We start from the raw sequence: 548006 nt of genomic DNA, 5'->3' as shown, positions 1-548006 counted from the left end.
CACTGTGAGTTGCAACAGTCTTCATTCTTTGTTTTGTTTTCATGTGTGCATTTTTGCATCTGCTGTCTTAAACGTATTCTTTCCAAAACAGTGATGGAAAGAAGTTTTGATGTGTCCACTAAAAGATATGCATTTGTATGAAATATCTTTACTTTGAGAGGGGGAAAAACAAGCACCTATTTATCGCAACAATCGTAATAAAATTATACTAATCAAAACACTGTTACAGTCTTAAGACCGTGTATGCTGTCATACACTGTTAACTGTTAATAGTTTTTTTGCACAATTTTTTGCAACTTGCACCCTGGGTAAAAAGGTTGTTACTGAGGGAGTGGTGGCAGCAGAAATGTTAGGGAGCTTGTGAGAAGGGTGTAGAGTTGAGGCAAGTTCACTGTTTTCTCACTGTACATATGATTCAAGTGGTAATCCTACCTAACAATGTGTAGTGTACTTGAGTCAATATCTTAACACAGTGTTTTAAAGGAATGACAGCAACTGCTAACAGTGTTGGTATTGTATAAAAACCATGCCCACATGATGGTTGTTCATGATCGACTCCCTGTGTACTGCCAAAAAACAATTGCATGTCTTAGTGATGTCATAAATTTATTTTGGGTTTTGTGATCCCTCAATAAGCTGCTGCTGAAAGTTACCTTGTATGCCTTGCAGAACTTCTTCTTCAGCTTTTTTATTAAGGTATGTACTAAGTAGAGATGCCGGTTGTAGTTAAGGTGTGGCACTATGAATCTAATAACCTCATTTGATCTGCACGCATGACCCAGATTGGGGTGAATATACAGCATGAATTTTTTTTCCAGCAAGGCAGAAAAAAACACAAAAACATGAAATGTTAACACACTTAAAGCACAATGAGACAATTAAAGGCTTTGAAAACACTGGTACTTCAGGCTTCAGCAGCAAATAGGAAATATATAACAACAAAACATATACAGACTGATGAGCAGCAATGGACACAAGGGAGCATCCAAGAAATTTAAAGTAACTCACTGTTTAAGAAATCATACCACAGATGGACTGACAACAAAGTACAGACTTAACTGAGCATTTATGTAGGACAAAAATCCAGTGGGAATTGGAAATGGCAACCTGCAATAATTAGGTGTACAAAAAAAAATCAGCAAAACAATTTACCTGTCTCCTCTCTGTGTCAGATACTTATGCATTGAGGCGCCCATTAACAACACACCAGGCGGCATCATTTTTTGATGGTCCGGATAATTGCTGTGGTATGAAGAGCAACAAAGGCTGCAGGGAGGGTCCCCAAACAAACTCCTGACTTTCACCCAGGAGACTGATGTTTGTGTCCTGTGTGAAACCAAAAGTCAGTTGAGTTATTATGATAATTTTTAAACATATTTTCATGTCAGTCAGATTATTTTAATAACAATGTAGAGTGCTAGCATGTGTAGCATACCACACCAGCAATGTGTGATATAAAATTACATTTGGTAGTAACAATACCTACAAAGCCAAACCATGGAGTTTCTTCTAAACCTAACCATATGTTGTTGCCTAAAACTAAGAACGAAAACTTTTTTAACTGCGTTCTAAGTTTATTTTGAAAAGAGACAGTATGCATTTAGAAAGTGGAAACTGTACCTTTCCTGTATAAACAGACATTTATTTTAAAAAAAGACACAATATATGTTACTAGCGTTCTTAGAGTGTCACTGTAGCACACAGATAAATAAATATAGCCTTAATACTTAAATCATATGTATTATAATATGTGATTAAATATTTAAAATATAATGGTTAAAAAAGTGAGTGGTTTGACAGTGTTTTAAAAAAAACTGAATCTAAAATGTTTGTGCATTGTTGATTTTGATGCTCAACCAATTGTTATCGGGTATCGTTCTCGTTGCCCAATGAGACTGTTTATCCCGCCCAACATGTATCAGGTTAGATTACGTTGGCGAGGTCAAAGGGCAGAAAATCAGTTTTGGTTGAAGCTTGGTCATTGAACTGGTAACAAGCGCAGCTTAAAACAGTAGAAATCTCCGTTACAGTTAATGTTGTGTCTCCATGCGTCAGCCTTTATGTTAACGATATAAACCACAGTGCCGACTAAAAAAAGAGAGCGTGCCGCCTGTTACAGCTGGTTCACGACACCTGACGCCTTTTCCATCGATAATCTGCCCACAGGTGAGTTGAAACAGCCGCTAGCCGTGATGCTAATTTACGCCATTTCCATGTGCTAAAAACATTAGCATCAAATGTCCGCTAGCTTCGATGCTAAATTGGGGCCATGTAAAATCCCAGTCGATTATGTTTAAACTGTTAGCGATGGGAAAGCATGACATTTAATAGTTTTAAAACATTACTGTCAATAAGACACTATGTTGTGTTATGTTGTTGTGGTACAGGGTTCCTGTAGATGCTTAAAAAGTTAAAAGGCTTACATTCATTAATCTAAAATTAAATCATTATTTGGTATTAAAATGTCTTATGTCAGTCTTTTGGAAGTCTTAAAAATGCTTAGCGAATGAGAGTAGGATGTTATGATCCATTTTTTTCTTATACTAGATTGTAAAATCTCAAAATAACTGGTAATATCTAATATCTTTTAAATGACTTACCTAATTTATCGTCAAGCACAGCAGGACCGAAAAACCTACAACACTCATACATTTACAGCATCCAGTCATGAAAGATGACAATGGATATTTTTATAACATAATATCAATGTTTTCCACCTATTAAATTTTACAAAGTTTTAAAACTCGCAATAACTTTTTTACTTGAACAAAACAAAACAAACAAAACAACATAATCATGTTATTTTTGGGCCAAATCGTCCCTAACTCTTTTTCAGTTTTTGGTTATTGTAAAATTGCTCTTAAATTTAATTCTGTGTGGCATTAATACATTTTCAAAAAGTCTTAAAACTAATTTGCCTTAAGCTCTACAAACCCTAGCTGCTGGTTAGGATGTGCTTTGTTTGCTGCCTATAGAGAGTTTATGAATCTTGTAAAAGGTGTATTGAATTTTCAAAATGTATGTTGTTGTGTTTTATATTATACACTTAAATTGCACTTGAGTATTTACTAAAAGTGTAGCTCTCTAAGCTAGTTATTTTGTTTGGATATGAGTGAAATTGTGATTTTTGAAACTGAGTTGAACTACAAATTAGAGATGCACAATATTGTATGTTTTGCTGATATTCATTGTGTTGATATATAACCACTTATTTACCCGATAACTGATAAAAAATATCGATGTATCCACTTTTTTCCTTTCCCAGTTTTAATGATCATCAGTTCTCTTCTGTAGTGGAATTCACATCATATTATATGTGATGGTCCACCAGCAGATGGAGATATAAAATACAATTCTTTTTAGTGCATGTAAAATATTTTCTTTTTGCAAAATAAGAAAAATACTTAAACTCAGAGTTGATATTTTGTACATGTTCACTTTGTTAAATAAAACAAAAAAGTCTGTGATACTGGCAGAAATCAGAATGATTCCAATATCCATTGTAAAACTAATATCTGCTGATACCTATTATGTGCTGATATTATCGTGCATCCCAAATGTTGTACAGCAGAAGAATTGGAGCACTGAGTTAATATCATTCACTGTATTTTCTAGCTCGTAGAATTAGCATGTATGTAACAATCTGACATCATTTATAGGTCAGGATTTGTTGTTTAGCCCCTCTGAGATGAGCCAGGAAATGTTCGAGCCATTGGACGAGATTCCAGAGAATTGGAGAAGATTTCTGAGATAACCATTTTCCAGTACTGGATGGCGACCCCAGCCCACGAGACTCCAGAACCTGCTACCTCAGTGAGGAGACTGAACTAAACTGAATCGTGGTAGGATTGAACTGTACATACACATACAGCTCAGAGGAAAGGGAACATACAATACACACATACTTTTAATTTTACCTGTTAATCACTTTTTGAAGCGTTTAATATATGCAAACAATATCTTTATTTGAGTCTTGTGTTTCTGATTTATATTGTGACTTGACTCCCATCATTTCTAGAGTTTTCTGAGTCTGGTTTAAAATGAGACAATTCTGTCCCCCCATTCTGCAACCGTACCTTGTATGACAACAGCGAGATGGAATAATGTTGCAAAATTCGCACCTTTAATAGGGAATATAAAATGGGCTTCAGTTTGACATGGAGGGTTTTAGTATTTGGCGACTTGGGATTGAGAAAATGATGAAAAAATTAGTGCACTGGTCGAAAGCCAGCTTGATAAGAAATACAGGTTTTGAATCTCCCACACAGGGTGTTCCTGACTTACAGATTTTATCTTTTTTTCTTGAGAAGTGATTTCAGCAAGGCGGCGGATCAGTAGTTTCGGACCTGCCTCTGCTTGATTGGAAAATGTCAAACAGTGTTTAGTATGATGCCAGCTGGAACATATAAATGATGCAAAATCCTGCTTAGAGCTCTTTCTAAATGAAGTAATTTAAGTGCCACACTATGCTGTCTTTGTTTTCCTGCGGTACATAAAAGATGCAATCAAGATATGCTTCATTCTCACACTCCAGAGTACATGTTTGCTGACCCAGTTGCCAGATGTAGTCTCAGAAGATTTATGTCCACATGTTAAAGAAATTATCTCACATTAGACTGTGCCAAATCCACTGTCCTCAGGCAGTCCAACGCACTTATCTAACTGGCAAATGTGTTACTTTAATTTGTAAATTCACCTCTTAAGATACAACACCAACATTTAAAAAAACAGTTTCATCAATATTATCTGCTGTGAAATGCTTCAGAGGTATGTCGTAATGGAACATAGTGAGGTGAAGCGCCTGCTATGCGCCTGCACACCAGGAAATGTCAGATACTTCATTGTGTAGTCAGTCACTTTGTTGTCAGTTAGCATATTTCCAGTGCTACCACCATGAGCACACACAACACATAATTCCTTTTAAAAGGAAGGAGATACACAATGAATTAGATTATGCTGATGTACTGGAAATAAGAAATGGATGTAAGCACCAAAACACATTATTAGCACCAATGAACACCAAAAGACTCAAGGGAGCATCAAATACCTCAAAGCCGACAGTGAAATAGGTTCAGGGAATCTTTATATAAATGCAACTAAGGGAGAATAAGGGCCTTATTAATATATTTCCTTACACAAAAACACATTAGTAACTCAGAGGGTCTCATCTACTACTACAGGCAGTAAGTAGACTGCAGTAAAAGGACAGCTAGTATAGTTTCCTAAATTTAACAAACAATGGATACAAAAAAAAATAAGAAAACATGGTATGCTCTCTAAAACTAATTGTCAGTTGTATTAAAATAACTGCCCCAAATAAGTTTATGTTTGACTGACCTATGTTCTTTGTTGTCTCTCGAGCTAGTTTTCCTTATTCCAGTGAACTGATGAATAAGAGGAGAGTCTAGTTATATTCCTCAGTAAATCTGATTAGTCAATAGTTCCTGGAGCAAAACAAGCACACAGGTAACAATTAAGATAATCCATCTCTCTCCTTCTCTTTCTCTTTCTCTCTCTCGCTCTCACACACACACACACACACACACACACACACACACAAACTATGGTCTACTGGATTTTTATGGAGACCTGAAGTGCTGAGCATCACATAAATTCACACATAATGAAACTATCCTGCAATGATGGAATAATCCAAAAATATCTTTACATTCAATTCCAAGTCACTATAAAATCTTACAAAATTGTCCCACTTCTTTTTTTATATTTTATAATATAAATATTCATAGAAACATTTATAATGTTTAACTAATATCAGAAAGACTTTGTGATGGAGCATCCACACATACCGCTGCTGCGTCTCTGGCTGTGGGCAGAGTGAGCACACACACCACACATCCCGTGTTTGCCAAGCATTTAAAAACACCTAACAATGATCTCTTTCCCCCTTACCTGTTTCGGTGGCACGGCTCGAGGGTTGCTTCATCTGTTTACGTAGTTTAGTTGAATTTTTTGCTGTATGCTTTTGTGCATTTTTATTGCATTTCAAAGCATTTTGACCCTGCTGTTTTACTCATGATTGCTTTTACATGTATCATTAGTTGATTTTTTGGGGGATGTAAATAAAGTTAATGATCTTTATTTCCTTCTGCAATATTCAGTAAAATGAAAAACTGTATTTCTGTCTGTGTTACAGACCAAATATATATACAGTAAATGCGTATTCATACACGCGCACACACACACACACACACGCACACACACACACACACACTCACACACTCACAGTGTTTTTATACCCACCCACCTGCTCTTAAATTTCTTCACTTTATCTTAATGTGAAATCATTTATCATTTTACAGGCCCTCCCACTTGCAGGTACACTGTAGCCAGAACCTGCATCGGCATGCAGTTGAACTGCCATTCAGGTGTTTACAAGGCATACTGTATCAACTAAGGGACCAACTTCTAACAACACACAATCCGGATTTGCCATGGAGGCAGCACACCTCAGTCTTGTCCTGTTGCTGGTAAGAATTTATTTTTTGAAGCAGTATTTTAGTGTTTTCTTGACTTTTCTTGATACTAACTTTTACCTTAGATTCCAACGTGATTTTTTTTTGCTTCAGGTACTATATATTCAACCAACTCATGTAAACTTTTTTAATAGTCAAAAATAAAGATACTCCTTTTCTACTGTTACAGAGATGCTATTTTGAGGTGATGTATTGTTGGACAGAGCACCCAAAGTCAGTCTCTGCTTCTTGAACAGGCAGCTGAGCTGAGGGAGATAGCTGCTGCAAATGTGTGGCTAATGCTACAGTACTAGTAAAAAGAAAGGGAAAAAAAAGTAAAATGTCTCTGTTCGTTTTTGGGAGTATTGCCATAATGAACTTGATCTCGACTGACTTCTTCCAAATAAAAAGAAAAATGTATTAGTCACAGAATTATATTCAGCACATCATCCCCAACTCATTAACCCCATTTAAATCTATTATTGAAAGTCACTTTTATTGTTTTACTTTTTCTTAACTGATAGTATTTGCTGTTACTTGTCATACTATTTTAGTCAGTTTCATTACCTTGTGCATGTTTTTTAATTGTTTTTGTCTGAGCAGGCTAATTACGTATTAAAGACATCGCATTATAAGCTAGACAATGACTTACATGCTACAATTATTTCTGTCACCAGCAGCTCAGTTCGTATGTTTTGTTTTGTTTTACACATCATATACCGTATACCCCGGCAAAATGTCAGGAAGGTATGAAGAAGTAGACCTGCACAGTAGTGCTCTAGAGGAGTTGTTATGCACACAAACAACGTGTTCAGAGTTTAATTATAAAATTTTAAAAAAAGGTCTTTGTACATAAGTCATAGTCAACAAATACAAAAACAGTCCAGATGTGCAGAAGCATAATACATACGCTTCAGAAAAGAAATATTTGCCCTGTTACTCTGAATTAACAAGAGTTTTGTTTCAAAATTCTGAGAAAAGTTTTCAGGAAAAAAAATGTTTTGGGGAATTAAAAAGATTATTTCAGAACTTTGAGGAAGAAGTTTTCAGGAAAACAAGCAGATTTTTTTTGACCCCAAATGAATATATTATGCTTCCATAGAAATGTACTGATGTAATTAATGTAATGTTTCTGCAGTGTTTGGGAGTCCACAGCTCATCTTCAGAAATTTTGAAGCGGCAAAAAAGAAACTGGATCATTGAGTCCTTCACAATTGATGAAGGCTATGAAGGAACTTTTCCATATTTACTGGGAAAAGTGAGTATCTACAAAAAGTCACAACGCATGAGAATGAATGCACATATGACAAGATGCAAGATCATCACAAAGTCCTGTGCTGTTGTGTTTCAACTCCCTACAGGTCAACATTGAGAACAATTTGACCTTTTTCAGAATCAGTGGTCAGGGTGTTGAGAAGGACCCCAAAAACGTTTTTTCAATCGATGAAAACACAGGGGAGATCTTTGTTCACAGAGCTGTCGACTATGAGAAATACACAGTTATAAAGGTTTGAAGGAATTTACTAAAGCAGTTTTATTACAGCGATTCCTAGATGTGGAAAGTTTGTGTGTGTGTGTGTGTGTGTGTGTGTGTGTGTGTGTGTGTGTGTGTTGTTTTTTGTGTGTTTGTTTGTTTGTTTGTGTGTGTGTCAATGAGTGTGCTTGGGTGGGAGGCACATTAGAGTGTTTCATTATTTCACAATTCTTGCCTCTGCATTACAGCTTGATTTCGAGGCACTTGACAAAGAAAAACATGTAATAAGCACGCGGCTGGGAGTTGAGATATTGATTTTGGATGTAAATGACAACCCTCCAATTTTTGACCAAAACATCTACAAGGTCAAAATATTAGAGTCAACATTGCAAGGTAACTCACTCATAATTAATCTCATGTCCTTTTTACAGCTACTATTATGAAATGATGTTATAAATAAAACACACACCTCCTCTCTTCTGATTCTGACAGGCACTGTAGTGACTACAGTTCGGGCGCATGATGAAGACAGCATGGAGGACAATAGATTATTTGATTTAAAAATAGTCTCAGTCATTCCTAAATCATCTGAGCTGGAGTTCTACTTAAAGCAGAACAGTGAAAGAGGAACCATTCATTTTAGAGGGTGTCTGGACCATGAGGTGAGAGAACTCTTTTCTTGATTGCATAATTCTCAAATCAGTGATCCCAGAAACTTTGAAAATAGAAACATGTTTAGTCATCATTTTTTGGAAAGTGACTGTTCTTTTTAACCAATCAGAAAATAGAGAAATACACCATTGTAGTGGAGGCCAAAGACCATGGGAAAGAAAAACAGCTCTCGAGCTCCGCCATTGTTGTAATCGACATAGAAGATGGAAATAACCACCTTCCTAATTTCATCGGACATACTGTGAGCAATTCTTTCAGTTACCATGAGGAATGCAATGACTGTAATAAAAGTGTCTTTTCATAATAAAAGTTTTTGTTTGTTTGTTTTTTTATACCAGGGTTCAGGGAGAGTGAAAGAAGGACTGGAAAATGTTCTTGTTTCACGGCTGCAAGTTTTAGATGATGACAGCAAATTTACAGCGGCCTGGAGAGCAAAATATCAAATCCAAGGCGACTCAAACAACAACTTCAGAATTGATACTGATCCTAAGACAAACGAGGGACTACTGTATGTGAAAAAGGTATTTTATCTGTGATAAAAATATAGATCCTTTCAAGGTACAGTGCAATGATTTGGTAAAAATCCATGAAACACTAACACCACATTTTTGGAAAAAAACTAAAATTACCTTTTCACGGGTGTATGCCTCCGTGAACCACTCAAGTTGCAAAGAAGTAAACCTAAAAAAGGAAGTTCTTTACCTACATTCAAAGTTTATTTTGAAAAGGGCCCATATTCGTTTGATGAGCAGAAACTGCATTTCCCATGAAAACAGGTTTATTTTGAAAATACACAATTCATGTAATGAGTATAAATTGACACAGTGTTTCTGGGCGTCCAGAACTGACACAGGAGGGGTACCTAGCAAGTTGTATTTCTTTTACAGGCTCTGGACTTTGAAGACACTCCTATGAAGAACTTGACTATAAGTGTGAAGAATGAGCTCCCCCTTTACTTGTGCAAAGTGGTGAGTCGCAGCACCACTGGTCTTTGGCAAGTAACCACCGTTAGTGAGAAGACTATGACAGAAAGTCTGTCCACCCGTGAAGTGAAAGTGATTGTGGAAGATGTCAATGAGCCTCCAATCTTCGACATAATTCACAAACAAGTTATGGTGATTGAGAATTCCGAGGTGGGCCGGTATCTGTGGACATTTAAAGCTAAAGACCCTGACGTCGCCAGTGGCAACACAGTTCTGTAAGTCATAAACACGCTACCTACATGTCCAACTGAAAGAAAAACATTATTCTTTATTAGTATGTCAATAGAGAACTCAGAAACACCAAACATTATGTGTATTTCAGATACAAAAAAGGACACGATCCAGCTGGCTGGGTTAAAGTGGTCTACAAGACTGGAGAAGTAAGCACAACGAAGATCATAGACCGAGAGTCGTCTTTTGTGAAAGACAGCATCTATAAAGTCACAATATATGCAATTGACAATGGTATGACCAACAGGAGTTTTTACATAGCCATTAATCAGAATTTTTTTAATCACATACCTGAATATGAACATAATTTGTTTTTGGTTGCCAGGTCACCCTCCAATGACAGGCACTGCAACCCTGACCATCTGTATTACTGATGAGAATGACAACCCTCCACAGCTGACTGAAAACACAATTGACATGTGTCAGTCTGATAGACCATCTCTGGCCAACATCACAGCTGTGGACCCAGACGGAGACCTCAACAGTGGACCTTTCACCTTCATGCTCCAGGGAAATCAGAAGGGCAAGTGGAGGCTTGAGTCTACGCATGGTGAGCTTTAGTTCTTTCATCTCCTTCAAACAGAACCAAGATCGCGTGCAAATATTCTCACCGCTGTTAAAACAAACTTATGAGTCTAGATTTTACAGTATGTCACAATAAATTTTACAGGGTACTCGGTCAACCTGGTAAAAGAGAGCACAGTTCATTCTGGAATTCATGAACTGGTGCTGGAAGTGTCTGACCGTCAGGGCAAGAGTGCTGTACGCAACCTGTCAGTCACTGTGTGTAACTGCACAGACCCAGCGAAGCCAGACTGTAGCATTCGCATACCTTCTGACTCCACATTTGGAGGTGCGGCAATTGGGATCATTTTTTTGGGCATACTACTGCTTGCAGGTAGGATGCATGTCCAAAATACATTGATTTGTGAATTAATTTGCCCCTCTCCTGTGGTAAAAGACAGCCTTATTTAGGATGTTAAACTGTATGATTTGATTTGTGTCTTTGTGTCCAAGGTGTGCTACTTTTGGCTTTTCTCATGTCCTGTAAGAATGAGACTATACAGATCCCAGATGACCTTGCTTCAGAACATCTTATGATCAGTAACATTGAGAAACCTGGAACTGACTGCAAAGTAAATACTTTTGCTGCAAAATACTTGATTATTACTGTTGACTGATACAAATACACACACACACACACACACACACACACACACACACTGGCTTCTGAAAATAATTACTAAATAGACAATGTTAACTATAAAGTAAAGTCATGTTTCATTCATCTTTCAACAGGTGACTTTTGACCCACCAAACAAAGGATACACTCAGAAAGAGAAAAACACCCAAACAATATCTGAACTTGGCTGGATGAAGGAAGCAAGTGTTGAAAAAATATTTGTCTTTTTGATTTTTTATACTAAAATGATCATGATTTACTTACGTAATTGCTTTTTTTTGCAGACATCTCCGGCAGTGTCCATCTTCCAAACACATCGTGGCATATCCCAATCTGAAATAAATCAGCGAATGGAATATTTGAATTTGGTACAAAAATATTCTTATTATTACTGTTGTTATTATTATTATTATTAGTTGTTGTTATTATTTAAACAAAAATGGCAACATATTCTATATTAAAACATAACTCTTGTGATATCCTAGTTTGTTTTTAGTCAACAAATCTCACAAAAAGACCACTACCAGCAATGAATTGTTCCCACCAACAAGCACTCTCCATATAGCCAAAGCCTGACATGGCTTTTTTGTCTGTGCCAAAGAACTTAATTTTTATGATAAAAAAATTAAAATGCCACAGGGTGACATGACATTGTAGTTTACTCTGAGTCAGTCCCTCATAAAAATAAATACTAAAAAATAGCACACTGGAAACTGAAAATAGTTGTCAGTATATAATATTTACTTTTCAGTAATGCCGGTTTGCTAGAAACATTTCAACAATTTTCAACGTTGTTTTTATTTACGTTTTCAGCGGAAACATATGAGCTTGGGTCTGAAAGTAACAGCTTAACACACTCTTTGTTGTGGTCTTTTCATAAGATTTGTTGACAGCTACAACAATATTTCTAGTTAAGTGTTTTTATGACTTGAGATGCTTTTTTTTCTCTAGGTGACAAATGACTCAACAAGGCGACAAAACTTTTTGCGTGGGAACTCTATGTATCGGGTACTAAAATTATTATTGTTATTATTATTATTATTATTATTATAAGTAGTAGTAGCAGCAGCAGTAGTATTGAATATGAGTAATGTGACCAAGTTTTAAGTTGAGGATGTCAATAATAATAGTCAGCCATTTTCCAGATAATGAAAATCTGCCATATTTCAAAAGTTCTCCGACTGTGCAGTTTTAACCACTGAAAGCTTCATTTTCCAGTCTCTGGGTGCAACATCAGCCATGAGAGAAAGACATCAGCTGAGAAACTCTATGCGTGGGGTATTGCATTCTACATTTCTATGAAACATCTTCTTGTGAAAATTTTTTAACATGTATTGAATTTAACTAAGAAACTGATTAACTGTCCTCTGATTTTCCAGAGTTGGGCTGATCGCAGAAGATACACCACAAATCAAGAGGATGCTTTGCAACGTTCAGTTCTGCTTAGTACACTAAATAAGGTAATGACAACAATTTAATAAATCCTCCGCAGCTAGGTTAATTCACTGCCAGCAAATGTTCAAAGAGTTTTCTGTGATCAAGATGGGGGTTTTAATTTAAGGGGAAAATTTTATTTTGAAATTTACAGGGTGCGGACAACTGAAAAGTTTTTGTATTTAAATCTGTGTTGTAAAATTATGGATTAGTTTAAAGATTAAGCTGAAGCGATGTTCAAACGTGAACCATTTGAAAAAGACGTACAAGGATATATTTTTCATTAAAAAAATACATGGGCAAAAAAAGGGGTTTGACAGGCACCAGGTGTTTACAGGGATTATTGTATAATTATTTTATATTATTTCCTTTTTCTATGTCTTCCTCTTTTTCTGCAAACAATGTAAATATGTTGACAAATCATTACATGTAGTTATTTATAGTTTATATAGTTTGACAAAATTTTATTTATTTTAAAATGGAAGCAGGTCGATTATTCTTTAAAAACTGATGGAGAAGGGGTTGGATTTAATAAGTGTGCATTTCTTCCCACTCTTTTCTGGACATGTCTGTATGTTTGTGTATGTTTGCATGTTCATTCTTTACTTTTTTTTTTACATGTTTGAAATAAATTTCAATCCAATTCCGTTTTGCTCTTTTTCCTCCCCTGTATGTTGTAGACACTGTACAGCCTCCAGGCACCAGGAGAGGAGCTGGCTGATTATGATCCTCGTGTGTATGTTGAGGAGGGAGACATAAAGACCAACTATAAGCTTGATGCCATCTCCATCCCTGAAACTCCCTTTGACCCAGACCTGGACCTGAACCTGGGTTACAGATTTCATACTCTGGCCTCGATCTGCATGCCAAGTGAGAGACGTGAGACAACGACTCTGATTCAAAATTGAACACTCTTTCGTTATTAATCCTAAATCCTAAATGTAACCTGGATACAGTACAGGATGATTCACAGCACAGTCTTTTTGGCGGCTCACATCAAGTAATGCTACATTCAGCCACAATCGAAGGACGTGTCTCTTTTCTAGATTTTCTATTAATGCTGGCAGGGAGAAAAAAAGAATGACAGTGTCTGAGAAAATATGACACTGAAGAAGAAAAAGTATTGCATTAATTTTGGGATTGGTCAGTGTTACTCTCATTTTGGTCAAATATGTCTTATTTGTGTTTCTATTGTATACAGCAGGACTACCTTTCTTGACTATTTTTGGATGTTCAGAGGACGTTTTTAAATTTTCTTCTCTCATGCAATCAATGTTGATGGTGGACAGGGGATTTTAAAGGAGTTGTATGTGATATTCAGAGCATGAATATAGCAGAAAAACCCTATTTGCTAGGTAAATATAGATTGTAGTAATGCTGTCCCGAGCAGAGAGGGAAGTCTTGCTTCCTTTTTGAGAGTTGTGATCCAAGCTTCTTTGTGGTTGTTGTGCATAGGCACGCCAGCCGTACAGGTATTAGGACAGCGTTGTCATGAATGCGTAGCACCTATTCTCCAGTTTGCTTTTTTTTTTCAGACCAAGTAGGGATTTCCATCCCAAAAATGTGCACAGAAATTTATAGAAACTGTTTTTTGGGTTCATGTGAGTGCATGCATACCCCTACGGACCTCGATTTTGGCACATTTCTGCTAGCAGTAAAAATTGTGTCCTCAGACCACCAGATATTAGTCTGACAGACCTTAATCAAACAATCCTTCTTCCCTGGTTGGCGTTTTGTAATGTTCCATGCATCCGTGATATTATTATGGTTGTGAAGGCATAATCCCTTAAGAAGAACAAGTTTCTCACATCCGTTCGTGGACAAGTGATTATCAGATCAGAAATCTGATGTTTGAAACAGTCGAACTGTGTAGCTGCTGTATATAATAGAATATAGAAATCAATCAACAGGGTGGGTGTCAAACATGAGGAGGCAGAGTCAACTGATTGGAGGTCAGAAATATTTGTCACTGCAGGGATTATGTATTTTTCTGAAACAGGACTTTGGAGAAATAGGTGTTTATTTTTAGGGTAGCATTCTCTGTCTGGATTGGTTTTTGTTGTGTGGTATGGACAAGGGTGGCGGAAACTTGTTTGTTTTGTTTTGTTTTGTTTTTTTTAACAAAAATGGCCCTGGTGTGTGTAGTGGTTAAATATAAATATAATTATTAACAACCAGAAATTAGGATCGGTATTAGAAAAACCTTGAGCATCTCTGTTGCAATACCTGAAGACAAACTGAATGCATAGATTTTCATTCATGGCTTTTTGATGATCGTTGTGCAGGGTTTCCCACACATTAATTTATTTGTGGTGACCTGCCCAAATCAAAACATCTACCGCCACGTATAGATTTGATATTTTTAAAGTTGGACTGTTTATTACAGAGAGCAGCAGCACATCAGACGCAGAAAAAGTGAAATTAATCCGTTTACTGTGCTGGGTCTAAAAAGCTTGAATGAGTGTTATGTTCATTTACTATTACAGGCCAAAGAGCGATATTCTCTACAGGTCATAAAAAGTTAAGAAAGTTCACAGATAGCTGAATATGAATGTTGAACTGTAACTGCACTGATATTATCTGTAATTAAAAACAAGCACATAGAGTAAGAGAGAAAATTTTCTGCCTATGACATTTGTTTTCAGATGAATTTAGTTTGTTTAGTGTTTGAGTTCATGCCTTCTTCAGTTCATTGCTTCGATTCTTTGTAACTGCGTTGCTGCTATGATTAACATCATCACTATGTTGACACTGTAATGCATGACATAAAAACACTGAAACAAGATGAGGCAAGCATAGTTCAGCTGTACTAATACACAGACCTTTGTTAGCAGCTGAAACATTTCACTCTGCATGACCTTTCTACTAATGCCACTTGACAGGTTTTAGGCACAGTGCCGTTTCTACAGAAAGGTGATTCAAATCAAGTAAACTGTCCTGGTGCTGGGTACTCCTTGATTCCATTTACAGGAGAAGTCAAGTGGGATATGGAGAATAGATTTAACTGCTTTAGATTTATACAAAAGATAAACTTTTCTGTTCCATAACATCAGAACTTTTGTTATGCAGCATATGACAAACATTAGCACAATAAAAAAATATATGGCACAGAGCCACGGTTATGAAGCTGGGTGTGTGGGGGGCTTGGTCAGGGTACATGGAGATAAGATCGTGAGACAGCATTTACAGTAAGAACTGGGTAATGTGCGGTCAAGTCTATCAAAAATGTTTGTTTCTGTCACTACATGTTAAGTTGAATAATAAAAAACTGGTTGGCTTCACTAATGGCAGGGAAATAGGTGTTCCACATTTCATGGGGATATGTTCAGGTGTATTTTAGAAAAAGTTTTTAAATGCACTGTTTTAACCTTTGTTATCGTTACATATTACAGTAAAAGTTTGTCACATGTTTACTTTGAGTCCTTTAGTCAGGCCTTTCTCACCATTTTTATATGGGTGTGTGTATAAATAAAGAGCTTCCAAGAAAGTGTGGCAATTGTTGATGTTACCTGTTGAGCTGAAATTTCAAGAGAATTTCAGTCAACCATAATAGCGTGCTTGCCAAGCCGGTTTTTGTTTGTGAGCTGTGGGTATGATTATTTGTGTGTCCTGTGGGTGTGTAGCCTGTATCCATGATGCACCCACCATTTAACCAAGTTTAAGTTATAATAGGGTAAGTTTTAAGGTTTTAGTGAGGCATATACAGATATAATTTGAAGATTGTATGATGTATGGATAGTGGATACGTTTTTCACTTTACCTGCCCATAAAATTTTTGTATGATTTCTTGAACCTAAACATAATTGCACTTGTTCTCTGGGGAAATAGTCAAAACACTGATTTAAAAACTATCTGCATTCTTTGCACAAGTTAAAATTGTGTTTTTTACTTTCTGTTGCTGTTCCACCTCGAAGCGTTCCTGAGCATAGTCCCAACATCTCTTTACCACATCTCAACAACATGGCCATGTAGAAAAAAAAGAGAACACATGCATGAAATAGCATATGAAAGGAAACGGCAGTCAATTTTTATCACGCCCACATGCACATTGATAGTATTAGTACCATGCATGTAACAGATTAGATTGCAGGTTGTGCTAACAGTGGGGTAAGGGTATTCAAAGTTACGCAGTATAAAAATAATCCCTTTGCTCCATGAGGAGCTGCTGCACCAGAATCACCCTGGAGGCTGAGGTTGAATTGGAAAAAAAAACAACATATATTAAACAGACTAAAGTGAGAACGCATCTATTTGTGAGGTTGAAGCCATTATTATAACCATCACATTGTGCTCCTCTCTCTGTTCTGCAGTCCTAATTTACAGACACAGCTAGAGGTGTCCTACCTGGAATATATCTCACCTTTGGGACTCTGTGGGAGGGAGCATATTTTCGAGCCTCGGTCTCAAGCACCGTGTCCCTCCTGGGAACTCCCATCCGCAGAGACGCATGCAGAAAAACATCAGCCTCTCTTCTGGTCAACACATTTATGTGAAACATGCACTGCTTATCACTGACAGAGAGACATGAGTGTTTGTGAGTGATAAAAGAAAAATCAAACATAAGAGCTCAGATCAAGTTGAAATAGTTTAAAGAGGTGTCAGCCAATGTATTTATAATCAGGAGCTTTTCAGTAATCCTTTATGACTTGTTTTGTGTATTGATTTTCGTACATCATGTTGTTTTGAGGTATTTTCCTGTTGAGTTGTGTGTATTTTTACGGCTGTTGCAAACTAGCTTAGGCTTTAAAATGTTGTTGCATATGGCACTGATCCGTGCTACAGACACACAGCCAGAAGGAGGGAAGTAATGAAAGGAAAAAAGCAAAGTAAGAACTAATGAACCAACTATGAGAACAGTAATGAGTATGGTCACACTGACCTGCAGTCTGTTTGTTTATGCAGGTTTCCAGTGAAGAGCAGTCAGGGAACCCGTCCGTCCAAGTGAGCAGCAATCCCAGGTCAGTTATCACATTTCTTTGAGATTTAAAAGCATGCCACTGTCAGCAACACATACATCATCATAAGGAGGCAATTAAATGTGCATTGATTAAGACTTCATTAGTATGAGCCACACTACCAAAGACAAGCTACACAAAATTATAATGATGTCAGAACAGCTTTCCCAAGTACAAATGATATCCTGTGGGTATAACTGCAAGTTTTATGAGTAAAGATAGCAGTCATGTGTGGACCACTGACAGAAAACATGTGACACAGCTGCTTCCAAATCCCAGAGGAGGAACCTGACATAGGCCATCCTTTAAAAGAATAAGAAATTACAACAGTTGTCAAGGCTAATTGTTCTCCGATGGCTCTATTCACTAACCTACCCATACTATTGTCTTAAAAGGTGACCACTTCCTTTGTTTCAGCTCCGCCATCCACTCAAATATCTAAATATATGATGTACAATCTCTTCTTCCAGTTCATAAAAAATATTTTAAACAGAAATCTCTTAATTCTCTTTCTTACTCAGTCATTTATCTCAGTGTATGATTACTGCTTAGTGCAGCATCAAAATATACATTATCTTCTGCCCTGTGTGGTTGTTTTTTGAACAAATTCAGGTTTTATTAAAGAACTGTATAAATACAGTACACGAGTAGCATTTTCACAATTTAACAAATGTCAATTTAAGGCCTGCTGACAAATCAAATACACACCTGAGTCATTGTGTGTGTGTGTGTCAGCTGGGAATCAAGTTAAGGGTAGCAAGCGCCCACCAATGTCATTATTTTAACTATGAAGCTTTATTTACAAAAAAGGTTCAATTAAAAATGTAATTCAGGGTATTTAAAATTATGTGACATATGCCCTCTGCTGGTTCACTTAGGGACCATGCTTATTCTAATTACCAAGCAGCTGTAGTCCTAACACAAATCACATTTATCAAAATATTTTAGAACATCAAGCAAATCTTAGTTACTGTACTAATGTATAGAAACATATTGAAAAAATGTAGTTTTACTATTGTTGTTTTACTCATCTGCTTCGTCAGTGTCCTACAGCAATGTTTTGTAGTGAGAAAACTATCTAAATTTAAGAATTGTGTAAATGACGGGGCGTTTTCCCAGTCAAACCCCACACAATTTTTATGTCTTTTTCTCAAAATCATCCTCACGCATACAAATGTCCTTCTGCAGGCCGAATTTTTATTTTTTATTATCAGGTTGACCCCAGGCCGGCATTTGTTAATCCCAACATTTAAAAGTGTACTGTCTTTTATTTACGTTATACGTCAACTTTGTTGTGTTGCAAAAGCTGTTACAACCTATATTCAATCTATGGTTTTTTTAATAAATCCCCCAAATATTTCAGTATATTAACCAATATGCTGCAAGAAAAACACAGATATTGAATTTTGTTTTGTTTTATTCATGAAGCAATCTAAATACATTAATAATCTTCCAGTATAAATATATAAAATGTCAGTAGAGCAAGAAGAAATGATTTTTACTACCACCTAACGTGTTTATGTTCCCCACCAGCTTCTCCTTGGAGGTAGCCGTCATACAGCTCTCGGAGGTGGAGGATGAGCTCCTCTGTGTTCTGTCCTGTGAGAGCTGACACGGGAATGACCCGCTGGGTGACGTGGCTCTTTAGCGTCCATAGCTTCTCCCGGGCCTCAGGTAGGTCCATTTTATTGGCTATGATGGCCTGAGGTCGCTGGGACAGACCAGGTTCATACTGGTCCAGTTCATAACGCAGGTGCTGGAGCTGCGTCCAGGGCTCCGGAGCAGACAGGTCCAGAACATAGAGGAGGAAACGACAACGCTCTATGTGACGCAGAAAAGAGATGCCGAGGCCTCTGTTGAGATGAGCTCCTCGAATGATGCCCGGGATGTCAGCAACTACACAGCAGAGGTAAAATTTGAAAGCGTATTTATTGCATTGAAAAAAAGCTGCAATTATGTAGATCAAGAACCAATTTAAACTGAATTATAATGTGGTAAAATGAATAATACTGTCACAACACACGTTTTATTTATTTATTTTTTTGCATGGCTGTCAGGCTACGTAGGTTGCCCAGAGATAGAGCCTGTGTGAGTCTGAAAGGGGGCGGAAGTAATTAAGAGAGACGATTCAGACCTGGTGTGAAACCCTAAAGAAGAGGAGATGTTTCTGTGTGCCACTAAGGAGGAACACTGGAGTTTCCTCTTATCCCCATGAAGTATTGTTTTCTGTTACTGTCCGCATGTTTGTCTACAAATGAACTGTCAACAGAGTGCTGAAGCGAAGCAACATCGGATCGAGGAAAGCGAGGTGACGGAGTGACAGCTGATGGCTGACGGCCGGGAAAGCGATGCAACAGGTAGGCCCACATCCCTCACCTCTAGCCTGGCAGCTGAACGCTCATTCATCAGTAATATATGTACAGGCAGCCAAGCCCAGGAAGCCCAAGGCCAGTGTCTATAAAGAGTTAAGCTGTGTTCCCCTCAAAAGCTTTCAGTTTAGTACCTTTAGAAGCAGAAGTAACACCTTCAAACAGGTTCCTGGACTGGGTTTTCTATCCAGGAAAGAGCAGGGGTTTCGCGTTTTAGCAGACAGGAACAATGCTCTCCAATTGAGGATTAAAACATGTGCAGTTCACATAATCCTGTTGCAACTAATGTACACTTTTTAAATGTTCTAATATCCACTTATCTGTTAAAAGTGTATGTAATCAAAGAGAGACAATAAAAACAGATGGAGTGGTCAAAGTGATTGAAATTCAAGGTGCGTTGATGGATTCATGTTCTCAGCTCATGCACTGAGTAACATTACAAGTAAACGTTCCACTTTAAAAGTTGCTGGCAGTCATCCCAGAACCATAATTAAATACCAATGAATTAAATACCAACCCTCAGGTAGACACTCCCGTTATAGTGTCACGTGACAGGGGTTGTGTGTGCCGCGACAATACTAACTCTATGATATAATAATCGTTTGCTTAAAATAACTTACCTGCAACTTGCTCATGATCCCTGTAATTTACAATTCCTACATGTGGGTTGAGTGTTGTAAAAGGGTAAGCAGCCACAGCAGGCTTCGCATTGGAGATGGCTCTCAACAATGATGATTTCCCGGCATTAGGAAACCCCACCTGATGGGAAAAAAAAAAAGTCATTACATTTGTGGTGCTGAAAAGCAATATGCCAATTTTATTTTCAAACACATGGAGGTTTTTCTCACCAGTCCAGCATGGGCCATAGTGCGGAGCTCTAGCTGAAGGACCCTCTCCTGACCCATAATCCCAGGGGTTGTTGTCATCGGGGCACGGTTCTCATTGGACAGAAAAAATCGATTTCCCTTCCCACCAGCCCCTCCAAATACAGCTAGATATTCCTGGCCATGCTCAGAAAGGTCCACTACTGTCTCCCCTTGCTCCTTCACCACAGTGCCTAAGGGTACCTTTAGAAATGGAAAAACATAAAATGCAAGGTTAGGCAGTAGGTTAATGTTCTAAACATCCATAGACTACGAGCAGCCATTAGGATCAAATGCACTGACTCACAGTGATATAGGTTGTGATGCCATTCCTGCCGTAACAGTTCTTGCTGCTCCCTGATTGCCCGTCTTCTCCCTTGTAAACCGGAAGTACTTGTGCTAACGATTTGACAAACTTGTCAGCTGAAAGCACATAAATAAGGAATTAATGATGGAGGCAAATTTTAACATGGCGTTAAAAGACAGGGTGGAAAAAATGTATTACATATACGGCAAATTGGACACCCAACTTACCCTTAATAACGATGCTTCCTCCATCACCTCCGTTCCCTCCATCTGGTCCACCCCACTCTTTTCGCGGCTCGCTGTGAAAGCTGCAGGCCCCTTTGCCACCTGATCCGGCCGACAGCTTCACACGGCGATGGTCTACAAAGTGACGGGTCTATGAGCCAAATCGAGAAATACTTAGACAACTGGCTGAGCCACACTGCAAGTCATCAACACAACACTATGATGGATCACATGAACATATTTTACTGTTGCCTCTAGTTTTTAAAAAAACATTTGATTTATTAATACATATTGATTCTGAGTATGTTGACTTCATTTTCTGAAGTATCAATACATCAGAACCAGTCATTTTGCTGCTCTCTGCTACAAACCAAGATGTTATATTCATCATTCGTTAAAAATATTGGCAATTTTTCCCTTTGGTATGGTAAAATGATATTGAAAATAGTTCTTGTATCAAAGTTAGAAATACCAGTTTCATGACTGCACTACTTTTTAATGCTTTATGAAGGGATGCACTGCCAAAAATTGACCACAGGTAAATCAGCTCTAGATTTATTTGACACTAGTATTTTGTTATTAGAAATTAATATAATGATATAACAATATATTAGAAATATCGTACACCCCGGGAGACGTTTTTGGACATCCTTTCATGGAGATGTGATATAACTTTTGCTTTAGTTAAATGGTGGTAAATATGTCAGCCAATGAAACATGTTGGAGATATTAAGATATTACATGTTAGATATGTTCCAATGATTTGGATATTGTTGATTTAAAAAATTGTAAAAATAGTTGTAAAAAGTACAAGAAATATATATATATATATATATATATATATATAATATATATAAACAAATAAAAAAGTCAAAAGAAAAACATTATTTTTAAATATATGATGAAGATAAATAATGGAATGGTTTTGTTCATTTTCCTAAACTTCTTTAAAATTTATATTCAAAATCTAATCTAAGTTGAAATCAGTCGAAAATTTCTTACAAAGTTGCTCATTGTCGTCATTTTTTTTTTTTTATAAAACAGAAATAGAACCAGTTTACTCAGGGTTCAAAATACAAGAAATATCCATACAACACGAAAAATAGAGAAAACAACAGAGGGAAAAAAAGTAAAAAAACAAACAAAGGAATTACCTTTCCACTACATTTAAAAAAAATAAATTATTTTCTACTAATTCCTTGAAATTGGCTGAACATTTCTTAAAAAGTTGCTTAAAAAATCAAACCAATTTGCTCAGGGTCCAAATGTTAAATACTTGTGAAAGGAAGCAGCTCAGGAAAAGTGATGTAGATCCAGGTTTTAAAGGATTAAAAACACTATATCAGAACGGGGCACACAGCTCAAACACATACTAGTTTCTTCTCAGACAGCTCTCTCTTCTTCAGGTTTCCTCCCCGGACTTTGGCGCACAGAGAGCCGGAGGTGCTGACGGCTCTGCCGGCTCTGAGGCCGCCGGTGACTCTCCGTCTCCACGCTGCTGACACTGAAGAACCGCTGTGAGTAAACAAGCTCATGTCGTACCTTTTAACCTCCCGTGCCAACATGTATCCTAAAAGTATGTCCGGAGAAAGCCACCGAGGGCTTTTAACTCTCGACAACGTCGCCAACATCGCGAAGTTGTTATTATTGTAAAGTAGCTAACGACGGTTTCGCAATGTCACCCCGACCGTTTCCCTCTGTACACATCACTGACAGCGAGCTAAAGTCTTTATTTTCCTGGAAAATTACTGACAAGCTCATAAAGTTACATAATGAATTAATAAAGGACACTTTTTTTAAATAATCGTTTAGGCATGTCCTATAACCCATTAACTACTATAGCATGCCTACAGAGCAAAAGCATGCCTGGCAGCTACGGAACCTGCAAAGGGACAGTTTGTTATGCGATTGTTAAATACGGTATATCTGCGTTGTGTTTTGATCCTCTACTGCCACCTTCTGTACTGGAGTCTATATTAATTTAACTCTTAAACCCTTTGAAACCTGACAATTTGCAAACAACAAACAAATAAATGACCTGAACCCTAAAGAAGCACTAAAAAGTTTTTTTGTTTTTTGAATCTATAACATAATTTTAAATACATAATTATAAAAAGTCTAAATACTAGTTTCAGAATTTTTCCCTTATTAAAAAATGTTTTACATTTTGTAATATTTTTCTCTTTTTGGTCTTACTTCTTTTTCAGGTCCTTTTTCTTGTCACCTTTTATTCATTTCTTGCATTTCTTGCCAAGTTGCACATTGCTTTTTTTGCCCATGTTTTTAAAAATAAATCAAACCAATGTGCTCTGTTTCCAAAGGTATAATTGCTTGTGAAATGTATCAGAGCACAACACAAAAAAAGTGATGATGATCCAGGTTTCAAAAGGTTAATGACCATCTGAACCATTTGCAAAAGCAATATATTATTGTTTATATCCGTTTATTTTTTTTATATAACAAACAGTAACAAAAGACAGCAGAAAAGATCAGGCAATGCAGTCTTACAATAGATAAGTAGATGAGATAACATTCATATTTGGATTATGCACAGCAAACTTGACTTTCACTCTCCCTCTTTTTCACACATAGGCCTACACACACACACACTTACACACACACACACACACACACACACACATAAAAGACGTACCACTCACATCTGTGATGACACACTACATATAGAACTAGAAAGACTTGTCACACATGTTCAGTTCACAGTAAAATGAGACACTGATACAAAGTCAATGTAGTATAGAGAAGCTTGTGATTGTCACTGTTGAGTGGTACATCGTTATTTAGCTGTTTGACAGCCAGGTATCTCCCAACCCTGCAACTACTGTGTTATTTTACCCCTCTGAGATAAACTGAGCTACTGTAGAATTTACTGCAAAGCTGGGCCCCCACAGTCATACTAGTAATCTTCATTACTGCTACAACTGTAAGAAACAGCAATTAAGGAAATGACCAGAGGTGTTGTCTCACTTATTTTAGATAAATCAATAAATGAATAAACAATATAATATATGCCCATTTTATAATCAAACAAAGACTGACAGATAAAACAATATTTTTCATCTAATACAAAAAATATTCAAAGTTTTCACTGAAAAAGAATACTGAGCTTTATGTTTGTGGTGAAAGACTTCACATTATCTGTCCATAAATCACATAAGTAAGCTAGAGAAAATACATTTCCTAAACATGACATGTCAGTTGAAACCAGCAACATAACATTTAATAACATTAGACAAACGAGCCCTAGTCTTCCATCACTGAATGTCAACAAACTACAAATAAAGAGTGTAAGCTCATCCTAAGAACCAATCTCAACATGACTGACAGAGTGTATTGCACTTATTGAATTGGAGGTGCAGGACACGTTACTGTTCTGTTCCTGTGTAACTTTGGCTTTTTTGCGGATCGTTCATTAAAAACAGTCTGAATTAGACTACAGTACAAAAAATCAGACAATACATACACTGTCACTGCAAAATAAAGTGCGGATGAGGTGGCAATTTCTTTTTATGTAAAAATCACTACTGATTGGCATCAAAGTAGTATGACTCCTCTTACCTTTGCACAGTAATAAAATGCAGGTGCAGAGCAACGCTACTTAAAGGATAACCTCTGCGTTTTTCAACCTGGGCCCGATGTATTTATGACTAAATGACAGATGTGAATAACAGTTTTTGAAACTGATTTAGAATTAATTGAACGCTGTCACTATTTCTTCATTAAAAGTGATTATTTTTGCCACAGATAGGCTCAGAATGCTATTATAAGTGGCTGAAGTGTTTCTTTACCTTTCACCTGATTCAGTTTGTAATTGTCTTGTCGTGACTTGAGTTGTGACTTGTTGCAGGAAGACAATGTGAGTGAGAGTTGGAAAGACTAGTAATCGCAGTAGTTGCCTGTTGTCCTTCTCTCCTTCTCTCTCGGGCGACCATTGAATTCAAAGGCCTCTTCCACATTGTCAAAATAAGCAAAATAATCATCCATGCCACTGAAAAGTTTTTAGATAAAACTATACTGTGTTTGTCTGTGAACTACTCTCCAACTCACACTCACATTTCCACGTTTATCCTCCTGCAATAAGTAACATCTCGTGATTTCGTGAAGAGACCCTTCAGCCACATATAATAACAATCTGAACCTGTCTGTGCCAAAAAAAACACTTTCAGTTGAGGTACAGCGATGGTGTTCAATTGCCCCATATGTTTACATTGCAGCCCATTGTGCAGCGCCTTCCCTCTCACTCACTACTGGATGAATTTCAAAAACTGTTACTGTTACTCTCACATAGACACAAACACACGGGAAAATACGGCCCAGGGTGAAAAATGCCATGATTATCCTTTAAAATATGGTGTGAAAAATACTACCCCGATGTATGATTATCATGGACAATGATACACACGTTTAAGTCTGGATCAGTCAGCTATCTATTGTGTCTATAACCTCAGTAAGACATACAGTATGCAGAGTGAAAACACATCATGTTTGAACAAACAGCAACACGTCACAGTTTGACTAACACAGACAAACTCCCACGATCGAGTCACGTTAAAGGACCAATGCTTTCAACTTCATAAACTTAATTCCCCTCATCGTGAGATAGATATAACAGCGGCTCAGCTAGGAATTACAGCAAGAGCTGGACCTAGTCTATAAGATAAATATCAAGGAACATTTCCTCCAAGACTAATTTGCTTTTTATAACCTCAGTCTCATAAACACTGGCATTTCTCTGTGCACAAAAGCATTAAAAAAGAAGCTTGTAAAATAAAATAAACATTAAAAGCAGGGGATGGGGTAAAGATAAGTGAAAGGCAATGACAGGAAATAAAAGAGAAGGATACAGGCAATTTGCTGAGGCTCGTTTAATGACTTTACTGCTCCCCCGTTTAATCCGTATGAAAGGTTTACATTAACTTCCTTGATTCTACAAGCGACCTGACTTTTCATACGGTGGCCCACACCTTCAGCTACCAGCTACAACCCTGCAAGCGAGCAAAAACGATGACTATATTTGACTATATTATGTATTCTTAGCTAAAATGGTTAATGAGAGGATAAAAATTCTGATGCAGCCAGATCTCCTAAACCACAGTTGAGCCAGCACGTTGCTGTTGATCGGTTCCTTTTTCATTTTCTTCCAGCAGGAAAATAATGTGGCATCTTATTGCTGATAATTTCCATACTGACCCTGAAATGCAACATAATGTTATTTACACCAAAAGACTGACTTTCATTTCATACCCTGAGTTTCCTTTTTCTTTTCCTCTCTTTAACTAATGAGACAAATACACAGTAAAAAACATATTTTTTAAAGTAACCCACTATTTCACGCACCAGCTTTCCTTATGTTTTATACTTATTTGTGTAAGAGTTGGATTTGAATGATCAGGAACCGAAAATAACATTTGAGATTATGTTTTATCACAGTTAAAGAGCTTGGGTGCTAGGGAAGTCTAAATATGACACTGTGTATTTATGTGGGCGTCAAGCTACTGGCGTAAATTTGGCAATAGTTTTGTGTCTTAAAAGAGCAGTATGTACAATGTAGTGGCATCAATCAGTGAGGATTGCAGACTGCAACCAGCTGAACCTTCAATCATGTGTCAAGTCTGAATTCCCAATTTTTATTTTTCATTGGGAACTGTATTATTACCAGACGTCTCTACCTCCTTGTTACAAACAGACCAGGTGATTAAAACTGGTAAAAACACTGAGCAAAGTAGTTTCAAATTACATAACACTATTATTACTCTGCTAACTTAATGTGATAGCATAATAAAGCAATTTTTAAAAATAGCGCATGTTTTTCCAATGCTTTTCTGCTAACTACGGTGGCCCAGGTGAAAATGCAAATGGCCCTATTGATAGCCAGAGTTTGGTTTATGTGCTCTGGGCTGCTGATGGTTATAAGTCGGTTAAGAAAAGTCACTTTCAAACAATCCTAGAAATCAGAGAGAGAATGATGTACCTGTTCGTAGGCGTAGGGCCTCTGCGTCTGCCCTCCAGGGCCGCCTTGGGAGGAGCGGTAGGAGCCGTACTGTTGGCTTTGACCCTGCTGATACTGAGAATACTGAGAGGATCCACCCTGGCCTGGACCTATAGCAGAGGGGTTGCATTCAAGTCATTTGTTCATTGTGTTTGTGTGAATGCACTCAATAGGTTGTATGTTTTGTTCTAACCGTATCCTTGTGGCTGTCCGCTGTAGCCTTGTTGAGAGGAGTACTGCTGCTGGCTGAAGGGCTGCTGCTGCCCAGAGCCCTGCTGATACTGGGCCTGCTGCTGGCTGTACTGAGAGTTACCTGGAGGCATATAAAGAGGTACGCATGAGCTATTATAAGATGTGGTATTATACTTTTTGTTGGACTGAGGTTGTGAAGGTGCAGGAGAATATGTCAATAGCACATTTTTATTACAAGAAGAAAAACTGTTACCTCCTTCATAGTAATGCTGTGATGATTCATCGAAGGACCTGTCGTAGCCTTGCTCACCATATGAAGACTGTTGATATGAGTACTCCCCGTGGCCTGCAGAAAACACAGTTCAACACATGCAAAAACTCCTCTGCAAAGGCAAAAACCCATTTACATACAGAAGAGAAATTATTATTCGCCGTTTGAAGCCAAAACATTCATAATACATGTGCGACGACAAAATTACAAGTGCAGACAACATTTCCAAGGCTTCTTGTTTTAATATTATGCACAAAGCACAAAGAAACACCCTGGAGGAAGTTTGCGCTCTCTCCTCAACACACTGCTGTGGCACTCTCTGAAATCTGAAATTTCGGCACACCAAAGGGGACAGTATGGACACAGACACACTGGGAGGAAACAGAATTGAGACCAATGTCAGTCTTTTGCTTTTTTTTCTCCAATCCTTGTCTTCTCCCACAGTAAGGGAAAGAGACGATGACTGGGGGGACGAGCTGAAGCACTGCAGTAAATCTGGCACAGGCCTGTAGGGTAGTGCTAAAAGGAAATGGCATGACCTATAAAGTGGCTTTGTGTGTTTGAGAGCTGTGTTTATGAAGTTTATGGATGTGCACGATTACCATCAGGGTAATATTGCCGGTTTATGGGCTCGCTGGAGCTCTGAGTGTGTCCATACTGCTCTCCGTAGAACTCGTCTTGTCCCATGTACTGCTGTGCAGATCCTGCAAGACAGGCGACACCACGATGTGTTAAACAGTTGGTTGGACCAATTGGAGTTGGAGTCTAAAGGGGCTGTGCCAGGGCACTTGGGTAATTTAAGGAGCCTCAAGGTATGCATGTGTGGGCATATGTGTATTAAAGGGACAGTTCACCTCAAAATCAAAAATAAATATTTGACCTCTTCCTGTAGTGCTGTTTATCAAGTGTTGGAAATATGTAGAGATGTGTCTTGTCTTCAGTGTAATGAACCTGGATGGCACTCAAAGCACCAAAATAACACATTTGGAAAAACTCAACAGAAATGTCTCTTTCCACAAATGATAGCCTGGTTACTTAAGATAATCCACAGGCTGTGTTTAGGCAGTTTCATATAGAAACTATTTTCTTTCTACCAAACTAAACATGCTAATTGTATCACTGCACAAAAACAAATGCGTCGACTCACCGACTGTGCCGACAACAGTACAAGATGTCAACATTAATGGCGTACTCCACAGCTGAGCTGTAACATTTAGCTCAGTGCTGCTGGGTAAGCTAGTGATAGATGTAAGCTTCCTTCTGTGCAGTGATAGGGTTAGTAATTCGGTAGAAGGAAAATAGTTCCTTCATGAAATTGCTCACAACAAGGTCTGTGGATTATCTTGAGTAACTAGGTCGTGATTTCTGGAAAGAGACACTACTGTTGAGTTTTTTTATATTCACTTTATTGGGCGCTTTAAGCACCACAAGCTGAGTGCCATCTAGTTCAATTATTTTGTAGAAAAGGCAGACATCTCTACAGCTGGTATCTCCAACCCTCTCCAACACAAAAATTAAAGATTATAACAGACATTATGGGCAGCTTTATTGGAAGTTGTCATTTTGGTATGAAGCTATTATGAATTATTATGAATAGTTAATTAATATGACCATTATAATTTTCTTTATAACTTACTGTGGAATTTCACTGATGATTTTCTGTGGGTTGAAATAATACTGCAAAGGAAGCTATTCCAGGCGAACCCAAATTTTGGAAACACTAACTAAAGTGGAGCAATTACAATGAATAATTCCAAGACAAATGACATGAGATCTAATTTTAGAGGAGAAAATGAGGCTTACAGAAAGCCAATTATCAGGGAGAATCTGATCGCTGCTTGGCGATGGTGTGCAGAAACTCCAGATTCCACTCCTTCCCTTTCCCTTTCAATTTTATCTCTCAAACTTAAAAAAAAAACAGAACAGAACAAAAATTCTCAAGAAGATGAGTCAAAGAGCCATGTATGGTCTAATCTCCTTTACAAACCACAACTGGCCCAAAAGTTTCCAAGAGATGAGCTGTAGCATGAAAAATGTCATCTTAACTTCTGCAAAAATAGCAAAACAATTTCACAGTGACATATCTGATTATCCAAAATGACCAAGGAGCACCAGTTGATGGAGGAGCCTTAGCAACAGCCCCACAACCAATCAGGGAGTGGCTGGTGAGCGAGCAGCTTAACTATGGACATGACAATTTCATAACATAGTTATATCTCAAAATACTTCTCCCAGTCATGCAAGGATAATAGTGCACCAGGGTGAATGAGGACATACAACCATGGCCTGTTGCCCTGGAAACAGTATCCCATCCGTTTTATATGTCTGAGTTAGTACGTGCCTAGTCCACCACCTTCAAAAGACATAACAGGACAGCGTGGAGCTATTATTAGGCAGATGCTGACACAGCATAAGTAAAGTGATTTACAGAGACAGGAACCTAATGTGACACGAGTGATACATCTCCAGTCTGCTTCTTAAAGTAGCAGGAAGGCAACTGAAATAGATTCATTTACAGTCTTTCAATATCACATCGTCAAAGGCAAAAACTAATACCCTGTACGCACTAATACATCAGCAACAAACTTAGTATTTACATCAGTCTGGATACTGTGAGACTGGTGTCCAGAGCCACATTTAATAGAAACCTAGTGACCATTTTAGTCCAGTTCCAAACTGTAGTCACACGTCCATCCATGTACATTAGCACACAAACACAACACAAGCAAACCAGTTGAACCCATTGCTACATAAGACTAGCATGCATCCCAATTGCAAGAATTTATGTTGGCATTGTATGTTTATGCAAACCGTGGATATGTAATGTTTGTATGTTTTTGTAATACCTTGAAACTTTATGTTTCTACACTGCTGTGGTTGACAAGGTTATGTTTACGCACGAAAACCTCTTGGTTATCATAAGAAAAGGTCATGTTTTGACTTAAAATACCCAGTCGCCACTGGAAATGCAGCAAATGTATTGTTTAAAAACCAAGTTTGGTGGCACAATTCTCTCTGCAAACACTCTCTGTATTACTCCAAAAACACCCAGGTTTGATAGCACAATGGCCAGTGGAATTGCTGCAATTTATTGCTAAAAAAACACCCAAGTTTGGTGGCACAATCACCTCGAGAAACAACATGACATAGTGCAAAAAAAACATGTTAAATGCTACAATGCATCGCTCAAAAAGAATCCTGGTTTAGTGGCATTATAGTCACTTGAAACAGCAGTCATGTATCGCTAAAAACATCCAAATTTGGTGGTGCAATACCCCTGGAAACAGCACACTGTATTGCCAAAAAAAAAACCACCTAGGTGAAATGCTACGATGCGTTGCCAAAAAAATACCCAGGTCTGGTCACAAATGCCTATGGAAACACTAAAATGTATCGTAAAAAACGTTTGATAGCAATTTTTCCCCTGCAAACAGTGCAATGTATTGCTAAAAACACACTGGTTAGATGCTAGTGTGTCCCTAAAAAACCTCCAGGTTTGGTGACACAAATGCCACTGGAAATGCCTCAATGCTTCACCAACGAAAAACTGGTTTTGTTGTTTGTTGATTTCAAATAGTAGTCTGCTGCTTGGCAGGCTTCTGGCCTAGGTGTCTTGTGATCCCTTCCATGTACAGATGGCAAACTCAGCTCATGTACTACATCACTTCAGAAACATTGATATGATATGGATGAAACGTACAAATGGAACGTATCCATGTTTTGCAGAGCTATTCAATGCCAACATGTTTTTCTGGCGACTGGGCTGAGAATGAAGACTTAGTAGTAGTCTTACCACCTACCTTGTTGTGAGGAGCGGTAGGATCCCATGGGCCTCTGAGACATCATACTGTTTCCTTGACTGCCCTGACCCATCATGCCCATGGCCTGCTGTCCCTGATAGTGTTGGCCCCCAGCCTGGGCTGAAGAGTAGTGTGGAGTAGCAGACTGTTGGTGCATCATGGAGACTGGGAAGGAAGTGTGATTATCGGGGGAGAGAACTCATACATTAATATACACAGACACTCATACCAGAATGAGCATCCAACAGCATACACAGCATTCTCAGAGCTAAGATTGGCGGAAATGTGCATAATTAAACTGATGAATAAACAAATATAGACAAGGTCCATGGCAATCAGGGCACGGGGAAAAGCCAAAAAGGGGTTGGTAGCAGTCAGGGGGTCTCTTTAAGAAAAACTCCTTGAAGAGATGCTTTCAAGATGCTGCTCTACAGTGTAAATGCAAGCCAGTGAAGTCAGTGCATAAACAGAGATATCCACACAGACATCCAGGGAGAGGAGGGCTGCATCTCAGGGTCAGGAGCCAGAGGTTAGGAGAGGTAAAGCCTGGAGCTAAGGGAAGAAGGGAGGAGGCAGGAAACCTCTTTGATGAACTGAATGTGTTTGGTTATTTTGATGGTTATACTGCAGCTATGCATGTAAGCAAATGCTTTAAGCAAGATCAAGATGGCGTTTGTCATGAATACATTCAGAGGTATTTTAGAAATCATCCAGTGGTTTTACCATAGGGTTTCTACATCATTCTGAACTCTTAACAGGCATTTCTATTATTATTCCCTTCTTTTAATTTCCAAATCATGCATCATACCTTAACAAAATAAATGTAAATCTTGCATCTTAAAGGGACAGTTTACCCCCAAATCAATATGGTTTTTTTTTTCTCTTACCTGTAGTGCTATTTATTTGGTGTGAGTAGCAGAGTGTTGGAGATTACTCAAGATAATCCACAGACCTTGTGAGCAGTGTCATGTGGGAACTATTTTCTTTCTACTGAACCACAACCACCAACCGAAATATGTATCTACTCATGGACGTGAGGCTCATGCTCATGCTCAGTTAAAAAAAAAACATTTTTTTTATTTTGGCGTGAACAGTCCCTTTAAGAGTATAGTTTAGGATAATTGAAGTTCAAAATTTCAGTGTGTTCAAATGATAAGACTGAAATTATCCCTTCCTACATAAAAAATATACCATATTCTGAATAGGCCCATCTATACCTGGCTCACCTTGGTTGGACTGCATGTTGAGGTTGCTGCGGGAGGAGGAGGAGGAAGAGGAGGATGAGGATGTGGAGGAAGTAGAAGAGGAAGAGCCATAGCCTGGCCCAGGGCCCTGGATCATGCTGCCCTGGGAGGAGGGAGCAGCGTGGCTGTAGCCGGAGGCCGAGCTGCTGTAGCTGCTGGCCGGCAGGCTGAGGGATGCGGAGGGAATAGCCGACTGCACCTGACCAGACTGCTGCTGCATGGGGGCATGGCTGGGGCCTGACGACATACACGCACAGTCAGAGCAGCCAGCACATGATCCTATGTGGTGCCATATCATGTTAATCATGGGCCCACATTCAGTTCATCTTTACAGGACGCTTGCATGGTTGTTCAAGGATTTAGTGAGGAGTGTTAATGATGTGCATGAAACGAAAAGAAGGAAAAATTTGCAAGAGCTGCAAACAAATCTGACATCATCTGAACGTAAGACAAGAGACATCGTGACAGACAAGACGTGGTTTCGTTTCTGCAGACAAACATGCAGCAAAGTCAGGATCAGACGAGCACTCAGGACAAGGGTACAGACAACAGGATGGAGCTGGATGTGTGCACACAAAATCTGGGTTTGTGTGGAAAATAAATTGTATGTGGGGTCAGAGTTTATCCATAAAAAGCACGTTTGTGCTGAAACATCACCGTTGCTCATTTGGCTCTGCATCATTGATGTGGGTGGCAGTCCTGGTGCCATGTTGTCATTGAGGTTGCTTGGCGTGTGTCCCCCAGTCTGGCCCATCCCTCCAGGACCCATTGACATGTTGCTAGTCGGAGGCTAGAAAGTAAAAACACTGACTAATTAATACAGTCATTGACGGACTATTTGTCCTATTTGCTGTCCTCTATGTCCTCATGCCTCTATTTTATATTGTCTCCTCGATGGTGATAGCTTTGTTTCTTTTATAGATGTATCTGTGGACAAATTACATGATGAGTAAATGTCTAGTCAACCCAAATACTTTGTTGTGAAAATGGAGAGATGGTGAGGGATGATGAGACCTAAATGAATCTGATGGAGATGGGAAATCCAGTGATGGAAGAAGTATTCATATTCATACATAAGTAAAAAATGCCAATACCAAACTGTGAAAATACTTAGAAAATACTAGCTGAGTAAAAGTCCCGCATTGAAAATGGCACTTAAGTTACAGTAAGATAGATCTTTTAAAATAACCATCCTCAAACTCAAAATTATTAGAAAAAAATAGAAGGAACACCCAAAACGCCCTCAAATTATTTTACAAAATAGAACTCCATCCAGAAAACTCACAATTTTAAACTCAAGATTATAAATAAAACACTCAAAGTTATTTAAAAAAATAGAGACAGACTTAAAATGTTTACCAAATAGTTGGCAATCAATTTCGATGAACTGACTGAGTGATTAATCAACTAATTGTTGCAGATGTACTTGGATAAACTGCTTGGTCATTTAATTGATGATGAGACATCATACTTAAATCTTCTTTTAATTTTTATGCAAAAATCTTAATTTGTGAAGTAACTAGTAACTAAAGCTGTCAGATAAATGTAGTGGATTAAAAAGGTACAACATTTACCTCTGAAAGGTAGTGAGTAAAAAACAAGTAGCATTAAAAGAAAAATACTCAAATGTATACTTAAGTAGAGTACTTGAGTAAATGTACTTTGTTACATTCCACCACTGGGGAAATCTACTGTTACTTGTTCTTGAAACCTCATCAAGGACTCACAGCAGGTAGTAGTGACTGCATGTTCTGATTTGAATCTGCTATTGTGGCCAAGTAAACAAGATTTCTGTGCAGGATCTGCTGATACCTGTCAACAGAGGAAAAAAACATTTTTACTTAAATAAGACATTTACGAGGAATAGTAATTTATTAAGAATATATACAAACAACACTTACTGTGTGCATTCAGCTGTCTTGCCTTTGCTTTGGTAATCCATTATACATTGTATTAAATGATGATTTTCATCCAGCATCTTTGGGAGACAAAAGCTTCAGATCACAATACCTCAAGTCACAGTGCATGGCAAATTAAACTCTAAAATATGTCCTATTATGACATTGCAGTGATGTTGTCCTGGATTCGCAGAACTTCAAGCAGCCTATGAACATTTTTTTCTGGGTCAGTTTTTTCTTTTTTCTGTTTCTCATAATAGAGTCAAAGAAGCAGCAGCTTCTCGCAGTCTTTATTTAGGACATCGTTTTAAAGATGGGTTATGCATTTTATCAGAAACAGCCGTATAGAGGGTTCATTCAAGGATAAAAGCAGCAGCAGACTGAGGAGCATAGGGCTCAGGACTGTCCTGTGTTCCTCAGTTTCCCTCCATGCCTTTCTTAGTAGATGCTTGAGTGTGTTTTTGCAACAAAGCATTTGTCAAAATTAACCATTTAAACCTAATGGAGCTGTTTGACAATTACCTATAAAGACGCTTCGGGTGTTGCTTTAAAAATATTGTAAACAAATCACAAAATCTAAAGCTCTTATCTATTCCACTACAATAAAAATATTCATCATTCATCCGGAAAAAGCAGCCAGACTATCAGCATCACACGGAGACAGCTCTAGCCAGTGTTGAGCCCATAAAGCGCTCGCCTTCATCACCGTCGTGGCTTTGTTTGGTTCGCACCTTCTAACATTACAATAGCCTACCAGTTGCCATTTCTTCTGATATTCACCACCAGCTACTTTCTCCGCACTGGCGGCGGACCGCACACTCCCATCCAGACTAGAATATTTCACCCAAAACGCCGCGATGCATCAAGATCTTTACCTTTTGAATGGTTTGCTGTGTCACCTCCCCTTTACTCCTGGGGCGCGCCGATGAAAATGCCACCGACATTTTGTCATATGTGAAATAAAAGCGCTTCTTTTATTCTAATATTTATTATCACGAGCGTAGCCCTCTATTTGGTTACATAGTTTGTCCATTGCCAGGTAATGGGGGGATTGGCGGTAACATCTTTCTGTCAGGAGGGAATGATCATAAGAAAACACTGGAATTATCTAACTGTAATGAAACATAATATTAATCTGAAAGTTATTTATGACGCGCATAGAAATAATGCCACAGATAATAGGCTGTTAGGCGATAGGAAAAAATGTCTCTCCCTCAGTTTTTGGTATAACCCGGACAGTGAGTAGCCTACCACTTTCCCTCACTGAAGACGGGGGATCCTTTGATTCATGAAAGCCAATCAGTCCACATTGTGCGCGCCGCTCGGTGCGCAAAAGTCCAGCAGAGCAATTGAGAAGAGTATTCGCCATAGTTGCTTTTAGCACCCTCAGAAAAATGTGAATATCACATACAAGTTACAATATCCCCTTACATCTGACGAATCTTTTCCTCTCCACGTTACTGTAAATCAAAGACACATCTATGATTTGCAGTGCTGGACCCAGCAAAAAACAAACTATCGTTTCTGACACACTGCCATATACAAAACAGAGTTGAAAATTCAAACACTCTGCATAACAACAATCCTAAATGTGTCCCAAAAATTGCTTTCAGTGAATGGTTATTTCATTCTCAAAGATGCAGGTTGCATTTACAAATGAGCCATTAGGGATACCTTTACATTGTAGTCCTTTTGCAGCTTTTGATATTTATTACTAACAGGAACAACGACTGATGAGAAATTGACAGAAATAGTTAACTTGCTCTAAAATTGCACATTTTTTACTGTCCCCTGGATGTCTTTTTCCTTTTTATTTTCTCCCACTCTTGAATTTGATACAGGTAGTGTGGACAGCATATTCAGTTTGAATTTTCTAAATGTGGTCTTTTTTAAAATGTTGCATTTTCTGATTATGACATATGGGATATGCCAATATTATTTGGGCTTTAATAGCATTATTTGGTAATGTATAATACCCATTTGGAAAATGCATATCAATTAGGGTTTTTACCACAGTTTGCAACACATGACATCTCATCTGTTTAAAGTGCTATGCTGTATGTTGTCATGGGGATGTTGTACACAAACTGAACAGGGGCTGGTGTAGAAATGCATTCCCAAAAAAGGCCAACATTGCTGGTTGGAAAAACAAACACACCTACTTTTAAATTGTATGAAAGACTTTGATATCAAAAAGTTTTTGAAAATGCACAAAATATTGCAAAGCGACCATTTCAAGAAGTTGGCTGAAGGAACGAAAGATGGAGGCTGTGTTCGCAGAATTGAATAAGTCTGACACCAGTGAAAACCTTGAGAAAATTTTGATGCAGAGAAGCAAAAAGACATGCGGCTCCACCGTTCTGTGGTTTGACACGATAAATGGCATGTTAAGGCACTTTAATTGGACTATGCACGACTGCATGTAAAAACAGGAATATTAGTGTATTGTCTATTTTCATTAGTAATGTAAACCACTTACTAGCTATGTTGTTTTTGGAATAAGGGCACAAAAGTAATACTTTGTGCATGTAAACATAGTTACAGATACTGTCTCAGAATGAAGATAATCTTAACGGTATATTAGGATGGTCAGACCCATGGTTTTAATGATTAAAGCTCACATGTCAATATGACAATATAATGTGATGTAACCTCAGATAGTATGACACAAGTGCACCAGCAATTTCCAGTTTATTTACATTTGTCTCACTTGTTGCTTTAACATGACAAAACGCAATGCACAAAATTTAGCCTTTAAATACATTTAACTTTAGTTCATGATAATATTCATAGTTCACAACATTTGTGAATTAAATAAATGTACTCCCAAAGGCAAAGCCAGATACTTTTTTTAAACATGAAATCAGTACACGTTGGGAGTGAAATTCTTCCAAGTAACAGAAAACAAAACAGAAACTTAAACACTCACTTCCCATTTAATTGAAAGAAAAAAATCTCTTCAGTCAAACATTCTGAGGGGGGAAAAAAAACTATTGTCACACACAGTGGACCATTTAGTGTGCCCCGCATCCATATTCAAAATGGGGCAGAATGACAAAAAAAGGGCAAAAATAAAACTACAATCCTAATAATATGAGGGGCAGATTAACTGCCTCCAGGTGAGGAAGGAAATGAGGAAAGAAAAAGATCCTTACAGTGACCTTTTGTTGATCATTGTAACACCTCAGGCGAACAATCAAAGGATGGGGTTGCTTTGCTGCCTTGGTATCAAACTCTGACCTTTACAGCTGTCCATCTCTGGCTCTGTAAACAGATACAGTCTGAGCAGCGCCCCGCCCTCTTCGTCCACCTCTAAAGCCCTGGCTCCTCCGGAACCGTCCAGGGACCCCAAAAGTCTCCAAATTGCGCTTGCGCTCCTCAGCCCATGTCAGTCTGAAACTGTTGGTTGACACAAAAAGAAACAAGCCTGCAGCCTCACACACAGGAGAAACTAGAGTTTGAATTTTGAAGATGAAAAGTTGACTAGTTTACCTGAACTTATTATCAGACGAGATGTTGTCAAAGAAAGACTTTGCCTTGTCGTAGAAGCATTTTGGGCCAAAATGATCGTCCTCTGAAGTCGAGTCTTCTTTTTCTTTCTCTTCTATCTCATGATTTCCATCTGCAGACAGATTTGTGAAGTGCAAATAAACTGGAAGACTATGGAGGATTGGGCTAGGTGAAGGTTTTTCTGAATTCAAGTTTCTGCTTAAAATGTCAACAAATCTTAGCACATGTGCATGGAAAATAATACAGAAGATATATATATATATATATGATCATGTCACTGGCCAAATAATTCATGGTACCAGAATCAGTCTTTCATGCTACTGCAGAGACAAAAGGTGACAACACAGCATATTAATAACTGTATGTCACAGTATGAAGTGTCAAACTGAGTGGCTCTTTAAAAACACATTAGTCAAAAAGGCAGATGAAAATGAAGTGGTGCATTTGTGATCACTTAAGCTTATGAACTAACCTTTTATATTCATCCTGTCCTGCACCTCCTTCTCCAGCTCTTCCTTATTGAACTGTGCATTCGAAGAATCAAAATCAAAGTCTGTGTCAAACTTAAGAATGGCAGACGGCACATTTGCCACCATCAGCTGACCTCTGCTGCGGTTCCTGCGCCTCCGAGCTCCTGGGATTCATTTGAGAAAAAGCATTGAATGTTCAAAGGACTTTTTGTAATTTGTATGCAGAACGTTCAGATTTTTAAAAACTGGAACCTTTCACGATTACCTTGTCTTCTTCTGGGTGGCGGCATGTTTTCATAATTCTGCTGCCGAGTTTCCTGCTGAGTATTGGGCACACCTGGGCCTGACTTCACTGAAATTTTACACACATTACATACATTTACACTTTCTTGCAATTAGATGGACATTCCCTGAACACACCCAGAGTTTTAAAATGCTTAAAAAACTGTTAAACAATCCAAGTAGGTCAATTGATGAGGATTATATTTTATTTCACCTTGCGTGACTGCAATTCTGTATGCTTACTCGTAGCTCCAGTGCCCCTTCTGGTTTGGGAACTCTCTCCTCTGGGCCTCTGGGGCCTCCTTCTCTCCCACAGCTGCTCCCGCTCCTGGGGTGCAGTCAAGCCTCCCGTCTGCCTCGATCTGTCCACATGGAGGGTTTGAACAGCCTTTTCCACCATGGGGCCCCTTCTAATGTGCAAGCCTGGGAGTATAGGCCCTGCATGAAGAACACAACCAAATGCTCTGGTATGCAAATAACCTACTTAAAAGTATTCAGCTCCACTAAGGGTGTTGTATTATGGTCAGTTTACTGGCAATAAATTTGCATTCATTGACTTACCAAGGCCAAGAGCTGCAGCATACTGGTGATTAAGTAGAGAACTGGCAGCAAGCTGGTTGTAGGCGGGCATCCTTAGGGGGCTAAACGGTCCAAGAGCCGAGTAGACGCCTGGAGAGCCCACACTGGATGACTGAGTAAAAAATGTTAAGACAATTTAACACCAATTATCTGGTTCTTTTTGTTTGTCAGGTGTGAGCCATGCATTTCTTGTATACCTGTACTATCGCAGGATCCGGGGGAAGGCCGTGGTGAGATCTTGGTGGTTCACACAGTGTGATATCCTTGATATCACTTCCACGGAAAGTGATGTACTCATAGATATCATCTTTGGGTGGTGTCGGTCTGTCAGTGGGCCGTCCCTCCGTTCCAAAACACTTGACTAGTTAAGAGAAAATGTTTGATAAGGCTAACAGAGTCACAGTCATGTTTAAATTGTGCTACTATATGTCAATATCTGCATAAAAAACTCATGCAGACAGGCTCATGCTGACCGGCTGTCAAGCACAGGCCCACACCACTCACCTTTAGCCAGCACAACAGTGGAGTTCACTTTATCAATTGTATACAAAATCCCCTCATAACGATTTTGAGCCTTTGAAATTAACCCAATTTTACAGCCAATGTACGGCTTTGCTGAACTCATGGCTGGAGAATATTCAGGTAAATATCTTAACCTATAAATCTCATCAGGAACTCAGGTGCCAGCATTAAAACCATGTTGCGACCAGAAACAATTTATAGGCGACCGCAGGTGACTTGAAACCACGCCCACTGATTGAGCCTCATGCTGCATTCACGTGCTCCACGGATAGTCCCAGTTCCCCAGGTGGAAAGTTGTCTTCAGTGTGTTCATAAGCTTTAAGATGACATCTGGAAACAACATAGAGACTGGAGAGGATGATTTATTTTCATTGCTCAGTGCATTGATAAACACTTTGATAACAGGTTAAAGCTGTATAATGAAAGGTAACTTTGTCACAGACTTGTTGCTGCTAAAGTGCATCCCCTAAAACTGATTAGGCCTTCTAAAATATTGCTTTAAGTAACAACAAATACATTTTTAAATAATCTAATTGTCACTTTATGTGGACAACAGCTAATGGCTACAACCTAATACAGTATTACAAATTACATAAGGGCAAAAAATTGACATGCAAAATGTAAATTAATAAAAAGTTTCTATTGCCATCAAGCTTTGGTTGGCAATGTTTTTGCATTGGTCTAAATGACGTCAACTCTGCAACTTGTGCAGCCCAACAAAAATGTATCTGATTCATTAAAAACAGAGACAGCATATGTATATATACATATACATACATACATACACACATATATATAGTTTATTTTGAACCTTTTAATTTTATATGGAAAATTCTACATTCAATGGTCTAAAACGGTGCCACACATATAACAACAGAAAATAGAAATCACACACTTTGAAACATTATGTGGATTGAATTATTGTAAAGCAATGAAAACGATACAAGTTTGCAAAGTCTAAAGTATTTTTCTGTAATGTCTTTATTGCTTGTTGAATGATTCCCCTGTGTGGCTTATAGCCTAAAGTTATTGTCTTTTTTTGTCTTCTTCTCAAATAAAATAATAACAAAATAATAATAATAAATCATCTTTGTTTAAATATTATACGAACTGAAATGATATGATAAAACAATTCTCTGACATTCCAAGTTATTGTTCTGACTTGAGGGAGCGTTTAATTGAATTTTACCGATTATTCCGACATTACATGAACGCAGGGTTAAATTTACGTGGCTATGAGACATTTAGTCAGTCCCGGTGCTGAACGTTTAATTTATGACACATCATGCGTGGTATTTAGCATCACTGACGATTATGATTATTTGTAAAATTTAATTAGAAAGTGTGTGATGTGGTTTGTTATTCTGACAATTATTTTTGATAACTTTTGAAGTTTTTAAATAAGTTTTTCTTTACTATTATTTATTATTTTGCCACTATGCACTGCTGTGCCGACAAGAAACCAAACTGCTGCAACACAACTAGTTAAAAATCGTCGATCTGCACTCTTAAGAGTTTGACAACCACATAGCCTCACACGCTCTCTGTCTGTGAGCGCCGAGCCAGCTGCTGCGGGTCTCCTGGAAAAAAATAGCAACAACGCAGCCATTTTGGGTCGTCTACGGTAAACTCGAATGGATACAAAATGCTTCTACACTGTGCATAAATCTGCAAAAACATGTTGTACAACAGAGAAACTCTCTCAGAGAGTCTCCTCGGTGGGATAGAGATCCTGCAAGGGTAGCTCTGCAAGTGGTATTGTTGTTTTCCCGAGGAGCTGTCAGACGGAGCAGACTCTCCACACTGCAGTTTGCGACCATTTGTTCCAACCTTTATTTTCTCCGCACAGCCAATCACAGCGCCCGGCGAGGCCGCGTCACTCAGGGTGCATCCAATCGGCGCATGCGTCTCACGAGCGAGCGTAGCTGGGCAAAGATGGCGGCGGGCTCCGATTTGCTGGATGATGTTTTCTTCAACACAGAGGTGGACGAAAAAGTAGTTAGTGATATAGTCGGATCTCTGGAGTCTGAACTAACAGGAGCAGGGCAAGTCAACATATCCACCGGAGTCCCGTCTGCAGCAAATCACACCGGCAACTCAGCTGTAGGTAGTAACTCCAATGTTCAGAGCAGCAAAATGGGACTTTCACAACAAGAGCTTGCTAAAGCAGGTAAGATAGCTGCCCACTCCGGTTAGCTAACATTAGCTAATTTTGGTCACGTTGTTCAACTGATTTGAGCTTACTTGGCTTCACTTGTGTGTTTTGCGAAACTAATGCGAAACGGAGAGTTGTTCGACACCCCCCTTGTTTTCATGTGTTTCCGCTGCTGTAGGGACAGGAGGTGTCATTAACAGTACGGGGTCCCACGGTTCAGGCATGGATGGAGCAGCCGGGACCACATCGAGCATGACAGCCGCTCAGAGTCAGCCCAAGTCGGGGACAGCTAGCGGAGTCGTTACGGTAGTATCAGATGCGGCATCTGGTGTTAAAAAACCCGGGACTACTGTTGTTCAAACTTTGAATGGAAGTACCGTGGTGATGAACTGTCATATCACCGGAGGCGGCAGCAACTCACAGCCCGCTGTCACGCTTGTCAACAACGGACCTGTCTCTGTGAGCAAAGGAAGCGCAACAGTTTTATCTGCAGCACCGAGTACTATTATACGAACTTCTTCAACGACAGCGAGTGCTGTAATCTCGTCTCAGCCCTCTGTGAAAAGTGTACCCACAGTCACGCTTGTGAGGCCACCTATGCAAACTCCCACCAACACCTCGCAGAGCAACCCCACAACAGTTTTAACATCACCAGCCGTCAGTGTCACCAGCACGGCTGGCTCGCTTGTCAACAAGTTGGACTCCACCAAAACTGTCTTGCAGACTGGTGTCGTGGCTTCAACTGTTGTGACCGGGACAACAACGGCGACCATCAGGAGCCCCACTGTTTTGCAAAACTTGAGGACTTCAGTGCCGTCAACAATCGCTGCCACTCCTCCTGCAGGAATACGAGCTATTGCTCCACAGGTGTTGGCCCCTCGACTCACTCAGCCTCAACCAAACGCCCCAAATATCCAAAACATCCAACTCCCTCCAGGTAACTTTTTGTAAATTTAACAAATTTAAAGCATCCGGTAGTTGTATCTGATAAGTTAGATGTGAAACAATGTGTCAAGCTGCTTGTAAGAAACTGGCTTCTATCAAACACAACCGCACCTTTGTTAGTACTTGTAGACATGTCTTTGCTGCTTTATCTGAGACATACTGTTGTACGCAGAGAGGACACAATGGATTGTCACATACAACAGATTAGAGGTGGACAAGGTCCTAACTGCAGACCAGATTAAAAGGCTTGAGGGCAGTCGGCCAAGTTATTCCTGCAATAGTATATCAAACTAAAATTCTGTTGCAATCTTATAATATACTTTATCTTGTCAGAAACCATAGCAAGCTGTTCTCAAATCAACAGCTATTTACTGTGTGTGTGTGTGTGTGTATTATAAACAGTCTGCAAAGATTATTAGTCTCTGACATCAGATATTACTTCAAAGTTTTGCAGCATGAGATTCTGATTTTACCCTCAGCAGCTATTAATGAGATAGTTTCAGATTTTCTTTTGCAAAAGAAAGTATGCATTGTTTTAAAATGTCAGTCTAAATGCATGGAAATATGGGTGCTCTGGATGGGAGTTCCTGTGTTTGAGTTATTCCAGTGGGAGAGTGAGTGGTCAGACCTAAATAAGCTACCATAAAACAGGATACTTAAAGGGACAGTTTACCTCCAAATAAAAATGCATATTTTTCCTCTTATTTGCAGTGTTATTTATCAGTCTAGATTGTTTAGGTGTGAGTTGCAGAGTGTTGGAGATATTAACTGTAGAGATGTCTGCCTTTTCTTGATTATAATGGAGCTAGACAGCTCTCAACTTGTGATGCTTAAAGCACCCAAAAAAACACATTTGGAAAAACTCTTCAGCAATGTCTCTTTCCAGAAACTGAGACCTGGTTACTCAAGATAATCCATAGACCTGATTGTGTGCAACTCCATGCAGTAGCTCTTTTCTTTATACTGAAGTGCACCAACCAACTGTATCACTGTGTCGAAGGAAGTGTGCATCTACTGCTAGCTTACCCAGCACCACTGACCTAGCTAATGTTATAGCTTGTCAGTCGAGGCGGACGCCATTAATGTTTACATCTTGTGCTGTAACATACATGAGGCCTTCGTCCATGAGTAGGTGCACGTGTCCTTTTGCACAGTGACTCGGTTGGCTGGTGTAGTTTGGTAGAAAGAAAATATTTCCTACATGAAACTGCTCCTTACAAGGTCTGTGGGTTATCTTGAGTAACTGGGCTTGAGTTTAAAAAAAATATATATATTATATACAGTATATATCATCTGTAACTATATGACACATGTCCAGTGCCATATAGTTCCATTATATTCAAGAGAAGGCAGACGTCTCCACAGAGGATATTTCCAACAGTTGGCAACTCATACCAAAACAATCTAGACTGATAAATAGCACTACAGGTACAAGGAGAATTATGTATTTTTTTTTATTTTGGGGGTGAACTGTCCCTTTAAACAACAAAACTTCATTCACACCATTCTATAACATGTATCTACCTATAGCTCAGCACAAGGAGTTTTTACTTTGCGTAATTCTCCTGCACTGATTCTCTGTAACTTGTATTAAAGTGCTAGCAGCCAGTGTATTACTATGTGATGAAGCCCAGTGACTTATCACCCAGCCAGTTACCTGTTCAATGGGGAAGCTATATCAAGAGACTCAAGTGTGTAGTAACACACTGGCCTACAATATAGGAAAAATATTTTACTTGCTTGCAACACCTCATGTATTACATTTTTGATTTTTTAAAATATATGGCACCATGTTTGTGGCTCATTTTGGTCTGACTGGTTGCTTACTGCTTATAAATCTTTGAACATAGACCTCCCAGCTCAGGTAATATCCATGCGTCAATAGCTTACGGATAAATAATTCATACCCCCTCATGTCAGAAACTAAATGATAACATATAGTAATTGATGAGACCAGGATCAGACTGGGACAGAAAAGCCTTGACATTTGACATCATTTGCCTGCTGCAGGCATGGTCTTGGTTCGCAGTGAGAGTGGGCAGCTGCTGGTGATTCACCAGCAGACCTTGGCTCAGATGCAGGCTCAGTCGCAGTCTCAAAGCGCCATGACTCCACGACCTGCAGCCCCCACCAGCACTCCACCTGTCCAGATCACCTCTCTACAGGTACTCTGACTGCTGTGCACATAGGCACAGTCACACACAGAAAATATGACTCATTGATGTTAGACAGTGATCTGATATATTGGATCAGTATATATTTGGATATTTAACAGATCAGGTGTCAGCCAGATGGGACTGATGCACTTTAAATACTCTGTCTTTGTCAGTGTTGTTATATTTATACTGTAACAGCGCAGTTCTGCATACCCTTTTTGAACCGTGTAATTAACACAAGCTTTACAAGGATGCTTGGTGTGAACATCTTTACTTATAATTATGAAGTGAGGTGTAGTTACAGTCTTTAATTACATTGCACACAGAAAGATGATCCCAATCATTTTCACATGGTGGGATATACAGATTTGAAACTGCAAAGAGAACTTGCATTGGATCAACTATTATCCTCTGAGACTGCTCAATATAGGTATCAGAAGATTGTCGTTTGGTGAGAAAAACTGGGCTCGGTGCATCCATAATACTATACTGAGCATCGTTTGATCATCCCGTCAGAGTGACGGTGTACACATTTTTAAAAGTTACTCTGCAAAGGTTCCAGTGTCAAGATGGCCAAAATACACGGGGCACAGACATGGCAAGTCCCACACTGCATGACACACTTAGGATAAAATGTAGAACATGCAAACCAGGCAGTCCTTGAAATTGATCTAAAAGGTCCACATTACCATAAAAACACCCACAGACTACAAATGAAGATTCATTCATCTCTGTTGTTGACATACTGTATATATGTGTGTCTGTATAAGTGTACTATCAGAAGCGTTTGGATGAAATTATCAAAAAGCAGTGCAGAGGTGAATTTAATGTGTGGGAATCTTTCTTTCTATGAGCAAAAAATACAAGCATTAACCAGTGAAATTAAACATAAGCTTTTTTATTCAACACTCCTTTTTTACACATGCAATTTAGTGATATCTCCATAGATGTGGTCTTGACCATTCTTGAAAAAAATAGACAGTTTAGTTGGAGACAGAGACAAGACTGACTCAATTACATCTGAGTACAGATGTAATTGAGTCAGAGATGAGACCTTGAAAAGCTAGTTTGGATGCTAGTCTTGAGACTAAGACTGACCTCAAGTACTACAATACTGATATGCACACAGGGAAGCTGGCACACAACCACACGTGACAAAGACAGAGTCTGTGTAGCAGGTAAAAAATGGTGCTCTGCCCCCACTATGTGGTGAACCATGTCTGTGCCCCATGTATTTCAGCTGTTAGGCCCATTTTGGTATATGGGAAATGTAAACTAATATTTTTTTTCGAGTTATAGAGAGAAAACTCTAGCCCAGGGTTTTTCTTTTTACAGCAAAAGCACAGTCTATCTTGATACATTTTATAATGCATTTAATTACAGTCGCATTAGCGGTTCACTCTTCCTGCTTGGTAAATGACCCATTAAAATAATTTTCAGAGTGGACTGATTTAATTTAGCTTTGTATCCAACTTTAAAATGATTAAAGAAAATGAAAGAAAGTGGAAAATTGTTAGTGAGTATAAAGATTTTTCCTCTTTCTTTTTCCTTCCAAAGGGATTATAACGACATATATATATATATGTGTACATATATGTATATGTATATATATATAGTAAAATGATGTGGCTAAAAGAAATTTATTAGGCATGTTAATTGGAGAAAGGAAATTTAATAGTACATCATTATTTGTTCCATTATTGTCACCTCTACATAGTATCAGATGCTCAACACCTCCTTTCATATCCCCTGCTGCTCTACAGGCTCCAGGCGCGTCACTGCTGGCTCGCCCCGTTACCCCCACCACTATCATTAAACAAGGTTCTACAGTCCAGACCACTGTGACGGCCACCACCACTCTGCAGAGGCCTCCTGTGCTGCAGGTAACTCCACCACACATCCCATCTGGGTATTTAATTCTCTGTGTACGGTATAAAGTTATCAAATCATCAAATGGCATTAAAAGTTACACACTTCCAATAAACCAAATCTAGTTTGTGCTGCCACTGAACCGTCTGTTAGAATGGGACAATCAATTTAAAGCAAAGCATTTGCTCTGTTTGAGAGCAATCCATTTGGTTTAAATTTAGCCACCGACATTGAAGATGATTCACAGAGTAAAACTTCCTTACCACCTGCTTTGAATGCAGGTAGATAAAGTTCTACCTGCTGCTCAGAATTTTGAACTGCAATTGCTATAACCAGTGCACAGCTAACTGCACCGCCTGTGACTCAGAGAGACCGATGACATCAACGTTGTAATTGCACCTCTACTCTCCCCTGCCCACATTACTCCAGATATTAAGTGCGGTCTTCATGACCTCATTAAAATCCAACCAGAAGCGATTCCTCATTTCCTTAAGTCAATTCTTTGCTAGAGTAGCTTTTCTTTTCGTTTTTAATGTTCCCTGTGCCCACTAACCTCACAAAATAAGCCCACAAATTTTGCTTCAGTCATTGTGGTCTGGCTCTGCTAAAAAGGCCTTTGCTTTGGATTGCCAACAATATGCACAGAAAGAAATGTGATTATCCAGGACACAAACTAAATCAGTCAGAAGTTTGAATCCAGTCAATGTGTTTGAAGAAGGTTATTTTTAATTTTTATATTCCACTTCTCATGGACTGTGTTTGTTCTATCATTGTCTACCTTCTGGGAACAGCTCTGCAGCTCTCATCCTGGAGAAGATAGAAATAATTTCCCAGAATGTTAAAGTTGATAAAAGGCTTTAACTCTTTTTTTCACTCTACGGACAAAGTAATATTGATTTCCTGCTCTGAAATGCTTGATAAAAAACAGGACCAGAAACAGTATGTGCAATGAAAGCGTCAGTTGTATTTACATTTATTCTAATTTCTGCATCTTCTCTGTGCGGCCGGTTTATAACTTTCTTTACTCACTTACTTCAAAAACTATTCTGGAATTCTGTTAAAGGTATACTATGCAGGAATTTGCGGTTACTGTTTGTAAACACAACATTCAAACTTTTTTCCTCCCTTCAGAGCTTGTATGTAAGCTGCAAGCTACTTTACTGCTGTAGTGCCTTTTTATAGGCTGATACTTTTGCAAGTTAACAAAGCTAATCCCAAGCACCTACCTGTCCAATAGAAAACAGACGAATTCAGCACCGCTCTTCATCTTCTCCTTCAGTGCTTGCCAGTGAAAGAGGAAGTCAGCCCCAGATTCACTCTCGTTTTGGAACGCGCTATGTTCACTTGGCATTTCACCTGGCTATATTTGTGTTTTATGCTGCATTGTGTCCATGTTTTTTTTTCTTCTTTTGGATGTTTGCTACCTGATTTCTACCTTTATGTAAAACTCCAACTTCTCCTGCGTGCTGTTATTTATTGTGGTCTACACACCACTGCACAAATGTTGCAGCCCCTAAATGTCCTAACCACAAAAAAATAAGAAGAAAATTCAGACAGGGCAGAGTCTCTGCAGATAAATACGCCTCATCTTTTGTCTTTAAATTGTTTTTTCGGAAAATCTTGCACAGTGTATCTTTTAAGATTAATACATTTTACTGAAGCTCATTGAAAAGTTTTCATTGTCTATTTTGTACATCATGTTTTAAAAAAATGTATTTGAATTTAGGTTTGGAAAAAGAGAATTGTTAAACCTCACTAGAGTTCATGTTGTATGTGTAGTATATGAGTATCAGTGAGTGTGCTGGGTTAGCAAACATACAATATCTAGCAAAATTCTTTCCAGGAAAAACAAAGCTTGGGGAAAAAAGATGTCTTAGTAAAGTTGAACATACTGTGCCCCGGGACCAGACATGTCCGAACTGTTGTTCTGACCTTGTCATTTTCCTGAGTCTTATCTCATGACTGCATATCCACTGACTTATATAGAACACCATCATGCTGGGAGGAACTGCCACCAGCCCGGGACAGCCGCTGGGAACGCCGACCACCGTGCAGCCTGGATCTGCAGCCACAGCAGTTACACAGAGGGTAACTGGGACCCCTGTCACTCCAACAGCTATCACAGCTGTAAGAGAGAAGTACTAACCTTGAATGCTTTTGTTTTTGTAATCCTTCAAAGCTAAATGTACAGATACGTATTAATTTTTAGGGTATTTTTGTGTCCTTCTTCACATTTCTGCTGTATTTTGGATATGAATATTGAAAAAAAACATTTTTGTGTATGTGCTTGCAGGAGACACTGGAGAATGTAAAAAAGTGTAGAAACTTTTTGTCCACATTAATAAAGCTGGCATCCAGTGGAAAACAGTCATCTGAGACAACGGCCAACGTCAAGGAGCTGGTCAAGAACTTGCTGGTACATTTCTTTCCTCTTCCTCTTTTTCTCTCTTTTGCCATCGTCTCCATCTCTCTCACACACAACAGGTCTGTGTGAAAACCTGATCTCTTGGTCTTCATCTTCATACCTTTCCTGTCATTCTTTTGATCTGTTTTCTTAATGTATGTGTTTCTGTTCTGATCTATCCTCTGTGTTTACTCTACAACAGGAAGCGAAGATAGAGCCTGAAGATTTCACCAGTCGGTTATACCGGGAGCTCAACTCCTCACCGCAGCCGTACCTTGTGCCTTTCTTGAAGGTGAGATCAGTGTCACACTGGCAGCTGTGCAGATGTAACATTTAAAGGAATACTTCACCTCCCAAACGACCATTTGTATGTCAGTTACTCACCCCATGTTACACTAAATTCCTGAAGAAAACTTTTTTTTCTCGCATGCCTCCGGAGAACGAAGAATCCAAAAGCTGAGAAAATTAGTGATGAATTGAAGTAAAAGAGTAATATGTTTACAAATGCAAAACTATATCAAACATCTGCTTACAAACTCTCACAAAACTCTTGTAGTCCAAGTCTCATTTATGCAGTCGTATGATCGGTACTCAAACAGACACCGCCTTTGTGTTAGTAAAGTGAACGAAAAGTGAAAAAATGTTGCTCTCTTCAAAGCCAGACTCCATTGAGAAAAACAGTAATTTTACCTCTCGGAACACAGGAGCTGCTGGATCATGAGGCTTGAATTATACTACAAAAGTTGTGTGTGAGTTTGTGAATTGATGTAGTGATATGGTTTTGCTGTTGTTAAACATGGCCCCCTTTACAGCTATTCATCAAGAATTTTCTCCATTTTTGGATTCTTCCTTCACTGGAGGCATGCTAGAAAAACGTTTTCCTCACAAATTCAACATAACTCAGGGTGAGTAATTAATATGCAAATGTCATACAGGAGGCAAAGTATTCCTTTAATGCTGCATGTTGGACGCTGTGTAAACTCAAACCTTGTTTGATATGTACCTGCTAAATGATGTGGAGAATTCAGTTTGTTGTGCTTCAGTGCCTCATGCAAACTTGAAATGCTTTTAGACCAACTTAGTTATGTGGTTTCACCACTCTGCTCCTAACCAGGGTTTACACTGCTCAGCATTAATACATGTCTTTTCAGTACAGCTTACCACAAGGTTACTATAAATCAATATAGATTTGCAATAATCCTGTTGCAGGACATACGTACACATAATCTACTCCCTTTAGTGTCAAAGATAAAGTACTTGAACATTGTTACAGTTGCAGGTTGTTGCCTTTACTTTTCATAAAATGACCAAATAATTAAATCCTGTAACATGATGCTAATTCTCCTCTTGTGCAAACACTGTTGCAATAACTTTTAATGAAGTCAACGACTTCTAATCAACGACTCTGTTCTGTAAACACATTTACACACAAACTGGTACAATTGTGTGGTTTGGTTGTGCTGTTTATTGAACTGAGGTTTCAGAAACAGGTTTTGTTCAAACAGTTACGACCTTGAAATTAACCTGTCACAGCAGTGTGGTACGAATGGGATGAACAATGGGTTTATTATCCTGCATCAAACACAAGGTTTGTGTGTTAAAATTGTATAACCGCAGCATGCTCTGAAATCCTTCTGAAGTGGTAGTAGGCATGCAAAGTTCTCAAGGGGAGACAAAAAGGAGTCTTTTCTCTAACTGCACTGCATAGTTTGTCTGAGCATTGTGTACAGCATAATGACACGGCTTCCTGCTACTCCTCTTTACAAATTGCAAAATAAATGTACAAACATGAATTCTGTAGTGTACACCAAAATGAGTGTATGTGCACACAGTTGGTCAAATGCTGAGGAATTCTTTCTCTCACCATCACATAAGTCTCTTAGGACCCTATTTATCCAAAGTGGAAATTAGTCAGTTAATCAAACCGCACAAATTTTGCTGTCCTCTGTCTACCTGCAGAGAAGTCTCCCAGCACTGCGTCAGATGACCCCAGACTCAGAGGCCTTCATCCAGCAGAGCCTGCTGCCTCAGCCCAGCACTCAGACTGCTGCAGCAGCCTCCACAGCCCTCACAGCTGTGGTGCTGAGACCTCCTCTCTCCACGGCTACCACGACACCCACCAGCACTGCCGCGTCCAAAACCACAGTTATCAGCCTCACTCAGACCCCGCACAGTAAACCTGGACTGGTAATTTATCATAATGTGTCTGAATTCAGTCTCTGGCATGCACACAAAATTGGAGACCTTGTTTTTACTTCTATTCTGTCTGTGCTTTTATGTCTCATTCTTTGTCCATGAATGTGCGCAGATAGTGCCACAGCAACAGGGGACGATGGTGAGGCCACAGGTGACGCTGGCTCAGTCTCCCATGGTAACACTCAGAGGACAATCTCATAGCCGCATCATTGTGGGTCAACCACAGGTGGTCAGACAGCTACAGACAGGTGAGTGATCAGCAGCCACGTGCATGTTTTTTATCTTGTCTTTATTTTTAGTTATTTTGTCTGTATTTAATCTCCCATCCATTTACTTTGCACAGTGTGAAAGTGCTGCTACCTTGTGGATACTATCTGTAACTGCAAGATACTAAGATGCCAAATGTTATACTTAAAAAAAAACAAAAACAAACTTAAATTAGCTTCACATCATATTGCATGTTTCAGTTGTTAAACTGACATTTTTAACTGTAACTGCATTTCTATCCTGCTCAGTCAGTCATTTGCCTCTGTCTCTGTGTGCGTTTATTAACTCCAGCAGTGAGGCCAACGTTGGCTCCAGGGGTCAAAGGAGTACAAGTTGTCAGTCAGGCCTCTCTCACTTCTGCTCAGAAGAACAAGCTGAAGGAAGCGGCCGGGGGGACCTTCAGGTCTGTGACACATTCAGATACATATCTTTAGCATTTCTTAAAAACTGGCCTCTAAATAGTTTTAGAGGTCACAAATGAATTGAATGTTTTGTATTCTGACTGGCCTTGGAGAATATACAATTTTCTGTATTTTTGTTACATTTGATGTGAGAACTATATTTGCAGTTACTGTTAAAGATATGCAAATGTACTTTTAAACACATGAAAAAACATATATTTGAAAGTTCTTTGAATTTATTTCCTTATGTGATGGTAAACTAAATATCTTGGGTTTAAAGCCATAGGTTGGACAAAGTAATTTTCTAAATTCTTGAAGACCAAACTATTAATTGATCAATTAAGAAAATATCAGTTACATTAATCTATGATAAAATTGCCTTTATTTATTTTCACTGATATCAGAGTGGTTGAGATGATACCTGGGTAGACACACATATGCACGCCTCTTTTCCAGTGCGATGCAATGATGCACCACCTGCTAATTTTAGCAGAAAAAGGGAATTATTACTCTCACTGGCACAACACACTGTATACAGGATATTATGTTATCCTGCATAGAAAACACAGACTGTTTTTGGTGATTTGGTCACAGTGTTATTTAATGATAAATTGATTAATACAGACACATTTGCTAATTTATGCAGTAATTATCTTAATTAATGACTTCATAAGCATAACTGGTTGTTATTGGTAATATATCATGGTAATTACACCTTTTCTGTCATTGTTGACAAAACCTGAACATTAATCTGTATTTATAAAAAGAGTAGATCTTAAATGTGACCTATAGGGGCAGTTTGGCTGACAGACGGCATTTAGTGATAATAAATGCAGGTATAAATAGGATTTATTATACAGGCCTATCCTATCGGAGAGCATTAGATTGTATGGTGTAAATTATAAACTGGTTTAAATCTGTGAACATAAAATGATTGATAATTAAAATAAGGATAATAGTTATTTGATGATATACAAGCATGTATGACTGTTGATGCAGTTGTCTCAGGTTGTCTCGCAATGAAAGAGAACCAAGATTTTTTTTTCAATGAGAACACCTGTATTGTGTGTTTGGATATATTTTTGGGGAAATAAGTAGGGCACTTCAGCAGCACGGGGATTTTAACTCCCAAAACTGGCAGAGTAACCACACTATCTGTCTAAAAGATAGTTCCTGTAATGGCATATGTTTGTGTTTGCAGAAAATGAGACAGTCTGAAATGGTGCTATGGTGCAATCTTTATTAATATCTAAATATCCCTGGGAAAGAATTTTGGGAGGTCACAACAGTGTCTGCCACAGTGTCATTTTGAAACTGACCACTAGTGGGCTCCAATGATAGAAATATTGAGATGCAACACACAGTTGGCCCTGGAGATAGTATATATCTGTGTTATGCTTTGATATATGAACTGCACTAATGGTTTGATAAGTGCTGTTGTTTTGTCAGACTCAGTATTTAGGTTGGAGGATGAATTGTTTTAGTATTCTCATTTTTCTAGCTGGTTTTTTTTCAAGGATAGGAGACTGCCGCAGCTAAATGAAACTCTTGAGTTTGTTTCAGGAATGCACTGATTGTGAAGTTCTGGGCCAATAATGATACCTTAAATTAACAATTTGGCCGATACTGATTTCAATGTCTTTTTTTGTTTTGTTACCAGGGAAAGTTTTAGTACCAGGGAAACAAAAAAATGTCATTGTGAAACAACTGTTTTAAAATAATTCAGCCATTCATAACCCCGTCTTTAAATGAGCATAAATTCAATCATGCAAATCTAAAAAGCAACCTTCTTTCACATGAAAAACATTTTTTTAAACTGCTTCAAAAGCCTTTTTACTTTAAATAATATATCACATTTCCCTCTCTTACCTCTATTTTAAATTGCTGTGAAAACATCAACACATTTCTCCTTCAGACAGCTGTGTTAATTCTGGTTTCTCAGCAAAAGCTGCATTTTACATTTTACATTTTACATAACGCTGAGCACATCATGAGAATGTTATGATTTACCTTCGCCATATGCTTACTTTTACTGAATAGAGCTGCAATGCACCATAATGTAACTGCAACTTTCATCAGCTGTTAGTTTCGGCTGTCAGTTGCTAACAGCTAACATTAACTAGCTCCTTTCCTGACGATTTTGATACAGATTTGTTGGTCACAATGTAGCATGGGTAGGATTATATAAGTTTATACTTCTTCCAACTCCCTTTCGCACATGTAAATTGATGCAATTTGTGGATGGAATTCATTATGTTTTTTTTCTTTCTCTTTTGTTATTGATGTATTTTTAACCCTGGTTTAGTTGTGTTTTACCTTTGAAATTAAGACATCAATCAATTAAGTATCAGGGAATCAATAGGGTGCGCCCAGTTAAGCGTTAATAGTGAGTTTACTGCATCCATTCATTCGAAGGTGTCCCAGGAAGACCTCAGTTCATCCCCAACACATTTTCTATTGTTTCAGTCTTTCTATTGTATTTCTTTTGTTCCCCTCTGCTTTTTAGCTTGTGCAAAATTGCTGTGACACAATAGACAAACAGCAGCCACTGCCACGGGTGAATGTTATCTTATTTGCTGTTGGCTGATGGCAGTAAACAAGGCAAATATTGGGCAAATAAATCGGTGCATCCCTTGCTCATTTTGTGTAAATATACACAGACAAAAAAGAAATCTCAGTTTTTCACATAAAAAGGTGTAAATTGTGTCGGTGCGTATGTCTGAATCATCACTTTTTGTTTCATCCAGGGATGATGATGATATCAATGATGTGGCGTCCATGGCGGGAGTCAACTTGTCTGAGGAGAGTGCTCGTATCTTAGCAACCAACTCAGAGCTCGTTGGCACGGTGACTCGCTCCTGTAAAGACGAAACCTTCCTCTCCACCTCCTTACTCACCCGCAGAGCTCTGGAGATCGGTGAGACACATGACAGAAAATGTACATCGCGTTGCCTCAGTTGACACGCTCGCTCTAAATCTTAATCAACACTCCTCCTGTTCTGACAGGTAAGAAGTTTGGTGTCAGCGAGCTTGGCACAGATGTGATCAACTACATATCCCACGCTACACAGCAGCGTCTACAAAACTTGCTGGAGAAAGTGTCACAAGTGGCACAGCAGAAAAACATAACCTTTAAGGTGAGTATTAATTAAAGTAATTTGAGAGCTGGTAAAACCCTTTGCCTTTTACTGTTGTACAATTTTTAACCTTCCTTGAGACGTCTTTCTTCATACATACTTCAGGAGGATGAGCGATGTGAGCAGGCCAGCGATGTGCGAACCCAGCTTAAATTCTTTGAGCAGCTGGATCAGATGGAGAAGCAGAGAAAGGAGGAGCAGGAGAGAGAGATTCTCTTAAAGGCTGCCAAGGTAACAATAAATAAACAAGGTCACACAGTGTCATTGACAGGACAAATCTTACACACACTCATAATTGCATAGACAATTGGAGTGAGTGATCTCAGGTCAGTGTCATTAGTATACTTTTCCTCTCCTGCTAACTCACTGGAGGACAGATCTGCTAACAATGAGCGAGTGAATGAATAAAACAATTGATTGAATAAATTGAACATATCCATGTTGAAATATTAAAATGTCCTCTACCTCAATGCAGTCTCGGTCACGGCAAGAGGACCCTGAGCAGCTCCGACTGAAACAGAAGGCCAAAGAGGTAAGTAGATGCCCGATAAGGTGGCCTGCCACGCTAATTACCTCATTGACTTGTAGAGGTCAGCAAAATGATGGAGGTCATGTCCATATATATTATGTGTTATTGCTCTTGTGTTTACATGCATATTTGCTTACATAAAAATGTCACCAACATGACAAGCCTAGAAGATGCCAGAATAAACAACAGGGTTTTCACGATCGTTATAGGACTTGGATGCACCTGCTAAGTGTTTTTTCACAGCGCCTAACAGCTGAAATTAGTGGGGCACAGACGTGGTGCATTACGTAGGCAGGACGGAGCAGGGTTGTTGTTTTTTTATCTGCCACATAGACTGTCTTGGTAGAGTGTGGTTGCTGCCAGCTTCACTGCGTGTGTATTGAGTTTTGCCAAGTGATAATGCAGTTGGTTATGCAGGATTTGGAAGCATATGTTGTATTAACTAATACTTAATTAATAACCTGGAATGTGTTAACTCCAGGATGCATCGATTTGATTGATTTATTTTCATATAAAATGTAAAACAACCACAAGGTTGCTCTGCTGTGTCACATTGCCTCTGGTATGATGAGGTATTCATTTTAATCAGATTATACTTGTTTTTTCATAGAGTTCTGTAGTTTTTATCTGTTGGAGGGCTGCAGAGATGCACTTAGAAAATATAGTGAAAAAAATATAGTGTGTGTCTCCTTTTTTTAACATTGTGTCCGCTTTCCAAATTTTAATGTTTATGCGGGTCCATGAATGCAGTGCTGGCAGACCTCTTCAGGTTTTCTTTTTCTCCTTTGTGGAGTCACATGGCGGATTACTGATCTGTCGATCAGCTTAGAGTAGATGTAGTCAGATCAGTGGATGAGAGGAGGAGCTGCTGAAGAGACAGTGAATGCAATCTTTTAGACACAGTGCAATTAATGATTATGTTAATGTGCCCAGAGTACGCGCTGCGCTCCGAGAATGTGGGGCAGTGCATAACAAAATTGTCCGATAGCGCTTGTAATGAATGGTCCAGCTCCAAAAATACAAAATCCATTGTGTTGGCAGATGTTTTGATCATGGTGGACTGCCACAAATAAAAATAATGTGTGGGAAGCCCCGTGTTCTAGTTATTTTTTAGGACAATATATTGTCCACCAAAAGTACTAATCATGACAGGCCTAATGATAAGTAACTGTATGATTTGTCTTTGAGAAGCCTTTCTGATGAGTTTGTCTTTGACACTCATTTGGTCATTGTTTGTAATCCAGATGCAGCAGCAGGAGCTGGCTCAGATCAGACAGAGAGAGGCCAACCTAACGGCGCTGGCAGCAATCGGCCCAAGAAAAAAACGGAAAATGGACTCTCCTGTTCGGGGCGCCAGCGCAGAGGTGAGAAATATGGAGCCACATGGCATAAATGGGTTGTGCTTATTTTTCAATTATTTCAACTCTACAAAGAAAAGGTCAATAGTGTCATTCGTGTGTTTGCTCCGTTTTACGCCCCAGGGCTCAGGGTCGGGCCCCTCTCAGCCCGGAGGCCCCAGTGGAGCAGGCTCCAGACAGTTTATGCGACAGCGCATCACCCGAGTCAACCTTAGGGACCTGCTCTTCTGCCTGGAGAATGAAAGAGGGACCAGTCACTCACACCTGCTCTATAAAGGCTTCCTCAAATAGCACCCGCATTAAAATGACTAGTCTCGCTCAGTGGCATTAAGGAAACAGAGTTGACTGTCAGCTCAGACCCTCTCTGCCGGTACTTCCTTTGATCACCCACTGCTGAATGATGAGACGTCTGTCTGTGGGAAGAGAATTATCTGGAACACTGGAGAGACGCCTTCTTTTAAAAGCCTCCTCAAGCACAAGTCTTTTGTATTTTCAGAGGAGCAAAATATTTGAACTCGGCCCTGATTTCAGTGCTCCTCTCCGCTCGGTTTGCTCTTCAGAGACCAGTTGCACCCAACCACACTTCACTCATGCACTGCCTCATGCTGCACACAAGGAAAAAAACGTCTTAAACTGAACCTAGCACTTCAAATCCGAAGACCTTGTCAGTGTCATTTGCACTGACATCTGTGTTGTAGCAGCAAATCTCTGTGAAGTGGTTCCATTTTAGATGAATGTGCAGCATGCGGGTGTAAAAGCCTGCTTTTACAAAACTGCAGTAATTTTCTCGACCATGCTAACATAAACACTCTGTTTATTTAATTTCCCAACAGAGATTTTAATTTATCAAACATTTATACTATATTTTAGCTCAGTTTTAATGCCTGTGGATTGTTTTAAAGAGACTAATCTTGAACTAGCCTTGTCATCTGCTGAGTTGCCTTCTTAACAGATTAAGCCATATGGATTAGAATATGTTGATGAGCTTCAGTAACTTCATCAGTTCTCTCCGGATTTGTGGGATGATTGCTTTGTTGTTTTGTTGTGCGCTTTCTTTGTCTTTGCTTGGTTGGAAAAACAAAAATGATTGTTTATATGTCATGTGTCGTGCATGACGTTATCACAGGTGATGATATTTTGAACTCTCACCACCAAAAGCATTTTTACCTTGAGACTTTTGTACAGTGGTTGAAAGCAAAATTCCACCTTTTATTCAGATCGTAGCACATTTACTACAAAGACAACATACTTAACATAACTATCGATCATTTCTTAAGCAAACAATACTCGAGGTAAGATTTTTTCTTACCTCAAAAGCAATCAGTAGTTTTCAATAATTTCTTTAAACTCAACTGAACTTTCTATCACAGTGAACATCCTCTTCAAGGTAGCAGTTTGTTGCACATATTTCAAAAGTCTATAGGTTTTCTTGTGTGTTTAAGAGGACCTATTATGCTTTTCCTTTTTTTCATCGTATAGATAATGTCACAGTGTCGCAGGTTTTCATATTAAATGTGGCCAAAGTTTGAAATAATAAGGTAAACATATGTAAAAGTTACGTATGTGAGCAAAAATCTCAGGTCTCTGACCGTTTGAATACTCTGTTTCCATTGTTTTTTCTGCTTTCGAGACAAGCTGACGTCAGGTGTTGATGAATTTCTTTATATGATAATCTGCTTCAGGCACACTACTGCAAGTGTTTACATTACGTAGCCTACACTGCTACATGTAGCTACATGCTAACGTCAGGGAAACATGTAGTCTTGGTTGCTGATGTTGCTTATTTGTTTGAAAGGAGGAGCTGCTGCAGAGGCGAGTGAAAGCAAACTTTTATACCCAGGGCAATGTGCGATTAACCTTCATTTTCATCGTGGCCTTGCGTTCTTCAGCTCTGTCTGTGCCCAGAGTATGCTCTAAGCTCTGAGAGTATGGTACAATGCATAACTGAGCGGTATATACATTACAACAGCACTTCTAATGAACGGTCCAAAAAAATCTATTTGTGGCAATAGATATTGTTGTAATAGCCGGTCACCACAAATACTTGAACGTGAAACCCTGTGATTTCTGATCATATTCAAAAGTTTTTGGTTTAAAAGCTTTTGCGATTTTACAGGGTAGAAAATGCCACAATACTCTGTTAAGCCCGGTATACACTGTGCGATTTTGTACTGTCCCAGACAAAAGATGACCAACGTGAAAGAAATGTGGCGATATCTTTGTTAGTGGCTCTAAAACATTGGTCCTACATCACACAGTAACAGAGGTTCAAGGATGGCTGTCACAGTCTTATGATCAAAGACAGCATGAGATAAAATTCTGACAGTATCAGAAATTTGGGATGAGAATCTCACTATGTGACAGCCCCACATCTACTAACCAACCAATAGGAATGCAGCTTGATTTGACGCACTGATCAGCGCAACAGAGATAAATGTTAGTAATTAGAGCTCTTGTTTTTTTCCTCTCTTCTTTTCTTTGTAAAATGTCGTATCTGTTCAGCTGTAATTTTTATTTATTTATTTTTTTTTGCCAGCAATGCTGGAAGCTATCTTCATGAAATGAAACATGCACTATTGTGCATCTTGTCGCAAAGGTGTCATATAATCCCATGAGGGATGGGCCACTAGGTGGCATGACACTAAAATAAAAGCATTAATTCATTCATTCAGTCCTTGCAAAATTGGCATACCAAGTTGGCTTCTTTTCCCCAGCCATGACGGCATACACATTCTCCTCCTCCTCTTCTTCAAAATATTTTGGGACACACAAATGCCACTATACCGAGGGCTCGATTTGTTTGTTTTCCTTTTTCTCTTACCACCGCAGCAGCATAGATGGATGACGCATGCTGATTGTTCTTTTGTATTGATGTCGATGGACATAGATCATAGCTTGTGATTCAGTAGGAGATGTCATTGCACAGTCTGCATACATCAAACTTGATGTCGTACACAAGTTTGTTAAGATCCATGTCCCTGAGTGTAGCTTGCACTGAACTTCTGAGACTGCAGAAATCTCAGAGTCTGCAGGAGGCTTTACAGTCATTCCCTGGGTGCAGTGAAGTTGCAGAGCATTGATGTATAAAGAGAATGGTGCAGAGATGCTGAAAGTGCAGATAGGGATGACCAGTTAATGTTTACCAATTAGAGCAGACTGAACTAAAGTTGGATTTCTGACTCGAAAAGTCGGAAGAACTTCACCAACCCTAACCTCAAAATCCACAATGACTGCTCCGTGCATCAACTGTCGTGAACTCTATAGTAATATACTGTCCTTAGCACTCCAGTCTCATTTGTGTCTCATTAAAACAGTCGTACAGGCAGTACTGTCCGACTTATATCTCTGGACATGTTGCTACGGTGATTGTATGTGCAAAATGCAGCGTGATGTGTTGTTATCCTCTTGCATTGCTAATGTTGGCTAACCATGCCAGCACTGGTTTTGCCAATTATGTTGTGGTTGTCTGAATTGTGGTACAGGATCACGGTCAACTCAGGTGTCATTCCCAGCTCAGACTTCTGAGGCAAATAGAAGGCAGCATCAAAGAGACAGGCGCTAAAACAGAGCACCTCAGGTGAATACAGGTGCTTCAGACAGTATGAGGAAAATAAGGTGTATTTTTAACATTAAAGCATGTCAGGATGTTTCACTAGAAACTCAAACAAGCATGAACCTGAAAATGAGCATAATAGGTCCAATTAGATGTACGGGTTGGAAGCTCAATATCCCTGTTTTTAAAGATCCAAAAATAGTGAAACATTTACATAATGAAAATAATAATGTGGTTTTGGCTCTGTGTTTCCTAATGTTACCAACAAGCTTTCAAGTAATTTTCCTTCCTTGTGCCAAAGAGCTACAGACTTTACCTTCGACTAAAATATCTTGGGACGGGATGTTCACTGTGATGTATCTCAAGCACATTTTAATCTTTGCTTTTTGTACTATAAAAAAGATAATGGACATGCACGCCTAATGGATCAAAAGTAGTATGCTATAATTTGGAAATGAAGTGGTTGTTAGTTATGTAAAGTATCCAGGCTCAGTAGTTCATGGGCTATAATGTGTATTTCAAAACATTTAGTTTGAAAGGAATCCCGCTAATGTTTTTAATGACAGTCATTTAAGCGAATCATACATTTTCCTGTAAGTCATATGTCCACATTTTTATATTTATGAAGGATGGAGGTCATGTTGGTAAACATGGGCATGTAATGCAGACTGAGGACTGCACTTTGACAGATCACTTTTCTAAAACTAGTCGATCAGATGAACATACCCACTTTGTAACTTTTTATATTTTTAGTGCACATACTAATTTTGATCTTTATACCTTTGTCATTTTATGAAAGAATGTTTATCGGCAAATTTTATTACTGTATATATTTAAGTTTGCTATTTGTAGATTAATCAGTTGACGACTTCAAATCGGGCAGATCTGTCTTACTTTTCATACACAGTAGATGTGACAAATAAGACATATATGATACTTTCTTGCCAATATATTGTAAATTTTGCACAGCCACTTGTTTATATGTAAATAACTGAATTTAAAAAAAAGTTTTTAATTGCTATTTTATAATGGATTGAAAGAGTATGATCTCTATTAAAACAAAAAAACAACAACAAATATTTTGATTGTCTATATTATTGTGGGAATTCTGGTCTGTCAGCTGTTTACAGAGTAATTCACATTGAAACTTAAAATACTGAGTGCAATGAAGTGATTGTTGCCCTGCATTTACTGTGAGCTGTCAGCAGTAACAGTGAACACAAACTGTTCAAAAAGCAGTAGAAATAAGTTAGAAAGAGAAGTTCATGGTTCCCACAGTCATGAAATTTCTGAAAAGGTAATGAAATTAGAAAAACTTTTCCAGACTTGGAAAGGGTTTGGAATTCACAGAATATTTGGGAAAAATTGTTTTGGCTTTTGTTTGTAATATCTTCATAAAGATGCCAAAATACTGTGTAAAAATATTCTATATTTTAAAATATATATTTTAAAATCTGGAAAACTGCCAAAAGGGATAGGTCATACATACATTTTATGTATGTGTGTGTATATATATATATACATACATACATAAAATGTAATGTAATGTAATGTAAATATATATATATGTATATATATATACACACACACAAATAACATGTACGTATGCATAACCTGTCCCTTTTTGGCAGTTTTCCAGATAGGAGAATAATATTTTGTAGTTTGTGCTGTATAATTATAACTTTTTCAAACAATTAAATTTGACAAAATACATCTGAGAGGATGATTCTGTTTGTCCCTGCCTAGTTGAAACACAGATATTTGTAACTGTGTGTTAAATAGGCTTAAAATCCAAATTGTTGTGGTTGAATGTTTTTTTTTCTTCCTTGAATATTCCCCCCTGAATTGTTCTGTTAGAACTGGAGGAATTAGAGCACAAAAGTATTTGCAAATACTGAAAGATTATGAATATGTGCATGGATAATTTATATTTAGATCTTAGAAAGAAACATCACATGAATATTGATAATAGCTGATAATTCCAAATGTTCCATTCTTCACTTTCTCAAGCACTCTGATTAAAATGATATTTTCCATCCATCCATCCATGTTTTACTGCTCATCGAGGGTCGGGTTGCGGGGGCAGCAACCTAAGCAGCGAAGCCCAGACTTCCCTCTCCCCGGCCACTTCGTCCAGCTCTTCCCGAGGGATCCGGAGGCGTTTCTAGGCCAGCTGGGAGACATAGTCTCTCCAGCGTGTCCTGGTCCCATGCACCGTCAAGGATTCTGCCAAGGGTCCAGAGCTAGTCCACAGCTCCATGACCAGGACGAAAACCGCATTGCTCCTCCTGGATCCAAGGTTCAACTATCCGTCAAACCCTCCGCTCCAGTACCCCTGAATAGACCTTACCAGGGAGGCTGAAGTGTGATCCCCTATAGTTGGAACACACCCTTTGGTCCCCCTTCTTAAAAAGAGGGACCACTACCCTGGTCTGCCAGTCCAGAGGCGCTGCCCCCAATGTCCACGCAATGTTGCAGAGCTGTGTCAGCCATGACAGCCCCACAACATCTAAGGCCTTAAGGTACTCTGGACGGATCTCATCCAGCCCCGGGGCCCTGCCACCGAGGAGCTTTTTGACCACCTCGGCAACCTCAGCCCTAGAGATGGGAGAGCCCACTCCCGAGTCCCCAGGCCCTGCTTCCTCACCTGGAAGGTGTGTCGGTGGGATTGAGGAGGTCTTCGAGTATGTTTTCCACCAATCGACAACATCCGTCGAGGTCAGCAGCTCACCGTCCCCACCTACACAGTGTTGACACGCTGAGACGCCCGATGGTGGCCCAGAACCTCTTCGAAGACGTCCAGAAGTTATTCTCCATGGCCTCATTGAACTCCTCCCACGTCCGGGTTTTCACCTCCGTTACTGCTGTAGCTGCACTCCGCTTGGCCTGCCGGTACCTGTCTGCTGCCTCCGGAATCCCACAGGCCAAGAAGGCCCGATAGGACTCCTTTTTCAGCTTGACGGCATCCCTCACCGCCGGTGTCTACCAACGGGTTTGGGTGTTGCCGCCAAGACAGGCACCGACCACCTTACAGCCACAGCACCAATCGGCCGCCTCAACAACAGAGGCACGGTACCATCAGAGGGAAATCACCACAAGTCCGACAACAAGACTACAAAGTCAATCATCTAACTGCGGTCTAGGGTGTCCTAATGCCAAGTGCACATATGGACACCCCTATGCCTGAACATTGTTTTCGTTATGGAAAATCTGTGGCGAGCACCGAAGTCCGATAACAAAACACCACTGGGGTTCAGACCGGGGGGGGGGCATTCCTCCCGATCACACACCTCCAGGTCTCACTATCGCTGCCAACGTGAGCGTTGAAGTCCCCCAGCAGAACAAGGGCATCCCCAGAGGGAGCACTCTCCAGCACCTCCTCTAAGGATTCAAAAAAGGGTGGATACTCTGAGCTCCTGTTTGGACCATAGGCACAAACAACAGTCAGGATCCGTCCCCCTACCCGAAGGCGGAGGAAGGCTACCCTCTCGGCTACCGGGGTAAACTCCAACGTACAGGCATTGAGCAGGGGGGCAATCAATAAGTATTGCCACCCCTGCCCGGCACCTCTCACCAATGGCAACTCTAGAGTGGAAGAGAGTCCTAACCCCTCTCGAGAAGACTGGTTCCGGAGCCCATGCTATGTGTCGAGGATCAGACCGCCAAAGGCCAGCTCACATCGCACCCGACCCCTTTGGCCCCTCCTATGGGTAATTATATTTTCCATTTCTATAATTATCATCTCTAACAGTACTTAATTGCATGCTGTAAAAAAAGAAATCTTTATCACATGAAATCCATAAGAATTATATGTATTATAATTATATATAAAGATTTAAATGTCCTCCCACAAAAAAAAGTGATGAAATGCCATCTTTAGTAGCTGTACAAATTGCCAAAATGCAAGCATCAGCTTTATATATATATATATATATATATATATATATATATATATATATATATATATATATATTCTTGAAATTTATATAAATACATTTAATGGGGAGAATGATGAGGGCAAGTTTTAAAAATCAAATAATTAGAAGCTCATTACTGCTGGATAAGGCAACTACAGATTCATTTCCTTCTAACCTTGAAACATGATCAAAGGATATTTTGTCCAAAATAAATAAGATTTTAATCAGTGACTAAGACTATCTTCCTTTTACGCCCAGTAGTAGCAAGATGATAATGGCAATCTTTGCCTGATTAGGGTCAAGATTTGTGACATCAGAGTACAAAATTGGTCGATTAGTATGATTTAATTGAAATTTAATGGATCATTCGGATACAAAATCTGTATTTTGGATGCAGGTACAGTGCTTGTGGTCTCATTGTGATGATGTAACTTTAAGAGCTTCAGGGAAAGTCTGAAATTCACACTGACCTTGGTTACGGACTCACTGTGGGTGAAACTAGCTATTTTTCTTCCTTTCATATTTTCCTCTATTTTGATTTTACATAAAGTGCCGTAAGGTTAACAGCAAATAAGAGCAAAATCTTGTCGACTCTATATTACATTTATATGTCACATTATGAGCTAAAAAAACATTTCATCATCCCTCATACAGTAAGTGCACTTTCATCACTGTTAATTCATTCTGTGCCTCTTGACTTTACACCAAGATGAAAAACGGGGCCTATATCATTGGCTGCTTTGTCTTATCATGTTCACAAAAATGTCTTAGCCTATTCCAGGCAATAAAAATGTATTTATGAGTTCTGGGATTGAGTGGATGAAGCTGTTCATGGTACAATAGTTACAGAATTTCACCGTCATTATTCACTTGCTGGTGTGACATTTTATGGATATGGGATATTTTAAAGTGATCTACTGCGCAGTGTGAAGGGAAGGTCTTTTTCGTTGCTTGGCTGTGGGGTTACTTCAATGCAAAGATACAGTGCAGTATACAGGGGCTCAGAATAAAGCTCCTTATGAAACAATGTGGACATGCTTTTATATTACTTTTATTATTGTAACAAAGACGTGTATTTAAGGGATACACTATAGTTGATAACACACTTTTCTTCTGCAATGTCTCCTGACAGACTGGTGGAGAGAAAACGGTGTTGATTTAAAGATTTCTGTTCTGGAAATTTATGCATCAAAAGTATATTTACTTAGATAATAATAAAGTAGATTTACTAGATAATGCTTTATTTGTATTTGTAAACATACAATTTCACAAAACTTGTTATACAAAAAATTATTTTGTTAAAGGCCATTTTCTCAAAATAACGTTTTTCTTACACTCTGTGCCAGACGTTTTCAGTTGCCATTACATACACCAAATTTTACAATTGGTTCCTTTAGATATTGTGGAAATTATTTTGCAAAGGGGCTTGTTCATATATAATTCATAACTGAATTTCTACAGCATTGTATTTCTAAAGTTTTTTTCATTTTATCTTACTTTTTATGTTAGTTGACAGTATTTTCTGATTTATGGAGTGATGAAACGATATATTTAAAATTCCCTCTGTCAAAACCTTAACCTAATGTGTCAGCAAAATGAAGCAAGAATTTTGAACGTGGCTTTAACCAATGTTCAGATTTCTGTTATTGAAATGTCTACATATTAGTGCATATTTAATCAGATAATGACACGTTTGAATATTTAAACACAACATTTTAAAAAAGGATACAAAAATAAGTGTCTTTTTATAAGTAAATTAGGGGAAGTTTCATGGAGATATGTTGTCGGTTCAAAGTTTTACCATATTCGCCCTAAAAATCGGTCAGTTTAGTTTTACTCAAGTGCCCTCTCTTACAAAGTAAAAATAAAAGTCACATGACAAAAATTACGGATTATCCGATGATACTTAGACCAAATTCTTGATGGCAAAAAAAGTTAATTTATCACTCCACCCAGGAATCACGTGACCAACACGTGCGCACTGACTGACACGCTGACAAATGTTTACCTTCCGTGAGGCTCGTGAGGGCTCTCTGCTGTTTATAAGAATAAACATTACTTTTTTTAAAAAAAAAAATATCATTAGTGCATTGATAATAATATTCCTTGAGGAAGACAGAGCTGAAAAGCTGAAACTGAAGCAGACTAAGGAGATCTTTTGTTGCACCAGACCCCCAGCTCGCGCATCAGACCGGTGAGTAATAACACACTCTGTCATGGTTGTGCAAAAACTGTGCAGCTTTGTTTTTTGTTTTCTTTGATATGCGTTTGTTTATGGCTGCACCCATCGTGGTGCTTCTATATATCTCTGTGTGTCCTCTGCTTTGGTGATGCTTTATTGTGCTGTTGAGTCAGTGTGTCATGTGACATAATTTATGTCGCTTAAAAATGCTTGTTGCAGGCTCAGTGCTCCTATTGTTGGTCATTGTTGTTTGAGTTTTTGAGTTTCCTCTGTGGTTAGTTGTTGTGAGGCTACATTGAGGGTGGTGATTGTATCATTGCAAGTCCATTGTGTGCACTGGTTGCAAAATGCAGTCTATAAAACAGCACATTGATTTGGACATTATGGCTCTGGTATGTTTGTGTAAGTCTGCACCTCGAGATGTTTGTGCAGTTTGTTTTCTAGCATGAATGTGTCTTCTGATTAAACATTAGTATAATTTTTTCTTTACTCTGTATTCTTTTGAAGAATATAAGGCTGTGACATTTACATATGGTACATTTAACATATGTATTTTGTGCCTGTATCTAAGTGCATTTGTTCATTTTACTTGTCCTTGTGTAAAATGTCTTTGAAATAATAATACTTGTACTTAAGTCAAATATGCTACTACCCTTTTCCTCCAGCAGTGGTGGAAAGTAAATAAGTAAATTAATTCAGGTAATATACATAAGTAGGCTATAGAGTTTAGGAACTTACACCTTACTTGAATATTTACATTTTATGCTACTTTATACTTCTACTCCAGTACCTTTTCACTCCACTACATTTATTTGATGTCTTTAGTTATTTTGCAGATTCACAAATCAAATCAAAAAATATATTGGGATGTCATATTATTTTAAGACTTTATTGATCCCTTGGGGCAATTTTCAAGCTAAAAATTAGCCCAACCTTTACCAGCAGCAGCATTAATGTACTTATTAATGCATCAACAATTCTACACCATTCCATGTAGAGAGTACTTTTACTCATTGTACTTTAAATTTTTAAATGCAGCACAAAAGAATATAATGAAACTGAAATCTTTATTGTCCACTCACATGAAAATTTTGCTTTGGCTTCACACAATAATGGAAAGTAACTAAGTACACAACATTTTGATGGTAAATATTACATTTTTTTACTTCACAAAGTTTGTTTGACTGCTTCAGTTAATACTTAAATTTGTAAATTTATGTTGTTAATGCAAATCATAAATCCACTTATAACTTATGAGTGGTTAAGGCATACCCAGCAGTATGTAAATTAATTAAAATTAGCTTCACCTTATCAGTTGCAATTAATTCATCAATATATGAATCCAATTATATATATATATATATATATATATATATATATATATATATATATATATATATATATACTTAAGGGCATGAGTACTTCTTCCACCACTGGCTTCACAGACAAACACTTTAACTTTTTCTGCCATAGGTTAAGGTTTAAGTGCCAAAATATTAACTATTAATACATGCCTTAAGTAGATGCTAGATGCTAAAATGAATTTTAAAACACTAATGGTTAATACATAACTTAGACGTACAAAACAGCGGCAATCACTAAAACCTGATAAAAGCTTTCTTTAGTAAGATGACAGCAGATGGAATAAAATATCTCTTCGAGATGTTTCACACTGCTGTGGTTCCCCTATATTATCTTCCTTACTTGTAACAGAGTATTTCTATGCTTTGGTATTGGTAGTTTAACTTAAGTAATATTTCAGAGTGCTTCTTCCACCCCTGAACAGCTGTCCAAGTTGTTTTTGTAAATGGCCTTTCAAGGAGATGTCAGAATCTCATTGTTTTGTTCTGTTCACAGTCTGAAAGAATTGCCTGTGATTCATCACTACAACAGGCAGGTCTCTGGTCAGTAAAGAAAGCAGGTTTTAGTGTTTGTATCAGAGCAGCAGTGCAGAGCGGCTCCACAGGAGTGCACTGTCGCACCACCTTAAAACCAAACATAGTCATGTCTGAATGAACATGTGTTGTCTGTCATGTGGCTTGTATGACCTGGGTCTATATATTGCATATATTCTTATCACCATGTTAGAAAATAACAGAGTTATATTAATTAAAACGGTACTTTATTTTGAAATACATAATGATGTTACTTTGTTGCCAAGGAAACAAGCTGCTATATGGTTTTATGTTTTGCATTTGCTTTAGGATATTTTTTCGGAGGATCTTACACACAAAACACACACACACAAACACCCACACATACACAGATGGACATATCCGTTAAGGATCACACACCAAAGCACTTCCTCGTATTCCTCCAGATTTGCTGGATTTGAGGCTTAGAAAGTTGTTTGTTCTGTTCCCTCTGCAGACAAGGTATCTCATTCCTGTAGTTGCCCAAACCGTTGTCTTCGTTGTCTTGATATCCAGGCATAGGCAGACTTCTAAGTCTTCTCCAGTATGAGTTGTCAGGCTATATTTGCTTATGTTACTCTGGGACACCAAACTCAATTCCACTGTCTTGTTTGATTTTGCATAATAAGAGGCTGCTGGCTGCTCACAGGATAATGTCTTTGAGTGACAGCTATGAAGATGAGTGAATAAATTTCCCACATTTTGATGTATTCTAGAAGTGCAGTATACACCCGCCAAAATGTGGTAAAAGGAAACTTCATTGAGCCCTGATACCACTTGCATAGTCTTGCGTGTGGTTTAAATAAAGCACTCTGGTGATTAGGAATTAGTTTTATATGTTTTTTGAGAAGCATGCACTTTGAAACATAGATTATTGTTTGTGACAATGAATAAAGTGAAAATTGTTAGTCAAGTAAAAAAATAGTTTGTCAAGTAAAAAATGTTTGCTATTAGTTCAACACTGACAGCCCAAGTTAAAATATACATATTTATGTCAGGGCTTACAGGAATAAATGATGATGCAAAGGGCAGCACAGCCGAAAGTGAAACTCTTGGGCCATTGATTATTATTAATGTCAATGAAATTAAACTTGGTTTCAATAATTCTTCTTAACATCAAGTATTTGAAATTAAATATAAAGCAATAAATGATAAAAATAACAAAATCTGTTCTGATTGACTTCATCAGTAATATACATCAGATTTGATTGACAGTGGTATCCAGGCAACATCCAGGCTAAACAGTAATTTGTGTTTAGTACCTGACATAACCTTTTCCCATCCCATCACGACCACTTCAAGCCATAAGAACAGACAAAAGGGACATTTCACCCCATAATAAAAAACCCCATAATTTTTCTAGTACCAGTTGGGCTACTTATCAATCTAGATTGTTCTGTGTTTTTTTATGGTGGGAGTTGTAGTGTTAAAGATATCAGCCGTAAAAATGTCTGCCCTCTCTTAAATATGATGGAACAAGATGGCACTTGACTTGTGGTGCACCAAAACAATCTAGATTGATAAATAACAATACAGCTAAGAGGAAAATATGTATTTTTGATTCTAAGGTGAAACGTCCCTATAAGAGTCTACAGCCATGCTGGTGGCTCTGTGAGGCTGCACTGGCCCCCCAGGAATGCAACTCAGCATTGCTTTTCATTGAATATACTTCGAACATTGCCTGAATAGGAGTAGGAAGAAGCAAAATGCTTGTCTACTCCTACCCCTGTTCTATTCTAACCTATTTTATCAGAAACAAACTCTCTGCCCAAGAGTCCATCTCCAAACCCAAACCACTTACTTTCAGTTGCCACTTGCGATAATGCAGCAATATTGCAGCAGTATTGCAGCGTAAGAAACCTCTGCAGCCTAAAAACCATTTGCCATTTTTAAATCACAACGTCCCAAAAGCATACACTGCTTTATTGTCTGTGTTACTCTAAATGGGACCATAAATATCAAAATTGACATCATGCTTTATTGAATGCTTGAAACTATCACATAAGGAGTGTTGTGCAAGCAAATGAAAATTACTTCTTGCAAAAGTAATTTAATTACTTACCAATCACTGCACTGCATATAGAATAAATAGTGGTGAATTTAACTTTTGCGATTTCAATATCTACTTCAGTTCTCTAATTAATACACACAATGCTGTATTATTTTAGTTTTGCTGTGGCACAGTGTGGGAGAAGACAACTGTCAAATTTTATCTTTGATTGTACCTATTGTCACTTATGTACTAGAACAATAAACACAATAGATATATTTTGATATGCCTTTTTGCTGTCACCTTGACAGGCCTTCAAATCAAACATCACAGGTTAGTTTTTAATACTTTTTTGAAAAGAAAAATGACAGACACTTGACAGTAATTTCTTAGCATGATGGGCCTAATGAAATAAAAGTTATAAAAGTTATTTAAAAAAAACATATACACACTGAGGTTTATCCTTTGTAAGCCATCAGAAATTCAAATTCTGCACATAGACTACAACTCACCACTACAGTCCTATATTTGGTCCTTGATCCAGAAAAAGGAAAAATAATGTCCATATTTCCAGGATAGTAAGCTCAATTTACTGAACTGTTGACCACTGTGTGCACTGACAGTCTGATGCTGATTAAGTGATTCACGTCATTTAATGTGGCCTTGTAAGTTCGAGTGATGTGTGGGTCGACCAGGTTTGTGCTTGTGCTAGATTAGCTTACTTGAAAAATATCACAGGTTCAAAGGGGTCAAAAAGTGACAAAGCATCATTCCAAGTAAGCTCTTAATAACTTACAGAAACATTGTGTGCAATAGTCCACCCTCCACCTTCTCTTTGTTTCTCTCTGTCTCTCTCTCAAAAACACACAAGACAGAGTTAGAGCTGCTGACCTATGGCTTTGATCATAACCGGGAAAAAAAATCTGGGGAAAAAAGGCTGTCTTCTTTGACCATGACAAAAGCAGATGTAGCAAGTCAATTGTAGTAATTGTAATGCATTTATTAATTTGAAAAAGTAATTTGTTACATTCGTAGTTATTGCCAGGAGTAGTGGAATTACAGTAATGCGTCACAACCATTATAATGGACCCAATCACACTGAAATCACCCATTAGTTAGTGGATTGCCATGTTGAAGCCTTGTATTCATCATTTTTGGTGTTGCCATCTTGGCTTTTTGGAGCCAGAAGTGACCAGATTTTGACTGAAGTGACAACTAGCAGACAGCCAGTTGCTCAGGTGGCTCGTCCCTACATGGTATATGTAACTTTAAGCCATAAAAATTGTTTGAGGTACTGACTTGCGTTTGGAGTCAGCCTCAAGTGGCCATTCAAAAAACTACAGTTTTTGGCACAATAGCATTGATTTCATTTTTCAAGAAAAGTCTGGGCATCCACAAAGTCACTAACATCCTCTGGGGACCATGACTACCATTGCAGAAATTAATGCCACATAATTGATGAGATATTTCAGATTGGACCAAAGTGGTGCACAGACTGACAAACCCAATATTAGACCAACATCCTTACAGCCAGCTGATTACCATTATGTATTCATTTGAAAGAACCAGTGTTTTTCATGTTCCCACCCAGCACTTATTTCAGTGAATAAATACCAACAACACAGACCAGTTATTGGTATGTATCAGCAAGGCTTTTGTCATCAGGCTGTATCATCATCATCAACAGTTTAATGGCGATAATGTTTTCATTACTTTCCTTGCTGTGCTATGCGGAGCAGTGTTTTTACTAAACATTATCCAAAATAATACAACAAAGACAAGTCCTCCATTAAATGTGGTTTACCACTGTTAAAAGTGCTAGTTGTCAACTTAGCTGTAATGACCAGGACAGATGAGTAAATGTCCACAGCAGCAACAATCCAGAGTTAAAAAAAATGCATACCTGTTTAGCAGAAACTAAACGTGAGTTTAATTGTTTTTTTTATGTCCAGTACCAGTGCTTGTTTTCCTTTTCTGTGTCAGAGGATTTCAGGAGGCATACCTGAGGTTTTGGCCTTACATCTGTCAGCCGATTTGTATTTTGACCTCTTCTCCCATCTTTCAGTAAGATGGTGCTAGTTGAGCCCTGACTGCAGGTGTTGATAGTGCTCCAGCTGTAAGAGAGAAATGTTTTTTTGTCAACTAAAACATTAGGTTTTAAACAAAAAAAATTCCAGAAGTAATCTCAATGTAAATGTGTCGATCAGAAATGTAGCTATATACACTATTTTGTTTACATGTTTAGAATATACAAATATGACTGACTAGGTTGCAAACAGAATACAGATATATAGCACACAGTAAACTTGGTTTACTTAAGTTTTCTGATTTTACAGTGTAGTTAAACTTTTGACCAGGTGAGGATACAGTAGCAGGCTTCCTAAGCTATAATACTGTAACGTTTCTTTCTGTTTCTGGTTTGATACAGCAGCATCCAACTGGGCCCCAAATTGCGAAATGTCCTCTCAGATGCACCTTTGACATTTTGAAACCGAGCGCCGTGAGCTGGAAAGACTTTTGAAGATTAGGAGCGTGACTGATACTGTAATCAAAATCAGAAAGTTTACAGTAGAAACATTTAAGTTGCATGACAGTTTAACTGAAGCCAGCTCATCAGAGTTAAAAACTATTCTTAATTAAATGCAAAACTTTTAATGATAAATGACGGTCTTTTCCCTAATACTTCATGTTTTCTGGTCTAATCTTAGTGTTTGTGGTGGGAAACACTGTTCCTCTCAGTATTGCTAACATTATAAATCAATAAAAGGACGGAGACAGGATGTTTTCTATCAGGAGTTGTCACAATGGGGCTTAACTTGCAAAGGATCTTAAGAAGATGCATGGATATAAAATGTAATCAAAATCAATGAGTTCTAGTTCATTTGTAGCCTTGCAGCTAATAAGTTTTGTACATTGATGTACTAAATTTGACTGAATGCATAGTAAAGACAGAGCAGCAATAGCTCAGTACAACAGGAAAATGTACTGCTTATGCATACTAAAAAACTGTCTGACAAAAAGAACAAAGTCTGAGAATATCTAAAATTGAATTTGGACGTTGAAGCATAGAAAATGAACAGATAGATGTCAAGATTATATATTATCTCACTGAATCAGAAATGCCAGTTTGATTTCCAAGTTAATAAATCAGTCGGAAAAAAAAAGTCTGTCTTGACATTTCGTAGCTGTGAGATCTGAAAGGTTTGGTTTAGGATTATAATGAGAGACATTCAAGCTTTTAAATACTTGCACAGTTTGCTACTTTCCACCCGGCAGCTGTGTGTGCGTGTGTGTGTGTGTGGAGGAGAACACAATGTGCTTGTAGGAAGCAAATTTATTTTTAAGTTTTCCTGCAATCTCACAGTGATCTTGGAAAACAGAGAAGATAAAGGTGTAATAAAAGACCATAATTATCAGCTCCAATTAGGCTGCAGCTAACAATTATTTTCATTATGTCCTCGCAAAAGTCTGGATGGTGGCATTGTGTTTTTGGATTGTCCATCCTTCTGTCCGTCCGTCTTCCCATCTTTCAGTCTTTCAGTCAATCACATTAAGGTAAATTTAATATCACAAGAAGGCCTGGAAGAATTTCCTCAAATTGGGCACATCCGTCCACTTGGACACAAGAGTGACCTAATAAGAGTTTGGTGGTTGAAGATTAAAGGTCAAAGTCAAGCGACCTCACAAAACATGTTTTTGGCCATAATTAAAACATTTCATGGGCTAAAATTTTACACAAATGTGAAAATGATGAGGTGATGACATTTTACAACCAAATGGTCAGTGATGGTCAACTTAACAGTGACATCATAATGTTCTACAAAAATGCTTTTCTGGCCATTACTCAACGCCATAACAGAAGGTATACATGTCGTCAGATACTGAATTGGTGACATCTTGGGTGTCCACCTTGAAACTGCTGATTGTAGAGATCTTCTGTGGTCCTGGGTTGAAGATGTATGTGGGGCATCTATCTATGTTTCACCAAAAAAACACACTTCTTGGCTGCTATCAGCTTTTTCCTGCTCTAAACTATAGATACTGTATATCAACCTTTAAAAATCCACTTTTGGTTGACCTCTACTTCAGCCTTGACTAGCCTGGACAGATAGCTTTGAAAAACCCAAGCACAATGTAACAGACTTCTGTTGTGCTTGTTTTTTTTTTACTCTTTTTATGAGTGTTGCTTGTTTTATAGTGTTCGTTTGTGTATTGACTGCGAAAGCAAAGTTCCTCTATTGAAGACAGTAAAGAATGAATCTGACATACGTTTAAAGTGCAACTTGACTGGTTGGCTGAGGCATACAGCTGCGAGGTGGTTGTTGTAGTTATTGACTAATCTGCCCATTATTTGCTTGATTAATTGTTTTGTCAATACAATATTGAAAAATGCCCTGTGTAACATCCTGGAACCCAAGTGGGATGTCATGGTATATTTTATCCAACTGACAGTTCAAAAATCATAAGTTATTCAGTTTGATATTATGTATGTCAAAGAGAAAAAGCATGAAATCATCAAATGTTTGGCTTTTTTGCCTTAACAATTACAAATAGTTGCCAGTTAATTTTCTGTTGATCAACTAATGGTTGATGCTTTAGCTCTAGTTAATGGTATATTTACAATGTTTAAAGCGCTAAATTATCTGCGACACATTTCAACAAATCAAAAGCACTGTCCTATAATTTTCTTTTCACAAAAATAACGGTTTGGGACTTTTTTGGGGGGGGGTGCATGCTAGGATGGAAACAGCTGGTTATTTCCACAGATGATTGACTGGTTGGAGAGGTTTTACTGGCTTGTAATTGCTGGAGTGGCAATTGCACAGTGACTTGGCAGCCATGTAGGAGGCTGGTTCCCAAATCACATTTTTCTCTAAAAGGTCAGGGTAAGCCTATGCTGTAGAGGAAACTTCATGGCATTAAATCAATCCAGAGCGAGACAACCTCTCATCGCTAACAATAACATTACAATTCTGAGTGATCACCATCATCCCATAATGCATTTTTCTTGTGTATTGGATGACATTACTCCACTCAGTGAGGCAGGCACGGTTATCCAGTGGTTTCTTGAACATGTCACATGATGCTGCACAGGCCTGGTCACAGTGCATCATCTGTAAGGAATACCACTGTCATTAAAGAGTCCATTGATGACTCAAAGTATTCTGCTGGCAGTAATTAGCATTGACTTTGTCCTCTGTGAAACAATTGTGCCACAAGAAACACCCAGTATCATCACAGAATGTTCCTGTTGGTGTTTTTCTGTATTTCCACCATGCTTTATACGTTGGATATGGATTTTCATTACTCAGCTCATTCTGAAAGCGAAGGGACAGGAGAGACGAGGTCCCTCTGGGGCGAGAAACAACCTCCGCCTGCATCCTCTGCGCATAATTGAACAAATTAGCTATGAACAGCTGTTACCTGTTAAAATGACCCGCTTTCATTTTATCGCCATGGACAAGAGGTCTGATAGCATCTGCATGCTACAGCTGTCAGCCATTCTGATTAGCTCGCCGATTCCGGCTTTCAATATATCATGACAAACATAATTACCTCAACATCTCTTTTTATGGATTCTACAAATCGCCGGGCGCACAGAGCATGCCAAGTGTCCATCAATTACAGCCGCAGTCTGCTGGTAGCCGCTTGGCCGCTTGGACTTTGTCAGACCACTTTCTTTTAAGAGAAAGAAGGTCTTTAATGTTACTCTAAGTGAAAGCCTAATGCTGTTTCACTTTTAATAATTAGGATGTGATCACTGTAGAAGTACATGGACCTCAAGCCTTGACCTCGCAGTCTTTCTGCAAGGTTTCATTGTTGGTCCAGCCTCTTGCAACCGTGTGAAGTGGAGAGAGAACACTTGCTGCCACATTTCCCTTAGACTAATCAAGCAGAGTGAGTTCAAGAATGAGGACTTAGGCAATAATGGCCATTTATAAAGTTTTGGCATTCATACGGTAAAAGTTAAGTGGCTGTAAAAGAATTATTGTACAGGTTAATTGCCTTAAAGTGACTATACAGAACTGACCTGGAGAGGGATTTTTAAAGACAAGTGCACTGCGAGGTTGGAAATTTCGGTGTTATCTGAAAGAATAAGAAAAAAAGGAAAGAAAAGAAAGCTTTAAATACTCTCATTAAGGTTGTAGGTCAACTTTAAGTTTTTTTGAAATAAAGTGTTACTTTTTAAAGCATAACACAATAGCCGTCTGAAGAAAATTACACTTTATGCTGCAGTAATTACTATTTTTATGTTTTCAGTGGATCAAATTAATTCTCGCCTTCATTTGCATCATTTCCAGCAACAGCAGGCAGCTTTCAGTGAAAAAGCGTTAGAGTTCCAGTGTGTAGGACAGGGATAGGCAAGTTAAGTTTTTTTCTAAACGATTAGATGGCGGGCCAGAACATAATCAAAGGCTAATTTAAGAAATTGATTGATTAAAAAAAGAAAAAAAAATGAAAAAGCATGTGAAATTTTCAACAGACCGCCTTATAGGACACGAAAATAACCCAAGAAATAACAGAGGACATGGATAGACCCATTATGAAATTAAATCAGAAATTTCATATACAGAATTGAGTCATGAAATGCTCTTAATGAGCTTGGTTTTATTTCCCCTTTTGATAATGTGATTAATAAGCATGGCCTATCATTTTAATTTTGAAAATGGCTGTTTTTTTTCTTTTTTTTTTTTACACACAAACCAAAACGACTGATCATGTAGCAGAGCCTAACTTTTTCTAATAATTATTTAATATAGTTTAACTCCAGAATTATTTCTTGGTATTGATGACTCCACTCCTCACGTACAGTGTAGCAAATTTTTAAAATTGTTTGTGTGCAGAAGGTACAATATTAGTTTGTGTGCAGAGTGAAATTAGCTAAACATTAAACCTGTAAATGTCACTCTCCAAAAGTCTAAAAAGGAAAGTTGACAGCCAAAATGGGACATTAATTGAAGAATGGAGAGACAAGTATGCGTCATCCTACCTGGATTCATGAATGGAAAGCCGGTGTGTCTTATCTGAACTGACGCTGTCGCTACATGTAAAGAATATAATATGATAACATCTGACATGTTGCACGCCCATGTTTCTACAGTAGCCCAGAACGAACAAACCAAGCACTGGCTCTAAATAGGGATTCTCACATTTTCGCTTTGGACACTGTAGCTAGGAAATAGCTGAACAGTGTTGAATTTTTTTTTTACGATTTTAAAAACCTATTATATTATTATTTAATCTGAAACTGATTCAGCGTTTTCTGTCATCTGGTCCTTTTGTTTGTGAGAGGAAAAGACCTCTGTGGATAATTCAGCTCCCGATAAAACCTCCTGAATAATAAATACTGACTCTGTCCTAATCGGGAGTTCACGCTTGGCACAGGAAAAGTTTCAGCTGGTTGCAGTCTGCATTAAAGTAGTGATATAATTTTCAGAACTTACCAGACTGTTCTAGCTGTTTGATTATTTGCCTTTACCCACTTAGTCACTATATCTACATTAGCTGTGAAAACTTCAATAGTCAACCCTACAATATTGTTGCAATATTGATATTGCAGTATTTGGCAAAAAATAACGTAATATCTGATTTTCTCCATATCGACCAGCCCTACTGCCAATATTAATAGTTTTGATGGGCAATATTCTCAGGCAAGTATTTTGTCTTTTTTTTTAACCTTACTTATTTGTCATCCTTCCACTTTGTAAAAGCTCTTGTTCTCCTGGTGATTGTTTTATAGTTGTAAAGCAATACAGACATGAAATATATAGTCAGTTTCTCCCTGGAGTGGAGTCTCAAGAGGCAATAACTGATTTGTACTTTGAAACTTAATTACTGCTGCATTGTGTAGCTTGTAACTGTATCTAATGCTTATATCATTATGTTTCCTCTGGAGCTGGGAAAACTTTGCAATAAATTAGAAACATATTTTTTAAAACAAGAACAAACACTGCAGTCAGGTCAACTTCACCCGTTGCAAAAATGCACATAATTCAGTGAGCCAAATGATGTCTCATTTTACAGGCATCATCCTCCTCCTTGATTATGCGGTTACACAGTGCACCAATAGACAGCTGACCTTTTACAGTCATAAACACAGTGGGTAGAACATGGGTTTGATCTGTACATCTTTAGCACTCAGAGCGAAAGAGAGCGAGAGAGAGGGGGGTGAAGTAAAGAGGATCAGTTAACTACAGATTGTCTCGTTTGTGCAGAATAGAGATTTGGAAAAGATATCTTTTGGACAAAACAGCGTTAAAACTCCAAACTTGGAAACTTCCAGTCCTGGAGGCTGCAGTGATTACACAAACCATCATGAAATTTAGTTAAAAGAGCTCAGTAGTAACATAAAACAAGCCAAAGGAAGATAGAGACTCAATTAGTTAAGTCCCCCATACGGGAGAGTGTAAACTCTTGAGACTTTATCTTGTGTGAAAATTAAGAAAATGGAAGATTTGGAACCGAGTGAGAGTACAAAGGGGATTTGAATGTAAGACATTTCACACCCAGCAAACAATAAGATTTTTTTCTTGTCGGGGGTTTTCTCAGCCTGCCTGTACTTTTCCAATTCCCAATACTGTATTTTAAGATTAATATTTTAGATTTTAGTCATGAAGGCAAAGCATTTATTGTTGCACTAAAATCTCATAAATCAAACATGTCAGTCCACCTTTTGGCAAGCATTTAATGAGAAATAAATTGTCCAGATGCAGATTGCTGATTTCTGATGAAAATATTTCATAGCTAAGATTGATTTAACAAAAGAAAAAAAAGAGCTGTTCATGCTTGTAAATATAGTTGAACGCACTGATGCAACAATCTGCAGGACAAGAGTCCGGTATCTGTTTTCTACACAAAAACACGCACACAGCAGAGAGGATGTCAAAGTAACAGCTAATGCAGTCGCTCCATCAGGGCCGAATCTTGAAGCTCTGTGTAGGTAAGTACTGACAGATGGTCGGATCGTGTTGACAGTGCGTGTGTATGTGAGTGATAGATAGCTACTCTGTGAATAGCTGTGGAGCATAATATGATTTGGATGTAAGAATGGAATCTAAATCTGATTTCAGGCAGTACTATGGGCCCAGAGCTTCACTCCTTTATCTCTGTCCCTCGCCAGCCATAATGTGGTCAGCTGCAGCTGTTCTCTCCGGGGTGTGGTCTCGCTGACCCGCGGGGGAAACATTATCGCTTCCAATCTCAGCTTTTAGACGTCTTTATGCCTCTTTGAAATGACTCTCATCATATCATAACACTCATCCTACCTGCCGCTGCGTTTTCTCTCGAAAGCTCTGTATGAATCGAATATCCTCTGTTGATGTGACCGGTGGAAAGGCCAGTGTTAACTTTCAGGATTGTTTCCCTGCATGGTTTTGTGGTTCTCTTGACTGTTTGAACCCATTCTCGTTTCTCTTGAGAGCCCACCACCCCCCTACAGTGCAGTTACTCTCCGAAAGGATTAGATGAGGAGTTCACTGAAGGGGCATCAGGCAATCTGCATACAATAGCCCACCGCGGCTGTGAATAAATCAACGTTGATGTAAGACAATAAAGCCAATGCGGTATGGCTATTTGTTTATTCTTATTACACAGAGCGGCACACTTTGGATCATTCAGAGAATAAATGCATTACTCGGAGAGGACTCGAAACACAGACTGCCACTGCCAGCTCTATTTCACTCTATGTGTGTGCTATGTCTGGGTCCAGAGGCGGTCCGGCAGTCCACTAAAGCAGCCATTAGATAGATATCCAATCAGACTTGGGCCATTCCCTCCTTCCCGCATCCCCTCCTCTGTCCCTCACATCCTGCGGCCATCATAGAGGAAATGAAACTCGCTGATGGAGAATATGAGGAAATGGTATGGATAGACAGATGACCTGTCTGACTGTGTCAACAGAGCTTCCTCAGGGAAGATAGAAATATACACTGTGACCATACTAGGCATTGGATGAAAATTTCATATCATGATTGTCTTGGCCAGAATTATTGGGATTCACAATTATATCTCGATAAAAATTGAAATGTGCTTTAAATGTGAAATGGCACCAATGACGGCACCAATGACTCTACCTTACACTTTTTTAAGAAACAAAGATATCTATTGCATTACAGAAAGGACACACATCTATTTTTAGTGAACATGAAAAGCAATCTAACAATCTAAAAAAGTCGGGCGTTTCAACAATATAAAATGGCATGATATATTTTGATATGAAATAAGCCAGTACTTGCTTAAGATCGTCTGCATTTTTTTAAGATCAGTATGTATGCAGCCTGTTTTTGCAGAGTGTTTTTTAATTGTTGGTGTGATCACGTCACGTCACATCTTTATAGGAACGAGTACGCTTTTTCCAGATCTGTGGTTAGTTTTGCTAAACTGTCATAGTTGCTGTAAACTGGGTGCACAAACTGATGAAGAGACATGCCAGGATTGTGTGTTAACAGAATTGCTCTGAGAATGAAAAGTCATAGAGGAGAATATTGTGCTTTTGTGCTATTACGTATCCTCATCCCTGGGGAGAGTAAAGAATGGCAACTATCAGAAGAAACATGTCTTTGCAAAGAGCATTTTGTCAAACGCAAGCTGAAGTTAACACTGACTATTTTAGTTTTGTATTCCTTTCCCACCAATTTTTTTTATTTAACAGGGGTAAACCTGCTAGATATGAGCGATTAGCTCAGCTGTATTTGCACTGCCACTAAACACCGCTGGAGAGCGAGTTGGCTTTGTGTGTGTGTGGCAGGTGGTAATTAGTGACGGCGCGTCATTGCATCTCGCCGGTTAAAGAGCTGAAATTACCACGTTCTCCCCGGTGTTGTGTTCCCATCAATGCCGATTGGAGCCGGAGGCAATAAAAACTGGTGTCTACTGCAGATCATTTGACCCGGGTTGATCCTACGCATTCTCATTGCATTAGAAAGCCAAATGTGAGCGGGTTCTAGTGCAGTGTAAGAGTTAACATTATGCTAGTGAACGTGAACTAATTAGCACTCGCTGTTTCTTTGTCAAGAGTTTCTGGATGGCCGCCAGTCCTCGCCATCTGATGTTCAAACATGTTTAATTTTAGAACCACACAGTGTATAAAAACACTTAAGATGTAATTTCCAACTATATTGGGGATGCCCATTAATTTGGTGAGACTTTTGAGATCACCAGAATTCAAGAAAAAACATTTAGGTCAAGATCAAAAAATATATATATATATATATATATATATATATATATATATATATATATATATATATATATATAAAACATGTTTTGGACATTCTTTTGCTAATACATTAATTTTAGTTTGGACACTGGATTGGACAAATGTAGTATCATGAAAGTTTACTTCCATTATCATGCTTTTCTCAAAAAGTGCACAATTTTCACAAATTTAGGAGCTTATCCACTGTACTATATGTAAAAAAGTAATGAATAGTCAAATATACCAATAGCCACATTCTGTTTGACTGACAATCTTGAGCTGACACAGCCTTTATTTTTTGCTTGAAACTTGGCACTCTCATAGTAAGTGTTGTCTTGGTGAGCCAACCCACAGAATAGTAAAAGAAAGTGGGAACTTGATACTTGGAAGATACCAAAAACACTTTCTATGTGCATGTGAGCATACGAGTACTGTTTTAAAAAAATACATCAGTATTTCAATTCAGTGTATATTTCTGCTACATGTATTTGGCAGCTATAGTCACAAGTTCCTTCTCAGGGTAAGATTTTCTTAGATTTCTTGAACTTATGTAACATTTTGAATGCAGTAAAATTACTTTTGACTAATTTGTACGCTTTGGTGCTGCTACTTTCACTCAGCAAAAGTATTTACTGTTTCCACCATTGCAGATATTATTACAAAATTTTTCCCTGTATAGAAAAGTGTATTAGACTTTAGAGCATCTTGCTGTATAAATATTTGTCTAGTATTGAGATGAAAAAATGATTTTCTTGCAATCTTACAGTGAGATGAGATATTTTTGACAGAGTGAAAGTTGTTTTCTTGGATAGGGAAGCAGCACAAATTCATTCACTATGCATTTTGTTTTTAGATTTATTTTTTTGCCTTTTTTTCTTCAAGCAGGCAGGGTAGCTTTAACCAGACATCATGTCATCATGAGGTTTAGAGCCACTACTTTAATATATGTGGTTAATGTAAGTATCACCCATGTGTTTTACAAGGATAAATTAAGGCATTAATTTGCTCAGTTAATGATGTCATTAGCATAATGTGTTGTGTTTAATATATCATTGTGACTATGGTGGAACATTGTATTGTTCAAACTCAACTTATAACTCATCTTAAAATTTTGTTTTGATTTCTGGATGCAGAGTTTTTACTCAAAGCATTTCTGATTTCTTACAAATCTCTGAAGCATAATCTCAGATGTAGTGTAATAAGGGTCATCCACAAGGACAGGGACACTTGTTAGACAGAGAAGAGAGAAAAGGTAAAGGCAGTGTTGGTAAAATAGACGAGTCAGAGCAGTTTGAGGGGATTTACTTTGGCAGTGCACACTCTCTTAGATTCATTGTCAGATGTTGCAATGTTGCAGGGCAAATTGGATTTCTTTCTACACTTTGTTGCATTTATCAAGTCAAAACATTTCTGAGAATACAAAGTACTACTCATTCACTTCTTAGTACGGAATTAGTTTTTCCAATATTTTTGTGCCTATTTGTTAAACAAGAACACATGAATGAATTCAGATTACTTTCGGCTGCATAGTTTTTCAAAAATGCGGTCTTTCTACTAAAATGGAAAGAATAATTGGTGTTTTTAGAGTTCGGTTAATGCTGACCCATTCATTCTGCAGACACATAATGAGCTTTTACAAAATGCAGTTACTGGTGATGTCAGGGATATTAGCGTCATGGGATGTTCTGGTCAAGTGCACAGAGGGAGAAAATACAGCACTTAATCTCCCCCACACTCGCATTAAGTGACGACATTACCTTTTCTGGCAAAAGTCATGGTGCTATTTGTGCCTGTTTATGTGTTAGTTTTGTATGGGTCTGGCTTGAGCACTTAAGCCAAAATAAAACCCAACCAGACGGCGATTTCATCTGCAATGATGCTTTGTGTCCTTAATGATAGAGATCCAGATTTCTTGTCTGTGTTGCATAAAGTGCAAAAACAAAAAAGCTGTTCATCTGTCATTTAAGTTTTTGTCAGTTAAAGAAATATTGTTTTGACTTATTGGGAAGTGCTAGATACAAAACAAACATTTTTTCTTTTTCAGACATTTGACTGAAGTTCGTGAACAGAAATAATACATATGAGTGCTGGGTTTTGACTTTCACATGTTTAATGATTTCTGTTCTGTGGCACCATGGGTGCTGGAACATATTTTTGCTAAAGGATACTGCACAGTATAAATATGGGCATAAGCTGAAAATTACAGCTGAAATGACAAAAAAAATCCTCAGACATATTTATATAGGTGATTTCATTAGTTGTTTGTCAAAAGAAAGTAGTCTGCCTTGCCTCACAAAGTCAATTCAAGTCAAGTCAATTTTATTTATAAAGCCCATTATCACAAAACACGGTTTGCCTCAGAGGGCTTTAAAGCATACGACATCCCTCCCTTAGACTCCTTAAACTCCTGAAAAGAACCCACATAACAGTGGACAAAAAAAGAAAGAACCCTCAGGAAGAGTGGCAGAGGATGATGAGGAATCCCTCTTCCAGGACGGACAGACGTGCAATAGATGTTGTAAATAACAGTTGAATTACAATTATGACAAACTGGATAGAGAGAGAGAGAAAGAGAGAGGTAGAGATGCACAGCAATAATGGAAAGAGACACGTCATATTACAATAACGATAGGTGTAAAATTACTAAATGCACTCTATGATAATATTGTGGGTATTGATAAGAGTCCCATGCATATATTGATAGTGGAGGCGTGGCTTATAATAATGGCAGTAGAAGGTTGCATCAGGACCCACAGCACCGGCGTAGCTTCAGACAGGACCACAGCAATGGCAAAACCAAGACCACGATCAGGGCAAGCCGGGGGTACAGTATCAGTGCACCCAGACCATGAGCGCGACCAAAGACACAGCTATCACCACGATCAGGCACAGCCAAGACTGCAGCCAGGATCCGGGAAAACTAGGAAACAAGGGGGCAGGAATGCACCGGAGAGGCAACAGAGTTAGCGTAATGCAGTAAGCAGACATGAGCATTTTCAGATGGAGGGAGCAAGAGAATGAAAAAGGAGCTCAGTCTATCATAGAAGGTCCCCCGGCAGATTGACCTATGTCAGCCTAAGTAGGGGCTGGTCCAGGCAACCTGAGCCAGCCCTAATTATAAGCTTTATCAAAGAGGAAGGTCTTAAGTCTACCCTTAAAAGTGGGAACGGTGTCTGCCTCCCTGACCATAACTGTAAGATGGTTCTATAAAAGAGGAGCATGGTGGCTGAAGGCTCTGGCTTCCATCCTACTTTTGGAGACTTCAGGGAACCACAAGTAAGCCTGCGTTTGTAGAGCGCAGTGATCTTGAGGATATATAAGAAAGTGTGAGCTGCGACAGATAGGTTGGAGCCTGATCATTTAGAGCTTTGTAAGTAAGGAGGAGGATTTTAAATTCAAGGGTGAGAAAGACTAAGAAAAAGGCTTTCAAATGAACTATAATTTAGCTTAGCTTTAGGATGAATTGCAAGTGAGAAATCAAAAATAGCCGCTCCCCCTCCTCGGCCAGTGTCTCAAGCAACGTGACTATTTATATGACCAGGAGGAGAAACAATTCGCTCTGGACTTCATGTGTCAAAATGTCTAATATTTCATTCTGAATGGTGTTGGACAGTTATCTTTTTGCTGAAGCCACTCACGTCCCCTGGGAAAATTATATGTCTGCTCAACCAACAGCAAGAAAGCAAGTATTTAAGTATATCTCCCAATAAGTCTAATTATTTAATCTAATGTCACAATTGACTGAAAGAAATCTTGACAGTTAACCTCTTTTCCAGATAGCATGCAGGGAAAGTGTTGACCTGCAAAACTTTGCTAATAAAGCTGGTAAAATAAGCACAGATCGATTTCGGTTGTAAACCACCCACATGTATAAATACACAGGGTCAAAATACAGAACGGGACAATTCTGATAATCATGTGACGGTTACCTGATTTAATTCATCTTGACTTATCCTGTCAACCCCTGAGTCTGGCTGCTGTGAGGGCAGGAGCAGGTTTCCCTTTACCCTCAGTTTTCTTGTAGTTTGAGGAGAGAGATTGTGAGTTCATGTGTGAGCAGTGTGTAACAGCAGGGCTTATTCTGGCGGCGTGTGCATTGACGTGTTCTGACAGGTCAATCAATGAGGAGGAGATGCAGTCCGCTGTTGGTTCATTGACCTGCTGTGTTAAAAGAGAACAAGTGAGGGTCATCTCATCCTGCTCCTCATGCTGCCTTGACTGCCTTCACTGATTGCTAACTGAGTTTCTCTTCTATAGTACTTTTAGGTTTCTTTCTTTATTTTATTTTTCTTAGTGGCTATTGCTACATTGACTTTTCAAAGAGGATTGAAATGTCAGTAAATAAGTTGTGGTGTTGACAAGCAGTATGTGATAATTCACTTCAAGGTGTAGTACCTGCAGCATACAGTATTATTAATGGATCATAGTGGTGGTTTTAGCCCATAAACTACAAAGCATGACTGTCAAATTGAGCAATTTGTGCCACCTAAAAATGGCTGAAAATGACTTATAATAGCTTGTAGAGGTGCGTTATAGTGTACAAAGTGGAAATCAAGACTGAAAAAGGCTAAAAACCTCATATTTTAGCATGTCAAAAAAATGTCCAAAAAGGCAATAGTGTAGTGAAAAAAAGTCGAAAAAAGTCAAATTTTGACCCCTCCTAAAAATGGCTGAAAACAACATATAATAGCTTAAAGAGACGCATTATAGTATACAAAGTGGGAATAAAGACCAACAATGGCCAAAAACCTCATAATTTAGCATGTGAAAAAAATGGCTGACAAGGCAATAGTACGTCTAAAAAAGTCAAATTTTCATCCCTCCTAAAAATGGTTCAAAACAACATATAATAGCTTGTAGAGACGTGTTGTAGTATACAAAGTGGTAATAAAGGCACCAAAAGGCCCAAAACCTCATAATTTAGCATGTCAAAAAAATGGCCAAAAAAGGCAGTAGTATAGTATGTCGAAAAAGTCAAATTTTGACCGCTGTTAAAAAAGGCTACAAATGACATGTAATAGCTTGTAGAGATGCGTTGTAGTATACAAAGTGGGAATAAAAGTCAAAAAAGGCCAAAAACCTCACAATTTAGCATGTCAAAAAAATGGGCGAGAAAGGCAATAGTATAGTATATCGAAAAAATGTCAAATTTTGACCACTCCTAAAAATGGCTTAAAACACTATACAATAGCTTGTAGAGACGCGTTATAGTATTCAACGTGGGAATAACAGCAAAAAAAGGCCAAAAAACTCATAATTTTGCATGTTAAAAAAACGCCCAAAAAGGCACAACTATAGTACGTTCAAAAAAGTCAAATTTTGACCCCTCCGTAAAAATGCAATCCCATGTGTGTTAGAAGCAAAAATCAATTAGGGTCTCTTGTCTACACTTTTTGGACCTGCTCTCAACTTAGCAATTTCTGGGAAGATGTATTCAAAACTCTTTCAGAGGTGTTTCTGACTCCTCTCCAACAGTCTCCACTGATAGCAATATAAAATGCTTTTGAATCCTGATGGTAATTCTTCTTAAGTGGAAGGATCAGACACCACCCACACTCACTGGATCACAGATGTAATGCAGCTTTTGCAACTTGAGAAAGTTAGATCCACTCTGAGAGGATCTACTGACTGATTCAATATGACCTAGCGGCCAATCACCTCGCATTTTGAGAACTGTAAACTCGATGTGACACAATAACCAGGTATGGACTGGAGTGTTGTTGGATTGTGCAACAAATTTAATGTTTATATTTCACATTACTTCTCTAGCTCCTTTTATTTCATTTCATTAATGTAATTTAATTCATTTTATTTAATTTTTTTGGTTTTGCTTGTTTGCTTTATTTTGTTTTATTTATGTCCTTATTTAGTTTTATTTTAAAAGGGGAAGTGAGTGGAATGGGGGTATTTCATCTGTTGTGTTGTTTAGCAAGTTTAGAAGATATGTTCACTGTTACATCATTTGTGCACATTGGACTACTGAACGAAATATGTGTTTCTTTTGTCTTTAGATAAAAAAAAACCTTTAGAAATATGTCGTCAAAAAAATGGCAGAAATGCCATAAATAATAATAATAATAATACATTTTATTTATAAAGCTCTTTCAAGGAACTCAAAGACACTGTACTTAAGTCAAAAAGCAACATGAACATAATTACACATAAATACACAGCAAATAGACTGAACAATCACACATTAAAAGCCTGTTTGACAAGGTGAGTTTTTAGGATTTTAAATTTGGATGTGTTCTTGCAGTCTTAAATACGTGTTGGGAGTGAGTTCCTAGGTGAGGGGCAGCAATGAAGGAGGCTCTGTCCCCCAAGGTTCGGTGCTGGGTTCTGCGCAGTGGAGAGGAGAGGTTTGTATTGGACGAGTGGAGGCCTCAGGAAGGAGGGTGATGGCGAAAGAGATCAGTCACGACATATATGACATGTATTACAACTTGTAGAGAAGAATCATAAGTATAGTATGCCGAAAAAAGTCAAATTTTGACCCCTCCTAAAAATGGCTGAAAATGACTTTTAATAGCTTGTAGAGAAGCGTTATAGTATACAAAGTGTAAATGAAGACTGAAAAAGGCCAAAAACCTCATATTTTAGCATGTCAAAAAAATGGCCGAAAAGGCAATAGTATAGTATGTCGACAAACGTCAAATTTTGACCCCTCCTAAAAATGGCTGAAAATGACTTATAATAGCTTGTAGAGATGCGTTATAGTACACAAAGTGGAAATGAAGACTGAAAAAGGCCAAAAACCTCATATTTTAGCATGTCAAAAAAATGGCAGAAAAGGCAATAGTATAGTATGTCGAAAAAAGTCAAATTTTGACCCCTCCTAAAAATGGCTGAAAATGACTTATAATAGCTTGTAGAGAAGCGTTATAGTATACAAAGTGGAAATGAAGACTTACAAACACTTAAAACCTCATATTTTAGCATGTCAAAAAAAATGGCCGAAAAGGCAATAGTATAGTATGTCGAAAAAAGTCAAATTTTGACCCCTCCTAAAAATGGCTGAAAATGACTTATAATAGCTTGTAGAGATGCGTTATAGTACACAAAGTGGAAATGAAGACTGAAAAAGGCCAAAAACCTCATATTTTAGCATGTCAAAAAAAATGGCCGAAAAGGCAATAGTATAGTATGTCGAAAAAAGTCAAATTTTGACCCCTCCTAAAAATGGCTGAAAATGACTTATAATAGCTTGTAGAGATGCGTTATAGTAAACAAAGTGGAAATGAAGACTTAAAAACACTTAAAACCTCATATTTTAGCATGTCAAAAAAAATGGCCGAAAAGGCAATAGTATAGTATGTCGAAAAAGTCAAATTTTGACCCCTCCTAAAAATGGCTAAAAACAACATAGAATAGCTATTATAGACGTGTTGTAGTATACAAAGTGGAAATCAAGACTGAAAAACACTAAAAACCTCATATTTTAGCATGTCAAAAAAATGGCCGAAAAGGCAATAGTATAGTATGTCGAAAAAAGTCAAATTTTGACCCCTCCTAAAAATGGCTGAAAATGACTTATAATAGCTTGTAGAGATGCGTTATAGTAAACAAAGTGGAAATGAAGACTTAAAAACACTAAAAACCTCATATTTTATCATGTAAAAAAAATGGCGGAAAAGGCAATAGTATAGTATGTCGAAAAAAGTCAAATTTTGACCCCTCCTAAAAATGGCTGAAAATGACTTATAATAGCTTGTAGAGATGCGTTATAGTAAACAAAGTGGAAATGAAGACTTAAAAACACTAAAACCTCATATTTTAGCATGTCAAAAAAATGGCGAAAAAGGCAATAGTATAGTATGTCGAAAAAAGTCAAATTTTGACCCCTCCTAAAAATGGCTGAAAATGACTTATAATAGCTTGTAGAGATGCGTTATAGTACACAAAGTGGAAATGAAGACTTAAAAACACTTAAAACCTCATATTTTAGCATGTCAAAAAAAATGGCCGAAAAGGCAATAGTATAGTATGTCGAAAAAGTCAAATTTTGACCCCTCCTAAAAATGGCTGAAAATGACTTATAATAGCTTGTAGAGATGCGTTATAGTACACAAAGTGGAAATGAAGACTGAAAAAGGCCAAAAACCTCATATTTTAGCATGTCAAAAAAATGGCCGAAAAGGCAATAGTATAGTATGTCGAAAAAGTCAAATTTTGACCCCTCCTAAAAATGGCTGAAAATGACTTATAATAGCTTGTAGAGATGCGTTATAGTACACAAAGTGGAAATGAAGACTGAAAAAGGCCAAAAACCTCATATTTTAGCATGTCAAAAAAAATGGCCGAAAAGGCAATAGTATAGTATGTCGAAAAAGTCAAATTTTGACCCCTCCTAAAAATGGCTGAAAATGACTTATAATAGCTTGTAGAGATGCGTTATAGTAAACAAAGTGGAAATGAAGACTTAAAAACACTAAAAACCTCATATTTTAGCATGTCAAAAAAAAATGGCCGAAAAGGCAATAGTATAGTATGTCGAAAAAAGTCAAATTTTGACCCCTCCTAAAAATGGCTGAAAATGACTTATAATAGCTTGTAGAGATGCGTTATAGTACACAAAGTGGAAATGAAGACTGAAAAAGGCCAAAAACCTCATATTTTAGCATGTCAAAAAAAATGGCCGAAAAGGCAATAGTATAGTATGTCGAAAAAAGTCAAATTTTGACCCCTCCTAAAAATGGCTGAAAATGACTTATAATAGCTTGTAGAGATGCGTTATAGTAAACAAAGTGGAAATGAAGACTTAAAAACACTAAAAACCTCATATTTTAGCATGTCAAAAAAAATGGCCGAAAAGGCAATAGTATAGTATGTCGAAAAAGTCAAATTTTGACCCCTCCTAAAAATGGCTGAAAATGACTTATAATAGCTTGTAGAGATGCGTTATAGTACACAAAGTGGAAATGAAGACTGAAAAAGGCCAAAAACCTCATATTTTAGCATGTCAAAAAAAATGGCCGAAAAGGCAATAGTATAGTATGTCGAAAAAGTCAAATTTTGACCCCTCCTAAAAATGGCTGAAAATGACTTATAATAGCTTGTAGAGATGCGTTATAGTAAACAAAGTGGAAATGAAGACTTAAAAACACTAAAAACCTCATATTTTAGCATGTCAAAAAAAATGGCCGAAAAGGCAATAGTATAGTATGTCGAAAAAGTCAAATTTTGACCCCTCCTAAAAATGGCTGAAAATGACTTATAATAGCTTGTAGAGATGCGTTATAGTACACAAAGTGGAAATGAAGACTGAAAAAGGCCAAAAACCTCATATTTTAGCATGTCAAAAAAATGGCGGAAAAGGCAATAGTATAGTATGTCGAAAAAAGTCAAATTTTGACCCCTCCTAAAAATGGCTAAAAACAACATAGAATAGCTATTATAGACGTGTTGTAGTATACAAAGTGGAAATCAAGACTTAAAAACACTAAAAACCTCATATTTTAGCATGTCAAAAAAAATGGCCGAAAAGGCAATAGTATAGTATGTCGAAAAAGTCAAATTTTGACCCCTCCTAAAAATGGCTGAAAATGACTTATAATAGCTTGTAGAGATGCGTTATAGTACACAAAGTGGAAATGAAGACTGAAAAAGGCCAAAAACCTCATATTTTAGCATGTCAAAAAAAATGGCGAAAAGGCAATAGTATAGTATGTCGAAAAAGTCAAATTTTGACCCCTCCTAAAAATGGCTGAAAATGACTTATAATAGCTTGTAGAGATGCGTTATAGTAAACAAAGTGGAAATGAAGACTTAAAAACACTAAAACCTCATATTTTAGCATGTCAAAAAAATGGCAGAAAAGGCAATAGTATAGTATGTCGAAAAAGTCAAATTTTGACCCCTCCTAAAAATGGCTGAAAATGACTTATAATAGCTTGTAGAGATGCGTTATAGTACACAAAGTGGAAATGAAGACTGAAAAAGGCCAAAAACCTCATATTTTAGCATGTCAAAAAAATGGCCGAAAAGGCAATAGTATAGTATGTCGAAAAAGTCAAATTTTGACCCCTCCTAAAAATGGCTGAAAATGACTTATAATAGCTTGTAGAGATGCGTTATAGTAAACAAAGTGGAAATGAAGACTTAAAAACACTTAAAACCTCATATTTTAGCATGTCAAAAAAAATGGCCGAAAAGGCAATAGTATAGTATGTCGAAAAAGTCAAATTTTGACCCCTCCTAAAAATGGCTGAAAATGACTTATAATAGCTTGTAGAGATGCGTTATAGTAAACAAAGTGGAAATGAAGACTTAAAAACACTAAAAACCTCATATTTTAGCATGTCAAAAAAATGGCCGAAAAGGCAATAGTATAGTATGTCGAAAAAGTCAAATTTTGATCCCTCCTAAAAATGGCTGAAAATGACTTATAATAGCTTGTAGAGATGCGTTATAGTACACAAAGTGGAAATGAAGACTGAAAAAGGCCAAAAACCTCATATTTTAGCATGTCAAAAAAATGGCGGAAAAGGCAATAGTATAGTATGTCGAAAAAAGTCAAATTTTGACCCCTCCTAAAAATGGCTAAAAACAACATAGAATAGCTATTATAGACGTGTTGTAGTATACAAAGTGGAAATCAAGACTTAAAAACACTAAAAACCTCATATTTTAGCATGTCAAAAAAATGGCCGAAAAGGCAATAGTATAGTATGTCGAAAAAGTCAAATTTTGACCCCTCCTAAAAATGGCTGAAAATGACTTATAATAGCTTGTAGAGATGCGTTATAGTAAACAAAGTGGAAATGAAGACTTAAAAACACTTAAAACCTCATATTTTAGCATGTCAAAAAAAATGGCCGAAAAGGCAATAGTATAGTATGTCGAAAAAGTCAAATTTTGACCCCTCCTAAAAATGGCTGAAAATGACTTATAATAGCTTGTAGAGATGCGTTATAGTAAACAAAGTGGAAATGAAGACTTAAAAACACTAAAAACCTCATATTTTAGCATGTCAAAAAAATGGCCGAAAAGGCAATAGTATAGTATGTCGAAAAAGTCAAATTTTGATCCCTCCTAAAAATGGCTGAAAATGACTTATAATAGCTTGTAGAGATGCGTTATAGTACACAAAGTGGAAATGAAGACTGAAAAAGGCCAAAAACCTCATATTTTAGCATGTCAAAAAAAATGGCCGAAAAGGCAATAGTATAGTATGTCGAAAAAGTCAAATTTTGACCCCTCCTAAAAATGGCTGAAAATGACTTATAATAGCTTGTAGAGATGCGTTATAGTAAACAAAGTGGAAATGAAGACTTAAAACACTAAAACCTCATATTTTAGCATGTCAAAAAAATGGCCGAAAAGGCAATAGTATAGTATGTCGAAAAAAGTCAAATTTTGACCCCTCCTAAAAATGGCTGAAAATGACTTATAATAGCTTGTAGAGATGCGTTATAGTACACAAAGTGGAAATGAAGACTGAAAAAGGCCAAAAACCTCATATTTTAGCATGTCAAAAAAATGGCCGAAAAGGCAATAGTATAGTATGTCGAAAAAGTCAAATTTTGACCCCTCCTAAAAATGGCTGAAAATGACTTATAATAGCTTGTAGAGATGCGTTATAGTAAACAAAGTGGAAATGAAGACTTAAAAACACTTAAAACCTCATATTTTAGCATGTCAAAAAAATTGCCCAAAAAGCAAATATTATAGTATGTCAAAAAAGTCAAATTTTGACCCCTCCTAAAAATGGCTGAAAATGACTTATAATAGCTTGTAGAGATGCGTTATAGTACACAAAGTGGAAATGAAGACTGAAAAGGCCAAAAACCTCATATTTTAGCATGTCAAAAAATGGCGAAAAGGCAATAGTATAGTATGTCGAAAAAAGTCAAATTTTGACCCCTCCTAAAAATGGCTGAAAATGACTTATAATAGCTTGTAGAGATGCGTTATAGTAAACAAAGTGGAAATGAAGACTTAAAAACACTTAAAACCTCATATTTTAGCATGTCAAAAAAATGGCCGAAAAGGCAATAGTATAGTATGTCGAAAAAAGTCAAATTTTGACCCCTCCTAAAAATGGCTGAAAATGACTTATAATAGCTTGTAGAGATGTTATAGTATACAAAGTGGAAATCAAGACTGAAAAACACTAAAAACCTCATATTTTAGCATGTCAAAAAAATGGCCGAAAAGGCAATAGTATAGTATGTCGAAAAAGTCAAATTTTGACCCCTCCTAAAAATGGCTGAAAATGACTTATAATAGCTTGTAGAGATGCGTTATAGTAAACAAAGTGGAAATGAAGACTTAAAACACTTAAAACCTCATATTTTAGCATGTCAAAAAAATGGCCGAAAAAGGCAATAGTATAGTATGTCGAAAAAGTCAAATTTTGACCCCTCCTAAAAATGGCTGAAAATGACTTATAATAGCTTGTAGAGATGCGTTATAGTACACAAAGTGGAAATGAAGACTGAAAAAGGCCAAAAACCTCATATTTTAGCATGTCAAAAAAAATGGCCGAAAAGGCAATAGTATAGTATGTCGAAAAAAGTCAAATTTTGACCCCTCCTAAAAATGGCTGAAAATGACTTATAATAGCTTGTAGAGATGTGTTATAGTAAACAAAGTGGAAATGAAGACTTAAAAACACTTAAAACCTCATATTTTAGCATGTCAAAAAAATGGCCGAAAAGGCAATAGTATAGTATGTCGAAAAAGTCAAATTTTGACCCCTCTTAAAAATGGCTGAAAATGACTTATAATAGCTTGTAGAGATGCGTTATAGTAAACAAAGTGGAAATGAAGACTTAAAAACACTTAAAACCTCATATTTTAGCATGTCAAAAAAAATGGCCGAAAAGGCAATAGTATAGTATGTCGAAAAAGTCAAATTTTGATCCCTCCTAAAAATGGCTGAAAATGACTTATAATAGCTTGTAGAGATGCGTTATAGTACACAAAGTGGAAATGAAGACTTAAAAACACTTAAAACCTCATATTTTAGCATGTCAAAAAAAATGGCCGAAAAGGCAATAGTATAGTATGTCGAAAAAGTCAAATTTTGACCCCTCCTAAAAATGGCTGAAAATGACTTATAATAGCTTGTAGAGATGCGTTATAGTAAACAAAGTGGAAATGAAGACTTAAAAGGCCAAAACCTCATATTTTAGCATGTCAAAAAAATGGCGAAAAGGCAATAGTATAGTATGTCGAAAAAGTCAAATTTTGACCCCTCCTAAAAATGGCTGAAAATGACTTATAATAGCTTGTAGAGATGCGTTATAGTAAACAAAGTGGAAATGAAAACTTAAAAACACTAAAACCTCATATTTTAGCATGTCAAAAAAATGGCCGAAAAGGCAATAGTATAGTATGTCGAAAAAGTCAAATTTTGACCCCTCCTAAAAATGGCTGAAAATGACTTATAATAGCTTGTAGAGATGCGTTATAGTAAACAAAGTGGAAATGAAGACTTAAAAACACTTAAAACCTCATATTTTAGCATGTCAAAAAAATGGCGAAAAGGCAATAGTATAGTATGTCGAAAAAGTCAAATTTTGACCCTCCTAAAAATGGCTGAAAATGACTTATAATAGCTTGTAGAGATGCGTTATAGTAAACAAAGTGGAAATGAAGACTTAAAACACTAAAAACCTCATATTTTAGCATGTCAAAAAAATGGCCGAAAAAGGCAATAGTATAGTATTGCGAAAAAGTCAAATTTTGACCCCTCCTAAAAATGGCTGAAAATGACTTATAATAGCTTGTAGAGATGCGTTATAGTAAACAAAGTGGAAATGAAGACTTAAAAACACTTAAAACCTCATATTTTAGCATGTCAAAAAAAATGGCCGAAAAGGCAATAGTATAGTATGTCGAAAAAGTCAAATTTTGACCCCTCCTAAAAATGGCTGAAAATGACTTATAATAGCTTGTAGAGATGCGTTATAGTAAACAAAGTGGAAATGAAGACTTAAAAAGGCCAAAAACCTCATATTTTAGCATGTCAAAAAAAATGGCCGAAAAGGCAATAGTATAGTATGTCGAAAAAGTCAAATTTTGACCCCTCCTAAAAATGGCTGAAAATGACTTATAATAGCTTGTAGAGATGCGTTATAGTAAACAAAGTGGAAATGAAGACTTAAAAACACTTAAAACCTCATATTTTAGCATGTCAAAAAAATGGCGAAAAGGCAATAGTATAGTATGTCGAAAAAGTCAAATTTTGACCCTCCTAAAAATGGCTGAAAATGACTTATAATAGCTTGTAGAGATGCGTTATAGTAAACAAAGTGGAAATGAAGACTTAAAAACACTAAAAACCTCATATTTTAGCATGTCAAAAAAATGGCCGAAAAGGCAATAGTATAGTATGTCGAAAAAGTCAAATTTTGACCCTCCTAAAATGGCTGAAAATGACTTATAATAGCTTGTAGAGATGCGTTATAGTAAACAAAGTGGAAATGAAGACTTAAAAACACTTAAAACCTCATATTTTAGCATGTCAAAAAAAATGGCCGAAAAGGCAATAGTATAGTATGTCGAAAAAAGTCAAATTTTGACCCCTCCTAAAAATGGCTGAAAATGACTTATAATAGCTTGTAGAGATGCGTTATAGTAAACAAAGTGGAAATGAAGACTTAAAAACACTTAAAACCTCATATTTTAGCATGTCAAAAAAATGGCCGAAAAGGCAATAGTATAGTATGTCGAAAAAGTCAAATTTTGACCCCTCCTAAAAATGGCTGAAAATGACTTATAATAGCTTGTAGAGATGCGTTATAGTAAACAAAGTGGAAATGAAGACTTAAAACACTTAAAACCTCATATTTTAGCATGTCAAAAAAAATGGCCGAAAAGGCAATAGTATAGTATGTCGAAAAAGTCAAATTTTGACCCCTCCTAAAAATGGCTGAAAATGACTTATAATAGCTTGTAGAGATGCGTTATAGTAAACAAAGTGGAAATGAAGACTTAAAAACACTAAAAACCTCATATTTTAGCATGTCAAAAAAAATGGCCGAAAAGGCAACAGTATAGTATGTCGAAAAAGTCAAATTTTGACCCCTCCTAAAAATGGCTGAAAATGACTTATAATAGCTTGTAGAGATGCGTTATAGTAAACAAAGTGGAAATGAAGACTTAAAAACACTTAAAACCTCATATTTTAGCATGTCAAAAAAAATGGCGGAAAGGCAATAGTATAGTATGTCGAAAAAGTCAAATTTTGACCCTCCTAAAAATGGCTGAAAATGACTTATAATAGCTTGTAGAGATGCGTTATAGTAAACAAAGTGGAAATGAAGACTGAAAACACCAAAAACCTCATATTTTAGAATGTAAAAAAAATGGCGGAAAAGGCAATAGTATAGTATGTCGAAAAAGTCAAATTTTGACCCCTCCTAAAAATGGCTGAAAATGACTTATAATAGCTTGTAGAGATGCGTTATAGTAAACAAAGTGGAAATGAAGACTTAAAAACACTTAAAACCTCATATTTTAGCATGTCAAAAAATGGCCGAAAAGGCAATAGTATAGTATGTCGAAAAAGTCAAATTTTGACCCTCCTAAAAATGGCTGAAAATGACTTATAATAGCTTGTAGAGATGCGTTATAGTAAACAAAGTGGAAATGAAGACTTAAAAAGGCCAAAAACCTCATATTTGAACATGTCAAAAAAATGGCCGAAAAGGCAATAGTATAGTATGTCGAAAAAGTCAAATTTTGACCCCTCCTAAAAATGGCTGAAAATGACTTATAATAGCTTGTAGAGATGCGTTATAGTAAACAAAGTGGAAATGAAGACTTAAAAACACTTAAAACCTCATATTTTAGCATGTCAAAAAATGGCCGAAAAAGGCAATAGTATAGTATGTCGAAAAAGTCAAATTTTGACCCCTCCTAAAAATGGCTGAAAATGACTTATAATAGCTTGTAGAGATGCGTTATAGTACACAAAGTGGAAATGAAGACTGAAAAAGGCCAAAAACCTCATATTTTAGCATGTCAAAAAAATGGCCGAAAAGGCAATAGTATAGTATGTCGAAAAAGTCAAATTTTGACCCCTCCTAAAAATGGCTGAAAATGACTTATAATAACTTGTAGAGATGCGTTATAGTAAACAAAGTGGAAATGAAGACTTAAAAACACTTAAAACCTCATATTTTAGCATGTCAAAAAAAATGGCCGAAAAGGCAATAGTATAGTATGTCGAAAAAAGTCAAATTTTGACCCCTCCTAAAAATGGCTGAAAATGACTTATAATAGCTTGTAGAGATGCGTTATAGTAAACAAAGTGGAAATGAAGACTTAAAAACACTTAAAACCTCATATTTTAGCATGTCAAAAAAAATGGCCGAAAAGGCAATAGTATAGTATGTCGAAAAAGTCAAATTTTGACCCCTCCTAAAAATGGCTGAAAATGACTTATAATAGCTTGTAGAGATGCGTTATAGTAAACAAAGTGGAAATGAAGACTTAAAAACACTTAAAACCTCATATTTTAGCATGTCAAAAAAATGGCCGAAAAGGCAATAGTATAGTATGTCGAAAAAAGTCAAATTTTGACCCCTCCTAAAAATGGCTGAAAATGACTTATAATAGCTTGTAGAGATGCGTTATAGTAAACAAAGTGGAAATGAAGACTTAAAAACACTTAAAACCTCATATTTTAGCATGTCAAAAAATGGCCGAAAAAGGCAATAGTATAGTATGTCGAAAAAGTCAAATTTTGACCCCTCCTAAAAATGGCTGAAAATGACTTATAATAGCTTGTAGAGATGCGTTATAGTAAACAAAGTGGAAATGAAGACTTAAAAACACTAAAAACCTCATATTTTAGCATGTCAAAAAAATGGCCGAAAAGGCAATAGTATAGTATGTCGAAAAAGTCAAATTTTGACCCCTCCTAAAAATGGCTGAAAATGACTTATAATAGCTTGTAGAGATGCGTTATAGTAAACAAAGTGGAAATGAAGACTTAAAAACACTAAAAACCTCATATTTTAGCATGTCAAAAAAATGGCCGAAAAGGCAATAGTATAGTATGTCGAAAAAAGTCAAATTTTGACCCCTCCTAAAAATGGCTGAAAATGACTTATAATAGCTAGTATAGACGCGTTGTAGTAAACAAAGTGGAAATGAAGACTTAAAAACACTAAAAACCTCATATTTTAGCATGTCAAAAAAAATGGCCGAAAAGGCAATAGTATAGTATGTCGAAAAAGTCAAATTTTGACCCCTCCTAAAAATGGCTGAAAATGACTTATAATAGCTTGTAGAGATGCGTTATAGTAAACAAAGTGGAAATGAAGACTTAAAAACACTTAAAACCTCATATTTTAGCATGTCAAAAAAATGGCCGAAAAGGCAATAGTATAGTATGTCGAAAATGTCAAATTTTGACCCCTCCTAAAAATGGCTGAAAATGACTTATAATAGCTTGTAGAGATGCGTTATAGTAAACAAAGTGGAAATGAAGACTTAAAAACACTTAAAACCTCATATTTTAGCATGTCAAAAAAATGGCGAAAAGGCAATAGTATAGTATGTCGAAAAAAGTCAAATTTTGACCCCTCCTAAAAATGGCTGAAAATGACTTATAATAGCTTGTAGAGATGCGTTATAGTACACAAAGTGGAAATGAAGACTGAAAAAGGCCAAAAACCTCATATTTTAGCATGTCAAAAAAATGGCCGAAAAGGCAATAGTATAGTATGTCGAAAAAGTCAAATTTTGACCCCTCCTAAAAATGGCTGAAAATGACTTATAATAGCTTGTAGAGATGCGTTATAGTAAACAAAGTGGAAATGAAGACTTAAAAACACTTAAAACCTCATATTTTAGCATGTCAAAAAAAATGGCCGAAAAGGCAATAGTATAGTATGTCGAAAAAGTCAAATTTTGACCCCTCCTAAAAATGGCTGAAAATGACTTATAATAGCTTGTAGAGATGCGTTATAGTAAACAAAGTGGAAATGAAGACTTAAAAACACTTAAAACCTCATATTTTAGCATGTCAAAAAAAATGGCCGAAAAGGCAATAGTATAGTATGTCGAAAAAGTCAAATTTTGACCCCTCCTAAAATGGCTGAAAATGACTTATAATAGCTTGTAGAGATGCGTTATAGTAAACAAAGTGGAAATGAAGACTTAAAACACTTAAAACCTCATATTTTAGCATGTCAAAAAAATGGCCGAAAAGGCAATAGTATAGTATGTCGAAAAAGTCAAATTTTGACCCCTCCTAAAAATGGCTGAAAATGACTTATAATAGCTTGTAGAGATGCGTTATAGTAAACAAAGTGGAAATGAAGACTTAAAAACACTTAAAACCTCATATTTTAGCATGTCAAAAAAAATGGCCGAAAAGGCAATAGTATAGTATGTCGAAAAAGTCAAATTTTGACCCCTCCTAAAAATGGCTGAAAATGACTTATAATAGCTTGTAGAGATGCGTTATAGTAAACAAAGTGGAAATGAAGACTTAAAAACACTTAAAACCTCATATTTTAGCATGTCAAAAAAATGGCCGAAAAGGCAATAGTATAGTATGTCGAAAAAGTCAAATTTTGACCCCTCCTAAAAATGGCTGAAAATGACTTATAATAGCTTGTAGAGATGCGTTATAGTACACAAAGTGGAAATGAAGACTAAAAAACACTGAAAACCTCTTATTTTAGCATGTCAAAAAAATGGCCGAAAAGGCAATAGTATAGTATGTCGAAAAAGTCAAATTTGACCCTCCTAAAAATGGCTGAAAATGACTTATAATAGCTTGTAGAGATGCGTTATAGTAAACAAAGTGGAAATGAAGACTTAAAAACACTAAAAACCTCATATTTTAGCATGTCAAAAAAAATGGCCGAAAAGGCAATAGTATAGTATGTCAACAAAGTCAAATCTCGACACCTCCTAAAAATGGCTGAAAATGACTTATAATAGCTTGTAGAGATGCGTTATAGTAAACAAAGTGGAAATGAAGACTTAAAAACACTTAAAACCTCATATTTTAGCATGTCAAAAAAAATGGCCGAAAAGGCAATAGTATAGTATGTCGAAAAAGTCAAATTTTGACCCCTCCTAAAAATGGCTGAAAATGACTTATAATAGCTTGTAGAGATGCGTTATAGTAAACAAAGTGGAAATGAAGACTTAAAAAGGCCAAAAACCTCATATTTTAGCATGTCAAAAAAAATGGCCGAAAAGGCAATAGTATAGTATGTCGAAAAAGTCAAATTTTGACCCCTCCTAAAAATGGCTGAAAATGACTTATAATAGCTTGTAGAGATGCGTTATAGTAAACAAAGTGGAAATGAAGACTTAAAAACACTTAAAACCTCATATTTTAGCATGTCAAAAAAAATGGCCGAAAAGGCAATAGTATAGTATGTCGAAAAAGTCAAATTTTGACCCCTCCTAAAAATGGCTGAAAATGACTTATAATAGCTTGTAGAGATGCGTTATAGTAAACAAAGTGGAAATGAAGACTTAAAAAGGCCAAAAACCTCATATTTGAACATGTCAAAAAAATGGCCGAAAAGGCAATAGTATAGTATGTCGAAAAAGTCAAATTTTGACCCCTCCTAAAAATGGCTGAAAATGACTTATAATAGCTTGTAGAGATGCGTTATAGTAAACAAAGTGGAAATGAAGACTTAAAAACACTAAAAACCTCATATTTGAACATGTCAAAAAATGGCCAAAAAGGCAATAGTATAGTATGTCGAAAAAGTCAAATTTTGACCCCTCCTAAAAATGGCTGAAAATGACTTATAATAGCTTGTAGAGATGCGTTATAGTAAACAAAGTGGAAATGAAGACTTAAAAACACTTAAAACCTCATATTTTAGCATGTCAAAAAATGGCCGAAAAGGCAATAGTATAGTATGTCGAAAAAGTCAAATTTTGACCCCTCCTAAAAATGGCTGAAAATGACTTATAATAGCTTGTAGAGATGCGTTATAGTACACAAAGTGGAAATGAAGACTGAAAAAGGCCAAAAACCTCATATTTTAGCATGTCAAAAAAAATGGCCGAAAAGGCAATAGTATAGTATGTCGAAAAAGTCAAATTTTGACCCCTCCTAAAAATGGCTGAAAATGACTTATAATAGCTTGTAGAGATGCGTTATAGTAAACAAAGTGGAAATGAAGACTTAAAAAGGCCACTAACCTCATATTTTAGCATGTCAAAAAAATGGCCGAAAAGGCAATAGTATAGTATGTCGAAAAAAGTCAAATTTTGACCCCTCCTAAAAATGGCTGAAAATGACTTATAATAGCTTGTAGAGATGCGTTATAGTAAACAAAGTGGAAATGAAGACTTAAAAAGGCCAAAACCTCATATTTTAGCATGTCAAAAAAATGGCCGAAAAGGCAATAGTATAGTATGTCGAAAAAGTCAAATTTTGACCCTCCTAAAAATGGCTGAAAATGACTTATAATAGCTTGTAGAGATGCGTTATAGTAAACAAAGTGGAAATGAAGACTTAAAAACACTAAAACCTCATATTTTAGCATGTCAAAAAAATGGCCGAAAAGGCAATAGTATAGTATGTCGAAAAAGTCAAATTTTGACCCCTCCTAAAATGGCTGAAAATGACTTATAATAGCTTGTAGAGATGCGTTATAGTAAACAAAGTGGAAATGAAGACTTAAAACACTTAAAACCTCATATTTTAGCATGTCAAAAAAATGGCGAAAAGGCAATAGTATAGTATGTCGAAAAAGTCAAATTTTGACCCTCCTAAAAATGGCTGAAAATGACTTATAATAGCTTGTAGAGATGCGTTATAGTAAACAAAGTGGAAATGAAGACTTAAAAACACTAAAAACCTCATATTTTAGCATGTCAAAAAAATGGCCGAAAAGGCAATAGTATAGTATGTCGAAAAAGTCAAATTTTGACCCTCCTAAAAATGGCTGAAAATGACTTATAATAGCTTGTAGAGATGCGTTATAGTAAACAAAGTGGAAATGAAGACTTAAAAACACTTAAAACCTCATATTTTAGCATGTCAAAAAAAATGGCCGAAAAGGCAATAGTATAGTATGTCGAAAAAGTCAAATTTTGATCCTCCTAAAAATGGCTGAAAATGACTTATAATAGCACGTAGAGATGCGTTATAGTAAACAAAGTGGAAATGAAGACTTAAAAACACTTAAAACCTCATATTTTAGCATGTCAAAAAAAATGGCCGAAAAGGCAATAGTATAGTATGTCGAAAAAGTCAAATTTTGACCCCTCCTAAAAATGGCTGAAAATGACTTATAATAGCTTGTAGAGATGCGTTATAGTAAACAAAGTGGAAATGAAGACTTAAAAAGGCCAAAAACCTCATATATTAGCATGTCAAAAAAATGGCCGAAAAGGCAATAGTATAGTATGTCGAAAAAGTCAAATTTTGACCCTCCTAAAAATGGCTGAAAATGACTTATAATAGCTTGTAGAGATGCGTTATAGTATACAAAGTGGAAATCAAGACTTAAAAACACTAAAAACCTCATATTTTAGCATGTCAAAAAAATGGCGGAAAAGGCAATAGTATAGTATGTCGAAAAAAGTCAAATTTTGACCCCTCCTAAAAATGGCTGAAAATGACTTATAATAGCTTGTAGAGATGCGTTATAGTAAACAAAGTGGAAATGAAGACTTAAAAACACTAAAAACCTCATATTTTAGCATGTCAAAAAAATGGCCGAAAAAGGCAATAGTATAGTATGTCGAAAATGTCAAATTTTGACCCCTCCTAAAAATGGCTGAAAATGACTTATAATAGCTTGTAGAGATGCGTTATAGTACACAAAGTGGAAATGAAGACTTAAAAACACTAAAAACCTCATATTTTAGCATGTCAAAAAAATGGCCGAAAAGGCAATAGTATAGTATGTCGAAAAAAGTCAAATTTTGACCCCTCCTAAAAATGGCTGAAAATGACTTATAATAGCTTGTAGAGATGCGTTATAGTAAACAAAGTGGAAATGAAGACTTAAAAAGGCCAAAACCTCATATTTTAGCATGTCAAAAAAATGGCCGAAAAGGCAATAGTATAGTATGTCGAAAAAGTCAAATTTTGACCCCTCCTAAAAATGGCTGAAAATGACTTATAATAGCTTGTAGAGATGCGTTATAGTAAACAAAGTGGAAATGAAGACTTAAAAACACTAAAAACCTCATATTTTAGCATGTCAAAAAAATGGCGGAAAAGGCAATAGTATAGTATGTCGAAAAAGTCAAATTTTGACCCCTCCTAAAAATGGCTGAAAATGACTTATAATAGCTTGTAGAGATGCGTTATAGTAAACAAAGTGGAAATGAAGACTTAAAACACTAAAAACCTCATATTTTAGCATGTCAAAAAAATGGCCGAAAAAGGCAATAGTATAGTATGTCGAAAAAGTCAAATTTTGACCCCTCCTAAAAATGGCTGAAAATGACTTATAATAGCTTGTAGAGATGCGTTATAGTAAACAAAGTGGAAATGAAGACTTAAAAACACTGAAAACCTCATATTTTAGCATGTCAAAAAAATGGCCGAAAAAGGCAATAGTATAGTATGTCGAAAAAGTCAAATTTTGACCCCTCCTAAAAATGGCTGAAAATGACTTATAATAGCTTGTAGAGATGCGTTATAGTAAACAAAGTGGAAATGAAGACTTAAAAAGGCCAAAAACCTCATATTTTAGCATGTCAAAAAAAATGGCCGAAAAGGCAATAGTATAGTATGTCGAAAAAAGTCAAATTTTGACCCCTCCTAAAAATGGCTGAAAATGACTTATAATAGCTTGTAGAGATGCGTTATAGTAAACAAAGTGGAAATGAAGACTTAAAAACACTAAAAACCTCATATTTTAGCATGTCAAAAAAAATGGCCGAAAAGGCAATAGTATAGTATGTCGAAAAAGTCAAATTTTGACCCCTCCTAAAAATGGCTGAAAATGACTTATAATAGCTTGTAGAGATGCGTTATAGTAAACAAAGTGGAAATGAAGACTTAAAAACACTAAAAACCTCATATTTTAGCATGTCAAAAAAAATGGCCGAAAAGGCAATAGTATAGTATGTCGAAAAAAGTCAAATTTTGACCCCTCCTAAAAATGGCTGAAAATGACTTATAATAGCTTGTAGAGATGCGTTATAGTAAACAAAGTGGAAATGAAGACTTAAAAACACTTAAAACCTCATATTTTAGCATGTCAAAAAATGGCCGAAAAGGCAATAGTATAGTATGTCGAAAAAGTCAAATTTTGACCCCTCCTAAAAATGGCTGAAAATGACTTATAATAGCTTGTAGAGATGCGTTATAGTACACAAAGTGGAAATGAAGACTTAAAAACACTAAAAACCTCATATTTTAGCATGTCAAAAAAATGGCCGAAAAGGCAATAGTATAGTATGTCGAAAAAAGTCAAATTTTGACCCCTCCTAAAAATGGCTGAAAATGACTTATAATAGCTTGTAGAGATGCGTTATAGTAAACAAAGTGGAAATGAAGACTTAAAAAGGCCAAAAACCTCATATTTTAGCATGTCAAAAAAAATGGCCGAAAAGGCAATAGTATAGTATGTCGAAAAAGTCAAATTTTGACCCCTCCTAAAAATGGCTGAAAATGACTTATAATAGCTTGTAGAGATGCGTTATAGTACACAAAGTGGAAATGAAGACTGAAAAAGGCCAAAAACCTCATATTTTAGCATGTCAAAAAAAATGGCCGAAAAGGCAATAGTATAGTATGTCGAAAAAAGTCAAATTTTGACCCCTCCTAAAAATGGCTGAAAATGACTTATAATAGCTTGTAGAGATGCGTTATAGTAAACAAAGTGGAAATGAAGACTTAAAAACACTAAAACCTCATATTTTAGCATGTCAAAAAATGGCCAAAAAGGCAATAGTATAGTATGTCGAAAAAGTCAAATTTTGACCCCTCCTAAAAATGGCTGAAAATGACTTATAATAGCTTGTAGAGATGCGTTATAGTAAACAAAGTGGAAATGAAGACTGAAAAAGGCCAAAAACCTCATATTTTAGCATGTCAAAAAAATGGCCGAAAAGGCAATAGTATAGTATGTCGAAAAAAGTCAAATTTTGACCCCTCCTAAAAATGGCTGAAAATGACTTATAATAGCTTGTAGAGATGCGTTATAGTAAACAAAGTGGAAATGAAGACTTAAAAAGGCCAAAAACCTCATATTTTAGCATGTCAAAAAAATGGCCGAAAAGGCAATAGTATAGTATGTCGAAAAAGTCAAATTTTGACCCCTCCTAAAAATGGCTGAAAATGACTTATAATAGCTTGTAGAGATGCGTTATAGTAAACAAAGTGGAAATGAAGACTTAAAAACACTTAAAACCTCATATTTTAGCATGTCAAAAAAAATGGCCGAAAAGGCAATAGTATAGTATGTCGAAAAAAGTCAAATTTTGACCCCTCCTAAAAATGGCTGAAAATGACTTATAATAGCTTGTAGAGATGCGTTATAGTAAACAAAGTGGAAATGAAGACTTAAAAAGGACAAAAACCTCATATTTTAGCATGTCAAAAAAAATGGCCCGAAAAAGGCAATAGTATAGTATGTCGAAAAAGTCAAATTTTGACCCCTCCTAAAATGGCTGAAAATGACTTATAATAGCTTGTAGAGATGCGTTATAGTACACAAAGTGGAAATGAAGACTGAAAAAGGCCAAAAACCTCATATTTTAGCATGTCAAAAAAATGGCCGAAAAGGCAATAGTATAGTATGTCGAAAAAAGTCAAATTTTGACCCCTCCTAAAAATGGCTGAAAATGACTTATAATAGCTTGTAGAGATACGTTATAGTACACAAAGTGGAAATGAAGACTTAAAAACACTAAAAACCTCATATTTTAGCATGTCAAAAAAAATGGCCGAAAAGGCAATAGTATAGTATGTCGAAAAAGTCAAATTTTGACCCCTCCTAAAAATGGCTGAAAATGACTTATAATAGCTTGTAGAGATGCGTTATAGTAAACAAAGTGGAAATGAAGACTTAAAAACACTAAAAACCTCATATTTTAGCATGTCAAAAAAAATGGCCGAAAAGGCAATAGTATAGTATGTCGAAAAAGTCAAATTTTGACCCCTCCTAAAAATGGCTGAAAATGACTTATAATAGCTTGTAGAGATGCGTTATAGTAAACAAAGTGGAAATGAAGACTTAAAAACACTAAAAACCTCATATTTTAGCATGTCAAAAAAAATGGCCGAAAAGGCAATAGTATAGTATGTCGAAAAAAGTCAAATTTTGACCCCTCCTAAAAATGGCTGAAAATGACTTATAATAGCTTGTAGAGATGCGTTATAGTAAACAAAGTGGAAATGAAGACTTAAAAACACTAAAAACCTCATATTTTAGCATGTCAAAAAAAATGGCCGAAAAGGCAATAGTATAGTATGTCGAAAAAGTCAAATTTTGACCCCTCCTAAAAATGGCTAAAAACAACATAGAATAGCTATTATAGACGTGTTGTAGTATACAAAGTGGAAATCAAGACTGAAAAACACTAAAAACCTCATATTTTAGCATGTCAAAAAAAATGGCCGAAAAGGCAATAGTATAGTATGTCGAAAAAAGTCAAATTTTGACCCCTCCTAAAAATGGCTGAAAATGACTTATAATAGCTTGTAGAGATGCGTTATAGTAAACAAAGTGGAAATGAAGACTGAAAAAGGCCAAAAACCTCATATTTTAGCATGTCAAAAAAATGGCCGAAAAGGCAATAGTATAGTATGTCGAAAAAAGTCAAATTTTGACCCCTCCTAAAAATGGCTAAAAACAACATAGAATAGCTATTATAGACGTGTTGTAGTATACAAAGTGGAAATCAAGACTGAAAAACACTAAAAACATGATATTTTAGCATGTCAAAAAAATGGCCGAAAAGGCAATAGTATAGTATGTCGAAAAAAGTCAAATTTTGACCTCTCCTAAAAATGGTTAAAAACAACTTATAATAGCTATTATAGATGTGTTGTAGTAAACAAAGTGGAAATCAAGACTGAAAAATACTAAAAATCTCATATTTTAGCATGTCAGAAAAATGGCCAAAAAGGCAATAGTATAGTATGTCGAAAAAAGTCAAATTTTGACCCCTCCTAAAAATGGCTAAAAACAACATATAATAGCTATTATAGACGTGTTGTAGTAAACAAAGTGGAAATCAAGACTGAAAAACACTAAAAACCTCATATTTTAGCATGTCAAAAAAATGGCCGAAAAGGCAATAGTATAGTATGTCGAAAAAAGTCAAATTTTGACCCCTCCTAAAAATGGCTAAAAACAACATATAATAGCTATTATAGACGTGTTGTAGTAAACAAAGTGGAAATCAAGACTGAAAAAGACTAAAAACATCATATTTTAGCATGTCAAAAAAATGGCCGAAAAGGCAATAGTATAGTATGTCGAAAAAAGTCAAATTTTGACCCCTCCTAAAAATGGCTGAAAACGACTTATAATAGCTTGTAGAGACATGTCGTGGTAAAGAAAGTGGAAATAAAGGCCGAAAAAGGCCAAAAACCTCATATTTTAGCATGTCAGAAAAATGGCCGAAAAGGCAATAGTATATAGTATGTCGAAAAAAGTCAAATTTTGACCCCTCCTGAAAACGACAAATAGCTTGTAGAAATGCATTATAGCACACATTGCTGGAAAAAAATGCTAGAAACGACATTTTCTAGCATGTCTGAAAAATTGCTTACCATCGTAGTATAGGATTTCAAAAAATGGTACATTTTGACATGCCATAAAAACAATAACATAATTACATAACACAGAAATACATTGAAAAATTTCACATTAAATGCCTGTTTTTAAAGATGACTTTTTAGGAATTATTTAAATGGAGATGTGTCGGTGCAGTCTTGAATATGTGTTTGGAGTGAGTTACAGAGTGACGGGGCAGCGATGGAGATGGCTTTGTCCCCCAAGGTTCGGTGCTTGGTACTGTGCAGTGGAGAGAAGAGGTTTGCGTTGAAGGAGCAGAGGCTGTAGGAAGGAGTTTGACGGTGAAGGAGGTCAGTTTTGAACAGTTTGTTGAAAAACGTCAAATTTTTACATGTCATAAAAATGGCTGAAAATGACATATCATAGCTTGTAGATAGACATCATAGCATACAATGTTGAAATAAAGACCAAAAACATCATAATTTAGTATGTCGAAAAAAAATACTACATAGTATAGTATGCCAAAAAATGTCAAATTTTGACATGTCAAATAAATGCCTGAAAACTGGTTATTACAGCTCGTAGAGACGTGTCATAGTATACAAAGTAGGAAAAAAGGCCCAAAACCTCATAATTTAACATATCTACAAAATTGCAGAAAATGCCATAGTATAGTCTGTCAAAAAAGTTAAATTTTGACATGTGCAAAAAATGCCTGAAAAGAACATATTATAGCTTGTAGAGACACGTCATAGTATACAATGTCGAGATAAAGGTCAAAAACGTCATAATTAAGCATGTCGAATTGATGGCTGAAAACGCCATAGTATAGTATGTTGAAAAAACATCAAATTTTGACATGTCAAAAAAAAATGGCTGAAAATGGCATATTATAGCTTGTAGAGACACGTCATAGTACACAATGTCAAAATAAACATGAACATAATTACATAACACACAAATACACAGCAAATACACTGAATAATCACACATTGAAAGCCTGTAAAAAAAAAAGGTGAGTTTCTATGAATGATTTAACGATGGATGTGTCGATGCAGTCTTCAGTATGTGATGGGAGCGAGTTCCAGAGTGAGGGGGCAGCGATGGAGAAGGCGCTGTCCCTCAAGGTTCGGTGCTCGGTTCTGCGTAGTGAAGAGAAGAGGTTTGTATTGGAGGAGCAGAGGCTGCAGGAAGAGTGTGATGGTGAAGAAGGTCAGTTTTGAACAGTTTGTCAAAAAAATTGCTGAAAACTTCATATTAATATTATTATTATGTTTATATCCCACCTCAGGCATGTGCAACGGAGGCGTTACAGCACCTGGCTGACCAGATAACAGACGAGGAGAAAAAAATCCAGACTCCCTGCTTACTATTCTTGGGGATTTTAACAGAGCACATCTCACACATGAACTGCCAAAATACTGACAGCATATTAAGTGTCCCACCAGGAACACAAACACACTGGACCATTGCTATACAGTTTTAAAGGACAGTTATCGCTCTGTGTCCCGTGGAGCTTTGAGTCTCTCTGATCACTGTCTGCTCCATCGCATCCCAACCTACAGGCAGAAACTAAAACAATCTAAACTTGTAGCGAGGACAGTGAGGAAATGGACAGACGAGTCAAAGTTGGAGTTACAGGCCTGCTTTGATTGTGCTGACTGTGTTTTTGAAGCTGCAGCCTCAGATCTCAACAAACTTAGTGACACTGTGACATCTTACATCACTTTTTGTGAGGACGTGTGTGCAGACTAAACATGTAACAATACAATTTTCATATCACTACAATCATGACTAAAATTATCGCAATAATCGGTATGTAGTGATAATGTTGAAATGCGCAGGAAAATGTCCTGCTGTGACACAGTATATCCGTCTAGGGCTTTTATTGTGAATGGTAAGAATGCAAGACGTGCAGCTACTGCACTGACGCTATCAACGTGAGAGAGCTAAAAAGAGTTTGCCGTGTTGGTTCAAAGTACGGGGCCTCCATCTTAATATCTCATAACATTCGTCAGTATGCACGCAGCGTTAGCGCCCAGCACACCAGTAGCTGGTGATAGTTTAGTGATCAGCTGATCAGCTGTACAGTAAACAGTAGAACAAGTAGTGCTCGAGACGCCATCGCCTCACCACACAGATGTTTGTGAGCGACGCAGAGAGAGTGAAAGAGCAGCAGCACAGAGCTGTGTGCCCCTAAAAATGCACTGGAGACGCAGAGTTTAATACGTGACTATTTTGGCCTTCCCCCCTACCTGTGGGACACCGCCGACTGGCAGACGACCTGCTTCCATCACTGTATGCACCTCCATCCCTGTCTGGTTTGGATCTGCCACCAAACAGGACCAGGACAGACTGTAAAGGACAACAAGGGCAAAGGACAATCAGGTCTGCAGAGACCCGGATTATTGGGATTGACCTTACCTCCATCCAGGACTGATACCGGTCCAGCATCAGGAAACGGGCAGGTAACATCGGTGCAGACCCCACACACCCCGGACGCAAACTGTTCAAACTCCTCCCGTCTGGTAGGCATTTCAGGTCACTGCACACAAAAACAACTCGACAGAAACAGTTTCTTCCTCCAGGCTGTCACTCTGATAACCTCTTAACGGTCAAAGAGTGTCAGAATAATCACTGTTGCATATTTTTAACTTGCTTTTACCATATGACCCTTTGCGCTGTTACCTCACTCTACTTGTAACTGCACTTTTACGCACACGGACTTATATGTATTAGCTAAAATTGCGTAATTAGGGCTTGTACATACGTAAATTTAAAACTATACTAAAACTATATTTTTCTGTTTATATCTGTTTTTATTTTTTTTCTTTTCTATTTTCCTTTTATATTCAATGTTTAATTTCCTGTACATTGAAAGCAAAGCTAACTGAAGTCAAATTCCTTCTTGTTTTTGTTAACCCTAACCCCTAACCCTCATATGACATATCAAAAAAACAGCTGAAAAACAAACATTATAGCATGTCGAGACGCGTCATGGTATAGTATGTAGAAGAAACATCCAAAAGCATCATAATATAGCAAGTTGAAAAAAAGTTGTCTTAAATTACCCAAAAATATCATGGTGTAGTATGTCGTCAAAAATGCTTCAAAAGTGCATAGTGTAGTATGTTGTCAAAAATGACACTAAATAGCCCAAAAACATTGTAGTATAGCATGTGGTCAAAAATAATGCAAAATAGCCCAAAAATGTTGTAGTATAATTTGTGGTCAAAAATGAGTCATAGTCAAGTAAAGTATGTTGTCAAATATAACCCCAAAAAGTCAAATTATATTATATTATTAATTATTATATTATATTATGTCGTAAAAAAATGACACAAAATAGTACAAAAAAAGTATAGTATTTCGTCTAAAATGACTTGAAAATGTCATAGTATAGTTTGTCGCCAAAAACATCTTAGTATAGTATGTCATCAAAAATGACCTTTAAAACATCATAGTATAGTATGTCAAAAAACTGCCAAAAACATCATGATATAGCATGTTGAAAAATCGACCAAAAACATCCTAGTATACTGTAGTATGTTAAAAAATGTCAAGATATAACAAAAAACAAAAGCTGAAAACCACATTATACAGCGTATTGAGACACATCATACTATAGCATGCTGAAAAAGAGGTTTAAAAAACTCATAATATAGCATGTCAAAAAACCAACAAAAAACGTCGTAGTTTAGCATGTTGAAAAATGTCAAAACAGGACATGTCAAAGAAAATAGCTGAAAACCATATATTATAGTAAGTTGAGACACGTCATAGTATAGTATGTCGAAAAAACATCCAAAAACATAACAGAATTTTTAAAAAATGACGTCATAGTATAATATGTTGTCAAAAATGTATCAGAAATGCAGTAATATAGTATGTAATATAGTATGTCGTCAAAAATGGCCCAAAACATCATAATATAGTGTGCCATCAAAATGACACAAAATGGCCCAAAACGTCATAGTTTAGTATATCATCAGCAATGACCCGAAAACATCAAAGTATAACATGTTGTCAAAAATGCCTCAAAAATGCATAGTATAGTACTGTATATCATCAAAAATTACACAAAACCGTCATAGTAAAGTATGCCATCAAAAATGGCCTAAAATCATCATAGCATAGTATGTTCTGTGTGCTGATAGTGGTTTTACCTGTTTTGGGACCACTTCACCTGACTTATTGTCCAAAACGATATATCATTTAACTTTTGGTGCCTTAATTTGTTCTGATATATCACAATCAGTGTTTAAACTATATGAATCTACAGCCAAATAATATTTTATGGCATAAATAAAATAAAATAAGGGTCATATGGAGCTGAAATGCAAAATTTAGTATCTGCAATGATGTCTGTCAATACTGTTGATTTACCAACTGAGCCAAACATTCAGATGCATTTCTGCCTGTAAGCAACATCCTATATAACTCAATAACAGCAGTGACATCTGTTGAAAACTTGACTGATAGATGAGTCAGGCTGATAATCAACTTAAGTTTTTTCAGGTTAAAATTCAGAATTGGCAGTGTCTGTCGAAACTCAACTGATACATGAGTAAGGCCAATATTCCTTGATTTCAACAGACGCATCTGCTCATACTTGTTTTACCTGTTTCTGGACCACTTCACCTGATTTATCAGCCAAAACAATATATCACTCAACTTTTCCTGCCTTAATTTATATAGCACCTTTCACAGACACCAGTCATTAAGTGCTTCACAATCACACAGAAAAAGAAATGTCCTAGCCCATTAAGAGCTTGGTGTGTGAGAAAAGGACGTTAAAATCGACTCTAATTTATACAGGAAGCCAGTGCAGAGCGACTCAAGCAAGCTGGAGTGATGTGCTCTCTCCTCTTGGTTCTGGTTAACAGCTGAGCTGCAGAGGTTTGGATCAGCTGAAGTCTCTCAGTGGATTTTTTCAGTAACCCAGTAAAATGTGTGTTACAGTAATTCAGTCATCTTAAAACAAAGGCATGAATTCCACAAAAATGTGAAGTGTGTGGAGGTTTAGTTCAGTGGGTAAATCGGGTGGTTAATGTATCTGAAGTTGTTGGTTCAGGTCTTACCTGAGTCAGGTGATTTTTGACTTTTGTGGCATAAATAAAATAAAATATTGGCTGATGTGTCTGTCTGCTCTGCTGATACAAGTCATGGATGACGTAGTATACGTCGGAAGCAGTAAGCAATGGAGATCAGCTGGATAAGAGATGAGCGATGTGTTTTCGTATCTATAAACAATTCCGTCTAATATCTGATTTTTGAGCCGCTAATCCAATCAACGTGCTTTAAAAAGTCACGTAAAGTGGAGTCTCAGCTGATTGGCCACGTTTAGACGTCGAGAGGCTCAGCAGTGAACGTGGTTACATCACCAATTTCTGCGCATTGATTCGCCAGGAAACCAAAGTTGTTCAGCCCTCTGAGCCAAACAGCAAGGGTTGAGAAGGCTTTGTCCCGCCTCCTGTGTTCCGATTGGATGAAAATTTCAATGTCCGTGTGTGGTTGGTCATTTGCTCCAGCAATCAACATTGGTTTCCGGTTTGTTTGTTTTGTCGCGGAAATTTGAACACGCACGGAGGGATAACGAGACGAAGCGCGTGTATTTGTTTACATGGAGACGTACCAAAAATAAGAGAGCAGCAAGACAGAGCTCAGCAAAAAGCAAGACCAAGATCGCCTTTTTGAACGAGCGGCCTCGCGACGCTGCAGCTGATCCTCGTCACACACAGCTGGTGCAGCAGGAGGAGGACAGGCAGGACAGAGACCCGTTTGGAGACATTAGGTCAGTGACTCTGAGTCCGAGAGACCCGATGCAAGGGTAAGATTTAAAGAAAATAGCTGAATGCACTGAGGTGAATGGGATCAGCATGTGTATCAGCCATATTATCTGTGTTGTCTTAACTCCACAGAGCGGTACTGATTGTACTTCTTGTGTTTAAAGCTGCCGGAAGCGAGGAGAGCTGTCTTGACCTAAGAAGAAATGGACATTTGGAGAGGGATAACAATCGACGTGATATCAGATGAGGACGACGGCACAGCTGACGGGGAAGCTGCGGATTGTGAGGCCACCATCCTTTAGAAGCCAGGAGCTCTCTGAACTATGTGCTGTTGTTCAGGAGAGACGGGAAGCAACACACCACTAAAGGCTGCGTATTGGGACAGACCGGCAGCGACTGCATACGAGCGCGGAGCACCAAAGATATGTTGCTTTTTTTCGTTCTTTTGTTTTTTGAAATAAAGCTTTACTATTATTAATATGTTTCTGGCAAATGACTTTCTCTGACTGACTCTGACTTTCTTCTCATCTGATATTGTGACAGATGTAGTCTTCAGTAACCTGATCATTATGATAATAATAGTAACAGTAGGAGTAATAATAATAAATATTATTATTATCGTTTTGTAATTTGTCATTGCTAATTTGTTCGGCAATATCACACTCAGTGTGTAAACTGTGACTCTCCAGCCAAATGATATTTTGTGGCATAAATGAAATTCAAAACCTGAAGTGAGTGTCGATCTCGCGACCTTTGGATTGATAGTTGGGTGACTTATCACTGAGCTAAATGAGGGAATGCACCAGTGGGTACAAGCACACATATTTATATTTGGGTCAGGCCGACGGCTGATGAAAATTTTTACAGTGCAAAAATATCGGCAGCGACGTCTGTCGGAAAACGACCGATAGATGAGTCCGGCCGATATTTCCGGACAGTTTCACCTGGTTTAACTGCCAAAATTATACCTTATTAATCTTTATTTGTCTGCAATATCACAATCAGCGTTTAAACTGTATGTATCTAAATAAAATAAAATGAAATATTTTCAAGGGGACACAGACACTGACAGTGATATTGCAGACAAATTAAGGCACATAAAAGAAGAAACGAAAAATATTTAAAATCAGAGTCAAAGAGACTGAGACAGTTTTATTTTAGTTGTTTTTTAGAAACTAAAATGAAATTGTCTGTCATTTTGACTCTGACTGTAAATATTTTAAAGAAGAAACGAAAATATTTAAAATCAGAGTCAAAGAGACTGAGACAGTTTTATTTTAGTTGTTTTTTAGAAACTAAAATGAAATTGTCTGTCATTTTGACTCTGACTGTAAATATTTTAAAGAAGAAACGAAAATATTTAAAATCAGAGTCAAAGAGACTGAGACAGTTTTATTTTAGTTGTTTTTTAGAAACTAAAATGAAATTGTCTGTCATTTTGACTCTGACTGTAAATATTTTAAAGAAGAAACGAAAATATTTAAAATCAGAGTCAAAGAGACTGAGACAGTTTTATTTTAGTTGTTTTTTAGAAACTAAAATGAAATTGTCTGTCATTTTGACTCTGATTGTAAATATTTTAAAGAAGAAACGAAAATATTTAAAATCAGAGTCAAAGAGACTGAGACAGTTTTATTTTAGTTGTTTTTTAGAAACTAAAATGAAATTGTCTGTCATTTTGACTCTGATTGTAAATATTTTAAAGAAGAAACGAAAATATTTAAAATCAGAGTCAAAGAGACTGAGACAGTTTTATTTTAGTTGTTTTTTAGAAACTAAAATGAAATTGTCTGTCATTTTGACTCTGACTGTAAATATTTTAAAGAAGAAACAAAAATATTTAAAATCAGAGTCAAAGAGACTGAGTTTTATTTTAGTTGTTTTTTAGAAACTAAAATGAAATTGTCTGTCATTTTGACTCTGACTGTAAATATTTTAAAGAAGAAACGAAAATATTTAAAATCAGAGTCAAAGAGACTGAGACAGTTTTATTTTAGTTGTTTTTAGAAACTAAAATGAAATTGTCTGTCATTTTGACTCTGATTGTAAATATTTTAAAGAAGAAACGAAAATATTTAAAATCAGAGTCAAAGAGACTGAGACAGTTTTATTTTAGTTGTTTTTAGAAACTAAAATGAAATTGTCTGTCATTTTGACTCTGATTGTAAATATTTTAAAGAAGAAACGAAAATATTTAAAATCAGAGTCAAAGAGACTGAGACAGTTTTATTTTAGTTGTTTTTAGAAACTAAAATGAAATTGTCTGTCATTTTGACTCTGACTGTAAATATTTTAAAGAAGAAACGAAAATATTTAAAATCAGAGTCAAAGAGACTGAGACAGTTTTATTTTAGTTGTTTTTTAGAAACTAAAATGAAATTGTCTGTCATTTTGACTCTGACTGTAAATATTTTAAAGAAGAAACGAAAAATATTTAAAATCAGAGTCAAAGAGACTGAGACAGTTTTATTTTAGTTGTTTTTTAGAAACTAAAATGAAATTGTCTGTCATTTTGACTCTGACTGTAAATATTTTAAAGAAGAAACGAAAAATATTTAAAATCAGAGTCAAAGAGACTGAGACAGTTTTATTTTAGTTGTTTTTAGAAACTAAAATGAAATTGTCTGTCATTTTGACTCTGACTGTAAATATTTTAAAGAAGAAACGAAAATATTTAAAATCAGAGTCAAAGAGACTGAGACAGTTTTATTTTAGTTGTTTTTAGAAACTAAAATAAAATTGTCTGTCATTTTGACTCTGACTGTAAATATTTTAAAGAAGAAACGAAAAATATTTAAAATCAGAGTCAAAGAGACTGAGACATTTTTATTTTAGTTGTTTTTTAGAAACTAAAATGAAATTGTCTGTCATTTTGACTCTGACTGTAAATATTTTAAAGAAGAAACGAAAAATATTTAAAATCAGAGTCAAAGAGACTGAGACAGTTTTATTTTAGTTGTTTTTTAGAAACTAAAATGAAATTGTCTGTCATTTTGACTCTGGTTGTAAATATTTTAAAGAAGAAACGAAAATATTTAAAAACAGAGTTAAAGAGACTGAGACAGTTTTATTTTAGTTGTTTTTAGAAACTAAAATGAAATTGTCTGTCATTTTGACTCTGACTGTAAATATTTTAAAGAAGAAACGAAAATATTTAAAATCAGAGTCAAAGAGACTGAGACATTTTTATTTTAGTTGTTTTTTAGAAACTAAAATGAAATTGTCTGTCATTTTGACTCTGACTGTAAATATTTTAAAGAAGAAACGAAAATATTTAAAATCAGAGTCAAAGAGACTGAGACAGTTTTATTTTAGTTGTTTTTTAGAAACTAAAATGAAATTGTCTGTCATTTTGACTCTGACTGTAAATATTTTAAAGAAGAAACGAAAATATTTAAAATCAGAGTCAAAGAGACTGAGACAGTTTTATTTTAGTTGTTTTTTAGAAACTAAAATGAAATTGTCTGTCATTTTGACTCTGGTTGTAAATATTTTAAAGAAGAAACGAAAATATTTAAAATCAGAGTCAAAGAGACTGAGACAGTTTTATTTTAGTTGTTTTTTAGAAACTAAAATGAAATTGTCTGTCATTTTGACTCTGACTGTAAATATTTTAAAGAAGAAACGAAAATATTTAAAATCAGAGTCAAAGAGACTGAGACAGTTTTATTTTAGTTGTTTTTTAGAAACTAAAATGAAATTGTCTGTCATTTTGACTCTGATTGTAAATATTTTAAAGAAGAAACGAAAATATTTAAAATCAGAGTCAAAGAGACTGAGACAGTTTTATTTTAGTTGTTTTTTAGAAACTAAAATGAAATTGTCTGTCATTTTGACTCTGATTGTAAATATTTTAATTTCTTCTTTTATGTGCCTTAATTTGTCTGCAATATCACTGTCAGTGTCTGTGTCCCCTTGAAAATATTTCATTTTATTTTATTTATGAAGATAGATTCATACAGTTTAAACGCTGATTGTGATATTGCAGACAAATAAAGATTAATAAGGTATAATTTTGGCAGTTAAACCAGGTGAAATTGTCCGGAAATATCGGCTGGACTCATTTATCGGTCGTTTTCCGACAGACGTCGCTGCCAATATTTTTGCATTGTAGAAATTTTCGCTGGCCATCAGCCTAACTCAAATATAAATATGTGTGCTTGCACCCATTTGTGCATGCCCTCATTTAGCTCAGTGATAAGTCACCCAACTATCAATCCAAAAGGTCGCGAGATCGACACCCATTTAGGGTATTGAATTTCATTTATGCCACAAAATATCATTTGGCTGGCGAGTCACAGTTTACACATTGAGTGCAATATTGCCGAACAAATTAGCAATAACAAATTACAAAACGATAATAATAATATTTATTATTATTACTCCTACTGTTACTGTTATTATCATAATGAAAGGGTTACTGAAGACTACATCTGTCACAATATCAGATGAGAGGAAAGTCACATTTGCCAGAAACATATTAATAAACTTTATTTTAAAACAACAAAAGAACGAAAAAAGCAACATATCTTTGGTGCTCCGCGCTCGTATGCAGTCGCTGCCGGTCTGTCCCAATACGCAGCCTTTAGTGGTGTGTTGCTTCCCGTCTCTCCTGAACAACAGCACATAGTTCAGAGAGCTCCTGGCTTCTAAAGGATGGTGGCCTCACAATCCGCAGCTTCCCCGTCAGCTGTGCCGTCGGCCTCATCTGATATCACGTCGATTGTGATCCCTCTCCAAATGTCCATTTCTTCTTCGGTCAAGACAGCTCTCCTCGCTTCCGGCAGCTTTAAACACAAGAAGTACAATCAGTACCGCTCTGTGGAGTTAAGACAACACAGATAATATGGCTGATACACATGCTGATCCCATTCACCTCAGTGCATTCAGCTATTTTCTTTAAATCTTACCCTTGCATCGGGTCATAGCGCCTGTCGTTTCCCTCAGTTTTGGAGAAGTCGCACAGTTTACTATAAAATACAAAAATCAACATCAAAGTCACTTTGGTGAACAAATAGAGCCAGACCTGAGCAGCAGGCATAGTCAGTGTGGCACATTACACATTTATATTCTTGAATCTGAACATTTAATTCACTCAAGAGAGTCACTGACCTAATGTCTCCAAACGGGTCTCTGTCCTGCCTGTCCTCCTCCTGCTGCACCAGCTGTGTGTGACGAGGATCAGCTGCAGCGTCGCGAGGCCGCTCGTTCAAAAAGGCGATCTTGGTCTTGCTTTTTGCTGAGCTCTGTCTTGCTGCTCTCTTATTTTTGGTACGTCTCCATGTAAACAAATACACGCGCTTCGTCTCGTTATCCCTCTGTGTGTGTTCAAATTTCCGCGACAACACAAACAGACCGGAAACCAACGTTGATTGCTGGAGCAAATGACCAACCACAGATGGACATTTGAATTTTCATCCAATCGGAACACAGGAGGCGGGACAAAGCCTTCTCAACCCTTGCTGTTTGGCTCAGAGGGCCGAACAAATTTGGTTTCCTGGCGAATCAATGCGCAGAAATTGGTGACGTAACCACGTTCACTGCGGAGCCTCTCGACGTCTAAACGTGGCCAATCAGCTGAGACTCTCCACTTTACGTGACTTTTTAAAGCACGTTGATTGGATTAGCGGCTCAAAAATCAGATATTAGACGGAATTCTTTATAGATACGAAAATACATCGCTCATCTCTTATCCAGCTGATCTCCATTGCTTATTGCTCCCGTTTATTATTATTATTATTTATAAATGCCATGAAAGTCAAAAGTCACCTGATCCAGATAAGTCTTGAACCAGCATCTTATGATACACCTACCACCTGCTTTACCCACTGAGCTACACCTCAGCACACCTAATGAGAATTTGAGATTCCCTTTAGCTCAGTATCAGCAGTGACATCTGTCAAAAACTTGACTTGATTTCTTGGCAGGGAAAATTCAGTATTTAGTATACTAAAATTCAGGAGACAATTGTGTTTTTTAAACTGTTTGAAGTGTTTGTTGTCAGGTACGTTATCCATGACTTATATCAGCAGAGCAGACAGACATATCAGCCAACATTTTATTGTATTTATGCCATAAAAGTTAAAAGTCACTTAACACAGATAAAACTTGAACCACCAACTTTGGATTCATTAGTGCGCTGCCTTATCCACTGAGCTAAACCTCCATACACTGCCATGTGATGTGGAACTAAATTATGTCTTCGTTTCAAGATGATTTGATTACTGCAACATACTTTTTACTGGGTTACTGAAAAAAAACAAACAAACAAACAAACAAAAAAAAACACTGAGAGACTTCAGCTGATCCAAACCTCTGCAGCTCAGCTGTTAACCAGAACCAAGAGGAGAGAGCACATCACTCCAGCTTACTTAAGTTGCTCTGCACTGGCTTCCTGTATAAATTAGAGTTGATTTTAAGGTCCTTCCTGTTACGCATTCTGTGCACTAAATTTTTATTCTTATTTTATCTTACTTTTACTAGCATTATCAAGTGGATTTTATCCATCTGAAGATGCATTCTATGTATTCTATTCTGATTTTATTTTATTTTTACATGTATGTTTTATTATGTCTTATATGTGTTTTGATGTGAAAAACTATTTTTTTTTCTTGTAAAGCATGAAATATGCTATACAAATACAGTTTATTATTATTGTTATTATTATATCTGTGGCCGAAGGGTGAGATTAAGATGGGGAGAAAATGTTTCTGGAGTTTTGTGGGCTGAGAGTAATAATTTTAAGTTTTTTTTGTGTTCTTGCTATAATGTGTCACAAATTATTCTTGGTTGTGCTGCTCCAAAAGAAAAAAACAAATGTAATACTTTTAAATTCAATTAAAGTTTTGCGCAGTACAAAGTCACCTGAATGACAGGGACGCTTTTTCAGTTAATTTAACAATCTCTGGTGAAAAAAAAAAAAGCCGCATTAAATATAACACGAGCAAGAGGAACTGCATCACTTGTAAAAATCCATGTGTGACACAGAAAAGACAGGAGGCAGTGTTCTTATAAGGAGGGGAAATTTTATTTATAACACATGGTGCTGACAGGGAGTCTCCAGCTCAGCGTCTATATTACAAGGTTGATCTGCAAGGCTGCGCATTTACTTTACTGTATTTGGAAACCAAGATTGCAGTGGCACTATAAACACACGCTTGAAACAACAGATTCTTTCCCTTTTTTTGGACTTTTTTCTTAATTTTCTTACAAAATGGTACAAACAACAATACAAAATATTTGTGCTGTTGACAATTTACAAAAATGTCTTTTGACTCGATTACTGTGCAATAATTTTTTCAGCTTTTTTTTTTCTCTCCTCCGTTTGAAACTATGTGAGTATGGTACACCAGAATCCCCTCTGGGTTGCAACCTCGGTCATGCGGGCTGCGACACATTTTAAAATGTTGTATGGTTACTGTAATAGAACTCATCTGTCCATTATAAAAAGACACATGCAAAAAGCTCCAATTGTACAGGTACAGTTTGCCTAACTTGGGTCTGTTTAGCTTCAAGCAAATACTACATTATGTACACTTGGACTTGCGCAGTACTGGGAGAACTTGTATGAAACACTGCTGCCTGTCTGTCTTTGTGGTTCTGGCCATTGCAGAGCTAAAGTCTGGCTTCTGCTGGAGCCTCCCGTCATGTGTGTGTCCATGGTTAGGCAGTGTCCCCAGTGAGACCAAGTGTCCTTTAACTAACACCAGTCAAAGAGGCAGAGGAGCTGTTGTTAACAGCCAGAAGACAGTGGTGGACTACAGCAGTGCAATAGTTCTTCCTTCATTCTATCGTTTCCTAATTTTCCCCTCGCTTTAGCAGGAGGACGTCAATAAGACAAGTGGACCAAGTATGTAACAAGTAATGATCAATCTTCCTTCATTTTCCCTCACAAATTGCATTAAAATGGGGGGGTCAAGTGTGACCGACTCCATGATGATTAGCTGTCATTGTGGGTCTTTGATAACATTCAGTATCATAATGGCATGTGTCAAGTATGTATGCATGACACAGTTATAAAGGTGTTGTCTTGTGTAAAGTGTGTGTGTGTGGGCCTCCTGCTGTGTGCGGCCCTGGACTCGGTCTGAACACGTGATCAGAGAGCGCGAGTATTTCATTAAGCAACGTCTTTTATTCTGTGAACAACACTGGGTGGCCTTCAGTCACGTTGGAGCTCCACAGCTGAATTAGAACAATGCTGAAAGGGCTTGTATATAATATCGAACACTCACATATATACAGTAAGGCCTAGAGGAGTGAGTGTGTGCTAGTATAGACTGTACACGTTGGTTTGAAGTGGAACCTTTTCACCATGATGGAGCTAAACTTGAACAGCGACGCGAGTATGGCTGTAAGCTCATATAGAATCGTACAGACTCTTAAATGCACATGGCTTTTTGTGGTGAAATATACCTTGCAATTGAAAACAAAACTGGAGTGAAAGAAAATGCACAGAGAAACGGACAAACCATGTTACCAAATGTATAAAAATGTTCTGTATATACAACATTTATATGTCAGAAATCATCACAGATAGCAGAAAGTAACAGCTGTGTTTATTTTGTGAAGATATTCTGTAGGCTGATAGATAAGAGCTTATCCAGCAGCAAGCTGTGGAAACTACTCTGTCTCTCGTGTCTACTCTGTCTTAACTGTAAGCTGACAGCTTTCCTAAAAATGGCCACTGTCAGTTTTTACACCGAAAGGTGCAATTTGCACCCATTTATGTGTTCATCTAAATCAAAAGATTCCTACCCTGTTAACCTTATTAATTACACTATGACCTTCCAGCCGCGGTTTATAGTCAAATCAAACTCTCATCCCTATTTCATTGTTATGGTATAATGAGTATTTCAATTAACATTTAATATTTTCCATTTATATCTTTTCACTGGTTTAAAGTGTGCAAGATTTAGGGGGATATATTGGCAGAAATGGAATATCATATCTAAAGTATATTTTCTTAAGTGTATAATCACCTTAAAATAAGAATGATTTTGTTTTCATTATCTTGACTGATTTTCATTAATGAGCCGTTTATATCTACATAGGGAGCGGGCTCTCATCTGCAGAGATCACCATGTTTCTACTACGGTGGCTCTGAGGGTCAAAACACTTCAACATTTCCCAAAAGACTATAATGTTATCTAAAACAACACATTTCAGAAAACAAAACAACATTCTTATTTTGTTTTCTGAAATGTTGTAGTGTTTTGACCCTCAGGGCCACCGTATGGCAAACAATGGCAATTTGTGTTTTCGTGTTAACCACCATAGTTAGCAGCCTCAGAGAACCGCATCGGAAAAAGCTTTATTTTGGATTTTTTTTTAAAACGGGAAACGCTTTATTCTGTACCTTATAATCAGCATTTCTGCCATGCTTCTACAGTAGCCCAGAATGGACAAACCAAAACCTGGCATTTTTTTTTCTGTGTTGGCCCCTGGAGTTTGCAGCCCCTCCAAAACAGATTTTTACTTTGAAATGCTATTCTTAGTATTTTTACCACCTACAGTAACAGAGTCTGTTTGTTTTATAGAGGAGGAAACCTCTATGGATAATTTAGCTCCCGGTAAAAACATTCTTTACGCCTGAATCTTAAATTATCAGAGAATAAAGATAAACACGATAGCAGCCCGTCTCCAACATGCCACTCAACATCGTAGAAACTATGGTTTTTAACATGAACCTGCTTTATTTACTGTCTTTACTGGTTTAAACCACCACCATGAGGAGGAGACCTCTGCGATTATTCAGCTCCCAGTAAAATCTCCCTGAACAATCATCACTACAGGAATTCTAACCAGGAGAAGTTTCAACTGGTTGCAATTTTCATCACTAGATGGCACTATTTCTCCTTAAATCTTACACAGGACCTTAAACTGCTTTCCATCCACTCCGAAATGTAATATTTTTATTTTTAAAGAAAAGATTGTTTTTATCTACAGCTGCTCAGATGCACCATGAATAGATGAGGAATGGTTTAAAAGCAGTTGAGAGAGAAAAACAAGAAGTGGAGGATCCCTCTCATCACATCATCTTAAGAACCTTGTCGTTAACTGAGATTTCCTCCAAGCATTCACCATATTCATAATTAATAGAACATCTGGTCAATCCACATCAAGCTGAAACCAGCTACAAGCCAGGAGTGTTTTATTGGGCACTCAGAAGATAAGGAATGATTAAACCTTTCTATCATTTACCAGCATCTCCCTGGTCTCTCTTTGAAATGTTTTGCATATTTGAATAATTTAATACAAAGACTGAAGCTCTTTTTTTTTCTCTATATGCAGTTCTGGGGGTCTGAAATGTGATTACAAAAGCCCATGGGTAGTGCTGTCTTTTCATTAAGTCACAACAAAAACTGTCTTTCAAAAAATGTCTGTCTTTTAAAGCGCTATTATTGAAGCTTTAGTTTTGCAAGTCGTCTTTGATAAAAATGCAGAACTTCATAACAGACTTTCCCTTCCTCTAACTTCTTTTCAAAACCTCTTGAACTTGCAGCCAAAAATTTCAGGAGAAAATTTCAGATGAATGAAATGCTGCCTGAAGAGAGACAGATTGCAAAGGCGCTAAATCCCTGGCTGAGGCTCAATTTCCCCAGTTTCTGTGACAGGGACCAGCACCAAAGTTTGTATATTAAAAGTTTGCTAAAAAAACAACAATGGATCAACAAAAGAGGGAAAAAAAAATGTAAAAGCGAGAAAGGGATCTCAGAATGGGGCTTGTACAACCCCCCAATCTGTGTGTAATGCTAGAGTTATTTGAAGTCATCTGGTATTTTCTTCTCCCTCATGTTTGTACAGTTTCTTTGAACATTCACCACACAATAACTGATGCCATGGTAATTACCCTTAGGTGAAGGGATAAACATGCAATCTTTAAATGATCTTAAAGGCAGAGTCTCCTTAAATAACCCTCATACGTACTTCATATACAGTAACATTAGAGAGGTAACGCACATGACTTGTCAGTCTTCAAAATTTAGTAACAAGCCTTATCAAGTTTTGTGCAAATACTGAGAGCTCAAAACAAACACAGCTGCTATCGAAGCCACAATAAACAAAGACACGCGATGCATTTCTTCTCTAAGACAGTCCCATAATGTATTTTTGTGATTTTCGTTATCACATTCAAGTTGGCTGTGATCTAGGAGCACAGATATGCCTGACTTGAAACATTAATGATTTGTCCATACCTTACAGACACACTGTAGGCCTATGTACAGTATGTCTACATAAAGCGCCCCTCGTAAGCCAGCCAATGCTGCTCTAAAACCGGCACTGACATCTCCTGCAGCTAACACAGCCCTGCAGGACGATATAAATGACAAGGGAAGGTCTGAGTTAAAGGGTCAGGGGTCATATGGGGGCATGTGAGCCCAGAGAATGGCAACCAATCCTGAGTTAGCGGGAGTCTGCTAAAATACGCACCACTGAAGGCACTTTTTAAACAACAGTGCTTCTGTTCTAAGTAATTCAAGTTCAAGAAAGAATAAACCAGGGCCCTCCGTGCTGGAAGGACTTTCATATCTGTGTTCTTCTTCATTTTTTTTCCTTTTGTTCCCCTCAGACAAAGCAAGCAGCTCAACGTAAAGCTTCTGCAGAGAGGCAGGCGGGGGCTGACAGCGAGGGAAGAGTGAAAACCCTCAGGAATAAGGAACGGCTTGAATCAAAGGGGAGTGGGGACCAAAAACAGCTACATAAACTAAAAGGAAAAACAAAATCTGACTATTAAAAACTACATCTAGCATTAAACCTAAAATGAAAAAAAATGCATTTGAAAATACAAACTATGAGAAGCCTGCAATTCAGAGCTTCCGTTTCAGTCTTAGACAGGCTTAGAGCAGGAGACGGTTGAGAAGAGCACCCGAAACTGACTCACGACACCGGTCCTCTGTGGTGGTGGGTAATTTGATTGGTTGGTTGGTCAGTCCATTGGTCAGTGTGAACATGTCATTGTTAACGTGTGTTCAATAAGGGTGTAATAGCCCCATGTGTTAGAGGGACAGAGCATGGCAGGCCAGCTGACGGGACGAGAGTGTGTGTGTGTGTGTATTTGTGACTGGGCCGATTTAATCATCGTCCCCTCCACCGTACATGTCGGCAAGCTTCTTGAAGCGGGGACCCCAGTCATTGAGGTAGTCATAGTCCTGATCCCCCGTGCTGGAGGAGTTGAGGGAGCTGACGGAGCCGGCGGTAGAGCCGCTGCCCTCATAGTCAAACACCAGCAGGGAGTCATACGGAGGAGCTGTGGGATCGTTGTCTGCCGCTCGCAGACCCTAAACAGGACAAGGAGGAGAGGTGGCGGTCAGCAGGTGAGGCCTCATTTTGGGTCAAGCTCAGAAATGCTGGCTCCTTCATCACCCATGATGCAACTGAAAGCACTTTCCTTACCGGCTGCGCACCATTTCCACACCGGTGTACGCCTGTGGTGCGCCAAATAGGGGCAGTCTACACACCATTTAATAGGTATCGTAGGCAGTCAGGCAGGATCTGCCGCTAAATTTGAGTGGCGAGAGTGGCGTATTTGTCACTACGGCCACATGTCCAATACAAACACAAGCAAATAAAGGAAGACTGACAAACAGCAAACTGTTGAATGCTGTTCCGGCTTAAATAACATCATATTGTGAACATGACTGTCCATGTAAGCAATTATTTGTCAACCAGGAAAGCTTCCACAGCTTTTGTCCTGTAGACTGACACTGTTGTTTGTTTTGTCAGCTGACATTTACTTGGTTGCTGCCGTTGACTGACAGATTATACTCCATTTAAACAGCTCTCCTGGCCCGCGCCGTTACACGTTAAGTGGCGCACCGGCGCACTGAAATGGAGCGCAGCCACCCTATCTTCTTGGTAAATGCCTATGTCTTTCAATTTCAATTTCCATAGTTTGTAAACCAACAGGTTTTTTTTTTTTAATATATTTTAACTACATTACACAGGTTGTAGTTCATCTGACAGATGATTGTACCTGGCAGAATGACCTACTCTACATTCAACTACATTTATACAAGTAGTAGTACAATCTGAAAGATTGTGCCTGACAAAATGACCTACTCTGAATTTACAAAGGTTTAAGTCTATTCTAATAGATATTTGTACCTGACAGTGACGTACTACACATTTATACAGTTATTAGTTGCCTTTATTTATGACTGATGACTGTAAATTGCGTTTATATGGACAAAGTAGTAGACTGATTAAAAGGGTGACATACTGCCCCCTGCTCGGTTGGACTGGGTGGCTGAAACTTACATAATGCACCTTTAAAAACATATACTGTATGCAGATCGAGAATACATTGCACCATCTATTAAAAACTATTGGAAATCCATAACATCATTGCATTACACACATACTCTGTGACAATGCATAACTGTATTTCGTTGTATCTGCATAATAAACTTGAATATAACAGTAAATCATTTTTGTTTCAAGCTACTTCTGGTGAATTTTGAATAAATAGTTCAAACACTACAAGTGTCATTGGGGCAAGTTTCTGTAGCAAAGCTCAGCAGGACTAAATTATTACAACCTTTATTTTATCAAGTAGTCTTACTGAGGTCAGGATTTCTTTTGCAAGAGTGGCCTGAGCACATCGGAGAAAACAGAACAGAGATGAGACACACAGCCTGTCACACACAAGCACCAGAAGCATTGGCCAGTTCTGAATTTCATTTATCAATTTGTGATCAAACCATATTCATCAATATTTAGTTAAAGTTTCATGAATAAGATGTGAAGAGATTTGCATGTTTTCTGTTGGCGGGCAAACCTACACCTGTTTTACAGAATAACAGATGAGGGCTGTTGACCTAAAGGTGAGGCAGGTGAAGAGAACGGACTTCATCCACTTCACTGAAAAACAGAGAGATGCTGCGGATAGAAACCTTAAAAGCCTCAACCCTCAGGGGTACAGTGCGTGGCAGGAACACCATGTGTTTGCTGTGTTTGTGTTTTACCAGACTGCTGGAGCGAGATCAGGTGAGTACATGTGTGAGCGGGAGAGAGAGAAATATAGAAAGAGAGATGGATAGAGAGAGAGAGTCAAGGCTGGATGGATCAAAGCTGAACAGCTGCCAACACCTCTCGAGTGTGAACGTGTTGTCACGAGTCTGTCAATCAGCATTTTCTCGCATCAGTGTGCCAGCGCCGAACTTGTGTGTGTGCGTGTGTGTGAGTGAATAAAGCTGGCGCCGTGAGAGCAGCTGTAAAGTAAAACAAAACTCTGTGCTGTTCCCATCACTGTACTGGAGTTTACATATTGAACAGCATCCAGAAATGAGTAATCACATTAAATGTCAGATCGATGCAAAGTGGAAGTGAGAGGCCAGCTCACTGTGGGAGAAACAATCTAATGATGGCTGAGCTCTTTGTAGACGTGTCCACTGTGCGAGTGTAAAATTACCTCGTGGATGAAGTCCCCGATGTCTCCAGGGTGGGGCACGACAGGTCTGATTGGGTACTGGGACTCTGGGATGATGGGACGTTCATCCACCCTGCGGACACCTGGCGGCTTGCTGATGATGTGCTCCAAGGAGTCCGGCTGCTGCAGCTGGCTCAGGTCGTAGTCCTACACACCCGCGCAGGCGTACAGATGGTTATTGGCACTGGAGGTCAACATAAGACACGTGTGATTGTATTTGTTTGTCTCTTAGGGTCTCACCTGGTCTTCTTCTCCTCCTCCCTCCTCATCGTATTTGAGGATGTTGTCTCTGACATCGTCTTCAGGGTCAATAAGCAACTGCTTGGTGTGCCTCTCCTTCTCTCTCCGCTTGATCCACACCACAAACAGCAGCACCATGCCTGCAGAGACACACACACAAACATGATAAACCTTAAGGGAGCTGGTTTCCAACCTGGGGTTCCTGACCCCACCGTGGGTCGCCAAAGCTTTACAGGAGGTTGTGAGGCCTGCTTGATTCTAAGGGGTGTAAGATATCTTTTTAAAATCATTTACAGTAAGCCTTTCTCTCAGTATTTCATTGATTTCTGTGCAGAAAACTAAATATGGTTGTTATTTTTAAAGCTTAGATAATTTTCTTAATTAACTTTAAATAAATCTTACAAGATAAGGGCTCGGCGAACACCTGAACACAAGCTGAATGCACAGAGCCTTCAATCTGCTAAAACTCCCCCCGGCATTATAAAAGGTTGCAGATAAAACAGCTAAAGAGTTAAAAGCCATGGCCAAGTGCAGGGAGGGAGAAACACTTAATTTGTCAAAAAAGAAACATTATTATTATTATGCACTGAATATAATATGAAATATCCATAAAATATATCACTTAGTCAGGGGTTGTCAGACTAGTCAATAATAAAAAATTAAAAGGTTGGAAAACACTGATCAATTAGTAAATTAACAGAAAAATAATCCCCAAAAAATGTTTAATGCAAAACTAGCTGAAAAATGCTGTTTTCGGTAATGGAAATCCTGCTTTTCTCTGTTTTATATCATAATAAATAATATAGTTTTGGACCAAACAATGAATCGAGAAAATAATTGGCAGATTAATCTATTACGAAAATAATTATTAGTTGCAGCCCTATTTAGGGTACACTGCAATAATCAGCATCAAAAAACAAAACTAGGATTAATCGTCTGGGAACCATAATTGTTTGTATAAAACTCTGTGCCACTACACCAAGTACTGTAGATGATGAGATATTTTCCAGGATAGGTGAAAACTTTGGCTTGCTTTTGGACCACCAACATCAGAGTCTGAATTGTGATCTCTGTTCACAGTTCCTTTCCTATCAACAGTCAAGTTGTTTTCTTTAAACCTTGACCGCGATGTTTCTATAACTAAACTAATTACCTTTTACTCCTGAACCTTACCCGACTTTAACAATAGCTGTCAAAAGAAGATCAAAAGACAGTCATATGTAACTAATTTCCAGGCTACTCATTCTACTGTCTGTCTTTTCTTTTAAGCATCTTTTTATTTACCAGTATTATTTACATTACTTTTGTTGTCTTCAATATATCTTCCCTGCATGCTGTTAGACTTACATGAGAGAGAAATTTCAAAACCTTTAATGAGTGTGCCTAAATAGGTATAAAAACAAAAGAACAAATTGGGTCACTTTCAAAACTTGTGTTGGTGGTAACTGTAATAAAAAGAATAGATCATTGAGGCACAATATAACATCCAACATTTTAAAGCATGCTGGATAAACCCTACAGTGGCAGGTGAATTTGTCTATAAGACTTGTATATGTGCGTATGAAACCCAGAGAAACAAAGTAAGCCAGCAGCATGAATCACTGGGATGACAGATAGCAGCAGATGTTTACCCTACCAGGAAAAGAAGACAGAAATCTCCTTGTCAAGAGATGCTGGAGACAATTCAAGCAGTCGAGGCATTAATCCATTATACAAACTATTGTTCATGTTGTTGTATTGCAGCTTGGTGAATGTTTAATGACTGCACCCTGAACTGCACTATTTTGGCAGAAAGGCAAATCAAAACCAATGACAGGCAGCTTTAACTTTCTGCATTGTGTATGTGTGTATGTGTGTATGACACGCCTGAGAGTAGTGAGGTGTCAGTGGGTGAATGCGATATGAACAGCCAATACTCACTGAGCAGTATGATGATGCAGATGAGGATGGAGATGATGGCTCCAGTTCCAAGGCCAGCGGCCGCCACGGCCCCGAGGGTGGTGCAGTCTCCATGTTCATCACAGGGACACACCTTCACTTTGATGACTGACCTGTTGGACAACGGAGGGTTCCCCGAGTCCGACACAATTATAGGGACCTCATATACCCCTGGCTCTAAATATACCTGGTACCGCAGTCCTAGACGGGCGTAGTCACCTGTGTCCCATGAAACGGAAAGAGACAAGTTAACAGATGCAACTAATCATCACATGAATTAATTAACATTTTCATAATATCTAGGCCTGACCAAAAATTTAAAAAAATGCTTCCACATAGTGTCAGGCAATAGAAATCAATATTAATATCATGATATACATTAGAATGTTTTTTCACTATCATTATATAAAACAATGTGGCACGCATATATAGAATCACCCTTTGAGTAGTAAAATTGTTGTTTAAGAATCCTACTGCTATTATAATTCAGAAACTTTTACTCATGAACAAATACCTGGTTTTGAAATGACAGTGTGCTTAGAGCTGAACAACAGCACCTATGATTATTGTTATTATTATTATTTTTGGTCAGAATCATCAAAGTATGACTTTTTATGACATTTCTTTATACTTTTTAAAATAATTTTCTTATAAAATATATAAATATATCTAAAATATCACTTTAATGCAATTTTTAGTAGTACTTTTTAATGATACACTATACTATGGCAGTTTTATGTGATTTTAAAGGCATACTATACTATGCTTTTTGATGACAATTTCAAATACTTTTAATGTCATGCTGTTCTACGAGATATTTTAAAACTGAATTTTCATTGGAAATTCTATATACATTCTATAATATGACCATTTTTATTATTTTTTAAGGCATACTATACCATGACATTTTTTGACTAAAAAACAAAATTGTTGCATTTTTTCACAATTTCACGGTTATTTATTATTTTCATTCATATGATTAATTTCATCATGTCTCATTTGTCTATTTATAATTGACCACTTGGGGTCTCTATATCCCAGAGTCCAATGTTTTTTTTTTTTAAATTGCTTGATGCATGTATTTTTAAAAGCCACCTGCAATGGTGCAATTGTACACATAAAAATACACAAATAAAAAAGTATTGTCAGCCAACAGTATGTTTTGCTACATATGTATACGGTAGCAATGCAATCTTGGAAGCTGTCAGCTATTATTAAGCCTTTAGGGGTGGGGGTCAAGATTTAGGGCTGAACCAGTGTAGCCAGCAGATTTCCAAATCAAGGCTTTCTCTTTTGTGCGCCAGTCATTTCAGCTAATCTCTAGAAACAGATATCCGCATATGGATACATCAACTTAAAATAAAAAGCCAATATAAAGCCAAAACATCATCAGACGATAGCCAGTGGGTTCCGAAATTGTGTTTCTGACACTGTTTCCACACTGAAACTGTACCTGCTGGTCAAACATGAATGGTCGATATTGCTAAAATTACTAATGCACTACAAACGGAAACCAGAACACTTTCAGAACCAAAACCTTGCCCTGTTGCCTACAGATATTGCATACATATACATACTCTTAGTGGCACTGTAAAACTATTCCATTAATTTTCATAAAATCTCTAGTGCTGTTGATTTACGATGACATCTCCTCACCACTGATTCGAGAAATTGTCCAGTTGCGTCTGATGCTGTTGGGAAAGTTGGGCAGCTCGAAGACAAAGGGCCCAGCGTTGGGGTCCGTGTCGGCATCAGCGGCAGTGATGTTGACACCGTGGACATTCTTGTTCACTCGCTCACAGATCTGAGACTCCCTGGGTATGAGTGCTGGGGGGTTGTCATTAATATCTATCAGATAGATCTGCAGTGTGCCGGTACCACTGGCTGTGGGAGAGCCTGGGAGCAGAGAGAGGGAAGAAAAATTGTATCATGACGGGAGGAAAAGATGACAAGAGAAGATGTGTGCAGTAATAGGGACGATTGAGAGGGAAGAGGGACAGGAGTTGAAGGCCAACAGAGGGGAGGCAAGAAATAAAAGCGAACAAAAATGAAGGCGAAGAGGTGAAAGAAACTCTGTCTTTTCACAATGGTGATGTTTGAGGTAGAGATGTTGTAGAACTGGATAAGAAATTCTGCCCTTGACAGAAATACTTTTGACAGTTGTGCTTTCCTACCCTCCCTTTTCAGCCTCAGAGCCAAATCAGAACCATCAGAGTCGATCCAGATGCAGGCACAGCACATCCAATCGCCTAGAGACGGTTTAGGTACAATAATGATGACTGTAACACAATCAAACAAGTCCTTGTCTATGTGTATTTACACAAAACTAGGAGAGCCATCTATGATTTTGTAGATAAAGGCACGGCTGCTTGCAATATTAACAATGTATTTCTGAGAGTTGAACACTTGTATTCTCGTTGTGGTGCATGCAGTCCTCATTTTTCACATATATAATCATCTAAATACATTTAAAAATGCACATTCTGTATGCCTATGTGCTCATGTGTTAAGAGGATATATCCACTAAATGCTTGCAAACATACACACAAAATACACACAAAATTACTCCCTGATCACACACAATCAATTGCTCATAAAATTATTTACTCAACGTGAAAGCAGTTATGAATTTTTTAAACTGCACACTATAGCAGTATATATACAGACTATATTTTTTGTCTGCTCTGAAAGGTATGCTTTGTATCATAAGAATATGGTTCGTATGTGTAAATGAACTGTAGTAAATTTCCCTCCATTTTGCCAGTGTCCAGATCTCCCTGCTCATTTAAAACATGGATTTTCCTTGAGTGAGTTGGCACCATTGGTCAGTGTGACTGAGATGTGACGCAGCTGTTTTCCTATTGGCCATTGTCCTTTCAAAGTAAATAGGTGTGGACATGCTGACAGACACTGTATTACTGTCACATTATTCCCCATTCTCTGTAAGCAGCATAGCATGACAACATGGTGAAAAAATAGCAAGACAGACAGCTAACAAAGCCATCCGCGGTCGTTCTGTCAGTTTTGGATGGAAAGAGTGAGAGGATCACCTCATCAGTTTGTTAGAGGAACAGCCATTTCTGTAACAGACGAGCCTACATTTATTTAAATGTTATTTAGTGATTCATGTCGCAGTGTCTGAATGGGTGGCGTTGGCGTTATGAGGATAAGAAGAAAATAAGACACTGATTGGAACTGAAGTGAATATTATGTGTTACAGTGCTGGACTGGGTGCTGTCACAAAGACAGAATTCTCCGTTTGTTACACAGCTGTGAGACGTATCAGCGGAGCTTGGATCTGATAGCAGCTGGAGGCAGCACGGCCTCTGTCGGTCACACGAGGACATTGATCCCCGGGTCTGACCGGAGATGCAGAGTGAGGATGTGTCAATGATCAGCAGATACAGCTCCAGAAAAAACAAGTCCCCTCCCCTGTGTGGCTCTGTCTAACGTTTAGTGTACTGTTCTGCATTTTAACATATATTTCAGGGTTGCCAACACCAATGTAAGGCAGTGAACAACTTTTGATTGTAGAATAGAGCCGATTATTTGACAACCGAGCGGTGTTTCATTAATGTGGCTCAAGCAGCTGATCGCCTGACAGCGCAGCGCGGTTAGAGAGAGACAGCCAAATGGAGCAGAGAACTGAAGTGTCTGAATGAACCAACAGCCATATATTCAGCAGTGGAAAGTGATTTCTTTAGACTTTTTTCAGACTACTTTGATTTAGTTTCAGGTTTAGTCAGACTTTGGATGGAATTATTTAGAAACACCAGAGAGCATTACTCCTTGTCTCAGGTTGTACACAGTCCAGCCATATACTAGGTTTTTACCAGTCTTGTTTTCAGTCATGCAGTGTGCATTACGCAACCCACCTACAGGAGTGTTTAGTAGTCAGGTGTAGCACAGTGCGTTCTCGTAGTTCTAGATTTCTATCTCTTAAGCAAAAGTTAATGCCACAGCCCCTTTTTGGTTTTCTTGTCATATGGCACCAGTTTCAAAGAAAATTCGCATCTTTCTACTGCATAGACAGCCCGTTTTTTGAAAACACTGGCAGTGTAAGGCTTCTTTAAACCTTTAGTAATTATGGTGGTTTTTAAGTAATAGTTTATTTTTTAACTAAATGTGATCAAACTCTCCTATAAGAGTAGCTGGCTTTACTCACTTTAGGAATCTGTTGAACACATTGTTACTATAGCACAGGATTGGCTCATTATATCAGCATACAATTTTAGCAACAGTCTTATTGTTCTTACAGAGGTGGCTAATTAGGCAGCGATTTAAGTTGTGAGATTCGCTTTGATTAACTCCTATAGGCCTTACCCTGATGGTGCAGCACAGTTGATGTAAGTCTGTGGAAATTATTTAGGCAATTGGAGAAATGTGGTCTGATGCTACTGCAGGCAGCCATTGCAGGTGCTGCTTCACTACAATATTGTCAGCTTTGGACTGTAATAACATGCACTGATGCACACAGACACACACCTCATCTGCAGACACAATCCTGAAGCCCTTTGCATTGATTGAACAGAGCAACAGACCATCAGCAACAGCGTTTATAGAGAATTGGGAGTAAAGAATAGACACTTTAAAGAATCAGAGAGTGAGTTAGTAGAGTGGGGAGAAGAACATATGAATGTGTATGTGTGGTATGAAAATGCGGCCCAGAGAAATCTGACGGAAAAAAAGAGCGCTTAGCAGTATAAGGCTCAGAGCTGTTTATTGAGTGTGTGTCAGGGGGTGACGACCCTTAGCTGCCTCCAATTACGAGTCATTTCCCCGCCATGCCCCACTGGCAGAGCCATTGGATGGAATCAAGCGACCCCAGGGCCCATCTCCGGGATGAGATAAGGGCGATGTAATTTACAAAGATTTATGCAAAGCTGACAGATCTGCCAATTAAACATGGCAACAGAGCAAGACATTTGCCACAAGAGTGAGACACAGTTAAAGATGGGCTGTAAGTGAGTCCATCTGCAGTTTGAGCTCAGTCTGATTGGTAATCAGGACAGGGGTAGTTACTTTTAAAATGTAATACATTGCATATTACTAGTTACATTAGTTTGAAGGTAACGCGTTACTGAATAGTTTACTGCCTGAGTAGAATATGCATGACTGATAATACTACTTTTACATTTCTTTCACTGGAAAACAACAACAGATGCACAAGTAAGCATTATAACAAAAGAAGAGGGTAATGTCTTTTCCTTTCAGGTCATCATAGCACAGAAGCCCAAGTTTATTGCAGTTTGTTATAAATACAGTGGTGGGGATATTGGCCTATTGAGGGCTGTTCTATGAGCGCTGATCTGGTCCATTCATGCATTCACATGCAGTGGTTGCCACTTATAATTAAAGTCAATTCATGCATTCATGCAGTGGATACTACTTTGCATTAAAGTCTCCTGATTTATAAGAAAGGGATATTTTTATTTGTAGATCTATGGTATGCAAAACAAATGACAAAGGCTGAGGTGCACAACAAGTGGATTGGTGTGAGTCGGTTGCTATGGTGGGTGCAAATGAAATGCCGGAGCTGGACGACCCGCCTGCGGGTTCCCGGTCTGTTAAAATCAGTGACAGGAAGAGAACTGTGTTAAGACCAGAGCAGCATGTCAACGTTGTTCCTAAGTTAACATCCAACATGTTAACGCACATACGATGGCATCACCCAGACGTGCCAAACACCAGCACCCTTCTACAATATTACCCTAAAATGACCTGACGATACACAAAAAAGTCAATTTTTGGTATATTTATACTGGTGGGACACTGGCAAAAGTAGCATCATGTGGATAAATGTCAAAATGAAAAAAAGTTTTGGGTGGCAATGGAATAACGACATATTAAATGTAATACTATTACCTAGTATCCTATTAGTAATCCTATCAGTATTATTACTTTATTACTGCTTAAAGTTATATATTACTGTAGCATGCTATTTTTGTACTGCATTACTTTTGTGTTACACCCAACACTGCTTGTAATACTACAATTTACATAGTAGATCACTGCATTATTCTCACAAATTACTTTAAAGTTCTAATATAGTAGTCTATATAATGACTACATCATAAATTTTTAAAAAATCACTCTTTTGGGAAGCCATATTAACCATGTTATGTAATAATGTCACCTTTTAAAATATTAAACAGCAGCTTCTTAAAGCTTTAAATACATTAACCAACTATTTGGATTTGATTGTCACTATTTCAACACTTTCCAACAAGTTAATCATAAGTAGCTTCTTGCACACATTTTATATGCACATACGTACTTACTGTAGAGTATTAAATGCAAATTGTACATACTGAACCAAAAAAACGTGTGTTTTATAAACACACACAAACACACACACACACGCACGCACGCACGCACACACGCACACACACACACACACACACTCGCGCGCGCACACGCGCACACACACACACACACACACACAAGCACACGGAGGCTCTCCCATTCTGCAGCTTTGTTAATCCCAGCCATGTATGGGGGACATGTGGAAGCAGCTTGCCACAGCTGATAGGAGAATTATGTGGGTTTTAACCAGCTAAATAAATAATTATGTTTGTGTAAATTCCTCAGAAGGATTTGTATTAACTCCTTTTTTTGATGGTGGCTCAGAGATTTGAGGCATGGTGAAAAGACTTGTAGCAAGCCTACCATATGTTTTTTGAAGAGCACATAAACACACAAACAATACCAAAGGTGTTCAAAAAGGATGACTGCGTGTCAGAAGGGTCTGAGGCAGTCAGATTGCGTTCGGGAGGCGACATTAAAATACGGTAGCAATACAAATGTAGCTCTTACCATGCTGTCACCAGCTCTCCATGTCTCGTCCTACTATCCTTACTGTCTTACAGTGCTTCTTAACATAATCCCTCTCACGTTATGATGGCTGGCACTCCAGAAACACCCACGTAGGCAGACTGATGTGCACACACACAAATATGCACACATACACCCAACTTTAACTATTGGCCTGTCATCTTTTGGACTTTAACATGCCTCTTTAAGTGGTTCACCTAACAGATATCAGGTGGAGGAAAAACTTCACAAGGGCCCAAAGGGTTCTTGGAGGAAAAAGGTAACGTTTTGAAATGATTAAGAAGTCCAGGAAATCGCAGGGAAATAAAAGAGGGGAGTAAATGAGATGTTTGTGAAGCGAGTCAACCTCTAATCTCACTGCCTCTTCCTTCCATCAACACAGCAGGTTACAGAGTCTGACACTGTCAATCTTCGACAACATTTTTTTTAAAAAAGTCTACCAAAACACACACATATGCTGACATAAATGAGTTTTAAATCATCAGTGCATTCTTCACACATGCTTACACCTATAAATAAACCAATGTTTCAAAGCCAGCTCAACTTAAGGTAAACACACCAGTGTACTGCACGTCACTGATAAGGCAATTTGGAGAGGGGAGGAAAAAAGCATTTCCTTTTACTTGAGAAAAAGCACTTACTTCCACTTGAGAAAAAGGGAACTTATTTGTTTGTTGTGATTGAGTTTGTGCTCAGTTAAACTTGAGTTTCAACTCTGAGGCAGAACAAACATATATGCTTCAGTGTGAGAGAGGGAAGGAGAAAGCAGTCATGGACAGAAGATAAGAAGTAGAGGAGAGGATCAAGAGTGTGACCAGGTTGTGTGAGTCCAGGATTTTCTCTCACTCTAACCCAGCTGCACTGCACTTGAATGCTGCAGAGCCTCCATGTCCTTCTATCCCTCTAAATCCACACAAATGTCTTCATTTTCATCAAACAGTAAGTAACAATTTTGACATTTTTCACTCTTACGTATATTTACTGTCAAGCTTTCAACTCCAACTCTACTTGACTTGAAAACAACAGTGAGTACCCTACTCAAGGACACTTGGACTGTGTTTGAGAGCTTGCAATTACTTATTTACTCATCCCACGTCTGCAGCTGGTTTTCAACAGGTGACCTTCCAGTCATAAACCATGAGTACTAGAGAAATGCACAATGTAGTCAATCGAAGTTTCAAAGTGCTGTCTGTGATGTGTCTTTCCCTTTTTAGGCGCATATTAAACTTTCCTTCTAAGCAATGGCCTTTACTAATCAGAATTGTTTTGAAGTCTACAAAGTAGTGCTGAAAAGTATGGCCTATCAATAATATCTCCATTTTTTGGCTTTATTACGATCCGCAATATATATCTCAATATTGATATCTGATATTCCTCCAAACTATTGTAGACAACTAAAATACAAAACTATTAAACAAACTTCTTTTACTACATAAAGTAGTAGCTACTCTTATAAAATTAAGTTAAATAAAGTTCTATTATAACAAAGTTAAATGAAGTACAGTTATGATTAAGTTAAATTAAGTATGGTAAGAATACATGTAAATATATTGCTTATATAGTTAGATTATTTTACCTTAAGTAAGATGTTTAAATGATAACAGTTAGTGGAAAGTTAAACTGCTACAGTGGCATTATTACATGTAAGGATCTATTCACCATGAACAAGAAACAAACTTAAGCTTTTCAGTATAAATATTAATATTTGTAAGTCACACTGGTGCCCCATAGTAATAAAAAACAGCTAAACAGTCACGGTGTGGAACCCCACAGATACAAAAACACACATCTCATCTGCTCACACTACTGTCCTGGAAAAAGTCGCCTGAATGGCAAGGAAGTGTGTGTGACGTGTATGTAGGGGTTTTGTGTATGCGTCTCTGAGAGGGAGAGAGCCATACGTGAGAGTGATAGAACCGAAGCGCAACAGCAAGTCTCATGCTGCTGGCTTAAGACAATTATACAATGACAATTATACTTTAAGTTCACAATAAAGTCATTTTAGACATCCTACGTGGAACAAGCCAAAATACATTGAGAAACTTATTTTCGTGTGATCCAATTCAATATTTTCTGTATTTTAAAAACTACCGCAAAGAAATCTACTAAATGAGCAAAACTGCATCATCTCTTGGTGTTCAAGATCGGCCAAAATTCTGATACAATTGTACTGATGAGTGTGAAACTGATCAGTTGTAAGTGTATTCAGAAAGTGTGAGAGAACTGGAAACAGTAAATGATCAAATGTGTCAATTGTGTAATGTGCTGTTTTTTTTTGTTTTTTTTTAGAAAATCCAAATTAGCACATCACTGCATGTTATTATAACAGTAATTAAATTTACAACACTCAGTGATAAAAATGTACACAAAAAGAGGCTCTTACCATTGTCTGTTGCCAGGAATGTGGCTTCATATATATTGTTTTTGACATAGACGGACTCCCGGTCGAGCATCGCCGTTGTTATGATCTGACCATTGGTTCTGTTGATGGACAACCAGTCCGCTGGGTCGTTCAGCTTTGAATACCTAAAGACACACAAGGAGAGATCGATGGAGAAGTTAGCGCTAGCTTTCTGTGTTTACAAGCAATTGAAAATTTTCTCTTGCGTCTGTACATACAGAGATTGCCTGCACACACACACACACACACACACACACACACACACACAAAATCACAACAGCCTGACCTTCACACACTTTATTTCTTCATTGACTTCTCCTCCAGAGCCTGCAGCCTACAGTCAATTTCACCTCATTTTTCACTCCTGTGTACTAGACATTGAAGTCAATTACCTCCCTTAGTTAAGCACTGCTGCAGCCGCCTGTGTGTGTGTGTGTGCTGCCTGTACATATTCTAGGAAGTGTTTGCTTAAACTGGGGGAGGGATAAACTGCCTGGCAGCGTTATATACAACATGCATGTTTTAGTGCTTGCATGCTTGCAAATGTCACAGTGTGTATGGGGAGTCTGTGCAAAAGGTTGAGACAGGATGACGGGATTGTGGTGCTGATCGTCAAACAGGAAAGCGGATGTGGTAGCAGGTGGCGACATCCCCTGGGATAAAGGGTAAGCAAGGAACAGGGGATCATCTCCAGGATTGAATCTCAATCTCACTCTGATCTTGCTGTTCTTGTTTCTCGGGCGTTTGTCGCTTTCAGCTCGTTCCACACTTTCAATTCTATCAGATCTCTCTCAGCCCGTGCCGCCTCAACCTCATCTTGCTGTGCTTTTGTATTCATACATTTTCTTATCCCTGTCTGTATCTTCTCATCCTCGTCTCATTCCCTTTGTGATGCAGGGTTCATCAACTGCTACCTCTGTCTTTGCTGAAATCTCACTTTTGTGTGTGAAACATCGACTTTGGACATGTGACACCTTGGCCTTACACAACAACGTTTATACATCAATCCAATTTCATTTGCTGAATGTCAGTTTGGGCAATAAGGCCATGCTATGGGACAAATACTCCCAGCTTTAAAATCCATCCAAATTGAAATGGACTTGACCTTAACCTAGCTTTTATATTTATTGAATTGTAGAGTACTTACTGCTAGTGTAAAGCCCACTTGTTTATTCGTGTTCGATTAAATACTGCATTTATATTTCTACTTACATGGAGGAGAGTGAAAGCCTGGAGGGATGGGTGGCAGTGAAGAGAGAGGGGGGGTGGACAGAGAGTATAATCTCTCTCCTACAGTTAGGGAGGTGGGATTTTCCCAGCAGGCAATAGGCATGATCCCAGGCGCAGCACAGCACGGGAAAGGGGATCACAGAGATGACATTCCCACACTCTAGACAGTTTCACACGGGCTAGCCAAGCCCACCGCCACTAACTGGTGGACTGTGAAATCACCACCAGGACTACAGTGAGTCCATCACAGTGGGAGGGTGGGATAAAAGGGTGAGGAATATGATCAGGAGTGGGTGGGTGTGGAAAGAGAGACACGGAGAGAGGTGATATTGGGAAGAAGCAGCATGGCTGTATGATCTGGTTTTAATATCCTCATTAGGACTGACTTGATACCTACTGCTATTCTGTGTCCAACTGCATCTCTATTGGCTTTGCCATGCCAAACCAACTCTCTCCGTCTGGGCTGAGAGAAAAAATGTTCTTTTTGTCTTTTCCAGTGGAGGGCAGACAAACTGGTGCATTGTTTTACTGAACAGACGGAAATTTAGGGGTCAGTTCATCAAATATGAGGAACATTGTTCTTGGATGAACACGCTATAGAGCAAAATCAAGAAAAAATTGGTATTTGTGCGGTTTGGCATCTTTGCAGATTCAGAGTGGTATGTCATTGTAATAAATACCAATTGCACCTGCAGGGTTGCAAATTGTTTATACTGTCCTGACATCTGTTTCATTGCTAAGAGGAAAGCAACGACAGTCCGACAGCGGAGTGTGCATCCCTGCAAATGTTATCCATGAAAAATGGGACGACATGGACTGTAGCCTTATCTGTGTCATCCCTGTCTCACTGAGTCTCCTGACAGCTTTATGCCTTTGTTGACAAGCTGAAGAATTTGTAACTGTTGAATGATACACCAAAATCCAACGAACCATGTCGGCTGACAGGGTTTTTTAATATTACAGGATTTCACACAAATATGACTCTGCTTATTTGTTTGTTGTTACATTATAGATGAACCTAAGAAAATACGACAGCAAAGAGCGACGGAAAGTCTTTGTTTTGCTGAAAAACTGCTGTTGTTTTCAGCCCACATACATAGTTTGCTCTGTGTTTTAATGTGACTTTTGACTTCCATTAAAACTACAAATCTCTATGAGACAGGGATAATAAAGTTAGAGACTATGTTACAATCTTTCGTAAAAAACATAAATGTAAAAACAGGGATGTACACTCTGCTGTCGGATTGTTGTTGTTCTCACATTAGCCATGATACAGATCATTACAGCATATGTCAGGACAGTATAAACAGTTTGCAACCTGCATTAGTTTGCTTAATTACAAAGTATAAACATTGCTGATGGTGTCAGCAACTCTTTCATTAACATCCGCTTCAGTCTCTTCACCTCTGCCATGATGTCTGTACTGAGCATGCCAAGCTAATTTTACCATCCACCTTTTTTTTAATCAAAATCATTGTAGACGTTTACAGCATTTTGTTTACAACTATTGTCTATGATTACAAACACACCAGGGGGACTAAAGGTTGTAAAAAGACAAAAAACAGAAAACAAAAACAAGCTACTTATCTAGCTGGTGGTGTGTGCTGTAGTTCTGTAAATTGTTATACTCTTCTCCCGGGGGATCCTACCCGCTAACCAAAGTTACATTGTGCGGGAACAGATGTTGGGGCGCAGAATGGGAAGGAAAGAGGCGGCATTCTCCTTGTCAAAGTCAGTATACCACTTATAAGATGTTAAAGCTGTTATTTTAAGGTAAATAAAGTTGCATAATGTTGCTTTAAATGAGCAATTTGACATTTTGGAGAAGACACTTACTTTCCAACAGTTAGGTGAGAAGAGTGATCCCTCTCTCTTTTAAGTATAGAACTTGAGCCAGCAGATGTTTCGTTTAGCATTAAGATGAGTGGCAGGGGCTAAAAAATCTGAACTACCAGCACATCTAAAGGTCACTAATTCACATGGCATACTGTATTGTATATGTTTCATCCACGATGTACAAAAGCTGGAGTCTGCTAATTGCTTGGCAACTTCACAGTGAAAAGTCACTGGTCTCAGCAAAGAAATAGCCTGGCTCAGTCATAACTCCCCGTAAAGCCTCCACTTGCTCTTCTTTTACTTAGGTTTGTGTACGGATACAAAACCGAAAAAAACCCTGACGTATAACCTGCTAATTAGCTTTAGAGGCATTGATACTGTTGATGTATTTTTGTACCTCTTGACAGAGCCAAATTAGGTGTTACCCTCTGATTCTGTTTTTTTTATGTTGTGTTAAGCTAACTGCTGGCTTCAGCTTCATATTTAACATACACACATTGGAGTGGTGTCAATCTTGTCATCAAACATTTGGCAAAGAGGTGCACATTATGTATTACCCAAATGCTGAAATATTTCTTTAAATATAAGCAAAAACAGGATGAATTCCATTTAGGTCCACTGTTACATGATGGAAGCAAAAAAATCTTAGATGGAGATGTCAAAAGTTCGGCAAATAAAGCAAAAAAAAAATACTTGCAAGACAAAAACACTACAAGATAAGTGATAAAATATATTTTTTTATGATTTGGATTAACTGACCCATCAAAATCAGAAAGAGAAAAATGCATACAAAGGTGTAGAAAATGCGTGTGACAGAGTGAGAGTAAGAGAGTTTTTCTCCCATAATGGGCTATAAAATACCACCAGTTCCCGCTTATACTGCCTGATAGCACAAGTGGCTGTATGCTCTTTGATGATAAAAGCCATAACACAAAGGTTTGTTCACAAAGCAGAGTGCTCTGTCCACCACCACACTTTAATTAAGTCTCCTAAACAGCCCTCAGTGCAGATGTAATAAACCTTACATGAAGCAAACGAAGTCCTGAACGAACAGTCCTTGCAGCAAAGCTAATTTCCAACACACTGAATACCCACTGCTTTATTAGTTGAGTAGTTAAGGTAAACTTCAGAAAAGTTAAGGCCAGCATGTGGTCGGCTTTAAACAGTCATTTTCTCTTCACTTTTTCTGATAGCGCTCAGTAAACGATGGGGCTACTCTGGCCATTAGAGCGATGACTGTAAAAACACCCACAGTGTTTTTGTTTACAAGTCCCAACTGTCAACAACGTTACTGTGGGCAATTGGCAGTCCCCGTCGCTAACTTTTTAATGAAGAGCAGTGCCAATTCTTGTCTTCTTGGAAAGGTAAACAGTTCTTGTTTACTCTAGTGCTATTTTGGAGTAAAAAAATATCAGTTATATTTTGTGTGAAGGTTTTGCTATTCCTTTCTGTGCCTGATTTCCGATTCTTTCCCGAGCTCTCCTCTACCTGAAGGGTTTTCCCATTTGGGAGTTGGTCGGTGTATGAGTATAGCTGGATGTATGATTAGGCCTGGCAGGTTAGTGATCTTAGCAAGCAGTGGGGAGAGGTATGACATTTATTTTTCAAACCCCCGACCCTGAGGATGAAAAATGCATGTCTCAAACTTAGCCAAGGAGGTTTGGGTAATCATTTATGCCAGTGTCTCCAGTCCTGTGTCTCGACCTTACTGGTATGGTGTCTGACAGGTGATGCATGATGCCTCACTCTCCTGCCTCCTCCCCCTGCACCCGCCCCTGTCCACATCGCCTCCTGCTCAATCCCAACAGGACACTGTCAGAATGTCCCTCCTTTGATAAGCACCTCTCAAGTTCAAACCTTGACCCGGAGTCAGCTCACCATCCTCGGTTCCTCCATAATCCCTTTGGTCTTTTTTCACCTTACTTTAACTCTTTTATGGCTCCCCCTAAATCTTCCCTGTCTCTCTTCTCTTTATGCATCTCCAGCATCCATTTACAAAGACATACAGCCCTTTTTCATATGCAAAGACATCCACCATAAATTATATGTAATGCAAACTATGGTTTCATATCTGGATGTCTCCCCAATGCAAACAGACATGTCAGCCAAATACTTGATTGATGGGGCTTTGAGGTACGCACTCTGAGATCAGTCCTGTGTGATAAAAGTTTGAAAATGAAAGCGTAATAGGGTGATGCAAACACTGTAAAGGCTTTTAGCTGATTGGCAAGAATGAGCCCGTGAATTTCTCTGTCTTCAGAATAATGAGAATTCAAGAGATGGAGGGAACAGCTGTGATTAGTGTCTTTGCATAACAGTCTAGAGGAGATACCTTTATTGGACTTCTGTAAAGCAGGGGGATTGATAGTGATCCTATCCAGATGGATCTGAATGAATGAGGTGGTGGATTTGCCATCTCTCCAGGCCTGCTTCCTCACGTGGTAAGAGCAGAGGAAGGAGATTTGGTCTGTGTTTGTGTTAAGGAGACTGTGACAGACTGCAGCGTGCTTGTAAAAGGGTAACCGAAATGTAAAGTACTGCAGACGTGTGCAGGTCATGGAAAAACAAGGAGGAAACCAGAGAGGTCAAAGTGCATTCAACAGGGAGAGAAGATGAGAGAGGCAGCAAGAAGAGAGAGAGAGAGAGAGAGAGAGAGAGAGAGAGAGAGAGAGAGAGAGAGAGAGAGAGAGAGAGAGCACCCAGCTGGTGACTTTGGCGTCTTCCTAAATTATAATGTACACCCAATTTACTCTCATTTGCTGTGAAATTAGCTGGGAAATTTGTTTAGATCTTTTCCCCAGAGAAAATGGGAAGGAAGGGGCTGTTGGAGTGTAAGGGTTAGGAGGAGGTGGTATTAATGTCACAGCTGTGTTATCAACTCAATTGGTGCACTATACTGTGCCGGTTATAAATCACACCAATGCACTCACTGTAATCTATAAGGAGGGTTGTGGTCACATGAAGAATGATGCATGTGACCAAGAGTTGAAACCACAGAAATAGAATGAGACTAAAACGGACATTCCCGTACAAACCAACATACAGGATGCTAATTTAACCTGATTACTTTTTACGAGCGTTAAAATGTCTCCAGTTTCAACACTGATATCTGTTTGCTCCACCCAGATCAAACAACCTCGAAGTCCAAACAGGCCCTACCCCAGCCTTTCAACAACTATCATAAGATTTTTTTTTCATTATTTTTGAAAATGTACAGGTACATACGGTGCACATCATGATACTGTATGCATTTTTTAGAGACAACATTGGCATAAAAAAAATTATTTCAAAAAATCTTCGCTGATTCATAGTTTTCTTTGTCATATTTGTCAGAAGAAGTCAAGAAAATTTACAAAGCAAGAGCGAGGTCGACGAGGATGAAACAGGCCTACCTGATTGTAAAAACAGTGACCGACAGGAAGAGTACTTTACAGAGGAGAGGAGACAGCACATCAGATAAGAGAGATCACTGTGCACCCTGCAGCTTCAGCATCAGGTGAGGGAGAGTGCTGCTGCTTGGCTTGTGTGAAACACTCATGTGCATTTTGGTATTTCCATCCATGTAATCTATCAATAGTATGTTGATTGAGGACACAAATGCATATGCACTTGTGTTCAATGTGGGAACAACACGTCCCTGATCATATCTGGAGGTAGTTTAGCCAGTTGGTTCACAATGCATTTCAGGTGCTTTTATGTGGTCAAGCACTATAAGATTGCCATCCAATGACCTATGACACATTTTAATGCAAGGTGTGAAAGGGGTCACCATACAGCCCCTGTCGACATGTACTGTCACCATAACAACTTGACAATAATCGTCATTATCTTTTGAACTTGTCTACTGACCATGGCAAACAGTTCATTGTCCGTTCGACTCTCATTCTGCTTCTACAGCAGAAACACACATAATCTAAAGCTTTCTCTTTGCGACATCAATACAGAGCAAAGTGTACTTAATAGATTACCTGTAAATTTGAAAGGCCATAATGCAGTCACTGCTTCTGTCAAGTTGACAGCAGGACTGAGAAAAGGCCTGCTGGTCATTTAAAGGTTGGTTTACATTTAAAATCCACAGAGGCTTAGCGCAGAGAAAGAACACTGCAGGTGGACATAATGCTGTGTCAGGCGTTTGGGCTCGAGCCAGCTGTTCCTTTTACTCTCCCCCTCCCTCCATCCTCTTCTCTCTCTCTCTTGCTGCTTGTGTGTGTGTGTGTGTGCACCTGCATGTATGTGCTCATGAAACCTACACAATGCACACACTTCTGATTACCCCAGAGGCTATTGCTCCCTATTAACCTTACCCTCCTTACTAAGAGTTCTCCGGTGGCTCATAAACTTCGCGCAGTCAGACTTTGAGAGATGGGTGATGCCAAAATACAGTCCCCTTGTTGAACTTTGACCTCTAACTACTGACATGGAACATATCCAAGAGTCTTTTTAGCCTGCTGTAAGTGCATATGGAGGGATTTCTGCTGCCAGGCTTGTACTTACAATGCAGCTAGCCAGACTTCAATCAGGCCATACTTTTCTGGGTCTAGAGACTGTCCATATGTAATAGAACTCATCTAATAAGATCTAAATGATTTTGCACCAGAAGAACTTTAAATTAATGGTGTGCTATAAAAATGTCAGAATTAGCCCAATTAGGATTCCTGTTCTGCAGTATGAGTTATTGCTCAGTACCTGATTGACTGCTGCATCTGTAGTCGGTCAGGATCAGAAGCTGAGAAGGTCGTCAGGCTGGTGCCTGGAGGGACGCCCTCCTCAAAACGGATGTGTTTCGGGTTTGTGGGGAAATACGGGGGTTCGTTGACGTCTTGGACAGATATGGTGACCCCAGCTGTGGACTGGAGCGAGGACTGGATGCCGCTGGCTAGGTGAGCCTGGTTGGACACCACCACTGTCAGCATGAAGGCACGGTTCATCTCAAAGTCTACTGGCTGCAGGAAGGAAATGAGAAAATGCGAGAGAAGGGAAAGTTAAACAGAATTCGAGCAGTTTAAACATAAAATTGTTTTTTGCTTGGTAAACAGTCAAAGATCCAGCACAGGGGATTAAATTAGGCACTGTGTGTACAGAAGCACTGGGTCACCAACACCCTTCAAAGTCATATTTTAACACTACAGTTATGCTTCTTTATTAAAAGCTCAAATATCAGTGTCACATATTTTATTGCAAGACTCTCCCAATATGAAAATTCAACATATGGATACACAGCAAGTAGACAAAATAACATGAACATATTTTGATTAAATCTGGTGCAAACCATCCGCAAAATAACACAGAAATGAATCACTACCTCTGTGACACAATATTAGCAAAAACATATATGATATTTGCCTTATTAAGGCCCTATGAAATCTCTTATTTTTTTTCCCCAGATTCTGTTTTATTTTTTACTGTAATCCCTTGTTTTCGGTTTTAATTTCTGTGAATTATTTTTTCTATTACTTAAGCACATTTGGTCATAAGAAAAAGTGTCTTATACTGTGATGTAAAATTTTTACAGTTCAATAAAATAATTAGAAATGTAATGAAATCAATACATTGCTGTAACACAAATTTCATCAAACGAAGTGCTGGCCATGAACGTTAATTTTTCATTGGATGAAATATTGTAATTTTAGTTGTATCGAGTCCTCCTTTGTAATTTTATGTCTGAGGATAGTGCTGATATTCCCAACAGCCTCATCTTTTCCCTCCATCATTTTGCCTTTGCATTTCCCACATCACATGACCCGCTCACTAGCTTGCTAAACTGTTCGCCTTGGAGGCCTCTAAACACAGACAGTAGACATGTTGCCACTATCTAGCAATGGTGTTCTCATGACTTAACCACTTGCATAACGTGTAAATGGCTTCTCATACAGAAATCACAAGCTTACAAGTTCAATTTAAATGCAGCATTAAAACCAATTCATTTTAGTTCTATATGTATTCACACTGTGTTAACACCTTATTTTGAAAAGTGGATGCAGTCATATGAGTATCCTGGGATGTTTAAGTGCATTTACAAATTAGAATATGGGGGGATTCCAACTTAAACAGCAACTAGTTTGCCCACTGAAATGCAAGTGACGGCTGACTTGATGCAGAAACATCAGACGCTGCCTTTCGAACATCTGAGAAGCACAGGAGGACAGGATTTGGTCCAGCTTGGCTAACTGAGAAAAAGACTGCACTCAAGCTAGCCATTCTACTCCATCTGTGTTTTCCACATCACAGAAATTACAGGCTACTGTGCTGTCATTGTTCTGGACTGTATTTATCATGCCATTCTGTATATGTAATTTAATCTTACCCTTTTAGTGGGAAAAATGGGTGAAACTTTCTCCATCTTTGATTTACAGGTAGAGAAAGTAGAAAACGAAGCCTTTTCACATCTTGAACGATAAGTAATTATTACTTTTGTCAGTACTATCATTATCATTATTACATTTTATGAGGAAACCATGTCAAGTATTCAAGCATATTATTACACTTATTATAGTGTTAAAGCCCTTGTCAACAATCCTCTTTCTGCCTGAGGCTGGGGAACGTGTGTGGAACCTTGTTGATGATAAAGGACATGATAAGTGAACAGATGCCATGTCAAGTGGTCCCCTGATGAATTGGACCCATATTCTCTCTAAACTATTATCCAACACACACACACATACACACACCCTGAGAAGAGGCAGCAGGGCTTAGACTATTCATAGGGTGCTGTCATGGCTCTGCCTTTTCAGTGTGTGTGTGTGTGTGTGTGTGTGTGTGTATGTGTGCTCTACAGGGGCTTTTACCGGCTGAGCCTAAACCAGAGTGACAGTTCCGTGCTCTCCTAATGAAGACTACACGATCAGGTTCAAATGACAACAACAACAAGCGAGGAAATAAAAAAGAGAACAAATACGGTGCTTGTAGGTCCTGCTGGCATATTTCTAAATAGGCTGGTGATGATTACCGCCGCAAGGCTGGTGTCTGTGGTGTTTGATGGTGATGTTAATGACTTTGAGCACATCTGTATGTTGCATTGCCTGAGTGTTATCAGTGGAAAGTGTGACAGCTCTGATATAAAAAAAAAAAAGCATTCCTAATCAGGCGGCATTGTTGACAAGGGCACCGGTGTTTGTGTGTGTATGCACGTTGTTGTGAGTAAATGCAGGCACAAAGGTGTGTATTCGTGTGTGACCCCACTGGTGCTCTGGGAACCAATTTACAGGCAAAACACGCTCAAGGCTCTTTGATCTACGGCCAGTGGTATTCAGAGCACGGGGGGGTCTAGAGTATAGCTGTAGGCTAACTGAAAGACTCATACACACTCGGACACACACACCCTGAGGGGAGCCAGAGGGGTGAGAGGTCAATAACACGGTTTCCATCTTTTGCCCATGAGCCATGACTTCTTACATCTCTGTATCGCTTCACTCGTTCCTCTCTTTCCCTCTTGCTTAATTTGTTCTGCCGGACTCCAACTTCCATACCCTCTCGTCTTCTCACCTCTGCCCCCCCGCCGCCCCCTTTGGGACCAACGCCCTTCTGCGAGTCTGCATCTCTCAATCCGCTTCGCTCTTCAAATCTGTCTTCGCCTCACTTCTCTCCTCCTCTCCACATCCCCTGTCATCTTCCATGTTTATCATAAGCTGTGATTTGCATATCTTAATGACTCATTCAAACCAAGAGGCTCTGTTTGTGTATTTTTATGCATGCTTGTTTGTCTACTGGCTCTATTACCGTGCAGCAAAATGAGAACGAGTCTCATAAACTCCCCAGAGAGCAGTGTAAATGTGTGACATGTTCTGGTTAAGACCTGAGCCCTTGTTTACAGAAGAGCCCAGGTCCCTCGTGGGAGATTGCCGAATACCTGGGTGTCAGTGTGATGTGATGTGTCTGTACCAGCCACCGCACACGCCTTGGTAAAAATAGGAACACCAAGGTAGCACCTTCTTATGGCTTCTTGACTTTACCCATATCGAGTGTGATATGTACCATTCCGGCTCACTTTTCCCGGAGCAAGCTGAAGCCCCTCTGTTTACTTGTTGAGACAGTCTATTTCACATTTCTTCCCGGGGGGTGTCCTGTCTCTTATTTTATGATTTCCTGATAACCTCCCATGGGTCTCTAAGGAAGCTCATGGCTACCCGGCTGCCTGCTGAATTTTACATCAGGGAGTGAGAGGAATGGATTATAAAAGGCAGTCATCTAGAGATAATGAAGAGAAGCAAAATGCCAATGCTCATTGCTCAGGGTGCTGTGGGAATTACAGGGCGATGTTATTGCTATTTTTTAAACATTATTGTAGGACGTGAGATGTGATTTGCAGGAGTCAGATGCACGAGTTGGAATACCCCTGGGTCTTCAGGGTCGCGAATAAGCAAGTTATTTCCACAAAACACATGCGGCATGATAAGCACATTTATAGTGAGCCACTCATGGATGAACACAGAAATACAATTGCTAAAGGCTATTCAACAGGACACAGTTTACATGCACACACAGATGCACACCCTACTTATTTTTGTCTCCTATATTTCTTTCTAAGTGGGATAAAACCCTTCTACACAGCCTCTGTCTGACAGGTTGAACACTTACATAGCAGGTTGTTACAAGACATGCTTTTGTTGTTGCTGTCATTTACCACAGCAGCCAGAACATTATGAGTGTATAAAAACCGTTGCCTTTGTAATTGAGAAATCAATATCTAATTTGCTACAGTGGTCTCGCCAGCCATTGTGTTCAAGCCTGTGTGTGAGTATACGTAGGAGGTGTTTCTGAAGGGCGCAGCGGCCTCCAATCCCTCATTTGGACATAAGGGGGCATATGAAAGGCAAAGACCCTGGCCTGTCCCCATTTAACTCTGTGGTCTATTATTATTGCTTGTGCTTAAATCCAGAGGGGATCCAACAGTCTGCACAGAAAAAGACACGACACTGTTTCTAAACTGAGCGTGTTCTGAGAGGCTGGTGTCTTACCTTCACCACGGTGACCATGCCGTCGTTAGTGACAGGGTCAGTGCGGATAGTGAAGTGCCCAGATGGGTCCCCACTGATGATCCTGTAGATGGCGTTCCAGTTAGGTGAGTGCGGTTGGTCAGCGTCAATCACAGTCAAATTAGCCACCACAAGATCCACTCGGTTCTCTGGGACCTCACCGGAAAACTGCAGAAAGAAGAGTAAAATGTAACCTCATGATCAAATGTGCCCATACAGGGGTCAGGCAAAATAATCTGACGTCAATGTTACTGTCTGTAAGAGCTTATTTTGCACTCATTCTTTTTTTTAAAGCTACCACAGAGCCAGTGGTATCTTGTGAAACTAGACAACCCAATGCATCCATTAGTATCAACCATGTTGGGATAGCTTGTCATGGCCATTTCCAATGGCCATTTCCAATGGGTATTTTTTTGGCTTTTCTTTGCCGTTTTTGATACAAGAGGTGGGAGAGAAAGGGGGGGTAACGTGCAACAGAAGGCCAGGGGTTGGCGCCAAACCCAAGCCACTGCAAGGGACTCCGTTTATATGGGGCAGCAGCCGACATTAGCAGCCGACAGTCAACTGTTTTACGGCCCCAATAAACTCTGACAACAATATAGCGCAGTAATTAAATAACATTTTTCCTATTTTGCATAGAAAAAAAAGTCATAATGTAAATGTCACGTTCAAATGTAGGAGCGGCAGTGGCCGGTACTCTACTCTGAATACTGACGTCCAAAAAGTACTTGAGCGCTCATCCCTACATTATATTGACATAGTTTTAAACTAGCCTATATACTTCAACAGCATTAATGAATCCCTTAAATTCACTTAAAGTTTTGGTTTGCAACCCCAAGATTTTTAAGATTTCCATCTGGCCACCCATATGAAAAATGTCTCGAGGACCACTGCTTGTGATCTGCTGATTTAAAATATCTTTATTGTGACTGTAGCTGAAGTCTTTTGGGATCCATTAAGCCATTTGACTGTGGCAATTTCTACAAAAAAAAAACAAAACACTGAGCCCCTGTCTCTCATTTTCATTTTTTCTTTATAGAGCCAGTCCTCCTTTCAGGTTTTCAGGTAGAGTAAGTTTAATGATCTTGCTTTTACAGCTGAGTGGTAAACACACAGTAAACACAGCTGCACACCAGCAAGTGCATGCACACAGGGGTATTGTTCCAGTTTCAGTGTTTTCTGCTTTCCCATTCTTCACGAGCAATAATATTTCATTCCTTTGAAAGTCAGAGTGACAAAGGAGGAGAGAATGGATGAACAGAAAGAAGCCAGCAGTGGGGAGGGTTAAAACAGCTATTTGAGTGTATACGAGTGGCTTTTAGTTGTCCCTGTGCTGTACAAACACATGTGCTCTGTCCTGATAAGCCTGATGAGGAGTGAGCCGCTGTCTGTCATATGTCTGTTATGGTGGGGATTGATCAAAGCTGTGCAGGCTCAGGGGATAAAGCCCACAAAGACGAACCAACAACAGCAACGACTGCACCGTGACCCTGTAAAACTCAATTTGACCGCAGCCCCGCCTACACGGACAGCCCACTGACTCTTAACCAATAACGTGGGGTCAGAAGGTGAGCATGTTGGCGTGTCTTCAACTCATCTGGAGGCAACAGGCATGTGGCATCTTATAGTCACCGTGTCACCATGGGTAACAGGCGTGGAAGAGCCACTGAGCCGCTTATGTGAGTGTAGGATATCAAAGAGCAAAGCCCCAGACCAAACACTCCAACAGACCATAATACCCTGCCTGGCAACCCTCGCATCACCCAGCAAACAGCCGACAGCAGCGGGCAGATTAGGGGGCTGCGTCAGGAGAGCTGTTCAGAGACTCAATGACATTCTTAAGACAACAGACAAGTCCGGGTGGTCCTGATGCACTGCCTGCATTGGATAAGTAGGCAGGCTGTCGTATGTTTGAGTCAGTGTGTGTGTGTGTGTGTGAGTGTGTGGGTGTGTGCATGTGTGTGTGTGTGTGTGTGTGCTTGAGCAGTTTATTACTGTGGATCGGTTCAGGGACTCCCCGATGCCAATTCAATAAAATAAAACTTCAGAGATGGCTCTTGAGCTCCTAAGGGCCCTTGAGCATCTTCTTCCTCGGCACACAGTAACGAGTGAGGGCAAGAGTTAACCAGATATGATGGAAGACTTTGAAGGGTCCACCACAGCTCTTAATGCCAATACCCCAGTTTAAGATTTCTTCTCTCATTATCTCTTTATAGGGTGGGGGAGTGGGTGGGGTTACTTGAGGCATCCAGAGCTCCAGTAATAAAAGACTTATTTATTTTTCCCATAGGAAATCTTACATGGCAGGGAAGTTTTTTCTTTAATTCCCTACACATAAAACTGTATTATCAGTATAGTCACTTAGCAAATTAATTTTAGTTCACTGTAAAAATGGTAAAACTCACAAGACTATTTTGGAGGTACAGGAAGTCAAGTGTCGGTCCCATAAAACTTACTTTCCATTACTGAAATTAAATAATCTGTGATTTTAAATTGCGATTGTGAAGTGTTCACGATGCCAAACTTTAGAAGCTGTAGTATTTATTGCCTTTCAAATGGGACATAATTAAAATACACTTTGGAGGGTGGATTTCATCCATTTTCATGCTCTTATAATTTGAATAAAATTTGGGATCAATAGGCATTAATTTAAAGCACAAAAGTGAATCTCAAGTGCATTTTACAATATTGCGCCTGGGAGAGACAGGTGAGAGCTCTGGAGGCCTGTGAACTCAGACGTCACGAGGGTAGTTGGAGGCAAGACATTCAAAGAGGAACAGACTAAAAACTTCTGGCACACGCCAGTGCCGACTGTTCATGTATATATACATTCACCTGAAGGACAAAAACAAACGCGAGCTGACCGAAAAGATGATGGAACAGCACCCATGTTCATTTCCAGTGCAACATAAAGGAAAAGGCACTTAATTATAGGGCTTGCTAATTATCTGACTTAGAGGTATCATGAGCAACGTAACATTAGCAAGGTTAGCATAGTCCCGACACACTTATATTTATATTATATTACCTCATGCTGCTCCTTTTAGCATGTTTTTTTTTTGTTGTAACAGGCAAAAGACAAGGAGAAGAGATAAATGACAGCAGAGGGGGCATGGAGGTGAATGAGAGAGGCAACAGCCTACATTCACAAGAGGGCAGGTGAGGTGACTTAGAGGAGGCGAGTAAGAACAGACACCTTAAAAACAGGCAGAATACATTTAATGAAGTATATATATATCTATAAGACTTAAAGGTCCATTGTATAGGATTTTGGGGCATCTGTTGTGGAAATGGTATATAATATTCGTAACAACGTTTTCAACTTGGTTTATGATCACCTCAAAGCATCCTTGTGTTTTTGTTACCTTAAAAAGAGCCTTTATATCTACATAACAAGCAAGTCCTCTTCCACAGAGTCTGCCATGTTGTTCTACAGTAGCCCAAAAGTGACAAACCATTTGTGTTTTCAGCTTGGCCACCATAGTTCTCCTGCAAGCAAACTGCAACCTCACTGCTAAATCCCACACAGTTGTCTAAAAAATGCTTTCAAGTGGTCAATTGCACTCATTAGTTTCTAAAAATTTCTCTCCACAGACCCCCCTGACGGGTGGCAGATGGTGCATATTGGAAATAGTTAATGCCTGCTTGCAACATATCAAAATAAAGTAAAGACAGGAGATGTGAACATTTTTGATTTACTTGATTAATTTGCACATAAATGTGTAAAAAAGACAAAAGGGAAATTAAAAAGTTAAAGCACTGTTCAGGAGAGGTTAGAGGCCAAATATGGCTTATGGACCTACCTCCCCTATTAAATACCTATAACCCATTCATAAAAAAGAATACAACATTATTTCTCCGCTGAAGTCCTCATGTTGTATTTGAGAGCTAGCTTTCCAATAAGAATTTAAAATGAAAAACATATTTTTTTCAAAAACCAGCAGGTCCTCTCAAATCTCCATTATATTCCTTTCAACCGAATGATTGTTCCATTTCTTTAAGACTCCCGCTTTTATCTTTATGACGGTAAGCTTTGACGTGTGGTGGCGTTGTAGTCAATAATGGATTGTGAACATTTGTGATTTTGAACAGAGAGCATTTCAGTCTCTCTTGGAGAAACCTTGGGGTTGTTCTCCTTCTTTCACTCTCTCAATGATTGATTAGCTGAATACTGCGCTGTATTGTACTGTGCGCTGTGATGGGGTTTGTTTGAACAGTGAATTGTTGCATGACCATGGTGTCTTACTGCAGAGATTTTTTTTGGTCAGGCAGTTTTTCTTTCTATGATACTGTATCTCGTCTCCAACTGCTGGACTACAGAGAAGGAGGGGCGAGCTCTTTGACTGTGATTGGCACAGAGTGCAGTTGGCTTTCTCACAGCACTTGACAAAACACCTCTTGCCAACACCCTCACCCTTCTGTCACTATTTTGGCAGCGGGCAAAGACTAAAGGAGGCAAGTGGATGCGAGAGGAGAGAGAGGAGAAGTGACAGGGAACTTAATCATAGGAACTTTGTGAGGATGGTAAAAGACAGAAGTGCTGCAGCAAATCCCACTCACTGTAAAATCTGACAAGACGATTTTAACTTAAAAAACAATCTGGGAAACTGATTGCTTTGAAAAATGTCAGTAAATATCAGTTAGTCTGACATTATGTTTACTTTATATCTAATTGATTAGCTACCTTAAAATTAAGTTGTATTTACTTAATTTTGTTAAATTGTTGCAGCTTAAAAAAGACAAGTTAAATGAACTGTTAGCAACTTCAGTAAACCAAGTTTAATCATATTTGTATATTTTTTAAACATGTTAACAAAACAGATCTCCTGACTTAATCAAAATCCTCTTCATCATGATCAATTTAATTTTGTGAAGATGTTCCAGCTTAAAAATGACAAGTGTAATGTGTTGTCAACATTTAGGTATAAACTACACATAACTTAAGATTTATAGTTTTATTTACTTATTTACTTTTCAAGGCAATCAGTTTCCTAACTTTTTTGTAAGTGAGATCAACTTGTCAGAATTTACAGCGCACAGAGACACCCCTGATTGCATGATTGTAGATCTCTCTGCTCATACAAAACACCCGATACCACGTGAGATCGGTGGTTGCTGTTGCAGGGCTGCATGGCATAAAATAAACAAGAATGGATGAAAAACTTTTTTTTCACTATCATCTATCTGCATCAAAGAAATAATGCAGAGCATGTATGCAGCCCTGAATAAGCACCCAAAGCTTTCCCATCCGTGCACCACCCTTTGCCGCCTTGAAAAATAGGGCAGCCTCTGATAGGCGTGATGAAATATTAATCATCAACATTAAAGACAAATTCCCCAAACTTTATATTTCTGGGACACATTGAAAGATCTATGGGGTTTATTGCAAACACTAAATATTTGCATAATGGCCTGCATTCTCAACAAAATGGCTTTTATGTTATCCCGCCACTAAAATGGGTGATTTATGAAGGGAGAGGGGAAGAGTGCTCTGCTCATCGGGGCTCCAAAACCTCCACTAAAGTTTATCATCAATATCCATGATGGTATTAACTTCCCTCTGTGGCGATGATGGAAATGCACTTAAACACGGCAGAATATAGTAAGAGAATATCAATCTATTACTGGCCACTATCATCAATACGCCACCATCAGTGGAGAATCTTAAATCTGAGCGGGATGCCGAGTCAGGAAAGCTCTTTGATTTACAACAGGGCATGACTTTGCTTTATCACTGCTGCTTTAGAAAATAGCTCCTGTGACCAAATAATCCCTCATTCTTTCTCCTCTCCCCATCATTCTCTCATCACTTTTCTCTCTTCATTTTTCATCTTTGAGTCTACACGGTGGTCCGCTCATGCACGCCTCCTCCCTTTTTGTTCTCCTTTTGCTCACCATCTCCTTTGTGTGTATCTTTTTGTCTTCCTCTGCCCTCTCTCTGTACGTTTCCTGCTGCGAGTGATGTAGCAGCTCTCTGATGAGCTCTGTGGCTGACACATGCTTACCGCCAGTGCTAACTCATCATCATAAGGGTTTTAATAGCCCCCAGGGCAAATGCTAATGCTAGCTCCTCTGCTACCACCTCAAAGAGAGCCGAGCTTACTGTAGTGCTGATACCGCCTCAGCCGCTCCCCCTGTAGTTGCAAAGCTAAGCACCTTATCTACCCAACAGGCCTGTGCTCTCATCGCTACTGATAGCAAATCACACATGCTGAATCACCTGAAGCCTAACTGACACCTAGAAAGATTTTCCATCATAACATAAAACAAGAATGCAGGCTCCACTTTTGACCATCTTTACCTTGCAAAACAAATGCATGTCTCTAAAATAAAAAAATGGACTCTTGAGGTTTCATTAAAAACCATACAAATAATAATAGCTCAGAACTTTTTCCACCACTACAGCTGCTGATGAGACATACGGCTGCCACCTCAGCTGTTTCACTGGCACATCTAAACACACGCAGCAGTGAGAGAAACGACCACAGTTAAGATTAAGTCAATGGAGTAAACTTTTTCAAAAAACACCAAATCTTGCACTTTGCTTAATAATTTGGTGACAATGTTTCTGAATTGCGCCATGTTGATACATTACGTACGGTACATTATTTTGGACTTTTAATTTTTACCACACTCACAATACGACCTTCTGTAGTGTAATCATCATTTTAAATATCACTATCACGACAGTCATTAACAATTTGCTGGCTCTAGTTTTCTTGCTGATGAAAGTCAATAATATGGATTAGTTTTTTCCTTGTGTGTGTGTGTGTGTGTGTGTGTGTGTGTGTGTGTGTGTGTGTGTGTGTGGGCATGTGTATGCGCCTGTGCATCCTCTACAAGGAAATGAGAAAGTACCCTTTGCACTTCACAACCCTCCCTCACTGTCCTTGTGTAAATCTTCCTTTGTAACATCACAGGACAGTGTTGTAGTCATTTCCTTTCTTCTTTTCTCATTCAACCCCTCCCTCCATTTTCATTCCCCTTTTCATCTCCTCCTCCTCCTTCCTTCCCATCCTTAATGTCTGTCACTAGCTGAGTTTACATGGGCCATAATATTCCACTAAAAATCACAATAATAGCTCAATCTGAATCAAAATGCCACTGAAATAAGAAGAAACCGTTTCGATCGGGTTGAGAGTGCCAGTGCAAACCTTTGATAATCCATGTATTCATTGGGCCCATCTTTGCCCAATGTGGGAGTAATATAACATTGTGTGCTGACTAAAAGAGATGTGAGTGAGGGTCAGCCAATAAACCACTCTGATTACACTGATTTTTATGGGAACGTTCTGTCTGTGAGCAATGCCGTTTCCAGCTGATCAATTGTCGGCCGCCTCATTTCTATTTTATTCTTGTCATGTTGAAAGTGCCACAACCGACCAGGAAGGGCTGATTGTTTCAAAAGAGGAGTTATTTGCATGATTAATTCTCATCTTATTATAAAAACAATCAGGTGGCTGGAGGGAGATCACCAGGGAGCTGAACCTTTCTGAAAAGCATTGTTATGGAGGATTCTCAGCAGAGCTCGCTAGCCAGCTAGCTCCTTTAACAAAGTGACGATGGTGGTATGATAAAGTATGGTGGCAACAGTGATATCCATAACTGAAATAGTATTGATGTGAATATGAACAATAAGGAATTAGGAAGTCGCTCATCTGTTTGGTGGTTATGTCTCTGAGACCACAGCTGATAGGTGTGTGGTTTCTTCACATGATGAAACAGTGATTCATATTTTACTGATTCAGCATGGACAGATAGCGTCCGATGTGACGTGATTCAGCTTAATAATTACTGATACACTTCCTGTCTTCCGGTCTCCTGTGTGGGTGTGGTCGTCTCTCCCCCTTATACTCCCACTGCTGGTTGAACTGTTGTAAACGGTGTGTGGATGGATGAAATATGATTCAAAACAATGCAAAAGTATATGTGGGAGCATGTTGCAAAAACAGAGACATGTCTTGTACAAAGTTAATTTTCTCCTGATTTGACTGTCTGAAAAAAAAAGCCATTTCAGTGTCAGAATGTTTAGAAGGGTTGGGGCTTGTGACAAATGGGTCTAATATTTACTTCAGTGACTATGGGATTAAGGGAACAGTCATAATCTGTACTCTCATTCACTTTTCCCATTGGAATGAACAGACTCAGGACCGCCGCTGGTCTCCTAAAGGGGCGGGGAAGTGGCAAAAGCTACATGATACAGATACAGGAAATGAATCTACAGTGAGCTGTCTTGGTTTATCCAATGTCTCTGGTATTAGGTGACGTTCAGGGTGCATGCACAACAGCTGTTTTACGTGTCTCTTGTTCATACATTAAAAAAATAATTACTGCTCTGTTAGTGCTCTGTTATTCACTGATTTTTTAAAAAAGTAGCCTTACGTCACGTTGTTATATGCTGAACTGTGGAGTCACAGGTAGCAGTGGGCTGCATATGAGACATTTAGGGGACATCAGTAAATTGTAATGTCCACCGACAGTCTGCATGTCAGGTTTCAGAGGACATCTGTAAATTGTAACTAAAGGAAAAAACCTTGCTTACACTTAATATTAAATTGTATTAACAGATGGAATCACTTTTGTTCCTTCTATATTTTAAGAATTGAATGACTTGAATATTTTCAACAAGGTTGGAAAAAAAACTTGCTCTTCTTCTTGTGTTATATTCCCTGCAGATTAGACACTTGCTGTTGGCAGAACCACTTTGCACGAGTCAAAAAAGTTATATGCTGATTAAATGCTTTAGGGCAAGTAAAAACACATTTTATCAGATCACTTTATTTAGCATCCAAGTAAACTTGGACTCTCTGATCAAAATGATTTCGATCAGATTGAAGAAATATTGTCCATGTAACAGTGATGATCTTTAGCCTTTTTTTGTTTTCTTTTTATCCGATGTACTAATCATTTCCGCCCCCCTTCTCTGAAACCAAACCGTGTCCTCCTCTGAATTGTTACCCTCTCCCCACACTCCCTTATTTGTAGCAACTCACAGTTCTGGAGGTCAGCATGGGCGGGTTGTCGTTGATGTCCGTGACAGTGATGATGGCAGTGGCTGTGTTGGAAAGGCCAAAGTTCAGGTTGCCCTCCATGTCCGTGGCCTGCACGATGATGGTATACTGGGACACTTTCTGTAAAAAGAAAAACAAAGTGTGTGGTTATTCATCTGCAAGAAGCTTTCTTTTCCTCCAGTCTACAGCAACAACAACGGAGTGTGACTCCCAGAGGAGAAAAAAATCTTGTGTTCTGTTCTATAGTAGCTGTCCACGCTCTCATCTGAAACACAGAATCACAAGGGTGAAGTCTTTCATTCGACTGAGTTGAAACCTTTTCAGCGGAACGTATTCAGACTTCACACCATCTGACGGCTGCACTCTGAAGCCTCCCCATGGGTACGTCATCAAAGACGTTACTTATTCAATGCCACAGATGGACAGATGTGAAGACAATGATCCAACTGACAGAGATTAATAGACTATCTACAGAGCAATAATACCACAGAATGATAAATGCCATTTCATCTTTTGAAATGGCACAGTGTCACTTCACTGGAAGCTGAAATATGGCTCTCTTATTTGTGTTTTTGTACTTGGGTGCACTCCCTCTCTCTGCCAGCATCCTCTGTCTCTTCTTCTGTCCCACGGTGCAGTTAATGGGCTGCAGGAAGGATGGAGCCCGGGAGCCGACTGTCTGGGTAATGTGTCTCGTCACTGAGATTCCCAATTACATTCCCAGTGTCTCTCTCACCTGCTAATTACCGAGTAAATATCCCAATTAGGCCAGGACGGCACATCAGAAGGATTAGACAGCTCCTCTCAGTTCCTCTCATCTTGATGCTAGACGATATGCTGAACTCCAACCCTGTGCACACACTCTCATTAACACCCATACCCACACACAAACACACACACACACCTCTCTTTCTCCATATATTGTTTAGAGGCAGTGCTTGCCTGACTGTCCCATCAGCCAGTGTACAGCATGTACACAACACTCTCACTAATTAGACAAGGGAGTAATTATGTAGAGCTCCTCTGAACCTCTCAGCATTGCAACAACACCGCAGCATACCCAGCTTCCTCTGGAGGACTGAGGTCTGTTACTGTCAACAAGCTCTTAAAATTCCACTGCAGACCAGTGGAAACCTTTAGAAGAGAATCAGTGTGGGAGTTTCTAAAGGAGAGGAAGAAAACATTTCAAAAGTGAAGAACAGAGAAGAGGATAAGAGACAGCAGGGGATGCAGCCAAGGCGCAAGGGAGGAGGACTACCAAAAATAGATGCCTGTGTGTGTGTGTGTTTTCCTTATTTTTTACTAGCACCAAACACCTCTAACACCCCAGCCCAAGAAGGGAAGGGAAATGCAGAAACTTTCAAAGTTTCAAAGGGCCAAAGTGCTGACTAAAAGTGGACCAGGGAGGCACCACTGTGTGCTGTGTAGCATCTTTCTGTGAAGTTTATATACAATAAATAAGCTCCATTTTTTCTTCCTGCAGGTTTGAGACATCTTGTCTCCTGTATAAGAAGAAAAAAATGTTGCAGGACACGTGTATGCTGCAGGCACAGCTAGTGCGATCCCATGAATGTATTTGTACTGTTGAGAAATGCATAGGTTTTGGTGTTATGTGTTTATGTCTGTGCACATATTGTGTGTGTGTGTGTGTGTGTGTGTGTGAGGGCGATATTGTATGTCTGTCATGCTAAGGGCCAATTCTGGTTCAAGACCTTGAGACATTTTGGCTGGTCCTCATCTTCAAAAGGCTGTTTGATTGTTCTGACTTGGTTTTAAGGTTAAAGTTAGAGTCAGGTTTAGGTTAAAATTAGGCATGTCACAGAACCAAGATATTTAGTGGTCCATACCAATACCACTGAAATTCCTTGATTCTCGATACCCAATTCAAGGTGTAAATAGAGAGGCAAAATCCCTCCCCTTCCAATGTCCCCCATGAGACCTTATTTCTGGAAAAAAAATGCATGGTAGTAAACATCAATAGAGAAATACCTTGTTGATCCTGTTTAAACTGTGACATGAATTTCACATATTTTTGTTTGTTAATTTAAAACATAACTTTGAAAGTCAAGAAAATTGGAGTTTGCAACAGTATTGTTTAGTTTTGTGTATAACCAGTCAGTGAACTACATCTCTTGTCTCACACAATATGTGCCACCTACAGCAGCTAGCTAGCTAAGCTTTGTTCCACACACAAATGTGTCACATAATGAAGTCACCTACGTGACTTGTGTAATCTGCCTGATAAAGTATTTTAGTCGTACTTCAACAGTTTTACAGCAAACCACAGCTCTCTTGGCTTTCAAATCAATCTTCTTTCAGATAAAACAATAATTTCTCTCTCACCACTGACTACTGTATGTATTTTTTCCAAAATAAGGTACCATTTTAGTCCACAGAAATGGAAGGGACTTCACCTTTCTATTGGATCTATATCTGGCTGGCGAAAGTGAGACAGCAGCACTTGCCCCACCCACACTACCACTTCTGAGGTGCCCTTCAGCAAGGCACTTCATGCAAATCTACTCCACTGGAGCTGCTGAGGTTGTAATTGGCATCTTGCAGGTGTGAAGTGCATAAAGCAGAAACTGCAAGCAGGTTGTTCCCCAAAAAAGAAGAGCTCTCAGTAATACTACCCTGAGTAGATAGAGATGAAAAAAGTTAAGGGCTTGGAATGAATTCTGCTGTATGGGTCTTCACAAGTTTAGCAATACAAACATGTTTTTGTGCGTATCATGGGGGTTGGAGTTTAATCCTACATTAGGGGTGACTGGCTGGATTAGCAGTACACAGAAAAAAACAGAGTAAAAATAAGCAGCAGTTCAGCGGAGACATTTTTTCTCCATGTTCCGCTCGTACCTCTCTCTCCCTCCCTCTGGCACCGTCACGTCTCATCCTGCTTCTCTGTCTCCATCGCCCTATTTCATTGCCAAATTCACACTCACTTCCTCCCAACTCATTGTAATACCCCGTCTGCCCAGCTCTGTTTTTGTTCTATTGCTCCCTTCAGTTTTCCTTTTTTTCCCCTCAATTGCCTGTGTTTTATCGAGTGTAGATGTGATTATATGGGCTTTTGTGTTTGTCTGACAGGTGTCAAGGGCATTCTATCTCAGATATTTCCACTTTATCTTTACCACACAAACACACAGGCAAACCTACACACAAACACACACACACACACACACACACACACACACACACACACACACACACACACACACACACACACACACACACACACACACACACACACACACACACAGCCCACTGCAGCGTGATGTGTTGTTAATAGGTCTGTCACTGGTGACAGTTTAGTAGGATGATCCGTCTCTGAGATTTCTTTGCAGAGTTGTCACTGGCACATCCATGTCGCAAGAATAAACACATTTGGATCTTGTCACAACTTTTATGGCTCCATAAACAAGGTGACCGCAGAAGAAGGCAATTTACTGTAAAAAAAATTAAGTGTGTGTGTGTGCGTGCGTGTGTGTGTGTGGTGACAAATGGCTAGACAACATTTGTAAGTCGCATCTCAGAGTGTCATCAGAGTAAACAATTCTGTCATGAACTGGGCTCCATAAATGAAGATAAAGGTGAATTATCTGGCCAGCTATACTTTATTCAGACTGCGTAGACACCACTCAAGCATTCACAGATTTTAATGACTAAAAGCATCGTAAAATATTTATTTCTGTAGATTTTCTTGTTTGATTTTTTAGGATTTTAACTTTGTGAAATATTGAAGGTGAGTTGTGAATTCTTTATAAAAAAGAGAAGACCAACCTCTCGATCGAGACCTGGTGCCACAGTCACAATATCTCCGGTCTCGCTGTTGATGGTGAACATGTTGGGGATGGGGCTGTGCGGCGTCTGGGACAGGATTCGGTAGCGCACCATTCCATTAGCCGTAGTGTTGTCATCACCATCGAATGCAGAAACGTGCATCACATACGTTCCTAGTAAAGAAAAAAATATTTGTTAACATAAAGGGTATATCCAAGCAGCCAAAAGCAAACACGGCTAGGCAACTTTTGAAAAATGATATTACAAAATCCCCCTTTTAGAAAAGAAGGGTAAAAGATAATCTTATTTCATAAAATGCATTCAGAGGCTTTGCTGCTGTAAACTTACTTGGTCTGGTACAACCAACAAGCCACTTCAGGGGCTGAAAAATTAAGGCAACACTAAGCCAAAAGCTGCAGTTCCTCTTATGGCCAATCGAGGCTGGCATCAAAAGCAAGTCAATCTCCATGGAATCAATGGCAAAATGGCTAACTTTGCAACAGAAATAAACATGCTGTTTTGGTCTCTTAAGCTAATTTCAACATTTATGACAACTGTGTGAGGAGTATATTTTATCTAAGTCACCTGTATACATTTTACTGAGGCTTAAAGTTATGCATAATTCAGGGCGTGAGCACTTAGAGCGACAGGCTGCCTGGTCTGTTAGGCATCATCTCAGGCTCTCCCTCGCGCATCCACAGCTCCACCTTCTCGTCCAAATTTGGTCACTTCTGGCTTCAAAAATCCAAGATGGTGAAAGCTAAAAAGCCAAAGAAGTATCAAAATAAAGATTGTTTATCAAAAAAAAAGAGCCAGATAGGAGCTCCCGAAGCCTTATACAGAGGTTCAGGATTATTATTTATAAATTAATTATTGATGATTGTTTATTAACTGGCCGCTAGCAAAAGTGAGCCCTTGTACAAAACAAGATGAGTATCCCTGGGCTATAGTCTCACTCTCATTTTTATAAGCGTACGATTGTTTCCCCACAATAAATGACTCACTTTGTAGCTTTGAAAACTTTGTGCTTCTGTGTATTTTATCAGATAGTTTAAAGTAAACCAAAAAAAGTAGCAGCTATAAAATGCTCTTTGTACAATGCACTATTTGGCCTTGACAACTATCCTCTGAACAGATGTCACTGACTGATACTGTATTGGTAATAATCACACTGATATTGGTTCATCTGCTCATAAACATGGCTAATTAAACCACTTGGATATTCCATAACAGTTTGATAACACTTGCTATAATTGATCTTTACATATTGATGCCAGCAGTGCAGAAATGTTGCACACCTGTTTTGTACATAATAAAGACTTGCAACATGTGCAGATGGAAATGTGATCTGATTTTATGGCCACATAACACATCATATTTTGCATTTACTGATTACACTAAACAGGCTGCAAACATTGTGCACACCATTTCTTATTAACTGACCAAAATGGAAGACTCTTGTAGGTAGATTTTTAGACAAAATTGCTAATCACATTATTCTACTGATTGCTATGCACATAAAAACAAGCTGATAAACAGTCTAGACGTTTGATAACATTTGCTTACGCCGTTAAAATTCTTTGAAACCTGTTCTCTAAACAGTAATCACTCCTCCTACAAGCACAAGTAGGCACAGACGTAAAGTATATGCAGACTCAGTTCTGTTGGAGAGAATAAGCCACTATCCTTCCATGAATGCACCACTTGTTTGCTGCCTCCACACACTCATATAACTCTGTGGGATCACTGCCTGTCACCCAATCTCTCCATCTCTCTCTCCCTCTCACTCTAGCTCTCTCTCACAGCCGATTCTAATTGCCAGAGATAGTGATATCATGCCAGTGACAGCCCCTGTCCGAGGATAATTGTAACCGCAGCTCCCATTTCAAACTTCATTACATTTCAAAGCAACATTTGTCAATGACTCGGCCACAGGGAGCACTCTAAAGGCCTCTCAGTGAGACGAGGGAGGGGAAAAAAAGCCAGCAGGAACAGAGGGAGGGAGAGGAAAAGAGAGAAATAAAGGACAAACTCCATATTTGGTTTGATTCCAAGTGGAGTGACTCTCAGTTCTCCACCCGTCACCTTTTTTTCCTAGAGATGGAGGGATAGAGAGATGAAGAATCACAATGTGTCACACATCGCCGGGGTAATTTCATTAAGCTGCACTCTTAGGGGGTTTAATGTGGACCCTTTGTACGGGCATCCTAAGCTGTGCCTGACAGGATTAGGTCCCCATAATGACTCTTTAATTTGAAAACTAATTCAAGTCTGTAATTGGCCTTCCATTGAAACCACTGGAGCTCTAAACTCTAAAACTCTCCTTTTTTTATGATTATTGTTCAGTTGAATGTCATGCATGCCACAGAGACTTGTCTGCTGTGTGGGACAAGGCTGAGTGGGGAGGGGACGACAGCAAAGAGAGAGGAAAAAAAGGGGAAGAAATTCAGAAAGAAAAGGAAATGAGAGCCTGGACACCTCTTGAGATCACCTCTGGTGCAATAAACTCTGGCTCATCAGGCCCTCTCACACACACACACACACACACACACACACACACACACCCCCACGCACACACACCCACACGCATATACGCACACACGCCTGCACACAGAGAGCTCATCTCAGTGATTCTTCCGCTCTGAGGTTAGACATAAAATGACCCAGTGGTGCTACAGCGTGGTACATTTAATCCTCAATCTCCTCTCCAGCCTGAGCACCCTCTTTGGTTTATGGCCGCTGCTCCAGTCGACTAAATGAAAAGCCACTGTAGGAGACAGATTCTCCGTCTGTCTGCTAAATCAAGGGGAATGGAAAATTCTCTGTTGCATCAAAGATTCACTGGTTTTGTCATACATTTAAGCACACCACTCTCTCCTGATTTACGAGTCACTCCGCCTCTGTCCACCCGTATCCAAACAAATCACCCCTTCAAACATTTCTTTAATCTTTTATAATAAATACTTCTCTTCTTGTTTCATCCATCCACGCTTTGTTACCTGGTTTAGAACCTTCGTCCACAGAGCCATTGTAGACCTGGTTTTTGAACTCGGGTCTGTTGTCGTTCATGTCGATGACAAAGATGTACAGATCGATGGGGTTCTCAACCTGGTTCCCATTCATGTCCACGGCATGGGCTCGTAGCTGGGAGACACAAAAACACAAGGAATGAGGCTAGATTATAACCATTATGGGAGCAGGAAGTAATGAACTGATAAATAATGTATGATGAGTCTCAGCGAGTGCTTGTATTGGTTTTACAGAGAAAATTATTTAGGGTAAATATATGGTGTTTGATGGATGAAAAAAATAATTTCTCACAGAATGTACAAGGTTCTATCCATCTAACAACATTTATCTACATCAAGGGTGCAATTTCTGCTGAGGACGATCATCCCTTTTGCTTTTCAAAATCCTGTTTTTGTTTCTGCCACTTTTACGGTCTTAGTTTGTCAAGCCTGACAGGCAACGTCTACAGACAGTACTCAGGAAGGAGTGAATGCTTCAGCCTCCTCTGCATGTGCTTTGTAGAAAAGAGATCATGGGTAAGAGAAAAGAAGTCCCACACACTGTCAAATCATCTGATTTCAGTGATAGCTCATGGTCTCCCATTGGCCTAACCTGAGAAAACATTATCTATATATGTTTTGGGAATGTGTTATATTCATTCACTTTACCTGATGAAGGACTTAAATGTGGATTTAAATTAAGTTTATTGCAAGTAACAGGACAGTTTGCAGGAATTCTCATCTTTTACTGACAATTTCCTCCTAGACACCTTTCTACAAGTTACTGAAGTTGTACAATCTGGAAAAGAAATCATGAAAAGTTTTTTTTATAATTAACAGGTGAAAGGTATGCAATTTTATTGTAATGACCTGGAATTGTGTCTCCTGGTTGTATACTTTGGCCAACCAACCAAGTTGCATTTATAAGTCGCCATCTTACAAATATAAGTTTTTATATGTGTTTTAAGTGGTTTTGAGATATTGAGCTTCAAAGTTTTGCATTCAAAAAAGCCAAAATGATATGAACCTTTTTGTTTTCTAAATAAAAAGTCCCAAACTGCATATAACTTCAGAGAAACACAACACATAATGTTCATAAGTTGTTATTGAATAAGAATAAATGAATAACTCAACTAACAAATGTCAGATAGAACCTTATCATTCTAAGGTGGCATAGTTTCACATCCATGTGGGTCCAGATACATGTTTAACCATTACAGTTCTTCAAATATGGATGTTTCTGCAAAGAAGCTTTGAATTCTAAAACATGATTCTTCGCACACGTCAGCACAGTTTTAAGGTGGGTGCCCAAGATAACTGTCACTTATTTAGTATCTGACCAAATGTCTTCCCTTGTGTTCCTGAGTTATGGTATTAAACAAATGGGCAGAAAGGTGGTTCTGCAGAGCATTATGATGTCACAGTAAACTTGATCTCTGACTTTTTGGATATAAAATGTCATCACTTGATCATTTTATCCTGTTCGACGTTTGTGTGATATTTTCTCATGATGATGAACTCTTGACTTGAGGCTAAAATACGTGTTTTGTGATGTCACAGAAACCTTGAATTTTGACCACCAAAATTGAATCAATCCTTGAGTCCTAGTGAAAATTTGGGCCAAATTTAGAGAAATTCCCTCACAGTGTTTTATATTTTTCATTCACCAGAATGGGACAGACATGAGGTCACAGCCACCAAAATCTGATCAGTTTATCGTGGAGTCCAAGTGGACGTTTGTGTCAAATTTGAGAGTGTTCTTGATATAACGTTCAAAAAAACATGATAGATGGACAGACGACCTGAAAACTTATTGCCTCTGGCCATGGCTGTCCTCGGTGTGGAGACACAAAAACACTTCAGCTGAATATCATCATAAGTTGTCAGTGTTCCTGAGACACATACTGATTTCTGGCGTCTAAAACTTTATTTCAGACTTTACTTCAGTATAAAGTCATGCATTATTTAATTTGTTTTATTTTCATTATTGTATCTTTGGCTAGAGATTTAAATACTCAAACAACATCTTTTAATACTTGTTGGCATGTTTAAATATCAATTCTTCATATTACTCCTGGGATGGACGCCCTCATCCTCTCAGCGTATTCCCAACTGCCTCTGCTCACATGAGTGGACAAAAGAAAATGAAAAGCAACATAAATAAAACACCAACAAACTAAAAGTCTTCTTGTGCTTCAAGGTGACTACTTTAACAGTACCTCTACTGCCAAACAGAAAATCACCTCTTCACTGTTTACTGAATTAGTCATCTAACTCTGCTCATGAATACACGGGCTTTATTGAATGATACAGTATAACAGTTTCAAAAAGATTTCCTAAATCTAAACAACAACATAAGGGAGGGTCAGGAGGGAAATTCTGGGTATTTTTCTTGCAGAGAAATTGTCTTTGCAATCATGTACTTTCTCCACACTTCTTATCTTTTTTTACACTTAGTCCCTGGAAGTTTTTATCTCAGCAGAAACCAAAACAAGAAACATCTTATTTTATTGGAAGCTGGCTCCACTGTAAAGGCAAGGTGTCTGTTTCAGGATCACTGTGTTGGATCCCAGGCCAACATTCTGTCTGGTTTTGTTTGAAAGGAGTTCTGAAATCTCCTCACTTTCGTCTGACTCCACAAACACCACCAGCCCATCTCAAATTCAACTCAGCTGTGTTCAGATCAATGGAATCACCAACTAGGATTTCTCACAAAGTTTGGACATGGAGTTATTACTGGAATCAATACATGCTGTAAAATGTGTCTTGACTGCTTTCTCTCTTATGAAGTCTGGAGGGAGGCAAAAAAAAAGGACTGAATGAATGAAAATGAGAGTGGAGAAAATAACTGAATTATCAGGGAAATGTTGGGTTTAAATAAATACTTGACGTTTGTTTTTTCACTTTATATGTGAAGGTCAAACTAACAGAATGAAAAGGCATTTCAAAATGAACTCCTTGGTTCCTTCTAAAGCTGTTTTGATTCACTTCACCTTACCCGGGAATGTTTATATCCCTGAACATGACTTATTCAGTGATATTCCTGTCAGCTGAAAGCACCGGGGATGTTTAGTTTATATCATACAAGAGGGGGAAAGAGCAGAATTCAGATACTATCTACATCCTGCTCCTAACCGCATAGGCTGGTAAATATTTATTCAGTTAAAATGTCAGCAATCAATTTCAGTAGAAGGACCCTCCACCTATTCCATGTTATGGATATTCATCTAAAGGAAGAGGAAAGGAAAAGTGAGGAGAAATGAAAACATGTTAGGAACAGATAAAGAAGAAAGATGAGAAATTGTAACATGAGCACTTTTTTCCCCCGTCATATATGAAAAAATTGAGGGAATGGTGCTCTTTACATCTGAGCGTGCCTGATGGGAAAACTGCTACCTGGCGACTGCAAGAACACAACAGCCAGATAAGTAAAATAGCCTACAGGCTTGTTGTGGCAGGAAATAGAATAAACTGCTCTCTCCATAGGTTCCTTCTCCTCGGAGAGGTGAAGATCCCCTCGACTGCAGCCCATCCTCTCCTCTCGGCCGTCTGCTCCCACTCTGCACCTCCACCAAAATCGCGTCTTCAGGTCCCCCCGAGGTTAATTTGACTTTACTTTTTCCACTGCATTGTCTGATCTGTCCTGCACCCAATATCCGCATGCTGCCATCGCATCTCCCATCTCGCTTTGCTGTAACAGGCAAGGAGCCAGCCCCCTTATCTCTACCCACCCTCATCCCTCCATCCTGCTTGCACCCACACCCTAATTCAATAACAGCAAGAGTCAGAGATTACCGCCATGTTTAAAGAAGGCAAAATGTAATTCTGGGTCCACATTAAAGTTATTATCTAGAAAGGCAGGGGGAGAAAACAGACCGTACCAGGCAGCGCTCAGCGTTTGGCAAAGAGGCAGCATCCTGATAAAGATAACAGCAGACCCAGAAGCTCCAAGGTTTTCCCTCATAAGAATGCATCTTGTTGCATGGCTGGTTTTGAATTTCAGACTGCTTATTCTTTTGAAATAAAAAGAACTAGACCGTAACTTTGTTCTGTCCTTGCATGAAATATGAAGTAAACAAAAGAAAGAGCACAAAGTCAAATTCTAACTTTATCTGCCTTGTTGCTCTGCAGGATAATGTTGCTTAGTAAATAAAATCTTGAAATTCAGGATGTTCATGTAATATACAATCCAGTTTAATTGCTTCCCTGTTGCTCCCACAGCATCTAGTATCAGGGACCTTTAATTGAAGTGCAACACCTTTCTTGATCTGTTTACATGTACATCTTTACCTTGTCGCATCTTGTTTCTCACTGCAATTAGTATTCCACACCCACTAACACTTTTCCTCTACAACAAACATGGAGTTTAACTTAAGCAGCCTTTAGCGAGCTTCCGCCGTTCTTAACAAATCACCTCATTGATTGGAGTTTCTCCCGGGTATAAATCTGCTCAGCCCCCACTAAAAGGTTGGGCTTGCCAGCTCACCAGGACTGTAAGTCAAGACTGGATCCCCATATGAATACAAGGATAGCGGCAGCACAGAGACAGAAACTTAAAGTGATGAACCCAGTGTGGTTACTCAATACATCAAAGCCTTGGGGGCTCTCTTTCCACGGCAGCAGAAAGACTAGCTTAGGCAGCACTACGACAAGTTAGTACTTTCCTAAACTTTAAATGCACTTTGCCCAGCTGTTTGATATTTTCACGTCTTGACCAGCATGCAAAGCACAAAGGTGAGAGGAGAGGCACCGTTGGAAGTTTCATTCAAATTAGACAGCGCCAAGACAGGTGTCTTGTCAAATTTAGTTTTGGACCTGCATTGCATGGGTGAAATGAAGACGGCCATGCATGCTGCACTGGGACGAGTTTTTACACGACAAGTTATGTACAGGTTAAACAAAAAACATACAGCGGGTCGATTAGTTTGCTTTAGAGGAGGATTTTTTTAACTTTTGAAAAATGCAGGGCATTTGTTCAGATTTTATGCCATTTTAACTCTACTGCTTTAGAGATTATTTTTGCTGGCATTTTCTGCTTTTTTTTGATAGAGACAGGGAAGAGAGAGGGGATAACATGCATCAAAGAGCCCAGGCTTCACTCGCACCCGTGCCACTGCAGTATAAACAAGCTCAGCATTAATGGTAATGCACTCTACCCGGCGAGCCACCAAGCCTTCCCTGTCTCCAACTTTAGCTTCTACCATTGGCTGCAAAGTTGTAGTAGGAGGTCTTTCTATAGGGCACATTCATGAGACCAGGAGGAGAAAAGGTTCTATTAATTTGATACTTTTTTTTTTTTTTTTTACAAATTAATTGGGATTTGTTTTGGGATTTTTATTTCTTTTTAATGACATGTCCCTTGTAGTGGATCTGCTGCTGCATATCAGAACCCCCAAAACATTTGTGTTCATCAGATGAAATCTTAACCTGGTGAACTTACTTCCTGTCAGTACAGTCTCTATTAGCTGCTAGGCAACCTCATTCACCACCTCATACAATCCAAACTTGATGTTCTTTGTGTGTGGATTTAAAAAATATATATGTTTATTAGTGATATTTTGTGGCCTGGTAAGCAGATTTTTTTAACCTTCAGACAGAGTTAGGCCAGCTGTTTCAGCCTGCCTCCTGTCTTTATGCTACACTAAAACTAGCAACTGCTGTGTGTAGGTTTGTATTACGCATACTGACACAAAAGAGGTATCCATCTTCTCATCTAACTCTTGGAAAGAAAAAAAAGAAGTATAATTACCTAAGTAAGAATGGCATTGATCTTTTCTTGTCACTTCCAGAGCGAAGGCAAATATAAGTACATGCCAACATGTTGTATTCACATCTTTCCACTCACTAAGCCAGTTTTTTTCCTCTCTGTTTGCCACTGTTACTGGCACAGCAGTAAAAAACTTAGAACTTAATGATTAATTAACACATTCTCTTACTTATACTTCACTTCCTCCAGGTGCTTTGCACATAGTGCTGCCACACTTATATGAGCGGAAAGGTGTTAATTGGTAATTCTATCATTCATTCCATCACAACTGTGCGCTAAACATTTAATTGTTCCATGCAGTGATCAAAGTACACACGCACGCACACACACGCATGCACACACGCACAGACAGACAGACAGACACACACACACACACACAAACACACACACACTCTCTTCTTAGTGTTCAGTTTTACAGTACGCTCATGTTTAATGCAATAATGTAATGTGATATTCATATGTAATGTTTATTGAATTTAATCAAACTATATTTAATTTTGATTTGATTTTTCATAATTTTGGGGGGGGTTTGCAAATATATGTTAAAATAATAAAAGAAAGAGTGAATCAGCTGTCTGTCATCTAATGCATACTTTCTATCTAATATTAGGTTGAGTAAATACTGCAAGATACTGCAAGATACTACAGTACTACAGGGTGGCAGTCACTCAGTCACTCAATATTATCAGTGTTAGGAAATGGCAGGTATACCCCTTCCTTTCCTTCAAGGAAACCCTAGGTAGTTGTGCTGGAGGTTACCTCCCACTTCACCGCCCACGCTACAAATAGAGGCCTGGGCACAGGCCTCAATCTCTTTGTCTGCAGATGGAGTGTGTGTGTAAGCAAGTGAGAGATACTCACATGGTAAGAGGAGCGATGTTCTCGATCAAGAGGTTTGGTGACGAACATCTTTCCAAGCACGGGGTCGATATTGAACACCTCATTGGGTGGCTGATCTGCTCCCACCCCGGTGATGCTGTATCGGATGGAGATGTCCTTGTCCTGATCTGAACGAATCTGCATCACAACAAACAAAGAGGAACAGTCAATCGATCAATCAATCAAGCGTTTATTGAAGTCTCAGACTGAGACTTTATTCCTCTCTTGCACAACTCAGACACACAGTTTCCATGGCAAACCTAAACCTATTGGTACAATATGTACTGCGGGGTGTTTATTATTCAAGGACCAGTTTGTGATATACGGCCCCAGAGTTTAATAATTTCGTCCTAACACAACCTCAGAAATCTGATATTGCATATTACTCACTGGAAACATGCACAGGCACACACACGCAGGGCATGCACTCTTTCTCGCTCGCTCTCTCTAGCACACACAGACAGACACACACACACACACACACACACACACACACACACACATTCATCACAGTGTGGCATTTCTAGCTACCACATACTCAAGGATTCCATTAGTGCTGCCGCAGGGAGCGCTATGCATTCTGTTTGGCAGAATTGGACTGCTTCAAAAGAGAAATTTAAATTCAATATTTCAGGGAGGGAAGAAATGAAATCAACATACATTTACTGTTAACCGACAGTCAGGTGGTGATTTATTAAGATTTGCTGGAGCCAAGCTGGGAATTCAGACAGGTTGTGAACAAAAGTGTCAATTAGATAGGAAAGTGAGGTTGTAATTGTTGTGTAATTAGGGAAGCAACAACAGGCAACATGACAATAAACAAATTTTGAGGAGGCAAAAATGGGCCAGAAGAAAATAACAGTCTCGAATCCAGGCGTGCACACCAGGAGAGAATTATTCAGTGACTGTGGGAGATGGGAAGCAGAATGTTCTTTAAGAAATAGGCCTGTTTACGTTGGTTCAGCTCTCCTTTTCCAGATTGACAGCTAATAGGTGCATTAAGTGCACTGCTAGGCCTGTGATTTGGACTGAAGTGCTGTGTAATTGGGACTCATTTGGTGGAATTTTTCAATTTAGTGCCCAAATAGAGTCCAAACTTCCCATCTCTGTCCATTAACTACATGACAACCCTGAGAACATCAGCTGGTTTATCGAAATGACTCAATCATACACTCATTCCAGTATGCGGGCACACACTGTACACACATACACAAACGAAGGAACCTTTTTCTTCTAATCAATTACTATTTCAGCGGGGAGTCTGAGTGCACCAAAAGAGTAAGGCTGTCCAAAGTTGTCTCCATCTTTCACCACTTGAAGAACCAATTTAGCCACACTTTTGACACACTAGGAATTCTGCCCTGCTGAGAAAATAGCTGGAGCAACTAACGAGGACAAGGAACGGACATACAGTATTAGACAGGTGTCATCCTGACTCAACCTACTAGTGGAATAAAAACCTGTCACCATTACGACACCTTCTATTATCACCATTTCCCTTCTCCTCCTCTTAGTCAGCCTCGGCATTATCATCAAGTCTCCATTAGAAAGATTCGGTCGAGGTGTGTCTTTTTAATCAAACAAATGTGATCAGCTATAGACACCTTCCCTGTAAGAGTGCAAGAGGAGCTGTCACAACATCCCACTAATGCTATTTGTGCATGTCTGTATGTGTGTGTTTTCTTTGGGGAATAGGGGGAGGAGGACGTCAGAATGCTCTGCACATATCTCAGCGTATTACTGCTGACAGCTATGATAATTAACGAGCTGCAGGCATCCACTGCAATTACTTCAAAGAAACTCTACCCGTTAAACACCAACAAACTAACAAATATCCAGCTAGCAGCTCAGTTGAACTCTCAAAGTGCCGCCATTACCCTCCTCTACGGGCAAAGCGAAGAGACTGCAGCACACTGACTCCATCTACCTTTCCTGTCGCATTAGAAAATACAAGCAATTATTACACATCCCACTGCCAACCCCCCCCCCCCATTCATCCCACTTTTCTCCTCCCCTCTCCTTGTCTCTCCTTTCCTCTGCCCTCCCTCCTCCTTTCCAATTCCTTCTCTCTCATCTCCACGCCTCCCCTTTCTCACATCTCTCCCCTCCGCTGTTCTCTCTCATCACTTTCTTTCTCTCTTTCTTCGCTTCAGGTCTCCGTGGGGACAGAAGCCATGCATGAAAAATGAAATTACTTCAATCCGTTGGCCTTGGCAGTGGCGTATAAATCCTCACCAGTTAGGAAGTGATAGCTCTCCATAATTCCATTTGGGTTTTCCCCGCCCCCCTTATTTCCCACCCGTTTCCAAGTCGTCCTGCTCCTGCTTGGGGGGTGGTGGGGGGATCGGCTGCATGTTTGCTCACTCATTTCAGTCAATTAGCTCTCCCTCCCACAACGTTCACATAAACGTTTTTAAATCTGTTGAGGGACAGTGCCAGATTCCTTATCCTCATCTGTTTCTACCACACTATGTGTGCGGTTACATGCGCAAACATGTGTACATTTGTGTGGTTTGTCTGGCTCATGAATCATGATTAATAATGTATGTAATGAATCACATGGATATGAATTAGAAGAGCTCTATACGATATTCAGAGCATTACTATAGCAGCACACAGCTATTTGCTGTGTAAAGATGTCGTAAAGAAATGGCATCCTGTACAGAAAATGAAGTCACAATCCTCCTGTGTATGTTTTAAAATGAGCTTCTCTGTTTGATTTTGAGGTAGATGGTCTGGCCGCGCATACATGTTAGTGCATGGGAGTCCCATGTGCCCTGAAAGCACATTCATACTTTATATGATAACCTGCAAGCAACTTTGTAAGAAATCAAAACAAAAATCCTAAATTATTTTTGGTGTGATGAAAATGAGAAATTGGACTAAATGGCAAAGGATGGGCTGATTTTATATCTGAAGCTTGAAAAATTAGGCAAATTAGACTGAATATTGAGGGGATACAATATGAGATCAGTTTATCTGATGCATGTTAAGTATGACACCATATAGACAACTATTCCTGTTTTTCTTTATATTGTATATTTGGTCTCACACCTACATATATGGAAAGTGATAGTCTGCGTTGAAAGCCTGTTTGGGCACTGAAGCAAGGTACTTTATTAATATCAGAACACAGACCCCCCTTCTGAGTTTTTGTTGTAAGACACAATTTAGTACATCTAAATGTCATACATTTTAGCAATTTGGTAATTCATATTTTCGAGTGCAACAGTCATGCCTCCACTATTAAAATACATGACTGTTATCGCCACATACATAAACTACAATATTTGCATGTAATATTACATGCTGTCATAATAACATTTGTTAATTTTTATGTCAGTTATGATTGTTATATGTTAGTTTATTGATACTATTATTGTTGCTGTGTTGTGATTTGTGATAATGGGCTTTATAAATAAAATTGACTTGACTTGACTTAAAATTTTGTGTTTTTCACTGCTGACTGTCTGGGCCAGGTCTCCCTTGAAAAAGAGATTCCTAATCTCAATGGGACCAACCTGGTTAAATGAAGGTTAAATAAAATAATAAATGGCTAGAAAATGGGAGGTGACGAGAATGCACATCAGGAAGAACAGTACTCTGTGTGACGCAGGGCGTAAAGCACCACCCCTGGCTGAAAGTATTCATTTTTTTTTTTTTTAAGATTACTTTTGGCTCTTTTTGCCTTTATTTGACAGGAAAGGTATTGTGTGAAAGGGGGATAGAGAGGTGATGACATGCAGTAATGGTGCAGAGGGTTAAAATCGGACCCACGGCCACTTCGACAAGGACAAAGCTTTTATACATCGGGCACCCACTCAACCAAGTGAGCTAGTGGGCGCCCCCAGCTGAAAGTCTTTCAAGTCTTGTGTGATTATTTCACTGGCTAGCTAATCGCCACCGCTCTGCACTGTGCTCAAACTGCAGTCACTGCTGATATTGTTAAGGTGTCATCGCAGAAGCGTAGTGCCCACCCTCTGGTTCCTCCAGTTAAAGCTGTTTGCTCTGTCAGCACTGCTGCTGTTGTTAGCACTTTTCGCACTGTCAGCACAGTAAGTTACTAGTTGACAGCTCAGCCTCCATGTTGAGAGCCGTGTGCAGACAACCTCTGAATCATAGATACACTCTGAATACTGGAGAATAAAGAGCTCCTTTAACAGATCCAATAATGGATGTTAGCTAGCTGTTGATGCGTATTATCAGCCTGTTCTTTTCATCACAGAACATTGCGAGAGACGGGATGTCATTTCAATAGTGAGCAGCTCTCACTATCATCCTGCCATTTTAGCTTCAGAAAGAGAGGAAATGTGTTAAAAAACACCCAGCATGAGATGAGCACGAAGAGCTTCTCATAACGGCATCAGTACTTTTTATTTGCTTTAATGAAAAGAGGGAAACTCTGTCTCTCTTGCAGCACTGCTATCTTGCACCTCACACAATAACACTCAGTAACACTCACATAAAATGTCTCCATTGGGTAATAAATAACAAAGGAATCCATTTTCAAGAGTGCCAATAATAATAATAAAAAAAATGTTTTTCAGTTTTTTTTTTCTTTCGTTGATTTTTTCATTCCCTCTAATTTGTCCTCTATTGTCTTGATAGTGTGTGTGTGTGTGTGTGTGTGTGTGTGTGTGTCTATCGGGGACAGAGAATGGAGGCGAGTGCTCGGCTAAGAGAGATTGATAGTGCGAGTGAGAGAGAGAGGCAGAGAGAGAGAGTCATGACTGTATCATCCGGCATCAGAAACCAGACACTGTCTAAATGACCTATTTGTCGACGGATCAAAGCAATTCCCTTCATTACTGACAACTTGTCTGCTTCTTAAGGAGATCTTATCAGTGAGCTTAGCTCCCTTCTGCCAGGCAAAACTGAATCAAATGAGAAATTATCATGGCACCGGGTCTTTGGGGAAAACAGAAGAGGAGATGAAGAAGAGGGGAATGAATAACACAGAAACGCCATTCTACCACCACAGTTGCTGGGCTGCACAGAATTTAACTCTCTCTTAAAAATGCATGTCGGCTAACACTTTAAAATGTATCAAACTACTACTACTTAGATATGAGACTGCACTGCATGTTGTAGATATAAGCCACTGCATATATTTATTCAGTGAATATAAATATTCTAATGAAATGAATCCAAATTACAAGTATTGATTAGATGATCTATACTGCATGCTAAGAAGACAACATCAGCTCGAGATAAGATTTAAGTAGAAGTACAGCTATTTATACTGAATAACCATAAATCAAGACACCTGTGTGTAATGCAATCCAATAGAAGTAGATGCTTCTAGTATTTAATCCTCCCCCATAAACATGCATGTGGGTAGAAAATTATTAGAAAACACCTTATTCAGTGAAACACCAGGATAAACTAAAGCCTCGAAAATGAAACTGAATCAACATCCTCAAAGAGTCAACCAAAAACACAGATAAGTGTCACCCGCCTCTGCAGTTCCCCGCAGCTTTATAGTGAGTTTCAGCTCATTGTCTTGGTTTTCAGGCCACAACTTTACTATTTTGGTTCACTCTCTACTACTATACAAGCATTGTTTTTGAAGGGAGAGTGAGTATTAGACTTGGAGACACTCAAAACTAATGTTACTTTGTTTTTGCTGTAAATAAGAATAACCCATCTTAAAGGTCCAGTGTGTGGGATTTAGTGGCATCTCGAGGGGAAGTTGTGCATAGATGCAACCAGCTGAAACTTCACCTGTGTGCCAAGCGTGTTGTAAGACTACAGTGGCTGATGCAAAAACACTGATAAATGGCCTTTTCTAGAGCCAGTGTTTCGTTTGTCCATTCTGGGCTACTGTAGAAACAACATGGCAAGCTCCGAGGAAGAGGACCCGCTCTGAATGTACATATAAACAATTCATTCTAAGGTAACAAAACACAATGATTCTTGTTTTAAGCTCATTATATAGTAACAAAAATATTGTTATAAATACTATATTCCACATCTGCCAATGGATCCCCCTAAATCCTACATGCTGGACCTTTAAGGCAGAATCTATTCATTTTCTTGTGCTTAAATTTTCTCATTTTTGTAGAGCAGATAAAAGCTTTAAAAATCTAAAACCTTGTTTCTATCTGCTTGTTTCTTTAGTGAGTGCTTATTCTTTTCTGGAGCACAAGCTTCTTGTGTTCAGTTGAAATGCCCGTCTATGTGACGGGGAGGAGGAGGAGGTTGCAGAGCTTTCAGCCCGATCCGGCGGGGGTGGTTTTTAGTCCGTTCAGACCTGCCACCCTGGCTCTGCCTCCTCTTTCTTTCTTGTCTATTACTGCTCTCTGGCCTTTATATTTAAGTCATAACTGCTGATCAGTGACCCTAGGATCTTCATTGAGTGCTTATCCTTTTTTGGAGCACAAGTTTCTTGTGTTTTAGTTGTATGCTCTGCCCCTAACATAACCCGACAGCTCTGCTCAAGTTATCCTGGTTTGGCTTATCTGGTTCTAATTTTTTTTAAGGTGTTACGAGTTCAGACGCAGGCAACTATGGGCCGCTCTGCTTTGTGTGATACCAGAGTGTTCCTGAGCATATTACCATTGCATTTGTTTGCCTTGCAGCCCACGCAACTCTCACCATGGCAGATTAGCAGAGAAGGCGCTATATGTAAACAAAGGGGAGGAACATGGAGAGGCTTAGGGCTCCAGTATACTCAATTCGAAATAGAATTTGCTGTTTTCACAGACACAGTTTATGCTAGTATGCTCATGGCGTTTGCAGGTCCGTCTCCTCACCAGAGGATGGAGGCGCTGTGAAAGTGATGATACCGACAAAGACGATAAAAAAAGGAAGATTAGAAGGAGTGCTGGTACTGTTTTCACAGAAAGGAGATGTTTGTTCCCTGAAGCAAGCAAAGAGAAATGCAGAGATTATTGTATTAATGATGGATGAGGAGGCAAATGTGTGCCAGCCAGATTGATGATCTCACAAAACAAGTGACCCCTCTCATTTAAAACTCATCCATCAATCATGTTAAAAGGCAGTGCATGTTACTGACAAAACAGTACTCATGAAACAATTAGCTATGTGTCAAAATAAGTGTACTGGTGTATTCTGTTTTTCAAAACCACAATTTTAGTTTTCTAAATGCTAAATTTCATTCATAGTTTTTCATCTGCAGGCTACCTGACAGATGCATACATAAAAGAACTGATGAAGTAATTTCTGCTCTTTGTAATAATAAATAAATAAATAAATAAATATTATATAATTCTATAAATTAAATTCTATCTATCTATCTATCTATCTATATATATATATATATATATATATATAAATATGTGGAAAAATTGTTGAAGAATATGTTCAATACATTTGTATCAAAATGAAAGCCATGTGCAGCTTTCAGAAGTGGCAGTTTCTGAAGAAATGTTCAAATCTGTCCCAAGGATGTGGAGACATTCACAGAACCAAGTACAAAGAAAAACTATAATCAAGTACATATTATAACTGAGCTGTCCAATACTTGAAACCTTTTGAAGCACAAGTAATCTGCAGTTTAGCATGTACAGAGAACCACAATTATCATATGCATTGCTGTAATGCTCGTGGGCCATTGTGGGTGAAAAGCAATTACCATAGAAATGATGGTACTTCAGATCCTTGTGTATTCAGGAAGTTTGCTCAGAGTTGAGTATTCTTCAAGAAATAAAAGAAAAAAGGTAAAGGGTTGATATTTGGAGTGATGGCCTCGGCCGAGCTTTCTCTCATACTGGTTGAGGTCAGTCAAAGCAGATAAAAACTGCATCACAGCCATATTCAGTGAAAGTTAAGCAATGTCCACATGCAGTGGATTAGTTTCTGATACTCTCTGAATTGGATCCTAGGTTTGGGTAACATTCGCATTTGAACTGATACTGGTACTGGTACCTGGAATTCAGTACAAGTACCTAATGAAACCTATTTTCCTGAACTTCACAATTTTCTAAAACAAGTTGCAGGGGTGACATAGTTATCAAAAAAGCAATTTTGCTCCTCTGCTTTTTTCTTATCATACATAAATCTAATCTTCTGTCTCTGTCTGTCTGTCTGTTGTATGCATGTATGTCTGCTCATATACCAGTGATACTAAGCTAATAGTAACCTAATACATAAAAGGAAATAGACCAGAAGCCGGAACTATCATTGCAGACTGGCACTGCTGTGATAGTTTTGGCTCGCTGGGAAGCTAAAAGAGTGGCTGCAGCACCAATGGCACCTTCCTGGCTTTGGGGTGCTTTGAGGCAGTGATGCTTGTCTCAGGTACCAAAACGTGGCACTAATGGATTTAACGCGAATCGTAACTTGGTGATACTGAGATAAATTGGCCAGTATCCTTAAAAGTACAGAATTTGGTACCCAACCCTATTGGATACAATGTAAGACTTTGCAGTGATTTGTTAAGAGAGTACCGCCTCAATGTCCATGACTATTTTGTTTTTACTTTGTACATTTTACTGTTGCACATAAATTGGGACAGCGCATATATCACATGTGGCTGACAGTGATTGCAACATGAAAACAAAAAGACCTCATGTTACTTGGTAAAGCTTTTGCCAGAGAATGGTGCAAACATAAACTACAGTACGGCTTGTGTAAAAAAAAAAAATACTGTGAGACTTCTTCTGAAATCAGTCTACATTTGGTTACAAAAACCCTTAAGTTTCAAAAACATTAAAAGGAAGGTGTCCTTTCAACTTGAATGACCTTGCAGCTTTGCACATTATATCTTCCCGACAAATTCAAATGATTGGTAGGCTGTCTCTGTAAAGCTCTGTTTGAAAATAGAAAACTCCTCTAGTTTTTAGATGGATGGAGTCATTAAGACATTAAGATTCTGCTATAGATATCTATTATGGCCATGTATATATATATATGTATATATATGCATGTATGTATGTATGTATATATATTCAGTATTAATATATGTATACCTGTACATGAACATGCAAAATTGTAAGAACACAACACACAGAAAGCAGTACCATGAATGGGAGCAACAAGCTGTTTTGAGTTGGTAGTTCTAGAATATCTTCAAATTAAAAAAGTATCACTATCTGGCGTATGCATGCCATATGCAAACATAAAAACAAACACACACACACACACACACACACACACACACACACACACACACACACACACACACACAATACACAGAGGCCTGTCATGAGAGTGCCAATTAGGTACGCTGTAGTGCGCTGCTGGTGCAGAGAATGACACTGGTTCAGTGAGTAGTAGGACAGCAGCAACAGTCACTTGCAGACAGCAAAGGCACTGCAACCCCCTAAAGAGTTGAAAGCCAGGCCTTTCATGGCTCTAAAGCCCAACAAAAAGGGATGGCGACTCCAAACACAAATGCTGACAGAAACAAACAGAGAGATATGTTCCTTCAACAGTACAGTAATACCAGGCAGGCAAGAAATACAGGTACTGGCCAACAGGTCACAAACAAACTGGTTAACTGTGAAGAGAGGAGCCTCGACAAGAGAAAGGTTTTTAGGTGGCATTGCGTATCACATGCACACTCCATCTGTCAAATGCACTCCAGTGCATGTACCAAGATAAAAAGACGCCGTGTGTGTTTTGCTGTGAGTCAGCAAAGTGTCTGCATTAAAAGCTTTCCTATGGCCTTTTTAAAACACAGACTCTTTCTTACTCTTTGATGTTAAGCATTGTATCTCTTCAAAAGGTAGCACAGGATTGATGTTGAGTATCTCAGTCTGGAGTTGGGATTTTCAAAAACGCACTAAGTAACAAACACAAACTGCATAACATCTTGTATTCATTAGCTGGTGAGGACTGCACGGAGTCTGCATTTACAGATGTATCTGTGGCTTTCCTATTTATTTAAGAAAGGGAGTCCACATTGAGCCTGGTAAATTCAGAAACACTGTTTACATGTGAGAACGATACAGCTACCTGAACGTTCAACACTCATGGTAAAGCTCCAGGGATGGCTCTGTTGGTCGCCCGTCCACCACTTTGGTCCAGATTGAAATACCTCCAAAATTATTGGATGGTTTACTTATGTGAAGATTTTTCTTATGTTGACGTTAAATTTATGTATTAGTAGCCTACTTAAAACCTGGCTGTTCAATAAAGAAATTTTAAAATTGCACTTGTTGACCAATTAACACGCCTATTCTTACTTTTTTTTGTGAGTACTCAAGTACTCTTTAATGATTTAATGCAAGTCTTCGAATATGAAAATTACTTTTAAAAAATGCACATCCCTGTAAGATATTCTGAAGAAATTCCCCCGTAGGAGGCTGCTGAACTAATAACAACGAATGACATTCCTATCAGCTTTTACTGTATTTTGTGTTTATTGCTAATTAGCAAATGCTGGTATGCTAACATGCTAAACCAAGTTGGTTAACATGGTAACATCACAAATACTAAACATCAGCCTTAGATTTCAGATATCGTAATATCACTACTGTTGTGTTGGTTACATTACAGTCAAGTTCTGATTTTTTTTTTACTTACCAGACTGTTAAAGCTGTTCTATTCTTCACTTTTACCCACTTAGTCATTACATCCACATTACTGATTATTACTGATCCAAAATCTTATTGTGTGAATATTTTGTGAAAGCCCCAATTGTCATGATATTGCCACCATATAGATATCAAGGTATCTGGTCAAAAGTACTGTAATATTATGATTTTCTCCACATCGTCCAGCCCTAGTTCTGCGTCATGACTATATTGATATGTTAAAATAAACGATCACAGAACTAGTCAGAGATAGAAAGTTGTCATTTTAAATCTACTGCCACACAGCAGCTCGAGGCCATGTTTGAACAGGCCTACGCCGTTGCTTTTGAAGAGCTCAGTTTTACCCGTCTGTACTTGAATGCAACAATGCCATATTCAGATATACAGAGGGGGCCGAGAGGACAGAAGACCAAAAAGATGCGTCCTCAGATTCATCGGTTTAGTGGTCCATGCGAGTGTGTGACAGAAAGAAATGGAGACAGGGTGCTCGCTATGCTTTTGTGGCATTTGAATGATAGCTAGAACCGACGCAGGTGAGATTATTAAAAGACCTTCCTCCATATTAGTGAAAATAACATGGAGTAATGGAAGTTAAGCACTGAATGACTTTTCCAATTATTGCAGTGTGAAAGGAGTCTGGTCTTTAATAGTGCAGGCTTATGGCAAATTAGAGGTGCTATTCTCCCTGGAGGTAACAATGGAATGACTCGCCCACCTCACTCCCCTCTTCCAGGAATGGAGAATGAAAAATAAGGCAGCCATTGTAGCAGCAAACAAAGAGCGGCCGCACCCCTTAGCTTTGGCTTAGCAGGGTTAGAGTGTGAGGGCTGCCGTCTTACTATTACCCTCCTCTCTCTCTCTCTGTCACTCTCTTTCATTAGGGGATTGATTAAATTGTGAAATCGGGAGTGTGATGGATGCATGAATGACTTCTCCAGGCACTCCACTAGGCTTTGACAAGGACAATATCAAGGACCCCCTGTTACTCCCTTTACCTCCTTCGTCCCTTCATCCCCAGGAAACCCAATCTGGGTAATTAGAGGAAAGAGTGTTGGAGACTTGTAGGGGAGCGAGGGGTGATAGTGGCACGAAATCTGCTGCTATTGCACTTTCCCCAGCCATTTACCACCCCCCAAACCCAATACATGCGCACACATGCACATACATACACACACACCTACAGATACACATGCACACACACACTTTTGTACTGTCCACCTTTCAAACACTTTCTTCCCATCACCCTCCTTCTTTTCCCTCCTCTCGCTTTCTAAATCCATCAGGCAGCAGTGAAGGGGAGAAATGCAGACTAGAGAGAAAATAGAGGGAAGAAAGAGTGAGGAGAGCGAGAGTGAGGGGGAAAAATGAAAGTGGCTGTGAACTGACTGCATCAGCAAAACTCTGTGGCAGAGCGTGAGCCCTTTTGGCTGGAAAGCTAGAAATGGAAAGTTTAGAGAAGTTGCCAGGACTTGTTTGACAGGACGTCCGTTTGGCAGGATGGATCTGTATTGTGGGAAAGAGGATAGAGTTTTCCCTCCTAGACAAGACATGTGACCTTTGAGGGATCCTATGCTGCTGGAAGACATTTGTCTCACATTGTCTTTTTCAGTGTAGTCAGTTACATCATTGTGCGTACACATTTCCAATGGACACAGCTGAAGGGCTGTTTGGATGGAAAAGCATATACAGTGCATTTCTCCGAGCCAACGGGGCCAAACACTTCGAGGTATCATGAGGTAAACAGATGTCTACAGACCCAGATGTGAGTGAGAAAGTGAAGGAGGAAAGGTGTTCAGGTAAAGGCGGGAGCTGTGTGCACGTTTGATGTCGGCTGGAAGCTTGACAAAATGGGCTGCTCCCTGCCAAGCCTGCCCCTGCCAAGCACAGGCAGAAACTGAAGAGGGGCTGGACCCTGCCACGCTGCTGCTGGGTGTTTTGAAAAGTTGCACATTCACGTGTACAAGCGCGCAAACATGAAGACAAACTCACTCGCACACACCCGCGGCCGCACTGCAGCCTCTAAGTGCGTGTCAGAATGTTTCCCAGGATGTTCTGGCTCCCTCTAACCAAGCGAGGGATTCTGCTTGGCAAACTGCACCTCAGCAAGAGTCCAGCTGTCATGTTGACAAATGAACCTTGGAAGAGTGAAGAGGTGTGTGTGTGTGTGTTTGTGGAGCCATGCATCTGTCTGTGGATTCACGCCTGTGTATTTTTGCTCAAGCAAAAGCACATGCGTTGTACGGATGACACACAGATGGCTGGCGTACATGTGGTTTTTGCTTTTTCAAAAGCAGCTGGCCTGTCATTCCTTGATTGATACAGATCAGAAAAATGGATCTGAGCCAGCTGAGGTCAGTTTCTCTGAACCCCTCTTCGATTCCCGGAAGTCATTGCGAAAACACTGCTGAAAATCTGGAAATCCATCAGCTGCCCTAGCCGCTTGGCTCAACGCTGAGTCCTCTTTAAAGTGACACTGACTACATAGCAACCAGAACAAATCATCTTATATAAAGTAGCATTTTGCACAGCCTCGGATGAACCATAACATTGTCCCCAGTATGCGGCGATGCCAGGCGCTCTGCAAAGAGCTATGCATCACTCTGGTTTTATGAACAATGTGGGATGTTTAAGCTTTTATAGAGCGTTAGGAGGAAATGTTCTTTTCTCCTGAAAATAAAGAGCATATAAAAATGTGTAAAGCAGCATCCGGGAGTATTGGCCAGAAATTCTCATAATGGAGAAGCAATGAGAAAACCTGCAAAGTTAAAAAAATAACAGCAACTTTTCATCTAGTGCTTAACTGTTTATCTTAGGAGCTGCTTATATCGTGAGATGCTGTAAAGCATTTCATTGCACAATGAGGATTTTTATGACACACATGCACTGTGCTGAAGTATGCTTGCTGGTACCAGATCTTTGTGTGTCTTAATTTTTGCTCCCTATCTGTGTCTGTGTGTGTGGTGGGGGGTGTTCACCAGCATAAAAAACACGATCACCCCATGACAGTATCCATTATACTTGCATGAAAAGATTCTGACGGAGGCCTTTCATTTTAAATGACAAAGTAAATAGGATCAGATTATTCTGGTGCAGGCCTCGGTTTTGATTTTACCTCCAGGAGAGAAAGAGCCAAAGAGGGGGAAAATGGAAAAATACAAGCACATTAAGTGAGATTAGAATTTTACATCACATGACTTGCATCCAAAAAGCGCTTCAGTTCAATTCAATCTCACGCCCAAGGACTCCCCCCCCCACCCCCCTTGCAATTACTCTTTTCTTTCATTTGCTCTAAATGCTGTTGCTTTGTGTTGAATCAGATTTGATTCTGTTAGGTGTGTCTCTCAGGCAAACATTACTAAGCTGAAGTGGGAGGAAAAGTATTACCTGATGGTGTTAATGCATCTCTTTATTCTTCTCTGCCTGCATAATTTCTTATGTATCTACTTTTATGCTCTACAGTCGTTCTGTCCCTCTGTCGACCTGTCCTTTCTTTTTGACCGACCTTGTCTCATATCACCAGCAATCACTGCCACCCTCGCTGGTCCCCACCTCCCTGAGTCCCCCACCGAATATCTTTCTTCCAATTTCACTGCACATTATTTTTTCATGTCTTCAGAGGAAAAGAGATTCTTGGCTCTCCTTCATCCCACTGATCCACAGGGTCGCCGAGGCCAACCTCCAGGGGACCAGACAGAGGCTGTTTGTTAAGCTGTTATTTATCTCCTTCATAAAGTCCTCCTCATCTCCTATTAAAGAGCCCAGAACTGTTGCCCTTGACTCACACATAACTCTTGTGTCTTTTGGTGAGATGATTTACTGTTTAATTTAACACCAACTGAACCCAGGAGGGTACCCGCCTGGTGCTGCCTGATGTCATATCAGAGAGGAATGTGTTGAGGGAGGGATTTGTGAACATGCGTGTGCTTATCTCTGTGTGTGTGTGCATCTGTGCCTGTATGAGTCAGTGGGTGGCTGAGGCAGGTTTTTGTTGTTGTTTGTTTTGTTACAGTAAAGCCTTAGTAGTAGCAGTTCTGGGCTAGCAACACGAAACAAGGCCATGGCTGGAAGTTTAAAAATAAACCCTAGCTGAGTACGCCTGATGAACATGTTTACCGCGACTTCACGCTACTAATTTCAAAATAATGAGATATTAAAGAGTGAAAATTACATTTCAGTCTCACTTCCCTGAACACAACAGGAAACAAAGGCCAAATGCTCCTGACAAATATATGAATGTAGTAACAATTTGTTTTTCCTGTCAATACCAGGAGATTGTAGGAGACTCCATTTCCTGGGGCTGATAAATGTAATTACATTGATCTCACTAATTTCATTAGAGGAAAGGAAATGAAGTTCATAAGGTATTTGTTATATGCCAAGACAAGAGTACTGTACAAAGAGTGGGGGGGTCTGACTGCCAGGAAAATAGTGGATCTTTGAGGAGAAACAAGAATCAGGTCTAACCAAACAGAAATGGAGCAGAATCAGTAAAGCTCTTCCCTCCTGTTTCATGATACCCAGCGACCACCTCCTTGCGTGAGATAAAAATGTGCCCTCAGGTGCTCAGCTGTTCTCTTGAAGATTCTCACGCTATTCAGAAGATGGTCAAATTGCTTTTATGTTCAAATGTTTCATTAATGATCTGTCAAAAAAGACAAGACTGAGCATGTTCCTCCGTCACAAAGACTCCATTAGTGCAAGTAACAATGTAAAGCACTCTCAACTTCTTCTGTCGTTTTATTCCTGCCATCATAAGTCAGGACTGGCTGTCCAGCTCCTCCCTCGATAGAGCAGTCTTTTTTCATATCTGTATACTTCTTCATGTGCAAAGTATGACGTAGTTGTGCATAAATAAAAACAGGTAACAGGTTTTTTTTTTTTTGGCACAGACAAAACAGACAAATTGAGACCTCCTGAAAGGTGGGTCTTGGTACAATTCTAAGGGAACCCTGGTGCAGTTTGTTTATGATGTAAAAGCAAATGAACTAGCCACAGGATTTTATGATGTCAGGTTTAGGATTTTTAAAACTATTAAACTACTAATAAATCCATCTGCTGATTGTGAAATCTGTCAGCAGATACGGAGCCTAAAGGCCACAAATATAACCTATGCTACTCATTTGGTAACCATGGGAACACGTACGCATGCAAGCTTAGGTATATTCCCAATTGAAAAGCTGTTAAATGAGATGTAACCTGCAGGTGGCGTTAGAGCAAAGGTCAAAGGAACAGCAAAGTCAGTAGGATTCATCCCCTCGGGATGATCAATGGCTGTATTAAATTTAATGGCAATCCATCTAATAGGTGATGAGATATTTAAGTCTGGATTTATTGGAGCTACAAACCAACTGGCCGACCAACAGTGCCACCCATAGAGCCGTAATGCTAGCATGGCTTAAAAGAGAGAATTAATAAATATCAAGCTGTACATTTATCGAAATGATTTCCAATGTCTCCAAACAGGGACTGTTTGTGCTGGAAAGAAAACTCACTTCACCTTGTGTGAATCTTCAGGAGGGGAAATTCAAACATAAAGCCAAGAGCCAAGATGTGTTACTGAGTAAAACAAAGAGCAAATGAGATGCTGACCCGACTGTTTGCGCTCTTCCCCCAGAGTGGACCAAGGTCTCGCCTCCCTTTTTCCTCTCTCTCAGTGCTCTACAGGAGGTCCACCCATATCTGAAAGAAGTTTATTGTTTCTTTCTTTTCAGAGTTTATGTAGTGTGAGTGTGTGAAGTGAGCGAATGTGTGTTGAAGCTGTACGCCTGCCAAGAAAAGGACCTTAGCAGTGCAAAAGAACACTGAAGGAATACAAGACAAAACATAGCCCCGAACAAAATATGCTTGAATACATATACAGCGGTGCAGTTCCTGTACAGTTCATGTGTTTGATAGACTTAGTGTGACCACACATTTCATTGTTTTCACAGCCTGAATTTATTTAGCCATGGAGACGAGTTCTGCGCCGTTCGACTTTTGTAAAGCGTTCCATATGGGCAGCAATGTGGTTTCCTAGTGACCGCGCTCTGGATCGGACTGTGATCCTTAAATACTCGCATCCATGCGTTTCACCATCCTGCGGTTTCTCTGGTGGACTAGGTTTAAAAAAAAAAAAAAACCCAAGATGGAGTCCTGTGTTTCTGGCTTAGCTTTTTCTTCTCTTTGTTCAGGGATAAAGCAGAAATGCGACCAAACAAAACCCCAAACAATGAGCATATACAAAGGCAACAACGCGGCACATGCGCTTTACTGATCCTTTGTTTGCTGCCTGCGTAGGACAAGTCATTTCTCTCTGCTTGTGTATGCATGCGTATGTTTGTTTGTGAGCGTATGTCTCGGCAGGAGGGAGTGGAAACGGAGGAAGGGGGCATGCTGGAGCGGGGCAGTGCTGGTGTTGGCCGGATGGTGGGTGACTCAAGGGAAGAGGCCGTGAACAGCAGTTCTCCGGGAAGTCTATCAGACCTAAACACAAACACAGACGTGCCTCTAATCCTGGTCTAGCCCTACATTCCCTCTCTCGCTCCTTTTCCTTTCCTTCTGCTGCTTTCTCGTTCTCAATCACACCCACCCGTCTTTGTCCCCCCTCAGATTCTACAGTGCAATTGGCTCCTGCTCACTTGTACAGTATGTTGCTTTTTGTTCCTCCTGCTCTTTCAGATTTTCTTTTTTGTCCCTCTTTCTGCTGTTTTTGTTGTTGCCGTGTCTGTCAGTGAAGCAGAGCAGTCATTAATCACTGGTAAACGTACGCAGAGGAGAAAGCAGACACCTCGAGGGGTGTGTGGGGGGGGGTCTCTTATTCTGCTCAGAAAACGCTTTTCTCGACGTGCTCCACGGAGAGAGATGCAGAAACTGGAGCACAGGTGCTGCAGCGAGTACAGTAAACACAACCAGATGCACTGCAACACACATCAGATCAGACACAAATGTCGGTATTTTGCGCACTGTTTAACATGCAGGCATTAAGCATATTTTTAGAAAGCTACTTCTAGGAAATAAATAGCTACAACAAATTACTGGTACAAATGACTTGTCGATAAAAGAGCAGGATATCAAATAAACCTCTTTCTCTTCATATCAGTCAATAAAGGGCTTTAGACAAGTACCCATTTATTTGGCTTATTGCTCTGGCAGCTGCTATTTCTCTCTACGGCATTGCTGTCAATATAATGTCCTGTGATTATTGAGGGATGCAGCCACACTCTATCGAAATATCTAGCATCTCTGTCGCAAGGACAGCCAGCAGACAAAGAAGACACAGATATAAAAGAAAATATTTCTTACAAAGAAATATTATCCAATAAAACATTTTTCACATCCAAGCTCTCAAAACAAATGTCTTCTCTCAAAATAATATCTCTGCTAGACAAACATCAAATATTACCAAGAGCAGAGGAGGTTTAGAAGTGAATCAACAGGTTTCTGAAGAGAGGCTGGAAAGAAGAGAGAGACTTGGGACAAGGACAGAAATGATGCAATGAGTGAACAATTAGAAGAAAAGAGATCGCGAGGAAAGAATGAAAAGAGGCTTTTGTATGTACTGCAGATGTCTAGATACACTTCAGACGGTCCCATATGAGGGTAAAGCTCACTAGCAATGCTTCAAGTTGCATTTTACGCTTGTGAGTCTCAAAGGAGTTGTTTGACATTTTGGGGAAAAAAGCTTATCGGCCGCCTTGTCGAGAGCTAGATGAGAAAATCAATACCACAGTTATATCTGTCTATTAAATATAAAGCTACAGCGAGAAGACGACTAGCCTAGCTTAGCATGAACACAGCATAAAAAAAGGTATTCAGCCAGCCTGGCTCTTTCCAAAGGTAACAAAATCCACCTACCACACAGCTCATGAATTAATAAATTATATCTGACTGTTTAGTTACGTGGAACATAAACCCCTGTTTTCAATCTTAATGCTTGGCTAATTGTTTTGTTTGTAATTTTGGCTGTAGCTTCATCTTAAATGGACAGATATGACCGTGGAATCAATCTACTAATCTTATTATTAGAAATAAAGCAAACAAGCATGCTTCCCAAAATGTTTAACTACTCCCTTAAATGCTTAATGCTTACCAAGTATCAACTTGCAGTCTGTTATCCAATGATCCAATGTTGTTCAAGTTCACAGATCACCAGAGCTAGCTCAAAGTTAAACTCACACGGATTCAAACTATTTCACATAAATGGTTCACAATTTTCAATTTTGAACTAAGTTCATAGTCACAAAAAATAAGTAGTTTTTTTAATCATTAAACACATTGTATGATCATCAAGCCCCCAGGAGCTGTGCTGGGTTTTGACATTATGGGCAAAAACAAAATTACAACTTTGGGATCAGACATTTAATGCCATTGGGCCCAAAAAGACTGTTTCCCATATACAGATTTAAACTGTAAAAGAAGATGTCTGTGAATCAGTGGATGCATGTTTTTAAGTGTCACAACCCCTGTGAAAAGGCTCGTTTCACTATGGGGAATTCATCCATATGTTCCAGTAACATTTCTTAACTCTAGAAGGGCTGCACAATTAAATCATTCATCCCCGGTCAAGTTAGCGGAGCGCTAAACCGTAAGTTTGACGTACAGCCAGTGAAGTCACGAGTGCACTTGCTCTATGGGCCCCACAATGTGGACAATCTATCTTTGCCTTCATGTGCCACTGAATTTATTTCATCAAAATGACCGGGGGTCCACCTCTGCCGTATCCAGTTCTTGTTACACATCCATTCTGAACATTTTTAACTGTCGTGTGAATCAACGACGCTCACAGTCACAGGATGCAAACAGGTATGTTCAATGCATCGATCCCCAAATCTTGAGCAAGTTCAATGAATGTGCTCATTTACTGCGTTCATGCACAACGCTGCTGTTACATGTGTTAAAAGTCAGATACCGTGCATGAAAACTGCTCTTTTCAATGTGATGGCACGACTTCACCTGCAACAGCAACTCTGACTGGCCAAAACTACATCAATTCCTCTATCTCTCTCACATCCTCTATTATCTCACAGGCGAGAGTCAGCAAACAGTACAATAAAAAGGGTATTTTACTGGACAAACATTTATTCACACCCCATCTTGCTCCTTGGCTAAATTGTTGTTTCATCAGGGTTTTGTTCATTTTTCTGCTGACGGCTGTTGTAATAGAGGGTTAAGGGGGAGGGAGTTGGGTAGTGATGGTGGTGGGGGGGTTGGTTACGTTGAGTCTTTATTTACCGGAGCAGAAGAAATCGATGCCTCTCTGCCGTAGGAGAAGTGTGTGGATCAATGGAAGGTTTCAAAAAGCCTCTGTGAAAAATCAATGTCCCTTACATGCTATTGATGGCTGTTTGGCCGCAGAAGAAAGAGAACGACAAAGAACACCTGTTTATTGTGAAAAATTACTCTCCCAACTCTTTGTTTTAGTCTTTCTAGATCTTTTCCTCTCTGTTTTTTCTAGAACAGTCTTGTAGCTCTTTCCTAAACATGGCTCTATTTGAAAGATTCTGTCATTTTGTATTTGTATACTGTCAGCAGAGGTATGTGGTAAAGTTACATTTACTCTGTTACAGTCAAGTACTTTAGAAATTTAATAATTATTCCAGCACTTTAAATGCTGCATACTTTTTACTCCTACTTGAACAGACTTTTTGAATTTTTTTTTTTTTACTGTTTTATGCATTGCATCTGATCTGCTACCAAAGCCACACCCCTTCAGGACTCAGAGTAATGGCTTTAGGAGCCGCGGGAAAATCAAATGATACAAAGTATCCTCAGTCTCACTTTTTTCCCTTTCTATTGTCAGTGTATGTGAATTGTATTTTGTCTTCCTTTGTGTCTCTGTCTGCAACTTTGCGTTTTCACTGCTGACTGTCTCGGCCAGGTCTCCCTTGAAAAATATATTCTTAATCTCAATGGGACCAACCTGGTTAAATAATAACAAAAAAAAATTATATAAGAGCTATGGTTGGGCCTAAAAAAAATTAAAATCAGGCCTAGCCAAACATAAACCTGTATGGTTTTTGTCCATGCCTAACCTGAGCCCTTACTTTGTCAGGAGATCTGACCAATAAAAAACAGAATTTTCACTATATAAAAATAATTTACAAACATTTATTACAAGTTAAAGTTAACTGAAGTCTTTTCAGTGCAGTTACTTCTGTTTATTCAATGTCTTCTGCCAAATGTTCAGCACAGCCCAAAAACTGTCATATGCCATATATATTAAAATTAGATTGTATAGCATTTCTCCAACACAGCCCATACATTATTCATGACACGGCATAGACTATAATGTCTGCATTAAAAAAAAACAAAACAAAAAAACCCCCAAAACATCAGAATATTGGCGCTCACCCGACATGATTTGAGCCTGGGGGAATTCTGAGAAATAACAGCCTGGCCCAAACCGGGTGGGTGGTTCGGGCTGAGAATCAAAGCTCTGTTTCAAATAACATGAATTCCAACTGAATTAATGGCAATAAGTTTAATATAGCATATATCATCTTGCATCATGCTTCAAAACTACTACTACTCCTGTTTCCTGACCTTAATGTAAATGTTTGGGCTGATGGTGTGTAATACCTCTACGACTGTATTACCCATCAATGTAGCCATATATATATATATATATATATATATATATATATATATATATATATATATATATATATATATATATATATATATGATGGTGTGACATTTATCACATACTAGCTATAAATACAAACCGCAAATGACTGCACATATGTTCACTTCATTACCTCAACCACAAGAGGACCATCTGTGGTTGAAATGATGCATTCATGTAAAGTAGAGTAAATTGAAAAATTATTTCTCCCTTTTTCTCACTGCTCAAGATGTTTGTAAAATAAGTATTTAACTGATGGAGGGATGGTCTTTTTTTTATAAAACTAGGCTGCCTTTGCAGTAGCAAGGCACAAATACTTTCAAAATTGGTGCTACGTAATCAGAAAAAAACAGAGTAGAGTAAACAGAGTAAAAGGACCTGTGGCAATCCATTTCGTTCTGAATCGTGTTTTTATCAGCCCGCTCTAAAATATGTTTCTGAAAACACTTAAAGTCAAAAATAGGTAATACAGTCATAGAGTCTCGGTTTATATTTGATCAGAACTGCCTAGTTTTACTGTTTGATCAGAGTTTGGTCTGAGAGAGAGCGAGAGAGAGGGATGGGTCGGTCTCTATGTCCTCTTCTATATATTTTGTGTCCGGAGTGGCAGCATTTATAAATGCAATATATAAATTCACAAGTACAGCCTGTAGTTTGCACAACACCCAACACATACAACCCATAAAATTAGCGAAGTATCCCTTTAAGCCAATACTTTTGTACTCTAACTCAAGTAGGTATTTTGATGAATGCTTTTACTTTTACGTGAGTACAATTTTCCCTTGCTTTATCCACTTCTGGGTGTAAGGAAGCACAGCACTGCTGTCCATTATTTTTGAAGACCAAAAAAAGAGGTAAAATCTGTGATGCTAACACCAGGCTACATTCAGTACAACCCTCTGACACTCGCAGATGATAAGGCCTAATATTAAGCCCCGGAGTTACACCATGCACACTGCACTACTTGATGTACAGGAGAAGAGTGTGAAGCGCAGGAGCAATTATTTCAGCGCTGCTATTAATAAAAAACAGTCAATAACATCTCATTGAGCTCTGACACTGGCTTGGCTTTAGAGAGCAACGGCAGTACAGTTCTGCCAAGACTTTACCTAAGCAGTCAACATTTCCCTCGAGCCTTGTCAGGCTGCAGGCTCAGGGGCCAGTCAGTGAGGCCTCTGTCCTGACACCTGCCCGATCCTGTGCTGGCTTGATCAAAGTGACAGTGCTGCGGACCTGCAGAGATACAGGTGAGGGCTGCTGTCACCCCCACCTGTCCAACTGATGGCAACTTGGTCAGGGCCGGGAGAAAAAGCGGCGGGATGGTGGGGAAGGCCTCTGCCTGCATGTCACTCAGTGCTGCGCCAGATGACAGAACAGCCCATTAGGAAAGGGACTGACTTCACAGGCCATTAAGAGAGGCATCACACAGCCACAGCACACAGAGCACTGAGTAATGGCACAGTTGGAGGGAGACAGGAGAGGAGATGAGAGACACAAAGACCGCATGCTCTGTTGCAGCATCTTCAGTGTAAAACTTAAAATTGACATTAAGATATTAAATGTCAGAGTGAAACTATATCTTTTGATTTTTTTTAATGTTTTGAGTTAGGTTTGACTGAAGGAAATGAAATAGACACAAACAAGCCTCAATTCACAACGGAGGGCTAAAGAGGTTAGAAAAGTGGACTAAACTCATAAACAATAAGCACTGCAAAATCATTCCCATGCCATTCACCCCCCAGAGCTGTCTCCTTGTTAAAATCTCTGGCTCTCAGTATGGCCCTGCCTGCCCTCCAGTCATCATTAAAGAGAAAGACGGGAGCCCAACAGAGGCATCAACACGCATCACTTCTCCTCTGCTCTGAACGCTCCACTCTCAGCAATCCACCAGCCCCTGACGGACTTATTTACTGCACAAAGTGGATTGTGTTTGGCTGCACACTATACTTCCAAATGTTCCTTTGATACCCTCTCTCTCTCTCTCTCTGTCTACCCCATCCCCTCTGTCTCTCTCTCCGGCTCTGTCCGTCTCATGGAGACAGCAAAACTGTCTGACCAGTTTATGGCCGGTGTAGCACTACTGAAGGGCTCAGCGGGCTCGGATGAGAGTGCCACACTGTGCCAGGCTCATGGGACAAACTCCAGCTGTAGAAGCACTCCAACTCCAAAAACAAAGACTTACAAACTCTCCCCTCTTTGACTTGATATTTTTGTATCACTAAATAAAAAAATTAAAAAGTTTCCTTCGAGCAGCTCCCCAGGCTTTTCCCTGGGGATTGGATAAAACCCAGTAGAAAAACAAAGAACAGAAACAAAGGGAGGAAAAAATGCCTCTTTTGCACAATTTAAGACCCAAAAGAGATAAACTGTGAGAGTTTTGTAAACAGCGAGGAAAAGCTGATGGCTAGATATCCCAGATAAAGAGAGGAGGAAAGTGGGAGCAGGGAAAGAAGCAGCGGTCTCCTGGAATGATGTTTTTTTGATGAATTACAGCGCGCACCACAAGCTCAGAGTCTGGAGCTTTGCTATGAGAGAGACAAACTGCGTTTTCTGTTGTGACAGAATCTCTGAATTTTAAGCACTCGGCAGCTCGAGCCTTTGCACAACAACACATATACACAAACGTTTATTTATTCATGTTTCTTATTTCTCAGACAGGCTTGTACAGGCTCGACCTCCAACCCTCAACATGTTGTGTTTATATTTTGTACTTATCAAAAACTAGCAGTTCTGCAGAAATCTAATTTGCAGTGATGGCAGTCAGTTGTTGTTGTTGCTACATTTAAATGTTGAATGCTAAATGAGGACAGGTTTATTGAATAATGATTAGGCTCCAACAGCTGAGGTGCTACTATTTGTTTAGACTTGAATGCATGTTATTTTTATATTATTATCTCTATTTTGTTTCAGTTTAAACCATCATGTCCTTGCTGGGCACGGGGGATGAACTACTGTGCTGCTTTTTAGGGCCTCAGAATAGCAGCTCTGCACACTTTCTCCTTATATCTCACAGGAGTCCCAGAGTTATGGCTTCAGTAAAGATTCTGTGACAAATTGTATTGTTATAAAGGAGCTATTAAAATAGTACTGAACTTGGAGTAACCTTTCTGAAATAGCGTGATAAAGGAAAGAAAGGAGGAGAAATAATCATACGTTTTACTGTGGACCCAATGGGCCTCACACTGTGGGAGAGTTTAGCTGCTTAGCTATTTTGGTGCCCGCCCTGCATCTGAAGGGAATATTTCTCAGGGCCAATAATGGCTGTTTAAATACCTTAAGATTTTGTGGCTATAATTGCACCAGGGGGACACCACATACTCATCTGCAAGGATGTGGAGAACAAACAAGTAATGCTAATACATATCTGTTCTTTATCGCCATCCACACCCCCAATCAGCGTTAGCCGTGAAGTGCCCTCAAGAAAATCCCAGCTGTAAATTCAGAACAAATCAGCGATGCGGCCCATCAAATCTGTCACTTACGCTGACGAGCATCTGAGGGAAAGGTCCTCGAGAATTTTCCGCCACGTTGATTGGTGGGATCACCCAGTCCCTCTTCTGCCGCCGTAGACCCTTGGAGCTGTTCAGGCCGGACCCTGAGAACATGATGACAGGAGGTGGTGCTTGGGCGGCCTCCTTCCTCTCTTTTCTCTCTGCGACTTTCCCCTCTTCCTCTGTGACCTTTAAAACAACACAAGGTTTTATTTAGCAAGCTGATGGGCTGTTAATAATAACAGTAACTGATGTGGTGCCTTTTCTGTGTCAAAGCAGAAATTCAAAGGACAACAAGAGACATTTTACAATTGTTAATCAGGTTAACGGATATATTCAAAGAGGAAGAAAGGCCATTTTTTCAATAATGATATTATTCTGGAAACTATATAACATGATGGAAACCAGAATGTCTTCCTTGTAGTTTTATGACTCCTCTAACCAGTCAAGTTAAAGCCTCCTGCAGACTGAGATTTTTGCAATCCTATAAGTTTAGTGCAAGCTACACTGTGCGACATGGATTTTAATAAACTTGGGTATGACATCAAGTTTGATAAATACAGACTGTACAATGACAACGCCTACTGAATTGCAGTTTACGACCAACATCCAGCAACATCAATTTGCGAGAACAAAAACTCGCTTGCATGTTTTTTTTTTTTAGTTGTTTTGTTACATAGCCACCAGAATAAGCTCATATGAACTTTTTTATGCCCTTTAATCTTACTGTTAATTCCTGTCAATTATTTTTTCATTGTGTTAGTTAATACCTTTTTCTAGACAGTCAGCTGCATAAATTTCAACTATGTTTCAAATGGGTAGCAGCAGAGCACAGCTCTGCCACAACTGGAAGAGGGGAAATAACTTGCTTCTGAGACCCACAGTATTTCTGTCATCACTACACAGTAACTGAAGAGAATACATGATGTTGCTATGGAGACAAAGTGCAAAAGGTCCACTCACACTAATTCACTCTTTCATTCATTTACTCACTCACTCACTCACTGAATCAGTAACTCACTTCTTCACTATAGCAGTTAGTCCTTCTGCCCCTAACTGGCGATTAGGAATCCTGGCAACAAGACCAACAATCATTCCCACGCTGCCTTAGTATCAGAGCAAAATGTGTATGGTTCAAAAAGTGTGAACATACTTTAAGAACTATTAAAAAATACAATGCTTGGTCTTTATACACAAAAACCTACTGGAATCATCAAATGCAAGTTTTTTTTGACAGACTAAATGCAAATTTAATTTGTTAAATGCCACATCTAGCTACCTTGATGCATCAAATTAGCTTTGAGTTTTGAGCACAAGTTGGAAAACCACCAGATGTTTTTCAATAACCTTTCATACTCTTAAGATAAAAACAAAACATATTGCATCTTATCGTATTTAGTCTGATGACAAACTCCTGACAAATCCCTGTTATAAATGCCTGAAATTATACCAACAAAAAAGGCTACAGTTAGAAAAGGATGCTGTAACAAAAGCAGATTTTAAATGAATGTATGTATTACATAAACAATTTGTTGTGTGCACTGACACTGATTAGGAGATTTTTTTTTTAACTGGCCATGAGTTGAACAAAAGGCATGTAATTGATGTTTTAATAACTTTACCACATTAGTTGAAACTGCACAGCAATTGGAACATCTATTACAGTGAGACAACATAAACAAAATAGAAATTAAAAGCTTAAATGCTCTTTTAGAAAACCAGACATAAACAAATCATCTGTTCTATTAATCTATACAATTCCCTCTTATTTACCACTTTGTTTGTTTACTCATATATGACAGATTAGTGGTTAATTGGGATATTTCCACAAACATAAAATCTGCTGTCTGCAGTGTGCTAAATTAAAATGATGTTTATTCAACATCATCTAAACTAGTTCATTTGTGTCATCATGCATCAGGCCTGAGCAGGACGGAGCGGTAAAGTGTGAGCACATATGTAAAGTCTCTGTAAATGCTTTGTATGTGTGCGTGTGTATGTGCATATATGTGGAAGAGACCATAAACTATAGATTTTGTCATTTACACAGGAGATAAAAAGCCTATTAACTCATACAGTATTCTCCCATCATACATTTCCCTCACACGCTCCCTGCAGGCAGAGAGAAATGACCACCACAAACCTGTCTTTTTGAAAGATGCTCAAATAAGGAAGTTGAAAGGAGCCCATTTCCAATCTCCTCATGAACATTAACTCACCCATGAGTCAGAGGAGCTACATCAAATGCTGAAGCTATCACACATATCACCCATCTAAATTCATGCCCTCGCGTGAAATGCTGCAAGACACCCGAAGGTGAGCTGCAGAGATTCTGCTTCATTATAGATGCTTCTGGAATATTTTTAAGCAAACACACAGCCATTAAAAATACAGTAAGATGCCTTTATTTCAGCCCAGAGCCCAGTGCAGATAATCAGATATGTTGCTTCTTAATGAAAGTACATTACGCATATGAGTGCATCTATGTCCAGGTTACACTAGGTCCAAAATCTCAAGGTTTACTTTTTATCTACCACATGCCTAGCGTCCCAGCGGCTATAGTGGATGTGCCGTATATAAGTGATCTAAAGGTTACATTAAATTGAGAATCTGGAGAGTTGTTCTACAGTAAGTTTACAAACATATCTCAGGGTTACGATCCAGTGAAAACATGTCAAGAATCCAGTCACGAGCATCATTGCTGAAGCTATGCATCAGTTGCACTCTCTGTCTCAATCACTTTCCCCTGAGCTATCCCTTGCTCCCGTGCTACCCCCTGCTCTTCTCTCACAGTGTTATTGTTTTTCTGCGTCTCTCCTCGCAGTCAGTGGGTCCTGACAGTTTGTCTCAATAACAGTGATTCCTCGAGCACTGAGCTGCGTTAGGCTGATATGCAGCGGCAGGTGAAGCAGCATCACAGAGCTTCATCCAGCAAAGATTCCCACCACCAGGCAACAACAAATTTTCACTCATTCATTTAACCCTCATTTATGCAGGATGGACCCATGTTAGAAGTTTACTCTCTCTTGCATGCTAGGACTGCTCTACATGGACAGGATTATAGAAGCAAACACAAACAATTAGACAAATATCAAAATAAATAAAACTGAATATGAAGTATGAAATATCAAAAGGGTTAAAAGGGGCCTCAAACCAGCATTAAATAAAATATGGAAATTAGCGACACATATGAATATTTACCCTTTAATGCATGAGTTATGACCACCTCAGCCAAGGATTTTTATTTCACTTTAGGCATGAAAATAAAGCACACTTTATTTTTTAAACATGCATTTTTCAAGACGTGTTCAATTTTGCCACCTGGGTGGACAGCATGCCTTTGGGTTTTTAAACTTAAGAAATATAAACCAATGAATACAATTATACATTATGTGAAAATTCCAACATTTTCTAATGCTGGTAAATTAGTGTGTTCACAGATTTGAAAATATTCTAATACTGTTTAATGCAATGCAAAATAATTAAATCTGGCTCCTGAATCCTCAGCCTCTCCCCTCTTTTTTTAACTCCTCCCTCCTGCCCAAGATTGGCAAGATATTTCTGAACTGCACGGTGTGTCTTCCATGCTGTGAGCCATTTTGTTTTTTAAGGAATTGTGTTGCACTAACAACAACTGGCCAATGGGTGGCAGTATATGTGATGATGCATCTTCAACTGCATGTAAAGATGGACAACATGACAGCTCCCAAAAAGTAAAGCCAGCACATCTTGATCGCCCCCTGGTGGCTGGCTGCACTATAGGTCATAAACCCTGCTCCCTCCGTGTTAGCAAGTGGCACATGGGCCAAACTAAAAACTCAAAGTAAATGTAAAATATTTTTTTCTAAAAGATTGTTTATTCATGTGTTCATTTTTCGGACAAGTTTAGTTTTAATTAGTTAATTGATACTATTATATAATTGTCTTTAGTTGATTTACGTTGCTTACTTTGCAATTGCTTTGCTTATTGACGCTTTGTTTGCCTGTTTGTTTATTTTCCTTGAGAACATGACTTTTATATTTGGTTTTTTTTTATCCTCATTGAGGTGATATTCCTTACAAGCCCCTGGGGGTTTCTTAATCTCACCTGCACAACCTTATCTTCTTTTGTTCTTGAATTTCCGATGTTTTGTTTTGTGCAAATAAACCTTAAATTATTGGTTGACAGCAGCGTGTGCCTATTGGTGTGCTCCCAATCAATGTATAGGTGGTAACTCTTCACTATGGAGACCACTACTGCACAGCCTCTGTGTCCAAATGACGTCACCAGTCCAAGAAGGCAGTGGCTATATCCTGAATATTTTATCCCTAACCCTTTTTGTATGGTGGTGGAAAATGGAGACGTGTCTTCATCTTTATGGTCAGTCTATATGATGCATTAGGGTCCACTGTAATGGCTGATGTTAAACTGTATCAACACCCATGCATGAACAAGAGCATGACTTTTTAGTAGCTGTCCACTGTAAAGACCAACATGTCTGAAAGGGAATATATATATACTATAGATATATATTGTCACACACAAACACACACACTGATATGACTATGGATGTACAGTTTTGTGTATGTATTATCATATACATACAAAATAGTGGAAGTATTCTTCTGTACCAGCACCTAGTTGGGTACCTGCAGGTATGAAGTGTGTGTAAAAGGTAAAAATATTAATAGATTCTAATTTATGGGTAAGGCTATAAATAAATTAGATGCAGTAATGCCATTGTTAAAAAAAAAACACAGAAGGAAGGAAAAATAACAAAAACAGAAAAGTCTGCTGTTTACATCTTTTGGTAATCAAAAATATTGTGATTAGACATCTGTTCAGCCTTACGGCTTTTTTTCTTTATGGCCGAGGGAGTGTGTAGCCAGTGAATCTGATGATGTGTCGTGGGTCTTATGTTAACAGGTTTGTCCGGAATTAATTCATAGTTAAATGTAACTGCAAGTAAAATACACATTTATGAAACTTTTAATGAAAGCTGCAGAAGGGCTGAAATTGAAAACTCTAGTAACCCTGGAGTAACTGTGCAGTCTAACAGTACTGTGCTACACAAAGAGAATAGGTGGTGATGCAAGACAGAGTGTGTGGAGAAAAACAATACAATTGGAAAGCACTCACCAGAGATGATAGAGAAAACTGTTCAGTTCCATTACAGTAGAGAAAACAGTACAGGCAGAGAGCGAAGAATATGTGTGCATGCTCCATGTGTGTGGGTGGGAGGGTGTTCATGTCAGAGCATAAGAAAAATCTGGGCTTGTGAATTCGGGAGCATAAGAGAAAGAGGTTCAATCACCATACATTTACATAATAAGAGGCTAGTGTTTTTAATACCTCTTCCAATTTTTCATTTTATATTACTTCTGTGCAATACATAGCCCTACACTTCCTCCACAGCAGTTGACATTTGAGAATAAAAATAAAATACAACACAGGCGCAGGCTACAGTGTTGGAAGATGGCAATGGCTTCTGGCACATATTGAAAGTTTAGGGGTCCTGTACAATGCAGTCTATAAAAAGTGTTTTCTTTTTATCTCTCTCTGCTTGTTCTTGCCTGGTCAACGTCCCTCAGAGGGTTGGCTTGTATCTGCCAGCAGAAACAATGCTTTCAAGGCTGACTTCATTAGATGGACGCCCAGGAGAAAAGCTTTTTAAGGCTGTTATAAAGGAAATGTGTCAAGCAACCTGGCGTATGGTGTGTATGTGTTTGTGTGGGTGGGGTGGGGTGTGGGGTGTGGAGGGGCATGGGCTAAGGTGTCATGTTTAGTTTCATCAACCAGGCACTACATTACAAACATCATGTACTGTGCAATCCAGGGCACTCTCAGTAACAATGCAAGAGAGGTGGTTATGCATGCAGGTAAAGGCATGTGGCATTAAAACATTTTTAGCCTCAAATGGCTGTAACTCCTAACCAATGTCCCAATCCCCATCAAAACAAATTACGGTCCTGGTGACACCTGCACCAAGCGGGGTTGTGCAGGTCTTTTTTTAATTATTTACATTTTTTATTATAATTATTTTTTTAAAATATATTTTTAATATTTTTAATGATCATTTTAACACATGGTCTAACATCAAGCTGTATGTACCTGATAAATCCTGGTTGATAATAGGGCTAAAGCTTGAAGACAATGTCTTATGTCTATTGCACAATGCGATATTCAAAACATTTCAAAGCACTCTGTTAATTCCAAACCATTTTCAGGCCTTGAAAATGTTTTTTTCCAATTTTATTACTTTTCCAGGAATTTCATGACTGCAGGAACCCTTGCATTAGTTAACTATGAAGCTATGACAAAAAAGATGGCAGTTTAACTCAAACACAGCATCTTAAAATTGTTTTTCTCCCCAATAATTAGTTAAGAGGTAACAGCAGATCCTCTTTTGGCCTTTGAGGGCGCTATAACCCCTAAAACAGACAAAAACTTGCCCACACTCATGAGCCTGAGCAGCTTGCTCTCTTGCTCCAAGCACCAATACTCTATCCTCCTCCTCTTGTACTGTTTTGGCAGTCTGTATAAGAGACAGACTGGTCATCCAGACACACATGTTGCAATATTTCATGTTCGCTGTACTGTGTGACAAGTTCACTGAAACATGCACATGATCCTTTGCATTCAGTCCGTATTCAGGAGACCAACCTCTGCCAAGTGCAACATGCCTGTGTGCGCAAACAGGGTTTGTCAGCAGAGCGGGATGAGACAGATGTGAGCTGGGTTTGGACAAATGTATTCTTTTTCTTCAGAGAGAAGAAGGCTTAGTGGGGTTGACTGCAGGGGATGGTTGCCCCACATCCCACCAGCACCGTGTGGGGAGGCAGAGGTGGGGCGAGACATGTTTGGGGTGGAATGAGGGGGGTGAGGAGGAGGGTTGTCAGAAGCAGATGTGTCCCCCCCTCCCCTCCTCTTGCCTAAATAAGTCATGCTCCAGATCCTTTTATCTACACATGCTAACAGGTACTAGTGAGTTCCCCGAGGAGAATGTAGAGAGAAAAAGATGGAGAGAGAGAGAAAAAAACAGAGAAAGAGACAGAGAGAGCTGTGCCCATCACTGCTGCAAAAGGCTTAAGTGGGCTTTTCTCTAGCCATGGTGTAATTCTGATCAAACCCTGCAGCTCTGACTCACTTTTCCTTATTCATACTCACACAGAAAGAGAGAAATTACAGGAAGGTGATGAAATTGATTAAAAAATAGGTTAAGCGGAGATGTCTGCACACTCATTCAAACTATTATGAAAGATGAGGGATGAGGAGCAGAAGCAAACTGGAGTCAGAATTTTAACTGCAGATTCCAGAGACTGTGCAGCTGTGAACAGATAAAATCGATATATAGCTCGATATATATCAGTATCAGTACATATGCGCTTTTCTCTCCGCCTGATTTTGGTGATTGTCATGTCTCTTCTGTAGTGGAGTTACTGTCGTGATGTGCGTGCTCTTGTCGTGATGGCCCACCAGCAGATGGAGACACAGGATACAATGCTTTCCAGTGAATATGATATTCATTAATTGTGAAAAATCATAAAGTGTCTCGGCTTCGAGGGTTTGTTTGTGCATATCAATTTTAAAAAAGAAAAAAAAAGGGACTGTTTTTTGATGGCGACCGACACTGACATGCCGGTTGACTCGGATGTTTCATGTTGTATCATTTTTGCAAATGATCATGCATCCATAATCTGTACTGCCTAACTTGATAAGTATGCTGGTGCCTCTTAAATAAGTTAATAAACTCCACGACATAAAAATGTGTAACTCATTTTCTTTTTTTTTCTTTCTCCCCTATTTTTTTTTTTTTTTTGTTATGCAAAGGGCGGGGGTGTCTTGTTTTTTTTTTTTAATGCTTTTTGTCTTTGTGTTTTTTTTACCCTCTTTTGCAGCTTCTTGGGTAGTGATGCTAGTTGTTGTGGCATCAGTGACAGGTGCTGCGACACGGGAGGTTGTGGGGGGATAGGAAAAAAAAGCTAGTTGTGCTAGTTACTGTGAAGGAAAAATTCTGTGACATGTAAACATTTGAAAATGTCCTGCCTTCATGAATAAAAATAGTTTAAAAAAAGTTTCCTGAGATCTAAAGGATGTGTTATTTCCCTAGATCCACGCAACTGTGCACTCAGCACAGTTAAAACCTATAGGCCCCAATCGTAAACACTTCATGCCCCAAACAAAAACCCAACCGCACGTAGACCATACACAGCAATTACACTTTTACACAACATTTGCATAATTCACACTTGATCCAACATAATCTCTCACAAAAAAATATAAAGCACAAACAAATAACACATCGCACACATACCAAACGCACACACGCTTACGCACACTAACGCTATGTGAACAGGAGTCACTGAGTGTGAAATGGATGCGGCCCCCCAGCCCTGGTGCCATCAGCCTTAGCCAGCTGGCGGTGGTCCCAGCTCTTCCCCTCCATGCCACTGCCTCCCCAAAACCCTGCACGCTTTGATATCAGCCAGCCCCTGGCTACCCAGACATCTGGAAGTTATTATTCAACAGAGCACGCCACAAAGCGCCATTTCCATAATGAAACATCACATTTTGTTTCAGCGCCCTGCTTTCTGCTCCTGCTCGCGCTGCATACATGTTTGTTCCGATGTGTAGCGTATTTCTGACCTCTGGCCCTGCCTCGCTCTCTAATTGTTCGACTGTGGCTCCTGAGAATCTTCTTATTAGTTGACTCACCGGAGATTGAAGTAGAATAGCTAGCCATTTGACCTTTTTCACATTGTTGTTTAATACTGAAGCTCACACCATACTGACCAGTGAATCATTTGAAGCTGCCTAAGCTACAGAAGTATGAGAACGAAGGCCAACCTATTCAGAGCCAGAACTACATACTCATCCTCACACCCACTCCCACAGATAGATCCTTTGTTGGCCAATGTCCCACTTCGCCTCCCTATTTGTCTCTATGATTTTATTACTGACTTTGTGCCATCTATATTTTTTTTCTGGCCATGCCAACTGCAAAGAACATCCAGCTGAAAGCTTCTGGTTTTAAATAGTTTGCTAGCTCAAAAATCTAAATACTCAAAAAGTTAAACTATTGGAAAAGTTAGACAGTTTTAATCATTCAAACTAACCTTGCTGGCATCAGAGAAGCTTTGCATTGATTTTATTTTCATCGTTTGCTTACACATACACACACATACACGTCTTAAGTTCACAGCTGGGTTACGATTAACTCAAGACTCGAAGTGATGGCAGTACATGGATTCTGGAGTCCATCTAAAATGTCAAAATTTCAAAAGTGTTTACATATCTGACTTATGTGTGTGAGAGGGTTTGGGTGTGTATCTGGCTAAGAGCTGCAATAAACTAACAACCTGTGAAGGGCTTTTGCTGCCTTCTGGCCATGTGTAACTGGGTTTGCAGCTCATCACCCTAAACGGGAATAAGTGGGTGTATGTGAAGAAAAGATTAATGAAGTGCCTGAATTTGCATCTTATCATTATGAAATTGACATTCAATTCATGAGAGCACAGATTTTCTTCAATAAAACACTAAGTAGAGACATTGGATGAATTTCTTACTTCTAATACGACACATGCAGAGAAAAAGCTATAAACACAACACTGATTTAGCAAACAGTTGCTTCATTACACATCCAGCACATACAGAGGAACATTAGCATGCGTCAGAGTCATGCTTATATTCACTCTCATATTTGCTTTGCTTATTGGTCTCCACCAACTTCTGTGGGAAAAGTCTGGCTCTTTTGCTGCTAAATGCTCCACTCTGTTCACCAGCTGGCTGCTAAATTTGTCTAGGTGGTGGTGCTGGGTAGGTAGTGTGTAGTGGATTTTTCAGCATAGACTATGTATATGACAAAAGTTATGGACATAGCTAACATCGCTACTGCCTGTCACCATTTTGGATTTTTTTCAGAATCAGAATCAGAATCACGTTTATTGGCCAAGTTCAACAAATGAGGAACAAGGAATTTTTTCCGGGTTGGCAATGCTCACAGTACAGGGGAGGGAAATAAGTTAGGGATAAGAAAAATAGAAAAAAAAGACAGACATAGACATGTAATTGTATTTACAAAAGGAAGAGATAGGGAATATATACAAAACTGACCATTTGGACAAGAGGGTGGAGCTGTGGAGCAGCGGTGGGTGGGTCTGGCTGAGAGCCTGAGATGACACCTTGCAGACAGACTGTCTCTCGAAGTGGCCACTCCTGAAGTTCTGTATAATTTCAAGGCTCAGTAAAATTTAAATGTTTGAGTTATATAAAGATTTAACCCCTGTGAAGTTGCCATTACAGGGAAATTAGCTATAGAGGCAACACACGGTATAAATAATGGACTTGAGGTCAATTATTGGTTTGTGGACTGCCGCTTTGTAGCCTTCAGTTTGGCATTTTGGCTTCCGCCATCTCATTTTTTGGAGCCAGAAGTGACCATAATAGGACAAAAGGCCAGAGCTGTGGGCCGGTGAGGGATGGATCTGACTCCTGCCTGTCACTTACGCAGCCCCACTCCTCAATATGCGTAACTTCAAGCCTTAATAAAATGTAATGGGAATCTATGAGATTGACTTGCTTTGGAAGCCAGCCTCAAGTGGCCTTTAGAGGAACTGCAGTGTTCAGGCACAGGGGTTGACACATAGTTTTTAGAGCTTTTCGCTGAAAACAGCTGCCAAACTCATCACAACAAGAGAGGTGACACTAAATTGAAACAGTGAGTTAAAGGAAGCTATAAACCACTTAACGCTATCTTTAGGTTGCGAAAACGGCACAGTAGTTCTACTGTTTGTTCTTTGTCCAATGGAACAACCTACCATTAAGCAGCAAGATCCTACAACCAATTCTGTGATTTCCCACAGTGTACATTTCAGTTCAGGAGGACTTAAGTGCAGCTTTTCACATGCCTTTTTTATGCAGTAGTGGCTGGATCAGAAGTCTCAGCATCTCAGAGTTTTCTAGCAACTGAAAGACACCTTGAAACTGTTGCAGCTCTACGACCCCCTTCACTCAGTCATTCAATCCATTGCTATTACGAATATATTGATTACAGATGCTTCAAGCTTTTTGCTTTGTAATGCTGTCAAATGTTTTTTATACAATGTTTTTAATTGCAACAAAACTTTAGTGGGTTTATACAGCCAGGAAGTCACAGCTGGTTCCCACAAAGACTTGGTGAATCTTTGTCCACCATTATGTCTCGTAAGCGATATATCCGTCTCATCTCGACTGATCTAGTTGAACGTATTGGCCCACTTCCTGCTTGAGACATCTAGGATTGCACTGTTAGTAATCGCACGCCACTAATCATGTGTGTCATCGTTACCTAATCTGATCAACACACGCTGATATTGATTACCAGATCTGGTGTTGTGGTTCTGTCGTCATAGGGAATTTAGCCCAGGTTGCTGAGTCCTGGTCTGACCTCTGACAGCTTATAAAAAGAGGAGGAAGAGTCAAGGACCCCTGGGGTGTCCAAGGCACAGCATGTTTTCCAATAACAGCTTATGGCTGAGGGGAATCATACTCTCCCCTGTGGCACTGTGATTCTATCACTTCCAACCATGTGCTACTGCTACTTCTTTCTGCTCTACTCTTGCTCCCTCTCTTTCTCTTCCCCTCTCTCTCAAACCCCAAGGAGTTTTGACCTGATTCCTGGCTGTTGCTATCACCAGACCACTGGAGAAAAAAAAAGTACGGAGGCAGAAACTCTGGGATGATAATTGAAATTTGAAGTGTGATATTCGTGTGTCTGTGTTCGTGCTCAGAAAAAAGTAAAACTCACCTCATTTTCATCTTGTTGCAGTGATGGTGGGTCAATTAGGGCCAGCTGGACCACGGTCTCCCAGACATGTGTGTGTGGACCACTTGCTGTCAGTTTAAACTGGACCGGTTCATCCAGGCTGGCTCCCTCACCCTGGGCAAAGATGGACCCATCTGTTCGCACGCTGAAGATTGGGTCACTGCTCTGGAAAACCACAGCTTCATTCCCCATGCAGTCATCGAACTTCACTGTGGACAAAAAATTGAGAATATTTAATGTGCTATAAATTAATTATTTGAAACCTGGATCAACATCGCCTTTGACAAGTATTTAAACCTTTGAACTCTGACAAAACTGGTTTGATTTTTTTCAAAAACATGAAAAAGGCACTGAGCAACTTGGAATGAAATGCTCAACATATCACAAGACATGAGACAAAGGTTGGGTAAATGTCCTGAAAACTAAATTTCTAATTCACAAATTATTTTTCTGAATTATTGAAATTTTCAAGCACTTTTTCCAGATCAGTTCCTTGTTTTAGTTTGGTTTTTACTTTCCTATTTTTTTCATCTCACCATTAGTCTCCATTAGTTACAGACTAAAACATCACATGGATGAGTCTCTGGAGGATAGTTCTCTTCAGCTACATGTGAAAAGAAATCTGCCACGTGACAGTGCGCTATTATTGTAGAGGGGCTGAAACATGGGTCTTAATAGAGCTTGAATTAGTTTGTAGAGTGACCAAGCAGGATGTTAATTAACAGCTACAAGTTCAGAGGAGACCTGGTAATAATTCCAATAAAATTGGCCCCTTCTTTAAGAAATACCAAGCACAAAAGGGAAACTAAAAGATAGACTCAGGGAGTAACGTACAAAAGCATAATATTCAAATTGTCAACCTCTTTTGCATATACAGTGCATTTATATCCCTAAAAAGACAGAAACTGTTCTGTTCTGTCGGAGAATATTGATTCGACTAGTGTTGTGGCATTTTAACGGTACAATGCTTTTTTCCTGAGTGACAAATACTATGCTTTTAAGCTTTTAATCTGAAGGCCAAATCGCTGCTATTTCTAGTCTTTCTCAAGTTATCTCTGGCAGATCGACTCAGCTCTCAGCCACGAGGTCATCTGCCTTCACCATGATTGCCGCACAGGCTGTCCCATCCTCTTCTTTCGATGTTTTGTGTTTACACAAAGATGAGATAAAGTGTAGACATATATGAAAACAACAAACACTCTGTGCAGTATTTAACATGTCACATCACCATCTTGCTGTAAAATCGATGTAATGGCTTCAGGAGGATTTGGAAAGTTTCTTCAATCCAAATGCCAAAGTTCATTGAACCTGTTTTCTCTGCCCCTAAAAATGGTTGCATAGCTAATGTGCAAGCAGCCTATGCCGACCCATATTTATATTTTTTGTTAGGTGGAGGCCTCTATGTGTCATAACCAAATCTAAGTTTGAAATAGTGATATTTATCAAAACCATGTTTTTCTACATGTCGAATTTAAACATATTGCCTACATAAACCGTCTGCACTTGCCAGATTTGTCAAGTGACTCGGCTGAGAGCAACAGTCACATGACAAAAATTCAGTGAAACTTTGACTGAACTGCAGGCTGTTTACACAGAGGAGAGGACATGAGAGGTTGTAAGTAGAGTTTGTAAAAATGAATATGGGAAGTGTAAATTGCAATGCAGCAAAATATAAGTCAAATGTACACGCAAAATGACAATAATATCTCAGGGAAATGTCCAGCCCCCTGGCCCTTAGCATTCGAAAAGATTTGGCTCCCTGAACAATACAGCTGAAAGCTGAAGCAGCTATAAAGTATATAATAAAGTTAATTTTACTTCTAGAGTGCAAAATCACAAATTCACCTCAGAGGCTTTCCATTTTGCACAGTGTATAACACAGATTAATAAAAGACTCCCTCAAAAAAAGTATGTGAATGTCCCTGAATCAAATTACAATGTGCATATTTATTTATATAATAAAAACAGTTTGTCTTTTGTGTGAACAACAAAGGCTGTTTTAATTCATTTCCATCAAAGTCGCACACACTCACGACATATACAATACCACAAAAAGGGGCTCTTATTGCAATGAGAGAAATAATAGTTTTACTCAAACAGAAAATGAAATCACCCAAAATAGCATTTGCAGGAACTAAATGAAACTCAAGCCGAAATGATCACAGCCTCCTTGCACTTTATAAAAACTATTGATTGGAATCTGTTGCTAATATGCAGCAAATAAGCTTGAAATATAAAAAATGTCCTTATCCACCTCCTTCAGAACTGAACATTATGTACAATACAAGCAGGAGATATGATACAACACAGTACACAGGCAGAGGAGTAATCAGAAGGAGGTCAAAACTGTGACGAAAATCTCTATAGAGTTTGTTCTTCACTATAAACAATTTTCCTTTCAAATTAAGAGCTCACCAGCTCACTGTGGAGCTTTCTTCAATGTCGGTGCACTCTTGTGTTTGATCTCTCACGGAGTTTATAAGAAGATGAGTCACAAGTGTAGTTTATACTGCTCTCCCATCATCATCTCCCTCTTTCCTTGTGGAACCCACAGCCCTTCCTCTCTTTCTCTCAGGGATTACAACGTCTAGACGGCATATTGAGGAAACCCTGAGCTGAAGGCCGCTACTCACAGCTGCAGCTTCTCTTCCTCTCTTCCCACGTCTCTAAGACAGGACTGGCTCCCATTACAGCAAGCAAACAGTGAGTAAATCCACCCTTTTGTCCTGTCTGGCCCTAAATATGCCTGTGATCATGTTGGTACCCTTCTCTCTGAGGCCAGATGTCCAGACAGCCACTCAGAACTGAGTCAGAGGGGACAGCTCTTCACTAACACTGAGTGTAGCAGGTGCTGCACAAGTGTCCTGGTCTAGACAGGAGGAGACAGGACATAGGAGATGGATTACATCAACCCAAGACGCAGAAAAGCCTCAGCTGTTTATCAAATTGTTTCTCTCTTTGTGAAGCTGAACACTTCTACCCCAAACAACCCCCCCAAAAAAGCCTGCTTGCTGTTTTCTGTTCGTCTCATTCACTTTCCTTTTTGTCTAGTTCCATCTCATTTCTTTTAGCGTTATTTTTGCAGATTTTCAAAGATTAGATTTGGAGGTGGGGGGAGCAATAACAAACACACCAGTTGGCAAACATGTGTCTGGGCAAATACAGTTTTTGGAAGAATGCCTGATTATAAAAACAATAAGAAAGTCACAAAATCAAACTCAAAGCATGCTTTATTTTATTTCTAATTCCTTGACAACAGCAAAAAACACAAGCAGCAGGTGGTCTGTTGTCCCTTCTTTCACCGCCCTTCAGTTAATGTCTCGTCTCTCTCTGAGATAGGCACGTAGCCACCAATGCAGCAGTGCATCGTGGATGCTAGAGTCCTTTTATTGGTAAAAAAAAACAAAAATCTTTCAGTGAAAATCGGCAAAAGCCGAATTGATGAGCCAATAAATAATGAGGTAAGTGATAGTGTAGATACAGTAGGCGTATAATCGGTCCCTGTGTGTGTTTTCGTGTGCGTGTGTGTGTGTGTGTGTAGGCATTTATTCTCTATGATTGCCTGCATGTCTCAACAATGACAAGCTGAACTAACTGCACCAATACCCACACACAAATGGAGTGACAGGCTGCGCAAAGAGTACCCAGAGGGTCTTGTTCTTGCACCAATTAAAGAAACAGAAAAAGACAGTGCCAATTTTACCCCTCCATCAACACACACACACACACACACACACACACACACACACACACACACACACACACACACACACACACAGACACAAAAACCTCCGATAACTCCTCTTGCACTCAGTTGGGTCGATACTGCTATAAGAGAGATTATAAAATCGGCCAACAACAGAGCAATGAAGCCCAACGGCACAGTGCTGCACATTAACAAGTCGTCTAAAGCAGTGGGCCCAGGTTGTGCATTGATCTGGCAAATAACACAGACACCCCAGTGTGCCAAGCAGCCAGCCCAGCACTTCTGCACTGTCTAGCCAATGTGAGCAGTCACACCCCAGAAATGTTACAAATGTTCCTCTGCTATGTGCCGTCCCACACAGGGAGGGAATATATTCTGTGATTTCTTTATCACCATTGCTTGGAAGGCGATGAAATGGTGCCTTCAGTGTTGCTTGGATGATGTCACACCCCAAACCACATCTTCGCACCCCCCTCCCCTTTTCTAATTAAAGTTCCCTGCTCCCTCCAAAAAGACAAGGACAAGGAGGAGAGCAACGCTGCAAAGAGTTGTGACCTTCTTGCAGTGTTCTCTGGACAGCCTGACAGGAAGTAGGTGACAAGTGTTAAAAGGGAAGTGAGAAAGGGATACAGTCAGTGGGGAGGGAGAAAGCTGAGGAGTGACAGAGAGGAAGGTGAGAGGAGAGAGGAGGGCAGAGAGGGGGAAAGATTGATGAAAGGATGGAGGATGTGTGGAGGTGGCAATCAGAGAGACAGTGAAATGAATGAAAGACCATTAAAAAGGAAAAAGAGAAGAGGCGAGAAAGCTCATAGGCAGATTGCGGTTGCTAAAGTGGAGATCTCCAGAGGTAGCGGAGTTTATAGCTGCAGCCGTTTAAACTGTTCAAAGTGGGATGCATTGAATGCATCAGATGTCACTCTGCCCCACACAACAGTAAAGAAACTGCTCTTACCAGTCCTGATCTGTGCTACAATCAGGCCCATTGAGGACAAGAGAGGAGGAAGTAAAAGGAGGAGGATGAAGATGACGAGGAGGAGCAGGGAGGAGTGGGAGGTGAGGTGAGGTGGAAGCTGGGGAGGGCAGCGGATGGGGGCCTGGCACGGGGATCCTGGCGCAGTGAACTGGCTCTCTATCACACAGCCACATTGGAATGGATGGGATGCTCAGATGGCTGTTTAAACAGGTTAATTGGGCTGGCCTCCCGAGAGATAGGGACAGATGGATAGATGGGTAGAATGAAAGAGGAGAGAAAGAGAGAGCAAAAGAGCGACAAAGGGAGAGCGATGGAGCTCAGAGAGATGGAAACAGAGGGCGGCATGAAGAGATGGATGGTGAGAGACGAGTATGGCTGCTGATCAGAAGCACCGTGGGGAGCGTGCAGTCTAATCAGAGTGGAGCGGAGCTCTACAGTGGGCTGGGCCCTCAGTGACTGACCAAACAGTGCCAGGTCCACTGTCCACCACTGATAGACTATGAAGGGAGAACAAACTTGTGATGGAAGGGTGTTTAAAGCGCTGTTATACTGCCATCAGGGAGCTGTTTCATTGAAGCCAATCATGGGGACTGGCTCATCCCTCCATATTTCCCAGAAACCTACAAATGCATGTAGGCAGTGACCAGCTCACATCATAAAAATGATCACAGTGTGCAAACACACACAGACCAATGGTGCCAGAATGTATCACGGCGAGACAAGACTTTTTGTATCCAATTTTGTGCACACAAGAAGACACCTTGGGCTCTTCTACCGTGAACCAAGCAGCGTGGGCAGATCACAGTCTGCTAAGCAAGTGTGGGAGGAGCTTACCTAACACACCTTTGGCAATTCCATCATCAGCCACCCTTAGCACACCTGTGGTACGCTTGGACACGAGGTGGGATCAGAAAGAACTTGAGATTTCAACAGTTAACGAGCGAGAATATTTTTGACCACTTACACATGTCGGTCTACCGGTTAATTTTGCCACCCTTTAGTTTACTGCACTCCACCCCACTCTGGTCTGTTAGGAACTAGAAAGTCAGCACTGATTATCACTTATCTCGACCCAAAAGGTTGCAGTGGAAACATTGTGCCCATCCACCGCTCGCCCCAAAGAGTAAACAGCTCAATTTGAGTCCTTCAGCATTAGTTATCACTGAAAGCTCTGGCAGCTCATTAGCAGTTTTGGCACAGCTAGTTGTGGTAACATATTTACCAATGCTACAGGAGTTTTGTGGTCAAAATGAAGCCGCTTACTCACCAGGACAAGTTTTCCTCAGAGCAAACTTATTATTCTCATTGTCTGGGAAGTCGGATGGACATTTTTAAACGTCAGTTTGGAACCCCAGCAATCTTTTCCGCATCATCACAGCCACACGTCTACCTATATTATAATTAAAAATGTGGAGCTGCAGGCAACATTTACGCCAGCTTTGTTGAAAAGAAGATGACACACAGCCGTTACTCTACTTATCTGGTATTTAGGATGGATTTACTGAGTGAAAGACTGACGGGAGCATAGCATAATTCATCAAAATTACATGTCTGATGTGCACATAAGTACTTGGATGTTACAACAGTCTGGTTGCACAAAATGTAAGCAGCTGATCTGCTGTGTGTAATGCAGTTCAACAGTGTGCAACATCATTCCAGTTAGAGACTGCAGGTAGAGCAGATACCTGCTGCCGTTAGGTGGCTGTAAAAAGAGTCACCAGTCTGAGAAAAGGCCCTCAGTGTAAAGTATTAAGGCAAACCAGAGAACACAAGTGTTGATATCTACATGTTGAAAAGAACCCAGCACCTGCAAAAAAACTACCAAAGAAAAGAGGACACATACACTGGACACAGAGCCGTTTGTATGATTGTCCAGAAATTGGAGAGACAATACATCAAACCAATAATTTCCAGTATCCTTTTTATGAAAAGAAACAACTGAATTAAGTATTGCACAAAACTAAAAGCTGCTTATCATTGAAATATGCATGAAAGCAAAGCTACTGCATTTGTTCAGCTTTTCAAACCTGCTTGTATTGATTCAATTATCTGACTGTTCTGTTTTTTTATGTCCATTTGCACATTGAAAAGTCAGAAAATTAACTTCTGTCATGTTTGACAACTACAAAGCCACAACTTATTAAAAAAAAGGTGTCTTTAAGTTCTGACAGACAAAACTGTGATGGCGAATGTTAATCACAGCTTTACAAAGTGTGCTCTTCCACGCTTCTACTTCAGTGTTGAGAGACTGAAAGAGGCTTTGTTTGGTGGAGAGTAAATAGAGAAGTTGGAGGGAAAAAGATCATTCATGGGTATAAGCTGGATGTTAGCTGTGAATGGAGAAAAATATGCTATCTCGTTAGCTTTTAAAAGAAAAAATAATACTTTCATTCTGGGCACTTAAATATTTTTTTGTTTTGAATTTCATTCATGTAACAACTTTGCTGTTTCCCAATTTCTGGTCCTTTAAACTTTCCCCGCCTTGCTTATACAGCAACACTGTTCCACTGCAGCAGAATGTGTGCCATAAAGTGAATGTTGTGTGTGTCCTGGATATGGATGGCCTGTGGTGTCTTATGTAAAATTAAGCAGCTTTATTCTGTGTTTTGTTTGGTTGAACACCAGTACACTTTACTTCCCTGCTCCGCTTTCTCTGGGTGAAAATCCAAAATGTCAGCATGAGATATTAGGCTGTAGATAGAGCTTGGCAACTTTTACCCCAAAACACCTCTATTGGTTTTCTAGAAATCCTATCTGTTAATGCTGTTGTTCCGCATTAAATTTTAACTGAATGAATGAAAGAAGGCTCAGAAACAAGAAAGCGCTGGAGGCAAACAAAAAGCTACTAATAGGAGTATGTATGTGCACTGTTTGTAAATCTGGGGGCACTCCTGCGAGTGTAGAGGTCACACGCCTCCTCAAACCAGCTGCGTTTATTTTAAACCTCTCTGTCAGCAGCAGTTAAACACCAATTAAAAAGATGCTGTGCCTGGACAGCACAGTGCTGTTTATATATACAATCCCACAGCCACTCATTTGTTTTTAATATGGATTAAGTAAAATATCCATTGTTGCAGTGCAAAGTTAATTTCTTTCATTTAAATTTACTTTAAATAGTGTTAGGCATTTTTAATTTATATGTAATTAGCACTATCACATGCCAGCCAGTTCTACAGAAAACCTAGCTATACTGCAGAACACTTTTTTTTTTTTTTTAATTGACTGAATTAGTCTACCTGAGCATCTAGACTGGCTCTTCTCAGAGTCGAGGCGCTGTTGGACGGCTAATCAAGGTGATTCTGCTGCTGCTGCCGCGGCTGAATAGTCTTGGAAGGGGGTCGGCTGGTGCTAACAGGCTGGCTGATCTCAGAGCTGCTGGAGACTTGGCACGCACACTGTTGGCTACTAAGAGACTTAATTATTTTTGTCTGCACACCTAGTTTGAGTTCAGCTTTCAGATTTGTGTGTCGGTTGTCCAAACTTTCCGCTCAGTGAAACTGGCCAATCATCATAATCAGCGCTCAGTTTTGGGAGGCAGTTAGGCTGAGATGAGGATGAGAATCAACTGTTTCTTTTGTTTGTTTGTTTTGTTTTTGGACATTTCATAGGCTGCTGGCAGTGCTGGAGTGTACAGTCAAAGTACATTACAAGTACAAAGTACATTATCTCAAATTCTCTACTTAAGTACAATTTTGAGATACTTGTACTTCACTTAAGTATGTTGTTTTGTGGTAGTTTATAGAGCTCCTCTACATTTCAGAGGCAAATATTTTACTTTTTAATTCCACTACATTTATTTAACAGTTTTAGTCACTTTGAAAATTCGAATCATTAATGAAAAATATAAATCAACTAGTAAGTCATGATATTATCATACACTGAAGTACCCTGCAGTATGTTATTATATTATGTGATTATAATCACATAATATAATATATTATTCTGAAATGAGCGATTTTAATGAGCACCTTAATCTTTGAAACTTTAGATAAATTTGATGCCAATACTCAAGTACTTTTACTCATCTTCGAAACATAGAAGTATTACTAAAATTCACAAAATCATGTAGTCTACAGTGTGATAATAGGCGATGGAATTGTTAAAAGTGTCTGTTTATGAGTAGAGGAGCCTCTTGTACTGCGGTTTTCAAGAAGAGTGCAGTACGCCAAAGTGCATGCCTGCACAAGAATGTACAAGCTCACAAATCGATAATGCACAAGGACACATGTGCATTCATACACGTATTCACGGAGGCAGACCACAAAGACGTTGTTTTTGACTAATCAGCATCTCTCTAATGACTGATTAGTATTCCTCTAAACAAGCACAGAAGTGCTTGATTGGCCTTCATCAATTCTCAGCCATCTCTCTCAGCAAGGGGAGCTCAACTGTCGCCTGAGCTCATATCAGGACTCCAAACAGTCACAGTGTGTTACTGACTGTATGACTCACGAAAAAAGAAAAAGCAAAATCATATATGAACACACTTTGCCTACAAATGCCTGCAACTAGAGTGTGAATTATAAAATAACAATCTGGGGGTTTCAATTTTTCTCCAGGGAACCCAGTACAGCACAGGTGCATGCTTCAGTAAACTGACGTTTAAGAATCCTTACAGTATAAAGTCTGCAGTTTGTAGCTGATAATAAACCAAAAAAAGGCTATTACATCAGCTCAAAGGACATGCTCCAGTAACACCTTTGTAGTCTGGGGTCATTTAAAGTTTCTACATAACAACTGCCACCAAATCAGAACACAGACACAAAACAACAGTAAACTATTTCTTTATTTCTTTCCTCTCAAACGCAGACCAACACAATGCTGTATGCCAACGAAAGACACAATCAACATGCCAAAGAGGTGGGCAGATGCCTTCCTTCTATATAGAGTCTAGACATGTGCCTAATCCAAACTGCCAGCTGTTTTCTTTCTTTGAAAATATGCTACAATACTAGAAAAAAACAAATTAACATTCCATATTGCATGGCCTGTGCCGGTCCTAGTACAAAAATGATTAAATAAGATAGGACTCAGTCTGCAGACTCAAGAGCCCGAGCTCCAGTGGCTCCAATCTTTTTCATTAATTCAGAAATGAGACACATATGGCTCCTATGGGTCATCTTTTTTTGTGTTTCACCGAAGGTCCCCTACCTAACTTTTGTTTATACACCAACTTCTATTTGTCTTCCTCCTTTTCCCCGACATTTTATTTTACTGTTATTCACCTCCTCCCCTGAGCCTGATCTGAAAACGTGACACTATGAAAGTTGACCATTTTTCTATTTTCAAGGTAAGAAAACAGCTGAGAAAGTTTAATTTTTGGGTGGCGCATACTTTTAAGTAGTAGCTTGGCTAGTGTTTCAGTCTTCAAAGTAACTTCAAAGTAAACCTCTGGAGGTAAGACAGTAAATCATGTAATACTGGCTAAAAAGCTAGCTATCTATTTTAACCTTCAGTATCTCCATTGGATTGCACAACACAGTTGAGCACAGACTTTGATGGTGATGTGAGCCAGTGTGATGATGGGAGTAAGGCAGGCAGACCCCTTACATCATGGTTAAGAAGTGGTATGGTTGACTTTAGGGGTGTCACTTTGCATGTATTGCAGACTCCCCTCTCTGGTGCTGGTTGAGCGTAATATGCACCCTTTTTCATTGATTAATTTTATTGGTGTTCATTAAAATAAAACGCCAATACAGATAATCAACAAAATGCCAAATGTCGTGCCAAATATCGACCAGGCAAAAAATCTGTTGAGCCCTAATTCCAACCATGCCTGTAACCACGTTAAACAAAATACTGCATTAAACAAACATTAAAAATCTGTGTCTTACACAAAAAACTGCCATCATTAGACAGTGGTTTACATGAGCATAGCCATCAATAGGTACAGTATTTCTTGTAGCTGTCATAATGTAAACACCTCCATCTTAATCAAACCAAACCTACTCATAATTGCTTCATTCTTGTTTTAAATAAAATTCATTTCTCACCACTTCTCATCTGAATTGTGTTTGTGCTGAGATAGAAAAAAAACAGAAGACAGACAGAAAGAGAGCAAGACAGCAAGAAAGAGGAAAAAAAGGAGAAAAACATGTCTTTTGGCAATTAGGGCTGGCTTTAGTGGTGATTAGGAGAGGAGGCAGTGAAAGAGAGAGAGGGATCAGACAGAATAAAGCCTCTCCCAGGAAGAGAAAAGCCCCTTTGTCGAAAAAAGAAGAGGAAATAACAGCAATATGAAAGTAAGCACAAACTTCCCCCAACTTTCTTTACAGTAGTGGTCTGGACCGTAAGTTTAGTTGCTCTCACGCGCACATGTACACACACAGTTAACACAGTCAAAAGGTATTTACAGCAAACCACAGCTCATATCTCCATGCTCCTCTCATTCCCTCACAGCAGTCATTTGGCCTGTTACTCTGCCTTTCTGTGGTTGTAGGGGAAAAAAACAAACTCTAAAATGCTCTGGTGGTTGCGGTGCACTGAGTTTTCTGGATCGATAGCCGACAAATTCAATGACGGATAGGAAACACAGTATATCTGAGCAGTGGCCCAGATTTTGTATCACTACTATATGTACAACTATTTTTGCAATGCCAAAAGCCCCGCAGCAAGAGATCTGATACAGTCTGAACTGCCCTGTGCAGCAGACTGAGGTCAGCATATGTGTGTTTGCGTAGCATGGCCTGGCGTCTGCAGGACTGCTCATGGCTGTGGAGAACGAGAGATGATGTTGGAGGTGGTGTTGATACAGGCTGGAGTGAGACTGTCTTTGTGAGTGTGCAGTTTACTCTGAGAGGGAGTGCTGCCGTCAGCAATTTGCATCAAGTCAGGCTCTGCAGGATTTGGGTTTGCTTTCATGCATTCTAATTTTGCTAACCTTATTCCACCCCCTTTGTCTGCTCAGTCCACCCTCAAGATTCACCAAGATTCAGGTGCTACTTGTCTGCGACAGCGATCTCAAGGTCAGCGCATCTGTGTGTGTCTATGTGTGTGTGTGTGTGTACTTCTTAAGCATAAATTTGAAATACTTGTTCTTAACTTGAGCATTTTCTTTTTGTGTTATTTTATTCTGTTACTACACTACATCTCAGAGGAAAATAATGCAGTTTTTATTTCACTACATTTATCTGACAGCTTTAGTTACTTTAGAAATTAAGTATAGTGGCTGCTTTTTGCCTAAAGAACATAAGAGTTTAAGTGATGTTTTGTTAGAAATGAAATTACCTAACAGTAAATACAAGTACAGCTGCAAGAATAAGTTAATTAATTGATCAGGTGATTCACAAGGAATTAATTGTTAACTATTTTAATAGACATTTAGGCTTTTTCAAGTTTTTTAAAAATATAATTTTGAGATTTTTTTGGACATTTTTTTCTTCTTTTTTATTATTTTGAATTTGGGGTGGGTGTTTATTTTCTTTTTTTCTTTTTATGATTGTAAGGGTTATTTTTCAAATGTTTTTTCCCCCTTATTTTTTACATTTGAGTTTTGGGGTGATTTTTTCTGATTTATTTTTAATAATCTTGAGTTTTGGGGTTTTTTTTTTTTCTTGTTCCTTTTTTTAAAAAATGGAGTGTTTTGGGTACTTTTACTTTCAATACGTTAAGTATATTTTCTTGACCATACTTACTAACTTTTACAGAGTATTTTCACAGGGTAATAGTAGTACTTTTACTCAAGTAAAGGATTTGAACACTTCCACTACTGGTCTTTTCCTCTATCAGCTTCCTCTGGAACAGCTTCCAGTCACCACTTCCCATATCTACTACACTAAGCACTGCATCACTTAATATTCTCTGTCACATGACACATGAGGAAAAATGCAGATACATGGGTATAAAAAAATGCAGCTTAGTACAGGCCATAAAAAACAAAGGCTTCAACTTTGCCTTTATTTCAGTGTTTGCCTGCGAGCATCAAATATGCTTGTTGTAAAGAAAAAGAAATCATTTTCATATTGTTTTCTCAAGCTTCCCCAAGGAAGCAACACAGCACAAAATTGCTTTCCTCAACCGCTGGAGGAAATAAAGGCTGTATTTCTGGAATCTAATCAACATCTCTCTATCAAAACTTTAAGAAAAGGTTCTGTTTTTCCAATTGTAGGGGTCAGGGCATAAAGCGGAGAATTCCCTCTAGCCTTTAAACCGTGGAAAAACATACATGTAATTACACAATCTGTATGGAGGATAAGGAGCATGGTTTTTCGGTAGTAAGAGGTAATATCGCTTCATTTTTTTCCCTTGAAAAATAGCCATCGGGCTATGATCCCTGAAATCCCGGGGCTGATGGTGGACTGTGATGGCTGAACCATGCAATTAGTGGGTCTGAAGTTTCACTGAGACAGGAACTGAGCCGAAAGTTCAACAAACGGCCAAATCAGTGACATGACTCCAAGAATGAGTAAAAATACTAGATATACAGAGCAGTAATTATCAACAGTGATCGTACAACTCTTGCACTATGAAGTAAATAATGAATAGACTTCTTGACACATACCACTTTGTATTAAAATTGCATTACTTAGTATTGATTTCCCAGTTTTTAAGTCAGAGCTGGATCACTTTCTCAAAAAAAAAGATGATTGCTCTTATATGAACCACTTAAACTTCAAAAGTGAATTTAAGAAAAACTTCTAAAGCTCATAAACTCATGAAAAATGAGCTGTTGTCTGTTATTGCTACTGTAGCTGTAACGGGTAGAATGAAAAAAAGCCCAGTATTTCTACAATTCACATTACAACAGTGGTTCTCAAACTTTTACACCACAAACAACCTAAGAAAATATTAGGCTCTCCAAATTCCAGCACTGTGACCAATGTTAAAATATAACAGCCGGTGGTGGTGGAGAGACAAGGAGCGGGGCCTCGGAGAGAGCAGGAGGTGGTTGCCTTTAATGCTCCAGCAGGAGGCTTGCTAACCTAGCAACTGCAACATCTGGGCTATCTGCTGCAGGTGCAGGGTCGTCAGTGGGGCAGCTCTCTCATGTGATATGTTCTTGGTATGAAACCATTATCGTGTATACGTTTTTAATTTACAACAGAATACTGCTAATGCAAGTTTTCTTTAGTTTACATAGCTACTCCAGTTTCCGTTTGAGAACTTGTTTGCTGGGCAGGCAGGGACGTCTTTACTGCCCTTGACGCCAGGCCTTTGATAGCAATATATATATATGTATTTAAAATTATTTATATAACTCCTTAAAATATTTCGGAGATACCTCTGCCTGCCACTAGAAGGAGCTCACAGATATATTAGATCAATTAGCACCACACAGTTTCTATTCGATGGCAACATTTCAGTGTCGATGTGGGAACAATCTTTCCCTAACCTCAATTCTTAGTGAGTTTTTTGCCTTCCGCCAACCATATTTGCACATTAGCACAATATCAGCATATTTGCCTAATGTAAGGCTGACTTAAAAGTGTACTCCAGTGGTTAAGCATGAGACTGACATTGTCTGACTCACTACTGAAAGTTTTGTTGTTGTTGTTTTTTGTTTTAAATTCACACTGATGCAGCAGAACCAAAGATACATTAATTTTTTTGGTGTGTAATGCCAGTCGAGATTATTATAGCATTGAGCCGCTATCCTCAAGTCGAGATGAGGAGCAGGCTACGTATGCCTGGTAAGGTCAATTCCTTCTCACTCCACACCGATAGATTTTTTCATTGCAAATATTTAGTCCTCAGCCCCAACTGACACTGACTCAAATCACATCACTTATGGCAGTTTGCCACATTTAATGCCACTCTTTGAAGCCATGGAAGGCTTTATATAACTTTTTCCACATGTGCAGTGGTCCCCCCCTTGACCTTTTAACAGACCTGATTTAGTAAAACCAGTGGAGTTGGCTTGAGCTTGTGGTCAGAGTAAATTTATACCTCTAATTGTGGCAAAGTACTATGATTCAACAAATGACATGGGTAACCTGTGTGTGGGTACATCCATGAGTACATACAGGATTGTGTGTGTATAAACCTGTAAGCCAGAGTAAAGTGTCATCGAACAAGCTAAAGGAGAAACATTAGTCACCGCTGATTACTAACAACATCTTCCTGAGGGCATCTGTGTCATTATCTGTGTGAGTACATGATGTATTTCTATTATATAGCAGCTCTGAACCTCCGTGAGAGCTGAATGAGGGGCCTTCACAGAGAAGTGACAGATGGGTCTTAAAATTGTCATCTAAATGTGTCTTAGAGCTTATAGACAATTACAGGGCATAGCCCGAAGAATGACAGAGCCGAGTGGTTTTGGTGTGTTTGTGTGTCCACATGAATGCGTTTGTGTTTGTGTGCACGCGGGTTGAACGGTCCAAATCTCTCTCCTGTGGGTGAAAGTGTGAAATACGGGAACGCTTTGCTGCAACTGTTGATAATGTGCACACTGATATGATGAGCCTGTCAGGTAACACCTATACACTGGCAAACACCCTTAAAGCCTCTGTCAAACACACACACACACACACACAAACACACACACACACACACACACACGCACACACACACACACACACAGAGCATGGTGAGAGAATCACAGAAGCTGTGGGCTGAAGGAGGCTGGCAGAGAAGGGCTCCCAGAGGTACAAACACAGACAGCAGTGTAACAGCCCACCCTCTCCCCTACCTCCCAAAACAAATCCTCCGGTACACACAAACAAACACATATGCTTTGCAAACAAATGCACATACATCATTTGTCAGACTGTCAGATGCGACACTAACCTTCATTGCAGCTAATTGTTGTGCAATCTAGCAGGAAAAGGCCCTGGAGCGCTATCGGAGAGACCATGTGGTGTGTGTGTCTATGTGTGGGCTTTTATGAGAGGAGGGCAAGTGTGTGTCTCTGTGTTTGTGTGAGGCATATACACATATAAATAAGCACATGTGTGAGTTTAATGTGCGCGTGTGTGGTGTGCTTATGGTATGTTTTGCGTGTATGGGGGAAATAAATTAGCAGTGCTAGCAGGTTGCTCTGACAAGTCCTGTTAATGAGAACATCCTCCAGAGCTTTTTGGGCCGGGGAGAGAAACCAGAGGCCGTGATCATCTGTTCAGCCTGGAAGATGGCATGGAGGGAGGGAGGCTGCAGAACGGCAAAAAGCCTGCACAATTAGACCACACCATCTGCAGGAGAGGCGCTAATGTGTACTTGGAACTATGAACAGTGGAAGAAGGGAAGAGGAAAAAAAACTTTGCAGCAGAAAAAGAGGACCCAGAGGAAAAGGAAGTTTTACATAGACGGCTGGATGTAAACTAAACTGGAAAAGTCTGGACATTTGCACACTATGCACAAATAATACTTAAAAAAATACCCACATGGCACTTAGAAGTCAGAAAGCCCGTAGGCAAACATGGTTTAGTGATGTACGGCATTGTAGCAATGTCGAAAATTGCCAAAGGCAGGTTGTCCCCATAGGATGTGTGACAGCTCTATTTCACTGAGTAAGACAGAGTCAAAAATGTTATTAAAAAGCTGCAATGCAAAGAATACAATGAACATTATGCTGTCAGAGTATCGATTTAAATACTGCAAATCAATATAAATGCACCTTTAAGTACAGTACTGTGCAACAGTCTTAGGCCACCTTAATGCTCGTTATTTTAGGAAGGTTATGATGATCATTTATATTTATTTCTCAGTAGTGTTTTTATTAAAATGCAACCAGAACATACAGGAAATATGCATACAGTATTAAAAGCGCAAGTATTTCAGAATAAAACAACTTCAACAGGTTCAACAAGTTCAAGTTGCAAGTGTGAACTCCACTGCCACTTTCTTGGGGAGACAATATGAGAACTACAATACTAATCTTCTGGTGTATGTAGACCAGGATGCATTCAAGACATTTCCAAAGCTCAATATTAATTGTTTGAGCTACATTTTGTCATGGTTGTACAATTCCATGTTTCGAAAGTTTTGTCCTTGTTCTTTGTATCTTAATAAGGAGATAGAGAAACAGTGTGCAGTATTGTATATGATTTTGAGTTGATTTTGTGTGGTCGAACTTGTGTGCATACAGTATGCACACACACACACACACACACACACACACACACACACACACACACACACACACACACACACACACGTACTTGTTATAAGTTGCCAATCTGGCTACAGTTGACTCACCTGCACCTGGCTTAGTGAGGCAATGCCAACTGGCTCCTCATGAGTTTGGAAAAATCACAAACCAAGTAGAGGGGTTTAGAAATGCATGAGGCGCTTCGCCGTGTAGCATTACCATGATTCATCTTCACAAAACTGCAAAAGCTTGTGATAATCGCTTTAGCTAATCCTCGCACGCTTCAGGCAAACAAGCATGCAGAGAGTGAAGGGGTGGTTCTTTAACCCTGGGGGGGAGGACTGAACCAGGCGATGGTGATGGTGTGGGTGAAACATGGTCAGGATAGGAGGAGTGTTTTTTATGCGTGTGTATGTGTCATAAAATGCCACCTACAGTTGTCACAAGTACATCTAATCTATGTTGAATTAAGAGCATGGAAACTGTCCACATGAAATGAAACATACATTCAAGATGTGAAGAAATCAAATAAATTTTACGGCAGGTGCTCTGGATTTGGTGCAACCACTTACTATGAGCTTACAGGACAAAATAAGGTCCATGTTCTTATCGGAGCTCGTATTATCTGTCCAAACCCATTCGGCCCTACCTGACCCGCTGGGTTCGGTCCAGGCTGGGCTGTAGACTTGTCATTATTGTCCCGGGCTTGAATCGAGTAAGGTTCTCAACAATTTACCAATGTATTTAAAAACAAACAAAAAACCTGGCAGTTCTTGTGTGTAAATGGCAGGAGTTTTAATGAACTAAATTAAGAGGGAAAGAGAGCAAAAGAGGGGGCAGTGACTGAGAGAGGGAAAGTGATGGAACAACACAGCAACATGGTGGAGAACCAGGGGAGGGTGATAGAGCATGCTTGAGCGAGAGGGACGGAAAATGAAAGAGGGGGAGCTGCAAGGCAACTTGGTCAGCAGTATTTGCTTCTCCCTCAACAGCAGTGGGAGAGATGTGCGCAACATGCAGCGAAGACCATCGATTATCATCTGCACACTGCATCAATATGAACTAGACGCTCTGAGGGCCACAGCCTGCTCTGCCGAACCTGTTGTGCAAGAGACAACAGATAATTGAAATAACAGAACAATGTTTGCTTGTAATAAATGTTTTATATATATTTTTTAAAAAAGGCCTAATGAAGATTTGACGCTTGATTAATCAGTCATTAAGAATTTAATCAAGCATGTTAAATTCAACAGATCAAATAAAAATCTGATTCTGAAATATAAACAATGTGTAGTCTTGCATTACATTACATAGCTATCAGAAGCATGGTGTATTTTGAAAACGTGTTTAAAGATTTGCAAAAAAACAACACAAAAGACTTTTTTATCACAAGGCAGCTATCTGGACAAAGAGCACGGCAGTGACATTGGAAAATAAAGCAGGCACAACTACAGATTTTTTTGATATATACAATGTGTTACATATGTTTAGGTCTCTATATCTTCATTTTTTTTATTGACACGAGCAAAGGATTTTTGTTTTTAAAAAACATCATGATTAATGACTAATTGCTTGTTAACTTTTACCCCAGAAAAGTGCTTTTATTTTGCAACCCTAACCCTTAAATATAAGACATAGCCTAATATATTTTATTTTAAGTTGAAATTTGAGATTTTAATATGTCTCAGACCCAAACATGCTCCTGTGGGTCGGGCTTGGACAGAAACGGTGCAGGTTTATGTAGGGTTGGGCCTGATTTTTTGGGCCTGTTTTAAGCCCTAGTTTGAATATGTTTGTGTGCAGGCAAAAGCACACCTACTGTATCTGCTCCTGTTTGCATGGCTTCACTCTCTGGGCTCAATCTGTGCATGCGAGCGTCTCTATCCAGGCATATCCATCATTTTCTATCACTCCTTTGACACAAACATTGCCTCTCATCCGCAGCTCTGCCTAGTTGCAAAGCCTCACCTGCGCTGCTTCTATTCCTAGACTTTGGATGCCTCCAGTAGAGCAGGAGCACAAAGGTTTACACCCAGACTGACACTTTCCTGGGATATGGCCTATCGACATGGCCACAAGATCACCTCATTAGCATCAGAAGGTGCTCTGCTCCCTGACAAGTGAGACTTCACTGCAGTGCTCTCACAAAATAATGAGCAAATATAACCTCTAATGGCTAAATATAGGTAACCGTGCTCTCGAGAGACTTGCAGCAGAAACCATACACTGCGAGAGGTGTCTCGGGCCTTTCGAAGTTTCATTGCAGTGTGGGCGTGCGGAGTGCACAAAGTAAACAAAAGACTTTAAGAGGAGGAAGTGATAGTTGAACAGTGTTTGATGAGCGCTCTTAGCCTGTAGCTATAGCGCATTAGGCACAGATGAGCCACAGCCAGCTCCCACACTGTTAATGTGGAACACATTACAACTGCACAATGAGTTATGATTGCCATTAAAGAGCAAATGATTCAGACTTCACCGCTGGATTTAAAGGGCTGCGCCTGCTGTGCCCTGTCCTTTCTCATTCTTGCCCACGCTTACTCCAGTGACACTCTGCTGACAATCACTCCACTAGACTCGCCTTGCTCAGTGTGTCCGCTCACATTTGGCAAGCGATTCCGCTCCTGTGAATGCACACAGAGTACAGTATGTTTTCCTCTGATGTTCCCGTCTATGAACCTATTTGCGTCACTCTGTATGGAAGCAACCTTGAGCCTGTAAAGTGCATGATTGCATTGACTGTGAAACGCAATAAATAGCTCACACACCACATTAGTTTGTTGCACCTCACAGACTCCAACAGTATCTCTTTTGACTTAGCTATTAGGTGAGCTTAACCTCCTTTTTTTCTTGAAACATCCCATTTCCTTTGCTCTCTCTGCTTCTCTCACTGCTAGCGGGAGTCCTAATAATGGCATCATGCATTTTGGTAAACCATGAGGGAGCAGTGGATGGGTTCCAGTGAGGAGAGAAAAGGGGAAGAAGTGGGAAAGGATAGAATCACAGGCGAAGAGACCTCTCTGCTGATTGGTCTCTGTTTTTTCGCCCACATGATCTATCTCTCCCTCTGGGGCTGGGAGGCTAGCTGTGAAATGAATGAGAGGCAGAGCGTGGGCAGACGCAAATGCTAAGATAATGACGCCGTTTTGTCAGCCCTGGCCTTAAGCTCTATCTTTTGGCACACGGAAGAGGAGGGAGATGGCAGGACCATATGATGGAAGAGAGACCATGGTTGTAAGCTTACAGTACTGAGTGTGCATTTCCAAAGTCTCGCGGCGTGTGCCATACACAGGACAGCATCGGATACAGCAGTCTGATTACTACACACACAGCTAACAGGCCAGGAGAGCTTCACTCCATTTCAAGAGTGTCAGTGGTAGGAAACCCTTTCTCCATTTACGCTACAGCTACTCAAAGCTGTGAGCAATTAAGGCGAGGAGAAAGTTTCCCTCCAACAGATTGTAATGAGAAGTATTTGAGGTAGGAGGCAATTCTTACAGTCTGTATTAATATGTGGACCCCAGTAAGCTGGCCTTGACCGCCATGGAGATAATAAAGAGAGCAAAACCTGCATTTGGATATTACACTGCAATCCAAACTGTGAAAAGTTAACCAAATGAAACCATCAAAGCAACGACTGGTACTAATTATCACTGCTGTTTAACATCATACAAACAAACAAACAAACACCCACACTGCAAGTACTAAATGTGTTCTCCATGGGTTAGATTGAGCCTCATTTATTTTGGGTCCTGCTGGAACTTGATTTGTGGCTGTGAACGCCCATGCTGTGCATCAGATACACGGCAGATGCTTAGTTACGACTAAACCAGTAAAGACAACACTTAATGGTACAGTCATGCAACCGGAAGGAGGGGGGCACCAGAAAAACGATAAGCTGGGAGAAAAATCATAAAGTGCAAAGCTTTGAAAACAGATAATTAGGTCTGTGACAACAGAGCACAATAACAGTGTCAGCGGGGATGGAAATGCCTGCATTGCAAGAGACAACAGCACAATGCGCCTGTCTGAGCAATTTTAATATATATCATATCCAATGACTGAGTCATATTTTGCATCATGCACACTGCTAATATGAATAACGATGCCAAGATGAAGAGAAGTTTATCGTTCAATAAATCAGTTTTTGGCAAGTCACTCCCTGAGTCATTGGGTCTTCTCCCTCTGTCACAGCCGATCACTGACTGAACAACAGCACAGGAAGAGACAAAAGTCCTGTCAGTGCCTCATTAAGCTGCTCATTAGGAAGCTGGCTGTATATTCAAGCATTCTCCACGCCTGACCATTTGAGTCAAGGCTAAGTCATCTCTCTTGCTCTCGCTTGCAAGGCTGAGGGCTCGAGGTCAGTAGGATCCGTCATTATTAGTTCCATTACATTTTCACTGACTGGTTTGGATCTAATGACCCGATCCTGGGGTCAGACAGCCCCAGGCCCTGTCTGCACGCCTAACCTCTAACATACAACTTCGCATTGTCTTGATGCTGTGAATCACATCTTTTATTTGGTTACATGACCCTTGCCTGCAGGCCCCTGACAGTATCATTGAAACTGAACCACGCACTCGATCGTTCAACTGCCAGAGCTCGTTTTGTGTCTGTATTTCTGTACAGTACATGGATACCAGGGTTGCAGCGGTATACTGGTTTTAAGGTATTCCACGATATGAAGGTTGACAGTAATCATATCCTGTTGATTTGCTTATTTACTATATTGAAAAACATGTAACTGGACGGAGAATCTCACCTTTATTTTAGATTTCTAAAAGGGAGACCCTTTACACATTTTGAGTCTTTATTACAATAATACAACTTTTGTTCAACCAAGTAATCCCTCTGTTTTCATTGCTTTAAGAATAATTCTTAGTAATAATAATAATTCTGTAATGCCATGATACTGTGAAGTTGCAATTTTTCTGAGATGGTTATCGTACTCTAAGAAATCTCATACATTGCAACTCTAATGGATATATAACTTACTGCGATTAAATCACATTAAAAATAAGTTTAAATGGATAGTTTGGGATTTTTTAAGTGGGGCTATATGGGGCACTTATGTATAATCAGTGTATTACATACAGTAGCTGGCAGTCAGCGTGTTTACAGAAACAGATTGGGCGTGCACCCCACAGCTCAGCATTACCATGCTGTATAGAGGGGTTGATAAAAAAATGTGTTTTAGCCACTTTAAAAAAAGGTCTATCTAAAAAATACAATATCCCTCTAAGTGGATGCTGTATTGAGAGAGTTTTCAACATGAAGTCTCGTTTCTATTGGATTGCGTAACAGCTTTAACAGCACTTTCTGACCCAAACAGCTGACCAGGATGAAAAATGTAGTGCCAAAGGAAAATGCTGTATGACAGTGATGTAAGGTGGTGAAAACACTAAATATAAAGTTCACTTAGACTCATATTGTATTTTTTAGGTAGGCTGTTTTTTTAAAGTGGCTAAAATATATTTTGATATCAATCCTTGTAGGGTACGCTACTGTATGTATACACTGACTATACACAAAGATCTCATACAGCCCCACTTCAAAAATCCCAAACAATCACTTTAAGCATTTATATAGCTCTCTGGAGATTTAAGAGAAAATCAGACACTATTGCTGCATGCATCACTAAAAAGACATAAAGAGAACTGTCAGTCACGGGGGCATCAGGTTTGACCGTGTGAGACAGTGTTTATGTCTGGTGGGTTGGGTCCCAGATGCCGTGTACTTCTGTATTGGCTGCGGTCAAAGAAGGACATGTGGAGGAGGTGGCGGTGTCTGCCTCTGCCAGAACAAGTTTTCTGCCCTAGTGTTTGGCACCTGTCTGCCTGGCAGCCAAGCTACTGAGTCTGCATACAGGCTTCCCTCCGCATCTAACCAGATTCCTCTGGAGAGCTCTGTACACATAACCCTCACTCATTATACATATTGCCTCTTGCTCCATCCATAGCTTCTTCCATTTCTACACTCACCCTTTATGTCTTTATTGGCAAACGTTTAAAGTATGCTGCCTTAAAATAGAGCTGTAATATTTGTGTTTGCATGTTTTTATTTCCTCTGCACCACCACAACACATCATATCAGCTTCAGTGGTCCTGGGCATTGATTCTGAAAGGTTCCTACCTCTGATGGAGGGATGAGTACTATAGTTCCAAAATATATTCTCTCATTAAGTGCATGATGGTGGGGGCTGTTGGTGTTGAACACTGGGGGGGGCAACACAAAGGATGTGACGATAACTGCATCGATACAATACCAATCACGCAACACAGTATTGCTGTGATTCGTTGCTTTGAAAGAATAGCATCGTGCTAAAATCTGCTAACACGACTGGGATGACTTTTATAACTTGTGCTTAGTCCATTAGCTCAATGCTAAGACTATATAAATAATAGACCAAGCTACCTTGACGTCGCCCATTGGTTTATGGACTTCTGTTTTTAAGCCTTGACTTCGGCATGACGGCCATTGCTGCATTTGTTTTTTTTTCTTTGAGGCAGAGGTGACCATACTGAATGAGAATTCGGAGCTTTGGAGGAGTGAAGGGTCGATCTGACCTGGACAACTCGCAGACAGCCTGTCACTCGAGCAGGGGTGTGCTTAGATGTGTATAAATTTAGGCCTTAATAAAATGAAAATAGGTGAGTTATAAAAGAAATTCACCCTCCATACTGGTGTCAGGGATTTGGCTTCTTTTTTACAGACTCTGAGGTTGCCACTTGATGCTAACACATGATGGTAATTACCTTTAAAGTGGAAATTAGCATCTTGATCCTGACATTATTTTTATTATTTTTATTTTTCTCCATATGCTTAACATAAAATGAAATGTGTGATCATACCAAGGGTGAATAAAGAGAACTGGACACGTGAGGTGGGCTCCAGTTAATTCCTATGAAAGGTGCCATGTGGAGCATGAAGCCAAAAAAGTTTACCTTACCAGGTATAAATTTACCTGAATCTTTCACATTGTAAAACAAGAATAAAACAAGATTGTGGAACAATTTCCTTGGGGTTGTGATATTCAAAACATGTATCCACTTATGTAAAGACATCTCTTTCACTAATCAAGTATATGGAGAAAAGTGTTTTTGGCCACAGTGCCTTCAGCTGACAGCCTAGGAGGTTGTAATTCCACAGTTTAGCCACTATGTCAAACTGGCCTCAGAGTCTGATGTGCTTCCAGGGTGCTTGGATCGTATTTACAGACACATATTTGCTTTGCTCAGTCGAAACAAACTGCGCTGACTTGACTTTGCTAGCTTCATATTTTTATTATGATTCAAGTTCTGACAGCTGCCTTGACTTATTTTTCTTTCCTGTCCCTGTCACATAATTGACTCCCATCTCTCCCACAGGAATCCCATGACCCACAGGATTCGGGAAAAAATGTCAGCCTCTATCGAAACCTCAACTGAATCTCTTATATGTATGCAATTGTGTTTTGTTATCTGCAAATTCTGTAGCATTTGATTCACATCATTTTCATCCTCAAGAAAACATTCAATTACCTCTGGTGCCCTGTATGGAAGAATCTACATTCGTTACGCTTCTCTTCTCAGTTATTCAGGGTTTTCCCTCAATTTGTCATTTGTCTTTTTTCGGGAAAAGAAAGATACCGAAACAAATTCTTTGTAAATCAGTATTGACTGGACATTTGGAAAGGCAAAGCCCCCAATAATGAGGCGAATAGAAAGCACTCAAACAAGTCTATTTATTTGTTTCCTTCCATTTCCCATCAGACCAGATGAGGGTCATATGAGCCAAGAATGGCAGAGAGGTTTAAATCAAAATGTGAACATCACATCTAGGGAGGAAAACTTGCTGAACTGTGGTTTTGTTTGGAAAAGAGAGGGTGGAATAAATAGAAAATAGAAGACAAAGAAAAACAGGTAGGGAGCTAAAGAAACATCAACTTGGTCGATATCATCTCCTATAGGTCCAGCAGACACTTTGGCCATGTAGGGGAAGCATTTGAGGAGGAAGGTGAGGAAAAACAGCAGGAGACAGGAGTGGAACAGGAGCTGCGGATGCAATTAAAAGGCAGGGTCAGGGGTGAGGGAGGACTGCGGGTGATTAATGCCCCAAACACTACAGACAACCCCTTGACACACACACACACACACTAAGATAACTCCTTTTTCATTGTTTTTTCTTCCCCTTTCTGCCGACTCCTGTATTTAGAAGTTCCTTTGTTGCAGTGCATCGTACTAAAAAGCTCAGCTTTTCATTAAGCAGAAAATAAAACATAATGCAGCATTCTTTAAACATATTAATTTTTAACTGTGGGCATCATTCAGTGCTGGGCTGTAGCTTCAAACCTCTCTGGGAGGTTACTACAATAGCGATATAAGTTGAAAAGCCCTTTGCCACCAAAGTCCATTATAAATCAAATTACATTAGAAAACCAAGTCCCCAGTCCCACAGAATTGGATTTCCACACTTAAATGGTAATATTGAATAACAGAATAAAGAACTGTAGAGGCCTAATTTGTGTGCTCATTTGTTTTTGTGTATTTTGCTTGCTTAATCTGCTTTTTTCCCTTCACAGTGGGTTTGAGCAGTGCCGCACACTTACAGAGACATAATGAGTGTATCTTTGTGCCATAATTACTGGGTGCAAAACAAACTGTCGATACACTTGAAAGGGTGAGATTCCACACAAACACAAGTATAAAGACGTGGACAGAAACCCGCATACACTTATGTACGAGTGCGCACGCACGCACACATGCACACACACACATACACATACACATAAACACACACACTGGGAGCAGAAAGTATAAACGGCTTTCATAGGATCATTGATCTGTCCATTCAGCTGCTTCACAGCCGGACAGAAGATGAAAACAGCACTTTTGTTTATGCTGCCGTAAACAGTGAGAAGGGGAGGAGAGAAGGCCACATCGATATCAGCCAAATGGCTATTTCTTCTTATAGTCCAGGATTCTTGTGTGAGAAAGGATACAATAGGCCTCAACTATTGTGTGAAAGTGCTTGAGGAAAAATGAGGTGAAAAGCAAAATCTAATTGATACGGTTCAAAACAGGATTAGAGACTGGCTCAATTACCAAATGAAGATTTAGTGATTTGTTGTTAGAGGTAAAGCTAGGTGTTGCTTCTGTGTGGCTGAGGCTGTTTTTATGATACCCTGTGGGCATACTATATTTAGTATACAACGCAGTCACATCTCACCAACCTTCATTCACTCTGCCTCACCAGGTGAAGGAAGATTAGATTATTATATAAAGCCAGGGGAAAAAATGAGTGGCACACAGGGTTCAAATTATCCTTCCACAGTGGAGGCTGTACAAAATATGTAGCAAATATACTGTTGATAGTTGAAATGTGTCAATATATGATGGAAATTAGAGATGCCAGTTTTATTTAATATTGCTTTAAATGGCCCAAAACCCATTAACCAGAGCTAACAGATTATTTTTTAAGAAAAAAACCTGAAATGACATGAAATGCAAAGGGCGCTTTCCTTTCAGTCTGGACGACGTTTTTCTGTAGCTAACATCGCCCTAGTCCCCTTGTCAAAAAGCCAATGGGATTTTTCAATGTGAAATTGGATCACTGCAGAAAATAAGCTCTGTGGTGCTTGTTGGGCTAGGATTAGATAGTAATATAAATAAAAACACAAAAGTTCAGCCCAAAATGGTGCACAATGACACCTGCAGCCTGTTAGTACACCTTTTTTGGGTGTAAATTCCAAATTTTGCCATATTGGCACAATTTTCTTGAGAGACTAACTCCGCCAAGCCTCCTCATGTCACCTCAAAACAGATGACCCTCTTTTATACAAACACGGTGTGCAGTGATCCCACCGCAGCGGAAACGCTCTCGCCATTGAGAGAGACGCCGCGTGCAATTACGCACAAGGCACAGCGGCTTTTACTTCACTGACTGCTGTTACATGAACATGAAAAAACAGTTTATGATGCTTATCCTGTTATGATTATATTTGGGACATAGTGTTTCTTTCAGAGTACTCTAGCCAGCATATTCAGGTTTCTCATGGACATAATATGCTGTTTACGTGCTCAAACCCATAAACGGAATACTCCAAAAACCTGATCATAAACGGGTTATTCATGTCCATGTAAATGCACCGACTGACTATTTAAATTTTCAGACACACAAACAGGATTGGTCAGGATCTAATGTCAGTTGATATGTGCACACATTGTTTTTGCGTGTATCAGAGAGAGCCCGCAACAGTAGTTCCCTCCCAGAAGCTTGATCATGGTGCTGCCAGCAGCTGTGAGTCTCTCTTGAGCGGAGGGTGCATAAGCAAATTAACCAATAAACCAACATGTGTAACAGGTTAAAAATATTCTCGGTAGTTAACCAATCAACATCCCCTATAGGTTTACTTTGACAGGCTGCCAATAGCAAATTAGAGTGTTTAATCAAATAATGAGTTCAAGATCAAGTGAGATCTGGTACTTGGGGTACAAATTATGATTTGTTTTTGTTATTTTGCAAAGGTATAATTCATGCAAAGTCAAGTACAGTTGACTTTGAAAACAATAAAAGCAATCGTAGAGGTTTCAGTGGTTAATTATTAACTTCTTGTCGATCAAGTTTCAGTTCTGTCTGAGGGTCAATTTCCTCATTGTAGGGAAAGAAATGGAAAATCACTGTTAAGATGGCAAAACACAAATAAAATAAAACTAAGGAACACAGCGAGCAGTAAAAAAATATTAAGTGATGGTCCGCAATGCTGGCATGGTGCTTTAACATCTCTCAGGAAGCCATAATGCAAAAGATTACAAAACAATTCCAAAGTATTCAATAAGCACCATGCAAAAAATGACAGTGACAATTGAAATATATGCAAACCCTGTATCAGTGCTACCATCCACATAAAATGTAATGCCATGCCTGAGCCAACAGAGACTCTTTCCCAATTAATGTTGCTTAGCAGCACTCCAATCTTAAGTACCAATTACTACTGGCAAAACTTGAAGATGGTCTCAGTGGAGCTCTTCTCTTCGAGCGAAAACACACCTTATTCCCACAAACACACAGTGTGCACACAACAATAAGTAGCTAAAAGTGGAAGGCACTACCTATTAGTCAGTGGCCCACATGGAATAGGGATGTGATTTTGCAATGGCTGCTGTAGGGAGGGAAGACAATGCAGCTCCTCTGGATTCCCTCTAAGGGTTCAGGAACACTTGATAATTCAAAATTGAGCTGTCACTGACAATGCTGCTGGACACTGCTGTGCACTGTGGATAAAATCAGACTACTGCCTCTGCCTAACAAACAGTGACTTCTGAATTAAAAATTAGCCAAGGCTCAAAAAATGTTTTGTAAAACTGGAGTGCATGCAGGAGCAATGGTAAGGGATGAGGGTGTATGGGTTAGGACAGGTTTGTTTGCACTGTTGGGGAAAAGGTGCAACATCCAGCTGTGTCTGTGAGGGCTGCGCACAGTGAATTTCCTGTTGATACTACAGGATTTTTTCTGCATTCCCTATTTTTGCCCCATGCTGATCCTGTTAAAAGAAAAGGCAGCTTTGTTTTATCTATATTTATTAAAGAGAGTGTTCCATTATGATCAAAATCGATTCTGAAATGTACACTGAAAACAAGCAAGAAAGAGGCAGCGAGAGATGAACGTGGAGTGCAGCGAGAGATGAACGTGGAGTGCTGCAGTGGCGGGGGGAGATGTGTGGTCTGTCAGTGGGTCACTGTGTGGGGAGTGTAATCAGAGGGAAGGAGTGCTGCATCATTATTCAGAGTGTGAAGCTGGCGGAGAGGCACTGAGAGGTAAACCAGATGATGGAGGAGCCCGTGATTCCCCTGCTCCCCTCTATCGCTGCCCCCAAGTCCACCCCTGTTAAACCCTGAATCTGGAGCTGAGAAACGAGGAGTGCGCAGCAGCAGGCACAGTGCTACCCATCACTATCGCAACGGGGAACATGGTGCTGCATTTACTCTTAAATCAGAACATGGCAGGGGGTCGAGTGAGCTCATTGGCTCGTGTGAGAGTGTGTGTGTGTGTGTATGTTTGTGTATGTATAGTATGCATGCCTGGATGGATGTAAAGAATATTTTCCATCTGTCCGTGATTCTTTTCTTTTAATTATTCTTTGACGCAGAAATTTATGTCAGAAAATATAAAAAGTGCTCATTTGAAGTTCTAAAAACCAAGGTGCTGTCTACAAATTACTTTTGTGTGACCAAACCCCAAGGAAATTCAATTTCAGATGATATAAGAAGAAAGAAATGCAGCATATTCTCATGTTTGAAAAGCTGGAAACTTTGACATTCTTACATAATAAACAGTTAAATGGGTACTTTGCCGATTTTCAACCACATCAGTGCCAAAACGGTGTGGGGAGTGTGTGTGTTGAGGTACGTGCCACCAGCTCTGGGAGCTCCCCTCCTGTCCACCATCAAAAATCTGCTGGGTAATGTGAAATGACTCATTTTTGGCAATTTTTTTGCGTGCTGGCAGGGAATTTTTTAAGTGTTTATTTTTCTGTAAATATTTTGCACAAATTCAGCTAAATTGTTACATAATTTATTGGCTTTTGGTCGTGGGGCTTTTATTGTTCTTGCAGTGGAGTGGTGAGTGTGATTGTTTTAAGCTCTGCACCACTGTCTATATCTCTACCCGTGGTGAAACACCACATGCTATACATGACAGTATAACACATGAGAAGTAAAAAGAAATTAAACAAGTGCTCATAATTTCAGTAAATAACAGAATCACCTCTTACTGTGTATTACTTTTGTTTATGGTGTGGTGTTTTCACTCCACACACATGGGTGCTTAGCAGGGAAACAGACAGTGGAGAGCTAGAGAGGTGACAACTGCTTGACATGCCTGATACTGATTTTTGAGATTCGATCAGGACATCCCTATTAAATAAATTATACTTCGTCAATTTTCAACCAGGTCTAAGCATATAAAGATGTGTGTTAAGGTGCCACCACAGCACGGGGAATTTATTGCCTGTGTTGTGGGCCAAAATTTGCCAGATGATGTGAACTGCATCATTTCATGCCATCCAGCAGCTTTTGGGTGGTAAACCGTCAATTTTTATGGTATGAAATAACCCTGATGATCAGCACTGCTTCTACATCACTGGGCCCGTAGAGAAGGCACACTAGACTTCTGGTGGCCGAGCCGACTTCTAGTATAGTGCTCCTCTGGCTGTAATGGGGGATAAACTGATTTAATCTTCGAGACTTTCCAAATGTTATCGAACTGAATGGATCAAATCCTGATAGTAAATGAGCCATTTTGCAGAGGTTGTGATGCTCTACAAAATTTGGCTTCAAAGCCCAGCACATTTCCTTGGGGTCTGACACACACTGGATGAAAATCAGCAGAGTATCTCTTTAACAGTATATTTAAAAAATACATTACAGCTTTTCAAGGATGAGAGTACCCCTTTAATTAGTCATCAAAATGACCAATTAATCAATCAGTTATTGAAACATTTGTTTCATATAGCTATCTAGCTATCTTTTTCATTTCCATTACATGGTAAGAATATCTATTTGTTGGATATTATCTTTGTATGTTGAAATATAAAACATTTATCTGCTAAACACATTTAAAATGTGACACAACTATCTGCTTTACATCTTCAAAAGGCATATAAAGCAGCTTCCTATCTAGAAAAAGATAGAGACTATTTGCTCTTTATCTTGAAAGATAGGTAAGCAGATGGGCGTTAAGTGAAACAGTCTGTTCTCTTCCATCTATATGATGTGAATAGAGATTAATTGAAGAGATGACGCTCTTATTCATTCTTGAATTGTCCTTGCAACAGATCTCAGGAGCCAAAAGAATTACAGGCTACAGCAGAACAATTAAGTCTGCCTCCTGTCCAGATGCTATCAGAGCTGCACACAGTAAACAGGAGCAGATAGGACCAGGCCCTGGGAACTGAAATGAATCACGGTCTAAGTCTGATACAAGCGCTCCTCTCTCTCCCTCTCTTTGACAAACACGCGCATGCACGCACGCACGCACGCACGCACACACGCACACACGCACACACACACACACACACACACACACACACACACACACACACACACACACACACAAACAAGCACATAAGCACAGATAAAAAACACCACAGCTCCTGCCTCATGCTTACATTGAGCCAAAGAACTTAATCTGTCCATTTTCAACTGGCAACACATTTTCTAAAATGGAAAGATCTCCAGATGATATAAACTCTGATGAGCTTGTCAGCCACTGTGTGTATTTAATTGTATGTGTAAGCAGGTATGTGATTTTCTGGTGTGTATACATGTCTGTGGGTTTGCATGTGTGTGCAAAAAATTGAGACTGATGGCAAATGTGCTCCCATCATTGTGTGTCGTCCTGTCAGTGTGTGCCTGTGTATATGTATGTGAGCTTTTACAGTGTACACAAGCTTTACAAAGTACAAAAAGAGGGAGATAGAGATGACATGGGCAGACAGACAGAGCTGAGATACGCTCTGTCAGCCAGAGGTGGCTATCTGCCGCCTCACAAGTCCTCTCAGCTCTTCCCACAAGATTAACTGTCTGGTGTGCTCAGCGCAGCTCTGAAAGTGACAAATGCCACTCTAAATAGTATTTCTGACTTGTGATTGATTTGTGGGAGCTCATCTGGCCTTCAAAAAAGACAGCAAAAAACATTAACAATTGGTTTGCTTTTACAGGTTTCATCGCTAGCTTATAAAGTATTCAGTGGTTTAAAGTAGCCTCCTTGAGTTGGAATTTCTGGCTAAAAGAGAGGGAGTTCAAGTAATGCAGCCACATGCTGAAGATGAGACAGAGCTGACAGAGATCAAATAGCTCAGAGCAATAATGATGTTGTAAGACGAAAAAGGCCAGGACAGATGGGTGACAAAATAAAGACAAATCCAACATTAAGTTCCTTAGTCAGGTGTTGGGGCCCCTATTGGGGCATTTCCACCAGCAGGTCAGTACAGTTCAGTACATTTTTGGGGGTTTTCCATTGCGAAAAGTTGGGAATGGTACCTTTAGTACCTTTGGAACTGTTGCCATTTTTGGTCACCCCTCTGCTCGGGGTACCTAGCATGCAGATCTGGTACTAAAAGGAGGAGCTAGAATCACTGGTCAGTAGAGAATCAACGCTGTGTGCTCAGGACTGAGCTGTAGTTAGTTTAATCACTGTTCATGACAAGTTTTACATACACTTGTAAACTATAACTATAAAATGAAAGGCTGTTTGAAGCCTCTAGCAGTCGCTGTAGACTGAGAAAAATAATAATTTAATTTACCTCGCCGACTGCTGGCAACCTTTAAGGTGGAATCTAGTCCTCACTTGGAGATAAAAACATGTCAGACTGTCGGAGCTTTGTTTGGTGTGTTGGGGCAGAATAAACCCAGTTCTTGCCTGGCAAGGAGACAATGCACAAACCTGCTATTTTTTGTGCAGCCCTGTTTTGTGGATGATAAACCAGACATACGGGCTGCAGACTTCACTCTGTATCACCAGCAAACAAGGAAATACAGCAAGCGCTGCTGGACGGAGAAGCGAGTGGCAACAACCCTGCCCACATATAATACAACAGTACCGTCTATGGTGAAAACGCTCCACGGATCTAGAGTCTAGGTTCCTGGTCGTAGGTGGTATGTTTGGTTTCAAAGGTACTACACTGAAAGCCTTTGGTGGAAATGCAGCTAATGTGCCTGCTAGAACAGCTTCAATGCGTCTTAGCATCAGGTTTGCGTGAGATGAACTGCACTTCGCCTGGAAAGTAGAAGGAATTGAGCGGCAGCAGGGGGCAGCGACAAAAAGCTGCAGTCAAGTTTAACAGTTTCAAGCAAAGATTCTCTATTTCCTGCAGCTTTCAAAAAACGTACAGGAAGAGAAAGATATTTACATCCTATTAGATGCAGACCACGTATTAATACTGTTAATAGTAGTATTAAGATTATTATTATTTTTATCAATTACACAAGATTGTCTATTGACAGATTCAACCTTCATTGCACAAACATGAGACTACAATATACTGATTCATGAATTCATCATCTGGAACTGCTTATCCTGTTAAGGGTCGTGGGGGGGCTGGAGCCTATCCCAACAGACAGTGTGTAAAAGCGGAGTACATCCTGGAAAGGTCACCAGACAATCAATCATGCTCACATTCACACCTACAGACAATTTCGAGTCACGAATTAACCTGCATGTCTTTGGACAGTGAGAGAAAGATAGAGAACGCTGAGAAAACCCATGTTGACAGCGAAAGAACATGCAAACTCCACACAGAAGGCAGGTTTGAAACCAGAACCCTCTTGCTGTGATGGGACAGTGCTAACCACTGCACCAACTATGCCCCCTGAAATCGCATTATGAATAGACTACAATCTAGTGTTATTTATTACAATTACTAAAAAATTAGGATTTCCGACAAAATGTAACATTTTTGGTAAAAACTACTAGCCAATCAGCAGAGCCGTCCGTGCCCCAACAATAAACCCTCTCTCATAATCACTTATGTCTTTGCCTCTTGCCATCCTGATACAAAATCAATCAGCATTTTTACACAGTACATGCTACAGATCATAACTGGATGTTAACTGCGTGTTTGTACCATGCAGTGAACCTGTGTCTAAACATCTGTATTTTTTGTTTCTCTTTGTTTCAGTTTATGCCTGTCCTTTGTCACCCATCTAGACACCCTCATCCAAAGAAGGGGAACAAATAAAGGAAAAACTTGTATATATGTATATATTAATCAGCCGAGTATTTCGTCAGTCATTATTCATATTTCTGTCTGTGTATTTCTTGCATGGAAATCCTGCCAACTTGTTCTTTGAGGGTATCAAACAGAATTTCTGCCCTAATACATGCAGAATAGCATGAGTTAATGATGGAGATATGATGCAGTTTGAGCCTCATTCCGTCTATGTGCCTTACAGAGTCTGTACTTCCCTCTCCAAACTTGTCAGTGTGTGTGTGGGGCTACCTGAAGGACTAGCATGCTCTGTTCCTGTGTAGATAACAATATATCTCACACAAAAGTCCATGTTTGAAAAAAGTGTTTCCAGACTTAGATTGCATATAAATGTACAGAATTGAAACGTGAGACCAAGAAGGCAAAACATTTCAAAGAGCGGCCCCGATTTTCCCCACAAACCTCAGGCAAAGTGAACACAGTTTGCACCACATCATAACACCGTCCCTGACATCAGCAGCATTCAAACCGGCGCTTCATGAATAGAGTAATGTTTTATTGCTGTTGTGAAGAGGCACTCTGTGAGCTACATAATGCTGCTGCCTAGTTGTACAGGGAACAGGATGCAGTTGTAGACCTGTGAACTCTGTCATCCTTTATTGAAGATGACATGTACTTTTAGCACACATCGCTCCCAGGCTTTCTCCCCTGCGCTGTTGGTTTTAAACACACTACTGGGAGCGCTCGCCGAAAAACAGAGAGCGCTACAGACACACATAAAACACATAAGAGCTCAAAGTCTTTGATTCTGGAACATAAAACACACTTGGATACAGATACTTACTGTACAAACACACACACACACACTCACACACTGATTTAAGTGTCTCCTGGGTCGTCCTTTTCTGTACAATAATCCTTGTTAGAGATGCAGAGGCGTTGTAATGACAGCCATAACCATTGTGAAGCAGTTAGTCTTAGTATCACCTCAACCCCCGAGTCTTCTGGGAAGGCTACTTCACACACTCTTTTATTGCCTTCATGACCATTAGTATCTCCATTTTATTGCTGTCATCGTCACCATTTACCTGACAAACGCAGCCTCAGCAGGATTTCTCGTCTCACCGCTTCTCTCTCTCTTTCTCCCTCTCTTATATGCATGTGCTCACTCAAAGATTAAAACTTTGCTCATTTGTTACAGTGACTATTTGAATATTGATTAAGCCGGTTGTGTTCACACTGATAAGCAAAAATCACCAACGGATTTATGATATTTTGATAAATATTTGTATCAAAGTCTGATCTGGGTGTTTCATGCTTTTCCCCAGGCCAAATATTTTGGCCAATATGAAAACAACTACTCATTTATCTGACTAATTGTTTTGTGCAGAAAGAAAACTAATACTTTCAATTTGAGAATCAAGTATTTCTCCAAGTAAAATATACTTTTTAACATTTGCTTTTTTAAAAAAGGGTGTGGATGTGTTTGATTCTTGCAGTCCTAGTTTAGACAAAAGGATTTGCTCCAATATCAAGAATATTGGTTTAACTGTATGTCTTCCCAACTGATCACACTCTTTCACTGGTGCCATGCAGAGTTTAAAGGTATACTATGCAATAATTGTCAGTTACACTCTCCGATAAATACACTGCCGCACACCTCAAGTGGGTCATAGGTGATAACTGCTAGGGATTACTTGCATAAGTATATACATTATTCTTAAGAAAATCATGCACAGTAAACCTTTAGATGAAATTTCTAGTATAGACTCCAACTACTGAAAACAGCTAACAGAACTAACACAGTTCACTTGGCTTACATATGACCCAGAGGAGAGTCTTGTAAATACGATATATCAAGAAAACATCCAGCCTGCTTTGCTAAATGCCGTTTTTATATATTTCTTTGCCAGTATCCCTTCCAGGACTCTGGTAACAGAAGATAGTGGTGCAGAAGTACAGTTTGGGTCATGTACTGCTGAAATCAATACTGACTGATCCTACTGTGCTGACAGGCCACAGCACATTCCTCTATGGACTCTTATGCCTGGCCCCTGGCCTGATAAATGCTGACTTCCAGAAACATGACACTACTGTGATGGACAAGCGTTTGTGTGAGTGTATGTATGTGTGTGTGTGAGCAAAGATTGATGTGAGCTGAGGGATCTCCAGAGCTGCTCATACCTATCAAGGGATTGCTCTGTTAGTGTACAGTGTGTGGTGGCAGTGGTTAAGTCCAGTCTGGCTGCGTGTCTCGGATATAAGGGATACACCTCCTCTATCGTTCCATCCCTTTATTGGAGCTGAGATTTCTTTTAGAGACGGCACGCACACCATAATCCACAAAACACCTCTGTTCCCGCGGCTCTTAGGGCAGTGGGATTTCCTCTGATGCAGGTACTACTGTTTGTGTTGGTGTGTGTATGATATAGTGTGTGTGTGTGTGTGTGTGCGTGTGTGTGCGTAGTATCAAAATGCAATTATAAAGAGATTAGAGCAGATGATGTGCTGGCCAGACGTGACAAATACACACATTGAATCTGAGGATTAAACCAGAGAAGGGCAGAAGTGTGTTTATTGTGTGTCTGTGTGTTTGGGTAGTGTTGTTTTATTTGTGTGTGTATGAAGCAATGTATAGAATATTGCATTAATATCTGAGTATCTTCATCTAATTATCACTCCTTTCCTTTCCTCCTCATCTCTCTCATCAACCCTCCATCTCTTCATGATACACACATTGCTGTTAAAACCAATCACATTACCAAAAACTATCAGCATGGCCATCAGTAATATATCTTCCGTGAATGAATAACCCACTTAAAGATCCTAAAAATCATTGTTTCGAAAAATAAATTCAACATTTGGTCCCCTGTCAAACTGGTCTTTGTTTTTCTTTCTAAATAGATGTCATCACACTGTTAAAGATGAAAAAAGTTGTTTTTTTTTAGTCACTTTAGGGCAGCAGAGCAAGCTATAAACACAGCAATGAAATGTTATAGACTTATAAAGTTTATTGTGGCTAACCTGTTAGCAAACTACACAAACACCAAACACGAGGAGACATTAGCGGCCATTTAACAAATACAAGTCCAACATTTGATCTGTTTTTTAGCTGTGGTCTCTTATGATATTGCCAATTGTAGGTGTGGACTTGAGTAACACGACTTGGTCTTGAGTCACATATTGGATGACTTAAGACACGAGTTGATAAAGTCAAAGAAGACTTGCAATTCGATTTAGACTTTGAACCTTTTGCCTTGAAAATACATGAAACCTTCGTCCAAGCCCAAAGATTAAAAGTATGTTATTTAAAAAGTGTGCCACAAATCAATTAACATCCCTCCAGTTTCCTCAAACATTAACATCAATGCTTTATTTCCAGCAGGTCAACTTAAATCCCAATCCAACAGCCTCCAGTCAAGTTGAGAACCATAAAGAACTAATGTTATGTTTCTGAGTACCAGTTGGAAAAATATACCCAAGTTAATTTCTTTGCATACAAAAATTAAAAACAAATTGCAGCATGCAAACATGTGTCTCAAAAATTACAGAAGGAGACACAACAATGTCCAACCAACGTTTTTAACAAACAACTTAAATTTTAAAAGCATTCAGGATTTTATTTTTAAATTTAACATATTATACTGTTGATGGCTTAAAGGAACTCGAAACTCGGATTTGGAACTTGAGTGCAAAGACTTGCAGAACAATAAGCTGTACCCACCTCTGTCATATATCATGTTCACTTGATTTCAACTTTATCTGTTTGGTGCTGGTAAGGAAGAGCTTTAACACTGATACCAGCTACCTGCTGTGGTTGACAACAGGGTTGGTGAAGGTGATGAGACTAAATTAGAAAACTTGTGATCTGTAAACCAACAATGAGCTAAAAAAAAAATCACTGGAACTGAAGAGTCAGGTGTCAAGGTCTTCAGCAATGTTTCCCACAAATAAACTTGACTTGGGTGGGTTGCCCAGGTATATTAAGGGCTGCCAATATACTTTTTAGCTTTTTTAAATTTTATTCCTTTGTCCGTCTAAGAAAAAGAAGGCATCCACCATCAATTAATAGTGGACAATCTTCCCTCGCTCCACCTCTCTAGTACCTGCTTATTCTGCTACCACTACCTGCAGCAACAATTTCAACAGCTGTTTTCTCTGCAGCTCTGAACGAATATGGAAAGAATATACACCAATAATTTAAAAAATGTTAATCAAATACTATATATGTTAGAAATTATGAAAAATAATACATCTATGCTCACCAACCTTTCAGATTTTCCTGCCACTCTCACTGCTGTTCTCCTGGAGTTTCAATACCCCATTTTTACCCCACACATGATGACATTTCAAATTCTTCCTACCCAAAATACTTATTAAAAGCAGCCTGATATCACTGCTGTTTGTGATCGCCTTTCAAAAATTAAACACTTATTCCTCATATTTGATGGTTGAAACCGAGTGAGTGAGACAATTAGGTATGCACACAGAAAAAAAGCAGACAGAGAGATGATAAAAATAAGCACTCTCTGTAATTAGAAAAAAACATTATTATGTAATGTATATGTGAATGTAATAGCAAAGTAAATAAATAAAATAAAATATTTATAAAATATTGTGTTTAAAGCTCACATTCTGTTGTTTTTAATATGTAGGAGACCATTTTTGGGCCAACACTTTCTGCCAGCTACAACCACAAGTATATTTCAAATCTGTGGTAAACACTGAAGCAACCCCTTTCACTTCACACCATTATTTGAGCAATCGTTTATATAAAATGTTGTTCAGGGCAGCTTTAAATTTTGTACAGCCATTGTGTGTCCCCATCACAGCAGAAAGGGACACAGCCCAGCCACTATGCAGTTTACTATCTGCCAACATGTAATGAATAACAAGTGGACTGTCCTAAAGAAAATATTGCCCTGAAATCCTAACTAGTGATAGTAAGGAAACTGCACATTGGACTCTGGAAGAAATACTGTTGAATGATATGAGTTAAGGATGCAAGGAGCTGAGTGTCCTTCAGATGTCATAGCAGCTGACAGTTATAAAGTGCACAAGCTATATCACATACTGTATGCATTTTTCATGTTAACACTGGTTCTCTATTTATGTCTCTAAGCGAACTTCTTTTAAATCCTATACAATCCAGTTACAGTAAAACAGCAATAAACAAAGAGCACAACAGATCTAAGGGGAACCAATAAGGACTGAATGTATGGATTAGACTTCTACCACCAGGATGCATATTGCTTATAGTCTGAATTATATCCAGCGGCGTGCACCATCTTCTGCTTCTCCCAGTCCACTCCAGAAAAACAGAATGGGCTCTAATGAGCTACTCTGCTGCAGCCTGCCTTCAGTTAAGCAAGAGATGTATGGTAAGAGTGGAAACCATGCTGTATTTAAGCTAATAGATTCTCCATGTCAAAGGTGAATGTTCTGCCTCAGGCCATCTTCTGCTCTCTCTCAGCTGAAGGATCACCTCCATTTGTCAGAGTTTGAAAGCCTTGGAAGTTCAGTGATAAACAGTCTTCTGATAAGTTGGTTTTAAACCGACTGCACGTCATCGCTGTATTTTACACGCAACCTTTTGATCCTTACTGTATTAAGTATGATTTCGCAAAATGCGTGGTCGTCATGGTGTCAAGTCATGTATGCAAATGTTCAAAAAAATGTGAGAGCACAGTGTGTTTTCTTTTATTATAAAAGATTTAAGCAACATTGTTGATTTTGAAATTAAGAGCAGAAATTTAATGTGTTTTTCAAATAACAAAATCTTAGTGTCAGTGTAATAATATTTTGTTTGGAGTAATTAATTCAACACTGGGGGAACAAGTAATACGCATGGTATGATAGCAGTGGTGTACTCTACTGATTTTCCATCATTTCTTCAAGTTTGCTGTTTTAAATTCTCTCAGGTTTTTACACCATTCCTCATCTTTTTTTTCTCTAAAATGTATTTGTGTTTCTCCTTAGTCACTATGTTCAACTTATCCTCACACAACTGTTTGTATGATATCCGATGAAAATGCACACCTCACAAATAATGTTAAGTCCTTAATGTAAAGTTACATAATTAAAGTTATGGAGGTAATGTTTAGACAAGTAAAGTACATGTAATTCAGTTTAGGAAAAGAAACATGGTGACTAGGTACCTTAAAATGACTAAAAGTTTACATAGCTCTAAAATTCTGTCTCTGGGGGAAAAGTCCTGTGTTTTGTGACCCGTCCACCACCACAACTTGCCTCCTTACTGGAGGCAAATTTGTGTTTTCCAAGGACAGCGAAGTAATGACCTGCCCTGCTCTCCCTCTGACTGACTCGTTGCGTTCATTGGTTTGAGTCAAGGCAAAAAGAGTGAGATTGGTTAATCAGAGACAGAGTAAGGCAAAGGAGGGCAGGTCACCATTTCGCTATCTGAGGCCACACAAACTAGCTTACTGGACCACTCTGTACTGTTTCTTTCTTTACTTCTGTCAATGCATTGGTCACGTGATCACAACCTTCCAGAATACACGGGTTATGCCCAGATAACTGGCTCATGATTACGTGAAAGATCGATATGTTTTAGTGCATTTTATAAGAAAATGTACAAACAGTGCATACGAACAGCGTGCTTTGTTTTGCAAGTTTTTACCAAACATCTAGAGTTAAAAGTTAAAAAGACAAATCTTTTAAACAAAACACATAATGAAGCTTCTAAATTACCTTGCTTCTAACCTTAATTAGAGTGAGAGGAAGAAATTTTAATTAGAATACTTAAAAAAGTTATTGCATTGAATTTTAAAGTGTGCCTTTCAGATTCAATCTTTAAATACATCCCTGAAGCAGATCCTCTTTTATTCAGCTGTTGAGAGCATTAGTGTGATGCATTTAAATTTCTGAAATTCAAAAAAAAAAAACTTCTTTCTGGACCACTCTGTACCACTTCTTTCTTTACTCCAATATACGGCTTCATCATATGATCACAGCCTTCCAAAATGTGTGGGTTATGCACGAATGACTGGCTCATCTCATGATAACAAGGGAGATGTACATATTTTAGTGAATTTTCATAGGAAGATGTACAAATGGAGTGGCCTGCTTTGCTCTGTAAGTTTTTACCACACATATATAGTAAAAAGTTGAAAAGTGAAATCATTTAAACAAAACACAATTCACAGTATTAATACAGGTCCCGTGTGCACAAACTGAGCTTCTAAATTACCTTGCTTCTAACCTTAATTAGAGTAAGAGAAAGAAATTTTAATTAGGAAACCAAATTTGAAAAAAAAAACAGGACTGAAAGTTATTGCATTCAATTTTAAATTGTGCCTTTCAGATTCAATCTTTAAATACATCCCTGAAGCAGATCCTCTCTTATTCAATTGCTGAAAGCAGGAGTGTGATGAATTTAAATTTCTGCAATTCAAATAAAGCTTCTGCAAGCACAGTTCTCTTTCCATAGCATAGCAGTTTAGACAAGGAGAAAACACTCATTCTATGTGCTGCACAGCTCAGCAAATAGTTGGACAGAGGGCAGATTGAGCACAGAACCTATGAACATGATTTCCTTATCCGTGCTGAAGCATTGTTGATAAAACTGTCAAGTCTGGAGAAAGAGGTAAAATTAAGCTAACACAACTCTCTTTCCCTCATCCTATTCCTGCCATGTCTTTGAAGAGAATGCTTTGTTCAGCTGTGTCATTACATTATTAGCCGACAGACAATTTGTTTGACAGTGCTTCTAGAGAGAACTGTGATGTGCAGTACACATCTTCTGTTTCCCTTTTCCATGGTTTCAATTAACAGCTTTCTGCTCTCCAAAACACTCAGTGCACCTTTTTTCATCTATCTTTTCAGTAAGTCAAGGACAGGCTATTAGGAATCCGCAAAGGCAGCAAGTTCACTCACACGTTAATTGCTTGGGAGAGGAAAAAAAAGTTAGAAATGTAAGAAAAAGTAGAAAAAAGCAAGCACGCAAATCTCCGCGAATTTTAACAAGGTTAACAGCTTTGAACAATACAGTGTGCAGGAGGAAGCGTTGACTCTCGATGTTTTGAGGATAACACTCCTCGCACTCATATCACTTTTTGTCAATTTGGTGACAAACGCTGCACAAAACAAAAAACTGTGTTGGCATGGCTATCTTCACCAGCACATGATGTACTTTTTTTGTAGTTGATACTGCATTTGTTAGCACATTGTCAACGTTAATATGCAGCAGAAAGTAGGAAGCTGTCAGTGGAGTCAAGGCATGTTTCATTGGGTTTGGCTTTGACAGTGTGCTTATGTGGAAATACAGCAAGCTACATGTTATTTCATTGTTCTCAAATGTTGTTTGACCAGTTGACTTCTAATTAAGGCTTAGAAAATGTCAGACATTGTAGTTGACATATTCCCCCTCATCCTGTCAGAGTAGCCAGAAGACTTCTATTATAGATATTTCAAACGACAGGTATGTCAGGAGACTGTCAGAGAAAGATATGTCCAGCAATGCTTCCACCTCTCCTCCCGCAGCTTCTCCTCAAATGGTGGAGTATTTTTTTTTTTTTTTTTTTTAGATGGAAACCTGGTGCTGGAAGACATGCAGCAATACTTCGTTAGGATTCCTCACTGTATAAATCCGCTGTGTTAACACTTCATAGGTCTCACCAACCCTTTTTAGGTGTGCAAGTGCAGAAACACACACGTACGGAGAAACACGAGCATACAAACGCAGTGGCTGTATGCTCTGAATGACAGAGTTATACCGGCTTTGCATAAGAATACAGATAATGCAGTCAGATGGCGAGGGAAAGCGATGTCAAACAGACAGGCCTTCAAACGAGGCACTGAGCCTCCCTCTCCTCCCTCAGTGAACTGACAGCCTCTGGCCTGAGATTCAAGCAGCGTCAGGATGTCAAACTCCACTATGTTTTGACACCCAGTGCTGTCCTCAGCAGAAAGAAAGAGGCAAAACAGCAGTGAAGGCTTTTGTAAACACAAAATTCACAGTCCATTTGTGTTTTAGTTCCTATTGAATGCACAAACAGACCTTGCAGTGAGGCACACACACAAAATACACACACAAACACTTGAGAGGAAAGAGCAAAACACAAGTCCTTTTCAGGCATTCACTGTAATCACAAAATGCTTCGACAATTTACATGATGACATCATGTTTTCTGTAAAAGATGCTCAAGTATTTTGTTTACTTGTTTCTGGAACACTTTCTGCATGGTTCATGTTGGAATAAAAACATTGCCAGGACAACATTATGATGCTCTTACGTGTAATGTTTTGCGTATTTGTACTATCGGCGGCTGGCGAGGAAATCATGCTGTTGAGAGCTGCTACTTGATCACAAAGATTGTTTCCAAGTGGCAGATTGAACTCTGAAGAGTGATTTTTCTATAAAAACTACAATACTTGAGTGAAAAAGTTGGAAAATATTTCCCTTCAGTGCTAAGGATTAGAGGGAAAGGCAGCTTAGCAGTATGCTGCAGTAAACAATGTCTCACGTTAAACACCACACTGCATTCCCCTAACAGTCCTGGCTGTTAGAACATGTAACTTTTCCATCAGGAAAACCTATATGTGAAAGTTTGAAAGTCATTTATTTAACAGATAAATGAACCCAGCACAGACTCCATGACTGAGAGCAGCCGGATAAAGAGAGGTAGAGGGAGGGAGGAAGTGTGAGAGAGAGGTAGAGAAAGAGATAAAGAGGGAGAGAGACTGAGAGCAAATCTATTACTGATAGTGATTTGGTGCTTGCTGGAGAGGATGGGGAACAGAGGGGTCCATTCATGGGGCTCTTGTCCCAATAGCAGAGATAAGAGAGTAGTGGAGCTCAACTAACTCTGTAATTACACTGCACACAAGTCTGCAGAGAGAGTTTTTTTTTTTTTTTCATCGTGGTGCTGAGAGCTCCATATAAAAGACTCCATAAGATACTGCGAGGGTTAAAGGCATTTGAGTCTAAAGTAATCCCAAATATACTGTATCACCTCTGCCATCAGCAAATCCTGCCAGGACATAATTTGTGTGTCCAGTGGGGTTGGTATATGTGTTTTAACCATGCAGCAAATCTGTCCTTTGGCCCCAGTGGTCCGTGCGAATATTTGTCTCCACTAGCTTCCTAGAACGGTCTCCATGCAACTCTTTCTTCCAGTCTACCGTCACAGAAGCGCTGACAGGAGGTAATTTTGTGATGTTATTTGGGTGATTTTATTTGCTCAGTGGGGCACCATGCCCCCAACCACCACTGACACATTTCTAGTTCTTCACAGTCTCCACAGTGCAAAGCCCACCTGAGACATGGGAAAATCAGAGTAATGAAGTACGCAGCACACTGGCAAAGGCATCAATCAGATGACAGCAGGAGGACAGACAACAAAGGAACAGAGAGGTGGAGTAGCAGCATGGAAAAAGAGAATGCAGAAAAAAAGAGGAAAGCTGAAGCTCAACCAAGAGGATTAAATTATAATGTGAAGTAACATGGGATGAAGAAACTCATGCACAGCTATGAAATATTACACAGCCATACATTAAGGGAATGTTCGAGAGAGAAAGTGAAAGATAAATGTGAATGGGCAATGGGAAAGAAGAACAAGGCCAATAATTTGAGACCGGATATACCCTTTATGGACAGTGTCTAGTTGGGTTCCCCTCTCTGACAGCTTATTAAAGTTTCATGCTAAAATGAGTCAATATTAGATATGACATTTTCAGGGTGAGCTAGTCTGGGGCGGATATGGGAATAGGGTAAGGTTCTCGTTGCCATGGTGGCCAAATGACCAGTCTTGGCCGGAGGGGACAGGGACAGGAAGAAAGATGCACAAGGTGCTTCCATGTCAGCAAAATGATTTTACTTCAATTTTAACTAGAAAACAAGATTAGAGGACCATTATTCAGCACTAAATAAAAATCAAGTTTCTAGAAACGTGATGTAGAGATAGATGTGAAATGCGTTTTGCCGAGTCAGTTTTCTCAGTCAAATCATTCCACAACCAGAATCCATGAATTACTGGAACCATTTGGGTTGCCATAAACACATATACTAAAGCTCATCTGGGAACAAAGCAAAAGCTTACAATGGAAGACAAGGCATAAAAGGATCACGTTGCAATGCACAAGTTAAGGGAGCTGCCAGGATCACATTTCACTGAAGTTGTACATTGTGTGACAAATAGAAGAATGACGGATTTATATCACTCTACTGTGATGCGGTCTTTAAAACCAGGACAAAAACAACACTTACAATATTAAGATATCTAAATACTCGGACAATATCTAGTCTCATATCACGCTACTGATATAATGTTGATATATTGCCCAGCCCATAATTGGTAATACTTCCTGTTTTTTTTACAGGCCTTTTCTCATTATTTATGTTTCAGCTCTTGCAAAAAGAAATACTCACCACTTTCTCGCTCGCTAATACAGACATATACACACACGCACGTGCACACACACACACACACACACACACACACACACACATCACACAAATGGATAAAAAAAGGCATAACACACCTTTTGAAATACAAAGCTTTGTATCCTGTACTCCAACACTATTCTCTTATTCCTTACATTCTTAACCTCTGTTTGCCATATCTGTGCCTCATTACTTCCTTTTTGTGTTATTCTCAGTTTTTAAGCTGTCTTGATCATAGGCAGCACAAAGACACAAAGTGACTGGGATCAATCTGTTCTTTGCAAACCCCCAATGTGAAGGAAAATCAGTAGTGAAGATACTTACAGAAAAGATCCCTGGGCATTTCCTTTCCTTTGAGAAGTGGGGAAGAAAGTGAGGACTGCATTTAAAGATTCAAAACTGTTTGAATCACACACTCAGTCAGATACATACTTATAATTTGTTACATTGTTTGAAGATGTTAAAGGGAAAACATGCCGTCAAGAGACAGGGCATGACACAGAAAGCGGTGAAATGTGGAAAAACGACAATGCTTAACTTTTGTGAGAGACAAATGTCATCCTCTGCTCTTTCATCCATGTCTCCTGCTCTTCCTGTTGAACCTTTAAAGAGGTCGTTCGACATGCCTAAAGCAGGCCACACCAGAACCAAGCAGCTAACAATCACAGCGCCTAACCTTTCATTTCCTGACTTCACGTAGGAAATCAAAGGCATCGAACAAATGATTCAGAGGGGGGTGGGGGGGGTGATGGAGACAAGGAGCTTTAAAAGACAGAGATAAGGGAAGTTAAAAGGGGGAGGAGAGAAAAGTGAGAGACGTGATTGGCAGTAAAAGGCGGAGGTGACAGACTCAGCGAGAGCGCTCTTTATTTCACTGAGAGTAAAAGGGCTTGTGGTGGAACAGCAGCGGGAAGTCAGAAGAATCGGCAGACCAATTAGATGAAATGGTTTAAAGTTCAAAATCCTGTCTCCATTCACATGCTCGGCCTTCATGAGCTTTCTTCTCCCATAAAAGAGCACGCACATGCACACACACACACACACACACACACACACACACACACACACACACACACACCCAAGCATAACACGCCAATGCACATACAGGCTCAGGAACTCTTTTTAAGTTTATATACAAGAGATTGAAACCAGGTTGAGTTGATTAGAGTAGTATTGAGTACTGAACTCTGTACTTTTATCTCTGTGCTTTTTCGGTCAGGATACTGACCGAATTACATCAGTGCTACAGACTAGCAATTCACATTAAATCCATTGCTGCCAAATGTTGGTACCCAGGGTTGGAACAGACAGGGGCAAGTTAAATTCAAGGACTTTCAAGTACTTTTCTAAGCACTCTTTTTCATTTTTAAGCATGAAATTGTTTTCACTACAATCATTGCCTGCAAGAGAATTGTGTTAATATGCTCCACCATCCACAGTCAGACACACACGGTTGCTTATTTACTACCGAATTACAGCTCAAAACTCGCTCTAACGTTGGCACTGTGTCAGTGTTTTGCCGGCGAGCAAAGCATTCTGGTCCAGACTTCTTCCTAATATTTACTGACCCATTGCCGCTCTAAGCTCATACCACTAATGAAGCATTAGAAAATAATTGCAACACAGCTAGGCTTCCTAGTTTGAAAACATTTATCTCATATGTATCATAAAACAATATATTTTTTGGTTCTCCTCAATCATATTCAAGTACTTTTTCAAGGACCAAGTAAAAAAAATGTATGATTTTCGAAGTATTCTAGTTGTTAAATTAAAAGTGTCAAATTCAAGTACTTCTAGCACCTCAAGCATCTTGCAAGAACCCTAGGTGCCTACGGGTGAGAGTGCTGGGGTTAAAGAAGAGGCCGAAATGCTGTAAGATGCTCCAAAGCCTGGAAGTCAACCTTGGACCTCCAAGGCCAGCAACAGAGCACCAAGTTCAGCATCCAAGCACCGCGGAGCTGCAGGGTTCAACCTCAGGCTGGAGGTAGAGGCAACCTGAAGTCAGAAAGCCAGCTACGGACCTACAAGGCGATCACAGAGCTCTGCAGAGTTGCTGGGTCAACTTCAGACCCAAGACAGAAGTGCCCTAAGGCCAGCTACAGCTTTGGCTGGTTGGGCCAAAACTATTGCTGCAGCAACGTAATAGTGTTGGTTAAGTTTCTTTTGCATATTATTTTAATAATAGCCTAGACACACATACACATACACAAGAAGGCAGAGACAACAGATTCACCCTGCTATGAATAGAGCAAAACAGCAAAATTGCGTTTTAGTCTATGTCACCCCTGAGGCTCGTTCAGAAACTAAATTTTTGTTATTAGAGATAAAGTAAAGTACTGAAAAAAGGTAGCACTGGGTAACAGGTAATGGTATCGGTTCAAATGTGAATGTTTCCCAGTCCTAATTAGAATGAGTTGCCATAATTACAGGATGGACTTATTAAGGTGTTTCTTTCATGGGGCATTAGGACGAAACACAAATTAAACATGCCACATGCAAATGAATGCTAATTGTGACCAGAGGTGTGATCTCATTGGAGCCGTTGGCAAATATGTCCGCACTGAGCAAGCACATCTTATTTCACTCTTTACACACTATCCACTCAGCATGCTTTGATCTGCCAATATCAGTCTACATAGCTGCCCACGAGGGCATGGCCGTGGACTAAATCGGGCATAGATACTTCTTTTCATCTCCTCTTGTTTAATCGCTATACATTTGTGGAAGCATCAGAAAATAGCTAATGATAGTAAGGTGAGTCAATGCTCTACGGCATTAGCTGCTGCCCTGATTTCAACTTGGAGGGGAAGAGATAGTGTTAGGTTGTAATTTCACACCTTAACTTGCATTCCTGCCGTTTACTCTCGCTGCACCTGGGGAGCGAATTCAAAGAGAAATGTTTAATTTTGTTTCTGAGGAACTGGCAAATGTGGACAGAGAATTAAATCTTATCAAATGAAAAAAATCCCATTTTGATTACCAAGGATATGTAAGTGCGCTAGTGTGGATGTGTGTGTAACTACACCGTGTATGGTTTCAACTGTGTGTCTGCAAGGGGAACTGAGTTGTTGGGACTTGGCATCTCTCCTCTTTAATGAGCATCTCTAGAGATGGCAGGTGCATGTTCAGCCATTCTTTTACAAGCTCAGCAACAAACAGGCCAGTCCTCTCTCTCCCACTGCAATTACCACTGTCATTAGTAGAATCACATTATCAACAACACCAAACAAGCGATATTGCTCCTAAACCCGCACAAAACACTTTTGAAACACTGGCATCAGCACACACCTAGATCTATCATAGCAATGGGAAATAAAAAGAATATGAAAATATGTTGTTAAAGACATCCTGATGAGTTTGAAGCAAGGGATTGTTGAGCCTCTGCCATCAGTTTCTGTTTTTAGAATGACCTTCCTAATGAGGTCAAGCTCTGTCAGTATCATCTTTAAAAGCACATTTTTAAAAGTAAACATTTACGTAATTATCTTTACTTAATAGTCCTTGAACTGCCTTTCCATGTTTTATTTTAATGAATACTATTTTGGCTAAGTTGCCATCTCATTTTGTGTTTTTCCTGTTAGTTTAATCTTTTCCATCTTCATTTAGTCACTTAATGTGCATTGAAAATGGATTTGCCAATATTGAAAATGCTTATGATTCATGGTAGTTGTAGTAGTAGTAATGGTGTCATTAGTAGTGGTGTAATGGGAGACTTTCACCCTCATTTCAGCCCCACCCTCGCTGTGGAGTTGGTTTAGCAAAGCCGATATTTGGAGCTGTGCATCCCATAGTAATACTGAATGTGACTGTGTCCCCAAAACTCCAGACACCAATAGGTGAGCTCTATTATTATGTTTACTCTTTTAAGCCAGAGTAGTAGCAGGGGAAATCATCCTCTCTTCTCTTTCACTGCCAATTTCTTCCTCTCCTTGTGTTTTCTTTCCCTGGCTCAACTTTGTTCCTCAGACTATAGATAACAAATACCTCCTGTGAGCTGCTGGGAGGCATTTAAAAACCAAATAATGAACACATTTGGATTTTAAAACTCCAAAGGGGGACAAATATGAGGTTTCATGCAGAGGACCTTGATCAGCTATTTTAAGTTTCAAGCTTAAGGTGAGTTTGTGGCGCTTCAGGAAGACCACAGGCAGGACTATTGCTTGCTGTGCATCCTGTTGTTGATGTTAGTTTTTTCTGTGCTGGTGGTGTTGTTGTCGATGTTATTATTGTTGTCTGTTTATTTATGTGGCAAATGCTGTACGGTACATGGTGAATTTCTGAAAGGACATCTATCTATCTGTCTGAGAAGGTATGTGTTCAGGTTTAGGCACAAAAAAACACTTGATTTTGGTCAGGAAAAGATCATGTTTTGGCTTAAAACATCCACATTTGATGGCACAAAAGCAAAAATAGGAAAAGCCGGGATGGACTGGTAAAATACACCCAGGGTCAATGACTCAATTTACTCTGCGAAACCTCACAACGTGTCACTAAAAACATAGGTTTGGTGCCACAAACGCTAGTGGAAACACTGTGAAAGGTCGCCAAAAGACAAACTCTGCTGTTTGTCGGTTTCAAACAGTGGTCCGCAGCTTGGCAGGCTCCTCGGTAAAAATCCATCCCCTCCACTTCTCAGAGAAATAGTTAATATTGTGTCAAGTAGCATACAATAAGAATGCTGGGCAACCAACAATAAAAGAGACTCTGCAAAATCAGCCTTCAAACGCACCAACCTCAAAAAATGCAAAAGATCTTGATCAAGCATTGGCATATTTCATATCAAAACACATGATGCCATATCAAATTCTTAAAAAAGTCTGTCTTTTTAGGATTGTTTGGTTGTTTGTCACTACAAAAAGATGTGTCTGTGATGCAATGAAAATATTTTTATCTGAACTAAATGTCGGGTTAAGTGATTCCAGCTTGTATTAGTGCCATTTTTAAGTTTTAGGCATATTATGATGATTATCAAAACAATATCGTTACTTGCAATTATTTTAGCCAGGATAAATCATCACCAGGATCGTGACATGAAATTTTCATATCATCCGATGCCTAGTGTGTATAGATTCGATTTAATTTCACTTTATTATCAGAGGACGTGAGTATTCTAAAACTTTTGAAATTTTGTCGTCAACTGTCCTATATAAATATAAAAACACAAAACTTTTAACAAACAACAAAAACATACTACAAACACTACAAATGACATCAGAAGTAAAAACAAGCGGATGTAGCGCAACAAAATAACATCTCCTACTATGTTCAGTGTTCAAATATTGTACTTAGAAGGGGTACTTGAGTAAAGTTGGGCATAATACTACCAACCTGAGACAAGGTTGAATATGAAGTTTGAAAACCTGACTCAAGTGTTTCGGCGGTCTATCTGTCTGCATCGCAGAATGCCGTTAGGAGCAGCAGGTAAGAGATGGAGAAAAAAGTCGCCTGTCATTTTTGGTAGATTGATTTCTGATTAGTTTTAAGCCTTTTCATGTTAGCACTCACCCAGGCCACCAGGTTCAGTGAGAAAAACACATTCAGAATCTGCTTCAGTGAGTTAAGAAACACATGAAAGCTGTGGGAGTAAAGCTTGAGTGAAACCAAAACAAGTTTGTCATGCCATAGATGTTGTGTGGAGGTTGGTTAACCTGCTCACACAGCTGGAGATGTAGAAAGCCCTGGGACCATTAGCCTCACTGGGTGGTCACTTCTAGATGGAAGATCACACACAAAAACACGCACAGCCACTGCCTACCTCCCACTCCCTCCACTGGGCTCTGTGATTCAGCCGAGCAAGAGTGGAAGGTTAGTGGGTGTTTCATCCCTTTGAATTTAAGGAGCGGCTCAAGTTGAAGTCTGTTCTGTGTTTTTCTCCCGTCATGGCTCGCCTGGGGCTGCGGGGACCTTTATTTACTGGAGCTGACACGCCAGGAGCGTCAGAGCGCCCTAATTGCTTCACGGCCTCCTTGAGCTGTGTGATGCGTTCACTCTGAACATGGACGTCTCAGGGAGAGAAATTAAGGGGCCGTGGCAAGGAACGTTGCCTGTGTCCACTTTTAAAGACAACCTTGATACACGCATGCACCGACACGCACAAACCAACACTCTGCTCTATGAGCTGTGAGCAGAGAGGTCTCTAATAGCCTGACGGGTCCAGAATGTGTACCAGAGAGGGCTTAAGCACGCTACGCAACACTAACGCTCAAACAGTAAGCACAACTGAGCAAAGACTCAAGTTTACCACATCTTTTAATGCTTCATATCATAATGACGAACCCATCTCTAAAATCTCATCTTTGTTACGCAGTACGATGATGCACAATGAAACTAAAAGACCGCGCAGCACATTATGCCGATCCACTCACACTGCTCAGATACTGCATAAACCCTAGTTTAATCAAGTCTAATTGTCGAGATTATGAGGACTTGTGTATGTTAATGCCTCGACAAACACCCAAACTGGAACATGTATTGTCCCTTAGGAGGGTTTACACATTTTCCTCTGCTATTAGTACATGTTAAGCTGTGAGTTAGCTGAATACAAACATGATAATAGCTAGTGGATTAAATTTAGCGCTTCCTCATAAAAAGTCATCTGGCTTTAGTCACGACTGCCAACACCAAATTCTGGGTAAAAGTTAGGACTCAGAATTTTCCATGAGCATGGTAAAATTGATGTTTTTTTTCCTTAGTATGAGCTAAGTGATTCATTTCTGAATCAAATAATAAATACAGCACTCTGCTCTGCACTATGGAGACACTGTTGACAATTATCTATTCACTTGCAATTTGCACTATAGCTAAAACTTTATACTGCAGCCACTTCCCTTTTGAAAACTCTCATCCAAACAGATACGAACAGCATCTGACAGGCTGATTAATAATGAAAGCTTTCCTCCACCCTGGAATTCTATTCCCCCAATAGGATTTCTATTAATGTTGATTGACCCTGGCTCAGTCAGTGCCACTCTGGCACAGCTCACTGCTACCCCTGTGCCTCCTTAGGTGCCAGTGCAGGTTAGCTGATACATGAATAATTCCCAGTGGACATTAACAGTAAGAAGTAGGGCAGAGGATTCAGTGGTGTGCTGCTCTTCCCACCCTCACTCGCAATCCCCTCATCAGCAGGCTGTTAATATTTAATTATACAAGCTTCATTTCATACTCTCCAGCTGAAACTGTGAGGTGCAGATGGAGGTGCAGGGGAACACTATGAGAAAAGTGATGAACTAGAATACTGGGGGGGTTGAGGGGTTGATCGAGGATACAAGAAAGAAAAGAGGGAAAGAAGTAGAGCGTGGAGGAGGAAGATGCAAGAGCCATTATGCCTGCAAGTTTAACCAGACAAGTCAATTAAGGATTTTTCTATGTGTGGTGGACGCACAAGAGGTGACGGCCTATTGATGGGACCCAAATTCCAACCAAAGGCATCAGTGCCATGAAAGCTGTGTCATTATCTCACAACTGTCTCTTTGAAATTGCATTCATAACGACCTTAATTAAATAAAATGCCACTGTTTCTATTTTCTGTGTTATATAGGGCACGTGCAGCCCAGTTGCCATAAAACAAATGTTGGCATTATACGTTTTTGCGAACAACAAATGTTTCTGTTGGGTGTTTCAAACCATAGCAATGTTTCTAAAGCAATGTAATAAATGAACTGACTTTGTCATGGTGGAGGTAGAGGGGATGGTGAAGATGTGACATGAAGGCCAGACATCTGCCAAGTTGCAGACTACACTGTTTGAGACCAACAAACAACAAAATCACTTATGTTTTCACAAGTTTAACTGTTTTTTCAGCTACTTTTACGCCACCAAACGTGGGTGTCTTAGTGACATGTTGCTGTTTTTCCAACCAGATATAGTGCCTCTAAGGTGGTGGGATTTTTTTTACCAGGACATCACTACTTTCCCAGCTGGGATTGTGAATCCCACCCACAGGATAAGCAGTGAAATAACAATACAATAGTAAAAAATAATAACAGATATATAAAAGATTAAATGATAAAAAAACAAGGTGCCAAGTATAATAAAATATATGTACAGTCAACGCTGCCTTATTTTTAAAGACGTGTGTTACGGTACGTTACGTCACATTAATGCATCAAATGAATTTCTAATTCAAACTTTGTGCTCCTTTTTTAAGTAACCACATATATTTGTGCCTAAACCCAACGACACTGACACTTATGAAACGGCGACCATTTTTACAACACTGGATATGTGCCGTCTTGCCCAATGGTAGGTGCAGTTTGCCCCACTGGAAGCATTATAATAACAGAGATAACAACGGAAAACAACCATTTAATTGACTGATAACATTCAAAAGAGGTGTCTCATGCTAATGTAAAACATACTACTGTGCTGTCACAAACTGCCTCACTGATATCTGTTCTGCTTATCCTGTATTTATTCCTGTTATCTTCCCTTCTCATGAGGCTACACAAGGGCACTTCAAACTGCTGCTTCTGTTGTCCGCTGACTGTACTTTAAAACTTTTCTGTAAAGTTCAAACTCTAAACTACAGATAACTCAGTGTCAGAGCAGAAAGTTTCTAATCTTTGAACCGTAATTAACTCTAATAACAGGGGATAACTGGTTCTGCAGCTTCCTACAATGTTTCTCTGTTCATATTTGCTTTTTTTTTCTCCAGCAGATAAGTGCTCAGGCTTTTTACATCACACATTATCTGACAGAGGAAAGGACTTTAATGATACAAACAGACAAATTAGGCTGCTGTGTACATTGGGATTCCTCCCTGTCTTCCTCCAGACTCTGTTTACATTTTATACATGACCAATTTAAACTAGACATCTCCTGTCAGGTTCCACAGGCTAATGATGAGTATGTTAAAGGACCTGCTAAAACTTTCCTGCTATGTGGACGTGACGTGTAACAGAATTACTCAAGAAATATGGAACTCGCATGTAGAGTATTTAATGTTGAAAATTCATCCTAATATTAGACCTTTGGGCTATTTCCTTTTTAACAAATCTTGTCGGAGTGAGATCTTGCAGATGAAGTGGTAGAGCATTAATAATTTATGTCTGAGCCTTTTTATAGAGCACAGCCCTTGAGATTCATAATGCTATTCACATTAGGCCTCAGAAAAAAAGTTTAAGTTTTAATAAATAGGTATTAAAACTTTAACTGATATTAATAGCACCAATTAAAGGGCATACTGTGGAGTTATGCATCATTTCTGTACTAGTAGAGTGGAAAACCCACTCAGCAGAACCTCCCATAGCTCTGTGTCTCTCATTCACTTTTTCTTTGTCTCTCTTTTTTTGATTCGCACACATTTTTAATCTCACTTAATCATCACTGTCTCCTTTCCAAATAAGAGATAATACTTAAAATTGACACTCCATTGCAGGCATTGTGTAGAAACATTAACATCTGTGCATACCTTTTATGGCGATCATAAATAAAAAAATTGTTCAGTCTGCTATAAATACGCGAGACGCAGCATTTTACTCCACCTCATCACTCCATAATCAATTCACTGAACATTACTACTACAAGATGAGAGCGCCTGACCATCCATGGTGGTGATTGATGAGCAATTTTCCTTGTCTCCCACATCATCGTTTCCTCTAGTGTGCTGGGTCAAATGGTGTGTGTTAGTCAGCCAATAGCCATTCATTTTGGTTTATGAAGTGGAACCTGTGCTGGTTGGTCATGCCATTAAAGACATTAGCATACACGCCTTTGTTACAGGTATGGAGCGCATGCATGTCAGGCTGTTTTAACCAAAGCTCTATTTCACAGGTGACTGAAAGAGCCTGCATTCATGTTACTGCTGTTTGTCTCCAGTGGCTCCCCAGTGCCAGCGTAGCAGGTCTTTTGCAGCGGCCAGCTTTAGTAGCACTAGAGGGGCAATCTCTGTGGGTTTCTCACTCTCTCTCTCTTTTTTTGTTTGCTCTGATGCACTACTGTGCCCGCGGAGATACGGTGGAACAGAGAAAAAAAGAGTGTGTTTCCTTTATTCTGCAGTTCTGAAAACGAGACTATAATTTTCTTGCTGGAGCCAAGAGAAGGGGGTTGACTTAAATAATGGCTTCTGTGTTCTAATTTGAGTAGGGATTTATCCTGCTGCTTGGCTAGTGTAATGCTAAAGAGTCTTGTGAGCTGATCAGTACGAGCAGTCGGAGAGGAACGAGACAGCAGAGTGGGGAAATGAAGATGGAGAGAGAACGAGAGGGGAAGAAAGAGAGGAGCTCAAAGAGAGAGAGAGGTTCTGCTTCTTTGCTCCGGTGATTCCCGATGAAATTGATTCTCATACCTCCTGAGATCTCCCACTGTCCCCTTTCTCCCCTTCGTCCCGCCTCTATTACATACCTGTCCAGAGGATGAATGATCTACACATTACCCATGAGTACCGCTGACCGGTACACGCATCACTGACTTCCAGTGCTTAGGGACCTCACAGACGCGCTGTAGAGACAGAACGGGAAAGGTGCGGGAGACGAGATGGCAAAGGATGCGTAAGAGAAAGAGAAACGATCAAAGCTGTTGATGGAGATGAGCATGGGGGAAGAGAAAGTCAAAGTGAGTGAGGGGGAAACCACCAAAGTGACAGCGGTGGAGAAGAGAGGAGGGTGCGATGAGGGCGGCAGATGGAGATGTGCAGGTGAAGGCGAAGGCGAAGGGGATAATAGACTCAATGAGTTAGCGTATTAAGAGGAAGGCAGGGTAATGAAGGATGGAGTTAAAAAAAGAAGATTAGGGATTCCCACTGAAAGAAATGAGGATCAGATAGAGAATGAGGCTCGGGGTGTAGAGGGGGCCAGTCTCCTCCAAATAGCTCGGAGGCAATCAGGGCCGGCGAAGGCTGTGCCTGTAGCTTCAACCCTGTAGTTCATTGCCGCTCTCCCAGGGGATAGGTGTCACTTGTGTGGAGAAAGAGAGCAGCCACTTTAATGAATGGAGCTCTTTATCTGAGCCCTCACGGCGAGTTATTACCTACTGAGTAGACACTATGTGGAGCAGGCTCTGTTTCCACGGTAGTGATCCCCAGGGCAGTGGGGGTTGGGGGGGGGCGTGGAGCAGGAGAGGACGGGAGGGGTGGAGAGGGGAAGAGGAAGTTCATATTTGGTGCCTTATTTTGTAACAGGGTATGACATCTCTGGCCTCCATGCTATAACAAAGCCCTGAAGCATGGTCGAGCATCACTGACGAGAGGAGCATTAGTGTGGAAGGCTGCAGGAAAACCACACAATAATAACACCCACTGGGAAGGCCTCAGACTGTGCTGAATCTCTACAACTTCTCTCTGCATTTCTACTACGGAAATGGGAGTTTTAAAAAGTATTCAAGCAAGCTTTCTCTTAACACAGAAAAACTTCTTTTTAAATCATGAAGTTTTTGTCGGTCTAATGAGGTCGTACAAAAAGGAGGGTTTGGAGTTGCCAAAGTAGGACGTAATTTCACTCCTATGAACCCTGGGAGCAAGTTAAATCTGAATTAATTCTCTATTGGATTAAAACTTGTGATTTATAGCAGAGAAATGTTCACATTTCAGTTATTTTCTTTTTGAAAAAAAAAGATTTACATTTTAAACAGGTAGAATTTATGTGGTATCATTACCCATAAAGCCTGTGGGAATTGTCAACAACCTTGCACGGTCCAGAGGTGCTGGACCAGAGACTCTAAACTGCTCCAGCGTGTCTTTGTATGTTAACACCGTCCATAATAACCTGCCCTGACTCTCTGCTAGTATATGCTGCAACCTCTTGTGACTTTGAAGGCCATAATCATGATAATTATTGCAGTAATATTCATGCATAAAGTACATTAATGCAAATAGATGCAATGTAATGTGCTTTAAACAATGAAACAAAAACAAAAAAAGAACTGTTGCAAAAAGTGTAAGCAATAAATTCATCCATTCTTGTATAATTTAGCAGTATAACTATAATTGTCCTAGTATCTCCCTTTCCTGCCTGTCTGCAGACACAGCAGAGCTGATGGAGGAAGATGGAGTCAGTCTAAACCCTCTGTTCTCCAGCTCCGCAGGCTCTGAGAGAAGCCCGGCTCCCCCGACGCTGCCTGATGGCTTTAATTGGTCTCCTCTGGCTAGGAGCAGAGCGCAGGAATCCCTACCCGCTAATGGAGTGAGCTGCAACAAGAGCGATAACTCTCATACACTGAGTGTTCAGTGTGCGCACATACATGTTCGCTCAAACAGTCATATATGTGCACGGTCAACTATGCACACAGTACACACATGTACAAAGTAAGCATTTAATCCACCCGAGGAACTCCGCCAACTCTTTCTATCTCCTTCCTCTCTGCGTTCATACATAAATCCATATGCCTGAAAACCTGCCATAAAAACCTAAGTGAATACTTTTCCCTCACATACAATGCTGGTAAGACAAATTGCTCCCTGAAGGAACTGGCTGTTTGATTTTTACCTGTTATGAGTCGTGTTCAGGGACTATTTGACACAACGAGGGGTTAAAGGAAGTAACAAGTGCCATACATTCTAAATCCCTGTCTACATGTTTACAGATTTTTTTGGGAAACTGATATTTTTCAACTCTGTTTAAAAAATAATTCTGCAAAATCAACTCACTCTGTCCTCAGCAGTTTACTCTGTTAAAGATCACAAAGTAAACATGCCAACATTTCCATTTTCAAAACACCTACTGGAAATGTTATCACCACTGATTATTGTTCAATTTAAGCATGAAGGAGTCACTCAAACATACAAGCGATGCTCTGGACATGCAAAAGTTTTTCTTCAAATCTTCATCAACAACCAATTCATTCTGGAAAGTGTATCAATATGTGCTGGTTTGACTGGGCTTGATTCCAAAACCTTTATTTCTGTTGGCCTTTAAACCGCAGATGCTGAGGTGAAGCAAAAACACTGGGTGCAGCAGATGCTTCAGTTTGTGAGTGAAGTGGTGCATCAATACTAAAATTCATTGTCAAGTCTTGTTAGACAACGTAGTGCTACCAAACCGTTCACAAACCCGTAATCCACCATTGTTGCTGTTGTATCTAGCGTATGCTCATTACACAAAGCAACAATAGGCATGTGCTAGTTGAGGAGATTATGTCAAGGTTTCTCAAAGGCTATGCTTTACATGTCCACATGGACACGCAGTAAGCAGAGTTTTGAAAATCTGCAACTTAGGGGGCTTTTTAAAAAAGTCTCCATTTTAGTGACCTAAAATTCTGTTTGCATGTAGATGAGAGGCACAAACATAGAGGAAAATATCCATTTATAAAAAAAAAGTCTGTATACGTGTAGACAGGACCTTAAGCTAGAAAATAAACACTATTGCATCTGTCCCTGTTTTGTGCTTGTATCTAATACTCTATGTTTACTTCACATGAAATCCCATGTGATAAGGTATGCTTGAAAAGGATGTAGGGAAGAGAAAAAATTAAATATGTAGAAGGATCATACAAGAGCTAATGTGAAACTAATGGTTTTAGAAAAAAAGCAGTGTGTGGTGTCTGTAAATCATGTATCAGAAATTCTGAGTTGCAAAAAAGGAGAAAAAAGAAGAAGAAGAAGAGAAACTGTTTTCCACTGTTGACTCTCCGGGGAACGATTATAGATGTTATTATTCTCGTGGACAGATGCTGTTTGTACTGAGTAGACCATCTCCAGAGCATTGCAAGATGAGAGAAAGAGAGAAAGAAATAAACAGACAGACAAACAGACTGTGATACCACTGGCGGAAGTACAGTACATGAACCCTCTCTTTGTCTAATGAGCATTAGACAGACACAGACCACTCCCTATCTTGTATTACTCAGGTGGGAATTACGCTGCTGAGGATGGGGAATTGCTAAAAGCAACATAAACATACGCCACACCCAGCATCTCCCCGTAGCCTCAATATCTCAAACAGACCTTGAAAAGTACATGAAAGACAAACAAGCAAAAACTGTTTGAGGGTAAACGGGAGGGAGAGTCAATGTGGAAATGATATTGGAAAAAAAGAAGAGTAAAAGTGAACTTTACAGTGGGAGCATGATCTTCTTTAGCATTTAAGCGACGTTCATTTACTGACTGAACGAGATCGCGAGTTTCCCATGTGTCTGAAGTGCACAGAAACAAAGCTGACAGAGAAGATCAATCCGTAAAACTCAACACATCCCAGCACCAGCTGTCACTGTAATTGCCTCCTTCTACTGTCATCTTTAGCATCAATTTCATGCTAATGCTGCACCAGGTAACACTGGTTATGGGTCTGCAAAGACTCTACTTCTTCTAATGAGCATTGGATTTCCATAAAGAGCACAAGCAGTTCTATAGTGGCTACAGGCCCTCTGTATGCAGTTAAGTTGTGTACAGTATTTGTGCCACTATGGCATTGTGCCAATCTGGATTCTTAATGGGCTAAGCAGTGTTTACTTTTCAAAAGACTTCCACATGAATTATTGATGGCTGCAAGCTGATTTGTGCTCGGAATTAGCCCAGAATAATCCATCTGGGCCTATCTTGCTTCCTAGGTGCCATGTCTCTCTCCAGGGTAAACAGGCTGACTGGAAAGTTACGTAGCTTTGCACAGTAATTTGTTATCCTGATTTCTGCTGAGTGTAAAAGTGTTACTTGAAGTGGCACAAAAAGCCCAAGCTTAAGAGGACAGGCCCTGTGAGCACAACGGGAAGGTGACCAAAGGGCTTTTGTTGTCCCGCTGGAACCACGAGACATGCACCGATAATCTCAAATGAATAAATTAACAAATGTTTTTTGTTTTTGTTTTCTTTTTTTCCTTTCTTTTGATTAATCCGAGCTTATGAAGAGGACTAATCATTTCGCAAATATTTTTTTTAATCACTTGCAAACAAGTAATTCCTGATCCCATCAGGGAAGCAAGGATGGCAAGGTTCCCAAAGGACCTGGTGATCATCCTCTCCTCTCACCCTTATCCTTATATTAATTCATTATAATGTAATTTAAAGATACAGAGTGTAGGATTTAAGAAGATATATTGGCAGAAATGGAACATTATACGTTTGCTTTCTATATATGATAAATCATCTTTTTTTAGCTTAGAAAGAGCTGTTGTATCTACAAAGGCAGTGAGACCTCATCTATGGTGATCGCCATGTTGCACCGCCATGTTTCTACAGTAGCTCAGAGCAGACAAACCAAACACTGGCTCTTGATAGGGCCATTCGTGTTTTGGATCAGCTTCTATAGTTAGCAGCCCCTCCTTGGAAAAACAGATTTTTTTCACAGGAAACTGCGTCATTTCATGTTTTTCCAGGTTCAAATCACCGGGACTGTTTGTTTTGGAGAGGAGGAGACCTCTACTGATTATTCAGCTCCCGATAAAAAACTTCAGTGATTTTACCCATTTTAATCCCCTGGTCCATTCTGTTTGTTTTGTTTGTTTTGCCTCTGCAGGCAAACAGTCTCAAGGTAAAAACCTCCTGAACGCCTAGATCAGAAATAACACGAACATACAAAATTAACTGTGAAAATAGGTGAACACACACTTGTAGGTGCTTAGCAACAGGCCGTCTGTGACAGGCCGAACAGCGTAGCAGAAACACTGATTTGTAACATGAAACTGCTTTATTCAATGTTTTAACCAGTTTTAATCACCTCGTCCATTTGTTTTGGAGAGGAAAAGACCTCTGCGGATGATTCAGGTCCCTGAAAAAACGTCCTAAAAAAATTAACGCTGAAGAAATTCTAACCTGGAGTAGTTCCAGCTGGTTGCAATCTGCTATTCTCACTTTTAGCTGCCACTAAATCCCTCTAAATCTTACACACTGGACCTATAATGGTACTTCTTTTCTCCTCTTTCTAAATATTTAATCCTTTCCTGTCAATTTTCCTGCAAGGCATCAGTTTCTGCTCCTTCTTCTGGTCATGAGATGTCTGTTTAAAGCTGTCGTCTTTTACCCCTGCAGTGGTCTACAAGCGAGAACGCCTCCGGAGCTTTTCTTTGTTTGGTTTCAGAGCAGAGAGGAAACCCTGGGAATTCTATGATGTTAGGAGGAGGGGATGAGGGGCCAGAATACCTGATGCAGCAAATACACCTCACAATGTGATACTTCATCACCCCCTCTTTTGCTCATCTCTCTCTCTCTCTCTCGCTAATAAAACATAATCGTCTTACATAAGTCCACAGGAAAGACAGCAGTAATATAACGATTTCCTTTAAATGTGTCCGTGCATCGGCTTGTACTGTACGAACGCACTGTGAATGTGTGAATGGTAAAAATTAGAATAGTTATCAGAGGAGGTCTGAAAAATGCTGGAGTAGAGCTGAAGGAAGACAAAACTTCTACATTTGAGAATTTCTTCCCACTGCGCTCGTGTGAGTGATGCCAATTTGTCCAGACCCCGATTCATTTTCTTGGCCCTCTTTGGTGTCAGAAAACGAATAGGCTTTGCATCTGAAGTTTGGTAATAAACTCTTGGATTAGATCCATCCCTCGGACAGAAATGAACCAGCCTGAGGAAAGAATAAAGACACTTTTCCTCAGCAGTCTGTCAGAGGCAACTGGCTCTGCATTCTTTCCTGTTTGTGTGTTTTCAACTATTCAACTTACTTATTAATTTTTGGCATGAGAATACCCATCTGCCATTACTGTGGTGACATGCTTTTGAGCAGTTGACGAGGTTTGGGAGCACAGCACTGTGGAAGGAAAAAGCCTGCTTAATTAGTGTGACTGTGGAGTCAGGAGATGTGTTTATCTCATTATGGGCATCTGAATGAATATTCACATGTCCTTGCTGAGGAATTTTTACTGTAGCAGCAGTTAAACTTAAAAAAGAAGAAATCTAAAAGTGTGAGAACGGGCTAAACTATTGCATAAAATGATGTAAATTATAATATGTCTAACAAATGTGACCCTGAGTTTATAGCAAAAAGGCAGAAGTGTGGGTCGTTTCATGTTCCACTGCTGTGTTTTGTGCACCAGGCTTTGAACAAGACTCTCCATGAATCTCAGCAGCTTTTTCAGGTGTCCATGTACTGAGCAGAGATTGATGTACTCTGTCTTCCACACCCTGTCGGTATCCCTCTGTTTCACCCTGCTGAGCTAATCCAAGCTGGCCAAATCCCTCTGCCGAGCAGGCCCACATAGGAGCTGTCCTGCTGGGTGCAATATGCCACCCGCTTCCCTGGCAATGCCTGCCCCGTAGGGCTTCAAGCCCAACTGTGGCGTCTTGTCAGTAAACAGACAAAGATGTATGAATCATCTAAGTGACTCGGAGCAGGTAGTCCTATGACAATAACATGTTGTTGAATCATGACAAAGATTATTTGCTCTGTGGGAATACTGCAGCTCTGTTCCTGGGTGACACCGCAACAAAAGCACCTCCGGGCTTGCAACCGCGCTCTAATCTTCCAGATACCTGCCACACGCCATCAGATACAGAGCTGATGCACCTTTTAAATGGAAGCGCTCTACCAAAGAGAGAACAGTTATGATAAGCTGCGGTCTATCTCTACATAGTCAATTACACTTAGCCGGTATGGATGGCCTGAAAACTCCATCCACTAGTGCAAATCAGTGTTGCACCATGCTGAGCAGACCACAGAATATCAAATTAAGTTCATCTGTCAAGGGAGCAGGCTGCTCTCATATCTAATTGGCAGCAGAGGCTTAAGAACAGGGTTCTATAACAAAGAGCGGTGATCAGTTTACTTCCGTCTCTGCTCTTTTTGTGAGACTTGTCTCTGCTTTAATCTGCTCTCTGTCTTTGCCGGAGAAATGTTTCACTGCCCAGACAGCCTTAATGAGTCGAAGATGTGAGTCTGCTGAGGCTCTCTTTGTGTGGTTTTGTCTTTATCTTTATCACTGGCTAACACTCATCGGACATGTTGCAGGGTTTAGCCTGGCAAACAAAATGCATTATCAGCCTCCGGTGAGCAATAACGGAGAGCCTTTCACATTGTTACAGAAAAAAAAAGTTATTTTCTGCTCCATGTACAGGTGACATCATTAACAATCTATGTCTTTTTTACCAATCTTGTCAGAGATTTCAATTGTGCTCATTGGGGGTCTGCTATGAACCTGCAGTGTCTTTGTCTGTGGCATTTAAATCCCATATATCATGTACCTTGTTAACTCCCTGAGGGAGTTAATAGACAAGATCATGTCTATAATGACCCTCTCTCCTGCACAGCAGACACAGCTGACTTAAAATTTTAAAAATAGATATACATCTATAATATCAAAGTAATCATGATTCTTGTTGCAGGGGATCCAGAGTAGCATGAGCAGAATGCAGCAGAAAACAAACCATGCATGTTGGCACATACTCATTTAATCATTACTGCTACATAGGGAGCCCCCCAAGCAACTCCTGTTACTGCGCTACAGGGCTTTGAGCAGTTTAACTGCTTCTTAGAAAACCGTGGGAGTAGGTTGATGATAGTTCAAATCAGTCAATTAGATTAAAATTGCAGTGTTTTCTTTGTGTGGGCAGCCTTGTTCAGCCAGAGCATAATTTGGAGCAGGAATGAAAACTAAAAAATCAATTTAAACTAGCTTGTAGAAAGTATTTATATAGAAAAAACAATTTATGGTGGTTGCAAGAGTGGATTGTCATTCTAATTCATCCTGCACAGACAAAGGGCTCATGTCTTTCATTACAATTTTACTTAAGTGATAGAAAAGAGAGACTGTTGGAATAGGAGGTGGCAAACGCTAACACCAGCGTGCTAACATGCTCACAGTGACAGCACGCTAACATGCTGATACTTAGTAAATATAATGTTTCCCAAGTTAATTATCTTAGTTTAACATGTTAGCATGCAAGATTGAGCTTACTGGCACTAAACACAAAGCAGATGAGATTAAAATGATGACAATGTTATAAATGATGACAGTTTTTGGTTATTTACCGACATATTTGGGGAAAAAAAAACCTGACTTGATAATGGCGAACAATCAGGGGATAACCAAAGTTATTACAAATGATCTCAAGCAAGGCATGAATGTGCACACTAATTTCATAGTAATCTATCCAATAATTGGGACTAAACATTTTGACCAAAGTCATCAGGATGCATCATTAAGCAACCATGAATGTCCAAAACATTGTGCTAATCCTTCCAGTATATAATGAGCTATTTTACTGACTGAGTGAAAACTTTATCCTGCTGGCGACACAAAATGAAAGGTTGAGGGATCATCAATGTCATTAGGATTAAACCTCTGGGCACCGTAGGTACCTGTACCAAATTTGATGGCAGTAAATCCAATAATTTTCCAACCTCTGACCTCATCAGCTACTGATCAGGCAACCAAAAGCCTCTGAGGGCAACAACCAATATTTGAGGTTCCGTCCAAAAAAAACCCAAAACAAAACAAAAAACAACAACAACAAGGATAACCTATTGAGTGGTAGTAGATTTTGGAATCCAACAGCCACAAAAACATAGAAACACCTGTACAATGTGATTGGTCAAATACTAACTTGTTTTGCAAAATCCATGACAATCCATCCCAACAGCTGTTGGAGCACCCAACTGACCACCTGACACTGCCAACCTTAGTGCCACACCAAAAGCCTAGCTAAAAATCATAAAGTGATCTATGTACTGAAGAAGTGTTAAAAATAAGAAGCGTACTGCCTGTGACTACTTTCAACCTTCGACGCAAGAAAGATTGGTGATTGACAGACAAAATTCAAACTGGTAGATCCAGTGTACAGAAAGCTTTTCTAAAAGAAAGTGTAATTGTTAACATGTTAGCGCAAACACACTTCTGCTCCTTTCCAAACAATGCGTTAATGGCAAAATATTCTAACACTTACAGTGTAAACAGTTGGGAAAACTTAAGAGTCAGAGTAAAACAAAGCAACGACTGTATCATCACATGATAGTTATGTGATGAACAAAGCTCTTTAGATTCACACAGCTAAGAACGCAGAAGTCCTAAATAATGAAATCAATTTCCTCAGCTGATATCATGTTATAATATCATGCCTTCGCAACAATATGGAGGTCAGTTGATATTCTAACACACACGTGTTCAATTTTTATTATTTTTTTCATTTTGCTCTCATTACCCAGCTTGTTATTTATCGTTCAATATTAATAACAATTTTTACCATGTAATTACTGTCAACCAATCATATCAACAGAGACAGGAACAAAAAAAATCATTGAACTGATATATAATACATTTATTGCACATGTACTTTATTGAAAGATAATGCCTCTGACATAATTCAAAAGTAAACTATGAAAAATATATCATCATGCCTTTGCATGAAAAATTCTTGAGGTTAAGGTTAAGGCAATTATCTTTCAGTGAATAAAAAAAGTACACATTCATAAATACATTTATTTGGAACAAATGAAGTGATTAATTAATACTGACATACATACGCACCTGTGATGTTCCCTTAAGCCTGGGAAATATATATGAAAGTGGATTATACTGTCTATAAAAGTCAAAAGTTTTCCTCTGCAAATCAAGAAATAAAACAAGATACCCAGCTTCCACTAACTGAGTGCAATGGTGCACATACTTATTAAATTTACTTAAATGGTTTTAATTCTGTACTTGAGGTAATGTTAATAAAGAAAATGGTATTATTATAATATATAACTTAAGAGCCAAACCTACTACATCCTACTACTTGTCGTTACCATTACACTTTCATTGTTGTGGTTGCAAAATGATTTGCAATAAGATGTTTACTTTCTGCAAATGCTTTTATGTTTAAGGACTGCAACTTACAATTACTCTCATTATTGATTAATATGCCAATTGATTGATTAATCAATTACTCATATAGTCTATAATATGTCAGAAATTGTGGAAAATGTTCATCACAATTACCCATAGCCCGAAGTGACATCTTTAAATAGCTTATTTTTTTCCAATTAACAGCCCAAACACTCTACATTTACCATCATAACTGACAAAGGAAAGCAGCAAATTCTCAGATTTAAGAAGCTGGATCCAGCAAGCGTTAATTTTTTGCTTGAAAAATGATAAATGATAAATTGTTTTCTAAAAAAAAACAAAAAAAAACCAAAAACTTGGCAACTAATTTTTTCAACTAATCAATAACTTAATCAATTGCTGCAGCTGTAGTTAAAATCATTGCACATTTAATTAACGCAAATGGATTTCATTTTCTATTGCATTACAAAGAAGTCAAAATGTATCACTGAGCTGTAAAAATCTCAATTAAATTTTTACATTGTGAGGGTGAAATGCAGGTGGAATTTCTTTCTCATAGTGTTTTTTTTTCTGCCAGATTTAGTCTAATTTAATTTCAAGCTATATTTGTGGCTGTGTCAGTTTTGTAGTAACAGTAAGGTAGAAATTTAACAAAATAAAACAAGCAAAATTAGATTAAAAATGTCAACATGTGTGAGGAGCTTCAGAGGTTCAGAGGTCAGATTTGCGATGGCAGCTTTCAGGTAATGAACACAACTTGCTGAGCAATGAACACTTACTCATAAAAAAAGGTGGTAGGGATAGGATCAAGGGAGCGTGATGAGGTTTTAATTGCATTACTTTTTTAATGAGCCCAGACAAGGTCTCGCACACATCATTATTTACACCCTAGCTAGTAGTCAACTTAATGTTTATAATCGTGTTTCTGAACAACGCTGCAAACTCATCACACTCTGGTGTGGCAATAGTGTCAGTGAGGCTTTTTGGAGCTGGATTTACGAGGCTGTTAATAGCTGCAACGATCACATGAGGATTACTGCATTGTGATTATCAGTTACCAATTTCGAGAATGAATCTGTGGGCATTTCTAATTGCTATGTTAAATAGCTGCAGTGCTGAAATAAACCAGTAGCCTAGTTTTTTAACTCAGATTTTCTATATCACGTTTTTAGGTTAAAGATATCCTTAGTTCTTATTTGGATGTGTTCTTTGTAAGTCTGTGGCTGTCAGAAGCAGCCCTTGGCTAATTGGTAAGTTACCAAATCATCACAAGAGCAGGGAAGAATCACTGAATGTAAATTATTAATAGACTTAAAAATTCACAGCAGCTTCAGGCATTAAATTAAATGGTAAGTGGACTGCGCTTCTTTAGTGTTTTTTTACCTTAACTGACAAAATGCTCTACAATTGGACTTGTATTCAGCTATTCACACACACACACGCACACACACACACACACACACACTCACACACTGATGGAAACTAAGTTGCTATGCAAGGAGCTGGCTCGGCCATCGGTTTCAGTGTCTTGTGCAAGGATACTTGCATATATGGACAGAAGGAGCCAGCGCACCATATTCTTTAACAATAAACATTTACAACAGATACATCAATCATCAGACTGCATGCAATCTTTTGGCTCAATCCTTGAAAAACTATATTCTCACGTGATTCTCCAAGTAAGGAGGCTTTGTACACCAAGAGACACACAAGAGTCCGGGAGCAGCAGCTGCACAGTGGCAGAAATGCACATATTTTGGTTTTAAAAGGCAATCCATTTCCAAATCAAAAAATACACAGTTTCCTATCACCTGATGTGCTATTTATCAGTCTAAACTGTTTTGGTGTGAGTTTCCGAGTGTTGGAAATATTGGCCATAGAGATTGTCTGCTATGTTTTGTGGTAATTAAATTGTTTTTTACGGCATCTATTGCAAGTCTGTCAGCCTGAAAGACGGATCCCTCCTCACTCGCTCCTCCTGAGATTCTCCCTTTTTGTTCCCACATTATAGGCTTTTTTTTGGGGGGGGATGGGGGGTCTTAAAGACAGAGGGATGTCGTATGCTGTAAAGTCCTCTGAGGCAAACTGTGATTTCTGAAGATGGGTTTTATAAATAAAATTGACTTGATTTGACTTCTCTCCAACATTATGAAATTGAATGGCACCCGGCTTATGGTGCTCAAAGCACCCAAAAAATAAATTTGGAAAACTTGGCAGCAATGTCCCATTACAGAAATCATGACCCGGTTACTAAAGATAATCCATAGCTGAACTAACTTACATTGCAGCTTAGTAGATGCACTCTTCCCTCTCTGTGCTGATATGGTTGGCGGGTATAGTTTGGCAAAAAGAAAATAGTTTCCACAAAAAAAAAAAAAAAAAAAAAACCTGCTTACAGCAAGGTCTGTGGATTATCTTGAGTTAGTTTTTCTTTTTTTCTTTTCTTAAGCTGACATCTGAAACAGGAAATCACCCCAAAATAAACTAGATTGATAAACAGCACTAAAGGTTAGAGTTAAAATCTGTACTTTTGATTTCGGGGTGAACTGTCCCTTTAAGATCCCTCAGCTGAAGCTAAACACTTGATTTCACATGAGAGAGAGAAATAACTGGTGTGAGGACAGAATGTGTTTGCAATAGCAGCGGAAGGAAGATATTGAAGAAAATGTAATGAGGGAGAGATCTGGAGATTTAGAGACTAAAGAGAGGAGGTTAGTGCAGAGAGAGACGGAGAGAGAAGATGTGTAGCCTCCTTGTGTAGATGTAAGTTGACAGGTAAATTAGCATGTGCGGCTAATGGGGCAAAAAGCGGCCAAGCCCTCGCAGGCACCCTTTCACTCTCACAAACAGGCAGCTTGTTGACCCAACCACTACCTCTGTCACTCCATTCCCCAGTTTTTAGCATTTAAACACACAAACATCCTCCCACTTTGACACTGACACACTTACTGACATACTAACAACACATACTCCAGCTCAACCGCACATTAAGCTGCCAGGCGTGTGCAAGTTATCCAGAGAAGGATAACTCTATCTAATAGGATTTAGAATCAGTGATGAATCTCGAAATGTTCAAAAAGGTTTAGAGATGCTGGCCTTTTGATTGATTTTCTATCATGCTTTTTTAAGCAGAATTGAGAAGCAGGGAAAAATCATGGATCACAGCATGCATCTTGAATAGAGCGTGTGGAGTTGTTTACAAGCTGCTCATCAAGGCGAAGCGTAAATCTCTCACATGCAGCTTACTTTTTTCTCCACCTTCCTGCACATGACAGGAATCAATAGCCAGATTGCTCGTTCACTGAATCTCTGTCATTCGTTTTTCTTCCAATCACTTTGCGGCATATACCCTTGATACCATGTTTGAGTCATAAATCAACACCTTTGCAAAGTGGGAGGAGTGCACGTGAGTGTGTGTATGTACCATGTGTGCCTGCAAAGTGAGTCCGTGCACATGCATAAATGTTTGTGGATCTGCGTAAGAGAGACCACAGTTGGGTATTACCACATATCAGTGTGCCTGTCTTCTCGGAGCCGGTGTCTGAATGTTTCATCTAATCATTAAACGCTGACAGGCTTCACAGAGTAGCGCCACTGATCCCCGTCAGAGAAATACGGGGCCTGACTTCATTAGCCCTGTTAGTACTAAGCTGCTTTACCCTCACTCACGCCTGGCTTAACCTGCACACTGATAAACGCTGAGAGGAGAAGAATAGATAGGCAGAGGGAAAGAGGGGTGAAACAAAAGGAAAGCAGGGACAAAGGCACTTAAAGAGAGAAGCAAAGGTGCCAAAGTCAGGTACAAAGGAAGAGGAAGTGCGAGATGGGAGGGGGAATGGGAGGGCACAGAGCGTGTGAACCTGGAGTTTTCAGAGGCAGGAGAAGGGATCAAGCTCAAAGTGGTGTTTGAACTGAGAGGGATTTACAAATGCAAAAACGAGCAAAACAATCAATTAACTTGTGTTGCAATTAATCAATTATTACGCTGGCACATTGACAGCCAAAGTGCTTAACTGAGATTCTATCGTGAGGCTCCTATGCGTTGGAAGAATTAGCATTGACCTCTGTGCACACACGTGCATCCACAATCTAGCTAATTCATGCTCGCATCTAAGCACATAAAGATATGCACACACATCTTTGTTCTCTTTTTTTCTCCGCTATATTCATCTGGTTTCCCTCCTACCAAGACCCCCCTCCCCTCTCAACACTCAGTCTTCTTCTCCTGCCAGCAGAGGTTTTTGGCTGGCTTAAGTACGCCCACAGGCCCCTGAGGGACAGCCCATGACGGATGGCACTGCGTGTGACTCCGATTCGATTCAGCCCATTTGATAAATTTATTGCTGGCATTTTGAAAATGAAATTAGAGGGACGTCTCCTGGAGACTGTTTTTCCAGCACAGGTGCCATAAATATACTTCATTTGGCAGAAGAGAGGGAGGAGGAGTGTAAGAGGGTTGAGAGGTGTTGGATAAAGGATGTCACAGTAGGGGGGTGGATAGTGGGGATGTTACACATAAGTAGAGAACTATAGAATAAGGTCACATTGTAATGAGGTCCTGTGTTAACTATGATATTTGTGGGGAAAAATACGGTGTAAAATCTGACAAGTTGATCTTCTTTTAAATAATCTTGGGGATAGACTGTCTTGGAAAAAGGGAAGTAAATGCAAATATTAATCTTAATTTATGTTTATTACATATCTAATTGTTAAGTTTATTCAAAATGTAGCTGTATTCACTTATTTTTTTAAGGTTGTTGAAGTTAAATGGCCTTGTTCTACGCGTTTGCAATTTCAGTAAATCTGACTTAACTTGATCTTCACAAAGAGGATTTTGCCAGTGACAAAGTTAGGAGATGTGCGAGTTTTGTTTTGTTAACATGTTTAGGAATATACAAATATGACTGACTAGTCTGCAACCGGTAGAATACAGATTTATACCAAAGTAAACTTGGTTTACTTGAGTTGCTAAAATCTAGAATGACTGATTTGATTAAACCTGCCATTTTTAAGTCACAACAACTTCACAAAGTAAATATAACTTATTTTTTAAGTAACCTCTACAACTAGATATAAAGTAAACATAAATTAGGATTAACAGTTATATTTACATATTTTTAAGGCATTCCCCTAGATTTTTTAAAAAGTGAAATCAATTTGTCAGATTTCAGAGTGTGGTAAAGGTTATACAACCACAGGCTGAAAAGTACCTGGACCTAAATACCACATGCTGCCCTTCAGTCTAACACATGTACTGTAGCATTGTACTCATTTAACAGATGGGAGACCCACATCTCTCATGTTGAATATTAACAGATTGAGACTGTGGGGAGTTGACATTGCCAGTGCGCACAAATGTCCTGCTTTTTCCATCTTTCATGCACATATGCGCACACATGCACACATACACACATACACACACACCAGTCTTTTAAGAGACACACAAACACATGGTTTATGTACACTATCTTTGCCTCAAGGCCCCATGGCTCTTTGGTAGCGATGGCAGTGTCACAGCTGCATAGCCATCCATAACTCACAGTGTATGGATGAATACAGCAGGCTATTTTTTTTTCTCTGTGGCACTCTCAATGTGTGAGGCCAAGAGACAGTAAATGTTTTTGTTGATGCTTCTGACTAAAGCGATTTGAATTGGACGTATTGGATAACCACGAAAAGAAAGACATACAAACACAGAAGTCAGACGCGGACACACGCAGGCCAACAAAAGAGAGCATTCATTCACTGTCGGGGTTGCGTGGCCTTATTTATCTCCCTCCCATTCAGAAACATATGCGAGCGCAGCTGTGGAGGGATGATGTACGCCATGCCAGCCTCTGCTCCCCTTCAACATTTATCAGAGAGGGAGGCACGGGCGACCCACATCACTTACCTTTATAGGCCCATCTGACAGCATTGTACACCTCATAGTCATCACATACATAGGCCTCACAACAGTATGTTTGTGTGTGTGTGTGTGTGTGTGTGTGGGTGTGGGTGTGTGTGTGGGGGGGGTGAGGGCACACTAAGTGCACCCTGTCACACAGATGCTTTATATCAATACCTCTTGCACTTGAACAGATCTGAAGCTAGCAAGGTACAAATATGCCACCATGTTCTCAAAGACATGCTCCTGCAGTTTAGGTTTTTCAAATATACATGTTGTGCACATTATATCAGATCCAGGTGACAATGAAAATATCCTCACCTGCCTTCTGTTCTGCTCTGGTAAGAGCTCGCTCAAAACAACACCTAAGTTCTCATAAGCACAGCAGGACTCAAAGAAAGTTTCAACAAAATCAGCAGGGAGTTCTCCTGAGTGATTGTCTGCTCCTGCTTTGCAATCACAGAGCGTGACACACCCTCTGCCATTACTGTATCTCCACTATGAAGAGTAGAGGGCTGGGACTGCTCGGTGCATACACCTGCGGGCTGCCACTCAGAACAAGAACCCCGGAGCTGTTTAGACAGTTTGACTGTCTGGCCCCGTCAACTAACAAAATCAAAACAGCCTACAGGTACGTTCCTACAAACCCGCCCCCCCCCCCATTCCTTCTCGTCTCTCCCTGAAGAGCGACTATGCAAAACAATCACCTCCCCCAACCCTCACATTAACATACACATGAAAGTGTGGAGGAGTTGAAACAGAACTGTGATTAGTCTTAACATAAGACTTACAGAAAGCAATGCAAAACAGACTGTGGGCTGTCTATCATGGTGGGATAGCGGGGTAATTTAGTCTAGGTGTCAGTGGGTGTGAGTGATTGACTTTGTAATCAAACAGATTGTTCTGTGGCAGAAACACAAAATGACTCAATTTCAAATCAACATCAACAACACTGTGAAATGTTTTTCATCTCATTAGCAAAAATTGAGAAGACGCGCGGCCACACGGAGCAACACACCCACATGCCACCCATCTGAGAATGCATGGGGATCCACAGGTGACTGATTGAGTGCTGTCTTACCTTTTTGTGATGACACAGTGGTATCTGTAGATAAAAGAGAGGAGACACACAGAGGAATGTGTTAGGAGCTGACAGGCTGCTGTATAGCAGACACATAAAATGAAGGAGATGACAGCCGCGGCGGTGATTTGCTGGGAGGGAAACGAGCCACCCAACAGGATAAACAGACAGGTTGGGGGGGTTGTACACAACTGGAGGGGGGGGTCTCTGATCTCAGAACTGCAAAGAATATCCACTTTAGCACACTCATGCATGCTTAGTTGTGCCTGAATATGAAAAACACACATAGGGGACACATTCAGTAGGTGTGTGAGTAATACACACACCAGCTTATTTTTCTGCTCCACAAGGACCAGGCAGGTGGAGGGGGAAAAAAGCATCTGAGCAAACACATTGAAGAGGCCTCAAGTAGACAGATGAGAGTCTCCAGACCCCTGGAAACCCTTGATCTCTTACACAATTTACCCTGAGTGAGCTTTCTAATAAGTAAAAATAATGCCTTTGAGGTGCAGCGAGACAGAGCAAATCAAATCCTTTCAGTAAGCATTTTAGATTCTTACTCAGAGCCCACTAGAGACACTCCTGGCCCACAAGGCGTGGATCAAAACACGGGCTGCTTCAAGCGAAGGATGTACTGCAACACATTTTTTTACACAACACTGAACATTAACAGAAAAAAAAATGAAGGAGGCGTGTTTGCGAAAGGAGAAAAATACAGTAAATTTAGCTTATTGTTCTCATAAAATATTTACTGGGACAGTGCTTGTAAGCTCCTAAGGTTTCATTTTTATTTAATAGACTTGTCAAACTTGCAGGGATGCAAGAATAAATAAAAAACAAAGAAAGCTCTTTTTTTCTATAACTTTGTACTTTCAGCAGTTGAAATCCTTTAGAACATTTCTCTACTGGCCATGTGCCCAAAAAGCCCAAATGGCCACAGACATGGGAGGGGAATAATTGAATCCGGATGGATTTGTGGCGTGCTGGGCTGAAGAAGTGATAATCCAAAGCTCTGCCTAATTGCCAGAGTAAAGATGGCGCCCATTGTGGGGGTGGCTTCGGTGTTTATCAAGGCAGTGTGGCGTGGGATTGGACTGAGCATTAGGGCTTTACACACTTTTGTTTTGTGAGGTGTTACAGTGGATTTGAGCAAATATTGGCCCGCTGGTTATTACATGGTCTGATTGTCTGCTATGCGACTGTCCATAAGCTTTGCATGTCTACTCTAATCTGAGTGGAGGCTTCAAATAATTAGTTAGTGAAGCACTCTCACAGCCCCGTGCAGTCAACCTTATCACTAAAAGAAAATCCTTGGTCCATTTCCTTCTCACCCCAAAGGCTTACAAACTCTCACCACTGTTAAAGCCTTTAGGGTAGCCGCACACACGATAAAATATTACCCGACATGTCACAATCACTGGCCCATATCCTCCTCTTTTTATTATTTGTCATGTAAAAGAAAGACTACCGTATGGGTAACAGAAATCTAACAAATGCTAGAAGTGCAACGAGAGTTTCATCAAAGTTTTGAAAGCAAACTACTCTGAGTAGATGATCAGTTTCAGTGAGATTATGAAATATTATCAGAAAAAACACAGGGCATAAGAGAGATATTCACTACCGGTTTTGTCTGTAGTGATCAACATACCTGATTCTTACATTCAACATAAATAAAATTATCATTGCCATTAGCATAAGATCATTTTGAAAAGGGGAGATTGAAAAGACTATGGACTAAGGACAAAACAACCATTTTTAGTGCTTTAAGATTAAGCATCGGTGCACTGAAACATATACAATAAAATGTCTGTCTTTGGAGAACAGTAGCTGTCTTCAGCAAAACAGTCTCTGTGCTGAACATTTAAATTTAAGAGTATAGCAGCTGTAGCTTATCAGCCAACGGTTAAGATGAAGTCCAAATGATGATCAACAGTACATGTGCCAGACTACAATCTGTGAATTTACATATCGTTCCATGTCTGAGCATTTTAAAAAAAACAAACTATTATGTAACGCTACTGCAAAACCCATTGGATCTGTCAATGTAGTTAAAGATAAAGAGCTTAAAAAGAGCTTACAGGAATTATAATTGAAGCCAAAACCACACGTCTTACAAGTCTGAGCGACTAAGACAGCAACAGTGACAGGTACCTGGTGGACATCAGACAGGCATTTCATTTATTCCAGCACCTCTCATGATTTACATGATTTTTGCAGCACATTAAAAGATCAGCAAAGAACTTCTGCTGTAAAACCTTGTAATAGTTACTTTAAACTCTACTGTTGATTGTCAGTTAGTGCATTCTGGAGCAAAACAAAATACAGTGTTTGGTGACTAAAAAACTGCTAAAAATCCAGCAATGATTTGCTATAAAAAAAAACAAAGCTTTTTGCTGTTTGTTGAGCCTGTTTCATACAGCACCCGTCAGCAGTGCTTGACTGCAGTCTCACTGAAGTGCAGGTGTTCACACATGCAGTGTTGTTGCAGCGTCGCTGCTGCGTCGCGGCTGCGTTGCTGCTGCATCACTGCCTGCCTCTATGAGTAATGCATTTCCACATTTATAAGCACATATTCCACTCATTTATGAAGTTGTGTAAGCTCCTGCATTGCCAACAACACTGTCCTGCAAATATTTGCAAATAAAATGCCTTATGTCAACAACTGACACAGAGACATTGTCAGAGGACTTTTACTTTGCAACAGAAGCAGGGAAGTTTGAGTAAAACAGACAGCTTTGTATTTCCTAACCTAAGACTTTTAAACTGCAGTAAAAGGTGGTATAGAGTCAATATAATCATTAAATACACCATTTTCACTGTCTATTTCTGCTGACAAACGTGCATGGCACAGCAGCCGTTTCTCTAGATGCGCCGCAGCCGACATGCTGCTGAGACGCACCTGATGAGCGCTGTTCAGGCGGGCAGTGTACATGCTCTTATTTGTTAACATGGGTGCTAAAAAAAACCCAAAACAAAACAAAACAAAAAAAAACCCAACAGGTTCGGCGCTGCTCACACCCTGCTGACGTGTGCTGTGAGAAATGGACCTTAATTCTTCAACAGCTGTCTGCAGCTTGGCAGCCATCACACCAATGACCATCCACCATAGTTTCCCACATTTATTTGTGATGGCCTGCCACAATTTAAACATCTGCCTCCACAAATAGATTTTCTATTTTTGGAGCTGGACCATCCATTAGGAGTGCTATTTAAATACGGTTGGTTATGCATTGCAACTGTCTGTGTGGAGAATGCACTCTGGGCAAAGACGGAGCAGCAGAATATCAGACGCATTGAAAGTGAAACTTCACTGTTTATTCTTCTGAGTCTAAAAGTCTGCATTCACTGGCAGCAGCTGCTCCTCTCATCCAATGATCTGATCAGCTCTGAGCAGACGGACAGATCGATTATCCACCTCACGAGTCACAAACTGCTGCTGAGGAAAAAAAGAACTCAGGATTTAGAGAGAGAATCCGCTCCACCTCCTGATCACAAAGTCAGCTCATACTATGTTCCTTTAGAAAGTGATAGTCAAATGATACATATGAAACTTATAGATGTATTGTATCTGTCCTTTTTTTCTGAAAGTGACTGTGTCTGAGAACCATGCCTACTGCCATGCACTAAATTAATATTTTTATATTTAAAAATAAAATGTATGAGCCTCTGCTATGGGTGTGTGTGCGTGTGCGTGTGTGTGTGTGTGTGTGTGTGTGTGTGAGTTTCCACACAGTGAAACTGGCCTGTGTGCACACTGACCTTTTGTTAAACTAAAAAAAAATCTGTGACATCTTGCAAAGTATATCATATTTTCAACCTTCGATTTTTTCCCCCCTCCATTTTCTTTCCCGGGCTCTGTAGGAGACAACACAACTCAGCTGTGATTTAATTTTATATAACAAGGCATACTCTCAATTATAGATTAATTAATTACCCCAACGCACAGTTACCTGCAGTAAACAGCGGGGTGCTTCACCGCATGTCACTTCCTCTCTGCGCACTCTGATATAGTATATTGAGTAGGAGAGAAACTGAAAGAAAATGAGGTAGCATGCTCTCTATTAACACTGCTTTGATAATGGTTAATAATGAACACCAGCTAAGTTAGGAAAAATAATCATAAGAAACCACTCCTTATCTTTTCAGTAAGCACTGGGTCAGAGCAGAGACACCATGCTGATTGATGTCAATGCACATAAATAACTCTGCTGTTAAGGGAGGTAAAGAAAACCTCTGTCATTGATTACTGCATTTCTTCCCAGCTATCAGTGGCTTATATGGATTTGGAGACTAATTTGCAGTGAATATGTGAGCGGTGTTTTGATGCGCCAATGCATCCACAGCAGTACTCCTGTGGGTTTGAGTATTATGTAAAGTAGGCCATATGTCAATAAAGGTTTCCCACTGCAAAGTGTGTATGGGAGCCTGGCAAAGTTAAAACTGCCCAAAAGCACACCCGAGGACTCCAAAAGCTTGATTTTTCAAACACATTTGCAAAATAAGGATATAAACATCTATCAGCTGGTTCACTTTCAGAAATGCAGCCTCTCGCTGTCAAAGAGGATGAATGAAGGAGGAAGAGGAGAAGAGAGCGATGGTGACTGACACTAAGACAACTGGCTATTCATTTCAGCAAACATGAACCCTCTTATCACCAGACTTGCATGTAATATGATGTCTAATAGTTTGAAAGAAAAACAAGTCAAGAGGCAAATACAGACCAAAGCACATCTTAGAGATCTTAATAGCTAATCAGGCATGGCTACAGAGCATTCATGTTGATGTTTATAACATTCATTACCCATTAAAATTACATCTATTTACTCTGTGACTACTTTTCTGATCCAATACATAGAAAGCAAACAAACAGAGAAGAAGTAAAACATCAAGACATGAAAAACTGCCAACTTGAAATTGCTCTAAATGACAGCCTTCACTGCATCCTCACAGACGCAAAAAGGGAAGTTTCTGAGCTTGAAGTAAAGAAGTATTTCACCAATAAAAAGAGGGCCGTCATATAAAACTGGGCTGTCTATGCAGTAGAAAGATGCAAGTATTCCTGAAATTGGTGCTACATGACCAGAGAAAAAAAAGAAAAAAGCCTGTGGTATTCGCTTAGCCAAGAGGTAGAAAAACTGCAACTATCAGAACGCACTGTACCGCAGCGCACCAATAAAGTTCAGTTCAGTTCAGCATTATTGTCATTTCGACATACATTTATTATGCAGAACAGAATGAGAGAACATTTCTCAGAGATCTCGTGCAAAACACAGAAATAAACATCATTAAAAGGGCACACTGAAGGCAAACACTAAACACTAAAAACACCCTAAAGCTAAATTTACTTTAAAAACAGACACTAGATGTAAAAAACAAACACTAAAAACAAACACATTACTGAAAGTAAAATAAAATACAATTACACAATGGCGACCAGCTGGTGACAAATGCTCTCGTATTACAGTTAAACGCTGAGTTAAAACATGTTTCTGTAAACCCACAGAAAATGGGTTTACGCAGAAACTCTGGATCTGAAGCCGGATCATAAATTTAAGACAGAATCATTACTGGAGCCCACAGCAAGCACCGCTGTGACGCTGGATGTTGACACATGTTGATTGAAAGATAACAGGCTTTAAAACTGCCCCAGTGGCCAACACCAATTAGGAATCAATCAAGACAGGTAATAAAACAACCACTGTTTTCTCTCAGCTCCAGTTCAGAACGCGTTTTTTAATACCTTTGTTCACTGCTGAAGATGTGTCATATAATTCTTGGATACTCAGGCACAAAGTGAAATTAACTCCTCCATTGTTTTCTCCAGTGTGGTTCCTGTGGTTGCCATGGACACCCTAAGTGGTGAGCTACAAAATTTGGACCACTACCAAAGAGCCAACCTTCCTCTCTCTGCTTGCCTCTTCAGCCTGCCTCAGCGGGAGGAAGTTTGTATTTCAAACACTGAAGGCAGCAGTGGTAACCAGCTAGCTGGAGAAACCATTATAGCTTTTTTTTATATCACCATCTTGTGTCACTCTACAGCAGTAAACTCTTTGTTTATAGTCATTTTGAAGCTTCCATTGTACTTCTTAGAGAAAAAAGAATAAACAGTCTCTATCAGGTTCAAGTTTATTTTTATACTGTAATGCTCTTATAAAAAATAACACAAAATTTGCCAATCTGTGCAAAAAGTGCTGTGTTGTAAAAGTTGACAAACACATTGCACCATACATGATTGTCAGCAGCAGTTTGTTGTCAGCACTTTTCTGCACAGTTTGGCACATTTTGTGCCATCTGTCACTAGTGAGTATCAAAATATAGAACATTATACGCAAGGAAAGCTTCAACTTGATTGAGAATGCTTCCTCACTTTTGTGACCAATGAGCTGATCCTTTCTACTCTTACTGCATGTCTAAATAAAGGATTGGTACACCTGCACAAGATTGAAGCCATAAACACCGTGTGATGAACTGAACCTTAGTTAATGATGAAAGTGAGACTTATCATCAGCGGTGATGAGCACAGTTTCAAAAATAGTCTCTCAGCTGAGGGTACACATTTCTTAGCTTTTGCTCTCCTTTCCTCTTTTTCCTCTCTTCTTGCTTTCATCTTCTTAATGTCACAGGGGCATGCTTAGGGACTGTTCCTTATTTATGAGAGGTGACGGGGTAGTGCATAAAGGGGGATGCATGTCGAATCACTTTGAAGCACTGGGGAGGTACCTTTGTTTTTATATTTTGGCTTAGGGGAGGGACATAGAAATTTAAATGGATGTGTTTTGTATTCATTTTAAATATCATTTAAATCCTGAAGCCTGACGGCATGTTTTAGAGGCATGTATTCTTTTAAAAAATGTTCCTGGCATTTATTAAAGCCAGAAACAGTAGGAGCAGAAATTATCATTATATTTTCAAATTTGCAACTGTCCTTGACCTCACCATGAGACAAATGCTAAAACAAAAGCTTAAAACAGTGACATATGTCTCATTTAGAATTTTGTCATAAAATAAGAGCACAAGACCAGAGTGGGAAAAACAAAAAGAAACCACATCAAATTCTGCATTCCCGCATGTATGACAACAGTGAAAAAACCAAGGCTTCTTTTCAACTTCAGGATTTTCAACTTTTAACATTTAACTTTTAAGATCTAACATCGGCTGTTCTGCCAAGTAACTGATATTATTCTGGCCGCTGTTGCTGCTGGATTTTTTGGGTCAGGTCATTTGGGAAGACGTCATTACATGTACATGTTGCTGTTGCTGGCTGTGTGCATGCGGTGATGTCCATGCACGTGTAGGCTTGTTAAAGTTGGGTGGTTGGTTTTGTGTAGCTGTCATGCACACACAGCTTGTGTGATGATGTGAGTTGTAGGGAGGATTTGCATTTTGTTTAAGAAATCAGCTCTGTAGTAGTTGTAGTTGTAGTTTGCTTTGGTAATAATTCCCTCAGTGCTGTTTGAGCGTTGCATTGGCTCCAACACCACCTGTATTTGTATAGATACTAAAAAATGGTTATTTATGGCAGAGGGAGGGTCATTCAATTCCCTCAGTCACTCAGAGTCACACCCCAGCCAACCCCCTCCTCTGATACACAACAAACAGTCCCTTGCTGTTGCAAACAGTGTTACACTTCTACAGTAATTAATTATAATTGTAACAGTAATAATTGTAACACACATATGCTGTAGAGCTGCTGTTTCCAAGGATTAGATTGAACTGTTGAAACTATAAGATAACTGAAATTCTCTGTTTGGGAATTAATGGAAACAAAATTCATATTCTGATTGCTGCTCTGCATTTTTAAAGTTTATACAGTTAGATTTCAAAGGTCCTCAGATGCTCTCGGGTCATTAAACTCAACCCACTGAAGATAATGTGAACACAGAGTAAAAACATTCAGATAATTAGCATTAAAGATCATACTATAACCACAGTTTTAGAGGCATTATTAGCTCAAATCAACCCACGGCAGTCACTGAAATCTGTAATGCAGATGGTCCTTTACAGATGACGAGCAGCCCGGATTTTAGAATCATATGCATGCTGGCTCTCTGGTACTGCAAATGTATGCTCAGTGTATGTGATTGTTAAGGTATCACCCCTTGATCCTGAACATACACTATACATCCCGCACTGATTGAATTAGACTGCTATAGGAATCCTGTCTTCTACTGACCTCTTAAAGTTGTGGCCTTCCAGCAGTCCGCTCTGGGAATAGTTTTAATTACATCCAGAAATTGGGTTCGATTTTATCCCCATCATGAAGTGAGGAATCCTTACAGCTAATCATCGCTTCATCAAGACAAATGAACGAGCTGAAAGTGTTCATGTATAAACATATCATTATTGTGAGACTGCATATGCACATGCACACAAATTTAAGTATATTCGTACAAGTAGCTGAAAGTAAGCTGTGTATAGAGCGGAGTGTGCAGTAAAGTGTGCAGAGGAAACAAATGCGTCTGTCTTCAGATGATTAAGCACTATTGATATATCATCTCTATAATGTAATTAGGATAAATTCCAACACAGTAGCTGTTCGTCTCTTAATCACACTCACTGGTGGACAGTGACAGCTCATCAGTTAAAGTTATGAACTAAAGCGGCTACTATGTGATGGATCAACATCCACTGACCTGGATGTTAATGATTCTTGGAGGACTAAGTGATGGTAAATAAATCATATGAAATCAGACATTTTATGGGCTGAATTCATGTTTTCTGCATGAAAACCCTAAACCAAACATTGTTCCTATCTAATCCACAGGGGTTGTTTTCCATCCTTCCACTCCTGGGGACAGAACATCCTGAATGTGCATAGTGAGTGATTTTGCTCCACATCTCTTGAAGTCTGAACCACTGTTATTCTACGTGTGACAACAGGTGATTGGAGGAAACAGGAAGATGTCGCCTTTAGCAGGACACTACAAATTACAGTCCAGATGAAAAGTCAGAGACAGCCAAAGACCATCATCCAGACAGATACAGACAGCTTGTCACTGCCTTTAATCATTATACTTAAACTTTGGTGTGTTTAACCGCTGATGGAGGAGCGACTTCCATCAATGTTTTAACATGGATGGATGGAAAAGTTTAGACCAGTTGACAAAAAAGTCCAGAAATTAGGTGCAATTTATAGTCAGAAATATAAACAGAGCAACTACACTTTACGATAGGATGTTGTTGTGGACATGCTATGCAGACAAATATTAATATACTGTACTGACATTGAGCACAGTAGTCGTATTGTGTCTTTTCCCCTTGTATGTAAAGCACTTGCATACCATGTCTCATTTAACTAATGTTTTAAAAGCACGTGCCTGTGCTCTTTTCACAGAAGAAAACAAGAAGCTAGAACACAATCCTAGGTTTTAATTAGCCGAGTGTAGCGCATGCTCCTCTGCTACGTACTGCACAGGGAGAGCAGGGAGCGCTGCCTTCTTGCTCATTATGTACTAATGAGTTGTCTATTAATGAAAATGGAAAGCATTTATTTTGTGAGCACAAAGGGTTCAGCTGGATTAATTACTGCACTACAGCAACAAAATGAAAACAGAAAGTGCAGCATCACTCTTGTGTGGCACATTACCCATTAACCAACTGTTATCAAGGCCTGGCGAATGGCGCTGCACAACACACAGTAGGAGCAGAAACTGTTCGCACAGGCCATTAAAACTTCATGTGAACTGCACTTTTGCCACCTTCCATATACTTTCTGTGAGGCGTTCAAGCTTATTCTCATGCATGTTCACTCATCAGGGCTGAGTATTCTTTAAAAATTAAAAAAAGAGTACAATTACCAGAAACTTTAAAGTGATTCCAATACCAATAGAGTACTTAATTTAATACCTTTTTTTTCCTACTTGATGCGATACTGGAAGCCTGGAATCGCCAAATAGCCAAGAACCTCTGCATTCACTTCCAATTTCCAGAGGGCATTAACAGGTGCAGGCCAAAATACCTCTGGACACATATGAATGGACTTTGAACCATTTAGAGCAACAAGTTGTGACCTAAAACCAATCAAAGCAACAAAATGTGATGTAGTGCTGAGAAACACATGCAATCTGGAGCGATACTTGGCCCCTTTTTCAAGCAGGAAAAAATAGCTGCCTGGTCAGAAACTTTCTCAAATTACAGCAAAACAGTACACTACAATGTACTTCTGAGAAAAGTTTAAGGTGGGAAATAGGCAATGAAGTGACAAAATTGAATCATGTTTGATCAGTGCTATGTATGAAATGTGGATCTGACCTTGTATATTTTGCTGGATGGAGCAGATTGGACGCAAATGCAAACAATCAGCAAAATGTGTGACATGTGACTTTTCAAATCTGGATGGCTGACACTCTATGAATCATTGTATCAAACCCGCTCCATATTAGATAAACAGTTGGGATTGGCCTGGCCAGGACCAGCCCAGCTGGAAATCTCTCTGAATGAGAGGGGGACTAAAAGCATTTGCCAGAGCAAATAAAACATGAGCTCTCAGATTTGTCTGGTATTGTTGCGTAAAACGCCACCAGATGTCACAGGGTTGTAGTATATTCATACTTTTGAACGTTTTGGTGGCAAGTCAGCATGCTGAACTGCCAACCCTGCCAAAAACACTGCGCCTGACTTCACCACACCACACTGTAAGGGCTGTAGCTGCTACAGTAGTGAACCAATCACACGTCGCATTGAACTGAAGAATGCATGTGGTGATTGGCTGCAGGCTAAAAACAGATAAATAGTCTTTCTCTCTAAATCTGGGTACAAAAAAGATTAAACGCAGCTATTGTTTGAGTTGAGAAGTTTCAATAGTACTTGGTACAGGGTTATGTCAGTCAATACCTTTAAGGCATCAAGTTCTGATACCCAGTCCTGCCACTCATAAAGACATCTTGTCACTGTTACAAAAACACGTTTTTAGATCATAATGACAGCAATTCACCATTGGACATGCACTTCACAAAAACTTGGCATAAAATAAAATAATTCCTTGCTAATCGCAGTATTGCATGCCCATCAGCTGACATCTATATGTGTCAACAGAAACAATGAAAGAGGATAGAGTGACCATAATAAAAAGCTAATAATTAGAGGCTACATTATTAAGAAATATTCAACATTGCCAACATGAACAGCTTTTTCGAGGGAACATGGAGATAAAAACTATGAAAATGTTAGATCACCATGGCTAAAGCTCATTTTCCACAGGACAAAAATCCCCTAACACCCACTAATGACTAGATTTTGTCTTTAGTGAGAAAGGTTACAACTGGCATCAATTCGTAGGATAAAACGGCTCTGCAGCAGTCACAGATATTTCTCTGCTCCACTTGGGTGGACACACTAGTTTTCGCACCTTTTCCGATGTAACCGCTGGTAACTTCTATAACTCTTAGTCATCAAAGTCACACATTACGTTTGACTCTGTCCAAGCAGCACTAAAGAATCGTTTCAAGTTAGTCTGCATCAGTTAGTCGGTTGGTGGAAATAGGGTGTAGAAAGTGGAAAAGGCTGACACACAGGGAGGAAATGGGAATGGCTGAGTAGAACCATGTCTCTTCCAAAGTCAATATAGCAGCAAAAGTGGCATCTCTGTGATGATTTTGTTGTGCTGCAATGCTTTTCAAATGGTGATCAGAATCATTCTAATAGCCCGCTAATAGCTTGATTTCCCATCGGGCTCTTCTTGGAGAGGTCTGGGGTATGGGGGGCTCGTGGGCTCTGGCAGCCTCAGCAGATGGTTCTTGATCAGATATTAGAGTCTGGGCAGCGAGGTCGTCTGGCCCTGAGAATTCTGCCCTGCCTGGGGGATAACAGCCCCATCTGAACGTCCGGCTCCAGCTCTGGTTCCAGCGCCAGACGAATAGCTCTGTGTCCCAGCCAGACTGCAAGGACATCGGAGCAGTGATAGACTGCTGTCCTTAAGCCTTGTGACAATCTGGGCAAAGCAAACTCAGAAACATGCTGTCTGCTGTAGTTTATTTTTCCTCCAGGAATTTGTTTCACCCTTTTTGGGCTGAACACGATTAGATGACAAATGGTTATGTAATCGCTACCGCTGTCTGTTCTCTCTTGTAAAAATAATCACATAGATAACCAAAATCCTGCTTAGCTGGATTTGAAGAAAAGCTATCCTTTCATTTCTGTCATTCACCATCCCTATTGTAGCGATGTCTGGAGGAATCATTAAATAATAGGAATGCATTTAAAAAATCAGTGATTTGAAGCATCAGTTGTATTGTATTAAACTGTAGGAGACAGAACAACAAGGAGGATCAGGTCTTTGTTATTAAAATTAAATATTAATCTGAGGATGTCAGTGTGTGAATGTCTTTTGTAAAAAAAAAATATATATATATATGATAAGATAAATTCTACTTAGACAACTCTGAACCATCTATTGACATTCCTGTCTTCCATTTTCTTGCTCCTGCCTCATTTGTCTGTCTCTCGCTTCTCCATCGACAAAGCCACAGAGAAAGCAGGGTGAATAAACACAACAATCTGAGCTTTATTTATCCTTTCCCCCTTCGACAGTGGCAGTCTAAATGGCAGGGCTTCGGATATGACCTTCAGTTTGAGTGGTTCTCCATCAGTCATCACTGCCACCCACAGATCAGACAGTGGATGAGAAGTAGTGGCACCCTCCGTCCTCCTCACCATCTACTCGCCCTTTTTAGCCTCCCCCACAGCTGTCCTTTTTTTTTTTTTTACATTCCTGTTCCCCATTTTTTATTTTCTATCCCTCCTTATACTACCCTTGACCTATCTTTATTTGGCTCCTATTTTCTCCTCATCACCTTTTCTCATTGTCTCCTCTCTGCTCCAGGAGATATCTGGAAAAAATGCTGGATTCTTAAGAGTAAAAATGATGGACACATGGTTTGCATATACTACACTTCAACACAAAGGATACAAAGGGAAGAAACACACGTAATCACTGTGTCGTCCTCACTTGTCTGCTGGTCAACCCCTTTGGTCAGGGCAACTGACCTAATGTCTGATTAAATAAAGCCCTGCTTAGGCCAAAGATTTAGGACAAGACAACTTGTAACTTTTTGCAAAGCACCAGTCTGCAATGTTCTGAAAATCTGCCAATTTATGCCAATGCAACTAGACAACACTGTGTATTAAGTCCACAGCAAGAACTTTCTGTACATCCCAGGCCCCCAGAAACTGTGCTGGGCTTTGAAGCCATTTCTGTGGTGGTCAGACATTGAAATTACATCAGCCACTTGAGGTCATGTGACTCAAAAATCCTTTTTTTTTTACACAGACACATACCAAAAGAGACATCTTTATCACAACCTCTGCAAAATGCATCAGTTCACTGTCAGAATTTGATATGTTCAGTTCAGTAACATTTAGAAAGTCTAGACGAGCCACACAATTAAATATTCTCATTCATGTTAGTAAAGAGTTAAACTGGAAGTAGCTGGCTTGGCTGGTGACACCTACTATATCAGCCAATATTTTTATGAGGATTAATCAAGGTCTATTTTTTGTAATAAAAGCCTTGTGCTTTACATAATTTTATTCAGATGAAAGGTAAAACCAGATGCTTCTACAGCAATAGATGCTGCTGAAGTTAGACATACATATAGTATGCTGGAGTGAAAAGATGAAAAAGAGGACAACAATATAGAGTCAGTCTCAAACCAAGTAAACTGAACTATCTGATGGTTTAACATCTGTAGCACATTATTTCTTTTGATCTTCATTTTTATACTGCAATAAAAATACAATCCAATGCAATAATCTGTCTGAAGCATGTACCACAAAATGGCTTTCATAAAACGATTTGGTGGATTGCTGCCTCTTTTAAATTCTTTTTTTATTGCTTACTATTCAATATGCACACAAATATTCAAAACAAATGTTCATATTTTCACCCTGGGTGCACTTCCCTATAGAGTCTTAATAATAAAGACGAGGTCTGAGCATGAGACAGAGAATTACATTAGCCTCAGGCTACATTTTGCTTCACCAACCTATTCATTCAGTCTAAGCACACACAATGTAAAGCTGCAGCACATCTTGAGCTCATCCTTTGTGTAGGGTGCTTTGGAATTAAATATAAGACTAATGTTAAGCATAAATAGTGTCCTATTCTTGTTATTGTTAACATACGACAAAGAGCTGAAAAAACTACATGCTAGTGAGGTGTAAAGGTTGATGCTTTTAGCCTGACTGTCAGAATAACAAGCAGAATGAAAACATGTAAACATTTACAGGAACAGTCAATGGGTGCATATTAAATTAACACAAATCCACTTAAGTGAAATGGACAAGTAAAAGAATTAATGCTGAGTAGTTCATCGGAAATGTTGCTGCAATGGTCAGTCAAAACTGCTGTTTACATTTGCCATGAAAACACAAATCAGTATACAAAGCCTTCTTATTTCATTTATTGAATTAGACTAATAACAAGTAAGTGCCATTTATGCTGCTTTGGCCACATTCAGCAACCTGTAACACTTGCTGCTACCAACCTATGCATATGAAAAATATATAAAGTAGGCTACAACAAGCATATGGCTTTTACAACTTTTTATTATTGTTATTGTTGTTAAATAATTATTATTAGTTTGGCATTAGTTTAATGTTGTCATTATTTGCAGTATGGTGATTTCGGTGTTGTTTATAACAATGGAAATTTGAACTTTCTTTAGGTGGAGGCTTTAAATAAGCCCACTCAGTTTTGTGCCTCTCCCTGCTCTCTTCATTTGTTACTTTGTAGGTTTTAAAATGTGCAAAAATAAAAACATAACATGAAGAACAGAACAGATAAGAACTTGAGTTTTACAATTTTCAATTTTACCAACTTTAATCAAATCCGTTGTTTTCTGTATAAGTAAAAATCTCTGGTGCACTGAAAGCGGCTTGTCCTTACTCACAGAAATGACTGAGTTTTTGTTTATTTGTCCCTACTTTGGTTTTCTGGGTTTTTTGAGGACGCAGCAGGTAAAACCAATCTTGTGGAACTGTGTCTGCCCAAACTACCACACACCTACATGTGTGTGAGTCATGCTTCCCGGAGCTGCGTCTAATTCACGAGCCATTGGGTGCAATTCACATGCAATTCAGTGAAGTGGAAAAGTCAAATCAGACTTACAGCTTCTTGTCAGGACAAGTAAGTTTTTAAGCACTCAGTGTGTACCGTGCATTATTTAAGATAGGATGAAATCAAACTGAAAATTCAAACTCAAAATGTTACTCCTGAATGTTTGTATTTTATTATTAAATTCAAATAAACATGGAGTCAAAAGGGCCTACAGTATACTGTAAAGTTTGGTGAGTTGCTTCTCGTGAATGCTATGCTAAATAGTGCAACTTTATATAAAGAGCTCCAACATCATCCATTCCATCATAGGATTGACCTCCACTAATAAATCCTTAGCCTAAGGGAACCACTGTGTAAAATAAAACATTTTTTAGGATGCTGCAACACTGGCGTTTTTGATTTTTGTCAACGAGAGAGACAGCGGATAGGAAGTGTCTAGACATGGTTCCTTCAAGTCCGAAAATAGCAGATAACAACAGATTGTCTATGAGGGTGAAGTCCAGTGAGACATTTCCACAACCCGTTGTCTATCAACACTTGACAAAGTGCAGTTCATACTGCTAGTCAGCATTGTGACAGAGTTTCTATAAACCACTTGTGGATGCGCTGTAGCAGAACATGAAAAAGCAGCCACATAACAGCCTCAGGGCCAGCGAAAAAGCGACGGTGGCTGCTACCTGAATGTCTAATTCAGAGCTGAGGACAGCTTTGCAGGCTTGAGGAGGGTGAGGAGGCTGAAGAAAGACACAATCCACTCTGAGTGCTGCTGTATATTGGCTGTTAAAGCCAGATTTAGTCCTCAGTCGTGCCTCTATGGTGGCATCTACTGTAAGAATTTATTTGTACCTGAGCATAGGATTTAACATGATAGTGATCATATTACCACTGCAACACTATTAGATGTGTCATATATTATGAGTCTATGTTGTGCCTACCTTTATACCTAAAGAAATGTGTTCTTTCATTAACTTTTTGCTATGGAGGCACAGTGGAAAGGGGTAAGTGGAAGTAAATAATTCACTAATGTCAGTGAATTATTTATTTCTCCTTTTAAATCATACAATGTACAACTCCATTAAAATGAGCTCCTAGCAGCTCCTTTAACGTGTGTATTTCAATTTACACATTTTTACCTGTTCTTGTTGGCTAATGCTTTATAATTGTCTGTGTTTCCGAATGGTTCTGTAATCTATGGTGTCTGGTCATAAACTGATTTGAGGTGTAGCTGCTTGTGTTGTTTTACCAATTATATCCGCCAGACTCGGTGAAGTTACTGACATCATGCGTGGCATGCTCTCTCCAGACTCTGATTGCCTTAATGTCTCACATCACCAGGGGAATGCATCATACTTTGTTATGTTAACATCAACAAGGTGACCACATGGTCGCTTGGCTTGAACATGGGCAGCGACTCCACTACACTCCACTGCTGCCTCCGAATGGCGGCCAATGTCACACCAGTTACAGGTTGACTATAAAGCACACATCTCATCCTCTTCTCTCACCAGAATCCTTTGCTCTGTCAGATCGGCAAATAGATCAAGAGCCACTTGGTTTTATGGCACTGTCCAGGATTTAGCCAAGTTTCAGGAAATCAAAGGACATACAGGTCCTGATATCCTGTTAGAAACTGATGCTGGCACAGAAGTCGTCCAGTGTATTATTCAACACAACATGCCCATTTGGCAGAAAGATACATGCGATCTAGGCTGTGAGTGTTTGATTCCTTAATGCTTGCAATGGTGCCTCCAAAGTAGATATAAATGCATACATTGTCTTGCTTGTCTATGTGGTCAGGATTGTAGCTGGTGCTCGTTCCCTCTATATTCCCCTCAATGTTTACTAATGCTTACATTTAAAAACCTCGACCTGGCCAGCTGGCAGAAGTCGGCAGGAGGAGAGTTTATAGACTGATGCGTTGATTATCTCAATCCTTTGAGAGTCTCAACGCCTACCAGAAAAAGCACCACCAACACTTGCAAAATAGGAATAAAAGCAGAAATATTGCACAAATTTAGCTAAGCTGACGGAGAGGGAGCTGAAAATGGCAAAACGATTCGGCCGCACTGTTGAATCTTTTGTCCTTTCTCTCGCAAAAGTCTGATTAATTTCACAAACAACTTGATGACTAACAAACATGAAACTTGGATGTTTCTAGATTGGAAAAATAAGGTCTGCTCAAGTTAGTAGCCTTTCCTCATGTGGTATCTATCAGATCTGACAGTATCTCCAGGAGTCGAATAAATCCGGCTTTAGACCAGGACACACCTGAGGCCCATCATCTTATCAATGAAGCCTTAAATCGCCCAGCATGTAGAAAGAATGGTTAGTCAGTTGGAAAGAAAGAGCCTTGCGGACAACAACTCAACAAGAACAGATCAAGTGAATGAGTCCTATTGAAGCTCAGATGCAACATTTGCGATCTTGGAAAACTGGTGGACCACCTGCTGTTCCTTTTGGCTCTGACTATCGAATGTTTCTCTCTTTTATTCTCTCAATCTATCCTTACTCAGGTAACCAGTGTGCAAGGTTGAAGAGAGAAAAACTATCCTATTGCAGCTGTTCTTTGAGGACTATCTGCTCTCTCTGCTGTCCTCTGCAGGGAGAACTGTAGCACTCCCGTGATGACATGGAATGAGGGAGAAGGATTAGACTGAGATGGTGGGGTGGCTAATAGCGATAAAACATGTTGAGGACAACAAAAAGACAGGAAGTTAAGACAACCAAGACATATTTGCCCAGTGGAATGAGTAAGATAAATAGAGTTGGAGATGAAGGGAGTGAAGTGGGATAGAGGAGAAATGTGGTGATGCAGGGCCAGCTGAGGGATCAGCACACTCTGTCACACTGTCACACCCAACAGCCACCACTGTCAATCTCACACACACACACACACACATACATGCGAACATGAATAATAGGGGACTATCTAAGTGTACTATCCAAGAGGGAACCTTTATTAGCAGTCATTTTAAAAATACAAAACTAGAATTGAAAATTTACTTTTGAGGTCTTCTTTCACAATATTACTGCAAATGTGATTTTTACAATTTTTTAAAGAAATTGCCAAGAGGGGACCTGAAGCCTTGAGCGACGTCTGCCTATCAAAGGGGGAACATCCATATACTGCAGTCAAACTGGTTTATCCTGGTTCTCTCACGTATAGAGTGCTTCTTTTTCACTAAAACTTCATTTGTATCTTTAAAAATGGGTATGTAAACTTTATTGCTTGCAATATATCAACATTTTTTGTGATAATAAATATTACAGAAATAATACTTGCCAAAGCAAAGTATATCTTTTAAAGAAGGCTCCCATAATCCTGTGAATTCAGTTTTATCTTACTATTTACTGTTAATAACTTTATTGTTGTCTTTGTTTTATATATGTATATATATATATATATATGTATATTTAGACCAGACCAATTGTAACTACCAATGTATCACCAAAAATTCAGAAAAATAAATCTATAAACGAGTAACATTATACATAAAATGATCAGCAATATAATTACTTATTTTAATAAATAATATATTTATTTTAATTAATTAATCACTATAAAATGATTTAACACAAGTCTGTGACTAGACCTTAAAAAGCTGTTTGCTTCCAAAAGAAAAGAAATCAAACTGTGACATGACAGATGAGCTCAGGTCCAGAGAGTCAGTGGCGTTTCTGGATTTTGTTGAATCTGGCTTTCACTTAGCATAGTAGAGTCTTAAATTGCATTTATAGATGCAGTGATGAACTGTGTTCACTGTCAGTGGTTTTCAGTGTCCCCAAGCTCATTTTGTGATATCATGTTGGTATTTAATGCAGTGCAGCTTTATGGGTCAAAGGTCATGGCCATTCATTTTGGTTTTTAGCCTTGTCCCTTTTATGCAGAGATTTCTCAAGGTTCTCTAAATCTTTTCATGCTATTATGGCAGATAGTTAATGGATTTGAACAGCAAATATCTTGTTTTGTAATGTATTCTTTGTGTTCACAATAGTTTTTCAGTGATGGATGAAACACCTGTGTTTGTTAGTGTATTTTAGCATTATCTAATCTAGACCCCATTCAAAGATGTTTGTTTTTTAATGACTACAGTCTGTAACACATACTACACACTGGCATGCAGCATTGTCACAGTGCACAGAGAGTGCGTGAAGTGAAAGGCACATAATAAATGTTACGATAAGTTCACAATGACTCTCAGCTTTACAGGACTTTACATTCCAGTATTGTAAACTGAAACTTTTCTTTAGCACTTAAGTTTAACTGGTATGTTAGTGTTTTGATGGGCATTGAAATGGTGATGAGCCACCAACAACTCATCTCAAAACCATCACAACAGGATACACATCTATGAATGGGCCTTCATAAGTAAACTTCTGTTTGTACTCTTTTGAACTTTGCACTCTAAAAAGAAAAAAAATGTCCACACTCCATTTCCTTTGTAAGAAAAACTAAAAAAGGAGTTTTAAATTAAAAAATTATGTAACATCAAACTTTGACTTGACCTTTAAAATTGTTCAATTTCCAAAATACTTACCTGACCAGTTTTCACAAGTAGTGAATGTCAATCAAGTTTTCAATATACTTGTGTTCTCAGTCTGTACTTAAAGAAATGCAACTTGTTTGTTGGTGCACATTACAGAAGAAGGTCCACCCTTGAGTAGGATATAATGACATGAGTCCACTGTTGGCTGGTACATAATGTCACAAGTTCCTTCTTAGATAGCACGGAGTGACGTTCACACTCAACCATGTAAAGCACATACAAACATATTTAATAATACTTGTGAAAAAAAATCTCATCTGAATAATGTTACATTTCTTCTTCAAATATGATTTGTTAGTATGTTTGTGTAACAGAATATAAAGGCTCAACTTTAGTGGCTGGCTTAACCTTTTTATGGCTTGATACTGTATTAATGGGAAATTATGCCCATTTCTAAAATACATACATATTATTTCTATGATCTAAGGCAGTCTAAAAACATTAGTAAACATGCTAAGCAACTCTGCTCCCATATCCAAAAACTGGAGTGCTTGTGATGTCATGTGATATAAAGTGTAGAGTTGCTCCATTGATATGAAATTGTGAAAAGATTTTCTAGATGACACTGAGAACAGCCAGAACAATGTTATAAGTATATGGGAACATTTTCTGTTACAGAACTGACAACACCAATATAATAAAGTTCATTTGGGTTTAAGGGATAACAAACATTCTGTTGGTCCCCAAAATTAGGCTCTCGATGAGCAGAAGGAGCAGCTCCAGACTTTATACTTCATGACATTACAAGTCTGAGACTTCTTTCTCTAGTGTCTAGATCAGAGATATCACACATACTGGCTGATCCCTTGGCCATGGAAAAAACATACTGGAATTCCTACTTTAGATGTTCACCTTTACAATGAAGGGTTTCCCAGAAAGGACCAAAACGATATAAAGGTCAGCAACAGTATTTGCTGATTAATCATAAAATAGATTTATTATCAGACTTTTACTGGAAATTCCCATTAAGAGTTATTACAAGCACAGGATCTCTTTTACAATGTATAAAGTGAAGCTTTCAATGTATATGCATAAGAATGCATTTTCTTTGTTGATCAACATTACAGAAAAAGGGCCACATATATAGAATAAAAGTTTAATGGTGGTCCCAAGTTGGCTGGTACATAATGACACAAGTTCCCTTTTGGATAGGACAGAGTGATATTCACACTCCACCATAGATTAATGAAAAGAAATAGAAAGGTGCATTTTGTAAAGAGAAAATATCTAATACAAAAATGTATCTATTCAGTAAAGCTTCTCATTGTTTAGTAAATTGGCACCAGAAATGTTACCATTGTAGCTATTTAAAAATAAAGGCTATAATGTGAACACAATTATAACTTGTCTTAGTATTCACTGTGACGTGACAGATGAGCTCAGGTCCGGGAAGTTGGCGGTGTTTCTGGATTTTGTTGATATTCGGCTTTCACTTTGCATAGTTAAGTCTTAATTTGCATTTATAGATACAGTGATAAACTGTGTCCACTGTCAGTGGTTTTAGTGTCCCCGAGCTCATTTTGTGATATCCTTCAGTCATGTTGGTATTTAATGCAGTGCAGCTTTTATGGGTCAAAGGTCATGGCCATTCATATTTGGTTTTTAGCCTTGTCTCTTTTATGTGTATTTCTCAAGGTTCTCTGAATCTTTTCATGCTATTATGATAGGTAATGGATTTGAACACCAAATATCTTGTTTTGTAATGTGTTCCATTGTGTTCAAAATGAATAGTTTTTAGTGATGGATGAAACACCTGTGTTTGTAAGTGTATTTTAGCATTATCTAATCTAGACCCCATTCAAAGATGTTTGTTTTTTAATGACTACAGTCTATAACATATACCATACACACTGGCATGCAGCATTGTCACAGTGCACAAGAGTGTGCATGAAGTGAAAGGCACATAATAAATAATATATGTCGATAAGTTCACAATGACACTCAGCTTTACAGGACTTTAAATTCCAGTATTGTGAACTAAAACCTTTCTTTAGCACTTAAAGTTTAACTGGTATGTTAGTGTTTTGATGGGCATTGAAATGGTGATGAGCCACCAACACCTCATCTCAAAACCATCACAGCAGGATACACATCTATGAATGGGCCTTCACTAGTTATCTTCTGTTGACCCCATTCAAAGAGGTTTGTGCAACCCAGAACTAAGTTTTTATTATTGTTATATCTATTTTTTTGGTTGTTTTTGATAACTATAGCTGGTAACACATAGAGTTGTAAATTAGTTGGCAAATACAGGGCTGGTATACAGCATTGTCACTGCGGCACAGAGAGTGTGCATGAAGGCATGAGATTGCTAAAATAAGTTTACATTGACACTCAGCTTTACAGGTCTTTACATTCCAGTGTTGTCAACTGAAACAACTCTTTAGCACTTAAAGTTTAACTAATGTTAATGTGTTTCTGATGGCCATATGCGTTAAAAATTCAGACAAACAGAGCCACGGAGAGCCAAGATGCCCTCCTGCTTTAGAGGGCCACATAATAAATAATTACCTTTCAATTATTTCAGTGATATTACATACATGTGGTTATTATGTCACTTCCCAGCAGATGTTTCTTCATGTGAAAAACATGTTTAACTCCTTTTTTTGAATAGCTTGTAGTCAATTGTGCAATTGACGACAAATGTGGAATTGTGCTTGTATTTCTACTCTTTACAGTTTAACATTATCTTACCCAACATCCACTTGTTTAACACAGGAAAGAGGAAAAAGCCATGTTTCAGTCAGATACAACATCTAGGATATGAGAAGTAAGCAACCCTGAAGCCCAATGTGTAATGTCCTCACGACCATAGCGACCATCGTCAGCTAGAAGAAACCATCCCCGCTGCAGGGAATCAAGGCCTGACAGATTTTCACAGGCTGACTTGCAGAGAATCAAACCCCTCACCCACTGCAGGTCACTCACTTCTCAGTGGCAGCAGTCTCCACTGTTCAACACTCAAAGTTAGGGATCTGAGAATCATATGGGTGCTGGTCACTCCACCTCTTCAGTGTAGAAGAAATTACATATTTTGTCCACTTCATCAACTGAAGGCCAAGTAAATATAAAATATATCTATAAAACTGTGTGTGAATGTAATAAAGACAGATTGCTTTCTAAAGAATGCACAAAGCCACTGAATCAAATGTACATAGATCATACAGAGATGAATAACATTTTTTTTCACACATATGAATACTCGGCCTCTTTTAGGGATGCATCTTACTCCATAAATGTGGTAATTTTACGTGTCGGTATCATCTTTCTGAAGCTGGCAATACTGTATTATAGGCATCATTAATAATTTGTTAACTGACTGTTAATTATACTTTTGTCAATACTCCTTGATAACCAATGAAGAAATGATAACTAATTAACTTTACCCATTATAAGTAATGTTATAGATTGTTATTTTTATTAGTCAAATACCAAGACTTATACAGTCTTGTATAAATACATAAACTAAGTATTAATGGTTTCCAACTAATTTGTAAACCTTGTAAAAACAAAAAAGTAAATTATACAATATAAATATCTCTTGGATAGATAGACCAAATATTTATAACACTTTGTTAACTATTAATAGTTGGTTTGAAAACTGTTTATAAACATTGTTTGGATGGTTTCTATAAGTTGCAACTGCTAATGGTAATAAACTGTTAAACTGTTAACAAATACCATGTAGCAGATCTTGAAATACTATTTGGAAGACCATTATAAAGTTGCAGTTGCTATTTAAATCTTTTGAGTCACTTAATAAATAATGTCTTTCTAAGCACTTTGTAAAGTATACATACACGTTTGCCCTTCATTAAATTTTTAATAGGTTACAAAAGTTGCAAAACAACAATAACCCACTACATTTTATCTTTGGCTCAAAGTTGCATGTCAACATTGACTTTCTGTTCATATATGTGTTTAAAATGATAATCACACAATCAGGACACAAATATGTACTCTTTATGTAGCTCACCTATAAAACATTTAAAAGGGCCAAATTAGTTTTACTCCATACAATCAATAACCATTGACAACATTTTAACTATCTAAATAATGTTTGTAGATGCTTTACAGAGTATCTAATTCTGTAGTATTGTTTTACCTCTTTAGTTAAAACAGAACCTTTTATTATAATTAGAATAATGAAATGTAAACTTGAGGCAAATAACCTGTGCAACATCAAAATGGTATGTCATGAAATAACAGATGTAATCATTAGGTAACTGAATATGTTCAACTACTTAAATATCCATATTAGTACAAGTTTTGAAAAAAAAAACAGTATTTAAAATGGGAATTAAAGTGGAGAATTGTATGCCTACTTCTCATAATTTCAGGGTGTTCTTCCCAATAATCCAGGGATGTTGTACTAACCAAGATAAGCAGTGTGTGCTACTTGTTAAACCCAGGATGGGGGAATAAGCCACGTTTCAGTCAGTCTAAATCAGATACAGCATCTTGGATATGAGAAGTTAGCAACCCCTTAGCTCAATGTGTCATGTGCTAACGACCATCATGTCAGCTGAAGAAACCATCCCCCGCACTGCAGGGAATCAAGGCCTGACAGATTTTCACAGACTCACTTGCACAGAGTCAAACCCCTCACCCACTGCAGGTCACTCACTTCTCAGTGGCAGCAGTCTCACTGTTCAACATTCAAAGTTAGGGATCTGAGAATCATATGGGTGCTGGTCACTCCACCTCTTCAGTGTAGAGGAAATTACATATTTTTGTCAGCTTCATCAACTGAAGGCTCATAAATCTAACAATATATCTATAACACCATGTGATTGCTTACTTAATAATGCAGAGCACCACTGAATCAAATGTTTAACATCTTAGAGAGATGAACAACAATTTTCACAAACAAATGAATATTTAACCTCCTGTAGGGATGCATTTCGCTCCATAAATGTGCTGGTAATTTTACATGTCAGTGTCATCTTTCCTAAGCTGGCTGTTAACAGACTGTTAATTTCACTTTTGTCAATACTACTTGATAACTAATAAATAAATTGCAACTACTGATGGTACGCTGATACACTGATACACTACTGATGGTATATATTGTTAAACTGTTAAAAAATACCATGTAGTGGATCTTGACATATTATTTGGGAGGCCATTTTAAAGTTGCATTTGCTGTTTTAAATCTTACAGTCACTTAAAAATGCTTTGTTTCTCAGCGCTGTGTTAAGCATGCATACCGTTTGCCCCATTAAATGTTTTATAGGTTAGAAAACTATTTATTTTCATATAAGTTCAAACTGATTTATGACCTTTATAACCTTTTAAATTTATATCACTGCAGCTCTAATGAAAAGGGTTCAGGAGGTGAAAATGGACTACATAAATTCAACATTACAGATCAATAACAAACCTATGTTACAAAACTACAATAATCCACCATGTTTTTCTTTGGCTCAATGTTGCATTCTGACATTTTATTTTCTGTTTCTGAATATGTTTAACATGATGATCAGATCACTCTTACTCTTTAGTTTTGTTTTACTCCTATAGTTGAAACCAAACCTTTTATTATGATTAGAACAATTAAATGTTAACTTGGCACAATAAAACATGTAACATCAGAATGGTTTGCCATGAAATTCATGTAATTATTAGGTGATTAAATATGTTCAAATATTTAACTATCCAGTAAAAAAGTACAACTTTTGTATCAGTATTCAAGCTAGTGGGAATTTGAGTGAGAATTATATGCCCAATCTGTAAACTTTAGGATGTTCTTCCCAATAATCCAGAGATGTTGTACCAGCTAAAATAAGCACTGTGTGCCACTTGCTTAACCCAGGACAGGACAGACCCATGTCTCAGGCAGTCAGAGTTGGATGTAACATTCTAGCTAATATAAATTAGCATCTCTGAAGCTTAATGTAGAATGGCCTATTGACCATCGTCAACAACAAAGAAACCAACACCCACACTGCAGAGAATCAAGGCCTGGCACAGAGCTGCACACTGACCCTCACCCTCTCCAAGTCACTCATTTCTCAGAGGCAACCTTAAAGGCACATGGGTGCTGGACACTCCACTCAGTCAATGTGGAGGATTGTTTAATGCTTACATCATAAACTAAAAACCCTTTAAGGAATTTGGGAAATTCTTCATATAAACCAAAACTGTGTTGAATAATAATAAGTCCCTCTGGTCACTGCAGCATGCACACAGAGAGATGGCAAATCATTTAATCCAATACAAAATGAGTAGTCAGCCTCTGTTAAAGACACAATCCATAAATGTGCTGGTAATTTTGCATGCCAGTACACCCATTTAAAAACTCTCAGTTCCCTCTCCTACAACAGAAGACTTTTAAAGGTCGTACACAGCAGACAATCCAATCCAAATCTCTCAGCGTTATTTTTTATTATTTTACTTGAAAGTGAATCCTATTTTGATCCTAGTTCTGCAGTTTTTGTATTGTTGGCTGTTTTATATTTCTTTAGTTGTTTTAGTAGTTGTAGTTGTTTTGGTTTTCTTGAGATCTAGTAATGTGTATATACAATTTTGTCTGTCTAATGCAGATTTAAGATTAATTTAAAACATTGGAGAAAATATAAAACAAAAAACAAAACAAAACAAAACAAGAAGTGTCATTTTGTACAGGCCAAGAGGGACAAAGTGTGGACTGACTTTCCTTTTTAGAATTTAAAGTTAAAGTACAGCCAAAAGTACAGCCAAAACCTATAGAATTTGAAATAGTTCATCTCAGCAGTTGAACAGAGGGTTTCAGAGTTTAATCATTCCTCTAACTGACTTATCCCTGTAACTGAGACAAACTGATTGCTCAAAACCTCCCATATTATAAATACCATTAAAGATTGCTCTAGTCATTTATATCATGATGGGTTGTCAATGTGTTTTCAACACAAGGTAAAAAGGAGCACACTCTTAAACAGCAACTCAAAAAACTTATTCAGGTGCACGATTCAAAAAAGCAATGTCTGAAAAAACTAAAATGATATTTCTATCTCCAATTTCCTAAAAAATAAATAATTTTATTATTACATTTTTTGTAAGATTATTTCTTTGAACAATAATGCATCTAACTTCTTTTTTCCTATTCTTGTCATTTATCCATGTTGAAAATGGAATGTCACTCTATACTATATATCTAAGATGGAACTTGTGTCATTATATACCAGCCAACAGTGGACCCATGTCACTTTATACAACTCAAGTGTGGACCTCTTTTCTGTAATGTGGGCGACAAATAAAATGGATTCCTATAGATGGGCACACATACATTGGATTTCAACCATAACAATAAATGCCAAATTCAGCTGATTCCTGTGAATTTGGGAGACCCTGCAATTTTGTCAAATCACTGCAACTATACAGAATTCTTAACTATTTAAACCGGTTAAAATCTGATTTTCACTGTATGTCTGCCCACAACTAATCCACTCAGTTCCTCAGTTGCCCTCTAAGTATTTCTGAGTGGCTCTGATGTTTTACAAAGAAGACTTTAGACCAGCAAAGCTATTTTTAAATTATTTGCTTCATTTTATGCAAATATTGGCTCTGAAAAGGCATCATTCAATGATGATGAAACTTTATTCCTTTTTTAAAAAAAAATAATAACATTTTTGTTTTAATATTCTTTTCCCAATAGAAAAAAAACTTTAAATCCTCAAAAATAAAACCTAAAACTTGCATGGCATTTTTTTTGCTTGTAAAAACTGTTAAATGGAAGTTTGAGTACGCCCATCCATATTCTCAAGTGATGCTAGCCATAAGATGTATGCAGATGTGCCTCGTGCTGTCTGGCTGTCTACTGACGTATAATAACAATGCTGCTTGGCTCTGTCCGGCTATGTTCTCATCTCACATCATCCTGCCATGATCCAGATTGATGCAGGTATGCCAAAAGCACTGGACAGAGGGAATGTATTTGAAAAAGTTAACAATGAGAATGGACTGGGGTAGCCCCCTTTTTAAACACAGTGTCAAGCTATAAAATGGTAAAGACATCCACAACGGCTGAGCCTTTATATTCAGTTACAAAAATACATACTTACAGATCCTTTTAGAAGCAAAAAAAAATTACATGATTTAGTTTAGATATATTTACAAGTAACTTGTGTCATTATGTACCAGCCAACTGTGGACCCCTATTGCTTTATACTACACAAGTGTGGACCTCTTTTGCCTGTAGAGTAGATCAGCAAATAAAATGCATTCCTGTGATTATAGAGAAACAAAACATACGTACTTTGTAAGATTGACAGAAATCTAGTGCTTCTAGTGCATCTAAAAAACTCAAAAGGGAGTTTTGGAGGATTGAGCTTAATCTCAAGGTTAAGTAAATTCTGATAATAAACTAATTTAAGCAATTCATTAAAATTAGTAAAGATCTTGCTAGTATTTTCTCTCCACATTTTCTTCCTACCATTATTATTATTATTATTATTATTATTGTTGTTGTTGTTATTGTTATTTCTCCTTTCTTTAGATTTTAAAATATTTCCTTGCCCTCTGGGAAGCCGTATTGTATGTCAAGCTAGATGGTTAAGCCATCCACTAAAACTGAGCCTTTATAGTTTGTTATAAAATATTAGTTATAATTATAATAATCACAGTCATTGTAATCATAGTTGAGGAATAATTTTTGAATTATTTAGGTGAGATTCTTTTTGTGTAAGTCTTATCTATCTCATTTTATTTATTCTTTACATGGTGGAGTGTGAACGCGTCACTCCATGCTATCCAAGAGTGAGCTAATTGTCATTATGTACCAGCCAACAGTGGACTCATGTTGCATTATCCTATGTTTGGACATGTTTTCTATAATGTGCACCCACAAACAAATTACATTTCTATGAGTACAGACTGAGAGTGTATATTGAAGTATATTGAAAAACTGATTGACATTCAGTGCTCGTGAAAACTGGTCAGGTCAGTATCGTAGGGGACTGAACAACTTTAAAAGGTCTAGTCAAGGTCTGATGTTACATCATTTTACAAAATTAAACCTAAAAAGAAAAAATCTTACTGCTGATCATTTTATGTAAAGGTTTATTCTGCTTGGATTATAGTTTTCTTGCTTTTTTTAAGGCTCTAAAATACTGATTTCTCTCCTGCCTTCTGGGTAGCCCTTTATTTTAATACAGTATAGAGCTTAAAACTTATGAAATCACCCTAAAGCCAAGCCTTGAATTTTAAATGCAAAAGACTAATAACAAATCACGTTTCAGGAGACTGGTGTCTTTATTAACCCTATCATGCTATTTGTATCATATTTGATACATTACATTCTGTGGCCTTCATGTCACCCACATTAACATTACTAAAGCCTGTTTAACGGCCCATCTGCAGTCTGAAAGGCTGCTGGGGAGAGGAGTGTTAAAAGCACGGCGATGTGTGAATGGGTTGCTCAAATACCAGCTCCAACCAGGAGGAGAGCTCTGAATATGGATATAAACACTCACACACACTTTGGTCCCTCTTGGCAAAATCTGAAAAATTTCACCAGAGGCCATAACACCTGACTTTATGATGATTTAGAGCATGTCCAAGTGGGTACTGAAAAAATGTCCCCTGTTAGTTTTGCCGTTCCCTGTTGGTGACTGTGTAACGATGAGTATGTTCCCTGTTATATATATGCGCGAGTGCACACACACACACACACACACACACACACACACACACACACACACACACACACACAACACCACAAGGAATAGAATATCTAGTATAAAGAAAAATTCAGCATTGAAAGCATTCAAGTTTACATTTTTCTGTTTGCACATTTCAAAGTCCGACATCTTTTCTAAATCTCAGCGAAAACTGGGTAAGGGGTGAAATAGAGATGTATAATAACTGTTGTCGTTTAAACAAAAAGAGCTCTTTTCCTCCATCAATAAGGGATGGAAACAGAGATTGAGGAACAGCGTAGGAGAGAGGTGAGAACATGAACCGCGTCTTTCAGAACTGTCTCGGATTTGTCTTGGAGTCACGGAGCGATAAAAGTAGCAGCTACTTTCGTTTGCTGCCCGCTTCTTAAAATGGTTTATTGAATTGAACTGGCACACACTGGCACAAAGAAACACTCAGCAAAAGATGTGGATCTAAAGTCCGTCTGTGTATTAGTATGACAGTGTGATGTGAGGTGAGTGAGGTGGGAACAGAAAAACAGAATAATGTAATGTCCATGTTAGATCACTTGTAAGGGCACAGTTCAGTCAGAAATAAAAAGTACATATTTTTCCTCTTACCTGTAGTGCTGCTTATCAGTCTAGATTGTTTTGGTGTGAGTTGCAGAGTGCTGGAGATATTGGCTGTAGAGATGGCTGCTTTTCCTGTAGGGTGTAGCTTGGTACAAAGAAAATAGTTCTTATATGAAACTGTTCACAACAAGGTCTGTGGAGTAACCGAGTCATGATATGACACGTTGCTGTTGAGTTTTTTCAAATATATGTTTTTGGTGCTTTGAGCACCACAAGCCGAGCGCCACCTAGTTTCATTATTTTTGATAGAGGGCAGACATCTCTACGGCCGATACCTCCAACACAATTCACATCAAAAGAATCTAGATGAATAAATAGCACCACAGGTAAGAGGAAAAATATGCTTTTGATTTTTGGGTGTACAATCCCTTTTAATATGCTTTGTCAAGATCGGATGGGACATAAACTGTGTGAAATTACCAATTTTAGCTCTCTTTCTATTACAATCTACCCTACATAACAAAAAATACTGCAGTTCATTTTTGAGTTATTTTCAGTTAAAGTGACTGCATTTCCTCATAAAATAAAGTAAATCTAACAGGAGCTGTGAATAAATAAACACAAACCTCCTTTAATGGACTTTTGGTACTTTCTTTTGAGGTTTTCACCCACCCTAAGTACAATTTCTATTGACAAACAACAGTGACACCTGCACACTTCATAAAATAATGTGCACTGCACTAAAGCCAAAACACACTTGAAAAATCTGCCCCCATGGAGTCTTCTGGAAACTAATTTTATTCAAAGCATTAAACCTGTTATCACATGCACATATTAAACCATGCCAGCTTGTCCAGAAGTACAGAGGCAAAGCTTTTAAGCAAATGGCAGTTGTGTAAACTAAAATGGCAATGTTGGAAAGTCAATTCAATAATAGCTGAAAGCCATTACAACATTGTCATTAACAAGGTTGCTGGAAATGCAATTAGCCCCCTCACACTGCTCACGGCAACAAGCAGGGAGACGTTCCAATAAATAAATATAAACGACCACAGAAAAATGACAGAGGGACCTGAAAATCTGATGTGCTCCCTGTAAATACAAAAAGACAAGATAATAGAGGCTGAACTAATTTTAGGGGAGATACCGAGTAAGTACAAATCGACAACTGAGATATGACAGAGGGGAGAGCATTGACAATAGCCTCCAATTTTCTCAATATTGAACTATTTATTTTTCTCGGGTGCTACTTAAGCTAAATCCCCTTGCCCCCCCAAACCTGAACACAGAAGCTCAACAAACTCTTTGATTTGCTCCGACAACAAAACATCATCCACAACCTGAGCTGCAGTAATACATTTTAAACACACTGGGCTGTTTGTCCCAAGACCAAAAATGAAAATAAAGCAGCTAAAGACTATAGTGCAAAAAACACAACGGGCAATATTGAGGTCAGCAAAGTTACTGAGGTCATGTCAATGTATCGTTCAATAAGTCAATAACGTAATTATCATCACAGGTCTAAAAGACACAAACAATTATTCATACATAATTTCTTTCAATTAACTCATTTCCAGAACTCTCGGGCCACTTATATCAATTGACCTTTACAAAGAAATACATATAGAGTATATTTAGGCATTGAAGGATCTTTTCTCCTCCAAGGTCTAGTTGCAGTGAGACTGCATTTGTTGAGATGTTGGTGAAGGAGGATGAGGTCATGGCTAAATGAATGATAGGCATCACTGTCACACAGCAGACTTCCAGCAGGTCTCCTTAGAGATAAGAACCAGCTGTCTGGTATCCCCAATACGCTGTTGTCAAGGTCGCTACTCTGCTTATTATGGAAAAGAAACCGCTCCTCAAAGCTAATTTCAAATCACAAAACTCCCTTCAGCGGTGTAAGAAGCAATGACTTTGTTTTTGTGGCATCAAGACATCTTGGTGACCCAAGACCTTGTGCTTTTAAAATCTACATTGATGTAATAAGCTGTTTCCTTTAGACATCACAACAGACATTTTTACATCAACAATAACAAGGGGCATCTACTGGCTGTGGTTATTAACACATAAACACAATTCACAAACATTTACACAGTATTTCTGCTAAAGGGAATTCTGTAAACACACTGAAGCTATCTGAAATGGCAGCAGCTCATAAGGAGCTTTTATAGTGTACAGTATTTGAAGGTGTGTTGTTCTTGTATGAATGTGGGGAGGTGCACTTGGCGGCCATTGGTATCCCAGTGCAGCACTACGACAGCAGACGGGAGGGTAATGAGGAGGCAAATATGATTAAAACCATCTCCTCAGGCTGCCTTGGACCTGCCATTAAAGCAGCGGACACTCCTCATGCCTAATCCATCACACTGCTTAGCTCCCACAGAGAGCAAGGAGGGGGACGGCTGTGTGTTACAACACCCTCAAACCTCCAATATCTCCTCCCTAAAACATAACTAACACTCCAGGAGGCTCACTCTTTATTAAAGATCTGCCACTGAAGCCCCTGGGCAGGGGTCTGGGGACATCCTGGGTACAAATATACATGGGGAGTAAAAGCCAGGCTCAAACAACTTTACAAGACCAAGCCTGCTATAGTTCGTAAAGGGAAATATACTCTGTACCCTACACCGTATCCGACATCATACCCGACATCCTCTGCCCTACCCTATGTCGCACCTTAAGCTGTACCCTGAGCTGTGCCCTAAACCGTAACCTATGCCCACCACCATACCCTATGTCATACCCTACACCGTACCTTAAGCCTTAACCTATGCCCTTGGCCATACCCTAAGTTGTAGCCTGTGCCATACCCTATGCCCTCTTCTGTACCCTATGCTGTATCCTACGCCCTCCGTTGTACCCTGAGCAGTACCCTAATCTATAGCCTGACCTACACCTGCCCAGAAATGTAACTACACCTTGCTGTGATGCAGACCGCCTGTTTATTTTTGTAAGCTGAAATATTTCTACAAGCGGAAATGAATCTTTATAATACTTTAATTTCACCAATGAGAAACAATTAATTGTCAAGACAAATAATGCACTCACAAAATAGAATTTTTGAATCTTGCGTGTGATTTATCTTGGCTTCATATGTGTGGATGAGAGTCCGCTGGCCACTAGGCTAATTAATACAATATAAAATGTCATAGCCTTATGCTAATAACATTAGCATGTTGTCTATATGGAGAAATCCAGTCTAGTATGTGAGTAATAGTAGTAGTAAGACAATTGTTGTATCTGTGAACCTTGTGAGCCAAAATTTTAAATGTTACCATTATTTAGTGTTGCTGTTGTTCCTGGCTTCAAAGGAAAAATTCAGCTAGTCACTAGGCTGATTTGATAACAACATTGGCATGTTTTGTTTTTGGGGAAAATGTGTCCAGGAAAAAGACAAATGTTTGGTCTGTGAACCTCAAAATGAAACTGATTGGTGTAGTTGTATTTGATACTGTAGCGATTAATCCACATTTTATGTGTGTTTTGAATCAATCAGAGTTTACAGCACTTCACAGAAACCCCACTGTAGTCTCGTGTTTTGGATGTGTAGCTGCAGAGTGACTCAGACACACCATCGCACATGTGTAAATGCTTACAACGGCATTGGCTACAGCACAAGCTCTGCACAGAACCGATGCACAACTATTAATCCGCCTTAACTATTAAGAATGCCAAACCAAAACACAGCCACAAAGTAAAATACTTAACTCAAGACTCAATTTTTTTTCAAAGAAAATCTTTGTGTGTAACATATACCAGTTTGCAGCTCTAATCTAAAACCTTCATTGAAGTGAAAGTAAAAACATAAGCTTAATTTGCGCCTGAGAAATAAAGCCGGGAAACATTAGCCCAATGACAGAGATTCTCTGCCAAGACACCTTGGTGTGCAAAGCCGTGTGGTGCCAGAAACAATAAATTACACAGGAAATTTGCATGAGATAACAGATCAAGATCATCTCATCAGCCCCCCTCCACAGCCTGTATCTACTGCCAGATAAACACACTGGGACATCAACATACTGTATTACTTCAATCGATTTACCTGTCTCTCTACTATAAACATTTAGACAAAGCTGAAATGGTGAATAGACTAGTACAGCACAGTGCTTCTGTCTGATGTTGATCTGTGTTTTTTTTTCAAGGAAATGTACAAAAGACTATTTTGGCTATTGGGGGATAATGCTGATGCAGATGTGGCTAATCTCATCTACTGTCCATGGCTCCTTTTTAATGCATCTACAGCCAGATAGCGAAACACCACCATATAATCCCCTAAAGACACAGGAATCACGGATTACAGCTGGAGAGAATCCACAGGCGGCTCACTGTTGAGCAGAACATGTTGGATTGTTGTGCAAAGCCTGTAGGATAATTACCAGCAGGAAGCATAGCCTGTGGAGAAATAAGGCATCTTGTGCCCTAGGCCCTTTAAATGAGCCCTGCAGACCAGCTGAAAGATGCTGATGCCTCTCTTTATTGAGGAAACGAGAGGCAGTTCCATTAAATGAATGAGGACTCCGGGTTTGCACAACTTGAGAGGAACTCTAGGTGCTAGAGTGCTGCATGAATGTGACTGCAAATGGCTATAACTGTGCAAAAAACACCAAATAAAAATGATAGATGATACAGGGTCAACAGATCAACAATCCTACAGCATCAACAAGAGGTACATTAACAATTTATTTGTAAAATGTGGCATACTGATGTATGCAATTTAATAATCTCCACTGCCTGTGGATTCACAGACTGAGCACTGAATGCATTTGCAGCTGTACGTACAGCTGAGTGCACAACAACTTTACAACTAACCATAAATGATCAGAATCCAAGCACAGCACATCTTTTTATGTTCTATATGCTGAAAGTTATCTTGCTTTGTAAAGGGGTCGGCACATTACTGCAAACTCCTTTTAGATTAGCTATATAAAAACTGCAGAAGTAATAAAAGGTCACTGGAAATATATATTTGGATTTTAGTTTTTTGTGTACTTTTGTTGTAATTGATACACTACATTCAGTGTGGTTGTGATAATAGTGGTAAGAGTATAGCAGGAGTTCTGTCCTTTCTGTCCTTTTCTTTCTTGTTTTGTTTTTTCAGTTTATAGCAGACCTGCCTGTGTCTGGGAAACATGGAAATACAGTGTTTGACTTGTTGTTGTATTCCTACAAAACAAATGCAAACTCACCATGTGGTCTGTTTCTTTGTGCTAGAAATTCTATATCCACACTGAAACAAGTGAATGGATGTTGACAGTCTTGTCTCCTCACACTGCTCTGTAACCTGATTTGTTGTCTGTCCTCTCTGCTTTTTGCCTGAATTAACATCTACAGTGACCCTCATCCCATTGCCAGGAACTCAGTTTCTTGATTAAAGCCACAGATTTCTCCCCTACGTCGTACCATATGCTTAACCATATATTTGAATGAGACTGTATCCCACATCCAAAACCTGAAAGATTGAACAGGCAGTTTCATTTTGGTGTCATTTCACAATTATCCCCTAATAAACTTTGTGCATATTGTAATCCAAGTGGACTGTAAGAACACTACTTCTGCACCTCTTCTTGGCTCCATTTTCAGACTTTAAAAGACTTTGTGAGACAGAGCGAATTCGCTTTGCGTAACTGAACAATGAAGATTAACTAAATATGGTGGGAGGGGCTTATGACAAAGAAGGGAAAGCTGCAGGAAGAGGTTGGATTTTTTAATTCTGCCTACCCCAGCTTTACGAGATATTTACAGTGTGGCAGCAGATAAGAACCCAAACAGCTATTACCAACATCAAATACAATCATAGCATAATTTGAAGGGCATTTACTCTGGTTTCTTGTCTCAAAGTACAAGCTCATAGTTAATTGATTTTAATCTCCATAAAACCAAACAAATTTCAACACAGTCATAAATATTAAAGTTTTAGTTTATCTTGTGAGAGCCAACTTCGACACTCCCTGCGACGCTCACTGCTGCACTCAGACACCTTTCACAAGTATCTAAACCTTTGGACCCCAAGAAAATTGGTTGGATTTCTTCCAAAAACTTCCAAAAACCTCCACAATTGCAAGAATTCAGAAGATTTAGAAAATTGTGTTTTTTAAAAAGCCAGGAAAAAATGTCCGAAAAACTCTATTTATGATTATCATAATTACATCAAAACTGTTTTACAGAATTATTATAATAAGAACTCTTTCCAAGTCATTTCCTTGTTTGTTTTTGCTTTTCTCTTTCCTTTTTTTCCCAGGTAATTTTCTTGTACTCTTTATTATTTTTTTTGTGTGCACATTTTTGGGTAATAACTTTCTCACATTATAAAAGAAATCAAACCAATTAATTCAGGTTTCATATGGTTAACTGTTGAGTATGAGTATTTTGCCTTTCCATGCAGTGCTCCTATACCTTCCTCGCAGAGATCCAAGTCATCTGTCTATCTCAATGGAATTAATGTCGTTAGACTTAAAAAGCAACCCGTCCAGAGTGAGAGCGCCTGATCTGTGGAGGCATTTCTGCCACTGTCCTTGCTTATGAAACATACTGCAATTATGGCGCAGCACAGTACAGTCTGTCAGCTCATAGTAAAAGATGCCAAGACCAGCAGCTCTGTTACCATCTCTCTGGCTTTATGGCATTAAACAATCAAAGGGGATGGAGGAGGTGATGGAGAAGATTGACCGCTCTGTTTTTGTAGCTACAGGAAATTGATTTTTTTACTTACACACTGTTAAGGAAAGTTCTCAGAATAAGTCATATGAAATCCAAAGTTGGATCAATGTTTGATGGTGATTTAATAAACTCTGCTTGACCAATCACTGGCTCCTTTTTTTTGGCTGCTCAAATCCATAAAAGCTGATTTTAAATTCTATTGGAGATCCAAAACTTTCCAAAGCTACTTTGAGGGACTTGAGATATTGTGAATTTCCACCAAAATGTTAGTGAAATGTTTTAAAGAAAAACCTGATATAAGATTTATTGTGAAAAAAATCAATGGTTTGAGGGGTTAAAACTACAGTGAAACGTTTAATGATTTCATCATTTTCTGGTACAAACCAACTTATTGTGCAAAAAACTAAACAAGGTAGTTTGTTCAGAAAAACAGTGACATTTATAAATGTTTTGATACTTTTAGTCCTTGAAAGCACTGATTTTCACCTTAACTTTTATAAACATTTCACCAACATTTTGTCGGGAAATCCTTATTTTCCAGTTTAGAAAGTTTGGGATCCCCAGTAGAATCGAAAAGTAGGTTGAATAGATTTGAGCAAGTTTTAGCCAAAACAGAGAAGCCAGTGATTGATCCAGCAGAGTTTAAGAGGTTAGTGGCTGTAAAATGATCGAAGAGGGATTGTTTAACAGCTCATACTGGAACCAGAGCCACATGCTTGATCTGTTCTTGATGTCTTTCCTTCATGTATTGGGTTCATAATTCAACTTTTACTGCCTAACAATGACAAGCCAAGTATGTCACCATTGTCAGATAGTGGATCTTATGCCAACACCAGGCCAAGTTTCCCACCGAAAATATTTAGCGGGTTGAGCATGTGTGTTGCATTAGGGCTCTCCCAGGGGCAAGTCAGTTTAGCCGGGACACAGAGAGCGATAAGAGCCAGATAAGTACTAGACCTTAATGTTTTATGACACCCAAGGATGCTTTCATCTCCTCTGCACTGACTCACACAAAATATAAACACTTGCACATGGAAACACAGAAACATATGCACTGGCACAAACACACACACGCACGCGCGCACACTCCAGCCGCCAGTTACAATTTAATCATTTCAGTCAAGCATCGCATTGCTTGTCCAACCAAGCATATCTTTCCATCTCTTTTTCTATTTCTTTTCTTCACTTGGAAGACATTTCAATTTTATGTGTGTGCTCACCACCACTCTGCCTACTTTGGGGCAGCACTGTCTGTACTTCCTGATTCTGTTTCCATAGTGACAGCGACAGAACATTTCCTCTGCAGTGATGGATTCTAAACTAACGTAGCAGCCATGATGACACGCAGATCAACTCTGCTGACAGCGGTGATAACGTTCTCCTCCTGAGTCTCAAACTCTCCCTGTGCCTATTTTCTTATTCCACACATCCATTCATTTACATGTAAACATTTCGAGCACTGACTGATGTGCATCTTAGATACTGAACTGCAGTGCATGTCAGCCGGTGGTAAAATATCTAGTTACAGGCGAAAGTATAATCATCAGGCTTTCTGGTGTGCCATCAAAACTGCAGATGACAGGAAAATGGAGTCTACTCATGAGTCAAAAAATGTAACACGCACAGCAATAAATAATTCTAATCCGTAGCTTTTGCAAGGGAAGCAATAAATCCCAAGACGGATTTTTCTCATACACCTGTTCTGCTGGAATAGATTCACAGCTCAATACAGCGAACGCTGTAAGACGTATTGGCATTTACATGTGGCACCTTTCTTCACCTTCACTAACAGACCCCTGGATGACCTATATGCTATTTGTTGCCAGCCTAATGAATTTGCCATTATTAATTATTTATTGAAAGTGGGAACAGGTACAGCACAACTGCATGCTGCAGGGCTCTAACGGGAAGACTCCACTCTGCTTCCCTGTGCCTGTTCCTTTTGAAGTGGTAATGGGCTTAAGGTGCGTGTAATTTCCTGCCGATAGCGGACGTGGGAGAGGGCCACACCTGGGCGCGCAGGATAAGGAAGTGGGACTCTGGGCTCTCCCAGCGGCACTGCTCACCATCCCTGCTATCGTGCGGCTGATAAAGGAGCAGGTGTGGCACTGAAGTAGGATACTGATAATACTAGCAGAAGGGATGTCCTTTAAACCATGACAAGATGAACTGCCCGAACACTGAAGCTGGGATATGTTGAGTTAAGAGTCGCTGGGTTGATTAGAGCAACTGGTGACTGGAGTTGAATGGTAGACTCGACTGAAATCTCATGAGATTATGTGTGCTGGAAAGTTTAGAGGTGAAGTGTGAAAGCATGCTGTATATAGCAAACTCATGAATATTTTTTAATGCATAGAGCACAGGAATGATACCTTAGATAGAGTGCACTGCTGAGTAAACCTGTGGTTTATAATCACATTAAAGGGAGACACAGCGATACATTGCCTTGACAGTGTGACACACCAAATTATAGATCATTCAGAAATCTACTACAAAGTATACACACCAGATAATGATGACATTACTGCCATTTCTACAGAAAACATCAACTGCAACTAATTCTCAGCGTATTCAAGCAGAATGTCACAGTGAATTGGTTGAGTACCAAGGCACATAAAAAAACGTTAAAAGGGACACACACATCCTGCACCCAATGAAATGGGTGCTTGATCAAAGAGAAATCTGGCAAAAAGATATCTTTAATGCTGCAGCGTTAAAATCCTTTAAACAACAGCTACTTGGTGTGCTGATACATGTATTTAAACTCTGAGGAACAAGGCACTCGAAACACTTTTTACTGGATACATGCACTGGTGCTTGTAACTTAAATGGCTCTGCTGCACCATTTGGTGAATTGTCCTTCTGTATATGTACCTACTCGAATGTAATTAAAGTAATATAAAGTGAAACTATTTCAGATTTTGGTCATAGGAACATTTTGGGCAGTTTTTTAAACAACTTAATATGGAAACTTTTTATCATATTTTTTATGATAAGGACTTCTTTGGTGACTTCTTTTATTTCATTTATATGAAAATTAATTCATATTACTCAGTTACCCAGTTTAATACCAACTTTTCAAGATAACAACAGCTTTCAGTGCTGTTTGTGAGTATGAATGAAACTAAATGTGATAATGAAAATTACTGAAAACCACCTATGAAGAGGTGTGTCCATTGAAATGATACATTTTAAAGCTAAAATCAAGTTAATGAAAAAAAATGCTCTTATTGCTATTAAAATATTTATGTGAAACAAATGAAGAACACATTAACAATGGATATGAGTGCTACATGAAACAAAGTAAGTATAATATTTTATCATAATTTTTATTAATATTGGCAAGTTAATATGGAAAGAACATCAGTTTTGTATTATTTAAACACTAATACATGTGGCAATTGTATGATTCTTAGTAAATGCATAACAGTTGAGAGCTGCACTAAGTTACGTGCACCAGTGTATGTAGAGCTGAGGATTATGCGCACAGCTCCAATTTTACTACTCGGATTACACATTCATGTGGTATTTCTGAGCCATGCACTTCATGTGACAACGCTGTGCACAGTGCGCAGTGCATAGAGTGCAGTGAGGGTTTAGGCGTATGTAGGTGGCTAGGAGGATGGATGGCAGCCTCTGTGTCCTCTAAAGTCTCCTGTTGTAGGCCAGAGCTGAGTTCACCTTCATCTATCAGCAGCATCGCTGTGACCACTATAACTCATCTTCACCTACACAACAAGATATGGAGGGTGGATGTGGAGGTGGGGAGAGAGGACAGAAAGTGTAAAAAAAATAAATGCAGAGATAGCGAAGAGGAGGATCCTTGTTGGTATCACTTGAATACCATCAATGCTGTCTTTTTGCAAGAATTTGTGTGCCCATTTTACTCACCGGTTCTCATGGAGATTTAAAATAGGGAAACAAAAACAGACAGGCTCAGGAAGCGCGCGCACACACACACACACACACACACACACACACACAGACACACACACACAGACAGTACGTGTTAGAGGCTGGCTCTATTGGATTACCTGAGGACACACTGTCTGTCTTTATTGCAGAGGTCCTTGTCGATTAAAGTTGCTGATAAATTGATTATGCCTCAAGGCCACCTGCTGGGCGCCGTCTGGCAACAATCAGGCTCAATAGCAAATCAATATTGCATAAACTGGTTATCATAGCCCATATTGACCTTATCAAGGTATATGAAGATAAAGATCAGGGCTTAAAATATGGTCAACAGAAAAAAAGAACAGGGTTAATCATGTCCGACCTGTCTCTTTGTATAAACGCCTTAATAAACAACAAAACCCAAAGGCTCAGTGAGAATGCACCATGTCTTTGGCAGTGAGTCTCAAATACCAGTGAGTATAAGTTTGCTATTTTTGATGGGGGAAGAGACAGAGAGATATTGTGTTGCATGTATGCATGTGTGTGTCTTTCTGTCCGAGCAGGTGTTCCCCATCTCCTGAGGAGTGTTCTACATACAGTCACCTTGGGCTGTGTCTGGCCTGGTACTGCACACGGAGCACTGGGACAACCTGACTAGCTAACTGAGGGATTCCTGCTTATTCTCAGTGACATGGCTGCAGAAAGAATCAGTGTGAGAGGAGAGAGAAAACATGAGAAACGAAGATAGCTAGTGAACGAAACAGACAGACACAGGGGAAGACAATTAAAGGAGGAGACTGATGGAGGCGAGGATTTTGGAGGAGGACAGAGAGGTGATATACTGCAAAGAGAGGACAAACACACCAAATGCTTTGCCATTAGGTTGCCAGACAGGAGTAGGGGATTTTATATCTTACACAAAGCTCACTACTTGTCGATATTTTGACATATTACGAAATTGCTTTTACTTGTCTAGTGGTAGCTGTGCTCTATTATCAAACTGTGGAGACAGACAAAATTGAGAAAAAAGAGAATAAGGAGGGCAGAGTGGACCGACAGAAGGGATTGAAGGGTCTCTGTCCCTGTCTCCAACTTTCACCCTCCTCAGCAGATACTGTCAGACGAGAGCAGGGAGCAGGGCCGTGAGTGAAAGTGGTGGTTAGTGGAGCAGAAAGATGAACAGAGGAAGTGAGAGAGAGGAGGAAAGCGCTGCAAAAAATTGTCCACCTTAACGGCTCATTTAGTCTCACATACATTTTTAAATCTGTCGTAAATCCTATTTCAATTAAGAGGAGTGAAACATTCCTGGCAAATGGGCTGTGATAATTCCACCTGCTTTCAATACAGTTTTACTTGATTTTAGGTTGTTTCCTAATAAACGAGTGTAAATATCTGGAGGCAAATCAAAAAGTATGACACCTAATTAAAAAAAGTGGAGCTGCATTGATATCAAGTCAAATTATCTTTTTAAAAAAAGGCCAAATTCTAAATTAAATAATATATTCTTTACAGTGTGGAATGAGCTCTGAAATCTACATAAAAGGGAAAAAAAGAAAACAGATTGATAGATTGGTACAATGGGAGCTAAAAGAACCAGAAGAAAAGAGCAAAGCATGGCAGAGCAGAGGGGGATTTGGGAGGAGAAGGGGGTCCATTTTCATGCGGTGTGGGGATTAGGGGCATGACACCAATCCAAACAAAGCTAAAGACTAGGAAAGGGAGTTAATGGAGCACAAACAGAAAGGCGAGTTGGTGTTGCACAGTCACACACAGACTTGGAGGGACACACAATAGTGGCTTTGGGTCATGACTGAGGAAAGAAAAGAAAAGAAGGAAATATGGAGGTTAAAAAGAACGGTCAGGCATGGAAGGAAATTAAAAAAAAATCAGACATTAATGAGAGAACTTTAAGGATGCAGTATCATAGAGACACTGACGGTGTGCACGTGCAAATACACAAAAGTGCACAAAAGCAGTCTCCATCCCCTCATGTCTTCCAAATGTGATTGGGTCTTTGAAGACGCGATGATGAGTGATGAAACGATAAGGTTGGCCCCTGAGATATCCTCTCTCAAAGAGAAGGGTGTTTCTGAAGATGCAGAGATACGGCAACCGTCCAAAGAGAGCGCGGAGATCCTGTTTGTGTGCGGAGATAACGGGCGTACAGAGAAGCTCGCCCCCTTATCATGTTTCAGAAGGGTGAAAGATGAGAGCCTTTGTCTCTGTGACGAGACCTGTCTGCTCAATAGTATCTATGAAGGCTGACGCACCTGTCCAGTGTCGTCCTCTCCATTCTTGATCTTTCACTTCCAAGTGTCTCTGTAGTGTTCGTCGTTGTCTATGCAAGTAAAGCTACACGACCATGACAACATTTTATCTTACTGCTTAGACAACGAATAGTGTCATATTGCAGCTTCTATGTGGTGTCTTAAAGTAAACACGATGGCACGTACAAGTGGATTGGTCTGTGATCTCTTTAGTGTATTTGTGGGTTCTATTCCTGCAACACTTTAACCTCTTTGCCCCATTTCTATATAATGTAGTGCACCTAAGAAAAACTGTCTAACTTTACTCCACTCCAAAATGACAGCTATAAAAGCAATCGCCTTTGCTTTGGGCGGAATTTAATGCTACATACCATACGAGCTACTAGTAAATGCCCGAGTGGTGCCATCTAGCAGAAACACCTTCGCTGAAATGCAATTCAAGAAAACGTGCTTTTTGTTATTCCATTCCCATTTCCATTAAAACTGACATTTCATCTAAACTGAACCCTCCAGGGGAAACTAAGAGCTAGGGAGGAGATGAAGCAATAAAAGATCTGTGTGTGGGTCTGAATGTGTGCGTGTCCATGTAGATTTGTGTTTCTGCATGCATGACAGTGTGTATTTCGTCTGTATCCAGGCTACATGGGAGAAGATGATGACCTGAATGTGTATGCAGGCAAATATTGTGCTGTGTGCATGTGCCTGTTTGATATAATGTTTTTAAAAGGCATCATGAGCTGGAGTCTAAGCGCATGTAAGAGCCCTGCCTGCCCTCGGGTCTCACAATCCATCCTGTTCTTCCCCTGGATCAAGAGAAATGTCATTATTTGTAGCCATCAGTGAGAAATCAATGCAATTATGTTTGGAGTCTCCACTCTGCTCCTGCCCATAATGCATAATTTGCAAAGTCATAAACGACATTAACACATGCTCCCTCCAGAACTCTCCTTTCTTAACCCTTGATGGTGTGATCTCCTTTGATAGAAAATTAATTTTTCCGTTTGCCATGGAAGCTCGTGAGCCCGTTTCTCCATGCTGATGGAGACCGGGGATCCGACACTGTGATAACATCGGTCCAGGACAGAGGCTTTTGCGCTTTTATTCTACCACAGCAGAATGAGTGACAGGGGTGGAAATGCAACAAATATACACTCGACCTTGTACTCAGACATGCACATGCATTCAGACACACAAACTACAGGACGATGTGGAACTAGACGGGGGTGAGCTCAGTGGCGTTTTAATACAACGAGACATACTTCTGTTAGCTTCGAGCAAGCAAAGCTCAATCTGTAGTTAATCCTCAAAAACACCCTGCAGTTTGTTGGGGGCCACTGTGTAGACACACGATAGAGACATGCCTCCCCCATATACACCTGGGGATGGGATCAGTCGGAGCTAATTTTACATTAATGGAAAGATTCAAACGAAGCTTGAACGACAGTGGCCAAGCTCTGACTTTGCAGCACACCCAAACAGCAATTAATCATGGAAAACATAACAATCAACTCGTTGTGCATATCAATCATTGCTGAATTTAAATTTGTCCTTGTCTTTGTATCCCGCCCACTTATTAATCGAATTTGAGAATTCATTTTGAGAAGAATGAACTGCATGGGATTCATAGAGCAGAAAAAAAGATGTTAAAAATGTAATGTGTCATGCCATTTATATTGTGGATACCAGATAAATATTTTACGAATGACACTTGGGTTCGTTCGGATTTTACGTTTGACGGACCTGCTGTCTGCGTTGGGCTACTTCTTGTTCAGCGCTGGTTTGATATTTACATGAAAACACACAAACACAAAACAAAAGCTGTTTCAGGTGGCAAATATTCATGTTAGTTAATGTTAATGAACATTTAACAAAACATGTTTTCAGCTAACGTTAGCAGAAGTGTTGCTGGATGACCGATCAATGGTGTCAGGAAGGTCACTTATTAAATGTCATAGGTTACAGATAAATAGTTACCCTGTTAAAAATGTAGCACGTTATGCAACTGTTTTAATTATTTCATCAAAGTAATGTTACTTATTAAATTTGATTACTTTCTAACAAATGTTTAAGACAACACAATAAATCCGAAAATATCTAAAAACATAAGAGCAGAAATGTTGCACTTAAATTTGCTTAATGGCTTTGCTGACCAGCGTTGTCCAAAAAAAGACAACCAAAAGACGGTACTCCTGAACGGCAAAAAGATGTGCAGCAACAGAATGACTGTTTTATACAACATAGAAACTTTATATTGAAAATATTTTTTTTTATATGTAACCTCACTGTAATCACCAACAACTTGATTAGTAACTGTACTTTAATAACATACTATTTTCTCAGTAACTGTACCTAGTTAAATTGTTAAAAAAAAAATGAAACTAATTTGTTTTGTAATGTAATCAATGGAACTAGTCATACTAGTCATCTTTGTGGATGCCTTCACCTTCACTACGTCAACTGAACCACAATGGAAGGATAATGTGATAGTTCCGTTAACGGCGGTCACATTTCAGGAAGTTTGGGGAGATAAAGTGTTGACATATAACTGCTTATGACATGACACTATGTGTGTGTGTGTGTGTGTGTGTGTGTGTGTGTGTAACAAGTTAATACAACACCTCTTGTGCCTCTATGCCTCTTAACTACAGCTGAATAGAGTACATACTTTGTGGACAAATATGTTTCCTACTACAAAAAAACAGATGCAGTTGACAGTTCAAAATAATAAAGTACGCTGGAGTTACCACAAAATACATAAAAGTATGTAAAGTACTATGTGAATCAAGAACTGGGATCCCTTTAAAATGATATTTTAATGTTGCTGATACAAACAGCCTAAGAAGCTTCATTCATATAAGATAATTTGTGGTACTTATAATGTAAATAAACAATCATTCACAAACTGAGCTCATTATGAAATATCAGGACTTTCACCATATCTCACAGTATTAAACAAGACAACGTGTATCACAGTGAGTATTCTGGCATTGGTTCTCTATGCTAATTTTGTCAATCACTTTATGCACTGCAACATCTGTGTCATTTCCAAGTACCAGATGCGGTCCACCGAAATGTTCATCAGAGAATGTGACACAAAGTAGGTTAAGTGTACGGTAGAATCCTTGTACATGGCACATCCTCAAGAACCTCAGCATATAGATTGTGTTTTATCTTTTGGCAAGCTGATCCTCCACTTTCCCAAAAACAGTCCAGATGGGGTCCACCGCCTTGTCATCTACCAAGGGACTGCCTCTTGACATGAAGTCAGTCTGTGTCCCCAAGACAGAGTCTTATGTGGAGACAAGCACACATACACTTCGAGATCCACAATTATTCTGGCTCTCCACTTTCACTGAAGGACTAATAGGTCAGCAGGTTGACATGTATGCAGGAACAAGAGAGTTCCAGGTTAAATTTTGGCAGTTAACCATCTAAATCTCTCTCTAGATGTTCGCTAAGAGAATATCACTTTACTAACTGGTGTTTCAGCTTCTCCTCTCAATATTAACCCAGATTAGACTTCACCTTTGTTAAATTTTGACCAGATGGATGTTTGTTTAGCCAACAGAAACACTGCTGCATTATGTTTGGAAATGCAGAAATTCTAATTTTTTTCCTCACCATTTTTAGTACATTGTCACACTACTAGAATAAAAATTGTGGTGTCATTCTCACACTCTGTACATGTACAGGAAACTGTACCTCATGTATCGTCCTAAGTCATATAACCACACCTTAAGACCTAAATTTGGCAGCAAAATTACCACTGCACACTACAGCTGCAGTTAATTTGTTCTCCTTTGCTAAGTGTGAACCACAGTAAAAGTAAATCTGCACCAAGAATGACAAAGTAAGTAACAATTTGAACTGTAACATACAGTGACACACAAGTGAACTGTAATATACTGTAATATACTGTAAACGGTGGTGCCTCGCACACTCTGAAAGCAATCCCAAACATATCAGTCACTGCTGTCGTTATGGTGTGGACTCTGCCATCCACTTGAGTTAGAACGATTTTTAAAATGATATAGTTATTGGTATATTTCTCTTTTCTTCATGTGAAAAGCCCTTAAGCATCTGAAACGGTCAATTGTCATGTCAAAGGTTTCTTGTAGACCAGTAAATAACACGGCTTACTATATAATGAAAGTGAAAAACAGAGGAAGAAGTGACAACCCTACAATTAATGGCTGTCTTCAGTATGGAGAGACTAAAGAGCACAAGCAACGCCTATTCCTTCAACTGATGAGACGGACACCAAAACAAGTTCAGATTAAGAGGAGGCAGCAAAGATGAGTCCGCAAAATGAGCCATTAAAATACAAGTATCTATAACTGTGAGAGGCAAAGCAAAGTGTCCTTTACCACAGAAGAGTTTCTTTTTGAGCAACACTTAGGATGAAAACAGAAGAGCTGGACAACCAGCAGCAGATGATGTCTAACCCCACCTCTTCCTTCCTTCAGACACTGGAACATCTGAGCTTTAACTGAGATGAAGTCTCCAAAGAAGCGTCACGACACAGCTGGACACCAAGTAGCTGCTGTTTGTCTTTGTGCATCAGGACAATCAAATCAAGCCACACTGGATTGACTCTCATAGTGGACAGGGCCGTGACATGACACCTAATTGCAGCAACAGCTCTGGTGGGGATGCTTCTCTGTCACACCATATGGGCTGTTAAATCAAGACTGTGAAAAGACATAGTTGTTTTGTCTCTCAGGCAGCTGTGACTTCATAAAGGAATATGTTCCTCAGCAACAAGCAAAAGTGCCTCCACATACATAACATGGAGATGTCACTCAGAAGGTCTCTCCGCCGCCACCCCTTTGCAGTGGCGTGTCCAGACCTTTTTAACTGAGGTGGCCCAAGTGGGGCAATACGGGGGTGGCAATAAGTACAAGCGCTACTGTGGGCACATGCACTTACACAGTTTTAATTTACCATTTTTTGTCTCCACTACCTATACCTACTAACACTGCAATGTCTTACATTTCTGTTTATAGTTTAATTTAAAATAATAACGCCTCTAGACTTTATTAAAGACAATTGTTCCTCCAAAAGTAAATAGTACAATAGCTAGTGTGACGTGTTAACAAAACTAAATTGCAATGTTTCAGTTTATTTGTGTGTAAAATTAGTCAGACTAGACACAACTCTGGCACAATACTGCCTCTCAGGTTCAAGATTGAATTGCACCTATTAACAAAAATTCAGTTTACACGTCAAACAGTTCAAACTGACTGGGCAGCCAGTCATAATGGGGTGGCACCTGGAGTGACCTATCAGATTTCGGGGTGGCCCATGCAGGCCACTTCCTAGACACGACCCTGTCCATGGACAGCAAAGGTGTCACAGCGCGCTGAGGTGGGAGAAAGGGCTGGGCAAGTGTACTTACTGCCTGACTGCAGACAGAGGAGATGCTGTATCTGTCAGCAGCAAAAGGTATGTACAAAATATATATCCTACTTTTGAGACACATGTTGGTATGACATCCACACAAAGTTTATGTTGGAGCAAACAGAACAGATATATTTTTGGTCAAAGCTTGACATTCATAAGGTGAAAGTTCCCAGTCAATGTCTCTCTGTATGCACAGTTAAGCATTAACCTAGACCCAATGGCCCGTGGCCACAAAAAGTTACTCTGTTGCAACCAAATACCCCATACACGTTGCCCCTGAGCCAACAAATCTTATCAGGTCTCTCTTTAGAATTAGACTGTGTGTCTTACTGAGATTACAGGTCTAAATAAAGGTCATACTTTAAAAAATCCCCTACTGCAAGCCTTCAGCAAAGCAATGTTACAGTTCCACAAACATCCTGATTCATTCACACTTTAAAAAAAAAGCAAGGAGTGATCGTCACCAATAATATGGTTCAGCTAGTGACCATATTAACTGGTAACTTTCAGCCAAATGCATTGTGGTTGCACATATTGACGGCTATTAAAAACACGAGCAGAACACGTAGTTATCTTTTTAAAAGCATTCAATTTCACTGCAATCAATTTTCTGATCTTGCTCATCTGTGTGTCTCATCCCCTCAAACCGTTCAGGTAAGTTAATGCGACCAACCACAGATGCATTTGCAATGTCACCAGTTAACCCTGTGACTTCTTAAACCAAAACACCGGCTAGTAACCGATATGCTGGTGCTACTGAAGAATTAGTTTCCTAACTCTACTCAGACCACAAACATTTTTTTCACACCAAAAATGTACTTTGGCCACCAAAATAAAATAATTGTTTTTAAAATATTAGTGTCTATCCCTGATATGGCCAAGAGCAATACTTGCACTTCAAAAGCTATAATTTCTAAAACTATTATGCATTTAAAAATTATCTTTTTGGTTACAGGCTGCTCTCACATCTGACTCTCACAGAACAGCTCGCAAACATTTGTCACAGACATTAATCTTGAACTGCGCAATTCTGTGTTTTCATCTCGTTCTGATGATGCTTTTGAGCTCTATTTAGGTTTTTGGTTGGAAGCTCTTTTCCACAAATGATGCACTGTGAAAGCTTTCAGTTGTAGGAGGAGGCTGGGAAAAGGTACATACAGTTTTAAATCCACAGTGAGTTTTCAGAACCTGGATGCTGTAAAACTGTAGTGTAACTACAATATGTACACGTTGATTCGCCAGGTGACAGAAAAGTAAGTTGTCTATGGAGAGCAACTAAGGACATGTGGCAATCAGGATCAGTCAGTTGTCAGATGCACTCAAGGCCAGACGGCTATTCTATTTATGTGTATACAAATGCTTTATAATTCATAACCACATGCTCCCTTGTAAAACTAAAATGAGAGAACAGCATTAGGCTTGTATTAAAAAACTAACACAATATGGGCTCCTTATATCTTGATGAAAAAAACATTTATGCTCTCTACATCTACATCTTGTTGGGATTAGAGAAAAGTCTCTATAAGGCGGCAAAAAGACAGTGTGGGTCTGGTTGAGGCTTTGCTACAGTTGATAGAGTACTGTTTGATACCAGCGGGAAACGGGACGTACAGGAGGTGAATGCACAGACTGTGAAGACTGCTGAGTGTTAGTGGAGGTCAGAGTTCAGGTCGCTAAGTGAACCCTTAATGGAGGGTAAATTAGTGGACTGAGGGGTCAGCTAATTAAGGGTGGCTCAGACTAGCATAATTCTACCTTAATAATTCAACCGCTTTTGTAAATTATTCATTAAAAACCTGCATGCAGTCAGTCCCCTTTAGTGAAGGCATAGCATGCACAGGCACACACACACACACACACACACACACACACACACACACACACACGAAATGCATCTTAATATACAGGCAAATATAAGCTCACACCCAAACTTATGCTCGAAATGGCCATACTTTACTTGGACGAGTCAATGTGAGTTCAAGGGTATTAAAAAAATAGATTTTTCATATTTTTTTGTTCAGTCTACATCCTAAAGGTCATTCGGTTGAACATAAGTAATATGATTTTTTAGCGCATATTATCAGCACATTTACATCTTATGTATAGTAAAGTCAACTCCTTGACCTTTCCTATTCTAAATCAAACAGCAAGTCATCTGTGAAGATCTATAATAAGAGATGTTATAAAATAGTACTTTTGTGTTCCTGTTATGTAAACATAATTAAACTTTAAAAATTCAAACCTGTAGTGAGACCAGAAGAAACAACATAAATAAGATTAAATTGACCCTGTTAACTGCCATCTAAGGTTCACCTTAAAATGAATCTTCTTAAAGGTTTTTTTCAACAAAGATGAAAACAAACTGAAACTGAGCAGACAGGCTGAGGAAGACATAACTAGCATTCTTTATTGATAGCACCACCATGTGGCCATTTAGAGATGACTTAATTTATCAAACAAAATTGACCCTTTGCTAAGCCCCGCCTCTTTGTGAAGGTACGTCAAGCTGTTTCAGCCAGCATGGAGCCCACTCTGTCATTATCTGCACTCCCTAAAGATATATTTAGTTTTTGCAAAAACGAAAAAGCGATTTTAGCAAGAAGCAGACAGATGGTCTTCACTATGCCTTTGGAGGATATATACAGGATGTCAAACTGACTCAGCAGCAAAACAGTTTAAAAAGGAGACGATAAAAGCTAAAGCCAAACAAACAGATAATAGTGTAATATTGAACAATATCAACTCGCGATCGAGACAGAAAATGGTGAAAATACAGGAAAACTTTGCTGATATTAAAACAACTGTGTAACACCGCGGTTTGTGCAGATGAACAGTGTCCCGCTTCCCCCCGAGACCGCTGTCTAATGTCATGTGACCAGACAAATCGTACAACTCTGTGGAGTGGGCAGATTCCAAAGTCTGAACCCAGACAACGTAATGTCTTTACTGACACATTTTCATTTATTTTTGCAAAACACAAAATTCCTCACCAAAACATACTTGGATTGTGATGCAGCTTCAGCTCCAGATGCAGCGTATAAACTTTTGAGCATTTTCTATTATGTATAATTGTATGCCCCCTGAGCGCCGTCTCGTTTGATCAGTGGAACTTGCTGTAGATGTTACACAAGCAGTAAGAGCTGCCTGACACACACGATTCAGAGGAAGAAAGTGCAAACTCTGTTCCTCTTTAAGTTTTTACTCCTCTCATCACTTGGGTGTGTTCCAGGCTTGATGCTAACACAAACACACATGATGGTGATGAGTATAAAACTGCTCTTTCATCACAAACATCCTCAGCACAACATCGGATAGATACCTCAAAAGTGTTGGAGAGAGTCATGAACTGGTGCAAACTACTTAAAATTCTACCCTCACTGCACAGAAAACATTATATTAACAGCATCGGATTCTGTTGCTTCACCTTTATTTGACTGCACTGGCAAAGCAGAGCCTCCACGTCTCACTCTCTCCTGCTCATTTTCCACAACATGTGGCCTCAGATAAGTAATGTAATCTTGGAAAAGGTTACGTCTCTAAAACAAGGCAATCATATTAAAAGCTAATGGATACATAAAATCAAGAGCTCATAGGTGATGATTAATCAACTGCTGAAATGCACTGCGTTCAAATCAGTTTAGACTGAATTAATCCCCAACCAGCCACTGTTCTTGTCCTCTGGGCAATTTAGTGAGAAAATACAATTATGGCCTATGAGTTACACCTCACTGGTTCATCTCACCCCTGTGTTCCTCCAGTGTGCTGAACCATGCCTGTATGACTCAGTATGCGCCTGCCGGAGCCCCGGCTCAACGCTGACATGATTAAAAAAGAAAAATATATATATTTATCAAATCCTGTGATGGAACCTTTGAAGCAATGCATGTACAGTAAAGTAGAGTGAGTGTCTCAATTCAATATATTAAACCCAATTTATTTTAAATCATTTTTTCTGACTACCATGCCTTTCATGTCCATATCTTGTCACTCAGGTTATGACGGTCTCTGCTGAGTGAGAGAGCTGAAACTATACTTTTGGCAGCATGATAAAGAAACGAACACACGCTGGGTCTATTTTATAGCGCTCTGGGCTCTGTTCTTGCCTCTTTTTTACCCCAATGTACTGCATAGTTTGAGGGCTGGGGATATTCTCAGAGTTCTTCCTTCCTAATCTGACTTGAACAAAGTCTCGAAACATAGAGCCACACATTTCATCCTTACTTTCTCATTAGCCGCCCAGCCAGTGCACCAGAGATGTGCTCCCCCAGGCCGTACTGCAGAGTGGGTCAACATGCAGAGCTCTGCCCGAGGCCAAGCTTGGTATATCTTTGATCCCACCCATTTTGTGACCATATGTGTGTGTCTGTGTGTGTGGTGTGTGTGAAGTATTTGTTCATGTTTACTGCAAAGCTACAGGACTGAAAGTATCAGTGCAGTGAGTTTCTCAGTGAGAAGAGGCATTTCTACATAAGTCTCTTGACTATGAAATCCTCACAGTAGCCTCAAACTGGATGACCATAATCTACATCAGGACTACAGAGGCCATTACAAATTATGCGCCTGAAGTGTTGGAAATTAAAACTTTAATAACTTAGAAATTTAGCTCCACAACACTTAATCTTATCATTAACAGCAGTTTTTGAGCTGTAAAAAGATTCAAAATTGCAAATAAAAACCATATATATGGCAGTATGCTTTTTAAATGTAACTTTGGTATTTTTCTTGACCTGAACCCCATTTCCCCCTGTTTTTGGTCTTTAAGTGACTAAAGGAGAAAAAGATAAAAAATAGACTGCAATGATAGCCCTTTGGGGCTTTTGTGCACTGTCACTTTACATCTTTGTGCAGCTTGTTTTTGACACCAACAAGCTCAGATTGTTATGTTACATGTCTGACAACATTATGGGAAGGTGAAGATCCTACAGGAAATAGACCTTTTTTGTAAAGGAGTAAGACACTTTTTGTTTAACCCCAAACAGTCCCAAAATCATGATTGCAAACACTACCAAACAGTAATTTTATCATTAGAAAATACACTTCATTTAATGCAGACAATATCAGGCTTCGTCACTATGCTCTTCCATCAATCACCAGCTCAGGTTTGGTTGAAATAAACTCTTATTTCTACCAGTTAGATGTGAAAATAAGCTGGCTCTGTAAACACTAAAATTAGTCTTTAGTCACAATCATCGTCTGTAAGCTTTGGTGATCATTTTGGGGCTGTTTTTGGATGAACAAAAAGGATCCTGCTCTTTAACAAAAAGGTCTATCTCTGTGGCGATCAATTACATAATGTTGTCAGACACTTGCACTAACAATCTGAGCATTTCAGTAGCAAAACCAAGCACTTTCCATGGACACATGTTGTATTGCAGCCTGTTTTACCAGTGCTGACAGCAGAGCTCTCACTTAAATTTAGACCAGTTTAAAAAAAAATTGTCTCCATTACTCACTTCGGCACAAAATATGTCAAAACAGCGCCCAGGTTGAAAAATACCAAAGTAACATTTTTAAGAAAAGTCATATCTTTAAGCCTGATGGCAAAAACACAACACAACCTACTCGGTTACTGGAGGAGAAATAAAGTAATAACTTAAGAGGCCGTCAGAGAGTGCACGACTCTGCCAAGGCACATATCCTAAATAATAGAATAGCGTCTCCAATCTGCACCTTAATTCAGACATGCATCACAATAAACGTGCATTACATAAACAGTTTTTTGGCGAATACCCGCATTATGTATATATAAGCTTTATTAAAATGGGCAGTGTCAAATGAGCACAGCCACCATGTACAGTGAGCATTTCAATGAGTGTGTACCTGTGGGATTTTATGTGGCAAATTACTGACTAACTGATTAAATGGATTAAAGAACGTTGCTCACCAACCCTCGGGATGTTATCACCCGTTTAAATTACCTTTATCTGTGGTTCTAAGCATCATATTTATCTTTTATTAATGTCTTATCTGCTTGGTTATTTCTTTAACTCTTAATTTGATCTGATTAAATGAGGTTAACTCTCTTAGCCGCATTTTACTTACTTCTGAAATTGTATTTTTGAACTTGCATATGTTTTTGTATGCAGTGCTGTTTACTTTTTGTGTTTTAATGTTCTTAATTTTGGTTTTGTCATCAGGGGGCAGGGGAGGGGTTACATGGGTTTCTGACGTCTTATTTTATTCTGTAAACCTTTTTATCTGGGAGGCACTTTGTGTTTAAGACTGAAAACTGCTATAAAATAGATGATTATTAATATTAGTCAGTAAAGGCCTGCCACACCTAATGGTATGTTCAGAGGGCTGTTACAACAGCCATTTAATGGCTTGAACACAGCCAAATTGGCTGACTCACCATGGGTAGTACACTAATTCAAGGGCATTAATTCTACAATTGGAAGCGATGTTACAATTAATTCTTAGTGATTAGGGATGTCTGCTGCTTTCATGTTTTACAGTATGTGTAATAAAAAGTAAATGTTCTTCAAAGTTAGATCTGTATTCACACGTGAGCCAAAAACAATGTCTGGAAGTGAATGTGAGTATTACTTATTTCCTTTTGAAGCCCAGGATGGTTTTAATGTTTTCCAGGAGATGATTTGTTAAAGAATGAATGGCAGCCAGGCAGACAGTCTGGCATCACACACGCACACTATCACAAATCCTAAAAATTCTAAAAATTTAAATGAGTGTCTCCACTTCAATGAATCACCTCTCTGCTCCCTCTCCATATTTCTTTGCATGTCTTACTTGAGCGCACTCCTTTCATCATGCTAAAAACTACAGGATGTGTCATGCTTGCTCTCATCTCTTCAATACTTTTAAAGCTGAATAGGGCAGAGCTGGACTCCTGTAGTACAGGAGTACTGTGTGTTTGTTTGTGTGTGTGTGTGTGTGTGCTAACGTGTGTGCTAACGTGTTTGCGTGTGTAAGTGGCGTTTACTGTTTATTGGTTGCAACTTATCTGTAAACGTGTTTCTGGGAAAGTGTGTGCTCATTCTGTCATTCTGGTTCTCTCAGATGCCCAATGAGAGAAGAAAAATACACTCACAGAAACAAATAGTCCCCCTGTTGTGAACATGAAGTGGCCATAAAGAGAAAGGGCCGAGTAAGAAGAGGAGGGGGGGGCAGCGAGACAGAGAGAGAGAGAAAGACCTGAACCTGTTGTTCAACCTGAACAACAACCTGACATGACGTTTATACTGAATTTCTCCTGCACATCTCACTTTTTTTTGTTTTTTGTTACGTCTATGTACAGTAGATGTAACACACACACACACACACACACACACACACACACACACACACAAAAAAAATGTTCTTGCTCTTTTTTATTCATGCATCTATTATTTATCCGATGGATTGCTGTTGATTTGAATATCACTATTGATGTTTTTATCTTGTATTTATTTATATCATCATTTAACTCTCTTCTGAGGCTTTGGCAATATTGTTTTACAAAGAGAGAGAGAGGGGGGGGGTACCTATAAGTGAGGCAATGTGTACTCTCTCTCCCCCACTCTCTCTCTTTCTCACTTCATCATCCATCTCTCCTTCCCTTTCTAGTCTACACCTGAACAGTCTCTCCCTTTTGCCTTTACCTCCTGCCCACATTTGCATGCCTTTTCATAGGAAAGCATCCCCACGTCTGACAGTGGAAATGAATTTCAGTATCTCTGAATATACTTATAACAGCGAATTCTACAGCAGTTTGCTGAGGAAGGATCTTGCTTTGGAATCCATTTATCCTTGAGAAAACCCTATAACTCAGCTCCAGCATGCTTTGAAACACACGGATAATAGCACGCAATGTTGAGTTAGGGGGTTTCTGCTTTGGCTTACAGTTTAGCCCTGCTGCTGTTATTACTGTGGTCAGTCCCTTTGTACTGGGATCCATATTCAAATATTGGGGATTTATGGGTATTGATGTTTTTAACCTCATTCTGCTGACAAGTTAGAATTCAAAATAGCATTCCTGGGTAATGGCAAAGCAGTGATGCGGAGGCATATTTAATGGATACTGTTTGAATGTCAAACTGAGAAAACCACTAGCACAGCACAAGAGACAAAAGCGTAGCTGGGGAGCGAGGGGGAGACGCCGGAGTAAAACACTGAGGAAAGGGAGGCAGCGAGCACAAAAAAGAAAGAGAGACAGACAAAGAAAGGAAGAAAGATTGAGCAGATTAACGGTGCAATGCTGTGTTTGAGCTTCATAGGCATATAAGCTTGATTCATGCAAATCAATGTGGTTGTCAGCATCTGAGACACAGCCACAATGGCCCTTTTATGCTGGCTAAACCTCAGCACTCTTCTTGATCGCTACAGGGCAATAATTATTGAGCATATCCAGCCAATACGCCATGTCTCTGGTTACAGAAACTGTCAGCCCCACATTTAAACGACAGCGGCTCAATAATACTGGGATATCACACGAAAATGTCACTTTGCTTCATCCTGCACATGTGCACACACACTCCCTCCTCTCTCGGCTCCTATTTTGAATTCCATTCTGTCAGCCCTCTGAGCATGGCTAAACACCAGCAAATGAATTCAGTAGGTGGTGATGTGTGTCGGGTACTGCATGTAATAATCCATATTAAAATTCCATAATTGGAGTCTAATTAGAGAGGTAATAAAGTCTACTCAAATCTCTAATGCAGTCGTCTCTGAGCAAAGTAAGCAGAAGCCTAACTTTTCTCCCATGAGGTGCTTGAAGGTAGAAGAGAAGGTGCTTTCGCTATGCTGCCATGGCATCAACAGCTCAGCTCTTAGATCAAGTTTTACTTTGAATGTTTCTGTGCTAGAGGTGAGCGCTTGATTGTAAGAAGACTTCCAGCTTTGTTCTGTTTCATGAAGAGAGACTGTAGCCATCAAGAGACCTGCCAGTGACTGATGTAAAATGACCTAAGGTAACAGTGATCTGTCTATCTGCCATCACTTCAGTGCTTCATGGCCATCAAAACTAAACTACAAAATAAGATTAAGATTCATGACAGATATATTTTATTTAAATATGTCATAATCAGTCATAAAAGCTCGGGATGATCACAGGCCATCCAGGTGTTTGTGAGAAAGTGTTTTCTTAGCCTTTTAAATGCATCATTAGCACAAGGCATCGCAGTAACACCATGCGCACAGGTGCCACATTCTTGTGAAAAGATACATTTTCCTTCCAAAACAAATGTGAAACTAATGGAGTGACGCTGGCAGTGTTTGGGCCGTGTACGGACTGTACACCTCATATACTACTCAGCACTGTTTCATCCTGTCAGCAGTAAAATGCTAACACCTTCTGCACCATGTCCCAGATTTGGACCATTTGCATAAACTGCCATCTTAAATTATTCACAGCTGCTGTCTCTGCTTTTCTGACTAATTATATGTTGAGCTACTGTGTTTTCTTTCAACCACTCAGACAAGGAGAGACACAGGCTCCTACATATTCACCCACGCACATGCATGTGACGTGCATGCATGTTTACAACCATAAACACCAGCAGTGGTCATCTAACTGTTTTAAAGAACAGTTTCATTACTGGGAAGGTAGTCTTTTCTTTAAACTAGGCTGTCTATGTAGTAGAAAGACACAAGTACTATTGGTGCTACATGACAAGAAAAACACAGAGAAAAAGGACTGGGCATTCGCTTTTGCTCAAGAGGTAAAAAACTACAACTACCAGACTGCACAGTGCTTTACCAGACCAATAAACACTCCTGCTAGTAGGTGATATAACACAAACAGTCTTGTATTACAGTAAAACAGTAAACTAAAACATGTTCCTTAAAACATCTTAGGTGAGAAATCGGCAACTCAGAGACAGTATCTTGGTTCCTATTTGATCAGTGCTGCGTATTTTTATCGTTTGATCTCAGGTTTTTTTTTTTCAGGCTCTGTTTTCACTGTGCAGGAAACAGCATGCCCACTTCCTATTCACAAATTCTTGTTATTACAGCTAAACACGGCACTAAAAACATGAGGCAATAAATAGGCAGGTCAGTCACAGAATATTGTTTTACATTCAGTTTGCACTACCTAGATTTACTATTTAATCAGAGTTTGGATTTGAGTTTGAGAGAGCGAGAGAGGCAGGTCTGTCTCTTCATGCACCGCTATACATTTAGAGTCCATGGTGATGGCATTGGTTGTGGGCAATATGAAAATTTTGATGTAAGGCCTGTAGTTCGAAAGTCAGCGAAACAGGCTGAATGGGTTGTTTCGCATCATCGATCAATGAAGAGTTTCGTTGGCTGGGCGGGGAGCAGAGGATCTAAGCACTGGCTAGATGGAGGGAACTTTACCACAGTTCACGTACATATTCTACCCGTATTGTTATGATACAAAGCTGAAATCAGCAAAGTATTCCTTTGACTTGTTTTTGATATTATATTATATTTTTCACATGAGTATTTTTCTCACCTTCCTCCTTTGCCTTTCACTCTACTTTGTATTGTGTTTTTTTTCTTACTTAGTGGATTACAGCAGGTCCAATCCCAAACACCCTGATTGAATAAGCTCATTACCTATTGGATTTTTTATCTATTTGCTGCAGTAATGTTGCTGAAGGACAACAACACACACTAGGTTGGCTCCAGCACATTCAAAGGACTGTAGAACCACCAAAAACATCCACTGGAGTAAACTTTAATAATTGTGGAAAGCCTCAACCTCTGACAAACCTTGAGAGTCTGCAAGCCTTTGGTGTATGTTTGAGAAAGGACAAAGCATCAGTTTTTGGGAGTTACAGTATGTCAGAGATGACTGAAAATTCGACAGACTTTTCTAACTCAGGTTTTCAAGCTCAATTTATCACTTTTTGTTCCGATTACTGCATGAAGCGACGGCAATTTTCTTCCATAAACTTTCCCTTTAATGGAAAGAAGAGCATGACTGCAGTTACAAATATGTCTGTGTCTTCTACCAATATTTAAAGCTCACTAGCAGGGACTCTGCACTTTCTCTTCGGTAAATAGTCCAGCACCAGGTCTTAATTAACAAAAGTGCATTTAAAGTAACTCTACCGTGGCTGTGCCCATTTGCATCTTCGGTGTTCGTAAACACCCCACTAAATTGAAAACATGCGGCTATGCATAAGTTTGTGACTCTGTAGGTAATTTGCAGTAAGCTTTGTAAATCAACCCAGAAGTCTGAGTGAATACAAACACAGACGCGCGGCTCATGCCTGTAATACCTTACATAAACAAAAAAACAAACTGGTACAAACACACATGCCTTTTTTTCAGTTGCATGCTTAACATGGCGGGGAAACATTCATTCCACTTCTACACAGGATCTGTGGTGATCAATCAAAGCAGACTACAGTACTGTAGCTGACAATCTGGCATCTTCTCTAGAACCTCGTGTTTTTCCTCCCCAGTCACTGATTTTCTCATTATCAACTAATCTGAGTTCAATAGTTGAACTCGACAGAACTTGACAATTCTTTAATTACTATTAGGTCCTCCTCATCCCTCCGAGCAAATACTGATTTATACTTCCATTAGAAAGCATTAGGTATCACCTCCCTCCTTTCTTACCGCTTTTCTCTCCCTGTCCGTGTGTGTGTGTGTAACTGACTGTGTGTATGTACATTTTTTTATTATATTCTATAATATGCATATAGTGATGTGTCAGCGACAAATGCACTGCTGAAGGGCATTCGTCATCATCTCCTGGAAGCCACAGATAAGTGCTGCCAAGAAGATAATCACACTGTTGTTTCAGAGGCGACACACATAACCCTAACACTTAATCACACGTACTACACGTATGTTGGCATGTATGCCCGTTGAATACTTGTATGTTTTCCACATTACTGGAAAGCCCTTCATCTACCGAAGATATTGACTCTTAATATTTCTCCACTTACTGCATATTTCCACTTTCCCCCTTGCCTTCTCTTCATACTCACACATCGATGCAAGTAATTCTTTGTGAGAAGCCATCCTGGGATTTCTCACTCAACTCTCATGTCTGACTCTCACAATAACAGCTTACATACCAAGGATTCCTACTTCTGTTATTTTGAGCACAGACGAGAAAAATGGGGAGAAAATGCAACTTGTAGAAACAGAGAAATGAAAATGTTTCGAGGTGCTTATTCTGGCTTGTAAAGCGGGCCCCCTCCTTTCTCCCCTTTTCATTTCTCTCATTCTGTCTCTCTCTAGTCATTGTTACCTAGGGAGCTGTTTTGCTGAATAACTATTTCCACATTAACATATTCTATTGCCCGCTTTACCTGCTTTGTTATGCAGGAGCCAAGCACTGGTATTAAATATTAAACTTAAGTGCCAGGGAGAGACGATATGTCACCTTTCTAACTGTACGTACGGCTGTAAACAAATCTTTACATGAGCAGTTTTTTATGCATCTCCAATCTATATAAATATTAGAGCAGAAGAAAGGGCAGTTAGAGGAGGTGTGAGTGAAAGCAGAGCGTGAAATCACCTTCATAAATCACACTGTTTACCATTGATGACATTTCTCATTCATCAGTCTGAAACCATCAGTTGATGTAAAATATGTCTGGGCCTGATGATGAAGCTGCTGATGTCTGAGGCAACAATAACCTTGTGCGGCTGAGTATGAGTGAGTGTGTAATGTGTTTGGACAGGGCTGTGGTCCCTGATGGTTACAGTTGGTGGTAGGCAGGCTGTCCCTGTATGTTTCTTCTAAAGACACAAAAACTGACACTGATGTGATTCCAAATAATTTGACACTTTTCTTCACAAGGCCTTTCTAAAGCTGACGAACCTGTGCACAATATATTGATTTTGCAGGGGCGCTCGGTTTTCTTTTCAATGATGTTTTGCAAAGGCTTGTGGCCTTGAGGTTTGACCAGCAGAATCTTCTATCACAGAGGGACTCTGTGGACATACTGTCACTTTGTCAGCTGTAGCAGAGGTTATACTGAAAATATCCTTTCACCCTACAGCAGGGGTTTCACAATTCTCCAAATACACCGTTGGATTTGACTTTCAATTTTAAAGGGACACACCACCCCAAAAAAAAAAAAATTCTCTTGCCTGTGCTGCTAATTATCAGTCTAGATTGTTTTGGTGTGAGTTGCAGACTGTTGGAGATATAAGTTGTAGAGATGTCTGCTTTCTCTCCAATAAAATGTATCTAGATGGCACTCGGCTCAAAGTGCCAGAAAAACACATTAAAAAACCTCAACAGAAATGAAGTCATGACCGGGTCATTCAAAATAATCAGCAGATCTTGTTGTAAAAAGTCTCATGTAGGAACTATTTTTTTCCACCAAACTACACCCACCAACTGGATAACCAAGTAGAGGAAAGCGTACATGTACTGGTAGCTCATACAAAATCTAATATAGCACTTTAGTGTAGTTATCTTAAATAGAGCATTTGTGCAACACCTGGGTTCAGGGCATTGTGCAACACTCTTCCCACTGTCACAAGCACAAGCCTCACTTCCATGTGTAGATGCACACTTCCTTCTGCATGGTCATTGGGTGTAGTTTTGTGGGAACATAGCAGTGCCTACATAAAACGGCTCACTACAAGGTTTGTGAATTATCTTACAGATATGCATTTTTTAATTTAGGGGTGAGCTGTCCCTTTAAGCTCAAAATTCGATTCAATTTATGATGTAAACAGTTTTTTTTTCAGAACTGAAGGATATGTAGTTTTGCTAGACTATCAAGTATTGATCTGTTAAGATCAACAGATCTGGCTTTATGCCCTGAAAGCTGTCATTTACATTTTGATGTTCCTTTTTAAAAATAAAGACATTTAAGTAGGCTAAGGTGATCACTGATCTTAATAACTTTTTCCAGTTATCAAAACCATGACATCCCTACTCTACAGTTTGCTGCCTTCTCCTTCAGCCCCTCTGCTGTCCTTGTGTCACAGCATTGGTGAGAAATATGCTGGATTTGTGGAAGACTCAGGACATCTGCTGTGACTGCAGCACGAGCAGACGGATGAGTAGTGCAGCAAGCAATGACAACCATTCATGCCTTCTGTAAAGTCACATGGTCATAATACTTAATAATCACACTAAATTTGCCCACCAGAAGACCCTGCGTTCTCCTCACTGACCCTCACTCCTGACTGTCTTTGGCCTTCCTCACTTGTAACTGACTGACAGCTTGACAAGACAGCTGATGCAATGCCTTGTCATTGTTTACTCTGAGTGTTGGCCTGTTGTGTAAAAGCTCTTGAGAGTGCTGGTTGTCTCTTTCGGACACACACAAACATTGGTGATTCAAGAACAGAAGGGTTTTCTGGTCACATATGAAACATGACAGCAGGACGTCCCTGAATGAAGACAGAATTGTCAAGGTGTTACACTCCGTTTCCATATTGAGTCTGATATTTCCTCCACTTTAACCGATTTCTGTGGGGGAGGGGAATCTAACAGTTTTGGTTGATACTGATGCGTAGCCACGCCAACTGAGGTTTGAAGAGTGGAGAAAATATTGAGAAAATGAGCGATATTGAGAACACATGTAGGTTTAGAATAACCTAGACAGGGGGTGCCCACTAGCTCACCCGATAGTGTGGAGGCCCAATGTACAAAGGCTGTGTCCTTGCCGCTGGTTCCATTTCATCCTCAGCCCTTTGCTGCATGTCATCCCGTCTCTCTTCCCCCCTTTCACACATAGCTGTCCTATCTAATAAGGGCCCAAAAAGCCCCAAAAATAATCTGAAAAAAGGGGAAAAGGGATAGCCTAGAAAGCAGCTTCTATCTTGTCTTTAGTGCTTATCATTGTTGTTATTACTCACTGGTTCCACCGCAACGCTTAAAAGCGGTTGACAATGGTTAACAACATCTAGACAAGACGCTAACCCCCCTGCGGCACTCACTGGATCATTTTTTATTTTAACCAAGAAACTGCTGTTTCATTCTAAAGCCAGAAAAATAAGCCTGATCAGAGGAGTTGGTAGATTTAAAGATCTCCTGGTAGGCAAATAAAGAGGAAAGACTGAAATTTTAATCAACATCAACCTCATTTTCCTCCGCAGAGTAACTAGTGCAGCTCACGTGATATACGCTGCTACTAACATAAAGGATCGGGCACAACCCACAACGTAACCTGTCAAAGCGTGTATTGATGCACACTTTAAACACATATGCGAGCAATGACAAAAGACTAAACAAAAAGATTACTAATTAAGATCATATCATTAATCATTTGGTGTGTAAACATGGTCTTAAATTGAATAATTCTTGAAGATTTCAAATTATTCCCCAGAGAATTCGACAGCTTGACTCTCCAACATGAAACACAGATTTGCTGTAATCTAGATGAGATAATCGTTCGCCTTATACGACCTTTGTTTAATTCACTTCCTGTTTCCAATTTTCCGCGTATCAGTCGCTCCATAAATTCAATAATATTATTTCCCTCACAATTTTCAAGCACAGAGTAGATCCTCAGATTCTTCCTGCAGGCTCAGCTTTCAAGATCCTCATATTTTACTTCCAATTGACTGTGCTGCTGCTGAGTTTGGATCAGCAGCGTGCTGATAATCATTTCATGATCTTCATTTTCAGCACGCCTTGATTCTGCCGCATTCATTCTATTTTTTCAAATTCCCCATCCTCTTTGCGTGGTTCATTTTTTTCCATTTCAAAGTGTACTGAAGTTTCCGTTCAGAATTCTCCAATCTTTTTCAATTATTTAGCAATTTCCCACATGGCTTCCATATTTTCACCAGGTCGAGGGTTTTCTTCAGGTTGATTCTTCGCCTCAGTTTTGGAACTTTTTCACATGGTTCACTCAGGTTTCTTTTAAGGCTCATTTATGAATTTTAACTTTATGTACCAAAACAGATGAGTTCATTTAAAAAGATGTAACCGTCACTGCCCCTGTACGTCCTTACATCCTTTATGTTGGCATAGATACATCAGAAAAATGGCATTGGATTGCAGAGTCAAAAGTTTCTAATAACAAACCTGCCGATGGTGCAGGAGGCTGAAATATTGGACCTTTTGATGGAGGCAGTGTTGTAGACGTGTAGTGGTGATCTATAAGTCATCAAATAACTGTGACATGTGGACGGAGAATTTTTTTCACCAAATCCTCTGTCTCTAAATTTTTAAAATGTCTTCGTATCATATCCAAAGATCAAATCTTCCTTGAACTACACTACATTGCTACTACTATCTCCAGTGGGACTGCTGCGTTTTGAAGGAGGTCTGTATACATGTCCAACATTGCTCGTAAAAGAGTTGTCGTGCTTCACTCAGGTAGCACCTCAGACTAATGACAAATATTTAAGTTTTAGACGTGTCAAAATCACTGGCAGACCAGTAGCTATCTTGTAAACATGTCAGCTGCATTTCTGGTTTAAAATGTATCAATCATTCACTCTGCTGAAAAAAAAAAATTGGTCATCACAGTTGACTTGCAGCACCAACATGCGTTAAATTGCTGCTGAATATACTGCATTAATGACTCTCCAGCAGTGGTTTCCACTGTGATCATACACTGTTACGTTGCCTCGTACAAAAAATGGAGAGAATGTAGAAGAGTGAGAACAGGAAATTGAAAATAAAATGCACATTGTAATGCCCTGAGTCCCCCGGCTAATGACTCTGCTGAATGTGGTTACTCCAGGGAGTCTTTCTAACCTTTACTCCTCCCTAAATAATAGCTCTAACACCATCTTGTTCCAACTCTGTAATCTAAATATAATTGGAGGGGGAGCGCCACTTCCTTAGCAGGGAATAAGTCGTTATAGCCAGTATCTTCAAATTAAACCCTCTGCATATCTGATCAGTATTGCCTCGAATGCAGCTTTTGCTCAGGAGGCTGTGATAGTGTGTGTGGGATCTGGTAAGCATTTTACCTTCACCTGCACGAATATGCATCTTGGTGAGAGGATTGCATTTGCAGCTCATATTAAATCCGCCAGCACTATAGACTGCAAACTGAGATTTGTCTTTCCCTTATAGAATGCAGATTGGTGCAGCAGTTTACCTCATAACAGATGCTTCCTGCCACCATTTGTTTTCTGTGTGTTCTAGGATTGGACCTTCATTAAAAAGCTTATATGTTTGCTGTGTGTGCATATAGATACATGCCGTCACTACTGAAATACACTATTGGAATAACCATATCATTCATTCTTGTCCAACTCCAAAAGCTTTTTTTGGATGATCTGATTTAAAGCTTTTTGCTTTTTTTTCAGAATACAACAGCCTGACAGTTCAGCATCCTAAATAAAGAATGCTACAAAATAGTTGTCACAGCGCCACAGCCACGTGAAAGCACTGGGTGTGTGAATTGCTCTGTGACTCTTATGAAGCAGGTGCTAAGATCTTCCTGTAGTGAGGAGAGGTTTGTTGGAGCTCTAGATAAAAGTGCTGGGAATGCAAAGGGTGAATACCAAATAGTAAATGCAAGCCAAGGCTAGGTACGGCTCTGTGGCTCTCAGCGATAAAAGACCTCCTACATCATAGCAGTGAACGCCGCTGCTGCCATTTCATGAGGAGCCCCTCTGTCGATTGCTGTGATACACACACACACACACATGCACAGAAACACCTACTGTATGAAGACAAAGGGTGACAAACATTTGGATGCAGTGGGACATACTCTTGACAGTATCTTCATAATAGGATATAAAGAAAAGAATGGGATTTCCAGTATTGGGGCAGCTTTTAATTACGGCTAACACACTGTGTGTATTTTCTACATCCATCCCACATTTCTTCATGGCAGGTAACAATGCACACAGTTACAGGGCCTGTCAAAACAAGCCACAACAAAGCCTTGCAATCTGACTCAGCCCATCATGTACCTAACCACCTAAGATACTGCATGGTTTTTGTCTACCAGATCTCTTCTCAGTCCAGAATCAATGGCTGTCATGACTTTCCTCTGCTGTTAGCGTTGACATTTTTTGGCACTTACTTCCTTTGCCATTTCCTCTGGGGAGCTTAATGACACAGGCGACACAAAAAGCGATGAAAGAAGAAGAGAGGGAAAGCCAAGGAGGATGGGAGATGAGACTAACAATTTAAAATAATCATTTTATTCTTACCTGTTTCAGAGAAGTCAGCAAGGTGGTGGGCAGACATGCAAAAGAAAGTAAGTTTCTGTCAGGCTTATGAATACATATCATTATAAAAAAGAAAATACATACAAATATGCATTCACTTGAATTTAATTATAAATATAGGCTTTGTTATATTTATTTTCTTTGCTCAAAGCTGCATTGGCAGCTGAATGTTGGCAGCATCAATACTGCAAGAGATCAAGCCCTATGTTTTCACTTTTTTCTCTTTTCTCTTGTTGCACCCTCTCTCCTATTTTCTTTCTTTCTCTGAAACACACACACACACACACACACACACAGAGACACACACACACAAAAGTAACTGGGAACGGTCTCACACCTCTCAAATATTCTTTAACAGATAACACTGAGGATCTCCTCCAACAAAATATCTCCATGTCCCCTGGCACAAACAGCCATGCGCCAAAGCAGCATAAAGTACTGGTGTGAATAATTTATAATCTGTGATTGTAAAACTCCAGCATAGTGTATGTATTGTTACTTTCTATCATGACAGATTTTTTTGGGTTGCCCCATTAGCTGGCAGTGGACAGATTGTGATTTACATTGTGCAGCCATGCAGCACTATTCTCAAGCCTGGACAGAGGGCTAATGGAGGCACACACGCAGCTTTTATTAGCTGTGAAATCCAATGGCATCAAATATTAAACACTTCATTATGGAGCACTGCTTGTCTTGTTCCACAGAACAGCCACTTAAACCCACAACAGCCAGGAGAAAATAAAGAGAAGGGGGAATATGTGATGACAGCAGTAATTACTGGAAATCTATTTTATAAGATGTGTTTGTCATGGGAAATTGCAGTGTGTGTGTTTGTGTGTGTATGTGTGTCAGATGTGTGTGCACGTGCGCACGCCAATTTGCGTGCTTGTACTCATCAGCGTGTCGGCCTGTAACAAGCATAAGGTTGTTTGTTAATAATTAATCCTTATATATCAAAACAACAATAGTTTTCTCAGTGGACAGAGTGAGTTTAATAAAATGAAATGTTCCCATTACATTTGACATTATAGCTTGTTGAAGGCTGACTTAGCAGCTTATGCCAGGCATAGTGGGCAGTGCTGGTGAGGGGTGACCAGACGGAGAAAGGCCAGAAACAAGAGACTGGAAAAGGCAGAGAGAGAGGGTAGTGTAAAAAGAAAAGAATGGACAGACAGCAAGAGAATGAGACAGGGAATTGGAGAGGAACCAGACAGGCAGTCGTCAGAGCGCATGAGTGACAGCTTCACCGATGACCTCTGAATGATTTATCTCTGGACATGCTTCTGTCTATCAGAGCATCAGAGGCCATTAACATCACAGAACGTGCAGTGAGTGGGGACAGAGTGGAGCCTTGGCTCATCTGTCATTGCTTAAAAGTTGACCCTCAGGACGGATGAACGAAAGCGTCCCCTCTCTACCAAAGCCCTCCTGTTCTCTCATATGCAGACATTCCTCTAAGGAAGAGTTAGAGAGTTAAAGGTCTCTCCATTTTTGTGTAATTTTTTCAGAAAAATGATCAAACCTTTGCAGCATAGAACTTTAATCAATTGTAATCTGGCCCACCTTGACCATTGTATCACAGAGCCTGAGGAGCTGGATTCGACTCACACTGGCTCCAGAGTGTGATTGATATTCATAGAGGTTTCTTTCAAGCAGCTCTTATTTGTCTGATGCAGCAGGGGTTAAAGCCCACTTCTGAAAAAAAGGCTGCAAAGAAGTACAAAGACTTTCAACTTTGCTCGCACTGAGAGGGAGCTGGCATGCAATTACTGTGGTTGTTTTATTCATTAATGCTCTTTATTTTATTGAAAATTATTTTACTTCAGTAAGCGCTTTGGCCTTTAGGCCCCTGCAAACTGCAGCAAGCTGTGCCAAGATTGAGATCGCAACCCCAACAGCTTTGGAGCAGACCGCTAAAGCCCACTTTTCTGTAAATGTACAAAAAGAAGAAAATCAGGAAAAAAATAAAAACAGCACAGAGTGATAGTTGTGCTGACATCTGTTTATGCCGGTCTCAGCTTTGAGAAAGAAAACGCGCTAACGGTTATGCTCATACATTTTCATCAACCAAATTCAGTGCTAACGGACCATTAAAACAGTAATAGGATAACAGCAATTAAGCCCTGGGCCACGGGAGAGACGGAACCACTAGAGATAAAAGTGATGAGAGGAGGAGAGAGGAGAGGTACAGGCGGGAGGAGGAAAGAGAGAGAGTGAGGACTAAATGGGCAGACCAAAAAAAACATTAAAATAATAACAAAGTCTAAAGCATAATGTCATGCTGTCCTAGAAGCCTGAGTTCTAACACATCCCTGCAGCGGAGGCAGGAGATTCAGGGGCGTTGGAAATGAAAGACGGGGATAAGCAGAAGGAGGAAGTGTTTAGGATTCAATTAGCCTTGCCTCTCCTCGTTAGAGTGGGCCATGGCTGACAGCTGGAGGGGAAGGCAGGGAGGCCGACAGCCACATACATCCTTTCTCGGCTGCAGCAGGTGACATCTCAGCCACTTGCAGCATTATCAGGTGGGAGACTGTAGACGATATCAGCTGTGGTTTGTTTACAAGTATCACAATCACTGATTGAATTACTCTCTGTCGAAATGAATGCGCCTCTCTGCGTCTGAATATAAGTGCTGACAGATCTGAAACGTAACATATCAAGTGGTGTAGTCACATACAAGTTATCTCTGAGCAGCATGTCAAATTATTTGTGTACAACTTCTCTCCAGTCGTGTCCTTGAATCATAGGATCGACTCAAAGTGTCAGAACTCAAAGTTGTTTTTCCTCCATCACCCGCAGAATCAAAATGTTACACTCCTGCTTTAGGGAGGTGAAACTTTCATTACGTGAGCACGGCTGCTATGATGTGAAGAAAAACACCTTAATGATTGATGCCAGAAGACACTGCCAGTGTGAACAGTTTGCAGTTAATGGTAACGTGAACTATGGACAATAAGACCTGACCTAAGGAGGCAGTGGATTATGATGCCGCACCTCAATGAATAATTTGGACAGAGCCGATAATTAAGTCATAAACAGTATCCATCCTCTGCCCTCAAATCAGTTAGGAGCAAGCAGAGATGGGAACCATTGATTTTCTCCATGGCCCTGGATGTTCTGTGGATCTCGTCTGCAGACTGCCAACTATGTGCATCAATACAGACGTGCCTTGCTTAGCCGATGCCACCCTTCAAAAGGCTGAAAGGGGAGGGGGGGGTGGCTGTCTGTTTGTGTCCAGGGGTCATCTTAGAAGATGCTACTTGCCCCGGTTTGGAGTCGATGAGAAACTCTTGTGTCTTCAAGCTGATAAGGACAAGTGTGTGAGCGTGTGTGTATTTGAGAAAAGTGAGAAGGACTGACAGAGATAACATGTTCCAAAGCCAACGTGAGAGCTGAAAGAGAATGTTTTTGTCTGTGTTGAACCGACGATAAAGGATGTTTCTCTGGACTGCTGCGAAGAAGTAAACAAAAACATGCTTTATAGATGCAGATTATTCTAACTAACACAATCCACTATTTAAATTTGAACAAAATAGTGGACAAATTTATGTATGAATATTAATTATACAGTTGTGCTCATGAATTTACAAACCTCTGGCAGAAATTTGTGGAAACTGCCCATCATTTTTGGAAAATATGACTGATAATGCAGAAAACTTTTCTTTTATTTGGGATAGCGGTTAGATAAAGCCATTTATTATCATATGATTATGTGAACATATTTTCAAGATCTAGTGTGCAGAATTAGTGGCATCTAGCAGTGAGGTTGCAGATTGCCATTAGCTGAAACTTCTCCTGTGTTAAATGTGTAAGGGCTCATTTATACTCCCTTTGCGAGCCAAAATAGATGCGTCTGAATCAAACATTTTAAATTGCATTGCTCTCAAGCTTCTATACGTCTTTTATGTCGGCACAGATACCACCAATAGATGACACTAGAGAGCAGAGTCAAACATTTCAGACAGCAACAAACACGGCCACAGTGTAGAAGGTCAGAAGGTCATAATATTGTGCTTATGTGCTTATGAACAGAGGCAGTGTTGTAGATAGGTGTGTACTGTGAGGCCATTAAAGACATTGAAACATGGATGGAGAATTCTTTTTACTAAATTATCAGTTTTGTTCCGTACCGCCAATTTGTAAATGTCTTTGTTGTCTCCAACAGTTGTATCGCACTCTGGTGGTACTGCATTTCATACGTATCCGTAAGAATAAGCAAGAAAACATGCATTGGATGGATTAAATGAATACAGAGTATGGACAGAAGGCCTGAATGACCCTTACGAGAACTACGAGGGCCGTCGTGAAAATGCAAAAACCCCAATTGTCCCATTTACACACAGTGCTTAGTTTGTCCGTTCTGATCAACAGTAGAACTTTGTGGAAAGGGGCCTGCTCCGTGTATAGATAAACAACTCATTCTAGGCTAACAAAAACACAAGATTCTTAGTTTCATGCGATTATACACTTATGAAAACATAGTTATGAATATTATATTACATATCTGCCAATATATCCTCCTAAATCCTACAGACTGGACCTTTTTATCATTATGATAAGTGAAACTGCCTAAATGGCCATAATCAAAAGTTTACATACCACTGAATGTTTGGCGTGACATTATACACACAAGTTAATATAAACAAAGGTTTAAATGGCTATTAAGGGTAAGTTTCCATATCCGCGACTTGTTAAATTGCAATTAGTGTCTGTTTATGAATAGTCGATGAGATTTTTTAGCTCTAGAGAGACCCCTGCATGTTTCATCCAGCACTGTGCTGACTTTGCCAGATACTGAGTCACGGGGAAAGCCAAATATCTGTCATGGGACCTGCGAGAAAAGGTAGTTGAACTTTTAAATCAGGAAAAGGATAATAAAAAAAATATCCAAAGATTTGCCAAAAATGCCAACCAGTAGTGTTCAAACTGTGATACAGATGTAGAAAATAAGAATTCTATTGATACAAAGACACTGTCAGGTAGAACAACAAATAGAGTTTAGAGTTTAGAGCCAGGAATGCAAAAGAAATACAAAGCAAAACCCACAAGCGACTTAAGGCCGCTCTGCAAAGAAGTGGTGTGCCTGTTTCAAGATGCACAATAAGGAGGTACTTGAACGAAAATGGGCTTCATGGCGGAGTTGCCAGAAAAAAGACGTTCCTGCGCCAATGCCACAAAACAGCCCACTTACAATATGCCAACCAGCACCTAGACAAGCCTGAAAACTTCTGGAACAAAGTCATTTGGAGATGGGATAAAGACCAAATTGTACTCTTTGGTCAGGACCACAAACACTATGCTTGGAGAGGAGTCAACAAGGCCTATGATGAAAAGTACACCATTGCTACTGTGAAGCATGGAGGTGGATCTCTGATGTTTTAGGGGGGTGTGAGCTATAGCAGCACAGGGAATTAACTCAGGATGAATTGAAGGATAAATGCAGCATGTTATCAGAAAGTACTGGAGGAAGATTTGCATTCATCAGCCTGGAAGCTGCACATGGGACGCACTTGGGCTTTCCAGCATGGCAATGATCCAAAGCACTACAACAAATTGACCCTTCAGTGGCGACAGCAGAAATGAGCAAAGGTCCTGGAGTGGCCATCACAGTCCCTTGACCTCAATATCATTGAGCCACTTTGGGGAGATCTCAGACTTGCAGTTCCTTCAGGACAACCAAAGAATTTAGGAGACCTAGAGGCATTTTGCCAAGACGAATGAGCAGCTTTACCACCAGAGAATATAAAGTACCTCGTCCAAAACTATCACAAAGGACCACAAGCTGTCATTGACAATAAAGGGGGCAATTCACTGTATGAAAGGCAAACTACAGCTATTGTCAAAATTCATGCATGTCATTCCAATGGTCAGAGACAGTCACAAATATTATTAAGCATGAACAACTTTCTCCCAAACCCAAAAAAAAAGAGTGCTAAAACTCAAATTTGAGATAAGGTATAGTCTGGAGCTACTCCACAGACATTGAATTGGGAGAGATGTTAGACGAAGCTGAGAGCATCCAGGGGAATGTTCTGAGTATGTTGGTACATTAACTATTTCAGAACTGAGAAAACTACAAAAGACTAAAGCTCGTGGGTATAAAAAAGAAAACAGACATATTGTGTGTCCACAAAATCAGACTCTAATTCATTGTCTATGGAGCAGCTCCAGACTTAATACTTGATGACATGACAAGTTTGAGACTTTCATCTGTGGTTTCTGGCTATGAGAGAGAGAGTAGCTCATGTTCCCAAATATTGATTGAACTTTCCTAGGCCAAGGAAATAACATTGTAATTCTGAATTTAGGTGGTGTTCCCCTTAATGAACTAAGGCAATGCAAATGTTTGAACAGGGACCATCTCAGTATTTTTTTTATCGCTATAGTTTGTTTGATGATTTTCTATTCTGTAATGCATTATAGTTAAAATTTGAATCCTATTAAATATGAAAGGAATACATTCTGCATAAACTCTCATGTTTGCTTTAAAGAGTGGTTCACATTTTACATAATCTGCCAGGATATGTAAACTTATGAGCAGAACTGTAATTCATTATAACTCTATATAAACATTACGGGGGGCACCGAAGGCTCGACTATACAATATTTGAGCAATTTTCAGTGTTTTGTGATATGCTGAGTATTGTGATGTACTGCAGTTTATTCCCTTTTTCCAACTGTAAAGCTGTAACATCTGTAACATCTGTTTTATCTAATAAGATAAAGTTTTCAAGATGAAGTTTCAAACTTTATATTGTTTTTACTGCAAGTGAACTGAAAAAACAATAGATTTATTACACCACCAAAGTTAAATTTGTATTTGGGTTGCATGATTGTATCAGCATGTCATCTGCGTTGATTTTAAAATGAACTATCAGACTTGGCCAACATGCTTTCTTTATAGTGCACAGTAAATTAATATTATACATACTGAGAAGCATTGCATTACATGTTACTATCTGACATTCTTTTGTTACAGCAGCAGGTTATAAAGGTAGAGCAGCAAAAACACACTCAAAGATATATCCAGGCTTATAAAAAATAGTATTGTGCATCTGTAATTTGTTTTTGCAATATTTTATAAAAAAAAAACAAAAACAACTTGGCCTCCATTTATTGATACAATATTGCCACACAAAATATCACAATACTGTGCTGTATCTATTTTTCCCCCACCCCAAATAGAAGTGACAAAATTCTCACTGATGGTTTTTAGTTCTCATGTTATTAAAAAAAATGTATATATCCATTACTGGTCATTGAGACTGATCCGCATATATTTCTTTTAAATACTGTTCCATTAATAACGTTTTTAGCTCCTCAGTTTAAAGCCAGCCACACACACACACACACACACACACACACACACACACACACACACACACACACACACTCTCGCCTCTAGTGTCTCCAGCTGTGCCAGTGAGAGACTGGACATCTTCCATTAGCTCTCCCAATAAAGCTCAACCAGGTAAAAGTGTGTGGCCTAATCAACCCTGTCACTACACACATCACCACCACTGTTTATGTTTTCAATTAGGATTCTCACTCACCCATCATTTTGTGTGTGTGTGTCTGAACCAATCACTTGCACAGGTTGCCGTGTACGACGCTCAGCGGGTAATCATGAGACTGCCAGTGACATGCCACCTCTGATGGGCATCCACCATTAATATTTATGATGCTCTGAATCAGCCACACACTGAGCACTGTGACAGCAATCACCCCAGTTTTTTAATATCCCCATCCAGATCAATTCTGATTAGCATTTCAAGCGCTTGGTGGAGCCACGCAGTCTGCTGAACTTCGCCTTGTTCTCAGAGATGAAGAGAGACAGAGGGAGCGAGGCAGAAGAGCAAAACACAGCTGACACCAAGTTAAACCAGAAATGAAATGTTTGCCATCCAACAACCAAAGTGGAGAGAAACAGATGTCTTGTTCTTGGATAAAAATACAGAGGTGACAGTGCTGAGTTTTTGAATATGAATAAAGAACTCCAGCTAACAATGAAAAATTATTCAGCCAGTGAAGCAATCACATGGTGATTCACATGGCAGCAGGAGACCCTGGCTAAAGTACCTCGGTACAAATTTGCATGTCTTTATTGTTGATATGGGAAGTGACATTTTCTGGCATTAGAGGTAGGCTTTGGAGGCTCCTGTGAGCTCGGTCTCTTCTCTACCACCGTGGTGGTGCCATTTCATAAACCTTTGTGTGGACTGAGCTCTTTTTGTCTTCTACGAAAGACAAACCAATCTGCTTATCTCAAAATCCAGAGGGAGCGAAGGCGTTTGTTTCTGCAGATCGAAATAATACGCAGGAGAGGATAGTAACCTTCTGAACAACTGAATCAGTGGGAGGAGGCGGATTGTGTGTCAATGTGTGTGTCTCTGGATCTGTGTTACGGAGTGTGTTGATGTGTAAGAGAAAGCCTCTGTCGGCCTTAAGGCGCCCCCACAGATGTTTATTTGTAGTGACAACGAGGTTTGTTCTCTCTGTGTTCCTATTTATCACACTGAGCTGATTGTATGGCTGCAGCCAGATCCTACCGAGAGGACACAATCACCGCTATGACAGATATGCATGAGCAAGCAATACACCTCTATGTATTCACAGACATAATCTATCAGCTCGGATCAGCAGTCTTCACTGAGAAAAATGAATATAAGTAAAAAGGGGCAGCAGACAATGTCCTGAAAATGGAATGTTAATTTGGTCCTTTTTGACAATGTATTATTTATGAGGGATACACTGAAAGGTTTGAGGTAAATCTTAAAAGATCATAGACGTTCCCTGAGCTCCAAGTGCGGAAAAGTCATTTGAAAAACAAACAAATGATAGACACAAGCTGGCATTCTGGAAGAAAAGAACGGAGAAGAACAGGCAGGATGGAGTGAGTAGGAGCGACTCCTTTGGGGAACAAAATGCTCTTTGCGGCTTTAGTGAAAATAATGACTCACCAAATGGAGCACTTTAAGGAAATTCACACTCAACTCTCTTGGCTCACTTCCCTTTCCATTCTCTCTCTTCTCTGCTTCCCTCTCACTTCTCGCTCCACTGTTACATTGTCTTTTTGCCTCCCATGAGGAATATCACAAGGCTCCCAAAAAGCACAGAGAGGCACTCTCATCGCTTTCACTCTGCTCACGCACACACTTGAATGCACCTCCATGTACACACATACAGGTGGCATACACCTGAAAATCCCCAGTGTGAATCTTGACCTTTTCACATGACTCATGTTTCCCATAAATATCTTCTTTTGTGTGCTTGCTTTTCAGTGTGTCCATACGTGTGCTTGTCTCTGTCCATATCGTGTGTGTGTCCATGTGTGTGTCTCTATCTCTCTGTGCTTCACAGCAGAGTTGACCTTTCCATCCCTGCTTTGTCCCAGATTAGAACTGACACCGCCCTCTGCTACAGACCAAACTGATACACATACTGACACCGACACACACACACACAGACACATTAACAGAAAAAAAACACACATGCATGCAGACACATTCAGACACGTGCCGTGGACAGGTGAAAACCTTGAATCTCCAAAATCGAACTAAATGAATAATGCCTTTTTTTTGACATTTTAATCACTTTCTAAAGGGAATTGAGGTAGACTGATTTTTCTTCTCACAGAGAAGCATGACTAAAAGTTCAGCTAGCAGCTCTGTTGGGTTATTATTTGAGCTAAATACTAAATCAGCTAGGGCTGTACCAAACTCAGCATTTTGCAAGCCATATCAGATTTGGCTGTTCATTACAAATATTTGACTACTTTTTTTTTTTTTTTTTCAAAAGTACACTGCATAGCACACTGCTTAAAAAAATAAATAAATATATAACTGCTCGACTTGAAGCAATTTTAGTCAACTGAGGGGTCTCCAACTGATAATTCAAATTTCCAGCTTTCAAGGTGCAGCCCTAAAATCAGCATGCTAACTTTTCTCACAGTGACAATGCTACCATACTGTTTAGCTAGTGTAATGTTTACCACATTAATCACCTTACTGTAGCATGTTTCCATTAGCGCTGAATACAGCTGAGGCTGAGGGAAATGTAAGGCATTTGGTCATGGCCATTGCGGTTGCTAGCAACTGCTGGAGGAAGTACTTAAATGGACTTAGTAAATGGACTTGCACTTGTATAGTACCTTTATAGTTCTCGGACAACACAAAGCCCCTTTATTCTAATTGTCACACTCACCCATTCACACACACATTCATACACTGGTGGCCGGAGCTGCCATACAAGGTGCCACCTGCTACCCAGTTTGTTTTTTAATCAGTCACAGGCACACACACACTGATGGCACAGCCCTCAGGAGCATTTTGGAGTTCAGTATCTTGCCCAAGGATACTTTGACATGCGCACCAGAGGAGCCAGGGATCAGACCACCGATCTCCTGACTGGTGGATGACCCGCTTTATCTCCTTAGCCACAGTCGCCCCGAAGAGGATCACTACAATTATCACTAAAACTAAAAATCTCATGGCAATCCATCTAAAAGCTGTTAAAATATTTAATTCTGGACAAAAGTAGTGGACCTATCAACTCTCAGAGAGACAAACTGAGCAGCATTTCCATCCGTAGACTGACTATGCTAGCATGGTTAAAAATCACATTAATCCCCAATGATATAAACTTTTCACTGGGTAACAACAATGCCAGTGTTTCCCATAAATTACCAAGACTATAGCAGGACAAATTAGACTATGGCGGGCCGCCATAGTCTAATTTGTCCTGCCATAGTCTCAAAGGAGCTCAATCGACTATTAATTAGGAGCAGTATTAAAATATACACACCGTTGGGTTATTTATAGCGCAGAGCAGCAGAGAGGAGCAGCAGAACGTCAGGGCATTAAAAGTGAAATTAACCCATTAATTCTGCTGCCCTACACTCTTTCACTTACAAAAATCTGTAAATATCTTCTCTCATCTATCGATGTGATCAGCTGTAAACGTATAAACAGATCAAGTATCCACCCAACGAGTGACATTCAGCTGTGGAGGTGATAAAAAGAACTCCACCTGCTGTGCTGCACTCATGTACCTGCAGAAAACTAAAAAAAGAAACTATTACAGTAACCCCCCCTCCCCTCGTCATCTGCTGCCGCCCGACAATGAAAATAACGCAGATTAAGAGTGATGCATAATTCACATACAGTTAACTAAAAATAGACTGAGAAAAAAATTATTTCAGTGTGCCGCTTAAGGCTACTGGCAGCTTCCAACAACTGTCAAGGTGAAATGTTTTCCAGCATGTTGCTCAACACATTAGTTGAACTCCTGAATAAATCAACACATGTTTATTGTCAATATGTGCTTTGCTTATGGTTTATATACTTCCTTGCATAATATACGCTTTCTGGATTTTCAATGTGAAATGTATACGAGTGTCAACCAGATAATGCAAACTGGAAACATTCTATTTTCTCACTTGGATTAAAAACATGTGGTGGAGCGTCATTCAGGTGCACTCCGGCAGCACGTTAATGTTTCAGAAACACTACAAGCAAGCAGGAAGAGATGAGCAAGCAGTGTACATTCATGCAGTGCCAAGGAAAAATGGAAAAATTCTGACAACCGTATAAGAAATTTGCTCACAAAACCACCACTGGGGCGGACAGAAAAACTTTCTGTTGGTTCACAAGCACACGATCAGCCAGACACACCCTCTCGTGTGTAGCCCTGTTGTATGGAAATGCAAATCCCTGCCACGCTCAAGCCAAGCCAGCACACATGTATGGAAAAGGGATAATACTACATGTCTACTGATGCAGATAATCAATAATAGTAAATAATAAATGCAGAGTTGGACAAATAATAGTGATACCTGCAATGTAAGGCAATACAACTGCACTGAGTGATATGCTCCAAAAATTACTCCAGAATTATCTGAGTCAACTGGACTTGCTCACCCATGAGGACGAGGATCTATGTGGTGTTGGTGGTGGACGTGGTTCTGTCTCAGTGGGAGAGGGACCTGAGAATAAAGCTCAGACTGAGCCGAGCAACACTCCATTTCACTGATCGCTGAGCAGCCTCTCAGCCACTGCCGCAGGGGGATAGGCTCACTTACCTGGCCTGAATGTGTGTTTCTGTCTGAGTGAGTGTGTGTGTGTGTGTGTGTGTGTGTGTGTGTGAGAGAGAGAGAGTGTATGAATCTATCTCTGGTTGTGTTTGATACTGTTTTCTCTATTTCTATCTGTGTGAGTGAATATATGAACACGTCTGTGTGAGAGGGGTGAACTGACAGGCTGTGGGCATGCTTCTTTTCCACGGCAAACGCTACCGGGTGACTAGCTGCCTGGACGATGGGTTTTGAGCCCGGTCATTTAACCTGAGCACTGACCCTCATCGCTCACTGCTACGGTGACAGGAGGGGGGACAAAAAAGTCAAAACCTTTGGACCGCAAGAGGTTCAGGGTTCAGCTCGACCTGCGTGACTGTGTGCTTTTTCATGTGCACTTCGTAAAGACACAGAGAGACGGAGAAAAATGATGAAGAGGCAATTCTGAGAGAATTCTGCTTGCACAAACACACCTGTGTCCCTTGCATCTCGGACCATTTTACTACTGACCTTGTTTGCATGCTTTAAAAAGATCTGTGTTTTTCAGGTTCTGTTCATGTTAAGTTTCTATGGAGATGCACAAGAACAAAATACCACAACTGTTTAATACCCAGTTTATACAGTAATATGAAAATATTACACTGCATATTCTTTTTTTCTACTGAGCTGCAAATTTTACAGCTGAAATAAAAATGTGTCTGTCCATTTTGCCGGTCACACCATAGACAATATCTCAGAATGACATCACATGGCATAAATAATTTATTTGTCACATTAAGTCATACAAGGTATGAGTCCATTTAAATGTGATTCTGTCAACTTAGCTTGTGCATTTTATTACACTGATGGCTGCTGCATTAGAATTTTCTGTATTTCCGGATGGTTTTGATAATCCATGGTCTCTGGTTTTGAAACACTACCTGTAGTTTTAGGTACAGCTGCTTCTGTTGCTTTACAAATTAAATCTCCCACAGCCTCAGTGAATTCACTGATGTCAATGATGACATCAACAGTGGCGACCTAGAACGTGCCCCGGACCCTGATTGGCTTCATCTCTTGCATCACTAGGGGCATGGGTCATAGTTTGTGGTTGCTTGGCGCTCCTCCTACAAGCGGGCAGTGAAGCTTTGCAGCTGTCTCTAAATGGCTAACGACGAGTAGGAGAAGTACAGCACCTCACATTACCATGTTACGCCAGTCTGTGCTCCTCATAAAGCACCCTCTCCTTCCACTGCTCTGTCAGATTGGCATAAAGAAAAAAAGAGTCCCCTGGTTGAAAGGTCATCCGTGATTTCGCCAAATTTTGGTGAAAAAAAGGGGAACATGATTCATGATATTCCTTTGAAATCTGATGTGGGAACAGAGGTCATCCAGTTTATTATTCAATAAACAGCATGCACAACGGCTAGCAGAATGCTAGTTCGGCTCTCCAACATCTTTTCCTTTATCTTTTTGGATGTTTACATTTGAAAACATCAACCTGATTAGCAAGCAGAACTAGGCAGGAGAAGAGTTTATAGACTGGTGACTTGACTTTCCCTTCCCGAAAATTAATTAAAAGCCACACACCACCATTGTCCAAAGGCAACCAAAAAAGCACCACTAACACATGCAAAATAGACACAAATTCAGCCCAAATTTAGTTAAGCTAACAAAGAGCCGACTGGAAACAGCCATGCCTATGTTACTTTTATGTAATGCAATTTCTCGTAATAACTGATTTCTTATTCTTTTTAGCTATCATATACACCGATTCTGATGCATCTGCAACAACCTAATATTGGCTGATAAATTGGCCCTGCACATAAATCGGTCAAGCTCTAGCTACTCCCTTCTCAAAAGCCTACATCTCAGCATGTACTAAGTGAAGAGCAAGGAAACACCATGGAGAGATTACCAGTCTATCCAAGACACAAACACATCCAAAGTAACACTGACCTCTTGATTAAATTTAGACTTCCCACTTTACTTAAGCTGAATTTCTTTGTACTGTTAAAGGAAGAAACTGATGCAACCACGGGGAAAGCTTGAAAACCTCACACATAAAGAGACTAGCACAGGGATCCGACCCCGGGACCCTCTCATTGTAAGATGACATTCATTTTGTAATGAACTGGAATCCCACGCGCTGTCCCAAACACACACAGGCTCAAACAAACACAACAAAGACGCAGTGGCACACAAATGTTTTGCACGTATTCACACACGCACATTGAAATTGCAGATGCCATTGGCGGTATCCAAAGCCATTCCCCGCAGACAGAAAAGAGCTACCGTAGAGCCAAGGGAGGAAATGGATAAGAGCGGTGAATATGTAATATGTATGAAAATGAGACAAACAGAGAGGATCACAATAGAGACGGAGAGTGCCTTGGAAAGAGGATAGAGAGAGAGATCAGGGGGCAGCGTAGTGAGAGAGCCTGAAGAGTTAACATTTCATGAACTCTTATTGTCGCCATGTGAGCAGATACTAAGAAAAAACTGGGCCTTTGTGAATATCTTCGGAACGATCCGTAGAGGAGGAATATTAAAACGGCTGCCTCGAGTGCCTGGCGCAAAAGAGACAAAAGAAGAAAGGGATGAAAAAGTGACAAACAGTTCATATCTGCCTTTAGAGGAGGTTAAAAAGTGATGCTTAATAAATCCGAAGCAAGATGGTTCACTGAACTGCGATCTGAGACAAATACAGGGTGACTTTTGCTGGTTCTTATTTTACCGTTGCTATGTGCAGATGATGCCTCCATTTCTTATTTTAGAATCAAAAGCATTGTATCGCTTCAACTTAAATCCCCCTGACAATATATTGAGTTCAGCTAATGACTGTTTAGTATCTCTGTGTCAGGACTCCATGAAGACAGCAAGCAAAGATTAAAAAGAACGGAAGGAGGAAAATGGTGTGACTGATGAGGAGCTCTTATAAACATGCTGATTCATTCATCTGCAAGCGCAGTGAAGCACTTCCTTTGGGAAAGAGGGGTCAAACACATTAGCTCCCTGCATTGAGCGAGCGCAGTGCTTTTAGAGAACTGCTAGCACTAGCCTGTCAGTGATGCGCCACCTCTGCCTCCTCCCCAGCGTCGTTCAGGACAAAGTGACAGAACTCTAGGGAACGTTCTTAGAGAAAATGCAAATTCCCCTCTCAGTTTACTGCCTTTATTAAAAAAACTTAAAATGTAATGAATTCCATGCATGTATGCAGGTATCACCAGGGGTGAAAGAAGTATTCAGATCCTTTCCATAAGTAAAAGTGCTAATACCACCCTGTGAAAGTACTCTGCGTTGAAAATGGTACTTTGGTAAAAGTAAGTAAGTATAATCAGGAAAATATACCTTATTAAAACTTAAAGTACCCAATGCAGAAAAATATTTTTTTATTCCAAAAAATCCAAATTATTAAAAAAGAACAGACCCCACCCCCCCCCAAAGAAAAATCCAAATTATAAAAAATAATAAAGTAAAAAAATATTTCAAAAATGGGGAAAAAAAGGCCAAAAGTAAAAAATATTCAAAATATAAACAGAAAAAAAACACCCCAATAAATACTATACTATCGGTATGACTGATGTTAAAAAATAATCAAAATAATTGGCAATATTTTTTCTGTGAATTGACTGATTGATTAATCAACTAATTTAATTCATAACAAAACATCATATTTTATTAATGCTTCTTATTTTTTTTAATTAAAAAAAATCTTAATTCATCAAGTAACTAAAGCTGTCAAATAAATGGAGTAAAGTTTAAAGTACAATGTTTCCTCTGGAGTAAAATTAGCATTAAAAGAAAATACTAAAGTAAAGTACAAGTACCTTAAATTCATACAGTACTTGAGTATATGTACCTAGTTACACTGGGTGTCACAGAGCATCTGTGTACCATCACACCAAATGTACTTGACTCAATAAACAAAGAATCCATGAAACAAAAGACAACAAAAGCTTGTAATATAAAACAAGGTATTCCCCGCGGTGTAAAAGTGTTTTTTTAATGAGCACTGTGTAACCACGTATGCGCTTGGCACTGGGATATTTTGAGTTAATAAACTTTTCATATTACTTTTATGTTTCATGCATTTTTCAGAAATCCCTACAGCCCGCTATCAAAGGCCTGGAGGTCTTACTAATCAGAAACCAGCTTTTTATGAACACATCAATATTAATACAAAAACAGAAGCGTGGATTAACACAACTTTAATGCCTGCTGATACAAGTGATTCTGTGGTCTAGTATAATTAATGGAAAGGATTGTAGTTTATATTGCATGTTAACATTCCCCATAGGAGTCTGTATGAGTCACAGAGTCAATGAGAGTTCCCAGGGCTAGTAACATGGTGTAATTAAGCCTAAACAATCGGAGACACACACGCACACACTCCGAAAACAATTTTGAACGAGATATACAAACTAGATGCAAAAACCTCCTGTGTGCATTGACAAAGGGCAAATAACAACTTTAACTCATGCATATATATATAAAATGTAGGAGGACACTGCAAAGACTTGATGTTGTCAGAGTGACTAAGATGAATTCTCAAATAAACTTTTCCCTGCTTGATCACAAGAAGCTTTGTGATATTATCAAACATGAGAAACAGATAATACATGACAATCCTTAAAGGTCCATTGTGTAGGATATCAGTAAGATATATTGGCAGAAATGGAATATAATGCAAGAAGTATATTTATAATAAACTATGTGTTTGTTACCTTGGCTGTTTATATCTACATAGGGAGTGGGTCCTCTTGACCTCCTGAATATCTGTATCTTAAGCTATCCGAGGAAAGATGTGAGCACAGATTAGCAAGTGAGGGGCTAGCAGCCCGTCTTTGACATGCAAAACTACATCTGAGAAACACAGATTTTTAATGTGGAACTGCTTTTTATGTTTTTACTGGTTGAAATCACCGGGGCATTTTCTGGAGAGGTAGAGGCCTCTGCAGATAATTTGTCTCACAGTAAAAACCTCCTGATTGTATGGATATTAAATCAGAGAGAGAAGGTAAGCACAAATTAGCACGTGGTGAGTGAGCCATCCTTCTCCGACATGCCAACAGCGTGTAGAAAAACGTTTCAACTGTTTTAATCACTAGGTCAAGTTTTGGGGATCAAAAAGACCTCTGTGGATAATTCTGCTCCGGCTAAAAACCTATTTACAATTAATACTTTAGGAATCTTAACTGGCAAAAGTTTAAGCTGGTTGTAATCTGCAGTCCTCACTGCTAGATGCCACTAAATCCCCCTAAATCCTAAACACTTAACATTTAAAACGCAAACCTCTATCCGCTCATGTGTCAAATGTCTACATCTTGAAAATATACTTATTGATATCACTGTATGGAAGAACCCACACATCACCTGCACATTTGTGGATATGCATGACTATGATCATACAAACAGTGCCGGTCTTTTATTTTTCTTTCTCAACCGTCTTGCACGACATGCTAAAAAATATGACGTTTCAATCATGTTTTAGACTTCATGAATTTATCAGGAAAAAAAATAATCCTTGTTGTTCCCAAGCCTGAAAGAGATTTAGTTTTTTTGGCTGTATCCCTTTGCCCTCAGTCAAAGTGTTGTTGAACACTCCCAGGGTAAATGAATCATTCTTATAATTCATTTTTACTGGAGGTAAACTGTACCCACAACCCCCATTTCTCTGCCAGTCAAACATGCCCACAGCCAGCCAGGCACTTGAATCCAGAGGAATCATTGCGTGAAATGCACACTTCAGTGCCGTGCCGCAGCACTGAGGCCCAGAGCAGGAAAGTGTGTCATTGGTGAAAACCATCCCTTTGCCACGGCCAAGAGAGACGAGGACCCCTGAGTAAATATAGATCTAATTTATTACATCTTATTCAAATGTGTCATTATGCCCAATGGGCAACTGTAGCTGTACCGTCTGCTGCTGGAATCAGTACATAAATTCACCGCCTAGATTGGATATTGCTCTCAGAATGGCTCTCTGGAGTAGTGTTGAGGCCATTGTTATGCAGAAGATTAACTGGAATTGCACATCTGTTTCTTCTTCTTTGTTTTTAGTTACATGTGTATCTAAAGGTAATTTTTAGTTATTTTATGCTTATATTAATTTATTGACATTGTCTTTGTTATAACTTTTTTTATCAGTGTTTTGTTCTATTTCTAATCTCTTTGTAAAGCATGTTGGAGAACTTTTTTTGTCAATTAACAAACTCGACTTAATGTGTGTGTACATTTGTGTGTATCATATACTGTGTAAAAAGATGGGCAATGGACAACGCACCTTCACTCGTGCTGTGTTTACACTACAAGTAACAACACAACAACATGACATTATCTCAGCGTTGCTTAAATGCTTGTTTATGTAGTTACGTCGTCACAGGTGTGTGTGTCTGCTGCTTGCCACAAAGCACCTGGACAGAACGTCATCTAAAGTTTGTATTTGGTCAAAAAACAAAAAAGCGGTGTCTATGTTTTTGATCAATGACTGAGCCCCATTTCATTATCACATGCTGCTGCTCATTTCATCACTGTGTGCACCGCAATGCACATAACGCTGGCATAGTTTCATATAAATAAGCTAAATTACACAGTGAAAACATGATTGGTTGACATTTAACTGCGTCATTCGAGGATCAGTAAAAGTTGAGGCCAGCTAAGCTTTGGTTTGTTGAATTTCACGCCCACCTGAAGCGACAAATGTCGGTAGTCAGTTTGTAACACCACGTCAACATCTTCCATTGAAAATGACTTGTAGTCTGTTGATGTGTAACTTGTAGAGTTAACAAAGCATCACTCCCACTGTAAATGAAGCCAGAGTTGGGCCGCTGCCGTCTTGTGTTGGTGAGGTCATTTGGAGCCAGAGTCTGCAGAAGCAATCTTCACCTTACACCCATCTGATCAACTGCGAGCAGTGCCACCGATTGCTAGCACCCTGATTGGCACAAGGCTGTCAATCATAGCTTTACATCCTCTTTTTAAAGCATCAGAAACTAACCAGAAAAACAAATACTTTTACATCAGGGAGATAAGAACTACCTTAAATGAGAAAAACCATCTTTCAGAAAGAATGTATTTGACATGTGCTTTGAGTTTTTACTTTGGTCCATGTCCCATTTTCTAACGTGGAGGGGACGGGCTTTATCACCTTTACTGCAGCCAGTGGCCAGGGGGCGATGGAGATTGGTCAGCTTCACTTTTGAGGAGCTGTCATGTCGTCCATCTTTATTATACAGTCTTTGGTGTGGACTGTGGGTTAACGGCGGGCGTGGGGGCACCATTACAAGCACTCAGAGTAATTAATATTCATCACAGCATCTGTGAGCTCCCTAAAATCTGACAGGCTCATAAGAGGTCACGGTGCTAAACTTCATGTCACTTTCCATTTCCCATGTAACAGGTCTGTGGGCAACGTTATCACAAGGCCCCTAGAGCTCAAATGGACTTGGTATAATCAGCTGGCAAAAATTATTTTGGAAATTGCCTTTTATTATTAGAAACACTCCATTACATCCTGATACATTAACTGTATGAGAGGCGCTAATGTTTGCCCGTCCTCCTCTGGTTGGCATCCACCCGACCCCCTCCGAACCAAAGCCTACAAAAAAATAGTGTGCGTGCAAAATTTATTGGATGCGTTGACACCCCGTGACTTGACTGGGTGGGTGGCTAAATGAAAAGGTATGAAATTAAACAAATTAATTCTGCTCTTTGACTGGCTGACAGCCTCGGTGCCTGTCACTGCTGCTTAGTGTGACGCTAAAGGGAGGGAGACGAGGATGAGAGAGGCCTGTGGTGGAGAAGCCAGGGCTGGGCGTCAACTGTCAAGCTTGGACACAACGCTCAGCAGGCCTTAGGGATACCAGCAGCGCAAAGACAGTTGAAGAGGGGAAACAGACAAGGAAGAAGAGGAGAAAAGCGAGGAAAGAAAGACTGAGACAGAGAGGGAGGAAGACAAAGGGAATAAGAAAAAGAGAGAATATAGCTAGAGGTTACAGAAAAACACAAGGATGAAGGAGTGGTGGAGATTGCGGTGGTAGGGGGGCGCCTTCAAAGTGTTGAAGCAGTTGAAATTTATTGCAAATAACTGCTCCTGATGCTCCGCCGTTTCAATTTCACACAACACAATTCCACAGCTCTGGAGCAAATGTGTCCCTGTCAGCATCACTTAGGCTTCCGCTGCTCTCTGCCTCACACCTCCTGCCTTCTCCTCCTTCTCCTTCACCTTCGCTCCTCCTGTCTCTCTCACTCTCTCTCTCCTTTTCCAACCTCTCTCACCTTATCCCTCCCATCTCTTTTTAATGTTCTTTTTAAATGGTTAGGCCACTGCGGACGGACAGAGATAGAGAGAGGTTGGAAACGGGCAGTGAGCAAGAAGGAAGGAAACAGACCACAGAAAAACTGGGGAGGAGGGGGAGACAGGGAGATGGGAGAGACAGAGACAAGTTCAAGGATGTGCAAAAAAAGTTATTCCGATATGATCTTCATTGTAACTCAGAGAAACGTAAAAAAAAGACAAGTGTGAAAAGAAAAGTGAGGGGGCGGTGCATCCTGATTATGCCAGCCAATATTCAAACCGGTGTTGAAGCACAAATGAGATCTGCGGCAACCAGAGGAAGCCTATTAAAGCTTTGGTAATAAAAGCCTCGCTGTTCATTAGTGGGCTGACACCAAACTGTCCTTTATTTAAGGTTCTGGCACACATTCTCGCCGCAGTCAACTTCATATACAGACTCCCCACAGCGAGTGAGACAGGCTGAAGGGATGGAGAGATAAAGGGATGCACGGAGGGTTAAATAGAATATTATTCATTTGGGCCATGTTGTGAATAATTTATCTGCAGGTTGAGGAGCAGCTCTGGATCTATAATGAGGCGGACGCCACTGTTTGGAAGACTTTCATCTTCCGCAGTCTAAAGACCCTTTATCCCGGCATCAAAATGGCCAAATAAAAGCTTCAGTATAAGTTTTTCTTTTTGTCTACAAATGCTCCGTCACTCAAAGAGACCCCACAGCACAACTAAGCATCTGGGTGAGACTCAGCTGCATCCGCTTGGTACAGCACAGCTGGATTAGCACTGTATGCTTCAGCAGGAGCGTCACGAGCACTGGCAGCAGCGTCTGAGTGGCAGGAAGAATCAGTCAGGGAATCAGCCTGAGAGACGAGTGCTGAGGCAGAGAGAGGAGCAGCAAAGACAAGCAGGCAGAGAAGCAAGAAAGAGCAAAAGAGAGCGCTCCACTCAGTCTGCAGTGGTTTGATAAGAGTTATTATTTCATTATCTCTCCCTGGGCCTAGTCCTGAGCTGGCGTACACAGGCACATGTACAAACACACACACACACATAACATACATACAGATACACATATACACACAGAGAATAAAACGAGAGGGGGGAGCACAGAAGGAGAGAAAGCAGATTAAGGAAATGTTAATGAGGGGGGGATAAGGAAAACAGGCAACAGAGCGCTTATTACAAGTTAGCATTGAAACTGGAAGTGGTAAATGGACCTGCACTTGCATAACACTTTTCTAGTCTTCTGAACACTCAAAGTACTTTTACACTACGAGTCACATTCACACATTCGCACACACATTTAGGCCAAGGTTACTTCTGGTGATCTAGAGCTGTAAACTTCTGGTCAGTTGGTTGATATGCTCATGTCCTACTGAATTTTTATTAGTCAGACAATCACTGTTACTTTCATGAGGCAATGTGTCCACCAAAGTCTTTTCCCAGCTTCAAGAACAACAGCTGTATTTTTCCTGTGTGAGGTTTGGTCTATGTGGTATTTGTCCTGCCCCTTCTCCATTGTGATTGGTCAACACATGATGGTGACAAGCGTGTGTTTTACCAAAAATTAAACTTTTCAGCTCTCATTTTGAATTGGAAAATGGCTAAATAATCACAGAAGACATTCGGTTTCAAGTCTCAAAAAGGACACCACAGTTCAGGGCTGGACAACAGAGTTTCTAAAATGGATACATTTGCAAAGAAGCCCTTATTGGAGTGGTATCGCTCTTGCTTGCAATATGTTTTATATGACATTGCGGACCCCAATAGTGTCCTGTATGTCCGACTTTTCCAGTCCTGTTGTATATGTAGTGGTGAGACAACACATGCACACAGCTGAGCTGGGCACTCCCGGCGTTAAAGTGCACAGTTTATTTTGGGATGTTACAGTGGAAATCACATTATTTTCACTCAGGGCATTACACATGCCCAAACGCAGAGTTTACTTGAACTGGGCAACTGTTAATGTTGAGCTCTGTGACAGGAAAGAGAAACGCTTTGGTGAACACACAGTGCTACCTCTTTTATATTGAGCGCAATGTGGCTCTTGCAGCGTGCTTAATGTTTTTAATATTGTATGCAATGTGTGTCTTTTTTAACTTATGCACCAACCAGGAGGGACCATCCTAATTTGGTTTTTTCATGCACAATACAATAGAGGCTTTCTTTTTTGTTTCTAGGTAGAGTGCAGTAAGTACACTGGGGGATTTAGCTCATGTAGAGATAACTTTTAGATTACGTTTACCCCATCAACCAACTGATTGTTTGAAAAGCAGATAGAATTTCAGCCAACCAAATTTTTTTTGGGGTTGATGACAGCCTTTTGGTGATCAAACTGCTGATCTTCCGAATAGTGGCAGAACCGCTCTACCTCTTGAGCTACAGCCGCTCCACAAGTGGAACAGTTGTTCCACCTTTTACTGATAGCCCATTTATTTGACCATGTTTCATCAGTCACACGCACAAACAGCACAACATGTGTCTGCAGTTCTCACACTGGGGTGGCTGCATCTGCCTGGATGGCATAAAAGTGGTATTTTCTGCTTGTCCAAGCAATCTCGCCAGAATTGTTCACAGAGTTTGGTTCTGGGCCAAGGATCAGTTTTAGTTTCATGTCCCTTTAATGTGGACATGGTAGACCGATCAGGTGTCACAATACCAGAATTTGACTTTAATATCGAATGCTACTATAATACCAAGATATTTTTTATCTTTCAAAAAGAAGGGAAAGGTTGGTTGCAGCAGTCGATTACCTTTTTCAGTCAGCACTGTAAGCAAATTAAATTTTTCACTTCTGTCATCAGCTTAGTCGACCAGTTAAGGAAAACCTGGATTCAATTCAAAGTGTGGTGGGCTGTTTGATGTTAGCACCATATCCTCAGTGGGATGTTTGTCCCCATTAGAGATTTATTTGTCCCGCTGTCTGGCTCAGAGCCAAGCAGAAGCTGCAGGCTTCTTTTCTTAAAGCTCCAAACCACCGTCACTGTCAAAGCTGAGAATGCACATCATGCACACTTCCACAGAAATGCAAAAGAAACAGAGGGGTTTTGATCATTGCGATTTATGTTTCCGCCCCACTGTTAACCCCACATTAAGAAATCCATTTTGAATTTGAAGTCCATAGTTTGCTGCACATGTTGGACTCATAGGAATGGATTTTAGTGTTTTCACAGGGGATGGTCAGAGGTCAAAAAAGGGACACATCAAGATCACACCAGTCACTCACAGCTGAGTGACCGTCGACAGGAGAGGGCCACTCTCCTGACATGTTCAGGGCATGTCAAAACAAAGCCATGACAACAGATGTGGATTCACTGATGCATATTAGGAATCCACGCTGACAGGTATGTACTGCAATGCAACACAGGACGAAACACATGCACACTGAAGTGCACACACAAATACACACACACAGCTGGCACTACTACAATCTTAAATGTAAATGCCTATAGCTCTTCCCTTACTGGACACCACTCTTCATAAGCTGACAAAAACACACAGTTTCCCTTCAATGTGTGTTTTTGCTCACTTCACGTCAGACTCTTCCTTTTCGACTTGCGTGGAAGAGACGTAAGTAGGAAGAACCTGACGACATATATTTTGTGAAATGAGACACACCTCCCTTTCAAGCTTTCTGTGAAACATTGTTAGTGACTGATGATGATGCAGAGCTAGACGAGCTGTCAGTGAGTTTGCATTTGTACAGATAGATGTTGTGTACTGTCAAAACAATGAGAGAGCGCAGTTACCACTTTGCTTTTCAGCCATGTCCTGCTGCATGAAAAGAGGAAGTACTCTGGAATACAGCTGCAATGTTTAGTGTTCATTTTTAATATTTAAATTATGCTGCCATCATGTATGTTATATATCACAAAATAGGCAGATGCTGTTGTGTTACTTGTCATGCTTGTCACGCCTCTTTTGTTTGCAGGATACTGGCATGCTATCTAAAATCATACACTGGACCTACATGTCATTATTTGGTTCCTGTGAAAAAATGCAAAGGCAGCATGGGAAAGGGACTTGATAGTGGCAATACAGCTCAATCTCTGTGTAAAAAGAGCATATGATTCAGGTCATTCGTAGCTAAATTTAGTATTACTTTAACTACAAAACTAAAATGTACAGAAACGGGAACAATATAAACCTAAACTGATGCTGTTAGTTGGCCTGTTCTGGTCAGCCTCACTCAATCAGCTGCATATCAGAAGCGGATATTAGATTGAGTGTCCATGTCCACTTCAACATAGGACGCTCTTGTATTGTCTTACTCAAGCCTCCTCTGGAAAGCTTCCTTGCCTCTTGCTGAAATATCCTTAATAATGGTGGAACTGATTAATTTCTGAATGATAAAAGGCGAGAGAATGAAGCAGAAATGAAGCGGCCACAGATGATGCTCTGTCAGCTAAATAAGCTCACTTCCTGCTTAAGCGGTGAGCATACATTAATAGAGGGGAAAGGGGTGAAATAAAGGGGGTGCAGGCAGAGTGGAGACCTGACTCTTCACAAAACAATTGTGCTTGAAAGACAAGACGGTATTGTGATTGTGCAACAGACATGGGTGGACTTGAGTGCATGTACAACTATGTGGGCACTTATGAAGACAGGCATGTTTAAATAACAGGAAAAGAGCACAGTTGAGAGCAGGCTGCGCAAGTGATACAGTAATAGCTTTGACATTTTTGCAATGCCATTTTTATGTAGCTCTACAAAGTGCTAGGTACAAAGAGGTGAGAAGCTGAGAAGAGAGGAATAAACTTTAAATGTTCCCCTTGGATGAAAACTGCAGTGTAATTACAATAAAATGCTCAGAAGATGAAGAGCAATTGTTAAAACAGTTTTTGCTCTTTTTAATTCGGCACCAGCTTTGCAGTCCTTTGTGACCCACCTCCCTCTCTGTGTCCCTGGGGCAGGTGGAGCTCAGGGAAAGGGGGGCTGCTGGTGCTTGGCAGGGACCATGCGGCCATGCTCAGCCCTTCATACTTCATTAGTGTCTCCTGTTTGCTCCCGACCCTTTTTTTTCTCCATCCCCTCCCGTTCCACCGCCATCCCAACTTCATTTATTGCCACAGTCTCTGGGGGAATTGGCTTTCCCTCAGGTTGTCCAACACAGGAAAATGTGTTTGTGTGTAAGAGGGAAGCTGTGGGTGTGTGTCTGTGTGCTTACACCATGCACCTGAGCAGTCCAATACTGCAGAGTGTTGAGGCCCACACATTTGGTGTTTCAAAGGCCCCCTTGCCTTACACTCTGTATCTCCCCCTTCTTTATTCTCCCATCTCTCATGTACAGTACAACTTAAAGGGATAGTTCAGATTTTTTGAGGTGGGGTTGTATTACAGTACTTCTCCACTGTCAGTGTTTTCCCTAAAGCAGATGGTGGTCGGCACACCCCCAGTTTGGAGTCCGACTGCAAATAATCCCGTCAACAAATCATCGGCCTGGCCAATTATTGCATCCGATATTGACATTTTGCCAATTATCTGTATCAGCGTTTTATTTTAATAATTGCCGATAAGATTACTTATATTACTAAAAAGTGCAAAGAGTGTCAGCATGGGAAGAACTTTTACTTCCTAAAACCTAAGAGAGCTATTTTTATTTGGTTCCTGGATTTTGCTGTCGACTGAGTGACTTTCACGCAACTCTTTCATACACAGAGGGTGAGAGTGAGACCTCTCCGTAAGGTGAACAAGTGATGAATTTACAGCTCACATAAAGTTAATATGTTACAGTCTCGGGCTTTTCTTTGATATCTAGTGTCGGCACAAAATGTTGCTATCATTAGTACCGTTTACTATATTACATAAATGCCACTGTCACGGTGAACATTCTGCAGAGCCAAGAGAGACTTTAAAGTTTTGCATGGAAAATAAAACGAGTCATTGAAAATTAATACTGAACCACCAAATCTGATTCGACTGGCATAATTCTAAATTTGGTTCACAACTTTACCTTGCTGTCGGACAGACCTTTGCCACAGAGAACTGAAATCGTTATAACCATATATGCTTTCTTTAAGGCCATAAGACTCCACTAACAAAAACAGCTATTTTATTTTGCAGAACACTGGAGTTACTGGTCCAGAGCTGTCTCAATTGTTTAGTTTCTGTTATTGTATGACTTTGGTGAATTTGACCTTTAAAAACAGAGACGTTACACAATAACACAAACAAACTAATCAATAAAGGCGGTGGTCGATGAGAAGCTCCTACGTGCTTTTAGGTAAAATACATATTTTTTGTCAAATGAGTTTGGTGGCTTTGAAGAGAGTACTAATAACAGCCTCACTTCTCTGTTGGAAGTGCCTGACAGCAAGGCAGAATGGTGAAAATGTTCCAAAGTATCCAATTAGACTGATATAAAAAAGTTTTTGGTGGCTAAAATACATTCTGCTGCTGCCCTCGTCCAAGGCAGTACATTGCTTAGCTTCCGAATGGGCACTCTTTCCTGCCACTCCAAACTGGGTTGTGCCAACTGACATCTACTGTTCGTAATACACTGACTATGGATAAGTACCTCATCAAACCCCACCAAAAGTCTGAACTATCTCTTGAACTCAGAGGTACGAAAGGCATGAAGCCAGCAAAGCTTGGACCTGCTCACGCAACCACTCTAACCAAAAGCCCTCCACCTCACAGAGAGGTGAAGCCATCACTCCTAAACTTTGGGTTTGATTAGCTGTCCAAAACATGCTCAAATGAACATAGACATGAACACAACGTCAGAGTTAATGCATACATGTGCATACTATGCACCTGCAAAAGTCCTCTTTCAGTGTAGAAAGGAACTTTCCTCTCCTCTGCCCTGATTGAAGCAGCAAGTGTTAACACACACACACACACCTACCTATATATAAACCAGGAGAAAAATGAATAAGTGGTTGTACATTGCAGACCAGCTACTGTGACCCTTTTAGCACCCCTCCACTCCCTCTTTCACTTGCAGTCCCTCAGTTTCTCATTCTTTCCATTCAACAACCTCATCCCTCACAGAAAACCCTTGACTAACCATCAGTGTGTGTGTCTGTGTGTTTCTGCGTGTGTGTGTGAGTGTGTGTATCAAGCACAGCTTGAAAAGTAGCACTCAGAAAAAGCAAAAAAGTACCACAGCTGATGCAGTAGTAACTTGTTATGGGGTCACGACATGAAGTAATGGCAACGTATGACAATACTTAAGAGTATGTGATAAAAAATATCTTACTAAGGTTCCAAAAATATATTATCTTTTAATACTCAGAAAGAAATTAAATTAAAAGACAATTTTCTTCAAAAATTGCAGGTAGCCTCGACCTGCTGATATTTCTATTCCACACTTAATTTCCTGGATAAACAAGTTCTTTAGGGTAAATCCAAAAAGGAAATACATCTCCATGAGTGCATTATGTATCTATGTATGTGTGAAAATCACATTTAGACCAGCAAATTGGGTGGAAATCCACCTGCTATCTCACACTGATTGGATCTAATGTAACTGTTTTCTTGACCTAACCGAGCTTGAAAAGCCTGATAATTGAGTGAATTTACCAACTGCTCCATCTACGCAGGAGACAAAGGGAAGTATTCTCTCACAAAGACAGCTAACACGTGGTGTTCCCTCAGTTGAAGCATTTACAAGACATGTTGCAATATCCACTTTTATTTTAAGTGCTTTATTCCTAAACATAGCCAGAGCCAAAAGCACATTTCATGGTTCCGAAATGAGAAGACTTCAAGTGGTTTTGTACCCACAACTTTCCTAGTGCTTCTAACCATGGGAAGAGGCTAAAGACGGTAACATTTAAAGAGCAGGAAATAATCGCAGCACTTGTTCCTGCACCGTAGGAGAAAGTGGTCATGTTGGCCCATCCACGCGGTGCTAAACATTTCCCATGATCCCTCCATGAAAATTGAATACCCACAATGTAATTAGGTTTGGTTTAAGGCATGGTTGAAAAGCAAATGTTTACTTGCCATGTTAGATGAGAGTCACCGGGGATGTTTTATGATGGCCGCGACTATGAAACGCAAGGAATTTATTTAATACATTAGGTTGCTTTCAAGATCTAGTACTACCTCCACTGTGGGACTCAAGCCAAGGCTGTGTCACTGAGATAGATCTGTGATTACTGTATAAAGCAGACCAAGGAAGCTTTACCCACGAGAAACAAAAGCAGACACAGAGGGAAGATCAAGGATGAGAGCAATAATGGAGAGGGGAGAGAGAGCTGAGAGGGAGGGACGAACGCGAAGCCGAACAGATTGAAAGTGTCAGCGCCCCACTTTACAGCAGATGGGGATTTCACGATGCACAGCTCTCCTCTCCTTCTCTATTTACTATTCTCCCACTTAGGCTTAGCGAGACGCAACTCTTTAGCGAGACTGTCATGGCTCTTGTCTAAATGCATTCATATTTGGCTGCACAAACAAGTCCAACACAATTCAATGTGTTGATATGAATTCGTCAGCAGCAATATATGGTTACTTGTGTCTATAAGAGCAAATAAAGGCAAACACACAGGCGCAAAATATTCTCTTCAAGCAAAAGGAACCACAGGCATTACAGTGTAATTGGCTTGATACGCGGCACACACAAACACACATCCTGCTGTCTCCATCCTCAAGGACTGCTGTGGGTTCAGGCGTAGAGCACCCAGCTTGGTAATGAGGGAGAAAACTAATATTTGGAGTGCATTAATATTGTTGATCTGAGGTGGCGCTGAGACTAAGCACACCAGCCAGCGCTTGTTTGTGAAATATGCTGGTGTTTGTGTACTGGAAGTGCAGTGGCGGCCAGGCGGAGAGCATCACTCAGCCATACGCCGGGCAGCTGAACCCTGCAGATCTGCTCATACGCACTCAACAGCAATCCATCCTCAGCCTTCGATTACTCAGAGTCTATATGTGCACAGATGCACGTAGTGACACACTTGCAGGCACACAGTACAAGCACACACAAATGGAAGCAGAGACTTCTTCACAGAGTAGGAAAAGGGTGTTGATATGTGTGTTAATGTGCATCATCATGCTTTCACATCTGCGTCTTCTCTTTTTCTTTTGAAAGTGATGAAACAAACCCTCACAACTAAACTTCATGACTACTCTGCGATTTCTTCACAAAATAAAATTAAAAAAAAAACATATTAATTGCATTTTTTTTGTAAAGAAAAATGCAGGTATTAACAAAAAATAAATAAAAAGACAAATCTGCCTGAATACGAGGTCACATTTTATTAGGGTTCCTACAGCTTCAGGTAAGATGGATTTTGATTTTTATTTAATGCCATTTAGAATTAAGTTTAAAACCAATTTTCTAATAACCAAAATTAAAGAATGACAATTTTGTTTTGCCAAAATGTTTATTGTTGTTAAAACTGAATTTAAACATTTAGATTATCTGTGTCAAAAATGGAAAAACACCCCTTTTAAGCATGGAACACATGGAAGGCGATGAACATATTATATAACAATAAAGGTATCTATTTGCTTTCCCAACAGAAGTGATTTCTGGACAATTTTGTGTTTCACAATCTGTATATGAGATCCCATGCCTTGGACTCCCATCATGACGAGTTAAAGAAAATGAATTTATTAATTAATTTATTTTTTTTAAATAGATGTTATTAATTTTTTTGAGATTTTACAATGCAACCTTAGAAAAAAATCATAAAATCTTACTTCCCATGTTTTGGCATTTTCAAGATTTTTGAAAGATTCATTTACATCCATTTAATACCAATTAAGGCCTTTTATTTTTTAGATAAATGAATTCAATACCTGTTAAGACTTTTTGAAGATCCCTGGGAACCCCGTTTATTTTTTTTTTCAAGATAGCATTTGTGGTGCAAATATGTTGTAGTTTCACGGTTTGCATTTTTTAATGGCTGAACTTTGAAGAGCTCTGGCAGCATCAAGTGCTTTTTTTTCTCTGCACTTCTCTACTTGATTTTTCCTGAAGAACACTCAAAGCTGTCCTTGCCATGAGTGACCCTTTTTTACTGTAAACTGCAGTGAGCAATGTTGTCTTGCAGCAGGGAGTTGGTACAACAATCATTAGTGTGTGTAAATAAGTTAAATTACGACTATTATTTTTCATTATTTTGGGGGTGAAAATTCATAAAAGCACTGCCCTCACACTCCACTGTATCCTACACAAAAGATGATTGTCATTATTGTAGAATTAGAATCGCAATGAAACACAAACTTTGGGTTATCATTTCATGGCTTTTCTCTGGTCTTTTAAACAACAGAGAGGATTTAGAAAGCCCTCAAGTGCAGTAGTTCAACCGCTGTGACGGGCAACAGAGCAGTGGAGGTGGTGATACTCCATAGGGAATTTGGCCTGAGGTCACACAGAAGGATGCATGGGGTGTCACTTCCATTTATTCCTGGCTCAAAGCCTCCAACAGTCTGGTTTACAGTGTTATGGTGAATCTGCTGAGCAGAGAGTGGGAAGGAAAAACAACGAGGGGGAGGGATAGTTTGTTTGAAATGTTGAGCCACAGCTTTTACTCCTTTGCTTGAAGCATGAATGTGTGTGAGCTGATGGTGACGCAATTTCTAAAGACGCAAAATCATTTCTAATGATGCTGTCTCCCCTAACAGGAGCCAGCAGATGACCTGCTGATACCATTGTATCCTTGTCTCAATCACTAGCATGTCACGAAGGCGAGTGCCAGGTCACGCACACACAGATTTGTCTTGTGACTGCGCCAAAGCAAAGGTGACAGAAATGACACCATAACAAGGATGACTCACCCTTTCAAGCTGGGCATAAAAACATCAGCCATTTGCATTTCCCGGCCCTAGGTTAATTTGTTTTGACTTGAGAAATAAAAAAAAAAAGTGGTGGAAAAAACATAATTGCCTCTGGTTGTTGTCTTTATTTATTTCTGTGTCCCTGCTGTAGGACATCCAGATCCTGGTGGACAGTATGTGTCTCTATTAATGACTGTGCCTCGCTGGACTGCCTGATTAAAAATGAAATGAAAACTCCAAATGAGGCTGATATCTCTCTGGCCACCACAAAATTTCCCTGACGTGCAAAGGAGGCCAAATGTGGCCCAGTCTCTAACCTCCTTAAAACCCCCACCCAACATCATGCGCAATCACACACACACACACACAGTGGAATAGCTCACTATCTCACCAGAGCAATCCTGGCAACCACTGCTTTCATTCAGATTGTATCTCCAGCGCGGCGGTGTCAGGCTGCATCAAGGCCTGCTGCAGACATTAGCACATGCGGCTAACCAGGGAGGCTGCAGATTGAATTACTACTCTGCCTCATGTGGGCAGAATGAGCAGAAACACATGTGTCGCTGTCGCTGATTTAATGAGCACATTAAGCACATCAGCACACTCACCATAAAGCGTCTGCGCAGACATCTGCATGTTGTCGGGGTAAGGAATCATCTTACTGGATGTGAGTAAAAGCAACGTATTTTATTCTCTTTTTTTCTCTGTGAGGAGGTGCCAGTTTAATGCCAGGATCTCTTGAAAAGATCAGCACCAGGTTTTGTTTTGGACAAACTATTTGTCCCGTCCGTACTGAATTGCTTAACCAGCGTTTTTAGTTGAGTAAACCTACACTTTTCGATGTCATAAAAAATGGCCCTTTGTTGAGGTTTTTACTTTAGCTGGTTTTTACTGGAACATTTTTACATGCTGTAATCATCAAAAACACTTTAATTTTCTCATACAGCCTGTCTGACAGGGACTTTTTTTAAATATATATATTTACCTTATTATTTGAAACTTTGGCCACATTAAATATGAACATCGGATAATGTAACATTATATATGATGGAAAATAGGGACAAGCATAACAGGTCCCCATTCATTTTTTAACTTAAGTGGCTTACTTTGGGAATAGCCAAAAAAAGGTCTAAAATGCTCGCTGTTTTTCTTCACTGTTCTGTGCACAGGGAGTTGATGGTCCAAGATATATAAGATAGATGTATGGACATGCTACACCAGCCACTATTATCAATATTTCCAAACACAGTCAAACTCCAGCATGCACACGTAAAGCGACAGTGCTACACACCAACAACGGGGACAAAGAAGGCAGTTAGCACAATAGCTTCTTAGCTAGCAAGCTTCAGCTGGCCCAAATCAATAGTTATTTACTCCCTCCAACTGGCTGGGGACAAAAAAAAGAAAGTGAGAGAGAGAGAGAGAGAATATGTGTGTGAGTGAAGGAAAGATGCTGAGTAACAAGGCAATCAATTTCATTTTGAAAAAAAAAAACTAACTTCAATGCTGCTAGGAAATGAGAAAACATCTGAACTAAAAAGCAACTAATAAATGTCAAACCATGTGTTCTTTTATAATCACTCCATCCATCTTGCTGCATGTGCTGTATGTGTGCGAGCAGCCTGGTGGAAACCGAGCGGGTAAAACCTGGTCTTTGGACCCGGGTCATGCTGCCCGATAATAGGCTGCTTTACAGAAGAAACGTGTCATTCTCCAGAGCAGAGAGTGGGAGGATGAATGAGGACAAGACATCATCTAAAAGGTGTGTGGATACAAACTGGTGTGTGCTTCCTTGCGCACATGTGAGTGTGATTGTATCAGCGAGTGTGCTCAAAAACCTGTGGGGAGAAGTGTGTTGGAGAGGTGAAGAGTTGTACAAATGAGGGACTGTATTGGCAAGCCTAGACTGAGAGAGACTGAGATGGCGAGGGCAAGGAGATAAGAGAGCCACAGCAAACAGTGAGTCAGACCAAGTAATGGAAAAAGGAGGGGCTGAAGAGAGAGAGAAAGTAAAAACGGGAAAATTCTGAGGGGAAAAGCAGGCTGTCTGTCCCTGACATACAGTCTAACAGTTGCAAAGCTCGAACCTCTGTTGCTCTGTCATGCTTGGCTGTAAAGGCTCAGACGGAGACCGCGTGCAGACATTAGAGGTCACATCCCATCCTACAACACCAGCCCCTGTAATTGAATCTAAATTAAAGCCAGCACTCAAATAATCCATCCCACAGATCATCGCTGAGTATGTTACAACCAAAGCCGGAGCTCTGCGCTGTACAGTACATTAAAACCCTTCATTACCATGAATAAATCGCCTAACAAGATATGAAGTGCCACTCCACATTGGATTCTCCTCTGTACAAGGAGAGCCCAGTGTACCCTGGGATATGGAGGGAGAGGGAGAAGGAAGGGGGGGTGGGGGGTGAGAGAAAGAGAGAGATAGTCCAATCACTGTCAGCGACTATGAATTATACATGAGTCGTAGTTTTAACACTGTCTACTCACTCCCCCGCTTTGTCACTATTAAATATTCACACCAGCATCTTTGTAGGCCATTGTTAATTACTCATCACAACAACAAAAGGTCTCAACCGGAAATTGCCGATGCCAACCTCCATTAGTGTGTGTATGAAGCTTGCAGATAGCACTATCAGATCAGATGGGTTGGCGGAACGTCAGACTTTTACCGAGGCTGTCTGGGATTTGTGCATCATTGGTAAACATGGTACCTTTGGAAAATTTAAACATTTCTTTCTTCACGGGAATTGGAAAAAGTAGCGCTTGGTCAAATTGGCAAAGATAGCCCCTCTTTTGGAGAAGTTTTCAGCACACCCTCCTGGTTGACCCAGAATGCCGAACAGAGTAACGGTGAGCACTTTGTTTAACTGCTGTGTTTGGCATCTGCAGATTTGCTTTTGGCAGGCAAAAACTGAACAAGCTTTTGGAAGAACAGTAAGGATGTTGTTGAGATGGTTAAGAGTCAAACAGCACTGCACATGTTTTTCTCCTGGATCTCAACAAAGTTGGCAAACTGGCAAAATTCAGCACTGGTATTTGGATTCAAGGAGTAGTTCACCTAATAAATAAACTAACTAAATAAATAAATAGAATCACTTCCCCAGTGCAGAAAGTTTAGGTTTCATGCACCAATGTTTTAAGATATCTGGCAGAGAAAGAACGTCTGCTGCCAAACCAATACACAGAATTGATCTACTTCTATATGTTAACATCAAATATGACCGCAAATATGTGGTTAACAAAGCTTTGGGAAATTATGACTGCTGCTGCTCTGTGTGCCAACTCCAAAGTGACAAATATTTAACCATAGTTTGACCTGATAACAATCCATTTTTTAGGAATACTTACTTATATCTTATATCAGTAACTCATGCTGTTTGACCTTGAATTTGTAAAAAATTAAATACATAAATAAATAGCCTGTTGTTTTCATGCATGCCTCCGGTGAACATAGAATCCAAACATTGTAAATATTTTTGAGTGATTAAAACAAACAGTGTCTATGTTCAACAACAGCAAAACTATATCAAAACGCCTGTTTACACATAATCCAAGTCTCATTTATCCAGTCGCATACTCAGTGCTTTCAAACATATGGCACCGCCTTCAGCCCCTCTGACTGGGACTAATAGTAAAACTCATCAATGCTTTCACTTCTCGTTGCAGTCAGAAAGGACTGAAGGCAATGCAGCATGTTTTGGAAGCACTAATATGCGACTGGACAAATGAGACTTGGATTATACTCCGAGAGTTGTGAGAGTTTGTAAACAGATGTTTTGATGTAGTTTCTGGTTCCCATTTACTTCAATTTGTCGACAATATTTGCTTTTTCTTTGGATTAATTCATTATTTCACATCTGGGGTCAAACCTGATTTAGTATCCAGGTAGAACTATAGATATCATCATGCACACCTGCATATACACATACTGCAAACATAAACAAGCACAGACATTCAGTATCCACATGTTAAAAGGCTTTCAGTGTAGTGAGTCCCGCAAACTCACAGGTGGTTATTTGAGTGGGTCCGTGATAGAATTTGTGATTTTGAAAAATTGTTGCATTTAACTGCATTCTTTCCTAGACTCTCACACATTTTATCAAATCAGAATATCAATACTTTTTTTGACCTTTTTTATATTCAAATAAACATCAGATATATATTTTATATTTTTAAGAGTATAAAAATAACATTTAAGTGTTATCAAACTAATAAAAAATTAAACACACTGGTGTATAAATTTGATAGTTCAACATTTTGAGGAGTATGCTTATTCTCTTTCTTTCTGAGAAGAGTTTGTATGCTTTTGTTTAACTCATTAGGACCATGAACAGAACAAGATCTTGTATTGCAAGAGATTTAAGCCACATGGTAAAAAAAAAAAAAAAAGCAGCCAACACCTCCCAGTAGCGAGGCTTCTTCTGTTTTGTTTCTATGAATTGAACATGTATATGTAGTTCAAAATGTACCGTTACCGGGGAAAAAACATAAGGCGGGTACCCTGGACACACCAACAGTGAGTTTACTGCATCCTTATAACTTAAATGCATCTGAAATGCAACATCACTGAATGTCAACATCTGCCGATTGACATAGGTAATCTCACACTGTGGCTGACTAGTTACAGTGTGCCTGCTAACGTGCTGCATGTCACATAGAAAAAGCATTTCTTCCTTCACCCCATCCGCCAGCACCTGATGGGAGATGTAGAAAAACACCCGGTACTGACAAACACTCTTTGAAAAACATTGTTTTCCTCCAAGGGAGAGAACAAAGAGAGCAGGCAACAAGAGTTTTGCCCCCAGAAGCTGAAATTTACACACTTTAATCCTGAGCTAAGCGCCGACACACAGGAACCTTGAGCTGTGTGGCTTTACTCTACTGGCCTGGCTAACAAGGCTGCAGGGACATGCTGGAAAGTCACAAGGCAGAAAGTGCAGAAATTCCTTTTAATAATACAATCTGTATTTTGTCACACTGAGTGCTGCAAGTGTATCCGCACATGTAAATTTAGATTTGCATGAATGCATGATAATGTTTAATAGTGCCTTGGCATGGTTCCATTTCTTTAGTCGGCTGCTGACCAAAGTGAAGGGAAGTGTGAGTGTGCATGTGTGTGCTGCGGGTGGTGGCAGAGGGTGGGGGGCAGTGGATGGTGTAAACACGCCAGCCTACATGGATTGGGCTAATATCCAGTTTGTTCCCTCTCGCCTCAGCTCCACGGTGGCTGCAACGCAATTTCTTCCAATTGACCTCCCTGCCACCGGCACAATCACTCTCCACCGGAGACACAACGGCCCCAGAATACGGAGCAGCCAGCAGCGTTAGCCTGACGCTGGAGGAGCCAGCACTGAAAGGAGGTGGGGATTGAACCAACCACGAAGCGGAAATGAGATGAATTAGAGAGCGAGGAGGAGGAGGCACAGGGAGGTGAAAGAGTAAATTTATTCTGTGGTGTAGTGGCAGTGACAAAGCACAAACATTTAGAGATCAGCTAAGGAGGAAATTAGAAGCATTACAGCCAGCCCCGGTTGTTTCCCAGCTTTCTCTCTGTCTGACTTTTAGTTGTTTCAGTCTGAATGGCATTAATGAAAGTGTAGAACTGTAAGTCAACTGATATAAAAAAGCACATAAAAGGCTGACCTCCACTGAAATTTTGTAGGTGAATGATACGAGCATTATGACAATTACAAGAGAGCTGGATTCTGTCAGTATACAAATGTCTATAAGTAACATTGCAATAATACAAACATGAGAGAATTGCCCAAAGGCCAGGGAACTAGATTTATGAGAGCAATAGCCCAGCCAAAGGCTAAAAGGCTTTATAACGGCAAAGGATTTCCAATAAAAGTGAGGTTGGAGCCCTCTAAGAGCAGCACTCTCGAGTAATAGGATTAGTAGAAGTCAAGAGCACAGCCATCTTAACTCTTTATGTTGCAGAAATCGCTGAGAAGCATCTCTGCCACAGCCAATACAGCTGTGCTGATGGTGCAAGAAAAATCCTGAACCTGCTCCGTGATGCGGGTCTCCGGCCCTTTGAACTCACACACACACGTGTTGTCTGTCATGTCGATGAACAATAAGAACAAATGCTTGGTGTGAGTTGCAACATCCCGCTGGATCACGCCCATGTTTAGCCGGGGAGAGAGCGAGGAGGAAGTGACGAACTGCAGTTTATGAGATGCAAAGGGATGGTTGAAAATGAGTAATGTGTGGAGTAATGAATTGATGGCTCGCGGCTTATCTCTCATTCTCACTCCATTCAACACAAACTGCTGACTGCACCATGTTTCGCCCAGCTCCTTCCCCTCCCAGAATCCACCCTCCCCTTCCACCTCGCCCGTGGCTACTCTCTGGGACCTGTTCTTCTCATTTCTTTAAATGTTAAATGAAATTAGCGCAATGCATCAGTGAGTTCATTTTTCCCACTGAAAATCACTTGGTAATCTGCTCTGCACATGAAAGGGAGGCGCCAGGGCACCTGAAGGTCGGCCACATCTCTGCGCTCACCACACACTTCCCATTTTCAAACATAGGAAGTAAAAACCATTGATTTTTTTGGTCCGCCATCCCTCTTTGTACCCCCACCCCCTCATCCCCCATGCAGACTTATTCCTGTCTATCCATCGCTCTCCCTCGTCTCTCTGTGCTGCTCTGCTGACTTTGTAAGAGGCAGTGTGTTTGGATCTCCATTAAACTCGGTGAGCCAGCAGATGAGCAGGGCTTCCTCACTGTGCCACTGTTAATGTGAATGTGTGTGTGTCGGGGGAGGGGGGAGCATATATTCATGAATGTGCACATAGGTATGTTTGCACACATGAGCGTGAGTGTACATATGAAGCAGTGGGCTGTTTTTCTTTGTCCTGTGAGGATACTTAACTGCAGCCCGCTTCTTTACCCACAATGCCTAGAAGGCTAATTTCTGCAACTTCTCTACACTCCCTAATGGCTTTATGGGTCTTCCAGTTCTTAGATCTAGCTGTCCAAATCACCGCGCCAGAGTCCCTGTGTACAGTACCAGCGCAAAAAAAGAGCTCCCCTTTAGCTTTCTGGGAGCATTCACAATGCTGACGACGCTGTGCTTTTTTTTTCCCCCTACAGAGACAAACTCTGCTGCGGAAGTGATAGCCACCGCTGGGAATTGAGCTGCAGGAGGATAGAGCAGTGGAGAGCAATGAGTAGTGGAATTGTGTAGAGATTTAATTCACCTCTGAGGAGATGGCAGCTTAATGTATATAAATGCACTATAAGGAGAGGAATGGGGGAAGAAGGCAGCTGCTGCATGGGGGATCATCATGGCTATCTCTAAGCTAAAGAGAAGAGACATAATACAAGATAATTCAATATTACTACCCCGGTATAAATGTACAGCCCGAAAGCTTAAGATGGCACGCTCTGGCTGTTTGTTTGCTGCGGCTGCTGCAGGGGTCATAAAGAGCTGATTTCTAGTGACAGGGAGAGATAAGCAGAACAAAATAAGACCATTCAATTTTTTTTTTGTTAGAGCTGTTGTTTAGAAAGTTGCAACAAATAGCTGCGCTGAAATAGTACTATCTGCGTATAAGCTTTAAATACGGGGGCCAAGTCCTTTTAGATCAAGATGTGAGACCAAACCTACAGAGCAATATTCCTTTGGCATTTATGGCTGAATCAAACAAAAACTTTCTATTAATGTTCATATTCAAGAGAGGCTCAGGATATGATGCTATAATGATTCATAGCCCATAATAACAAATGCATCACAATACAGTGATTCTGCGATTTTTGATACATTGTAAGACAATCATATAAGATGCATCATGAGATCCATGTAACTGATGAAAAAAAACACCCTCCAAAAGGCAAAAAATCAGAAATAATGTTTTCATTCTCTGCATTGTGGTGTCAGTTTTGAAGAATTTGACAACTAAGATGAAACAATGTGCAAAAATCCATAGTGTCTTGGCTTAGTGCCTCTTCAACTCGCACTGACACCAAATTCAGTGTAGGCTTAATTACAGTTACAGTAGAGTTAAGGCGCTTCCATCATGCTGTGTTTCTCTCAGGATGATGATGATGATGCCAAATCAGGTGGCTGTAAGTTTTTTGTTTTGCCTGTGTGCTTTACTTTCATGAGATAATTTTTACATATTGCGCGGTCTTTATCCATTTTCATTTTCCCATCTGTTTGCATGCTTCCACAACATTTTCATGGACAAAATGTTGAAAACTTTATCATGACTTGGTAGAGGGTTATCTTTGCAAGATTACTTTAACAATTTCATTGCACACAACAGAATTTCATGATTTTTCAAGCCCGAAATCATATTCATATACAGTATATAGATATACATATATCAGGCAGCAGGAGAGGGGGGCTTTGTGGCTTCAAGTCAGTCTGCCCGGACAGTGCTCATCACCAACAGGCTAAGTCTGCCCCGACCACCTACTCTCCCTCACATCCCTACTGGCTTCCTCCTCGCTCCTCTGGAGGCCTAAGTCTACAGAGTTTGGTTTGGTCCACATTGTGTGGACAGCTATCCACTGTCCCCAGCTAAGGGCTCCAGAGTGTCAGATCTGGGGCATACTATGACACTCGGGGCTGGCTTTCAGTCCACCCTCACACACTGACACTTTGTTCACTGTCACACTCAACCAGGACGTGCTAAGAAAACAAAACTATGACTGTTCAGTCACTGCTCACCCAATGTGCAAACAGACACACATATGTAGGCCCAAATATACACACACTCTCTCTCTCTCTCTCTCTCTCTCTCTCTCTCTCTCACACACACACACACACACACACACACACACACACACACACACACACACACACACACACACACCTCTGCTTCTCTAAACTACTCAGCTGGAAGAATACTGTGTCAGCTATTGCACGGTGGGAGAGGGAAGCAAAGAGATAGACGGAGACGGAAAGAGAGAAAATAAGCTCAGATAAAGAATTGAATATGTAGGAGAGAATTCATGAAGAAGGCCGCATGAAAGATGCACGGCGACATGGATGAATATAAAGAACAAGAATAGAGTGAGGGCTCGGAAATAGACAGAGAGCGACAGACAAGGGGGAAGGAAGAAAGGGAGAAGATGGACAAAAAAAGCGGAGCATCAGTCTTTGCATTTGGCATTCTTCTCGCTGTCCTGTCTGTGTCTTGTCCAACTACTCAACTGTGCAGCCTCGCTATTCAGAAGCCTCTCACATAGCCTTTCACATTGGGCTCCAACATTTTCTTCCACTTCCTCCAAAATCGTCTTACTCTCCCTGTCTCTCTATCTTTAAACCCTCTCCTACCACCTCAGCTCCTCAGCTTACGGCTGTCCAACAACGATTTTGGCTCATGGGAAAGTTTCTGCATACATGACTTCCTTCCTCTCTTTCTTCACCTGTGCACCTTTGTAAGGAGGAGTTTACTTCCCAAAAAAGCTGGGTTACAAGTAGGCATGGGAGGTATCACAGTATTACTATATAAAAAGATATTTAAAAATCTGAGGGTGTGATTTTAAAGAAAAATACAGACCTTCATCTTTCTATTAACTTCATGCTGGAGAGGCTGTTTTGAGGATGCTTTGCATGCAGTGTGCAACACGTGCCCTGGAGGTTACACTTGGGCCACGCTGCATGCATCAGCAGTGTGTGTTCACATTGGCAGAATTAGTTACAGCACTGATGCAGAGCTGCCTCCTGTTGAAACTCCTGTATTTCCATAATTAAAAGCACATACTCATTTACGAAGATGTGCAGCTGCTGCATTGTCAACAACACGATCCTGCAAATCTTTCACAGTAAAATGCCTTGTGTCAAAAACTGAAGGGATTCTGTTGAGGAGCTGAGGCTGTTTAACAGATAAATTTGTCTTTCCTCATGATTGTGGTAGATGAACACATTGACACTGTAATAAAGGGTGGTATAGATAATTTTCACAGTCTATTTTGGCCGAAACACTGCGCACATCATGCGAAAAAATAAATAACTTGGTAACGCTGTTTCTCTAAATAATAAAAAAAACAGGTTCTTCAAGTCTTGGTTTTAAAAAGAGAGAACCCCAGATTGAGCAGGCGTATGATCGTGTTTTTGTATTTAATTTAAAAAAAAAACAGTGTAAGAATATTACCTAAAAACGGCAAGACAACTTGAAGAATGTGACAAACTCGCCAGTCAGTGGTGCTGAGGGTGGTGGAGGTGGAAGTGGTGGGGTGTTAGCATTGCACACTGATACCATCATACACCATAAACCACGGGGAAATTTCATGACGGTAAGGAGGTATGAACAAATAGGTACCGCTCAGGCCTAGTTACAAGGACAAACACATTCAAATAAAATGCAATATATGCAAAAATACTACTGATTATACTAAATCCTAATAATGCATAAACACACAGTCCTGTCCACCCATTTTCTCTCAATCCCCCTATAACCTCATCCAACAACATCTAATGAAGAAAGGAAAGAACACTCCTGCGTTATAAAAGGCATGGGGTAAGTTTAATTAAACAATGCTAATGAGCAACTAATTAAAAGCTTTCCGATCAAAACAAGCCAGTAATTACCTGGAGCAGAGATGGATAATGAGCACACTACAATCACTGGCAGACAGGCAAACCCATGGAGACCTGAGTAGATCAATTCCCTTAGTATTAATGACCACTCTCTTTTCTGTCTTCCTCTCTGCTATGTCTTTCTCTGCTCCAACTCTTTCAATATGTCAGCCTGACTGAGAGAGCACGAGCAAGGGCAAATATGAAGCCTAGAAAGAAGCTGTTGAGGTAAAGCCATACCATGAGTGTGTCAGACATGGTTCTTCTGCCAGTGTCACTCACTCACTATGTGTGGTTACATGGACAGTATTTCTCCAATCCAACTGAAATCAGTCTGATTAGAGATTCCAGTTTAACAGTTCACGTGGAAGCCAAACAAACCGATTTGATAAGGTGTGAAAGTACATGCCCCAAAGCATTTCATCGGAAGATAACTTTTTTGACTTGTACAAAGCGGTTCCACCCACTGGGAAGTGTCCAGTCTACTGAAAATATAAAAGAAGACTTTTTTCTACTGTAATCAAAAAATTTAATTCATTTAATACATAAAATATAGAAGGTGAAGAAGGGCTTCTGTCTGTTCATACAGCTGATGCTACAATCTTCCGATATACCCTCAACATCTCATATGCAGGACACTGTTACTGGTAGCAGTCAGGCCCCCAGGATGTGTGCCAGATTTTGCAGCCAATATGACACAGAGGCCAAACCGTATAACTACAACTTCCAGGTCCGTTATGTGATGCAATTGGGCCCAGAATGACTTTTATTCCGTCAACTTACATTGTAGAATAAGCATCACTAAATCGGTGGATTCATTTTTTTTGGAGCGTCACAAACCCTGTGGATGACTGGGGATTTGATCCATTCGGTTAAATACCATTTTGAAAATCTAGAGGAGCTGCAAGATTAGATCATTTTATCCCCGTTCAAGTGAGGGCTAAACTGGAAGTAGCCGGCTCAGCCAGGGGACGTTAGCCACTCTATCAGCAATGTCTCTAGTGTGCATACTCTATGGGCCGTGTGATGCGGATGATGCAGGTAATTTTACACCCAGGAACTTTTTTGACTTTATGCACCGCTGAGCCACTTTCATAGAAATTAATGGTGCTCTGCCTCTAAATGCTGGATCCATTTTTTTAATTCATCTATGCGAGCAATAGATGATTGTTATGTCCAGAGACTATACATTTCAACCTGTAGAAACAACATTAATTAAGGCTACTGTTTCAAAATCAAAGAATCCATTTACTAATCAAAGCACTCAAATAAAAATGTAGCACTAGGAGAGCGCTAATTATTTTTGATTTATGAATGATTCTCTGTCAAAATTAGACATGACAGCTCCCCAAAAGTGAAGCCAAAACAGGCTGGCTGCAGTATCGGTCATAAACCTTAACCCCCACCGTTAGTAAGTGGGACACAGACCAAACCAAAAACTCAAAGTACATCTGAAACAGTTTTTCCCCAAAGAAGGTTACTTTAATTTTGGTAGTTCTTATCACCCTGATTTATGTTAACTGTTTGTTTATTCTGGTAAGTTTGGTTTAATCAGTTATTTATTGCTATAAAAGGGGGTTTGGGCCACCTGGTGGCTCAGTGGATAGAGCAATGCCCCATATACAGGGATTGTATTCTCGCCACAGCGGCCGCAGGTTCAAATCTGGCCTCGACCCTTTGCTGCATGTCGCCACCTCTCTCTCTCTCCCTCTTTCATGCTCAAACTGTCCTGTCCATTGAAGGCAATAAAAGCCCCCCAGAAAAAATCTTAAAAGGGGGTTTGACGTAATGGTCGGCAACTGTGTGTGCCAATCAGTGTGCTCGGGGTTAATGGTGCTGCTCATGATTGGTTGGATGTGTATAGGTGGGAACTTGATAAAGTGGAGAACGCTGCTGATTCTGGCTCCAAATGATGCCAGGTTTACACGGCCGCTCTAAACCTGATTGGAAATTCCTTCAGATGGTGCTAGTCTCTTCTGATTGAGGTGGTAACATGAGGTGTAATTATTCTGATTGGGCTGGAATATTAAAGTCCATGTGATAGCACCTACTCGCTCTCGCTTTTTCTCACACACACCTCATCTGTTGATTCTCACTGTCTTCTTCTCTGGTGGTTTCACTGCTCTCACTTTTTCTCTCTGAATGGCAATTAGGTGTGTGGAGGTAAGCTCTATGGACTGATTCTCCACGGTGATGCAATGGCCTTCACTTTCTGGCCTCACTGACAGGTACGGTAGGTGTCCATGACTGGCTTCCCTTTCTGGCGCTCTGGGGAAATCCATGACTTGCTGACAGGGTCGCTGCCACAGAGACTGGAGGAGTCGCCACATCTAAACCAATGTGATGCAATGGGATATAGCCATGGCATAACCCATGATACATCCACATCCAGTCCAACTTAGGGGAAAGCAAGTAGGGATGGCAGGTGAGGGGAGGGAGGGATGAATGATATGAGTGGGAAATTCTACTGATAGACAAAGAAACCCAGAGGCCTGTTAGATACGACAGGAAGACAGGAGACGGTGCAGAAAAGAAGAAAGGAGCAAGATGAGAAGACAAAAGAGCAGGAAAGCGATCAGAATGCAGTTGGACAGAGGAATATGATGAATGGCCAGAAAGAATATGGCAGGACATGGGGGATATGCAGAGATAGATCCAGCGACGGGGAAGAAAGAGAGATAAATAGATGGATAGATAGCAATGCCCTCTCGGCATTTTTCTTCCTTTTGATCCTCTCCTCGCAACTAAAAAGATTATCAGTTTCTCAGAAACGCCTCAGTCAACAGGGAACAGTCAGCATCATCTGTTTCCTCTTGTCTCTTTTTTCTCCAGAGCAGCTCAACAGAAGGCTTTCGAATGTACGTTATTGTAAATCTCTATACAGCTAATATGCGGGGACAGTGGTGTACTATTTAATATCCATTTGTCATTTCAAGACAGCCATTATGTCCTGTTTTCTACAGCAATAAGAATATATGGAAGGTATAAAACTGTCCATCTTCTGCGCATCAAATGAAAGTGTCGACTCTTATACATATGAATTCAAATTGAATACCTCAGAGGCCGCCAGTTACTGGAATCCTTGATGTATTTTTTTTGCAATTAGCCATGACCTATGCACTGCAGCACGTACATTCAGACAGAGCTTGCAGAGTTTATTGCTCTATCCTCCTTGCACTCCTCACGCTGGATGTGTGAACCGTTTAACCAGGTGGGCAGATCAAAACAGCACCTGCTGTGGGCTATAACTGCAGCACAGCCAATACACATCACATTTATTCTGTCAGATTTTTCAGCTAAAATATTAACTGAGGCAAATGAATGAAAAAGTATCGGATGAAAAAAAAAGCAAGGTCCATGCAAGGTCCTCTTTCCTTTTTAAAAAGTTGTATTAAAAGTTCCATATTTTGAATCAAGCTGAGGCGTTATTATTGATGAGATCATCAATTCTGAGCAATTCATGCAGTTAATTTCAAGGAGAGTTTCATAATTTTCTCTATTGTTCGAACTGCGCAGTCAGAGAGTGTGAGTGGCATGCAAATTAGACAGCTAATACTGAGACCCTCTGTAGCTTGATGAGTTTAGCTGATGAAGACCACATGATGAAATCATACAGTGAGGAGTATGAAACTAAAGAACCACCAAATGCAATGCTAATGGAATGCGGAAAATAAGCTTCCCTCTAAATGAGAGATGTTAAAAAAAACAACACTATTTTCTATTTATATAACTTTGTCCAGACTTGAATAAAATGTCCCTGGCGTCAGAGCATTTCAGACACTATGACCTCTCAATAGAGGGAAAATGTCAAATTGTTGGAGCTCTGCGCCTGCAGCAGATACTACAACCCAATCTCACTCCAGCAGAGAATGGTGTGAAGGGACAAGGTCACTTTTAGCCTACCATTTTGAATGTCACACACCCAAAAAATGCGAAAAGTAGTAATTTAGTGGATTTTGTCAAACCAGTGCACACAAACTTAAGCCAGTTATTCCTGCCTGAGTGGTCAGGTACTAAGTACTGTTAATACAGTACAGGACAGGTCTTGGGGTTGATGAACTTTAACAAAGCCCAAATTCTTTATTGACAGGCATGTAAATGGACAATGGATTAACTTCAGTCCGTGTTAATACTTAGGAAGAATGTGAGCATACAAATTGGTTCGCTCATCCTCAACTGCCTGCAGTAGTTTTCATCAGTGATACTGTGGCAATGTCTGTGTAAGGGCTTTAAAGCGAAAAGGGCAAATGATCTACTCTGAGCTTGTTACATGGTGGGTCGTAGAGTACATTCTCATTCAAACGCACTACACACAGATTTAAATTAAACAAAGACGCTGCAGTGTGTCCTTCCCCAAACCATCCCTCCAAATACGTGCATAAACAAGGTAGGAATGATTTCACAAACAGTTAGCAACATGATGCGACAGATGTTCACTTGAGCTGCTGTGTGGGCAGCTACTTGGGGTGTTGTGTATTTTTTAGCAAGAAAAACAGATTAGTGCTACATATTTTTGCAGAACACTTTACAAACGTGTACACAGAAATGCATAAAATATAAAACAAATGCATGAGCACAGTTAAACTGTGCAAATTGAGGACTTGTGAATATAAATTCCATCATTCTGCCTTTTTTTCCTGAAGACTCTGAGGAAACAATATTTCACCTCATCATTTTCTTTTCCTGTATCCTTCCCAAAAAGGACAGTTCAGATTTTTTAAACTAGGGCCATAGACTGTAACATTTTGGCCATCACCATGTTGGTTTTTTCAACCCAGAAGTGATCATATTTGGACAAGAAGTTGGAGCTGTGAAGGAGTGGGGGATAGATCTGTATGAGAAGCTGAGGACATTACCTAAAGAAACTGTCAAAGAAGCCTGCCCTGAATTGTGCGTAACTTTGAGTCTAAATAAATGTAAATCGGTGAGTTATATAAAAATTAATTGCATTATATTTGTCATAAGCTGTAAATTAGCTGTAGAGACAAAGCCACCAACATAAGTAAACATTATATTGAGGATATTTCCTTTTACCTTTCTGTCAGATGCCTGATCCAACAAGTAAGAGGTTAACTGCTTCTGTTCCCTCTCTATCTTCTCATCAAAGCCACCAAACTTAATTGAAAAAAAGAGTAATTTTGACTCGCTAAACACAGGAGCTGCTGGTCTACCTCTGACTCGATCAGTTAGTTAGTTAGTGTTATTGTGTGATTTTGGCAACTCCCAGTTTACCAGTTAAAATACCCAAGGCACACAATAACACACACACACAAAAAAAACTGATCGAGGCAGCAGCAGAGCAGTGGCTGCGGTATTCAGCGATGTTAAATCACTGTTTTTCTCGATGGAGTCTGGCTCTGACGACAGCAATAGAGCAACTTAATTTTCCTGTTGGAGAACACTGCCTGGCATTAAGGTGAAGCAGTTGAAAATATTCTAAATATAGGTTAAACTTAAACTGACATTGTTTTGTTTTGGTTTTTGGTGTGGGTGGGACTTTTTTATGTGGCGAAAATACAGTTTTTTGCACCCCGGGTGTGTGCTGATCAACATCTACTATATGTAAAACACTGACTATGTATAAGTACCTCATACAACCTCACATCAAAAGATCTGAACTATCCCTTTAAACACTAAAGCAAATAACTAATAGTTCATTATTTGTAATAGAGATTCAGAGTATGTCTTTGCATTTGATCCATATTGGTGAGCTGGATGTTTGCTTGCAGTTGCATGAGGTTTCTAGCGTGGAGCTAAAGCTTCGGCCTCTGCAGGACAAAGCAGCAGACTCTGGCAGACAGCTACCTCAGATCACACTCCATGTATCTACCTCCTCTTCTCAACTGCTCTCGTCTCCTGTCCTCTCTTTTCCACTTTTCTCCTTTTCTGTGAGGAAGGGGGAGGAAAAAGACAGATAAGGCTGCTTCCTCAGAAATTACCTATCACAGCTTGGCAATGTGTTCAGCATTGCTGTCTGAGAAATGCTGAATTTGTCAATCCAGTCCAACTGAAAGGAATATGCGAGCTCAATTTTAGCTGTCGTTTTAAATGAGTCAAGTACTGTAGGTGTGCGGATATCAGAGTGAACGCTGCATAGCTAAAAACGGAAAACAAATTGTGCTCTGCAGCTTTTATTCACATTTGTTTATACCGAGATTAACCCAGAGTGAAGGCCTTCGCACCCTACGATCCGAGGACATTCATCACCGGCAGCAAAGCGGCGAGGGAACGCTGCTCTCTGGGGCTGCGTGGCAGCTTCCCTCAGCTGCACACTACAGTAGATATATAACTGCTACGTCCTCTGCAGTGGTGCCATGAGGGGCCGTCATAAATTATAATAAAACAGCATGGCAAGACCCAGTGCATTCTTATTGTCAAATCTGCAGTTATGAAGCACAGAAGTAATTGTGGGTAATGTGTATTTATTACTCACAGACTGCAGGGGGTATGCTTATTTGTATCTCACTAGAAAAGAGGTGCATTTCTGTGGCAGTTGCGGAGGATGTATCAAAAGCTGCATTCACATTGCCAGTTCAAGGCAGCAATATCACGCCATCATGCCGTCATGCTGTTCTGTATAAAACATCCGATCGTGAAATGGGGGGGGCAGAGGACAACATCAGCTGCCATCTAACAAAGAAAGTAAAGGATTGTGATTGATATGTTATGCCTTTGTTATTGCTTAGAGAAACCTGCGGAGGCATATATTACGTCACACAAGAGGCCGTTGTGTTAGATGTCACGGCCATCATGCCTCTTTTGATTGGGGTATGCTGAGATGCAGTGTATAATCAGATAATGGAGAAGAATAATGCCGCTGTCGTTTGGTTCTGTGTAAAAATGAAGGGGCGGTATAAAGAGGGGACTTGGGTGCGGCCCTATAGCGCAATCTCTGTGTAAAAGCGGCTAAACTTATCCACAGATCCTCCTCTTTAATCACAGACCACCATCAGCCAGCACGACTCCTTTAACCCCAAATATAGATGATAAACAGCTCTGCCTCAGTATCCATCCAATATTTTCTACAAGTGGACCACGGTGCCTTCAGGGGCCTCTCGTTCACAAAGGCAATTTCCATGATGTTCAGAGGCTGGAGCCACTCTCCGATCCAGCATAGCCCTCACTTTGGTTGACTAAGAAACGGCTGCCTACTCTCTCCCTGCGTATGCCTTGGAGAGATGTGGCGCTGCTGTTTTGCGTTGATGTTTTATGCTCTATCTGGGACGCATCTCTTAGTAACATGCCACAGCCTAACTGGATCACAGATGAAGTGATATGATTGGAACAGATGGTTCTAGGTTCGCTCGCTACCACTCAGGATTCGTGTAAAGGCCTGAAATAGAACAGAAGGCCTGAAAGGACGAAAATGCTAAAGGTGGCAATCGCTGAGGTGTACATATGAGTCGTTTCAAGGTGGCATATCTTCAAATACATGAAGCAATCATTTTCTGAAGACATGTTTGAAGCACAAGGCTACTTGGAGGTAATCACTAATTCTCTTTATCATACTCATTACTGATAAAAACCTCCGCTGGGATAAACAAGGCTGACTGGGAGTTAGCGTTACTTCCTTAACTCAAACAGGACGTGGGAACTTCAATGTGGACAGAGTGAGTAATGTAACATCTGGTACTACAGGACTGATTGTGACACCTGGAAAGAGAGCTATGCTGTACACATTGCCCCTCTCCAATCAGGAAGACATTCCTCTCATCACACGAGTGAAATACGATTCTCCATTATTACCTGCCAGCATCCTAAATGTCAGGCCTGATTTGTAAATGATATGCTACTCCTAATTACGCTGATATTTCCAAGAGCAAAACAAACCTCTTTCGCTCACTCAGTCTCTCCCCCCTCTGCGGTAATGTTCTTTTTTTTTGTTTCTTCTTTTTATATTTAAAATGTAACTGCCTTTTAGGGGAAAAGAGCAATTCCATTAGCACAGGGAACACTTATATCTAACATTTAAGAATGCTCTTATAACAGGTGTCCTTTCACTTCCTGTTAATGTCCTCAAGGTTAGAACAGCAGTCTAAAAGAATCTGAGACTCACCAACTCAAATCCCCAAAGTTTCAATCTTTTTTGAAGTCCCCAGACTGAAGGAATCTCAGTAATGGAAATGAATGAGTAAAATACACCACTCAATTGATCTAATGGAGCTGCCAAATGTCCACCTATACTGCACACATTACAACAAAGGAGCAGCACATGAAACTGTCACGTATTATTAAGTGCCTGAAAGTGTACAGTCCTCCCTCCATGCAACTTTTCCAGAATGTGGATAAGTATACAATTAAAAACTAATGCAGAAATTTTGCACAACTGCTATCCAAAAAAGTTATGATGCTGTGTAAAACTTTTAAAAGATATAAATGCAATCATTTGCAAAAAAAGAAATAAAAATCAGTCACAGAGAGCACAAAGGCAAGATATTTAATGTTCAAGCTGAGGATCTCGTGTTTTTTGTAAACACTCATTCTGAATTTGATGTCTGCAAAATGTTCTAAAAAAGATGGGACAGGGGCATGTTTACCACTGTGTTACATCACCTTTTCTTTTCATAACACTCAGTAAGCATTTGTGAACAGAGAATAATAACTGTTGATGTTTTGAAAGCAAAATTTCTTTCCCAAGATTCACAAGCCGGCTCCCTAAAACCATCGAAATTTGAAGTCTGTCTGTGTGGAAGAATGGTCCAAAATCTCATCTGAACATTGTGAGCAATTAATTTATTCAAACAAGAAATGTATTGAAGCTGGCATTGCAAACTCAGGCTTCTCCAAGCATTTGAATGTCCAGTGTGGAGGATTTAGGGGGGTAAATTGGTACAAATGGAATACAATATAATTAATGTTTTCTTTCATGTGTAATCACCTTAAAATAAGAATCAATCTTTTTGTTTCCATAGAATGAGCCATTTATATCTCTGTAAGTAACAGGTACTCATCTATGGAGGTTTCCATGTTCACCTCTATGTTTCTACAGCTGCCCAGAACAGACAAACCGAACACTGACTCCAGATAGGTTCATGCACCTTTTCATGTTGGCCACAGCATCTTTGCAATGTAAGTGGCCCAAAACACAGATTTTTTTTTTTTCAAGTAAAACTGCTTTATTCAGTGTTTTTACTGGTTCAAATTACTTGTTTCATATTTTTTGGAGAGGAGAGGACCTCTGTGGACAATATTCTTCTGGTGAAAACCTCCCAAACATCTGGATCTGAAGGATCAGAGAAAATCCTGAGCACATATTGGCATGTGGTGGTTGAGCCGCCTGTCTCCAAACAGCATCAGAGAAACACTGATTTGTAATGTGAAACTGCTTTATTCACTGTTTTCACCGGTTTATACCACCAGGTCTCTTTGGTTTGAAGAAGAGGAGACCTCTGTGGATAATTTGGCTCCAGATAAAATCCTCCTGAAAAATGTGCACGGCGGTATTTCAAATCGGGAGAAGTTTCAGGTAGTAGCAATCTGAAATTTACACCGCTAAATCCCCCTAAATCTTGCACACTGGACCTTTAAATAAATTTCACTTAGTGTTTTAAAAAATATCTCTCCTGTGTCATTCCCTTTTTAAGAGATTGCAATGTTGTGTCTGGTCTAAATTTCATGTAAATAGCTGAATTGGAAATCTGTTTAATGAAGACAAAAAAAGATACTTATTCCCTCCACTGTGTGTCAAAGAGAAATGCACACTATATCAACGTTTGTTTTACAGAGTGCCTCAACCCTTGGAATTGGGGTTGTAATACGTTTGATTTCTGTTTCATTTTCAAGTTCTTGTTCACTGTAATGGGTGTATGTGCGTTGAAACTTTGACCGCAGAATCCATTCTCCTAAAGTGTCAAAAGGTCTGTGGCATAAAAGTATTTAAGTACTGTGTGATAATAGATTATTCTGTGGATGTGCGATGGTGATGTATGAGTTTACCGCAGGGGTTAAGACAGCCTTTGAGCTATGTCAAATGAGTCTTCTGGCTCCAATAGGCAGCATTGGCCCTGAGGGTCAAAGAATAGGTCACACTAAGACATCTCACGGGAGATGAAAGATCGTTCTAACATCTTAACCCACTGGGTATTACTATCATCATTAGAGATGTTTTTCACAACATAGCCTTGGGATAGAATAAATGAGCCTTTAGACAGAATAAATGACTGGTCTGAGGAAGGCCTTACTTTACCACTGTAAGGGCAGAACTCCATGAGTCCCTGGCCTCCATTAGAGGAGACAATGAGATTCTCTTTTGTGGCCTCCCCACGGCCCTCTCCCAGTGTGAGATGAGTTGAGCATTCAGCTGAAGCCACCAGAGAGACACACACACAGACAGCCATACTGACTTCAGCTACTACCATTCAGACAAGGAGACTCGATGAAAAAGTTGGCACATTTGAAAGACGCTGCGTCTGTAGAGAGAGAGCGCATTAAGGCTCCAGACGGTCTGGTAAAGGAGCGTGGGCTAGTCAGTCTTGATCTGAGAACCCCGACAAAGAGCCAGCAAGCGCAGGGCAGACTCAGGCATCCCATTAGCCTTTGAGTCTAAATGTCAGTGTCTCCACTGGCCTAGTTCAGCAGGCTATTCCCTTCTCCCCCCCCCGAGACCCACGGAGCAAAAATACAAACAGAGGCAGGAAAAATAAATCAAATGTCATGTGAGACTATTACAGTGATCTTTGTCTCACTTAAGCCTCCTGCTGATCATGCAAATGTGTCATTTTTTGAGACAACACTGGTTGATTAAAAAAAAAAAAAAAAAGATGTTATCTCACAACAGATTGAAAAAGAGCTGGAAGCTACACCACTTTTTATACACACACACATATATATATATATATGTTTTTATGTTATCTGTAACCGCTTCAAACTCCAACCTTTGGTGCTGAGCCTGATGCTTTTAGGGAGACCTTGTATATGTTACATCACACAGACTGTGACTAAGTCCTTGTAGTCCTGTGTAAATGTGTGTATTCATGTACGTGTGTGTGCATATGCGTTCTTGTATCTGTGCGCCTCATTTTAACGTTGCTTGCTGCAGCCTTGTGCCCTGCCCTGAGAGCGGCCCTTGATGCCTGAGTGCTTTGTGTGACATTTCCTGGTAAAGGCCATTGTAAACAAAAGCATCTCCACAAGGAGAAACAACAACACATTCTCTACCTTCCTCAGCGAGATGGTAACCTCATCCTCATCTCTCCTTTAAAGATCCCTTTTTACAGCACAAGGAAAATCTCTTCATCCTTCTGCCAATTTTCCAGACTAAAGAGTCAAGAGAACGGTTGAGATTCTCAGCCTCTTCTCACTCCTCCTGTAAGCTCTATTCTCAGTACTATTAACTGGTGAAGCGCTGTCCAGGCGTTCTACATACTTGAGGTTAAACAGACCGCCTAAAGGGGAAAAATCTTTTTACTTAGCTTTAAGTAAACCTCTGCAAAGCAAGCTATTTAAGATAGATGCCACAGTTGGCCTATTAAGGAGTCGTAATGATGGAAACAAATGGACACTGAGGAGGACAGTTTGCGAGCCAACACGACTGCGGACCAATTTATACACTCTAAACATGGCAACAGAAGCTAACTGGTGCCGAAAGACTCGCACAGCACGCGACTGGCATGCAAAGCACTTGCTCTCTTTCTCTCCGTCTCTGCACTAATTGCATGCGTGCTGTTTTAGCAGGCATAAGTATACTCGCGCCAATTTGTTGGACAATAGAATCGCATTAACGACATCTGCATTGTACTCCCTGCCCCAATCCATACCCTGCTCCCTTTCACCCTCTCTTTCCATCATTACTCGTAGCACTCATTGTTTACACTGTTGGTTTAAATTCCCCCGCTATCTTCTGTTTAATATGTATTACCTTAAATACTTTCATCCTCCTCTCTGTCCTTATCTCTCTCATACATACACTGATTACATACAGAATCTGTTAGTATAAGAAAAGGAGGGAGAAATTAATGACTAGTGTTGGCTTATGTTTTGCCATGGCAACATATCGCTTGCTGGGTTTCCATCCACATTCAGAAAAAAGGCGAAAACAGTCGGATCCAACCTCCATCCAAGTGCTCAGAGGCCGTCCATCGCTTCCCATCTTATCTCATCCTTTCCCAAACAGCAATTAGCTAACCCAAACCACCACGGTCTAAATCACATCCAGCATCTCTGGCTTTGGTTCACCATCCCATTACACACATTCCATGCAACTAACCTCCTTTTTATGACACACACACCCCATCCCCTCTCCCCTTGCTCGCCACTCATACACTCTATTAAGGCTGCCTGGGTTTGAGGCTAACCTATTCACCATCGAGCTCGCTCCGCAGCGCAGTGTGAAGGTTAAACATTATCAAAGGGAGTATGGGATTGAGGACAATCTCCCATTAGGCTGCCAGTGTGGTCACAGTGGTTTTAGCATCAGCACAGTTAATGGTAACATTTCCTCTCCATCTCAGCAGCGCTGGGATGCAGACACTGTACACACAGCTGAAGGGAGGTTGGCGTGGGATGCCATTTTTAAAGATATAAACAGCCACAAAACTGACTGTTAGCACTGCAAAGAAATAGCATTCTGAATGCTTAAAATCCATTTTGAAAAAAAAAAAGTTTCACTGAGATGTCTTCTAGCTGTTGTTGTGTAGATTAAGATGCTGTTAGCAACTTTAAATAGACTGCATGATTCAAATTAAATACAGAAATACATACATGGAAATTAAATAACAACACTCTTAAGCTCAATTACCCCTGGTAGAACTCAATGGGATGTGGAAACGACAACAACCACTAACACGCTCACATACACACACACACACACACACACACACACACACACAAACACACAAAGAGACACAGGCAGAGAGAGAGAAAGAGACAAAGGACAAACTGAGACACACTGAGACAGATAAAAAATGCAGGAAGCTGGTTTAGCAGTGGCTGTGATGTCGCGAGGGAATTCACACAATTGTTGACTTCCATGTAGAGAGAGACAATGAGTTCAGCTTCATTGACTTCTACAGAGGCAGTGAAGCACAGTAATTACCATGGCTCAGACAGAGGAGGCGCTACCATCACAAACACTGTGGAGGAACAAAAACAAAACACACACACAAACCCGCACACACACACACACACACACACACACACACAGGCTGACACACGTGTTAACCTTAACTACAGTTTTAACTAATGCACGCAGTCACACAAGCACAATATACAGCAACAAAGACGGCAGATATTATTCTTCAGCTCAAGAAGCCGAAGAAGAGTAGAAGTGGTTGCAATTGCAAGTGATCGAGGTGGATAAACAATATCACAGGGGTGGGAATGTGCTACAGAATGGGAACACATAGACCGAGAAGTATGAAAAAATGAGGAATGAGAATCCCCAAACAATCTAATCTGTCCTTGAGTGCCCTCCTACTGCAGCATTGTTCTGTCGGAGCCAGATAAGTTGGGAGGCGCTGCAGTGAGTGAACAGAAGAGAGAGGAGAAAAGAGAAAATCAATGATAAGAGTCTCCACTTGCCACAGTAAAGGACTGAGGTTGGGGGGGTGCACGGGCTGAGGAGGGCGGGGTTGGGGCAGACTAAAGGGGACATAGCGAATAGGGAGATGGGTGTGATGTTGAAAGTCTGACTTGCCTTGATCCTAGTGTGGGTATGAGCTTTTACTCATCTCTGCAACAACAATCAAGAATATCATAATGTCAAGGCCCCATGTTGTAAACACGTCTTTTGTAAATGTTCAAACGTTTTAATTCCAGGGTAAGTTCCCTCTGTGGCACAGTAATAGGTGACATAAAGAAAAAGGAGCCCATTCTTCTAAGTCCAAGATAAGCAAATCCCTTTTCCCCTGATGATGACATGAGAATACTTTATGCTTAATGTGCAGACGTCCCATCAGATAGTTGTAATATATACAACCTCTTTGTCTCCCACCTCAGGTCACCCATCCAGGGCCTGCTTAATTCATTAAACGCTATCTTAAGTGGTTGAACTGATGGACTTCCATTATTCAAAAAGTTTCAGAGTAAGTCTGCCAATACAATTACCTCTGTGCACTGGTATCTAAATTAAAGTTAAATATTTAGAAAAATCTCCCTAAAGCTGCTGGAGGGATGGAGCTAGATGTTTTATGTGTTCATTTCCAAGATAAATCTGACTGCAAACAGATGAAGAAGAAAATTATTTGCTGGGAGTCTGTTCTGAATTTCCTGAGCGCTGTGGTCCTCTCTGTCCAAATATTCAGTGGTTAGGAAAGAAAGCAAGCTTGTACATGTTCACATCAGGACCTGATGGTGGATTTCCAACAGAACAGAGACTCTTGACACCATTTCAGGAGAGAATATAAAGGTGATCCAAGTATTTGGATTCGACAAGGACTGAACTAACAACATTTACAAATTCAGTTAAGGAGGACACATTCACACCAGTAGAATCAATTGGTAAAAGAGGCCGACTTTGTTACTGGGTAGAGCCGAGACTCTCTCTATACATTGAGGGAGTGAAAAAAGATGCTGGCAAAACTGATGGGGAAGTGAGGACAATCATTCATTGATTCATCCTATCAATAATGCTAATTGCCTTCCAGTTCCCTACTTTTGTCCGCTAGGCAGTTGTTGAGAGGCTCTCACACAGTGAGTTCACAAATTTTGCTTTGCTCATTGTGGCCTCACAAGGCTCAGGCATCAGCATACTTTAGGGATGCTGTTAATGTGTAGACCAAAATTACTCTGTAGGCAATAAGGTTGGATACTATCCAAGCTGCAGATGACTGACGGGTGCTCTCCCACACAGAAACATCAACATGACTACTCCCTGCGGCTGACTGGACGAGCGCCCAACTTTGTGGTCTGTCCTTGGATTTTGCTTCACCTTTTTAAACACGAGAAAACAACCAGGTGGAAAGTAACCGCTCACTTAAAATTCATCTGAACCACTCCACCACTTAGCTTTCCAGACTTTTATATAGGGCTGTTCCCAACTCAGAGTTGTGTAATTTAACTCAGATTCTGCTATTCAATACAAATATTAGACTATTCCTTTCTTTTTTCAATATAGATTTGGAGAGTTTGAACTAGGCTCAATTGGACAATCAGTGCGACTGTGACATTCATGTGATATAGTTACCAAGCTAACTGCACTAACAACAGATTGAAAATTGGCATTTAATATACGATTTGGCTATTAAAAAATGTGATTAACCATTTCAAATGGATCTTATGATTTCTACAAAAAGTGCTTGTACATTTTACCTTGCAAAAATGTAATTTGGCTAAACTTTGCCTGTTTTCGGAGTGTTTACTCTCAAACTGGTGGACTAGTCAAAGTTTGAACTTCCATTTCAATGTCGAGGAAATGTATCTTTAGGAAACATCCCTAGAGAGCACCGTTGTACTAAGTCCAGCCTCCCAGAGCCGCCGGTGTGGCTGTAGGCTCTTGTTTTAACTATTAACTCAATTCCATCCATCTATCTACCCATCTCACACACACACACGTACAGAGCTACATGTTCTGTTAAGCGGAAGGAGTTTCTTTGTTTTTTGGCATAGATTAGTGTTTCGGCTGTAAGGTAAGGACAGCCCAATTTGTCAAGAGAGTGCATGGAGCTAATCACATCAAAGGAACTGCTACCCAGGCTAATATCAGCCCACAAGCAGGATGCCTCATTCATTAGTCTGCATCTGCAGGACAAATCACTTCTATGCTGACATACAAAAGCCACACACACGCAAGCAAGATCATGCCTGGTAAAACTTACAGCGGGCTATTGACATGAGATAAACAACGCTGAAAATAATTGATTTGATATATTCAATGTGACATCACATCTAACTTTGTTTTCCGTGTGACGGCTCTCTCCATAGATCCCTGCACGGTGAAGTGGTGCTGCAATGCACACTGCAGCAATCATGTGTATGCAAATGTGTGTGTGTGCTTCAAAGAAAAATGGCTTTTTCCTCTATGGCACAGTTCCATTTAGAGCAACTCAGCCTCTCCTCTGCCTGAGTGGAAATGTGGATCAAAAGCATGAAAGATGTTTCCACCTCTCCCCTATAAGGAGAAGCAAGCGTCTATGAAGAATATTCTACCTTCTAAACTATAATAGAACAGAGTCGTGCCCTTCAATGCAGTATCATTTGTCTCTATTTTCTCTGTCCAGTGAGTATCACATCCGACTCAGCATTTACACACACCCTCCTCTGGGAAGACATACACTCCCCCAGGGTTTTTCTGGCCAGGGACGAGATTGCAGTTAAGGTAGAAGACCACAGCTATTGAAACTTCTGGACCAAATTGTTGCTGGTCTCTGGGTAGAAACCAAACCACTAAGATGCTTATTTACTCAACAGAGTCATTATACTGCAGCATGTCAACCACAAGTACTTTATAGTCAAAGCAGGCAGCAAGAAGCTGGTGAGAAGTCTTTTAATTTGAGCAGCTCACATCTCTACTAGCCCTGTCAAGTCAGTGATGGTCTGAATTTAAAGGAAATGCCAACTGCGCTTTTACCGTGGCTGATAAGAGTGTTTACATTGTTACATACCTAATAAGGTGGTCACTGGTAAGGGGGATGTGTGGAGCTATATAAAGCCTCCTTTGACTGGCAGCTAATTCAAGCTCATACATGTTGCCTGTCACACGGCTGGGATGGTGTTATTACACTCTGCTTCTGTTCTGTAAATCCTTTTCATCATAGATACCGACAATGTTGTTGTTGTGAGGTTCTGTAGCATGATGAGGCCAAGTCTTTTATCACCGTCCCATTGAGTGTCTTTATTCTGCTTTTCTATTTCCGTTTTCTTCTGTTCGTCTCAGTCGGTGGAGGAGAAAAACTTTCTCTAGTTCAATCTTCACCAAGCAGGGCCTCTGATTTTACACACATGTGCACCTGCACACAGACAGGCATACGCGCACACTGTGATGCGTGAAGAAAGAAACAAAGAACACATCCCTAATTCAAAACCCATTTTCTTAAAACACAACAGGAACTGTCAAATTGTGTCGCTAAACTTTGTAATTTACCAAACTATGAATAACTTGTGCATAAATTAAGCGAAGGGATAATGAGAAATGCCACGCTTCTGTGATGAGAGGAAATGGAACGCAGCAGTGGCCAATCAACTCATGAAGATTAGAAATAGAAACAACAACCTCACCTGACATAAGAAACACGAAGGGATGGAAAACCTGACTGGAGAGTCAATAAGCTTTCGTGGCTCTGGTGTGTGACCAGCTGTAAATGAAGGGGCAGCGGCTTCTGTGGGGACATGGGGAGATGAGCTGCTGAAGATAAGATGCACTGCCTCCTTAGCCATTTCTCCTGGCTGGGGGGAATTCTGTTTCTCTGTTCTCTGCACAGCTTTGAAGCTCTAATGCCTCTGATCTGTCATCTATCTCTCGCCTCCCATGCTGTCCAGTGCGTGTCCGCTCATGGGCAGGACGATGTGACAGCACGGTAGCCAACTCACAGTGGGAAAGGTGGCCGGGCCTGTCTTTTGGAACAGGCAGACTATGCTAATGTAAATTCATTAAAAGAACTTTGTTCTGATGCGACAGGGAAATATTAGCTGGCTGCTGTGCAAGGCTTGTCATTTTATCCAGATTAGCCCTGCCACAGCCATCTAAAGCATATGCATTTATAAACAACAGAAATCAAATGTTTCACACCAGGGTGCGCTGACGTTTTTTACACAGTGCCTGTTCATCTACCACTACAAATGGACTGCCAGCTACTTTATCATGAGGGAGAAATTGGCCAGAAGCTGAAGAATAAAAACTGCTGAGTAGGATTGGGTCCATTTCTAGTTTTTCCAGTCTGGTCTGGTCTATTGTACAAGCTTATAAAGGTTTAATTTATGCAAGGAAATAATACACGTTTGCTCACTTTTTGGGTTCATGAGAGAAGATGACAGTCTATAAAAAAAAAAAAAAAGACTAAAACTGCACCAACATGACAACATTTTAGATTTGAAGCCGACAAAAGAGGAGTCCTTACTGGATGCAAGCTCTGTTGTGAGCTGAACTTTGGTCTGACCCTGTTTTGCTATTTATTCCTGTCGCTCACTTCGAAAGTGCAGCAGTGGACGAGGACTGGCTAAATCATGAGGTTGAGATGAGGAATTAAATAAAAATTAAATATTTCACTACAAAGACCTGAACACAGTGTCAGCTGGCTGGAGTCAGGTCGCCGGGAAGCTGAAAGTCTCTGGTAAGATAGAAACAAGGTAGACTAATGTTACTTGCTTTTAGCCATCTTGCATGTAATTTCCAGTAAATATCACAATGTAAAATGTGTGCTTTCTGACCTAAAAAAGTAACATTACAAACGTAGGAAAATAGCAAGTAAGCTACTTACCCGTTCTTTAAGTGTTTACATCTATGGTCTGGCACTAGCGCACAGCTGATAGCTCCGTGGTTTGTATATATTATGTAATAGAAGTTCATATTTTATTAAATTCAGGGTGGACTCTGGTGTTGTGTGATGCTACATGATAGTTAGACACACAAATGTTGTTGGGACATTGTGTCATTAAGTTCCACTGAGGAACAGCTGCTGAGTCAAGTGGGACACCTGGTAAAATTCAGTAAACAGGTCCGGTCCAGTGTTTGGCCTAACATCTAACCAGTTTACAAATTTTCACACCAGCCCATCCCTACAGCTGAGAGTTCAGCGGGGCCAGATTTTGATAGGTATTGCTGGTTGGCCAACAGTAGTTCTGAAATGTACCCAGTGAAGACACCCAGGCAATGTTACAATAATCTCTTTATGCTCCCATGCCCTCTCTCTGTCTCCCACTCCTGCTTTCTTTCTCCCCCTCAGCCCGGGGGTGTCTGCCTGGGAGGCACGTCAGCGTGCATCTCCCTACGGTCTGTCTCTCTGCTACCGTGGCAAATCAATTCTTAATAAACCATGTGAAGGCTTCCTCTGCTATACCTTTCATTTCCCCTCCTCAAAGCTGCAGGGCAAATTAGTCTGCCAAGAGGATGAGAGGGAGCAAACGGCAGAAGAAAGCAAGCGGGGGGGGTGAAAAAAAACGACCCAACACCTACAATTAAATTAACAAATCACTGTTCTTAATTAATCGGGGAATTACAAGCAGAACTGCGGGTTTGAGACGTGACTGACATGGCTAGCGCTCTCTGCATCTGCTTTTGTTAGTGCTGCCGGGGTGGGGAAGCAGAGGGAGGTAAAGGAGGAGAGGAAAGGCAGATGAAAGCTTAATAAAAACTCTCCGCAGAGCCCCCTGAGCAGAATAGCGAGGCTGTTACCTCTACTCCTCCTCCCCTTCTTTCTTTGGTTTCCTCTTCCTCCCACTCTCTTATATCCTCATCATTCCTCCCCTTCTCAGTTTCTCTCCCAAACCACTCCAACTATCTCCATCCCTCACCTATTTCCATTTATCCACCCCCTGCCGCTCCTCTCCCTCTCTACCTTTCACTGGCTGTGTAACCCATGTTTGCTAATGAGGTGTGATTGACAGATGGATTACACTGTTACTTTGTAATCCTTTCAATTCTGTGTTTAGGATAATCAATCAGCCCCCCTGACCAAGGCCTTGACTCGTGCCTCTGGGGACAGTCAACAATGTATGTGCGTGGATGTATAAAAGCTTATGCAACATTTAATTGCGTGTGACTAACCTCTCCCAAAGCCCAGTTCATCGGAGGGCAATAAAACATTCATTATCTCCGCTGTGCTCTGAGGCCAACAATATGCCAATCACCATGCAAGACCACCAACATCAGCTACATAGCTCATAAACCATTGGATGGTATAGAGTGAGCCCATCTTTCTGTCTATCCAAGCTCTAGCTCAGAGCACAGCAAGTAGCCCTGCTTGCCAACCTGTCTGCAGCTTCTCATCCCTTTCTACCCCAGAGATGAGCAAACACTGTCTTCTCTTCTAAGTGTGGCTGCTCCTCCAGCCCTTCTCCTCCTCCTCCTCCTCTCTCCCCTTCCCTTCTTTGCCCCACTCCCTCACAGGAGCTTGTTCCCTTGGCGGCCACAGGATTCACTTTGTTTTTGATCATTCTCAGATTCAGAGCTCGACAACTTATCTGCTTCTCTACATTCTCCCAGGCCCAGAGGAGGAAAGCGGGGCCTTTTATTACCCTCGCTCTTTGCCTCTTCCTCTGATGTGCTGAAAAAGACAATAGACAGATAGGGAGAGGAAAGAAGAAAGGAATTCTGGCCAGTGTGCTTTTAAAAGCGTGTTGGTCCCGAGGCTTGAAACGGCTGGCTCTCTAGCCTACATTTAATCATGGAGTTTGACCAATAGTATTACAAGGCCTTTTTAGCCTCACAGACCAAGAAATGCTGCAGTGACACACACCAATCCTCAGCATTCAGCTCCTGCCTCACAGTTCTATAGAATATCAGCAAAATTATAATTACATTTCTCCACAGCAGTCACAGACTGTATTATGGAAGCAGTATGAGGCCTTTATGTTGGAATGAACAACAGGTTAAGGCCAGCTTATAAAATAAATCTTGATATTCAAGTATATAGTAATATATAATATATATCGAGATATTTTCATATTCTCTCAAAAATAACATAACTGTTTAAGGCACATGATCAAACCTGTGTGATCATTTTCGTAAACAAATCTGATTTTAGAGGGAACACGGCTGGTATGTAACATTTTGGAGAGCTTTAATTTTCAAATTTCCCATCAGAGTATCAGAGTGTCCTGATATTGTCTGAGTGACTCATACAATTTAAATAATATTTTCCTCTGAAATACAGTTTGGAGGCAGTACTTTTTAAAATGTAATTCATTTTATTCACTATATGTTCATTTTGCTGTATTTATTTATTCATTTACATTTTTTTATTTCAGGACTTTGTCATATTCATGTATTTGTTGTGGCCTGCCATGATTAAAACATCTGCTGCTGCGTATTGATTTTATATTTTTGGAGCTAGACCATTCAACAGGAGCACTATTGGTATATGTAAACCATTTGTCAATTGTCTGGACCACACTCTTGGAGCAAAGCGCACTCTAGGCACAGACAGAGCAGCAGAACACTGAGTGCGGTAAAAGTGAAACTTTACCATTTATTGCCCGACTTTTGCCTGCGCTGCATTCACAGAACTGTAAAAACGTCTAACTAGAGAGGGGACACAACAACCACCACCACCACCACACAGATTCTATTCTGTGGGAAACAGAGTTACTGCTTACTGTAACCTTATTTCAAAAATTCAGATATATACAGTATCATTCTACATCAGCCTCTATCTTGATGAAAGTCATGCAGATAAAACAACCCTATGAATTCTGTTTAAGAAACCATCGGTTTTTTTTTTGTTCCTCTTGTTCATGTGCAATGATCTTAAGCAATGTAACAGCATGAAGTACAACATTATAAATGAAAACATGAAAATAAGCAGATGCCCACATGGATTAATACTCTGGCACATATGCACTCACGCATAGAGGCCTCTAAATTATTCACACCAGTATCTAACATTTTTAACGACTGAATGATAGCTTAAAGTAGAGCTATACATCAGAGAATAAAGATCGGAGCACAATGTACTTTGATCTTCTGAACATTTCTCATTCCTCCACTGCCACGACACATAACGCATATAAACTCCACTAAACAGTAGTATATTGATCAAATAAGGACTTCAAACATGCCATGTAGTGTTTAAATGGCTAGTCAATTAAAAAATAATCAATGAACAGCAGAGAGACAACAACTTTGATGATTAATCAGTCTTTATGCAACATATTCTCTGGTTAAAGCTTCTGTAATGTGAGGATGTGTTATGTTAGATGTTTTTTTATTTGTATTACAGCTTTGGGTTATTTATATCCATGCTTGCGGGCTCCAAGCGCTTGTGATAGTAACTTTTTACATGTTCTAACATTATTCATCATTGAATTTGACCTTTCCTTCATCAGTTATTGGTAAAATTAACAATTGATTATTTGATTATTTTTCCATTGCACACTGATGTCCTCGGCTTCTTAAAGTTATATTGCCTAATGCCCAGAAACTGTCTAATAAACACTACAGTACCAGGCTCAACTCAACCGCCCTTTAGTTGAGCATATCCAAGCTAACACCTTAGCAAGGAAGGACTCTGGATTGGTCAGTTGGAGAAAGCTGACATATTTTTATATGACAACTACTTTTAACTGCAGCTCTAAGTCAATGAGGTCTAGTCAATCAAAAACAGCTTTTATTTAAAAGGTCACTCAAATGCCCCTGCAATGAACTGAGCCAAAAAATGTCCCTATTAACGTTCAACCACAACCACAAAAGAGTGTCTTTCTAACCTGCTAATTCTGCCCCAAACCACCAGGAGATATTCCCCCTTGGGGAAATCAATAAAATCTTCTAAAAGAAAAGCCAGCATCTATCTTGACATGAATCATCAGGCACTATTTGCAACGACCGCAGTTCCTCTGGAAGTGCCTTCTTAGTCCTTTATTAGCCTTTAGCCTGTTGAATATCACAGGCCAGACACCATGGGACTGCTCATTGTCTTCTGATTAATTAACATTACTGGCACTGTTTGTCGACCCCCAACTCCTCTATCCTTTTCTCCCTCTGTCCCCTGTGTTACTGCATGGCTTCCTTGTTCGGCGGCGATGATTCAACTGTGTGCTGAACTTAAGAACTTAATGGGGAACATTCACAGGGAGTTCAGGACACAATTAGTGATTACCAGACAGCCGTGTCTTCTGAGGGCTTCCATCCTTCGTTTCATCCTCTCCTTAACAAAGACGAGGGATCTTCAAGCAAAAGGAATAGCATATGAGGCTGTAATGCTCTTGGATTTGTCCTGCCCACATTCTCAGAGAGATCATAGACGTCTGCTGGTTGATTAGAAAAGTGTGAGAAATGGACAGAAGTCTCTTTAATTAACAATAACGATCTGGTCTCAGTTTGGGGAAACTAGGCAGGGAGGAGAGATAATTGAGGGTTGGGTTAGAGGTGAGAACGCTGAACCATTTTTCATATTCCTCTCTTGAATCACTGTTAGGAGGAGTTTTCATAACAATGGCTGTAAATGAGCTTCAACTCCGCTTCTCTTTAATTATGTTTTGTTTCAAGAAAGTGGAGTTAAAGAATTATCCAGACTGAGCTCATGTATTTTTTATTTGCTCAGTGCTTCAACAGTAACAGAAACTGAAAGTTGAAATACGACAAAAGAACCTTCTTCAACTGCAAAATGATGTCACCCGTGTCTCTTTCTGTGCTGCTGCCTGTGTTTATCACAGCACACTGACAAAATAAGAAGTGATGGAGCCCTGATAGCTGAATCATCATTTTATTGGTTGCCTTCACTGTGGCTTCATTCCTAACGCAATCAATTAGGCTGTAATTAAAATGCTGCCATAGACAAACAGAGGCAGCGGAGGAGTGAGTGGGCAGGAAGAGGACACCATGGTGTTTGGGCGCAGGCCAAGACTATACTGGAGTAGTGGGCGGCCTGGGAGGGGGAATCTAGATGCAATTTGTTTTAGAGTGCCATAATGGGTTTTTTTGTTTTTTTGTGTTTGCATGAATGTGCAGCGCCATATATGATAATGTGCTCGCTGCTTTAAGGTAGGAAGCCTTATCTTATGCTTTCTTTTCTACCCTGTTGAGAGGAAAGAGTCTATCTCCCTCCACTCCACCCTCTATTTCACCCTCCCTCTGAAAGTAGCCTCGCTGAAGGACATGGTCAGTGTGACTCTCGAGCAAAGAGAAAACAGCCTTGTAGGCTTATCGTTATCCTGCTGGTGTAATCCCTGTCCACCACATCCCAGCAAAAGAACAGCCCTGGGAGTGCCTTGCATTGCTCTTGCTCCTTGTGACAAACTATTTTACCAAAGACAGCGGGGACACCTTACAACAGCCGCTGTGGAGTCTTAATCTGACACCACCAACAAAAAAACCCTCTTAACCTCAGACAAAATGTGCATGTGTGCGTGTGTGCGTGTGTGTGTAGGAGAGAGAGAAAGCTAGTAGTGTCCCCTTGTCATCTCACAGCCCATGCAGACCATCTGTGCATTAAAGAGCTGGAGTCCAAGCAAAGTATTTAAACGGGTTTAATGTCTTCAGGAGGGCCATAACCTTGGTCCTGTAGGACCCCAGAAGGGCCATCATACCAAGGCAGGAGGTCTCTTAATGTACGGAGCAGATGACAAGGATACAGAGTTCACACACACACCGCAGAGTAACTCAATCTGCAGGAAGTCTCCCACATTCGTTCATCCACCCTCCTCCTCCCTCCCTCCCTGTCTCCTTTGTCCCTCCTCTCAAAACAAAGGGAGAAGATGTCAAAAATCTCATTAAAAAATAATGGCCTCCACCTGCTTTCTTTCTTTCCTCATTCTCTCCTGCTTGCCTTTCTAATGACCAGCTTGGAAAAACCTGGCGAATACCCGCTATGCACAGAGCGCCGGACGACAGCTACCTGAGTGCACACAGCGCATTCAACCACAAAACACATACACCGCGCACACAAAAGCACATAACTGTTTCACAGCATGGCCTCCTGAGCCTAACAATATTAATCAAAAGGAACTCCTGCAGGTGTAACGCCTGCACCCCCCTCGCTTATCCCATAAACCACTCATGTCTGGACCTTAACAGGGGAAGAAACACTCAATCATGTGGCTAAATCATCTATATGAGCCTCTCTGGAAAGTCCACACACAATTCTTGAAAACTATTGGACATATACATCAGGCCTGAGGTTACGCGTTAAGTAAATATGTGTCAACTGGCATTTTGTAACAGTTCCCTGAGGTCAGATTAGCCTTTAGCCTTAAGAGCATAAACCAGCACCTCAGTACGTCTGCAGTGTCTTCACCGCTTCACGAGACATCCAACAAATGTCAGCCTCATGCTTCTCTGTAATTAATAACGACGGAAAACGGATGTGTCTGCGCCTGTCTCCGTGACTGAATATCCTCACAAAAATTAGCCATAAACCATGTAATAGTTCAAACAGATGGTGAGAGAGAATAAGGATTTGTGTTGTTATTTTGCATTATAACAGGAGATTAGATGGTTATATGGGAAGGGGCTGCGAAGACAAAACATGAATGATTCACAACGAGGAGAAAGAATCAAAGTGAGATAGGGACTTTGCAAAACATTAGGATAAAGTAAGATGCAGAGATCCAAAACTAATAATGAGAGGAAACAATGAGGGTGATTTCGGCAGAAAACAGAAAGAAACAAAGGGAGGCTGTATTCTAACAATGTCTAATCTCCATGAGGACGCCTGTCTGCTATCGACCCAGATAACACTGCAGGCTGTGTATCATGAGATTTGGGGCAAAAGGTAAACAGCAAATCAAAACAATCTAATTCTGTTGGAGGGTAAAGGGAAAGAGAAAATTGATGTATTGTCCATCCCTATGGAGCGTGTGAAAAGAAATGGCTTCTTTTATTCAGGCTCCTGTGAGTCACTCCTTCGAAGCGGACTTCTGTCCCCACATCACCAGCAGTCTGAGCCACTGAAGAGAGTGTGTAAGCACTGATTTTGGGTTGAGGGGGAAGGTAATTTTACTCTAACTCTTGGCGTATTACTAACATCCAAGGCAGGGGATCCTGTTTGTGATATTTTGCATTAAATTCAATGCTTACTGTATTTCAAATTCTGCGCCTCGAGTTGCAAAATGATGTTCAGAACACAAAGCCTACAGCGAAGTAACAGCCCGGCTATTGGATTTTGAAAAATCACCTAAAGCCTTAGAGGAAAGCCTCACCAACAGAGGCATGTGAGTCTCATCACCCAGGGCCTTTTGGGTAACCGCTGGAAGAGATATTTGGGAATATTGTCCTGGAAAAAAAATCACAGCTCTGAACAATTTGTTTTATTCAGAATGAAAAGCTCTCTTTCAACCATTTATACTGGTTTCTGGTTATCTTCCTGGTGAGCAAAAGCCAGAATTTGCTGTGAATATAATAGAAATAAGGTGGCAATGAAGGGAAAGAGAAGGGATCTGGGTCAGAGGCAAGGCATAGATTAAATGCTATCAACTGTACGGTGAGTTTCTACTGAACGGCAGCGGATAAAGACAGTGCAATAGACATGGACTGTGGGAGCGCATGTGTGTGTAAGAGGGTGAGAGAATGAATGAGAGAGAGAGGGAATGCTTACAGAGCATCAGAAAATGTATTTACGGGTACAATAGCAATCCTCAGGCTGGCCAGGAGGGTTAAGGACAGATACGGTCACCTTAATACAGACATTCAGGCCATTCATTCTGGCTGATGAGTTACTGGAGGGATCTAATTTTCAAAATGGAGCAAGGCATCAGTGGAGTTTCTAAAAACAAAGTGATGACTGCAGAGAAAATCTCCAATTCCCTCTGAGAAGCTACACTGTAGACGTCAGCATTGTTACAGCTCAGGTACGGGCATGTCCAAAAGAAGCACAAACACACATCAGAACTGACCAAATCTGTCTTTCAATCCCCTTAACCTCACTCTCACTTCTCTCTCACAGACTCAGACAAACACAACCAGAGTCACATATACAGAAAGTGAGGGCTGCCCAAAACCACCAGAAACCCAAACAAAGTCCAAGGTCAGCAGAGTGGGCTCACTGAGCTGAAACCACCAGCCCTGGCTTTCATTACCAGGAACAGAATCAGTGGAGGGATGAGGGGACACATGGGATGAGGTTACATTAGCTGGCTCTGTTTATCTGAGTGAGTCTGGCCATGGCCCAACTCCTACTCTGTCGTCTGTGGGATACAAATCACTCCAAACATCGTGACAGCATCTATTGTTAAATCAAAAAGCCTTCAAATTATTTTAATGGCTGATTGTGCTTCTCAAAACCGCTGAAACTGACTTTGACTAAAAAACTAACTCTGTCATACAGATTATCAGCAAAACCTTTTTTCTGAGTGTGCGAGTGAGTGTATCAGTCATAGTGTAACATTAACCAGGCCTGGCAGAGCTATACCTCTAATGGTGCTCAGAGCGTGTGAGCGGTAAAGAGGCAGTCATAGCTTTAATGAAAACCAGGCATAAAATGCAGCGGGCACCCTCAGCACTGAAGGCGTCACACATACTGTACATGTGCGTATGCACACACACACCAACACACATACACCCACACATACACACACAAGATAAATGAGACTTCTCACCCCTTAATTCCATTATCTCACCTCTTAAACACCTGCTGTTTCTCTTCTGTTCATATAAAGGCACAAATCAATTTGCGGCTTAAATGTAAATAAAAACACCATCCGTCTCAAATTTATCAATACCACTCTGCGAGATATGCAAATCAAATCATAAAATAATAACCACTAAATGTCCAGTTTGCAATCCAACCTTAGAGTCTACCAGCACAAACGGAGCAGTGCCCTGTTTTTATGTCCGTCTCAGCCATTAACTTTGGCAACTGGCAGGGGTTTTCCACTTGAATAGATAACAAATCAATTCACTCAGCAGGAACAATGCAGTGTGTAGAATTTATACTTATAAATGTTTATTGGACACACTGTGTTTATCAATGAAAACCCTCAGTTGGCCAAAACACCCAGAAGTTTTAGGAAGTGATCTAAATGAGCATCACTGCTCATTAAAGGAGGATTAATCAAAAACAAAGTTGTGCAAAGCTGAAAATTACTCACAATAAGACAGAAAATTACTAACAAATTGAGACGCTGAAATTATGAAAAAGTGAGGGTTTTTTTTTTTTAACAAAGATGCAATGCAATAACCGAGCTACACTGATTTCATACACTCTGCATTTATATAATACCATCTAATATATTGTCCAATATGGCAAATTTATTTAGCCAAATTTAAATGTAGCCTTTGTTTTGTTCTCTGCTTTGACTTTATCACATTTGCTGTGGCTGTTTCAATAAGTGCACTAGTTTTGTTTTTTTCATATGTTATCCAATTTACTACTGACTCAAAATGATAAAATGTGAAATGTAACGCCCTGCTCCTCCCTGCTGACCTCCTGTCTAGACCCACACATCCTCCCCATCATGGCCAAGGTCCTAGTTCTGTCCTTACCATTATTCCCCCGGTGGCTAACATGAATATATATACAGTATGTTTGTATGTGTGTGTATGTGTGTGCATGAGTGGGTGTGTGCGTGAGTGGGTGTCATTACTCCTGCCCCCATCTGACGGTTTTGGGTTAAACAATGTTATTATTAAAGCCTTTCCAGAGTAGCTTCCTGCTTCCCTCCAGTGACACCCTTACCAACTATAAATCAACTGCCTGAGCCCTGTAAATCACATCCGATGTGTGTGCGTGTGTATGTGTGTGTCTGGCCACTGCAGCTGTGCTCTCAGACGCACATGACGATGACATTGCAGCTGCGAGTGTCACGGCAGAGAGGAGCACACGTCACTTCAGCAAGAACCATTCAAACACAGAGAAAACAAATGATAAATGTTAAATTAAAGCATATGCTTTGAGTGTGATTCAAGAAAATGGTGCAAGTTAATCGCAAGTCTGTATGTTTTATGAGTGGAGACTTTTGTGGTTTATTTGATCTGATACCACAGTAATGTTTGAAGCTGACTTTTGTGTGGCTTTTGTTAGAAAAAACACTAAGTGTGCAGTAAGATCACACTAAAACATCTTTTGTTAGTGGTAAACTGAATTCCATATACTGAAAACAACCCTGTTAGACCTCTAAAGATTACTTTATGTCTGAATGGAGACACATATAGAGAGACAATTTCATCTCTCTGAGACCAAACCAGATAAATAATGCTCTCTGAAATACACGGCTCCTGTGCAGCAGCAGTGATGGCTCATTCTGTGATTGTTTGTGATTGTGTTGACACCCCCTGCTGGGCTGAAGACATCACTACCACACTGGAGAGCGAGCTCACTACCAGCGACAATGTCCCATATCCAATCCCACTTCCAGCCAAGCTACAATATACTGGAGTTAATGAAACACTAAAATCAAGCTGATACCTTTCTCCAGACTTATATCACTCCAACAAACACAAATATAGACACAAGAGAGAAAACAAGCAAAAAATAATATACAGAACCCTATTGTACTAAATATCCTTAGTCTAACACGCCACAATGTGTGTGTCTATGTGTACGCGTGCACTCAAGAGAGAGTCTAGACAGCTGTATCCCCGCCAGGTCCCTCACTGCTAAGGAGAGTGAGAAATATATATTGTGCAGCTGCCGAAGACACAGTCGACCCACAAAAGAGCTATTGTGCGCCCACAGCAAAACAATACAGCTTAGCTGAGCTATGAGAAAAAACCATTGGGATCAATAGAGAATTGCAATTAGCCCACATTGGCAGGAGCGGTGCCAGATTAGACACAGGATGTCGATTCCATTTCCTGCACTATCGGGCCCTCAAACTTGGTTGGCTCACTGTGTAATTGGAGCAACACACATACAAGTGGCTAAGATGTCGTAGTGTGAAGGTGACAGTACGAGAGATTATAGTGATGAAGATAGGGATGATAACAATGTTAAAGAGGTCGTGCAATGTCAAAAAACAGAAATAAATTTTAGCATTGCAAACATTCAGAGTGTAGTAAACAGCATGTAATGTATCCAGGTACATTTTTAAATTTACTTTTTAAAACATGTTTATGTGGTGCTTTGTTTGAAGCCCTCAGTCACCACATTGCAATGTCACAACCGCAGACAAATGACTTCATCGCACTGTGTTGCTCCTGATCAGGCCGTTTCTGTAATTCACGGCTGCAGATGTCATCCTCAGCTTCAAACACGTGCATCAATTTACAGAATTAATTCTTTTACTTTTTTTCAGTCAATTCTCCAGATGCATTAATACCCCTTCAATAATTCAAAAACGACACAGCCTGGCACTGAACAGGAACACATCACCACACACATTCGCTTTGTCCAGCCTTAATGCAGAGAGGGAGCCCATCCACTCACAATGTAAATCTTCAAAAAGATAAAGGAAGTGACTCGCCAATTAAAGGTCTTACCTTTACATATGCCCTGGCCTTGCAGTACATCCCTTGAAATCAGCACAGAGTAGAAGCTTTGTGAGAAGCCAGGTCGGCAGGGACCTTTTGAAGCATGCTCCCCATTATTCCTCTGGAAGGAAGAGAATACAATGTAAGACATCGATAAACATGGATTCCATTGATTTCTTGCTTCTCATTTGCCCTGAGCCTTGAAGAAAAGCAGCATATTGTACAGCAGTTAGGAGAAATATATTCAACAAGTTCATCAACTAGATGCTCCTGGGTAGGTACACTGCTGATAAGATACCCACGCTAAAATGTTTTGTGAAAGTCGCTTCATACAGAAACCAGGATGAAATAAGGACTGTTTTTTTTTAGTATTGTGTTCAGGGTTAAGTGAGACACAGCAAAAGAAAACTGCATGAATGCAGCAGAATTTTCTCATCCTGACTGTGGGTTTTTCACTAGCAAAGAGGTCCAGAGAACTGAGGAGAAACAGAGCTGTGTGTGTGCGTGTGCGTGTGCGCTACCCAAACGGTCTACAGGAAACTTTGCACCCAACATTTAGTGCTCACTGTCGGTTAAATTGAACGATCTGACCCACTACAGCCACTACACGAGTGAATGTGCGCGCGCACAAACACACACACGCCGGTGCCAAGGCTGGCTGGAGTCTGAATGAAGAGGAGGCATAACGCATTAGGTCCTTTCCTCTTGGGAAGGAATAACGCGGGGGTAAAATATCTCTGTGTCATTTTCCCTAAATTTACATGGCATGAGAGTAATGGCTTTAGCAGCAGCGGAGAGAAAGATTTAGCAGAGCTACTTGGTGCGCCATTAGGAGTAGCCCACCGGCGCCGACTTAATTCAGCTTTTATTGATTAAATGGCGAGAAAAGGTTGAACAGCGTCTTACAACTTCAAAGGTTAACTTATTGTAGGCAAATGCTTTTTGGTCACAGAAGCTTTATAGAGGAATGTCGCGCTAAAATAAGAGATGACTGAATTAGTTTGATGAAGAAGAAATGTGCCATCGTGAGTGATTAAATTGTGCTATGATTTAAACTTGTGTAGGATATTGCAGCCCGGTGATGAACCCGCAGAGATCCTAAAAAACAAATCTGACGAGGATCAGAGCAGACAATCCTGGATGATTAACTCTTACTTTCTTTATTTTTACTCGAAAACACTGAAATTCATTAGGGAACCAATTAGCGTACTTGTAGGGAAATAAGGACCAGTGCTGCGCTGCGCTGCTGCAGCAGCACACTGGACTGACACTGGACTCCATCCGACTACATGACTTTATTCCAGCTTCTGTGCCATTGCTTTGAAACCCTGCACCCTGAGACGCTGCGAACCACACTCCCACAACTCCAATACACAGAACAAGCTGCTCCAAAAAAAGAATAAAAAGGATAAATCTCACCCAAAATGCATCAAGAAGAAGGGCTGCTGTCAGGACCAGAGCGAAGTCAGTTCTCATCGTGGCGAGCGAGCGAGCCAGGGCTGCCTGGACGAGGAACCAGAAAGAGGGTAGATTGGTTATTCTTCTCCGAAAATTGTGTTTATTCCCCTCTTCTTCTCGTTACGTCCCTCCTCGCGCTCCGTGAGTGTGCTGCAGCTCTGCCCCGAGTTTCCCCGGCTCTCTCATCTGCAGGTGAGCGCTCCGCTCAGCACCAAGGCGCAGCCAGCGTCACTCTCCAACCCCTCCTATCACCCGGTGCAGGAAAACTCCACACACGCACTTAAAGAAACACTCGTTGGAGCTTTGGATCAAACAACCACACCGCTGACGTCTTTTCCGAGGTCCCCGGTATTTTAATCCACCTCCTATGGCGAGCTAAAGGACTCCGCAGTTTTATGGTTGCAAATGAAAGGGTCGGTAAAGCCTGATTGTAGCGTCTATGCACAGCTGTATGGCAAAGTCGTTAACCATTAGCTGTGAAACTTCCAACCGCTTTGCAAGCATGTAGCTCAACATCTGATATGTACATTATTACATTTAGACGGCTAACGAATCGAGCAGACGTGCGCACGAATCAAACCTTACATCTGGGCTCTCCCTTGCTCCCAGTTAAAGGTCCCCAAAGAGTCAATTTGGGCAAAGTTAGTAAACAGACACAGCTGCACAGGTCACGTGTGCAGCAGGTATACCACGTGACCTACAGGTGACAAACACCAAGCTAAAATCCCCCAACCCTCCTCTGTGCACCACCTTCATCACTGTAAGACCAGTTATGTTGTTTGTTTGTTTTTTAATGTTCAATATAAAAGCACCTCATCACATTGATGGGTTCTTAAGCTTTTCCCTGTATGATAATGCTACAAATCTCTTGACCATATGTGACTATTTAAAAACAACAATGCACCCCCTGCCCCCCTTTAAAAAATAAATACATAAATAATGTATATACTCATACAGAAGAAATCACTCTCAATCATCACTCATGACCCACTTGAAGTTAGTGATGGTGTATTTTTCTGCAGAGACCCTGCCCTATGCCTGTATATTCTTCTTTTCGGTGTTAGAGACATTTATGGGCGTGTACCCCCACAGCTGGTGCAGTTCAGGTGAGGGCTTTACAAAAAGGTAGCCACCAGGGCCACGTTCAGTCTCAAAACTGTGTTTGCTACGGTTTCCAGACTGAAAGACATGATTCCTCAAAACCGTGTGAAACTGTGAAATGGTGTGCAACAGGATTTAAGGTGTTTCATCCTGTATGATGGGAGTGTCAGAGGTGTACCCAATCAGCAGCAACATGTATATAAACCAAATTCTAGTAGATTTTTACTTATTGTATGTATACATTTTTTTAAAACTTACTTTTACATAGATTTTCCCACACCAATAAAAATGAATAAATCAAAAAATCATTAGCAGGCAGAGCACCTGCGTAAAACAACAGGGTGTTCACTGCACCACTGTTTCTGTTTAAATATATGTTTTGTCGGGGCTGAATGCAGCGCTGGTTATCTCTAAGTTCTGTTCAGGATTCTTGGAAGCTTGGTGTTATCTGGCGAACTAGCTCGCATTTTACAGTTATGAGTGGAACCATTACAATTTAGGATTTGTCTTCATTGGAGGACGTGAAGTGGAAGTGAATACTAGCAAAGTGGCAGAATGCATTGATTTCACAGGAGCTTTTGTTATGTTTTGCTATTTGTTTTTATCCAAAAATCAAGCATGGACCAGCTAGTGATGTATTGTATTGTCATGTCATCGTGCTGTGTATTTGTTCTGCAGAGGGACTGTTGATGCAAATAAGTTCTAAGCTATAATCTGGTACGGTGCATCAAATGATAACATTTATGTTTTAAACTGTACATGGACCCTTTTAAATAAATAAAATGAATGAATAAATATGACCACTGCACACTTTTTCCCCCCAACAATTTCTTGATTTTTCCATAGTTGCCTTCTCCATTTCTTTCCAACCTGTGGAATATGGTATGTCCACTGATGTCATCATAGTTCATCATAGTTCACGCTCATGGTCTAAAACAGATGGGTTTTTTTCAGATTTCCAGCTGATAATCAACTTTTTAGGGTCCAAATCAATTTTTTTTGGTCCACGGTTTAAAATTAAGTTCTGGAACCATAACAGAACCCATTCCATAATAGTGGAAAAGAGGTATTAGAGACAATGCACCAAAAAACTATATAAAATATAAATATGATTACAGGTACAAATATGAAAACAAATCCAAATCGAAAACTTAATTGCTCATGATATGGAAATTTTCCTTTGGTTTTACCATAACACCATCGCCAATCCCAAAAAAAATATGTACAATATAGACTATATATAACATAGACTATGTAATAGCGTAAATACTAAACGCCATAAGTAATTTTGGTGATTAAATACAGCATGGTAAAACAAGTGAATCTAAGGTTGGCTTTTACTTTCAAACAGTAACCAACAATACTGCATGGTGTACCTTTGGTATACCATGGTTTGGTATACCTTCAACATCTGTCTACTTTGTTGATAAGTTACACAGTCATGTGTTCTCTCAGAGGATACAATAATAGTACATTGTTTTATGTGGTTAGCACATCATGAGTTATACTCTTAACTGTTTGTTTCCCCTATGATCCAACATTTTTTGCACATTACTTCATATTTGTGGTATGTAGTCATGGATTCACTTTTCTGTGACAAGTATTCTGACTGGTATCTGCCACACTGTCTAAAACTGGGAATTCTTTTGAAAAAGTGGGAGTGCGTGGGTGAAATTAAAATGCTTGATATGAATACAGGACTGGATGTTGACCTTGGGTCTGCTTTGGTGGGAGCTTTTGTATCCTTTGATGGGCCTTGTGTCTGGTATTTGATCACTTTAATGACATGTATTAAGTTGTGGAGTGTTGCTCAACAGCAGCTTTTCTTTTTGCAGGGATGTAGTTAAGTGTTTTGTGGATTTTGATTATCACACAGGCTTTCTACGTTGGCTATTGCTTGATGAACTCGCCGAATACTCAGCCTACCTTTGCAACAAATCTAACACCATCTCTGAGACTGAGACTATAAAAGGGAAATTTCATCAAAAGACAAGCTGAACAAAGGTCAATTCAAAAAGGTTTTCAATGTGAATCCTCAATGTTTCACGAAAAACTGAACTTCGCTCTCTCTGATCTAAGCTTCCGTTTCCAAAAAAATGCCTCCTGACTAAAAAGGGTTGACAAGGCCATGTTCGAATATTACCTTGCTTATATGTGCAGGTAGCTCAAAACTACCTCTCTCACTATTAGCAGTTTGTGTGCCTGAACAGTGTCTCATGGTTACCTTTCCTTGGACAAAAAACAGTATCATACGAAGGCTGGCTTGTCTGTCTGGCCTTTTGAGTCACTAATGACCCTTACTTTCTGCTGTTTCTGATTGGCAGACTGGTCTCTCTCTCTCTCTCTCTCTCTCTCTATATATATATATATATATATATATATATATATATATATATATATATGTATATATATATATATATATATGCTTAGTGAGCCAATGGGCTTTAATCCTATCAAAATGAAAGAGTATGACTCTGTGTTAGTGGGCGGCTGCTCAGCCAATTTCCTCTGTGTGACATCCAGGCGTTTTACCACCTCTCTCATCCCAATCTCTCGGTCCCAAGGATGAGCTTCAACGCTTCTGTCCACAGTCCTTTTTATTGTTGATGGGCTCTGTGACATGGTTATGATTTTTGTCCTGTTGAAGGCTGTGATTGGCAGGTCTCTTTGGGTCTCTGTCGCTGTGTGTGTGCTGTGTGTGGCCCACAGCAGAATTCAATATTCAGTCGTGTCAAAACGACGCTGTCAGAGCGTTAATACTGAACGTTTCAGAAAAATCCCAAATTACATTATGATTTAATTTGAATGATTAATTCCTGCATGTCGACTACAGTGTGGTTAGCTTAGGTTCAGCAACAAAAACTTGGCAAAAGCATGAAAAAGTTTCTGGTAATGGCATATGAACTTTCATTAAAGGGACAGTTCAGATCTTCTAATGAAGGGTTGTATGAGGCACTTATTCACAGTCAGTGTATTACAGTACATGTCACTCTGCATGTCCCCAGTTTGGAAAAGCAGGCAGGAGTACTGCTACGGATGGGTCAGTAATAGAATGTATGTTGGCCACCTAAAAATGACTCAATATCAGTTTAAAAGGGTACTTTGCCTATTTCCAACCAGTTTTCTATCGAAACAATGAGGGTAGAGTATGTAGATGAACTGTGGTAAACTTATTCCTGTTTATCTAGTACTAGTACTGTTTATCTAGACATCCCCCCTTGCACTCCCAAACAATAGAACTCCTGAAGTAAATGTGGAAGTACAAACTAAAGTTTGAGCAACAGCCCTAAGAACCAGCAAAACACTGCCAAATGATGTAAATTACTTCATGTGGGGGTTTGTGGGGATATTTACACAGCAACTGCAGCCATTGAATCCGAGCTGGCACAGTGGGAATGGTTTACACACAACATCAGGTGAAAGACACTGGCTACCTTGATGGTTTGTTGGAGAAGTGCTGATTGACAAACCACAGTACAGCCTGTCATCTGTATCTCTTCATCCACCAGCTCACTGTTGCTGTTTCTGCGTGTAGTTTTCCCCCTACAATATTTAGAACAAATCTGCTGAAACAAATGGCGCAGAGTACCATATGCACATCTCGCTGTGCAGATCAATTTGTATTGAGAAATAGCACTGCTAACCAAGTTCTGCAAACTCAGTGACAAATACTTTGCAATTCCAATAGCTGCTTGACCATTTAAGTCATATTATGGTCCGCTGGTGTAGAGCAGCAACAGTAAGAACTGTTCAGCTTGAATTAGCGCACTGATAAAGCTGTAAAGCGATTGGCAAATGGTAAGTATGTCAAAAATGGACATGGTTTGGTATTTAGAGAGGCCTCAGAGTCCTTCAAACTTGGCATACCTTAAGTGAGGATGGTGCAAGTGTCTGGAGGTTAAGATGAGATGAGGACCTTGTAGATTTCCCTGATTCCCATAAATCAATAAATATTCTTACACAGTCTTACGCAACATAATTCTGCACCTTTCCTGATAGCATGATTGAATTTCATTCTGTGTGACGTGAGACACGCTGTATAAAGCTGAGTGAATATATCTGTGTCTATGTACAATGATATTCTCTGACGTCAGATTTGTGTGGTATAAACCTATAAATTCAATTAAGGACAACTGAGGCTCATCAAGTTATTTTGAGGCATCTGAAAGTACTGAGAAGACTGAAGCCTCATTCCCACTGCACTGCTTTTGTTACTCTGAAATGAAAATTTAATTTTGGTCTCAGGTGTGAAAGACAGACTCACTACTTGCCCATCCACTCATCCTGACCTCATCTCCACAGCTTACTGTTGAAGTCATTGACTATAATCAATCAGTGCATTCAGTCAGCTGCTGGCTCAATCTGTTAAGTTCGGTTCAGGTATATTGTGTGAGAACAGTTATTACAGTAGCTCAGCAGCCACCTATTTGCAACAGAGTTATCACACTAAAATCAACTCTGTAGCTTGAACATGAACCAAAATCATTTACTTAGAGATTGGGACAATTTTCCCAAATATTTATGGAACATAAAACATGTCTTCCTCATCAACGACAGTGCAAGAAGCATTTGGTAAATTATATTTAAAAATATGTATTTATGTTATGTTAGAATTTTGAGATTTTACAATGCAATGATAAAAAAATCCAAAAATCCTACTTCCCATTTTTTAGCTTTTTTAAAGACTATTGAAAGACTGATTTATTCCATTTTAATACCAATTGAGGCCTTATTTTAGACTGAATGAATTAAATCCTTTCAAGCTTAATATTAACATAATTCCTTAGGACACCAAGCTGTGTTAGACTGTGATAGCCTTTGCCAGTTTAGCCAACAGTCTTCAATGAAAAACTGCTTTTCAATGTGGTATGAAGTCAACCTTAATAATATCTATAATCAACTGTCAAAATGTCAATATTGAAACATTTTACAGCTTTTAGCATCACATCAAGGATGGTTGTCTAGTGACTTAGAAAGTATTTGGACCAATTAGCTAGTTTCATTATTTGTTTAATATATAATATGTAGCAGGGACTCATTTGAAAGCAATGAGTTGATTATTTTGGTTAAATACCCCTTAAAATGAGTTTGGATTAATTAGAAAAGCGCATGCTGGTTGAGCAGATTAAACATCTTTTATGTCTTGTAAACTTTAGACATGGTAAAATTTTGGATTTGATTTGCATTAATCTCTTTATCTTCTTCTTTGTTAAATGTATTTGAGCATAAGGCTTTGTAAAGCCCACTAAAACTGCACACACTCAGCCCAAACAAACAGGATCCCCTCACCCAAAAATTGCATTCCACCAACAGCCACACGTATCACAGTTATCTACAGTCTCTTTGACAAGCATTAAATTAATGACTGGAGATTGGATACACTGCTAATTTTTGTTTTGTTTCAGGGAAGTGCAGATGTTATATTTCATTTTCCACAACAGCATGATCTTTGATTGGTGATTTTACAGCACTGTTCCTCCCAGCACCAACACAGAGTTTTAATGCTTGCTTTGAAATGTTTGAAGTGTTTCCGTATGCCTTTGTGGCTTTCTTTAAGAAAAAAAAAAAACAAAGGCTACTAGGTACCATATGGCAACAGGGGAAAACCTCAGCATTTCACTGGTAAACATAGTTTTCCGCCACAGTTGAACACTTAAATGGGCCTTCACAACATAAAGCCAGAAACACAAAAAATCCAAACAGACTTAAGCGTCAGAATCAGAATAATATGATGGCAGGCTGGTGAATGACCTTCATTATAATATTTCATGTAACTCATTCAGGGTTGGGGAGTAACAGCATACATTTAACATAGCTATATATTTAAAATACAAAATTGAGTAGTATTCAGTTATAGTTTAAAATGGTGGTATTCTTAATACAGCTACTGTCTTAAAAAATAGATTACTTAAAAGAATTACTTTATTTGTTATATTTGCTCTAACACCCTGTCCTAACTGAATACAATGTGAGCAAGGTTTAGATCGATTTCATTGTTTTCAAATGTAATGTTCTAACTGGCCCAGAGTGTATGCGATGCAGTGCACGGTCTTAAGCTTAAGTTTAGTTGGACGCCCTATTTCTATTAATTCCTGTTGTTCACTTTAAAAGCTCTGCAATGGACAAAGAACAGCAGAATTGTGAAGAGATGAAGACTACAAAAGCAAAATAAGGAAGCAGCTGGCTGGAGGGAGATTGTCAAGGAGCTGAAAGTTTCTGGGAAATGATGGTCGCTAATAACAATCTACTTGCTGTTGGCTTTATTGTGTGTAATTTCCACCAGATATCACAATATAAAAGGTTTTTTCTGTTTCAAGAGTACAAAAAGGGGAAGATTGAAAGTAAAGTGGTAACATCTTCAGTCAAGCGCACAGCTAAAAGCAGCTGGTTAGATGACACAATGTACGCACATCCTCACATAGATTTATATATATATAGGGAGTTTTTCTTCTGTTATTAGTTTGCCATCACTTTTAGGTTGTCATTTCAATTTTTGTGTGTTAACGTTTGTGTTTCTTATAGCACTGTGTGTATTGAGTATTCTGTTATTTTTTTGTCATTTTTGTGTATTTTAAATTGTGCAAAAATGTAAAGTTAAACTGAAATGTGGACAGAGAGCTCTGCTTGCTTGCTGTTTAAGACACGGTATAAAATTCATATGGGGCATGCATTTCCCATAAACAGATGTTTAAAAAGGTGTGTGCAATGCACCCGCCACACTGTTGTATATTTTTGCCAAGAAAATATAAGAGCCAGACAAATTCGCTCAGCAAGAAGTATTCCAAAAGTAATCTTTAGTATCTGGAATATGTTACTTAGTTTAAGTCATCTCTTTGAATAGGTTACACATTACATTTTAGGGCATGTATTCAGTAATCTGTGGTGGAAAACATTTTAAAAGAAACTTTCCCAACAGTATTCTCATTCTTTAAGAGGTGGAAGAGAATATAGTAAAAGTGATATCAGTTTCATTAGTTTAGAGAATCTATGTATGGTGCAGAAGGTTAAAAGCTTCAGTAAATTAAGTGTAGTGTCTTTGTACAGAAGAGACAACGTTTTTCCAAACAGCCTCCATCCAGTACTGGCATAGAAAATGTAATTTTTCCCCAATTAAATGTTAAAATGCTAAATAAGTTTTATTGTTCTTCACTCATACCTACAATCCACATAAATGCCAAAGCACTGCATTCCCCCACACTACGCCCCCACCTAGCTAACTACCATTAGCATGCTAACATTTGTTGGAGCGTCTTTTTCTTAAGACATGTAAACGAAATATTGCATATACAGTGACGTTAAACTACACAAATACCACAACGAAAAAAACAGGTACATTTTACTATAGTTAGTTTACTAATAGATAAAGCAATGAACATATTAGCTAAGCAAATTCATGTTAGCTAGCTTAGTGTTAGCAGCTATTTTAGCTAGTTTAGCATCATTAGCAGCCGTATAAGCACAGAACATGACATTATAGCTACATTTTGAGATGGAAATAACACATTTGACTCACCTACTCAGCAGTCTGCTGTTCTCTTGTGTCTGTTACCCTTTGTTGTTTCTCTCTGCTTATTTTTCTGACAGGTTTAGGCACTGCTACACATTTCAAACTACCCCTGCTTTTATCTGCAGCAGAGTAGAAAACAACCCAAACTCTCTGACTCTCTCTGACTTGACAAAGCAGGGAAAACGCAGGTGGAACTAATAACATTAATGACGTCTCAGGTCCATTTAAGTGTACCAAAAAGCCCTGCCACTGAGCCAGCATGAACACTAGCTGGGCTCAAGAGTCTGAGAACCTAAACAAGGTTATTTAAGTATGCTGACAACATGGCCATAGTTGGTCTTCTACAGAAAACAGGTGAAGCTGCTTATTTGGCCCGCATTAAGGCCCTTCAAGCATGGTGCTGCATTAGCAAGTTAGAAATGAATGTGGCCAAAATTAAAGAATTGATTATTAGCTCAAAACAAGATCTGAAAGCTGTTTCACTTATTGGCCAACATGTTGAAATTGTGAAAAACTTTAAACATCTCGGTACAGTTCTTGACTCCCAGATGAGTCTCTCTGGAAATATAGAGTATATTTTATTTTTCTTTTGTTTTTAATGTTATTTTTTATCAGGGGGGTCATACATAGTCAATTTCCCCATTCATCTGCAGATATAACCATTCCTCCTCTTTCCCATTTACTTTTAACATGCTGGGTGCCAGTGATGTTGAATATTCACCATTTTTAAGCATCTCTTTGGAAGAGTTTCAGACACAAAACACTGTTTGTTGTTAAAGCTGCTAATGGAGTGTTAGCGAAACAACCATTATACAGTGATAATGCTGATTTTTTTCCCCCTAAAAATCATGTTTGTTTGGGGTTCTTTTTTAACAGGGCATTTTAATAGCAGAGGGAAAAAAACTGGTATGCTGTAGGAATCCTTTTGAGCCGCGGGTATCATTCAGGCTGCTTAGCAGCAGTCCTGCTTCAAAATCTGAACTCCATTTGACAGTGATGACAAGGAATCTAATTTTGAATTTATATATAAGATAAATATGCCAGCTTGAATGTGTATACACTGCTTGAAGGTAGTGGAATTACTGCTCTGTTTTTCCCATTTTACCGTCTATAAATACCATTGAAAGGTCGAATTTAAGTGATCACTCACACCCCGAAACACATCTCTTGAGCAGCCATTTTTAAAGCGGGAACTGCCCAACCCAAACACATGGGCTGCAGTTATCAAAATCTGTCAGCAGAAGTTAAAGGAGCTGGAAGCAATGGGAGCCTGGAAACAGCATCTATCTGCCAAACTCCCATTGAGGCTTGCCACTGTACTGTGTACAGGGTGCTTCATTATGTCATCTCATATTACTGTCTTCAAAATACTCAAATAAACTCAAGCCCAGGGAGTAGTAAACAGCCAGACAGCCTGGGTCTAATGGCAGTTAAAGAAAGTAGGGGAGACAGGCGGCATCGCTTTAAGCTGTCTGTAAGCATATTCTTAGGGGCCCAGTCATCTTGCTCTCCTGATAATGATGCTTTCATTAGCCATTGAGATGCCAGGCATGCCCCATACACTAAAATTACTAGGGATCTCTCTGTCTGTCTGTCGCAGTTTGGGTTTCACGTTTGTATTCCTGTCTCCACTTCACTCTCAGCCCATTAATGCAAATTATACTGAGGAAAGACAGAGAGTAAAAGTGCAAAGGGTAAAAAAGTAAACCCACTCAGTGTCGGATCAGTCTTCAAATAAAAAAAAATTAAAAAACTATTAAATAATTCTGTCTATTTGCCACCAAGGACAATCCTCTGCGTTGGAATAGTCACTCAAGACATACAGATTCTCTCGTCACCCCCTGGACTAGCTTGTCAGAAAAAATTGGGAAATTGTGTGCCTTATGTGGGACGAGGATATGATCCAGTCCATTCCTTCTGGATTATGTGGCCACTGGGGTTTCCTCATCCTGGCCTCAGTATCCTGTGGTACTGCCCGTGGTTGACTCAGGAGGCAAGGCCCTCAAAGGTTGATGATGGATGCAAAGACTCACTGACAGCTCTGGAACAATGACCCAGGCAGGGATCGGGGAAATCGTGGGCTTGGAACAATACTATTGTTTGATTTCCCATCTTTGATGGAGACACAGTGGAAAGAAAAAGCAGCTGGATATCCCCAGCGACATAGCAGTGGCATGAAGCTTTATGATATTCAGACATCACAAAGCCAGCTGCAAAGTGGTCAGCGGAACAATGTGGAGCAGCGGGTCCCGCAGCCTGTGAAAATCACATGGCAAGTGAATAAAAATGGTCAGGGGAATGTGGCTTTGTGCCATTCAAATTTATTCATCTCTTAAATGAGTCATGCAAATCCATGTGTTTGAGAGCCTTAAAGTTCAAACTGCTTCTTTTTATAAGGTTCTATATGTGGAATGGTAAACCCAAGCTACAATATATTTATACCTCTATCCTTTGAGGCACCACCACTATCCTGCATGCATCAGAATGAAGAGCTGAGACAAGATTTCTGGTATGAATGGTGCTGTATTATCTACCACAGTTTAACACTGGCTTTCATGTGCAGCTGTCAATCACATTTCCACCTTTAGTGTAGCTCCATTATGAGAGCAGACCAATCACCTACCTGCAAATCATTTCCCATTCTCTTTCATTAACAAAGGTATATTGTTGCCAGTGTGGGCACCCTGCGAACATGTGCAGGTGCTTTCATGTGCAGCAGGCATGATGCATGTGCTATGGCCTATGAATGGACAAATATGTGAGGGCTATGAGAGGAGAGGTGCTAAAATGATTCCTAGGCAGGGAGAATTTTTAGCAGCTACGGGAGGCGCTCAGTGGAGATGCCCCCAAGGCTGATAGGACGCTTTGATCAGAGATGGAGGGACACGCCTGTTAAAAATCAGCAGCCGCCCGTTCCCCCTCGATCTCTTTGTATTCCTCTCTTTCTCTATCCCTCTTTCTCCATCGCTCCATCTCCTCTCTTTATATGCCTCCCTCTCTCATTTTCCCCTACCTCCTTTCTACCTCTTCTGTCTATTCTACTCCATCTCCCGCTCTTTCCAACTTTCTGTCTCTCTCTTATGCAAACATACACATACCAAAGGGTCAGAGCGGCCGTCTCGTTTCCACCATGCTCCAATGCATTCCAGCTCCCCAGGTGGTTGCTCATCCATGCCCACAGGAGGCAGTGGCACTGGACAGATGGCCCACAGAGCTCCAATCACACCCATAAGATAGGCAGCATTAATAAGCACATACTGTAGCCAGGGTTCACAAACAATTTCATGGATAAAAATTTCAAAACTTTTCCATGATTTTTCAAGGAACCATAATAAAACAAGAGAAAGAGGCAATGCGGGGAGAAAATCTGCAAACAGACATGATGGTAAACAAAACATTGTCAAGCATTAGGTTATGTCGATAGCCACAGAAAATGCATTTTCATTCACAGAAGATCACTGTGTAACTTTTATAACACACAAAGAACTTCCATGACTTGGACGTTTAATGATGTTTAACCCGCTGAAACCTGCATCAACATTGATTTGTGACATTGTTAAAACAACAGACAAAAAAAAAAAAAAAAATGAGGAAAAGTGTTACAGAATTATTATTTTGAAGTACTTTTTCAGGTGTTTTCCTTGTTTGTTTTTTGCTTTCTTTTAAGAAGAAATTATTTTCAGGTAATTTCTTATCATTTTTTGGGTCATTTCTTCTGATGAGCTGCTCATTGCCTTCTTTCCGTTTTTGAAAGAAATCAAGCCGATATGCCCAGGTTTCATAGGGTTAATAATTAAATGACTTTTCCGTGATTTTTACTAATTCCATTATTTTTCCATGCAACCGTGTCCCCTGACTTTTCCAGGTTTTCCATGACCGTGGGAACCCTGTGTAGCACATTCATACATGCAATAAGAAATCATACAAATCCTATCCAGGTGCAATAAATGCACAAAAGCAAACACAAACACATCACCGCAGCTGATTGCAGCCAGATTTCTGTGCCGCTCAATATGATATTCACTTGCTTCGATTTCATGGAAGCATATTTATTTCTGAAAACACGCTCCCCGTGATTTGGTTTAGTGGTTCACTTTATGTCTTTTCCAGGGTTGGTGCAGTGTGGGGATTCTCTGACACTGAGCAACAGTAGTGAGTAAATTATTCCATTCAATTATCTGAGCATTTGCTCAATATAAATACCATCTGGGTGCTTGAAATAGATTAGTTTAAGGCCATACTAAATTATTAAACTATTCCCAGTGAAAGAGTCCCCATTCCCCTTTAAATGAGGCAGACTTATGGGGTTCATACCGAGCCTCTGGTCGTCTGACGCGCTCAGCACTTAAATCGTGCCTGCCTGGAACACTGCAACAGGATTCCCAAAAGGAGCATGAAAACAGGGTCCACCAACACTTGACCCTTCACTTCACTTCCACTGCCCAAACAGTTTCTAACATTTCACAGACTAAAAGGTCTGGCCAGCGTTAGGAAAGAAATGGAGAAAAGTATGCTTGGTCTAACTCAGAATAGGGACGGATGAGATATTAGCTCTCTGATTTCAGTATATTGCCGTACACCGTAATGTATTTGGCAGAAAGAGTTCTCCACCACATTAGTACATACTCCAACATGACCTCAATCACTCTTTTCTCTCTCACACATGGATTCAGCTCTGTCAGACAACAGACCTACAGCAAAGTACTTCTCATTTATTTGGCACTCTCCCTCCGGAGGTCCAAATCAAAATGTGAACATATGGCTGCACAGCAAAGTGCAGACACTACTAGCCTCCAAACCGCCTTAGCTCAGTGCTTCAGGGGTTTGAAAGGCTCGGCAGTACACACAGCAACACACATACAGCACACTGTAATGCAAATGCTTTCAGCTCTGTGTTTTAATCATTTTATGACCTGTAAAGCATCAATAAAATGTCCTTGCCAGGGATTTTTTTAAGCATTTCAGCAGAGAGCTGAATTAATATGAGCATTCATACCAGAGGGCAGGGAGAGAAATGTTGCCTTCAAGGAAACACTCTGAGTAAGAGTTCAAAATATGTCCTAAGTAAAAAGACTTTTAACATGCTGTAATATTGTCTAAATATACACTTCTACCGGACAAACAAAAGCATTTCTTCCCTCACCTTCCAAAAAATGTTGACAATCTGAAAACTCAATTGATGGAATCAGCACAAAAGGTTTTAATTGGCTCTGGTATGCATTGTAATTATAAAACATATAATCAAACTGATTTCCTGTCAGTTCGCTTTTCTGTCAGGAAACAACATCAGTGACTTTGTCTCCATTTTCTCGTCGATCCAGAATTTTACGATTTATATGCCCTAACATAAAGGAATTGCAGCTAAATATTACATTTTTAAGGACACAGATTTATCTGGAATTAGAGATGAAATATTTGTTTGTGTTCTGTGGGGGAATTTGATTAATCAGTATGTACCCCTGTACTTCTCTGCAAGTACTTAAAGTAAAAGAAAACCTTTTCTTTACTGCAGACAAATAAGATCAAGGTGATAAGTGTCTCTCTAGTGTGGGCTGTAATAGTGGCTGCTGTTTAGATCAAGATATACTTTCAGGGAATCAATTATGTGCAACTACTAAATGTATTTACTGCAACAGTTTGTTCTACATGCTTTCAATCATGCCCGACCTCCAGGGTTGGAAAGTCAAGCCAACACTTGGGTGCCATAAACTGAAGTTCTTTGAATGGTCACTTAAGGCTGGCTCCAAAAGTGAGTGTATTCCCATAGACCCCCATGTAAAAACGCCCAACATTACAGCAGAAATAAACATGTTTACAGCCTGGTGCAAACTAGGATTACAGCCTTGTGGTTGTATGCCTCCCCACAATAGTCAAGAGGTGCTTAGAGTTTACATCCATGTCTGTGAAAACATGGATGCTTCACACACATCTTCCCCCCTGGCAGCACAGAAGATCTACACAATCAGCACAGTTTAAAGGTGGACACCACAGATTAGTGTCACCAAATCAGTGTCTGACCAAATGTCTCCCTTTCTGCTCCTAAGTTATGTGATGTCCAGAAAAGTGTTTTTGCAATGTTAAAATGACCTTTGGCCCCTTTCATATAAAATGTCATCACTTCATACTTGTCATGCTAGTAAACATTTGTGTGAAATTTTCTCATTATTAGTGTATGAATTCCAGAGTTATGACCCAAATCATGTTTAGTGACCTTTGACCACTGAAACCGGTTAATTCTGGGGTCCAAGTGGATTTTTGTGCCAAATTTAAGGAATTTCTCTCAAGGCCTTCTTGAGATTCTACATTCATGACATTGCAGAGGAGGAAGTCACAGTAACCTTGACCTTTGACTATCAAATTCTACTATAATAATACTTGTCTCAAAGAGGATGTTTGTGCCAAATTTAAAGAAATCCCCTAAAGGTGTTCTTGGGATGTTTTGTTTATAAGAATTAGAAAAATGCTAGGTCATGGTGACCTTGACCCTTGTGCACCAAAATCAAATCAGTTTATCTTTCCAAGTCCAAGCAGACATTTGTGCCAAATTTGAAGAAAATCCCTCAAGGCATTTTTGATGCATTTTGATGATGAGAAAGGGATGCATGGACAGATGTATGGAAATATGGACACACGCACATACAGACAACCTAAAAACATAATACCTCAGGCACAGCTATTGCTGGTGTGGACGCATGGAAACGGTTTTGGTCTCTATGGTTAATCTTAACATTCATCACAACTGTACGGGGCAATTTTTTATATAACTCACCTGCTTAATTTTATTAAGGCTTAATGTTATCCATAATAAAAGGCGTGGCAACTTGAGTGACAAGCTGTCTGCGCGGTGTATGAGTCAGATCTATCCCTCATTCCTCCCACAATCCTCCCTCGGTTCACTTCTGGCTCTCCAAAAATCCAAGACGTTGACAGCCAAAATGCCAAACTCAAGGCTTCAAAACGTGAGTCCGTTACTTTTCTACAGCCTACGCTTTCAATGGAGAAAGTATTATAAATAAATGGCATAACTCAATCAAAGCCCTTCCTTTTATCAAGCTGTAGCCGTATAACATTTTTAATCCAAACTGTTAGCTGGTACCTTGAACAACCATTTAGGTGCTTTATTTTTCACTCTGCTGTACAAAAGGGTTGTCAGTAGGCACACTCTCTTCAATGTGCCTCTTTTGCAGATCATGGGGCTCAGGTGTCCCTGAGCAAGACCTCTTCACAATAAGATCCTTCATTTATCAGTTCCACCTAGCATGGAAATGAAACACAAAAACAAAGCACCGTTACCAGCGTTTTGGAAACAAGGGCTCAGACACTCCATCAAGCAGCACATCATCAAAACACACTTTGGAAGAAAAATAACTTCCTCTATCTTACCGCAGATCGTGAGAGCCATTTTTCAAAGACCAAGTATAATGGAAATTATGAAAAGGCAATTTCACCCTTGGGTAGAATTGGGGCGATCGAGTGCAGTGCTGGCATTGTGCTTTATAATGTTGGGTTGTAAACACTGAGATACAGGCCTGCAAGTTGTTGACACATCTTTTAGGTGCGTGGTGATGTTAGCCATAGCACTATAATGTCTACAGTTCAGAGAAGAATGAGGAGGACAACAGGATTGAGTGAACTCTATCTCTGTCCTCTAATCTTCATCTTACCAACTTTTTAACCAAGTGAGTTTAACCACTTTTTTTATGTTTTTGTTGCACCCAAAGCTTTGCAGACAAGCCATCACATTCTATGGCTTGAAAGGATATCATATATTCTGCTCAGTTACTGTTGAAAATGCAGAACACAAAGTCATCAAAGGTGGCACCGTCGTCATTTCTGTTTTGATCACTAGAAACACAAGAACAATAAAAATGATGCTTTGTGTTATATTATTTTTAAAGAATTTTTTAATGGCGTTTATTGCCTTCATTATAGAGCAGTTGGAGAGTGACAGGAAAAGGGGGGAGAGAGGGGATGACATGCAGCAAAGGGCTGCAGGTTGCAATCAAACCTAAATCACTGTCAAGGGATCAGCCTATTTGGCGTGCACACTTTATGAGCTACAGGTCGCCCCGATGCCTTAGGTTGTTTGCTGGAAGTTAATCTTTGCATATTTTCTTTGCAAAATTGTTGACAAGTCTCAAACTGTAATTCCTAGTGCAATTAGACAGTGTGTGTCTAATTTAATTTGCCCAGTTCTCCAACTCTCCAACTTACGTGTTTGGAAACAACTCTGTTATATCCTGAGAAGTGCTTTAATTTCAATATGCGTGTCTGAAATTGTCAAAAAGCAGCATCACATTTTTCACAAAAAAGGTATAACACTGAAATGTAACACCTGTGAGGACAATTATACAACCCTGCTGTGCAAACTCCAAAGTGAATACATAAATGAATGCATGTAAGATGCATAATTTGCATTTTTTCCTATTCTATATCTTTTATACCAGAGTTGACTTGATGTTTCTGTTTGCGTGGTGTTTTCGTGGCGTCTTTGTGTATAAGATGAAAGAAAAAAAATCTCTCCAAAGGAGAGAAAGGGCAGCTTCAAACTTGTGTATAACATGTTGAATGAAAGAGGCCACTTGAACTACCCACTAGGGTTATATTCAGTCCTGAAGTGTGACGTCTTTTGTTCCAGCCATAGACTGAATACAATAATGGACCTGTGACGTCACCCATTGGTTTGTGGACTGCCGTTTTGAAGCATTGAGTCAAAGATACTCTATGGCAAAAAATACCTCATTCAAAGCTGCATCACTGATACAAAAAGGTATTTACTTCTAGTCTCCTACATAGGCATGGTCATCTCTCCCCTGCATACCTCCACCTCATTTGGAAGTGTAGTAAACATAATGTGGATGGATGAAATATGACTGAAAATAATACAACACTAGATAAAGTACAAATTTAATGTTTGTTCCTTATATTGCCAGTTGTTTTTTATCTTCTATCTTAATTTCTGATATAAACCGACGCCACAACTTTAGCTGATTGTTAATGCCAATACTGTTAAATACACATGTTTTTTCCACCTAATTGCAGGGAACATCAGGTCTCTCCTGTAGTGGTGGCAGATTGAGACATAAAATACAATGCTTTTCAAAATGCGCACATTCACTGGATTGATCAATAAAGCTACTTTAACTTAGGTTACATTTAAAACATGCAATATTTACTCTTAATTAACAGATCACAAACAAACTGTAAAATTTTTCCCACTTTACCAGGCTTGGATGATGCTCTCCCCGCGGCAATCCTGACAATAACCAAAACCAGGGCAAAGCTGACCTATTTCAATATAATAAAAGTGTCTTATTGGCCCGTCATATCGGCAGAAATGTTCATTTAAGGCCTATGCCGACATTTCATTTCAAAGGTGTTACCTGACGATACTGACAACAAGCCATATTATCGTGCATCGCTAGTTTGTGTCCTGACTTCCCATTTTAAAGGACAAAACTACAAGATTTTTAGGATTCAATACAGGCATTTCTTTTAAACCATGGAGAATTAAGAGGAATTTCAGCTTAAGCACCTCCATGTTCGTTTCAACTACTCACATGGGTGGACATCACTCTCTGTAAATATTTCAAATAATACATAACTGACAAACACACACGCTGTTTAAATCTTGGTTAAAAAGTTGATTCAGTAAAATCTGTAATTCTCATGTTGTCTTTAAAGTGAACTTCACTGGCTGACTGAAAGTTGGGCCATAACATCATAGTGTGTGTCTAATTTCATTTGCCCAGCTCTCCAACTCTGACTTAACATGCTTCAACTTAGTGCTTTTATCCTCGTATCTCCTGCTGGGGCTGTTGGATTTGTTTATCATCTAAGCCATCAAAGTCTTGGCGGGACTGAGACTGATGTAGCATTTATGTCAATCCATGTTCCACAGTTGGAAAATACTGCAGAGAGGTTTTTTCACTAAATCTGCACATTGAAAAAGAAACATACCAACATGTATGCTACTTCTTGCACGACTGCATGGCAAAGTATAGACTGTATCCAGGAAACTATAGCAAATAACAAACCTATGCAATCAGAGAATATACAACATTTTTGGAGATTCACTCAAAGGTCAGTTCTGGATGCTCACAGAAAGTTTGATGCCGAGTTCAGCTCACATATGCAGCATGTTAAACTGTAAATGTAACCTTATCAACTAGTACTAACAGTACTAACTAAAGTAGGCTTTCTCAGTTTTTTACGTGTCATGCTCAGTTCTAGCACAGGGGCCAGTGACCATGATATTTTGAGGACACAGAAAAAGATTTGAGGTGCTTGAACACCCAAGGACACGAAAATGTACCATGTGGTTGGTACTTTTAGCAACAAATCAATCTTAAGTTTGACCTTAGCCTTGTGTGGCAAAAAGTTGCGCATTGATTGATGATATTATATGATATTATTATTATTGCTTGAAATTGATATGCACATGCTTACGCAAGCAGACATGGTATATTTTTTTTTTTACAGGAAGAAAACATGCTTTTTTTTTTAAAGATTATTTGGGGCATTTTACCTCTAATTGATAGGACAGCTTGAGCAAGAAAGGGGGAGAGAGAGGGGATGACATGCAGCAAAGGGCCAAGGGTGGAATGAAACCCACGGCCGCTGCCCTGGGTGACCAGCAAATTGATTTTTTTTTTTTTTTTTATTTGTAATTTGTATTTTATTTGGGTATATATTGTCAAAAAGGTGCAGAGTATGAGTGGATGTGAACTAAACATATTAAAAAGCCTTTTTCCATTTCATCTTGACTTTAGGAGTGCAACCTAACAAATAACAGGCCATGAGGACCGAAGAAGCTGCATGAATACTTATTTTCACACTTGTATTTTTTCTGCATACATCTCCACCTGAGTATTCCTCACTATAATCTTCAGGCTCTGTCTTTTTATTCCGCCCGTCAGGCCTTGCATAAAAATTGCATAAACAGTGACATTTAACAGATTGCAAAGAATACCAATAACGCTGACAACCAGTGTACTGTATGTCAGTGCTTCACAAAAATATGTATGAGATCAAATTCTTAAAACATGAGGGTTTATTTATTTTCTTGTCAGATTCTGGAGTTTTATTTTCACCTGAGAAAACTTGGATTATAATTTTTGCCGTATTGCCACCTTGAGGTGAGAATCTGCTTTGTCCTCTCTAACCTCTGGCTGATAACACACTGGTCTGGAATTAAGAAGAAACTTCGCCCCAGCCCTGGGTTGGATTTGATATATCCTACATAAGCTCCCTCTGCAAATATCTGTGTGTGTATATGTGTGTAGGAATGTATTTACACATATTGCAGATCCATTCCTATGAATTATGCATAGGGTTCTGCTGTTTTAGGGCACTGTCAGTGATACTGCACTTTATGGGATAGCTATGAGAAGTTAAGCATCTGGACCTGGCGTTTTTATCTGTCAACTCTGTCTCCTACTTCTGTATCTGACAACGAAAATTAGAAATTTGGCTGACCTACAGTCTTAGATAGGAAAGCTGTAATCAGGTTTATTTTGTATTTCAGCCTTGGCAAACTGCAACAAACTACCCTGGATCTCCTTTTACCTTGCTATAATCACCACTGCACATTACCAGTTATGCTATCAGTGATTAAGCTGATTCATGATTCAATTACCAAACACTTCCATTCAAACATAGCTATGTTTCAACACCATGTTGGCAATATTAAAATGAACTATAGGCTAAAAGGGTGTGTATGCAAAAAAATGTTCATGAGTTGTCTGGACATGGTTGTCAACATGGTCAACATGGAGTTGACTAAGCCTGCATTTAGCGACAAATGGTGTTAACTCCATAAACGGCACTAAACAATGGAAACAACGGCGTGTGATCAAAATTGTGGATCAGTGTTGATTGGTGTGAAAAAATCCGAAATTTTATTTTTAGGCCATATCGCCCAGCCCTATTTTAGCTCATACTCCAGTGTTTGTTCACAGCTACTTAGATTGATAGCAAGTGACGGCAGTTCAGTCAAAAAGGTGTCACTAATAACATGGATTCTCTGAAAGTCATATGCAGAACCTTTAATTTCCAAAAAGCTGCACAAAGAACTCTAAAATCTAGCCAGAGCATTCACACTGATACAACTGTGTAAAAATGAGGCGAGTAGTTGTTGAGGTACTGTGTCAGAATGATACGTCTCTACACACAGACACAAACTGAGATGACACCATGACGACGCATTTGGTGGAGGCCGGCGGGGTGGACAGGACATAACATCTATTTATGACAACTGTAGAAATTCTCACATGCTTACAACGAGCTCAGCTTTGTTGTCACTGACATTTGTAGTGAGGAAGCAGACAGGCCAGGTGTGCATAAGGTCAATGGTATGTCTCTTTGTTGTGCTTGTGGTGTGATTAACCTGTCTGGCACCTGTAACTCTGGCTGAACTCGGGTCAGCGACACTGTTGGCAAGGATTGTTAACCCAGCTGGTGTCTGTGACTCCAGCTACTTAATGCCTGAACTCAGATCGGTTAGACTTATTAGTGTCTGGCAGCCCACCTGGGAAGTTGAACTTAGGTCAGTTGGATAGTTAATAGCAGACTAAGACCCATTTCCCTCTGTGTGCTGTCATGTAGCCCTGACAGTTAGTCTGACCCCATAAAGCGAGTCATATGAGAAGACAGCTTGCTGTTCCTTAGTGTTTAATGCACACGGCACTTTTTGAGACTTGGAGACAGACTGGACTCGTGTTAAACCTCCAATGCAATGTACACACACACACAAACACACACAGTATGTAGAGCTCTGAGGCTGCAATGACTACTGGCAAGGTGAATGAACGTAAAGCATGCATATATGAACTCAAGTGTGCACATTGGTACTATATGTGCATATATGAATCACATACATATATAAATTCAAGGTCTTATTGATACCCTGGAAAAGAATATCCTCCTGGAGTTTACCCCAACTTGTTTTAATAGCAAGGGCATACATGTTAAGTAGCATATCAAATATAGCATTGATATTTGCTTATTACTTTTTAATATGTGGTTACCTTATGAATAAAACATGAGTCATCCATAGAATAATGTTGCTTCATAATGACATCCTTATGTATTCATGAATATTGTACAAGCTACACTAAAGCAGCACACTGCAACAAGGACACACACAGTTACAGATGTAGAGCAGAACTCGTACACACTGTGACAGCTTCCTGCAGTCCTTGTGCTACTTTGTTGTGAAGGCAAAGTAAAAAGGATTATGTGTTGTGTTTGTAAAAAGTCCCTTCATCATATCACCGTGCTTATATTTTCTTAAAGCATTGAATGTGATAGGGTTGCTGCTGGTTGTAGTTTTCAGCTCACTTCTCAATATGGTGACGTGTCTTTATCTTGTCTTTAAGGCCCAGAAACACCAAGCCAATATTCAAGATTTAGCAGTGACAAAAGCAGCCGACTGAGTTGCCTCACAGCACCATGTCTCAGCCAAAAAGTTGCACATGAACACAAGCACGTACCTTTTGCAGCTGCCTGAGAGAAAATACCCCTTTATACCAGCAGATGGCTGTCGTTTGTAATAGCTCTTCAAAAAGGGAAACTGGGAGGCTGTCTTGATTCTTGTTAACCAGTTAGCACATTAGCAACACAATCAAATTTTGAAAGAACAAAGCATATTTACTGTGTGCCAGTGAACAACAAAAACCATCAGCAAACATTTCTACTAAAAAGCTTAACGGCTAATGAATAACAAATCGTACCTTATATAAAAAGTTTGTTTCAACCACCTCCCTCTTGACCTTGGCCCTTTGTTTACATTCCTCACCTCTTTTTCTCTTCTCAAAGGCCAATCAGAAAGATTTCATTCACCAGCAGGTTCCACCGCTACTGCTGCAGATTCAGCATGCTTATTCGACAGTAAAAAGGCTGACTAGCACCAACGAGGGTCAACAGAGTGGGACACAACACGGCAACGGGGGCCACGGACCCTCACCAATGGCCCAACATTGATCAATAGTCGGCTTGGTGTGTCAGAGCCTTTAGTGGGGAAGGTATCAATCTGCATTCATTCCAGGGACAAATGAATCTACAGTAGTCACGGGTATTTATTGGCTCCAGCTCCAATCCACAGTTACAGAAACATGACACGAGAAACATTAATTTGGGCCCCTTTTACAGCACAATGCAGCTGCACGCCACCACCAATTACATCTGACTCCATCCAAGCAGTGCTCAAACTTTGTTTCAAATGACTTGGCTAAGTAAGATATATATATATATATATATATATATATATATATATATATATATATATATATATATATATATATATATATAAAAAAGAAGTGACCACCATAAAATTTTCATTGGCCTCGATGCTGCTCTCTGCTGTATTCTAATCCCCAGTTCGGAACAAAGATTTATAGCGAGATTAAACCGTAGTAGAACATTGCAGGTAACGGTGGGCGTGGTTTGAACACGCGTGTCCCAGCTTGACTCAAGTTGTTACTGTGGAGACGATACACTCTCGTCTGGTGGCATGGGTGTACGCTGGCAGGTTTTCAGAACACTGCAGACTAGATCGCTGCACAATGCTCGTACAACTATTTGCAAATCATTGGTCTGAATGGGACTCATGATGTCTAATATTAAACATCTGCTAAATAAAAATAAATAAATAAAAAGAAAGCCATGCATGCCATTTGTTTAATGCAAAGTTGTATACACAGCTCCGATCTAAGTGGCTATGGTTAAGGAGACTATTGCCTTTTATAAGCGGGTTTTCCCTGGTGCCTGGTGGTCCAACACAAAATGGTGCAAAGCTTATGAATCAAAGAGGCTGACAAAGACAGTGGTGTGTAAAACCTTGCAAAAGTCTTGCAAATGACATGCAAACTACAATTTCAGCCCATTTGATGCATGTATTGTATGTTGAGGCATTGTGTGTTTCAGAATTACCTCTGAAAAGCCTCAGTACATTTGGCTGTGAGTGCAGTAAATCACATGTCCATATACGCAAATAAAGATGCTGGAGTAATTTACTTGGCAATGGAGAGACAGGACAAAAAATACAAATAGATGTAAGAGTGGGTCTCTACTTTTGATACCACTTCAAGGTCGTTCAAGTGTGTATTTCTTGCCCTAATAAGAAAGATATTTTAACACGCTCTTCAACTGAAGAATAGCTGAACTCACAACCACTAAATTGTCCACATTCCCTGTTTCATTTTTAATAGTTGGCTGACTTGAAAAGAATTCAAAGAAACATTTCTGATCCATTGTTGAAGAAAAGACACTTGATGTCCATATTAACGAATAAAATCATCAGTCCTCTTGAGAATGATCTTTTCTTTGATGGTTTCATTTTCAACTCTGGAAAGCCTGTTCACCGTTTACTTTACAAATTGAATTACCTGAATTCTTTATTTTCATTAACATCAAAAGGTATATTTTACAAAACAGGTTCATCTATCTAAATGGATGTTCTTTCATAAAAGAATGAGTGTGTGAGAATAAGAGAATAAAGGAAAACTTGAACAATTATAATAAATAGAAATATAATAAATAAACACAAATGCAGAGGATTTGTCAGAAGGCCAAAGAAGTTATGGTGGCTTTCAAGATCTAGTTCCATTCAGACATCTCTACTTTATATATCTATTTTTTTTTTAAATGTGATGTTCATGTTTCTACCACTAATAATCTAAACGCTGTTTTATTCTCATTTATTTCAAATTTAGCAGTTTCCACATGTATTCATTTTCAACAGTATCGACATCTTCATGGTCAGAAAATCCCTCTTCTCATAAACACTGTTGTGTATTGGTAGTTGTACTATCAACAGGCTTTACTGCATTCGCAAGACAGTGCTTTTAAACACTACATCTCTCAATTCTGTGGTGTTTTGGAACTGAATGATGCTAAAATATTTTTTTAGCTGTATTAGAGCCAAATAATTTAATTCAATGATGCAGCATAAAAAATCACTTAATCCATTACCAGCAGCAGGAGAAACAAACCCCAATAAAACATTTCAGCAACCAAATCTTCATACAAACTACTTACTTTTAAAAAAAAAAAAAAAAACAGTACAATTTACTAACAAATTAAAATACTTGAGTCAATGTCTGTGAATTCTCACACTGGCTATTTGTGCTGGATGGCCCATTTAGCTGTGAAAGACTGTGAAAAAGCAGAGCTGATCCAGGCTGCCACAGTGGTGGGTAGACAAACTTTATTAAGGGGACGGAAAAAGACAGACGCTCCCTCTTATCTGGAGTTCACATAACTCTGAAAAGTGGCTTCATATGAACAACTTTTCTAAAGAAAGACTAACAGATGGGAAGATTATATCTTAAAACAGGGGAAAATACCAGATCTATATCTCTGAGAATAAATAATGCTGTATTCATTCAATATCTGTATGTTTACTTTTAATATCTTTTGGTACCCTAAAAGCCATTTTTTAAAATATATAGTCTCATGCTGGTTCCACTGTATTTATCTCCTTTTTTTTGCTTTTCCTTTCTTTCATCTTTTCTTATATCTTTGGTTTTTTTTAGAACTGTACAGTGCTGAGTGTTATGTATGTTAAGAATTAAAAAGCAACAATTTAAATCACTGGTTCTCAAAGTATATTACGAGTAACACTGCTGGCACGTGAGCTCCCCTCATAACCAAAATATATTTTTTTAATTTAGCACATTAATTTAAATATATATAATACTATCAAAATACTACAACACATCAAATGAAAACTATGAGATACCTGAAATGTAATTTAAATAAGTTTTGCCTTTCCTTTAACGCACACGTCCGTGATTAGTTCCAAGCTAAGCTTTGATAGCAAGATAGTAAGCGCAGGTAAAATGATAGTTTAAAAACACTGCAATCGTGGCTCCAAACGACAGCTATTAGGGGGAAAAAAAGTGACAATCAGAAAGACAATACTTTGAGTAGCCTAGTTAAAACTGAAGTGGAAGAACGCAAGTGCTCGTGGTTACTTAATCAGCAGCACCTAAGTTTCCATAGCACTCAGTGAGTGTGGAGGAGTTTACGTGCTTCTGTGGTGATCATCCTTAATACAGTGTGGCTGTGGCTAACAACAGTCAAAAATAAAAAATCTTCTGATTAGGAATAAACATGACTCCAGTGTGAGCTGTCCGTAGCTGAGAAGGGTATACTTATGATACTACACACATCAATGTCGATCATAGTTTTTGTATAATATTTTATGAGGTTGTAAGCGGTTTAAAAAGTTTGACAATCACTGCTTTAAAAATAAAAAAATACTCAAGTCAATGAGTCGTCCCACACAGATTATAAATGACAGATAAAGTTCATCAAAAAAAGGACAGACAATGGATGAAGATTGACCAAAGATGAGATGACTATTAGCCTGTGTCCATTTTTTCTTTTTTTCTGAGCTCTTGTATCTTTTTTCTAATTGTTCTCAATGAGGAGAGTGCTTAAGGAAAAAGCACCACAGACAGTCTCTTTTTTTTTTGCGCTACTCTGAGCACTTAGTTTAAAAAACTTTTCAGAAAAGGTGTTGGTGTCGTCGCTGCTGCTACGGTCTGTCCCGATCTGTATGATACGTCAGTCAGAAACTGTCAAAACAAAGACAAAAAAGCCAATTTGTTGGAGCAGATCAGCCGAATGTTGCTGGTGAGTGTCGTGCTTTTATCACTGTACTGTACCCATTGTAGGCTTGCTGTTAACCCTCTGTTAACCTAGCGTTACGTGACCTAGTAACTTTAACATCAAGATACCATCGTTACAGATATAAAACCCAAGCACAGCAGGTCATTTAAAAAGCACCGTTATGAAGCAGAAGAAAAATGATATGTGGACAAATGCCCTTAATGATTCAATAATTAACAGAAATCCAGAGAAAAGACAAATGTATAGATGCAATTAGAGTAAATAGTAACACAATAATTCAACAAAAAACACGATAGAAGACAGCAGTTTTCTCTGAACTGTGATCTGACTGTTTACTGTGTCTCACTGCAGTCTGCTCTCAACCAACTCTCCCCCCCTGGTGTCCTCTCCAGAAGGACAAGAAATATGAGCATGTAAAAATAGAGGAATGTAAAATGAAAGTATATGAGTAACATTTTGTGATTTGCATCATCCTTCGAGGTTATGCTTTTGATACGTATTGCACCCTGGAGTTCAGTGTGCAAAATATTTGCACAGCCAATAAATCCAGCCCACGCTCATATGTCACAGTCCTCATACATACAGAGTAAAATAGCATTTATCATTAAGTGTCTCCTCAAGGTTTTCTTCTTAACTGATGTCTAAAGCTTTTGATAAAGAACGGCCTTATACCCTGCGAGCATTTCATGTACACTCTGAAAAGCCTTTTATTTCTTGAGCCACATAAGGTCATGAAAGGTTAAATGATTTGTTCTCTTTAAAAAGTAGATTGCTGTATCTTCTGACCAAAATAAAAAACAACTTATTCTGCAGGAGGTATACTTTACAAAAACTGAAACAAAACTTCTAAAGTGAACTAAAGAAAAATGTAATGGTTGCCTTTAATGCCGTACTGTGTCCAGACAAGCATTGAATACTAGTAAAGTGCAGTCAGGAGAGTGCAGAACGCCAGATGGCCAAGTGGCCAATCCAGACAACTCCTATAATTTCAGAGGACGCAGCACAGCGTGTTTCAGAAGCTCCTCAGAGACTATAACAATATGTCCCTTGTCTATTTCTGACAAATCCACTGTGTATTAAACAGTGCAGATTAAGTTTTTCCTGCTTACAGACACTATAGGTTCAATGTAGATACAATATAATAATGAGGATGAATGTATCTTTTTACAACTAAAGCACTGCCACAAACCTTTAGTCATTCATAACTGGACTTTGAATGGTGCTATCTTTGTCTGTACGCTACAGCACTACAAAGCAGGAAATGACAACAATTAACACAATTAAAATAGTCAAAACCATTTGACAATGTAGCCTACTATATTTACTTATGGTAGAAGCAAATATATCAGTTTCTGAGATTCTCCCAGTGTGGTGTGACATGGTGCAGTGGACACAGCTGCACCTAAAATTGTCCCTTATAGTCAAGATGGCTAAGATTGAAAAAAAAAAAAAGAAAAGCAACTGACTCATTCATCTGGCTTTATCGGATCATTAAACATCAGGAATGGAATTAATTTGTAGATGCTCAAGTTCAAAATAAGAGCAAATATTTCCAGTTGCTTTCAGGTTTTAAACGATGTTGAAAGCAAAAATGTGGCCCTTGATAGACTATATAAGAATATTTTCTGGAAAATTTTCTGCAGCCCCTATCAGCCGGTTAAGAGAAGTGAGAAGTCAACCGTCAATGACGGTATAAAACAGTCAATAAAACATTTTTTTTTTTTTAATAACAGTGAATCACAGCAAGCACGACAGGCCTGAAGCACACAGTCATAGATCTACAAACAAAATATTAAGCTGTTTGGTTCAGTAGTTTGCGAGATTACCTGTGAAGAGAGATACACACACCTACACACACTCATCTACTCTCATTTGCATGTTGTGTGGAGCGTAGTGCAGCTCACGGGGGCCAGGTGTTTCTGGCCCGGTTTGTTTTTGACTGCAGCTTAAAACACAATATTTGTTTGTGATTAATCGTTCAGCCCTATATACAAGCATTGCACGTCAGGTTAGTAGCTCAGCAGCCTTTTATTTGCAGCATATATCAGATTGATTGTTACTGTGCCTTTTAAAGTCTTTTAATAGGCTTTAAACAAAGAACTAATGTACTGTGCATCAGGGCTGAGTTTACAGTGAGTGCTGCTGTCAGTCACTAGTGAAGGGAGCTCTACTGCGAAAAGCCTCTTATTTGGTCAGTGACAATGGTGATTCAGAACAGTAAGTTTAGTTTCAAGATGTAACAGATTTATACATGTTCTGAACACCTGTAGTTGGGAGAATTAACAAAAATTATTTTGGTCATACAGTGCATGCAACATATTTACAGGAAGAGGATGATACACATGCAGTGTGTACTGACGATTAAGAAAAAAAATCTTATTTTAGAGAAAAACAAAACCCGAGTGCTCAATGAATTTCACAGTGAGATGCAGGGGACCTTAAGGTGCTCTTGATGAAAAAAATTGTCATAGAAAAGTTCTTAGGGCACTCTGAAGAGGCTCAAGGAGAAATGTTATATTAAAAGCCTTTATTTAATCAGGCAGTTTTGGTCAAAAACACAGACAGGTTTTGACCTCTCAGGGTCTTTGCCGCGCATATAAGAATAAAGCCCCTGTGAGGCAGTTAAGGGTGCCTGAAGTGCCTTTTTCTATCAAATTTGGGACCATGAGACTACAAAAAAGGCTGACTTAATGTGGTAATAGAGACATTAATATTTATCCGCACAGTGTATGCAAATTCCATGACAGACAAAAAAGGCTTTTCAGCTGAAACAGAGAGGATGGAAAAAGCCATACAATTGATTCAGATCACATTATATAAAAAAAAAGTGTTACAAACTGTCGAATCATTGATCAGATCTCTGTTTGCTGCTGTCTACCCGAGCCAGGCACACACCACCACTAGTGATGGGTATCGCTAAGATTTTAACGATACCACCGACACCGTTTATCGATCTGGTATTTCAACGGAGTTGTAATTGGGTTTTTTTTAGAGAGAAAAAAGCTTTATTTTCTATGTATATAAGTACAGTAAATACATTAAAATTCTGCAATAGTACTGTTTAGTATTAAAATTGTTTGTGCATGTGTGGAGCTGACTCCGCCCTGCCCCTCGCACATGCAGCAGGCTCCAACATTCAGAGCGATGTTTTAAACTTGTTGTAAATTACAAACGGAGTTGGTGAGGTAAAAACTGTAAAAGATAATATTTATCATAACAAAAATAAATAAACATGAAAAATAATTTCTTCATTTTTCCAATACCAACAGCAGAACTGTAAACACTGGGGCTTATCAGTACTTTGGTCTTTACTATTTTGGCATCAGTGCCTCTTTAATACCAGGTTTCATCACCCATCCCTAACAACCACTAGCTTTAGCAACATCATATCCATGTTGGCACCACAAATTGAGCATAGCGTTAGTTCAGGCAGGCCACAGTGTCAAGCGCTGCTACTGTTGATATCAGCTGCAAGCATCACCAGCTGATGGCCAGCTGATTCGCCTCTAAGCATCTAATTCGCTTAACTCACTCGCACCACCTTATTTAAGCTGCTCCAGCCCGCCTGCTCTTCCCTGTTCCCTCTGCATGCTGCTTTTGCGCCCTCCTCCTCCCCACCTCCTCCTTTGTGCCATTCTGACTTGATCTATAAGGTTGTGTCATTGGTCCCTCCTGTGTGGGAGGTTTTGTTCTTTTCTTTTTGCTGCTGCTGCTCTCCCTGCCTCAGGAAGGTGCGCTATTCCTGTTTAACGCTTTCCACGTAAGCACGTGGAAGGGCAGGGGGTCCTCAGAACCGAGCCATGCCGCCAAATACTAATAACTGCAATAAGCTAGATCTAAAAACTGCTAAGAAGTGTTTTTCTTGACTAAGTGGTCCTGACTGAAACACAAAGATGAAGCAGGCAGAGATCACAAAGTGAAGTCTGGCCAGGACTTTTTAGTTTGACTCACAGAGTTCTATGTGAGCATGCCCCTTCATACCTGTCACATCTCCTTAAACCTTCTATTCTATGCTGTGCTCTCCGCTCTCAGAAAACAGGGCTCTTGTCTGTCCCCAGAGTTATAAACAATTCAGCGGGCTACAGGGACTCTTCCTCTCATGCAATATAGCCAAAAAATTGAATCTCTGATTTTTTCAGGGCATACTCAATTTACAATTGTAATCAATTCTTAAAAACAAACTACAAAAGCCAAGGAATTATTCAAAATGTGTTTTTGTTTTTGTTTTAACGATAAAATTGTTAACAAAAGCAAACAAACAAATCCCTATTGGGATTAGTATAGAGCAAACTTTCATTAAACTTCACTTTTCTTCAACTAAATAAAGGTGCCTCATAAAAATTGTATTCCCTGAAGAAAAAAACACTTTTATAAACAAATTCAAGCATGGTACTTGCTTTCTAAGTGAGAAAAATGCACTCATTTGAGTGCAAATCTCTGTCAGCAAAGATGTAGGGGAAGAAAAAAAAAACTCCTTATATCAGGCGTAACTTTAGTGGACCTTTACATTTACAATTAATCTGCAAATCCCGTTCAAAATGAGAACAAACTTTTCTATGAATGTTTGTTATTGAGTCATTACGGTGAGGCTTGCTGTTTTTAGCAATGGCAGTTTTTTTTTTAGCAGTGTCTCTCTCCTTTTGTGTAATTGCTTCCTTTCTCCTGTATGTGTTTTGTACTGGCATAGTCTGTCGAGAAGGTCGTGTGGCTTAATGCTGATCTGGAAACTGCTCAATGTCCTCCCAAATCTTTATTCTTTATATATGTTTATGATCTATCTTTGGTTTTGTCATCCTGATGATCTATATAGTAATTTTATTTAATGGTTTGTTCTTTACACACATCTGATGCATATCTCTCTCTTTTACTCTTCCTTTAATATGCTCTATTTCTTTTCAAGGGTCTATGGATAGATGGTGTCGTATGCTGTATAAGACTGTTAAAAAAAAAAAATTGATACTCAGATATTAATGGATACCAAGAATTTGAATTGGATATGATAATCATTTGCAACAGTATCGATAGCAACAGGGCCTTCTTTGCATCCTCACTGACATATAACTACACACACAGACCCTCCCCTCACCAGCAACTGACCACATTAGCTGTCGTCCGCAACGCCATCAGTTCCCCTGTGTCGCCAGCTGACATCAGGTCATTATGAAGAATTTCGAGAGGTTAGTAAAGCTCCCATTTCAACATCACTGAAGTATTAAACATTTATCAGAAACGTTAACCTGGCCAGCAGGACACATTAACATTAGCTGTTTTATTATTAGCCATTAGCTGACAGCCACATTAGCCATCGGTAATGCTATCATTAAGGTAGCGGTTACCGGTTAATGATAAAATAACTAACTTTAATGTGCGAACTAGGCAGGCAACAAGTTAACACAATTATTTGTGTCTGTAAATGTTTCTCCCAAAGCCCCAGATTGAAGCTGAAAAAAAGCTGACCTGCAGCTAGACAGAAACACTTGCAGCCTAACCTACCAACTCTATTTGATCAGCAACGAAAATGTCTCGCCAGGTCACCAGAAGCACAGATAATAAACAGGGCTGTAGGGGAGTTCATATGCATGTCATTGTTGCTGGGGTTTCTTTTTGCACTACTTCAGACAACCTAAAGAATATTGTGGTCATTAAAAAGTTGACCTTCAACTAGACAGGAACCCTCGCAACTTAACCTACCAACTGTATTTGATCAGCAATGAAAATATAGTGCCAGGTCACCAGTAGCACAAAAAATAATCAGGGCTGTAGCGGAGTACATATACATGATGGTGTCGCTCTTTTTTTTTTTTTTTTTGCATTACCTGAAGTAACTTAAATATATTGTTGTCATTGAGGTCATTATCTACTTTTTATATTGTTCTTACCTTCATTAAAAATATTTTTTATGCCTCTTAATGTTTTGTCATTCTCCCCCTGTGGTATCGAAAATGGTATTGTGACAACCCCAATGCTGTGCATATTATGAAGCCCACCAAGGCACATTTTTGATTTGGATATGTATGAGTAAAATTGTCATAAATACCTTCTGCCCTGTGTTTGTTATTGATACTTTGAGTGTTTTGTCGAACAAAACTATGTTTACCATGCCATACTCATAATGCTATCCTGACTTTGATTCAAGAGACACAAAAAAAGAGGGAGGAGGGGGTGAGTGTGGGAGACAGGTGGTGGGGGTAAGGATGCTTTGATGTCAGGAATATGTCTTTGAAGCCTGTTAGCTTTGTAATGTGCTTTAAACGTTTCCATACCAGAGCAGAATTTCTATCTGCTACCTGTGCCCTGACCCTGATGTCAAGAACAAAACTTCACACAAGTCCTGGGATGACCACATGGCCCGGAGATAGCGAAAGTATGCTGGCGAAATTGCGTCTTCTCACTGATGTTGTGAGGAAGTCAATTTACCACTAAACTGTAAGCTATCTCCTCTTTTCACTGCGCTCTCCTGTCTTATCACATCTCTCCATCTCATAGTCCCAGGTTTCGGCAGACACCGACAGCAAAAACAAGATGCTTCGTTTCAGACACATTTGCAGCTGAGGAGCACCACAACAGGCTGAAGTGTCTGCGCCGCTTCCTGTCACCTCTCCTCCCTGTGACCTAAACCCAATACAGCATCACACCTGAGGCGCAGGGACCATAAAGAGCACTAATCGGCAGATGCCAGGGTGTTCAGCACAAAGTGCTCCAGCATGACAGTCCGTTCCCCTTGTAATTACTGCATCTTGGTTGGGATCATTAAATATTCATTCTCCATCGGCTGGGAGCTGCTCCAACTCTGCTGCTCCAGTGGCAGCTCTTTTCACATAGAGATAGGTAATGCACCCTTTTTCTGTTGTATTCCCCTGTTCTATTATTCACATTTGAACTTTTTACTTTAAAAATTGCACAAGAGTCTCAACTTTGACTTCACATTTAATCTTTCACCTTTCCGAATGTTCCTTTTTAGTAATTTTTTACTTTGAGTTCATTAGATTTCTGTTTGAATTTTTTGAAGTTCATCGTGATTTCTTTAAGCACACTTAAAGGATAACCTTTTCCCGTGTTTTTGTGTCTAAGTAACCAATGGAGACAGTATTTAGTTAGTTAGATAGTTCGTTAGATGCTGCAGTTGGCAGCAGGAAAAAAGGCTGCATTAATGGGCCATTGTGCACCGTCAAATTACAGCCACTATAAGAGCTTGTTTTGCCACTGACAGGCTCAAATTCTAAGTGTTTTACAGCATTATGGAAATTATCCCTAAGGAGATAGAGCTTTTTATCAAATAGATCCTTTTTGTTAAGACAGCACCAAAACTTCTATCGCCAAACGCACCAGACTCCATATAAATAAACAGCAATTTTATCATTACAAAACACACTTCACTTAAGGCAGACAGAAAAAAAATAAAACTCACAAGAACTGTCTTGGTCCATTTTGCCACTTTTCTAACAATCACCAAATCTGGTTTGGGTGAAATAAAAAATCTGATTCAATCAGTATGATGTGAAAATGTGCTGGCTCTATCAACTCACAAAATATTGTTTATTTAAATGGAGTCTGGTATATTCCTTAATGGCAATTTTGGAGCTGTTTCTGGTTAAACAAAATGCATCTTACTTCTTAACAAAAAGGTCTATCCCGGTACAGATCCTTCCATAATGTTGTCAGGCAATTATAATAAAAATGTGAGCCTGTCAGTGACAAAACAAGGACTTTTAGTAAATTGAAGTGCACAAGTGCTCTAAGTATTTACATTCAAGTCTCATATGCCACTGCCAGCTACAGCAGGCTTGCTTAATACTGGACCAAATTTTAAAAAACTGTCGTCACCATTAGTTCCTTGGACGTATAAACATAGGGAAATAGGACCTAGGTCGAAAAATACTCAAGTTTCCCTTGAAATCATCATCAATATTTAATCAGTTATATTCACAGTCTGTAACTGGAGAAACAGACGTCATTTCTATGTTGCAGGCGGACATAAAGAGGAGATGGAGAAGAAGGTAAAAAGTCTAACAAACATTGACGCAGCTCTCCTGCATGAATCACATGGCAACAAAATGTGAGAGGGAGCCGAAAATCACCACTATCCCACTGGATTAAGTCTGAGTATTACTCAAGCATGGGCACCATTTGGGTTAAATCTGTGCGAGGGAGGTGCATTTAATATGAGAGATGGGTCAATTCAATATACTCAGATTTATTACTCCTATGTGTCTTTAAAAAAACAGACTAAACGCCTACATAAGCCACAGGACGGCAGAGAGTTAAAGGTCGATGTGGTATTTGCTCATTTCAGAAAATTGCAAATTCTAACTCGCACTCAGAAGTCCATTGATATCTAACATTGAATGAGGTACAGAAAATGTTACTTTGTCATTTATAAATCAACTAATGATACTGTAGCTGCAAAATAAAGTGTGGGTACTTCATTTCTTCTTTTATGTGTTATTATTTAGAGCCGGTATGTGTTTGTACTGCATTTATTGTGAATAATTACAGTGATTTTATTAACCTGCGCTTTAAAGATATGACATACGTGTCATGGCAAGGCGTTAAAGAATAACAGACAATATTGTCCACCACTACCTGTTAATTACTTGGGGGCTGAGACAAAGGTGAGATAGCTTTGACAAACTAAACACTAATTTGAGCCCTTCAAAAGTCATGTTTATTTATAAAGCCCTTTATCACTAACAAGGACTGGTCAAGCCTTTTTAAGTAATTAACAATGACTCACAAAAAATAAAGTATGCAGCAGAATATGTTTACTTAGTCTGACAAGAAAAGTGTATAAAAATGCAAGTCTGAGAAAGAAGTGTTTTGAAAAATATCCATTAACTGTGCAGACGAAATTCACAGAGATTGGAGACCTTATGAACCAGAATGTTTACAAGCAGCTCTGTTAAACTTGCTGAATGCACAAAATACATATGCACTCATTAATATCGAGCTTTAAGCTTGATATTGTCATTCTGATGTAATATTGCAAAATGAGGTTGTTGACTTTGACTTCCGTAATACTGGAGGTTGCTTTTGGGCCCATTAGCGGTGGGGCTCATGAATGTGGTTGTGAGCTAGTTGGGTGGCGGCTCCATCCATTTGTGGTTCACAAAATATCCCAACAACCACTGGCCACAATGCCATAAAAATCTAGCTTGGGTATTTATGGTCAGCCCTTCTAAGCACACTTCATGATAATACATATTCTAACAGGCAGCTTGTCATTAAATCTGCTAACCTCATTCACACTTCCTTGGTTTTTCCCATTTTGGTTAAAGTGGACTTATTATTTTGTGTTTTTTCATGTCATATATAATGTTACAATGTCAGATGTTCACATTATACATGGCTAGATTTTCAAACAATAAGCTTAACATGTAGAGGTAATGCCTGTGAGCAGAAACTTCAGGCTAAAGACCACTGCAAAAACTCTGAGACAAGATGACGTCAGCTCCTGACAGATTTCTTTACATGGTCATCTACTCAAAGCACGCTACTGCAAGTGTTTGCATTACATGCACTGCTACATGTAGCTACATGCTAATGTCAGGGAAACGTGTAATCTTGTAATCCTATTCCTGCTGAAACAGGTTGTGAGGATTTAGATTTAGAAGCTTTTGTGTCATTTTTCAAGTTGACAGTGCCACTATACTATGTTACAGTCATTCCCTGGCTGCAACTACACTGCTACATGTAGCTACATGCTAATGTCAGAGAAACATAGAATTTTGGTCACTAATGTTGTTGATTCCTTCCACATTTCATATCGTATTCCTATTGGAACATGTCAGGTTGTATTTAGAGGCTTTGGTTGACGATTTCTAATCGGACAAATTTTCTGGCTGCAGTGACAGTGCAGAGAAATCGAAAGTGCAGATGGGGAAGCTTAAAAACACTGACCTATTAGAGAAAATGCAAACTTTTCAGGTAATAAAACTGAATGGTTCATGCTGCGTTCACACTACGAACGACACAGCAACAGGCTACAGGGCATTTTCAATGGAAGCTGGTGACATGAAGCATCATATTGACACCTGACACTTTTTATTTTCGCTGCTTATGGGCGTGACAAGCTCCAAAAAAGGGGAGCTGGCTTCAACTTTTCTCAGCCCTCCAATGACAGGTGGAAGCGTCAACCAGTCATATGGTTTGTTTTTAGCTCTGGTACTGTGTTATTCAGCTTAGTTTCTTGACACTTTGCTAGCAGTCTGTGCCTCTCGGGATTCAAAATTTCTTTTTTGTCACTCGGACTCTATACCAGACAGGTACACAGTGCAACGCAATTTCGTTGAATAAAAAGATAAAATAAACTCATTTATGTATATACATATGTAAAAGGCGGTTTGATACAAAAATAATAATTTAAGAATGGTCTCTGCAAAAATATAAAGTGCAGTCCTTAGATGTCAGGCAGCGGATAGTATGGGACAATACGGGGGGACGGAGAATGTGATGTTTAATTGGGGCTCAGACCGTGATCATAAACAATTGTTTTTCTAACTAAATACAAACTTAAGCTGACGTTAAGTCAAGGTGCTTTGTGGCAAGTAGCAGGCACACATAAGCTTGTGACCACATAACTATGGTAACAAGCATAAGAACATTTCCACGGTGACTTGGCGATAATGTAGCTGGTCACACTGTTGCTTTGTCGCACATAGTGTGAATGCAGCATCAAACAGAGGGTAAAACGTTTTTTTGAAAATTAAAGCATGTAAACATGTTCTAGTAGTGACCCAAAAAACAACCCGAAAATAAGCATAGCAGGTTCTCTTTAAAGACCATGAACATGGCCTGTAGTCTGCTGCCACCCTCTGCACAACTTTCACCTTTTTAGCCTTACTCCGGCTCCTTTTTTCCACTTAATTACACTTATTAGATCATTAAATACTGACAATATCAGTCAGGGATATTTACTGAGAGATCTCTGGTTACCTAAACAACAAATGGAACTGCATCACTGTCTATTGACCAACATAAAGCAACTGAATACTATCCATTTAAAGCCAGCAGAAAAAGTGATAAATTCAAATACAGGCTGGAGGCCAATGACTTTTATTACGACACTAATACTAAACCTTGATAATAAAAATCCCTTTGAAAAAGGTTTTGAATGCCAGTACTTACATTTACATACCAATCTGCGTCTATGGTACTTGAAGTCTATTCAAACATCAACATATTACCAACATGGTCACAAAGACTGCAAACTCTGGCATAATCAAATTATGTTTACGCAACCATCCTTGAAATTTAAAGACTTACCATAAAAGATTTTTTATGACATATCTTATTTTCCTTTCTAATTAACTACATTCAATTTTCTGTGTTTAGCTGTTTGAATCTGTCACAGACGCAAAACTGAATAACAAAAATGCAATTTATCAAAAACTAAAAAAAAAAAAAAAAAAAAATTTTTTGTTTTTGTTATTTTAATAGGCTTGCTTTAAGACCTTGGCTACATAACAGGTTTATTCATATGCATCAAACCACTCTCAATTTACAAGAACACAAGTGCGACAGCATCCTGCATCTAATCAACAAGCAAAATACAGCCGCACTGACAAAGGTTTAAAAGGTCACAACAAGCACGCAGCAGCTGACACAACACACATAACATCTTTCAAATAAAAATGACTTCAACCAACTGTTTGTATGTAACTTAAAACATATGAGGGCCATGCTCATAGTCTTAGCCTTTAGTTTATATCCATTAATGAGACGGGCCAGAGCTGGAAGTCAGCCATTACAGGTCCCAAATTCTGTTTTCATGATTGTTACAAGTAAACGCCTCAACATTGTCTTCTTTTGTATAAAACTATAACTATTTTGAATCCAGATACAAATTGACTCGTCTTTTTCTGATGTGAGACATGTTTTTTTAATAAAACACAATACAGCATTAATGATAACAGGTGTTCTGACATTAGTCATTTATGGCTAGATTTGTGCGATAAAACTCCCCTTGCATGCAAAACACTGTGCACTCTCTTGATTGTCAGTTTTCTGCCCTGGTTTTGCCTTGCAAGATGTCAGTTACATGAAAGCTCGAAAGCGTATAATTTGCTAAATTAGTTTAATACAATTATGATCGCTCAATGTTGTCTTTAGTGACAGATTCAATCTAACTTCAAACTGTGATTTTACTCCGATTCTAACATCACTCATAGCATTCACACCTGGGCGCACAGACTTGATGTCACCTTGAGTTCATTATTAAAATACCCCCTCCTGCCTATTTTCATGAATTTCCACTGAAAAGGACTGTTGCTGCCCTACAACGTCACTAAGTTTGTCCACAGGTGAACCACCTTCTCTGTCATACAGGGCTGGTTGTATTATCACTAAAACTTACAGTTAACATATAGTTAAGCATGTGGGAATAGACATTTAATTTTAAGTTAGAGAGTATAATAGAGAGTATTTTGACACATAAAAAGAGTTTGAGGATAAAGATACAGACATAGCTTAACAAAAACATTAAAGCTATACAATTATAACATAACTTAATCATGATATGACTATTATATGTATACAGGGCAATATCTGGACAACAAACTATCTGCATACTAGGCAGTTAGTGTTGTGTCAATTTCAGATTTTGCTGGTTTGGTCAGGTGTAAGAGCTTAAACCGGTTTGATTCTATGCAAACCGGCTAAACTGGCATATGTAGTCCTTCATCCCAAGTGCAATCACTATTCTTAACTCAACAAAGTGAGTTGATGACTGATGAGTTTTAAACCACAGACGGAAAGTGATATGAACTGATTTAATGTGTTAAGTGTATCTAATGACCTGTTTATGTGTTTGTTTTAATAACTGCTTATCTGCTTTTTATTATATTGTCTTCTGTGTTTGGTGGGTTGAAGACAAATTCCCACCTTGATGGCCAATAAAGATATAATTTATTCTATTCTATTCTACAAATTTCTTTACCATTATAACACATTCTAGAAAACGGAAAACTAATGTATAGTAGCAACTTGTGCGAACAGCTTGACAGTGCTAAATCTAATGAGCATTGCATTAGTAGTAAGCAATATGACAACCTGATTAACGTAATATTATGTTAATATGTTTATAAAGAAACTGAGTGTCTGACATGCCATACATAATTTACTGATGAGCTGAGGTCAGCAACATGAGATCAAATTTCAGTAGAGGTGGGAGGGGGTAATAGCAGTGCAAGTTTAGTTCACATCTTTTTTGGGGGTGACGAGAGGAGGCATGGCAGCGTTAGTCTCTGAGGAAAACTAACACTGTGCTGATATGACACAATTTTGGATACAAAGCCAACACAAGAAGTGTGCTAACTGGCTACAGGCGCTGCAACACCATATTGAACAAAAATTGTTGAAATGAGGAGGTATCTACACGAAACATCTTTATTTCAATACAAAAACAAATATATATATATATATATTCAAGCTACAAGCAGCGATGAACGGGCCGTCGCACCTCCACGCACATCGGGGGTACTGGCAGGACTCTGACTGACGCCGTTGTTCATTTCAGTGAATGTCAGTTAATGCACGCAAAGAGTTTGGACCCTTGAGCGAGCTATGTGACATTGTGAAGCACTTCTTGTGGCCAATAGGTGGCCCAGGAGAACACCAAATTTCCGCATTATCTTGGTGTACATCATTTCTAGACCAAACCATGTAAATTTAAAGTAAATCACAGGATTATTGTCTTACAAGGTTCACTCTCTGTTGCCAGAAGGTGCCGCAGAGAGTATGACAGGTGTCATGTCGATGTCTTCAGGGCTGCACCCTGATCACATCTGTGAAATTTGGGGCCAATCGGTCATTTCAATGTAAAATTACAATAACTTCCTGTTTGGTAGGGAATACTGTGTAGCCATGGCAACGGTGTGACGAAAACTCACGCTTTTGATAACTTGTCACAGGCCTTGAGATTAGACTAGGAGGAGTTCGAAAAAGAATGGTCCCTGGATATGGCAAGAAATGTTCCAAAGTTTAAACTTTGTAATCAAAATGGCAGACTTGCTGTAGTTCTTGGGGTGTTACATGTGCCTCTCAAGGTCTCAAGGAGAAGTTTGAAAAACTATGACCCCTGTAAATAGCCAAAAATGCACCAAAATTTTACAAAAAAATTGAAAATGCCCGACTTCCTGTTGGGTTTAGGCTCCAAGAGGCTTTTTTGTATGTCTTGGGGTGTTACACATGCCTGTGCTTCAGGGGCTGCAAAATTAGTGGGGGGCACTACTGAGACATTTCCTCCCACCCACGCATGAGAGCATTAAAATATCATATTTTTCACCAGACCAGATAAGTCTGCAAAGTTTCATAACTTTTTTAATATGAAAAAGCCCTCAAAAAGGCAATTTAGTCAAGAATAATAATAATAATAATGATTATAATTCCTTCAGTTTCAAGAGGACCTTCGCTGACCAACCTGCGGTCGGAGCTCGGGCCCTAAAAAAAATAAGGTGGAAGGTGGCTGGAGGGAGACTGCCAGGTAGTTGAAAGTTTCTGGTAAATGATCTTCACTAATAACAAGCGAGGCTACTTGCTGTTGGCTAAATGGTATGTCATTTTCCCTAAATATCAGAATATAAAATGTGAGTTTTCTGTTTATGAAGTGCAAACATTGGAAAATAGCAAGTAGGTTACTCACCCTTCTTTTAAGTGGTTACGTGTCCAGACTAATCCTGAGCACACAGCTTATGTTTATGTGGTCTGTTTACATAAGGTTACAGAAGTAAACACTGAATAGATTCAGCCTGCACAGACAGCTCTGCTACTAGGCGATATGACGCAAGTGTCAGATGTTGTGTCATTATGTTCCAGTTGTGCTAAAATTTGGTACACTGGTTTGATACTGTGCTGGACCTGATATCTAACCAGTTAGAAAAATGTTTACACCAACCAAACCTTAGTCTTATTGTTATGTATTGCACAGGGTTGTGGTACAGGTAGTGCAACAGTGCATGACAGTTAAGTGTTTAGAAATTGCTGCTTTTAAGATACAGTATGTATGTACCCAATTGACTGATATGTCGTATATATTCATGCCCTGTTCATTAAAAACATCTTGCCTCAGGTACAACGTGAAGCTCTTCATATAACCTGTTTCCTGCTGAAAGTGAGAGATAGCCTTGATTGAAAGATGAGAACTGAAAAATGCTCTTTTTTTGCACATTGTCAAGAAAACACAGTCTGTTCCATTTGTCTCACGATATCCAAGCAGCAATACGTGGTAACAATGCAAACCAAAAGTGTGTTGTTACTCATTTCTATTTGATTAATACAGTTGGCAGCTAAATAAACATGTATTAAAATAATCCTCAGTGTATAGTGATGATAGCAGTCTTCCACTGGAAATGAGCAGAAAGCAAGAGACTGCAGCAGCATTCAGCGAGGAGCTCTCTCCGAGGAAGCGCTGCTCTGCTGGCTGTAATAAATTGGCTGTTTATTACGTTACAGGAAATTAAACTGTGGCCCAGGAAAGGCTGCACGTTCAATTTAAACTCAGAAAAGAGGAAGAGGTTTAAAGGACCAATAAAGTCACTCCGCAATTCCTGCAAAGGAGAGTGAGATGCCTCAGAAAAAGCCTTTGTCTTGCTGATTGCCTTTGCTCCCTTTTATTTCTTTCAATGTCAAATTTGCTCTCTTATCTTAATCCTCATTAATAGTGTTCTCCTGCTCAAGTCTGATCTCTGCTAATGACTTAAAGGAGCCAACTGAAACACTTAGACTCACCGTGGAGCCTACCATTCTTGGCTCCCTTTGAGAACCGCATGTCAAAGAGAACAAACAGCGTTCACTGTTATGATGATAACTCACACTTTATGGCACCCGTGGTATTACTACTATAGCAGATTTACATTTTCTCTGTTGTCAAGCACACAGAAATAAAAATAATTTCATTTTTTTAAATACATTATAGGCACACTGTGAGTACTGCACATGAACAGGAATGGAATATGTTTATCTCGATTTAAAGTAAATGAGAATTTGTGCTACAAATGCTTTACTGTGTAAACAAAAGAGGAAAGAGAGACAGTAAGTGGTCAGACTAGGCACTGCATGTACAAATACTGCCCAACTAAAAAATATCAAAAAATAAGCCATGGGAGAAAAAAACAGAGGCAAGTTTAAAGAAACAGTCACAACACTTAGAAAAAAAGAGATGGATGTTTATCAAACAGGGGAGTAGTAAAATATGTTGTCACATTTATCTGTTTCCATGTCAGTGTGAAAAAAATCAGATTGCCTGGAATCACAAACAGGCAGAGAAACAGAGGGAAGGCAGGAGAGACTATGAGTCAATTCGAGACAAAAGCAGGCGGCTGGATATTGTCACATCAACGCTGTCCAGGTCCAAAATTATTTTGCTGCGGCAGACAGGCTTCTGTCACTGTAAGCTTGTGTCTGCTTCATCAGCCACCGACTAGTTTGGACTCAGGACAGCGTGGACAAGTAAACAAACTGTGTGTGTTGTGTTGTGTGTGGATTAGCGAGTGTTCAGGTGAGGGAGAGGCGGTTATGTCTGACTAACCAAGCGATAGAAACAATGCTGCACAGAGGCTCATAATATGGAAGAGACACACACACACACACACACACACACACACACACACACACAGACAGTTAAGTTATTTTACTTTTAGGGCTATTTTCCATGCTTTTTTTGACACAACACCTTGCTCAATATTATCATAAATTATTCGCAGTTTGTTCCTTAAATAAACAAATTTGTACTAGGGATGCAGATTAAGTTGTTTACCCCGTATAATCACACGGGGAAATAAGTAGTTGTGTTTCAGTGTGTTGTACTAATCACTCTGAGTGCAGTGCTTTAGTAGGCAACACAGCACAGCAGTTCTGTATTACATTATTCAAGCCCCTCTTACACACACTCCAACCCCTTTGCAAATGTCCAGGATGTGATAAATAGACCAAACTAAAACGTAAGTAAGTAACCGGCGAAGGACGAATCATTAAGTGAGCATTTCAGATGGCAGATTGTGTGGAATTTCTGGAGCGCAGTGGATGGAAATAAACACACGGTGTGTCTCTGTCTGTTAGTGGCCTAATCTCACTTTAAGTGTCATTTTGTGGTTGTGTAACAGCACAATTCACGGCTAAATGGAAAAGAATGAATGGCATTTAAATCATAGAATGCAATATGGTGGGAATTTGCCTCAGACATTTCCTTATTGGTCATCTGGGTCTCAAAGCATTCAACTTTAAAATGAGAAAAGCAGAGGAATTACATATTGCTTAATGACTTTTAACCCATTAAATCAACTCCTGCAGCACTCCACTATTATGTATTGTACAGTAGTGCCTGCAGTGTTTTCCCTATATTTATTTAGCTCCACTGCTATATGAAAAAATCTCCCCATACACAATTAACTTGCTATTTCTACTTTGACCAGCCAGAGTCGCAGATGAACAAGTATTATAAATCGAAGATGGGGGGGGTTGATTGGTCACTGATCTTTATCAGCCACATTTCTTTCTAAATAGTTTGAAGGTCTGAAGGTACACTCTGCTAAAATAGCTTCACAAACTAAAGCTCACACTTAATATTCTCTGTTACATTTATTGCTTACTGCTCACCTGCCGGTCCCGTGTACAGACACACCATCTCTTTTCTCGCTCACCACCAAGCAGCAACTTCCGCAGCTGAAAAATGAAACCAACACAACAGTGTCAACAACCGCAGTTCCTTGAACAGCCACTTAAGGCCAGCTCAAAAAGCAAGTCAATCCTCACAGACTCCCCTGTGAAAATGTCCAACTTTACAGCAGAAATAAACATGGTTACTGCCATGTTTATGGTTCAAATAGTAGTTTTGGTCTCTATGACTTATTTCAACATTCATGACAGCTGTATGAGGGAGAATTTTTATATAACTCATCCATTCACATTGTATCAAGACTCAAAGTTAGTCACATTTAGGGGCGGGTCCCTTTCGTGATAGGCTGTCTACAAGGCTTTGCTACAGTCTGAGTCAGATCCAACTTCTTGTCCAAACTTTGTCAATTCTGGCTCCAAAAGCCAAGATGATGACGGCCAAAATGTGCAACTCGGCAAAATGCCAAAAAAAGTTAATGTTACCGTAGCTACATCCTTTAATTAATACAGTCTATGCTCACCACACACACACTGCACTGAACTCCTCTATATAGGTTGGATACACTCTGCTGTTTTCTGACAGTGTTTACAATTAGCTTTGTTATATCTTGTATTGTGGGCACACAACCAACATGCATGGGATAACTTTATTAATTTTCAGTTTGAATACTAATTTCTCAAAAACTTCTTGTACTATTTGGATATCATTTTCATGCAGGTAACCTGTATCTGTGCTCTACTTGTTAACCGCCATCAATTGTTTTTATAAGCAATGCTAGAGTCACAATATTAATTCAAACACTAGATGTCAAATGTTATATCTCCCCCCACATGCAGGGGTTATTTTAGGAGTATACGGGCTATGGAAGCATTTTAATAAACATAATTAGACATTTACAACTGTGAACACATGTGAACATGCTAAATATCTTCTTGTGGTGCAAAATGAAACTCGAGCACTTCGGCACCGCTGAAGGAAAAAGCCCTAGGGGAAACACTGGTGGCTGTCACCAAGCAATTTTCATGTTAGAGCAAAATATTTGCCAAGAATAGCTTTAAAAAAAAACTTCATGCATTTACTGCATATGTCGACCCGTTTTTTGCTTTTCTTCTTCAGTTTTTTCTCATTTGCCCTCCTTTATTATTCGCTATATTTATAATTCTTGTTTATTCCATCTTTCTCATTTATGTTTCTTTTCTCTCCAGGTTTGTGCATTTTTCAATTTCCCATCTCTCTTTTCTCCCTCCATCCTCTCCTGCTATGATGACTAAATGATTGCCTATCCACAGAGGGGATCCTCATCTACTTTATTACACAGATGAAAAAAAAGCCAGGTTATTTCATTACTGTGCTCTCCTACGGACCAAAGCAAAAATAATAATGATGATGATTGTTATTTTTTTTGGACAGAATAACAAAAAAGCAATTCAGTATTAATCTGTCTTTTGGGGTGGTTGTAGAGTGGGCCGTACACACGGAGCCACAGTGGAGGACAGAAGAATGTGGAATTGAAAAGCTTGTCATGAATAAATATGACACCACATTTTTCCTTCTCCTTATCAAGGTTGCCCAGAGAGAGGTGGAAAAGGAAGCACGCTGATTACTGCAAATGCTGCTGACTCTCTGACAGCAGATGTCTTGTTGATGATAGGGCACATAACTACATGAAGGCAACATACAAATCTGTTGAGAGTTAGCATACAACCTCATAGCACAGTGGTTATAGTATAAACCGCCCATTTAGGCCTATGATTCTTCTTAAGTACAGTCATAATGCTCAGCATCGCAGTGAAGACCTTGAATACCTTCTCTGGATTTCGGAAAGCTGCTTGTGTATTTGCAGTCTGTATATTTCTGCAGTTTGACTGTTGATGGTTTGACTGGTGAAGCACACACTGTAAGCCTGTAAGAGTACATGTTAGTATGCACCACTGGGTGTTTTCCAGCTGAATTTTAATTAACATAATCTGGGTTTTTTTTTTGTCACAGATGTCGGCTCAAAAGCAACAAAAAAACCGACAGATTTGAAAACACCCACCTTGCAAAACAATGCATCACAATAATGCTCATGTGCATCTGCCCATTGCCATGATGATCTCCTGCTGTGTCCGAAAGGCTTAACAGGAACTAACTGTACTTTGTGGAATTGGATGGAAAAAAAAAACAGACGAAGGGAAAAATGATGAAGGTAGACACATGGAGATGGGCTGCCACCGCTGGGTGAATTGTTTGAAATAACAATGGTGTTTAATACTCAGGCAGGTCAGTTTTTTAGAGGGGGGTAATACAAGCCATGTCGGCTTTGTAGTGATCCTCTGAGGGCTATTCTAAGCACACCATAACGCTCATCAGCTCCTTCTACCTCTGCACACCCTCGCAAACACACATGCAGCCACTCCCGCACACCCAGCTCATGGATTCTCTCGCTTTGTTTATGTTTTTTGTTGCCCTTCTTTCCTCTCCCCAATCTCTCCCAGGTGATTGAACAAAAGATTACAGATTGCTGTCTTTAGCCGGGAGGAGCAAAGGGAGAGCTATGCAGCAGTCACCGCAGCTTAAAGAGACTGTGGTCCAACAGTCGGTGCAGACTGGAAATGGTAGTATATTTATACAGTGCAGAAAAATCACTCAAAGTAAGTAATGTTAGCTGGAATGTATTCCTTGCTAGTGATCATGTAGACAACCAAAGTAAGGTGTAGCGTATGCTGGTGGCTTTCACCTTTGAGTGATGTTTAGCAATTGGATAACATACTGTCTGGAGGAGGGACTGCATGAATACCAAACAGATGAGCTGACATCTCACTTAAATCAGTGTCTCTCTGATTGACACACCTGGATGGTGAGGCGCATCGGGCTCGTATTTTTTGCCTGAACGTACTGCAGAAGCATGTCACAGTGATTGACCTCATCTGCAAAAAATCTCCTGTTCTCCCGGAGATCATAAATAAGGGGGAGTGCGTATTTTAACCCTTGCCTGAGTTTATGACCAAGCTTGTACTGCCATTGCTGCTCCTGAGGAGCAGTCGCTCTCTCTCCTGTGCCCCCACACACAATCTCTTATTACCGCCTCTGATGTGTAGCGCTCTCCAAAGGGCTGGCCATAATTATCTGAACACTTATCTACCTTTATTCCTGGACATCTAGCTGGATGACGGCTGTCTCCACCTAAGGTTAGGAGATGAAGGGATGCAAAAAAGGTATCAGGAGAGGTGGCCTTCTTTAGATGTATCAGGATCTTCAAGGAAAACAACACATAGGTATTATCCTTCTTTGCAGTTGTTGTAGTGTTGAGAATTTCTTGTAAGTACAGAAAACTGGGAGGGATTTCATAGAAAGTGTACACATTTCTTGATATAGTGTATTTATATTGTCAAAGAGCTTAATAATAATAGATATTTTCTGATAAATTGACCTGTTAAAACACAGTTGTTTGTTTAAAGGAACATGACATTTATGATTTAGAGTCTGTGCAAGGATTGTCTGCACAAGGCTCTCGACATGGGTGGAGGTGGCTAGCGGAGGAGTGTCTGGAGGAAGTGCTTTAAAATTTCACAGCAATGCCATTATCAGTGGAAACTCGGGCTGGGTGATATGGCTTAAAAATAATATCCCAATATTTTGAGGCTATATCCCGATACAAGATATATATATATCTCATTATTTCTAGACTACTAAAATACAAAACTTTTAAATGAACTACAGTGAAACACAAATAAAATAATGTTGCTACTGTCATACGATGAAGGTAAAATAAGTATTGTTATGATAAAGTTAAATAAAATACCATTAAAATAAAGTTAAATTTAATATGGTTTTAATCTAATAAATCAAAGAGGAACCACTGGTGCTTTTATTTTGATGCGCCTGGCTCGTCCCGGGCGGGAAGTGATGATGGTTTTGCTGTGAAATTGCAGTTTCCAGTCAACAGTTCAACTGTTATTGCAGCACCTTTAAACGTGAGGATTTTTTCACTGTGAGGTGAAAGCCAGCTAACAGTTCTCCAGTTCATATATTAATGATATTTGAAAGTGACACTGGTGATCAATGTTGCAAAATGCAACTAAATAGTCGTAGTATGCAGCTCTACAGATACAAAAATGCACCCCTCACACACTCACGTTAAAACACATTAATTGAAACAGACATGACCGTTTATACTCAATATTTACAATATGGACATTTTTTCCTTTCCACGTTCAGTATACCAACTAGCAGTAACTGCTGTATGAGCACAGTGCAGACCGGCATCGATTAGCTAGCCTGTGAAATATACACACACACACACACACACACACACACACACACACACACACACACACACACACACACACAAAGACTTAGATGCACTAACATGGACGTGCAGCCAGACCGAACGAACAAAGATGCTCGGTTTATGACACACTCAGATTGAGCGTGACTTCATTACCTTCTCAGGATACCATTAATCCGCTACATCTTTACATGGCAAATTGTTATTTGCTGCTAAGTTAATACTCTGAATGTCATATAAAGAAACTTATCATTGACATATTATCCCCTTATAACATTGATATGGTTAGTGTGTCTGAAAACAGTTGCTTCTTAACAAATCTGGCAGATAAATTCATTTGGAGTCTGGATAAGATGATTTGGTGTTTTCTTTTTTAATATGTGCTTTAAACATGCTCACTATGGGCCCAGATATGTACTGTTCACTAAGGCTGCTGATGATGTAATAACATTAACAATAACATGAAGCTCAGAAACAACACTTCCTTTCGCTTCTTCAAATTCTCATCTCAACTTGGAATGTAAATCTATAAATCAGTGCTCCTAATTCTTGATCTCAACACCAATGTAGAGAGCAGGTACGCTTTATCTCTGATCCTACCAGGCAAACTCAAAGGATAGTCTTAATCATTAGCCTGCTAGCTAGATTAATGCCGCTGTGGAGTATTACCATCCTGAAACTCAGATGAGAGTAAGAGGATGGTTCCCGTAATGAGGCATCCATCTAAGTGCACCTGTTATATCTGTTTTATCTATTTTATCTGTGGACAGGAAGAGAAGAGAAAAGGTACTCTCTCATGTCTCCTGTGAATATGGCAGGTAAGACTCATTGGATTTGTGTCTGTCTCGGCCTCATTAATGGGCACTCTCCCAATTAGGGAAACGGAGGCTAATCAAAAGCCAGATATAGGACCCCACTGTAGTTCATCTTCTCTCATGCTTCTTCTTTGTCTTTCTCTGCCTGTCTTTCTTCTTTCATTGAAAACCTGGTACCCTTCTTGACAACGCACCAACCAGCAACATCTTTTTAAAATGCCACACTTATATCAAAGTGACAATTTTCTTTACAATGTATTGTCGAGAGTCAGCGTTATTTGGATTTAGCTGAGCACCCGGGGCTAATGCCATCACTGTAGGGAACTCTGTCACTGAGCACTTCTGGATCAGATACACTCGGCTGGATGAGTCCCCTCAAGATTGAGAGTAACAATCATTTTATTCACAGTCGGTGTCCTTTCTCTTACTGTGGCTTATGTACTCCAGAGCATAATTATTTAGAAGATATTTCAGGGGAATATGCATTAGAGATCCTAAAGGACATTTAAACAATAAAAAAAAAATGTTCTGGTGGTTGTGTAGTTAATGTGTACAGTATATTAAAGTGGTCAAAACATGAATATTTTGTGGAAAGAAATTCACTTTTTCAAAAGGGAATAAAACCGTTTTTTGGACATATTTGTGGAAAACAACATCTAAGCTTTGAGGCTTTGTATTTGTTGTTAGGAGATGAGCTGTCGAATTCCAGGGTGCATTTCAAGTCCATATTGCATAATCAACCAGCATTTAAGAGGACCCATTGCAAGCAAGGCTAGTTGGCTAACTTCAGCACTGATTCCTTCTAGACCACTCTTTGTTCATGTTATTTCAAAACCTGCTGAGTCTTTGACTTAATTTACATGCACAAAAAATTCAGTTTCTCTGCCCTCACTCAGAAGACGATAATATTCCTACTAATCTGTTTACATGGCTTAAGAAAATGAATATTCTACTAATATTCCCATTGACATGCAGCTGTGCATACTGCAAGTAATTTGTTGAATTAATTAATTTTGACAGTATTTCCATCAGTGGTGAACTTGTTAAACTGTGCAAAACATCCCTCTTTCATCCCTTCAAACACTGTCTAAAAAAGGTCATTATTGCTATATGTGCCACTTCCAAAAACCTGTAGATATTCAAGTCTTTCATGGTGTTTCAAAGTAGGTTTGATCTCATCTTCTGTCCAAAGAATGCTAAAAACAAACTCTTAATAATAGCCACTTGCTTCACGTCCTAATCAGAAAATGCTCCGTTTGCAATCAGGCCCTATTTGAAATATATTAAACCAATTACGCTGTTTTCACGACCCTTATCAAATTCAGAATATTGTCATATTTGGAATAATAGTAGAGTATCAGTGTGCATGTAAACGTGTTCAGCCGCAGTTCCTGCACATTTAGTGCTGTGTGGCAAATGACCAGACACGCACTAAGCACACCTAAATCACTTTAATGATTGGTTTTGGTATTCTGGCTTTAGAAAATATTGAGTTACTGTAATGACTGTCTAATGATAGTTGACTGTTTTAACAGAAAATAGACTTTTGTGACTGAAATTGGCTAATGAGAAATGTCATCAACACTGTCCAGGCTCTGGGTGGGTGACTGGTTGTTCACAGCAGCTAGCGGCGTAATTGTGAGGTTGTTTGTATTAAGCATCCATTGGTTATTTTGTGCAAAAGTACAATATAAATGTAACATTTCAAACGGCAGAAAATGCAGCAAATACAATGATTTGGGTGACACTACCACTGAAATTATGTTTTCTACTACTGACTTTTAATTCCCATATTGCTCACTCTAATAATTTTGTCACATTTTTGGAAATGCTAACTGAACTACCACCATCAAAATGCTACATAACATTCTGAAAAAAAAGGCACTGCATCTTCCCTTTGACTTGACTTTTACTCTGCAAACTCCCATCTGGACATGAATTTCCAGTTCCATTTACCAGTTCCTCACAGTTTGGCAACCACTCCACAACTAATGTCACTACAGAGAGTTACGCTATGCTAAACCTCTGCGTTGTCACCTTCCCCTAAAAAACGACAAGGCCAGCTCACAGTGAACATGAGAGACCTAGTTTTAACACCTCATCCAAAAACTTCAGACATCATTTATTGACTTTGTTATTTAGCAGCACTTTCACTCCTTGCTCTTGTCTTGGTAGGACAGAATTGGGGAGATGGGGTAAGATTTTCTGTCTAAGAGAAACTGGATATTATTTGAACAGAGCAGAAGCCATCGGCAGCGTCTGGGAAAAAGTGGATGAGATTACGGAGTGCTGTGTGACTCGAACAACTCTTGTCCTAAGGCTTGTACAAACTGATTTGAACTACACAATGCTCTGGAGAGATTGGGCTAGAGAGACACTTTTTGTTTGGTCAATGTGTATGTGTCATCGATATCAAAACAGAGAGAAAAGATCCAGGGTGTGAGAGAGAAATGTGCATAGTGGTGTGTAGCAATGGATTTGATAAGTCCGAAACAAACAAGTGGCCATTAGATAGTAATAGATGTTGCAGAAAGGACAGCAGAAAAATATTGTCTGTAAACTCCGAGGGTAGGAGAGATTCTGAAAGTAGTTTTTAAGCCAGCACTTTTTTGGGGGAAGATGCAGTCTATGTGTGTAGTATGTTAATGCAAACGAATCATTCTAATCAGGGCTAAAGAGAGGATCATATCATAGCCCACTGAGAGGCTTATCAATATCCCTGCTTCAAAGGAGAGGGCTAACAGCATGGGCCTGAGAAATATCTTCAAATTACTGCAGTTGTATCAAGGAATCAAGGAATAGCCCTCCTAATGAAGGAGCGAGGAATAATTATAGGGTAAATAATAAAACCGGCCGACATCAAATAAGCCTGAAATGGATTTTTCACCCCTGGCATGATTTTTGGCATTTTTCCTACACTAGAATATACTGCGCCATGCTTGCCTTGCAAATGTATTTGGCCTTGTCAATATTTTCAGCTGATTTTCTTGAGTGAGCTGAAGGCGCCATAAAGCAGTTTTGAAGAAATAAAATATAGTGTGTTGCGTATGCTCGCACCAGACGGCTCACACATACACTCTGACAGTCACATAGAGATCTGAGGATAGCTTAATTGAGCATACTTGGGCATACCGCAACATACTTGAGCTCCAATTATTCCCCTTTTTGTTCTGTCAGCTTCGACTGTTAATAGCTCGAGCTTATTGTTCATTATAAGTACAGGTTCAGCTTTCATTTAAATGGAGTGAAAAGCAGATTTAAACTCCTCACATAGCCGCATAAGTAAATTCACTTTGAAGCCAAACTCCTGTCTTTTTTAGCAAGTAATCTTTTTGACTTCCACGCACATATATTTGGCGGAGCTCGCAAGATGAAAGGTAAGGTAGCGGCTTGTCAAAAACTATTAATGTGGGAGTAAAAGTAATTATATTGGCATCTCTTTGAAAATCAGACACATTGTCGTGAAGTGCTTCCAGTGGATGCGGTTGCCTGTCTGTACTTGTAGGCTGTTGCATTTGGTTGAAAAGTTAATAATGAAGCCAAGCATTGAGCATAAAAAAGAGAGCGAGAGGAAGGTTAAATAGCTGTGATTTGACTACATGAAACATGATAAGAGTGGGATAATTTACTGGTTCCCATCTCGCATGAATGTAGTTTAACCTGCATTATAAAAACAGATAGTCTGCCGAGAGCCACACTGAATGTCTGGTTGGTTATCTTTTCTCACAAAATGCAAAATCAGGTCAGGCAGTGACACGGGCAGGCATCCAATCGATATTTGTTGTTCCTTCTAAATGAATGGAGTTAGTGTATGGGAAAATGTGTTGAGTAAATGTATGTTATATCTGTTTCTGCAGGTCACTGCCATAACGTCTTGTTATTGTGCTTAATGTTTGACGCTCACAACATTTTAAGGATTTTTTCCAGCTATCTGTGTGTTATTGAGTAGTAGTTTGTTTTAAATTATGATAATTAAATTCATGCCACAACTAATGGGAACTATTATATTGCATATCTGTCTGCAGAAAGGCCAGTATTTATAAGCCTATTCTTTTTTCTTTTTTTTGATTAACCTAAGCCACAAGCACTTCATGTACAGATTCTATTTGTCCGAATAAGAATTGGGCGGCTGTGGCTCATTAAGGTAGAGCCGACTGTCCACTAATCGGACATTTGGTGGTTCGATCCCTGGTTTACATGTTGAATTATTACAGTTAAATGGTAAACCAAAACATGTTTCTGAAAACATTTAAGGTGAGAAATAGACAACTCATTAACAGAATATTGGGTTTATATTGAAAAACGCTGCTTAGTTTTACTGTTTGAATTCCATTTTATCTGCCTCCGTTTTGAGATAGCAGTGCAGGAAGCAGTATGGTGCCCATGATCTGTTTACAAACTCTCCCTAGTTTTACCATGTGATAATATTTTGGTCCAACTTTGAGAGGGGACAGGGCGGGGGGTGATGTCCACACAGTGGTTAGATGGAGGGAAGTCTACTACAGTTCATTTACACACACTACCCACATTGTGTTGATATAAAGCTTGTGTAAAATCAGCAAAGTATCCCTTTAACAGACAGATAAGAAAGATAATTTAACTCTGCAATTAAGCACACAAGCCTATTTTCCAACATTTCAAAATATTCCTTTAAGTGCTAAACATTAAAGATTAAAAACTTAATCTATTCAGACGACTATGTTATATCCTTGAAGTTCATCGATCCGATGGGCTGAAAACTCTTGATGTTGGCTGACTATTATTGAGTCTTATTCATTGTTAGTGAGGTCACACATGCACACAGAGGAGCAGCTGTCTGATTGGCTACTTATCACCATGACATCAAGAATTTCCAGTGGACAAGACTGCTGTCAAGTTGATTGTGTCCAAGTTGACATTGTTCAATGAGGGACGTCTGCTGCAAAACAATCAGAGGTGGAACGTCGGCTGAGACCCAGAGATATAATACTGTTTGAGGTTGTTTTTCATTCTATGATCATGGAGCGTGTCTCCTCTGATATTCCCTTCACTCATTCACTGATGTGTTCATTTATTTATGGATCAGGCTAAGCAACCAACAGAGAATTCACATCAGCCTTCCTCTGGAGGAGCCCTGTCACATCTACATATTTTTAATAGCTCATAACTCAAACAGTCCTGGCTTGACATGTCCCATCAAAAAGATGCAACACTTCGTCTGACATCTAACTTTCTCGCCGAAAACCTTTGGATGTGTGTCCCATTAACTCTTCATGTCCTCCTGTCCACGTTTGTCACCTCAATATACATTACAATGACCTTCAAGTGCATGTGCAAAAATAAATGGCCTGTTATTGTATCTGAAGCATCTATACAGCAGCCTGTTAAAGCTCTTCAGAGCTAGAATACATACAAAAAATACTGGATTGTCTCCACTTCATTATTGATTATTAATTGCATATACGGGCTTGGCCTACACAAAAATAGCCAAATGCCATGAATTTTAAGATCTTGTGGGTGGAGTGTATTGTAAGTCCATATCTACCCCACCATGGCTGGCCAGTTGCCATGTACGTATATTCCTCCTCCTCCGGCCTGGAGGATAAAACAGTTTTAACAGCCAAATGAATCAGGGATGCAACAGCTTCCTGCCAGCTTTGATTTCAAGTCAATATTTACACCCAAGATTAAGGGAAGTGAAAAGCAGCAGCAGCTATTAAACAGAGGATTTATCATCGGCACTTAAAACACACTTGCCTCTTCAAAAATATAGGACTGACAACGAAAAAGCTGAATATGCAAAAGTCACACACCCAAAATTAAAACAAGTTATATAAATCACACTGGAAGTAATGAACAAAAGAACAGAAACAACTGTGTGTAACGCATTATGCTACGCATTGCTGTTTTTAAGCTTCAGGATCACAATGTCTGACACGACTTCGACGGTGGGCACTGGACACTATTTGTTTACAAGATGCTGGGATAAAAGTTCACCGGCACTGTGCCCGAATTCCAGCGTGGGGCCATTTCAGATTTGCAAATATTCATCAAATATAGATATTTATATGTCTATGGAAAATATTGAATACTTTTTAAACTGTCACGAAGCAAGAACATAAATGTATCTATACAGAAATTAGGAACCCTATTTTCTTTTGATCAATAAAACAGACCTTTATAATAATGAAAACTTTTTTTTAAACTGTGGCTCAGCATAGTTCATGTTCATGTTCTGCACATGAGGGCGTTACATTGAAAAAGCACTGCAATTAATATTTTTGTTTTCATATAATTGTCACAACTGTATGGACTAATTTGTCATCGACTGACATCAGTTTTATGATGTATATGCTGTTTAAAGAGCAATTCAGAATGGAGGAACACGTGTTGAGAAGTCTAAAAGATACTGGAATAATGTTCTGGAAGTAGAGCTTGGAACAATTACTGGAATGTGGGGGTTTTTTCAACTAAGGAAACAGTGAGCTACATTAGATAATAAGGCGTTTTTCCGCTATTTGGACCCTTCATGTTAACATGAAGATCAGGGTTTGAAATGAACTTTTATGTCCACCTGCCACCACGGCTTGTGAATTCAAAAATCTACCAGCCACTCACAAGATTGCCACTGTGATTTTGGCTGGTGAGTAAAGCAAATCTAGCAGCCACTAGCAGATTTTACCAGTATTTGGCTGGTGGCTGGTGCTAATTTCAAACCCTTGTGAGGATTCACATTTAGAAATGATCAGATTCAGTGTTACTGTTAATTTCTGAAATGCAGGTATGGGAAAGATCATCTTTCTCAAGGTACACTGTTCAAGTTTATGATTACGACTTGGCTCTTGGTTAAAGTTCGTGCTAAAGTTATAATCCTTAACATTTTTATGACCTGAAACCTCATTATTCAAAGTATTTTCTGTAATAATCATACAGTGTTTTTACATTATTATTTCTGTATAAAGTAGTTTTTTGGGTTGTAGTTCAGCATTCATATTATCTACACAGGGAAGTCAGAGGAAAATGATACAAAGACAGTTTGTATTAGCCAAATTATTGTGTCACCGTTTACAGTTAAAGTTTGTTACTGCTCATGCAAATGTAACAATTTGCCAAAGCTTTACATTACTAGAATTCAACTGTCTAGCTTTTATTGAGAAGCCGTAGTGTGTTTGCCAATCACAATCGCTCCACAAAAATGCATCTTCAAAACCCTAAAAAAGACCCTAACATAAAAAACTAAAATGGTAATTTTCAGCTTTTTTTGTCAGCAGATCCTTTGTAATTTTGCAACGGAGTAATGGAGCAAGAAAGAGCTGCCACACTGAGCTGTTAGATGAACACCTACTAGCAACAGTCTGAACACCTACAAATTTCCGTGCACATCTTTGGCAATAATTACTTTCTCACATATTTTCTTTCATTCTTCTATGGGTAAATTTATGTTATTTTTTCCTGTTCTTTTTTTTTTTTTTCCAACTTTCCCACTCTGTCAAAGTCCATCCATTCAGAGCACTGACGTCATCATATCCAACCAATTACCTTACCTCGCTACAGCTCTCGGATGCTGCTCTTGAAACATCATTGCAAGTCTGTTAGTCTGTTTCTAAGATGTACCGCTCATCTCCTCCCCATCGTCACCTCCAAGATTTTCCAGTGGTTTCCATCAACCACCTACTGGCTTTACTCCACCACCACCAGCGTCTCGACTCACGGGGATCCTGTTCCATCTCTTATATTCATGTAGGCTTATGATTAATGAAGTTTCACATCACAGTTTTTCTCTTCCTTCCAATGTGAGTTTAATTCAATATCCTCTTAAATGACAGGAAATTAAAAAAATAATGTACACTTTACATATGTATGCATTTATGTGTGTGTACGTAGGTGCATGCTCACATGTACTTTCTTTATTTCTATGTTATACTTCACATGGTTTCTAACATTTGGTGGAGGTGAATGGAAAAATATATATTTTTAACAACCGTGATATATTTATAGTTAAACTCAGTCATGACAATATTTTGTACATCGTCATTGCTGACAAATCCAGACATTATGAAACTGCTAAACAAAGGCTTTTATGTCTATTTTTCACGTCTTGGCGGTGCTTTTTGTGGATGGTGGTGGCATGTGGCTGCAAGCCAACCATCAGGATAAGGAAATCATTTGCCAATCTGTAAACTTGCCTTCTACAGACTTTTAGCTAGCTAGCTGCAAGCTGGCCAGGTCAAGGTTTTCAAATTTAAACATCAGTAAACAAAGAGGAAAACATGGAGAAGAAAAAGCACTAACTGAACTGCCATCCTCCTGGTCATTGTACAAGAGTACAATGGATGCACAAGTTTCCAACAGGATATCACAAACTAATATTCTTTGATTCAACTTTCACATTTAAATAAACAGAGTACTGCTTTCACTTTCATGTTGTGGGACATTTCTGTGTTTTTGGGACACTTATCTTTGGCCAAACGGAATGCCACTGTATTATTTTTTTCAGACTCTCTTTGAGAGCTGGAAAGAAGTTTGTTTTTCTGCTTTTTTTTTTTTACAGGCTGTGGCCTAACAGCTCCTAAAAGTGGAGGCTGCCTGTTAGCTTAGGAAGCACTTGATTTGATGTGTGTGATCATGTTAGCAAAAGGAAAGCCAAAATCATAATTCTGATAAATATTCACGTAATTGTGCAGCTCTTAAACGTGTAAAAAATTATCTCTGAGGAATAAAACTGAAAAATAAAACTCTACTACGATAAAGCAAAATATTACTGAGCCAGTTTTCCTGTGAAAGCATTTTCAACTAACACCTTATAAAACACTGAAAAAGAAGTAATAATAGTCAGTGTTACAAAAAACGTGTCCACTTACAATTATAATATCCTGAAATTGTTCTCTTTCTACCACTAGTGCCTTTTTTGTCCCCAGCTAAAGGTGGAGAGAAGCAGAAGGTACTGTACGCAGCAACAACAGACTGAAACATGTCTCAAAAAGCATTCTCTTGCAAATATACTGTCCATCCACACACTGTAGATCAAACTAAATCAATATACTGTATTATGCAATAGACAAACACTCCTAATTGTAGTATGTTGAGTAAGAGTATGTCTAAAGCAGCGGTATAGTGTTGGTTTAACATGTAAACCTGCATATTGTTGACGCCTCCATACTATATTTTAGCCTTTGCCTGGGTCGTGAATGAACAAGGAATTCATGGGGAGTTCTTATGTGTAACAAAATAAAAAAGTGAATGTGCACAATGCTTTACTATGCTGTAATTATCGGTGTCCACGGAGGAGGACATTGAAATAACTATGGTGTCATCAGCCCAGTGTGTCTGAGAGAGGATCATTCATCAAACACTATGGACAAAGCCAGTCAAGATCTATGACACAGCATTACCATTACTCTGAGAACCTGGGAGCGTTGAACAGTAAAGAGATTTATATCCACCCGTTGCTTCACATGAATGTTGAAGCTGGTGGTATTTCATGTAAAGTGTAGAACAGCCATGCTTCAATACCTATCTTCCCTTTCTGCACTATCTGATCAGATTAATACACTTCGTCGTCTTCAGTAAATGAAAGAGGTCTAGGACTGTCAACGGTTAACCATTCATCACTTAACTGAGAGAATATTTCTGGTTACACATTTTGTTACTCTTTCGCTACAAGCATGCGCAAATTAATGTTGGAGCTAGCTAGCAGCATATCTCATATTGTGATTACTGCAAGTAATACCATCCTAACCCAACAGCAATGTTGCAGAAACATTGTGCTCAACCTTCGACCCCCCAGGTTACCGGGGTGAATAAGCGACTCAAATTTGAGCTGCAAACCCCCTTTAGCATTCATTACTATCACTGTTGGCACTGTTAGCACCGTGGTGCTGAGATATTTGACAATGCTAAGAGGTTTTGTAGCTGAAAAAAGTCTCCCAGGGCAACCTGGGGGAGGAGCAGTGGGTAAACAGGACATTAGTTTGTAGTATCACAAACCACAAATAAATAAAACAGAGAGCTGTCTTAACGTGGCGCCTCATGTTGTGATTTCATTACAGTGCAAACTCTTGATCTCGTCTTATTCAAGGAGCCACCTTACGCGAATCTGACAGGAGTGAGTTATGAGATGCTATGACTTTAATCTATTGCAACCGCACAAACATTGGCTGACCTTAATTTCTGTGCTTATAACGCTCGGTGCTTGAAGGTATTAGAGTTGGATCCTTGTCTTGTTCTTTTGGCTCCCTGCATCTCTCTCCCTTTCTGTCTCTTTAACCAGTTGCCCATCATTTGTCTTGTCAAAAGCAGAGGGTAGACAGGAAAATGGAAGCATGCTGGTGGGTGGGTGTGTTTGCCTGCGTGATTACTGGAATCTTGCGCAGTGTCTCTGACCTGTTTCACACAGCGCTTTGTGTGTTTTTACAGCACTGTGAAGTATAAAGTCAATCATATCTGAACCTCACATATATCAGTTGGCCCTTGCACCATTCAGTCAGTTAAGTATTCATCAGATAAACCAAGATGTCCTTCCGAATGCACAGATGAAAAGTATGTTATTATCTATAGAACGCGTAAGAAGTAGCACAGACGTTTTTCTTTAATATCTCTTTTTCTCAGAACGCCATCTGATGTTGTTTAACACATGTAAGAGACGCCAGATACGGAATAACAGAAAGGAAAAGGGGTAATACTGCACCCTTTTTCCATTTTCTTCACACAGAAATTGAGATGGTGCACGAGAGAGAGAGAGAGAGAGAGAGAGAGGAAACTGGCTGCAGCTAACAGAAATGATTATTTAAAATGAAGGAAAAAAGAAATTTTACAATAGTCACACCTGGTATTTCAAAAGCAAACCATGCTGGGCTGGGATGTTAGTTATGTCCTTAACTGTATTAAAAACCTCAAAGGACCGTGTTAGAAATCACACCTGAAGAACAATAATGTACAACAAAGCTGACAAATAGCCAGCCATTAGCAGAAATTTAAAACGTGCAAAACTGACGGTGACAATATGAGCTGAGTATTCTAGTTCATCACAGAGATACAATGTATTTTGTGAATGTCAGCTGCAGATGAGTTGGTGCCTGACATTTGCTGTCCTTGTGGTAAACAACTGCTAAAAGCACAGCTAAATGTTGTCAAGGAAACCTTCATTTGAAGTTTTCTTACATGAACATATCAGTCCGGATGACATGCCATCCATTTTTGTCTGAGCTACTTATTTTTTACTTATTTTTTTCCTGGTAAAGTGAAGCATGACCGAAGTTGTCAAACTACTGGGTCATTCCAAGAGTGTTTTTGAAACTTGGTTTTTCTATTACTGCATATGTGTCTGAAGTGTGTCTTCAGACATACATAAGAAAGACAGTGATGCAAATAATTATACAACAAGTGGATCTGACCAGACAATCTTGTAAACTAGTTATTCAGAATGTGATCAAATCAGCATGACAGCTTAATTTAAAAAAACAGTTACTACTACGAGTTGCTGTTAGACTGCTGCTAGACAGCCCTGTTAATAAAGGTGTGTGCGTTCCTTGTCGGAGAGCAAACATTTTTGTGACCACATTGAAAAAGTTGTTGAAAGGCTAAAAGCAACAAATATGGATTGAAGCAATGAGATAAAAACATAATTTGGGGAAATGATTACACCTATTTTTGATAAATTTTGACTTTTTGACCTAACAACACTCTGGAATGAACTATTGTTCGAAATGTTTGGATCATAGAGGCTGTAACTGTGAGTGTGTGACACAGCGATTCCTTAACAATGGACCTAAATAATGTTAACATATTAGTAGGTATGGAATTTTGGCCCCTCTAGTGTTAACATCACTTTTTATTTATCTTCCCAGATCTTATAAACACAATAAACACAGAGCCGCAGGTTTTTGACTCACAATGGCTGGAAAAATGTGCCTGGTTCAGACACAATGAGGAGGAAATGAAGAAGAACAGGAGGCTGAAATGTTTTCCTTCTGTAATGGGCCCACATTTTAGTGCTGTTTAAAGGCTTAGTTTGCATCATGCGGACTATTTTCCTCTTTTCTTTTTAAATGGATAGTTCAAATTTTTGGCACTTTCAGTGTAAATTACTGTATTTCTATTTTTGTATATTCCATTTAAAGAACCACTAAAACACACTTAAATATAAAAAATCTTACTGAAGGACACATTTTGCTATCTTTTTGAGTTGTTATAAACTGATTAGCTTTAAGTATCTGAAACTGTGGTTAACTGGCATGAATTTAATATTATGAAATTGAAAAATCCCAAAATTTTTGCCACTGCCTTAGGGAGCACCTACCACTACCGCCATTTGGAGCCACGAAAAACCCTGCCTACAGCAGACGAAAGTGTAATACTGCGACAGTTTCATACATATTCATATTGATTGGTGCAGGATTTCAGAATATTATCTACCTTTTTACCCTTTTTTTAAATCATCAGCTAGACTAAGAACATTCACAGTGAAGCTTTGAACCTGCAGTGATCTGTAGCACTATAGCAATTTGGATATTCCCCACGTCACTAAGAGCAAAGACTGACAATTCATTCTGTCCTAACATCAATGTGATGTTAATCACTGAAGTCATTTATTTCCCTTAAACTATGGAGCCAGCTGGAGGCTGCAGCAATAACAGCACTCTGATATTCCTCTCCATAGCCACTCAATCAGGATATTAATTGCCCAGCTATGTCCTCCTGTTATCAATCTCTACCAATCACACTTTATTAAATAAAGATACAATTGCCTTCTGGTACACACACACACACACACGCACACACACACACACACACACAAGCGGGTTTTATCATTATGTATCTACTGTCGACGACTCTGCAGCTCTGGACACACAAAGATGATCAGCTCAAGACTCATGTATCACTATCAACACTAAACACATAGTCCAGGCTTTCCAATTAAAATCCTTTTGCATGTTTCTTTCCACTGGTGTTTGGTGCGTTTAAGTGTATGCACATATGTTCAAGTATTATAACGCTGAAGGTTGAGGCGAACATTCTGTTCAATATTTAGAGCTGTAAGGAGCGGTTGTTTACCTCTTCTGATGTACCCCACTATTTGTTGTCCGTCCTGCCCACGTGAAATGACTCAGTGGCTTGTGGGCTGCCGTAGAGACGGTTTTAGTTTGGAATAATGATTCTTTTAGTTGATCAGATCTGCTTTACTACCCACATTAAAATTTGTCAAATCAAGCTTGGTTCAGAGTTTATTGTCAATTTCATGCATTTTGGAGTTGTGGGAAATGGTTTTAGTTTTGGGCTGCTAATTGAAAAGTGCTCAGACGTCCTTTCTGCAAACAGAGTATCTCATTTGTGCGAGAAGGAATAGTAGAGCACATAACTTTAGTTTTAGAGAACAGTTTGTAGAAGGCCACCACACAGACTTGCTGTGGTAGTGTCGCAGTTTTATTGTGTTTTGGGTTTTTTTTTCTGTTTTTTTCACTTCAACCACAACCCAACACTAAACATCACAGTGGCTACAGAAAGCAATGCAACAAACAACAAAGGAGTAATATCAAAAGTTAACTGATGCCTCAGTGTCCTTTGGGTCTCACACAAATCATACAGGGGATTCCCTGGATGCAAAAAGACTGAACATCCAGATGGCTTCATTTGTGTTTCACATCAGGGCTCATGCAAATGTTAGTATGTAGAGCATTGCAGGCTCGGAAACATAAAGTTTAAATATCAAAAAAAAAAAGTTTCTGCTCAGTTTGTCAACTCTTCTGACTGAAGGCTAAAAGAAAGTGGGACAGAAACATGTCAAAAAAAGGTGAGGATGTTCACATCATTATCAGTTAAATGATTTCACTCGATGTTTCACTTCGCCTTTGAGCACAGACAAAATTGAATGCTGGGTTCAAATTAATTGCCTTTGTGCTGTTATCATCCTCCCACAGAATGGCTTTTATCAAAATCATTATCTAATGGCTGAAAAATTCTGGTTAAAGCTCGCACAGCTAGCAACAACTCACTCATATTCTTTTTCATGGAAGCATAAATGACCCACATCCATTTTCCTCCCACACCCTCGCCTTCCTCACTGACACTACAGTTAACATAATGCTGCAGTGCATTACCCAACAGATCCACAGCTGCAGAAAGAGAAAAAGGAGCAGATTAGTACCTAATAGCAATGTCGGGGCTCATTCGTCATTATGCTGACCCGCCCACTCACCTTGTATCGATGGATGACCCCATGTCAATCATTGACCAGGTGTATTATTACCCACTGCAGCCAATCACAACCTGACTTTTAAATCACTGCCGGGCTGCCCTGCATTTGAACCTCGCGATAAGGTCATTTAATATGTAATATATTTCTAAAATATGAATAAATGTAATGCCTTTATCTCTCAGAGTACAATCATTAAAGTGCTGAAGTTCTGACTCAAATATTTTAGTAAGATGGAGCATTCAGCGTGCCTTTTCAGTGATGTTAAAGCATTTAAAAAATGCATAATCAAATAATATATACAGTTAATTCATCCACTCTTTATCTTAAAATGGCGTGGGAACTGGCACTACACATACTAAGTCTGTAGTGGATGACAGAGTGAAAGGGTAAGAGCTGCAGCCTGTCGGTTGTGACCGTGGGTTGGCATTATTACTGTTATTCAGAAAGTGTAACTGCACGCATCTTGCAGAGGCCACCGGTTATTTATGATTGTTAAGCACCTGAATTGATGTGTCGCAAAAACATAAAACAAGAGTCTTATGAACGTACGGTTACTGATTACAGGCTGTTCTGTGTGTCAGGAAGAGTCTGTCACCAGTGGAGGATTTGTGAGGCTTGTGTGACGCAGACTGAAGCACATTCAGGTCGAGGGAACAATACAGTACACAGGCCATTAAGCTTTTAGACACAGTAGAGAACAACTGTCATATTTAATTGCAAACACACATGCAACTGCCGGTACATACACACTATGTTTGTGTGTGCCTGAAAATGAGAAGGGAAAAGTAATCGATCTTTTTTTAACCATTTTAGTGATATTAATAACTGACTATTTGCTGTGACCTCCATCCCTCTGATTACTATTGATACAAGACTGTGTGCTCCAATCTAGCACTCAATGTATGCAGTTTATAATAGGGGTTGACCGATATTGTTTTTTCATGGCCAATGCCGATTATTATTATTATTATGATTATTATTTCCAATAAAAATGAAAATATTTGAGTCAATATTTATAATTTGGAATATTACTAACTCCAACTCAAAACTTTTTTTAAAAGCTTTAAGTAAATGTTTAATCAAAACTGAAACATCATATACAGCAAGTTCCCCACAACATTTGTTGTCAGGTGAAAAATTAAACAAAAAATGTATAAATAAAAACATCTCCCTGAGGTTTTACACAGTAAAAGTTCCTTCCATGCTGACACTGTCTGCAATTCTTAATTAGTTAATCTGCGGTAATGAACATAAATGCTGATACCGATAATTGGCAAAATGCCAAATATTAGTCACAATAATAAGCTAGGCTGATGATCTGTCGACCCCTAGTTTATAGGGTTATTAACTGCTCGAAAACTGTGGTTTTGTAATGAGTTCAGGATATCAGACAGAATTAGACAAAAGTCGGTTTCTCATTTTTAGCTTGAGTAAAGGTGCCTTTTGCTCAGAGCGAACTATTATGGACAAGGCTATTTCCAGGAACAAAAGCCAAAGTTACACAGCTGACGCTTGAAATGTTTGCCGTTGTTACAAAGTAACATCTCCAGTCTCTCTGTCTTCATCTGTTCGTGTATGTACTATAGAGATCCCAACAGATAACGTTTTTCTGTGGGCCAACAAGGAAGTTAGTGTCACCCTGCTTCCCTCATCAAAAAGCCAATGGGATCATTGCAGAAAATAAGCTCTGTGGTGAACAAATGTTTATGATACATACACGCTTTGTTCAGCAATATCATCTTCACAAATTAACACCACCACTTTGCTCAAATGCAATTGCCAGAATTAAAAAGCTAATGTTACCTATAAACAAATTACACTTTCGTTGCGTTGACAAGCTGTAAAGCCGTGCTCAACGTGATGATGTTCTCTGGTCTTATTTAGCCATATGTCAGCAACCGCCTATTTGAGACACATTAAAGCTTGTGGGATATTTAATGACAAAACGTGAAATCTCTTAAGCTTGTGTTGACCACAGACCTTGTTTCAGGCTTCTAACCAAAAACCCATTACGCCACCTCGTCATACTCTAGAAAAGGTACTATATAAAAGGTAAAGAGCTGTCTTACCTAAAAAGCTGGTAGTAAAAATGATATGTAATTTGTGCCACACACTGCCAGTAGATTAGAAGTTTACCAGTATTATGGTACAATACTATGAGAAATTTTTTATTTTTCTAAACAGAGATATGTTATAATGTAGATAGTTAATGATACATTCACTCTTGGCCTTGGAAGTTCTTAAATTAGGTAACTGCTAGTTAGCAAGGCATGCCAATGTTAATTTAGCACACTGTTAAATCCATGCCTCACGTAGTATATTTTGTATTTTCTAGTCTTGTGTCCCAGGGTTACAACCACAGAAACAATAATGAAATCTTGGAAAAAAAAGATAAAGGTCAGTGGCTATGAATAGCCTAGACAGAGCACTCAGTTCATCTTCCAGATTGCATCTTTATCTTAACTTCAAATAAAGTGCTTAAAACACACACATTCATCTTAGTGTATCAGTCCATAATGGAAACCAAAGTGCTATAAATTGCCCATCAGTCCTGTTGCTGTGCACTTTTATGAAATAGCTGTCAATATCTCTCCTCATTACAGCGTACTTCTTACACAATACTCCACCTATAACATTCTTGAACATATTTTCCCCTTTATCACTTAGCGATTCATGGCAACTACAATAGCAAAGTGCCATTACATTAAACCACAAGCACTACAACATAAAGATTCTACTTAAACCAGAGCAACTGTGTACCCTCTATTGAAAATCAAGGAAGTTATCAAAATAACCATTTCTATGGAGGTGTGTAGGAGCCAGAATAATAAAACTGTGCAGAGTAAATGAATCTAGCAAACTGCCTGCAAAACGACACACAAAACAAGAAAAATACCCAGAGTTTGGTGCCTGCCCAACCTGCCCAATTGGATCATATGGGGGGCACATTGTTTTTTAGAGAGGAAATCCAAACACACTACTTCGCCATGTGGACAAATTAGAAGTCTAAAAGGGGCTGCCGTCGCTATGTTACGATTGGGCAATTTGAGCAAGGGTATTAACCATATTCCTGAAGCAAACAGACAACAGAAGTTATTTTCCTGTGACAACAAGAAGAACACTCATTCATATCTTTCTAAGTTTATTCTTAAATTTGCCCTTCAGAAAAGTCTATGTCTGACTCATGTTGTGTTCTTCACACCTGTGTTCTTATAATGATGAATCCCAAGTCCTCGTAATTTGACAGCATGTACCAGTTCATATTAATTAGCACTGGTAAACACCAGAAAAGTCCCCATAAAAGGCCATGAAACTGCAGTGCCGTGTGCACACACAAAGACTAAACGAGGAAAATTTTAGAAAAAACAGTCTGAAGAGGGCAGAGGACTGGACTCTGAAAATAAAGCTTCTGAATCTGTTTGAAAGTGGAGGTGCTCCTGGAGAAAGTGAACGCCACACCATCTGTTATTTGTAGTGTCAGGTGGATATAACATCACACAAAAGATGCATGAGATGCTAAAAATATGCATTAATTAAATCTTTGACTCGCAAATCGCAAACTTTGTGCATTACAGCAGAACGGCTGAGTACAGACATGAGCGCTGCTCAATCTGGGGGGGGGGGGACAATTACACGCAATATTTCTGTAAGACAATAATAGCTCACTTTGATCGCTGCTTTGTCACTGTTAATCCTGTCCGTCCAAACCGCCAGTGATATTCTCTGGCACAATCAATTATAAGATGGCATGGTATCTAATAACATAAGTGATGTGAACCACAGTGGTATCATAGTGTTTATTTTAAAAGGCCATAATGCATTTTTTTAATGAAATAATATTTTTATAATATAAATCCTATAATATAGAACTGTAGAATTGTAGAAAACACATCAACCCATTATTATGCAAAAACATATGAGCAGAAAGTGTGTGTAAGACTGCTTTTTTGTATCCATAGATTCTGTTCTTACCTAAGAACAAATCCCAAATAAGGAAATATTGGCTAATGTCAGAATCTTCATAAAAACTGTGTAAGTGGGATTTAATAACAAATTTCTTCTGAAGAACAGTCAGTGAATGAGGTCCAATGCTACTATATGCTTTAGATTATTCTTGCTGTTGGATGGGAGGGGCTGTTTTGAAGTGGACCTGACAGGATTAGAATAAGTGACTGGTGAGTACATGTAGCCTATTGCTATTCAGTGGACTCATTTCTCACTTAAAATCATGACCATTGGGACCTCATTTAAGGCTGAATAAAGGTTCACAGTCAGAATCTGAACTTTAGGCTATTATCATGGTAATGGCTAAAAAATCAGAGCCCTGCTTTCAAAAGTCACCAGAAATGAGAGCTTAAAGGCAGCTTTCTGAAAAATTGCATCCCACAGGAATATACCAAGTGAAAAACTAAGGAGACAAGGTAGAGAGAGAAAAAGGGGGGAAACCAGATGAGTTCGGCTTGGGTTTTCTCTAAAACGTTAACCTGGGCTGTCTCTCTCCCTGTCTCTGACTGCTACAGACAAAGGGACGTTAGGCATGATTCTGCCGGTGTCATTGGAAGACTAATGAGATGGCACCAGGCCCATGAATGGCTCATTGGCCTGATGCACATTACTGTCTGTAAGTGTTTCTTCATCCCGTTATGGCCGACCATGCAGCAGATTTTCTACCTGTATGTGAGATTGTGATGAATAACAAAAACGCACAGCATGATGGCCCACAGTACACCATCATTACATCCAAATGTTAAGGCCTGGAAGCTATTCAACCGACACCCACCTGGTGCATTCAACCGTTAAGATTTGTTATTCCAGACACACTGATTTAATTAATTCACATCTTGGTCACAGGAAGGAGTGGTGTCGTGTCAAATGCACAGCTACAAGCAAAGTAATTCATTGAGAGAAAAGAATTCATTAACAGAGCAGGCGACTGATCGATCCCTCATCCAGTTTTAGATATTCTCTGGGTGTGAACACAGTAAATGTCTAAAAGGATGGATATCAGTGAATCAACTTGCAGGCCCATACTCATGCAACTTTAACTCTCAAATGCTCAGGATTTAACTGACATGATTTCTGTGTTGTGCATGTTTGATTTAGTGCAGCGGTGTCTAAACTTTTCTGAACTGGGGCCAGATATATTAGGATCTCTAATGATATTCAGCTATTTTGCTGCTTGAAAAAGCTTTTCCCATTTGTTAAGATTTATGAAATCAGCCTAAGTCACATCTCCAGCTGACTTAATGCTGAGGTTCTAATTCATAAATAATCAATGCTATCTTCTTGCTTCAGCCAATCCCAAGAGATCCTTTACTTCTCCTCAAGAATTTAACGCTTCTAGATTAACATTCCTGGTCTATTTCACAACTTTCATGGAGGACTTTGATTGATATTTGCCTCATTATTATTAATAAACCAGGATAGATTCCCAAAGGAAAAAAGGACACCTAAGTATGTAAAGAAATTTAAAACAGTACCATACATTATCCATAAAACTCAAAAACGGGTGTTGCCCAGTCCCCTGAGGCTCATCTCCAGGCTAGATATGCTCCTTGGCATGAAAAGGAGGGCAATGAGAGAGCAGAGTGAAGCAAAAAATGAGAACACAGTATTGGGTGGTATTTCAGCATGGGATGCCCAGCCAGACTTCAGGGAGGTAATTAATAAACAACAACAAAAATGTCCAAGCTGAGACCTCCAGGGGCACCCTATGCTTCCTCAGATCTCTGTCCAGGAAATGAAGGCTGGGCTGGGTTTATGTGGATCGGGGATCCATCCGGAAGAATAATCCTAGAAATAGTAAATATGTTTCCTGGTCTAAAGGGGATGGGGGGTTTAGGGTTAACAATATCTGTCACTTTCTATAATAAAAATATTTTTAAAAACCTATCTAATTAAAGACATGAAAAGGTTGGAGGAAATGTCTTGAAATTAACATGTCTGCTTAAAATGACATTGGATATGTAGATTTGTGATAAAAGGACTAAATCATATTTTTATCGTCATCACAATATGAACATGCACAATCAGCTCATCGCAGAAGACTGCTAGAAATGTGATGGATTAGAAAAAAGATTTGCAGTAAATTTTCCTTTTAGCAAATAACTCTAAGAAGGATATATGCCACATTGGCAGGTAAATGTTTGTCCCAAATTAGGAACAGGAGCCAATACCCCAAAATCGGTAGCCAACGTTACCTTTTTCAGTGCTTTACTCTCTGTGTAACAAGAAAAATATTATTTCAATTGCAAAAACTAAATCAGAATTTCTGAACTTCAACATTTTTATTCATTAAGAACATTTTCCTTTTTGTCAGGTTGGACAAATAGTTCTGGCCAGCTTTGCATTTCACATTAAATATTCAGCAAGCGTCTGTGTCGAGTTTTGAAAAGTGTAACCACATGCTTTTGGTTTGCTATTGCCCTTGGTGTCTTAACCACAGACACGTTTCTCACACGGACATCAGCAGATACACACTCATCCTTATCTAAGCAGCTGTCTGCACCAGCTCTATCCAGGCTCGCGTCTTAGTTGTCTCTCAGAGGTATAACCGCGACCTGAAGCATTTATTTATGCTTCAACTCTATTTTTTACTCATGTAAACAGGAGGTTGGTTTTTAGTGAATACATTTATCTACATTTTGCAACCTGTGCGGAGCAGAGTGTGCTCCTCTCTGGCCAGAGAGCAGCACAGTCTTGCAGCACGTTTGCCGAGCAGCCGGGGAACAAAACATGGGAACTTGTTAGTTAATAAGGAGCTGCAATGTTAATTCATGGACAAACTGTATCCAACATGGTACACCTGTCTGCCCTGAGAGTAACTCTCTCTCTCACTCGGCCAAACACTCGCTACCCACACACACTACGAACTGCACTATCAGGTATCAAAATTTCGTACTGATTGATTTAATGGGAATATGCACTTGGTAGTACCGATGTAATTCAGTTGGTGCCCTTAAAAGTAACTGGTTCAGTTTCCCAACCGTAGAGAGTAAGGAGTAAAGAGAAAGCCTGATGAGGTCTATCTAACACAAAAGGAGACAGAGTGCAATCACTGATAAAGCCTTAGCTTGTGGCTTCCTTTGATGCCTGACCGGTTCTGCAAAATAACAAATCCCTTCAGTCTCAGGCTGCACACAGAGAACCTGACAACTACTCTGTATCTCTTGGACTATAATAACACATTGAAAATATGGATGGTTGGGGAATTTCGATGAAAACAAATGATTGAAATAGTGGCATCAGTGAGAGCAGCCTCTCAGTTGTATGTGATTCGGACAAAACTTTTATGTGGTGCCCTTTGTGTTATAGGCATAAATGTGCCATTTAACCCTTCGAAACCTGGGCAAATTGGCCTGATTCCTTAAAAAATATAGATGGGTTAGGGTTAAGTAAAGTAATTAAGTAAGTAAAAAATCACCTCAAAATTAGCTAAACAAAAAAACAACCAAATGAACAAGAAATAAACAAACAGGAAAGTAAGAAAAAAAATATTTTATTTAATTTTGTACATAAAATAATTGTAAATATATATTTATGATAATCAGAAATATAGTTCTCTGGAAAAAGAAAAAAAGCTTTTTTAAAACTAACTTTCTAAATCTACTAATTTCTTGCCACATTGCTTGTTGCCTTTTTTCATGTTTTTGAGAAAGTCAAACCAATTAGTTCTGGGTTCAAAGGTTTAAATACTTGTGAAAGGTGTCTGAATGCAGCAAAAGAAAAGTGACATCGGTCCAGGTTTCAAAGGGTTAAAAAAAAAAGAAAGTTTAAATATTGGGAACTAAATGGGCAGCAGAGTCCTGACAGAGAATATGTCTTCTCAATTAATTTAAAAAAAGGGGTCACTGCCTCTGACCACTGACTCCACTGTATACAGAGATGAATTTATTAACAGCAACGCAAGACTTGAGAGTCACACAGCTGATCAAGATCCTTTCGCATGTTTTCTCCATCATGCATGCATTGTATGCTAAGAGGACATAGTGTTGTATAAGGGTGCTATGGCTGTTTTATTAGCTCCCTCAAACTCAATTTCCATTTAATTTGAGAGCTGGCTCCCCGAGTCTGGGCCTGGCAGCTAAAGGTATAAATCTGGCCTTATCTGGCCCCGGCATGCACAGTTCATATCCACACACCCTGTGCCAACAACAGATCTATAATTCATGGCCAAGCACACCCACGTTATTGGCTGCCCATGTATTAGAAAATACAACACAGGAAAAAGAATTCAATGTAGTGTCATCCAAACAGTTCAGAAGGCAAGAGGGTATGTTTTCTCTCCCCAGGGACAAACCATGTGACACAAACTTCTCTGTAGTGCTATTACACATAAAAGAGAAGAGTGTACTGCATCGAACTTTTTACATTTACATTCCGCTGAGTGGCTTCTTGAGTCGTTAACGCCAAGGTGAGGGTTAACATTAATGTGACCCCAAGGGTGAAAGAGTGCTGTGTTTGACAGATGGGAAATTATTCCTCCAATTAGGCTAATTGGATGCGACAGGTCAGGGCGTAGAAGCTGTTGAATGAAGTCAAATAAACAGAAGGGACGGTGGTTTTCTTGAGGAAGAGCTCTGAAAGGACCAAATCAAGCCACCATTTCTATGAAAGTCTGTTTCGGAAAATAAAATGTTGCTGCTACAACGGTGGCTGGCCTTGTAAGCAGTTGTCTGCTTTTGATGAGTTCTGCTAAAAGCTCCGTCCATGGATCATTATCCAATCATGCTCACCAGCTCGTCTGTGTCTGTCTCGTATATTGCTTGGCTGCCAAACTTCAAAACTGCCAACATCAATAGTATGAAAGTTTGAAACTTTTGTCAAAGAACGGACTGACTCATCATGAACACATTTCGGTTTTGAATTCTTCAGAGTGAAAATGTGAAAGCGGAGGACATCAAAATCTTCAAAATGAGGGGAGATAAAGATTTTGCCAAAGAACAAAAAGCACTTAAACTTACATGGGCGGGCAACAGGCATCCAAGTAGCACATGTTAACACCCCAGCATGAAGTGAGGTAGTGCGTGTCTTATGCTCCCCTCATGAGCAGGGGGTTTAGGGCTATGGTGTGTGGGCAGGTGGTGCTAAAGGGACTTTTCAACCGGCAACTCCTCGCCGGGTCGTGAGAAAGTGAGAGGGGAAATGTAGGGCAGAAGATGAGGATGAGGGCCAGTCCCTCCAGTGTCCTCGTTAATGAGCTTTACTGTGCCAGCAGAAGAGTAGAAAAGCTTCAGCAAAGCAGCAGAGCATCATGGTCAGCCTGACGCTGTGATAACTTCCTCAGCCCACCGACGGCCTCTACTGTAGCTGGGAACAGACAGCAAGATGAGAGAGACATCAGACACTAGGTAATTAGGACCACTCGAGAAAAGAGGTGGAGGAGGATACCACAGCTAAACACCTCATCCTCTTATTCTTTTCTTCCCTGATTCCTTGGGGTCATGCTTGTTTTCGCCTTGATATCTCTGTTAATGAATGAGCGCAGCGTCTATTGCCCAGAGGGGACCGATGTTTGTGTCTGAAAAGGGAGGCAGGGAGGGAGGCGGGCAGGGAGGGAAGCGGGCAGGGTTGGGGGCCCACGCAGCGTTTTGTTTGTGTTGTTCTGGAGCAGCTGGAGGCAATGACGGGGAACACAATAACAATTTTTATGCAGTGAGTGAATGCATAAGCACCCACTCATCACAAAATCATAGGCATGCAAACACAACTGTAAACCAACACCTGCTGTGGTGTGCAGCATATGAAATAACTCGTCATCAATACTATACAGCAGGTTGTGTAATTGTTGTCAAGTATGCTTCAAAGGACTTGAAAGTGTAAGTGTAAATAAAAACTCAAGTGCTGAAGAGAGAAAAGCCTTCCGAATTAAATCTTAATCAATAGAAGGATCAGGTATTAACCAAAGATAACAGACCAACATCAAATACAATATCTCGAGCTGCCCAGCAGATGAAGAATATAAAGTAGTTAAAAAGTCAATATTAGAGTGTTGCACACATTAATGCAATAATAATTATAATCCCATGATATGATAAGCATTCTGAAAAGGGCTGTTCTGTGTATGAAGTAATTCTCATTTTAGGCAAAGTATGTTTTTCATGCTAATTCTTTTGTACTTTATGCTCTTGTACTGTAAAAATTTCAGTGCATTACCTCCACTTGTAATAGAGTAATTTACACTGTGGGATCACTACTTTTAGTACTTCTAGTGTAGGATCTCAGTGCTTTTTGTAACACTGTGCTTCAAAATAAATGCATATCAGAGGTAACTTTAGTGTTTTTTAACCTGGCTGCTATTTTCCCATGTTTCTGTGTCAAAGGGACAAATAGAGACAAAAAATTTTGAAAATGGTCAAATATTGAAAGAGCCGCAGCAGTGATGTTATACTTATTGGAAATAATGCGCTGTTGATTTACATCCATTAAAATATTTACTATTGCTACTGACATGCTCAGATTGTTATTCTAAGTGTCTGATGACATTATGGAAAGGATCCCCCCAGAGAATTTTTTTTTCAGGGTTTCCCACACAACCAAAATATCTGTCGCAGCAAACAGATTTCCTATTTTTATATATACATATGTATACCATCAGAGATCAGAGTGTGCAGAGTGCAGAGTTGTTTTCCCTGCAACAATTCAACTCTTGAAAGATTTCATAACAAAACTTCTTTGACCAGACTTGGTCAAAACAAAAAAGGAAAACATTTCAATTTTTTCTACTGGGCCCTCTCTGTAATGTCGTCAGACATTCATAATAACAATTTGAGCCTGTCAGTGGCAAAATCAAGCACTTTTTATGGATGTAAATTGACAGTGAGGATTACACTGCAGCTTGTTTTGCTCTTTCAATACTGAACCAATTTCAAACATTGTTCTCACTTTGACACAAAAATTTAGGAGAGCAGGGCACAGGATAAAAACAAAAAGTCACCCTTTGATTGGAAGGCAGTGGGAGGCCCAGGTGAATAGCACATTCAGATGACACTTTGCATGGACTGAATAGGTATAATTGACCATGTTTACCAAAGCTCGATAAAGGTGCATGGCCTCGGAATTAAGAACCGATGTTAACCATAAACTTGAAGCAACTGGGGTTCACTAAAACTGACACTGCCGGAGGAGTTGCATTGTTAAGCAAGTCGGTTTTGGTTAAAGAAAAAAATGGAGGCATGCACAATTGAAGTGATTTGATGAAAGTCATGAAAACATGTAGGCCAAGTACAAAACATAACCCCATACATTTGAGTTGTACACAGTCTCCTCCAGTCCTCTATTTAGCCAGCACTCCAAGCCCTCCATCCAACTGTCCAGATGTTCCATGTACCTGCTGAAATATTCACACCTGGTCTCCTCTAGCTCGGAGCCACACAGTCCCCTCCACAGATGTGTCCTGTCAATCTAGATAAAGAGGAACATGGCCAGCTAATCACCATGCTGCTGAGCTATAGAATGCTACAGCCCTGAGACTTTCTTTTACAGAAGTTATTTTGATTTTTTTTCTTCTTTTCCATGACCTCTCAATGAAGTCTGTCCAATCTGCTTCAAACATGCACTTGAGCATGTTATGGCACCATACATGTGTTTATAGGTTTAATGTTTGTGGCGATCATCTGAAATGTGAAAGCTGTTATACTGTTAAGCAGACTGTGCTATAAAGAAGAAAGGAAAAGAAGGGAAGGCTTTGAAGAGCGCCCGAGGGGGCAATAATGTGTTGTACAGTATATCAATATACTGTAGTTGGCTTAGTAATGTTAACAGTATGATTAATATTTCATGTTCTGAATGTTGCTGAAATGGATAGTAGACTATAAACATACAGGAAGATAAGTGTTAAAATTGAGTCATCATGTTAGATTAATTGGCAGGTCAGTTATCTGGAGATGATGCGATCACCTATCATTACATTTCTAACTGGTCTCAGGATATCACAGGGTTTTTTTTTTTATATCATGAAAGGCAAGGAAATGAAATTCAATGGGCCAAACCCTACCATTTGAAACCTTGTGAATAGGCAGATGGTTATCTCAGCTCAAAGTATCAGTTAAAAGGTGTGCACAGTCCATTGTCCTCTGAAACGGGTGTTCAGGAGCACTCTGGGAGCTCTTCAGGGCTTACTTGAACTTTGGCTGATGAGAAATGGCTAACTGTGCACAGACAAATACAAATACACAAGATTCACAGGTGCCCCTAGTGCCTCCTTCAACCATATGAGAGGATTTAAAGCTCAAGCAAAGCACTACAGTATGAGTGGGAAGGGAGTGGAACAATGACCATATGTTGAGCTTGGTGCAGCCGCAGGGGGATCGATTGGTGAATATTTCATTAGAGCCTGAGTTAAATTCTTTCCAAATGAAAACATATTTCCTTGAAGGTGGGGCTCTACCATATGTGCATGTTTATTTATATAGCAGCCCTGCTCTTTGGACAAAGGGTGATCGATATACGTAATTACAATTTTCTGATTTTAGTACCTGCTGTTACTACAGCGGGTTAATTGTGGCAAACTCTGAGTAAGTAAATGAATTTAACAACACTGTGAGGTTATGAACAGCTGCCTTTTTGCTGTAACCAGCTGTGAAAGCGGGGCTGGTATTGTTTTCACTTTGTTAGTCTGTAGCCTATTTTAAATGGAGATCCCGTATTTGGGCCGCTTCCAACTCCCTTTATTACACCGCCTTTGCTTTTTTACACAGAACTACAGCAGCATCATGTCACTCCAGTGTGTCATTTTAAATAACATGCCTGCGTCCCAGAAGCAAAGGAGGTGTGATAGGTGTGATGTGTCACACCAAAAGCATCGGCCTCTAGTGTGACATGTAACATTCTGATCAGCATAACACGGCAATACAAATCATTTATGGCCTGTTATAAGGTCGCTGATCTCGTCCTCTGCTCAGAGGGTAGGGAGCTTTTTTGGCTGTTGTTCTTTATCTTTGAGCTAGCTGCTAACTGCTGCTTACTACTTTTTAAATCTCTCAGCAGTGAGGTTGCACACAAAGCACGTCAAAACATTTACAGCCACCCCACCGATGGTCACGTCCTGCAATGGCCAAAGGCAACCTTTTTAATGAAATAGTCCATAATGTATGCCCAAATTCTACTGTTTACGATTGATTTACTATAAAAGCTAAAGTATATCCACCACTGGCCACTCAGGGCTGGCTCCAAAACTGAGTAAATCCCCATTGACCCCCAGGTTAAAATGCCTAACTTTACAACAGAAAGAAACAAGTTTACAGCCTGGTTCAAAAAACAGTTTTGGTCTCTACGGCTAATTTTAACGTCTATGACAGCTGACACACACTTAAGGGCGGGGCCACTTAACTGAAAGGCTGTCCCATCCCTACCGGTCACTACAGTCTGTGAGTCAGATCCAGCCCTCGCTCCTTCAGAGATCCAACCTCTCGTCTAAATATGGTTGCTCCTGGCTCAAAAAAAACAACAACATGGCGACAGCCACAGTGCCGAACTTGAGACTTTAAAATGGCAATTCACAAACAAATGGGTGACATCATAGTATCTGTGTCCATTTTTTAAACAGTCTATGTGGGGAATGTAAAAACTATTGTTAGAGGATGCAAAACATATGGTGAAGGAATGCAATAATACAATCTCGCTGTGACCTTTGCGGGACTCCATGACATAGCTTTCTGTGGTTCTCTCCTTTTTTAATCTATACCAGGACCTTAATCTACTCCCTACAGGCATTTTGTTCTCAGGATTGTACACTTTTTTGTTATTAAATTGTGGTTAACATATCCACTAGCTTAGCTCAGTCACTAAGGACACTATTTGTTCAAAAGCCAGATTTGTATCATTGTTTCCTGTTTCACAAGTGACTTCACAGCATTCGTCTTTTGTGAGGCAGTTTATATTTAGACAGTGGAGGGATGAATAAAAGCGGATGGTGAAACACAGCTAACTGTAAAAAGCTGTGACAGCTGCTTCCATTTTGGACTCTTTTGCCCTCTCTTCCTCCAAAGGTCAGCACTGACAGCATAGTTTGCTATTGATCAATGGTGATAATTTGAATGTCAAGGTTGAACAGGATGCTAAAAATACGTGTGGATTTACTCTGCCCCGGTGATTCTAGTGGACTCACAACAAAAATGTGGCAATTTCAAATGCGGGTATGACCTGGTCTTGAATCTCACTGAATGATTAGACGTAGGGATGGGTACCGAACCCCAGTATTAAAATATTTTTCTTGTTCATTTAGGTTACATAAACATTATCTTTTACAGTTTTTATCTCACCAACTCTGTTTCTAATTTGCACTAAGATTAAGATATTTGTCTCTGATGCATTTTTGCTCTTCAATATCTGTCTCTCTCTCTCTCTCTCACACACACACACACACACACACACACACAGAGGAGCCCTGCTCTCAGTGACACACAAGAGTTGATGCCGACACTGCTCTTGCACAAGTGCAACAACTGTTTTGCATGTAAGTGCAAAAACACAAGCAATCTTTGAAAACATCTAAAGAAAGTGCATCACATTCAGGTGGAGGATTGTCCCGGTTTTGACCACCAGCTAGCTTGTAGTTCATCCCCCATTTCCCCACCCACCTCAGCCGGTTATAGTCTGTAATAGTGACTTGCTTAAAATGGTGCTATTGCAGAAAGAACCAGTAAGAGCACAATTAAAATACAAGATCGTTAAGCAGTATCAGTAAGAGCAGCAGTACAGTTAAAATCTTAATGATACCCATCTCTATTAGATGTATAATCTTAGAATTGTATTAAGCTGGTTAGATAAAAATAAATGAGAATCACTTACTGCCACAGTATGCATATAAAATGTGTAAACGGCATGCAAAACAGTAACAGGTGCTGAGTTGTTGATGCCACTGATGTTGTGGCAGGGGAGGTTTATTGCAGTTTTGTCATGGTACATTTCTCTCATGTGACAAAAGACAATTAATACTTTCCAGTCCTCCACTCATCTGCTACAACAACTCAAAGCAGAATATGGAGAGAAGGATGAAGAGGGAAGCAAGAGGGCAATAAACCCCAATCAAAGCTCTTTATCTTTGTTTTCCCCTTCTCATCTCTCCACCCGTCTCTCCTATCTGTCCTCTGTTGTCTCATTTTCTGAACCTTTATCTACACATCTGTCTCTCAGCTCTGCAATATCTTTCCTCTTCCTCTTCTGTCATTATCTGCCTGTCTTTACTCTGCTTCCACCTTGTTTCCACCTTCCACTCTATAAACTGTTGTACTCCAGCTTTTTCCTTCTTTGTCTCACACTCCATCTCCCCCTCCAAGAGTACAACTTCATCTATCTACATTAGGGATTGTGTAATTGGATGTTGTAAAAACACATGCTGAGCTTTAAGGAATCTACAATGCTATTTCAGCTGCACATACCCTGTAATCATTACAGCATAAAAATTACCTTGTACTTTTCCCTGGTAACACATCTAATGCCGTGATCTGGAGCCATTGTATTACTTTTTTTCTTTTTTTTTTTAATCAAGTACGCAACGCTTTTATTTCAGTGGTGATAATTCATATTTACATTTTAATCTACCACAGGCAATAGAGTTTCATGACATTTCTTGAGAATTTGCTGAATAGAATATTCCCTGCTTTGTCACAGCCTTTTTCCATATTGAGCTTTTCAATATCATTCACATTCAAACATCTCATTTGTGTTCTTATTATTCTGAAAGGTCAACTTCTGTAAGTCAATTGAAAGGCACCTCCAGTGATCTGATTTGACTAAAGATCCTGTATATAGCTTTAACTCCTCCTGTCAGTATGTCCCGACAGAGACGATGACACATTTGCAGGTAATACAGCTACTGAGCAGCAGGAGTAGTGCATGTACATTAAGCTTGTTACTATATTTTTCAAGCACGTACAGTATAATAACCTCTCCTCTCTGACACCGCCTGCACAGGAAGGAGGGATGAGTCTATTTGACATTCATGCCCACTTAAGATGAATTATACATTATACATAGCATACATGCACTATGACCTTAAAGAGGCTGAATAATAATATGGCAATAATGTTTCCTTGCTATAAAATTATTCCATAGATGGGTATTTTTAGACAAAGGCTGTCAATATTGTATTTGTACTTAATATCTTCCCAGTATCTCACTACATTATTAATACTGAATTTGACAGCATAGACTATGAAAACAAAATGAGACATTGCAACGTTAGGCTCGATATAATCTCAGTCTTTGGATATGGCAATAATGTATGAGATGGCTTTTCCTGGGTTTTACAGGCTGCATTACAGTAAAGTGATGTATTTTGTGAAATTATCAGTGTTCTAACTGTTCTATTAATTCCCTTTTCCCACGTAGTCATTATATTCACATTAGTGATGATCGTTTATCCAAAAATTCTCATTGTGTACATGCTACACAATGAGCACCAACAGTCAACCCTACAAATTCGGTGCAACATCGATAACAAGTTATTTGGTCACAAATATCCTGATATTATTTTTTCTATATCGCTCAGGCCTAATTCAAATCAAAATGGCCGGATGGTCAGAGTGGCGGTCATTCTTATAAGTACCAAGTCACTGTAAGTCATTGCAAGAACTGTAGCGGGCTCACTTCCATAAACAGACATGCAGCAAGTCACAAACTCACTGAGGTGAGGTTTAGCTGTAACAACCAAACAGGCAGTGGAGTAGTACAAAGCATGAAGAGGCATCTTTTGTGCACCATTTCTGTTACCTTGCTGTGAGAGAAGAATTGACAATTGCTTGAATTAAATTATAGCATTGCCTACTAAGAAAAGTAACTCGTAACACTTAACATACTTTAGCACCTTTCATTCAAGCAGTTACCCTTTATTTACTTCAATAGCAGACTGAACCAGGGGCCTCCTTTATAAAACTCTGCAGAAAGTCTACGTGAAATATTTGTAAACCAGGAGTAGTATGTATGCCAAAAAAATGTTCTGATTTATAAAATCTTGGGTTTATCCGCTGGTGCACTATATCTTTTTGAAAATCCCAAATCATCTTGGTTTTGTCCACATGTGGAACAGCCTCATATCCTGCCTGCTAAATGCCCACATTTTACCATCAATGATCAATGCAAAGCACCTCATGAATGTTGATATATGTAAATGAGCCTGCTAATCAATTGCTCTCTACAATGAATCATGGCAACAACCGGGAAAAGGAATTTTCCTGCACAGAAATCAAGGTGCATGTGGGTGAGGTAGAGGTTAGAGAGCACATATTGGCCACAGCAGTGGGGTCAAAAACAAACGAAAATGCAGCAAGTGGCTACATGTTGCTGCTGAGTCACAGTAGACCCACCACTTTGCAGCTCTCAGTTTCTTTTCTCTAAAAGAAATGCTGTTTTCATTCGCAAATAAACAACATTTTTTTCCTGATTCATCGTAAGCTACCTTGAATACAAATCAAAATTTCAGGGATATATCACACATTATTAAGTACTGAAACCTTTGTATCATTGGCAAGCCTTTAATGTAAAAACTCAGTTTCTAATCGGCCTGGAAAAACTGGAATTAATAGAGGGGGCAGGGGAAAAAACCTATACAGCATCAAACGGCGGTGTGTATTGAATCGATACATGGGTCAATATTTTTATTCTATAGATAATAAATGCAAAATATAAATAACTATTATAAATAATATATAAAATAATATAAAATGCAAATATAAATTAAGCTTTTGGTAGCCTACTTTAATAATAAAGTCAATGGCTTTTTCAATTCACTAGATAAGCCTACATTTTGCTGGAATAAAAATGATTAAGGTGAGATGAACACAATTGAAAACTTCATCTAAGACAAAACGGATGTTGACAAGGTTTTTCTTTTGGGACATACTTGCAGTCAAAAGATAGATAATAAATCATATAAGTTATCACAACACTCAGCATATCACAAAATGTCTACAATTGCAGTAATATTGGATTGACTCAAGTATTTTGTCAAACATCGTATCCTGGGGCCTCTGGTGATTTCCATCCCTAATTAAAAGGTAGATGAAATGGGTACTTTTGTTCAAAGTAAAAAAGCATCGAAAAGAGTGGTCTGACTCTGTTGTTGTGCTGATGCATTAATGATGTGGAAATGCACATGTTGATGAATTTATCACATGAGCCATTGTTGATAGCTACAAGTAATTTCACCACCTTTAATGCCTTTACCCGGCCAGTAAAAGCGGCTTTTCTTTGTTTCCACTTACCACACCTTCTTTATTATTTGACTCTGCCATCATTTAAAGACTGGCTTTTATGTAAGAATTCACGGAATTCATTTTTCTATAACTGTATTACATCTTTAGCAGAAGCTGTCAACTTTAGCATGTAAACACAGAGAGAAATGCAGAGCTAGTCAAATGGGTCCATCTGTGTTGTGTGGAAAAAAAGTCATCTGTTTTGCACATCACAGGGGCTTAAGCTGTTTATTTGTAAGTCAGTTTGCAGAGATAGCAGTGTGGGTGTGCACGCGCGTGTTCGTGTTTGCTGACGGGAAAGAGGAAAGCAGTTTTAATCACCACTAACCCTCACACCCTGCTGACAGCGTCAGAGAGGAACAGTCTCACCCCCTTCCTATGATCAGCCTCATCAGCTGTCTGCTTAGCCCTCCATTCATCTCTTTTATTATTTATTTACCTCCACTTTGTACATACATATTCCCCAGGGAGCACATCCTTTGGGCATTTAAGCAGGGCCCCTGCTAAAGTAGCGCAGTAGAGGAACTTTTCCACTCTATTTGTGTTTCACATGAAAACCAAGTTAGCTTTGAGTTTAACTATGACATGTGCCTTTTTTTCCATTTGACAGATACTTTATAAAAGAGCTGGTGAAGCCTCATTGAAAGTAATGTTTGGAGTTGGCTTGATTGATTTTATCTTGACATAGCCCCTAAACTAAAAACAGACAGCTCATTTATAAGAAATAATCACACTAATGGGAGGCCAATTAGAGGCACCAAATGACAGCGGATTTGCTCACGCTGGTATTGACTCTGTATGTACCAAATCAAATTAACACAGTCAATAGACAGTCTTGCTCTTGTCTTTGCCTGTATAGCAACAACAGATCCAGCTAGTGTTTGGAAATCTTTAGGACTTGATTCTTCTCTTTAATTTGCCCATTCAGCCACCAACAGCAGACTTTGTTAAACTCATTAGATGATGTCATACTTTGTGGCTACGAAGGTCAGTTTCTATTCCTTGGTTTAAGTCAGGGATCCTTAAAGTCTGCGGTGGACTGTGTCATGTGACACCACCTCTGGGTAGGAAACCAGAGAGTCCCTCCAGACTGCATCATTGCAGAAGTGATTGAAAGAGGCAGGGCAGGATCGGAAAGGTTACTTTCTTGGGACAAAATGTTTTCAAAAGGCAAATTATGAAGCAACAGTGAACTGTAAGGCTGAAATCTGACTGTCGGCTATTTCACTGTAGATGTGCAATTATATATGTGTTAAATATGTGTAATTTGTGGTTCATTTTGTTTTATATTTTATACGGAATCTGAATCTCCCGTCTGAGTTACTGGTATTATTTACAAACTAAAAAATTATATATAGGTGTGTTTAGTTTTATTGAATATTTTAAGGCAATCAGTTATGTTTATGTTGACATATAAAACTCTAACAATTATTGTTTTGCTATTTTCTGTTCTTGAATTTAAATAATATAATGTCTTTTCGTATTTTGTCACATCATCCAGAGTACAGTACTATCACTATTGTGATATTATTTTGAGACCATATCTCTGACCACTACTTGAGTAACAAGGAAATTTTTAAAATACAAGCGCACCCTTAAGATTATGATATGGATCAAATTGCATCATTGATCACTGAATCAATAGTCAACAGTCAACAAGGCAAGTATCGGCCCATGCTGATGCTCGGCTGATAAATTGGAGCATCTATACTAAATTAAATTTTCTCCTTGAGAAAAGATATGAAGGCTTCAGGATGTTAATGTCAGGATGGTTTTGGACCGTCACATAACCATGGAAACATCAAGTCTGTTACCTCTGAAGATTTTCCTGGCAATATTTATCATTCTTTGTACTATGCCTGTGTTCTAAAAATATCAGCTGACATACAAAAAGGCAGATGAAGAACAAGGACATATATAATTTAAAAAGGGGGGGATAAAGCACCCATGGCTTTTACCATTAGAAAAAACAGCATTTCATCATATTAAGCCACAACTCTTATCTGCCTTTCATGGTACCAAGCAACTAGGACCAAAAAAGTTTCACTCCACAATTAGTCTTGCAAGGCCAGACCTAGATTTACCTCTGCCGTGACAACATCTGAGGGGATTCGGCTTGAAAATGGCATTTCAGTGATGTTTTGTGAAAAATATCAAGCCAAGCAGACTGACTTTTCTGTGAGAGAATTACACAGAGGAAATCAAAATGAGAAAGGTCAAAATATGAGCACTCGGATCTCACAACACTACAAGATGAGGGCCATTACAACCACTGCAGAGGCTGAAGAGTAAGTTGGCTTTGGATCACTAGAGACAACACTCTCCTACAACACATAGACCTCTTTAACACTCAATTGGTAAGGTCATGACTGGACAGTGAGAAAACTCAAGCGCAGGTAAAACATCATCCATGTATTGGGCCGACTCTTCAACAAAACAACCAAAGCAGCAGGTAAGAATTTGGATACTATCTTGTGGATAAAATATGTAGGATGCTTGTAGATAAAGATCAAAAGAACTAGTTAAAAAAACGATTTTTTAAGGATACAAATCTTACAAAATTACCACAAAAAAACTTTTGAAAAAACGAAAATGCATTTCCAAAGCAAGGGAGAGAGAGGTAGATTTCTCTATACTATTCTGAATCCAGATCTACAGAATGAATCTAATTTTATTCTACATTTTATTTACTGTCAACAAATCTCATGTAAATAAAAAAAAACAACAATGAATTGATCCTACTAACAAGAATTGTCTGTGTAGTCCAAGCCTGATATTCCTCTGTGCCATACAGCTACACTGTCTATTTTTAAAAAAACATCAATAAGCAATACTGTTGCCCCGGCTGACATGTTCAATACGATAAAAATGGGTACTGTAGTTTATTTTGAGTGGATCTAACACGCACCATCCAGGAGCAATAAATATTCACCAATGCACCTAATCTGCAACTGAAAATAGTCCCTAAAAATACACTGTTTACTCCTAGTTGAATAATGGTTGCTGATCTAAATGCCTACACACAATGGTTTCAGGAAATTATTTAGCCTTAGTTAAAAATTAAAAGTATACATTATTGACCCACTTTTACACATTTACACCAGCAGAAATAAGTAAGCTTGAGGTGGAGAAGCACAGACAGGGTATGGCAGATGATAAGTACAGAGAGATGGATCAACACCAGGGGGGCCATAATTTTGATTCCAAATTAAAAGATTGATCAAAACAAGCTTTCAATTTTTGATGATCAAATCGTAGGAATAGCGCTAACTATATAGCCTTAGTGTGGTTCATTCAAAAAATAAAATAAATGGTGGTTCACACTGTATCACAGTTGATAACATGTAGCCTTTTTTAAGAATATTTTTGAGGGGGTTGTTTTCCTTTATTTTGACTGGACAACTATAGCATTTAAGGAGGGGAGAAAGCCTACTTTTTAAAGAATTTGAATATGCCAATGACAGAAGTCAGGAAACAAAACAATCAACGATCTCTATGAAAATAAAATGATAAAAAGATCTCTCTTGGATAGTCTGACAATAGGATTGCCTTTCACCACTTACTTAATATATTAGCATGACAGATGATTATTCATCAAAAATCTCATTGTATAAATATTTTGTAAAGGGACCAATAGCCAACCCTACGATATCGGTGCAATACCGAAATATTTGGTTAAAAATATTGTTATATTTCGTTACCTAAAATTTTAAAGTCAAAGCGAATTTGGATTTCTTAAATCGTGACACCCCTGATAACAACACATGGATTGGATTCAATGTCAATTTAATTAATTGTGAGCATCATCAGCAGTATCCTTTTATAATGAGTTAAACTCAAGGTCTCAAGGTCTTAACTCGATCAAGAAAAGCTCAGGGATGACGTTACTTGACCTAATCAGCCTGAGTTGCAGTGTTTGATGCTTGAATAAATAAAAGGAGGCAGGGAGTTGAGGTCACAACTATATATGTTAAACTTTTAACCTTGAGGTATATATGGTCCAACATCATCAATGCAAATTCACTGCCTCATGATGGAAATGCTTTATTTACACAACTAACAGCTTACCGCACTGTTCAGCTAAAGATTACTCACTGGATCAATACAGAGGGCAGAGGTCCTCTCTGAATCTGTGACACGCAACAGTTCTTTACAAGTCAATGAATATGACCATATAGATTAAACTGAGGATGCACAGAGAAAGCACACAGTTTGCCAAAGAGCTGAAAGACACATGTTACCACTGATTAAGACAAACAGACCCCCAGACACTTGCATCAGTGACTGCGAGTCTCAGTGGTCAATGGAACATGGATCCTGGAAGATGAGGCACCATGCTTCAGATCACACATGAATAAGTTAGTGTAATGACATCGGCTGAGGTGCCGTACAGAGGTTAGGGCAGCGTAAGCACGATACTCTGATAGTTCCAATCAAACGGCATGCAGTTTTGATTGATGGTGTGCAGCACTCGTATCCTTTTTCCTGGCCTTGGTTCTGGCTATACCAGAAGCAAGTCACACTTCAAATGAGCTCCCCCAGTTATCTGAAGGGATTCAGATGTTGTTGCTAAATCAATAATACAGCCAATCAAACCAGTATCTTTTTGAGTTACTAAATGTATTACTGTCCAACAGATTAATAGACTGCCTCTGGGAAGAAATGGTTTTAATGAACTTATGTGTCATAAAATGTTCATGCTGAACGTATTTTGAAAATGTTTAATGACAATGTGTGTTCTACAGAATAATTAATGTTTTGATGGTTATGTTTAGGCCACACGGAGCACTTAGTTAAAGGAACAATTTAGCTTAGCCTTGTGAAACAACAGGAAAATGGTGTCCTAAAGTAACAAAAAGCATCAAAGCATCTCTAAAGCTACAAATCAATAAGTCACATCTCATTTGTTTAACCTACAATAAGTAATTTAGAGGTTTCTCAATCAATACAATACCAAAGGTCGACTTTAATGACATTTTCGATTAGCGTTGGATCATGGGAGTTATTGTTAAACTACCATTTCTGCCAATGAAAGTTGATGCGTCTCAGGCAGAATTCATGTTGACAGAAAAGGAAGGTATTAACATTTTATTCATGATACCTTTAGTCCAGTCTATTGATATTATCTAATTTCATTGTAAAGAAATAGTCGCAAATAACATAATGATAAATTACTAAGCATGACAGATAAGTTGCCGACCCATATAGCTATTGTAGCTAACATTATTTGGCTACTTTAATTATGGAGTAGCCCAGCACGGTTATCTGTGGTCAGAACAGTTACACCAAAAATAACTCTATGAGCATGTTGAACTGTGTTTTCCACTGAATAAGATTTTATCTGTGGTGATAGAGCTGTGACCCCCCCTTTGCACTAGGGTTTGAGCCAGCTAAATTCAGGTTGGTATAGTTGAGCTGAAAGCCCGTCTCCAGGGCTGCAGCCCGCTCTCCTTTTAATCCGACTAAAAACTGTGAAAAACAAGTGTAAAAAAAAAAAAAATGACAAGGTGTGGTTTTCTGGTGGGTTATTTGGCGGACTGTGTTTTTCGGCCAGGGGCAGTGACTTACTCAAGGAGACTCTTTATGCTAAGCTAAGCTAAGCTAACTAGTTGTTGGCTGTAGCCTAATATTTACTGGACAGTTATGAAAGTTTATTTTGATCTTGTCATCTCTGGGCAATAAAGCCAATAAACATAATTCCCAAAATGTCAAACTATTGTTTAAAGGTTAGTGAAGGATAGTGGTCTAGATTAAATAACACAAAGTAAAAGCTGACACAAGATAGATGTGTCAAAAAAAACCACATTTTCCCTTACTACAGTGCATCAGTTGCCTAAACCTAACCCCCCATAAAGGACCCTGGACCTAAGCGCAGGTTTCTGGTTTAAAAGTTCTTCCTTAAATATCCACTGGCAATCTCAATTTCCCCTCAGCTTCTGTATGTTGCAGTACAAAGACGTACCACCTCTTAAACTGGGGAAAGCAGCATTTACTTCCTTTCCCTAAAGACTGGGAAAATCAATTTAATAGTATGCTTAAGTAATCTGTAGTTAGTATTTAAGTGACGTAATAATGTAATAATTATGTTGATACGACAGGAATGTATGGCACAAATAAAATATTCAAATTAAACTAAATTTGTGATTGAAACACAGTAACTATGTCATTTTTGCCTAAACACACATTTTCTAGTGTGCATCTGTCATGTTATCAAAAAGTATATGCTGTATAATTCAATATGTCATTGTAGCACAAAGACTGTGATCAGGGGATAAACAGCAGTTGTGAGTGTAGAGAACATTGTGAAAGGCGTATTCATCACACAGGCTGACTCTCTTGATAGAATCCTACAAGGCTGACAAATAATCTCCCTCAGCGCTGTTTACAGAACGCCTAACAAGTGTTAAATTTGCACCACTAATCGGGGAAACTGTGAAACCACAGCATTGTGTACGGTGCAGTAATCCATTATGGAATTCCATCATTGTTATTCAGCTCCAATCTCATTACCTCTATTCAACATTTAAGTACGTCGAAGATGAAGACTGGCACTGCTGTACAATCTAAAAGCATTTCAAACACGCAACACTTTGGAGGTGGTGGTGGGGGGGGGGGCTAACACTGCATTGCTTGCATTTTTAAGCTTGCTTCTCCCATCAGACACCAGTGTCTCTCTGATGTATGAATAATACAGTAATAAGAGACATTGTCGAGGCGTTTCATATTCATAACAACAACAATGTATGTAAGCACCTCTGGATTTAATGCATCCAAAATTACACTTTCCCAAGGTTTTTTTCGCTCCACATAGCCAATGAAATGCGTTCACTGAATGTTTCATCATGTCTCTGCCAAAGATGTTATTGAGAAATTACAGTGCAGGCAATGAGTCAGGAAGCACTATGACAGTGGCCCAAGTGGAATCCAGGGGAGATGTATTATTATGATATTTTCTTGGAGGAATCTGGAATTGAATTCTGATTCAGTGGAATATGATTTTAAGGCGAGGTTATGCTATCCCCTGATAGATGATACACAGGCAACAGTCACGCTACACAGAGCATCGCAATAGATACACTGAGTACAGAGCTGGCCATGCACAACACCAGCGGGCTGCATACAGATGAGCTCTGAAGGAATGGGATCACTGGGGCATAAACACAACAAAGGATGTAATGGAGGGTTTACCACCCCAACTCTGTTAATCCACTTTGTTATCTGCGAAATATAAGTTTACCAACATTTTCAAAGGGCTAGAAATGTTTATAGTAGGAATTTATTGCAAGCAATATAGAATCTGGCTGGGAAGTTCATAGAAAGTCTGAATGAATACAGTTCTAAAAAAAACATAACATTTTTGGCTGTTTAACTTAACCATTCTCACACATAAAATATAGGTTGATTCAGGGTTTATGTTAGCCGGCATATACCGGCTTTTTGCTTTGATCATGTGCAGTTGTCTGGCAGATGGAAATATCAATGGCCCATGTCCAGTGGGAAATATGCCAAATAATAAAAGTAATTTATTATACTAAATGACCTAATACTGTGTGACCTTTCAGATATGATGCCAAGACAACTTCAATATAAACTTATGCAGACCACATCTAAAAATTGATAATTTTGTAATTTTTAAATAATTATGTAACAAGGGACAATGAACACAAATCCACATACATCCACAAATGTAAATGCACCCGAGTTAGCTAAGACAGTCGTTTTCATTGATAGTCCCTTGCCTGAATTTAATAATCATCCTTAAACGAATATAAAAATAAAAATAAAATAATACTAAAAATAATAAAAAAGTAAAAAATGTATATCTGCAGTGAACCAGTAAAGCTGAAAACAGTGCACCCTTGCCTCTTTAAAGCATAAACCACATGGTATATCATACGTAATGCCATAGTATGTAACAGCATCATGGGTATTGTTTTCCAGGAGGACCTTCAACACTGTGATCTCCTTGTAGAGATCTCCTTGTAGATCAGACAGATAAATGCTTCACACCACCACAGTGAGTCAGTGGATAGCAGGCCAAGCGCTTGGCACACCTCATCCTTTTCCTCCTTTGCCTCTGCCACTAAACCTCTGACTAGTCACTACGATTGGTTCTTCATTCAGCTAATTTTCAAGTTATTTTAAATGTAGGCTATTATATGGCTTTTTTACAGCAGTCATTCTATATGGCTTTTAACCTGGAATATAAACGGCGGTGGTCAGCCAAAAAAAAATAGTCTATCATAAAAAATGGGCACATTACAGAAGTTTTTTGTCTCACTTGTGTGTATCTGAGTATCTCACATTTGTGAGTGTCTCAGTTTACTTCTTAGAGGGCATCTTGGTCTCACTATAAAAAGCACAAAAAGAAAAGGGCAGTGTGACCCAAGCAGCCATTGTGGCAAAGCACGATTGCACCAAAGCCGAGAGCTGGAAAGGGAAGTTAAATGATTACTCCTTCAAAAATAAATGTGAAAAAGATGTCCTTTTTAAAAGGAGAGAACAGCACTGCGATACAAAGCCATTAAAAACTGTACTGGAATATTTTGTGACGTTTCTCTTGTGGAACCAGAGCTATACAATCATTACAAAAACTGTTTTGTGGTCTATGGATTTCTAATTGAAGACTGCAGTCTGGGAAGGTAATTTTACGGATAAAAAAAATATGTCTGGATACAATGTTGGATCCATTCTGTGTTAGTAATTGCACCATGGGATCACATCAGTCCTCCAGGGGCAGATCCAGCTCTGATGTATGACTCCACACAGTTGAGATAGCACTGAATGACTCCTTGCTTCTCTTCTCTTCTTACAAATGTATTTAATGTAATCCTGTTTACTTCTTTATCCCTTATAAACACAGACTTCTCCATAGATATTCCGCAAAAATTCAGAGTATTGCTAGAAAGCCACTGTTATGAAGAATTCCATGTCGTGAAGTGAGTTGGAGCAGTTCTAAATACATAATGGGGTCACCACATCAGTAGCGCTTTTGGTTACAGAGGCCTAAGAATAGTGGTTGATGGAGGATTTCATCAGGTTAAAAGGTGCTATTTATGGCACACCTGTACAGTACATCATGACCAGTGATTCACTTGGTGGTGAATGAGAGGAGAGCTGCGGGTGATGAATCTGTGCTCTGTATCCTGGGAGGTCATTCACATGACATAAAGAGCGATTAGGGGCCTTGTCCCCAATCTATCAGGGGACAATCGGTGTATTTCATCATCACATCTACCCTCTTTTTCCTTACTCCCTCCCCCATGGGAAACCACTCATCAGAAACACGGCCATTTAAGTGCGCGGTCATGGACAAGGTCACAGCCCAACTGTACGTTTATAGACTTTCTTTGGGTATTTTCACCTGCGGATGTATACGCCACAAAGACAAAAGGGAGACAAGAAACAGCTCGGCCATCTTTCGTCCCTGAGGAGTCATCCATCAGAACTGGATCTGACCCTGGAGGACAGATGTGGTCCTGTGGTGCATGCACTCACCCTGGATGGATCCAAGGCTCTGCTGCTGGGCTCTGGGAGCCAGAGGAGTGGTTGGACTCATCAGGCATACTGTAGGGCTGACAGTTGTGGGATTTAGGGGACTCTGTAGTTTTGTCCTTAAGTCTTGAACAGGCATCAGTCTTGTTGTCCTGTGGCCCCTCTGACTGTTTGTGTGACTTTACTGATGCTTTTAAAAGACAATTTGTTTGAGACAAGAGCAGAACTTTTAAAAAGTCTGGTAATATGAGAATTCTGACACTATGGAACATAAACTAAAAATCACTAAGACTGGGTCTCATGCAGCATAATTCTCTTAAATTTCCTCTTAATTTTCTGAATTTATTTTATGACAATAAACGAGAAATCAATTTCAGATAAACTTAAATAAACTAAATAAACTCAACGTAAATGTGACTAAATTACTAAAGGTCAAAGAATGCATAAAAGAAAAAAGAAAAAAATGCAATACATTTAATAAATACAAATTATAAAAAATAATTAAAAGGAAAAGCAGCAGGACGTCATACATACATGTAATGACTTATGCAATTATGAAAATAGTTGCCAATTAATTAAGTACAATATTTATCTCTGAAGAGTTGTGGAGTATAAGTGGAAAGTGGCATGAGATGAAAATACTCAAGTAACGTAAAGGTTCCTTAGATTTGTACTTAAGTAAAGTACTTGAGTAAATGTACAAAGTTACATTCTATCACTGGCCAGCAGAGGGATGCAGGGAAACTAAAATGACAGTAATTGGGATCAATAAACCAAGTATAGCAGTATACTTTAATCTTTAGCTCTGTCATTTGATAAACCAATAATTATAATTACTCTAAAACATGATCTAAATTTGATTAAATGATATCCGTGCAAAAAATGTTCCTCAAGTGTAAAACTTATTTTTCGTTACACTGTGCAACAATTAGTGGCCTGTGTATAAAATATGTTTTTCTCTCTTGGTAAGTGTGCTCTCAACCAATCAAATTTTTCTCTTACCTAAAAGAACAAAAATGAGTAAACAAATATCAACAAAGTCAAGACAAATATCATTCCTTGCATGAGGCCCATTTTACCGACTGATTTTCAAAGAACAGATTAGATCCTACAAACTGCTTCAAAAACTTCACACACACACACACACACACACACACACACACACACACACACACACACACACACACACTAATGTATGCATGTATATACACACCCATATGGCAAGGCACTGTAGGGAAATGCCTCGTGCATAATCTCACATAAGCCTATCTTTCAAGTGTGTTAAGATAATTCACGTTCAAGGCAAGAGCAGCAAACTTATTGCATATCATACCCCCCCTCCCCACACACACACACACACACACACACACTTCTCATCATTTCAATTTTCTCAAGATATATGTCAAGATTTTTTTCTTGTGCTGCACGAATATCATGTTCAATGACCTATGAAGGCAAGATTAAAAAGAGAAAAGAGGTTGCAGCTTGCCACCAGAGAGAATACAAGAACAACAGCCACTGTGTATCATGGAGCACAAATTATCAGGGGAGGGAAATAAATGTAACCTCATTTAGGGTAATCAAATATTGATAACAGTTATCACAAATTGATTTGACTGGAATGGAGTTGATAGAGTTGACATAAAAATAATTGCAAAAAAACTATCTGACCACCGTATGCCTTGTAAAAAAAACAATTCATTCACTTTCCCTTATTACAATAGAAAAGGCTGTAACATAATTATAACAAAAGATGACCAAAATGTGATTACGTTCTGGAAAACTAAACAAAAATATCAAATAATTACATCCTTGTTGAGAAAGTATCTTAACTCTGTTCTGAAAAAGTTGATTTAGCCAATGACGGTCTTTTATCAGTTTACCCAAAAACATTACATTAAGTGATATGGTATCAACATAAAGTAATAGGGTGCTTTGCAGAGGCTAATTTGCATGATATCAAAAACATGAAGAATGAAAACCTGGACACAACAAAACGAGGCACAGTGAAATTCATCAGCATGTCTTGTATAGGGTATACAAGACATGTATATATATAGGGTATGAGTATTCGAGTAGTTGATTTGAACATCACTTTTTGTTAAACGTCCTAGATGTGAACATGATTTTTATTTTTTTATTTAATAACCTTTTGAAATCGGTAAAATCTTATTTCATTGTAGAGCTGTTTGCAGCGTATTGCTTTGCTTGGTACCTCCTCAGCACCAGTCCACAAACACATGAGCCCCCCCTTAACTTTACAAACTAGTTTTTTAACATAACAAACTAGGCCTAGAAAGTGCCACAACAACTGACAAGCAGTCAGAGGCACGGCCACGGGCTCTGCCTTACCTACTGAAGCTCCATGGTGCACAATGTAGCTCTCTCATCTGACAGTTAAACTGTCGGTTGTTGGGATCCCATCTCTCCCTCACCTGACAGTGAATCCGTGAAGCCCAAGGCCTCTCCCTCACCTGACCCTGAAGCAATGAAGCTCACAGTCTCTCCCTCACCTGGTGGTGAAGCCATTAAGTGCACGGTCTCTCCACCCTCCTCCCCACCCCTCGACCAAAGCTCTGATTATTCACTGTTGATCAATGCCAAAGCTCCAGGAGCCCAGAAAATGGTATTCCCAGCCATAGCGAGAACACAATAAAACATAGAGTAAAAATAAAGTGCAACTAAAAACGTAGTTAATAAATCGCACTGCAACCAAAAAAGTGCATGTTACTGTTTCAAGATCAGTGACACAACAAAGCTTCAAAGGCACAGCATGATAATAGGCCAAATAATATCAAGAACAGGGCAATCAGATAGCTGCTGTACAGCAGGAAATGGCACTTAAAAATAAAAGCCCTGTCGAGTGTATTTTTTCAAACTTGACATGTTCACAAGTCACTTGCGGTCCATTCAGAATGTACCCGCTACCCACTTTTGGTCTGCAACCTACCAGTTGGGATCACTGACTTTACAGTTGTTAACAGGACGTTAGCCAATTTTACTTATGTTAACTTTGAATTCATAGTTGATGATAGTTGACTTTGAATTGAAGTCTGATTATTTAATATATGAATTTCAAATTTGTTCTCAAGATTTTACAATTTCATTCAATCAAGACACAATGAAGCCAGCCACAACGTTAGCTAAGTTGCTAGTGGGACAATTAGTTGAGTTTATTAAAAAATGGATTTGTGCCTTGGGCTTTCTGCAAACCATTCCTCTTTTGTGGAACAGTTAATACTCTGACAGACGAGGTTAAATAAAGTGAACAGTGCAACACAACTAATAAGCTACGATAGCTTCCCACATTTGGTCTCTCTGGCTCTCTGTTTTCTAAAAGGTCAGCACTGTCAAGGAGGCCTGCTATTTATTACATCTGCGCGTCAAAGTTCACCAAAGTTGTGACTGATGAGAAAATAAACTTCTCCCTTGTGAGTGCACCCACTGATGATGCCGATTGCACTGAAACGCTGATGTGGCCTTCGGTTTCCTAACAGATACAATTTTCACAATTTTGTGTGCTCCTTTTTCATGAGAAACACTCTTGAAAAAACAACATTACCTGACGATGCTGCTTCTATGTCTTTTGTGGGGGGTTTTTCCTCCCTTCCTCCCTTACGGACTGAGGATCTATGAGCACAGCTTATGGCTACTGAAACGGTTGACCAGCAGAGAAAAAACTGTGTGCCACAAAGAACATCAACAGGCTCTACATTTTGTGAGTGCTAGGTCTATCTCCTTTTGTTCCTCAATGCTTTTCCTTTACTCTTATTCTCCTGTAACAACTGAATGCTATTCTGCCTCTGTTTTTCTCTTGCTACATGAATCCCTCTGTCGCTCTCCCGCTCTCTCTCTTTCTCTCTCCATCCTTGGCTTCAGAGTATCCATCCCTGAGGGCCGATCGATAGACTGCAACAGCCTTTCAATGAAATCTCCCCTGTGCTACTGGAGAAAAGAAACGTCGTTCAATCGAACCGATAACTCTTTCCCTCTGTTCCTTTTGATCGCTCCCTCTCTCAGTTTCTATATATACAATCCCCCCCCCCCCTCTCTGTTTTGTGCTTGGTGCGAAGAGGATGGTGGGGAGGCAGCACAGGCAGCGGTCAGAGGCCACGGCTGGAGGCTTGTTTGATGATCAGTGGGGACGGATACTAAGGAACCATCACGCCACAGGCATTGTAAATTACCTCTGAGTAATGCAAAGGAGATAAAGCAGACAGCAGGGGAGAAGGAGGGGGGGCAGGTAGGCACATTCAGTCTTTTGGTCTGTGTGGAAAAAAAATCGCAGATGGAGGCAATACCTGTCAAATAAAAAAGGTCACGGTCGATATCACAAGCTTTCATATGACCTGACGTCAAGCCTGACACAGCTGCAACATGTGTTTATGTGCATGTGTGTGTGCCTATATGACTGAAGAGCATACATCTGATATTTGTAAGTGTGAGGCATTACTGCAAACCTCAGCATGTTTATTTCCAGGAATTCATAGTCAAAATCCCAAATTCCCATTGGGACCAATGTGCTAAACAGCAGCTCATAAAATAAGCTTTAATTTTCGGTAAGTGGGCAGCTGTGATATCCAACTGTGAAACATATGTATCGTCTGCAGCCACGGCCCAGTGCAACCCTGATTTGTCAATCACAGCTAATTGTGATGAATAAGCAAAGGAAGAAGCTAAACTATTTGTTGATCAAGTTAGAGTCACCTGTTTTCTGTTATAGTGCATGCTGTTAGTATCCCATATGAATTAAGGTGGAAGGTAACAGCAGCAGGTCTTCATTTTGCCTTACCCTGAGAGAGTGTGTGTGTGTACGTGCATGTGTGCGTGTGTGTGTGTGTGTGTGTGTGTCAGCAAGTAAAACGGTCAGACTGAAAATATGTGCATAAAACTATATATATCCTCTGCTTTTATAGTGTACCTTACTGCCTGGGTCATAAGAGGAAGAAGAAGAGGAAGAAGTACTTCATTTATATAGTAGTGCTTTGACTGACAAAGCAAGAGCAGAAACAGGATACTCAAAAGGCAATATAAGAACAGAAAGCAAAAAAATGAATATAAAGTTGGATAAGATCTCCGCAATATAACAAAGTGGCTGCCCAGGCTGATCGCAGCCACTCTAGACAATCCTCTTCAATTTTGGGCATGAAGAAAACAGATCACAACATAGCGGGTATGGAAATAATCTGCAGAATGGTGCAAATAAGACCAATCAATATTTCTGAATACGTGCATACATGTATACATACATGTGCACAAAGTATTGTGCAGATTGGTCCAGTAGTTTGCAAGATCAGCTGTAGACAGACGGATAGACAGTCACACACACGTATGCACGCACTCACACACATGCACGCACTCACACACACACTCTCTCTAATGGGTGATCCCCCACAAAAATGCTAAATTGCCAAATGTCAACACTAAGAAATACAAATAAAAGAAGAAAAACCATGAAAGCAATAAAAATAAAAACAATAATTAAATAGTACTTAAAAAAAACATCACATAAAAGCAAATCTATACAGAAGAGATTTTAATGAAGTCACTGATTCTGCAAACCTTAACTCCTCAGGCAGCTTGTTGTAAAGCAGAGGGGCCTTGACAGCAAAAGTGCGGTCACCTTTAGATTTAAGCCTCGACACTGGAACAGCCAGAAGAGCCCCACCTGAGCATTTCAGGCTGTTAAACTGGCTCATATGAGGTCAACATTTCAGTTATGTAGCATGGGGCCAGACCCAGACAAGCTTTAAAAGTGATCAGTAAAATCTTGAAATCAATTCTAAAACGATCCGGGAGCCAATAAAGAAAAGCAAGTACTGGGGTGATGTGATGGCGTTAAAACCATTTTGAAGGCCTAGCTGCTATATTCTGAAATATTTGGAGGCGAAAGAAGTGAAATTGTGTTGATTATTGTTTATCAATGTTGAGGTATTTTTTCCCAAAGCCTGGGGCAGGAGCCCTATGATGGCAGTGATACATTTTATAGAAGAGAAGAAATCTCCAAACACAAAAAGCCAGAAAACAATAATAGCATAAGTTAAAACGCCTTGAGCTGATCCACTAACAATAAATATGGCACTGAGGGCTCGATTTTCTCTTTCAGTGGCGAACGCACTGCTGTTAGTCGCACTCAGGTGTTTTCCCACTTGTGCAAACTTAGAATTTGGGTGACCTATCATGAACTGGGTGGACAGGCACTGTAGGGAATGTTTCAGTAACAATAACAATTCAGTAGACAGCATAGTGCAATTTTGGTGTCAAAAATCATCGGGATTCACACAAATGCATTTGCCACTGGCTGGCTGCCAGGGGCACAGTTTGGAGAGAATAAAGCCTGAATGTTTCGGGGGGGCCAGGGCTTGACAGAGGCCCTGTAATACACCTGGGATTACAGACAGTTTTCATGTCAGAGCTGCTGTCAGGGAGCCCAAAATTTCTAGCTCTGCCCTTGCAAGGCTCAGCAATGATATATGTGATATACTCTAATGCTGTGTCTTTCTTAAGAGCAATGCACTAAACTCAAATTCAACTCATACTGTTTATCTATTATTTTGAGGACTTTTTGACAGTAAGATCTATAAAAATGCCTCCAGCTCTATGTTTTTGGCAAAGAGATCCAGCCACATGGTAGAATATAAAAAGGTTTCACAAACACAATCTGACAGGTGTTTTCAATCAACCACAGTGACCACTGACCAACTTCATAAACTGCTTCTCCTTTCGCAATCCACAAGGTATCACTGAGAGGACAAAATCTGTCAAAGTGTTTTAAGGCGACAAAACAAACTGCATTTTTCATTTACTTACTTGAAGTTTAAGTGTTCAACATAAAATTCAATCTATGGTTCTTTCCCTTTTGGGAATCATATCTTATCTCCTCCCCTAGGTGGCATTTCCATTACTTCTCCAGCCATAAATCTGAGAGAGCAGACATCATGTTTGTGTCTAGCTACTGAAGATTTAACATCATTATTTCTAATTGCAATTTTATGTTCACTTATGCTGATCTTTAACTCCCTGTTGCTTTTACTTTAATATCCACTTTAATAAATATATATATAAAAGGAGACACATATTGTGCATCACACTTAATGGTGCCATTAGGACAAATTTTCTTTCTGTTTGTGGAAGAGAGAAATGGCCTGGTTTTATCACTGCAGTGCAATTCATACAGTTGCGACATATAATTATGGCCTAAAGACCTAAACTCAGTGTGAAGGGTGTTAATGGTGGTCTTCACACCCCACCATATTTCTTTATCTTTTATTGGTGGATTTACGTTTATCTCTAAATAGTAGAGCCGGGTCGATTTCCAGTTTTGCCATATCAGCCCGGCATATGAGCTTAGACCTGCATAATTTTAAGCAAAGCGGTTGAACCAGCATATGTCATGGAGTGCATTTACATGGACATAATAAACTGTTTATGATTTGGTTTTCGGAATATCTTGTTGATGTGTTTTCACATGTAAACAACATATTCTGTTTATGAGAAACCCAAATATACTAGCTGGAGTACTCTGAAAGAAACTAGAGTCTATATGCAGAATGTGAATGACTCGATTTCTGTTTGCTTAAGTAAACACCATATCCTGAATATGATAATAACTGGGATAAATCTTAAAAACAGGTTATTTGTGTCCATGTAATTGCACTCAGTATGACATATTCTGGCAAATTAAAGAGTCTAACCCTACTAAATATGTAACCAAGCAGGTCTGGACCTCATAATATGGGCCAATGATAATTATTAGTGTCCTTTGGTCCTCCTGATACTCTCCAGACGTTTATGTTTTGATGTTTCCTTTTATCCTTTGACATCTCTGCTGTAGCCAACAAAAATATATTTTAGTTGGAGTAAAATGTTTGCTTTTCTAAGTGAACCATATTCTAAGGACCACGCCTTGATGTGGACTTGCTTTACCTAGCTTGTAAGCTGTATATTTTGCCACCTGATAATTATAAAGGTCAATCTGCATTTTGAGCAGTTTTGAGACATTGAGTTTCAACATTTTCCCTTCCCATGTAACAAAAAAATGAAGGTTTTTGTTTTATGCATACTCTTTTTATGATGGCCCACCAGCAGATGGACACATAAAGTACAATGATTTTTAATGTATGTAATATTTATTCATGTGCAAAATAAAAAAATACTTTACCTTAGAACTGATCTTTAGCAAATGTTCACTTTGCCAGTCAAAAAAGGTATATACTGGTTTGTCATATTGGCAAAAAAATTTTTGCATGTTTGACAATTCTGATATTTCATTTTAAATCAAATATCTGCCGATACCAATTATGTGCCGATTTAATCAAGCATCCCTAGTTTTCTTAATAAAAAGTCCAAAAATGCATATAACTTAAAAAAAAAAAAAAACACTCATAATATGAATAAGTTGTCGTGGAATAAGAATATATGAATAACTCAATTTTGATAAAAATGGCAAATAGATCCTTATGATTTCAAGGTGACAATTTATCTGCTGTGGGTCAGCACCACTTCAACACAAGATTATAATGAGCTTGTTTTAGTGGATCCACTTTAGATTGTTTTCTCAATCGTCAAAGAGCCTCAGCATGATAGTATGGCATGCTAAGCTTTTAAAGGGAAGGAAAACAAATGATAAGATTGGTCAAGATTGCAGTGCATTTATGTGCCAATAGCCACTAGAACGAAACAGACCAAACGAAAAACTTAAACGAGTTGCCTGACGGTGCTGTTTGTATCAGATGAGGTTTGGATACACTTTACAAGCACTGTATTCTGCAGGCAGTCAAAGGCCAAGAGCAATATTCAGTGAGATGTGGTTCGGTTTTGTAATTTCTGGTTTTGTTTTCAGATTCTATGATTTATTTATTGGAATACTGTTTTTATTTATTTATAGTTTACTAATCTGTTATTTGTTTTGCACCTACCCACCTCCATACAAATTGTAACTCAAGCCCGTTCATGCCGGGTCACATCCCAATTATTGAGTGTGAACTCTTCTTCGTCTGCTGTAGAGACCAGATATACAAGTCAGTAGGTGTCGGGAAGCTTTGCTTGCCTTAAGGGGCTCTCATAATGCATGAGCAGAACTCTCAGCGCCTGATCAGCAGAACGATGACAGTGATGCTCAGGCTTGCCATCCCTGCTACCCCGGCTCCTCCTGCATTATTACATGTCCAGATACCATCTTTAATTCTACTTCCTTTAAACAAGGTTGATGTGAGGGTCATTAAACCTCCATTCATGACGTTAATTACCTGATAAGGTTTGCTGAGGTAAGATGGACAGAGAGGCTTTCAGCAGAGAAAGAGCCAATACGCCAGCTGATTTTCTTCAACAGTGAGCCTCCTTACACATTATTCTCCGGCTTAATCACATGTACCATCATCCCATATCCAAAAAATGCCAAGAGAGGTCCATTTAGTTAGAGTGTCTGAGTCTCCAGAGCAGGAGCCATGCATTACATTTGGGCAGCCAGGGTATGATTGCTTATAGCACATTGTTTTAACCTTTTCTTGGCAATTACCATATTTTTAGGTCCCAAAATCCTCATCACCCCTGCAATTAGAGTGTTCATCATTCATATTATAAGCAAACAAATTATGTGGATTCACCCAGGCTTTAATTATATTGTCAAGAGCATGACGGGAGTGTCATAGTAATTATATGGAAATAATAGTATGTCATTAAATTTGAAAAATATCTTCTTTTTTTTTTAATCATAACGGATAAAACATTTGGAACACCTCTGCTTATCAAGTGACCAGACTATAAGGTTAAGAAACTCTGGATGTCAGTGTGAGGGTGCGGCTTTAATTTTTCTTGTAAAGCAGCAGTGGAAAAATGTTTGCATTATTGTTAACTAATTATGGCTGAAAAAAAACAATTATTTTCATTAATAATTAAGTTTTGGATTGTTTTCTCAGTTCATCATTTTGTCTTTAATTTGTCTAAAACAGTGAAATATGGCAAGTGATTCTCCTCAGATTCCTTGTTTAATCTGACTAACCGTCCAAAATTCAAAGACATTACAGGTTGTAGTCAGTTATATGAGCCCCCAAAAAAACAGCAAAATCTCACATTTGAGGGGCTGAAACCAAAAATGTCTTGCATTTTTGTTTGAATTACTTGAATAAAAAAAAATTGTGGATTATCAAAATAATCATAGATTCATTTTATGTTGATCATCCAATTGTTTCGACTCTAAACTTCAACCCTCCCTTAATATGACTGTAGAGAGCTAATGGTGAACAGTAAAGCTTCACTGAGAAAGTCATTTAACAAAAAAAAAACATGATATAAGACAATACAGACAGACACAAACATAGGATTAAGAGGAGTAATATAAAATCCAAAATAAAAATAAATTAAGACTGGTTAAGAAAGAGCATAGAAAAATCCAGTGCAGCGACAACACACTGCAAAATATGGATAAATAGTCCCCAAATTGACTTTAATTAAAGGCATTGGCAGTCATAAGTCCTGATTAAAATGAACAGGTTGAGCAGTTTCTGGTAGTTTGCTCCAAATATGTGGTGAATAAAAACTAAATACTGCTTCCTCATGTTTCTGAGAAAACGAGTGATATGATACACATTTCTGGTGTAAGTGAGAAGTCAAGAAACAGCTTTCTAAAAAAGATGGAATGATGTTATTGACTTTATAGAGATCTGTAAAGACCCCTTGATATATTCTCAAGGTGATAGCAGGCTGATTTTACCTTTTGTAAAATTGTATAAATTTGTCCTCCGAAAATAAACTGTAACATCGAAGTACCTATGAATCCCTTGTGCACAAAAGGTCGACTTTGCCAGTAAAAATGAAAACTACAGCATAGACAGGTAATTACAGAATGTCAATACATTTTGAATGCCTATTGCAGGAAATACTGTTGCCCATAAACAGTTTGAAAACAGGTTTTGATAGAACCAAATTCTTTGTGTTACTAAAGGTTGTGAAATATGTACTTCTTGCTGCCCCTACTTTCACCAGAAAACCCAGAGGGCTGACTCACTGGGCAGCAATAAACCTTAACGAAACATAAAGCTAATTCACTTTAAATTCCATCAATCCTTTTCCCCTGTCGATGGTAACGTTGCAGTACAGCGCCTGCATTAGACAGGCTTCCTTGCATGTAAATATCCAGCCATCTGCTCCCGCTGCTGTAGCAGACAAGGGCCCAGCAGAGAATTTCACCCACAGGAGACCTTATTTGGACAAACGCTATACAGACAAGATGGTCAAAAGCTCAGGGATGGTCAACTCATCTTTGCACCCAGTCACCTGTGACACAATCCGTCAACTTTATAGACAATGTATTGCTGTCTTTTCAGCCCTGACCAGAGTGTAACCTGGAGATGACCTGGCTATGACCCAGCTCTCTGGGGAGAGAAGCAAATAACAAGAATCTGTTCCATGGGAGACTGCAATATAAAGCAGGCAACTCTGCTGTAAACACAGCGCCAAAACAATTAGGGATTTGTTCTGTTCTGTCTATGGTAATTTTCTGAGACAATCAGACACAAATCCATCACACATGCGACAAATTCCACCTACAATGCCAACACACAAAACCACGATCACTTTTTACTACCTCCTCTCTATCATTTGTACACACCCACATAGATCCACCCACCCACACACACAGGCAAGCGTGCACATACACACACACACACTCAAAGCCAAGCACAGTATGCAAGTTGAGTTGAATAGAAATAGTTCAGGTTGAAAAGGGGCTACAGTGCAATCAGTGGAAACGCAGGGGGAGATTCAATTAAATTTCTCTCTGCAGAGGAAATGCCATACACACAATATAACCGTCTCTGTTCAGATTCCATTATGTTGTCACCAACCATGAATCACAGTGAAAACTGCTTCACAACAGCTTCGATTTTCCTGAAATGTTGAGTGTAAATTATTTTTCTAACCCCTGGCTATGTTTTAATTATGCAAGCACTTGCTTTGAATCATCTGCCCACTGAGAAATCATTTATTTTAAGATGAAGAAATCGGGGGGAAAAAAATTCAAATACAATTTCAGGAATTTCAAATGAGTTTTGCAAACATGTATTTAATGACTTAAAAGTTTCCTTATTTCATTTACATATGAAAATTCCCAATAAAATTATCATCAACTTGATTTCCACTGGCACATTACTGCCACCTCTGGAGTCCAAGCCCTGTGCTTTCAATTACATGATACTGTCCCCGATTCAGATAGAAGGTGTTTGTGTCTGAAGATGCACTGTTAAGTGAGGAGAGGATATGAGAAAAATATTTCAAACATAGTGAGTGAAAAGTCCCTGAGGACCATCAGTCAGAAGACTGCGGCACTTAGAAACTAAAATAGAGCCAGGCAGAGAGCATAACTAGGCATTTTAAGTGCTTTACATAATACAGTCAGTCATAATGAAGGCCCTGTGGGATCCAGAGGCTGGGCGGCTATTGTCACTCTGCCGCAGGAGGAGCATTCATAAGAAGACTGGAGAAAGAGATGGGGGGATAAGGGGAAATGGAGAAGTGGAAAGTAATAATGCATAAAAAAGCTATAGTCACAAAACATGAAAATAAAACGGGGGAACGGAGTTAACTTAATTAACATACAGTGCCATTACCAAGTCATGAAAGGAGCCAAAATCAATTATTTACATTTTTTAACGGTCTTCCCAGAGCACACAGGGGCGTCAAGACAAACATGATCAATAGAAAATGTGATTCTGTAAAATGCATAACAAGGACACAGCAATACTGTGCCACAACAACACTCTCCTGCCTTTGTCTCCCTCTCCCCACCTCTCTCCGTCATTCTTTGATGAGTGAACCACTTGATGTTGACAGCGGATTGATACAGGCTCTTAATGAATGATGTTTTATTAATGGTCCTATAATCAGATTACCTGCAGGCGGACAGGCTCCATCTATCTTTCTCCTCTGAGGTCTAACAATGAAGGAAGAATAACACATCTGGAGGAACAGAATCACTGGTTCACATTTAACCTTAATCAGCTACAGGCACTCCGCTTGTACTTACAGAAAAATGGATGCAGAGACAAGCAAGTAATGCATGTTTGTAATAATCATGAGCAGGAGCATTGTTGTTACTGAATGATAAACAGCAAGAAAAGAAACAAGAAAAGCTGTTTGGGGCTTTCTTCATTTGTTTTTGACAGACAAATTTAGCTAGCATTTTTACCTTTACTTAGTGGCATAGCAGGGGTTGGCAGTATTGATCAATATGAATTGGGAAGTCATGGTCCCCATCGGATCAGTTCTAAAGATCTGGTGTTCTGCTAAGTAAAATACTTCTTGCATCTATCAACGTAGGCCGACTACACCTGCCAGTCCTCTAAAATGGCAAGTGAACAGGTTAAAAAGGAAAAACTTTCTTATGCATTATTCTACATATGCATGGATTTTTATATAAATGCAGAGCACAATTATTCAGCAGTGTGTATACATAAGAGAAACACAGAGAGTCAAAAGGTGTGTTTCAATCTACCTGTTGTAATAAGTATTTTCAATTTTGCACATTAAAAACCTAACCAGTGTCTAGTCAACTCAGTGGTCAACAACAGATGATACGACCAATCAACTTTTAGGCAACAGCTCAAGTGCAAACTGTAAAAATCATCTACAAGCACAGCGTCAGAGTATATGATTAAATATACCGTAATTTTTTCACCTTGCAGCTAATGGTTCAAAGACAATAAGTCTCACATTTCCATAAGCGGCAATGCACCTATCACAGTACAGTTTTCTGTACTGAACTACTACTACTGAAATGTACTGTACTGTGCTCTTATGACAACATTTCTACAACTATTATAAGCCTTACTGATGCGGAGCTCAAAGGGTACTAATTGAAACAAGATCTTGCAAAAAAACTTGGATTAAAGGGCAATGGACTTTATCAGTGGCAGACATTTTTGCCACAAACAATCATCAAAAAGTCTCTAGACGTATTCATAAAGTGACTGAGTAGCTGCATGATGCAGCAGTTTTCCTCATGAGTTTTGACTTTCCCTGGATCATTTCATCACACCTCGTCTTTAAACAAGAGAAAGACACCGAAAGGAGAGGACGCTCCACACTGGGGATGCTTTCGCTTATTCAATAAATTTCCCAATTCTGTCTCATCAAATATTTCAAATAATGTGACTTGTTGACCCCCACACTCAGCGTAAATAACACAGACTGCTCATCTCCATAGTTACTAATAGACAGAGCCATAAAAACTGACAGGGGGAGGAGTTGCTTACAGGTATAAAAGTTGACTTCCAAGGTGGAATTTGATTATCTGGCTGAGCCTCTTAGGAGAAATCTGGAAGAAGAACAGGCCGCTTACTTAATGTCATTAAACTTCGCACTCCCCCACAAGAGAAGTGGTACCTGGAAGTAAGCCTACAGGAGTATGAAAAATGAGAGACGCAGCATTCACTAAGTTCACTCCTGCAGCAGTTCTGAGTTAGCAGCCAGGGCAGGGGGAAAGTGTACATCAGATGTGAACTTTTTAAGTGTGATTTATGGAGCTGCTATGATTGAGGTGTCAGGATTTATGACCAGACCCGCTGACAGCAATTACTCCCCTAACATTAATGCAACTGAAAACTCCCTTTTGATAGATCTGGTTATTAATGCAAGTACACAGGTACGCAGCCACTAAGGGTTCCCCGGAAAGGTTAGATTTATCATGGTGACATTTTACTTGTATTATGCACCCACATTCTCCCAGTGTGTCCAAGGGACAGGTAAAGGAGGTGCACAGAGATGCCCTCGAACAGCAAACTAACCATACAAATAGCTAGGTATAAGAAAGTTGATTGCATTCCTAACCAAGACGTATAGATTTGCTATGGTTAGGTCACCTCCAAAAATAATTCAATATCATTTATACAAGGGAAAAAAGATCTAATATTGAGGTTACTGTCATGTTAGCTTAATGCAGAATTGCAAAGTACTTTTCATCTGTCTCTAAAAAGCAAAAAATAATTAAAGTTGCAAGCAGCAATGAAAGGGCCCTCGCACCCCCACGCACATCGGGTTACTGGTGGGACCGAAGCAGTCGTTCACTTCTGTGAAAGTCAGATAATGCACGCAGAGAGTTTTGACCCTGAAGTTAACTAATACACAATAGTGAGCTTTTTCAAGAGGGCCTTCGCTCGTTGGCCGATGCTCAGGCCCTAATTATAACAATTCCTTGGATTTCAATAGGGTACTCACACCGTTCGGTGCTCGGGCCCTAATAATTTCTTTGGATTTCAATAGGGCCTTTGCAACCACCTGCAGTTGGTGCTTGGGCCCTAATAGTTATAATAATAATAATAATAATAATAATAATAGCAATAATCATAGTCATAATCATAACATTTTAAGATGCCCATTACAAAGGCCTTTAAGAAGGCAGCAAATTAAGCTTTAAAAAAAAACAAATATAACAATTCCAGAAAAAAAAAATCTGCATAAAAGCCAGTACCTTGAGGATGTGCTTTTAGTCGTCCATCATCTGAACATTGTAGTTTGATCACAGCAGACCCTCGTCAATAACACCAGCCATCGATCATCACAGAGCCGTTCAGAGGTGCAGTCGCCTTTTCCTTATGAAGTCTCCCTCACATCTTTCCTTGACCTTGTGATGTTTTCTGTAGAGGCGGAGGAAAAGTGGTCAGGAAAGGAGATTATTTGAACTTTTCAACCGCAGCCCAACACTCCCTACCACTCTCGATACACAGCACTTGCGCTCCCTACCGGGAACAACATGCAACTACATCTTTAAATCACATTAGAGATTGGAAGCCCTATATTTCATATGTGTTACACATCTGTTCAACAACAGAGCTCCTAACTACTCCAGACGTCCCTCTCTCCAGCAACACTTTCTTGAGGCGGACAGTCCTCCTGCATGGTCTCCCCAAACACCCGAGTTTTTGCTGTGGCGACTGCCTCAGCTGCAGCCCTTCAGGCCAACTGGTGTTGTCTTGACCAGCACACCCCACCGTTGGTTTCCAGCAGCAGGTTTTTAGGTTTTTCCGACAGCTTCCCGCAACACTGGTGTCCACCCGCAGTTTTTGAGGTTGCCTCAGCAACAAGCAGCAAGTACCGCCCAGCCAGCACATCCCACTGCTGGTGTCCACCCGCAGTTTTTGAGGTTGCTGCAATAACAGGCACCGCCGACCATCAGACCACAGCTTTTAGCAGCCACTTCCACCATGGAGGATCTGAACATGGACCACTTGGATTCCATGTCCCCATTCTCTCCCGGGATGCAGAGGAAGCAACCAGGAGTTAAAGACCTGCTGGGGCAAGTCGAAGAAGCCAGGGGTCAGCACACCCAGGGCCCCGCCCCTGCCTGCTGCCCGGCTGCCTAGCCCTGATTCTGACCCTGCAGCTGATGGGCCTACAGGGTGGTGTCAGCGTGTTACTTATTTGGGCTTAGCCCGACCGGGCCCTATGGCCAAAAACCTACAAACTCCAGCCCCCTCAAGGACATCTGGCTCGGGGCGGGGGGGTGTCCCTATACTGGGGGAGGTACTCTCAACACTAACTCGTTATGTCATCACAGTCTTTGTGACGTGATGGGTCGATACGGCTCCAACTACAAACTGAAACTAGAACGCCTCTGATTCCAATATGTCGTCCCATTGTCCTCATTTTCATATTGAAGCTGCTCTCGTCTCAATGAGTCAGCTGCAGATCTTGTCCCTCAAAGCGCACAGCACAAACAGTAAAGGCGGACTTTATGTCATGCGGGAGGAGAGAATCGTCCGTCCACTTACAGTTGAAGCTGACACTGCGAATGTACAGTTTCTTCCCTCCTGCCAGGTCCATCCAGTTTTCGGGACACAGGTCCCTCTGCATGTTGTGGAGGGCGTGGGCCATGGCATACACCCCTTCGATCACAAACTAGACCTTCCCCTCTTGCTCGTACTTGGAATCGATGCCGATACGCTCCTGACCTGAGAGACACACACACACAAAGGACAGCCAGAAGTATTATTTTCAGGGAAAATTCACACTAGTTACATTTATTCCTTTCAAATACATTTTAAACATTTTTCCTCATTCCTATTGAGATAGAACAGTGTCAGCAAATTTTGACACTGAAAATAAACAACGCCAATGACAAAACAGTGACAAAAAGCTGAAACTGAAAAAAGTAATGGAAATAAACTGTCATTAGAAAAAAAATAAATAAATAACTAAATTACAGTGACATGAAGATTGTCATCGACTTCTGGAAAACCTCCCTCTCAGCCTCCCGGGCTCACTTGTTGAGACGGTTTGGTGCTACAACGACCGGAGAACAGTGACGACACCCTGAACAATGACCTCTGCATGTCTACCACCTACAGAGGCTGCAGAGACACTCCCTGTCGTCCAGCTCAGTCTGCCTGCTGCCGTCCAACTCGGATCACCTGCTGTTGTCCAGCTCAGACCACCCGCTCTGTCACAAACCTAAAAAGCAGTACTTTGTTCGAGATGCAATAAATGCACCTTTTTTGCACTAAGCCTCGACTGCTCTGCTCAGCCACACTTTATCATGGCACGTTCCAGCAGTTTGATGCGTCTAACCACGCATGCATCTTTTTTATTCGGTTGTTTGCTGAAACTGTTGTGATAAATGTCTCATGGCCTCCTCTGCGTCGTGTTTCTGCCTTTTACTGTTAATAAAATGACTTTATAACTTCAGTAAACAAGTATTGAAACGACTGGCGGCTGTGTGTTTACAAAAACAAACGACGGCAGTGCGTGCTCATCGAACGTGACCCGTCACCCTTATGTCATCATGGGCTTTCACCAAACATGAATGGCTGTAAGGAGATCATGTGAGAAGTGATGCGTAAACAGATGTAGGAGCCAGAAAATGAGACGTGCAAACTAAACAAAGTGCTTATTGTAAGTGTCACAGTGGTAAAATTACTGTACATTACAGCCATTTTGGATTTACTGATCGTACATCGTACAGAGGGCAAAAAATGTTGTACAAATATGATAATTATTGTACATCTGGCAACACTGAATGCGGTGTTACATGGAGAATTTGGAGCTCGGTCAGAAGTTTGATTTAAAATCAGTCTTGTAATTCTAACATGAGGCTTTTTGTTTCTTGGTCAATTTTCTTTAAGAAAAATACAAAATAATTTGTCATCAACTCCCAAGAAACTTCAGAAACTTTCAATTGTTCAACAAATTTTACTGCTCAGTTTGTAGGACACGTCAACAAGACCTGCTTTATCAACATCGCCGGGCCCTGCATTTACACATTAGACGGTAATTTATTTCTGTAAATTTTTCCAGTATTTTGTTCGTAGTGCAAAGAATGTTTGACATCAAAGCTAAAGCTATTTCCCATGGTTTAGTACTTCCAGCGGCCACTAGGTAGCAGTGGGGGGGGCACAAATTTCATGTCATCTTAGTGCACATTATTTATAGACCGTATAGAACATTTATAGACCAAACCATGTAAATATCATGTAAATTTAATGATAATTGTCCCTCAAGGTTTACTTCCTGTTGCCAGTAGGTGGCACTTTTACAACTAGTAAATATTGCCATACTGATGTGTTCAGGACGGACCCTTATCAAACCAATGAAGTTTCAGGCAGTCAATGTACACCAATGTTACAACAATTTCCTGTTGTATGACGAGACAGCAAAATTGTACGCCACGCTACAGGAAAACCGTAAAGGTTTTGCACAGACGTCTGATAACTTTTCATCACCAAGGGGTTGAGAATGGACACACCACATTTGAAGTCGATTTCCGAGCAAAGGCCCTTTTTAAACTGAAGGAATTATTATTATTATTAGTGCCCGACCACCGACTGGTGCAAGGACCCTCTGAGGACCCTCTTGGAATGTTTCAAGAGGGTTTTCGCTGCCCAACCTGCGGTCGGTGCTTGGGCCCTAAATAAAACTTAATCCACAGGATGAAGGGAGTCTTCTTTAAAAGGCACAGTTTACTTTGGCAAGTATTATTTCTGTAATATTTTTTATTATAAAAAATGTTGGTATATTGATAGCATTAAAGTTTAGATACAAATTGAGTTTTTGCAGAAAAGAAACACTGTTTGTGAGAGAACAGGGACAGACAGATGACAGCAGAATATTGAGGTTCTCTCTTTGAAAGACAGACATTGCTCAAGGCTGCAAGTCCCCTCTTGGCAATTTCTTTAGAAAATTTAAAAAATCACATTTGCAGTAATATTGTGAAAGAAGACCTAAAAAGTAAATTTTCAAAACTATTTTTGTTTTACAACTGACCACAAATAGAAGTCGACACTTGGATAGTGAAGCCTGACAATCCGCTGTTGTTCAAGTTTGAGAGTGTGTGTGTGTGTGTGTGTGTGTGTGTGTGTGTGTGTGTGTGTGTGTGTGTGTGTGTGTGTGTGTGTGCGTGCCTGTGTGCGTGCGTGCGTACGCGCGCACTTTAGTATCCAATTTTGTGTCTGCAGATTTGGCATCATGTTCTTTGCAACCCAATACATCAACAGTTTTAGGAAACATTAATGGGTAGTTCAAAGAAACTATTTATGTTTCCAGGAGAACAAAAAAAGACTGACATAAAATAAAAAGCACATAAAATGCTCCGAGGGCCTCAGATTACTTGATAGTTCAGACAAAAAAGAATGTTTTTACAATTCCACTTAGATTTACTAAGAAACAGTTTCCAGGGGGCTGGGCAATTAACGAATTTTAATTTCAATTACGATCCTGGCTTCCCTCGATTTTCAAAACAAGATAATCAAGATAAAACAATTACATGCAGCATGATGAGTCTAACAATGTTGCTCCCATATTTTCTTTTATTTTGTAAATCAAGCACCCGCTTTCCTCGTGCTCCAAAGTCCATACAGAAGTTTCATCACAGGTTGAAAACAGAGAGCGACAGCAAACTGCCTCCCTGGTTGTTTTGAAACTTCTCATTTTTGTTCCAGACACTGTGTGCAGCAAGAGAGAGAGCACGAGCAACAACATGCAGGAGTGGGAAAAGCAGACGTGTGTGTGCCGGTGATGGTGACAGTGAGGCTGCAGTGAGAGGAGCAGAGTATGACGTGAAACACGGCTGTGTGATGGAAACAGTTGTTTGTCAGAGAATAAATGATCCAACTCCTCAAGACTTGAGACATGTTCCCATGTTTAGCTTGCCAGATGCTGATTAGAGTTACAGAGGTTAGCCCTGAAGTAAGCAAGCGAAGTTAGCTTCCCATTGGAAACTGACCAGGCTCCCTTAAGGTGGACTGTTAATGTGGACCCGCTTTTTACTCCAGTTGCAGCTGCACCAAAAAGCTTTCAATGTGTTTCAGTTCACTTGTATATAAAGTTAAAGGACATCCAGTGTTGAAAATAAACACCAGACTTAATGTTAATTAAATGCATGATGTTCTAAGGGCCAGTGAGTAATCATGTTAAATAATGGTTAAATAATCATGATTTCAGTATCAATCAAAATAATCAGGATTATTATTTTTGTCATAATCGAGCAGCCCTCGTTCCCAGGAGAAACAGGTGCAAAGACCTCCGCCTCACTGTTCACTGACCTTAATGGATACATGTTTGAACCCATGTGGTGAGCCATGCCCGTTGGGGAGACTACTTCTTATTTTCTGTGTTTCCCGCCACATCAAAGCACCTTGGGGTTGATGTTTTAATGGAGTGTGGGAGGCAGACTCCTGGGTGTTTCTGCATGATAATCCAGACTCTCCGGAGCTGTGCGTGGCCTTGTGTGTTGACTGCTAATGCAAGTTAAAGAGGATGCAGCTGAATTCTGAACCCTACCTAGGATTCATTTGTTCACTCTTTCCGAACTAAAACTGATTTGAGGATGCGGTGCATGTTTCAGAGGTTACTGCTATCCTGTGGCGTATAACCTGTGGCATGTCAACTCTTCTGGTGACTGAGATTTTTTTTTCCACTACGGGGTTCATACAGACATAATAAAATAATATCCAAAAGTGCAGAAACAATGACTGTATACATGGGACAGCTGGATTAACGGGATCAAGGTTCACATGGTCGTGACATTTTAACAGTGTTATGCATGCAACCCTCAATGGGAGATTTTAAAAAGAAGCAGTTAGTGGGTAACTTAAAGAAGAACAGTGGCCAAAAATGTCTGCAAGTTGTTAAAAAAAAAAAGGCCCAGGAGCTCCTTACCCTCCAAGCAGAGGACAAGATCAGTGGCCATATAACACAGATGGCAAATAATTGTTATTGTTATTTTATGCCATTGTTATAAAGCTCTGCCAATGCATAGGTTACATGTCATATTTGAGGTAAAAGTTGTTGTTTTGCATCCTGTCACACCTTTTTTGAATCTGCAATGCTGGATACTGGAGCGGCATGTTACTGCCGTCATTTGGTTCTGTGTAAAAATGCAAAGGCAACATGAATGAGGGACTTCATAGAAGCCCTATTGCAGCGCAATCTCTGTGTTAATGCCAACTATAACTTAAATTTCAATATCAGTTTTCCGCTATGACATTAGCACACTGCTGAAAAGAGCAGTGTTTGCCATGCCAACAAAGGCCTATTGGTTTTTCTGGTGTTTTGAAAGTGGTGCAAAGTAAAACTAAACTACGATGAAGGACAGGAAATCATAAATGAAAGAATGAAAAAAAAAGCTGAGCAATTTCTGATCCTGAGCTATTTAATTAGACTGACTTCAGGAACAAGACTTTGGTCAAAGTAAAAAAACAGCATCATGTGGGTCATTTGAATTTCAAGGACTTTTTAAGGACTTTGTTTGTGGCTATTTTCAAGGTTTTCCAGAACTGATTTTTTTCCCCTAAAACCTCAAGCACTTGAGGGATCTTGTGCGAACCAGGTTTAGCCTAACTCTACCTAAAAAAAGTCAGCTGCTATTTTATATAAATATTGTGTACTGACACACTAACATATGTCCAATGAAATGTAGTGTGTGCTCGGGACAATTCATGAGGGAATACAGAAAATCAGTAGCGATAACGTATGAGGGAAACAATGTCAAAGCTCAGGAAAATCAGCTTTTTTTTTTTTTAACTATATGAGATGTCGCAACTGTCCGCAGATGATATGCTGAGATGGCTGCAGAGTCCACAGGGAGCTCTGCATATGAAAGTGTGAAAATGTGAAGATTCCCCAGAGACTGATCCTCCTGACTCCCCACAGGACTGACACTATACAGAGAGATTCACACTATCATGCAGATACTCACACATTACCTAATGAAAAATGCAAGTAATGCATTTGCAATCATGCCACGTATGAGAAGGAGAGACAAAAAATTGGAGAATGTTAAAGTCACCGTCCCCCGAAGTTGTCATTCTTATATGTAAGCATTTATGCAGTTAAGGCAGAGACAAAAACACTTGGGAACAGATCAGGCAGGCAGAGGAATAGAAGGCGGGGGGTGGGGTGACTGTTGCAGGTAAGAACCAAAGCATGTAATAAAGATTAGAGGAGGCAAGATGAATTATAAGGCTCCAAGGCTACAGCACTGAGGGACTTGACAGATCTACGGTTTCCCCAGCTTGGCTACTCCACTGCAGGGACGGCAGCATTAAAACCTCAGGGATGAAGAGGGAGTTTTCTCCATATCCCCACTCTCCCTCTCCACACCGGCACTGTATTGACTGTTTGACAGGAAACAGGTTGAGCTAAGGAGGCGTTTGACCCTGAGAGCACATTTTCATTATTTAGGAGGTGCTTGTGTAGCGGTGTCATCTTTTCAGCAAGACAGAATGAGGAAGGTAGACACAGTAAGTGGCTGTGTTTGAGAGAGAAATCCTGTGTTTACATTCTGCCTGGTAAACACCACAAATACATGTGCTGTAGACTGACATCAGCTGAATTTTGTGAAGGTTTTTGAAATTTTACACTCTCCCGCTCAGAGGGAAAATCAACACACCCCCCCCCCCTCTCTCTCTGTAAAACAGTTTTGATGTGAGTGCATATTTGCTGTGGCGTTCGACACATTGTACGGGGCGCTTTGTATATTCGCATCATTATGTATTCTGATTGAACAGGCTGGGCATTCGTCACATACTATTCATTTCATGGAAACCTTTCATCATTATAAAGCAATCAACACCAAGGTCACATAAACCTGTTTAATCTATCTTTTTAAATTACTCAAGAGAATTAGAGTGTCTGCGAAAGCCTGATTGTTTGAGGTTTCACTTTCTTAAAATCCAGACTTTCATTTTCACATTTTCTTGGTTATTTTCCTCCTTCGTCAGTTCCATCATTATTGCCATAATTATATCTGCCTTTCGGACAATCATATCTAACAGCTAAAGAGCATTTGTAACCAAGGTCCAATTTATTTCTCTCTTCAGAAAAAAAATACTAGGCCTAAATTACTCTTGATCATTTACAACCAGTGTAAGGGTCACACTGAGATAGACACACATTCTGGAGTGTGACAATGGGCTGCAGGAAAGTACCAACCCTATTGAATTATCATTATGGCCTTAGAGCAAACTAAATTCTGATTGGCTGAAGGGTGGGCGTGCATCGTTTTCATATGAGAGAGCAAAGGCATGCTTTATCTTTTTGTGTGCCATAATGAAAACAAAGTTCATGCCATGATGGAAATGAAAGAAACTTGAAAATCAATTCTGGGAGATATGTATATCATACATTTGAAATCTGGGAATCCGTCTGTATTAACTTTGAAAATTAATTAACTGGAGAAAATAAAGACAAAGTCTACAGTCATGCTCCCTGAGGCTGTATATAAGCATAGTAGCTAAAAGACAGACTTTCTTTTTTTAAGATTATTTTTTGGGCTTTTATTGACTTTAAAGGACAGGAGAGTTTTGAGCGTTAAAGGGGGGAGAGAGAGAGGGTGTGACATGTAGCAAAGGCCAGAATCGAACCTGGGCCGCTGCAGTGAGGAAACAACCTCTGTGTATGGATCGCCGCTCTATCCACTGGTCCACCAGGGGCCTCAGACTTTCTGTTTTTTTTCATGCCCATTATGGTCATTACGATTCCAAAATTCTGGCCATATAGAACAACTATGGGACGTGTTTCTTAAGAGCCATGAAATAGCCTACGTTGAAACAGCCATAAAATACTTCAAAATACATAAAATGAAATTAAGTTAAATAATAAAGCAGTCTACTCATCAGATATTTAGTGGCCGAGGCAAAGGTGGAAAAGGATTCGGTGCAGCAAGTGTCACCGTCAAGTCCTCGATGAACACATCCCAGAAACTCACCAAGCCCTGCCATCTGCTATTTGTCCCCCCATGGTGGAGTAAAGCATATCTCCGGTCTATCTACAAGAAACCAGCAAAGGTCTTCCTAGAGAACATGATGCCACAAAGCCGTCACTTATCTCCACAGAGCACGCTAAAACAAAGACCATGACTGCTGTGGATATAGTTTATGGTCTGAAGAGGCAGGGACACACACTGTACCGCTTTAGTGGATAAATAAATCTGTCCATAATTAAAATCCTTAAATCTGGTCTGCATATTATAAGTCTATATTTAAGTTGTATTGGTAACATATATTATAGTTTACAAATTATTAGGCAATTTAATGTGCTATTGATAAATGTGTTCATTTGTCATATTTCAAAGTGGATATTTTGGTTGTATTCACTTCACATGAATCCTACATCCTCATGCTACACAATGACATGATATTAAGCATGTTTAATTGTTTTTACAGTGTTGATCTTATTTTAGTATTTTAGTATGCTAACATTTCTAATTAGTACCTAAGGCAGAGTACAGCTGAGGTTGATATGAATATAATTAGTTTTGCAGCTTTCTGTTCATAAAGTAAAATATTCGTCAAATAAAAATGTTCACATAATAATGGCACCACATGAAAGATCAGAGGATCACTCAAAATCCTGTGTCAAGTTTAATCGATTCAATAGTTGTTGAGATATTTCGGTCTGGTACAAAGTTGTGGACCTACTGAGGCTGTCTTCCAAAGAAAAACAAAACTACTTATTATCATGTTCAGGACACAAAGCCTTCAAGCTGAAAAGGAGTGAGTGATCAACATGGATGGATGAGTAAAAATGATGCCATGATCCATGATGCCTCAGGATGGGTCTTTCAACCAATCACAAGCTGTATTTTTCACTGTGTTAGTTGTATGTTTTGTACAGTTATAAATTGCAATTGTTCAAATTTCTATTGATTTATTTATTTTTTTAGAGGCTTTCATTTTCAGTTTATGCTAAAGTTTGCCTATCGGGAATGCAGAGTCAGAAATAACATTGCTAAGTGCCAAATGCAGGTATTTTTTCCATTTGGCAAGTAAATCTCGGAAGGTTATCCACCATACCAGCAGGTAAATGTTTGCACCAAAATAGTCACGTAATTTAAAAAAACATGCTGAGAGTTTCTTCTATGTTTTGGTGTCATTTAGGGGCGCATTACTGTGCTGCTCCTAAACTGCTCCTGACTGTCCTGCCTCAACATACACTCAGGGTGCCACGCAACCTGACTGTCTCCAATGCTACAACATTTTTGACACTGTTTACTGTACAGGACATCAGCTGATGCGCTGATTGTCACTTTCCTTCAGCCTGCTGCTAGCTAGCATTGCACCCATACTTGTGAAAGTAATTAAATAATAAAGAGGCCTCATAGTTGGAGCCAAGATGGCAAAGTCTTGACTGCCTCTCATATTGTCAATGTCCATTTTAACTTTCAAAGCTTTACCGATATACACTACATCAGTGCTTACCAAAAGGCACTTATTCACATGCTGAGGCTGTGGTGATGAGTTGATAAATATATTAAAATCATTTTGCATTAGATTTTGCTCTGGGCTATTTTTAAACTTTGTATTCAATATAACACATCAAGAAAATGTAGTGAAAAAATGTATATGCAAAACAAGAAAAGGCAATTCATTATTTTGGCCAGTAAAAAATATGCCTAGCAGGTGGATTTTTTTCATCTTCCAGCCACCTTGGTCGGTGAGGCATAAAGTCAATTGCAGACACTGCAAGTAAGTACAACATCTTTTTTTTAAAAAATGGCTTAATGTCAAGCCCTGCACTTAACCAACACAATCGGTGTCTGTTTTGTATTATTTACCATATCTAAGACTGTCCTCACCACAAAAAAACCCTTCTGTCAAACTTTAATGTACAGTCACCTGTTACAATAAGGCCGGTGTGAAAACCTGTTTAAAGCTGCTATTCTTCTTTGCTATTCAATGATGATATCTTAAAATCAGAAAAATGATATGCCTTACACAACTACAAGTTATGAAATCCATAAAGGTAATTTGCATTACACCAAATACTATTCTGTTGGGAGCTCAGCAACTCAGGGGAATACATTTTAAGTCTATTAAAATAAAGGATGACCAATGACTTGACATCCCATCTGGTTTACACTGTAGACCTACACAACTTATAAAGGCAAAGATGTCAAGCAAAAGATGCAAAGAACAATAATATCCCACCCTTTTCTTCTCAGCATATCACGTAAATACACTGAAGTTTTTCATTTCTACCTAGAAGACTTGCGGACAAAAAATAATACATACTGTCCTTTCCTCAATCATCTGCTCCTTGGCTTCCATCTCAGCCACGGTGAAAACAACACCTGATAATCAAGGCCTAATCAGAGGATTGCTGCAGTCTCGCACCAATATTGCATCTCAGGATAGATTCCTCTTTTTCTTTTGTCAATGCGTATGTGTTGAACTCAGTGTTTTTGCCACAGATCTTGTCAACTGCTAGCATACTTCCCCTGCTGTCCACTACCCTCCAGTCCTCCTTTTTTTCTGCTCTGTTACCTCAACTGTGATTATTTAACGCTCCACATGTGTAGTAGAAGTGAACAGAGGGCTGACCGCAGACAGAGAGAAAGAGACAGGAACATGCAGCTTTGCTCTACCCCCAAGGTCTGACATAACCTAAGCCTACGGTCAGTAAAAGTTATTGGCCAATCAGAGAAGATGTCATCACTTTCAATACACACGACAGAAGACATGCTCGTGATTTGCTAAAATAAACACATGGAAGCCAAAATGCATTATGGGATGCTGTCATAGCCCACTGGCCTGCTACCAGTACTCAACAAAGACGTCAGGAAAAGAAACCTACACCCCAGCCTCACTGCCTACCTGAGCCGTGTGTGTGTGTGTGTCACAGAACCGTTTTTTAATCCGGTGCCCATGTTGACTGGTTAGAGCAGCCACACAGTTTACCTTGCCATATGGCTCAGCTGTGGTTCAGCCAAAGACTCTACATGTTGCCTTTTTCCACATGATGCACAGGGTTCTCAGGAAAACTAGACATTGAAAATGAAGACATTGTGTCCACAGAAACATTGGAGGGCTTTTAATTTGAAACACAAACAGGAAGTGTTGAATTAGAGGAAAAGATTTTTGTTTTTTTTCGTTTCTATGACATTAACATTGTAGTGAAGGTGTACATTTGCTGGTTTGATGTCATTGTGACTATCAACAAATTATTTTCACTGTCTCTTTGCTGAGAACAGCTCATGTCACATGGAAAAAATATGCAGCCCACCAAATCTCTAGGTGAGCCAAATGTACAAAATGGATCACAGTTTATAAACTGTTTTTATGTGACATTTTAATCTGCAAAGTAGAGTGATTTAATCAAATTGTATTGAGGATAATACATGTGCTGCAACATAATACATTTATAAAGTAGCATTTTTTAAAATATTTTTATTATATATATATATATCTTGCTCATCTTAATTTCCATTTTTTAAAGGTTAATCAAAGCCAAACAAACAAAAAACAAAACAGTCACAGTGTTTTAACAACACGGCCACATAATGTTTCAGCACTATTTAATTAAACAAATGTTTGACAAATCAATTGTTTTATCTTCCAACCTACATGACAAGCGTGAGCCGAATTCACATAACTCAGTCACACAGGCCCAGATATTAAAGTTTCAGAGCCCTGTGAATTAATGTTTAATCCTGGAAGTGTTAGGCAGGGAGAGCAATATGTTCCTTGTCCCCCCCGAGGCTAGTTGGCAGCCATGAAGCTCAGTGTAGCTTGAGTCAGGGCCTGTTTACTAGAGGGGGAGGATGAGGGAGGAGGGAGGGAGAAATCACAACAACACCAACGTCAACGTCTTCTACAACTATTTTTGTTACCTCGAAGGCAGATTACATCCTGAGAGAGCGGCTTCTAAAAAAATGTGAGGAACACATGATGCCTTTGGGTTCACGTTCTTGGAAGTTACCTACAGTACACTTATACAAGAGAGATCCATCCCAAATGTAACTTCAGAGAAGTACTTGAACTTCCTCTGAGCCTGGGAAGGACTGAAGTTGGCTAAGTGTCTCCAGTATCCAGGGATCACTCCCTCCCATTGTTAGGATGACATGCTCTGATAGACTGAGTGAGGCTGATTGAAGCTGACATGCACAGACACAATTAACTATTAGAGACTGACAGAGATTGATTTCAGACAAAACAAATTAGCAAAGACAGGTAGGATGGACAGACAAAAGGTGGGGATCTAGGAAGTTAAATAGAGCTGATATTTTCAATTCTTGACTCCATGTTTCACTGAAGTCTCATCATTTCTCTATTACAAACACTGGATAGGAAACACAACAGCCTGAGGAGCCGACACAAACTGTGCAGTTTACTTAAACATAGCGTGCCATAAATATTAACTAGACAGTTCAAGCCTGTCTCCCAGAAATTATGTTTATATACTACTTAATTGCCACAGCTAATACATTTTAAAGAAAACAGAGTGCCACCTGGACGTCATTTGTCATTATAATGAGAAAACGTTAATAATGTATTTGGCAAGTCACAAAATGTTTGTAGCACAGCGACACCATTCTCTGTGTCTAAGACACCATGCACTGAGTTTAGACTAGAACGGGCTACTCAAATTAACAAGACTTAACACAGACTCATTGAAACTAAATAAAAACCTGAAATATTAGTTAACTTCTCCAATTAGCAAAGTAAAATAAGTTTAAAAAAAAAAATAGTTAACCCGATCAAAAACAACCTATTCGGATTTCACACAAACAAGTACATAAACCCTAAAATTAAATGAAAATCTGAAAGTACACCTCAAGCTTAAATTACTGTCTGAGGCAAATTCTATAACTTTATAGCAGAATTTGACAAGTTTCACCAGAATTGTATTACACCTTTAACTCTGCCATCAAACAAGCAACAAAGTCCCCTGCAGCCACCCGGGGAAAAAAGCAATTTTGGCATAAGGAGTAATTCAGAAATTGATATAATTCTGGACTAATGCATGAAATAAAACATTCTTGATTGCTGCTGTTTATCACTATTCTACAATTTAAAGTTGTAAAGTGATGCTGTAAAAGTGCCTGGCTCAAGAGGCCCATATAGCGTGCCTAGTCAAGAACAGCCAACCAGGACCTCAAACATCTTTCTAAGTGACAACAAAAACAACAAAACAACAAAAAACTAGGCTTGCTCAACAGGAAAAAAACCACAGCTACCAAAATTGACAGCATACATTTAGCAAAACAGGTGTATGCCCAGTCGGATATCTCTCTGTTAAACTGTGAGGAAAATGTGAAATAATGCATAATGTCAAACTGTAAAAACAAAACAAAAGAAAAAAACATTTTAAAAAAGTCGTCACTGTGCCAAAACACTTTGTGAATAAGACAGTTTGAGACTTGACAATATAAAGATTTTACATAGGTCCATGTGTATTTTCTGTTGGGAAGTTTGCAATTGCAGGAGTAAACAGGAACCACAGCTGTTGCCTTTGCAACAAAACAACAACAAACCGCATAACATAGACAGACCTACACACGCTCACACTAAATTAAAAACGGAAAAGAAACATTGTGGTATGGCCAACAGTTTACTCAAACACAGCAAAGGCAAAAACAAAAAAAGATAAACTTACAGTTCTGGAGACAAGGGTTGGCGGTCTAAGTAAGGTGAAGTAGCACGACTTGAGGTCCTCCTGGGGGACATTCAGAGGCTTTTCTGGTAACTGTTGGTGTTCCCATCTTAACAGTCCAACCGCGGATATTCATCAGAGGACCCACACAGGACCCACACAGCCTAACTGACCTTAAATCCAGCGTCTAGTCCAAGCTTACACTCCATAGTCCATAATTTATTTAATCCTATAGACATGCAAGCTAACTTCAGGGCACCACCGCTAGCTAAACAAACAGTTAGCATCGTTACTCCCGCTAGCTTAACGACTAACGTAAACACAAGCGCTAACGTTTCTTTATGGCTGACGGCGACACTCCTTTAGTACCTCACAAACACGAGCACTGACGTCCCGCTGTATAAAGTGAAATTAGGTGGGGGAAAGTGAGTTCTGGCTACAGACTTCACCACACTGCTGGTCTCTTCCGTTTAAAGAAACTTTCCCTCCTTCCCCTGCTGCTTTCAGGTGCTACTCGGAAATATCGCAATTACAGTATTTACCAGTTAGGAGCGCATGCGCGGCCCTCCAAAGTCGTAATTACAAATGGGAATTTGCCACCCCCCAGTGTACAGATACAGCTGCAGATTTTCTAAAACTAGACTGCTAAACAAAAATAAAACATTAGTAACAAAGGTAGAAACTACACATCAATAAAATATGTAAGTGCAATTTAAAGCCAATACATAGAGTGCAAAATAGATGATTTAATATGTACAAATACATCAATAAATAAATAAAACAAGAATAACATTATACAGCTGGATTGGAAATCCACACACTCACACACCCACACCATCACCTAACCCCCCACTTTGGCTGACTGTGGCCAGGGAACAGGAAAAAAGAATGAAAAAGCATATAATTTCTGTTTCACACTTGCTTTGGCAATGTAAACGTATGTTCCCATGCCAATAAAGCCCATCTGGAGTAAAATGAATGAAGCCCTGCTGTATTAAAAGGTAGTGCACTTGTTCAACAAAACAGGGTGTCTTACACATCACTGTTTCTGTTTAAATGTAAAAATATTGCCACATTTTGTCAGGGTTAAATGCAACGAGGTAATAATACCTGACTACTAATAATGACCAATGACAAAGCAAAGAGGTCAAAACTAAAAGTGTATTCTGTTCTTTTTTTAATGTTAGCTGACCTCAAAAATAAAATTTTTCTGTTATTTAGAATTGAATAACTCACAATTCCGGTTCTTTATTTAACTATTTACACCTGGCTTCATTTAAAACTAAATTATTTTCGGTTCTATTGCATCTCCAAGCTGTGCAAACACAGAAGGTGCTAAAGCCAAGCTGAATGAGCGAGAGAAAGCAAGCAAATACCAGAGACTGTTGTAATGTCACATCAAGCCTTTTATCCCCGAGGCTGCAAAGATTTGGGAGATGGTGACACTACAGGGGATAATCGATTTGCCTCCACTTGCAGTGTTGGTAGCTTGAGATTAAAGACAAAAAAATAAGCCAATGTGGGCACTCTAACCACTTGATGGACTGCAATACCTGTGACTTTGTGCGTGTGCCCATTTGATTTGATTCATGTGTATAGTGAGCATGTATGATGATGTGCAAAGTATGCGTATGGGTCCAATAGAATTGCTTTCACCTCGTCTTTGTACTCCAGCTCGCCCATCTTTGTGACAGATACTTTCAACCTCTCACATACCTGTGTGTTTATCTGGTGCAGTCACTATACACAGCTCCTCACCTGCTAACACCTTTTTGTTGAGCTGGAGCTGGCAACGCTCACTCTGCCTCAAAACACCCCTCTGTTCAGCTAGAGTGCTCTTTGTATAAAAGACACCCCTCTGCGTCGCTGGAATGGTTCTTATTTGCAGTCCATCTCTCTTCTGTTTGCCCCTCGTTTTTTTTTTTTTTCCCCCCTGAATCTCATTGTCTCTCTGCAGCCAATTTTGGCCCTCCAAACAAAACATGAAAAACATTGGAATTGAAACGACATGATTGTTTTCCATTGAAATGCAATCAAGCTTTTGATGACTTCTTGTTCTCTATTTTATTGCCATTTCCTCCTGCTTTGCCAATATCTGCAGTTACAAATACAGCAGGTTGAAAAATAATTTAAAATGTGCAGGAGATATTCTTAAGCTCAGAGCACCTTTGACCCTTGACTGCTATTTAGAACACACAATGGCTGATTCCTTCTGATAGACAGAGATTTAGACTGTGAATTTTCCTGTTCAGATCTGTGCTTCACAAGTGATATTGAGCGCCTTAAGAGGATTATATCAATGATGCCCCATTTTCCATCTGCATGGTAAACCATTTAACATTAAAAGGCTACTCTCCTAAATATAGTGCTTAAAGTCTGTTAGCCAGGGTTTTTGTCCTGCTTCCCCGTGATGAAATTAAGGATAAAATCCACAAGAGAAAAGTGTGTTCTTCTCCTTGCAGTGTGAAGAATGAGCGTGGAGATGAGATTTACAGACATGGCTGTCAGATTACTGGCTCCAGCTGTGGAGAAGGAGAGGCCGTACTTTCGCTGGGTTTTCTCTCGTAGCTCATTGCAGCACAGCACAGTTTGGTGTTGTGTTTTGTCATGTTGCAGGGTCAAGAGGGTCACAACTTGGGCTGTTACCTTTTCTCCTCACAGGCAAGAAAGCTCCTATTTTGTCTCCTGCCTCCCTCTTCTTGTTCTATCCCTCCTCCTCTTCCGCCCATCACAGCTCAATTAATCTAGGATGCCTATGTGACCCTGAGCGAAGCCACTGTGCATGATTGAAATTACTCCCCGCACACCACGCTGCGAATTACCGCTGCTGAAGACCGTCACACACCTTCCTCCATTCATAGTCGATGTCTCTCTTTCTGTGGCTGCTTTTCCTTTGTCCTCTCAAGTTGGCCATCACGCTCCTCTGCAGGTCACATAGTACATGATTTAATTAGATTCCTTGTTGTCGTGTTCTTTACTGCTTTTGTCAAAGGTTGTTGTTGTTGTCATTTTAACTGAAGCCATAAATTAAACCGAGGGTGAGCTACCGTTCACACACACACACACATGTGCACTTCCACACATACGCACAAGAACAGATCATTAAACTTACACCCTCCCACGCAGATGCAAGTAATGAGCAGGATAATTGTGAACAGTAAAATGTTTACTAGTACTTGGGCTCCTGTTGCCTCTTGTGAGAAAAACAATGTTATCTTAAGACCTCGACAAGCTGATACATGGTGTTAATGTCTGCAGTAGACAGAGGTGTGGACTCAAGTCACAAATTTGATGACTTTAAATTCCACAAAATCAGAAAAGACTTGCAACTTGACATAAACTGCAACCCTAATGACTCGTGACTTCACTTGAACTTGAGCCCTTTGACATGAAAATTCCTGCCTCCAAAGTCCATAGATTAAAAAGTATGTTATTAAAAACAGTGCGCCAAAAATCAGTTCATTTCCTAGTATACTAACATTAATGTACTTCATTCCCAGGAAGCTGACACTTAATCCTCCAGATCTACTTTGTTTGAACTAATCTGGCAGTATCTGATCAAGTTGCAGGAGAGAACTATAAAGAACTAACATTACCTTATTGAACACCAGTTAGAAAATGAAATGATACCAAAGATAATTTGGTTCACGTACAAAAACTATGCAGTGGTCAAAAGAAAAAAAAAAATGTAATTGTAAGAATTGCTGTATGTAAAACTTGCGGGCAGAAAATGTCCAATAAATGCAAAGAAATTGATACAAATTTTGAAAAGCATTTATGATTTTTTGTAAATTTAATTTAATATTACTGTTTTTTAAATAGCATTACATTTGGTGAGAGATTCTACACTGGAAATGTGCACAGCTGGATTTAAACGCCCCTGTGTCGGAGTTCATTGCAGCAAAGGTTGTACAACAGCTCAATTGATGTTTTCAGCAAGAAAGACTGACAGAGACGTTATCTAAAGTAGCCTATATCTACAGATTGGTGAGTCTTCGTACATTCATCTTTGTCTTTAACTGATCTGTGTGTTTTATTGTTGTTAACTAAATACACGACAGAAACATAGTTGGCCACTGTGCTATAATTACAGATGTGGTTGCATCTTGATAATGAACATAGCCTCCTGTTTAATATTTACATTTTACTTATTTCACTCTTGTTCCCATCCTTATCAAGCTAATAAATCTAACTTGCACCTTTTAAACGCCATTTAACCAAGATTGTGCAAAAGTTCCAGAATGTTTTCATAACAGTCTGTGTGCTATGTTTTATGAGCAATGTATGTGCAATATTTTGTATGTGCAATTTAGATTATGTTCAATATATTGGTGTGAATTGGCACATATTGCATTATGTTCATATGCAGTTTTTTTTTATTTTTTGTAACTGTTATGGCATTTATGGCCACAGCATCTGAGTCCAAGACAAATTTTCCTTTAATAATAAAGTAGGATATCATAGCATATTATATCATGACGTATCGTATCGTATCGTATTGTATCGTATCGTATCGTATCGTAATTTAACTCTGTACTCTAATCAGACTCTTACAGTATGTGAATCCTTTGTCATGACAACTTGCCAACTGGTGCGCTTGCATACAATAAGTGAAAGAATACACT

General features: G+C 39.4%; 7 protein-coding genes and 2 long non-coding RNA genes across 14 annotated transcripts; 3 read left to right on the top strand and 6 right to left on the bottom strand.

Annotated features, from left to right (window-relative positions):
* Window positions 1-1967: 1967 nt before the first annotated feature.
* LOC121946869 (cadherin-like protein 26) lies at window positions 1968-15937 on the top strand. Of its 3 annotated transcripts, none has more exons than XM_042491672.2 (20): window positions 1968-2166; window positions 3679-3842; window positions 6321-6488; window positions 7612-7731; window positions 7835-7981; window positions 8196-8340; window positions 8440-8609; window positions 8729-8860; window positions 8958-9140; window positions 9507-9817; window positions 9925-10067; window positions 10159-10383; window positions 10504-10731; window positions 10851-10969; window positions 11133-11216; window positions 11301-11384; window positions 11968-12024; window positions 12235-12294; window positions 12396-12476; window positions 13131-15937. In XM_042491672.2, the coding sequence occupies exons 3-20, from the start codon at window positions 6453-6455 to the stop codon at window positions 13356-13358; spliced, it is 2553 nt and encodes an 850-aa protein (XP_042347606.2). In that variant the 5' UTR covers window positions 1968-2166; window positions 3679-3842; window positions 6321-6452; the 3' UTR covers window positions 13359-15937. The 3 variants fall into 3 exon arrangements, with proteins under 3 accessions (XP_042347606.2, XP_087938121.1, XP_087938120.1); XM_088081995.1 differs by having other exon boundaries at window positions 3660-3839; XM_088081994.1 differs by having other exon boundaries at window positions 3660-3842.
* Window positions 15938-18804: 2867 nt separating this feature from the next.
* On the bottom strand, window positions 18805-23075 carry mtg2 (mitochondrial ribosome-associated GTPase 2). The gene is made up of 6 exons (XM_042491677.2): window positions 22542-23075; window positions 21172-21319; window positions 20945-21060; window positions 20623-20841; window positions 20395-20533; window positions 18805-19301 (listed from the first exon to the last, which is right to left on the bottom strand). Exons 1-6 carry the CDS (start codon window positions 22797-22799, stop codon window positions 18907-18909), a joined length of 1275 nt encoding a protein of 424 aa, XP_042347611.2. The 5' UTR covers window positions 22800-23075; the 3' UTR covers window positions 18805-18906.
* Window positions 23076-23600: 525 nt separating this feature from the next.
* Window positions 23601-35732, bottom strand: LOC121946874 (calcium-responsive transactivator-like). 2 transcript variants are annotated; one of them, XM_042491679.2, is made up of 11 exons: window positions 35456-35732; window positions 34584-34660; window positions 34410-34494; window positions 33340-33472; window positions 32665-32919; window positions 31439-31603; window positions 28241-28342; window positions 27621-27713; window positions 27369-27488; window positions 27158-27285; window positions 23601-26377 (listed from the first exon to the last, which is right to left on the bottom strand). In XM_042491679.2, the coding sequence occupies exons 1-11, from the start codon at window positions 35522-35524 to the stop codon at window positions 26351-26353; spliced, it is 1254 nt and encodes a 417-aa protein (XP_042347613.1). In that variant the 5' UTR covers window positions 35525-35732; the 3' UTR covers window positions 23601-26350. The 2 variants fall into 2 exon arrangements, with proteins under 2 accessions (XP_042347613.1, XP_042347614.1); XM_042491680.2 differs by lacking the exon at window positions 28241-28342 and having other exon boundaries at window positions 35456-35727.
* Window positions 35733-37254: 1522 nt separating this feature from the next.
* Window positions 37255-40345, bottom strand: lsm14b (LSM family member 14B). The gene is made up of 8 exons (XM_042491681.2): window positions 39926-40345; window positions 39619-39782; window positions 39404-39533; window positions 39086-39280; window positions 38826-38912; window positions 38563-38724; window positions 38073-38202; window positions 37255-37979 (listed from the first exon to the last, which is right to left on the bottom strand). Exons 1-8 carry the CDS (start codon window positions 40044-40046, stop codon window positions 37823-37825), a joined length of 1146 nt encoding a protein of 381 aa, XP_042347615.1. The 5' UTR covers window positions 40047-40345; the 3' UTR covers window positions 37255-37822.
* Window positions 40346-41822: 1477 nt separating this feature from the next.
* Window positions 41823-61990, top strand: LOC121946867 (transcription initiation factor TFIID subunit 4-like). 2 transcript variants are annotated; one of them, XM_042491670.2, is made up of 16 exons: window positions 41823-42113; window positions 42277-43035; window positions 45054-45208; window positions 46963-47082; window positions 49055-49195; window positions 49362-49484; window positions 49675-49764; window positions 51432-51659; window positions 51781-51916; window positions 52230-52338; window positions 55084-55253; window positions 55343-55473; window positions 55579-55704; window positions 55949-56005; window positions 57247-57366; window positions 57484-61990. In XM_042491670.2, the coding sequence occupies exons 1-16, from the start codon at window positions 41846-41848 to the stop codon at window positions 57649-57651; spliced, it is 2901 nt and encodes a 966-aa protein (XP_042347604.2). In that variant the 5' UTR covers window positions 41823-41845; the 3' UTR covers window positions 57652-61990. The 2 variants fall into 2 exon arrangements, with proteins under 2 accessions (XP_042347604.2, XP_042347603.1); XM_042491669.2 differs by having other exon boundaries at window positions 41824-42113; window positions 52227-52338.
* Window positions 61991-108601: 46611 nt separating this feature from the next.
* On the bottom strand, window positions 108602-114135 carry LOC148188697 (uncharacterized). Of its 2 annotated transcripts, XM_088081992.1 has the most exons (4): window positions 113845-114135; window positions 111188-111308; window positions 111019-111092; window positions 108602-109947 (listed from the first exon to the last, which is right to left on the bottom strand). In XM_088081992.1, exons 2-4 carry the CDS (start codon window positions 111297-111299, stop codon window positions 109825-109827), a joined length of 309 nt encoding a protein of 102 aa, XP_087938118.1. In that variant the 5' UTR covers window positions 111300-111308; window positions 113845-114135; the 3' UTR covers window positions 108602-109824. The 2 variants fall into 2 exon arrangements, with proteins under 2 accessions (XP_087938118.1, XP_087938119.1); XM_088081993.1 differs by lacking the exon at window positions 113845-114135 and having other exon boundaries at window positions 108604-109905; window positions 111188-113364.
* Window positions 114136-114308: 173 nt separating this feature from the next.
* Window positions 114309-115181, top strand: LOC148188696 (uncharacterized). Its single transcript, XR_015777454.1, has 2 exons — window positions 114309-114593; window positions 114717-115181. It is a non-coding gene; the product is annotated as an uncharacterized LOC148188696 (long non-coding RNA).
* Window positions 115182-119017: 3836 nt separating this feature from the next.
* On the bottom strand, window positions 119018-119943 carry LOC148188695 (uncharacterized). Its single transcript, XR_015777335.1, has 3 exons — window positions 119665-119943; window positions 119463-119522; window positions 119018-119339 (listed from the first exon to the last, which is right to left on the bottom strand). It is a non-coding gene; the product is annotated as an uncharacterized LOC148188695 (long non-coding RNA).
* A 1614-nt stretch (window positions 119944-121557) lies between these two features.
* LOC121946868 (cadherin-4-like) lies at window positions 121558-423303 on the bottom strand. The gene is made up of 17 exons (XM_042491671.2): window positions 422684-423303; window positions 421274-421385; window positions 283659-283682; window positions 211238-211464; window positions 199464-199661; window positions 174859-175014; window positions 168222-168366; window positions 165223-165395; window positions 161425-161562; window positions 152414-152599; window positions 148146-148402; window positions 140376-140518; window positions 132815-133054; window positions 131141-131377; window positions 129221-129360; window positions 128963-129127; window positions 121558-126830 (listed from the first exon to the last, which is right to left on the bottom strand). The coding sequence occupies exons 1-17, from the start codon at window positions 422738-422740 to the stop codon at window positions 126624-126626; spliced, it is 2805 nt and encodes a 934-aa protein (XP_042347605.1). The 5' UTR covers window positions 422741-423303; the 3' UTR covers window positions 121558-126623.
* Window positions 423304-548006: the final 124703 nt, after the last annotated feature.

The sequence above is a fragment of the Plectropomus leopardus genome, chromosome 9 (assembly GCF_026936395.1).
Source record: "Plectropomus leopardus strain MGB_pleo_1.0 chromosome 9, ASM2693639v1, whole genome shotgun sequence".
In the NCBI taxonomy this organism is placed as follows: domain Eukaryota; kingdom Metazoa; phylum Chordata; class Actinopteri; order Perciformes; family Serranidae; genus Plectropomus; species Plectropomus leopardus.
The sequence above is the reverse complement of the archived record's forward strand: the minus strand, read 5'-3'. Positions and strand labels throughout refer to the sequence as shown.

What these genes read in the sequence shown, in the direction of transcription:
- LOC121946869 (XM_042491672.2), top strand. Translation starts at nt 6,453, where the DNA reads ATGGAGGCAGCACACCTCAGTCTTGTCCTGTTGCTG. An exon ending in AACCTGGAACTGACTGCAAA is followed by an intron (nt 10,970 to 11,132) that starts GTAAATACTTTT and finishes ATCTTTCAACAG; the next exon opens with GTGACTTTTGACCCACCAAA. An exon ending in GTGGGAACTCTATGTATCGG is followed by an intron (nt 12,025 to 12,234) that starts GTACTAAAATTA and finishes TTCATTTTCCAG; the next exon opens with TCTCTGGGTGCAACATCAGC.
- mtg2 (XM_042491677.2), bottom strand. Translation starts at nt 22,799, where the DNA reads ATGTTGGCGACGTTGTCGAGAGTTAAAAGCCCTCGGTGGCTTTCTCCG. An exon ending in CTATGGCCCATGCTGGACTG is followed by an intron (nt 20,534 to 20,622) that starts GTGAGAAAAACC and finishes TTTTCCCATCAG; the next exon opens with GTGGGGTTTCCTAATGCCGG. An exon ending in GGATCATGAGCAAGTTGCAG is followed by an intron (nt 19,302 to 20,394) that starts GTAAGTTATTTT and finishes TCTGCTGTGTAG; the next exon opens with TTGCTGACATCCCGGGCATC.
- LOC121946874 (XM_042491679.2), bottom strand. Translation starts at nt 35,524, where the DNA reads ATGTCGGTGGCATTTTCATCGGCGCGCCCCAGGAGTAAAGGGGAGGTG. An exon ending in CACAGCAAACCATTCAAAAG is followed by an intron (nt 34,661 to 35,455) that starts GTAAAGATCTTG and finishes TGTCTCCCAAAG; the next exon opens with ATGCTGGATGAAAATCATCA. An exon ending in CCGGCAATATTACCCTGATG is followed by an intron (nt 27,714 to 28,240) that starts GTAATCGTGCAC and finishes TGTTTTCTGCAG; the next exon opens with GCCACGGGGAGTACTCATAT.
- lsm14b (XM_042491681.2), bottom strand. Translation starts at nt 40,046, where the DNA reads ATGAGTTCAGCAAAGCCGTACATTGGCTGTAAAATTGGGTTAATTTCA. An exon ending in GGACAGGATGAATATAAAAG is followed by an intron (nt 38,203 to 38,562) that starts GTTAGTTCATAA and finishes ATCTGTCTGCAG; the next exon opens with ATGGAAATCATGAGATAGAA. An exon ending in TCGTCTGATAATAAGTTCAG is followed by an intron (nt 37,980 to 38,072) that starts GTAAACTAGTCA and finishes GTCAACCAACAG; the next exon opens with TTTCAGACTGACATGGGCTG.
- LOC121946867 (XM_042491669.2), top strand. Translation starts at nt 41,846, where the DNA reads ATGCGTCTCACGAGCGAGCGTAGCTGGGCAAAGATGGCGGCGGGCTCC. An exon ending in AGCTGGTCAAGAACTTGCTG is followed by an intron (nt 49,485 to 49,674) that starts GTACATTTCTTT and finishes ACTCTACAACAG; the next exon opens with GAAGCGAAGATAGAGCCTGA. An exon ending in AGAAAAACATAACCTTTAAG is followed by an intron (nt 55,474 to 55,578) that starts GTGAGTATTAAT and finishes TACATACTTCAG; the next exon opens with GAGGATGAGCGATGTGAGCA.
- LOC148188697 (XM_088081992.1), bottom strand. Translation starts at nt 111,299, where the DNA reads ATGCCTACCAGACGGGAGGAGTTTGAACAGTTTGCGTCCGGGGTGTGT. An exon ending in GGTATCAGTCCTGGATGGAG is followed by an intron (nt 111,093 to 111,187) that starts GTAAGGTCAATC and finishes GTTTGGTGGCAG; the next exon opens with ATCCAAACCAGACAGGGATG. An exon ending in CAGTCGGCGGTGTCCCACAG is followed by an intron (nt 109,948 to 111,018) that starts GTAGGGGGGAAG and finishes CTCTTCCTGCAG; the next exon opens with CCTCTGCTCCTCCAATACAA.
- LOC121946868 (XM_042491671.2), bottom strand. Translation starts at nt 422,740, where the DNA reads ATGAGAACTGACTTCGCTCTGGTCCTGACAGCAGCCCTTCTTCTTGAT. An exon ending in CCATGCTGACCTCCAGAACT is followed by an intron (nt 152,600 to 161,424) that starts GTGAGTTGCTAC and finishes TTCTTTCTGCAG; the next exon opens with TTTTCCGGTGAGGTCCCAGA. An exon ending in ATTCCTGGCAACAGACAATG is followed by an intron (nt 133,055 to 140,375) that starts GTAAGAGCCTCT and finishes CTCTGCTCCCAG; the next exon opens with GCTCTCCCACAGCCAGTGGT.